The 576,716-nt window shown below is 28.6% G+C and overlaps 7 protein-coding genes and 1 long non-coding RNA gene across 18 annotated transcripts; 5 read left to right on the top strand and 3 right to left on the bottom strand.

Moving 5' to 3' along the window:
* Positions 1 to 55,084: 55,084 nt before the first annotated feature.
* On the top strand, positions 55,085 to 80,102 carry LOC107440086 (chitinase domain-containing protein 1). The gene is made up of 10 exons (XM_016052875.4): positions 55,085 to 55,547; positions 61,450 to 61,605; positions 63,403 to 63,583; positions 65,694 to 65,800; positions 66,430 to 66,491; positions 70,968 to 71,060; positions 73,536 to 73,634; positions 74,877 to 75,032; positions 78,755 to 78,832; positions 79,187 to 80,102. The coding sequence occupies exons 1-10, from the start codon at positions 55,419 to 55,421 to the stop codon at positions 79,326 to 79,328; spliced, it is 1,203 nt and encodes a 400-aa protein (XP_015908361.3). The 5' UTR covers positions 55,085 to 55,418; the 3' UTR covers positions 79,329 to 80,102.
* A 2,155-nt stretch (positions 80,103 to 82,257) lies between these two features.
* On the bottom strand, positions 82,258 to 116,416 carry LOC107440097 (ionotropic receptor coreceptor Ir76b). 2 transcript variants are annotated; one of them, XM_043040655.3, is made up of 10 exons: positions 116,281 to 116,416; positions 101,566 to 101,654; positions 100,913 to 101,016; positions 93,698 to 93,788; positions 90,785 to 90,943; positions 89,070 to 89,241; positions 87,618 to 87,832; positions 86,376 to 86,487; positions 85,208 to 85,373; positions 82,258 to 82,653 (listed from the first exon to the last, which is right to left on the bottom strand). In XM_043040655.3, the coding sequence occupies exons 4-10, from the start codon at positions 93,749 to 93,751 to the stop codon at positions 82,392 to 82,394; spliced, it is 1,140 nt and encodes a 379-aa protein (XP_042896589.1). In that variant the 5' UTR covers positions 93,752 to 93,788; positions 100,913 to 101,016; positions 101,566 to 101,654; positions 116,281 to 116,416; the 3' UTR covers positions 82,258 to 82,391. The 2 variants fall into 2 exon arrangements, with proteins under 2 accessions (XP_042896589.1, XP_042896588.1); XM_043040654.3 differs by lacking the exon at positions 116,281 to 116,416 and adding an exon at positions 108,311 to 108,475.
* Positions 116,417 to 125,525: 9,109 nt separating this feature from the next.
* Positions 125,526 to 126,931, top strand: LOC147801869 (uncharacterized). The gene is made up of 2 exons (XR_015430369.1): positions 125,526 to 125,925; positions 126,787 to 126,931. It is a non-coding gene; the product is annotated as an uncharacterized LOC147801869 (long non-coding RNA).
* A 19,472-nt stretch (positions 126,932 to 146,403) lies between these two features.
* Positions 146,404 to 224,146, top strand: LOC107440087 (uncharacterized). The gene is made up of 5 exons (XM_071187323.2): positions 146,404 to 146,575; positions 206,599 to 206,676; positions 216,432 to 216,640; positions 220,147 to 220,430; positions 222,304 to 224,146. The coding sequence occupies exons 1-5, from the start codon at positions 146,530 to 146,532 to the stop codon at positions 222,452 to 222,454; spliced, it is 768 nt and encodes a 255-aa protein (XP_071043424.1). The 5' UTR covers positions 146,404 to 146,529; the 3' UTR covers positions 222,455 to 224,146.
* Positions 224,147 to 224,589: 443 nt separating this feature from the next.
* Positions 224,590 to 263,337, bottom strand: TBC1D5 (TBC1 domain family member 5). The gene is made up of 18 exons (XM_016052878.4): positions 263,129 to 263,337; positions 261,528 to 261,602; positions 258,589 to 258,697; positions 257,235 to 257,324; positions 256,646 to 256,717; positions 253,468 to 253,535; positions 250,336 to 250,438; positions 250,173 to 250,261; positions 250,049 to 250,099; positions 243,049 to 243,118; positions 240,109 to 240,269; positions 239,843 to 239,985; positions 239,647 to 239,753; positions 234,491 to 234,579; positions 234,290 to 234,396; positions 232,925 to 233,247; positions 232,042 to 232,212; positions 224,590 to 230,330 (listed from the first exon to the last, which is right to left on the bottom strand). The coding sequence occupies exons 2-18, from the start codon at positions 261,599 to 261,601 to the stop codon at positions 230,034 to 230,036; spliced, it is 2,124 nt and encodes a 707-aa protein (XP_015908364.1). The 5' UTR covers position 261,602; positions 263,129 to 263,337; the 3' UTR covers positions 224,590 to 230,033.
* A 14,637-nt stretch (positions 263,338 to 277,974) lies between these two features.
* LOC107440089 (uncharacterized) lies at positions 277,975 to 307,887 on the top strand. 2 transcript variants are annotated; one of them, XM_087155042.1, is made up of 2 exons: positions 277,975 to 278,115; positions 304,387 to 307,887. In XM_087155042.1, the coding sequence occupies exon 2, from the start codon at positions 304,397 to 304,399 to the stop codon at positions 306,320 to 306,322; it is 1,926 nt and encodes a 641-aa protein (XP_087011168.1). In that variant the 5' UTR covers positions 277,975 to 278,115; positions 304,387 to 304,396; the 3' UTR covers positions 306,323 to 307,887. The 2 variants fall into 2 exon arrangements, with proteins under 2 accessions (XP_087011168.1, XP_042896591.2); XM_043040657.3 differs by lacking the exon at positions 277,975 to 278,115 and adding an exon at positions 287,532 to 287,671.
* Positions 277,975 to 409,416, top strand: cu (NADP/NADPH phosphatase nocturnin). Of its 9 annotated transcripts, none has more exons than XM_071187931.2 (5): positions 277,975 to 278,115; positions 387,757 to 387,849; positions 400,728 to 400,954; positions 404,300 to 404,651; positions 408,254 to 409,416. In XM_071187931.2, exons 3-5 carry the CDS (start codon positions 400,729 to 400,731, stop codon positions 408,717 to 408,719), a joined length of 1,044 nt encoding a protein of 347 aa, XP_071044032.1. In that variant the 5' UTR covers positions 277,975 to 278,115; positions 387,757 to 387,849; position 400,728; the 3' UTR covers positions 408,720 to 409,416. The 9 variants fall into 9 exon arrangements, with proteins under 9 accessions (XP_071044032.1, XP_071044031.1, XP_015908371.1 ...); XM_016052880.5 differs by lacking the exon at positions 277,975 to 278,115 and adding an exon at positions 332,040 to 332,342; XM_071187929.2 differs by lacking the exon at positions 277,975 to 278,115 and adding an exon at positions 374,794 to 375,224.
* A 13,721-nt stretch (positions 409,417 to 423,137) lies between these two features.
* LOC107440098 (cholecystokinin receptor-like) lies at positions 423,138 to 550,878 on the bottom strand. The gene is made up of 5 exons (XM_071187641.2): positions 550,748 to 550,878; positions 437,224 to 437,607; positions 434,939 to 435,139; positions 429,537 to 429,713; positions 423,138 to 425,016 (listed from the first exon to the last, which is right to left on the bottom strand). The coding sequence occupies exons 2-5, from the start codon at positions 437,579 to 437,581 to the stop codon at positions 424,592 to 424,594; spliced, it is 1,161 nt and encodes a 386-aa protein (XP_071043742.1). The 5' UTR covers positions 437,582 to 437,607; positions 550,748 to 550,878; the 3' UTR covers positions 423,138 to 424,591.
* Between the last annotated feature and the right edge of the window lie 25,838 nt (positions 550,879 to 576,716).

Below are 576,716 nucleotides of genomic sequence, written 5' to 3'. Positions count from 1 at the left end.
TTTCTGTCTTGTCACGGATAAGAATTATAGACAGCTGCTTTGTGCTTATAATAAATAAATTCCTATTCTTCTTTTAACTTTTGATCCATTCAAATCATTGTTAACTAAGGCTATAAATATGCAGTATCCATTTTAATAAGTATAAAATAATCCTGTAAATTATACAAACCCTATAAGTATATGTGTAGAACAACAGTTCAAGGTTCGAATATTGAGATTCTACTCTTAAACCGCTCAGCTTTCTTTTATAAAAGATGGAAAACCAAATTGAACAGTAAAATAACGTAGCAATTTACTCTCAGACAAATTGTGAAAAACAGCTTTACGACCAGTTTTGTTTATTTATTGAATATTTGGGTAGAATTGCCTAGTTGAACCATATTGAACAGTCATATTATATAGCAATTTTATTAGCCAGATAAATTGCAGAAAAATAGCGTTACGACTAGTTTTGCTTATTGCTTTCGTTTATGGGTATAATTATCTAGTTGAACCATATTGAACAGTCAAATAAGGTAGTAATTTTATTAAATTGTTGAAAAATAGCATTACGACTAGTTTTGTTTATTGCTTTCGTTTATGGGTATAATTATCTAGTTGAACCATATTGAACAGTCAAATAGGGTAGTAATTTTATTAAATTGTTGAAAAATAGCATTACGACTAGTTTTGTTTATTGCTTTCGTTTATGGGTATAATTATCTAGTTGAACCATATTGAACAGTCAAATAAGGTAGTAATTTTATTAAATTGTTGAAAAATAGCATTACGACTAGTTTTGTTTATTGCTTTCGTTTATGGGTATAATTATCTAGTTGAACCATATTGAACAGTCAAATAAGGTAGTAATTTTATTAAATTGTTGAAAAATAGCATTACGACTAGTTTTGTTTATTGCTTTCGTTTATGGGTATAATTATCTAGTTGAACCATATTGAACAGTCAAATAGGGTAGTAATTTTATTAAATTGTTGAAAAATAGCATTACGACTAGTTTTGTTTATTGCTCGTATTTATGCGAAGAATTGCCTAGTTGAACCATATTTTTCTACTTCTTAAACTTGATTTCACAATACTATATTTAACTTAAATCGATATACGGTTCATTCAAAATAACACCTTATTAAGACTGCAAAAATTGCGTTATAAAGGTTCAAGGTACCCTTATTCAGGTTTAACGCTGAAATGATTTTACTGAAGGCCCAGAAGCAACCTGTAGAGTGAATCATATAAAACATTTTTTTTTTTTACAAATTCGATATTTAATTGTATTGAACAAAATATTGTTCTAAAAATTGTTAATTTTATTTCTGAAACAATTTAATTGGAATAATCTAAATTTTAAAATTTTAATCATGTTCATTTACGTACCGCTAAAACGAAATAAACGATATTATTTTAATATAAAAAGAAATTGCACTTTACGCGATACAAAAATGCGTTGCAAAAGATTCCATTTCTTCAAATGAAAAAATGCTAATAAATTGTTTCTAAAAAACATTAATTTCAGCGAAAATTCATAAAAGAAATAAAAAGTAAACCTACTGAACTGTAAAACATTATCTTATACAAAGTTTTAACTTTCTGTTTCTTATCCCAGCAAACGCCTCAGGGAAAAATCATTTTCATCTGTTTATTTTCTTCTTTTATATTAAGTCTAATAAAAATTTTAAAAAAAAGTTTTGAACTTTCTATTTTGAATGCTTTTAAATACAATGAACAAAATAAATAACAGAATAATTGATTTTTCAGAGAGCTGAAACAATTTTTTAAAATGATTTACCTGGTGAATTATTTGAATTAAAAATTAACAAAATGATTGCATTATTTAGATAAAAATATAACTCATATTTTAAAAAATTAGACGCTTCTTTAAAGCAAATAGCCTTTTGTGAAATAAAATTTGTGAATAAAACTTTCATATAAAATTAACTAATGTTTAAAAATAAAATGCTCTTTGGGGGAAACCTTTTAATTGTTAGGAAATATTCCACAAATGTTTATAAGTGAGACGATTTTTAAGAAGATTTATTTTTTTTTTAAATTATCGAAACAATAACTAAGCTTAAAAGTGATTTGAAAGTAATTACAATGTGAATAAATTTAATTTAAAGCTTTTGTTCAAACTTAATATTTATTGCAGATTAAAAATTAAGACATCATCGCTTCAAAAAGAAGATACTTTTGTCTGAGAAATTTAAAATATAAAAGAAACTTTGCTGCGAAAAAAGTTAATGCATTCAACGAAAAAATAAAATAAAAGTTGTTTGATATTACTTAGCGATTTTATTTTTCGGCAATGATTGCAGGAACACATAAAAAAAGCGAATTATAATAATAATTATTTTATTCATTGTGCATAAACCTGATATCAAAATTTATTAGTCAATCTGCAACATGATTTTTATAGATCCAAATTAACATGCAATTCCAACGTAGTCACCCAATGAATATTATTTTAACAATTGATTTAATCTAACATGTATAAAGCAAAATCTACATATGTAAGGATATAAAAAAATATTTATAAAAATTTAAATAATAAAAAATCTATGCTTCTTTGATTAGAATTTTAACAAACTTTTTACATAAGAAAAAAATGGAATAAATCCCGATAGAGCCTGAAGCCTGTAGGAAAAAATTTCAAAGTATTATTTATTTTCTAATTTTTATTCTTTTTTCTTCCTCATTTTTTAAATTCCAGCTAATTAAAAAAATGTTTTTGAAATTTTTAGAAATCATTTTTTTTTACTAAATTCCTGCAAAATATCTTTTTAATTTTAAATTATAAAAGTTTTTTACCTGTTCAAAAAAACTCTTTCGCACGCAAAAAGGAAACAGAAGTTTATTCCCATTTTGTGTCAGATTTCAAGAAGGAAAATTTGTTCCTTATCTTTCATCAAGAAAAGAAAAGTCTTTTTACTTCCTCTCAGCAATTTTTTAACCTTTTATTCCTCTTAACCCGCAAATCTGGAATGAAAAGGAATCAACAGTCGTTGTGATAATCTGTGGCCGTGCCAAAAGATTTCAACAACCAGACATATATCAATAGTTTATCTGTTCCTATTGCTAATAATTTAATGTACTAGGTCCAGTCTATAAATAATGAAACAAGGGCTATAAAACCAAAACTATAATAACACTTTGCCGACCGATCAGAAAGATCTTTCTATTTTGCTAACTATTAGTGCATGACCGATATGGGAAAATTCTGTGCTAGGCAATAATTATTTGTTGCTTTTGAAAATGAACTGTGGCTTACTTACGCGCTGGCTCAGTTCATTTGGTCGGCAAAGTGCTAATTGGAAAAATGCAGATAAGCCTGAAATGTTGGTTCCAGGATTACAAAAAGAGTTAGTGTTTTTACTGGGCTACAGTGCTATGCAAGCAATGATGAAAGTGGTCGACCGGACTGTGTAGGAATCAGGGAGCAGGGCTTGAATCAGAAAGGTTCTGGGTTCGAATACCTGACAAGACATGGATGTTCCTTCATTCTCTGTACTGAGCAACGTTGGACCACCTAATATGGTGCCCCTGAAAGAGTGGCCAACAAATCTGTCCTAATATGCCTGAATTGACGAAATGTCAACCCAAGATGCATTGGGGAAAAAAATGATGAAAGTATAGCAACTAAGCAGTTATCAGTCGATTCATTCATTTTCTGAAAGCGACTTGTAGTGAGGAGAACGATCGCAATGATTCTCTATCTGCCAATTTCCTGGATAAATAAGTCTATAGTCTATAATCATCAGTTAATAAAGGTTAGAAAAACAATCAAATTGAAAAGTCTCGGTAAACTCTCTCGTGATGACATCCTGTTGCTCGACATCAGTAAGCCACACAGAATCAAAGAAATAAAGGAACTTTTGCAGGAATTGAAATGAAACTATTGAACAACACACTCAACAGTTCAGATCTCATTGAATGTGACTTCCCTATCTTCCACAAAAGAGCATTACAGAGATGTTAGTCTCAAATAGACGAATATGAACGAGCAACTGGTCCACACAGCAGCTGATAGTTTATTATGAGAATGACCTAAACCAACAAGTGACACAATGGAACAGATACTCAAACATATGTAGAAAATACTTTTTAGTTTATTTAACTTGACAGCACGAAACTATCTTTAACTCATTATTTATTGACAGTACCTAATATAGTTTCAAAAAATGGACTTTTTATGCGCAAGTTTAGATTAACGTTGCAAATATTATATTGTTTAAATTTTAAATATCGTTTAAAACCGAAACAAAAAATGTAATTACTATTATCATTAACTTACTCCACAGACCATAAATAACTTCAAATTACTATACTTGAAATTCAGTTGTCGGAGTATTATACCAATTAAGAACAAATATTACAAAAAAATGAGAAAATACTTTATTCATTTATTTAGAATAATAATAATTTGAATAATATGAAGAATAATTAGAAGTTATTTAAAAAAATAAGTAAATGAAAGAAAATTTGCAAGAAAAATGACTATTATTCAATAAATAACTATTAATATACTATATAAACTGATAATGACTATTAATATACTATATATTATATAAACGGACATCATACTAGCACAGTTTCCAGCATCAGTAGTTGCTGGTCTTAATGCCACTTGCTAATACTAGCAAGCCAGTGTGGTGAAACCAAACGAATTTAAGAAAGGGGGTGCGTTTCTTGCTTTTCAGTTGCACCATCTATGGGCAAGAATGCGACTTCAGTCACACACGTCATAGCCCGGTTAGGAGGATGGACCCATTCATACATCCATTCATTCATCCACTGTTCGTAATTTTGACCTGAACCAGAGAACGATCAATCTCCAATTCAGCCTTCCCAGAGGTATTGATTTGTTATAGGAACTTGGAGGATCCGACAGATTTAACGTGCACCAGTCACCATTTACAACATGGGAAGTCTTCTGCTGTCGGAAATCGAACTCACGATCGCTTGGACATGGGCCCAACACCCTACCAACCAGGTCATCCCGGCCACTCTAGCAATTAATTTTGCAACCTATTTTATAGTTTCTAGCATCTGTTAATTTTGTGTTGTATTAGAACGCACTTATTTAAGAGAAAAGTTGGTACAGCATAGCTGCTATTGCCTCTAGAGCAGTTAAATTTTATTTCGTATTTAATATTTAGTTCTCTAATTTCTAAAAATATATATATAATCTAAAGTAATAAATATTATGTACCTAAAACCTGATATTTCTAATATGCGTACCACTAAACATGGCAAAAGAATGAAAATTACTTTTATATTATACAGGGTATTCCATAAAGACTGCCCTTAATATGTATTTGTGGAATCTTTATCAAAAAGGAAAACAAAAGAGCATACAGATTTGAGGATCGCAAATTTACATTTAATAAAGTAAAATGCAAAAACTCTTCAGAATTCTGACAAATCACAATTTAGGAGGGCATGAGTAATAAACAATAAAACAGGTTTAATTTCAGAAGGAAACAAAGAGGAGTTGAATATGATTATTAGACAAGAATTCAAGTTTAATCCTCCCATTAAACTTGTTTACCATTCTCAACTATAATTGGCCAGATTTTGATAGTACTTTTGCGTTTTCTTCGGTTAAATTATAAATTTGTGACCCCAAACGTGTATACTGGTTTGTTTCAATTTTCGATAACTATTTAAAATGCATATTAAGGGTGGTTTTTATGGAACACACTATATACATTTTACAATAAGCAATATAACTTATGTTATGTTGTCTTCTGAACACTACAACCTGTTAGACAATTTATTCGTAAAATAAAAATAATAACTTTTAAAGAATAATTAAAAAATGTTAAATATTTTAGTTAAATTTCATACAATTTCATTATTTCCATTGCCTATGAAGTTTTAAAAACAACTTGAAGACAGAAATTTAAAGGACGAAGCAAGCTTTATCTATAATTAATAAATATTTCAGCAAATAATAATTTCTTAGTATTTGGTAAGTGCTGGAGGTAATTTAGTAAAACGTTTGCTTTATTTTACAACGTAATAAAACCTTAATATATTAAACTCTAACTTTCATACAATGTTGTCATAAATAATTAATTGATGTAATAAATTCAATTTAATAAGGAATAGCACGAAACAAAATAACGATGCGATTGATGGAGAAAATATCATCAAAATTTTAATTTTTCTCATGTAATTAGGCTGATATTGAGATTATTAACATTAATATACTGGCTAAATAAATACAATATTTTGAATTTTTTCTCTTTAGTTGCAATGACATTTTCTTAATAATACTACTCTTAAAGGTCGTGAATTAGTTTTAAAGGGCTGATAGTTAATTTTAAAACGGAACAAAAATGTCTGTACAAAATAGGATTTATACGAATGGTCAAATAACTAAAAACTATTAATAAAACACATTCCAAAAATAATGAGTTCCTGTTTTGCTTAACGTTGTTAAATTATTTGAAATAACCAAATTATAGTAATATTTTTGCTGCTATTGTGCATGAGGAAATCATTACGCAAAATAATTAAAAATGACTAAAACAATTAAGAATGTTGGCTTTGAAGTATCATTTTAAAATTATGTTTCTTTCAGTTTACTAACATCGAATAAAAAATTATTTTAAACATTCGTCATTTTGTTAATACAGTGAAGTATCTCCACTTACGAGTTTTTACACTTTAGTTAACTTTAGCACTTTGTAATGGAACTGAGAAATATACTTTCCACCAAATTCATAATTTTTTTTTTGGGAAGCATTTCCCCCCCCCCCCTATAATTTTTGCAGTCATTTGCTGATAACTTCAGAAGATGCAAAAAGAAAATTACCAACGTAGGACTTAGTTTAAATGAATGTGGATAACAGTAAAGATTAGAGTTAGGCCATGAAAGGAGGCCAACACTCGGGATCTGAATTCGCAAGTCGATCATACAGTCGCCCATTTAATCATTTCTCACCAAGTTTAATATTAAACTCAGAATCTATAAATTTGGTTACTATTAAGCACCGAAGTTCAAGTTTATGACCAACTCCTTACTGATGGTAAAATTTTGAAAACACCACCCACCTTTCTAACAGAAAAATAATTTTAAAAAATAAATTAATTTAAAATTTTAAGATTGAAGAATTTCGTTCTTTAAAAAAATCAATCTCAATCCCTGAAGTCTTTGAACGTATCATTACTAGAATAAAAGATCCCTATAAACGAGTTAGAAGTACCAAAGAACTGAATTTTTATTTAATCATTTTTTTATCGAGAAAATAAAAAACAACAATTGTATCGCAACTTTTTTGATGTTGTTTTCTTATATATTTTTCATAAGCAAAAAATTTCAAAACGAACATAATATTATAAAGTTTTTCTAGTCATTAAAAATGCTTTCTATTTCATAAGGGACATCACAATCCTGTCTAACAGAGGACTTCCTAAATTAAGTAATAATATAAGCAAAAATAATAAATTCTGAAAATTCCTGCTGATTTAAAAATATCCCTGCTGATTTAAAAAAAAAATTAGGAATCTATTATTAAATAAACTTTTTTGAGGAAAAATATTTTATTCATTCATAATTCGACATCCATGAATATGAAAGAAAGCAATATTTAAATAAAAAGTCCAGAAGATTTCGTCCCTGTGCAATTGTGGACTTCCCTTAATTTAAAAAGTACAAAATACGTTAATTTTAATGAATATGTTAATATAATGATGTAATTACTATTTGTTCTCGAATTTTGTAACCAATTTTAGGACAAGTTATGAAACTAGTTTTGAAACTTAGTTATTAAAAAAAATTACTCAGAATCCAATAAACTTCAAAATTCTATTTTTGTCAGTCTTTCTTACAACTTTCATTTCTGAAACACCTAACTCACAGTTACCATAGAATAGTCATAATGATATAAACTCCTTAAAATTGTCTCTTATAGAAATACAACGTCCTAGACAGTATCATTATATTGTTAATGTATTACCCTTTGATGCATAATTTTTTAAATCATATTTTTCATACTTTTTTCATTATTTTATATTAAATTAGGTCAAAATAAGTTAAAAGTATTATATTTAGCATTTTAATAGTTTAAGGTTGTGAAAGTCAGCATGAAACAGAGATGCCTTTTTCTGCGTTAAAAGTAAACTCTTCCAAACACGGCTCACTTTCAAATAATAATTTTTCGAATTCGCAATTATTTGGATGTGCAATTATTTAGATTTGAGAGAAACAATAATACATCAATGAATTTTCCTCACTTTACAAAATTGGTTATTGACATATGTTTGAATATTAATGGAAAAAAATTTCACATTACTTTTTTGGGGGTTTATATTTTACCACAAATATAATTTCGACATTCTAATAGATTTTTTAAGTAACTATTATTAGACTGTTTTTTATAATTGAAACATGCCAAAATATAATTTTGCTTGTAATTAGAGAGTCGGAAAAAAAATATATTAAAGAGACCCTGGTATCGCATCTGCGTCAAAGAGTTAAGCATTACTAAGACTACAATAGCGTGTTTACGTAATTTTCTAATGAGCTTTCCAAAAGAAGCTTTTTATCACTAAATTTTGTTAGTTTTTCATGCTCAGTTACTCAAATACCTGACCAACATATAAAATGCATGAAGCAAAAATAGATATCATCGCTCATTTACCTGCTACGTGATACGTATGGAAAATGTTTCAATATTTAAATTTGTAAAAATATCTAGGTAGGTAGGTAGTTCATTTACGTCGCTCTAGAGCTGCACAATGGGCTATTGGCGACGGTCTGGAAAACATCCCTGAGGATGATCCGAAGACAAGCCATCACAATTTTGATCCTCTGCAGAGGGGATGGCACCCCCGCTTCGGTAGCCCAACGACCTGCACGCGAAGTCGAGCACTTTATGGTTGAACAGTTTAACGAGGACCAATACCGCACACCCTCAGTCCCTACGCAGACTGATCCAAGTGGTCACCCACCCGCACACTGACAGCAGCCAGTGATGCTTGACTTCGGTGATTTGCTGGGAACCGTGTCTTAACGGTCAGTCCACTGCGGGGCGTAAAAATATCTAATATCTATGAGTTATCTGTGATGAAATTGTCCGTGGAGTTCATATGTACAGTATCTTTTATAGATAAGAAAGAAATGTGGACTGGGCAAATTAAGAACCAGAAATATGAAAAAGAGTTCCGAAACTAACATGCTAATAAGTAAGTCAAGCTGTTTCGTCTTTTCCCCAGTGCGTGTTTTTAAAATTTTTTCATTTGAACTTAAATGATTTTAAATGTTTTCCTGCTTAAATTTTAATTATTATATTCTTATGAAGAGAATTTGTATAGAGCCATGATGTATCAGGGGATAGAGCATTCACCTCCCAATTAGGTGTCCCGTGTTCGAATCCCAGTGATAGCTGATCGATACGAATGCCACATCCGGTTCGCACCAACCACAGTGCGGACGTAAATTATTCTTAGTGGTAGACGGATCATGGATTAGAGTCTCGTTGCCGTTAGGTTACCCTTGGGAGATTTTCGTGGTTTTCCACTAGATGTAACGCATTCCTTGATCCGGGAGTTCCCTTGCCTTCTGAATCGGGTTCAAAATTACAAGGCTACGAATTTGAGAATTGGAAGCTTAAAACTTGTCGGAAACTTGCTCAACACCGGTTATAAAATAGAATCTGCCTTTGTTTGTTAATTTTTTAATTTTAACAATATAACAAATAATATATACAACATTTATGCGAACTATTCTATGGAGGTGGAACATTACATATCGTAGTGTTAACAAGACTTAAAGCTTAGGTTAGCTTCTAGTATAGTATTATTCTTTTTCGAAATCTTTGGCAGTAAAATCATTATGTAAGATAGCGGAATAATCTTAAAGGGATACTAGACGTTACGAGTGAGAAAATCATTTAAAAATCCATTATTTGGTTTCTGAGATATTAAAAGAAATTCAAACTTTACTAAGTAATATGCAATAAGGCGTGCTTAAATCGAAACTGTTCTAAACGAGTTATAAGATTATGAATTTGTAATGGTCCAGACATCAATATGTAGCTCTCGTTAAAAAATTTGCTTTTTCTCGTAATGGAATTTTTCAATGTTCTTTTAAATTCAACATGTTTCTTTCTGCATCAACTTTTGTTTTATTGTTATAAGAAAATACTCTTCGATGTCTCTTCTTTAATTTTAAATGCATTTGATTAATTTAATTTTTAATAATATAACAAACATAATTGAAGAGTGTATTCAGAGACATTTTTGGAGACAAAATAAAAATTTAATGCCTATGTACGTTTTGTTTTTATTATTAACATAACATAAGCACCCACTGACAACGTATTTGCGAAAACATTTTATTACAAAGAAACTAAAATTCGTTCTCAAGGAACTTGTTAATTATCAAAAATCACAAACCATACTTTTAGCTATAACTTTAAAAGTAATCATTGTTTTTTCTAAGACTATATTCTGTTAAAATTTGAAAATGATCGAATAAAAATTGCACTTTTTTGTTTTGATTGATCTGTGTCCCCTTAGGGCATCCCTACAACTTAAAAATACTAATATTTTTTCTTTTATACCACAGAATTTATTTTCTTTTACAATGACGTTTATTTAATTTCAAGATTACATTTTCACTGCATGATCTGAAATACTTCTCAATCTGTTTCAGATTACATTTCAATTGAGCTCGCTAATTAATTAGCCAAAAATGTAGTCTTGATCATAAAACTTGATTTGCAAATCACTATTCCTTATTTTGATCTGCTTAATATATCATGGCTTAGTACATCACGATAAATGAAAACGCTTATCAGTCAACAGATTTAGCTTTCGAAATCTTAAGATTTTGCTTCTACATAATCACTCAAAGTTCTGAAATCCCGTTTGTGGACACTTTTGTCTCAGATTTGTCTGGACGAAGATAATCAATTTTCTTAATACAAATGTCGTGATGCAGAAGGAATCATATTATCCCGATGGATCACAAACTGATAATCAGACATTTGGATAAATATTTCAATTTGGCACATACTATGATCACAGATCACTTAATATCGTTATTTATCTTAGATTTAATTGCGTTTGATAAAATATTTGAGTTCATATGACAATCGATAATAAGTTCGGTTAAATCAATGGCGCTGAAATACAAGTAAGTCTTCATTATTCTAATGGTATGTGATGTTTCGTGTACATTTATTAAACGTTTGTGGTTACGAATATATATATATATATATATATATATATATATATATATATATACACTCATGGACAAAAAAATTAGCGCACCAAGAAGGAGTCGTTAAATTGAAACGAAATTTTACTTCCGTGATGACTACTTTAATATAAGTAAATGTTCAGAAAATCAAAGATTATCGTTTTTCTTCGATTTTCTAATCATTTGCTTATATCAAAGTAGTCATTACGTATGTAAAATTTCGTTTCATTTTGACGACTCCTTCTTGGTGCGCTAATTTTTTTGTCCATGAGTGTATATATATTATATATTATATATATATATATATATATATATATATATATATATATATATATATATGGCAAAAGGCAAAGACCATAACTAAATTGACAAACATTTATTAACATATAGGACACTTAACATAAAAAGAAGAGGCCGTCTGCCTTCAATCACATTCTTTGAGCGCTGTAAGAACAAGAATGCCCATTTAAACACTGTTTAATACACCAAAGGGCCAAACGGTGAGGAGGTGCGCAATGGGATGCTTAATGAGGTGCGCGGAGATGTGATATATATATATATATATATTTAACTTAATAAATGGTTTTTATGCCATGCTCTAAGTTATCATATGGTATGATAAAATTCCCTAATTTTGCGATTTTTACCAAATTTTATTATTATATTTTACATTTTTAAAATTTTAAATCTTAGTTTGTTCCCCTAAAATGTTCTAAAGTATATATGTATATGGGAAAAGGCAATGCTCATAACTTTATTAACAAACATTTATTGACATATAGGGCATTTCACATAGAAGAGGATGCCGTCTGCCTCGCCAGCCTTCAATGACATTCGCTGCGAGGGAAGATGCACAAGAATGACAATCTAATCACTGTTTAGTTAAAGGATTAGGATGTGCGCAATGGGAATCATGATGAGGTGCGCAATGATGTGCGTGCGCATAAGGCAAGGAATACGTTTCATATATATATATATATATATATATACAGGGTGACAATTATTGAAATATAAGAAATAAAACCGTCGTAACTTCTGAGCGGTTTGCCTGATGAAGTTCAAAACTCGTTGTTAGCCGCAGGGCATGATTGAAATCAATGTACACATGCGCTCGCAACTTGTTCCTGTCAGCCATTTGCAAGTGAAAATGTCACTATACAGCGTCTGATCGTATATCGCTTGTGAAGGCCTTACTATGTGAGCAATAACAGCCCGATTGGGGCTCAATGTCCAGTCACAGAGTAATCGATGCGATATTCGTTGTCGGCACGGGCACTACTCCAAAGTGCCCCTGATTTCTACAAGATGTGGTTCGTGCAAGACGGAACTCGGCATCATGGGACAAATAGAGTGTTTGGTGATCTGGAGGAGCAATTTGGGGTACTGCATCTGGGGTATCCAGAGACCACTAGAATGGGAGTCACTTGATCGCCATATACTCCGGATTGGAACACATGTGATTCATTTTTGTTAGACTACATTAAAGACAATGTGTGTAGAAATAACCCTAAATCTATTGTTGAGCTGAAAACTGCTATGCAGGAGGTCATAGACTGCATCGATCCTCCTACTCTTCAGCGGATCATGCAGAATTCTGCTATCCGTCTGCGCCACATCATAGCCAATGATGGTAGGAATATCGAACGTGTCATAACCTAAATACGAATATCTGTAGTGAGAGCCGTAATGGCTCAGGTTATAGAGTGTTCGCCTTCCAATGAGGTGAACCAGGTTCGAACCCCAGCGATGGCTAGTCAATACGATTTTCGCATCCGGCTATCACCGACCACAGTGCAGACGCAAAATATCCTCAGTGGTAGGCGGATCATGTGTTCGAGTCCCCTTTCCGTTAGGCTAACAGAGGGAGGTTTTCCTCTTCATGTAACGCAAGTGCGGTTTAGTTCAAGAAGTCCTCCACGAAGGCAAAATTTCTCTCAATACTTCATCCAGGAGTTCCCATGTCGTCTGAATTGGTTTTCAAAATTACAAGGCTACAGAGTTCAGCATCAGTTGTCGTGGACCCAAAAACTGCGTCGGCTGTTCAACGACTGTTATAAAAATAAAATATCTGTTGTGGAACTGTGATGGCTTAGTCAAATTAAGTATGTGCATTTAGTCATTTTTAAATAATTTACGTTTTATTTCATATAGTTCAATAATTGTCACCCTTTTTTTTTATACTTTTTCTATATGATATCTATGCCGAAACATTATTTAGTTGCGTTTAAAACTCCAGGAACAAAACAGCTCTAAATTTTAATTCTGCCATGGAGGAAGGATAGATGAATTAATAAATGAATCATATTAGCTTATATTTTAACTTATATTTTACTTATACTTATTATTTTATTTATACTTATTATTTTATTTTTTATACTTATTATTTTATTTATACTTATTATTTTATTTTAACTCATTATTTATACTTATATTTTAAAATAAATTTGAAAAAACATTCTAATGAGATTTGCATTTCTGGAAATCACTTATCAAATGAAAACTCTGGGTAAAGCATTTAACTACGTTCATACTTTTAAACGGTCATGCCACGCTATCAATTTCTAATAAAATATCACTAAGAAATAATAAGTTAAAAGTTTTTTACGAATGGAACCACACTATTGAGTTCAAAATTTACTCATTCTAAATAGAATATGTATCTCAAGGTTACACGATTTCTCAACTCCCCACACTTTCCTTTCTCCATTACCATGGTTTCGACAAATCTTGTGTTTTCTTTATCAGCAATACGTTTCAGTAAGAAGTTGAAATATACTGGCTGGGGTGGAAAACAAGATTAACCGAAATAATGGCAACGGAGGGAAAAAGTGTGAAAGGTGGGGTAAATGCAGTAATACGGTTAACATCTTTTTTAACTGTATTACTGTATTCGGGATTTACACTACTGTGGCGTCAATCTTGTGATAGACATAGTTAAAGCGAGAGACGGATTTAACGTCATTTAGAATACATTTCAGGCTAAATTCTAATTTTCAAAGGGAGAATAAATATTATCAAAGAATTAAGGAATAACTAAAAAGTTTTTACTTTATACACTAAAAAGATTTTGTGTCATTTCTAACGCACTTCAGATTTTGTCGGTAGTTTTATAAACACTAATTTTTAATTATACTGTAAAATTATATTGCTATTGCTTAGTTAAAAATCTTTTAGCTCAATATATTAGTTAAAAAATTTTTGACTATATTTAGGAAATACGTATTTTTCCAATATTATAAATGTAAAAAATTTATACCAAACTGAAATTTTTAAAAGTGAGAAATACTTCTTTAAATATCCCAATCAATCAATTTGGATGGATTCAATAATACCTACCTGAGGTGTTTACTAACAAAATTATAAATATGTAGTCAGTTATTTTCATAAAAATTCGCTTTTTTTTGCAAGTCAACACATCTTAGATACAAAATTTCCCAACTGTAAATAATATTTTTCGAATTTCCAATCAATTCAAAATTGCCTTGAATCAGTTTCCGCGATGGCATTCCAATTGGAGGATTAAGTCTTCCTCGGAAGCGAAATAATTACCTTGACAACAGTTGATGCATAAAATTTGAAATAGAATTCTCTACTAATGAGAAATATGTCAAACAGATTTTCTTCAATGTCATTGTCAAGCGTATCCACTATCTTGAATCGACAATTGCCATATGCATAATAAGACCCAAATTTCTGCCGCTAATATTAGAAGATTACTGCCTTTTGGTAACTTGTATTCTCCCTTTGCATAATTAGAAGCGAACCTGAAGAGTATTCCAAATACCCCTAAATCCGTTGTGAGCTTTAACTAAGTCCATCACAAGATTGACGCTACAATAGCGTAAATCCTCAATTTTAACAAAGATTGTTATCTGTAACACGGCAAGATGATAATTCCAAAGATTGTCACACTTGTTATCTGTGTCTTCGTCGATTTTGTTACTTTAGGTACCACTTTATTTATTTTATATGTCCGGTATTTTCATTTTATGTTTACATTTCATGTTAAAACAACCAACCGAAGGAGAAATTTATGTTTATGTTATGTGTCAGTTGCGTTAATATGTCTTAAGATAATACTTGTTTTGATTTTGCATTCGGGTTTGTTTATTATTTTTTTCTCCTTAAAAATGTATATCATATCAATGCTATGTTTATTTTAATTATTGTTATTATTGAAAAAGGTATTTATATTATTTAAGAATAAATAACGATGATTCAATAAAAATTTCGTTAGAGAATAGCCGCCTGGTGAACAAGGTCACATTCCTTTAAAGATTTGTGATTCTTAATATTTTTAAAACAGTGCAAAATTTTAAAAAAAAGTAATTTATTACATTGCATACATATTCGTCCAACACAATCCATACCTTACTCTTGAAGACAAATAAAACTGTGTGTTGTTCAGTTCTAAATATTAGTTTACATACGTCTATCCGCGCAGCTTTTATCTTTTCATTGCATTTCTAACCTCACCTAAACAAGCAATATTTTCTTTTCCCCAATTTGTCAGTTTGTTTTTTAATTTATTTAAAATTGGCATTTTTTTAAAACATCTATCTTAATTTGTCCCAAAAGTACTGTCAAATATCTCAAGAAACCGACATCGTATAAAAATACACGTGAGAAATATTTTTAAAGGATGCAATCAATGAAAACACACAAAAGCTCCTGGGGGTGAGGGATCAACTTCAGAATTTTTAATTTGAAACTCCTTTTATTTTTGATGAGGATTCCCCAAAAAATAAAATACCTCACTTTGCCTTACCAGTTTTTATATTTCAGTTCACAGATGGCCGCTTTAATTGCGAAATGAAATAGAGATTAAAATTGTTTAAAATACAAATATCTGGAAGAAGTGTATGCCAGATTATAAAAATATATAAGCAGACTTGTTTCTTGATTTGAAAAACCTAAATGATACCAATTTGACCCCCTTCGTTACCCCTAAGATTCGGGTAACTTGGGTGCCATTGCTTTGGGTAACTTGAGTGAGTTTTTTTTCGGGGGGGGGGGGAATGGTTGCTATTGGTTTGGTTTTTCAAAATATTAAGCGATTCTTTTTTTTTTCAAGGTAATTAGTATTTCTCGAGATCTCAATTTTAACTTTTATTCTACTTTCATTTTGCGATTCCAATGTCATATCTGTAAACCAAAATGACAATACCCGTCAATCACGTTATTTCTTTTCTGGAGAAGTCATATCTGCAATAAAAAATAGGGGCTACTATTTCAAATTTTGAAATTGTCTCGATCCTAGTTTGTTAGCATTGGTTGCATCTTTCGAAATTACTTTCAGCTCGTTTTTTTGTTCTTCTCGAGATATTTATCAGTTTCAATAATTTTCGGACTCCCTGTATAGTATAAGAAACATCGTAGAAAAATCTATTAGAGATTTCAAGTCTATGAATTAATATGGCATTTTATATCATTTCACTCGAGTGATCCGTTTCAAAAAGAATTCATAAGCAATGTTATACAAAGAATAAATTGAAATATTGATTAAACTTAAACGGGACCTTTTCCATTGGTATTTTATTCTTATGCTAATTTTTTCGAGAAAAAAAAGCTATAAAGAAACGATAAGCACATTCTTCAAAAGGGTCCAATTTTAAAAAAAATTTTTAAACTTTTAAAAAATAACATGCACTTACCAGCAATCATTTCCTCCAATTTTAAACTCTTAAGAGATCCTCTTTTAAAAACTGTACGTGCAAAATTAAGCCCTCCTTACTTGTAAATCATACAAAGTTTCTATGTTTTTCTAATACACTTCACACAAATTATTAGAGTAGATGATGAATAATAAAGAAAATTCTTCGAACGTTAAAGTAAACGAGATATTCAGATTTCTACTGATACTCTAATTATTCATTGGCTGTCTATCTGTCTGAGAAATGAATCGGCTATCTAGGGACTATTTAGTTAATGATTTATGTTTAAAACAAATGTTTTTTCCCGATGTATAAGTACGAAGTTGTGTGATGTTTGGCGAACAAAAAAGCAAAATACGTTCGGATCGTTAAGTATCATCAAACTCAGAAGCTTTATCTCGAGACAATTTAGCCTCAGAAAATATTTCATTCCTTTTCTCACAAATCAAGCGATTTGGGCTAATTTTCTCTTTTATTAACATTTCCTAATAAAAAAGTTCTTATTGCTATATACATTCTTATTCAAGGGGAGCACTAATGTAGTTGGTTATAAACTGGTTTTTTTTTTAATTAGCTTCATTTTTCGCCTACTAAATATTTTACTTACATTATTTCGCATTTAACTATATTTAATAAGATCGGATCTAAATACACAGAGAAAAAAAGTATCGCCAAAACCAACAGAATATGGTAAAATTTACCTTATTTTTATCTCTATGGGTACATCAAGAGGCAGAGTAAGCTTTACCGAAGAACTTTGATAATGACATTTGGTACACGACTGTTAAAAATTCCGAGCCACGTTGAAACAAAAAATTGGTATTCATTTGCTGGATATATAAAATGGAGCTTAATTTTACCATATTTGGGTATTTTCACTAGCTCCAAATATCAGTAAAAGGTTGCACCAAAAATAGGTGTTTTAAAGAAGCAAAACACCTATTTTCGTTCATTTTTTTTTTCTTTTATGAAAGTAGAGGAAGGTTGCACCATTATTAGGTATTTTTAAAACGCTCAAATGCAGGTCAAGGGTGCTATTTATCGTAACAAAACTATTTACCATAAATGGGTTATTTTAAGATATGCTTCTAACCATTTATACCGCCAACCAAATTTAACAAGACATCATAGAAGAAATGAACTTTTTAGTCATTTAAATAGCAAATAGCCATTAATATCCACCTTTACTTAGCAAACAAGTCATTTACCTACCTAAATAAGTTGAGACTTGAAACAACATGCATTAGTCGTCCTGATACACCGAGATCGAGTCGTGAAAAAAACATGACGCTGTAAGCAAATATCGTTCAGTTTAAGAGTCACAGTCAAAGTTTTGCGTCTTTTACTAAATTTTGGTGTAGTCAGTTGCGCCATAGAAGAATTTCTTGATCATACTTTACAATTTATGGTGTAACTAAATTAGAATGATCTCTAATTTAACTAAACTTTGGGATAATGAGAAACTTTGCACCAAATACTGGTTAAAGATTTACGGAGATTTTTTGCAGAACTGAAATATTGTATTAAAAAATGTGGTAATTTAATCATAGTACCTTTGAGTAGGGAATAAATACCATTTATTCGGTTAAATTTACTATTCAGTTTTGCATTTATACTAAAAGTGTGGTAATAGGAACTATAATTTTGAAAACCAGGATTTCCGTTAAAACAGTTACGCTGTGGACAGAAAAATTACCACATAAATATTATGAATACTGTATATTTTTATTTTATTAGCAGGTTTTTTTTAAACCAATAATGTCTTCCCCATACAGTACGATAATTTCACCAGAATATTTATCACAACTCTGAAAGTAATCAGACAACTCATAGACTACGAATTTATTATCTTAAATTTATTTCAAGCAAATTAGCGCAACTAGAGAGAAATGCCCAAGAATTTTTATTAAAGCTTAGATAAGGGACAAAATTTAACGTCAGCAATCTTTAAAGATCTTAATGTGTTAAGATAACATCTGGACTTAGCAAAAGTCGATTATCCATTAGACGAATGCTTAGTTATCAAGGGTAAAAATAGTTAAAAGAAGTTTTTTGAAACTCTACTTCGTATGGTTGAGGACACTAAAGATTTATGTGTATTCCAAACTTTCCACAAATCACTCCGAGGAGACTATTTTAAATAAAGAAAAACCAATGTGAAACCGTCTTCTAGATTAAGTAGACGAGAAACTTCAATTTCTACTATTCATTTGCTGTTTATCTATCTAAGAAATGAATTTGCTATCTAGGCTAAAAAGCTATCAGGGAACTATTTAATTAATGATTTATGTTCAAAGACAGCGGCTTTTTTTCGATTGTAGTGGTACGAAGCATTTGGAATGTTTAGCGAACGAAAAAAAATGTCGAATACTTTGCGATCATTAGTGCCTTCCGAATTGGAAGCCTTCTCAAGACAATTTAGAACCAGAAAATATTTTATTCATTTTCTTACACATTAAGCCATATTCAGTTTCTTTTCTTTGTTCGCTGCCATTTACAATTAAAAATATTTTCCTTGTAGTAAATTCTCATTAGGAGGAAAGCTCACCCTTATTGTATCGATAAAAATATTTGTGTTTCTGAGTTGATTTGTTACTCTAATGGTAAATAAAAACGAATATATTTTGCTTTCAACATTTTAATCGGCCACTGTGGTTTTTCTAGTTCTGTATCTGACCTATAGGTATCTATATTTCGTTGGCCACTACTTTACGTTTTATGTTTCAAATCAGTTTTGTTTATTCTCATTTACGATTAATAAACTTGAAAATGGGAACCTGTTTTTGAGCACCTAAAATAATAATAACCTGAAGCAAATAATAAAATCTGGGGAACTAACTTGAACTATTATTCTAAAACAAATGAAATTTTATTGCTAAATTTTTATTATGATATGAAATTGATACGGTGGTTGTAATTGGGTTTTGATTTTACTGTAAATGATTTGTCCCTGTACGCGTTGTAAAAGCTTCTTTCAATAAAATACTGCTATTAGATAAATGTGCTTTCTGTTACTGTAAAGTCTGTCATTATGCAAAACTTTGTTTTAGATTGAAAAGCTGAAGAAGTGTGCTTCTAATATTTAGCTGTAATAGATAGTAATTGAACATACTTTTGAGGATGTTCTGTTACGAAGGAAAAATTCGAGCTATAGGGAAAGTGATGAACTATTGTTTTTAAAATTTCTTTAAAAGAAGCAGATTTAAGAGCAATGTTTTTGTTCGATTAATTACTTAGAATTAAAAGTACAATATAGGAAAAAAATATAACCTTGCTGTCTTTTTTTTTCCTCCTTACTAAACGTATGCTCTTTTACAATTTTTTAGTTAAGTCTTCAATAAAATGAACAATTAATATAGGCAATCATATGTATCACATAATGAGTATTACTATTAAAATAGAATTGTTTACGTATTAATAATGAGGAAAATGGAAAGGTGATTGTCAATATTATTTCAAAAGCTCCAAAATATTTACTTTCTTGAATAAAGCAACTATATTCCTCGAAAAGCTTGTTTGCATCTTCAAAAGTAACAAAATTATTTGAGTTAACAGAATAATAATTACAAAATTGCAATCACATCGCACCTTCCTCTTTTTAATATTTCAGCAAACAAAAATTCCATAACCTGTGAGGTAGACAAAGTATATAAAATTTGAAACCAACTTATTATACATGTTTTTTAGTTGATTTAATGAAAAATGCTTTTACTAATATATTTAATTTATTGAAGATCGATAAATGAGTGGAATTTAACATTTAAAAATGTTTTTTCAGCGTTAAACTACAGGATTATGTGCAAGAGAAAATATAATGTCTGCATTTGAAAACATGGTTTAGCGCTAAACTAAATGAATTCAATTTTTAATCGATATAAAAAATTTGTTACGAAATTATACCACTGCTGTGGTGCTTCCAAAGACAATATTTATTAAACGTTAAGCTAAATAATTGGTTTTCTTTTAGATTAATATTTCTTTAAAACTTGTTTACATTATAATTTGAAACTTGGTTTAACCTTTCTCCGTGAAATTGGTCAGAACAAAAACATAAATCTCTATCTTTCATTTAAAATTTCGTTAATTGACACCTTGAACTTGGTTAAACGTCTTACTGAAAAATGGGTATAAAAAAAACTTTAATTTAGTTCAACGTTTAACTACAGAAATTGTACCTCTTATAGCTCCACGACACTGATAGAATTTCGCACCAAGTTTTTTATTATACTGGTTGCAGCTAAACTGAAACTTATAGTTTGGTAGCTGTTTATTTGTGAATGTAAGCGCCTTTTTCCTGTGGCAGTCGAAATGGAAAGTCCCGTGTATATCAACTGTTTAGAGCTCATTCTTTTCTATTTACGTTATGCTACTTATAGTTTAGGTAAATGTAAATAAAATTAAAGTATTGTAGCAGCATGATAATTTAATAGAAATTACCCACCAATGAATAATAAATTTCTACGTTTATTATTCAAAATTAATGAAGCTCTTTATTTAATTCTACCCTCAGAATCACTCTTTTATCAATCAAATTTTGAAAGTTTCGTATTATTTCAAATCTAATCCGGTTTTTATTAAGCTTTTCAGCAAAAAAATTTCGTTGACACTCATTCTAGTTGAAGAAAAGATATAAAGCACAAATGTTCTTTACAACTATGCACTTTTAACAGAGAGAATTGCAACTATTAAATCACAAGTAAAGCTTGATTTTATAAATAAAACACTGAATATATAATTAATGAACTAAAGTTATCTAGATTGAGTTTCAGTTTTTAAAAATATTTTTTATTAAAATCCAATGTAATTTAATAAATTTAATTAACCAAAGAAGCTAAATTAACGATGTTTAATAATTTCAACATAATTTAGAATATTAAGTGGCGTTGAGAGTTTGCTTTCTAAGATTATTTAGAGAATAGAGATGTTAAGTAAAATTATAATACTTTTTATGTAAATAGAAAATAGTGTATTCTAATTTCCATAAGCCTTTGTTTTTTTTTTCTGTTAGGATGAAGAAAAGTTAATTTAATAACACGCCTTGCCTATGAAAATCTTAAACTATTCTTTGAATATTTTTACTTAAATACTTAGCAAAGTTCTTGAAACCACGAAAACAAATCTTTTGGCATTGTTTTTTGAATTTTAAGTAGATGTTATGAAGTAAAACTTTATTTTAAAGAAAACTATCCAATGCAAGTGGTTTTTCTAGGATTCAAAAGATTTAAAGACCTTCCCTTTCTCATTAAAATGAGAACAGATAGTCGACATTTTCTTTCACATATTTCCATTTGCAGCTGTTATTTCAAAACCTTGATTAATACTTTCGGAAAAGTTAAGAGACAAAACAAAAAAAGACAAATTAGGATTTTACCTGACATTCTGAATATTTAATGGAAAAAAAAGATAAAAAGAATCAAAAAGCTTCGGCAAAAAGAGATTGTACAAGGATCAATAAATAAGAAGATAAAGAGAAAACAACAAGAGGATTTAAGACAAAAAGTAGTGTAAATAGAAATAAAATCCGTCAAAATAGTCCGAAGTTAACTTAATAAAGAAAGATGTTTGTCTAATACTGAATTCTCAGAATAAAAAAAAAACAACAAAAATCTATTCCCTGATGAGAATAAATTGTTTTGTCCATAATTTGTGATAAATTATTTAAAAAATCAATCAGCAAGAATTTCTAAAACTAAATTCAATATTTCAATCCTCAAATCGCACATAACAAAACACATGAGCAGTTATTTTGGAAAGTGGAATAAGTCCACTTTTGGAAAAAAACGAGTTTAGTAGGTAAAGTAAGATATAGATATCCTCTTTTATATTTATGATCATATATTAAGCATTCGTGGTTAAAATAGTCAAACGATTTGTGGTTAAAAGAATCAAAAGAATTTTAGCTAAAAATATTCCATTAAAAAAAAAATTTTTTTGAAAATGGAATAAGTCCATTTTTAGAAAAAAATTAATTAATAGTAATTTTAGTAAGATATATATATTTCCATTTTTTATGTTTATAAACGTAATTCAGTGTAGCATGATTTGCGGTTAAATTAATAAAATGAATTTTTGCTGAAAATATTACATAAAAAAAAGGATTTTTTTCGAAAGTGCAAGTCCACTTTTGGTAAAAAAAACTAAATTAAAATCAATTTCAGTAAGATATATATATATTTCCTTTTTTTACGTTTATAAAGATAACTCAGAGTAGCATGATTTGTGGTTAAAATAATCAAATGAATTCTAGCTACAAGTGTCATATCAAAAAATAAAAATTTGAAAATTAATTAATAATAATTTTATTAAGATACATATATTTCCTCTTTTTATATTTATAAACATAACTCAGTGTAGCATGATTTGTGGTTGAAATAATCAAATGAATTTTAGCTTAAAATGTTTAGCAAAAACGCTTTTTTTAAAAGGGGAATGAATCCAATTCTAATAACCAAAGTTTAAACAATATTCTATTTTCTTTCTTCAATTACTGCATACCTTGAAAATAATCGCTCATTAGGCAACACCATCGGAGAATAAATACCAGAATAGGACACACATAGCAAGTCTACAATCTACCCTATTTCGAATTAATTTATCTGCTTTTGTTTAGTATTCTTTCAAAAGTCCTACTGTTTCACATGTGTTTCCAATACCAATCAACTGAAGAACATACGTATTTCTTTTATAATATAGGGGAGAGTCGGGTAGCCCCGCCCAGCGGGTACCCCCCGCCCACAGTCAATTTCAGATGTATAAAATATTTTTTCAAGTCAATGGGCCATCGGACATTAATTGTTGTATTAAAAAAAGATTATTTTCAAAGTTTCAAGTATTTATTCAGCTGTTAACATGGTAAACAATAGTTTTGAAAATATGTTGAATATAGTAGTCATAATATTCAGAAAAATTGGTTGAATGTTTCGATTAAACTTCATTTTATTACTAAAAAAATAATTTTTTCTATACATACAACATTAAAGTATGTAGTCTTAAGTTTAACTTGCACAAAGAAAGAAGTTTGTATGTGAAAAATTGTTCGAGTAATTACAAATTTACAAAAAAATTGGATTTCGGGTAGCCCCGCTCCCATAAATGTCGGGTATCACCGCCCAATTTTATTTCGTCGATAAATGTACGGTTGCAAAGATTATTATTTTATTGCTTCAAATTTGAATGTTATATACATTTTTAACAACAAATAAATGTTTTAATATTATATGAAACATAAATTTATATATTTAAAAATGAAAAATTAAATATTTTTAAAATGTAATTGATATATCCAAATTCAATTTAATATCAAGAAATCATAAATATTATGATAAGCTATTTGCTTACTTATTTATTTTCCCTTATTTGTGAACGAATCAATCTACAGAAGTATTTGAATGCAATCAAAATACAAAGTGAATTTGTAATTTTATAAGAAGTATTTTATATTAAGTTTATAAGAAGAGATCAACCAAATAAGTTTATATTGAAAAACAACTATTGTTATTAATTATTGTTACTTAAATTAAATTATTTTCGTTAAATATTTAATATAAATATATATTAATATTATAATATATTAATATACAATAATAATGATAAAAAGTATGACATTTGTTGTTATTAAATGATAGAATTCACTAAAAGTATATAAATATGTAATAAATAAAAGAATTTTGTGATAAAAATGATAAATGAGGTTTATCGATTGTCAATACATTCGTCATTTTCATTTACACCTGAAAAAATAGCCAAGAAACATAATTTTTGTAACTGGGCGGGGCTACCCGACACATTTTGAAAAGAGCTGAAAAACATTTTTTAAATTTCTATTTTTTTAAGTTTAACTATTCTTTTTTTGGTTTATTCTTTTTGCATTATTTAATTAGATGATAAAACAATAGAAACATACAAAAATGTTGATTATTACTCAGTATTATACAGAAATATAAGCAATACTCCTTAAGTGAGCGGGGCTACCCGACTCTCCCCTACTTGTAATCAAAGCAAATAACAAAAAGTGAATAAATTAAAAAATCTCAACGAGATTGTTCTCAACGAGCAATGTTTCCGTGTTTAGGCCAATAACAAAAGAAAAATACAGCAATAGGATGAGTTTACTGCCTTATATACAAACTATTTACCATGGGCAACATGATTTATGATTATTAATAAAATAAGTAAATCCTTTATATACTTGTCTACATTTAATTATTATTTTTTACATTGAAAGATCGATTCCAGTAACGTCAATATGTATAAAAATAAGAATTTAACTTTCCTCTTGTTCCTCTCTTATAAAATGTTATTATTGAAAGTCGTATAAGTCCTTTTGGATCTAAAAAAAATTTTTATTTTTCTTTGCGATTTTAATAATAATTAATGCATTTTAAAGTTTAATCATAATATAGTGCTAAAACACTTTACCAAAATTGGTTAACATTTGCCAATATTTTTAAATTCATTCAAAATCTAACCTTTAAATATCGTGATATGTGAACTCAGACTTATTCCACTTTCAAGAATAAGAGCTTTTACCTTAAAGAACAAATAAAATGATGGGAATTGAGATGAAAACAATATCAGTGACTTTAAACTTTGGAATCACACCCCAAATATCTAATTCAATTGTTTTCTTTTTCAGAAAAAATAATAAATTTGATACATATGTAAGAAAAATCTTATTAAATATGAAAGCACATTACTTGAAATTCTTTCGTAAAAGATGTTTTTATCGTTTTTATTGAAGCTTCATTTGAACAGATAAACAAGATAATATCCAATTATTAAATTTTTTTTTTAACTTTTCTCCCTTGTGTTTTGGAAAACAACGAATATGATATGTAAGAGCATTCAAACTTTCTCAGTCACGGACAACCTTTAAAATTTGAAATGCAACGCAATGCATTGTCTTCACTATATTTAGTCAATTTATTGACGAAATAGCACAATCAAAGCAATATCGTTTCACTTAAAGGAACTTAGATTTCACCATTTAACAGTTTTGATTTTTGATCAAATTTTTCTTCACTGAGAAACATAAAAAAAGATTAAATGAAATTCAAGACTAATATTGCAAATCAACAATTTGTTATTTCATTATGTTTACCCTGGTATTTCTTACAGCCTGCATCTACAGTTTAGAACTAGCTAAACCAGGGCTCTGAAAATTTTTCCACTAAGGTGCGCCTTTAAAATTGAAAATTCAAATTGCGAAGTAATGAATTCACTATATTCAGTAAATTGAATAACAAAATAGCATAATAGAAGCAAGATCCTTTCGCCATTTTGAATTATGGGTCCTTAGATTTCACTGCTTAGAAAATTTAATTTTTGCTCGAATTTCTCATTAAAGATAGCAAAAACATAAAAAAAAGATGAAAATAAATTTAAAGCAAATATTGTAGATCCACAATTTGTTACTTTAAAATTTAGGCCCTGGTACCTCTTGCAGCTCGCATCTGTAGTTAAGAACCACTAAATCAATCTCTTAGAAATGGCATCAGTGGTTGTTGTTGTTGTTAATTTACGTCTCACTAGAGCTGCACAATGGGCTATTGGCGACTGTCTGGCAAACATCCCGGATGACCCGAAGACATGCCATCATAATTTTGATCCTCTGCGGAGGGGATGGCATCAGTGGTTAAGAACTCGCTAAAGCAGGGCTCTCAAAACTACTTTAGTCAGAAAGCACCTTTAAAATTGGAAATTTAAAGCAAAGTATTGAATTCACTATACTCTTTAATAGATTGAATGAAGAAATAGGATAATCGAAGCAAGATCGTTTCGCCATTTGAACTTGCACGACATTGGATTTCCCCGTTCATTTACGTTTTTTTTTTTTTTTAAATCTAATTTCCCATTAAAAATAGCCAATTGTGCAGCTCTAGTGCTACATAATTACCTACCATTGAAGATAGCGAAAGCATGAAGACAAAAATGAATGCTGGGAAAATATTTCAAATCTATTATTTGCGCAGTGGTTGCTCAAGGGATAGAGCCATCCAATGAGGTGAAACGGGTTCAAATCACAACGATGGCTGGTCGAAGCGAATTCTTCACCCGGTTAGTACCGACTACACAGTGCTGACGAAAAATATCCTCAGTGGTAGACAGATTATGATTTAGAGTCCCCATGCCGTTAAGCTAACCGTCGGAAGGTTTTCCTCTTCATGAAGCGCAAATGCAGGTTAGTTCTATCAAAAAGTCCGCTACGAAGGCAAAGTATTTAATCCAGGAGTTCCCTTGTCTGATTTGGGTTCAAAATTGCAAGACTATGGAATTGAACATTGGTAGTCGTAAACTCAAAATTAGGTCTGCTATTCAACGACGATTATAAAATAAAATAAATCATAATTTTTTACTTTATTATTTTGACACTATAATATTTAGTACTAATAGCAGAAATTTAATGAGAAAAACGAGATTGTTATGATGTTAAGAACATGTTGCCTTTGAGCGTTAATTTGTTTTGTCACCCGAATGTTTTTAAGTTATTGCTAAACGATCATTTTGCTATCAAAAAATCATAATAGTTAAAATTATTTTTTTCCTTATTTTTGAAAATAAGAAATATATTTCTTTTTAAACTTCAATGTAATCTTTATTAATATTATGTTTAAAAAATAGTATGCTCTGCAATTCCGTGAAGTACAGTTTGAAATCATGTACTATAGTCCAAACCTCCTACCTGGTCTACACCCTAAATAAGCTCAAGACAATGTTTAATTATATTAAAAATCCAAACTTTTGAAAAAAGTAATTAAAATTATCAAAAAAATTATTTTGGAGGTTTATTTATTTAAACATGTTAACAAGTTATAAAACATGTTAAAGCATATATATATATATATGTTTTACTGAATTTCGTTATGAAAACATAATTTTCGTCCCTCAATTGGTTTATTTGAAAAAGATTCAACAGCGAGATTCTTTTCATTTTAGTTCTTTACCATTAAAATCTTATCTTATTAAAAATACTTTAAAAGCTTCTCGAATAAAGAGGAATCTCCTTAATATTGCTCGGAACTATATTTTTTCATTTGGCATAATTTATTTTTAGTTGGAGTTTCTGTTGGCGTTGGCGCATTTATGCATTCGTCAAATCTGTTTTCAATTTGTAATCATCGTTAAGTTGGGCACAATCAAAAATTATAATTTTTTAAACCGATTAAGATTATATTTATGAATATGAATAAAACTACTTTTATGTACCCAGTGCAAAATAGCAACTGTCTGGCTTCTATCTATGAAACAGGGGACAAAATAATCTGATGTTAAATTAATATCTACCTTTAGATTATCTGGTTACAATTGAATCAGTACGAATTTAAACTTTCAGGAATGTTTTATAAACTTTGATAAACGTAAAAGCAAACTAACAAAAACAGATTAAAAAAACCTTGTTTTACTTACTACATAATTTATTTTCAGTTGGCGCATTTATGCATTCGTCAAATCTGTTTTCAATTTGTAATCATCGTTAAGTTGGGCACAATCAAAAATTATAATTTTTTAAACAGATTAAGATTATATTTATGAATATGAATAAAACTTCTTTCATGTACCCAGTACAAAATAGCAACTGTCTGGCTTCTATCTATGAAACAGAGGACAAAATAATCTGATATTAAATTAATATCTACCTTTTGATTATCTGGTTACAATTGAATCAGTACGAATTTAAACTATTAAGAATGTTTTATTGTTGATGATGATGTGGGTGGATCTCTGCTACTCGCTTTTATCCCCCTTGCTGTAAGGTGTATTTTTTTGTGAGTTGAGTTGTAGGTGGTGAAGATGATGACGATGAGATGAAGAGAGTGTACGCTGTTCTTGAAGAAGCAAAGCAAATTTACTGTGTAGATCAAAATTAAATATTTTTCCAAAACACTTTTGGAGAGGTTGCTTTGATAAAATTTAAAAAAAAAACTAACATTTGGTGGTTCCAACACTTTTGGAGAAACACGTTCATCAAAATAAATTCTTAATAAATAGAAAACAAAACTCTTTTTCCCAGGCGCTCAGAGAAGCTTAAGCCAATGACTTAAAAATTTGTAACTGCATTTAATTAAGGAGTTTGAAATCTGGAGACTAGAAACGCTTAGTTGAAATTAAAAAATCCACTAAGTTTTTAAGAAGATTATCGTATTGGTCGTAGCTAAGAAGACGGTGAAGGGAGAGTGGGAAAACTCCGATTGAAGCGCGCAGCGCTTATCGCTGATGTTCAAACTTTTTGCTTTCAAAGAGGAGGTGGATAGCAGATTCTGGTTGTTGACAGTGGTTGCACAAAGGGGAGTCTACAAGCCCTATTTTTGCATATATTGCGTTAAGTTGGATTGTGTTGCTTCGGAGACGAGAGATTAAGATATCGTATTTTCGGTTTGGGAGTTGGTTGAGGGAAGTTTTATTAACAGGGTAATCAAAGGGGAAACGCTTGTGGTATTTTGAGTTAGTCCGGAGGTTATTGAGTTCGCGGTTTGTGTCTAAAACTGATGAATATGACAAGTCTTCAGGTGAGATAAAAGGGATGGCTCGAGGGTCATTGGTGGCGTGTTTGGCCAGTTTATCTGCTGTTTCATTGGGGGGGATGCCAACGTGTGCTGGTGTCCAGGCGATCGTAATTGATTTCACCTTTGCACTTGCTGAAACGATCTCTTTTTGTAAGAGGAGGATGCTGTAAGGGGATTTATGGGTAGCCGAGATGAGGGCAGTGATTGCGGACTTACTGTCCAATAAAATAACGTAATCTAGATACTCGGTAGTGAGTTTTGTGACTGCTAACCAAATCGCTAAAACTTCTCCGGTGAAAACTGAATTAGAAGGATGGATTTGGGAGATATAAGACATGTTGTTCCTTGAGTTAATAGCCGCAATACCTGTGTTCGTATTGGAATTCGAGGCATCGGTAGCCAGGATAACAAAATCTTTCCAAAGGGTGTGGAGGGTTTATTGATAGAGAGGGAGGATTTGTTGTTGTTGTTGTTGTTGATTTACGTCGCACTAGAGCTGCACAATGGGCTATTGGCGACGGTCTGGGAAACATCCCTGAGGATGATCCGAAGACATGCCATCACAATTTTGATCCTCTGCAGAGGGGATGGCACCCCCGCTTCGGTAGCCCAACGACCTGCGCGCGAAGTCGAGCACTTTACGGTAGCACAGTTTAACGAGGACCAATACCGCACACCCTCGGTCCCTACGCAGACTGATCCAAGTGGGTCACCCACCCGCACACTGACCGCAGCCAGTGATGCTTGAAAAGGGAGGATTTCGTTGGGATTTTTAGTAGTTTGAAATGGAAGATCGTGTACATAAAGACAGAGGTTCGGGAGATCTGTGAGGAAAACTGGAATGTGGAAGAGGATTATATTGAATTTACTTATGCCTTTTTGGTTGAAGATGTCCTGAAACTTAAGGAAAAGGTGGGGTTTCTTTTTAAGTCTAGTAAAATGGAATTTATGCAAAAGGCGATTTATTGGGGAGTGAGAGTCAAGGGAACAGTGACGGAGGTAGAATTTTTTAGCTGCTAAGACAAGTCTGTGCGATATTGGGGTGGTGCCGGCTTCTTTGTGGAGGATATGAATTGGAGTCCATCGTGGGAGGCCCGTTGCTGCGCGGAGGCTAGAGTTGTAGATTGTTTCAATTACTCTGAGGTGTGATTTTGGCGCAGAGAAGAGGATTGGGCTGCCATACTCTAAGATGCTTCTGATTGTGGCATTTACAATCTGGATGAGGTGGAAGGTTCGAGACCCCCACTGAGTGCTAGAGATGCAGCGGAGTGCATTAATTTTTTTTAAACATTTCTTTTTTAGGTATTGAAAATGACAGACAAAAGAAATGTTTACAGTGTAATGGATGCCGAGAATTTTGATAGAATTAACTTGGGGAATTTGCTCGTTAAAAATTGTTAACTGAATTGTAGGTGAGAGACGTTTGTTAGAGAAATTAATCGTTGCACTTTTTGAAGGTGAAATAGCCATTTTCCACTCTGTGCACCAAGTTTGAATGGTGATGAGGGCATCTTGAAGTTTAGCAATAACCCTGTCAAAAGATTTTGCAGCATAATAAATGTAGATGTCATCAGCGAACACAAGAATTTGAACTCCAGTGGGAAGGTGTTTGTGAATGTCCTTAAGGTAAAACATAAAAAGAAGGGGGGAGAGGACACTGCCCTGGGGTTGCTGGAAATCTTTAGACCGGGTGTTGCGCCAAGAGATGTAGGAGGTTCTATTGGAGAGAAAGTTTTGTAAGAAAAGCGCTGTTTTTTCAGATATGCCGGCCGAGAGGAGTTTGGTGAGGAGACCATCAATCCATACGTTGTCGTATGCCGAGACTAGATCGAGTGCGACACAAACGATAAACTTTCTTCGTTCACGTGCTTCTCGTATGTCATGGTAGAGAATTGAATGAGTTGTGTTACAGTCACGAAAAGGGAGGAAGCCAGTGTGGGAGGGGGGGGAGATATTTTGTTGAAGGCTAAAGTTAAGAAGCCTTTGTAGAAGCATACGTTCGTAGACCTTGGCGAAAGTAGAGGTGAGAGCAATCGGCCTGTAGCTGAGAATTTCTGATGGGTTTTTTCCTGGTTTTAAGATCGGAACGAGTTTTGCTTGGGTTCATGAACTTGGGGGTTGGGCTGTATCTTAAACTACATTAAAGAAGTTTAGGAGCTTAATTGGATAACGGGAGTGAATAAATTTAATGAGAGTAGCCGGGATGCGGTCTGGCCCGGGTGCCGTGTTCTTTGTTCGGTGAATAGCTGCTTCCAGTTCGGTAGGCGAGAAGGGGGTATTCAAGTGGTTGTAGCCTGTGCCCCAGAATGAGAGAAGGATTGGACAGGGGCTTTGAGCATGAAAAATGTACTCCCCAAAGAGGTTTGCTTGGTCGAGTGGGCGAGTGGTAGCTGTCGCTTGGTGGGTTAAAATCAAGTTTTTGGTGGGGACAGAGGAATTTCGAGTTGAGATACTTTTTAAGATTTTAAAGATGTTTTTTGAGAACCCTAAATTGGAACAAATTTTGTCCCAATAAATTCTTTTTCTGATTTTAATGTATTGGCGGAGTTGAGCGGAGTAGTGTTTGTATTTAAGCCAAAATGTGTATGAGACTTGTTTTTAAGCCTTACGCAAAGATTTGCGCTTTTGACCTAACAGAAACGCGCATTTTTGATCCCACCATGGAGTCGTGGGATGCGGGGAAAATTTTGTAAATCGGGTATTATCTTTGACTACGGAATTGCAAATATCTTCTATGTTCCTTGCGTTGAAATTATTTTTTGACAGAGCTTGAGCGATTTCATTTTGTGCGTTTCTCAAATGGAGGTACGGGCGTGGTATGCAAGGGTTATTTAAGGAGAATTTAACTTTGGTTATAATTGGGAAATGGTCACTATCAAAAGGGTCTGGGAAGACGGAGAAAGAAGATTTCTGGAAGAGTTCTGGGGAAACTAGGGTAAGATCTAATAATGACTGTTGATGATGTGGGCCGCCAAAATGGGTGGGAGTATTTGTATTCAAGACAGTAATATTATTTGTTAGGATCCAGTCGAGAAAGATATCAGCAGTTTGGAAGCACGAGACAGAGCCGAGGGCTCGGTGTCTTACGTTAAAATCTCCGACGATGATGAAGGGTTTCTCAATATTTGAAAAGAAATTTTCCAACCATTGTGAGGAATAATTACCGTCTGGTGAATAGATATTTGCTACCGTGATTTGTCTATCATTAACTTGAATTTTAGCACCAAGGGTCTCAATTCGGGAAGGGGGGAGATTATGGAAAAAAATTCTTTGAAATGGAATATGTTTTGAAATAGCTAAGAGGGTACCACCACCTCTATGGTTAGGGGGGTCACGATCCTGTCGGAGAGTAATTTTATTTATAAAGTTAATTTGATCGTCGGCTTGAAGGAAGGTATCCTGAATTGCGATAATATCGGCTTCTGAAAAGATGTTTTGACTCAGCCAGTAGCGTTTATTTCTAAGACTGCGGGCGTTCCACTGCACTAAATTAAATATCGGAATTGACATAGTTTATAAGAAAAAAAATAAAAGTTTTTTTTTTTTTTTTTGAGTTTTTCTAAACGCCTGGGACAGAGTATATAGTAAGAGTTTTTCTTTTAAAAAATAAAGCATTTTCTTAAGGCTCGAGAGATAACTCACCCTCATCGTTATTCAACGGTATTAGAGGCATTGATAAGGAGTTGACCATAGGTATAGGCGGATCTTGGACTAAAGGGTGATCAGCTGTTAGGAGAGGATTTGTAGTGAATTGCACATAAGTTGGGGGTGTGTTCGATTTCTTCTTCTTTTTTGCCCGTACTGGAGAGAAGTCGGACGAGTAGGTTGAGATATTGGTATCTGTGATTGCACCCTGGGCAATGGTGCTTCGTTGGATGTTAGTTATCGCGGGAATAAGAACATTATTTATAGAGGTCGTCAAATTCTCAATTTGGGCCGCCAGTATAGAAACTTGTTTTGCGCAGGTATTCTCGACTAGTTGTTGCATGGAACCCGCGAACTTGTTAAGTTCCGATTTTAACTCTGCTCGGGTAATGTATTCTCCTAGCACAGACTGGGTAATTTCGGCGTATGAGGGCTTTTTCAAATAAGCAATTCTCCTAGCTTCACTCATCAGAACATGATGGGTAGACTTAATTCTCATTAGTTTCTCAAAATTTAAAAATGCAGGACAATCACGCTTAATTGGATTATGATAGCCGTTACAATTTCTGCAGCACTGGACCCTAGTACACGGGCCCTGATGTTCAGAGGATAGGCCTCCACACTTGTGGCATCTGGTTGGGGATTTACAGTATTTATCGGGGTGGCCAAAACTCCAACAGTTTTTGCATAAGGTAACGCTGTCTTGGAAGAGTTTAGTCTCATAGTATTGATACCAGAGACGGATTTTCTCTGGAACAACAGTACCTAAGACATTGAAAAGGATTGTGGTTGTCGGTTTCCCTTAATTTAAAAACCGATGAATTTCTAGAGCCTGTGTCTTGTTTTCTAAATTGAACTCCCGACTAATGTCCGAAACCGAAGTTTCAACAGGAAAGTTCCAGAGGATAAATTTGGTAGAAATACATTCTAGAAGGCATTTAGCCGTTACAGGAATCTCTAGGATTGTGTTAATCTTTAAGATGTGTTTTGCAGTTTCTAAGTCGTCACATTGAATAAGGAGCGACCCGCTTTTTTGGAATCTAATACTTTTAATTTTTTTTGTCGGTACAGAAGCATTTAGGTCTGCTTTAAGGCGTACTGGTGAGGTCTGTGGTATAGTACAAGATTTTTCTTTTGCTTCAATATTAAACCAAAAGTCTGCTGAGCCGTTGTTTTTAGCTTGAGCCAGAATATCTTCTATGGGCTCCTTGGAGCACCACTGGTAGTCTAGGAGATTGGTCATTTTGACCGGATGGCCCCCAAAAGGTAAAGAGTAAAAGTGGCTTACCTGTTTTTTGGTAATCCGAAAATAAGGAGGAAGTTTTTTAACATCTTACTTTAAATTCATAGATGCACGCTTGTCATCCATGCAAAAATAGGGGAATTCAGAAAATATTCGCTTGAAATTTAAAGGGCTTTTCTTTAAAAGTTCGATTCAAACCCGCAAATTCATTATTTTTCTCATTCGTCGGTTTTTATAATAAAGTAAGGCAGCAAACAACGATCCAAAAACTCGATCTCTCCAACGAGAGAGTCCGCCGAACAACCAAAGCGAGTTGATTCCGACCTGCCTCCAATCGCCAATTGCCAATGTTTTATAAACTTTGATAAAAGTAAAAGCAAACTAACAAAAGCAGATTAAAAAAACCTTGTTTAACTTACAAATTAATACCTTTTTCAACAATTCAGACGAGCAAATTTATTTATTGGTTATTGGTTATTGCAATTACATAAATTTTCAGACTTGCGTGCTCAAAATAGGCTTATAAGCCTTCGTTAATTTGAAGAGGACAGATAGCACAATAGGAGAGACAGCACCAAGTAGTACCGTCTCTACTCTCGAAAAGCTCAAATTTATGTATTGTTCATTTTTTATTGAAAGTACATACATTTGCAGACTTGAGTGCTCTATTTAGGCTTATAAACCTCTTTCAAATATAAGGACAGGTAGCACAATACAAAAGAACAGCACGAAGATGCATTCAGGGTAACAGTGGGATTCGAACCCGCTACCTCCACGCTCTGCACAGCTTTCGGCGGGTGATATCGCTCAAGCATGGAGGCACCCAAATTTCCTTCCTTCATTTAACTAAACTCTGGAATAATTAGAAACTTAGTACCAAATACTGCTCAAAGATTTACCAAACTTTTTTACAGAACTAAAAATAAAATATTTCAAGAATGTGGTAATCTTATCATAGTCTTATCTTTTGAGCAGGGCATAAAACCATTTATTCGGTTAAATTTACTTTTCGGTTTCGTATTTTAGCTGAAGGTGTGGTAATAAGAATTATAATTTCGAAAACCAGGATTTCCGTTAAAACCGTTACCTTAGGAACAGAAAAATTACCAAATAAATGTTTTTAATACCATATATTTTGTTTTCTTATTACCAGAATTGTGTGTGTGTGTTTTTTTAACCAGAAATGTCTTCCCCATACAGTATGATAATTTCACCAGAATGTTGATCACAACTCTGAAAGTAATCAGACAACTCATAGACTACGAATTTATTTTCTTAAATTTATTTCAAACAAATTAGCACAACTTGTGAGAAATGCCCATGAATTTTTATTAAAGCTTAGATAAGAGACAAAATTTAACGTCAGCAATCTTTAAAGATCTTAATGTGTTAAGATAACGTCTGAACTTAGCAAAAGTCGGTTATCCATTAGACGAATGTTTAGTTATCAAGGGTTAAAATAGTTAAAAGAAATTTTTTGAAACTCTACTTCGTATGGTTGAGGACACTAAAGATTTATGCGCATTCCAAACTTTCCACAAATCACTCCGAGGAGACTATTTTAAAAAAAAGAAAAACCATTGCGAAACCGTCTTCTAGATAAAGTAGACGAGATACTTCAATTTCTACTATACATTTGCTGTTTATCTATCTAAGAAATGAATTTGCTATCTTGGTTTAAAAGCTATCAGAGAACTATTTAATTAATGATTTATGTTCAAAGACAGCGGCTTTTTTTCTATTGTAGTGGTACGAAGCAGTTGGAATGTTTAGCGACAGAAAAAAAAAATTTCAAATACTTTGCGATCATTAGTGCTTTCCGAATTTTAAGCCTTCTCAAGACAATTTAGAACCAGAAAATATTTTATTCATTTTCTTACACATTAAGCCATATTCAGTTTCTTTTCTTTGTTCGCTTCCATTTACAATTAAAAATATTTTCCTTGTAGTAAATTCTCATTAGGAGGAAAGCTCACCCTTATTGTATCGATAAAAATATTTGTGTTTCTGAGTTGATTTGTTACTCTAATGGTAAATAAAAACGAATATATTTTGCTTTCAACATTTTAATCGGCCGCTGTGGTTTTTCCAGTTTTGTATGTTAACCTTGTTTTGTATGTTAAACCTTGTTTTACTTACAAATTAATGCTTTTTTCAACAATTCAGACTAGCAAATTTATTTATTGGTTATTGCAATTACGTAAATTTTCAGGCTTGTGTGCTCAAAATAGGCTTATAAACCTTCGTCAAGTAGAAGAGGACAGATAGCACAATAGGAGAGACAGCACCAAGTAGTACCACCTCTACTCTCGAAAAGCTCAAATTTATTCATTGTTCATTTTTTATTGAAAGTACGTACATTTGCAAACTTGAGTGCTCAATTTAGGCTTATAAACCTTTGTCAAATAGAAGGACAGATAGCACAATACAGAAGAACAGCACGAAGATACATTCAGGGTAACAGTGGGATTTGAACCCGCTACCTCCACCCTCTGCACAGCTTTCGGCGGGTGATACCGCTCGACCATAGAGGCACCCAAATTTACTTATTTAATTTATTTTTTATTGCTACGCATATATATGTAGGCTTTTGAGCTCATTGAGTCCTACAGTGACCACCATACTAAGACACGGTTCCCAGTAGAACACCGAAGTCAAGCATCACTGGCTAAGGTCAGTGTGCGGGTAGGTGACCACTTTGATAGGGCTGAAAAGGGACCGAGGATGTGCGGTATAGGTCCTAAAAGGGCTCGATTTCACGCGCAGATCTATGGGCTACCAAAGCAGGAAAATCATCTCCAATGCAGAGGAGGAAAATTGTGATGGCATGGTTTCGGATCATCCTCATAAGATGTTTCCCAGACCGCCGCCAATAGCCCATTGTGCATCTCTAGTACGACGTAAAAAAACGACTGCAACTACAACTTATGCTCATTGAAAAGAGGGCTTATAAGCTTTTGTTAAGTTTTAAAAAGGGGCCGGGATAAGGTTTTTCTATTTTTGTTGCCGGGATCTATTTTTGTTAAGTTTTAAAAGGTTTTAAAAGCATAGCCTGGTCGGTAGGGCGCTGGGCCGATGTCCGAGAGTTCGTGGGTTCAAACCCCGTCTGCCGAAGACTCCCCGTGTAGTTGGTGACTGATGCACGTTAAAATTCTGTCGAGTCTCATAAGTCGAGTCTCTGTTATGTTCTCATAACAAATCAATACCTCTGGGGGTACTGGATAGGAGATCGATCTTTCTCTAATTTCGGTCAAAATTACGATCTGTGGATGAATGAATGGATGTATGAATGGGTCCGCCTTATAAACAGGTGTGACGTATGATGTGGCAGAAGTCGAATTCTTGGCCATAGATGGCGCCACTAAAAAACAAGAATCGCACACTCTGTCTTAAATTTGCTCGGTTTCACCAAGCAGGCTTGCCCGTGTGGTAAGTGGCATAAGAACCAACCCGCCAACCAACCAAGTTTTTAAAAAAAATAGCATAAGTCAAAGAAGAGCATCCAAAATGTTTTCAACTATTTGCTAAAAAAAATATTGGAAAATAACAGATAATTATTAAAAATTATTTCTTGCATGAATTAATTATGTTTAGGTAAATGAATTTTAAAATTGTGTACAAAAATTTTTAGATTCGCTTAAAAAGTTCTCGAGATAAGCCAAAACCCGCAACAACAAAAAAAATTAAGGAATCCAAATTTTGGAGTGTTTTCCTGCCTAAACTATTGGGACCATATTTTCCAAACTACGGCTACCCCATGTATATTGGGGGTTCGAAATCCAAATCAGCTATCTTGTCTTATTTCGTTAGTTAAAATATCGTCTGACCAAATTAATAAGCATTTTTAAAGTTGGGTCCATTAAGATTGAGCTTTAGGATCGGATCTTCCCGTTCCAGGATTCAATCTTAATCCCGTTCCAGGATTAAGGGGTGACCTCAAATATGCTAATAATTAGTGCAGACTATTGTTTAAATTACGAAATTAGACCCAAAAGAGTAATTTCTATGAATAAACGTATCTTTCTTCGAAGGATTCAGATTTCTGACCCCCGAAATATAGGGGTTATCCGCTATGTGTGAAATATGGTCCTAATTATTTGGTCAAAGGAGCAGTCCAAAGTTTGGACCCCTTAATGCTAATTTTACTTTTTCTGTATCTCACCATATCTTTCAAAGAGAATTGAAAAAATTTTGCTCACAATAAAAAAAAAATTTTATCTAAAAGTTAATTCCAAGCAAAATATAACTTTCAGTAAATATTGATTATTTTTTATTATTTTATTTAATTACAGTCGAAAAAATTTTGGATCGTAAAGTACACAGTTTTTAGCATTATTTTAAAAATTGAAATTTTAAATGGCAAATTACAAAATTTGAGAGAAATAAGTCAAATAGTTTCTGAGAAATTGAATTTAAAAAATAAGAATTTTTCATAATTCGATTTCTCAGGAACTATTCAACCAATTTCGCTCAAATTTTGTATTTTGCTATTTAAAATATCAATATTTAAAATAATGTAAAAAAATTTTATACTACACAAATCGAAATTTTTTCAAATGTTATTAAATAAAGTAATAAAAAATAATAAATATTTACTATAAGTTATATTTTACATGGAATTATTTTTTTATAAACGAGTTTTACAATTGTGTTCAAAAAATTTTCAATTCGGTTAGAAAGTTCTTGAGATATGAAGAAATACGCAAAAAGTTAAACGAACATATTAAGGGGTTCAAAATTTGGACCGCTCACCTGACCAAACAATTAGGACCAATTTCACAGATAGCTGCCCTCTTTCTTAGGGATCAGAAATCCGAATGCTTCGAAAAAAAGATATGTATATTCTGACGTCTTCGTAACTTAGAATATCGTCAGCACTAATTAATTAGCATATTTGAGATCATCCCTTCCAACCATTAAGATTGAATCCAAGAAGATTAGATCAAAAGTTATTCAGGGTGGTCCACTGTACAACCGTCTGATATAAAATTTATAGCTAAAAATTAAATTAATTTATTCTTAGAATTCCACTTAGTTTTTTCGTCGTATAATAGAACTTATTTAACATTTTATAGATTAAAAATGAACTGGAATTGTTATGAAGCGACGTATAAAAGAAAAAGGCGTATATTTGAGAAGCGTAGGGGAGAGTGGGGTCAATTGTAACAGGGTACGATTGTAACAGAGCAAATATTTCGAGTGTCGGGTTCTGGATTCGGTTCCTACGTGGCGCACAAGGTGTATTTAATAAATCTACATGTACACCCCTGCTGGCAACCATTTTTATGTACTTTTGAAAGAGTTATATCACAAAAGATATTTTCACGCTACGCAAGTACTTTTTTTGGTGTTAGAATATTATATTGTAACATAGTAATTTTGTTTAAACAAATAAAAATTATTAACCGAATATGCAAGTGGACACCTTAATTAACATTTTAAGAAAAAAAAGATTAGTTTTGTTAATTAACAAGCATTGTTTTTAACTAATGAAGCTGAAATGGCGACTTGGGGACGATTGTAACAATAAGTAAAGGGACGACTGTAACAGCTGAAAATAAATAATCTTATGTTTACAAACCATTACTTAACTCTTTAAGAACCACCAATAGTTTCCTATATCATTTATATTATGTTACATGTGCATTATTTCATTTGTCACCTTTCACAGCATAAATTAAAATTTTTAACCCCTTAAAGTTAAAAGTTTAACCCTTTAGGTCTCTGCTCATTATTATTTTTACTCCTAAAATATCATTACTATTTTGATCAATAAAAAAATATATCACAACTATGATAATATGTATAATTAACTATGTTTTAGTTGAATTTATGAGCTGTTACAATTGACCCCGTAAGTGGGGACAATTGTAACAAGCGCACGACTGTCAAAAATTGATAATAACTAATATAATAACATTTAAAATAAGGTATTTATTTTTTTTTCTAGTAGAGGATAGTCTACTTTACTCGTCTGTCAATTAATACTAATAATATATTGGATTTTTTGTTAGTAAAAAATAGTTAAGCAAAAAATTTTACAATTGACCCCACTCTCCCCTATAAATGGTACTTTATTGCATTATCAAAACGGCATCAAAGATGTTCATTAGACAGTAAAATTTTTGAGAAACAAATAAGGAAATAAAAGCTTTAGGGGCAAAAAAACAATGACTTCAGTCAAAATGTTCCTTTTTTGGGGGGGTTTTCACGTTCTGTTTTTTTATTACATATTCTTCATTAGTTTTTTTTTCCGCTTTCTTCGTCACTCACTCTGATCGTGGAAGTAACTAAACAATAATTCCGAATTCTTAACCTTTTGACGCAGAATTTGTATGAAACTATTTTTCATACTATTTTCATTATTTTGTATCACTTTAGGTAAAAATGTTATATTATCATTTTAATAATTTATGGTTACGAAATACAGCATGAAACACCTGTGTCTTTTCCGTGTTAAAGATAAAATCTTCCAAATACGGCTCATTTCCAAACCATAATGTTTTCAAATTTGTACTTATTTGTAGTCATTCAGATCTAATAGAAACAGTTATTGATCATTGAAATTATTTTAATTTACAAAACCAACTATTGATAAATTTTTGAATACGAAATTACTGAAAAAATTTCAAATTTCTTTTTTGGATTTTATATTGCAGTATAAATACAATTCTTATTATCTAACAGATTTTTTTAGTAACTATTAGACAGTTTTTTCATAATTAAAAACGCAAAAATATATTTTGGCTTCTAGAGAGCTTCAGAAAAAAATATATTTCAATCGGACACCGGTCTCTCATATGCATCAAAGGCTTAATTAGGACTACAATAGCCTGTTTACGTAATTTTAACGTGAGTCATTTTTTGACAAGAGCTCTAGAACTTAATATTAAGGGTAGTGAATCTATAGAAACACCACTTATCTATGCTTATTTTTTTATGTGATCCACTATTTCACTTAGAAAAATAAGTTTTATTAGTGGAAATAACAATGGAGTTCCAATTTAATGTCATTGAACTGATAAAGAGTTACAAATGATTTATTGTATAATTAAAGCTTTGATCTTAAATCTTACAAATTAAAGTATTGAAAAAGCAACGAAAACGACAAAAAATTCAAAATTGAGATTTTTACATATTTAGCTTTTTGTATGATAAGCCATTTATTACAACAAAAAGAAAACAAAAAAAAGAAAAAGAAAATTCAAAAATAAATTTTGTTTCATCAGTTTTTTGAAACTGTATTTTAATGTTCATAGTATTATCAATAGAAAAAAAGTAGTTGCCAAAGTCACTTTCTCGAATGCTATCATGAAGCATCTATGTTGTTTTTCCAATTGCATGGCAGTATAAGATCAAAATATTAAAAAGAGAATGAAAACTATTCCTTATAAAGAAAATTAAATTTGTTTCTAACTTTCTACGTTAACTAACGAAAATTGGGCGTTGTGCTAGAAGCACTTATTTTGAAGTTTGAAAATCTAATTATTACACAAAATAAAATTATTCTCTCGTTTCATTTCCTCTTCATATTTTAGCAACATTTTAAACTAATTCATTTGAGTATTTAATTGCTATTTCAATATGCTATAAACAATGAAAAGAAATAAAATTTCCAGATTAACAGCTCCCTGTGTGATCGAATTCTATTGGTAGTTATTAAAACGGGAAAAAAACTATTCTAACCAAATAAATGATAGTCAATGTCGTCTTGAACTGAAAAATTTAAAGGTACATGAAACCACTTACAAAGCATACAATCTTGTATGTTTTTAGAAAGCTTTTACTCTATCCAACCGTGTTTTGGTTCTTCCTTCTTCGTGTTTAAATAAAAATCTTCCTTTCATTCAGAAGAATAAATACCTCTACAGCAGAAATTCAATAAAATTTAAAATGGTATTAGAGAAAACAGTGCTCGTAGGATAACACGTATGACTTGGTAGTTGAGAAGAAAATATTCATTTGCATACAATTTATTACACACCATTTAAGAACTCGTTCAAATTTAGAGTGAGAACAAGGAAAATAATTTTGTTATCGTAAAATTATTTGAAAGGAATGATCCTTTAATCAAACATAGACCAAATAAAAATGCTCATCAGCTTATTGAAATTGTTCTTACAAAAATTTTATTAGTTTTGATCTCTTTATTTTCAAGAAATTCAAACCCTTTAAACTGATACTCATTTGCATACAGTTCATTACACATCATTTAAGAACCGGTACAAATGCAGAGTAATAACAAAAAAAGTAATTTTATGACAGTTAAATTATGTGAAAACAATGATCCATTGATCAAATATAGATCAAATAAAAATATTTGTCAGTTTATTCTAATTGTTCTTACAAATTTTTTATTAATTTTGATTTCTCTTTATTTTTAGGAAGTTTAAAAAATTTTAACTGATTGATTTACTTACACTTTATTACATACCATTTACAAACTCGTTTAAATGCTGAATAACAACTACGTAAACCGTGGCGAGTCTACCCATTTTTTCAGTTTGTCAACTTTCAAGTGGTCAAACTTTTGTAAATATCAAAGAAAAAAGGATTTTAATAGGTGTTTCCGAATCGCTATTCATCCCTCTTTAAAGCTGTGAAATCGATTTTAGAAAATATTAACAGTTACGCTGTTACTGTATATTTTTATAGAACTGCTGACGAATCTCTCGTATGGGGCGAGTCTACCCATTCTACTAAACTGAATGTTAACATTGTAAATAATCAAATTTTACTATTAAATTGTTATTTTAGTTACTATATAGGAAATTTATGAAGTAAAATTCATAACTTTATTATATATTCCATTTTTTTATTCATAAAATAACACAAATTGAGTATTTGATCGGTTATCACATTTTGATCACAGTTTTGTTTTTATAATCATTAACATTATAAAATAACATTTTTTTCTGATTATTGTTGATAAAAATAAATTAAAATTAATATAAATTTACAATTAAATAATTAATAAATAATAATAATTAAAGATTATTAACAAAATCATGGCATTTGTTTGTAACATTTAAATCCATTTGTTTTGTGAATAAAAAAAAGTTAATTTTGTAATATAAAAATTGAAAAAATAGGTAAAATGAGCATATTTTATATTTACATTTATATTTAACCTATAAATTTTCTTATTAATGATAAATTTATCAATGCAGAATTAAAATAATATACTCAAATTCATTTAAAATGACTTAATTTTAATATAAACAAAGTTCTAAATTATATTATTATGCTTTATTAAAACTAAATACGAATGGGTAGACTCGCCCCGCGAATTCTGGCTTTTTGTTTACAACAGCAAAACTTACATTCTTTTTGTTTTTTTTCATATAAAATTAATGTAATCTTAGTCTTAGATAAGTTTATCACTTAACCAAAGTGAAAATAGTAATAATAATAACATACTTACGGAGCACCAACTAAAAGTTTGCTGATTTTCAATACAAATCTCTCAAAAGACGTTTGAACAGGTCGGTTAAAAAGACACCAAATAAATAAAAACGGATCAAACTACTACAGCGCCATCTTCCTTAGAGTCTGAACTAAGTCCTCTATCGGTAAAAATTTTTTTTATTTGCAATTTAAAATAGTGAAAATTAAATAAAATTAAAATGGGTAGACTCGCCCCTGGATGGGAAGACTCGCCCCGGTTTACGGTAGGAAAATACTTTTGTAATATTGAAATTATTTGAAAAGAATGTTCAATTCATCAAACATAGACCAAATAAAAAATGTTTTTCAGATAATTTTAACTGTTCTTACACATTTTTTATTAATTTTGATCTCTCTTTATTTTCCGAAAATTAAAAATTTTTAAAACTGGTACTGACGTTCATTTCTATACACAGCATTTAAAAACTCGTGCCAATACAAAGTAAGGGCTACGAAACACATTTAGCCTGCACAGTTTTCTTGAAACCAAGTTTCACACAACAAACATAGCACCATATCTTCAAATTAGCCTCACACACAAAACAAACCATTAGTCAAGATTAACTTAAGAGAGCCTGAGGAGAAGTATATCTTTGGATTTATATGTACGTAATTAAAAAAAAATTCATTGGATTAAAAAATATGCAGTTGGAAATAAAATTTGAAATGTTTCAAGCACTAAAAATAGACACCTATTCTCAAGACTTGCCAGATATGAATGAGAAGCCTGATTCTTAATAGCCAAGTTCAAGCATTTGTATACTTACAAATACATATATTTTTGTAGTTTTAAAAGTTTGTAAATGTTATCCAACGAAAGATGAACAAAAAAACTAACCAAAAACAAAGTTAACAAGCATTTACTAAATAAGAAAAGGGTTAAAAAACTGAAAATTTTTGTGTTACCTCAAATTATACTAGTACTGACAAAATTAACAACTCTTTTGATAAAATTAGCAAATTTTACTACATCTGCTACCAAACAGTGTGATTATAAAACGATATTTTATTCGTAATTTTACTAAAAGTCATGACCAAAGAGCAATCGTAAAAATTACCGCATTTTTTTCCGAGAGAGTCAGATAACACAGTAATTTTACCATATTCTGATATTTTTTCTGTACTTTTTTATCTGTATGCAATGCCAATGGCCGTGCAATTGAAAAAACCAACGTATTTGCTCCACTATAGATTTTTAAAAAATAGCTTAACAATTATTTCACTTTCCCTTATGATATCAACTTTAATATAAAATTTCAAATAACTGATCAAAATCGATTCTTGAAAAAAATTTGGAATTTGGAGCTTGTCGTAAAAAAATGATAAATAAATAAAAATCTCAATTTTGAATTTTTTGTCTCGTACGTTAATTTTTATCTTGCACTACAGAATAGTGACAAAGCATCATTGCCGTGAACAATTGCATGCCCATTTTTTACGTTTTCCCTAAATAACTAAGTTTTGTTTATTAATTTTCTTTTTCTGTACATAACTTATTTTTTATTTCAATTACCAATAATTTTAATTTTTTTTTTCCTTAGAAACTAGTTTCTAAAGCATAACTATAAATAAAATAGACACATGGTTTCAGATAACTTTTAGAAGTAATTGAATATTAAAGAAGGTGAAATAAACTTTTTTTTATTGACTAAATATAGCTGTAAGCCAGCAAACATCACCAATGCTATCTTTTAAATATTTGGGTAAAAAAAAAAAAAGAATCATCTCTAATTTAGTTTAACGTTACGGAGTGATTTCAAAATTACGGGGACAGAAGTGTCTTAAACGTAAAATATAAACTACATAACGTTTTCAAAACAGGTAATTGTTCAGTGTTCTACATTTGGCATTTTCTCGATTTGATTTTGAGGCAGATATATTTTATAACACACTTGTTTTATTACTTGATGTTTTTGACTTATATAAACAAAATTAGTTAAAAAAAAATTTAAGAAATAGTCAAAAAAGAATTGAAAATGTTTTAATAATGCTGTAAATTGGATATGATTTTAAAGCTTATTATGAAACAATGAAAAGCTGTAAGAAATAGTATAAATAAAATATTGCTAACAATTAAATGATTAAGTGTCATAAATAATTGTCTTTTTTTTTTCTTGGCATTCTCACTATCACTTCAATTTCGTAATGTCATTCTCTTTTAAAATTGATTTTTTTCCCTTAATTGAATTGATTTTATTCCTTTTTTAAGTCAAAAATTTCGTATTACATTTACTTCAAAATGAAAAAAAAAAAAGTTTTTTGAGATATATTAAAAATTTTTAAGTGTTAAGATTGTTTAAGTATTTTTTTAAAATTTTGCAGGGAGAAAAATCTAAAAGGAGAAGATTTTAAATTTTATGTAAGATACGTCTTTAAAATTCTTAATTTTTTTTATTACATTTATTTATTTTTTATTTTTTTTATTCTGATTCCATTGAATGCAACGATTGTACTGAAACACAATTTATGTTATTTTCCAGTTCTTAAAAGAATAGATTTATAATAGTTATTCTAAAGTTTAATGTCATATGAGCCAGATTCAACTCTATCATATCAAATGAAAACGAGATTACATACTCTGCAAAGCAGTAATGTTCTAAACTGTAACTGACGTTTCCTCATTTTTTCTCTTTTATATTTGCTACATTTTAAAAAATCTTAAGTCATCAATTTAAATCATTGCTGTTTTTGTCGTAGGCCATAAAAGCAAGGGGTGCGATTACCCTTGTTTTCCAGTGGCTCCATCTATAGCTGAAAATTCAACTTCTGCCACACCCATACGTCACACCCGTTCATAGGGAGGACCCGTTCATACATCCATTAATTCAATAACAGATCGTAATTTTCATCTGAACCAGAGAACGATTAATCTCCAATTCAGTACCCCCAGAGGTATAATTTGTTATGGGAACGTGGAGGATTTGGTGACCTACACGGGGAGTCTTCGGTCGGCTGTTTTGGACCTCCCGTTCTCATGAATTTGAGTCCAGCACCCCACCAACCGGGTCATCCTGTTCATCACGTAAATCGTAAAGTGTATAAAAAAAAATTTCAGGAAAAAAAAACTTTAATCTTAAAAAAAGATTTCCAGCCAAACTAATCATACGGTGTTCAAACTACTGTTACTTTAAGTCCAAGTCCAACCCCCTTGATTTAATGAATTTAAACTTTATAAAAAAGAAACAAATGAACGGAAACTACATTAATGATAATACTAATGTAACTTAGAAAAAGTGCTAATAACTTTATGATTTACTATAATTGATAGTTTCGCATTATATTTTAAAAAATCTAGTTTGTAAAATTTACAAGTAGTAATATGATGATTTAATTGCACAAACGTTCCCATAAATAATATAGAATGGTTTGTATGAATTAAACACAATGAAAACTTTATTCTCAAGATTTTAATGTGCTCTCAGATATAAAATATTATACTACAAAATTATAAACCTTTAATGGGGGATATGTTTATTCTATATCATCAACTTAAAAATTAAAAAAACAAAATTTTTATGGCTCATTAACCTTAGTATGAAAGGCAAAACTACCACTGCACTCATTCCGAATTAAGTATACGTATTTTTGTAAATATTTTGGTACTATCACGTTTATGCAACTAATGGTTATACACTGTAAATTAAATGTTACTTAATAATTAGTCAAAAATAAAAACTAATTTTATTTAATTGTTCTAAAATAAATTTTAAATCAAGTTCTTTACTACCTTACATCTTCAGTCTCAAAAATCTAAGTTAGAAGAATCGACGATGCAAACGGATTAAGAAATTTAACATCGTATTAACGAAAAGCGAGGTAACATCAACACTTACATACTTATTGAAAGATTAACACTAGCACCTCATACACTCCTACGAGCCAAGAGATATGAAAATAAATATTAAAAGTGAAACATTATGTTGAATAGCAGACAGCTGCAATTCAGTGGTAATATATGGAAATGATAATGCTATGAAACCTTTTATTTACTATTTTTTGCGAATTTCATGAAAAGAAGTAAATTTCTGGGACAAAATACAGCGTAGTAAATGATTTTTAATTAGCGGATTTACGCAGCTATGTAAGTCCTTTCACTAAAAGTCCTTCACACTACATTTCTGCTAATAAGTATATTTTCAAAAGATACGCAATCAATTTTGTCATGCAATACAGACGCATAGTCTCACAATGTACTGATCGTAAGACACGATTTTAATTAGATTTCAAAGGCTAAGCATAACTGGCAGTGGTCAGTGAATGGGTGGGCGACAATTTTGATCAGCCTGAGAAAGGACCGAGGGTGCTCGATATCATTAACTCTTTAAAGACCCAAGCAGAAGAAAATTTACCACTGTAAACATCCTTAGTTTTTCATTCGCAAATGAACTCACCCATTTTGTTGGGGGCTATCTTTGGTCATTTGATTCACAGCTGGCAAGAGTATCCCCCACGTCACTAATAAATCAAAGGCGTGCTCATCTTGACAGTGGAATTTCCTGGCATTCAAACTAACAATCGGCTTGTGAAGATCGCTTATTTCCCCCCCCCCCCCATTGAACAATTTTCTGGTTAACTATTTTAAAGCGGGAATAAAGAGATTTTTATATCTTTTTCCCAAATCTTCTTTTTAATTATTTTTTATTTATTTTTCTTCATTTTTTTAAGTTTCTGTTTATTTTTTCTTAAAACTGATTATTTTGAATGGATATGTCATACAAAAAAAAGAAGTTTTATTTTTAAAATGTGTTGAAAGATCAGCTTTCTAAAAGTAACAAAAACCTTTTAAATTTTTTTTTCTCTTTTTTTATGAGTTAATATTAACTGAACTCGCGTTCTTTTCAGTTTTAAGAATCAAATAAAGCTTCGATTATATTGAAGTTCGGTAATAGAAATGTTTTTGTAAAATATTTATTTGAACTATTTTCCTGATTTGAATACGTGGGAGAATAACAGAAATAACTTTCCAAATGCGTAGATATTTAGGTGTAACTGTAGCAAGAGACGCTGAAACTGGAAATTACTGTTTATTAATTACTGTAAAAAGCCGATGACTACCCATAATATGAAAGTATGATTATCCATCACTGGAATTCGAACCTGGTTCCCCTCAGCGAAAGGCGGATGTTCTATAGCCTGAGCCGCAACGGCTTTACATCACATTTTTAGAACTAATGATATTATGACTACAATTTTGAGTAAGGAATATCATAACGAAAAACCAAGTTTTTTGCAGTAATTGGATTTTTTACCGCTTGTTAGTAAAGATTTAGAAAGCAACTGAAAAAAGGAAATTGTAATACTTCTTTTTAATATTAATTATAGAATTATAAAAAAATAAAAGCATTTAGCATTTTTTACAGAGTTCGTACTATTTTAAACGAAATATTTTTATTCATTGATCTATCAAATTTATCCTGCCGCCGAAACAAATAAAATTGTTTAACAAATAAAATTTACTTAAATTAAATAATTTCTTTTCTTACGTAATGTAATATAAGCTTTTTAAATAATGAGTTCCTTCATTTATATTAATTTAGAAGTTTTTCCGTTTCGCGTAACGAAAATGGGTGCATGTTAGCTATTTCTCTTTCATGTCTATATATATATATATATATATATATATATATATATATATATATATATATATATATATATATATATATATATATATATATATATATATATATATATATATATATATTTCTTTCTTCTTTTTTTTTAAAAGAAAATAATAAGGAAACCTAAATTGCAATGAATTGATGGTTGCAAATAATAGCGGCGTACAGTGCTTGGAAATAGATTCCTAGTATTTTTCAAACAAGATACGTTGCTATTGTCAATGCCTATCTATTTACTTCACTTTTCGGCTTAGTCACAAAAGAACACAAATATGCCATCCTTTCGCCGTTCAGTGACCAAGGAAAATCGCTTTCTGCACTTCTCCTGACTGATGGTTTTTTTTTTCTTCGAAATCTTCTATTTGTTGCATTCAAACTCGTTTTTAACAACTAATGATTTAAAAGGCTCATTATAACCTAATTCTTTTCTCTAATAAATCAGTTAATTTTGAAATTTTTCCATAAATATATATTAGATATATATTGAAACAATTTTGTTCAATTTTTAAGTCAACTAAAGTATCTAACAATTTGACTTAAGTAATCAAAAGAGTGACTAACAATTAAATTGCACCATTCAGAAAACTCCAGATAATAGATACTTACTATTATGTATCGTGATTTGAAGATAATTTTTTTACCTGGATGCTCTTTGCTGCTATCTGATCCAGGACGCAAAATTTATTATATACATAATTTATTCATTTATTACATAATTTACTATAAGATTATTCAATTAAATTAAATTCTTATCATCAATGTAAAAAAAAAAAGCAATAAATTTATTTTTAAGCTGATTTGGAAATTGTAATAGTAGTAAAAAAGTAAATAATGATTAACAGGCTCTGGTTTACAATTAGAATATATAACTTGTTTTGTTTCTCAAAGAAAATGTATTCAAATTTAATAAGCTATTTTCATAACAATTAATTATTTACAAACATGACAGGTGAAATTTGAAAAACCATTTCATTCAGGAAGATCTACGATATTGTTTGACCATACCTAGTGAATTACTGATATACAATAACTGCATTATCAAAAATGCTTACATAAAAGTGAGATAACATTTAAAAAATTCCCTTACATGAAAGTAATTTCCTGTAAACAATAATTTTATATAATTTATTATCCTTAATAAATAATTCATTTTATTTTGAAAGCATTTTAAGTATAAAATCACTGAAATTTAAGACTCGAAAGTAATAGGAAATCAATACCAAAAAGAACGAAATTACTACAACACAACGATGCAAATATAATAGAATAAAACGAAATTGAAAAAAAAAGAAAGAAAAAATTATTATTATTTTTAAATATTTGTATAGTATTTAAAATTATATAAAAAGGCATTTTAATGTATGCATTATATTACGTTAATCATAAATTTAGATAGAATTGAATTCAGTTTTCCTTAATTGAGCATAAAATGGAAATTTTTATAGGAATTTTAAGATTTAAAATTTTTTTCGCTGCAGTAAAACAAAGTCTAAAACAACTTTCCTCTTTCAAGTTTAAAAGATACATTATTAATATAATGTATTTTAAATTATTTTATCTATTCTCTAAAATTCACTAATAAAAAGCACACTGTAATAAAATTGATTACTGAGAAGCACCAAACAGCATAATAGAGAACAAAACGGAAATAAATAAAATATTTAAAAAGAAAAACCTATTAAAAGTTTATTAAATGATAGAAATATTAATCTTTTTTTTTTATTCAAGAATCAAAATTTCTATGAACTAATGATAACATTATCATTAAAATATCAGTGATTAACAGAAAGCATTATACAACGTTGGCTTTATCCAAATTTTTTTCAGTAATTTCGGTATTTATGATGGTGCACTTTTAATTATATAACAAATTTGCGTTTGGTAGTCGACAGTTAACACATTGCAATTTTATTAAAAAGATATTTGTTTTAGTGGACGCGGGGATTTCAAAAATAAATTCCCAAAAGCCCGCCATTCCCGAATTTTTAATAAATAAATGAAAAGGTCCATCTCAACAAATCTGTTACAAATTAAGAGGATTTTGTGTTTCTCTAAATCCACAGGGGGAAATGTTTCTAAATAAAGCGTGAAGTTCGCACACCTCTTTCCTTTTGACTGTCAATGAGTTCCTATGCATCACTGTCAAGCAGCTCACCCCCTCCCAATCACTACTACCCATTCACCCTTCAGAGTTCCCCACTGACCCCAGACGGTCGTTAAGTAGTCCGGACTTCTTCAGGCCACTTGGTCTTTAAAGAGTTAAACTATTCTACCGTAAAATGCTCGACTTAAGGTGCCAGGCTACCGGGGCGGCAGAACCATTCCCTATGCTGTTGTTGTTGTTCATTTACGTCGCACTAGAGCTGAACAATGGGCTATAGGCGACGATCTGGGAAACATCCCTGTTGATAATCCGAAGACATGCCATCACAATTTTGATCCTCTGCAGAGGGGATGGCACTCCAGCTTCGGTAGCCCGAAGGCGCGAAGTTGAGCACTTTACGGTAGAACAGTTTAACAAGGACCAATACCGCACACTCTCGGTCCCAAGGGGTCCCCCACCCGCACTTTGACCGCAACAAATGATGCTTGACTTCGGTGATCTGCTGGGAACCGTGTCTTATCGATCAGTTCACTGCGGGACTCATTCCCTATGCAGAGTATCAAATTTGTGATGACATATCTTTCGATCATCCTCAGGGATACTTACCTGACAATCACTAATAGCCAGTGGCGTAGCGAGGGGGGAGCAAGGGGGGGCCTCATGCCCCGGGCGCTACTCACAAAGGGGCGCCAAATGGTCAGCAAAACAAAAAAAATTGTTGGATAATTTTTATTTTTATTATAATTTATTTCTGCAAAAAATATTTTAAATTTAGTGCCAGTGAAATATGATAAATGTTAATTCGTAAATAAAAAGGAACACTAATCAAACTGTAATAATATATTCATAATAGAAATGACACGTCTTTTCTAATGGCTGGCTTACTCGACCTGTATCTGTCAGCACTTCCTTATGGCATCTACGCTGTGTGGTTACATATATTATCTCCAAATATTTGCACTGTACAAAAATCGTTTGTATGTTTGTACAGTGTATAATACAGATTTCAATGGAATAGAACTCTTTATCGAAGAATGTGACTGTAAAATGTTACTCCTTTGTAGAAAAGAAATTGAACTTAAAACTCCATTAGAATTTCTTACTTTTATAATCCCGTATGGAGAAGATGTTTTTCCAAACCTGAGAGTGGCACTTCAAATACTCCTGACTATCTCAGTATCAATTGCCAACTGCGAATGGTCATTCAGCAAATTAAAATTAATTTTGACATATCTACGATCAACGGTGGGACAAGATCACCTAAGTGACCTGGCATTTTTAAGTGTGGAAAGAGAAAAATTTGAAATGATCAACTTTGATGATATTATTGATAAATTTGCTTTATCAAAAGCGGAAAATTTACACATAGTAGTTAGTTTTATAATTGTATTATAATCATATTATTAAATATATGTATCTCCTTAGAGATAATAAATATTTACTTTTTTATTGTTTTAAAACTGCGTGTTTTTAAAATATTTCTTTATAAATATGTAAAATAAATAATAGGTATCTTATGAACTAATTCTAGATGATAATATACATTTCAAAGTCTAGTCTTGTTTTCTCAACTACATTTTTTGTCTCAAATTTAATGCCTAACTTGAGCCTATGACTTTATTAATTCTACTTTATTTATTTATTACTTTGCGAGTATATTTTACTTATAATATTAGATGGATTTCGAATGGGGGGGGCGCTAAAAAGGTATTGTGCCCCGGGCGCGAGTTAAGCTCGCTACGGCACTGCTAATAGCCCATCGTGCAATCCAACGTATGTTGTAAATAAAGTATTACTGCAGAGGCATACGTTTAGCAAAATTTGTCGGATGAAGAAACTAATTTTGACACGTTGGACCACGGACGAAATCTCAATGTTATGATGAGCACTACTGTAAGATCTCTCATAAATGTCCGTTCTTAATGTATCCGAAAAATTCACGAATGCGAATTCGATGATGCGGAAAAACCTTATCGGAGAAATACAGACTATTCTCAGAGAATGTGATAACTGGATTGGCGAATGACATTCATACGCAAAAATTTCACCAACCATTTTTCCGCTCAAGGTGAAAAATTTGGAATCAGAAGGAATGACCCTTATACATTTACCAGGGAAAAACTTGCTACTCAGGTCCTCGCTCGCATCCTCGCATAAACAAATTTTCCTAACAGTGAGAACATATGGATAGTTGACTGAATGTAACAATAACATGCTTCCTGAAACCAGAAAAAATTTAGAAAATTTCCTGTGTATCCCTCCCCATATATTATGCTTACGAGACGATGTTTGAACAGGCCTAATATTTTAGGAAGCTTTTTATTGTAATTTGTGTTTTAATTTTCTCGTCATTTTACTGTTCATAAGAGTTACCCGTAATTTTACTGTTCATCTGTATTTTATAAATTCTAACAGATCGTGAGCTTAAAACAAATTTAAGAAAACTAATATCACAACGGAAATAAAGTGTAAGGTTTTCCATGATTAGCGAGTTATCTCTTATTTGGTTATATATGTTTATCATTTTTTGTAATTTCTCAGATCGTATCATAGCGTGGTTGTGGAATCTTCCAAATTTTTTATTTGTTTGTTTCTCAAACATTCAAATTGAAAGTAAGCGTTATATTGTAAACACTACAAGTATAATATTATCGGATGGAGCACTTTTTCAGACTTACTTGTAAAAATTAATCGGAAGTAGTAATCTGGAAGTCCTACGACGAATTTTAACCTCTAGCGCTATCTCTACTTAGCCTGTCACGGTTAGCCATCCATAACTAGAAACAGTTTAAGTTCTGTTTTTTCAATTTTTCTTGAAATGTATAATTTTTAAACTATGGTTATTTCTGAATTATACGGCTTGTATACTGCATAATGTTATGATTCATGAAGTTCTGCAGACAAAAAATAAGACAAAGAAGATGTTTTTATTCGAAGTTTATTTTGACTTCAGTTGCCATAAGTTTTAGAAAAACAGTTCATTTTTTTAAAAAAGTGTTTATTTCGAAAATATAGAATAATTACTTTTTTCCGGAAAACATCCCCAAAATAAATAAATTTGATTTGTATCCTAAAGATCAGCCTTTTAAGAAATTTCAAATTATAATAAAAACTAGCACGCTCATTAACTTTGAGATAAATGATGTTGAAACCTCACTTGCAACTTTTTAACTATTCCACCAGGGGAAGAAAAAGGGCAGTGAAATGAATATCACGTGATTAAGAAAACTCCCACAAATTTGCTCCAATGACAAATCGAAGCGAACACAGTGCCATTAGCGATCGAAACGGGTTAGAAGTGGCGTAGAGCAGAACTATCTATCTATGACAACTCTTTACATACTTTTATCGTTAACGTGTGGGGATTCTTAGGAGAAGGAAATACGTTTAGTTTATGTTTTGATTTTCAAATAGATTAAAAACTTTTACGTCAGGAAACTTATGGAACTGAAAATTACACTGAACACAGGTCTAGGAGAAAACAAAGAGGAAACTTTAAAAAATATTTTTGACAAATAAATACGAAAAACATTAAAAAAGGGGAAAATATTGCAGTACATTCCCGTACAACGGAGAAGAGGGGGCGAGGGAAGGGTCTGGACATGGAACCGGTCTTCTCCCTAGATGGCGTTTTCCAGCATTGCGACTGCGAATGTTCAAATGTCTCTTAGAGAAACTTTCGTCCTCATAAGGAGCTACAAGTATATCTTAATCCATCATTCATTCTACTTATCATCAATCAATCAAAATTTATTCGGTTTTCGTTTCATTCCGAAATTTTTTTTTACTTAGTATTCTATGTACCTGAATTAACTTTTATTCTCGGTCAAAATGAGAATTATAGAAGACAAATTTTGCTTTTAAATCACCCAATTGCAACTGAATATGCGACAAATTCTCTTGTTTTCATTTTCACGTTAACTGAACAATTATATTCTGAAATTGAATTTTAAATTATACATACTATTATGTTTTCCTGGTAAATCAAATGCCTCCCCATGCCTAAATTTCTAGCGATATTTTATATATGTTCTTTTATCACAGTTATTTTTTTGACAGTTTCTTTTGCTACGTTATCAAAAAGTGACCGTAAAAGTCATAAAAACGAAAAGAAGAATACCAAATCGGTAAGTAATCAATTTAACTTTCAATGTTACTTAATTTTGAGCCATGTATAAGAATCCTTTGATTTATATTATTGTAAGACTGCAATTTCGGTCTACTTGTTCCCCAATTTCTCTTTATTATTCGTTCTTTGTATTTTTTGTGATATAGACCATGGATAATCCGTACATTACTTTATATTCTCATATTTTATCATTATTTATAGTATATGAAATTGCCTAGTGAATCCATTTCTCAAATTAAGAACACTTCAGGATTAAGCATTTTAGCATTTAATTGTGCATTTCCCAAATTTAATTTTTATCAGTATAATTATAAAATTGCTTTATTGTCTAATTAATGTATGTTTATTAAATTGCTTTATCCTACAATTTAAATATATTTAATGTGAGAGAGAATGTTTATTGTGTTCAATTTAGATGATCAATTTTGTATGCTGTTACTCATATTTTGTTCATTATGTGTGCTAACATACTGGGGTGACTTTGTGCAAACTGTCATTTTTTCAATTTGCTCGGTATCAACTGATTTGTCAACAAAACGAACTAATGATTTACCAAGAACTAGCAATGTAAATATCATCGTTCTTGGAAAATTGTGAGCTTAAGTTAAAAACAGGTTCGAATTTTTAACGTCACAAAATCGGAGGCTGGAAAGTCTGCTCGGTGGAAGAAGTTCTAGTTATCCTGGCCAGGAAGGTAAGTTATACTTTAAAAGTCCTATCAATTGAGATAGCAAATCATGCATAATTTTTTAATTTTAATTATTATAATGTTAGTTATTTACTAAAAAAAAATGCACTAAAAACAATATACTAAAAAAATGCACCCTGGGGTGACTTTGTGAAAAAAAAAATTCTGAAAAAAAACATGCCAAGGACTTATAAATGTAAGCCTGGAGCAGGAAATTATTGTGATTACTACAGCAAAGAAGCGTTAGAAAAATGTTTGGTAGAAGTAAAAAATGGTTTATCCATTTCGAAAGTGTCAGAAAAGTTCGGAATTCACCGAAACACGATTTCGAACAAAATTCATGCGAAGCATTCGAAATATCACAGTGAATATTATTTTTCATTTTCATATTGTGATTTTTCATTCAGTTTCCATTTGTTAATTGTTTAAGACATTTAATAAGAGACTGCTAATAAGAGAGGATCTTGCAGAGTTGGAGGCAATTTGGGAGAGTTAAATGAGGGAATTCATTCAACTGTTCATTCATGTCAATTCTTATTAAATGTTTGATTGTACCTTAAAATCATAAAAAAAGTTACCTAAGATTTAATTAATAAGAAAAAATCTAAAAATGTTAAAAAGTCTATAAATTAGTTTTTATGTTCATCTTACGTAGATTTGTTAATACATAATACATATATATAATATACTTGTATTGTACGCTAACAATGTTAAATATTGTTTATTAAACCATTTTAAATCAAAGTGAATGAAAATAACCGAACTAAGTCATTGTTTTATTGCATTGCACAAAGTCACTTTGTGCATTCGACTAGTTGGTTGTTTACAAATAATAAACATTTCAAATCAGCTCTTAACTATGTTCAATTACTTCCCAGATAGCTAATAACAAATTTTAGATTAGATGCTGTACAATTCAGCATCTTTTAACTATTTTTTAATTAGATTAAAGTTGGAAAACTGAAAATTCTTGCACAAAGTCACCCTATCTGACGGTAGTCATTTTGTCCAAGAAACTAAATAAAGACTAAATATAAGAAAGAAACTAAATATATTCTAAAATGTAGAAAAATATATTCTATGATTGTACTCTTTTTTTTTTCTTTTTTTTTTCCTTTAACGGCAGGCACTGAACTTTCGTTCTTTACCTCGGAAGATACCGGAAGTGTTGCTCATTTAACGTTACCCAGTGGGCACCTGTGAACCTAAGTCACGGAGGCAAGCAACATCACTCACACCACACTACCACAAGTACCCATTTATAGGGTGGGCCACATTCACACATCACACAACAGAGAACAACACACAGAAACATCCATGCCCTGGGCGGGATTCGAACCTGCAGCCACTGACTTCATAGTCAGGCACGATGATCGCTCGGCCATCTGGCCGGCATGATTGTACTCTAAAAAGTAGAGTCATGAAACAAAAATAACTACTAATAAATATGTATGTAATGATAGTTGATTATAAGTCTAGATACAGTAATATTAATTTTATTTTTAAAAGTAAGACAAAAATAATTATGCATTAAATGGAAAATAATTGGTTTACAATAAACTTACATAGTCATTTTTCTGAAAAAAATCATGTTCTATTTCGAAAAATATTCGACATAACAAGGTTTTGAGAAAAAACTCTTTGACATTGGAATTCAAATTAACATTTTGTGGATATGTAATGTGCAAGGGGGAAAATATTTTTTTGACATATCAAGGTTTTCGAGATATCAAGAGTATACCTACTGTTGTACAATTGTTTCTAAAATGCAATTATTATTTTTGTGGAATTCATCGCACTAATTACTATTAATTATAAATTAATTCATAAATATGCAGAAATGTTTTATGAGAGTTTAATATTTAAGTTAAGAAAACAAATAAAGTTTGCTTTACTATAGTTAGAAAATGCAGATGGGAATAATTGTAGAAAAAAAAAAGACTATTAATATGAGTCACTCTTTTTAAAATTAAGATTGGAGCATAATAATTACTATGCTCTTTATCATTGTGGTAAATTCTGGTAGAAATACTTTCTGACCATTCATGTTCCACTTGTGCAAAACATTGCTTTAAGTTTTAATTATTATTGCAGTAATTATCATTGCATATAATTATCGTATCCAATTTTCAGCCACCATTAATTCATACCTCTAACTCTTCAGATTTTGGTGGAAGACTTCTGGATTTTGAACCCATTTTATGATCTTCCAATCAAAAACAAGAATTTTCCTTTTTCTTCTACTTTTTTTTTTCCTTCCTTTTTCTACTATTTAATTATCCTCTTTATTTAAGTGAATGATAAAGAAGAACTAGCTTTTTGAAAGAATAGATTTTATGAATGAGAGAATTATGAAGTATAAATTTTACTTATTTAGTGATAAAGATGTGAGTGGTTAAAAATGTCTTGAGAAATACAGATGTGGGAATTTTTAGGAAAATTTATGTTCTTAGTCCTAAGAACTGACATTAAATAAGTAGTCAATGAATTGGCTATACGAAAGAGGTAGGTCAGAATACATATTGAAGGAGGACAGATATACATAATTCAACTAAATTATGATTTTATCCTCCATTTATGTAAATAGTAATAAAATTATTCTTCAAAAGTTACAAGTAGCTTCTCTTCTTACTAAGAACTTGAAATTGCTAATTAATCTAAATTCTGAATTCCTGTTTGCTAATTTAACAGAAAATAAATATTTTTTCTTTAATATCAAAACAATCTATAAAATTTTTTATAACAGTGAAATAGCTAAAAGAAAGAGCTGGTGTTAGTGAATCGATATTTTAATGCACACATATTCTCTACTATATTCGCAAGTGAAAAATTTGATCCCAATCAGTTAATAATGTTGAGCATTATGTAAAACATAGATATTTATAGAAGAGACAGTAAGGTAAGTGTAAAGATATAAATTTTTTTTAAACAAGTTAACAAAATCATCAATCACACTTTTTAAGGAATTTTACTTAAATATCCTCTATAAGGGGTGTGTGTTGACATTCTTGATGATGTGATCTAGTTCATCACCATGTTCCATTTCCAAAGAAATGATGTAGCGATTATTTTATTAGAAATTATCGCTAATGGTAGGTTGGAAGCCAAGGGAATTACTATGATAAAATAATTATTCACCCTAACTTCAGAATCACATGCTGAGTATCTAGAATATGGATTCAGAAATATTGTATTCTGAGTCTAAAATTCTAAAACTGAATCTTGACCTCGTTACCAACTATGGAGGTTGTTGAATCCACAGAGATATGCTACACAAATTTGAATATCAGTGACAAGTATGTTTTGTAGTAATTATGAAATGTCCAACTCTGATTTTTTCTGATTGTGAATTGGTCATTTACAAGTTTGTTCCATATAGAATTTAGCCCTAAGCCACATCACCTGTGTTATTCTGTAAGTTTGGTTTGAATCTATGTTAATGATTTTTTTTTTTTTTTTTTTTTTTTTTTGTACTTTAATCCTTATATTAAGCCATCCAACTCCTTATTTTAAGTCAGTTATTTTGTGGGAAACTTTACAAGTTATCAGTTATTCAATCCCTAAAGATATTTTAACCTTTTCAGTTTTATGAAATAATATTATGAAAAGAACATTTAAATTACCTATGAAAGGTATGTGTTGATTAGGAAGAATGCTGGATCACATAAAAGTAAAAATTCTTTATAATGCTACAGTCTGGAACTGAATCAAATTTTTACAATAATCTGTTTAATAATCCAGGCCCTGTGGCTGAGTGGTAGCGTTTCACGCTGCAGTGCCTAAGATCTGGGGTTATCTTTGGACCGGACAAGGTTGACTCAGCCTTTCATCCCTTTAATAGGTCAATAAAATGAGTGCCAAAGATGCTTGGGCACTAAACACTTGTTATTACAAAATCCGCTGACCACCTAACTAGAAAACCTGCTGCTGCGCCCTTGGCCTTCCATTGTCTGTCGTGCCACTGAGGTTTTTTTTAAAATCATGATAAAGAAATTTTAATAAATCAATGTAATCTATAATATATATTGTTTTAATAATGGCATTATTTAAACAAGTCATTTGTTTAAATTTTTACTAACATTGTGACTTTAAAATCATTTTACATAAAATGCACATTATAAGTTAATAATTAAATTTTTCATAGCCTTTGAAGATGGTAGCTATGTATGGTTGGTATTGGCAATATGTCAATTTTCTATTTACATATTGAATATAAAGTCACTGAACACATTCTGTAAATAACATGTTTCCAAAATAAAAGAAAAAGATGTTTATGCGTTTGGGTTTTTAAGGAAAAAATTTTAATAAGTGGCATTGAATAAATTAAGGTTTAAAAAAACCATTGGCATTGGCTTAACACTAAAAATTCAACCCAGTAGCTTTTGACATTTCACTCTTGAGAGTGCAATTGAAAAAGATAAGTTAATTGGTTCATTCTAGCTAATTAATCAGTTCTTTTGCAACAAAAAACAGATCGTATTATTTAACGTGAACTGTACAAGCTTCTTTTTTTTGGTGCATGTTGCCCATGCATTACTTCTTCTTTGATATCCAGTTAATATTAACAAGATACAAATGTTTCATGTTATTCTACGATAATAGAATGGCATTCAGCTAACATTTCTGAAATCTCTCCTTATTTCCTATTTGACATTTTTATATTGTATTGATTGAAATAAATGATCAAAACTTAATTTATTTATAAAAGAGTTGAATGAAGGATAATTTACAAAAAATCTGTGAAGAAAATAAATCATGATTTGTTTCTCAAGTCTTAAAAATATCTGTCTGACATGTAGATTATGTACAGACATTTTATGCTTCTTGGGTTATTATATTGCTTAAATCCATCATTTCTTACAGAATGCTAAAAGAAACCAATTATTACAAATATCTTAGAATTAAATTATTTCATGTATTTATCTTCTCCTATTCCTTTTCATTAGTTTGATGAAAAGTAAAATGGAGGAGATAAAACAAATCTACTCACTCCTTCTGGAATGAAGATTTAAATTGGCATTGTGTTTGAAAGTAAGCCTCGCAAATTTCTCTGTATGAATAAATTTAGAGAAACTCCCAATAATAAAATACAATTATAGTGAACATGCGAAATAAAATTTTAAATTGTTAAATGTATATTTTATCTTTCATAGGTAAATTTCTGTACAATATGAATAAATTTTTAATGCTTTTTTCAATTTTTTTTTATTAGGATGTACAGTCTGCAAATGATGTTTCCTACAAGGAAAATTCTATTGCTAAAAAAGCTATCAGTTCTCAAGACATTATAGATGAACACAAGTCTTATAGTGTTTCAAAAGCCATAACTAAAAATTTTGATCATGAAGTACTAGCTTATGTTACTCCAGTAAGTGCTTGTATTTATCACAGTTCCAACAACTATTTTTCTAAAAATATCTGAAGTCATCTACTTCAATTGTGTTTTCATTGATGTTTTGGAGCTGATTTGTTATAGTTCAACTGGCTCTTTTTGGCCTTTCTTTGAGGGGGAGGAAGACTTACTTTTATTGGCCCCTATATCAAGTTTTGCAATCTTACTGCATTGAAATTTTCGATTTTATTTTCCCAAAGAAAAAATTAAAAATATCAATTACTGACACAAAAAAAATCAGTCAACTTCTATCAAATCTTGCAACCAAGGACAAAGATTTGATAAATGTTTACCAATATTTAGCATTAAACAAGCTTATAATTATTGAAAAATTAACATTTTATAATGTAAAAATGGAGTCATGGTGTATTAAATCTTAACAACTAATGAAATCTTTCAATTGTGTTAAATCTTTGTCACATTTGATAATTCTCAACAACATTGAATCAGATTTGTTGAACAATAATGTAATGATATTTGAGAAAAATAAACCACTATAGAAGCCTTAACAAACCCACAATTATTGATAAGTATACATTTAATAATTAAAAAAAAATTCAATAATATACACATAAAATTTAAGTACATTAAAATTACTTATAAAGCATGTAAATTAATTTTTTACTAAATAGCTTCTAAACTTATGCCATTCTTTTATCGAATTTGTCAGTGTTTTCATGGATCTATCATGCATTGCAATAAATGAACCCTCCAATTGCTAAATAAACTCTACAGCCATTTACCTAGAATTATGTTTCTGACTTTCTAAATTAAAATAAGACAAATTTGTTTTTAGCGTTTTTCCATTTTGATTTATTATTTTAAATGTTATTTACTTATTTTGCTTTTTTTTCTGAATTTTTATAAATCAGTTTCGTTCTTTGATTAAAACTACCTAACTCATCTTGGTTAGAGGTTCACTCTTCTTAACTATGGACTAGTAGGTCCTTGTTTGAATCCATGCCACTGCCAAGGATCATCTCTTACATCCAAGGATCATCTTCACGTTGGTGATCACGGACCAACTCATAGATATCACCCTCCTTCTGCGATAGATAACAACACTACACTACTTTGCTTCATTCCACAGTTAACATTCATTCAACAAACAAATCTGGGTCTCAAGCAACATATAGGCTAAAACCATGCCATTTTGCTCTTGACTACTCAGTCTCGTGAGATGCTCTGAGAGACACTCATGAGACATTGAGTCAAATTTTCTTGTACACTAAAAAGGGAGTGTACAGCCATTAAAATATAAAGCTTTCTAACTCATCCTGGTCATTCACGACAGCAGCCTTACACCTTCTACTATAAAGTTTAAAATAAAGCACCTCTAAAATAATCAGTTCTATAGTCAGATTGCACATATGCAAGAGATATTCAGCGTTGATTTGAAGATTAAAATAAACAATCAGCATAGACTTTATCTGAACAAACAACAATGTAGAGAATTCTGGTGTAATTGGTAATAATAATGATAAATTAATACAATTAGAAACATTTCAAACAGGAGATAAAAAGAACTTTTAAATCACTTGAAATTGAGCGTTTTCTTTTTAATTTTATCGTAATTTTAATTTTTAAATGGGTTTTGAAAGTGAATTTGATGAAAACATCAAATTTGAAATAAAAATTTCCATAATTCTGTATTAAATTTTTTTAATGGATGTAGCTGAATTACTAAAATAATAAACGAAAACCGTTCCATGTCAAATTTCTAAAAAAAAATGGTAGGCTTTCTAACTATTAAAGATTATTTCTTATTTTTAGTGGAATAATCATGGTTATGATATTGCTAAACTTTTTGCTGCTAAATTTACTATGATTTCACCTGTTTGGCTTCAAATGAAACCTAAGGACAATAAAGGTGCAGTGCTAATTGAAGGGCTACATGATATTGATGAAAATTGGATGTCTACTTTGAGACAACATAATAAAAAGTTGAAAATTGGTAAGACACTTAATATTCACTGCATTTTGTGTTGTTATTATTTTTTCAACAACCTAATATTCTTTCAATAACTTAAAATACTCTTTTTTAGAAAAAAATTTTTTTTTAACTCTCAAAGCTACAATTTACATATTTGAAGGCAGGTCGTTGGGCTACCGAAGCGGGAGTGCCATCCCCCCTGCAGAGGATCAAAATTGTGATGGCATGTCTTCGGATCATCCTCAGAGATGTTTCCCAGACCGTTGCCAATAGCCAATTGTGCAGCTCTAGTTCAATGTAAATAAACTACAACAACAACGACAACATATTTTAAGGCAAATTCAGATTTTGTAAATTTGCATATTTTCTGCCAAAACGAAGAAAAAAAATCTTTTTTTTTTACTAATCTGGTCCTAATATTTTTTTTTATTTTATGTTTAATAAAATATGCATATGAATACAAACTCAATTTTGTCACATGTTCTGTATTCCACAATAAACCATCTGATGTAAATTTTTACTTACAATTTAAAGTTATTGCATTTTAGTGTTTTTTTATACAGAAAAATTTTATTTAGTTTTTATTTATAAATTTTGAAAAACTTGAGTTGATTCCTTATAACTTTATGTGTTTTGTTTTTTTTATATCAGATAAACAGTTACTATCCCACAAGCATTAAAATGCTTGTGGGATAGTAAATAAATATTGAATTTTTTTTGTTACTGATATCCAGGGTTAGTGTTTTGCTATGACAAAAGCCTAGGGTGATAGTTACACAATCATAATGCATGTGAAGTTTTTTATGGTATACTTAATGTATAAGAATGTACACATTTGTAAATACTTTGATATAATTAACATGATATTTACATATGATATATGATATATATATATATATATATATATATATATATATATATATATATATCAGTACTTATATATATCAGTACTTATATATTATTTACAATTATTATATTAAAGTAAAAATTTTAGTTTTGAGCAACAACAAAAAAATTTATACTGTATTTACATATTTTCTTTTCATACTTTATATAAGAACTTATTTTACTTTTTATAATAAATCAAAATAGTTAGTTTTTATTAGCAAATTTATTTATCCTTTTTATGGGAAAAATTTTAATTGAAGATTAAATGTCTGAAAAATCAAAAAATTATGGAGGAATCAGTCTTAAACAAGGCACAAGTTATTCCTTGTTTGTGTGGTAAGATTACAACAATAAGTAAAACAAAGAATACAATTTGTAATTTGGGGTCTTTTGGAACTAAGATCTTAGATATGTTATTAGTGGCCTAATCAATTTCTGAAAAAGAGAGTTTAGTTTTGCAATTGTAGACACATGTACAGGGTGTGTAGCATTTTTATGTGCTTAAAGGTGCTTATTTTTGATTTACGTTTTTTAAAAGTGCTTTTTTTCTGGATTTTTAAAAAGTACTTAATTTTCTATCTTTTAAGAAGAAATTTTTTCTTTGCCATATCGATTGTCATTCTAAATTACAAAAAATTCATGATTTTCGCAATTTTCTTTGCAATATTTTTCAGAAACTAGTTACTTTATCATGATTATGTTAAGTTTTTGAAAATTTTTTTGAATTTTATTGATTTTATGTTAAGAAATTTTTACGATAGAAAAAAATACTTTTTATTACTGCACAGATCCTAATTATGATTTTTCTTTAGAAAAGTGATTAAAAATATTTTTTGAGTGCTTAAAAAGTACTTGAAAGGTGCTTATTTTTTGCTGAAAAATCTGGCTACGCACCCTGATGTAAGATTAATTACTTGTTTAACTTCCTGCTCATACTTATTTGATTTCAAAGTTATAATCCCTTTTCTTAAGAATCCTAAAGGTATATTTGAATAATTTTGCATTACAAATTATTTAATTAAAAAAAATTAATGTGTTTTAGCTCAACAAAGAGCACCTTTTTAGCTTTAATCATTAAAAAGAGATGGTAAGAATTTACATAACAATAAAACAAGGGTGATATATCAATAAATAAACAATTTATATAGGGATTGATTTCTGCATGAACAGATATTCATGTTTGAGCTTAATCAAAAACTAATGTATTTCATAATATTCTGCCTTATTAAATTATTTGTTACAGTGCCCAGAATTATTTTGGAGCAATGGACCTATCCTCTCCTGAAACCGCTTTTAAAAGAAAAAGCAGCTACAGATGATGCCAATGCTGAATTAGTTAACTTAGCTAAGGTAAACATTAAAACTTTATAGAGCTTTTATTTGCAAGTTGCCTTAATATCTATTCTTAGAGTTTGTTCAAAAAATGCTTAAGGTCCTAAAGAGAAAAGGGTTGTAATTTACTTATTTTTGCTGAAAAGGGGGGAGAAAGGGGATGCTTACATAAAAATACTAAAACTCTCATTTAAAAAATAAATAAAACAATTATTTTTTTCAACTTTCATCTCAATTTTATTCTGAAATTCTAAAAATGTAGATAAATACAGTGTAAGTGTTAAGTTAAAAAGAAAAAAAAACGGAAGGGGTGTTGTGACCTTCTGACTTAAACGAAGGGGCTTGCGACTTGCTTATTTTTACTGAGATAGGATCAAATATTGCCAAAACCTACTTAATATTTTAATGGCTCCTTATATATGGTTTACAATTCTGTATAATGTTATGCGTGATTCATTAGATTTATAGTATAGTTAAATTTCAACAAAATTTTTGTTTCTATTTCCTTAAAATTAAGAAATCACCATCACTGTTTTTCCATTATAACTTAAAGATATTACTTTAATTTTATGTTTAGAAATCGATTCTAAGGTTTTGAATATAGCAGTTTTATCTTTAATATACTTATTTATTCTTTTTATTTTAAGAAAAAAAGTTTTGATGGCTATGTGATTGAAATCTGGAGTCTTCTAGGTGGCCAAATGAAAATGTAAGTTTTCTTTTTTGTGAAAAAGTGCATTGCATATTGAATGAAAAATATTAAATATTTTATTTGTATACAGATTTTATTTGTCTTATCTTAAAATTGATCTGTTTTAAAACAGGCTCTTACATTTTTATCTTCTTAAAATGTGTAGTGTTTTTAAAATAATTGAAATTTCTTTTAAATATTATAATTGTAATCCTCAGTTACTTCCTTAGTTACTCAGTTAAGCATTTGCATTTTTGAACTTAACATACTTAATAAAAATTATTTTCAGTATCTGTACTAATGAATCCATTGTTCATTCTGAAATTTTTTTTTCTTTTGGTATTATTTATGTTTATTATTATTTATCCTTATTTAAGTATTCCTTTATACAAGTAAACTAAAATTTATTTTCTTATAAAATTAATATTCCGTAAATACCTTAGCAAAATCTGATAAAAGGATTGTACTTACACATCTTAATTATTATGTTTGTTTAAAATTCGCTAATTGACTGTAAATCACATGCTCTTGTGAAACACTATTGTTTATGGAGTATTTATAGTAGGGTTGTTTTTGCCATGGAAAAGAGGATACTGTTAGTGAAACCATCTCATTATTATCTTGTTTTCTGGAAAAATCAAGAACGCTAGCTGCGAAGATTTATTGAAAGTTAAAATGAATGTAGCAAACTGTTTTCCTCATTAAAAAATAGTTTAATAAGTCTCTAACCAGGAAATTTTATTACTTGAGTAAACAAGCTAAAAGACGCCTGGTAGCTGAGCGGTAGTGCTTCGCACTGTCGTGCCACACGTCCTGGTTTGATCCTCGGACCGGGCAAGGTTGACTCAGCCTTTCATCCCTTCAGTGGGTCGATAAATGAGTACCAAGCATGCTTGGGAAATAAACACTGGGGGTTCCGCATTCGGCTGACCACCTGACCGGAACATCTGCTCCTGCACCCCAGAGCCCAAGGTCAAGAAAACTGAGATGGGCACAGTAGGCCTTGGCCCTCTTGGGTGGTCGCGCCGCTGAGTTTAGTAGTAAACAAGCTAAAAATGAAATGATTTTGATACCAGTTCTCTTTCATGTTCTAAAATCATTTTAAATTCAATAAAAGTAAATTTTACTGTAAATAAAAAATATCTGATATTAAAATTCATTCTTGAACTTTAATATGTAATATCTTGGTGAAATTATTTAAAAAAGCGGAAAGAAAAAAAACGTAACTTCTGAACAATCAAACATGATAATGATTGAGTATATTATTTTATTCAAAAAATTTGGCTAATATTTTTTTATTGTTTGAGGTTTATAACAGTGTGATTATGTGGCAGATTTTAAAAAATAAAGCTTCATACTGATAGTTTCACTGCTGTCCAAATCAGTTTCTTGTGAGTTTAAAAAATAATAAATTTAATTATTTAAACTCTAAAAACAGACTTATTTAGATTATTTAATTACCTTTCCAAAATAACCGATCTCATAATCTTATTGCTTTGAATCTTTGTGAAAAACAAAGCTGTAAAAATTATCAGATTTTAAATTTTATAATCTATAGCATTTCTATCTCCAATTTTTAAAAGCTATTATGCTATCAAATAATATTCCATCATCAGAAGTTTGTTACATTTGAGAAAGAAAGCATTGATTAAACAGAAATAAAAAAAGTTACCTTATCAAAAATGGTGAGATGGATCTTAATATATATTAAATTATTCATATTTATATTAATTAACTAAGTAATTTTCTATTGTTAGTATTTGAAAAGTTCGAAACTACTTTCATTGCTCATTTAGCCATTGGCCATTGGGGCAGGGTTTGTTGATTTAAATCAGGTGATTTATATCAAATGATTTTTTTTTTTTAAATCATTGATTTAAATCGATGGATTTTTTTATATATATATATATTGATTTTAAAAGTTAAAAAACAGTGTTTCAATTATTAATACTTTTATTATTTTCTTTTCTTAGTTTTAAAATTTATTTTAAATAAATTGCTACATTAATTAATTTTAGTTAACGAAATTACTTTCTTTCTTGATGTGTGTTAAATTCCAACACATTTGAAATTACATTTTTAAAAATTTATTGATTTTTGAGATTGAATGTACAGATTAAAGTAAACATTTAATGCTGTCTTAATATAGACTTGCATAGCTGTAGAAAGTAATTAATAAGCATTATTTTTTTTTTAAAAAATGCAAATAATGTTAATTAAAATTCTACCTTTTAATTGAAAAATCATGGAATTAAAATCTACATTATTTTATTGTAATCTAATTTATTGAAAATGATTATTTTAGTATAAAAATATATAGATTAAATATTTATTTATTTTTTGATGAATGACTACATTTATAAACACAGTCTGTTACATTTATTTTGTCATTTTAAAAATCAAAAGAAAAAAAAAAGAAATCACAATTTTAAATTAAAATTATGGTTTGCTAATTGAAACTTTGCTTTAATACTTAAAGTTAGCGTTTAGCGGTATCTTCACAAATTCAACTTTAGGAAAAACTGTAGAATAATTTCACAAAATATTTTTTCTTAAAATATTATTTTTTTGTCTCGTAAGAAACGATAAATCCATATTTTTACAATATTTTTGTGTTGATTTTTTAATATAATTTTTTTTCACAAATTATTTTTAAATTTTCACGAAATAGGTGCCTCTCAGAAAAACCAAAACAGACCCCTGAAGTACTCTTTAAATTCTCTATTTCACCTAGTCTTTAAATTTCAATCATGCGTTTGTTCCAACATGGTTGCCATGCATTTAAAGCTATGCATTATAACGAAACATTATTTTAGTAAAGAGCAGGGTTGGCAGGTTTTTGACATGTGACAGTTTTTGACAGTTTAAACCGTCACGTCAAAAACCTCACTGTCAAAAATGTCGGAAATGTCAAAAACCTATATTCATATATGAAATTTAATTAATACATAAAATTTATATATTTTTTATAAAGGATAGTGTTTCTAAATATGTTCTGGAAAAAATAAATTTAAAATTTTGAAGAAACACTTATATTTTGAATAGTAACCAAAATCTTGTACTTTTAAAAACTCACATCTTTTGTAATATTATGTATTCATTTGCATGTGTTATTGAAAATCTGCAGTGATATTATTAAGAAATTTATTTATAACCAAATTTAGTGTATAGTATAGATTATACTAAAAATTAGACATTTTTAAAGATAAACATTAGCAGTTTTGAACATTAGACATCTTCTTTTAAAGAAAAATCTTTTTAATATTCTTTTAAATCTTTTAACATAAGACAATACAAATTTAAGTGCTTTCTGTTAAATACACAGAGTAGTTAGTGTCGATTTACAGTATATTCAGCCTATTCATTTACTATGCTGAAAATTTAGTTTATCCGAATACTTGTGGATTTCATTTTGCTGAATACGATATAGTTTTATTGAATATCTAAATATTCAGCTGTTGAATAATTACTTCTTGCTTTCAAGATATACATTATTTATATTCTTAATACAAGTGGAGAAAAAAAAATTAAGAGATAAAAATTGTTTTAAAATGATAAGTGTAATAATTATAAATAAATATAATAAACAATATGAATTATATATATCATTATTCATAAATATAACTACTTTTAAATTCAAATTAACATACAGGATAATAAAGATATTCGGTATAACATTAAAAAATTTTTTTATGCACTTGTATCAAGTTTGTATTTAGACAACATAACTTGTAAGTTCCTTATAAATATCAGTTATATGTTCTTTATATGTCAAAAATGCATAGTAAAAAACTTTTAATTTTCTTAAGTATAAAAAAAAAAATTTTAAATATAAATATTTAAACAATTTTTGTGCAAAATTTTTTTGCACATGCATTTGAATATAAATTTCTGAGATTTTAAATCTGTTATTTTACCTTAATTTTAATTAAAAAATATTTTAAAACCTGCTGATTACCTTTAGTATAATTAAATTTCAATATAATGCATGGCAACTGTTGGTAGTTTTGAAGTTTATGTATTTTCTTGGCAAACTTCAGTTTTTGACAGTTTAAACCAGTATTATACCCTTGCCATGTCAAAAACCAATTTTTGACGTCAAAAACCCAACCCTGGTAAAGAGCTCCTAAAATATTGTTATAATATAGTTTTAATGTTAATTTATTTTGACTAAACATTTATAAAGTATTTTTAATCATAAATGAAATTTCTTACAGTGTATTTGAATAAAAATAAAAAAAAACCTGATTTAAATTAAAAAAATCAGATTTAATTCAAAAAAATCACAAACCCTGCATTGGGAACATGTAAACTGAACCAAAAGCCCGAATAGTGTAACCAGTTTAAATATTTCAAAGAAAAAATTTGTTTATTTTTTTAACTGTATTTTATTATGAAACACCATTTTATAAATATGATGTTCTTTGTGTAAATGAGCAGTTTATAAAACTGTTGATACACAAGCTTGAAATACAAGATTGGTATTTATTTAAGGGAGTTGACAAAGTTCCTAGTTAGATTGGCAAACTTACTGCAGCACCATGGATTATCTCTCATATTGGTGATACCACCTCCATCATATTCTGGGTAATCTTATCTTTACTTTGTTTTTGTGCTTATATTTCTAAATATTTTTAAAAGTTTCAAAACAACTCTTTAAGGGAAATTTCATTCTATTTCTTTGTTATGTATCTTCATTTGTAACTACGTTGATGGTTTGTTAAAAATTCAAATTCATTAATTAATGCAGTTATCATTTAGTGACATACCATAAGATTCAACTAGTGAATATCTTCCTCGAAGCAATTTCGTATCTACTATTTAATAAAGCCATTAAATCTGAATAGTAAACTTTTTTCTACACTGGTGTAAGAAATTAGAGAATTTGCTAACTTGGGTGATTATCTTAACTAGAGGACCAATTTTTATAAAATTTGATATGTTCATACACTGACACGATACAAAACAAATAACCACTAAACAATTGTAATGCACATGCATGATTGTGAGTAATACTCGTTGGAGTCGGAATGTATGTAACAGCAGTTTCAGAATAAACAAAAAAATTACTTAATATCACTATGGTCCCCTGTTACAGATATACTGCCCTTGCAGTGTAATTTCATACTTGAAATAAGTCAGTTTATCATTTCCTGTTGCAATTTGCCTGAATTGTCCTGTGGCAATTTAGCGATCATGTGCATGTATTATGATTGTTGAATGGTTATGTGTTTTATATTGTATCAATGTATGTACATACCAAATTTCATTAAAATTGGTCCAGTAGTTTTAGAGATAATTGAACAAGTATGCAAATTCTCTTAATTTCTTACATCAGTGTAAATAATGCCCAATAGAAAAATAATTGCAATCGTGAAAAAAACTATACAATATCAGAGATTCTCCTTCTCCCTCTGTGATAAATGTCTGCTTTGATAAGTGCTGTGATTAATGATTATTATACCTTACTCTAATACAGCTATTTAAAGTGTAAAAGGAAGAAATATATTTGTATTTTGAGTTAAAAAGTATTATTAAATCTAAAGTTTTCTTCTAAACTAAATATTTAGTGATTCAATAATATTGTTGGTCATTGTAGGAGTGATATGCATTGTGATATGATATAGGAGTATTGTATACTGTGAAGTGCTTTTTGTTTCAAGGAAAATTTTATCATTTGTTGTATCAAATGCTTTTAAAATAAAGATGACTTTAGTCAATACACTAGTTTTCTCTCTGCCTATGACTTGCAGCCGAAGGGGGAGTCAAAAGTTATTGAAAAATTAAGTTTTTCTCTTCTCAACATTGCATCTTTGGACCTTTTATTTTCTATTTACTTGGGAAACTTTACTTTCAAGACAGATTAAGTTCAAAGATCTTTCTAATAAATAAGCAAAGACTGAATATAATTATTCGCATATAAATATTATAATTTTATATACTGCACTCATTTTATGCTATGGTGCGATCCAAGAATTTTTATTAATCATGTTAAAAATTCTTACAGTTAGGTTTTTGTACACTGTATAAAACTGTTTCAAAATACAAGAAAATTTTGCATTTGAAAAACTTTCCTATTCATTTCACTTTCAAATTTCATTTGTTGTGCAAAATAATGTATTAAGAAATAAGGATTTTAAAAGCCGTGTGAAACTCCATACCAACAACTATTAAAAAATTTTGTATCTAGACATCATAAATCTCAAATGAAATGAACTGGAATTGAGTGTACCAAAAATTATTAATGTACAACGGTTATCAATTAGTTCTTATACACTTTCACATTTTTATTGTAATAATGAAAAATAGATCATGCCAGAACTTTTGGCATTAATGTAAAGTAGTAATCATTAAGTATCTATACAGGAATTATACCTCCTTTGGAGTATAATTCCCTTTGAAATTATACCTACCTAATATTTAAAATCCAATCTTTTTAATATGATATTATTTATTACAACAACCGAATCTCAAAACAAAACACATATTTGAGTAACCTCTTTTTGGAGAGTCTAATTCTTGATCTTTTTTTCGGTAGTTACTGCCCCAGATTTTGCAATTTTTAATCATAATTTTTTTTTTTTTTTTTAAATGATGATGTTTTACAAAGTATGAAAAATGAAATAATTAGTGCGTTTTTCCTTCTACAAAATGCCACAATATCGCCCATAAAATTAGAATAAAAAATATTACAATTAAAAAAGTTATTTACAATTTTATTTTATACAAGTAGTTTTTTTTCTTTTTGTAAACACAACTTTTTTGTTGCTTTAAATTTGTTATTATTAAAAGTACCTTGCAGAAAGATATTAGTGCTAGAAAGGTTCAATGCTGAAAGTCTGAAAAAATTCTGCCCCAGGGCAGAAATATTTTTTGTAATAATTGAATTTAAGTCAAAAGCATCACATTAGTTTCATTTTTTTAAGTCATTCTTAATAACTTGCATATAAAGCTGGTAAATATTATTTTTTTATATAAATTATTTAACATTTTTTAAAATTAACTAAACAATAGAATTTCCCATTCCTATTTTTAAGTACATATTATTTATTTAATTTGTAGGGGAGAAACTGGTATGTTTAATCGCCAAGATTTTGAAAATCTGGTTGATCATATTACTGCCTTCAGTCTAATGAGTTATGATTACTCCAGTCGGCAAAGGTAATCTATATTATTTATATAAAATTGTTTCCTGTTACAGTTTTAAAACAAATTTTAATTTTATTGAATAATATTTGATAATTATCAAAAAAAATTTTTGCTTAACTTTTTGTTTTTAAGCAAGGCTATCATATTTAATGTTTTTATTCAGTTTAATTGTAAGATACAGTCAATTACAATAGTTAATGTGCTGCTTAATATGCCCTACCTAGGGAGAACACCAGTTCCAATGTGAGAACGTCCTCCCTCCTTATCTCCTGCTCACTTGTAATACATTATTTGAACCTTTCATACTAACTTCTCGCTTTTTGATTATCTAAAATATATTTTAAATTTTTCATAACTCTTCCTTTAAGCACTATGTTTTATGCATTTTGAGCTATATACAGTTTCCAAACTTAAAACTTTTAATCAGTTTCAAAATCAAAATGAAACTTACGTACCTTATATGACTTAATACTAATAATAGCTGTCTGAAGCCTTTTTGAAATGCTGAAATCAGAGTTCTAAAAAATTATGGCATTAATTTATGTGTAAATTAAGTATAAAATATACAGAAATAACTATGAGCTTGGTTTTTTTATTAATTTAAATTTGAAATTGTCTTTCTTATTAAAAGCTCATTTTTTAAGGGCGATGTGTTGAGTTATTATGTATTATAAGCTATAATTTCATGATTTAGGAATTTTACTTCTATTTTTTCTCTCAAAATCATCATAATTAAGTGAATTATTTTTCAATCAATTTGTACTTCTGAAGCTTTTGTCATTAATAAAAATTAGTAATCAAGTGAATAAATTTCATCTTCATCTGGAAATTTAGTAGGTTTTTACTTTACATTTAATCAAATTGCATAATTTCTATGAGTTTGTAATACTAATTTTTAAAACATTATAATGATTTTAAAATTTATCCTTGAACCATCTAAAAATTTAATTTAGATGGTCCATGAAAAGGCAGACAATTAATTAGAATTAAAAACTACTGTTCATTTCACATTCTTTTTTATAAAATCAATTTTTCTTTTTTTTCTTAGTATATTCGTATATTGTTACTTAACATTCCTAATGTGTTTCTTTCATTGATTGAGTAAATAAATTTTAATTGGAGTGTTTAGTCTTTTTGTATCGAATTATTAATTTTTTTACATGAATTGCATTTTGTTGAATTATTTATGTTTCCAAATTTTTTTTCCTACTGGTTCTTACATAAGATTTAGCTTTTATTCATTTTCTTTGATAGGTCTGGACCAAATAGTCCCCTTAATTGGCTTCTTCATTGTGTTGAAGATTTAATACCAGATAAATCTAGTCCAAATCGTAAAAAATTGCTTTTAGGCTTAAATTTTTACGGATATGATTATTCTAGCGGATCTGGAAAACCAATTGTTGGTCATGAGTAGGTTACTTTTTATATATTTTTTTATTAAATTTATGAAAGTCATTGTTATTAGTTGTGTAATTGTGCAGGATAATTTTTTTTTTTTGTTCATGAAGTATACTTAATTATTGGAATAATGTCACATTTTAAGGCTCAAGTTATTTATTTGAGTATAATGTTAAGAAAATTTACTGACTGGTGCTGATTTTTTTAAATATTGAATTGAAAACTAAGACTGATCTCTTTTTAAATATGAAAATCAGAATGATTGAAAAAGAAGTAGCTAATTTACTCTTTTATCTTATAGATTCTAATAATAATATTGTTGCTAACTTTTTTTTTTACCTACCAGAGTGTATTCAACTTTGAAAGGGTATGAGTACCATGCACCTGAATTATTTATGAAAACAATGGTAAAATAAGTAAATAAATAATCGAATCATTCGTAGGTCATATTAGAGACTTAATTAGTTTTAGAGCTAAAATTTTTAACAAATGTGCATTGTTTATGGTTCAATAGAAGGTACATCAGTTGATAAATGTTCAGTTGTTGTTTAATGATAATGGATGAGACATAAAAATGTTGGTAATGGATCAGTTTGATGGTAATAGATGAGAGTTATATGTAGTGAGAATTAAAAACCTAATAAAAATAAAGAAAAAGGTGGAGAGGAAAGATTTAAAAAATACAAAAACAATCATCAAAATCTCTAGATTTTCTTGCAAGTGAGCATGCAATGCAAATTTTATTTTATCTGGTTTAGAACTGACTTTTTTTTAAAACTTGATTTTTTTTTTAAAGTTTTTTTTTTGTATATATTGTTTCCTTTTTTTATGCTAACAGTTTAAATATATTTTGCACTCTAAATTGAAAGCAACAAAACCATAATAAAGTACAGTACAGAACCCGTTATCCGGAAATCAGAAAACCAAAAAACCGGAACGAAATTCGATAAATTTTTGCGCCATTTTTAAAAAAAAAAAAAAATTTCCTCATAAGATTTTAGGATTTTTTTTTTTTTTTGAAAGATGTTTACCTTACCATCATTTTGGAAATAATCATTAGTGTATTCCTTCATCGGTTTTTCTTTTTAAGATTATTTCCAAAAAAAAATTTTTTTTTTTGGGTTTAACAATTAACAAATGGCTTTTTATAGCGATTCAGAGAACCGGAAAAATCAGTTATCCGGAATAGCGATGGTCCCGATCGTTCCGGATAATCGGTTCCCTACTGTATTTCATAAAAAGTTAACATGACTCAATTAAAAAAGTTCTGAAGTTTTGAATATGCTATTACATTAATTAAAATTTCTGCTTAGTGTTCAAACAAAAATTTAATATCTAGAAGTTATATTAATAATGAGAGTTTCTTTCTTGTTTATAAATATTATGTGAAAATGTCATACTTCAAAATTATTTAATGTCCTTATTTAGCAGTATACAATTTCCTTATTTAGCGGTATAATTTTAATTCGGTATTACTAGGGATGTATCGGTACCCAACAATTACCTGGTACCTAGTCAGATTTTCATTACCTAATTTTACCAGAACCCAGCAACAGAATTTTGGTACTGGGTACTCGGCCAGTTTTACTAATTATTCTATGCCATGTAATTTTCATTTATGTTCACTACCATATTCAGATTTATATTTATCTTAAATTTACTCATAAAAATAATTGTAGTTTTGAAAATTCATATATTAAATCAGTTTTTTTATAATCAAGCTAAAATAACTTGTTAAGGCATATTTTACTTACATACTATGCACTTGATATATTTTACTCTTAAGTAAAATTGCAATTCATGAAAATCATGGTAAAGTGGACAACTTTAAGACACTGAAGTATGTTTGTTTAAGCGATATGTCTACTTAGAAAAAGGACATGCAGATTTTGAAATCTAATTCTGAAAACTATTTTAACTAAATTAATGTGATAGTTAAATAAATACAAATTGAATAATGGGAAATACATTTATGTTTGTTTAAAGTTAATAAAAGCAAATTGATTTAAATTAATATCTTAAAGGTAACTTGTGAAAAATACTAAATTTGGTTTCAGAGAATGAATAAATGAAATAAAGTTTTTATTATTTGCATTTGTAGGCTTAGCATTTATTGAAATATAATAGACAACAGTTGCAAACAGAACATAAATATTTTCTTTCAAATGACAGATTCAATTAGTAGTAGTATTGGAATAATAAAACATCTTTGAAGATTAATTTCCTAGTAAATGAAAGCAATTGTTAAATCAAGACAAAATGAATGAAATTGCTCGCCAGTAACTTTAAACTGAATTTTTACTAGAAAGCATGTTTCTAACTCATTGGCTCAAAAAATTCAATTTTTCTTACCGTCATTACATTCATTTACTAACTGGCTAATTGTGGGCACTTTCTGCTGTTTTTTTCTGTGTAAGGCAATTGTGGAGTCAAACACAAAGAGTTTTACATTGACGCAAGTTTGTCCCTTATTTGTTGCCTAATCTAAGACTTGATTTCTCTTTTGGAATTCAAAATTCCTAGGACATGGAGATAGAATCATAACAGCAAAACCTCTATATGAATGTTTTGTAAACAAGACATTCATTTTCTAAACAAACAAGACATTGGTTGTAGATTAAAATTTCTCACTGCATATTGAAAAGTTTAAGAGATTGTATTAAAGTAGATGTCATTGCATATAAATTTTCTTTATAGTTATTGAATGATTATAAACTAACTATGATAATTAAAACATTTTTCATTCTATATGCTTTGATTTTATTCACATATTTTTAAAATATCCTGCTTTTACCAGAAGCTACATTACTAAACGCCATTGAAAATTTAGGTAAATCAAATAAAAAATTAATTAATTAAAAAATCCAATATTAACAGATGTCTTCACTTCTCATCCTAGTATGACATTAATCATTCTATATCCAAGCAGTCATCCTAAATTTCTTTTCAAAGCTTTTTTTAAAATTTACTTTGACAAAATTTTAAAATAAAAGCATATGTTTTTATTTATATAGACACACAATAAATTTAATTAAAACTATGTCTTAATTTTTATTCAATAGAAAATGATAAAATTTTTTATATTGTTTTGCATAAATGTTATTATACCCGAACAGGTCATCAATGTGAATTTTAACGGGTACCTGGGATCATTCAAGTAAAATATTCAATTGTTTTTAGTGAAAAAAAAAATTTGGCCTTGGCATCTCTAATAATTATATTTATTAAATACATTTAAAGGCAATCAGAGCTTGGAGTTGGTGATTAGAGATTTATGATTTAACTTTTTGTTCTCATTAATTTATTTTGTATCTATATTTTTTTAAAGCACAATTGTATGTAAACATTTAATAATCACATATTTATAGTTAATTCCAATTCACTTTAGCAATTAAACTAAAAATTAAAAAGAATTTTAGGGGTAAATTTGATAGTTTTTCACTTAATTATATTTAAACTAAAATTATTTATGTAAATTATGACAAGTGATGTTAAGAATTTTTTTTTTTTAAAAAAAAGACAGAATTTTAAAAAAATCATTTAGTTTAAATCATGGTTAAAAACACATTAGTTTAAATGGCCAAACCTGCTTGTCAATCTTTTTAAAAAATGTTATCAATACCTCTTCTTTGAGAAATTTCTGCTAAGAGAAATATTTCAATGAGTTCTAAGAGTAGAATATTAAGGTATGCATTGTCTTGTTTTTATTTTAATTTTCTTATATTTCTTCTTAGGTACATAGGAGTTCTGGAAAAACACAATCCAAAGCTTGTATTCCACAATAATTCTGGAGAACACTCTTTAACATACTGGTACTCTTTTAAATTGTAGAATTGTTTTATAATAATTTAAATTTTATAAATGTTTTTCTTGAGAAATGATAAAATTAAGTAGAAATTCTTTATTTATGTTTTATTTTTAAATTTTCTATTTCTTGTGAAAGAATTGCCCTATAATTTCTGGATAACTAAGTTCTGACTTCATTATGCTGTGTGTTTATACCAATTTAGACTATGACAAAAATTTAAAATTTGACCAAAATTTGTCAATTAATATATGTGCAAGAAAATTTCAAAGTGCATATATTTTTAAATTTCTACTTCTCAAAAATTATTTAAATTTGAAAATTTTTTGAATTTTTACTTATAGTATTGTTTCTCTTATAGGTCTGAAAACGTTAAGCATGAAGTGTTTTTTCCTACATTGTATTCAATCAGCATTAGGATGCAACTTGCTAAAGAATTGAAAACTGGGCTTGCCATATGGGAAATAGGTCAAGGGCTTGATTATTTCTATAATTTACTGTGATATCTTGATAACATGATGTAATTGCATTCCATATAATTTTGTAAAAGTCAGTTCATATACTTTAATAAAAGTATTAAAAAAAAATTCCTTTTTATAAAATTATTTTGGATGATTTGATCATGATTAAACTTGGAATCCCTATTACATCTTACCTAAATAGCTCATTACTATTCTACCAGGCATACAAATTTTTGTCCTCTGATTTTTTTTTCTTATACTACAAAATTACTCCTTCATTTTAAGATATCTCTTTGCATAAGTTTAAATTATCTTACAATTTTTACCAAAGTTATTATTTATTATGAAAGTTGTCTTTTTTTCAAATTAATGTCTAATTTTCAGTTACACATTTTGTATAAAAGCCTTAATTGTTTAATTTTTTTCCACATCTAAGGGTATGCCAGACAGTTAGCAAACCATTACTCGTAGTTTCAAACATTTTCTTATTGAAAGTTTTACCATGATAAAGTTTGGTATTTCTCAATTGAATCATCTTTCCTCAACCACCTCAAAATGTTTTAGTTATTGTTGCACTGAAATGATAAATGAAATGTGTTCTCTAGGAAGAAAAAGTATTTTACCTAAAGTTATGCAACACTTTTTTAAACTCTCTTAATACTTTAAAATTTACATTTTGATTTTAAGTTAAGTCAGTAGTTTTTTTAGACCCAGTTATGTTCCACATTACTGAAAATTTCTCATCTTTATGTTTTTATAAATTGTTTCTTTAATTAATAAAATGTCTCTTTTTAATAAAAAGGAAATGCACAAAAAGTGACCACTCTGTTTACTAATTAAATATTTTGTATGTAAGCTAATGTACGTAAATTGATAACTGATAAGTGACAAAACGCAAGAATTTTGAAATTTATTTTAGTATGTCACACACAAAATAATATAATTGTGTAAGTAAAAAGTGATGATTATTTTTTTAATCCATTCCTACAAGGGTTCATTGTAAATCAACAGCGCATTCAAGTAAATCAACCTTTTCTAAATTCCATATTACTTCTTTCGCTTGCTAATGAAACAAATGCATACAGTTTGTAATTTTGCAGTTACTGTAACTCTAACATCACACCTACGACTAAACAACAATTTAGACTTAACAATTGTTGTGGTCTAGACTTCAGGTTATGATACAAAAATATTAAAATACTCTTTATTATTTTTACTTCTAAACTATTAGATGATATACATTTATTATACAGATATCAGTACACAGGTACATTATATATACAAGTACAGAGCTATTCCACGTCACAAGTGGATTAATCAAGCATTTTATTTGGTAATTAAACCCAAAGATTTTAATAGGTTTTACTAAAAATATTTGTAAGCATTCATATTTTATTTAAAGTTATTTCAGGCATAGAAGTATCTTTACGAAAATAATTTTTGATTAAAAATGAGTTATTTTGCATATGTTTTACAAGCAAGATTTCAAGGTGAGAATGCCTTCTACCAAAGTATAGTTTGCAAAAAAAGGAAAAAAAAATTAAATAAATTTTTGGAATAATTCGTCAATCTATAGTGTGCAAAAAAAGGAAACACCCTGGATAACTTTTGATCTAATGATCTGATTTTCACATACTAGGACTCAATCTAAATAGTTAATATGGTCTTAAATTGATTGGTTAATGGTAAATATGATCTTAATTAACCTCAAATATGATGATTAATTAGAGCAGACTATATTTTAAGTTACGAAATCAGACACACACACACAAAACCGTGTATTCTGTGAACATACGTACCTTCTTTATTCGACAGATTCGCTATGCATACCCTCAATCAAAATATGGGGTTAGCCGCAATCGGGAAAATATGGTCCCTATAGTTTGGTCCCTTAAACCAAATTATACTTCTTGCGTATTCCGCCATAATTCGATAAATCTTTAGTCACAATTTAAAAATTTTTGCACACAATTATAAACAAAATTACAAGGCTGCGGAGTTGAACATTAGTAGCCGTGAACCCTCAATTGGATCAGCAGTTCAACGACGGTTATTATATAAAATTAAAAAAAATTCTCTGAAGCTATTCTGCACTTTTTGTTCCAATTTTATACTTAGTCATGTAAATTTACATTTTTTAAAATGATGTAAAAAATTGTATACCTTGCTTTTCAAATTTTTTCAACTTCGCTTTCCTGACCAAACTATTGGGATTATATTTTCCAGATTTCAGCTACCCCACTCTTATTTTTAAGGTTAGGAATAGAAATTCGTTATAAAAAAAGGTATGTTTGTTTAGAAGAAGTACGTTTTTATCTCTTTCATAACTTAAAATAGCGTCTACTCTAATTAATTAGTATATTTGAAATCATTAGCCATTAAGTTTGAGTCCTCGTACGTGAAAATCCGATCATTAGCCCAAAAGGTTTTTAGAGTGTTCCGTTTTTTTCTTATATTCTTTTCTTTCACGCACTGTATACATTAACAGTTCATTAAAACTGCAAGCTGGTAAAAATATAAAAATGAAAGATATATCTACGTATTTTGAGGTACAGATGGGCTCAAACTTTTTAAGATATTTTCTACAAAAAGAATTTTTTATACTTGTGACTTCAAACCTTCCTTTTTCGTTCAATTTGTTAGAAGCTTTTACAATATTATAAATGAAGTCTCTGTGTATAGTAAGATTTTTTTATATTACTTCATCAATTGGTTATCAAATATTTCTGTAAGTTGGAGTTGTTATGTGAATTGGGCTCAACTTTACCGTCATAGCAGATTACAGTTTTATATCAATGAACATACGCATTTCAAGAAATTTCTTCATTAATTGTCTTTAATTATAGTTTCTAAACATTATCAATAACTTTAATTATGGAAATCTGTATTTAATATAAAATCAATAAATTTACGTAAGTAACATGTATTTTTAATATGATGATAGTGGTGTTCTCTATACTTGAATTTTGAAAAACATTGATAGTGTATGAATAACATCGATATTCCTCACTAAATGTTATTTTAAAAAAAATCGCATTTTTTAAGTCTAGCTTTAATTTTTTTTGTTTTCAATTACAGTTAAAACTGATCTTATAATCATTTTTTCTATTTTCTTTTATTTCTGATTAGACCAATTTTACGATTTTTATCTCTATGTTTACTATAGTATCGTTCAGTTATAAAACATATTGAAGATGCAAATATCCCAATCAATAGCAAATAAAATGCTGTGTAAACATCATTCAACGTAAGAGCTTGTTCTTTCTGAGACAACTTGTTATCGTGGTGAAGAGTACACACATCTGTCTTGGACAAGTGCTGTTGCATCCATTTTTGAATCAATCCATTTTTTCTTAAAGCTTCCATACTACGAAAAAAAATATACAAGTTAGTAGTTTCTTGTATAATATTAGTGAAGTTTTTTTTAAAAAAAAAATTAAGAGCTTCTGCTTATAAGTAAAGGAATTGAAGAACCGACAGTAAATTGCAAACGGAAAAAAATGTTTTTAAACACTATGCCAAATAACACTATGTTTTTAAACACTATGCCAATGTTTTTAAACACTATGCCAATAAATTTGTAACTTATTTCTATTTGCAGCTGTGTTTCTTCTTATGATAGGACTTGATTCGAACTACTTTCTACATTTCTTTTTTAATTTTGATTAAAAGGAAAATTGGCGCAGTTAAATATTATTGCTCTAAAAAAAATTTATGTATATGTAAAAAAAATTCGTGTCTATCAACACCAAAAACAATAGAAACTACTTAACGCCAAATTGGTGTAGTGAAATACCATTGATAACTCTTGGTTCTTCGCGTTTCACTACATCAAGGACTAAGAATAGTTTTTGGTGTAGTGAAGCACCAAGAATTTTCTTTTACATTACTTGGTGTAAAGTAGCTACCACCACTTTTGATATTCAGTAACTTTAAAATTTATAATTATAATAAGATATGATACACATAATAGTCAGCAAAGTCACTTTTACGATACTATATAAACAAAAAATCCTTTATTTAGGTTGCATACACTCACTAATTCTTAAAATAAAATTTGTTTGTTAATAATGCATGCACACAACATAGAAAGAATAGCAAGAAGAATTCAAACGAGGCTTAACAAAAGAGAAACGAAAAAAAAATATGTATTATAAAATTATTTAATATAATTGACAGATTTATGTAAACCTCCTTATGTGAACATAATTGACTATAATACAAAACTAAAAACTTTTGTAACAATTAAGCTGTGCTTCTGAGGAATATTCAGCAACATGAGGAACGATAAACTTACAACATTTCAGGCTGGATTGTAAACAATCTACCGTTGTCATCTGACGGTTTATAAGCATGAGCCAGAATTGGCGAAAATATTTCATGAATGGATTAAATACATATGAGCTTAATGTAGCTTTCTTAATTATTGTTGCTTAGATTAAACTTCGTCCTTTATAGTGTATACGAACATTTTCTTCAATATTAACTTGAGATAAGCATACATTCACACAATTTTTGGAGTTTTTCAACACCAAATTCGGATAGGTATTATACCACAGTTTTTACAGAGCAGGAGCTAAGTTGGTACATCAAACCACAGTTCTTTTTTTCATCCCTCCCGTAAAATAATATTTTAGAGCATGTTTTATTTTTGTTGTCAGCTATACAATAGTTATGCATAATTATCGTTATCATGAAATGATACCGACATGATTCAAAATGTATTTCTGTTTAAGTTTTAAAATTGTTCTGTTCAACTTAATAAGGTCCTCGATTTGCATCTTGCGTCATGACATTGTTCATATTTTTAAGAATACTTTTGTAGTAGTGCTTATTTTGTACATAATTCAAAATTGTTGTCACTAGTAACATTCCTATAATTAAATTATAAAAATAATGTCTTTCTTGAAATAAATTATCATTTTTTTTAATATCTTGCTGTTTCGCAATTGTTTCCGAGAAACTTTTAAAATATTTATTCATTCTGAAAAATTCCGAATCCAATAACGATGTAAAATACTAGCAGTCAGTGCTTTTTAACGAAAAATCCATTTTTACCGTAAAACGTTACGGGGAAAAAAATCTTATATACTGTAATTTTTAGAGTAATATTTTTAATTTTTAGAGTAATATTTGCTGTAAAATCACGGAATCATTTTAATTGAAAAAATATTACTCTAAAAGTTATGGTATATAGTTTTACGGTAAAAATATTTTTTACAGTAAAATGTATTTTACTGATGTAGTAACTCAGACTACCTGTACTTTTTACCATCTTTTGATCCGGAATTTTTTACAGTGTATATAATTTTAAATTATATATATGCATACTCTCTCTCTCTCTCTTTAATTATCTTTTTTGAACCAACTTAGTTAAAAAAGTGTTTTACATTTTAATTAATATTACTACTTCAACTAATTTCTAGGGAAATATTACTCGATCATTTACCACGAATAAGTATTTTTCTTTCATTTTAGTTTTTTAAAAAAAAGAAAACTTAAAAAATTAAAATTTTTTAAGAAACATATACCAAATTTCGCCACACTAGTTGGGATATGATAATTATTTGAAATTCTATCTTTAACTTGAGTTTTTTAAAGTGTGTTTAATAATACTTCACCTAGGTATTAGCGACTATTTTCTTTCCTCACACACGGCCTCACCCTCTGCAATTTTTAAATCAATATCTGTGTTAAAACTTTTTACCTTCAGTATAGTATTACACTACGTATAAATTTTTATTTTATACAAAAAACATGATAATAAGAACAAATTTATTTATTGCGAGGTAATGATTTGAAATGTATATTATGGCATTATTCATAGTACTAAATAATATTTGCGATACTATTTGCACATCTTGCATAATTTCTAATACGTACTTATTGTTTAAAGTAAAATATTATAAGCTGAAACTTACTAATGCGAGAAATGAATAGCGTAAGGGCTTCCTCTTGGAAATGCAAATGCTGCACTGTGTTTGAACAAATTCAAATCAAGTACATGAAATTTGCAATATTGTCTTGCCTTAAAATCTTGAAAAAGTAAGTAATTCAAAATATTCACTTCTTGTATATAAGAATATCCTAAAATAGATGCATATATCATTTACATAAGACTCTATTATGTTTATACATGTAAAAGCATACGTGTACAGAGCGCAAAAAATAAACAGACCACCTTAAATAACTTTTGATCTAAAAATCGGAATTTTTACGTTCTAGAACTCAAACTAATGGATCAAAGGTGTTACCTCAAATATGCTAATTAATAAGTTCAGATGTAATTTTAAGTTATGAAATCAGACACAAAAACGTACTTTCTCTGAACTAACATACCTTTTTTACAACGGATTTAGATTTCTGACCTTAAATAATAGGGAGTAGCCGCAGTGTTACAAATATTGTCCCCAATAGTTTGGAGAGCGGTCCAAAGTTTAACCCCTTATTATTAATTTTATCTTATGCGTATTTTGCCATATCTCGAGAACTTTTTAAGCGAATTGAAAGTTCTTACGCTTAGTCGTAAAATTCATTTGTCGAGAGACGATTTGGTACAAAATATAACGTTTAGAAAACATTTGTTATTTTTTTCATTTAATAACTGTCAGAAGAAAGTTTGAGCTGTATAGTGTACATTTCTTAGATCATATTAAAGAATGTAATTTTACATGGTTAAATAAAAAATTTTTAACTAAATTGATCGAATAGTTCCTGGGAAATCGAATCTCAAAAAAGTCGCATTTACAGTAATTTCTTTAAATAATGCTTTTTTTTTTTTTTTTTTATAGTTTTATATCATATTTTACATTGTTATTTACCGGTGACTGACATGGTTGAAATGGAAAGTTCAGTGTAAGTCACCGGTGAAAGACGCGGCCTAAACAGAACGCTCAGTGTCAGTCACCGATAACTGACGTGGTACTTTCAGTATCAATAATAAAAATAAAAATTATAATTTTTGTCAGAAATTGATAAAATGTTTAAAACACACACACAATAACTATTTCATTATCCAATATGTACTTTAAATGGAAATTATTTTAACACTGATAATTCTAAGGCTTACATTTAGAAAATGCAGTTTACCTTTTTGTGTGTACTCCATAGCATCTTCTTCTGAATTGACGCTCTTCCCCAATTTTTTTCGAAGTGATTCTCGCAATAGAAAAAACTCGTCTTTAGCTTTAAAATTTTCTTCCTAAAGAAGAAATTATATTTACAGTAGTTACACTAATATTTAATTTGACTCTCAAACGTTTTCTTGTATATTGCATGTCTAATCACGGAGGAAAAAAAAATTTTTAATTACAGTATAGTAAAGTAATGACATTTCTGGTAAAAAGCTCCAAAATTCTGGTTAATAAACCAAAATATACTGTATTTAAGCATTCATTTGGAAATTTTTTGGTTCATATGGTAACGGTTTACAGAAAATTCTAGACTTCAAAATTGTAATTCTTATTACCACATAAGTTAAGATCAATTTTAACATTTGCTTGTGAAAGCTGAACCATATCTTGTACGGATGAGGCTATGTTGGGTACCTTTGAAAGAAATGTCTTGAGAAGCATTTTTGGAGGAATTCAAAAAGAGGATGTGTGGCTTAGAAGATCAAATCTAGAGCTTTATCACTCATATAATGAACCTGCTTATCAACTTTATTAAACGACAAGGAATAAAATGGGCTGGCCACGTTATCAGAATGGACGAAGACCGTACCACAAAAAGAGTTTTCAATGTCAGACCAGTTGGCACACGAAAAAGTGGCAGGATGAATTTGAGATGGCCTAGAGAAAGACCTTTTGATCTTAAAAACTAAAAATTGGAAAACACTAGCAAAAAAAAGATTAGATTGGAAAAAATTTCTTTAGAAGGCCAAGGCCCACCCTGGGCTGTCGAGCCATTGATGATGATGATGATTACCACACATTAAGTGAAAAATACAGAGCTTAAAATCGAATTTAACCGAATAAATGATTTTATACCATGCTCTAAGGTATCATGATAAAATTACGAAATTTTACCCCATTTACCAAATTTTATCATACAATATAAAACCATATTTTATTATTAATTTTAGCATAGCACTTTTGTAAAAGTTATCGAGATTTTTGGCGTTCCCATAGAGTCAGAGACACGGTAAAAATTTTCCATATTCTGACCATATTTTTTTTCCTCAGTGAAATTGTAATTTGATTACATCTATAGTTCAACTATCTCATTTAATCTGTATTTAATTATATTAAATTTTTTTAATCTCGATTATTTCATTACGTCCAAATATCAAATGGAAAAATGTTAAGCGTATTTTTATAAACATTAACTAACCTTAAGCAATTTGTTTGAAAATGCTGTTCCTTTCTTGAAAGTCCACCGAAATCCAAGTTCTGTGAGGTCTTTTATGGTTAGCGCAGAAATTGAAGTTTCGGTTGTAAGGAAAGCTGTTAAATTAGCCGTGTAAAAAGCTGCAATAAGCAAGCTAGTTAGCCACCACGCAGCCATTAGAAGGCGAACTGGTATCGATGAAGATGATTTCTCACATCCTAGGAAAAACAATAATGTGATTCAATAACATACAATTAAAGAAAAGAAAACATACAGCTCACTTAAAAAAAATTTTAAAAAGTTTAAAATTACGATTTACTTCATTAGTAAGGAGCAATAATTTTTTATAATATTACAAAACGTGCAATTAATAATATCGTTAAACGTGCAATTAATAATATTACAGAACGTGCAATTAATAATATTATAAAACAGCATGTTAATATCGGTCCTAATATGCATCAATAATGTAAATTCGAAGAAAAAAAGGAATCGTTCATAATGCAAATCATAGTTAATCGTTTATTACTCAAAACATTGAAGAAGCCGTAGTGGCTCAGGTGATAGAGCGACAGCCACTCAATGAGGTAACCCGAGTTCGAATCCCAGAGATGGCTGGTTGATACGAATTCCGCATCTGGCTTGCACCGACTACAGTGCTGACGTAAGATATCCTCTGTGGTAGATGGATCATGTGTTAAAGTTCCCTTACTGTTTGGCTAACCGGTGGAGGTTTTCGTGATTTTCCTCTCCATGTAACGCAAATGCGGGTTAGTTCAATCAAAAAGACCTCCTCGAAAGCAAATTTTTCCCACTACTTGATCCATGAGTTCGCTTGTCTTCTGAATTGGGTACAAAATGACAAGGCTTCGGAATTAAACATTGATAGGCGTAAACTTAAAATTGGGTCGACTGTTCAATGACGCTTATAAAACAAGAACATTTAAACTTATGTATAATATTTTAAACGAAAACGGTATAAGGTTATAAATTAAATAAAATATTTTCAAAATTAACTAAAAACTAATGTTCAAATGAAATATATTTATCAAAGTATGTTTGTTTTGTAAATTTCACAAACTGTGCCAGATAATGACTAATCTATAATGTGCTACCAGTATATTTTTTGCATTAATAATTTATATCATTTTCTTAAATTTAAGTTTTAATAAAATGTGTGCACTTTCGTTCAGCCACTGTTTTCATGCAAAATAATTATTGATTTTAGTTTATTGAATATTAAAATAATTAAATATTTAGAAGTCAGGTAAAAAAAGTTACATAAATAATAAAAAGGAAGGTTTTTCTAAAATAAAAAATATTTCAGTATCTAAGTAACTTTTTATGAAATATAATGGAATCTGAAGTAACAAAGGATTAAATTCGCATTTAAAGAAAATTAATTTTATGCATTCATTAAATTTTTCTGAGACATAAAATAAAAATATTTCTGACCTTGTTTCATTAAACCAGAATACACGAACCAAATACAGTCACCAAAGTTCATATATAAGTTCGAATCTTTGATTCGTCTCTTTCTTTGTCGCTTTACCCATGTTGATAGACGTACAAGCAAGCTGAGAATTGGGCAGACCATCAAAGCAATTAGTATCACTGTAATCCACACCTGTAATTTGTAGTGCATTAAACTGAAAGCTATTCCTTACTGTAAGTTTAATCATTTTATTTTAATATCTATTAGCAAAATAGGTTTTAGTTTTTCTTAATTAAATTAAAATAAATTACTTTCGCTTTTGAGATAGTTAGTAAAATAAGTTAGTTATAAAAACGTTAAAAAATTCATTTGGATAGAAACAATAATAATGTCAATATGGTAATTGATACAGTAAACTATCCCGCTATTAAGCCAGCAAAATTGACCATTTCAATTCATAAAATTAATTTTCATTATCATTTCAATTTTTTTGAATATACAGGATGTTTATAAAGTCCCGGACCCATTTTGATATTTAATAACTCATAAAATAATAAAGATAGATTAAAATTAATAACATAAATGGTTAGATTGACTCAAAAAGTTTCATGACCCTTGTCAATGAACTTCCACGTGAGCCCTCTTCGTCGCACGGAGAATATCAAGTCGATAGTCAATTTTACCCAAGGTAGCGGCAAGCGTTATGAGTTATTAAACATCAAAATGGGTGTTTCTGGCATTGTTAATCGCCATAATGTGCTCATATGGGGATCTGAAAACCCCCATGAATACCGTGAGACACAAAGGGATTCCTCAAAGGTTAATATGTGGTGTGAATTAATGCACGACCGAGTCATTTGGTCTTTCTTTTTTACAGAAAAGACGGTGTTATCAGTCGTATACTTAGACATGTTGGAAAACTTCGTATTTCCACAACTAGAAGATCTTCAGCCACATGTCTTTTTGCAACAAGATGGGCACCACCTCATTAGGGTATCATCGTTCGTAGTTCTTTGAATGATCATTTTCCAGGAAGATGGATTGGGCGAGGAGGTCCAATTCCTTCGCCACCGAGATCACCTGATATAACGCCGCTGGACTTTTTTCTTTGGGGATTTATAAAGGACAATGTTTACAGGAGGATCGTGTCGAACATTGATGACCTAAAAGCCAGAATTACAACCGCAATAGCCTCTGCGGATGGCAACATGCTTGCTGCTACCTGGCGTGAAATTGACTATCGACTTGATATTCTCCGTGCGACGAAGGGGGCACACGTAGGAGTTCATTGATAAGGGTCATGAAATTTTTTGAGAGTCTATCTAACCATTTATGTTTTTAATTTTAATCTATCTTTATTATTTTATAAGTTATTAAACATCAAAATGGATCCGGGACTTTATAAACACCCTGTATTTGGTCAAGTAAACGCCGAATGACTTTATTTAATAAATTTCCTGTTAATACCTTTAAATGTAATCGATTTATTTGAAGTGAGGTTATTGTTGTTTTATTTTGTGTTTCAGATAAATAGACAGGTAGATATCCTATGCCCTCTGAACTAGGGTCATGTCAACTGTCTTTGATTAGACTAATGATAACACAACGCGATGTATGAGAAGATTATAATTTAACCCATCGCACGTTGCAATTTGTAAAAAAACTAGTTTATAATAGCTATCAAAAGCAAGGAATACAATATTTGTTTTTTAATTTCAAATTACATTTAACTTACAGTTGTTGAGAAAGGTGCTATAAGAGCTCCACTATTTTGCCGATCTTGAGGTTTAGAAAAAAGAAGACCCAACGAGTCTTCGAATAAAACTGTTCCAAAAGTAACTACTTCTTGCCTTTCTTGAGTTATACTTATTGGGGCAGCCGCCATGTCAGCTGTCTGAAATTAAACCAATAAACAAAGAGTTTAGTGATATATTTCTTTAAATTGATTTTACATCATTATTTTTTTTTTGTCCTAAAGATTAAAACAACGAAAAGAAAATCTCATGCATGTATATTTTGCTGATGTCTTTTATTGAAAATAAGATAGCTGCCATAAAACAAAAGATAAAATTTTAAGCAAAAATAAATACATCTACTTTTTGGCACCAACTTAGAGAAACTATTAGATATATTATTTATGTAAAGTAGTTTATTTACACAAAAAAGTTTTGATATATAATTTTACCGTTATACTGAATTTTGTTTTAAATCAAAGTAATTATTTTGAATTTTTAATCTTTTTAACTTTAATAAAAGATACCAACACACTGTTAGAAATTCCCCCGAAAAAATTGTTAAATAAAAATGTATTTTATTGTTATTTTTCATATTCAAACAAAACATACAAGTAACCAAAAATTTAAACTGTTAACTGTGACAAAAACCGTTTACTAAATACTTTCATCTAATTCGGTTAAACAATCAGAATTTTATCCACCAACTAGGCCCACCTAATAAAGCCACTTAGTTCCTTGAAGATGGGTACATATTATAGCCGAGTGGGCTAATATGTCAATCTCATGATAGGTAGAACTGGGATTCGAATCCCAGCGTTGACACTACAATATTTTATTCATTCCCTTCAGAACATGAAAACTTCCCATTATCCTGCACTCTCCAATTTGTGAGCCTGAACTAATAGCATACGAAGCTTTCATTCACGTATAGATGGAGGCGCCATAAAGCTGCTAAACTATCTTTAATGTCCAGTTAAATTTCTTTTTAACATTTTGAAACCATGCTAGTTGTAAATGGTAAAAAGAACGTATAGTTTCGTATTCATGAATTTTTAACCATAGTAGTTGTAAACGGTTTCAAAACCAAAAGGTAAAAAATATTCTTTGTCTTAAACCTTACAGTTAATTGGACGGACAGACTGCTGCCGGTTTTTTTACCCCAATTTTAGAATTAAAATTCTAATAGTGCACGGTATAGTGAGCTAAAAAAAAAGCTCCCTAAATAATGTTTTTTCTAATGATCGAATTTTTAGATGCCTTGAATTGAGTTCAAATATGCCAATTAATTAGTGCTTACCAATTAAATAACAAAATCAGGCAATACCTTTTCGATTTTTGATCAGAAAAACAAGAGGGGTTGGCGTTTGCCTCAATCTGGAGGATATGGCAGACGAACTGTCAAAAATTTGTCTCTCTTAATACTACTTTCTCTTTTTATGCTTTTCGCTAAATCTGAGAAACTTTTAAAACGTTTCAAAAGAAATGTACAAACAATTATAAAATTTGCTTATCCAAAAATAATCCCATATAAAAATAATATTTTATAATTATTGTATAATAGTCGAGTCGAAACGATGTTAGACTGTAAGGTATACAAATTTTTACATCATTTTAAATAGCGTAATTTTAAATGACAATATCCAAATTTTGAGCAAAATTGATCGAATGGTTATTGAATTCAAAAATTCGAAAAGGTTGAATAGTTACTCAGAAACTATTTAACCTGCTTCGTTCAAATTTTAAATTTGAAATTACTTAGCTTAAAATGATTGAAAATTTTTTTATACGTTATAATAAAATTTTTTCGTCTATCATTAAATAACGTAATAGAAATAATAAGTGATAAATTTTTCCAATTATTACAATGCATGTCATAACTATTTCCACTTAAGAATTAAACTAACTAAAAGTATATTAGTAAGTAAATCAACCCTTTATTAAATTATAAACCATAATCTTACGAATCATTCATTAATCTGATTAATAATCATTATTACATCAACAATATCAAAACTAGATCTGATTACATTTTATGTTACTGAATAACCAGCACTGATCTAGATTTGTAACAGTAAGTTAGTATAGAGATCAGTGCCAGAATCCAGCCACTCATGTATTATATCTCTTTACTTTACTGCACTTTGCAGATCTAAAGATGTTATCAGGCAAAAATATATTTAAAAAAATATATTTGACGAATGGGCGTACAGCGATATTTCTTATAAGCAAATTCCAAAATGTAAGAGTATTTTTTCTTTTTTCTGCGAAATATGTTATAAATCAAGTCTCAGATAATAGGAAATAATGGTAAGATACCCAAAATGTCAATCACTAATCATGAAGAAGTAGTGGCTTAGGGTAGTGTTTCCCAAAGTGTGGTACTGGAACAGTTTAGCGGGGGTAAGCGTTCTTATGCGAAATATCTTGCAACAAACGAAAATTTCAAAAACATTTATCTTAAAGCAAAGCTAGCCATGAAAATTTACGATTACGTATTTTTCTATTGGCTATTTTTTGCAGAGTTCACGGTTAATAGTTAGTGGCATAAACAGCCAGTTGTGATTTTTAACATTTGCGCAATTTTCATTTCATTTTTTTATTAAGTGGTACACATCGTTAAGAAAAATTTAGAAAGGGTACACTAAAGTCATAAGTTTGGGAAACACTGGCTTAGGGGATAGAGCACTCGCCACCCAATGCGGTGAACTGAGCTCGAGCCCAAGCGATGACTGATAGATACGAATTCTTCCTTCCAAAAGGCCTCCACTTAGGCAAATTTCTCCTAATATTTGATCCAGTTGTTCCCTTGCCTTCTGAATTTGGTTAAAAATTACAAGGAGTCCAAAATTAAGTCCGGAGTTCAACATTGATATTATATATATATATATATATATATATATAATTCTGCTTACCTGGTTTAAAAGCATACCTATCATTCCCGTCCAGTATGATCCATTAATTAGCATTCCAAAATCCAAATCTGCCGGAACAACGACATCATAGCTGCAAAGGAATTTAAAATGTAATCATAATGTCTTATCTTCTTGAGAATACTAATAATAATGTGTTGTTGTTGTTGTAGTTAATTTACGTCGCACTAGAGCTGCACAATGGGCTATTGGCGACGGTCTGGGACACATTCCTGAGGATGATCCGATGACAAGTCATCACAATTTTGAGCCTTTGCAGAGGGGATGGCACCCCCGCTTCGGTAACCCGACGACCTGCACGCGAAGTCGAGCACTTAACGGTAGAACAGTTTAACGAGGACCCATACCGCACACCCTCGGTCCCTACGCAGACTGATCCAAGTGGTCACCCACCCGCACACTGACCACTTGACTTCGGTGATCAATAATAATGTGTAAAAAATATGAATTAGACATATATTTATGTATTTATATATATATATATATATATATATATATATATATATATATATATATATATATATATATATATATATATATATATATATATATATATATATATATATATATATATATATATATATATATATATATATATATATATATATATATATATATATATATATATATATATATATATATATATATAATGAAACAGCGCCATGCTTATTGATCTTTCTTATCTATCATATTACAAGAGTTTAAGCTGCGTCTTACAACTGCTTCAACATAAAGTTTTTTTACCTGCTATGTATTTTATAAATAACAATATTATGGACTAACCAAATTTACTCTATAATCTGAACAATTATTCATTATTATTAAATTTTATGAATTTAGAAAAAGGATATTTTCTATATCAAATAGAAAAGAAAGTGTTGAATTCAAACATAACCATTAAACATAATTTATTATGCTTTTTTAGGAAACCTTTTAATTAATCATATAGATCAAGTTACAGAATGACGAAATCAACAGCCTTTTCTTAACATTTCAGTAAAATCAAAAAAAATTTATTGCTTTGAGGATCCTTTTTTAAAAATAGAACATAAACAATTAAGTGAGATAACCTCAAATGACAGTTTGAGAATGTTTAAAGGGATAAAATGTACTTTTTACTACATAGACTATATATAAAAAGAAAAAAAGCGCAAGTCGAGTACAGAAAGAGATATGCTATAGTTTATGTTCGAACTACTGTATTTTGTACTTGATTTGTGCTTTATTCACGTTGTTTTTCACTATAGTTTGAGATTATATTTATAATTGCTTATGAGGAGTACAACTCAAAAGTAAGTTTGGTTATTAAAGTTATAAATTGCTAAAAAATTTTCTTTAATATGAGTGTAAAGGCCTATAAACTTAACTTTAAAACACACTCATAACTAAAATATGTGATCCAAAACTTCAGCATGAAAACTAACAATCTAACTCAAAATAGTATTTCTGCAATCAGAGCTCGAAATTTAGTCGACTAAAGTAGTGGCCATAAATTAACCCGGAGAATGGATGTTAAATAATTTGAACAATAGTTAATTTGCTTCAAAATGATAAAAGAATGTCGTTTTGTTCAGAGGGAGCATTAATTCACCATTTTTAAATTTATTTATTTTTTTTTGTATTTATTGAGTACAAGAATAGCTGTTTTAAAAAAAGTTCCATATCTATATCTGTTTAATAAAATTATTTAAAACTAAATTTTATCTGAATTGTAATAGTATATTATGAGTAAGCTTTATTTAGTATATTGATTTTTATTTAAAAAATTCAATCACGTTAAGAACAGTAATTGTTTCTCAAAACGAAAATCAAAATTAAATTCGCCTTTTCATTTTTTTTTTACCTGAATGGAATAAGTTTCTAAAAAATTCTATATATTTATATGGATAAAATTATTAGAAAGTTTTGCCATGTATTTATAGCAAAATTTTTCATGAACTTTAAAAGTTATAACCACTTTTTCGCAAAAGTGAAACAGACATTTTTTTTCATTACATATTTTGTAAGAAAAAGAGTGTAAAAATATAATTATTTTATTCTTTTACCTAAATAAATCGAAGTTAATCAATTCAAGAAAGGGCTGACTTCTTAAAGAATAACAATTAGTTAATTCGATGGTTAATTTAAATCCTGAACTCAGAAATTAATTAACTATTTAGAATTTAATGCATCATAAAATCATATTACTTTTCTATATAACGAAAATTGAATTCATATTTTTTAAGTGCTATTTTTGGGAATTAATAAAAGAGAAGCAATATTTTTCTCTGAGTGTATTTCTTTTCATTTCATTTCGAATTTTGACCTTATCAGTTGAAACGATTGATTGCTTTCGCTATATCTACGCTTAAAATGCAAAACCTTCTGCCTGGATTCATAAAAGATGTTTAGGAAACAATGCAAACACATTATTGGTTTTATTTTTAGTAAGCGATGAATTAACGTTCGTAGCTTTTCACTATCATTTTTTAGTAGGACGTGGGCACACCTGACAAAATCTAAACTGGATAAATTTCTATCTGGTTCTGATTATAGAATACAATTCGCATATCAATTATTTTAGAAAAACATGTAAATAAGAATATAATTAATTTTCTTTACATATTAATGTGTTTTTAAATCTATTAAAAAAATTATTTCCCAAAATTTCTAATAAATATTTAGTTTACTTAATTCAATTAAGTTGGATTTAAAGAAAATTTCTTACTAATCTTTTTTAGCAATAGTTAAGAGAACTGTGAAAAAGGTGCAATGATAATATTTTATTTGTAAGATATTTCAACAATATATTACACTTTGGGATGCGATAAAATGGTTGGCAGGGCACTGAACTCATGTTCGTGAGAACGGGAAGACTCCCCGTGCAGTAAATGGTGACGGGTGTGCGTTAAATCTGTAGGGTCACATGGTCCTCCATGTTCACATGACATATTATACCTCTGAGGGTACTGAATATATGAATGGGTCCGTGCTATAATTAGGTGTGACTTACGGGTGAGGCAAAATTCAAATTCTTTGTCATAGATGGTGCCACCTGAAAACAAGAACTATCGCACGCACCCATTGCCTTAATGGCCTACGACAACAAAAACCACAACAAAAGCACTAACACAGTGTATTTAGAGTTTGGTTTTGCAAATCAGTCATATTATTTATATCATGTTTTTAATTAAATTTATAGGTTGTTTTTACCTAAACGAATAATATGTTAATTCAGAAGTAATGATTCTGTAATAGTTGTTGAATAAAGCATATTAAACGAAAGATTGAATGTTATACGTAAAATTTTTAAATATTTTACCAAACTTTACTTTATTCGTAAACAATAATTTGATATCACTACAAAAATTACGCAAAAAAAAAAGTGTTTTTATTTATTAAATTGGCTCTATGGTTGTTGGTTACGATGTTTGAATTGATCTTTTCGCAATAAAATAAAGGCAATATCAATAACTATCATAAATACTCCGTAAACCTTAAAATTCTAATAAAAGGACGTGATGTCAAGTATTAAGAAATTTTTATAACTAAAATCGTAAATTTAAATACCATGCGTAAAGAAGGTTGCTTACTTTATTTAAGTTTTCTATAAGAAAATAATTTTTAATGCATTTTTTAAAAGAAATAATATAATGAAATCTAGAGTTGTCCAGGTATATATATATATATATATATATATATATATATATATATATATATATATATATATATATATATATATATATATATATATATATATGCATATTTAGTTGCCGCAGGCTACTAAAATGCAACTATTTGCTACTATTTTCGGGCTTAGGCGACTATAGTGACTTTTTTTGACTGAAAAGGCTAAAAAAGCAACTATTTTCAGGAATAGGCGACTATTAGGAGACTTTTTTTACTCCTGGCGAAGTTTTTCCGCAAAAATGAACGTTACTTTTCAGAACGTTAATAAAAGATAGCAAACTTTTATACATTCATTTGTGTTCAAAGAGCCAAGAATTTAAACTTCCATTGGATTTAATAAAGTACTTGTTATATGCTCTCTTTGAGAGGCAGTTATGTTATTTTTAATTGTTTTTTCCTTCTATTAACATTCATATTTTATTGTAATTCGACTTTTATTTAGTATTTTCTAACATGTATACCTTTTATATTTGTACAAAACTTTTTTTTTATTTAAGCTTAGTGAGGACTGGGCGATAAATCGATGTATCGCGAAATATCGATTAAACGCATATATCAGTAGGCCGATGTAGTGACTTTCGTTGTAAACGATGAATCAGAAATCTGATTTAAGCCGCCGGAATTAGATTACAATCGCGGTTTAACGATTTAATATGGAAGGATCCTTGACTAGGATAACGCTGTTTCCGCACTAACGAAGACGATTTTGATTTCGTCTAGCTGCAGAGATGCAGATATCATTTTGCTATTAAGATGTTAGTTTTGTAATGTTGAATGACGAAGTGCGAATTGAATCAGAACTCCCGGTTTCGTGCCAGGATCAGCGCTGTAATATGTAGAACGCAATGCATAGTTTCTTTATGTCCATTTTTGTCTTTGGGATTTTGCGTTTTTTGAAGATTATTTTCAATGGGACTTAAGTCATTTTTCTATCGTTGTGCATTTTATTTCGTCGGAAATAATTGTCGGGTTTCTTGTAAATTATTTTCAGTGAGACTTTTGCAGCGATCGTTTCGTTCTGCATTATTTCATACCATTTTTTTTCCTGCCTGGGTTTAACGATTCTTGTCAATTATTTTTAGTAGACCTACTGTTACTTTGCGATTGCTGCACAATCGCTGTTATCTTAAATTTTCGTTCTGAACTCAATAGATCAAATCATTGATTTTTTTCAATTATTGTTTTTTTATTTTAAGTGATGCAAATTAATAGGGGTATTTTGTATTTAACTTTGTTATAAAAAATTGGTTTTTTTAAATTTATTAAATGTAGTTAAGTATAATAATTTGATTGTTTTTCAACCAATAAATGCTCAGTCGTTTTTGATTATAAAAAAAATTAAAACAGAGCTTACCTTTATTTAATTTGCTTTTATTTTTGAGAAAATGAAAGCAAAGCTTTAAAAAAATTTGGCTATTAGTTAAAACAATATTTTTTTTAATTAAATAAAAAGTCTAGTAATGTTTTGACGTCTTTAGTAATTTAACATTAGTACTTAAAGTATTTTTTTAAAATTTTTATTAAAATTCTTTCAATACTTGTTTGTTTTATAATTTGTTCGATAGTCAGTATCATTTTTAAACAAATAAATCTTTAGTCGATTTTATTTTTAAAAATGAAAATAATAATAAATAAGTAAAAATATTTTTACTTTTATTAAGTACAGAATTCGACCATTTTATTACCATACTATACGACTTTTATTACTTAAAATAACTAAATCAAAAAGGGTCTAATGATGATTCAAAAGCATGTTCTTTTCTTCAACAAATAATTAAAAAAAAATTTCTTTTTCTAAAGTGAACATTTCTTTGGCTTGTTTTCCACTTTCGTTTTTTTTCTTCTTTTAATTTCTAATGCATGTATGTAAAATAATTTGTTACAGTATTATTATTTTTAAACCAATAAATCTTAAATCATTTTTAATTTAAGGAAAATGAAATGGAGCTTGGGTTTGCGTTAACTTTGACTTCTTTATTAATTTAATTGAAAAAATTAAGCAATGATATTGATGTCATAGTAGAATATGTTTAGAATTAATATTTTCTTTTAGACTAGATTTATTCCTTTTTATTTATTTTTGATTGATTAGAAGATTTCCTATACGTAATTTTTGAACATATGCTAAATTGCGATATATCACTATATCGTTATGTCTAACTGACGATGTATCACGATTTAAAATTTCAGACATCACCCAGTCCTAATAATAGTATTTGACAATTAAGCTATAATTTTTGTTATTTGGCTACTATTTTTGATAAATTTTTGTTTCTGTTCAGGCAACTATTTTCATAGATTTAGGCAACTATTTTCATGCTTGAGGCTACTAAAAGCAACTATTTTTGTTCATTTTTTACTGTGGCATCCCTGATATATATATATATATACTTTAGAACATATTAGGGGAGCAAACTATAAAGATTTAAAATTTCAAAAATATAAAATATAATAATAAAATTTGGTAAATGTCATAAAATTGGGGAATTTCATCATGATACCTTATGATACCCTAGAGCAGTGGTGCGCAAACTTTTTTCGACTGCGACCCCTTTTGTAGAGAGAAAATTTTCGGCGACCCCTAGAGATAAATGTTCACAAATACGATGTATATTTCGCGCATTTCTTTCATTTCATCGAATAAAAACATCATCATATTTAACTCATATTAATTTTTATTTATAATTTTAAGAAAATACTTTTTGTATAACTCAAAAATCAGTAATTGCCCTTTAATGAGATGTATGTGGCTGCAAGTTTCTAATTATTTCATCGATGTTTGGATGTATGTTACTAATTGCAATTCGCATACCATCTTCAGGGTTTAAACGCGAGCGGTATTTAGTTTTTATTGAAACTAGTTTGCTAAATCCAGTTTCACATAAATACATTGATACAAATTGTATTAACACTCTGATGGCATTCTTGCATAAAACGGGATATTGTTTTTCCACGGATAGCCAGATAGAGAATACATTACGCATTACGGTCAAAGAAAGAGTGGACAGCATGAAATTGCAATTAAACAGTCAGTGGCGGCGCTTCACTCTTTATATGTACACTGTATAGTATGCAGCATGCAGGGATAATGCATTTCATAAAAATTTGGCGACCCCCAAAAAACTTCTGGCGACCCCCACAGGGGTCGCGACCCCTAGTTTGCGCACCACTGCCCTAGAGCATGGCATAAAAACCATTTATTCAGTTAAATATACTTTTCAGTCTTGTATTTTTTACTAAATGAGAGGTACTAAAAACTACAATTTTGAAAACCAATTTTCGGTAAACCGTTACCATTGGAACGAAAAAATTACCAAATGAATGGTTTAAATTCCGTATATTTTGATTTTATTTACCAGAATTATGGTTTTCCAATAAAAAAGGCATTACCATACAGTTCGTTAGTTTTACCTGAATTTCTTTCTCCGTTTAATTATATTGGAACAAAATCTTGTTTTTTTTCAATACTCAAAAAGTTTACACTGTTAAAAAAATGATATCTATTATGAAAATAAATAATAAACTTACGTGAAATTGAAATGCTCCGAAAGATGATCTAATATTTCAAAACTGAATCCTTTTCCCACATATCTAGATTCATTAAAAAACTCAACAGTTTGGTAAGGTTCCGACTATTAAAAAAGGAAAAATAAACTATCAAAAATTACCATCTCTTAAAGTATATAATTCTCTATTTTTTAATCATATTAATGACAAATGACACAGAAAACAAAAATGAAATTTTCTATTTTTATGTACGATGTTAAAATTCAGAATCAAATTATGGTTAAAAGTACTGGCACTATGGGCAGTGTTACTTTTTACCATAAAATTTATTTTTACCGGAACATTTTGCAGAACAAAAAATCTGATATACTTGTACTTTTTAAAAACTTAACCAAAATTAAAGTCATGTGATATAAATTTAAGTTCAAGTTAATCTAATTCTGTTAAATTTTTTTTCTCTAAGTTTTTACAATAGTTTTAATACTTTTTTGCCAAAATATTATTTAATTCTTCATTTTTCTTCCGACATGCCAACGGATTAAGCAGATATTTAAAATTGTATCTAACTTACATATATTTAAAATTGTCAAGCTGCACAAAAAGCTAATTTGAATAAACAACATATTATAACACGAATAATGATAATAAAATTAAAGAATAGATTAAAATACTACCTCCACACTTGCAATTCGAAGTCTTTTTCTTTCTAAATTCAAAGTATACTCCGTATTTTTACCATTTATAGATTCCTCTAGTTGAAAATCTAAAATAAACATTTCAATGATCTTATCAATAAATGCTTAAAATGAAAGAAAGACGTAAATATATTACTCGGTCTATTTTTAAAAAATCATTATTCGATATTCCAAATAAATTTGTTAACACGTAGTAAACTTATTGATGAAGGTGAGGTAATACCGGGTAGCTAAGATTGTTGAAGCTAAAGTATTCGTCGTCTGATTTAGCTAAGATATTCATTCTTTAGTTGTATATAATAAGTAATTCTAGAAATGTCATAGATATGTTACTTTATTTTATAAATTATGACTATTATTTTTTATAAGCAGTTTAAGCAGATCCTATATTGGACACGTCTCGGTTGGCGAAAATTGCGACTGGCGTTCAAGGAGCCCTCTCGACAATCACCAAACAGCTGTGCACTCATATTTTTGTTTTGTTTTCGGTATAATATCATTTACCAAGTTTAATATGGATGCGACATTTCATAGAAGCTGATCTTCGCAAAAATTTAATGAATGTCCTTGTATAAATAAAATACTGGACACGCATAGAACCATAACTAAATGATAAATTCGGTGCAGTATTTAAAATAAATAAGATTTTCAATTAGTTATTTTTGCTAACTAGTTTCTTATTTTGCTTATTAATTATTTTAGAAAGAAATCACCTTGTTATAGCGCAGACCTAATCGCATGTCTCTGCTAACTACATTGTGTTTAGATGAGTTTTGTTCTAGTTATGAAAACGATGAGATGGTTTTTTAAAAAAGTCGTAATGATACTACGAGGAAAAGTTATACTTTATTGCGTCCATATAACCACTATAATATTTTCATAACTCTTTTTAAATGTATTCTGAGTAGTGAAATGCTTTTCCTACTCGCTTCGCTCACCCACTCGATTAAAATTTTTCTTAATAATTTCACAATAAATTTTAATTCTTAAAAATGAAACAATTGTTACATTGAAGTTAAAAATTGCTAATTTAAAATACTTAAAAATTTTTATAGTATAGCAGAGACTTTGTTTCTAATTCTATTTTGATTAATCTAACTTAATGATTTTGCTCGAATTACTGTTATAATATCATTTAAAATTTTTTTTAAAAAATTTATTTTATTTTCGGTTATTATAAAATTATTTTATTTTATTATTTTATTGCATTGTTTTAGTTGCATATGTTCATTATGCACAGTTTTAAAAATTACATTTTTTGAAAATAAAAGGAAACTGTCGAGCGAAGAAAAACGTTTCGACTCACAGTTTTTTTATTTCAGATCATTAGCATAATTCAAATGAAATAATTCAAACTCTGAAGAGCGATATTATAACGTGAACATATTTTATATGTTTATGTCATAATATCACTTTTTCAGATGTTTCAAAATAATTAAATAATTTTGAATCTGATCGGTTTTGGTATTTATTTTTTGAACAAAAGTTTCCAACCGATGCAAAAATGTACAATAAACCTCCTTTACTTTTCAATCGATGCGAATAAGTATGAATTTCTTGAATAACAAAAAAGATAATAACAGTGTCACGAAAACAAAGTGTGCTAGGAATCTCGAAGAAAAATGTAGTATTCGTTATCTTAGAATAGCTTGGCATTTAAAATTATACGTTTCTATATTTTATAACATATTTAGTTGCATGCCTCTGAAATAACTATACAACGAAAAAAAAAACTAGTTTCGTTTGATTAAGATGCATCGTGTAAATGACACATAATAATTTAGCTTTCCAAACTGAAAATAACAGGTTAAATATACATATACTTTTTTATTTTTATGTATGATAAATTGAAGAATTCTGTTTATTGGTGATTTGCTTCAGTGTTACTTTAGAATTCTAACGAAATTAGTAGAATATGCTATTGATTACCTAATAAACTTAACTTAGTTTTTAGCATTTATGAATTCGTGCTTTTATTTATCTTAAACTAATTGAAACTACTGAGACTATTACTAACTAGTTGAAACTACTGAGACTAAACTATTGTGACTAATTGAAATTCAATTTCAACTAAGTAAGTTTAATATATTCTAATGTCAGTTTACTGTACATAAACTGAAATAACAGCATTAAAATCAACAGGTTTAACAATTTTGTAATTTTTAACACATAGAACATACAAAACTGTTTTTCTTTTCTTCCAAAAAGTGGTTAAGAATTAAATTGGTCTCAAATATTCAAATAATTTAGAAAAAAGAAATTTATTTCCTGCAGTCTCGCCTTTCTACCAAACGCTATTAAATAGGAACTAGTTTCGAATCCCACCGTTACCCTGGGTGTATAGAAATAAGTAAGGAAATTTATTTTAAATAAATATCTTGGTTCTCGTGCTTAATGCAAAGAATGGCTGTTTTTAAATTGAAGAATAGTCTGTAGAAAAATAAGAAAGACAGCGAGTCAGTACAAAGACCCGTTAGCTCTACACTTTAGAGTGCTTGATGGGAAGGACAATGCCCCTCGGCAACGGAAGCTGTGTGGTATCACTGTTTTGCTAACTCCCTGAAGCATAAATGTAGTGGAATCGAATTCCACCATAGCACTTATATATATTCCTGTTGTCTTTGTTAAACTCATGCTCTCCGTTTTCAAATCAAAAGGAGTTAAGCCATTCTTCGTATTTTACAAAGAAACCCACTTATGTACGTAAATAAATATAAATAAATCCCCCTACTCCCATAAAAGATGAATAAAACAGACACCATAGCTTGATATAACTGATTTTAGTATCGTTAAAATACAACCGTCATCTAATTCCTACAAACCATTTAAATAAATCGACATTTTAAATGAAACATGAAAGTGTAAACGGCTTTTGAAAACCAGAATTTCCAGTAAACCGTTACCATATGAACGAAATGTTTACCAAATGAATGGTTTAAATACCGTTTATTTTGGTTTTTATTACCAGAATTATGGTTTATTTTACCAGAAATATTGTTACGGCAATTTTACTAGAAAGCCGTAGTCACATTTCTTTCAAATATATTTTATTTTTCACATATTATTAGTTACTGTATTATTCTGTAAGAAAAATAAGAAATAAGAGAAAATTTCCGCAAAAATATTTAGACCTTAAGTTACAAACCACCCGTAATTTTAAATTGTAGTGAATTTAAGATCAGATTGTAAAATAAGCAGGATTATTCATAAAATAATAATTGATACGAAAAAGATCCCTGATAAGAGAATGGACACAGCAACATTTCGAGACCAAATGCATGATTTGTATTTTTGGCTTTCAAATATTGTCAATCAAAATTGAAGTACTAAATGTTGATTGATTTAATATATGAAAAAAGTTTAAATGACGAAGGTCTTAGATTACGCAATGAACACCTAATTACGAAGGGAAAAAATTGATTTCTAGGTTTACAAAAAATTTTATGAAATGTTTTTGCACTTTTTTTACGGTACTAAGGTACTATCATATGTACTACTAAGGTACAATTGACGGTTCTAAGGTACAATCATCATAAAGTTTTAACCTCTGTAAGAGCGTTGCTGTCGTTACGTCACTGAGATTAGTATTTTCATTAAGATTATTTTTTAACAAATGATTATGATTCGTTATCTTGGTTTCAACGTGTTTGGTGAATGTTGCAGTATGTTCCCATAGTATATAAGCAGTATAAATTGATTTTCTGTGCTGATTTTCAAAAAATCACTAATATACCATTTAAGATGTTCTTTCATTAGGCTCTTCAATTACAACCAAAGCTGATTATTTGTCGTACTGCTACGCTATTTATAATACATAAAATGAAAAAGTGTTCTGTAACAGCAGAATAAAGTATTGATGACAAATACAAAAGACGGTAGCGTTTAAGAATTTGGTCATTTGATAGCCTTATAATAATAGCTCCAAATACCAGAATATATAATTGTGTTTTCAAAAAAAAAAATTTAAGGCACTTTTAATTTCGCAATAATTTCTAAAACTATTGTTATTTTCTCTCCTTGGTTGCATTTAATTGTTGAACTAAAACGGAGCGAAACATTTATAAATTTAACTAATTAAGATCTTATATAAGCCGCACTTCAAATGGATCCATTTTGGTAGCAAGAAAAGCGATCTTAATTCTCAAAGTATAATATAGGGTAGCAGTTTATAGGGGTTGGCGAGATTGGCTTGATTTTAGCATAGAAAATAAAGTTCTCTTCATTAACGAGCTTACATTTATGTATGTATTTCATAATATGTATTTGAAAGTTAAAAAAAAAATAGCTTGGTTGTAGATTTGAACATCCTGCGTGTATAAACGGACTCTGCCTTTAAAAACACTCTAGTACTCTACAGTTATAAGGTAAATGTACGGAATTTAACTATTTAACTTAAAAAGTGGACATTGACTAAAAATTATACAGTAAATGGGTATTAAATTCCATATTTTTTGGCAATATAGATTAAAGGGAGGAAATGTCAAATTCTGTTCAGTCTTGGATTATTCTATAATTTAATTTCTTCCTGGCGTTAACATGTTTTTCAACCAATCGTCTCTGCCTTAGTGCAGCCCTGTATAAAAGTTTGAGTTGATGCTTAAATAATAGGACGCTGAAAGAAATATTAAATATATCAATCCTTAAAAGATTATACTACCAAGTTATGATCATATTGCTTTAAATACAGTTACAGAATCACACATTAGTTGGCATGCATACATCAACTTGACATATTAACATATCTTGATGAGAATTTCATTTTTATTTTATAATTACTAACAAAATATGCTTCTGTACAAGAAGGCCTTGTTTGTGTGATGGTCTATTTCTATTTAGTAAAGCAAGATGGGTTTACCCTCAAGCTAATGTTTATACAACTCTTGATATCTTTTCAAACTAAAACATTTTCAGCTAATTTCTACTGCCTAAAAGAGAACACCTCAAATCTGACGAGTGAGGAAAAATAAGACATTCATTGTACTCTGTACCACAAAATGAATACAAATTTTATTGGAAAATTCAAACAATGCCTTTACTGCAAGTTTTTTAAGCTGCGTAGATTTAGAGTCCATGTAAAACTACGGGTTCTTTAAACACAGCTAACCCAAAACTTTTCTGCCGAAAAGGAAAAAAATTACAAAAAGTTGTATATAGTAAATTTAAAATATAGTAAATTTTATTATTTTTAAAAAAATTAAATTTTATTTTTCTATTTAGAGTCGATAATTTTCTAATTCGATGTTCATAGAATTAATTTTATGTTCATAGAAGTTTAATAAAAACATTTTTAAGTTTATTAACATTTTACACTTTTTAAATTTTAAATTTAGCTGGATCAATCAAATGTTTCACGTGACAAAGCAGTCAATGCATTTCACAGACATTAATTTTGTGAAACAAATCTTACTAAATTTATCAGACCTTAATCTGCATTTCAAAAAGTTTTAAACACTATTGTAATTTCAACAAAAATTAAAATTGCATTTAAAATGCGCGTTAATTGATATTTTGCGTATTGATATACATTTACATATTTGTTTTACATATTGCACACATTGATCATTGCTTTAGTATTACAATTCATATGCGTTGTAGCTCCAGTGAAATAATCTGAAACCCATCACAAAATGCCATTCGTTTTAATATTCTCAACATAAGATTTAATATACCAATCTACATATTATTTCTGCACAAATTTATTGCTTTTTGGATCCTCTATTACTGTCATACCATTTTAAGTGAACTTATCAGGATTAAAATTGTAACCCTTTTTCTCGTTTAAAAACATAACGTTTTGTTAAAAAAAAATAATAAAACTATCGAGTTTTATTAATTTAGAAAATTTATGCAGGATTTTAAATAGCCGAAGCGTACTAAGAATTTTTTTCCGAAGAATTTAATCAACATCTAATCTAAAACAAATATAACTTGGCATAAATGACCTATCAGTCATTAAAATTTGAAAGCGCAAGAAAAAATTTATATATTGTTTAAAAAAATTATCAAAGTACTCAAAACGCAATTGCTCATTTTCATTGAAAAATAAGTATAACACTTTAAACATAAGATCTATTATTAAAAAAATCATGTGTGATTTTAAGTTATTAGAAGCACAATTCGATTTTTTCAGTTGAGTTGCCCGTTATCTAAAACAATTATAAATGTGACAAAGCCTCTGTTTCATTAAGTTAAAATGTGTAGAAAATGAAAAGAGCTCACGAACTCTTTTAATTGAAATCAGCTCATTTAACATAGCTATATAAGTCACACCTCTTACCTTAGAGTCTATGTAAGTTTTCAAAGTATATTTTCCTTCAATTTTGACGATTTAAAATTCTTGAAAGAGATTACAATTATTAAAATAGTTGTCAAAACTTAACACAATATTTTTTATTCCTCTGAGTGTTTTTACTTCTTGACTCTCTGTTTAAATTGAAGTTAATTTAATGCATAATTAATTGCAAACTATGCTTTTTCCATAAGAATTAAACTTTTTTTAATTATACATAAATTGCAGCAAAATTTAAAATCAATTAAAACGAATCCCTCGTGCGTATTCCATTTACCGAATAACTTAAATTCATAGGGTGACGAAAGCTGTCCTATGAATATAAATTATTCGGCAAATGGAATTCAACATAGTTAATTCTTTTAATAAAAACATAAGTATTCTATAATTAAATTAATATAAAAACAGAATCTGAAAAACATATTTTCTTCTTACCTTCGCTGTTTTTATTATTAGATAAGTGCATGGTAATGCTCAACTTGAATCGACGTTGCCGGATGAAAAATTAATAATCACTCTGTTTTTAAAGCGATTGCATAGTTTGAGATCAGATCACGTGACCAACTCCTTCTTTATCCATGAACAAATAACATCTCACAGTTTTTCTATTGAGCGGATATTCATTTTAGGAAGATATACACATATTTAGCGTGAAAAAGGTACAGCAAATCCAAAGACAGGGGCTGTCTATATTTTAAAAAGAGATAACTTTTAGTTATTCTTTTTTGTAATGAAGAGTAAAGTTTTACAAAAATTTTGAGAATAAGAATAGTCAGAAAACTTACTCAGAATACTAAGATTATATTTTCAGGTAATCCAATATAGAAAAGTTTGAATTAATAATCCCTTTTTAAACATGACTTTGCTTAATACTGATTTTAGTTGCATTTGGAAGCATTACATTTCGAATGTTATTTCTTTTTTTTTTATGACGCAATTTTTAAGAAAAGGTTAAATTAGTGGTCAGATGGAGTATTTAAAATTTAGAGTTGAAGTATATCAATATATAAAATATTACTTCAGATTTAATTATTTCATTTCCATACATAGGGGAGAGTGGAGTCCATTGTAACAGGGTACGATTGTAACAGAGCGAAAATTTCGAGTGTCGGGTTCTAGATTTGGTTCCCAGGTGGCGCACAAGGTGTATTTAATAAATCTTCATGTACATCCCTGCTGGCAACCATTTTTATGTACTTTTGAAAGAGTTACATCACAAAAGATATTTTCCCGCTACGTAAGTACTTTTTTTGGTATTAGAATATTATATTGTAACAAAGTAATTTTGTTTAAACAAATAAAAATTATTAACCGAATATGTAAGTGGACACCTTAATTAACATTTCAATAAAACAGAATTAGTTTTGTTAATTAACTAGCAATGTTTTTAACAAATGAAGCTGAAATGTCGTCTTGGGGACGATTGTAACAATAAGTAAAGGGACGAATGTAACAGCTGAAAATAAATAATCTTATGTTTACAAACCATTACTTAACTCTTTAAGAACCACCAATAGTTTCCTATATCATTTATATTATGTTGCATGTGCATTATTTTATTTGTCACCTTTCACAACATAAATTAAAATTTTTAACCTTAAGTTAAAGTTAAAAGTTTAACCCTTTAGGTCTCTGCTCATTATTATTTTTACTAATAAAATATCACTACTATTTTGATCAATAACAAAATATATCTCAACTATGATAATATTTATAATTAACTATGTTTTAGTTGAATTTATGAACTGTTACAATTGACCCCGTAAGTGGGTACAATCGTAACAAGTGCACGACTGTCAAAAACTGTTAATAACTAATATAATAACATTTAAAATAAGGTTTTTTTTCTAGTAGAGGATAGTCTACTTTACTCGTCTGTCAATTAATACTAATAATATATTGGATTTTTTGTCAGTTAAAAATAGTTAAGTAAAAAATGCTGCAATTGACCCCACTCTCCCCTAGTATTTTGGAACACTCCTCGTTTAAAATGTAAATATGGTGATTAATTTGCCGTGAATCTTCTATGAATAAACTATTATGTATATTATCTCCACAAAGCGGACACTCCCGTAACCGGGCGCGGACAGTCATATATGTTCTGAAACGTTATTTTAAATATATCTTCAAACCGAACACAACTTTTCTAAATTTAAAAAAAAAATATTTCCACTTTTAATTCAAAAAAAAATATGCATGTATCCCCCATTTTTTTAAGAATATAAACTTTTTGTCTCATCCATAAATGAAAATATTGTTATGCGATTTCTGCATTTAGCGATTAAAGTGAGTAACCCCAGTAACCTTTGTTTATCTTTGCGAGTAAAGGATAGAAAATGATACTACTCATGAGAAATATTTTTGGATGGTGTCAATTTTTGATCTTTTCATCTGGATGAGGACCACAATTTGAAATGACACATTAAATGCTCTCAATTTCCCCTTCGCAGTAAAATTTCATTTCTTCTAATCAAATTGAACTCTGTACTTAGCACAACTAGGCTTTAAAAAAAGGCAACAGAAATCAGAGAATCAGAATTTAATAGAGAATAGAACAGACACCCTGAGAGGTTCATATAAATCAAACATTTATTCACATTTTTTGACAAATGATCGATTATGACAACTCTCGAAGGCCTGGTGCCTTTCAATTAGGTATTGCCATGTTTTTTTCGTGCATCGTGGGAGGCTTATCTTCAAGGATCTATCAAATTTCTTCATCTACTCATTTTGCACTATAAATATTTTAATTTAAGTTTAAATAAATATCACTCTGAATAGTTATTATAGGTTATTTAATTATTTCTATACCATTTCAATTATCCTAAATAACAATTTATGGCGTTCCCCTTCGTTATTAGTGCACCCTTATAGCAAATGAACTGTCTTTAAAGCCTCCGCTTAACCGAGATTTTACTCTATATGCAATTAATTTTGACATGGATTTTTTTGGTGATCATGTTTATACCCTATTCCTATATAAGTCAGAAGCAATTTATCTTTGTTGTCAGATTATAAAGAGTAGAAAAGCGCCAACCATATCAGAATATCATTTAGGTGTTATGCGTCATGCTAACTCCGCTGATAATCACGACAATTTCGGTTAATATGTTATTATTAATTTCAATTAAAAATTTTATTAATTTAGCACATTAATTAACTTGTATTTAATACTATTACGTTTGTCATAGAAAAATAGCATGCTGCGCAATTTTGTAAAATTTTACATCTCCTTATTATATTTCTATATTTATCACCTGTCGATATGTTTTTTTAATGTTTATCTAGAAATAATACATAATTTTCACAAATGTTATTTAATTTCTAGATTATAATGAACATTTTTATCTAAAGTAGTTCATAATTTCACAATATTCTCTTAATTTTGTCTGCCATATCATTATTAATATTTTTTAAATTTCGACCTCAAAATTGAAACAGGTTAAGTCAAAAACCATAACCACTTTAAACAATTTTTGGTAAATTGGAGTTACATTTCAAATTTTAACCACGTGTTAAGAATTTCTCCTCCCTCCTTCTGAAGGGCGGAAAATGAAAACATTGCAGTTTACTGATACTACAATGATATCCAAAAAAATTAAAAACAAAAAGCCGTACTTTCATATGCGTCTTGTTAAAAAACATACATTAATTGACTGCCACCTTAAAACCCGTAGCCATTTAAGAACTTAGCATAAGATAGTTGCTACTCCGAATCCAGTTTATTAAATAATTAAAATAATTAACTGCAGGTTTCACTGTTTGACTTTCTTTAAAAAAAATTATTTCTGAATAATGCCACCCCAATCTTACCTTTGTTCGGAATATTTGTCACACAATTTATATCAATGTTGAGCATTATACTGCCTTTCAAAACTTAAGGTACAACCTGTTTTCTGTTTTTTCTTTTAAAATGAATAGACATAGAAACTAAATATTTAGAGGAAATGCTCACAAAGTTTTTCTTGATTGTCAAATAAATATTCAAATAAATTTCTACACAAATATAATCTACAAAAGCAGCTTAGAGCTACAAAGCTACAAAGCTTTAGCAGCTACAAAGCCAGCTTAGCAGAAATGTACCTTCTCATAGGAAACAGAGCAACAAAGTCTTATGAAGAAAATTCTCTTTAAAATATTATAAAAGCTATGAATGTATCCATGACTTACTACAATGCAGTGATGGCATCATTTTTCAATGCTGCCAATTAAATTGTCGGGAGTTAAATGAAGAAAGCATGAGATATGGAGTACCCCTTGTACCTGCTCATGTCATAACTGAAAAGAGGACTCAAAGCAGCAACTTATCCACCAAGGTAGTTCAGAACATTTTCTAGTGAAATAAGGCCTAAAGATTTGACTTGACGATCCCTTCGGCGAATATTTTAGCATCCCGAAATTCCTCGTCGACATGATAGGGCTTATGTGGCAGCGTGCTGTCACCCATTAAAATGAAATAATAACCACCCAAATTCGCAAATAAAAAACCTCTGAGCTTCAAGATCAAATCTCTATATTTAAAACCAGTAATTGAGTCTCGATTAAAAATTTAACGGGGATTATACAGCCATTAAACATGATGCAGATAATTAAGCTTTTTCTTCCATCATGGTCAGTGTATTGAAGAATCCCTTGCTCTCTCTACATCAAAGTATTAGTTTTTGCCTTCCAGTGCTTAATAAATCAACCATAATGGAAGCGATTGTTTGATAGTCTAGGAAAGCATCATGTGGGACGACCGCATGACCCCCCATGTATTTGAAAGAGGCATTGTGCCTGGTTTGTATATAGAGATATATTTTTAAAGTCCTTAGTTTTCTCTTTTAGGAATTCGGTTGTTTCTGATTTTGCTTAATGGACAACAGCGTGCTGCTAAATAGACAGCATTACGCCATGGATTTTCTAAAATGTTAAGATATTTGTTGGAGTGATTGAATAGAGAACCAAATCTCCAGACCTAAATACTTCAGAGAATATTTGAGTCTATTGGTAGACAAGTTGTTGATAATTGATTCATCGTCCCCCGACAATTTAGTTAGCAGCATGGAATATTAGTTTCACCAAGCATCCAGTGCATCCTAATTAAGAGTGGATACTTTTTTTTCAAACTAGAACACATTCCTGTTTCTAAAGCAATTTTCGTTTAAAACTGAAATGCACTATTTTCTTCGAGAAGGAACATTTCCACTAAGTTTTTTTCCTTTGTTATAAATTGTTTGCGTTCGAATATATTTAAATTTCTGTGTGGCAACAAAAGTAATAAAACTGTTTAGTGAACAGTTCTTTTAAGTTTCGTGTTCCTTTGGTCCTATATTAATCCGTTTTCAAATTAGACACAAGAAACAGGTTGAATCTTCACTTTTTGATTGGAGTGTATTTCCAAATTGCCTAAATATACCAAGCGACAACTGACACCTAAAATTTGAATTATTTCTTCTGAACAAAGGTTAGTTGTAGAGCTGTTTCAAAATTTTTCCACATATTCAAAAAAAGAAGTAATCTGCAGTAAAAATGAATCAATATAATAGTTAATATTTTCAACCGGTATATCATAATATCTAAAGATTTAGTATTATGTATTATCTGAATATTTAGAATAATACAGAATGAATCTGAATTCGTCATTAATATTCTATTTTATAACTGGCGTTGACTAGCAGACTAATTTTCGGATTTCTGGCAGTCAATATTCAACTTCTTAGTCTTATAATTTTAAATCCAATCCGGAAGACAAGCAAATTCCTGGATCAAGATTTGAGACATATTCGCTTTTTTGATCAAACTAAACCAGCTGTGCAATGCATGGAGATGAAAACCATGGAAACCTCACTTAATTGTCTCGATGTCAAGGAGACTCTGACCCATTGTCAGTCTACCACTGGGGATACTTTTCAACAGCACTGCTGTTGATGGAAGCCGGGAGCAATATTCGAAATGACCAGCTACCTCTGGGATTCGAACTTGGGTTGTCTCATTAGGATGTAAATACTCTATCCCCATAGCCATCGTAGCCTCATCGCCGATAAGTAGGAAGGAAGGGCACGTCATAAAGATTGATAATTGCACTGGAACTAATAACTAAAAATGCTATCCTACGCCGCTGGGTCGTCTCACTATTATGAATTGGCTGCTCCTGCGTATTTGAAACGGTACTTATATTTATTTAAATTATCTCAATTTTATATTGATTTTGCGTTTTCTATTGATCATTGCCTAAATTTCATTTAATTGGGTCAGAAGCATTTGTTTTACCGTAACGTACCGATATGCGATGAAATCAGCGATATCTGAGTTCGTCGCTTAATTTTCAAATAACGATAAACTAGCTATTTTTCAGCCTATTTGAATGTATTTTCAGACAGTATATGCAAGAAAGATTTCCTGTAACTATAATAGTTGCGAGAAAACTCTAAATTTAGATTGAAGTCAGATTGAATAATTAAGAATGCCGTTTCAAATCATTGGGGAGACGGCGTGGAATGACATTATCGGTCATAAGTTGGTATGTATTTTTCATTCCTTATGATGTGCCCTATCTCCCCACCAAATATTAATGATGAATTCAGAATCACACAGCATATTATCTAAGTAGAATGTATCTAAGTATTCCGAAATAAAATAAAAAGTATTTTTTGTGTTAACTAGACTTGGTTTCTTCAATTTCTTTTTAGTACAAAAGAAGCAAAAACTAAGAAGAATTTAGAAAAAGTAAAAAATATCTAGAAAATATATGAAATTAAAAATAATATTTACGAAAAAAATATTCGAAATTCATTTATTAATTATTTTCTGTCGAAGAAAAAGAGTTCTTCGAGATAAATACATAAATTCAATATTTATACAAAGATAAAGTTTTGTAATTTTCTACATAGTCCCCACATCCAAAATTAATTGAGAGAAAAATATCTTATTATGAATGCAGGTGTGCGAGCTCTCATGTGTTGTTCTAGAACTCTTATTATAGTGTTTTTTTATCGGTCAATCAATTAAAACATTGTACACAATGACATTTACATGAAAGACAAAGACATTTTATTTATCTTTAAAAAATGTTTTAAAGCTTTAACTTACAGAAAAACTGAAATTTGGCACTGCCATAATTAAAGACAAAATCTTTTATAATATAAGTTGAAAATTATTTAAATAAATACAATCATTTTAGAAAACAATTACATGAGGTTATCGGAAAATCTCTTAGCGATTAATGTTTGCTATTGTTCACGATTTGATAATTATTTTAAGTTATAGTATAGTAATATAATATTATAATGCAATGTAATGTAATATAATATAATATAATATAATATAATATAATATAATATAATATAATATAATATAATATAATATAATATAATATAATATAATATAATATAATATAATATAATATAATATAATATAATATAATATAATATAATATAATATAATATAATATAATATAATATAATATAAAATAATATTATATAATATTATAAATTTGTGATTTTTGATTGAAGGAAAATTAAAATAAATATTCAAAGTTTACAGAGTTCAGAGTTGTTAAAAATTTTTAAATTTTTTTTAAAATTTAATTAATATGTTAATGTAATTTTTTTTTAAATTAGTGTTTTATACTGTGATTGAAGCTAGCTATTATATAACTTGCAGTTCACATGATTCATAGAAATAACCTGAAAGTTTGAGTTTATCATTTAGTCAAAAACTATAAATTAAAATAAGAATATCTTACGTGAGTTTGAAACGAATCTTTTTCAAGCGGGATTTTAAATATCTTTATATTATATTATATTACATAATTACATATTATATAATATAATATATATTATATTATATTATATTATACTAAAAATTCAATTTTTAAAACATTATACTATTTTCTTAATATTTTGTTTTTTAAACACAATATAATACTAAAAATTAACTCGCTTAATGAGAACAGTACAACTAACAGACCATTTTCAGAAATTTTACTGTAAAGAGAAAAAACTAGACATTGGAATCGGGATAGCTGATTTTAGATAAGTCCGACGTCAATGGTTATAATTAACAAGAACCAAAGCTAAAATGACTTTTTTTTTTACTTCCTTCCCTTCAATAAAAGTGTGTTTTTTTTCTGTAAAATTGTTTGAAATATCTGAAAAAAATGGCAAACGTTCCTATATATTTGTTATTAGACTAAACTTCAGAATACGTTCAGTAATATAATATCAGTAATAAATTACTTATAAATTTGGTTTGTTGACTTTTACTCAAATAATCACAAAATAGTATCTTAATAGTCATTAATTACTACAATATCTGCTACTTGATCATCTTCTGTAATGAATGATACAATTGTCAAACTGGCTGGTCGAAAAAGATTGCCGGGAAATTAGAGAAAAAAAATGTTTACGAAAATGAAAACTTACTTCGTTTTTCAAATGCGAGGCAAAATACACATTTATGCTTAACATCGTAGAAACAGATAATACACAGATTTATTAGACCTCCATTCTTGATAAAAATATTAATTGCAATTTATAAGAACTCTGTTTTCCTTCAAACGGTAAAAAATATATATTTTTAAAATAACTATTTGAAATATTCTATTCTGGTATATGGAATAAGGATTAAGTCGGTACTTTGAAGATAAAATATACGAGGCATGAGCAAACAAATCTTACAAAACGTTTTGTGGTTTCTTTTAACTCGTTGCGTAGGCGACAAATTTGGCACTTTTCTTTCCTAACTCACGCCTATTGCTGTTGAAAGCAAGTTTTCAACAAATTATCTATTAGCTTACTGCAGGTTCTTCATTTTTTTATGACGAATAACTCGTCGGCTCGTTTCTAATACCGCCCCCAAATTGATAAAACTTCAAAAGTGTTAACCGACATTGCGACACTTATCTTTTAAGTGATTAACGGAAGCAAATTAGGAACTAAATTCTTTCTGACGTCATGCGATGACACCTGGTACTGCTTGAGAAAGTGTGTTTTATCGTATATCTTAATAATTTTTAATTATTTGAGATTTTTATAATTAATAAACTTTAAAATAATGTTACTTCTCATAACGTGGCCTTCTACGTTTTAAAATATTAGAATCTAAGGAAGTTATGTGGCAACAAGATTGAATGGGCTATTTTCTTTATGCACTTCTATTCTGCCATGCAATTGAAAAACCTACGTAAGCGAAAAGAATCGAGATAATTATATATTTGACATCTTTATTTTTTTATAATAATATAGCTAAATATAGCAAAAAAAATTTCAAAAATAAATTTTATTTTTTAAAATTCTATTTTAGCGATCATTGCATTAGCAATAGTTGGAAAATAGTTGTTAAGCCACTATTCTCGGAATCAAACGTGAAGCACTTGCTTTGTTTTTTGAATTGCACGGCAGTATTAGGAACTGAGATTTAGCAAGACAGCTAATTCAGCAATCTTCTGCCAACAGTAGCAAGCCAATGTATCTATTTTTACTGTCTTTCGCAAACTGTGTAACCCAAATTGTTTTTGAATAAATTTTGTATTCATTTGAAGAAATATATTTGTAAATTTTCATAATTCAGAAGGAAAGAAAAGTTTTTCTATTTCATTGGTTTTACTGACAAAAAAGTAAAGTCAAAACTCTCAGAATATGATCATATTTACTGTGTTTCTGCCTCTATGGGAGCACCAAAAAACAAGGTAATTTTTATCGAAGAGCTTTGGTAATAACTCTTTGGCAAAGATAACAAAAAAGTATCGCTTTTGTTACCATGCTGTTTGGTAGTTAATGCGATGGTGGCGTGGTCAAGAAAGCGTCTAATGTTTAAAAAATACTCATAGATGTGAAGAAATAAACAGTCAAAACTTTCAAGAAGCGTTTGTTTTGTCCAAACCATGCTACGTAAAGTGCATATATATAGTTAAAAAAGTGGAGGACATTTTGCGCATTTTCTTATAATTTTTTTGCGATGAGTAATTCTTTTTCAGAATATGTTCGGAATTTCTTAGAATTGTGATGAGCAATTCTTTTATCAGAATAAAAAGTGCGCGTCAACTTTTTCAAACATAGCCATTGATGTGAAGAAATATGCACCCAAAAATTTTTAAGCAGTAATTTTCAGTTCAAACAATGCCAGGTTTAGAGCATGTATATAATTAAAATAATAGAGGACGTTTTGTGAATTTTTTGTAACTTTTTCGAATGAGAAATTTATTTAAAACAAGTTTCAGATTAAAAATTAAGCGTCAAATTTTCAAAAATGCCCACATGTGAAGAAATGTATACATTTGTGATTAATACATTTGCAGTTAACATATTGGATGACACTTTGCGAATTTTTTATAAATTTTGCAATGAGGAATTAATTTAAAACTTGTTTCAGATTACAAAGTAAGCTTCAAATTTTTCCAAAATTCTTATAGAATAAAAGAAATAAATGCTCAAAATGTTTAAGAAGCATTTGTTTAGTCCAAACCATGCCACGTTAAAAGCATGTAATATATAATAATAATGAAGAATATACAAAAAATAATAGAGGAGACTTTGTGATTCCTTAATAATATATTGCAAAAAGGAATTCATTTGAAACTCATTTCAAATTACAAAGTGTCATATTTGTCTTCAAAAATGCTAATCTGTGTTACGAAATAAGTACTCAGAATTTTTAAGAAGCAATTTTTAGTCCAAACAATGCTACGTTCTGAGCATACATATAAAAATAAAGGAGGACATTTTGCGAATTTCTTATAATTTTTTCACAATGAAGATTTCGTACGAAATTTGTTTCAGATTACAAATTAAGCGTCAAATTCATCGAAAATATCCATACATATGAAGGATTAAAAACACATAATTTTTAAGAAGCATATGCTTAGTCCAATCCATGATACGTCAAGAGCATTAATATGGCTAACGTAATGAAGGATATATTGCGATTTTTTTTATAATTTTTTGCAATGAAAAAATCATTTGAATCTTGTTCCAGATTACAAAGTGCGAGTCAATTTTTCCAAAATACCAATATGTGTCAATAAATAAGTAATTAAAAGCTTTAATAAGGATTTGCTTACTCCAAACAATGATGTGTTAAGAGTATATGTATAATCGACGAAAAGGAGTAAAATTCGTGAATTTTTTATAATTTTTGGAATGAGGAACTCATTTGAAGCTTGATTAAGATTAAAAAATGAGCGCCAATTTCTTAAAAAAATATTCGCATGTGGGCAGATCTCTAAAACCTTTAACTTTTGATAATAAAAAAAATAATAAAAAATAATAAACTCACTATTTTTACACCTCCAGAATTGTTTGAAAATGTATAAAATATCAAAAAATAATCGTGAACATCGAAAATTTTGATGTTCTTTTAAGTATAAACAAAAAATTAAAATTTTTGAACTAATTTTTTTAGGTTTATATACATTTCATTAAAAACCATAAAAATGACTAAAGTACCATTTATTTAATAAGCATATAAACTTATTGAACCTATTTTTCTTTTATTGAGGAATTTTTTCTTTTTAATAATTTCCCTTTATTTTTCATCAAAAATTATTAGTATCATAAATGAATTGAAAATTTTTAATATTAAGTTAAATTGTTATAAAATGAATAAAAAGGCTTACTTTAATTATTTTCAGTCAAAAAATATCTTCAATTAGTGAAACATAGGGAAAAAACTAAGTTCTAATATGCTACATTCAATTAATTAATCCTGAGGTTACGGTTTAACAGGGTTACGATCTGGACAACCTAGAGAATAGATCGAAAACTTTACTCACACGCAACGCAATGCGATGCACACAACACAGAAAATAAATTAGGCAATGACAAACGTGTGCTCAAAATTTTCATTGATTTTAACATTTACTTTTTAGATCTGCCTCTGATTACGGTCTTGACATCGTAACTGCAACCTCACCGAATCACAGTTTGTGAATATAAACCTAGAAAAATTAGTTCAAAAATTTTAATTTTTTGTTCATACTTATAAGGGCATCAAAATTTTCGATGTTCACGATTATTTTCTGATATTTTATACATTTTCAAAGAATTCTGGAGGTGTAAAAATAGTGTGCCTATTATTTTTTATCATTTTTTTATTATCAAAAGTTAAAGGTTTTAGAGATCTGCCCATATGTCAAAAAATATAAATCGAAATTTTTTAGGAAGCAATTTTTTGTCCAAACAATGCTACGTTAAGAGCATACATATAAAAATAATGGAGGACACTTTGCTAATCTTTTGTAGCTTTTTTCAAAAAAAAATTTACTTTAAAATTGTTTTAGATTTCAAAGTAATCGTAAAATTTTTCAAAAATACCCATAGATATAAGGAAAAAAATTCCAAACTCTTTTTATATAAGAAGTATTTGTTTAGTCTGAACCATGCGACGTTAACAGCTTATACATAATGGAGGACACTTTGGGATTTTTTATAATTATTTGCAACGAGGAATTCATTTAAAACTTATTGCAGCTTAAAAAGTTATGGTCAATTTTTTTCAAATATACCCATAGTGTTGGAGAAATAAATATCCAAAATTTTTACGAAGCATTTGTTTAGTACAGACCATACTACCTATAGAGTCATACTATGTCATCCCTACTAAGAGCTTATCATTGGGGTTGGACTCTCATCCAAACTGAGGAAGTGGGTTGTAGCACTCATCCTATAGACGAGAGGTTATCGATCCGAAGTAGGGTGTAGCACTCATCCCATAGCTCTCTATACTAAGAGAGGTCCTCAACCCTAAAAGTGGGGTGTAGCGGTCATTTTTCTCCTACTGCCGTGCAGTATTTCTATTATGAAGCGTACATACAGAAGGTTCTAATGCCGCTATTACATTCGATGCATGTTCTAGCAGTCTTTCGTAAAATTATACTGTTTTTCAAACTGAAAATAATTTTTAAGTCGTTTTTTTGGATTTTCAAAGAAACCCACAGATTCTAGTCAATAAATCAATAAATTTCACTACCTCATAAGAGATGCATAAAACAGCAGCCATCGTATAATATATCTGAGTTTAGTATATTTAAAAATCTTTAATTAAACATTTTAATTCCTCATTTTTATCTCTTTCACACTTGCTGTAATTGATAAATTACAACAGAATATGAAATAATTAACTCTTATCAACCACTTAAATAAGTTGCCATTTTAAATAAACCTATTAGGTAAAAGGCATAGGCATCAAATGGTAAAAATTACCAAATAAATAGTTACATAGTTTAGAGTAAAAACTAATAGTTAATAGTAAATGCAGTTCTGAAAATCCTTTTGGGATTTTTATCATATGATACTTATGAGCATGGCATAAGAACTATTTATTTGGTTATATTTAATTTTGTGATTTGCATTTGTTGCCAAATATATTGTAATTAGAACTATAATTTTAAAAAGTTTATAGCAAATATCTACATACTTTATAGTAAATAGTAAATACAGTTCTGAAAATCCTTTTGAGATTTTTATCATATGATACTTATGAGCATGGCATAAGAACTATTTATTTGGTTATATTTAATTTTGTGATTTGCATTTGTTGCCAAATGTATTGTAATTAGAACTATAATTTTGAAAAGTAGAATTTTCGGTAAATCGTCATTACTGCGAAAGGTAAAATCACAATTTGAAGGATTTAAACACTGTATATTTTGCTTTAATTTCTAGATTTGTGGTTTCTCTTACCAGAAATGTCTGTACCATGCAAGTATGGTGATTTTTCCAGAATTTTCTTGTTCGTGTAAATATAAGTTAACAAAGCTTGAATATAAGAGTCATTCTAGAGTATTTTAAGATTGGTATACGAACGATATAGTTTTTTTACTCCAGTGATTCAAAATCTTGTAAACCTAGCCATTCAAGGACCAGAATGTCTCAGTTTTTAGTCCTTTCCTGACTATGCTGTGTTTTTCTTTGCTCAATTTACTTAGAATTGCGAAACAAATGAAAAATAAAAAACGTAAACGCTAAAACACGATTAAAAAAGCCATTTCCATTACTTGAGTCAAAATACATAAAACTATAGTTCCAAATCATTTATTGTTCCAAATTTAAAAAAAGTGTAAAGTGTAAATATTTAAATTCATTTATAAAGTTAATGGAAAACTAAATGGAAATAACTTACAGTTTTTAAGATACCTTATGAAAGAAAAAGTTGAGTATAAAAATATAAAAACTAAGCAACGTACAATGTAGAATGGGAAATAGAAAATATTTAGACTATGGATATAAAAAGTAATCAAATAGTAAAGCAGAAGAATTGTGACTGATTAGATATAACCTACTGTTTTTAGGATAAAAGGAAAAGTTGAGTATAAAAAAATTAAGTAAGTTGCAATATAATAAATGTAGGAAATACCAGATACAAGAAAATGCTTAGACAACGAATATAAATAGTAGTCAACTAGTAAGGCAGAAAAATTGTGACTATATCCTTTTTAAGTCCAGGAATACATTAAATTCTCACCAAAACAAACAATAAAAAAATTATTACTTTTTCGTCATTGCGTATAGTACGAATTGGGAACTATGTACCTGTTGAATAATGCATTACAAACAGAGCATTAAAATGTATTATATAAATTTATAATATATGCTATCCTAACATAAATTTATGCTATCCTATCAAAATTTGCATTAATAATTTATGCTTTACGCTAATTAATGCATCGATATAAAAATAATCATATATATGTAATTATACTGTCATGATTTATGTGTAACATATTGATATGTTATTCATAAATCCTGCCAGTTCCATTTCTTTACCTGTTCCTTAGTTGCATAAATAATTTTTAAATTGTTTTAAACTAAATTTATTTCATATTCAAATATTTCATTTAATGTTTCATTATAAACATTGTAAGTAAATCTATTCTTTAAGGAATGTGTTATGGTTAAATAACTCTTTTTTAAATAATTATGTATTTAGATATTTTCGGCAAAGTTAGCAAACACTATAAACTTAATGCCAATTTAAGCTTTTTCTCTCTCAAAAACAAGTTTATCTACATTTGTTAATTCTTCCGCGTATTTGTAATGTTCGCGTAATGTAATATTTGCTTAAAAACGTGTGTGACAACAATGAAATTTATTTATACTTTATGATTATATGACAAATTAATTTACATCAATTTCACATTTCTTGAAATTATTCAAAATAAATACTAAATAAAAATAAAGCAATTCTGTAAAATTAGCATACATACATACTTAAAAATAAATGTATGACATTCGCTTTCTATATATAATAAGAACAACAAAAAAAATTTACTTGTTTCCATGTTCCAAAATGCAATATCTAAAAGTAATGCAAATTACTTTTTGCTAGTTACTTCAAAGCAATTTGCAGGCATGAAAATTTTTTGTTTTCAATGAAATTTTTTTAAATTCTTGTTACTCAAAATTTTTTAATCATTTACTTTCAGAAATAGAAAAAATCTGCTTGGTAGGCAGGGTGCTGAACTCGCGTTCTTGAGAAAGGGAGTTTGAATCCAGCCGGTCGAAGATTCCCAGTGTAGTAAATGGTGACTGGTGCACGTTAAATCTGTCGGGTCATAAAGTCCTCCATGTTCCCATTTAAAAAAAATTCTACCTCTGAGGGTAATGAATTGGAGATTGATTGTTGTCTGGTTTAGATCAAAATTACGATCTGTTGATGAATGAATGAATGGATGTATGAATGAGTCTGCCCTATAGACGTCTGTGACGTATAGGTGTCGCAGAAGTCAAATTCTTGGCCGCAGATGGCGCCAACAACAACTGCACGCCTTTCCTTAGTGACCTACGACAACAGCAATTGAAAAACTTACTAACTTCTACTTTTTTCGCACTAATTTGCTCAAATAGACAAAACTAAAATAAAATAAATAATGTTGCTGTATACATAAGTTCAAAGTTTACTTTTTACGTAAGCTCCACAAATAGCTATCTTATCATATCAACTCCACCCTGCTATTTACACAAACTTAGTTAGATTTATAAATTGATTACTAACTCATATTTGCCTCTACCATTATGCATATTTTAAAGCTTTATATGCATGTCGAAACTTGAAAATCGCAATAATAATTTTCTACAAAACACTTCAGGATTAACATTTTCATAAAAAATAAAAAATCCTTGACCTACCTAACAGGCACTAAAGCAACAATTAAAACTTAAACTTAAATTCAACATTGTTATAAACAAGATATTTACAATTGTAAGAGAATCAATACTTGCAACTTGTATCATTGTATTCTATGCCACTTTCGATGAATGATGATGTTCTTATTACGTAAGTCTGAATTTCCTGACATGATTCTGCTACTTTATCTTCCAATGATATGTAACAAATACACTATTCGGAAATGAATTTACAGGGTCAGTACAGTGTCATCGTTAAGAGAAGCTAACAAAAAAAGTGTTATTGATCTGATAACTTTTTTCAGTTACATTCGTAATTAAATAAAAGAGGTGAAATTAAACGGCCATTAAGTGGGTCAATGACTTAACATCTTCTAACCTCGAGTAACTAATAAAAAAACAGTCCTTATTTTCTTTTTTTTTTTAATGTTTCAAACAAAACACTTTCCATGTCAGTTTGATTTCATATTATAAAAACGCTTATACTTTACAAACAAACCTTATAATATACAATACGCAAAAAAAGGAATATCTTGAACAACTTTTGATCTAATGAGCGGATTGTCACGCGTAAGAAATCAATAGTTCGAAGGCCAAACCATAAATATGTTGAATAATTTGGGCCCAAGATATTTTTAATTACGAAATAAGTCACTAAAAAGTACTTTCTCTGATTAAGCACATCTTCTTTTTTTTTTGACAGATTCTGGTTCTTAAAATCAGAGGGGCTGCCACTATACAAAATATGGTCTCAGTAATTTAACAGAAAAGCAATCAAACGCTTGGACCCTTTAATGTTAATTTAACTTTGGGTGTATTTCGCCAACTTAAAGAAGACTCTTTTCTTTTAATTGTTATTTCCCAAGAGCAAATCGACCAATTCTTATAAATTGTGTAGTTTGTCATTTATAACAAAGTTAATTAGTACAATATATAGTAGATTAGCCATTTACAACAATAGTAGTTGTGTAAAAATTTATGTACCTTAAAATTCAATTATTTAGCTCATCATTAAAATGAATATTAATAAATTTTAATAAATAATTATTTTTGTCATGGACTTTTTTTTGGATATGCACGTTTTATAATTATAGGCAAAACTGTTTTGAATCGGAGCTCTGGAAATACGGATTAACATTAAGGACTAATCTAAGTAGATGGTATTAAAACAATAACATCCACTCTTGCAAACACAAAACCATCTTAGAAAGCAACAAACGTTTAAGTCAGTCATGAATAGTCAAAATCTGGTCCTTTTGCTTACACACTACTGGCCATTAAAATTGCTGCACCCAGAAGGCTTAACACCCCGAACGTGAAATTTGCAGGACGCATTAAGGATGTTGTGGTATGCATATGATTAGCTTATCAGCGCATTCATGCAAAGCAGGCGGTGGTAGCGACACCTACAATGTATAAAAGAAGATATTTGACAGTAAGTAGTAAGTTTCTCATACAGAAATGAATTTGAGCTTTGTTTTGGGGTCAAAAAGTTTTTGTTATGCCTCGTGTAAGAAGGAGAAATTCCTACCAGCATGTCTCTAATGGCTATATCACACGAGAGAAAATATGTGCAACTGCAAGTGTAAGTGCAACTGTAAGTGAAATTTCTCCAAAAATTGCTCGTGTGATATAGAAATCACGGTTGCACGAAATATCTGCAACCGTTCAGGCAATTTCTTTCATGAACCAATCAGATCGTTTGCTTTTTATGGCGTTTCTATTTTATGTGATGACATATACAAATGTAAATAAAAATGGCGGCGACGTTAGGAAGAGGATGATCGGATGAAATTTTTTTATAGACGAGACGGAACAGTTTTTTAGTTTAACAATAACATTTTCTTTAAAATCAAAGCATTAAAAATACTTTCGCACTATGAAATAACCATCTCAATGCAGTTGATGTACTACCATAACAGGAACCTGCACATCATTTTAGTATCGGTGAGTATAGTACACTATTTTCTAGATAAATTTTCTTTTAAAATATTTATTTACTTTAAGCTAATAAAATTAAAACTTATTATAATTTGTTCCGATCAAAGTTTTAATTACTTTAAATAGAAATAATTTCTATTTTTATATATGTAAAGATTTATACTGGTGAAAAGCTTTACTTTGAAATATTCGCCAAGCAACTCGCCAAACTTTGTTACATTATTATAACATAAAATATAATAATGATTATATTTCTTTATTTTCAAATTTTAAACTTTATTACTGTTGATTGTAAAAGCATGTGTCCGATTATTTGAATTTTTTTTATTATTATAATTATTTGTTAATTAATTATTTTATTCTTCCCTAAGAATTCTTTTAATTTTTGAAAATCTAAAATGCAAATTTCCAATCTCCTTGTCTGTTTCTACATTCATCCCCTCAATTCTTTTTTTTTTTGTGTGTGTGTGATGACTTACTAATGATACTTTACTTTTTATTTATACTTCACATTTATATTTTGATACTTAGCTTTTCTCCAATGACAGTAAGTATGTAAGTGTACCTTACTAATTTTTCAATATACATAAATTTTTAATAGTCTTCGATCATAAATACAATCTATTTTTCTTAAAACAAATTTCAATCCAAACATAAGAACTACAAAACCAAATATACCTGCCATCTTTCATTAGTGTATAGAATAATCTTAGAACTCTAATCAAAATATCTGTCAAACTTAAAATAAGTTTAAAGGGGATACCTAAGGACTTAAATGATTTCAAATTAATGGTATTTAATCTCTCTTATTCTAATAATGTGTTGGTAAAATTTTATCATGAAAGTGATTTCTTTCTTTTATTTCAGATATTTCGTATAATCCTGTAAGGTTTGTCTGGTGAAGAAGGAAAGAGATGCAATACTGTTTTTATGAAAGAAATTAAAAAATAAGAAATGAAAATGAATAATGTTCTAAATGTTTCACTTGACAATAAATGTTTTGTTTTTTAAATTGATTCTCGTATTATTTAAAATGCAAAACAAAACATGTAAAAGTCTGTCACAAAATAATATGATACATAAAAAGTATGTTCTTAATAAAATATTGTTTTTTTTTCATAGTTATAAATAAATTTTAATTTATATACTGTATATTACAGTAAATTTGTCCTAAAATAAATCCTATAATTTTTAATTAAATTATCTCATATCAATAAAGAATGTTTTAAATTTTACAATAATAAATTGTAAGTATGACATTGAAAATCCTCTTATATTTAAAAAACAATTTTACTAAGAAATTGGAAAAAATAATTTTCATAAAAGTGATACTCCTGATATGCAATGTGTAAATGAATAAAATTGATGATCCCTTAAAAACTAAACTAAACTCAGCCGCACAGCCCACAGAGGGCCAAGGCCTTCTGTGCCCATCTCAGTTTTCTTGACCTTTGGGCTCTGGGATGCAGGAGCATTTGTTCCGGTTAGGTAGTCAGCCATACGTGAAACCCCCAGTGTTTAGCTCCCAAGTATGCTTGGTACTCATTTATCAACCCACTGAAGGAATGAAAGGCTGAGTCAACCTTGCTCGGCCCGACGATCGAACCAGGGACCTGTGGCACGACAGCGCGAAGAGCTACCGCTCAGCCACCGGGCGTGATGATTCCTTAATGCAATGTAAATTAATTTGATGACAATAAAATTCTGACACATTGTAGTATAGACATTAGTAGTATAGACATTATTTATTATGTATTTTTTAGACTAAATTAAAAAAATAGAATTGATTTGATAGAACTAATAGTTTTGATGTTATAAATATTTTATGAGCAAAAGGAAAGTCAATAATTGTATATTTGTTTGTATATTTGTATATAATTGTACATTAAACCCTCATTTCTTCTAAAGAATTATTTCAAAGGACTATGTTTTTTAATTAAGCTTAAAAATTAAATTTGAAGAAATGCCTTACTTATTTAGATAGCAATGTCAGTTGCATAAAATGGTATAAGTCATAAAATTGTCCTTTCTACACATGAAACTTTTATAAATTTTCGAGTAGCTATAAACTATTAAATCAGACAGCTTGTTTTTATTCTCATTCGATTTAGCGTATACATAGATAACGATACCGCACTTGCCTAGCTAGCATGTTAGATAGTAAATATATGTAAATAAACTATGCTTTTACAGGGTGCGGAGCCAAATTCAACAAAAAATAAGCAACTTTTAAGAACATTTTAGGCACTCAAAAAATATTTTTAAGCACTATGTAAATTGACAAAATGCAAAATAAATCTCAGACTTCACATGATCATGATAAAATAACTAGAATTTGACAAGAACTCTTTTCTTGATTATATTAGCCATTAAAAAATGATCAAGAGATTTTTCGGTTCGATTTCAGAGGGTGAAAAATAAAGCCTGAAATTGAGAATATCTTGCAAAATACAGCAGAGTTGCACAGGAGAAAGCAAAGATCTCACCGAACCCAGCTCACTACACGCACATGCGGACTCGCAAGTACTTCACCAAACCTGTAAAATGATTGGTGCTTTCATACGCTATGGACTGACGGTACGCTGAAATTGATCGTGGTTGAATGAATTCTGAAAACGTGAAATAGAAAAATGTGAAAAACACGTTTTTACATAATACGTGGCGAAAATCGACATTTACTTTCATAAATTTCATTTTCGAAAAGGGAAAATAAAGCACCTTTTAAAAACACCCATTAAGAAAAGCACCTTTAAAGGCCTTTAAAAAATGAAAATCGAAAATAAGCACCTTTAAGCACTTTTCAAAAACGCTACGCACCATGTTTTATACCTTAGTCACTCAAATCAAGATAAAAAAAATTGTCAAAATTCTAGATAGTATTTAAGTCCATCCCCCCTTTCACCCCCTTATCCTTTTAGAGACGCAGCATGTATTTAAGTCCATCTCCCTTTCACCCCCTTATCCTTTCAGGGACGCAGCATGAAATTCAATGATATCTTAATATCATCTCATATTATGAGGTAGAAATCATAATCCTTTTTATACTATGCTACTTCACTATTGGGGAAATAAAGTTTTTTAGAATTTTAATTTGCTGCTGAAAAAAAGACTTAACACAAATACAAATGTAAAAAATTAAATCAAAATTAATCAATATTCTACAGCGTCTGTGATTTCTTTTTCCTCCCTTTACGAACATCGTTCAGAAACTATGATATAATAAAATATGATAAAATAAAATATGAGCCAAAAGTAAAGATAAATAACAAAATATGGTAACCCAATTACATGCAACCGTTCAGGCAATTAAGCAACCCTTTCGGCTTAGAGTTTCACTTACACTTGCAGTTGCACATATTTTTCTCTCGTGTGATAGAGGCATAAGTTTGATCGAGGTCGAATTGTCGCCTACCGGAATTGCGGTTTATCATACCGAGGTATTGCTGCTCGCGTTGGTCGAGATCCCATGACTGTTAGCAGAATATAGAATCGATGGGTTCATGACGGTGATATGGAATTCCGTGCAGGATCTCAGCGGTCCCCCATCACTAACAGCCGAGAAGACAGACATGTTATCCACATGGGCTTAAGAGACAGTACAGCTACGTCACGAACCCTGAGTCAACAAATGGGGTCATTTGCACAACAACAAGTGTCTGCACGAACAGTTCGACGACGTTTGCAGCAGCATGGACTGTCAGCACGGCGAGCATGGCTTCGGCTCCTTACGAAAATTTAAGGTATATTTGAGGTATTTTTGAGGTATCGAGGTTGTTTTATATGAGGTATATTTAAGGTTGCTGAGAAAACAGCAATAAAAATTATACCTCGTATAGGTTGTAATTGGTATTGGTATAGGTTGTACGAGGTTGTTTTATATATGTCACGGCGAAAGACCGAAATCGGTGGTTGTTGACTTTCACCGGTGAATGTCGACAAGCACCAAATACGTCGGTGAAAGATCGAATATTTCTTTACATTCTTGTACATTCGGACCCTCACCGGTGTAAGTCGACAATCACAGATATGCTTTGGTGAATGTCCGAAATATTTATTGCATTCGATTTGATATGAATTTATTCGTGGATATAATTACATTTATTCGATATTTTAACCCTACACTGATGTTTTTTTAAGGTTAAGTGCCACTGCCCGGTATACATTTGCCCGGTATACCTTACACTGATGTTTTTTTAAGGTTAAGTGCCACTGCCCGGTATTCCCTACACTGATGTTTTTTAAGGTTAAGTGTCACTGCCCGGTATACATTTGCCCGGTATACCCTACACTGACGTTATTTTAAGGTTAAGTGCCACTGCCCGGTATACATTTGCCCGGTATACCCTACACTGATGCTTTTTTAAGGTTAAGTGCCACTTCCCGGTATACATTTGCCCGGTATACCCTAAACTGATGTTTTTTTAAGGTTAAGTGCCACTGCCCGGTATACATTTGTCCGGTATACCCTACACTGATGTTTTTTTAAGGTTAAGTGCCACTGCCCGGTATATATTTGCCCGATACTCCAAACACTGATGTTTCTTCTAATCTATCGTCAGTAAGTATTAAAATATAGAATAAATATAAATATATCAAATAAATATAATAATATTAACGAATAAATTAATATAAAATTGGATATATTAATTTATTTATATTTCGGACATACACCAAGTGACTACGTGAATGTTGACATTCACCGGTGAATGTCGACATTCTCCAGATTTCGGTGTTTCACCGTAACATATACACTTCAGCTCATTTTGAGGTTGTTTAAAATTCTTTTCATATCAACCAGACTGATAAGGTGATTTTTAAGGTATACAGGTTGTTTTTCTGATACTTGTAACAAAAGAGGTATTTTTGAGGTATAAAAAATTTTACCTTATTTCAACTAAAGAGAGTGAGGTATATATTGAGGTGTATGAAATCGCATTTTATTTATACCTAAGCTCATTTTGAGGTTGTTTTAAAATCACTTCATATCAACCAGATTGATGAGGTAATTTCTAAGGTATACCAGATTGTTTTTCTGATACTTGTAACGAAAGAGGTATTTATGAGGTATAAAAAAATTAACCTTATTTCAACTAAGGAGAGTGAGGTATTTACGAGGTATAAATTTTTTTTTATTTTTTCAAACTAAAGAGAGTCAGGTACTTACGAGGTATAAAAAAATTTACCGTATTTCAACTAAAAAGAGTGAGGTATTTATTGAGATGTATGAAGTCACACACAAACATTTTATTTATACCTAAGCTTATTTTAATGTTGTTTTAAATTCACTTCATACTAACCAAATTGACGACGTGAATTCTAAGGTATACAAGGTTGTTTTTCTGATACTTGTAACAAAAGCGGTATTTATGAGGTATAAAAAATTACCTTACTTCAACTAAAGAGAGTGAGGTATTTATTGAGGTGCATGAAGTCATTTTATTTTTACCTCAGCTTATTTTGAGATTGTTTTAAATTCACTTCATATCAGCCAAACTGATAAAGGGATTTCTAAAGTAGACCAGGTTGATTTTCTGATATTTGTAACAAAAGAGGTATTTATGAGGTATAAAAATTTCACGTTATTTCAACTAAGGAAAGTCAGGTATTTATTGAGGTGTATGAAGTCACACACACATTTTATTTGTACCTAAGCTTATTTTGAGGTTGCTTAAAGTACACTTCATATTAACTAGCTCATTCCCAGAGTTCACTGTGAGTCTTGGGATGGCTATTTGGTTTAAAAAAATACTTAATACTTATATTTCTATTACTAATTATTTTTATTTTATTTTGAAAAGCGTTGTATTATTATGCACAAGCTACATCGTTACGTTGTAAGCAATTCCATTGACATACAACATTGATAAATACGATCCCATAAATCACTTTATTTTAGTTTGCCATTTTATTAAAATTGTTCAATTGTTTAATATTTTTATTATTTTTAGATCGATGATATTGTTTAATAAACTAACAGTTACATTTCAATCCCTAATTAAATTCTTATTTTGTGAAACGATGTACGTTATTAAGTAAAAGCTACATTGTTACGTTGTGAGCAATCCCAATTGCATATTACATTAGATCTGATATACCGTCATTTTCCATTTTATTAAAATTATCAAAGCTATTATAGTCACAAAATCTGTTGCTAATAATAAGTTCTGCTTAGAAATCTTTTATATGAGTATGCATTATGTATGAAATGCATACAACGATGAAAATATTTACTTAACTAATTATATTCACATCTTGTAGACAGGAAAGATCAATCACAGATATTTCACCTTTTGCGTGGGTTGAGTTCACAGCAGATTTGTGTCAAAAATGCAGAATCCCGTGAAGGTTTAGAGTTTCTAGGAAAAATACTAATACCAGTTGGTCTTGGTGAATAATAGAGGTGGGAAAGTGTACTAAATGACTGATACTTAGAATGTTTGCCAAATTTATCATTCTCCCCTTTGATATGACTTGGAGATATCGTACTCTCAAAGAATATTTTTGAAATCGTCAAAGTATTTATATCAGAGTAGTTGACAACAAATAAAGACCTTATTTGTTCCGAAGAATAAAAAATTTTTAAACTTTTTAACATTTTCAAAATAATACTCTATTTTAAACTAAGCACCCAGTTTTAAGTGGTATTTAAACAAAATATAGTCTATCCTATTCTGATATAGTCTATCCTAATAAAAATCTAGCGTAATATTAATATTTTAATGTGCATAAGTAAAGAATCGGAACATTTCTTGAACTAAATAATTTTTTCGATTGATCAACAAAAATAATTAATTCCAATAATAGACAATTGATAATGATAATGAGTACATTTTAAAATTAATAACAGTTGTTGAAATAAAAACTATATTTCTATGTCTTTATGCTTACAAAATGCATACTTTAAGTGTAAAAATAATTGCAAATCGTACAAGCTGTTGGCCAGTTCCAAACGGTTCCATATTGTTTATACTGCTTACATTTCTGGTTCTCCTGTATGAATTCCCCCCCCCCCTAGTGATTCTATGTTTATTTATTTCATACAATGTAACATTATGCAACATTTGTAATATTTATATGAAAAATTACTTACATTTGAAATCGAAAGAGGGAGAAACGTAAATGCACTCACCGTTCCGTAACTCCACATTGAACCTATTACATACCGCATGCTTAGTTCTCTCTGTTTAACTCGCCATTACGCATACTTGATTTAACCATACAAAATACATACAAACAAAAAAAATTGAATCAAAATATATTAATTAAAGAGCTCAGGGCAATATAATGATAAGCCACATTTTCAAATTGTTTAGGAAAGGTTTTTTGGTGAACAACGCTATGATAAGGTATTTATGTGTATTGTGTTATTATTAAAAAGAAATCCCGGAAAACTTAAGAAGTATCTAAACTCAGTTGCGCGACAGCCCATAGCGGGCCAAGGCCTACTGTGCCCATCTCAGTTTTCTTGACTGTACGGTGGTCAGCGGAACGCGGAACCCCCAGTGTTTAGTTCCCAAGCATGCTTGGTACTTATTTATCGACCCACTGAAAGGATGAAGGGCTGAGTCAACCTTGCCCGGCTCGAGGATCGAACCTATCACCTGTGGCCTGGAAGCACGAAGTGCTAGCACTCAGCCTCCGGAAGTCTTGAGAAGTATTTTCCAAGAAAAAATGTTAAGAGACTGTTAAATGGAAGAATGGAAAAGTGTGTATTTGGAAGAAGCACTTTTAGACCCCCTCAATTAGAAAAACTGATACGGTTAAAATATGAAGAGATTCCTACCGTCATCTACATATACGTAATTCAAAATATAAGGGAGTGTCCCATAAATTCACACAGCTTAAAACAAAATACTCCGGGATGTGGTTAAAACTATTATCATTTTATACACGCCAGTCAGGTGACCGAGCGGTTAGCGTGCCTGACTGCGAGGAAAATGACTGCGCGTTCGAATATCACTCAGGACATGGATGTTTCTCTCTGTCTTGTCCTCTGTTATGTGTGAATGTGACCCAACCTATGAATGGGTATCTGTGAAAGTGTTGCTTGGGCAATGTTGCTCACCTCCGTGACTTTGGTCACAAGTTGCTCATCCGGCAACGCAAAAATGAGCAACACCTCCGGCATCTTCCATGGCAAAGAATGATAAGTTTAGTGCCTGCCGTTAAAAAAAAATATTTTATTTACAGAAAGAGAACAGCATAAAGTACAAAATCATCATAGCAAGTAGGTTGATATAATTTCACCTTTTAGTTATTAATAAGCTTTAGTCTTATCCTGAAACTAGTTCATACAGCGTTTGTAAGAAATTTCCTCTCCTACTCAATATATAACCTCCAAAATTGGCTTAAATATATGCATTTTCCGTTTTCATAGCATGCCTCTCCATATAAAATAATTCAGCAGTTTCAAATAGCTTGAGGTAATTTCTCTTTTGACAGAAAATTAGACAGATTTACTTTGCACCTAAGATGGACAATGTTTGCCGTTATCGAAAAATATATCATCTTATCTATAGCTATAATGAGATTAAGCTAAAGAAATTTCTCCAAAACTTTTTTAATAGACTTTAGAGTTAATTTTAATTTCCTTATCAATGAGACTTAACAGAATGACCCTCCTAGAAAAAGCTACCAGAATTGTTATTAAAAATGCGTTTTAAACTCTTAACACTTGTTTTTTTTTTTTTTACCGTGAGACAAGTTTTGATTCTATTCCGATCATGCTGCGGAAAAAAAGACTGGTTAAAACTGCCAAAAATGGTAAAATTCACATTATTTTCTAACTCATAGGAAACAAAAAAAATTCACTGTTTCTTTTTCCATAGTGCTTTGATAATTACTTCATAGTAAAAATACCTGAAAAATATCGTATTATTCTTTATCGTAAATTTTGTAATTGTAAACAATACACTACTGGATAGTAAATTTACCATCCATTACTACCATTATTCCGGCCAATTTGGCGTGTTTTCCCGTTGTGCCACTAGGACAGATCAGTGATTACATTTTACGACCGACTGCTAAAAATGCGTAATTGTGCATTTCATTTTGCAAATAAGATTAGTAACGAGCCAAATCTTTGAAGAATCTCAAAATCTTCCATTTAATTACAGCAAATATAATGAAGGAATATTTTAAGAAGAAACCAAAGTTATTTTTCGTATGTTTTAAACCACTTTTCTTTAGAATTATTCAGAGACATAATGATTAGATGTGCTTTAAAGAAATCCTAATAAAGGAATCAACGGGATAATTTTCGAAATTATTTATTTATTCATATTTCGAAATTAATTATTTATTAATTATGTATTATTTAACAATAGGTATGTTTCATTTCGTAACAGGTATTTATTACGAATGTACTAGCAATGAATTATAGATGTCACAAATTACTATGTATATATCTTGTGACGAATAATTATTTTTTTGGAACTATTTAAAAGAAAAAAGAAATACATTAAAGAAACAATATGTACAATAAATATACATTATTATAAAAACATTTAAACACTCTAAGAAAAATAACAAGGAATGCAGAAAAAATTAAAAAGTAATTTTGTAATAAGTAAAAAAATTTTATTCTTTGAGAAAAATCATGACGACCAAGAGGTACAAAAATAACGAGCGGTACAGTGCGCAGAAAAAACAAGCCACCCCTATTATACACCTCAAAACAAGCCATCTAACAATCGGATTTTCCTGTTTTAGGACTCAATCTTAACGGCTCGAGGGGGTAACCTCAAATATGCTAATTAATAAGAGCTGAGAATACTTTAAGTTACGAAATCGGACACAAAAATGTACTTTCTCCGAATAAACATATCTTTTTTCGAGGAATTCAGATTTCTGACCCCCAAAATATAGGGGATAGTCGAAGTTTTGAAATATGGTCCCAAGAGTTTAGTCAGGAGAGTGCTCCAAAGTTTGGACTCCTTAATGTTAATTTTGCGTATTTCGCCATAACTCTAGAACTTTTTAAGCGAATTGAAAAATTTTTACACACTATTATAAAATTCTTTATCCAAAGATAATTCGTGTAAAAAACTTTTTTTTTGAAAATATTTATTATTTTATTTAAGAATGATCGAAACAATTTTGAAATATTATGTATAAAATTTCTTCGCATCATTTATAGATTGTAATTTTATATAGTAAAGTACAAAGTTTGAGCAAAATCTTTCTAATAACTATTAGGTCCCTATAGTTTGATCAACACAGCAGTCCTAAGTTTGGGCCCCTTAATAATATTTTTACTTTTTGCGTATTTCACCATATCTCAAAAGGTTTTAATCGAATCGAAAATGTTTTGCACCATATTATAAAATTTGTTTAGACAAAAATAATTCCATGCGAAAAGTATTTTTTAGTAATTCTTTATAATTTTTAAATAATTTATTTATTGATGGTCTAAAATTGTTTGTGCTGTAAGGTATGAATTTTTTTTTAAGAATGTAACTTGATGTAGCAAAATACAATTTTTTTACGAAATCAGTCGAATAGTTCCTGAGAAATCAAATTTTAAATACGCGACTTTTCTTAAATTCTATTTCTCAGGAGCTATTCGACTGATTACGCTCAAATTCTGCAATTAGCCATATAATATTACTTTCTTTGTAATGATGCAAAGATTTTTTATCCTTTTCAATTTAAATATTATTGACCATTATTAAATAAAATAATTAAAAAAAATATCTAAAATTATTTTTGCACGTAATTATTTTTGGATAAACAGATTTTATAATTGCCTTCAAAAAGTTTCAATTTGTTTAAAAAGTTCTAGAAATATGGCGAAATACGTAAAAAGTATAATTAACTTTAAGGGGTCCAAACTTTCGACCACTATCCTGAACAAACTATTGAGACTATATTTCCTAGCTTGATTTTCCTGTCTTTCCTCCCCTCTTCGTATTTTTATTGCAAGGAATCAAAATCCGACGAAAAAAAGGTATGTTTAATCCGAGAGAGTATTATATAATGTCTGATTTCGTAACTTAAAATAACACAGATAGCACAGATTGTCACAGTGACGTCAAATAAAGTCACCAACAGTCACAGCAGTCACAATCACAAGTGTGACCGTTTTGAATTATCTCAAGGGGACATAGTGTGAATTTGATGTTACTCTGTCTTGTGATATCACATAAAAGTCTCCATGACTATTTATTGTGATATTTATCACTTAGTAGTCACAAATATACTTTACTCGAACTAAAGTGACTTGGAAAATTTGTTGCCACTTTGTTGCAACTTTGATCCCTTGAAAGTCAGTTGGAAACCACTTCATGACTTGTCTTATAGTTCCAGGAGTATTTATTGTGACTTATCTTATTTTGTTCTCATATTTACTTTTTATCGAATTTATTTAGGAGAGAGTCGGGTAGCCCCGCCCACTTAACGAGTAGTGCTTATATTTCTGTATAATATTGAGCAATAATCAATATTTTTGTATGTTTCTATTGTTTTATCATCTAATTAAATAATGCAAAAAGAAAAAAACCAGAAAAAGAATAGTTTAACTTAAGAAAATAGAAATTTTAAAAAATATGTTTTTCAGCCCTTTTCAAAATGTGTCGGGTAGCCCCGCCCAGTTACAAAAATTACGTTTTTTGACTGTTTTTTCAGGTGTAAATGAAAATGACCAATGTATTGACAATAGATAAACCTCATTTATCATTTTTATCACAAAATTATTTTATTTATTACATATTTATATACTTTTAGTGAATTCTATCATTTAAAAACAATCATTTAATAACAACAATATTTGTTGTTAAAAATACAAATAACAGTCAAATTTGAAGCAATAAAATAATAATCTTAGCAACCGTACATTTATCGACGAAATAAAATTGGGCGGTGATACCCGACATTCATGTGAGCGGGGTTACCCAAAATCCAATTTTTTTGCACATTTGTAATTAATCGAACAATTTTTCACATATAAACTTCTTTCTTTGTGCAAATTAAGCTTAAGACTATACAGGAAACGAAAGAAATAAAACAAAAACATGACCACCGAAGCCGACGTCTTCAGGGGGTACCGTCGGCTTCGGTGGTCATGTTTTTGTTTTTATTTCTTTCGTTTCCTGTATTGATACTTTTTTATGAAATTTCTGCTGCTTCTTAGCGCGTTTTTTTCAAAGAAGTTTTATCCTTTTCGAATTTAATTATTTGTGTTTTCTTTCAGTATAAGCTTAAGATTACATACTTTAATGCTGTATGTATAGAAAAAAAATATTTTTTTAGTATTAAAATGAAGTTTAATAGAAACATTTAACCAATTTTTCTTAATTTCATGACTACTGTATTCAACATATTTTCAAAACTATTGTTTACCATGTTAACAACTGCATAAATACTTGAAACTTTGAAAATAATCTTTTTTTTAATGTAACAATTAATGTCCGATGGCCCATTGACTTGAAAAAATATTCTATACATATGAAATTGACAGTGGGCGGGGGTACCCGCTGGGCCGGGCTACCCGACTCTCCCCTAATTGAAGTCATGCGTATACTTTTTTGCGACTTGTCTCACTAAAGTTATGATTCCACTCTGTACAGAACAATCATTTAAAATATTTACAAGTCTTGTAAGATCTTTTTTGCGACTAATCTCTTACAATTAAATGTGTGAATCCCAACAGAGTCGCAAATGATCACAATTATTACATTCAAAAGTGCGACCTGTTTAGATACTTCCGATAGCGTTCATATTGAATAAGAATTTGTTTTCGTAAACGTGTTCGTTTAAAAAAATTGCTTCCGTACCATATTGCTCCATTCCCTAAATCTCACAGTGTCAGAAAAAAGATTTTAAATGCTAAACACCACTTGTCCAAGCATTAAACAATATTGAAATAAATTTATTTTATATTATTCATTTGAAGAAAGAATTTAATTTGTATGTGTTTAAAATAGATGTTGCTTACAATTTCAAGATTCATGTTAAAAATTTCAAATTTTAAATAACTTTTATATCCTAACAGTCTTGCTATAATTTTTTTTATTCAAAAAAATTACTGCAGATGTAGAAAAGAAACACAATTTTTGAGTGAACAATTTCATAAACTAAGCATTTCTGTGATTGCTTTATAATATTTTAATTTTAAATGAAATGCATTATTTTATTTAGAATATATTTGGACTAGTATTGGTTATGTTTGCACTACGCTGGAAAAATGTCGATGCATTTTCATTTGAATACTGTGCATTTTGCGCTAAGGTAAACACTGTATTCAGATACAATTAGATTTGAAAAGTTTAAGATTTATTAAGTTTCATTTACTGCATGTATGCTATACATATATTAAACCCATAATGTAAGAAATACAAAGAAGAACAAGGAAGAAATTAAAAGAAGACGAAAACTAGCAATAAAAAATGTATAAAAATTTATATTAAAAGTATTAAGGTATTAAAGTAAAGGTATTAAGGTAAAGGTATTAATATTAAAGGTATTAAAAATTAACATTAATAAATTAGGAAAATAACAAGATTTACGGATATAATCGTGTCAGCTGATGATGAGATAATTAATTTTTGTTAATGACTTTTCCAATTCATTTCTTAACAAAGCAAAATGAACGATAAATGTTATTTAACTCTGTAATTGCATTTTTAATATTGTAGCGAAAAATTGAATCGATAATCTTAAGTCATATGTTGTAAAAAATGAAAAATAATCATTCTCACTACATACAATTATATATCGTGTATTATTATAAGTAAATAAATTTAAGTATTTATCATAACTGATTTTTAAAATTGAACTATGCTTAGTTACATGTTGATTGAAATCTACATTATCGACGTAATTTTTAAATATTTTAAGCCCCAGGAAACACAAATTATTATTTAATAATATTCACTCTTTACAACCTATTTCTGAGAAAGTAAAATATGAAAGCGATTAAGGATCACCAATTTCTTATTAAAATTTATTGATATTTTTTATTTCTACTCTAAATCTTAATGTTTATTGATATTCTAATAAGCTACTTGTATACTTCATCAATAAATGTGTGTAGCAATATTTAAAATAATTAAAAGCTTAAAAAAAGTTAAAAATTAAACTCTATTTATACAATAATTCTTAAGATGTATTCAAGTTGGCGAAAAATACTATTAAAACTAGAATTAGAAATTTATGTTTGCAATAAATATTCAGAATTCAGCTAAAATGCCGAATATTTGGTTTCGCTTAATTTTAAAATAACACCGAATAGTTCTATGATTACTAACCTTTACAATTATAATTAATTCAATCAGTATATTTTAAGTAAATCGAGCAATTAAATTATATGTGTATAAAACAATAAGTTTTAAATATTTTTAAACATATTATATGATTTTGTTTTAAATATTAAATACAAATTATTTTTTGATTTAATTAAATTATATTAATTTCATAACTGAATATAAATTTAATAAGCTTTTGATTTTAATTTAAGGGTGGCAATTTACATGAAAAATATAAGAAATGATTGCTATTTAAAATTTCAATTTGGCAGATTTAATTAAAAGTGAAACCATTTGACGCTAGGAGAAATAGGATAATATTTTCAATAAATGTATTTTTTTCCTGGTAGAATTTGAAAATAACGAAAAAAGCATTGCTTAATTTGCCAAAGACAATTTAGCATATAATGCTGAATATGTTCTTTCATTTTAATAATAAATTTACAAAACATTTTTACTTTTCTAAAAAAATTACATACAGAATGTTTCAATTTACAAATAAAGTAATACGACTGTTGAAACTAATATTTCAAAAAACAGCTTTAAAAACAAATATATTATTAAAGAAAACCACCCACCTACTAAAACTCATAAGTTAGTGAATTTCACTAACATTGAGAACAGATTATATGAATAATTTTAAGTTTAAAAGAAATTGCAAAGTTAAATTTGTTAGCATTATGTTTCATTAGCTTAGTTTTTTTTATTTCTTTAATAAGAACTGTATGAATGCTTCAACAAGATCAAGGTTGCAATTAAATCACTCAGTGTAAGCCGAATATTTGGTAATCGACCAAAATTCTATCCCCCACATAACACCATTACCAGATTGCAACAAAAATGTGAAAGTCACGGAGATACATTTGCAAAGTCACACGTATCTCTTCAACGTCGATGCGACTGTTTTTGAAGGTTACTATGTTCGCCTTTGGCGACGTCACTTTTTGACGTCACCTAGACGTTAACAGGAGACCATAATGCGACATTTAGTTGTCGCAGTGCCCTCACCATGCGACGAAGATGTAACCTATTCATGGTCACGGTGTGATGAAACTGCGCATATTTGCGGGTCGCCGAGAGAAGAAGATGTTACATATTCACGTCTCAACTGGGTCACCATGTGACAAAGATGTGACTTATTCAAGTCTAAAAAGAGTCGCGATGCGACGAAATCGTGATATTTGCGTCCCAATAGGGTCACCGTGTGACCAAGCTGAGACATGAATATGTCACATTCTTGTCTCACGGTGACGTCACTGCGACAGTTATATGTCTCATTGTGGTCTCATGTTGACGTCTATGTGACGACAAAAAGTGACATCCCCATAGGCGGACAAAGCAGCCTTCAAAAACTGTCGCTTCGACGTCACAGAGGTCACTTGTGACTTCACAAATAAGTCGCCGTGAATGTCGCATTTTTTTCGCAATCCGGTTGCGATGTTATCTGGGAATTATCTTCTCAAATTAATTAACATATTTGAGGTCACCCCTTTAAACCATCAAAATTAAGTCCAAGTACGTGAGGATTTGATTACTAGATCAAAAGTTATCTAGGGTATTTCGTTCATTTATTTATTTTATTGCGCACTGTTCTTCGGAAGAGCACAATGAAACGTTGGCAAACAACTGATATATTGTTATGGGATTTGATGCATTTTCGAGCACTTCATAACGTAACATTTTCGTATAATTGTTATGTGACATAAATATATCACAAAATCAGGAATATTTTTGGTTCGTAGCAAATACTTTAGTTTAGAATGTTTTAAAAGTTTATTATGTTTAGAAAAACAAGTTAAAATGATTATGTGAAATTAAAGTTTTAAAGAATATGTTAAATATATAGATTAGTTATGTGCAGCATATATAAATTTCTCAACTTGAATCGTGTTTTAGAGAAAAAAATATTTTCTAACCTCGTTATTGCAATGCATCAGAAACTATTCATCTGAATTCTGACTATAAATAATCAAATTCTGTATATTGTTGAGTTGGAATTTTTCGTATTTCTAATTTTGAATTTTGTATGAGCTTCAAAAACCCCCGCTTTTATGAATAACTGGGGAAAATGAACTTTTGAATCTTTAAAAAAAATTGAAAAAAGATGAATGATGAGAGACAAAAATAAATCTTTTGCGCTTTATTTTAGAGAATTAAGTTATCTATAATCTCATAAAAAAGATGGAAATAAAATAAAAACACATTTAAGGAATCGACGGGACGAGTTTGAGAAAATGCATTTTTATGTAAACACAATGGAAATTAAATGATCCGTGTGGGTGTGTGTTACATTTTACTGTCTTTGTCACTTCCATCATTTCCTTCTTCTTTTTCTATTTTTTTCTCTTTTTTTCACATTTTTCAGGAATTAAAAATCAGTAAATATTACATCGCACACTTCTGAAATTGCATTTATAATATTTGCTGTTTTGAAATTAATATTCTTCAGAGACCATCGTTTTTGCTTTCATAAAAAATAAGTAATCAGTAAAAAATTTTTAAAAAATTAAACAAAGGGGAGCGACCAAAATAAAGTTTAAAATTTTTCACTCGAAAGGAAAACGTTTTCTTTTTCCTTGAACGTTGTTTTTTGATGTTTTCATAATAAAATTATTTAAAATTTAAATTAGTATCTAATTTTATTTCATCAATTTAGCTGGGGAGCAAATTATTTGTTGCATTTAAGCAAGCATTTGATATTGCCTAATTCGGGAGTAGAGATTTCAAATCTTGAATTAGTTTCAATGATAAAGCTGCAGATTTTTGACGTCTGAAGTCTGTAATCTGTTTTTTTGTTGAAATGTACAAGATTAAAAAAGTTCTATATATCATGGGGTCACGTAAAAGTTGTATAGGTTGGTAAGTGCACATCATCAGGATTAAAATTGCACAGAAACCTATGCCCGAAAATGTCGTCATACGCGACTAGGGGCTGCTGCTTTCCTATTACGAACTGTTCAGAAAGAAACACAAAGAAACATTTGACAATAGAAAGTGTCCCTAGCGGGGTATGATGACTTTTCCGGGAGTTGGTTTTCCTGCAATTTTAATAAGAATAATGTGCCTTAACTCCCCTGGAATCTTTTCGCAACATTTATGCGACCCCTTGTAACAACCATATAACGTTTTTAACTAGCACATTCCGACAAAAAATAGACTGAAAATATCATTAAAAAAACTAGAGCTTGAGGAGAGAAACCGATTGCGGATTTGTAATCAGAGATACAAAAGTATCTCAAATCTATAAAACAAAATTAATTCTATTAAAAAAAATTAAATCTGTTTCAAAAAGATTAAATCTATTAAATTAAGAAAAAAAATTGTACCCCAGTGTAAATCCTCGTTAAAATAATTTTTAATATTTATTATTTTATTACTTTTATTTTATTTAGTAACAGTCGAAGAAGTTTTTAATTGTAAAGCTCACAAATTCTTACATCATATTAATGAATGTCATATTATTATTCATCAATGCTACAAATATTTAAAAAAATATTTAATAAATGGCGTATTACGTGAATATCAGTAGTATTTAGAAAGTACTCTCAAATTATAGTTTTTGCTAAAACTTTTATTAATTAAATAATAAAAGATAATAATACAACTTTTGTTAATAACATCAGAAACACTGCTGCTTATAGAAATTGATATAATCAGTAGTCAGAACTAATGCCCTACTAGTAGTTTTACAATACTATAGTAGTCACAACTTATTTTCGTAGTTTGAAATGCAAAGCGTAATTTTGATATAAAAATGTATTAGTTAAGTGAATAGTGCTATACAAAAAATTATTAGCTTGTAGCGGTTTCTTGCAACTACGATAACCATTTGTTCAGTAAAGAAACAGATTCAAACGCAACTAATTTTTAAATCTTTTTGGTGGAACTATTGAGAGGTACAAAATATTGAAGGTTAAAAGAACAATTGCGCAAAAAATAAATTAGTCAGTTTATTATTCTAAACCATTTTCAACTCTTTTATTAATCCTGGACATGAGAATACACGAAATTAAAAAGTTTGAAGAATTTACCGTTATGTTTGGTAATGCCATTCTAGTTTTTTTTAATAAAATTTAAAAAAAATACATTTTTTTTAATAAAACCAAAATATATTTAAACCATTCATTTTGGTAATTTTTTCCTTCATGTGGTACCGGTTTTCAGGAAATTCTGATTTTCAAAATTATAGTTCTTATTATCATACACATAGTAAAAAATACAAAATTGTAATGTAAATTTAATCAAATAGTTTTATGGCCTGCTCTAAAATATTATTTAAAAAATACAAAATTTTATTGTTATTTCTTTTTTCAAAATAATTTGAAAACCACTTCGATAAAAATTACTGAACTTCCTGGTGGCCCCATAGGGCCAGAAACACGGTAATTTTTTCCATATTCTAGTATTTTTGGCCATATTTTTTTCTTACTGTAAGTTGTATCTTCTAGCAAAATTAGTGTCCTAAAAGAAATAGTAACTACATTTCAAAAATGGTTTGCAATCACACTTTTTTATAACAAAATAATTGTAGCTGTTATGTAGTTCGTTGAAAAGTAGTTGCATTTGTAGTTAACTACAAAAAATTTGGTTTTTCCAACCACTAAACTTATTGGTAAGATTCTAAATGAAACATTACATATTTATATTGTTTAGTACACCGATTTTAGTAATAAAGATTCAGAATGTATATCACAATTGACCAATATTTATTTTGAGTTTTGTAGAAAGACGTAGTGACTATCCATTAATTTTTAATATAAAATAGCGGATGACCAAAAATTTTATCTACTGTCATAATTAATTTTTAATTAACTCTTGCTTTTCGTATTAAAAATGACACCTCGTTGTTCGCGTAATGTTTAAGAAGAAAAAAAGAGCATTTCCTCGGTTTTAATAATTTAACATTCATTTTAGGAAACTCGTTTCTGTATATTGAGTGCATTTCAGAACTGTTACTGATTTATGAATTTCAGGAATTCATTTAAAGTAGTTTTTCAAAAGTCTGTGCTTTTTTAAACGAAAATTTCAATGGTAACAACAAAATAAATAAAGCTTAATTTCTAACTTTTTATTATAAAATACATATTTATTATATCTGGGATACATCCATATTTGTCAATTATTTTAAGTAAAATTACTACCTAGCATGAAAAGTTTAACATACCAAATATGTAACAAAGTATGAAAATTGTTGTTTTAATATGGTATGAAAATTGTTATTTTTAGGGAAAATATAATTTTTATATTCATTGAAAAATTATAAACATTTTCTAAGTTATAATACTCCCCACTGTAATATTGGAATTTGATATTTAAATTTCGCACCTGATGAAGGTCAAAATTTTGTAATAAAAAGTTTTGCGTGTAAAAATTTTATTAGTGCGCAGTAAAAAATTCAGGATCATATTACGGTATAATTGATCATATTACTTTGAGTGCATCATCCAAAAAATCCATTTTGCCATAAAATCCCTTTTTTACCGTAAAATATTACACCTTAATTTTTATAGTAATATTTATTTAATTAGAGTGATTCAGGGATTTTAATGTAATTATTCTTCCCAGTGATTTTAAGGTTCTCGTCAAAAGTACAGTCACTTTTTTCAGTAATTTGATCCGGAATCTTTTACAGTGTGATTGGTTTTCCCTGAGACTCAAATTTTAAGTTTTAAACTTTAAAAGTATTTTTAACGCGATAATTTACTCTTTAACTTTTCTTTTTACTTTAATTGCATTTTTATTAAAATTCTTGACGTTTTAAATATTTTTTTCCTGAAAAAATTTATATATTAATTAAAATTTTATTCCATTTTAACATAATTATGGGGTTTTTTTTCCTTCTTTTTCTTATGAGGTCATCGAAAAACATTGAGCATTTTTTTTACTATCAGGATTTTGGAGTATGTTGAAAACTTCTCGTTATCATTTTCACAGCTGATGCTTTGTCTTAATGCCATTATGAAGGATATATGTGTCTGGATTCATCGTTATCATTTTAGCATGTGTCATAGCTGCTTCAAATATCAGTGCGCGATCTTACATTCGTCATTTTAAACTTAAATGAATCAGAAGTAAATGAGTGGCATAAAGTTTCGGAATTAAAAAAGAAAAAACAAGGAGGCTCAAGATGAAAAAATGAGCATCCTCATATTCTGGTGTTTATTCAGATAAAATAGTTGCTGTTATTACCGCGTGGCGCAACAGTTGATTTTCTCTTATTTGCAGTCCTGAGTCGTAGTCATAGCATTTCTCTCTGCCTGCAACTACCTGTTGCTCCGCTTCGCTCATACAGCCGCTCCACAGGACCCCCTAGTTGAATATTCACTCTTATATTTCATCCTTATCATCTTTGTCATTCCACTTTAGGATGAACACCTTCACACTTCTTACCTGTATTATCCTTGCGTCTTGCTGTAAGTTTCTTTAATTTCAAAATTATGGTTTTCAAAAAACTTTTTATACGATTTTTCTTTAAATTTATTCAAAAAAGCTTATATTTTTAATTAAATGCATATTTTTTTGTAGGTAACTCATGTAAACGTTGTGGCGTGTATAGATGAATTTTTCTTTTTGTTTCTGTTATGTTTTCTGTTCTAGTTAGTTCTTTTTTTCTTTCTTAAGAAATGCAAACTTTCAGTTTCTCAAAGAAAAACATTTTCGACACTTTCTAAAACTAATCTCATAATTTAAAAAAAATAATGCTTATTGATTGTAAGTTAATTATAAAGAGTTTTTGACTTTCAGGATCCTGACAGTTCATGATTTTAATGTTTTAAGTATCACTTTTTAAACATCGCATTTCTTTCTGGCTAACGGAACACACACGATGCTCACATATATCCCGAGGTTTCCATTTCATTTATTTACAATCTCATTACAATAAACAAAATATGCGATTTCTAGAAAAACAGATTAATTTATAAACTAAAAATTCTAACCAAATGAAAATGGAATGTGATTAGCGATCATAAAATAATACGGAAAAATGGGATTAGTGCGTTGCAAATTGTTACATAAATTTCATGAGACTACGAATATTGACTAAAGTTTTTTTTTCTTTTTTTTGTAAATACATTTAAAAAAATTTCATTATAATAACATTTCCACTTGCAAATCAGAATCAAGTAGTTATTAAAAATCCTTTTAGTAACAGCGCTGAGTAATAGTAGATACTTTTCACTTTTAATATAGGTAAAAGTTTCTCGCGCTAAAACTTTTATTGTGGACATATTTTAAAAATAAGTCGTGGACATTAAGTATTTATATAACGAAGTTCAATAAACAATGATATATGAAACAATGAGACTACGTATATCGACGACCAGCTTTTTTTTGTAAATACATTTAAAAAAATTCATAATTATAAAATTTTCATATGCAAAATCAGATTCAAGTAGTTAAAAAGAATCCATTTAGTAACAGCACTGAGTAATAGTAGGTACTTTTCACTTTTAATATTATAATATAACGTATTAATTAAAGTATTTATGTAATGAAGTTCAATAAGCAATGTTATAAATATATATAAATATATATAAATATTTGTTCAAAATAATCTGTATGAAAATGATGCTACCGAACAACTAAAATATCAAAGTAATTGCTCCGTGATAAATTTCGAAAAAAGTGACTTGGCTTGGCGATAATTTTCATTTCATTGCTAATCCTAATAACACAAAAATAGATTTTCAGAAAACTGATAAAAAGTACAAATAAATTTTTGAAACAAAAAAAGTTTTTTTTTACAATATCAGCTTATCCTACAAAGATGCTACATTTATAAATATCTCAAATGCGAATTTTTTGTAATTTATGTTGATTTTTCTACAGCACAACAGGGTGCCTTGAATATTTTCAACTGCTCGACATAAAATACCTTTTAAAAGATTTAAAAAGTTTGAAAATTCAAAAAAAGAAGATAAAATTTAAAAATTATATTTCTTTAACTTATAAGTTTTCTAATAGTGAAACTAGAATAATCGGAAAGCGAAATCAGAACTTTTACCCTTTAAACTTTAAAATTAAGAGTATTAGGTATTATTATTATAGTTTAGGTCATTAACATATCAATTACAAATTAATAATTTATTAAATTTATTTTATTGTTTCAAATAATTTTTAAATAAAATAATTTGAAGAAAATTAAGTAAGCAAATAATTTCACGTATTTTATAATATTAAATACTTATCACTTCATATTAATTTTAATTTATTTTGAAATTAAACTATGTTTCAAATTAACGTGAATTAAGTTTAGGTAATTAATAGTTAAGTTAATTCCTTATTATTGCAACTTTACTATTTATCTAACATAATTTTTTTAACTTTTTTTGAAAATTACTATAACTTATGATTCAACAAGCACGGTCTTTGCTCAACAAGTTATTGTTACTCAAGCAAGTCATTGCAATGGCAAGTTATTGTCATTGCAATAGTTATTGTCAAGTTATTATAAATGACAAGTTATTCTCATTTTTATCAAAATTTCATTTTTTCATTCAATATTATCTAAAATTTCGAGAACTCACTATTTCAAACTTGCGAGCAATGCAAAACAAATTTAAATTTAGATCTATTTTACAAAATAAATAAATAAATAAAAAATAGTTCACGGAGAAAAAATTCTAGCAAAATTACAGTAGTGTATAGTAATGGTATTTCCCTCACTTTAAAAAAAAACAATACTTTAAGTTAATAAAACAAATATACGATATTTAAACCATTCATTTGGTAAATTTTCCGTTCATATGGTAACGGTTTACTGGAAATTCTGGTTTTTCAAAATTACAGTTCTTATTACTATACATTTAGTAAAAGGTACACAACTGAAAAATATAAATTTAATTTTAAATTGCTAACAATCAGTTGAAATAAGTCTATTACCGAATGTATTATTTAATTTTGAATGATTTTTGCACAACTAAGAAGTTTTAAGTACGGTTTTTCCTTACTATAATGATTCTGATTTTAAAAAGCATATTTTCTTGATAAAAACTTTGTGACTAAAACTTTCAAAATAAGTGCCCTACTGTCATTCACCAGCAGATATCGTCATATTTTGAAACTATTTTAAGGCAAGAATAACGAATCCAGATTGAAACCTTTTCTTTTTCCGGTGTTATTTAAAATCCAATGTAGATATTGAAAAAGTTCAACTAATTTGCAATACACGTAAATGTTAAGTTCAATTATGATAAAATATAAAACATATTAAGCATTGTACGAGTATTATTTGCTTTCAAATATTACAAGTCAGTTCTTCTTTACGTTAATCTATTTCGAAACATAGGGAAACTTTTGTTCAAATGTACCCATATAGATCTATAGTAAAAAAATTAGTAATTAATATATAGTATTAGTTTTTACTAAATTTTTCGGAGGATTTGTATCAGTATCTGGATTTGTTCAAAATAGGTATAAGTTTAAATGTATTTAAGTATATTACTAAAATTGCTCAATTAACGAGCAGTGTTAATAGATGAAATCCATAGGCATATATTGGAGATTGCAAATTGGCCCGGTAATAGTCTTCAGATTTTTGTCTATAGTTGTTGTAGTTGTAATTCATTTATGTCGCACTAGAGCTGCACAATGGGATATTGGCGACGGCCTGGAAAACATCCATGAGGATGATCCAAAGACATGCCATCACAATTTTGATCCTTTGCAGAGGGGGTGGCACCCCCGCTTCGGTAGCCCGACGACTTGCACGCGAAGTCGAACACTTTACGGTAGAACAGTTTAACGAGGACAAATACAACACACCCTTGGTCCCTACGCAGACTAATCAAAGTGGTCACCCACCCGCGTGCTTACCGCAGGCAGTGATGCTTCACTTCGGTGATCTACTGCTAACCGTGTCTTAACGATCAGTCCACTACGGGACTTTTGTCTATAGAGCAGGCTGTTTTAGTAAAGAGCACAAAAAGAAGAACTAAGTTCCCAAAATAATTTTTGATTTAATGATCAGATTTTTACAAAGTAGGAAGCAATTTTAATGGTTCGTGAGCCTTACTTTAATTATGCTACTTGATTAGAGCAAGCGATATTTTTAGTTACGAAATCAGACACAAAAACATATTTTTTAGAGTAAGCATGCATTTTTAAGTTAGATTTGAATTCTTGACTCTTAAAATATGGGAATAGCCGCAATCAGGAAAATTTGGCTTCAAATTTTGGTTAGGAGAACTGTCAAAAATTTAGAATTCACTTTATTAATTTATTAATTATGTTATTTTCACCTTAAAATTCCCTTATTGCGTTTTGCGTTTTTTGCCATCTCTCCAGAGCAAATGAAGTGAATCAAAAAAATGCTGCATACGATTATGAATCATGAACTCTGAATCATTCAAAATAATTCCTCGTAAAAAGAATTAAAAATAATTTGTTTTTTCAATTTTTAATATTTAAAATATTTTTTATTTCTTTTTGTTATTTGGTTTAATTATAAACTAACAAATTTGAATTCTAAGGTTCATAAACTTTTTCAAAATCTTAATATGCGCATTGTTAAATGACAAAATCCAAAATTTCAAAGAAATCGGTCGATTAGTTGTTGAACTATGAAAATTTAATATGACGAAATGCGCAAAAAGTGAATATCATTTTCCAAACTTTCATATTTTTAATTATTATTTAAAAGTAGGACCTTGAGTCATTGAAACGGAGTCTTATTCAATCATTTGATCAAATGTTATTCAGGGTGTTGTGCAGTGTGCCAAAGAAATAAAAAACGGACCACCCCCCTGGATATTTTTTGATCTAATGATTGGATCTTCACGTTTTAGGACTCAGTCTTAATGACTCGAGAAGGGGACTCCAAATATGCCAATTAATAAGCGCAGACGATATTTAAAGCTACGAACTAGGACAAAAAAAGCACTTTCTCTGAATCAACATATCTTTTTTCCGAGGAATTTAGATTTCTGTTCCCCAAAATATAGGGGGTACTCGCAATCTGGGAAATATGGTCCCAATAGTTTGGTCAGGAGAGCAGTCCAAAGTTTGACCCTTCAATGTTAATTTTACTTTTTGCGTATTTCGCTATATCTCTAGAACTTTTTAAGTGAATTGAAACATTTTTGCACACAATTATTAAATTCATTTATCCAATGATGATTCCATGCAAAAAAATAATTGTTAGTAAATATTTTGTTATTTTATTTAATAATGTTTGGAAAATTGTCAAATTGTAAGGTATACAAATTTTTGAATCACTTTAAATATTATAATTTCACATGGTAAAATACAAAATTTGAGCAAAATCAGTCGAATTGAATTTTAAATATCTGATTTTTTAAAAACTTTTTTTATAGTTTAAATATAAGTTTTATTTTAAAATTACTAACGTAAAAATATTATAATAAGTAAAAAATTGCATAATTGGCGAAAAAATGGAGAACACTAATTGACTAATTTATCACCACACTAAACTACAGTTTTACTTCAGCTGAACATTGTTGGTGAGACCGTGATCTTATCAGAAAATGTTTTACTTTAATGTTATTGAAGGAGGAGGGATGGTCACAAGGGTTGTTTTTAGAGCTGTTTACCAATCCTTCTGTTAGAAGCGCAGTTCACTAGGTTTTAGAAAACCATTAGCGCAACCCAATTTCACCGAAAAGCTCAGTTAGAAAAGCGTTTGAAAATTTAGCCCCATACTGTTAATTTAACTTTTTTCATATTTTAACATAGCTCTGAAATTATTCATAATTATTATATTTTTACAATTTTTTAACTATGTATATTCTTTATAATTATTGAATTTATATTTGAACGCATCTTTAATAGCTAGATGTGGGGTTTATTATGTATTAAATTTTAATTTCAAAGTGTTTCCCAATCAATGCAGTATTTTAAAAAACATACAAAATTGCAATGCTGTATCAGAAAACCAACATATTATAGGTATTAAACTGATTGATAATATTAAAATATTGTTGATAAACTAAACGTAAGAAAATTGTTTTAAACTTATAATCAAATTCATTTTTAACAGTAACAATTATTAATTAAAAGGTGTTAATTACAAAAAGTAAATATGGTTATTGCATCCATCGTTCAGAAGGTGAATCTAAATTCTTAGCGGCAAATAAAATGCTTCAACTAATCATTTAGGGCCTTTTACAGTTTGCCATTTTCTAAGTTTCCAGGAGTGAATAGCGGTGTATCAGAAGATAGAGCGAGGTGACCCAAGTTCGAATCTCAGCAATGACTGGATATTCCTCCCGAATCTCACCGATCACGGCACGACGTGAAATATCCTCAGTGGATCGTGCGTTAGAATCCCTTTCCCATTGGGCTTACCGAGGAAGGTTCTCCTTTCCGTCTAAAGGGATAGTTCCATCAAAAAGTCCTCCCCAGTTTTGCCCAGTGACTAGAGTTTAATTATATTCTAGAGTGGATTGAACATTGATCAGCTCAGAATTGAGTTCAATGCTGGTTATAAAATAAGTTAAATTCTTTTTGGAGTTGTTGCTGGTTTAAAAGATCTCATCCTTGTCTTAGGCGTAATATAAACCATTGAATGAGGATATCTAAATCATCATACTGAGTTTTCAAAAACAATTAAAAGCTTCCTTTGATGATGATTCACAGTTTTGTCATGGTTTGTTTCTTGTTTTTTCAATAATCCATAGAATTTAATTTTCATGAATTATTTTCGGTTATAATTCATAATAAGCCATTTTATTTTATTTTTAATTTGCCTCTAAATATGCTTAGGCTATATAAGTATACAGTTTAAGTTTTATTGTCGTTCCTTTTTCAGAAACCAAATGTTTTTAGCCTACTTCCGATGTTTTGCTTCATGTAAAGAAGTAAAATAGTACGTAGACACCTGTTATAAATAGATGTGCTAGCATTTATGATGATTTTTTTAATATCAAAACTGTAAAAGAAGCCTTTGTCAACCAATTGTTTTTAAAATTGTTAAAAAAAATAAGGTATTTAACATGGCGAAAAACGTCTGGTAAAATTACCTGTGCAATATAACAATAACATCCCTAGTAAAAAAAATTGGTTAATAAAACCAAAATATACGGTATTTAAACCATTGCTTTGGTAATTTTTCCGTTCACATGATAACTGTTTGCTGGAAAATTCTGGTGTTCAAAATTATGCTTCTTATTTCCACACATCAATAAAAAATACAAAACTGAAATGTCAATCTAACAAAATAAATGGTTTTCATGCAATTCTGTAAGAAATCATGATAAAATTTACCACATTTACCGAATTTTATCACAGATTATAAAACCACGTTGTATTGTCAATTTTACTAAAATTATATTCAAAGCTCTACTTTGATAAAAATTACTGAGCTTTTTGGAATTCCCATAAGAGCCAGAAACATGGTAAATTTTACATGCTCAGGTCGTTTTGACCATACTTTTTTCTCAGGGCAGAAAATTGTTATATTCTTTGTAAAAATATCTAAAAACAAAGTTGTTTAAGTAAGTATTTTAATATTTTCTGTTTAGCTAAGATATATAGGTGAATAATAATAAACTTATACAATATCAGCGAAAATGCTGAGAAATTTAGTAACTGGCCGTGCACATGAAATCTGTAATTTTTGCAATAACCTGGATTTTTTCAATTAGTTATTAACGTATCTATGTTACCACTAAATCTCGGAACCGTAAATATTCACATTATTTAGCTAATCTAGGGGTTAACTAGGGTTATCTGTAAAAGTGAAGAATCAAGCATTTATCGCAATTTACCTAGGTAAAGGACATATTAATGGTTTCCGTATCGCTAAAATTCAAGATTTTGCGTCTCCTACTTTAACGAATAATTTGTTGATTGCTTGCTTGTATTTATGGACTTGATTTTTTTGATATTGAAAACAAATTAATGACTTTATATTAATATCTATAATTGTCTTATTTTAAACCGTTTTATTCTATGTATTATAGTTTTTAAGGTGATGAATGATAGATTCTAGCATTTTCACAATTTACCTAGGTAAACGGCACATTAATGGTTTCCGTATAATTAAAATTCAGCATTTTGTGTCTCGCACTTTATCGAATAATTTGTTGATTGTTTGCTTGTATTTAAGGACTTTATTTATTTATTTATTTACTTTTGAAAAACAAATAAATGACGTTATATTAATATCCTTAATTGTTATATTTTAAGCCTTTTTATTATTTGTATTATAGTTTTTGGTTCTTGTGGTGATTGATGATTGGTTCTATCAACTATGATTGTTTGTTTGAAGTATCAAACTCTTTAGGCAGCGAAAAAATAAATAAATAACATTATATTAATTTAATCGTGCTGAAATGTTGCTGTTGTCCCAAGAAAGGTCCTATTTTCCCTTTAACGAGTGTCCAGATTTTAATGAGCTGTTTTTCTACTAATTTGAGAAATAGAACAATATTTTATAAATTTAATGAATCACCTTAATCAATATAGGTGATTCATTAAATTTATAAATCACATTATCTTTCACATTAGCTAGGTGTTATCTTTCACATTAGCTAGATAATCTGTATTGATATGTTTCTGATTACTGTAGTTTAGCAGTAAAATCTACATAAAAAAGATAATGCCTTTTCTTAAAAAAAAAAGACATTTACGTTAAGAAAAATTCAATTTTATATGACTTTAAGAATAATAAAACATATTAAATAATATAATAGTAAACATACATGATATAAAATTTTATAATAGTAAACATATTAGAAAGCATATTCAAAAACTTACTTGAACACATGAAGAACAATTATAGGAGATTTAAGAAAAAACTATGTGTGTCTTTAGAAGGAAAAACAAACATTTTTTTCTTGAAAACATTTCGAGAGCTGTGAGACCGAGGCAGTCGAATGAAATGAGCCGTTGAAAACGTCAAAACATTTTATGTAAAAAATTGTTTTTGTTTGGGTTTAAAAATTTTCCTGAATAATTCTATGGACGAAATAATTTTTGACTGATTAAATCATTTCACTTAGTTGAATGAATTTAAATAACACTCTCGCAGAGGTTTAAATTGCAAGATAAAATGTCAATATATTTTATAAGGAAACTGTAAATATTTATGAGTATATTTGACTTTAATAAAAGTTCCGTGCAGGAATATTTCAAACAACTTAAACAGTTTAAGAAATAGTGGATATTTTTTAACATAAGAAGGAACAATAAACCTTAATAATTAGAATTAGATTTTGCTTACACGAAGTTGGACATGAATTAAATTATAGGAGTTAAATTAACGAGTTAAATTATGTGACTGGATACCAGTTCAATCTAACAAAGATGTGTATTTTCATTATTCTATTTTTCAACAAACTTATTCTGCATGGAGACAAAAATTCCGGGCTATATGGCAATGACATTTCTTGTAAATAAATCATAATTCTCTTAATAAAAACCAAAATATACGGTACTTAAACCATTTATTACTTTACTTTTTCGATTCCATGCTAACGGTTTACCGGAAATTCTGCTTTTCAAATTTATAGTTCTTATTAAAACACATTAATTAAAAAATTCAAAACTGAAAAGTAAATTTAGCCGAATAACTGATTTTTCTACCATTCTGTTAGGTATCACGATAAACTACCAAATTTTACCAAATTTAGCAAATTTTATAAATATTATAAAACCATATTATATTTTTAATTTTACTAAAATCATTACTGAAACGATTCGGTAAAAATTTTCGAGAAAAATTACCGAGAATAAAAAATTCGGTAAAGAATTTCCCATGGAGTCAGAAACGGTAAATTTTACCATATTTTGATAATAATAGTAATACTATTTTTTTGAAAGGTAAATATAAAAATATGGCTAAAAAAACATTCTTTTTTTCTGGTAATTCTAACCATACTTTTTCGTATAGTTTTCTTATTTTAAATGCATTATTCCGTGATTGTTTAAGAAATAAAAACCATTCAAGCAGACAGAATTTTTCGTGAGATGATTCATTTTATTTCCCTATTACCCTTTTATTTTCATATTTCTCATCCGTTAACCAAAATTTTAGCACTGTACCCACAAGTCCCAAATACACCGTCAAAAATTTCCGAAACTAATTTTAATTCGACCTAAATGCTTTCGAAAATCTCGAAGAACCTTATTTAATAACATGTTACCGATCACTTGAGAAACACTTTTTTTATTTTCAAGAGTACGAAACTGAATCGCATTGACACTGATTCAGTTTCAAAAGTTTACGAAATATTCAGAAACGTTTTTGAAAATTACATGCACCATACATTTACGTTACGGGATTTTTTTTTTTAATTTATTTATTTTTTTTTTTACAGTGTACTTGCGCCTTACTGCAAATTAAGTTTGAAAAATGAGAATATCTTAGTCGACAGTTACTTTTTCAGAAGTTACCTATATGTAAAAAATTTTAACAAAATTTTCAATAATAATATTCATTCAACTTTTCAAGTAGCTCAAGTTTTTAAGGAAGTCGAAAGAGGGAGTTGCACACTTGGAGACATATTGTGCTAAGTTCGGCAACTCTAATTAGCCACCCATGTATTCTCCCCGTACTTTCTCCCATTTTAAATTTTAAAAAAATTCCTTTGTTTAATATTTTTTATTATCTTCTTAAAACTCTCTAAGGTGTATTTTCTAAAACAGATAACAAAGATTTGGATGTATTTTCTATCGTTAAACCTAATGTAGTTGGGAACTGCTTTAGGTTTAAGTAGAGCTAAATTCAAAATTTAATTTTTTTTTATCGACGCTCTCACAGAAATCCCTTTAATTTTGATTAAAAAAAAGGCGCAAGAAGTTGATCTTACTGAACAAAAAATTGGAGAGTTTTTTCGTCGTTTATGTGTTAAAAATTATTAAAATTTGAAAGAGTACAATCCTACCTTTTTTTTTCATTCCCTTCACCTGGATCTTAGATTCCAAATAAGTTAGTTTTTAATTTCACTATTAAACAGATCCGGGTTTGCTTTAATTTTTTCATAGTATTAGGTTTCTTTTCTTTTTCCTATAAACCTTTTATTTGTTTAATGAAATATTTTTAAAAATTTTTTTTGTTTGATCAAATTGTTTTTATATTGGTAACAACCATAAATTCAACTTTGTTTCTATCATATGCTTCTAATCTTAAAAGATGAAAAAAAAATCATCTACCCCAAAGATTCTGACTTCTATTAGTCCCGCAGTGGACTGTTTGTTAAGACACGGTTCCCAGCAGATAACCGAAGTTAATCATCACTGGCTGCGGTCAGTGTGCGGATGGGTGACCACTTGGATCAGTCTGCGTAGGAACCGAAGGTGTGCGGTATTGGTCCTCGTTAAACTGTTCTACCGTAAAGTGCTCGACTTCGCTTGCAGGTAGTCGGGCTACCGAAGCGGGGGTGCCATCCTTTTGCAGAGGATCAAAATTGTGATGATCCTCAGGGATGATTCCCAGACAGTCGCCCATAGTCTATTGTGCAGCTCTAGTGTGACGTGAATGAACTACAACAACAACTGATTTCTATTAAAGGAAATAATTGAAGTTATTTAGAGAAAAATGAAAGCATACGGTGTAAGTAGCTAAACAGGGTTACATAATTTTACACTGCAACCCCTTCACTATATCAAGGTGTATTGTTTCAAAGTGTGCCTTTCGTTCTTCGTTCTGTATCAGATAGCCATCGGATAGTTTTTTTTATTTCAAATTTTTGGATATTTTTGTCAGAAAAACTACGATTCTGCACAGATCTATGTTGTTGTTGTTGGTTTCCAATGTCACTTGCCATTACCAGCAAGCCTGCTTGGTGAAACCAAGCGAATTTTAGGCAGAGAGAGCGTTTCTTGTTTTAAAGTGGCACTATATGGCACCATACGGTCAAGAATACGACTTCAGCCACACACGCGTCACAGCCCGTTTATAGGGTGGATCCATTCATACATCCACAGATCGTAATTTTGACCTGAACCAGTGAACGATCAATCTCCAATTCCAGAACCATGAGGTATGATTTGTTATAAAAACATGGAGGACTTTGTTACCTGACAGATTTAATGTGCACCAGTCACCATTTACTACACGGGGAGTCTTTCGGCAGGCGGGCATCAAACTCACGATCTCTTGGACACGGGTGCAATGCCCTACCAACCAGGCTAATCCGGCCCACATATCTATGCTCGCGTGTGAATTGAGTAAAAAAAAATGCAATTACGTGTTTCCTTTGAAAATCTCTACTAATTTTATTTCTATCTAAAACTATAAATTTTGATAATTCGAAATAGAAAGAAAATTAATTTTTCTGATGATTCTAATCGAAGTAAGAAAAATTTACTTTTAAAATAAATTCTACACGGCACATAATATGACAAATATTGTATTTTGTAAAGGCATCATCAAGAAACAAAAGCACTTAGATAGGAATTGTAATTAAGATTCGGTAGAAAAATAAAAATTATGGAAGGTTGTAGAACAAAAAATATTATTTTTTTGACTTTTTCTGTGTCATCATCAATCATTGAATTTATAGCTTCGTAATTTATCAAGCACATTTATTTATAAATATTTTTATCATAATATACTATAATGATTGATCTGATGAAAACAAAACACTATTCATTTGCAGCGATAAACACCGATGACTTGTGAAGCGTGAAAAAAACGGCGGTCTATATATTGTATTACTTTTGATCTAATTATCAGATTTTCGTTATCTAAATCACCGCTTTTATTTTAAAGATAAATTAGTTTATCACCCATATGCCAAAAAAAGTCAATTAACACTTATGCTTTTTTCGGTTAGTTTTATTCTCAACTATGTTCCGCGCAACTTTTATTATGTGCTAAACTTTTTCAAACAATATAATCGTTAAAGAACAACATGTTTAATACAGCCCATGAGTCCAGAAACATTTAGCACAAAGTTTGGGTTATTTTTGTTTTTCATTCATTTTCTACTATTAGCTCGTTAAATTAAAATAAAAATGATTTAACAAGCATAACAGACCAATCATTTCACAGCTTTTTCCAAACCAGTCCTATTATTTTTCGCCCTATTATTTTTCGCTTTTACTAGTTTTACGCTTTCTTTCCGAAACATTCATATTTTTCGTGCTTGCACCAAAAATTTTTTAACTCCCTGTAATGGTGCAAAAACTATTTTTAAAACTATCGGAATCACGAAGAAATGCTTTCGTTCTCGGTGATGCAAGTATATATTAAAATGGAATAATATATCAAAAAATCTTGCTGACAATTATAAACCGTTTATTCATAAATGATTCGTGCTAAATATTATGTTTTTATAAATATTTATAATTTTTATTACTTAGTTTTCAATCATTAAAAAAAGGTGAAAATTATTAAAAAAGTTGAACTGTAAAGTATAAAAAATTTTTCATATTTTTTATCGATGCAAATTAAAATGACAATTATAAACTACAATTTTATTTAAATTTGCATCATTTAAATCTATGTATTTTATAATGAAATGAATTACTCGACTGCTTTAGTTGAATTTAAAATTTTAAATGAATTTCTGAGTAAGAAAAGTTAAAAAAGTATAATATAATTACATTTTCATTTCTATAGAACTATTCAACTATAGTTGAATAAAAAGGGATTATAAAGATCAGTTATTCCATTTATTCTCTTTTACATGAATTGCATTAACACTTTAATATTTTACAACAAAATGCATAAAAAAAATAATTTCGAAACTTTTGTATAAAATTTAATTTTGTAACAATTGATTTACTTTAATAATTTTGTTTTTTTTTTCTGGAAAGCTGCTAACTTTTTTCTCAATCCAGTGATAAACAGCTGAAATTGTTTTACACGGCAATTTGAAACCAACATAAGCTGAAATCTCAAGAGACATTTAGTAGAAATTTCAGCTTTAAGCGATTTCCGTCTAAAGAACGTTTCCAGTTCCGGATTATTTCAGCTCTTCCACCCACCTTCAACAGAAATAATCTACTTGCAACAAATCTGTATTACAACTCGAGTTCTGTCTTATTTAATACTTCAAACAAGTTAAATTATTGTTTCTTTATTTAGTTATGTTATTAGTTAGCTAAGTTACTTTAAAAAATAATACAAAACACAAACCTGTCCCCTGCTGCTGTAAGGAGAAATTAAGAATACCTTCGGGGAAATTTTTTTTTTAAAATATCATACTGTATGGTGAAGACATTATTGTCGGAGGAAAAACATAATTCTGGTTAATAAAACAAAAATATACGGTACTTCAGCTCGTTCATTTGGTTATTTTTCCTTTCAAATTATAACTGTTAACACGAAATTCTGGTTTTCAAAATCATAGTTCTTATTACCACACATTTAGTAAAAAAGCACAAAACTGAAAAGTAAATTTAACCGAATAGTTTTCATTCCATGCTGCAAGGAATAATAAAATTACCAAATTGTTCTACATTTAAAAAATTTTATCACTCATTATAAAATGATATTTTATGGTTAATTTAGCCAAAACCATTACTAAAGTTCTTCGGTAAAAATTACCTAGCTTTATGGACCTCCATAGAGCCAGAAGCACGTTAAATTTTATCATATTCTGATAGTTTTGACCATACTTTTTTTTCTCAGTGTTTGATTCAGTTTTTATATATATATATGTATTCAGTAGTGTATATATATATATATATATATATATATATATATATATATATATATATATATATATATATATATATATATATATATATATATATATATATATATTATCCTTAAGAAGAAAGGAACCTTCAGAAAAATGATATTTTCCAATTTTTCAGAATAATTTTGTTAACATAATAATATTGGTTTTGTTATTCATAACTTGATACGCACAATTTCTAAGAAATGCTTAACACTTTTTAAAAAAATAAATATTTAATGTTCAATTCTTAAAAACTTTCTGTTTTTAATTAATGCAGTAAATTTTCCATTCGAAAAACTCTGGTTTATTGTAACGGATTAAAGGATTACTTTTCCGTATTTCCAATCCGTATTTTATTATCTATAAAATACATAGTACCCAGTAAAAAATTCCCGAAGCGTTCCTGAATATATGGGGCAGTTTTTGAAAACTTAAGCTTTAAAACGTGAGCGTTACAGTCGAAGTTGGAGTGTTGGTCGGGGTAGGCTTATTCAGAGTCACCCGTGTGGAGCTAGGCATTTTTCTATTAGCATTTTTTCGGAACTTTTTAAACTGTATACAGTCTGTCTTTATTATTTTTTTTATTATCTTTATTTTTGTGAAATTACCGTTAAAAGAATTTTTTAGCATAATCTTAATTGGTTTTCAACAGTTTGAACTGTAATAAAATTGAATTTTGAAAAATTTGAGAGCTGGAAAATGCGTAGTTTTAGATTACATAGAACTCTTAAAAACATCAAATGCTAATTCCTCTAATCTAATAAAGCGATTCATTTAACCCTTTGTCGCAGATAAGACACCGGTATCCTATTTAAATGTATCTTTTTTTCTCTTCAATTACGAGCAAAAAAATTTTTACTTTTTATTTTTTAAATATAAAAAACAGTCTAATATTTAATAAAAAAGTTCTGTTTTATTATCGGAATCATATTTGTACTAAACTATAAAATTAAAAAAAGTAGCATGAAAAAATTTTTCTTTTATTCATATTTCGAAATTTATCAATAATTTATTTTATCAATAAAGGAAATTTCAATAATGAATGACTGTTCCTCTTCTATCCAAATAACTGCAAACAAGTGCAAATTTTAAAGAAATTATTGTTTGGAAGTGGGTCTCGTATGGCAGATTTTATCGATTTTATCATTAGCATGAAAAGATACCGGTGTTTCATTCTGTATTTAATAAAAATGAATTATTAAAATGCTATATGTAATAATTTTCACTTATTTTGATCCAAATAAATACAGAACAATGAAAAAAGTATGAAAAAACAAGTTAAATAAAAATCTTGCCTCGAAGATAGATTGCATCTTTTTTTATATGCTTTCGAATATCACTGTATATTGAATTCATTGTACATTTCGAGTATCATTGTGCATTGTATATTGATTGCATATCATAAAAAGTTTAACCATATAAAATATCAAGAAAACAAAAACCAAAAATTTTACCAAAAAACTAAAGTGGCAAGGCCTCTTAGGATAAACAATTATGTATCATAAACAGAAAACTCTTTTTAACTCGACACTATTATGAATTTAAATCTGGAAAAATAAAAAAAAGATTACATTTATTATTGAAACCATACTTAAAAGAATTCGCAGTAGTCTCTTTATCTTGACAGTACTTTCTTTGAAATCTATAAAAAGAACCTCTTAAATCACTTAGATGGTTGTAAATAAAATATTAGATTCATGCCTGAAATATCTGGCTATTCATTAAATTTCTGTCAATCTTACTGACTAAAATCACAAAAATATTTTCTTTCTATCTCGACTTTTCCGTCCATTCACCATTTCTATTCTTACGAATTAATTCTTTTTTTACCTTCCGCTAAGAAATCAAATCAAATATATTTTTTTTAGAAAATATAAAAAGACTTTTCACTTAGGGAAACTTTGAGAAACCATATAAAATCCTTTTTACTATCAATAGTTCTCTTAAATATAAAATTCATAGCTAAATAAAGAACTAGGTGCTAGTTACTAAAGGGTATAGTTTAATGCTGGCATAAAAATTCAGAAAAACTCATAAGTGAGGAATAAGATTTAAGAAATAAGTTACTACAGCAAAATTGCATTTTTCCCCCCGAAAAAGTGTATACAAGGTGATTATAAATTAAATTTGCCGAGATATGACAGTTGTGTGAATACGCTCAAGAATGATGTTATAAACTCTTGTACAGCTCTCACAGTTATAGTTACAGTAACAAGATTTCAAAATTTTCAAATGGCAACACCCACATTTTTCGTTCGAAGCACAATCCTTTCAGTAAAAAACTTAAAAGAGAGCTGGAGCGATAATTATAACACAAGAAATTGCGACGCTTAAGCGTCACCATTCTTTATAGCGACTAACAAGAAGAGAAGGTGATAAAAACTTCTGAAAACATAGGGAAAATTATGCACAAGTCAGACATGTGAGAGCGGACATGTCGAAATTTTATAAAACGTAAAATGCTTTCTTTGTCATTTCTTCTCTATTTTTAAAGGTTTTTATCCCATTCTTTTCTCAATCACGAAGAACGGCGACGCTAAGCAAAGGCCTAGCGTCGTAACTTCATGGGTTAAAAATATCGTTTTAGTTCCATTTCAAGTTTTTTTTTTACTGTAAGGATTACGCTTCTACCAGCAACAACAAAAATGGGCGCTTCCAGTTGGAAGTTTCAAAGTTTTGGACAATATATAAGAATCTATGAGTAGCATAAAGTGGCAGAAGCTGGAAAAAAACTTTAAAGGAGAAAAAATTAAAAGCTGTTTTATTTTACTTTTTTAATTTGATATTTTAATCAATAGTAGTCATTGCCTTACGTAGCAATTTACAGCTTTCAAAAAATATAAATAAATGAATAAATAAATAAAAAAAAATATTAATAATGTAAACATGCGCATTTTATTAAAAAAATGTCGCGTAAGATAATATGATTTGCATTTTGGAGAAACTATATTCATTTCTCGTTGCAAGTTAAAAAAAAATTAATTAATTTTAAAAAAAACAAGAATTTCATTCTCATATTAGCACTAACTGCTTCTTAGGAGCTATAAAAGGGGTGGTCTCTGCAGCATGTAATAAGCTGTTGGCCAGAAAGCATACTCTATATATGAACAAACGAAACCAAATCAGGCAACTTTGACGCAACTCATGCTTTTCAACTTCTTAATTTCAAATGGGTGGTAAGTTTTAAAAAATGGAAGTCTGCAAATTACTTTGAATTGAATTCTCATTTGAAAAAAAAATAATAGAAAAGTAATTTTTGTTGCTTTTCCAATGATTGCATAGAAAAAAGTGACAATACAAGTAAATGTTAGTGTTTCTTGTTATTTTTATTCAAAAATTCTTCTATACAATGACCTATATTATATTGCGCATTCAAAAGCATAGCGTTTAGACAATCCTGACTTTGTAAGTCTTCTACGATTGGACTTCCTAAGTCTCACTTATATTATTTCCATATTGCATTGAAACGGAAAAAAAAATATTTCAGCCGAACTTGTTTGTCCCAGAAGTATGACTTCCCATTTATCGTAACTAGTATGTTTGTGTATATTTTTATATAATTACCTATGGAAGTGTTGATGTTTCGTTCAAAGACGATTATTTTATGATTCCTCAATTTTCAACTTTCTATCCCGATAAATATTGCAAATAGTATCTTTATTGATTCATTAACATTTTCAACTTGTTAATAAGCAAAGTATTAATTGTTTGACTTTAATTAAAATTTTATAATACAGTATAAGTCCCAAATTAAACATTTTATGAAAATCAGAAAATAATATTGAATATTAAAAGAATATTTGTCAATGTGTAAAATAGACATTATTTAAGGAAACAAGAAAGCTTCGCTCATTTTTGATAGTTTTTTTCATAATTTAGTAAATAATGGATATAATAACACATGAAACTTCCCAAATATTTTTGCACTAAACTCTTTCACTTTTTTTTATTTATATTTTTTTTAACTTTTTTTTTACAGAGAATACTGAATTGGCCGCTGTTCAGTTAATTCTTAAGAACAATGTAATATCAGGGGGTAAAATAATGAATTACAAGTATTTTTATTATTTTATACTACTACGGGTCAAACCATCCTCCTTTCAGAAAGGTTTGACCCACACTTCGATTTTTTAATGTGTTGTTAAAAATGAAAGAACGGATGTTTAAAAATGATTATAAATTAATTAAAAAATGCTTCCAAAAAAACAAGAAATAATCACATGTATTTTGGAGTTATTAGTTACTTAAAAATTTATCTTTATCTCTACTTGTCTTTTATCTTTACGCAATGCGCACGCAAGAAAATTACGGAGAGCGATTGATTATTTTACCTTGTCGCTTAATATATATCTCACTGAGAAAAAAGGTAGGAACAAAATTATCAGAATATGGCAAAAATTACCTTGTTTCTGACTCTAAGGGAGCACCAAAATGCTCAGTAATTTTTACCGTAGAGTTTGGTAACTATTTTGGTAAAATTAACAAAAAATATGGTTTTATAACATTAGATAAATCTTGGTAAATATGGTAAAATATATTAATTTCGTTGAATATAAGAAGTTGAATTTACTTTACAGTTTTGCATTTTACTAAATTTTTGGTAATAAGATATATGATTTTGAAAATCATTATTTCCGGTAAGCCGTTACCATATGAACTGAAAAATTACTAAATGAATAGTTTAAAAAGCGTATATTTTGATTTTATTAACCAAAATTATTGTTCTTTTTTTACCAGAAACGCCACAAGTATAGTAATTTTAGCAGAATTTTCAAATGCAATAATCAAACAAGTGTTATTTATTAACTTAAGCAATTTGATGTAATTATAAACGTAATGTATGAAGATCCTATCTTTGCGTATTAAATTCAGTTACTCGTGGCATAGTTTACTTTCGAAAGTTTGAGTCTCTCACGAACCTCTAAGAAGTGCTGAGGCCAAAAGTTAACAACTGAGAAAATGGTGGTGAACCAAAACGCTGATAACGGAATCATTGCGTTTTATTTTTTTCTTAACTGTAACTGTCATATGAATACAGCAATGCAACTTTCTCTCAACTGTAAACTCTTCGTGGGAAATGACCGTCTAGTAACACCTTACCAGGCGAAAAGATGTTACTTTATCTATCGCTAAGTAATTATTCGGTTTAGACAACTTATCAGCAATTGTTTCAACATTTTTGTTTTGATGATTATATGTCAAAACAAAATCATTTTAAGTGTCTCTGGTTTTCTCACGGAAAACTGCTATGAAAACTATTCATTGCCAAGGTTTTAAATTATTATGGGACTTTCAATAAATATATGACAAGAGGAAACAAATTCTGATAAAATTATCGTGCAGCGTGGTAATGACATTTCTGGTAAAATAAAAAAAATCTGGTTAATAAAAGTAAAATATAAGATATTTAAACCATTCATCCGGAAATTTTTCCGTTAAGCGCTTTACCAGAAATTCTGATTTTCACATTTATGGTTCTTATTATAACCCATTTCGTTTTTTCGTCGACATTTCTGGTAAAAGAAGTGGAACCATAATTCTGGTAGATAAAACCGAAATATGTGGCATTTAAACCATTGATTTTGTAGCTTTTCCTTTGTTATTGTAACGATTTATAGGAATTTCTGGTTTTCAAAATTATAGTTCTGATTACTACACATTGAGATATAAATATGAAATTGAAAGCTAAATTTCACCCAAAAAATGGTTTTTATGTCATATTCTAAATACGTATTCAGCATGCCAAATTCCTTTTCAATTGAAAAGAACTGTGTACAGCTATAGAACTCATTTACATAGTCCGTAAAGCTCATCCTTTATGTTTTTATTTAAAGTTTAGTGCCTTACAATTTTTCAACAATTTTTGAAAGACTTCTAAACTTTATATGAACAAACTAGGTTTTTAATGTAATTCAATAATCACGTTTCCCCGTCATTCCAGTGAATATGCGTGAATAAACAGAGTGATGAATAAATTCATCGAAAAAGAGTAAAGAATTTTGTAGCTTCATTCAAAATGAATTTTCAAACATGCGAAAATACATAGTTGTGCGCTGAAATGCACACTGAGAAAAAAAGTATGGACAAGACTACGGGAATATGGTAAAATTTACCGTGTTTCTGGCTCTATGTGAGCATTAAGAAGCTCGGTATTTTTACCAAAGCTCTTTGGTAATGATTTTGGTAAAATTTACCCTAAAATATGGTTTTATAATGCGTGATAACACTTGGAAAATGTGAGAAAAGTTGGTAATTTTATCATGATACCTTAGAGCATAGTATAAAAAGCATTTATTCGGTTAAAATTACTTTTTAGTTTTGTATTTTTTACCAGATGTGTGGTAATATGAACTACAATTTCGAAAACCGAAATTTCTGATAAGCCATCACCATATAAGTGTAAAATTTACCAAATGAATGATTTAAATAACATACATTTATGTTTTCTTAACTTGAATTTTGAGTTGTTGTTTTTTTTTAATCAGAATTAATAAAAAAAAATTCCCCATTGTAGCTCTTAATTCTTTGGCTTTTTAATTCTTTTTAAAAGAAAACTTTTTTTACTATTTAAATTTTTAAAGAATTACAAATTAATTTTTAAAAACTATGCATTTATAACAGCAAATGCTTAAAACTTGACTTTTATAACATAGTTGCACTTAGTTTACAACTTAAGTTATCTCTCGCTTGCGAACTTTTTTTTAAAAATTTCGTAAGTTTGAAATTGAATTTATAGAAAATGCTTTTTTTTATTCTTTCGCTTCTAAATTTCTTCCCTGTGATTTAATTTGAGTATTTGCCCGCACCTAACAACGATTTCTTATACACCTGCGACTGCTGTTGAGGAATGCTTTTTTATTCAGTACGATTTGCTTTAAAACGCTTTCCAATGCAAGCTTAGATATTTAAATTGCGTAACTATAAATTAAACAAGGAGACATTTGCAAACAAAATAATCAATGACGCAAAGAAGTATTTAAACTATCAAAAACTGAACAGTCTGAAACTATTTTTACTTCATTTCTTTTGAGATCATGTTCTTTTTTCCTCAAAAAAATTTGAATATGCCAAGAATACAACTTGAAGTGAAATATTTTCATAAAATACAAACACTGAGAAGATAAATGTGCTTGAAACTACCCGAATACAGTAAAAGCTACCAGAATATGATGTTTCTGGCTCTATGAGAACGCCAAAAAGCTCGGTCATTCTTACCATAGTAAAAGTAAGATTTTGTTAAAATAAACAATAAAACGTGGTTTTATAATATGCTATAAAATTTAACAAGTTTATTATGAGCATGGCATAAAAACCATTTATTTGGTTAAATTTACTTTTCCGTTTTGTATTTTTTACTAAATTTGTGGCATTAAGAATTGTAATTTTGAAAATTAACATTTCCAGTTAACCGGTGTCACATGAACCGAAAAATTATCAAATGAATGGTTTAAATACCATATTTTTTTGTTTTATTAATCAGAATTAATCAGAATCAGTTTTGTTCGAGAAATATCATTACCATACAGCAAGGTAACTTCACCAGAATTTTATCCCCGTGTAATATTAACGTTTTAAACTTACAACTTTTCAACTGTGTTTGTGATATATATATATATATATATATATATATATATATATATATATATATATATATATATATATATATATATATATATATATATATATATATATATATATATATATATATATATATATATATATATATATATATATATATATATATATGTGTCTGTGTTTGTGATATATATATATATATATATATATATATATATATATATATAGAGAGAGAGAGAGAGAGAGAGAGAGAAGGCCATTCAATGCATTAAAAGAGAAAATTTTTATTAAATTATGCAGTACATTTAACCAAGTTCAGTTAATCACTCAGTTAGCCAAGAAAAACTTAGTTAAACTTAGTTAAACTTAGTTAAAACTCATGAAGAATGAATTTTGTAATAGAAAATAAGTAAAAAGAATCTAATAAACAAAATCTAATGAATGGACTTAATCCGTCACTTACGAAGAAAACCTTACCAGATTTTTTGGCTCAACAGATAATACTCTGATATTCATCAAATTCGAAGTTTGTGGTGTTTTTTTGAGAAGGTTTTAAGGTTCTATCGGACAACAGAAATCGGATTGCGATATCTATGTTTTTGTAAGCTTTTTAAAAAATTTTAAAAATTGGTTTCAATATTATAATAAAAAAGCTAAGGATTTATTTTTATTATAAAGTTTAATAAATTAAATTTAATAAAACTGGAAAAAATAAGCTTTACATCATATTATCATTTTTGTTTTTCATGAAAGAATCACAACAGTTAATATATGCTATCCTCATACCGCATGTAAATAATAAGAAAGATTTTTAGCTATGGCATGTAAATTGCAAATAAATCTCGTCTTATAAAAAATATAATATAAATAAAATATAATGTAAATAAAGTGTAATATAAATAAAAGGTACATAGTTTTTAATCATATTATATAAAGTGAAGGACTTTCAGCCTTTTGTACTCGTAAGCCACGGGAATAAATTACGAAAAACACAGTTGCCACAGTGCTCATATTGATAAAAAAAAATCAGTAGAGTAGGTGGTAAGCAGTTTCATATAATTTGTTGAGTTTTTCTTATTTTTGTTAATAATTTAAATTAAATGTCGTTCCTGTATAAATTTTATGTCATTATTAATGTTATAGATGAAGTAAACCCGTTTTTACATCTTTATCCATAGCAGGTTCAAAGTTTAAAAAAGTTTATTGATTGATAATGCTGAGAAAAATGCTCATCCCAGTATTAATTATTGAGTATTCTACAATTCTTACTATTTCCACACGCGTCCGACTTCAATTATGTATGAAGGCATATCTTTATAAATGCGTTTAGAAAGAAAAAATAAAAGGCTGTGAAAGGCAACACATTTGTTTATTATTCCTTTCGCTCTTAATAAATCAACAAATATATCAATCCGTCAATCTTTCTTATAAGCATCAGTCTCGACTTTTGTACTTCCAGTTCTCGTTTGAAATTATAATCCTTTCTGCAATATTTATTACATTATTTCAAAACTGCTATTTTTTACTGTGTTAGATGTCTTAAGGGAGCCACCAAAATGTCATACGCGGGTCACTAGCGTGTAAGTGAGTATCGGCGGTTAGTTATTAGGTATTATTAATTTAATAAAATAGTTAAAACTTATAACTTTTTAAAGATTATTGTCCCTTACTAAGCTATACAATAAACTAATCTGAGCCGTGATGGAATCAGAAGATAGAACGTCAGGAGATAGAACGTTCGCCTTCCAATGAGGTGAACCGGGTTCGAAACCCACCGCTAGCTGATTGATACGAATCCGCATCCGGCTTGCACCGACCACAGCGCTGATGCGAAATTTCCTCAGTGATTGACGGATCATATGTTAGAGTCCCTTTGCCCTCAGGTTAATCGTGGGAGATTGTTGTGGTCTTCCTCGCCGTGTGACGCAAATGCGGATTAGTTCCATCAAAAAGTCCTCCACGAAGGCAAATTTTTCCCAGTACCTGATCCAGGAGTTCCCTTGTCTTCAGGATTGAGGTCAAAATTATAAGGCTACGGAGTTGAACATTGGTAGTCGTAAACCCATAAATTGCTTCTGCTGTTCAACGAAGGTTATAAAATTATAAAATAAACTAATCTTCAATATTTATAAATAATATTTTATCACAATTAATAATATTTTTGCTTTGTATTCATAGGATAAGCTTTTTTTCAACAGAAATAAAATGAAAAAAATAATAGGAGTTCATCAGAGGGGCAGCAATTTTTATACACTCTTAGCAAACATCATATTTAAAGTTCCGATTTAATTCGAATTTGGTCCCGGTTCACACTGACCGCAGTGGTAGACGGATAATGAGTAAGTTTGTATTTTTGCCCTTAAGTAGACAAAGAATACAAAAATTATATTAAGCGTTAGCTACTTCAAATAAAGGATCTTTTTCTAATAAAGTGCGCTCCACCAAATATTTAAAACTAATGACCCCATTAATAATAATTAAGAAAGGAACTAAATAAGAAAAAAAATTGACTTTTTCGATTACGCGAGTCTTTTTCATTCTTTTAAAATAAATATACATCGATTCTATGAGGGGAGAAAACACCTGCTCTCACTGTCCTTTACAATTAAGTAAATTTTGCAGGTGTTCAAAATAAGCTATAATAATTTTTCATAAAAAGTCAATAATAATGGGAAATAATATCAGCTTTAGTTTTTACTGAATAATTTTTGCGAATTTAATTTAACTCTGAAGAAAGTATGTCAAACGAAGAAGATAATTACTCATTGAAAATGACCTAATGACTTAACTTGTCAAAACTCACCTGCGTCTTAAGACCTTATTATTTTCTTCCTGTATTATTTTAAACTATTAATAATTTATGAAGGATATTTTTTTTGTTTTGAGCAGAATAAAGTACATCGATATGTAAATAGTTTCTATCGTTTGCTAGCATTTTTTTAAATGGTTTTTATACAAACTATGCCGTACTATTAGTTAGGCTGTGTTTTATTATTTCATTGATACAGGCTGTAAATAGCTTTCTGAAAATAGCTTCAAATTTATGCACTACATTTTATCACGCTTTTACATTTAAAATAAAATTTACTACATTTTATCACGTATTATAAAATCATATTTTATTGTGAATTTTACCAAAATCACAATAAACCACCAAGCACCAAAACACCAAAAAAAGGTTCGGTAAAAATTACCGAGCTTTTTGGCGTTCCCATACAGACAGAAACACTGTAAATTTTACCATATTACCGAAAATCTTGACCATACTCTTTTCTCGTTGAAATTTTACTTCTGCTTTATTAGAAAATATATTATAAAAATTATGTATGAAACTCGTTGGAAAAATCTTCTATCAGAAAAATGAATGCAACATTAAAGCAATGTGTTGGTATCTTGAACCAAGTATAGTTTTTATTACCAGGCATTTACTAAAAAATACAAAACGGAAAAGTAAATTTAACCGAATAAATGGTTTTCATCTCAAGAATATACATATTGGAAGTGACAGTCGATATGTTTCAAGCGCTCAAAAATTGGCTTATTTCTAAGTTTTTTTTTCTTGACTAATTTATCGAAAGAAGTTGATTTTTCGCTAAATATTTGGGTAGTAGGTGGTTTTTCCAAACATGTGTTAAATATCTTTTGACAATGTAAAAAAAAAAAAGTTTAGTTAAATGATATTTTACATTTGAACCCTTTTATTGTAAACATTTACTTGGTTTCATGGCAACATTTTTTTTATTTTAATTGATAAAGCTGTCTTTAGTGATAACGATTGTCCTAATGACTCAAAATTCTTCTTCTCAAAAAATTTCTTGGTGAGATTTTTTTATAGACAATGTTATCATTACTTCCAGAAAGATAATCTGCTGACCCAAGTGTTCTTGTATTCTTATTTTATTTCAAGATTTTGTTTTATCTTTCAATTGTATTTTAATCGATTCAATGCAGGAATAAAATTAATTAAAAATGATTTTTCTGAAAGCATACTGATATTTTACAAATCCTCAGGCTTGCATCTTACTTAATAAATATATTTTTTAAGAATTATATTAAAAATTCCTTTCTCAATATAAAATCCTTCTATGGCCTACTAACCTGAAGTTCTTCCAGTAGAATTCTGAGAACTAATAACTTTTCCATGACTAAAATACGTAGATTAAAAAACTTAGTAACTGTCTCATCTAAATAGTATTTTTTCCATCTCAGGAAAAAAATATTTTTAACATTATTTTTCTCCTACGAATATTTGATAACATACACTCTGTTCATAGATTTTTTTTTTTGAATTCTTCATAAAATTTACCTTTAACTATTATAAAAAATGTATTCCTCATTTCTTTCTGAAATAAAAATAGGCATAAAAGATTTTTGACACAGTCAATCTTCAAGATTGAATTGGATTAAAGGCTGTGACTTTTTCTTGAATATCACAGATCACATAAAGCAAAATTTATTTAATAAAATCAAACTTTATTATGTGGTAATATGATAAAACAATTCCTTATCATAATTTAGCCACATAAGAGTAAAATTTATTTAATAAAATTAAAGTTTAAGAATAGAAAATCATAATAATTGACAATAAGAGTCGGAATTAATTTTTAAAAAAAATGTGTTCAGTATTTCTTAAATCAGTATTAGGTGACTGGTAAAATCTTGTTCCATTGAAAATAATGCTTTTATTTGATGCAAAATAAATAGAAACTCTATTCGAGAAAACTGAAAAATCCAGTGGACTTCCGAATTTTACCGATTTCTACCAGTTTCTTGAATTAAAATGTTTTCCTTTGAAAATTTGTTTTTGGAAAATTTTCTAAAATTAGAAAAGTTCTTGCAAAAAACTCCTATAATTTCTCAGCTGCTGTTTACTAGAGAATTTAAATGACGTTGTAACTAAAGAGAGACTTTAATAAGGAATAAATTTTTAAAGATATAATTTAATTTAATTTAAATTCGTCTTTTAAAGTCATTTTTTCACCATTTTATTTTGTTTATTTATTTTTTTTCTTTAAAAGATCACTGAAAATTTCTTTGAAGGTCACTAAAGTTAGTTCAAAACTTATCATTTCTGATGTCAGGATTCTTTTAAACTTAGTATTATAACTTTTTAAATAATATACAAAATTTCTAATGAATCTAAAATCTTGTGATACTCAAATTTAAAAATTTAAAAATACAATGAGTGTCATAGAAAAATTTCTTTATCTAAGTCTACGTCAATCGCAAGCAGAAAATATTGCAGTAAATTTAAATTTATGGGCATGCAAATTTTTATGATTTTAATGTAAAGTGTATTTTAAAGAATACAATTTTATTTAAAATAATCAGTTCAAAACATTAAAAAATAAGAAGAACTCAAATCATTCATTTTTTTCAGTGAAAACTCTTGATTTAAAAATAATTTAAAATATTTTATTTGCGTTTTTAAGAACTTTTTATAAAACTTGTGACTAATAAATTACTTTTGTGAAACTAATTACAAAAGTAGTATCATTAATTGCGATATTAATTACTAAATGATTTATTAAATATCCAATTAATTTAATAGCTTGCATTATTCAAAACAGTATTAAAATATTATAAACACATTTAAAAAAAATTTTATTCAAGTCCATTTAGTGTCAATCCTAAAAAGAAAATAGCGCAGTAAATTATAGACATCAGATTCCTTTTAATATTTTGTCTGCTTTTATTACAGTAAATAACAATAATTTGTTGAATAATAAATATATTGCTCTATAATAAATAAAAAAATAACTTCTAAGGTAATTTAAGGCTAATTAAGCATTTCTATAAAATAAAAATGAGTTAATATCGCAATCAATTAAATGCAAGGAAGTGAACGTAGTTCAATGTGTTTTGTGATGAAAAATGGACTCTTGGTAGCATCCACTTCTTTGATTAAATTTTTTGTGGTAAGTTTTAGTTTTATTGTACAATAATTTTCATCAAACATTAATTATTTTCAAAAATGTACAGCGTACAAAAGAATTAATGGACCACCCTGAATAAATTTTGATCTAATGATTGGATCCTCACGTTCTAGTATTTTAAAAAAGTTGTGTTTCTGAAATTCGATTTCTCAGGAACTATTGGACCGATTCGCTCAATTTTTTTTTATTTTGCCATGTAAAATTACATTATTTAAAATTCTGTAAAAATTTTATATCCTTCTATTTAAAATTGTTCAACCAATTATTATTAAATAAAAAAATTTAAAAAAATAATAATTAATTTTCAAAGTTATTTTTTGCATGAAATTATCTTTGGATAAATGAACTTCATAATTGTGTGCAAAAATTTTTTTAGTTCGCTTAAAACGTTTTTGAGATAAGGCAAAATACGTAAAAAATAAAATTATCCTTAAGGGGTCCCAAATTTGGACCGCTCTTCTGATCTAACCAATGAGACCATATTCCCCAGATTGCAGCTACCCCTATATTTTGGGTGTCAGAAATCCAAATCCGTCGGAAAAAAATATATTTAAATTAATTAAATTATTTAAAGAAAGTACGTTTTGTAACTCAAAATAACGTTTACACTAATTAATTAGCATATTTAATGTCACACCCTGGAGCCATTAAGATTGAGGCCTAGAAAGTGAAGATCCGATTACTAAATCAAAAGTTATTCAGGGTGGTCAGTTTATTTATTTATTTTTGAGCTATTTGCAGGATTTTTTCTCTTTCGACTGAATGCTACGCTTAATCCTTTTTGTTTTAATACTAAATAAGTAACAACCTGTAATATATATTGACGTCAATGCGCCAAAAAAACGGACCACCATGAATAACTTTTGACCTAATGTTTGGATTTTCACATTCCAGGACTCAATCTTAATGGCTCAAAAGAGCGACCTCAAATATGCTAACTAGTTAGTACAAACGATGTTTCAATTAGACGCCAAAAAGTACTTTATCTGAATACGCATACCTCTTTTTCGACGAATTCGGATTTCTGCCCCCCAAAATATAGGGGGTAACTGCAATCAGGTAAATATGGTCATTTCAAAAGATAAAAAAATTTGATTTCTCAGGTACTATTCCGGTGATTTTGATGAAATTTCGTACTTTATAATTCGAATAAATAACGTTTTTTCTTTCTTTTTGCTTTTGCACTATTTCTAACAAAAATTCCATACTGCAAAAAAATTACCAAAATAGCTCCGAAACAAATAATAGCCAAGTTTGAAAACCCATGTACTCAAAATTGAATCAGCATATACTCATTTCTAAGCAAAATTTATAGTTTCAAAAGTGATGTGGAGAGAGTAACGAGTAAGTATTTTAGCTTCCGGCAGGATTCATACTAAGGACCTTTGGATTCGTAGTAGGATACTCAGGTTTCAAGGAAAAGTTGAAATGGTTTTGAGGGTTAGGGCATTTGTTTTAACCAATAGTCTTTGAAACCTTTAATTACAGTGAGATCCAATCAGTAGTCCATTTTTTATTTCACGTTTCGGTTGCCCTTAAAAAATTATTAAAAGTAAAATGCCATTAAAAAAGAAATAGATGTTTTTTAATGAATATAATTTTGCTTGTAAAAATATTTTGTATAAATTATGAAAAGATCATGCATTTATTTACAGGGCATGTGCTAAGCATTTGCCACCTTACCAAATGCAAAAAAAACGTAAATTTGGCGAATAAAATTGTGTTTTGGCGAAAGTATTGGCGAATGATTTTTTCCACTGGAAAAAAAAATCTATATTTAATTCGATCCTCTAAATTACGTCAAAATGAATTTTTCAAAGCAAATCAGTATTTTTTATTCGAGTACAGTAATTTTCAGTAGATGCACCGTATAGCTAATTAGAATTGGGTCCAAATAATATAAGCCAGAAACAAACTTCCGTAAAACAGTTTTCTAAAGGAAGGGGGGGAGGGGAATTAATCATAAAAAAATTTTCAGATTTGCATTGGGCGAAGACTTCGCAAATTGGCGAATACTTCCGATATTCGGCTAATTTGAAATTTTAATATTTCTGGTTAATAATTTGAAATTTTTAAGGCGGGCCCTGCATTTATAAAACTTTCATTTTTACTCTCAACGCTTTTCAAATTAAAATAAAATTAGCGATTTCGTTAATAAAGAAATATGTTTCCTTCAAAACTATCTTCAACTTTTACAGCTGTTCGTCATAGTTTTGTTTCAGTAAAATCATAATTCTGCTTATTTTAATAATTTTTAGTTGAAAACATGTATTACATCCAAAACAAATTTATCAATAGACTAGATATAAGTCCGTGACTTCGAATTGAGCTGTAGGACATAAAAACTGGCGTAAGATAATTAATGATAAAATGATGAAAAAAGTTCATTTTTCTTAAGCGTTTTTAAAATAAAGTCTTTTATTGGTACTTACGTTCGCAATTGTCTTTATTTACTTTATAAAGTTCGGATTACGCCGAAACAAGGTTAATGAATTTGGGTTCTATTTATGAAAAAATTAGAAACCACAGAATTAGTATGTCACGATATGTCATTGCGGCAGCCACTTTACGAAACTTCATTACTCACCCTGGACTTGGTTGTATGTACAGTGCTCCAAAAAACCAGACCAATGATCTTCACGTTTTAGGACTCAATCTTATTGGTTAGAAGGGAGGACCTCGAATATGGTAATAGATTCATACATACTATATTTTAAGACACAGAAACACCCTTTCACTGAATAAACATACGGACGGATTCAGAGTTCTGACCCCCAAAATATAGGGAATTGCCGCTATCTGAAAACTATGGTCCCACTAGTTTGGTCAGGAGAGCTCTCCAAAGTTTAGACCCCTTAATGTTAATTTTACTTTCGCGTATTTTGCTATATCTCGAAAACTCTTAAAGCTAATTGAAAACTATTTGCCCATAGTTACTACATTGAAGAATTTGTTTATCCAGAGATAATTCTATGCAAAAAATATCTTTTAGTTATTCTTTTAAATTTAATAATGGTCGAAAAAAATTTTAATTGTAGGATATAATATTTTTTTTTTTTTTGCATCATCTTGAAGAATTTTACAACGCTAAACACAAATTTTGAGCAAAGCGGTCGAATAGTAACGATGAAATTGAATTTTAAATATCTGAATTCTTTGAAATTCAATTTCTTAGGAATTATTCAACCGATTTTTCTCAAATTTTGTATTTTGCCATGCAAAATTATATTTTTTAAAATGATGTAAAAAACTGTATATCTTACAATTCAAATTTCTTTCGACCATTATTAAATAAAATTAAAAAAAACAATAAATATTTAATAAAAGTTATTTTTTGCATAGAATTATCTTTGGTTGTTGTTGTTATTGTAGTTCATTTACGTCGCACTAGAGCTGCACAATGGGCTATTGGCGACGGTCTGGGAAACATCCCTGAAGATGATCCGAAGACATGCCATCACAATTTTGATCCTCTGCAGAGGGGATGAATTATCTTTGATAAACAAATGTTATAATTATGGGCAAATAGCTTTTAATTAGACTGAAAAGCTTTCGAGATATAGCAAAATACGCAAAAAAGGAAAATTGACATTAAAGGATCCATTTTTTTTCTTTCTTTTTTTTTTTGCCGACAGTACAACTATGATGATTAGAGCATCTTACTACGATCCCAGACACCCATGGTTTGAATATAGTTTATCTGCAGAAAGAACTCCCCTTCCCATGAAGTGCAAGGTTGTCTGCGTCTATGGGAGCAAGAAATAGCTCATTTCAAAAAGGGGAACTACTCTCTCCCCTGATTCTTTTTCTTTAGCTGACCTGGGCCAAGACTGGTCTTAAATATTGACCCAACACTCCTACTTGAAATAGGTCAACATCGTAATCATAGTTACCGTCACTGATCCAGACGAATGTCGAGGGGAGTTCTTTACATATACAGACTATACTGATGGCAGCTAACAAAAATCTCTCAAACTCCCTTCTCCCTCCACATCACTTTTGAGATTATACATTTTGCTCAAAAATGAGTATATGCCGTTTCATTTTTGAAAGTATGGGATTTCATATTCGACTATTATTCGTTTCAAAACTATTTCGACACTTTCTTACTCAAGTTTTCCACAGTGCAGAAATCATACCTGGAAATAATAACAGAAATGTTTCTTCTTAGTTTTTTTTAATTTCGCTCATAACAAACACTTAAATAAAAGATATACAATGAATTTTCACAAAATAAATGTTCAGTCTACAGAATTAAAAATAACTATAATCTTATTAGAAAATCTCTAGGAAACTGGGATTCCATAATTTTTTCTGGCACCACCGTTACAAATTCTCTTTGAAAAAAAAGATGTATAGTTCCTCAACAAGCTTGCGAAATCCTAGCTTCTTATAAATTTTCTACTTGTAGTAAAGTTCTCCTTTTGACTTTTTCTCTTTACAAACTAAAAGACTATTATAAAATTTATTTCGTCGATGAACTGTAAATTCATAACTGAAATTTTATTCAAATAAAGAAAAATGACTTATTTGTTAACTTATAAAATTTTCATCTGAATTTTTTCTTTGAAAGTACTATGCCAAAAATTTTCTTAAGAGCGGAAGAAAATTTTCGTCTCAAATTCTCTTTCTTCTTCACTATTAATTTAAAATTTAAAGTGTAGAAAAAGTAAGTTCAGACAAACCTTGAGTAAGCCATGAAGTTTCAAATACTGAAATTAAAATATACAAATGGAAATAAATTATGAAATGATAGTTTAGGATTACGCAACGGAGAAGTTCCCTTCCAATAATTTATTTGCATTTTAATATTTTGAAGTATTTTTTCAGCAATTGAAACTTCATGACTTATTCTAGGCTCGCCTGAACTTACTTTTCCTTTATTTTGAATTTTAAATTTTAAATTAATAATGAAGGAGAAGGAGAATTTGCGACGAAATTTTCGTTCCGTGGTATGGCGTCTTCTTAAGTTCATATTATTATAATAATAAAATGTTAACTTCATCTTGTTAGGAGGAGAATTAAATACAATTCAAAAACATATATATTTTACATATTCAAAAACATATTTTTTGAGCTTCTCATAGCTTTTAGGTAAGTTATTCAGAATGCTTACAATGTAGTTATTGAAAAAGGAACCAACTTCCTGTTCATAAACAAAAACTGAAATTGCTTAAAACATCAGTTTCTAGTTAAATAGTTAAATTTCTAGTACGCTCAGCATGAATATTTTTGTAAATTAAAATAATATTTTATAATCATACAAAAAGTTTAATTTTTATGTTGGATCCTTAATAACAGTAAAAAAAATTGCTACAACAGATTATTTAAGTGCTGAAAAAAAGTACAGTCAACATTTCAAGAATATGGCTAAATTAATCATGTTTCTGGCTCTATAGAGAACGCCAAAAAGCTCGGTAACTTTTAGCAAACCGCTTTGGTAATGATATTGGAAAAATTAATAATAAATATGGTTTATAATATGAGATAAAATTTGGTAATATTATCATGATACCTTACAGCATGGCAAGAAAACCATTTATTCAGCTAAATTTACCTTTCAGTTATGTATCGTTTTTTGTTCCTTTCCAAAGTTTGGTACTAAACACTATAATTTTGAAAACCAAAATTTTCAGTAAATTGTTACATTATGGAAGGAAAAATTACCAAATAACTGGTTTAAACACCATATATTTCTATTTTCATTACCAGGATAATGGGTTTCTTTTTACCAGACAGTACGGTAATTTTATCAGATTTTTACGTGATCATCTTGCTAATTGTGCCTGTTGTCGTAAAAAGTTTTTAAAACATTTTTTTAAAAAACTATACTGATTTTGAATATGAAAATTATCTAAGAAGGAGATATTACTACTCTATATTATTAATAACTATTTATCACTTAAAATTGTCATTTTTTCCTTAAGTGAAGAGAAGTAGGGCAGTGCTTTTATTCCATTGCATGCTGTGCAAAGCCAGGAGTGAAAAAGTGAAGAAAAAAATGAAAAGTCTTAAATCAAATCGAAAATGAAAGTGTGGCAGAATTATCTCAATGAAGAAATGATAGTTGAATGAAACGTACTACAAGCGGCACTTCATTAGGACATTAAAATAAAGAATAAAAAAAAAAACTCAATGGAGAGGTGAAAAAAACTTACGGGTCGAAGTTCAAGGGTGTAAAGATGACAGCAGACACTATCGTTCTACAATCAATTGAAACGTTAGCCAGCTGGGCGCCAGTGCAAACACCTGTGGATTACAATTCCATTCATGTTTGTTTAAAGATCGAAAAATGAAATATAATTTATAATTTCAGTATATCTTCGCTTATTCTTTTAATTTGGATGCGCAATGCTTTACTTCTGGAATATCCTTATTTTTAAATCGTTTAAAAACTGGTAAATTTAACAGTAAGTTATTGCTATTAATTGCTATAAAATAAAATTGTGGTGACTACCACTACAAATATTAAATACCAAATCACTTGTATATAAGACATGTTAACTTGATTCTACCTAAAAGTACCTTTTGATGGAGGAAGGTTGAACTTGTCTATCTAAGCATTCCCCTCAATGGTGACCTGCGAACGTGATATGAACTCGCCAACATCAATGGATGGTTCACATTAAACAGTTGAATTGCTTAAAAATATACTGCTCAAAAAATAAATAAATAAAATATCGTGTGAAGTAAATAAAATCTCTCTGTCAATAAACAAAGAATTGAAGAAAAAAAAATAATGAGCGAAATGCTATAAACAAAATATATATAATGAGCAAAATGATATAAATAAGAAGAAATTTAAAAAAACAGCATAAATCAACTAGTGGTATCCGTTCATCGAATTCTGTCACAGATAAAATTCTAGAAGGGGAGTAATGTGGCGTAACTACCACTACAAATATTAAATACCAAATCAATGTTAACTTGATTCTATCTAGTGGTACCTTTTGATAGATGAAGGTTGACCTAGTCTATATAAGCATTCCCCTCAAAATCACTCAAAATGTCGCTTACCAATACGAAGATTTAGAATTGCTATTTCAACATTACTAAACCATTTTCGAAAAGAAATTGGCAATATTGGCAATTGGCATCATAGAAATAAGACTTTAACTCAAGAAAGAAATCTGCTTCGAATCTTCAAAACCTAAACATCCTTTGAATTGTTTACGACATTTACAAATATTCAACAAAATTATTTAATGAGGATGAAGTAAGGAAACATATTATAAAGTCGAATGTACCACAAAAGGCTGAATGTGTTTTATCATAACTAGCCTTTTAATCAAGTTTCTTAAACCATGGAAAATGATCAGTTAGTAAATATCTGCTATAGCAAATCAGGCAAAATGAAGCGAACAAATTGTAGTTAAGGCCAATTTTAATGAATACAGACGGAGGAATGCAAGTTAAATAATTAACAGTCATTTAACTTCTACCAAGCATATAAATGTGCCGCCATTTTAAATAAGCCAAAGAAATGAAAAAATATTATTGCGATTCTATTTGGTAAGAGGTTTAGAAATTAAAAGTTTAAAATTACGAAATCAGTTTTAAAATGATTGATGGTTCTAATGGTAATTTTAACGTGATACTTGAGGGAATGACATAAAAACCCTTAAGTCGGTAAAATATACTTTTTAATTCAGTATTTTTACTTACTGTGTGGTAATAATAATTTTCAAAACCAGTGTTTCTGGTAAACTGTTGTCATGACAAACGAGAAAATTACCAAATGAATGGTTTTAAATACCGTATATTTAGACTTAGTTACCAGAATCACTTTTCTTGAGCAGAACTGTCTATACCACAAAAGGACGGCCCTTTTACCAAAACTTTTTTCTTCGTGTTACGAATATTCAATTCAAAACTTTATTAAATGAACTCAAACGTACATTTTGTTTATGTAAAGTTGCTTATTTAATTTGATTTTATCCTAAAATTAGATTACTACAATTAAATTCAAAGTAAAAGTAAAAATTTTTTTACACGAAAGCGTGAAAGGATGTTTGTAAATAGATCATTTTTATTACTAAAAAAAAAAAAAAAAAAAAAAAAACAGGATACGAAATCGCCAAAAGCATGCTTACATGATAATTGAAAGTCCTTATAGTTCGAAAGTGCGTACAATGACAACTCTGGGGTACTCGTAAAAAATAAGGGGGATAAATAAAAGAAAAAAAATCAAAAAGTTTTCAGCTAAAATTATAGATTTAGAGCACATTTGAAACACGATTCTTAACCTTTCGGTGCTTAAAATCCCTTCATCAAAATAACAGTGCCTTCAATGGTATATTATTCGAATAAGCAAACATACACAAAATACCGATATATTTCTTATATTATCATTATTCAAAGGATAAGAAGATTATAACTTATATTTCAAAGCCATAAAATACATTTTGTTTGGATTTATCAATTTTATATTTATATTTTTGTTTTTAAAAGTTATTAACGGATGCTTTCAGGAAAGTAAAAAATGTCGATTAAATTTGATTTATGAATATTTAAGACTTTTGCTGAAAATGCTACTGATTTTACCCAGAGCTTTCATAATCTCTAATAAAGCATATTCTTAAATGTAGCGTAAATAATAGCACAATGGTTTGTTCTTATATTTAATTGCAATTACTTATGTGCCTTATGTTTTATGCTTCGACAAAAACTGGCAGCTTTATCGGAATTTTAAAATTTTTTTAAATATAAATTTAAGTCAATTTTCTAGGAAAATTTATATCCAAAACTGGGAATGAATCAAAAGAAAAGCTTAATAAATACAAAAAATACGTATAAATAGCAAATTATGGTAGAAACTGCTTATTGAAAGAAACCATATTTCCGTTTCATTGGCATTGTGTGTTTTGAGTGAATTCCTTAATAAGTGATTTGTGAAAATTTCATTTTTTTTTTTTTTTTTACTTATCACTATTTTGTGAAGGAAATTTCAAAAAATGAAATTTTCAAAATTGCAAAATATTTTATAACTATTTTTCAAAAACAAGTTTATAGATATTATGTTTGCAGATATATATTCCACTAAGCTCAAAATCATTACAATCAATCATATATATTGCATTGAAACTCTTTTAAATTATTTTTTAAATTTTAATTAATTTGTAATTTATTTTATTTTTAATTCGTTTACGATACATTTCAAGGCTACTATAGAGTTTTAACATTATTTTCTGAAAGGCCTCCATAAATAAATACCTCCATCTAGTTTGAATACACACTTGATCATTTTATTAAAAAGACTTAACAGAACTTTTTTTAAAGTCTAGATTCTAAAGGTCTTGATCATTAAGTGGAACTCTATTTCCGATACTGAGAATAAATACATTATCTTCTTTTCTGGTTTCTCTACTTGCGTCATGAGAATTAAATCCTCTTGTAAAACTTCCTGGAAAACATTAACTTTCTTCAAAGTAAAATCTTTTTCTTCACATAGATCGTAAAGCAGAAGCGCACGTGGGGACCATGATAGGCATCTCAGTTTTTCAATGATGAAAATTTTCGGGAACGGTCAAAAAAAAACTTCTTTCCGACCGAAAACGTTTTTACAAAGAAATAATCTTTAAGAATCATAACTAGATTTTCTAATGAGTTCATGGTTACAAATTGTATCAGTAAGTTAAAGACATAATGCGTAAATAAGGAAAGATTGACGTAAGTCATTTAAGAACGAAATGCTGATTGACGCTAAAAGAAAAAATTTGTACCAGCTACTATAGTTCCAGCACTAAATTGTTCTAACCCTTTGACGCAGATGGGACATCTGAGTCCCTTATATATATAGCTCTAATCACATTTTTTAGTTATAAAAACAATTTAATGGTAACTAAAAAAATCTGTTAGTTTATTTGAATTATATTTGTACTAAAATGTGAAATCCAAAAAAAGTAGTTTAATTTTTTTTTCATTTATATTCAAAAATTTATCGTTAATTGATTTTCTAAATTAAAGAAATTTCAATAATGAATAACTGTTTCTCTTAGATCTAAATAACTGCAAATAAGTGCAAATTTGAAAAATTATATTTTTGGAAGAGAGCCGTTTTTGGAAGATTTTACCTTTAAGGCAGAAAAGACCACCGATGTTTCATGCTGCAATGCATAATATAGTTTTTTCTTTTACTTTTTTAGACCTAAAATAATACAAAATAACTAAAAAAGGACTGAAATTTTTTTGATTAAAATTCTGCCTCAAAGGGTTAAGGTAAATGCATAGCCGATAATGCTCCATTTTTAACATTTTAATTTCATTTACAAAATATACATTTAATTAATTATCTAAGCATTTATTTAAGAGTATTCAGTTATTAAACGTATTTATTTAACTTAAAGTGTTCATCTAATAGAAAATTTTCCTTAAATTTTTCTATTGGAATAACTGTAATTTGATGGAATTTGCACAGTAATTTTAAGAATTTTGCATGATACTTTCTATGATACTCTACATCGTAATTTAAGGAATTTTAAACCGTAACTCTTGTAATTTAATATCATAATTTAAAGAGTTTTATGTTAAGATGAAATGTTCGAATGAAACATTTTTAATACTCTTAACTTGGTGACGTTTCTAATGTAAAATTTATAAGTTTTCACACCAGTTAAATGACTATTTTTAGATTTCTATACGACGGAACTTTCCTTCCAAACAGAAAAATAAATTATTGTTTTCGGAAGTAGAATAAGGGTTTTTTCTAGTTTATTCTATAAACAAGTTTTACAACTAATTTATAGTTGCATGAAATCTAGAAATATCTGCAGAAAAATCAGCATATAGGGACAATAAATATATTTTTAAGTAATTCTGCATAATTGAGTTTCATCTATTTAATAGATGAAATTAAGGTTTTTCAGAAAAATGATCCCCGATATTATAAAGTTTCGCAGCAAACAACTGCAGAGAGTGTCTAAAATAATTATTATTTATTAAATACCTAAATAACAAAACGGAAATGAAACTCTTGATGAAATGAAATTCCATTTTTAACACTTGCTATCGAAAGAGAACTTTTTTACAGTTAGATCATTACACGTGTCGTATTTTAAAATATCGATCTTCATATATATTTCAGAATCTTTGTCAATAAGTAATTCTAAGTATACCCACTAGTGGTCACAAATTAATATTAAAGTGGAGATAAACGCTAAAAATCTATTGAAATCTAACAAATTGCCACTGAGGAAGTTGGAACTGAAAACTTCTAAACAGGTTTTATTGCCATAGGAAATTCGGGGGTATATCTAATAATAGTATTTCATCTAGCAATCAAATAGGTTCTCTATTGTTTTCCGTTCAGCCACCCTAGCAGATTTTGATAGCTTATTTTTTTTTCCAATTAAATATTAATTTTCAACTCTTACTGTGTATAGATCTTTTATTCCTTTTCTACCTGCTTTTAAAAAAAATCGTACATTTAAAATTCGTATTTCTCAGGAACTATTCGACCAATTTCAATCAACTTTTGTATTTTGCCATATAAAATTACATTCTTTAACGTACATAATATTATTCAAAATTGTTCTGACTATTATTAAATAAATAATAATAAACATTTATTAAAAGTTTTGTTTTTTGCTTGAAATAATCTTTGGATAAACGAATTTTAGAATTGTGCACAAAATTTTTTAAAAGTTATTGAGATATGGCGATATGCGCATAAAGTAAAAACATTAAAGGGTCCAAACTTTCACCTGCTCTCCTAACCAAACTTTTGAGACCCTATTTCGAAGCTTGTAATTACCCCCTACATTTTGGGAATCAGAAATCATAATCCGTCGAAAAAAGGTATATTTATTCAGAGAAAGTATGCTTCTAAGTCTAATTAAAATATTGTCAGAGCTAACTAATTAGCGTATTTGAGGTCACATCCTTGAACCATTAAGACTGAGTCCTAGTACTTGAAAATTCTATCATTAAATCAAAAGTTTTTTCGGTTTTTACGATTTTTTTTTTTTTTTGCGCACTGTGAATAGAGGTGGAAGAAAAATAAGAGAAGAGATTCGCCTTCTTTTGATTGAAAAATATTAATTTTTTCTTGTTCTAAATAAATTTATATAAGAACATTTTGCATTACCTTTAGAACACACGAAGAACATCCAGAGAACACTTTTTCAAAATTTTTTTTCTGAATTTCAATTCTCCGAAAGTACGCAATCAATATGAATAAATTTATAAAAGTAAATATTTTTTAAAAATATAGGCTAACTATGAGTTAAATAAGTAATTGTTGTTAAAACCATTCTGATGTGAAAAAAAACAAGGAATGTTTCTTTTATACCAACGTCATTATGCTTAATATATTTTTATTTTTTACTCCTAAACTTGTATTATTCATAACATAAGAATGAAAAATTTTACTTCCTATTTAACACGTTTAGATTAAAACATCATCACGATTAATCAATTTTCTCTGGAGAAACTTTTTTTTAAAAAAGTAAATCGACAGCAAATAGTGTTGGAATTTTTTTTTTTCTTCAGACAAAATTCCAAGACGCTTACAACATGATTTAAACTCCACTTATCAACTCAATTCTGCTAGATCCTCTTAACTTTCTTATATCATATTTTAATAAGCGAAATATTTAATTTATTGAGTCATAACCGAAAAAAATTGTCTGTTGGCACAATTTTAATAGGTCGTTAATAGATTTAACGGCAATATGTTTGCGTAAGAAATAAAAACAAATGAATTTTTGTTAAACTTTTGAATGAATATTTCAACATTAATATGGCATTTCACAATACTTCTGACAGTGGTATAAATCAATGGTTATGGTGCTTTCAGTAAGCTAAAATTTCAGATAACTCACTTCAAAAAGTGGATTTCATTATTCTGAAAGCATTGTTTGTTAGATAAAGTTACTTGTATTAAATCTGTTTTGAATAAAATATTGATTGATTATTTTAATTTTGCGTTCAATAATGTGTAAAACAATGTTCTAATTCTTTTTTTACAGAAAGAATTTTATGGTTTCTGTATTTGTACGTCATAACTAATTGTTTTGTTTTGATCTCGCTTTCTGAGAACTGTTTTAATGTTTAGAAAAATCAGGAGACAATTTTTCTAACTAGAAATTTTCTCTTTTATTTTAATTCCCAAAGACAAATGGGTATTCATTTTATATATATATCTTTTATTTTATTCTATTTTTTTATTTTATAACCGTTATTGAACGGCCGACCCAACCTTTGAGTTTACGACTACCAATGTTCAACAATGTCCAGCCTTGTAATTTGAATCCACTCCAGAAGACAAGGGAATTCCTTAATCAAGTATTGGGAGAAATTTGCCTTCGTGGAGGACTTCTTGCTGGAACTAACTCGCATTTGCTTTACGTGAACAGAAAACAGCAAAACTCTCCCACTGTCAACCTGATCATGGGTTATAGTACTCTAGCCTGACGGAAAGGGGACAATAACCCATGAACCGTCGACCACTGAGGATATTTTAAGATAGCAGTATGGTCGGTGCAAGCAGGTGCGGAATTCGTATCAACCAGCCATCGCTGGGATTCGAACCTGGTAAGCGAGCTCACTATCCTCTGAGCCAACACGGTTCTTTAAAAAAATATCGAAGCAATTTCCAAAAAAATTTTAAAAGTTAGTTAACTACAAAAAATAATATCATGGTATGTATTAATGTAATGATATGTAATTCAAGATATGTAAATTAGGCTACTACGTCCCAAAAAAAAACACGTTATGAAATTTAAACAATCTCGTACAGATTGGACTATAAAAAATCTTGGTTTAATCAGTTCCCTTGCGCCATTCCGGAAAAAGAGCTGTAAAATATATAATTTAACAAATTTAAATTAAAGGGTTAGTAATTAATGCATTACCAACCACTAGTGTTTCAACAGCATGTGCACGTCCAATCAGCCGCACATCCTCCCTGCCTCTATATTAAGATTATGTACTCAAATCTCGTGTGGTCTCAGTCTCGTGTTCTCAAACATAAATAAAAATTATGATAATAATACTAAATTATAATTATTTTTTAATCTACTTACAAACTATTTATAGGCCATTATAGGTTATTGATTGATAAGCCTCTGTGACAAAGAGCCGCTAAATAATGCTGTCAGTTGGCAAAGTATTAAAGATTGTTTTAAATAAGTTAAAAAATAGTTGACATTTGTTTCAATTTAAAAACCTGAAAATACATTTTCAAAGTAAATAATTTTATTTTATTGAAGTCTCCAGCTCAGTAGTAATAGTAGTACTTAATTTACGTCGCACAATGGGCTATTGGTGACGGTCTGGGAAACATCTCTGAGGAGGATTCTATACATGCCACTCTGCGGAGAGGGTTGCTCCCCGCTTTGGTAGCCCGATGACTTGCGCGTTAGGTACGGAAGAACAGTTTAACAAGGACCGATACGGCCCACTCTAGGTCCCTAAGAAGCTGATCAAATGGTCACCCACCCACTAACTGACAACAGACAGTGATGCTTGATGTCGGTGTACTATGGGGAACCGTGTCTTTACGATCAGTCCAGTGTGGGACCCCCGGTTCAGAACAGTCAATCCAAATAGCTGATATGCTGTTCTTAATGCTCAACTGTATAAATTGGCAGTTTTTAATCTGATGAAGATCCTAGAGAATCTTATATGCCAAGCAGGCGGACATGCGGAGGCGCATATATATATATATATATATATATATATATATATATATATATATATATATATATATATATATATATATATATATATATATATATATATATATATATATATATATATATATATATATATATATATATATATATATATATATATATATATATATATATATATATATATATATATATATATATATATATATATATATATATATATATATATATTGATGAACAATATTAGGAAAAAAATAAGTTGCAAATTGTGTCAAAAAGGTTTTGTAACTTCAATACTCTTGCTGAAATTCAATTGTTTTCTTCGAATTTTATGTCAGCTGTACAAAGCATTATCCCTTAGTGTAATACTCATTTTTAAAGCTTTGTTCACAGTATGATTCGAATAAATTACGGTGTTTCTTTCTTTCTTTTTTTTCACGATTTCTAACAAAAATTCCACATTGTAAAAAAACTGTCAAAATAGCTCCAAAACAAATAATAGCCAAATCTGAAAACTATTAATTACAGTGAGATCTAATCAATATTTATATGTATATATATATTGATTGGATCTCACGGTATATATTTATACACGATATATATTTATGTATTGTATTATATATATTGATTGGATCACATAACGTACAGTTGTTTAGGGGATGCTTAATTTATTTTCATTGATTAAAGTGACAACTTTATACCTATTTTTAGAAGAATATAAATATAATTGCATCCGTTTCTTTGCATTCTACTATTTAAAACAGTTTTCTTAAGACAAAACGCTCGTACGCATGTGAATACTTTATAAACGAGATTTTAACTTGGGCACAGTTTAAGCATGGGATGTTTGAGTTCAGAATAGAAGAATTCCGAACATTAATAATTCCTTCTCATTTGCTGCTCACCCACGTGCAGCCATTATAAATTAGCTCCATTTTAAATGTATAGTATTGGAGATAAATTAGCATCATGCAATTTCAGCCATTTTTGAATTTTCAATAGTTCTCCCTTTAACAAAAAGAAGTTTATATACAGTTATGACGTCACATTCTTTGCGATAATTGCGTGCAGTAATAACTCTAAACTTATTATAAAATATATTATTCAGAGAACTGCATAAATATTTACGTATGTATAAATATATATATGATGTATTCAGAAATATTTATTTCGTTTTTGTAAAACTTGGATACTTTTATATTTTTATATTTTTAAACTTATATGACTTATAAATATTTTATATAAACATTTCGCTTTTGTTTCTACTTATATCTCATATTATTTTGAGTAAAATTAAGGTTAAATCACAAAAATATGTAAATTTTCGAAATGATTTGACCTTAAAATTGAAATTATTGGAATGCTTAAAAATGTCGTTTAAATTGACTGTTGGAATACAATTAGATTGACAGTTTGAATACAAAAAGTGATACAACTCTTTTGATTTTTCATACATTAAATAAACACAAAAAATCTAAAATATAAGATTTTTGAATTTCAATAATGTCAGTCACTTTTTATGAGATTTAAAAATCTTTAATAGCTTTTGCGTAAGCTAGGTGTATCACTTTTGTACAGTTATAAAAAAATTAAATTTTGAACTAAACATATTTTAAATTTAAGGATGTAATGTTATGTGGGATAAATCAAAAGAATTGAATTACATTTTTGTGTTAAGTTATGAGTTATGAAGTAATTAAATATTTTTGATAAAATAAAGACAATTTTAAACGTGTTTAGACCATTAACAGATTTTTATTAAAATATAAATAAAGAGTGCGCCGAGTAATTTATATATTTATAAAAATTATATTTATAAAAATATTTTTTTTATAAATATATAACTAAGTGTATAAATAAAAATATAAATAAAAGTAATAATAAAACTCAGTGGCGCGACAGCCTATAGAGGGCAAAGGCAAAGCCTCCTAGAGTAGGGAAGACTACTCTAGGAGGCTTTGGCAAAGGCCTACTGTGCCCATCTCAGTTTTCTTGACCATTGGGCTGTGGGATGCAAGAGTAGATGCTCCGGTTGGGTGGTCAGCCCACTGTTAAATCCCCAGTGTTTAGTTCTCAAGCATGCTTGGCACTCATTTTATTGACCCACTAAAGGAATGAAAGGCTGAGCCAACCCTACCCGGCCCGAGGATTGAACCAAGGATCTGTAGCACAATAGCGTGAAGCGCTACCACTCAGCCACCTGGCGTCAAAAATACTAATAATATTTTTATAAATAAAGCGTTCTTCATAAATCATATTTATATAATCATTGTGTATTTTTGACATAAATGTTTTTCTCATATTCAAATATCGCCAGATGTGTAGCTATTCTTTTTGTTATCGATTAATTTTTGTTTATTTTTGTTTATTTTGTAATTTTATTTACCTTTCTTTCTTTTCTGTCCTTCACAGCACAAAATATTCCATTTGAGTGTCTATTATATTTCCAGTTTTCTGAAGCCCTATCCTAATTTCTATACGCTCTCAAAAGTGTTTCTACATTGTTCCCTAGGAAATATAGCATTCTTTTATTTTAAGAAATTTTAGAGTGATTTCATCAAATTAGATTCAAATATAAACTTTTGGTAAAAGAAGTAAGTAAATAAGAATAATATTTGTACTTTTGTTTAAAACTTTCGCTGATATTTCACTCAGCATATGGATCAAAGCAGTTAGACGGAGACACAGAGATTTCAGTTCAAATCACAGAATTTACTCTCACAAAAATTGATTCAACGTTGAATCATACTACATTATAACTTTTCCTTGTACCATAATACAGAGCTAATTCGCTGCATCCTCGTGAAGGTTACTATTTGAAATTTTTTTAGAATTATTTGATCAAATAAGTTATAAATATAATCTTTTGGTTATGGATGGCGTAAAAAAATAAATAAATAATAGTATTTGTACCTTTGTTTGAAACTTTCGCGGATATTTCACTCAGTATATGGATCAAAACAGCTGGACAGAGACACAGAGATTACAGTTCAAATCACGATATAAACTCTCACAAAAATTACTTCAACGTTGAATTCGCTACATTCATATGAAGGTGCTAAATTAAAACACGTTTCTTTTCAAGTTGAACCCTATTATCATGTAATCAATTTCAATGAATATTAGCTTGTAAGATAAAATGGTTCAATTTGGCACCGTATTGAGGTTGCATCTAATTTTACTGCATTGTGGTACAATGCGTTCCATAATTTTTAACAGTGTATGGCATAGGGAATGGAGTGTAGTGCTTAAAAATTAATTTTTCTGTCAGTTGTCCTTGATGGCTCAGGGGTTAAGACACTAAACTGTCATTCTAAAGAACTGGAGTTCAATCCCCAATGGCGGCTATAAGTACCACCAAGATTCATATAAATAACTGCAAGCTTGAGCCGTTATGGCTCAGGGGAGAAAACACTCTCCTCCCAATAAGGTGACCCGGGTTCGAATCCCAATGAAGTCTGGTTGATTCCGCATCCGGTTCTCACTGAACGGAGTGCTAGCGCGTAAAAATATACTCAGTGGTAGATGGATCATTGGTTAAAGGCCTCTTGCCGATAGGCTAACCGTTGGAGGCCTTGATGGTTTTCCCTTCCATATAACGCAAATGTACTTTAATTCCATTACAAAGTCATTCATGAAGGCAAACTTCACCAATACTTGATCCAGGAGTTATTTTGTCTTCTGGATTGGATTCAAAAATTACAAGTCTAAGGAGTGAGTTGAATATTGGTAGTCGTAAACTCAAAATTGGGTCGACTGTTCAAAGACGGTTATTAAATGAAATAGGTACCAGCTTGTCTGGGAAGTAAATGCACTTTGTGGGCAATGCTGAACATATTATTGTAATCATACCGTTAATCATGAAATTGTGGAGTCGTAATCCAATAGCCCACAACGGGCTGTTACGGGAATACTTTTGATAAGCTGGGACTTTTCAAACAAGGCAGAAATAATGATTTTTCATACAACTGATTCACTCTGCAGTAAATGGCAATATAATATCTTACATATATATTTTATACACCGAGAACTATTTGAAACTTGTATGCAATGTTGATGAGAGCTTTTTGTAACGTAAATGAAAGATTTTGAAGCAGTTGCAGAAAAGTAAACACATGTGCGTTTCAAAAATAAAATTCCATTTAAATTTTTGTGCGTTGCAAATTTTGCAAATGCAATGTATTTTTTAATGTTTCTTAGTTCATTTGTATGGAGTAGAATATTAAAAGTAATACTAGAATATAAGAGAAGGTCAAAAGTATTAGCTCAATTCCTAAGAACCAATATAAGAGTTTCGGGACCATTAATGTCATTTTTGTTCTCAGAATCTATCAGTAATCGATGCTTCATTGTTCAGTTCATCTCAAAATGATGTTTGTTGTGTTATGTGGTTATGCAAACTGAGTTACACCTACTAGTCATTTACTATCTACTAGTGATTACATAACTCCGTTTTGTATTTCTAGAAAAGGAATTTCCTTTATTTATTTTATTTTATGATGCTTATCAATAGAATATAAAACTCTTAATAAACCCCTAAATGCTCTACTGTCAAAAGAATATTTAGATATTTATTCATAAATAAAACAAAATTTTCAATCAGCCCTTAAATGCCTTAATGTCAAAAGAGTATTCAGATATTTATCATAAATAAAATAAGAAGATAATGAGTAGAGTGAGGAACGTTACCCTATTGTAATCCTGATTACGAATTTTGTTTCTATGTTTTGTGTTTCTAGAAAAGGTATTCCATTTAGTTATCCCATTTTATGTTGCTTATAGATAGAATAAAAGACTTTAATCAGCCTTTAAATGCCTTAATGTAAAAATAACATTTAGATATTTATTCGTGAATGAAATAAAACCTTCAATCAGTCCTGAAATACCCTAATGACAAAAGAGTATTTAGATATTTATTCAGAAATAAAACAAAACTTTCAATCAGCCCTTAAATGCCTTAATGTCAAAAGAGTATTCAGATATTTATTATAAATAAAATAAGAAGATAATGTGTAGAGTGAGCAACGTTACCCTATTGTAATCCTGATTACGAATTTCGTTTCTATGTTTTGTATTTCTAGAAAAGATATTTCTTTTAGCTATCCCATTTTATGTTGCTTATAGATAGAAGATAAAACTTTAAATGAGCTCGGAAATGCCCTAATGTCACAAGAGTATTTAAATATTCATTCGTGAATAAAATAAGGAGATAATGCGTCGAGTGAGCGATGTAACCCTATTGTAATCCTGATAACTAATTTTGTTATTAGTTTTGTATTTCTAAAAAGAAAATTTTTAGTTATCCCAAATTTTTTTTCGTTTGCATATGGAATATAAAACTTTTTATTAGCCCTTAATGTCAAAAGAGTATTTAAATATTTATTCATAAATAAAATAAAACTTTCAAACTAAATCTCTTAAAGTCAAAACATTATTTAGATATTTATTCATAAAAATATTTTATAAAAAATTTTAATCAACCCTTAAATGCCCAAATTTCATAAGAGTATTTGGATATTTATTCAAAAATAAAATAAGACTATAGCATGTCGAATGAGCGATGTAACCCTATTGTAATGATTACGAATTTCGATTACAATATTAATCATGATTATGTGTAATCTATTCTACGATTGCAAGCAGTGATCCACAATTAATACAATATAAATATTTATCGATGTATTTCATCGTTTTTAGATCCTAGACTTAAATTATATGGTATTGTTCCTTTTTGAATTTTTAAGTATTCGATTTTCTGTCGAAATATATATTTATTTTGACATAGAAAGAAATTCGAATAGAATAGTATTAAATATGTATCGCAATGACAAATAATCACTTGCTTATAACCTCAGTTACAATGTATTGTAATAGTGATTTGTGATTACATGTGATCCTCAATAATTGTTACCATGGCTACAGAAAGGAGAGATTAAATTTAGGCAACATGTAACCATGCTTTTTTATAATAGTAGATCGTGATTAATCGTGATTACTTGTAATCGTGGAACGTGATTTATTACAATTGCTTTAATCATAGATCATTGTCAATTTTAACAACATTTATAATTTTGCTCATAAAATTTTACGTCACAATTTCAATTATTCTTCTCACATAATTTCTTTAATTATCCAACTTTCATTACGCTTTGATATTGTATACTTTCGCTTTGAAATCGATTGGGTACTCGTGACTTCATGCTTTCTACTTGGTCTAGTTTTCAATATCTTCCTTTTTGGATCTCAAATGAAATAAGTCCTAGTAATTTTAGAGAATAGACTTCGGCCTATCTTCGCGCCGTTAGTGTAGCGTCCCTGTATCTTACTAGATTATGTAATTTACACCTCCAATGTTCAAGAAACCATTTGCTATGGAATAATGTCCGGTTAATATACTGTTGGCAGTTATATTTTTAATTTTTTTTTTTTTTTTTTTTTTTTTTGAATTTTTGGATTTACTTGATTTTTAGAATCACTAAGAAAATTTTGTTCAATTGAGGAGAAGTGCTATCCTGATAAGTTTTGAGTAATAAAACCTATTTGATACTAAAAAACCTTTTTTTTTTTTTTTGCTTAGTACTAAAGTTTATTTTCAATTTTTGATGTAGGATTGATTGCATGTTCTGACATTTCAGGTAAAATTAAACCATAAGTTTTAATAAAAAAAATTCGATTTGTAAATGATAAAGCTTAGCCAGGTAAAATTCAAATCAGATGTATATATAGGCAGACAAAAATAATTAAATCTGATTGTGAAATTTAGCCGATAATTAAAACAAAACCGAACACGAACGATTCAGTTTATAAATTTATTGAACACAATAGCAGTTTAAATATTTTGATAATTAAATTTAACCTGATTTAAAAATTTATATTTTTATTTATATTTAAAGTCTTTTTTTTTGTGGCAGCTCCTCTGTTCAAAATTTGTTAATTTATATTTAGGATTATTAAGAAAAAATTTTATAGTAATTTTGTTAAATTGAGATGTGCTATCCAAATAAGCTCTTGGTAATAAAAATATGCGATACTAAGAAAACTGAATATATATCTTTTTTTGCTTAATTCTAAAAGCTTATTTTCCTTTTTGTATGTTTTGATATTTCCGATAAAATGAAACCAGAAGTTTTAATACAAAATAATACTATGTGTAATTGATCAAATGTTATGAATAAAATTCCTGAGCTTTGTCTGGTAAAATTCAGAAGTATATATTTAGGCAGACATAAATATATAAATCTGATTGTGAAGTTTAGCCTATTTATTGAACACAGTAGCAGTTCAAACATTTTAATAATTAAATTTAAACTGATTTAAAAATGTATATTTTTGTTTATATATAAAGTATTTTTGTGACCGGTTCCTCTGTTCAAAATTTTTTAAGTAATAATATTATATATTTTTCGTGTTTTGCTATTAAATTTAAATTTATAATGAATCATTTTTATTCAAAATCATTTCTCTTTCAGTCGATCATTTTGTGTTTAAGTATTTGTAGTTACTGGTGCTCTGAGTGCTAAAGCTTTGTGAACCTGTGCCGCAGGTCCTAGGTTCCATCATCAGACGGGCAAGGCTGACTCAGTCCTTTATTTCTTAAATGGGCCAATAAATTAAGTACCAAGCATTCTTGGGGATTAAACACTAGGAAATCCGCGTTCGCCTGACCGGACATTTGCTCCTGCACCCCAGAGCTCAAGGTGGGAAAGAAAACTGGGATTGGCCAAGTAGGCCTTGGTCCTCCTTGGGCTGATTTCAGTTTACGTATAAATTCAAAATTGTTGTGCAATTTTTACTTTAACAATTTTTACTTTACTTTAACTAAAGGAGATAGCATAGTAATTAATGTTTTTTCTTCCTCTGGTATCCTTATTCGAGTTCTTCCTAATGCATTTTTGAGCTTGCATAGTACGTAATTAATGTTTTTTTTCCTCTGGTATCTTTATTCGAGTTCTTCCTAATGCATTTTTGAGCTTGCATAGTACTTAATTAATGTTTTTTTTCCTCTGGTATCCTTATTCGAGTTCTTCCTGATGCATTTGTGAACTTGCATAGTACTTAATTAATGTTTTTTTTTCCTCTGGTATCCTTATTCGAGTTCTTCCTGATGCATTTGTGAACTTGCATAGTACTTAATTAATGTTTTTTTCCCTCTGGTATCCTTATTCGAGTTCTTCCTGATGCATTTGTGAACTTGCATAGTACTTAATTAATGTTTTTTTCCCCTCTGGTATCCTTATTCGAGTTCTTCCTGATGCAATTGTGAACTTGCATAGTACTTAAGTAATGTTTTTTTTCCTCTGGTATCCTTATTCGAGTTCTTCCTGATGCATTTGTGAACTTGCATAGTACTTAATTACTGTTTTTTTTTCCTCTGGTATCCTTATTCGAGTTCTTCCGAATGTATTAGTGAACTTACATAGTATGTAATTAATGGATATTACAGAGGCGTCATTATGAATCTAATTCTATTTTATAGTTCATGAGTTCGAACATAAATTTTGATGAATCAACTGAGTTATTCGGCTCACAAAATATTCGTGCTGTGTTCATAATTAATTTTTTATTGAGTCTATATAGATCATTAATGATGATAAAAAAGTAAACTTTTATTATTATAATTGATCTAAATGGGAATTTTTTTTTTCTTTCCATTGATTACAAAATTATTAATTCTTGATTTCAATTGTCTCTTTAGCAGCTCTTTCGAATTAACAGTTAAGTTTTATTTTCTATTATCATTTAAAGAGAAACAATAAAATGGAAGCTTGTAAAAAATAAGGAATTTTTAAAGACTTTTGCTATAATTGTGATAAACTTGACTTAACTCATTTCTTTTACCTTATCATACTTAGTTTACTCTCCATTTTATCATGTCACAAATACAAAAATTTTGAAAATTAGTGCTTATATTACACAATGTTTAAAACTTATTTTTTAAATTATCTATTACTTGCTGTACTCGTACGTTTGAAGAAAAACCTCCAAATCTGATTTCGTTTTGATTTTTTTTTAACTACACAAATGTAGCTTTTGTGGTACGCATTACTTCTTAAAAAATAATTTTTTTCTCGAAATGGAGGGATTAAAAAAAAGTTTAAAAAAACGACTTAAAATAAGTTAGATTTTCGTGGATTACTCAAAACCAATTAATTAAAAAACTTACAAGTAACAGAACCTATATTTATTGTGAACATTGTGTCAAAATTTGAAGTAAATCAGCTGAAAATTGTGCTAACTAGAGATATAATAAATAAAATAAACATAGTTTCGAGTAAATTGCGTTTAGGGTTTTGTGATTTCCTTAGAAGGATTTCCTCGTCCATTTTGTGTGATTATTTAAGTGTTTTGTTTGAATCTAATCATTTTTAACAAGAAATTTCTAACAATGTATGCTCTCCTCCTAATTTCAGAGAAATCAAGATTCATTAATATCTTAAAAGCATAACAAAGTCTTCGTATAAAAATGGCAGAGTCTAAGCAACCACACAACAGCAGTTTAAAATTATAACTGTAACCACCAATTTTGCAATTGTCACAGCAATCTTCAAGCATAAGCTTTAAGAACCTTTCTTTCTTTATTCCTTTCTCAAATTTCTTCAGAGTTACTTATTGATTTTTAATGATTAGTGTTTCTATATAAAAAATCTTATATTAAAATTTTAATTTCTTTAGGTACAAAAACTTGTTAACAATAAAGTACGCTAAAGACTTATTATTTGATCATTTTCAAACTTCGATGTCATTTGAAAGTTTAAAAAAAAAATGTAATAAACATTTTTAAAAATAATTAAACACATATACTTCAATATTTATTAAAAAAATTTCATATATTAAATTATTTTTAATAAATATTTTTTCAGCCATTCATACCATTTTTCCTTCATTCTATGAATACTGAATAAGCATATTTTTAAATTATACAAAAGAAAATGCAATATCTTGCATTATAGAAAATATTTGTATATTTTCTTGTATTTGTATTTGTATATATCTTGTGTTTGTATTTATGTATTTGTAATTATAATTGGTATTTCTCCTCACTCGTATTTTTCAATCACAACAGTCAAATTATTCAAATGAATTTCCTTTTTGTCTATTTCTCGCAATTAGAAACATCTTAAAAAGTAAATAAACATACAGAAATATTACCTTACTATGCAAGTCTAATAAAAATTATCGAAAAATATCTATGGTACTATTAATAAACTAATCTTTTAGTCATTTGTTGGTCGAGTCACGTCTATTTGAGGCTTTCATCACCATTGGTCCACCAACTCTGTTAGTAGATTAGTTAAGAAGGTAAATGTTTACACATCTTTTGAAAAAGAAAAGCTTAGTGGATCTATTTTGAGAGCAGAGATCAGATCAGACGCCACCTTTAATTGAAAGAACAAATTCCATTTTTGTCCAATCTAGTTACTCTGAAAGAAACTAATATGTATTATTTGAGGGCGAAATAAGATTTCCGTATTTGTTTCAACTTCGTTTTGTGATTTAATAAATGGAAACAATTAGTATAATGAATAATTTTGGACAAGAACGTATGATGTCATAATATGCATCATTTACTTCGTAGTTTTTAAAGTTTCTTTTATAAATTTTTTTAATCAATCCTAATCTAATTTCAGTTAAATTCAACCAATTATTTCATTTATATAAGAAGCAAATGTAAACATTTTATTCTCTTTACAATCAATTAAACGGCTAACTTTTTAATTCAATACAAAAGTAAAATTCATTAATTCACTGTCACGACTAAATCGAACATAAAAATCTATTTATAACTCTTTATTCTTTACTTCTCTTACCGCAAAAATGTTTCAGTTACAGGGTTTTATTAATTCTCACTGTCTTTTTTAGGCGATTCAGCTATAGCCAAATCATTTTAAAATTTAATATTAATTATTAATTACGCTGAGTTGACTTTGTTTTTTGCTACTTTATTTCTCGATTAATCACCAATTATGGATCTCTTCCCATGCTCCTAAGAGTCTGTTGGGAACAATTCAATAACTTTTTAATTTAGCTTTTGATTTGGCTGGTCATGGGGAATATATCTCTATGTCCATGGGGGCCTGTCCTTATTGATATTATTATGCAAAATTTATTATTTCGCTTAAATTGGAGGAAAATATACTTTTAATTCTGTATCAAGAGCTTTAAGAAATACAACTACAATAAAAGTTTTTTTATGATCCTGTTTTTATCATCAACTGTCATTTACATGTCATTTCATTTCAAACTTTTGTCATCATAGAAAGAATATTACGTTGTTAACAAATACGAATTTGGTAGGAAATTTAAAGGCATAAAAAGAAAAAAAAGGTTAGAATAGTAACGTTTATTGACTTATAAAACTATCTTTCAGTGGAATATTTTATCTTGTGTTGATGTTCACTTTCAATTTCAACAGACGGAACGTAATTCTGAATCAGCAAAAAGTTGCAAAGGTATAGGGAGGTTTATTTCGAATGCTTGTTAGTGACACCAGTTATTTAGCAATTTAACTACAGGGCAATTCCATATGTGACGGAATGACATTTTGACTTGCATGATGACAATTAATTGAAGTTTCTATGCATCTAATTTCAAATAAACATGATTTTTTCTTATGCATATCATTATTATTGGTATAATGTGATTCATAAACTTAAAAAAAAAAGAATTTTGTATTTTTTTTATTTTTAATTTTATGAACTTTTTACTTGTGTGACGGAATGACATTTTGGCAACCAAGCTTTCGGCATGCCGCTTAGAACTGGTAGTTTCTGTGAATTTTGCAACTATTATTTTCCTGAACTATTTTTTACTTTTAGTATAATGTGTAAGCAATGTAAATTGTGAATTTGGAAAATTAACCTCAGGTTGGCTAGCAGTTATTAAAATCTATTTGCTGTGACGGAATGACCGTGACGGAATGACAAAAAGTTTAGTGGAAGAAAGTCTTCATTTAAAAAAAGTTTTATTAATATGTAAATGATAAACAGTATGTAACAGATAAACAGAATTAATATTTACGTAAGAATCAGTTAAAATTTCAACAATTTGAAAATTAGGTTGTCTCAGAAGAGGTTTTATATCTAACTTGCCAATGTCACATCTTATCTTCGTTCTCAGGAAATTTATGCATAAATCAATTTTTGTCCCATGTTCTTTAAATACTTTAACATCTAAATCGTCTTTGTTTATCAAAGTAATTTGCGCTGCATATAAATGTGCCTTCTTTTTTTTCGCAGTATGGGACAAAGATTAAAGAGCCGACCGCATACTCCTCAATCATATTTTCCATTTCCTCTTCAAAACAGTGGCTTTTCAAATCATACACTTAGTTTTGGTTAAAATTAGAAAGCATTCCAATTTTGATGATTCGCTTCTCAACTACATGAGCATCTAGTGCAGGTCTCTTGTTCCTGGCAATGCTAATGTAGCAAGTGTCTAGCTGAAGTCATTCTTTTTTGCCCTCTCTTAAATAGAATGCTGCCAGATTCAAAAAACTTAAAATTATCAAAAATTAAACAGTAATATGTAGACTTTGGCTATTTTTGAACATATTTTTAAAATTAAAATATGCAATTCATAAAAAAAAAAATTTCACTTAAAAGTTGACACTTTCGCGGAATTGCCCTACACTATTAATTAAATAATAATTAAATAAAATAATTAAATTAATTAATCAAATTAATTTATTAAATCAATTAAAGAGAAAATGACTAAAGGTTAAGCAAAATTTTCTGCAATTCAATAATTTGCCATTATATAACTTTTAAAAATATCCAGGTGATCAAAAAGTATGTGCTACTGCAGCTTAGGGAGACATGCAAAGATATATGAAAAGCAGCTATATTCCCTGTTCTTGATTTAGTGTTTGATATATTTTTGCAAACGAATATTCTATTCCAAGTGTTGCGAATTTTCAAAATCTTTTCGCTATTTAAATAAATCTCAAATATATACCTCAGGCTAAAACTAATTTGAATAAAACACAAAAATGGATAGAATAGAATTTTCTATGTTTCGAAGCTTAGGGGGTTCTTGTAAGTAGAACCGAAATTATAGCTTCAATTCACATTTTGTTTGCTTTATTCTTATGTATCACTACGTATACCATAAAAGAGTCTAATTACTTTTGTCTAATTTGGTCTAATTAAAAATCTAATTACTTAATTTGGATAAAACTATTTTTCTGATTTTTTACATGAATTATATAGATTCAATATAATTTCTGAAAATGTGTTTAGCTAAATTCAAGAGTTTAGTGGAAAAAGGTACAAATAACATTCTAAAATGTTTTTAATGGAAAATGTGTTTTGTAAACAACTTTCTCTTGATGCTTGCATGTAATGAGGTGCAAAATCCCAGGATAACATATGATTCATAACGTCTTTCAGCATTTGGCTGTTAATGGCCACAACTTTCAAAAGATACAAGATTTTTTGAGCATAAAAACTGACTTAAAAACACAGCTGTTTTGAAAGACAAGTATTTTTCATTTAATTTTTATTCTTACCAATTTAAAGTAACGATAGTGAACCTCTTTCACGCCTCTGACGATAATATTTCTTTTTTAATTTTCTATAACTGCTTTCCATAATTATGCTTCATTCTTCACTGTTAGAATTTTCTCTGTGAAAATTTTCATTCTAAAATTACGGTAAAATAACCGGTAGCTGTCTGTCCATCCAATTAACTGTAAAGTTTACGGTAAAGAACATTTTTCTCCTTAACGGTTTTTGAAACCACTTACAACTAGTATGGTTAAAAAAAAAAATTTAAAAAAACATGAATACAAACGCTGGGACTCGTATCCCCGTTCTGTCGTCATGAAATTGACAGATTAGCTCTCTTGTCTATAATACGTACTTAGCTGCAAGGAACTAACAAGGGAAACTAGGGAAGTGTGACTCGCCAATTTTTAAATAAATTAGTGGGATGTATGCCTTATGAGGAATAATTTTAGGGGGCAACATTCGTTTCGGCCCATAGAAGCTCCTGTGAGAGATAAAAAATAATTCAATATATAGAAAAATCGGTATTTTATTACTTCAATGCAGACTATTAGTTATTGTAATTGTCTCATATTCCAATTAATTTGCAATTAATTGGATTATTAATTAATTTTTTAATTAATAAATTAATTAACATTCGTTTCGGCCCATAGAAGGTCCTGTGAGAGATAAAAAATAATTCAATATATAGAAAAATCGGTATTTTATCACTTCAATGCAGACTATTAGTTATTGTAATTGTCTCCTAATCCAATTAATTTGTAATTAATTGGATAATTAATTAATTTGCTAATTGATAAATTAATCAGAAAATTAATTAATTATTAATAAATTGTTAATTAATTATTATTTAATTGTTAATTAATTGATTTGCAATTACATACTCCAATTAATTTGGAAAGTTTTTCGTAAAAAAAATTTAAAAAATTTGATGTAAATTTTTTTTTAAAATTAACCTAACAGGTTTTTCTGAAAAACTACAGATATATAAAATTTTCGAAATCAATTTTGACAATAAATATGCATTATATAGTACGTGAATGTACCACAAAATTAATTGGAGTATGAGACAATTACAATAACTAATAGTCTGCATCAAAGTAATAAAATACCGATTTTTCTATATATTGAATTATTTTTTATCTCTCACAGAACTTTCTATGGGCCGAAACGAATGTTTCCCCCCAAAATTATTCCTCATAAGGCATACATCCCACTAGTTTATTTTAAAATTGGCGAGTCACACTTCCCTAGTTTCCCTTGTAAGTGACTTCATTAGATCGGCCTAGTTGGAGCAATAAAATTCAGGTTGTTTTACCATATTGGATTAAAGCAATTATTAAACGATCTTTCTCACAGTTAACAGTTTGAATATCATCTAATTTATGGTTATTTAATTGATTTATTTGAATATGGTAAAATAATATTAAAATAAATTTTCATTTAACCATTTTTTCCGAGAAATTTCTAACAGTGTTAGCGAGATAGTGTTTCATACATTAATTAAACATAAAACAGTACATTTCAAACAAAAAAACGTACTTTTTTTAAGACCCTTTACATAAAAAAAAAACTTTCTTCTCGTTTGAATTATAATAATTCCAAAAGGTGAATTTCAAACAGAATGTTTCTAACATTTATTTAGAAATTTGTAATTTTCAATTGCTTCAGATTTCCGTGATTATTTTCCGAAGAAAAAACTATTAAAGATTTTCATTAGCTGTTTTTTACCGTTAAGTTCAAAAAGAAGTGGATGCACTTGCTAAAAATTAACTGAACACTTTCGTTTTAAATTCTACAAAACAGAAAATTCAGTTTGATTCATATGTATGCATCATTATTCAGTATTGAGAACAGGATTAAATTGCTTACAAAATCATTTTCTTTCTGCTTGCAGATCTAAAATTGGGAAATAACTTCTTCATATGATTCCAAAGAAGATGTGTAACACGACAGTTACTTCTGGCAAAACACTTCTTTGCAAAATATCTACCATTGTTTCGAGAAACAGATTGCAAAATGAAGTGCAGTGAAAGCATTTATTCCATTATTACTTTGAAATAAAGATATAAACCGATTTAACGTGAGACATTTTTTTAGGCATCAAGATTTTCAGGCAATATTTCTGAGTGGAATGAAATTTTTAGAACTGGAATTTTTTTTCCTAAATGTTATTATTGCAGCAATTTAACTACACACTGATTCGGTCTATTTTATAAGTAATTCAATAATATAATTAATTTTTAAAATTTTAAGTTCAACTATTTGGACATAATTATATAGCTATTAGTGAAAGTTAAGAAGTTGAGTGTTAAAAATCAATTCTTGAGTGTTGAAAATCATCATATAAAAAAGCAGTGAGGGCTGAAAGACGGAAATAAAACAATGGAATAAAATAAAAAAGGAAACTTATATGCAAAATTTTCCAGTTTTTAAACTGAAAAAAAACATTCAGATTAAGGATTTTTATTCAACTTTTGTAGACTATACAACATTTACAGTTTTATTAGAAAATGAGCTTGAAATTGGTTATGACAATTGAACATCTTGAACATTTTTTACTGAGACTTTTCATAATGAGACGTACACGGAGAAATGTACACGGAGAAAAAAATTCTGAGAAAATTCCCGTTCTGCATGGTAAAAACATAGAAAAAAAAACATAATTCTGATAAAACCAAAATATACGATATTTAAATCTTTTACATGGTTACGATTACCGTTCAAACGGTAACGGTTCACCGGAAATTCTGGTCTTCAAAATTATTGTTCTTATTTCCTCACATTTAGAAAAATATAAAACTGAAAAGTAAATTAATCAGAATAAATGTTTTTTTTTTTGTCATACTCTAAAGTATTAGGATAAAATTCCTAAATTTTTCCTCATTTATCTAAGTTTGACACATATTATAAAACAATATTTTATTAGTAATTTTACCAAATTCATTACCACAGCGCTTCGGTAAAAATTACCATGTTTTTTAGTTCCCATAGAGCCAGAAACACGGTAAATTTTATTATATTCAGGTAGTTTTGAACATGCTTTTTTTGCCAGTGTAGTAAATAATTCTAAATTTTCAATTATTTTTTTAATGCATTTTTGGTCAGATATAGAAGATTATCCTAAAAATTAAAGCTTTATTTTTTTCATAACTTTCTTGAATATCATTACACATCAAAACAAAATTTCCAATAAATGATCCAATATATCATAGAAAGATCTGTTTGAAATTTCATAAATATTTACTCTATCCCCAAGAAGAGCTATATCATATTAGTTGCAACATCATTAAATAGTTTTTAAAAAATAAGGATCGTGAATTTAATTTATCAATTTATTTTTGACTAAAATATATTTTTAAGATATTAAATCACTTCAAACTTTTGCCTCTCTTTACATAAAGGTGCATATTATTTCATTTTTATTTCATTAACAAACATAAATTAACAGATTATCTTCAACAAAATGACATTCAACTGCATATTCTCGTCATTTTTTAATCCAACTCTGAAGACAAGGGAACTTTAAAGTTGAATATTATGACAAGCATTTTTCGTGGATAAAGTTTTGACCTCAATAGTCTTGGATAATAAACTACTGAAATAAGGTTATTCATAAATTAAATTTATTTAAACTAATCAGTAGTTAATTAACAATTACAACCGAATCACTTTATCTTTAAAGAGTATGTCAATCTAAAATTTCTCACAAACTTTTTTGGATATATTTAATTATTTTTTTTAATTAAGCTAGAAAGAAATTTGTAAAAGTTTGTGAATTTTTAGGTTAATTTAATCTTATAGACGATTATAAAAATAAACAAAAGCCTTCTTCATTAGGCCTTTATTTTCTTAAAGTCTTAAACTAAACTAACTTAATAAACTGAAAATTGTATAGGTAGTATTTAGAAAAATCAATGAATCATTAATCAATTTTAAATACAACTTTTTTGATGGTTTGATAATGATTGGCCAATGACTGAGTAGAAGTGTGCAGATAATTCCACACTTTTACTTTTCTCATTGAGTGATAATTCCATTTAAAATAATCTACTTACAACTCGATTACTTATTTTTTTTTTAATTTTGAAGAAAATAGCTACATAAAAATATTGATGCATTTAGAAAAAATAGCTACATAAAACATAATTTGCATATATTAAACTTACTGAAACTTCTCCTTTCTTTTGCAGCGATTCCCAAAGTTACATCTAGAGCTGCCTTTCATCAACATCATATTTCAAGCGGAATTATTCAATTAATTATAGAAGGTAACAAAATTCTATTAATTTTATTAATTTATTATTATTTATTTATTATATTATGCATTTGAATGCATTGTCCTCATTGCCGACTTTTTACGATGCAATCTTATAAAAAGATATAGCTTTGAAAATAACTATAAAGATGCAAAATAGTAAATTTCCCTAATTTAAGTAATTTTTCATTTTCTCTTAATTTAAAAAAAAATACTACATAATGTGTGGTATAATATGTATATAGCATTCAGTTATACATATATATATATATATATATATATATATATATATATATATATATATATATATATATATATATATATATATATTCAATTTAAAACAAACAATAGCATTCATTCAAAGTTCCATTCCGTTTGATTTTTTGTCTATCTAATCTATTGATGAAATCTTGAAATCTTGAGTTCATGAATTTGAATATCGTTGCAAAAGATTAATGGAGATATTCTTGTATGAAATGTGGCCATTCATAATTATCGCTGTCTATTATTTTTAATAGTCTGATTAATTAAAGGAAGTGAATGCCATTTTCAGGTTAAACATAAATTGATGTCTTTTTAAGGTTAAATTTCTGACCGGTTTACACTCACCAGGTATACCCTATACACTGATGCTTTTTTTTATTTTTTTATTTTATTTTTTTTTTTTTTAAGGTTGCGTGACATCGCCCCAGTATATATTTTTCAGGAAAACCCAATACTAATGTGCTGTTGTTGTTGCTTTTTTTTTTAAAGTTAAGTGCCTTAAAAAATTAATATGTAAAAAGAGTAAAAAAATTAAAAAAGAATAAAAAAGATTAAAAAAGATTAAAAAAAGATTAAAAAAGAACAAAAAACATTAAAAAAGAATAAAAAACATTAAGAAAGAATAAAAACTTTCCAGCACAAAGTATTCGCACAACAAATGAACAACGCATACAAAGTGCGCACATCTGCATTCAAAGTAACAAACAACTGATATTGTCTAGCTGTTTGCGCAGTAAATTCCTGATATGCATGCGTTTTGGAAATATCTTGCCAAATAATTCGAAAATTAATACATTGACCAAACTTATTGTTAATTATTAATAATAACGGATAAATGTAATAAATTCTGATAGATTATTCAGTTTACTCGAATTAATTGGTTATTATCAATAATAACCGACGATAATTTATATTAACCAATTAATTACATTGACCGTAATATCTATACAATATTATTTCATCTTTTCACTAAAACAGTTAAAGGATTTAATCAAATCACTTACTTTCTTTAAGGAAATCTCCCCAAAGGAAAGTTATTTTAACTTCTTCCATGAATTGATCTTCTACCTCAGAGATTTGATTCGATTTTCGTTTTTATAATCTCCCTGCGACATACACTAAATTAAATTGTATACAATAATTATTAAGGCAATATTCGTTAAACAAATACGACAGATACTTAAATTAATGGAACAACTAATTATTTCGATATTCTGGGAATGAAAATTCGATAAGAGATAAGCAGTAGTGGGCAGTATATTTTGCGTACCCATTTTCGAACAAAAAAGAAATATTTCAATGTCTGTCAATGGATTTGACAAATCGCAAAGATTGACCCAGAAAATCAATCCTAGGGACGTACATGAGTATGTACATTTTTTGGAACATACTTAACTATAATTAAATTATTTTTATAAAGCTTAATTTAAAGATCAAAATCATGCTATTCCGGGTATTTTTCCATGTCAGTTTTATTTTTAATTATTGTGTACTTTTTATTTCGCACTATATCACAACGCTGTAACACAAAATTGTATCCCCATGCAAAATCACACGAAATTTTGATTACTGTGTTGAGAACTTATTTCACTGCGCTGCATGAAAAAAAAAAGTCCTAAAACCAATCCTTTTGATTTTTGTGTAAAATATCTTCCTGAAATAGAATACCACCCCCGTTTTCGCCCACCCACCAGTATTTTCTAAGAACATCCAACCGTCTATGTTTATCACTCTTCAATAAATTCATGTTCATTAATTTGATTTGAAGGGGGGGGGATAATTTCTAAAGTTAAACACTATGTGAAGGTCAAGCGAGTCAAAAAGTTCTAAAACGTGAACAGTTGTAGCAAGGTAATAGATTTAGGTGGTATTTTCTTTCTTAAACTGTAAAAGAAGAAGAAAAATCATTAAAGGAAAGATCGTAAGGGGGATTTTTATGCAATTCTTTAATTGATTACACACTAACGCTCCCCCTCACACGGCTTTAGTGAAAATTGTTACTAAGAGCTTGTATTATTTGGGGGTGTTTGGTGAAAGTTTGAATGTTTAGAAAATAGATTAAAAAATTGTGAAAAATTGACTCGGGGAGATCCGAAAGCTCTAGCGAAAAAGTTACGAAAATTAACTGAAAGCATCTCTCTCTCTTAATTTGGATAAAACTAATTTTCTTACTTTTATATATATATATATATATATATATATATATATATATATATATATATATATATATATATATATATATATATATATATATATATATATATATATATATATATATATATATATATATATATATATGTATATATATATATATATATATATATATATATATATATATATATATATATATATATATATATATATATATATATATATATATATATATATATATATATATATATATATATATATATATATATATATATATATTTAGATTCAATATAATTCCTGAAAACATGTTTAGCTGCATTCGAAAGTTTACTGAGAAAAGGTACAAAACAATATTCTAAAATGTTTTTAATAGGAAAATTTGTCTTTCACTTTATGAGTGCATACAATGGCGTGCAAAAGTCTCCGACAAGCATATCATTCATAAAGTCTTCTCGTATTTGGCTGTTAAAGCGCACAAATTTCAAAAGATGCATAATTCCTTGCCCATAAAAACTGAGTTAAAAACGTATAGCTGTTCTGAAACATGAACGTTTTAGGCCTCCCTCTCCCGATTTTAGATAAACTTGGCTAAAGATAGAGCATTCGCCTTCCAATGCAGCGAACCGGGTTCGAATCCCAGTCGATACGAATTCCGCATCCGGTTTGCACCGACCACAGTGCTGACGTGAAATATCCTCAGTGGTAGACGGATCATGGGTGAAAGTTCCCTTGTCGTCAGGCCGACCGTGGGAGGTTTTCGTGGTCTTCCTTTCCATGTAATGTAAATGCGGGTTAGTTCCATCAGAAAGCCCTCCACGAAAGCAAATTTCTCCCAATACTCGAGCCAGGAGTTCCCTTATCTTCTGGATTGGATTCAAATTTAGAAGGCTACGGAGTTGAAGATTAGTAGTTGTAAACCCATGAAATTGGGTTGGCTGTTCAACGACGGTCATAAAAATGAAAAACTTTTGTATAAATATTTTTGTTATTACAGGGAGTTTGGAAAGAAAAATAAAAGCCGTAACTTGCATTTGAGTAAGTAGCAAATCAACTAAAAAATTTTGGAGAAATAAAAACATTTTTTATTACAATTTAAGGGAAAAATATCCCTAAAAACTCTCTGCTTGCTACATCTGTTCGGTTTTCTAACTTCTCACCTCTTTAGCTCCTTACCTTTCACCTCTTTAACTAAGAAATTTACGATATGAATAACCCCTTTTCCTTTCGCCAAATCAAATAGAGCGTTCGCCCTCCCACGCTTGGATTCGAACGGGGTTCGAATCCCAGCAATGGCTGATCGATACGAATTCCGTACGTGGCTCGCACCGGCCAGAGTGCTGACATAAAATATCCTCGGTGGTTAACGAATCATGGGTTAGAGTCCCCTTGCCGTGCCTAACCAAGGAAAAGTTTCGTGGTTTTCCCCTCCATGTAACGCAAATGTGGGTTAGTCCCATAAAAGTCCTCCACGAAGGCAGATTTCTTGCACTACTTGATCCTGGAGTTCCCTTGTCTTCCGGATTGGGTTCATACTTACAAAGTTACGAAGTTGAGCATTTGGTAACCGTAAACTCAAAACGGTTATAAAATAAAATAAGGGTTTAACGACGGTTTTAAAATAAAATAAGGGGGGTTCCCAAATACCATTGGATGATGCAGAGAAAAAGGAATGATATTTCGATTCAAAAGGTCATTTTACGTTAGAATCAACAGAAATGGAAACGAGGCTCGAGAAAAAATTTTCTTTTCTTTTTGCAGCGCAGTTTTATTAAATACAGCAGATTTCAGACGAGGCATTAATCCTTGATTCATAAGGGTCTAATACCTATAGGGAGCCCTTGTATGTTAGGAAGAGCAATTTCTCTTATTCAATCTTTTGATTATATAACTGAACTCTAATTGGTAATACCGGAGGAATGAATCCTAGATCAATGAGAATACTTTTTAATTAAAATGTGTCCCTTGAAAGCAATTATAAGGTTATCGAAATTTCACATAAGAGTTTCATATACATAGATGAAAAAGCACAAAAATAACATTACAAAGAATTATTTTTTTATTTTTTAAAAACAGTTATAGATATAGCGAAGGTAAACTGAATTAATTATAGCTTATTTTCCCTTTTTAAACCTTTTGTTAAGAAATGATTAGTTAGGTAAGTTGTAGAATACCAACAATAATAATGTATTTTAGCGTGAATGTATTTTAGCAATGAAATGCGTATTTTTTTATGAAAAGTATTCCTTGCTGATTGATTGGGTAAATAGTTTATCAGTTACTATTATCATTAGTTTCATTAACTATTATCACTATCTAAGGATTCATAACAGCAGCAATTGTTTTGGATTTATTTTCTTATCTTTATACTTTTATTCTTTTAGAATGTTTATACTGGCTTTTTAATCGTTTTCAATGCTTTTGAATTCATATTATTTTAAATACGTGGCATCAGAGTTTGCTTTTTCTTTAACTCCCCTTTTTTTACCTTTAAAATATATTATTTTAAAAACTTTTTTAAGTATCTGGTCACTAACTTCAAAAGAGAAAAATTTCAAAGTTTTGTATCTAAATGATTTTGAGACAATTTCTTTTCATATCTAAAATACCGTTAGTTGGAAGATTTAATCGCAATTTTTTTTCTTCTATAAGATCTTAAATATACTTTTGTACTACAGTTGCATGTAATCCACCGATCAGTATATTTATTATAACTTCTTTCTGCCTATGACTCAAATAATGCATAGATTGAAATAATGAAAATAAAAACGTTATTCTTTCCGTCTGTAATATTTCCCTCACTGTTAGAAATTTCTCAGAGGAAATTGATAAATAACAATTTATTTCATTGTTATTTTACCATATTCAAACAAAACAGTCAAACAACCATAAATACGATGGCATTCAAACTTAACTGCTTTCACCTAATACGGTCTAACAACTGGAATTTTCTCGCACCAACTAGGTCTACCTAATGAAGTCAATTAGTTCCTTACAGATGGCAACATACTATTGCCAAGGGGGCTAATTTATCAATCTCGTGAGTGAGAGAACGGGGGTTCGAGTCCCAACGTTGACAATACGATATATCATCCATTCCCTTCAACACTATGAGGAGTGTCCAGTGTCTTGCACTCCCCAGTTTGAGACCCTGGGTTATTAGAATACGATAAACTCATTCGCGCATGAATGGCAGCACCGTAATGCTTCTGAAACTATATCCAAAGTCCATTTAATTTTCTTCGTTTATGGTTTTGAAATCAAGCTAGTTGTAGAGGGTTAAAAACAATATAGTTTTGTTTTCATGATTTTTTTAATCATTCTAGTTGTAAATGGTTTCAAAACTGTAAAGGTAAAAAACATTCTTTACCTTAAATTTTACGTTTAATTGGGTGGGCAGACTGCCGTCTGTTACTTTATCATAATTTTAGAATGAAAATTCTAACAGTGCTTTTACATTAAGGCTTTTAGATGGTTTTTCTTTACGAAATTTAAGCTTTTGTAAAAAAGGTATATTATGACCTGTATTGTTCTGAACAATTTGACACCAAGTATTAGATAGTACTTTAAATACTTCCAAATATACGGCTAAGATACTGAAACCCCCTGATTGAAATCAGAAAATGACACTTTCATTTTCTTAATTGGAATCATCCACAAACTCACTTTTTTATTTAAAGTTAATTATTAAATTTTTTGTCTTTAAATCTACTTTAACTTGGCAATTAGTTTCAGTGTAGTATATTGCTCTAATTCAAATTATCACTTGAATATTAGTCTATAATTTATATTTTTTAGTGGGGTCAAAATAACCATTTTTTTATAAAAATCCAATAAATTATTTTTTTAATTGAAAAAATACTTTTAGTTCTCAATTTCTCGGAGCTAGTATGGTTTTAAAAAGAGTATGTCCGATTGCCTATTAAAAGTTGTTGCGAATTATTAATTAGATTTTTATAACTTTTATCATGAGCTCAAAATATCAAAGTATCTTTTTTTTTCTTCAAATTTAGACCTAAAGAAGATTAAATTTAAAAGTTCTTTTCATTTTTTCATAAAAAATATTTGCATTTAAATAATGTCTGTGCATTTTTTATATTCCTTTAAAAAATTCAGAATCTTACTTTAAATATTATATAAGTTATAGAAAGTCAAAAAAAAAATGTACATTGATGCTTCCTGGGTGAAATCAAAACCATCTAGATCCCTTAAATTAATACAATGATCTTTCTATACTAAGAACTTACATGGATTTTTAAATCAAGGAGCGTGAGTAAAATATTTACAACATTTAGTAAATTAAGTTAGCTGATTAGATTTAAGAACAGAAATAACATATAATATTTCTCTACATTCAAACAGGTTTCGTGTACCCATCCTTTACAGTTGCGAAATTCTATACAACCCATCTGAGATTTTAACCAGTAGTTTAATTTGTACTGCTACAAGTTTTTGCACTACCAAATTTCTCCGATAAACAATGTCTCAATTTATCCAACAATGCCATTCTCCAGAAAAAGAAATTTATATTTTTTAAACGTGATGTTGTTTTAATAATTAACTGTTTTAATAATTTAAAATAATAGGAAAAAAGTTGTCTGATGTTGAGTACTGCACTGGTCATTCAATTAAGTCTAAGTAAAATGGCAATTGTCTGCAACTATTTTCATGTAATATAGGAAATAAAAATAAAACAAACCTACTGGATGCCACAATGGCATCGGAAATGACATGAAAACCCTAAAGATTAGAAATTGGAAGGGAGTTGCCATGGATTGGAGGCGCTGGCATTTGTCAGCTATTGAGCCAGCCAAGGCCTGCAAGGGGCTGTTGCTTCAATTTGGGCAGACATTAAAAAAAGTTATAAAAATAGATTTTCCTTATGAACGAAAGCAGCTAAGAAATAAATTCACTTAAAAAGAACACAAGAAAAAATAATTTAAAAGATTATTTTGTGTGCAGAAAGTTTATTAACATTTAATATTTTTGTTTATATTCTGCTACCTGGGAAAGGGGTTATCAAATTTTACTAACTTATGAAAATCGAAATTTTTTTAATCGAAGACAAAAAAACAAAATTTATAAAAAAAAAACTTTAAAGGTTCTGCTACTTGTACCAATTTTTACAAATATGAGACAGACTTAAAAAAATAAGTAATTGGTTCCATTTTTGAACGAAAGTAGCTTAAAATGATTCGTTTTCTTTTAATACATCGCATTGTTTATTTGATCAAAATGCAGGTATATAAATTTAAATTATTAATTATGTATCGATAATTTTAAAGTTATTTCAACAAGTAAAGATAATTCAAATTATTATGCAGATTGATGTGTTTTCAAATGTAATAATCTTAGGAAATTTTGTTGACTTCTTTTAAAGAAACAAATAATCTTAAATTTTCCATTTTTAAGAATAAAAAATTAAAGAATTGAATTGGGTAGATTAATATATATTGTTTATGAAATATTAGTTCATTTTTTAGACAAAGAATAAATAAATACAGACATCATCATAGCAAATTTTTAATGTAGTATCAATGAGCAACTTTATGTTAATATACTGAGAAATTCTGAAAAATTCTTTGTCAAATATTTAGAATTAAATTAAATGTAGAATTTTTGGAACACAAGGTCCAAACGAGGACATCAAATATTAAGAAAAAATGCATCTAAATTATTTCTATCTGCCCTAACTATATTGCAAAAGTTTCTAAAATATTATAAATAAATAAGCAGAAGTTATAACCCCCATTTAAATCTTCATGATAATAATTTTTAAAACAACGAAAATAAGTGAACGAAAATTTTTTTATTTAAAAAAATTATTTCTATTAAATATATATAAAATTGCAACAATCACCGTGAGACGTTAAATTATTTCAAAAGTTCATTAATACAGCTATCTCCTTACCCACCTATAATAAATGTATTATTTATTTAAGAAAAGATCATCGGTTTTGAATTCGAAAGTACAGCGAAACCTCCAAGAAAAACCACCTCTACGTTGCGACCTTTTTTTTCTTCAACAGACTTTAAAGATCTAAAGTTCTCTTTAAAGGGTTTCCACGAGTGTTTTAAATTTATAATATTGGTTCTATATATAAAGTAAAAAATTTGACATTTGTAACCTACTCAAGCTCTTCGACACGAAATCCGAGACTGTTCCATTAAGATTTTGCTTGATTAAAGAAGTAAGCGCAAGATTCTAAAATAATTTTGTAAAGCTATAAGAAGTTTAGAAATTTTCTTTCCACTCTTTAACATCAAATAAGCGCATTTTCAATGGGTTCATTTTCTTAAACACGCAATTTCAGCTAGATCTATTTTTTTAACACAATACAATCACATCCCATTTCATACATGATCCTTCACATTTGAAGCTATATTCTCTATTTTAAACACTCATGTTGAGTTATGTTCAAAATAAGAATCTCAATGACGAAACATGCATTTAAATTTTTAACTGCTTTTCATTTTTGACGTGAATAGCTCTTTCTTCTAAAATGATTCACATTTGTATTTTATCTAAATAATATACATAAGATTATATTTTTAAAATTTTAAACTGAAAAAAAGAGGAATTTGTTAAATAATTATCGTGTTGTAACTGTATTTAAAAAAAAAATGAAAAATGACCAATAACAAAAAGAATCCTAACAATTGTAAAAGAACTTCTAAACACGACTCCTAAAAAATACTGTGGTGCTGCCATCTATCTTTGAAAACGTGTTTTAAGAATCGAGGATACAAACTAGCATAAATAAAGAGAATCTTTTGAATTGAATATCTTATACCATTCACATTTTTCAATGGAAGTAAATACAAATTTTAATTAAATAAAAAAAATTCTTTCATGTGGCTACAAATAAAAAATAAATTTTAATTTTAATATCATGAGGAAACAGAATCATTTTAATTTAAGTTTTTAAAAAAGGCACGAAATTGCGAAAAAGTAAATTAAAATTAAATAATAAAAATAAAAGAGTTATTGCCTTTAATAATATAAAAAATGGGTTTTCTTCAAATAATATCTCAATTATTTCTGGGTTCGTACCCCTCCCCCTTCTTTTAAGTACATAATTTAATTAAAAAAGAATAAATTAATAATGAATTATTTTAATGATTTAATTTAGACAAAACTCACTAAGAGTCCTATTTTTCCTTAAGAAGAATTTTCTTATTTTATTCAATTATTCTTCATATTTTATTCATTTTCATTTCCATATTTAATTAAGTTCTTCAGAAGCACACATATTTTAATGTTACAATATTTTTATTTTAACAATTAAAATATTTAAGATACTCACAAAAAGAAGTATATGTATATTTCAAAAATTTTTGTTTCGCATCTTTTAGCCTATACAGAAGAAATTTTTAGAGAAATGGAATCTTATCCTGAACTTCAATTAACAGAAATACAGTATGCTGTGTTACGACAAAAAATGCGTTCTTTGTATGACCATATACGTCACCATCCAGCCCTAGATCAAAGATATTTATGGGTTGGCAAAGGACGACCTAATATAGATCCAGATATTGGAACTTCTTTACATCCATCGAGACAGGTAAACAATTATCTATTCACTACAATTATTTGCAACCAATTATTTTCTAGAAATTTCTTGGAAATATTCCATAATATTTATCACGAAAATTTGAACAAAAATTTTTGTTACTTTATCGAGAGAATATATTTAAGGAAAATACAAATATGGCCAAATGTCGAAGATAACAAAATATCAAGCAGTAACAAAAAAATGTGTCATTGTAGAGAGGAAGACATCAATTTAAAAATATATATATGATTAAATTTTTGTAATTAATTAACTGTCGGACTGAGGGGCCTTGAACTGTCCCAAACCCTCCAGTTCTAACACCAAGAATTTTAAATTAAGGCAGTTTTACGAAGGCTCAGTCGCAATATGAAATGATGCTTTTTTGCGAATAATATGTTACTTTTATACTGCTCTGAGTTAGCCACTGTCACCCATGACTGTTTAGTCAAGTTTAGCGTATCTAAAGCCAGCGCTGTCCATGCTTCTTTTGAAAATGGTGTAAAACGTCAATATGGAGAAAAATTACAATCTTGTGAAAATGAAAAGCCGTTTGTGGTCTAATTTTTTAATATTTAAAAACTTACTCCAATGCTGTATTACATGGGCTTATAAAAATTTGCAAAAAGTGAGAAGACAGTGATTTTGATAATTTTCATCTAGATGTTAAAATGTCGCCAAATTGGCGATTTTTAAAAAGTTTAATAACTTTTAAAATTTTTAAGTTATTTGTCTGTTTTAAAGCCCAGATAATTCTTCGCGGCATGATTATATATATATAGTTTATATATATAGATTATATATATAGTTTAAAATCATGGCATTGCTTCAAGTGTAAGGCACTTAAACTATGACTTCTTTCTTTTCCGATAGAGCTTCGAAAAACAGCTTTAAAAGTGAAATGAACAGTTGCAAAGAGACACTTAAAAACGTGGGAAGAATATCTATAGTTGACCATTTATCGAAAAATAAAATAGCCAAAAACAAAGTCACCCCTGCGTCATTAATACTAAATAATATGGCTACCGCTTAATAAGAATTAATATAACCCTGTAACTGAAACATTTTTGTGGTTAGAGAAATAAAATAGCTGAGGAATAGAGAGTTAAAAATAGATTTTTATGTTCTATTTAGTCGCGACTGTGAATTAATGAATTTTTTTTTAAAAATTTAGCCGTTACATTGATTGTTAAGAACAGATTAATATATTTATATTTGTTTTTTTATTGAAATGAAATAAGAATCAAATAAATAATTTAATTTAATAAAACTTGGATTAAGAATGATTAAAAAAATTCAATTTCTGAAACTAAAGAAATTTTAAAAGCTAGGAAATATGTAATGCCCATAAGGGCATCACAAAATTATATATTTTTAAACAAAGATAGTTAACGCCTAGGAGAAGGTTTGAGATTTTTTACATTTAAGACTTATTCTTATTATTATTCAGTAAATATAAGCGATAAAATCACTCTATATAATCTTTTTTTACCAAATTTGAACTACTTACACTTCATGGACATTCCAAAAAATTGCTATAAAATAAACTCTCTCTCTCTTTTTTTTTTTTAAAAGAAATTGTTTTTTTTTATTTTTGAAATCATTGCTCTCTCTCCACACCAACTGGTAGGCAGAATCACTTGTCATAGTGGATCGGGATCCGTCGGAGAACATTCTGGACCACTGCTAGTTACCCGAATCTATACGTCCCTTTTACTAACGTAATCTTTCTCGACGATGACGTGGTTAAAACGGGGAACAGGTTAACGTGCGATCAAACCAACTTGATTTCATTACCCTGAGATGGTTCTGGGAGAAACATGTGAAACAGTAGTGGTTGCAAGGTCTGCAGCCTAGGAGTGGCATTTCTGTTCCTTTTGAGGTGTGCTGCTCCTACAACAACCACCAACCCACCATCACATAGCATTTCCACCTTAAGCGGACATTTTTAATTGTCCAAAAACACTTTTTGACGATCCCATGATTGCGGCTACAGAGGTGACACTTTGATTTGCTTCCCGTCACCTAACTGTTTGTCCAGGATCGTAAAAACTCAAATTATAGAAAATATATAATATAGAGCGTCTCAATATGTAAATGTAAAAACATTGTATGTGTCATATGAGTCTTTCTACATTAATTCATAGTTAAAAATCGATTCTCTGATTAATTTTAAGACCTAGAAATCGTTCTTGCATTAAAAGCCATAAAAAGTCAATATTCCAATTAGAAGATTATTTTCTAAAGTTATTGGGCGATAATTCTTGGAAATATACTCATTAAGGAAATCTTGAAAATTGCCTATAGTCTGTATGCCATTATCTGTTAAAACGAATCGAGAATGTTAAATTTTCCCTTTCGGATAACGCTCGATAACGTTAAAGATATTCTTGTAACCCATTCCCTTTCAGAGTTTTGCGTGGCTTTTTCATGATATAACCTCTGTTAAAACAACTATGGTCCGAATAGCAAAGACCCTGACTGGGGAAACCTCTTTCTTAAAGAATTTATCTTAAGATATAAATAAAACTCAAAAAAAATCAATTTGTGCGTCGTCTATGAAAATTATTTGTTTATATCTATATATATATACAGTGTTTTCCTAAAGCGGTTTCAGAAGAGCTACCGGCTCTACTTGCCCTTTGATGCGCCTCTTTGGCCATTTCGTAAAAATAAGCCGCCATCCCTTAAAAACATTACATTTTTATTCATATTCCATTTTAAAAAACAATTAACAGTTTAAGTAATAATTACCACAGGTAAAATTATCTGTGCTTATAGGTTTCATACTGATCACTATTACAAATCTTTATTTTGATAGAATTATTTTCAACAGGTAAAATCTTTATAACTTTTTCTTTTTCGGGAAGGGAGTATACAAATGAATTAAGTGATCTTAAATTTAGAATTATTTTTTAAATAAATACCTTTTTCCCTTAAAAAGCACTTTTAAATGATTATTTTTTTTATAATTATAAGTTTAAATTGTGGTAAAAAGAAGTTGTTTATTAATTTACCATTTTTTTTTAAGTTAACTTTTTTGAAGAAAAAAATGAACACAGTGGTTGTATTTTAGCATACCTATAATTATTTTTTAATAAACTACAAATTATTCTCTTATTTTGAAAAGGAGTGAGAATTTATTTTTGAAATACACACATAACTATACAATAGTATTATACAATAGGTAGGTAAGGGTAATTTAAAATTATTGAGGCTCAAATTTAGTTATTACATAATATTATACACTTAGATAAATTTTAACGGTGGCGAGTGCTCTGTCAAACATCAAAGTGCCCTTTTTTATTCCTAGGGAGAATTCTGTGTATGAGTATATATATATATATATATATATATATATATATATATATATATATATATATATATATATATATATATATATATATATATATATATATATATAATGTTAATGGCTAACATTAACTATTACATTAGCAAACATTCTATTTATATAAAAAAAATAGTGTCTCACTTTTGACTTTCATTTCAATTTACAGAGTCGAGGCAGCTCTAAGCGTAAAAGATATTTAATTGAAGATACGCCTGAACAAATCCATGAAAGAAATCAAAGTTATGAATCAACAACTACAGTCCAGAAAAAGGCAAAATTAAGTTTTCCATCAGAAGAGATCTGCAAAACGAATCGCTTGTGGGAGCAAATCAACAATACTCATGATTTCTACGACAATGAAGTTGAAGTTATTCAAGATAGTGTACAGCAATATGTTTTTTCTTACAGATGTGTAGCTGAAACTGGACCTTGCATTGGAATATCACCATTGTAAGTATTACAAATTGAGGGTGACTAAATTACTTTCATTCAACTTTTTTTTCTCCAGAATCTGTAATGCAACTTAACTATGAATATATCATTGATACATTTTTCTAATTTCTTTTTAGGAGACCAATAAATAACGAATATTCACGGAGCGTAATAATAAATAACACAGAAGGAGGAGAGAATAAAAACACGCAGAATTGTTCTGTAATTTTAATTGAAAAATTTAACAAAAAAATCGTCCTACATTTAAAAAAAAAGTATAACAAGCTTTTAAAAGGCGACCCAATTCTGAATTTACTACTATCAATGTTCAACTACGTAGCCTTGTAATTTTGAATCCAATCCAGAAGACAAGAGAACTCCTGGAACAAGCATTGGGACAAACTAGCCTTCGCGGGGGATTTATAGGGTGCGGGAAGAACTAATCAGCAATGGTGTTACATGGAGTGGAAAATCACAGAAACCTACCACACTTACGACGGCAATGGAATTCTAACCCATAATCCTTCTACCACTTGTCAGCACTGTGGTCGGTGACAGCCGGTAGGCTAATTTACAATCCAGCGGTTCTTAACGAGACGATAACGCTCTCTTTTTTAGAGATTTTCCCCTTGGCTGTAGACATTTTCAGACTTATAATGCAAGATATTTTATTTTTCTTTAAAATTTGTTTCCTGAACTAAAAATAAAAGTCAAAAATAAAAGTTTTTTTTTATTTAAAAAAAGCTAAAACAGTAGAGCGAGCGGTGAAAGCCGATAGATTGGAAAATCACAGACGGAAGCAGAATTCGAATCAACCAGCCACCGCTAAGATTCAAATCCGGTTCACCTTATCGGAAGGCGATCGCTCTATTCCCTGAGCCCCCAAGACTCAACTTAGATGAATTTGATTTTATAACCATCGTTGTACAGTCGACCCAAATTTGAGTTGGCGACCACCAATGTTTAACTCCGTAGCCTTGTAATGTTGAACTCAATCCAGAAGACAAGGGAACTCCTCAAGGGATCAGTACCCCCAGAAATACTGATTTGTTACAGAAGCTTGGAGGCCTTTGTGACCCCGACAGATTTAACGTGCAGCAGTCACCATTTAATACAAAGGGATTCTTCGGTCGATTGGATTCGAACTCCCGTTCTCACGGACACGAGTCCAACGCTCTACGAACCAGGCTATCCCGGCCCCAACTTCAGATTCTGAAATGTCAATAAAATTATTTATTTAAATAAAAAAAATCATATTTGGTAAAATTAAATACAATAACCGCCCTAATTTAAATCAACTTTTGTTAATTATGCTTATATTCTTGCCAACAAATTTCTTTTCATAGCCCAATTAATAAGTAATAGAGTATTAATGGGCATCACAGGCGTCCAATATTTAAGAGAGAGAACGAAATTGAAATAAACACAAAATAGTTATCTAAATTTAAATAAATAAATAAAATAAATGAGGAGGTAGCACTAAAAGCCAAATTTTTTTTCTTCTTTTTTTTTTGATTTTTTAAAAATAGTACCTTTAATTCAACTTTGATTACAGATTGTACATTGTCACGTATATCCCATACATGCATTTAAATTAAAACGATCTTTGGAATTAAATTGAAATGTGTACCCTTATGTAAGTGAATATTACATAGACTTCCTTTTCTTAGTCAGGTCATCAAATATATTTTTGGGGTAATAAATGGTACAAAGAAATTTAAAAACTAGAGTGTGAAAAATATGTTTACAATTTGATCTGCCGATTCAGCAAGTGATAGTGAAGATAATTTTTAAATGCTTTTTTATACTCTTATGGTGTGAAAATCCTTGTAACTCAACTTGTAAGTAAACTAAAATACTTTTAAGCAAACTCGTTTTTTGCGCATTTCAGATATGACAGTGAATGTACAGAAAGATATGGATGGATGTATATGTATTACAGAAGAGTTGATGATCCTTTTCGAACTCCTCAGTGGGGATTCGTAGCAGCTCCCCACCATTGTGCTTGTAAAATAACTCCGAAATACATTCCGGATTCTTGACTGAACAGTTACTTTATAATACACTGACTTCCATCGTCAAAATGCGCCAACCATTCCGCCTACTGATTCAAGGACTATGAAAAAAAAAACATGTATGAAAATATACATTTAAGGTAAATTTTTGTGTGACATGTTGAAAGATAAGCATGACTTCTTAGTAAACAAAAAATTTACACATTAAATTGAGTTTTAAAAATATAATTAACAGTTTTACATGGACTTAATATTGGAAATATATCAAGAGATATATTATGCCATGTTTTGTCACATTTTTTATCTTATTATAATTATTCAAAATCATAGCCTGTTGATTAACATATTTAAATAGTTGTAATTATAAATATTTAAATAGTTGTAATTCGTTAGGATTTTGAAAAATGAAAATTTCCTGATGAGCTAAAGATCTCATTAACCATTGGATAAACAGCGATGTGTTCTATAGAGCTTTTTTACAATCTGCATGTTTCAATCAAGAATACTTAAAGATCTTATACTTCAAAATGATATGGGCTTGAAACAATTTGGGGATATTGAAGTTTTGTGTGATACTAGAAATCTGCATCAAAAGCATATGAAAAAAACATAGAATACTCTTAAAATATTTTTTTAGATAATATTTATATATGTAGGTTAAAACAGGAAATTAATTGTACAGTAATGAACAATTTTACAGAGTTCAGTTTCATTAAAAAGGAAATAAATAGCAAATACTCAGGGCATGTAATTAACTATTTAGGTATAAAATGAATTGGATTAAAAATTCAGGTATAAAAACAGTAATCTAACTACATTTCATTCCTGTTATTGTTAATCGTATAAAATTTCAACACTATTTGAAGAGGGAATAATAAAAAAAAATTACTGAAAACTGCTGAATATTACAGATGTTTAAAGTTCTATTATAAAACACCTAGAATTTAGTTTTCCTTGGTGTATCAATTTGTCTAAGTAGACCCTGAAATAGTCAGCCACATAACTATTCTGTTAGTTCCAGAAAAAAAAAGCACTTCACAACAGAGTTAGACAGAATGTAAGTTTAGAAATGATATTATTTACTGGTATTATGGGTTAAATTTAAATCTGAAAGATAATGACGATTCAATATGTTAAGATGCTTGCATGACAAACGCCAGCTCATTACTGCTTTCAAGCATAAATTATGTATTTCAATGAGTACTAGACATGTTCTACGTGATAATACAAAAGATAATCATGCAGGAATAGGAAAAGACCCCTTTCTAAATAACAAGACATTTTTTGGACAAATATTAAAATTTATAGACGTTAAAATTATCATATTACCTATACTGCAATTATAAAAATGAATATCAACCATGAAAAGCAGATTCAAACAGCTATAGTTGAAACATCAGAGCAAGTAGTATTAGTCGGAAGGTATCTAGCAGGAGAATTTTATATCATTCGCTTAAAATCTCCTGATTATCAAATAAAAAAATTAACCAAATTTCTTATGATAGAGTTTGCTCATCTACAAACTTTTCTTAGTTGATTCATTTTTCCAATTTCTTAGCACCATTTCTCAAGCCTAGTTTTCATAGAGTTCCTTAGTATATGAAGTTATAGGTCTATATATGGCTCTTAAACTTTTTTTTTTTTGAATTTATACAAAAAATTATAAACTTATTATGGTGCATCTCAATACATATCTCATAACTTAGACATTATATATATATATATATATATATATATATATATATATATATATATATCAAAAGACTTAAGATATATAAAAAAGTTAATATATCTAGATTATTTTTTACATTTTTATTTTATTTTATTCCCTTGGAATAAAACACAAAACATGTCTTAAATAATAAAAAGATTAAACGAACAAAATTTAAATCATAAATAATACTTAAAAGCATATTAATAGCCTACTAATTAAAAATATCGTTAATGTTTTTTTAAAATTAATTTAGGAATGAAACTTTTGTTGAAATCTCCTTACCAAAATATTTTTTAATCTAAAATATTTCTTTATCACTGATGAGTTGGTGTTTAATCAGATATTTATATCAATCATTTCTCAAAACATGGTGCAATTGTTTAAGACTTGACATGCAAATACATAGAGATGCCAATATGCAAATGTAAAAGATCAAACAAAAATCATAATGTGAAAATGCTTAATTTAATTTTTTTAGTACATACAAACATAAATTATAATTATTTATATCAAAACAACAATATCCCCCAACTATTTGAACAGAGTATTGACTAAACTAAAATATGTACGAGATTTTTGCATGCAAATGAGATATTTCAAAGATTTATAAATGCTGATTGTTACAAAATTAGAATGAAACATTTTAAAACAGTATATTATCTTGATTTTTTTTTTTTTTTTTTTTTTTACTGCTTCAACTACTCAAAATTAATCATTTGTTTCAAAACATTTAAAGCATAAGAGGTTCAAATGACTCTTGATAATATCTTTCTTTTAGCATATTTATAAATTAAATTGCAGTGATGCTTCTATCTAGCACACGAGTAAATATTTAAATTTTTCATTTGTCTGATAAAAAAAATATTTTAATAAATAAAATATGATACGCGAAAAAAATATTGAAAGGAAATCAACATGAAAGATGATCATCATGAAAATCATCATCCATCTTCTTATACTACATTTCTCAAACTTCAACTCTATCTTAGAATTTCCAATTGAGAAATAAACCAAAACTGCTTTAAAATTATTGAAAAATAATAAGTCTGATTCAACACTTTACTCAGAATTTTAAAATCATTTGTTTAGATCAGCCAATAATTTTTAAATTGTTTTGTCTAGAGGGTTAATTGTTGAAAAGCTAGGAACAGAGCTCTAAAAATCATTCAACACCGTGCGAAATATTTATTATGTATTTCATGTTTAGGAAAATGTCATTCTAGCAAATCTAGTCTTTATGTTTCTTTGATGTCTAACAAATTCAATATGTTACCTGTGATTTTATAATGTATTTGTTTAATGTACAAGTGCATATTAGTTGTTTTACTTTCTGTTTTTGCTCATAGTCTGACGAATCAAAGCTAATTTAAGCTTTGAGAAATAAACTGTATGATTTACCAATTCATTTTTGTAACTTATTGAAATTTTATACATTTATTGTTGTGTTACAATTTATTCCATTGTATTTAAAAAGTTTTGTTGCTTTTCATTTTTCAAATGAGTGTTTCTGTTTCTTTTATTTGTTTATTTAAATAAAGTGATATATTTAACAGAGAATGATTAAGTTTTGATTTCAAAATAATATGTATAGTTCTACATTTTTAAAAGGCAGCTTAATATTATTTTTAACAAATGTGTGTCTTAAATATCCCTTTGATTACATTAACGTTATTTTATTTCAACCTCACAGACAGGTAGCATCTTCAAGAATAATTAAACTAGATATTTTCAAGTAAACAAAACAGCTTTATGATGTATAAGGTAGAATTAGTATGAGGAAGCAAAATGATTGATTTAACTTAATGATCCAATGCTATACTAAAACTGTGGCATTGTTTAAAATAGATAATACTTTAAAATTTTTCTTGTCTTTTTTCAATGATTGTTCGAACTTCAAGGCAAATAAGGGTCACTATGTAGTAGTAGTTCGATTCAAGTGAAATTTTGTGATAACTGTAATTTTGGTAATTGAAAGTAGATTAAGATGTGAGGATAGCAAAATTGTAACCTTTAAAAAATAACATGTTGCTATAGACCACCCTAATGACAATGTGTTAAAAAATAGTATTTACAACAAGAATAATATCTACAACAAAAAGTTTTGCATATTGTTATGGTAGTTTTTTAAAGTAAAAAAATTGGTTCAGAACTTTTTTATCATTATAAATAAAAATAAAAAAATAACAGACAACCAATCTAAAAAAGTGAATGAAACACATAAATAAAATTTACTATTATTTAATAAAAATATTATAAAATATTTTTAGTAATACATAGAAATTTAAATCAATAGCTCAGCAGTTTTCATATTTTGAGTTTTTAACACAAAATTTTAATTAAATGATTATCAATACATTAGAGTAATGGACAAAAAATGTTTGCAGTAAACATAAAGAGAGACACGCATAAATACACTGGCTTTAACTTGACTAATCAATTTTCAGAAATAAATATTATAACAACTCAAACATACACATCACTGCAACATATTTAAAAATATGGTAACACAGATACAATATATTAGCTGGTTAGCTAAAGACACGTTTAGACTTAAGAAAAAAAGTTTATTTAAGAAAAAGAGTTTCCACGTAAGTTCAATAAAAGTTTACATAAGTTCAATAAGAGTTTACCTAAGTTCCTAAATTATTAAAAAAAAAATAATTAAATAAGAGAGGGAATGAATTATTCTGAAATATTCACAATTTTTTTTTTCAAATATTCTAATAGGATTAAGAGAATAGCACATAAAGGATATCTAATAAAAATGAATTATAATTGATTTAGATAAAGTAAACTTAAGAACAATCTTTTTAATCAATAAAAAATAACATTTAATTTACCATGTTTTTGGCTGAATCCTACATTAAGAAAAAAAAAGTATAAAGATGTTTTTATGCATATCTCTTTCACTTCTACTTAGTTAATATTTTTTAAAAATTAAGAGAAAATTCTTATTATAATAGCGAAAATGCTTAACATACGTTACCTTATTTATAATTTATAACTGTGACATATCAAGAAATTAAGAATTATAATAATTTTTAAGCTTGTAACAAATACATAAAAACACAAAATTACAAAATTTGTAATAAAGCTATATAAAAGTAGTCTTTTAACATCTACAATCAAAATCACTTTCAACTATCCAAGCCTGCCAAGAACATGACTCATTTTAGCTGGAGAAATTTACCACACTTAATTTACGAATGATATAGTTTAATCGAATCAAAAGATTAATATAATTACTATTTTAAAGAAAATATAATATAGCTTAACATAATAAATATTATATTTTAAATCACTGGAAAATTAGGAAAATCAATAAAATCACTGGAAAATCAATAAAAAATAAGTGAATGTAAAAATTTAAATACTAAAACAGTAATAAATATTATTTTAGTACATAAATAATGTATGGTATAAAAATATTACATATGGTAACATAAATTTAAACAAGTAACAGTAACAATATCATTTACATAAATTTGATGAACCAAAATTAGTATTTTGTTACAATCTATATGAAACACAGTCACACATACAAAATACTTTGAAATAAAACAAATTTTCATAGGAAAATAAAATGTCTTTGAGTATATTTAATTGGCATATAAATTAATTAGAAATAAAAATTAAAATCATATAAATTAAATCATAATGATGAAAATTCTGTTTGAGAATGAAAGACATTTTAATATTCTTTATGTAACTGGCAAAAAAAAAAATAAGAATAAAAAGTTTCAAAAAGAAAAAAAAAAAAAATATTTTAAAATAATCTAAAGTAAAATAACTTTTATTAAAATAACTTTAATTTAAAATAACTTTAATTTAAAATAACTTTTTTTAAAAAATGGTCAAAGAAAACAATTAATTATGTTTCAAAAATATGAAGAATCATCTTTAACTCGAGAAAAAAATAACAAATTCTTCAAATTTCAATTCAAAACTTTCATTTTAATTAAAAAACTAATTACAAACAAAAACATTTATAGAAACACTTTCAGAAATCATTAGAACCTTCAAAAACGCACTAAACCAAGACAACGGGAAAAAAATGAGTCAACTGAGGTTAATCACAAAAATATGCTACATTAAACCACTAAACAATAAAAAATATACTCATTTAGAGCAACTACAACAGATAAGAGCACACTTGCTAAAGAATAAAAAAAATATTTTAAAAAAATCACAAAAATAACACTGAAGATTTCATTACCTTAATACATAAAAAGGAATGTTAAAAATGTGGTTTGAATTCATTTAAAAATAAGGATACATTTAAACCAGAACATTAGAAAGTATCATTTTACGAAAGGACTAAATAAAATAAATCAGAGTATTTTCCTAAGTGTAAAAACATGAAACTTTCATCAAAATGGTTTTTTTTCTATTAAAGCAAAATAAAATTGTTAAGTAATTACGTATATTAAATTTACAATTACAATTTATTTGCATCAAATTGGAGAATATCAGAGTACCGTGCATTTAAACCTTTAATCATTTTAACAGTTAAATTTTTCTAATTAATGTAGCAACATTTCAGCCTAACAAACTCGTATCTTGAATATTATTTAAATTAAAAATTTTTATGTTTAAGGAAAATACAAAAATGCTTACTTATATCATATTTAAAGCACATTTTTTAGTGACAAGAGGGAGAATCTGTATACAGTTTGTCCTTTCCCAAAGTGAATTAGAATATAATATAATTCTTTATTATTATTTAAAAACCAAAAGTTTTTTACTATCAATACACATATTAAATCTAATGAAAAAAAAACATAAAACATAATAAGTAAATGTTCTGTTCAATAGTATGTGAGCAAAATCTACATTTTCATTAGAAATACTATTTTAAATACTTATATGACTATATGATATAGTTTAAGAGATTAGGGATTTTAATAATTTCTGACATGATGAGAGTATAAAATATCATTTTTTAACAAAAAATTAATTATGCTTTCCTGAATGTGTTAAATGCGAAAATAACAAAAATAAAAATCCCTTGAACAACATATAATTTCTTTTTAGTGAGTTACATACGAATAAAATAAATGAAAGTTTTTTTTTAATTCTTTTATAAAAAAAATAGCTCAATAAATAAATTATAGTATGTACATATAAAATTAAATAGCCATAAATTTAAGTCATAATTTGAGAATGGCCGCTGCACTCTATCATTATTTTATTATTATGAAAAATAGCAATATTTTAAGAAAAAATAAAAAAAAGTAATATATATTTTAAGAATAATAAGCTGCTAAAAACAATGAACAAAAGATATTTATAGAATATTATACCTTATTTTTGTGAGGGATGTTCATGCATGCACAGTTAACTTCACACAGTGTTAGTGCAATTCAATAACTCTAACCGTAATATATACAAAAAATAAGTTAACTGTAAATTTTCACACTAAATAATTTATATACTGTTCTTTGAAAATATTAAAGATTCTAAGTTAAAATAATAAAGTTCTTTTAATTTTTCAGTTTAAGAATATGGAAAATGTTCATTCTATTTATAAGCTTTTCAAACTATTATCAGTTTCTGAAATTACACAAAAATAAATTAATTGTAAAGAAAATCACTGTTAGCGAATAGTAAATATTTATGAATCCAAAATAAAAGCTTTGGGAATATAAATAAATATTAACACACATGTAAAACATAATACAGTTATTAGCAATAAATAAAAAAAATCAAATTGTCACATTGTTCAATAACAATATATAAATAATACTTATCAGGAAATAATTATAAAATTACGTCAAATCACAGAAAAAAATAACAAAAAGTATTATGATAATATTGATTGATAACAGGTAATTTGTTAGAAAAATAATATATTACATTTTTTAGTGGAAATGTATACCACTTAATGACATGTTAAGAAGCATTAGCACCATTTACAGTTCTGTAACTATCATCGGAAATAAGATTTTCATCTAAATCTATGGCCACAGGCACTGAACACTGTAAAATATCCTTGTCATCATTTGTCTTTATACTACCATTTTCTGTAACTAAATTATCAGAATTTTGTATGTCTTTCGGTTCCTCAGTTTTAGAATCAGGACTATTCTGAGATACTTCAGTGTTACTATGATCATAGATAGTATAAGGATCCAAGTCATCCTTAATTACTTCAGCAATGCATACAGTACCTTTTAAAATGTCTCGAACCTATTAAAATAACCATACAAACTTCACTTTCTTGAAATCAAGTTAAAAGAGAAAGACATTTTTAGGAACCTGGCATAACTATATGTTAATTTTTTTTTAAATGCAGAAATTCAACAAAAATCTTATTATAATTACAGTGCAGTAATTGAAATAACCTGAGAAAAAATGACTGAGGTAGGAACCAGAGCAAAAAAAAAAAATTATGGTATCTTTTCAGAAGTATAACAATTAAAAACAGCAATTTTACATTTTTGAAGCACCAATTCCTAACTGTAGTTAGAAAGTCATTCGTTAACATTAAACTCCCTAATTTAACCAAAATGAACAATTTTCCATATTTACAAATGAATTTTGGAATGAAATTAGCAGAATTAAATATCTATTTAGAAAAAAATAAAGTATACAAAATGAATGTGAATTCTCATTACAAAATTTTTATATATTATTAAATAAAAAATTTATTTGAAACAAACTAATTATAAAATAGTTTTTAGCAGTGTGATATAAGCTGCTATTACTTTAAAAATGCAAATTCTTTTTACGTTACACCCACACATTAAGTCTAATCTAACAAAAAAAATACAAAGCATAAGTAAATATTCTGGTCATCAACAAATGAACATTACAAATAGAATGTGGAATATTTATATTATATTTTGTAATTTGAGAAACAAGGTATTTTATTTATTTGAAATACAAAATATTTCTAACTAAATTATTCATTACTCATTAAATCTTAACTTTTGACTTTTTTTATGTCTAAACTTTTGGGCTACAAGATATAACCTTTGATTTTATAATTAAATTATTGACGAACTAATGAATTTTTTATTTATTCATGTGTTGATGAATGACAATTTTACAAACAATTTGTTATGCATAAAAGTAACCTGGTCCTGTCCTAAATTGAGTTCTGAGTTGAAAGTTAAAAAGTTAGAATATTTGTTCAAATTAATAAACTCTATTTCATAAGAGCTGTTATCAAATTTACTTCTAGAAGTAAAACTTGCAAAAATGTAATTTTCTTTCTTAGTTTTGAATTAATTTATATTTTAATGAAAGAGTATTTTGTAATAAATGTTGAAAAATTTTATCGTATTGTACTGAATGTAATATTTAAAAATATTAAAACTTACATATAAACGAGGTAAAAACAATTACAAAATTAAATGGTGCTCGAAGTAAACACAAAAGCATAAAACAAAACAGACACAAAAGTATAAAAGTGTAGAAGAAAACATAGAAGGAGAAAAAGATCACTAATGCATGTTCAGGTCATGGAACTCCTAATTATTTGAAGATCTCCTGATAGGATTGAAACTTTGAAAACATTTACATATTTTAAATTACAAGTTGCCTACAATTTTTTTTAATATTACCACAATTTTTATCCAATTTTCCTAAATTCCCTACTAAGTTTTAAAAAATGGATTAAAGCTTCAAGAGTTCTCGGTAAACTTTTAGACTTGGCTATTCAGTTTTAATTGCATACGTGACTCGTGTGTTCGTTTAAAATAAATAAAATTTGTAAAAAGTAAATAAGAATTAAAACCATATATAATGGTTGAGCTTTAGTTTTTAAAGCATTTATGACATCATTATAAATGTTTGATCAGTTATGAAAAACGACTTTTCTCATGATCAACGTATGAAAAACTACATAAAATGATTTATGTTTAGCTTTAATTCATGCAGATTTCAGTAAACTTACTCTTTTTAATCCAGCTAAAGACAAGTACATTTCATCTTCATGTAATAATTCTTGGCACAACATTGATTTTTGTAGTTTATCTAAATGCAGTGTTAATTGTTTTGCACAACAGTCAACAACCAACCTTAAATCAGATATTTCTTTTTCTAGAGAATTCACAAGTGAAACATCCTGAAAAATGCAAGAAAAATTTCAAATGCTGTATAAGTTGAAACTTAGACAAACAAAAACAACATAGAATTACTTTATCCTACCTTCAAGTTTATTTGATCTACTTTTACCTAGATATTAAAAAATTTAAATATTAAATGAAATTTTTATAAAGCAGTATTTCTAAGTGTTTCTAATTTCATGGTCCAATTATTTCATGACCAAAACATTATTCTTGCAAGTTAATATTTTTATTAAAAAAGTATTTTGCTGCAATTATCATTTCATTGCATGTTTACTCACAGAAAGCAAATTTTTGTGTCTATTTCTGTAATCTAATTAATAGTTAGGACATATTTATTGTTACTCACCCTTTTGAACTATTATGATTGTCACTTAGTTCATGAAAATTCAACCATTAAAACAAAAGTTAATCTGGGTCATATCTTTTTTGTTTTGCACATTTTACAAGCAAGCATAAGTATTTTTTTTTTTTTATCAAGAAACTGGTATGCAGATTTATAAGAAAAACCAACAAGTGCTTCACAGTAGAAAATGCAAAATGCAGAAGATTTGGAAGGAATGTAGATTTTTCCCCTAAATTGTCCAAAAATAACACTCTAATTTTTCATGATGACTTCTTGGAAAATTTTAAGCTTTTCTTAAACTATGAATTTTGTTATGCCTATAACAAAACTAAATGAATAATAAAGGAAAAAAAATTAATTAATACTTTGAATGAATGTTTTTCTTTCTTTAAATAAGATTTCTTCATAGGGCTTTCATGTGGACGAGAAAGAGATACCATTTCACGAATAGAAGAATTAGATACATCAGTTGAACAATTCTGTAAATCTTCATTAATAATTTTTGAAACTTGATCAGCAATGCTTTTACTTTCCATGACATTAGAAATTGTTGTTCTAGGAAAAGAATTATCACCTAGACTTCCTAACATATTTGTATCATAATATTCTTCAACAAAATCAAGTTCATTATGATCAGGAGTCAAGTCATAATTTGAAGGATCAACTAAACAAGTTGACTTTCCAACACCTAAAAATAAAAGAAAGCACATTTAAAAAAATCTAGCCTTCAGCAATGTCAGTAACTATATAAAATTAATCTATTTGTCAACAGTTAACTTTGGAATAAATAATTTTTTCTGTTATAAGCAAAAGTTTATGATTATTAAAATGTGATAAAATTTGATACAGTGAAGAATTTCTATTGAAATAAGCTAAGAAAAATTTAATGACAAAACAAATTTGGGAAAACAATCTCTCAATTTTTTAATGCATGAAAAATAAAATTTGAAGATTAAAATTTAAAAAAAAGATTCTGAACTGCATAGAAATTACAACTTTTAAAATACATAGTTTTAGCTTCATACACTTTGTATAACGTCCCTATAATTCATGAAAAATAGTATTTAAGGACAAACTCATTTAGTCGTTTTGCCACAGAACTGTTAGCTAGTAAATTGCCTATATCTTACTAAATGCATGATATTTTTCACTGGAAATTGTTGAGAAGTTACCTTATACAATATTAATAAAAAAAATTACAATACAGAAAAGAAAATTAATTGAAATGATCATTTCTTGAAAAATTATAAAACAATTTGCCAAAAATTTTAATACAATTTTTGCGCTACATATGAGAGATTATCTTACAAATATTACGGATATAATTAAAAATATTGTAAGTAATAATTAAAATTTTGCAAGTTAAAAGAAGAAAACTTGCACAGAAAAATAAGGTTCTGAAGAGAACACTTCATCTCTATGAAAATAAATCATAATTTTAAGGAAACACACCTGTATTAGAGACCATAGCTAAAAATCCTTGTAAAGGATAAGATTGATTTCCATTGATCTATTAAGACAAAATTATGAGAATAAAATATGAAAATAACAAAAATAAAGGAAAGTAACAATTAAAACAATGATCACTTCAAGTTCCAGTTAAACATAAAAATTGATCAATGTCAGATATGAGTGTCTTAAGTTGTCAATGATTTAGAATTTTTCATATTTTTAAAATTGCTATGTAGATAAGAAGAAATTGAAACTTATAAGAATAAAAGTTTATTTACCAGAATCTGTCTCTACCACGGAAGGACGCAATGTCATGGAGAAAGAATTTGGACGTTTATCATTAGCTTTATTCACATATGAAGTAACTTTAGGAAGTTTTATTGAGCTAAAAAAGTGTAAAAGCTATTTTTTCTGCAAATAATACACCTTCTCATGAAGTAAACAATATAACAAATTTGGAAATAAAATACAAGTCTTACTTTGTTTTCAAAGCAATAGGAAATTTGTTATCTTTAGCAGCCTTCAATTGCAAAGGATTCACAACTTTTCCAGTTGGTTGATTGTAACTCTGTCAAAAATATGAATGCAAAGGTTTCAATTTCATAAAAGCAAACAGCATCTTCTATTTAAAATTAACCATTAAAAATATGAAAACTCTTATTGTAACAAAGAATCTAAAATATGAAAACTGTTATTGTAACCAAAAATAAGAAAACTCTTATTATAAAAAAGTTAAAATTACGTTAAAATTATCTTTTTTGTTTAAAATTATGCTTTCTGACATAATATTCTAAAATTCTGATCATTTCACTGTTAAAATTAATTTATTTAAATCAAAAATAGTTGCAGATTTTTCATAGCTTATTGCTTGAAGTAAGTTCTTCTCATTTGAGTTGAGGTGAAAATTTGTACATTATTTTAGACAACAAGATTGTGCTAGATTTCGTTTCACAGACTAGTTTTAATATTAATTCATGAAAATCTAACCTTGAAGACTAAAGACTTAACATTGAAATATAGATAAGGAATGCCAAGAATTGCTCTCATTGATATTATAGTAATAACAAAACATGACATACAGGGCTGCCAACTTTCTAAGCTTTGTGGGAAAATTTATTCTAGTGGTTGCAAATTATATGTTTTAATGTATCATTTTTGCTTAGTAAATTTGGTTTAAAGCTATTTTCCACTTAGCTATATGTGAGTTTTTCAAAAATTCATAAAAAGATAACCTAAAAATAGATAATAATCTACCCCTACTTTGTCCCAATTCTTTCATGGTGAGGCTTTTAAAATGCTGGCAAAATTAGCCAAAATTTTGAACGCTTTAGTTTCTGATTGCCTATTACTCTAAAATATTTCACAAAAGCCCTAGTAGTTAGAAGCCTAGTCTAAAACTGTTTGAATTTATCTGTAATTAAAAATAATGAAGGTAATTATTTTCCAAAGATGGAATCAGATCTTTTTAAATATTTTTAGCGATGCTCAAAATGTGATAATATTAATCCAATGAATAATATTTGCTACATAAAAGCAATAATTTTTAATTCAATAAATTGCTAGATATTTTATGCAAGAAACAGGTAAGTGAAAATTTTAATTTTTCTAAATGAATTCTTTTATTATGGACAATATGTCCTCTTTGATTAGAGCAAGAACCAGGCAGAACTACAACCTCTGTGTGATAAAAAATGCAGGAAAAACTACCACACACAGAACTGTTTTTTCACTTTTTTTTTCTTTTTCTTTGTCCTCCCCCTAACAATATTCAAAGTTAAAATTCCTTGTTCTTGCAATAAGCCCTTCAATTCCTTTCAGCCTTGTAAAAGCAAGAAAACTATTTATTCAAAATCAAAAGCCTGAATCAAAAGTGTTTTCTATTAAACTTCTTGAAAGAAATCAAGCTAATTCATACCAAATTCCTCATATGCTTCACACTAGGTTCCATGGGTCCAAACCTATGTTTTTCTTAAACTTTTAAGTAACTTTAAAAAAATTTACAACCCTCTGTCTTTGGTCATCTCAACATCAGCTAATATTAGATTTAAAGTACATACTATATATTATCATTAACTCTTTGAATACCGAGCCCTCCAAACCACAACATGCCCAGAATACCGCAAATGCCCGAAGTAGGAAAACAAGTAGCAAAAATTTCCTACCCCCAGTTTTACTCTGAAATGACAGAATGACTGATCATCTCTTTATTCACCTGTGGAAATATCCCCAAAATAGGAGTTCAAAGGGAAGAAAGACATAATTTGAAGCAAGAATATTGCTAACGTAACGAGATTTATAAAATGTTAATAAATGCTTGCATTTTTTTTTTTTTTTTAATTTTATTATTTATATTGAAACATAAGTATGTAATTCCATGTAATCCAGTAATACAAAATCTAAATAAAGCATTTAAATTGATAATAATATTCTCGCACAAATAAAATCCTTTTTTATTTCGTTGTAAAACAAAAACTAATATAATTCAATAACTTAAATGATTGAAAAATCAATTTTAAATTTCTTAGAAACCAAATTTTAAAATTAACATCAGTCATTAAGGAGAAATTAATTTGGTGATAGTACTAAAATATTATTCAACCTAAATGTGTGTCTTATTTTATATCAATTTACAATATGAAATAAGAGAAACTTTTCTTATTATTTAACAAGGCTCTGAAACCATTAAAAATATTATCCCCAGAAACTATAATTTCTCCTCAAGGTATAAAAAATATTTTTCCCTTTATCCAGCATTAAATTCATTTCAATGAAGTTTTCATTTGTAAATTATATTCCTTCAAGTGCTGTACCATAAAAGAGCTTGTAAACTTGTGCATAAAAATTCAAAAAATGCTGAAGAACTATTTTAACAATAATATTTTAAGTACAATATTTCTATATCACTTTAAAAAATCAAAAAGTTCAATTTTTTTTCAAATAAATTATCTTATCTAGAAACTATATTTTTATGTGAATTTCAGTTCGGTGCATCGGAAAAAATTTTTAAGTTCGAAAATTAAAAAGTATAATAATTAATAAAATTGTTTGTTATAAGGTTCTTGTAAATAATCTAAACTGTTTAACTAATTTTTAATTATTTGAAAGTAAACGACTCGAAATAGATGCCAAATTTTGTATATGTCTTTCCATAATTTATATAAAAATATTTTGAAGTATCCATTTCTTCGTTTTTGAAACATCCATTATTGCTGTAATTTTTCCACGTGTCCTCTTCATACGAGTATTTGATAATTTTTCTCAAGAATTTTTAAAATATTGTCGTTAAAAATAAAAATGCATAAATATGTGTAATTAAGTAAATTGATCTAAAAAAATTATATTCATAATTAAAACAATAAAACTGCTTTTGAATTTCTATAAATAATTGCTATAGTAAAAGTAAGTTTATGGGCAATTTAATAAGAATCTAATAATTGAAAAATTATCATAAATTGAAAAAGTGGATTGAAAGCAAACAAAATAAATGTTCAACTATATAACAATATCTTCAAAGCTTAGCAAATAAATAAATATATATATATATATATACAATGTCTAAATTTTTATTTACTAACTATTAATTTTTCTTCATTTCATTTTTAAAAATTTTAATGACTATATTTAATAATCTATATTTAACTACTATATTTAATGCATAACTTTTTAATCTCCGACCCCATCGTTAATTAGCCAGACTGCTATTCTTTACGTATGCTAGGGACCACAATTACTTCCTATTTCAACACTGCCTTCTAGGCTAAGATTTATCTTTCTGTCACATTTCACTTGTAATCATTTCTTTTTGAGTATGGGACTAAATTATTGTGCATTTTACTGAACAGTTGGAAATCGGCATCTGTTTATAGACATATGGTGCAGTATATATGGGTGTGGTGACAAGAAATTTCTTTGAAAGAAAAGGGGAATATCAAAGAAATTTCTTACACTACCACACCATAATTTTGGTGACAAAGATATCAGTCCCAACTTCATGTAGAAATGGAGAAAATCTACTATATGACATGTTAATTTTCATTTAACAATAGCCTTTAGAAGCTACGCTGATAACGCTTATCTTCTACAGAAATGAATGAGTAAATTGTAACACATCTGGGTGGTCTGACAGCTGAATATAGAACATTCATTATGAAGGAAAAAATGCATTCATGAGAAATTAGAGTTAACTACAGATAATCCTCCTGTGAAGAAACCCTTTTGTATGAAGATAAGGCGTAAAATTGAAAATAAATAAATTCATAGAGATTTAACTATTTTAAGAGTTTTGACACCAACACATTCTCCACTAGTAAAATTTGTGTTTTTAGACCAGGCAACAATTAATAAAAAAAATGGGTCAATTCAGCTTCAAGTGCAATACCTACGTAATAACAAGCATTGAAAAGGTGAAAATAGCGAGGCATTCATAAAACAGCAAGACAACGTGAATGATTTACAGCTGTCGAACTACAAATGCAGAATAAAGTTCAAATTTCAAATAATAGTTTTGGTACCCATCAAAGCAGTTTTTTCTCTTGGATCCTACTGTTATAAATATAAAAACTATTTTGTAAGGCATCAAAGCCTACAATCTAATTCTAATAAAATAATGTTTAATTATTTATTTTATATTTAAAAATAGATTTATAATTAATTGTATTTAGTAATCTTTCAGTCTTGTAGAATAATATATTTTTAAATTACTGTCATTTCTTTTTTCTGAAAACACTGCAAATTTCGAGCTGTTTATTATCTTGAACAATTGATATATTTTTAAAGACACAATAACTAAATAATTTAATGCTTAAAAAAAATACTTTATCACCATTACTCCAGTTTATTCTTTTCAACGTAAGTAATCAAAAAAGTTCAGATAAAAAGAAGTAGCCAGCTTAATAATTTAGGTTAATTAATTTTGAGTTTATATTTGTTTCTACATCTCTCTGTCTTTCAAAAAAGTTAAAAAATACTATATTTCTTAACTATAAATTTTAAGCTTATGAGAATATGATTTTATTTTTACAATAAAACGTTTCATATAACTTTTTCTCGAAAAGTATTATCAGAAAAAGTTCAGTCGTTAGGGGCAATAGTAGTTTCAGTTGGTGTTGCATCTTCAAATTCATCTTCATCCCCTGATTCATTAAAATCCGACTCATCCTGTCTCATCATTGAAAATTAATTTAATTGAAAATTTGAAAATTATTTTCGGTCGAAGGACCTTTACAGCGAAAAGACATTTTGGTTTATATATATATATATATATATATATATATATATATATATATATATATATATATATATATATAAAAACAGGAGAAAACAACTTTACAAAAGTGGAATGATATAAAACAAAACTTTTGTTGAAAAATCCCTCTGCTTTCTTCCCTTTTTGTAAATTAACTTCAAGGACGATTATTGCCACACCTCCCCCCTTGCGTGTTATTTTTCGAAAAAGGGGGAAGAATCTCTAACCCATTTCACGGGCACTTCGGTCGTTTTCGGTAGTCTAGCTTATAAGGCGTCTCGGGCGTTCCGGTAGCGAAAGTGTTAAATATTTTAAACATTTTATAATATCTATTCACATACTTTTCTAAATACAGTGAAATTAAAAATACTTGTAAAATTATAAACTTACACCAGGATCTCTTAAGTGTAATGCCAAATCAATGATATAACGCACATCAGCAACGTTTGGATAACGCATTAAATAAGTCAAACATGATGCATAGTCACAAGGCAACACTAAATTAAATATTTCAAATTATATTGTAGAACATGTTACCAAAAATAGATAATAGTGTGAAATAAACAAAAGGTGTGTATATACTTACATAGATATCTAATAGCTTTCAACATTCCAACAAAAATATAATCTACTAAATCAAGTGTTATACTATCAGCAAATAAAGCATCCCACACTATTAATAAATCAGGCATTGAGAACTCCCGACCAAATAACAAACGAAGCCATCGGCTACAGAATAATGCAAAAAGAAAAATAAATAATAACAAAAGAAATAACATAAGTTTTTTAAGTACATATGAGGTTTATATATTCACAATACTTTAAAATTTTTAAAATATCAAAGCCACATACATGCCAAATATTTGAGGCGTAATTTCTAGTTCTTCTAATCTCCGAAAGAGCTCATTATCATGATGTTTTAGTAGTTGCTCATATATTCTTTTAAGATGCTGGCCCAAACAATTTGTGGGAGAAGATGACATTTTTTGAGTAAAAGGCTCAGCTACAATTGACTTCGTGAAATATAAAAAAAAATACTTTACAAGACATCTCAGCATATTAAGATACATAAAAATATAAAATGAGATAGAAAAACTAGTAGAAAAATCAATAAACATGATATAAACACATATCATATAAATGTTACTTGAAATAATCAATTTACATATGGTGACAATTCTTCTTACTTATAAAACAAAAAAATTTTAATTATCAAAAAAAAAAAAATTTAAACTAACTAAATGGGGCTTGATCTCTTCAAATAATATTCCAAAGAGAGTTGGATTCCATTAATAATGATTAATAATGCCCTTTACAAGCAATTCTTATGCAGGTAAAGATAATTTTAATTAATAATTTTTAAAATTTACAATGTTAATAATCCAATACCTGAAATGATACCAGGTTTAGCAAGAATATACGAATTAGGTTTTTATGTAGATGGAAAACAGGGTAAATGATGAAGCTGAAATATCTGATAAAGCTTGACTGATTACAAAATTTTATTGGACATGTGCTGAGAGAGTTACTGTTCAAGTAAGAAGAACCTTGATTATAATTTTTATGTAATAATTATGATCATAATAGATTTTTGCAATGAGAATAATAGACATTTAATGTAGTAAGACATCACCATTAGTTGAGTTTTTAGGTTTTAAATAAATCTATTTAAATTTTGATAAGTTTCAAATCTGTATCAAATATTTTTCGGTCACTTTCCAATGTATAAGCTTGTAAAATACTAGAAAAAAGAAAAAAAAAATAATGATAATTTCTTATCTTCCTTACTTGAATTTATTCCTTTTGTATGGAAATTGTTTTTAATTATGCATTGTTAATTGTATGTAAAATGTTAGATATGAATTTTAAATTATGAAAAATATTTTTTATCATGTTCTATTTCAATATTAGCATTTTTTTGTCATGATGTAATGAGAAATACATAAAAACCATTATTTAAGTCAAATTTTTTAAAATATTTTCTCTCTGTAGCTAAAAAGAGTGTGACCTCAAGATCTAATTGAAGGTAAGAAACTTAATTTTTTTTTAGTAAAATGGCAACAATAAAAGACTTTTTTCACATTATGCTTTAAAAATAGCCTAAAAGTACTCAAAATTTTAGTTTTATTCAATTTATATGTTACTAGCTGAATGTCAGCTCTTTCTACAGGTTGAAAATAAAGGGAAAAAATCAATAAATGGGTGTTATAAAGCTCTACAAAAGTCCTATATTAACGCATCAATAGTTTTAAAAAATTCCATTTTTCAAATTATTAATATTTTTTGTCCTTTATGCTGGCTTTACCGAAATATATATTTTTTAAAAATATATATTTTTTGTAGATCATTTCATCAAAATAAAGATCAACTGTATACAGCATCATTTGACATGATTTTGTTGCTCGAGGATAACTAATGATAAGAAAATTCTCTGCGATCAAGCAATTTTTTAATTTTCTCAAGTACTTTTCGCTTTTAAGGGGCTGTGAAAAAAAGCTCTTTTCATAGTATCTATTTTAAAAGTGCACAGTATTGGTGCAGTTTTAATAGGAACCAAATATAGTAATACAATACGTTGTACCTATATAAGCATATTTGGTATCAAACGTGCGCCAACTACCTTAATACCAATAGTGACTACTACCAAATTAGTTAAGTTACTGATGTCAATAATAGCATGGCAATTTCTTGTGCTTCTTTTAAATAACTAGGTACAATTTCTCTGGTAATTTTGCTTTTTACTACAATAGCTTCTTAACTTCAGCTAGTAACTTTAGCAAGAATTAGTAGTGACATCAATAATAGAATGGCAATTTCCCCTAAGAAAATAAGTACTTTTTCACCATTATTTTTATTTCTTAGTACATTGCTTATTTTTTATTTTAATAAGTACTTATCATCAAAAAATTCAAAATTAAATATGTATCATTGGCATAAATAATAGTATGCAGGCTAATAAATAAATCAAAACAACATTTTTCAAGATAATCAGGATATTTTTGGAACAGTTAACACTATGTTGACAATTGAGTTAATCTGACCTAGCAAATAAAAAATAATGAAATATTAAAAAATTACCAAAAACCCTTTTTTATTAATGAAAGCTAAGCTAGCAAACATGGCTCACGTTATCTATAAAACATTTGAAAAAACAGAATCAACTGCAGTTTAATTTATAACAATGACAACTGCAAGCCAATGAGAAAACTCCATTTGTTAAACATCACTCAAAAACAATCACATGAAAGTTTTTGAATAAATTTTAGGATTCAGAGCTAAAATCATCCTTTTTATCCTCTGTCTGAGCTTCAGAAAGCTAGCACAAACGGTTCTGAAGCTAGAAGAGAAACATACACACAGACACACAAACTCTTACTTTTATCATGATAGAATTATGCATAACAAAATGTTTCAGCTTACAAAATTTCCAAAGATATGCATAATTAATGGTAATATTCCAAAAGTAACTTAAAATATTATGCACTCAATTATATTCAACTATTTTAAAAACTCAAATGAAGAGATAAGTTTCAAAAACTCAGAGATTGCAATGTTTGCCGAAAATTCCTTATGGATCTTGCCATTAACATAATTTGTACTCGAGAAAAAAATGCCTAGCAATAAATCTATTAAATAGATGCAAAACGCTTATATTATATATGCACATGCTATTATATTTTTATTTAGTTGTTCTCATAAAAATAATTTTAATTTTAATAAGAGAGTAATTTAATTATTTAAAAACAGTATCTAGGATAAAGTTAGAGAAAAAACAATGTAAACTATACTTACTTTATCATAAAGATAATCACTTGAAGTATACCATGGCTCAATAGAGTTCATTAATTGGTAGAATAAGAAACTATAAAATATTAGAAAAATACTTATTCTGCTTAAATGTAATAGTGAATAAGCTTAGCTAAATTTCACAATAAGTTTTTTTCTCATCAGTTTAAAACCAATTTTCAGAACAGTTCCTGTATTGCTCAAACATTAAACAGGAATTTTTTTTTTATGTTTCGAAGTAAATTTATTTATAAATTAAGAATATTGAGAACATGTTGAAAAATAACAATATATATTAGCTATCTTTTCACTACTTTCTAGTCATAATAATAAAATATTAGTACAGTGTAAAGTCGCGTATCCGGAATCGGTGGGACTTCTAGAAGTCTGTATAATAGATTTTTCCGTATAATTGACCCCCAAGGTAAACAAAGCTTAAAATGATCTAATAAACGATCTGAATCTAAGAAGCAAAACATAAATAAACATTATTTTTAAGGGGAATAATGTTTTAGTATTAGAATATCTAATCAATCAAACATAAAATATGTTTCAGATTAAAATATTATTGCTAAAAATATAGAAAACGAAAAAATTTGACAGTTATGAAAATATTAATCCGCCATTTTGAACTAGAATGATTCAAGCAGGAAGGGGAAATTCACTTCATTCTGGAATAAAGCTTAAAATGATCTAAATCTAAGAAGCAAAAATAAATAAACACTATTTTTAAGGGGAATAATGTTCTAGTATTAGATTATCCAATCAATCAAATAGGAAATAGTAGGGAAAAAAATTATTGCTTAAAATAAAGAAAACGAAAAAAAATTGACAGTTATGAAAATAATAATCCGCCATTTTTAACTAGAACGATTCAAGCAAGAAAGGGAAATTCCCGTCATTCATTAAGGTGGGTAGGTGGAGGAGAAAAATTCATTTCCTCCTTATTTGTGAAAGAAAATAAGTGTGGAGAAGAGATCATTAAAGTTGAGGGCGGGGAAGTGACAAATTATTGTTTTCTCTCCAATCATTGCTTATCAATCAAGCATATAGGCGGGGCACGCTGATGGGGTTCTCTTTATTTTTTCTTGTATGACTGAAAGAATCTGCTAAAGAAAGAGTGTGACCCCCTTTTTCCCCCACCTCCTAAATATTACATGGTCAGGGGAAGAATGAATGTTTCTCAAGGATGTGTATCCTTTTAGACCTATTCAATGTTCCATTTTGACTCCCCCTCCATGTTAACACTTGCCATGTTTACCCTTTTCTTTCAATAAAAAGGTTCCAGGAAATGCCTCTTTTACTAGCCAGCTGCATAGGAAAAGAGAGGGGAGGAGACGCAGTTGCGGTCTTTCGAAAACAAATCTCCCTCTTTTCCTGCATTCCAGAGTAGGAGCGTCGCTAACAGTCTCTCAATGGTCGAGAAAACGTGTCAAAAGACCTTTTCTTTCTTTTTTTTAAAAGAAAGGTGAAGATGAGATGTTTGTTTATTTTGATTGTTAAAAAGTGTCGGCGAAATCGATCCTTCCGAAAAAGGGACGTCCGGATATGAGACGTTACACTGTACATAAATTATAATTATTTAATCTAAGATGCAGTAATCAAAATACATTTGAATGCTCAAGATAAAGGTAAGAGTGATAATATGACACAATATTTTATCTTTAACCAACTAGTATCAGATGTAACTATCATTTCACTACTTACAAGCAATAATTATGAAATACTGGTATAAAAGTTATAGCTATTTGATCTATGATGCAGTAATAAAAGTATTATAGAATGTTTTAAATATAGTACAAAGAACAATATAACAGGTTTCTAATTTCTATTCTATAAATTTGTGTTCTTCTAATCCCTAAATAAGTCAAAATACAATATTACAAGAAAAGTCAAAATTTAGTCATTGATTTAAAGTTATAACTTAAAATTCCTTACATGGTCATTTTCACACATGAAAATAAGAATATAATGGTGGTTATCTATCAAACATGAATTTAATTCTAACAAAACAAAAACAAAGTAGAATATAAAAAGTCTTAAACATAGCTGCCATTTTTTGTTCTAGTACATTTGGTGTGAACACAGTTGGAACATCAACTGAACATTTTTATCTTCCAGAAATTAAGAATCATAGAATAAACAGGTTGTACCAGACTATAGTATTTTAGTTAAGCAAAAGATAGTTAATAAATTACCATAATCATTAAGAGAACCTTGCTGAAACATTGCCAACTTAGATTTGATAAAACTCAAAACAAAATCAGAAAAATGCATTTCAATCAACTAATATCTCATTTGGTCTCCTACCATTGTGCAAGTATATAAGAAAAATTAGAGTTTGAACTCATCTTTCCAAAATTTTGAAAACTTTATGATTTTACTTAGCAAATTTGAATAAAAATTTCCTTGCCAAGCGCAATTTTATCATTTACTTTCTAGTTGCATAATTTTTCTTTTTTATCAAAAGAGGTTCAAAAACTTTGTATCTTTTATTACATATTTAAAATATACATATATTTTATAGTTAAAAAAAAATAAAAAACATTCCTAAAAAAAGATTTTTTTTAATACAGAATTAGATCATAAAAAAGGTAGTTGGAAAATTAAAACTAAAGAATAATTGCTTAAAAGCCAAAAATTTTGAAAATAAATCTTCATTGAATTAAGATTAATTTATGAAATATAAAGGTAAAACATAAATACTAATGTAAATATTCAAAATATTAAAAAAACATTTATTAGAATAAAAGTATGAATAAAAGTACAAGGCTTGATGCAAAGTCCTTTTTTACAATCTTTGCACCAAATTCATGTTTCTTTGAAAATGTTTTTTGCCAGTTTCAGTTTTTTTTAGCATTTAATTGCACACTTTGAAAAGAGCATGCAAAATGTTGCTAAACATGATTGCATATTTTGCAGAAACATGGACAATTAACAGCATTTGTTAACCAAGATCTGAATAAACAATTAAACAATACAGAAAAGCTGAAATAATACTAATTATCACTTATTGTCAAAATGATAAAAAGTTCCATAGCACTTCAGGGGTTCCTTATTAGTACTGTTTCCTCTATTACATCACTGTATATTATTATATTTTAAATATAAATAATAAATTATTGTTATTAATATTCATATTCCCTTCTTATTAATATTCCCTTATTAAATTAACCATAGCTGGCATTAATCATAAAACTAGCCACCAAGGCTTCCCAGTTAAATTTCTTCTTTTGTTTTCTTAACTATGACTACATTATTTCAAGTACACTTATTTTACCTTTTTACATTTGTCTTTCTGATTTTTGAAAAATTATTTTGGATAAAAGGAAACCAGAAAAAAAGGTTATACAGAAACTTTTGATTGTCTACTTATATTTTTGATGTAAAAGTTTTCATAATGTTTGGTTATAAAATTTCACCATTTAGTCCTTTATAGTCAGTCAAAAATATATTGGGACATAACAAAATAAAATTTTCACTGGATAATATAGCTCTTAGTCTTTCAAAACATCAATGTTTTGTAAAAAGCAGCTTAAACTTTGTTTAGATGCCTTTTTTAAATGTATCACACAAAAAATTGTCATTAGATATTGATGGAACAAAATTGATTTCATTTTTAGTTAATCTACATAATTTTTAATGCTAAGTTTGGTTTCGCCTGTAATTTAAATTTTGTTTTATGATTAGCTAACCATATTTGATGAATTATATCCAAGCATGCATTTTAATAATAAACTGCTGTTTGTAGAAAATGCAACACCATGAAGGAATCATCAGAATCAAATGAAATTCGCAGCAAATGTCAATTATAGGATATTATGCAAATTAATAAAGTTTCAGAGCCATCGCGCGTGCGTGGTGCGCGCAGCGCCCTCTGAATTGATGCTGAAAGCGTATAAATAAAGTGCTGTAGCGGGACGTTGAAAATAGTCTATGATTATTTGTTAGTGGCAAACGTTTAGTGAGACCTGAGTATGCCTCCACGACGGAAGAATAAGAAATTCAAGCAACTTACGGAGTTTGAACGAGGGAGGATAATCGGCCTTCGAGAAGGAGGATTTTCCTATCGCGCAATAGCAGCTCGTATGCAGCGGAACAGTTCCACAGTGATGCGAGTTTGGAAGCAGTGGACCGACGAGCACCGAACAACTCGAAAAACAGGCACTGGACGACAGAAGGTGACGTCAGAGCGCGATGATCGACACCTGCTCCGCATGGCGGTGAATGATCGCACAGCTTCCTCCAGGCAGCTGGCAGCACATTGGTCTACTGCTACAGGTGTACAATTGTCGGCTTCGTCAATTCGTCGTCGTCTGCTGCGCCGTGGATTGCGTGCAAGGGTGCCATTATACAGGATTCCCCTCACGGCGGATCATCGACGGCTGCGTCGGCAGTGGGCTCTTGAGCACAGAGACTGGCGAGCTGATTGGCACCAAGTTGTCTTTTCAGATGAATCACGCTTCAATTTGTGGACCCACGATGGCCGTGTTCGTGTTAGACGTTATGCCGGTCAACGCTGCCTTCCTGAGTGTATTATTGAACGACATAGTGGTCGAACACCCGGAGTTATGGTCTGGGGTGCGATTTCGTATCATGGACGATCCAATTTGATACGAATTGAGGGTAATCTCAATAGCAACAGATACGTCCATGAAGTGCTACAGCCCGAAGTCGTTCCTTTCCTTCAAGGCATCCCTGGAGCTATCTTTCAGCAGGATAATGCACGCCCACATGTTGCGCGGACTGTTAGAGACTTCTGTTCAGCACAACGCATGCAACTTCTTCCTTGGCCTGCTTATTCGCCGGATATGTCCCCTATTGAGCGCGTGTGGGATATGGTTGGTCGGCGTCTCACTCGTGATCCGCGTCCTGCAGTTTCCAAAGACGAACTTTGGTTGCGCATACAAGCGATATGGAATTCTCTTCCTCAAGCAGATATTCAACATCTGTTTGACTCCATGCCACGTCGTATAGCAGCACTTATTGCAGCGCGTGGTGGCTGCACCAAATACTGATTTCGGACGCTTAATTTGCTTCTTTTGTTTTGAAAATTTCATCATTTATTTGTATCAGTACAAGTCGTTTCTGCATTAAATTTCATTTGATTCTGATGATTCTTTCATGGTGTTGCATTTTCTACAAACAGCAGTTTATATTAACTATATAAATATATATATATATGCATACGTACATATCTATATAAATATATATACATATATATCTAGATACATATCAATTACACTTAAAAATGTCATGATATAGTTTAAAATAGAAAAAAAAATTATTATTTTTTTGTATTATAATTTAATTTACTTTTCAATATATTCAAGTATATATTTTAATCAACTTTTTCATATCATTAAAATAAAAATTACTATCTCCTAAGTAATTTACACAATTACTTTTAAGTTTGACAGTTAGTAAGTTATTTCCTTCATAGTTTCTATTTTTTATTTATGCCAAACACATGCATTCACTTTCAGTAAAAACAAATGCTATTTTAAATTTTTCTATGTTTTGTGAAATATTTTTTACAAGCTTAAACTTTGCTTTTGATTGATTTTATTGACAATGGCTTTCCAGTAATTACATAATCATGAAATTCACACCAGTAATTGCATAATCATAAAATTCACACCTTTCTCTATATTAATCTCTAGTTGTTTTGATATGATTTAATTTTAAAATCGCTATTTTTTATGAAATATCACTATAATTACAGTAGAGTCTTGATAGTTCGAGGGATTGGTTTTGCGATGATTACTATGACTGAATGCTGAAAAACAAATTTTTGTGTTAAACACTGAAACATGTGAACAGTGATTCTAAACAAAAAACATTAGACAATTATTTTAAAGTACAATTAACCTGATGCAGTAATATAATGAATATTGTGACTTGGTGTAATGCAGTAAATGTACCGTGATCCTCTAGCGTAAATAAATTTTCCTTAAATATAATATATAATATTGATTAAATACTGAAATTTATTCCATTTATTTAAATGTTTATTAAATTTTACGCCCGATCCTGTCCACCTCAAATTATTGAGACTCTATTGTATCATTTATCTTATATCATGCATAATATAAACTTTGATTAAAGAAAAATCTAATTCTCAGACTTTATAATGAATTTGTCATGATTCGGGATACAGGACTAAATACATACATATATATATATATATATATATATATATATATATACACATGGGGTGATCAAATGAAAAGGCACGAAACGACACGGTGGGTACAAATGTAGACTTTATTCAAAATATACACCATTGGCCTGAGCACAACGATCCCACTGATGAACAAGCTGCAGGATTCCTTGTTCCCAGAATTCCTGTGGCCGTGACAAGACCCAGTCTTTCACAGCGTCCTTGAGTACGTCGTCCGAGTTGAAGCGCTTCCCTTTCAGGTGTTTCTTCAGTGGATCAAACACATGGAAATCGCAGGGCGACATGTCCGGACTGTAGGGCAGATGGTTTAACGTCTCCCACTTTAACTTGGCCAGTTCCGTGGGTGTGACTCTGGAGACGAGTAAACGCGCGTCATCATGGAGCAAAACCACATCCTCCGTGAGGAGCCCCGGTCTTTTGTTCTTGATGGACCTGCGTAAGCGTCGGAGTGTCTCACAGTACACATAGAAAGTTAATGGTTTTTCTGTGCTTGAGTTTCTGTTCCTCATATGAACTGCCACATCATTTGGACGGCGTTTTTGAAAAGAGCCTCTGCTCTCTCCTGCGCATGCTCTGATCCCAGTCAGAGACTCCAATCTCCGAGATGCCTCGCTACGTTCTCCCATGGCGGAATATGCAAATATTTAACTGTTACGTTTTTACGTCGTTTCATATCGTTTCATTTTATCACTCCTTGTATATATATATATGAATGAATGACATTAACATTTATTAGAAATAAAATAATAAATTTAGTCACAAAAGTGAATAAGTGAGATTTGAGAAACATTGATTCTACAAATAAATTATAAAATTACTTACTAAGCATCATGTTCAATGTAGTTCTGATTCAGCATAATATGCAACTCTAAGCTGCAAAAAAAGTAATTTTTTTATTATTTTAGCAATAACAGAACACTTAAAACAAAAACTGTATGAAACTTACTCTAATTTATTTTCTTTTGAATACTCCAAATAGCCTTCTACATCATACTTCAAGACAAATAAAATTGGAGCAAGAATCTCATGCATTCCCTGAAACCAAATTCATATACAATGGTAGAGTTTGCTTAATTAATAAATATGAAGCTATTTAATTTGATCCTTACCTGCTTATAAGATACATGAGGGAATTCTCGGGCATAAGAAAATAGTATACTAGACATCATTACTTGAATATTTTTCTTATGAAAAAAATCAATTTCTGGAAATCTAAATGTAAATTTAAAATTAATTCAAAGCATTTCCTTAAAAAACGGTTAAGAAAAAAATTAATACAGTGTCAAACACTCAACATTAGTTAGATTAAATAAGTAATGTATATCTGTTATTTAAATTATAAAATTCAATCAGACGGAAAATTTTAAAAGTATTTACTACTGGAAAAAAATTTAAAAAGTCAATTTAACATTTAAAATTTTTCTCTTTGAGTTCCTATTTCAGCTTTTCAATTTGAATTTTTATTTTTTATTCTGAACTTATGTAGTTTTTAATTCAATTTGTTATAAGTTGCATTTAATAATTCAAACTAAGAATAATTAGAAGAATAGATAAATTAAAATACAGCTTTTTTTCATGTGAATTGCATAAGTCTGTAGTATAATGCCATTGAATATTGTTTATAAATACTTATTAACAATACATCTAATTCAAATAAAATGAGAGAGGGTGTCCCCCAAACTTAAAATTATCAAGTTTCATCTTCGTTGATTATAAGCATTTATAAGTGTTTGTTTTGATAGCTACTGAGAAAGACATACTGAACACCCATTAGAGGTTACAATGTTTGTGTGAAAGCAGCTAAGAAATGAGACGTCTTTTAATATATGCTTGTTTGTTGAGACAATCAATTCTTGCATTCTAAAAAAAAAAAAAAAAAAAAAAAAATTTTTTTCTTCTAAGGATTTGTAAAAATTTTTTCAGATTAGCGTTTCGTAATATTTTAAAATATTACCTAAGTGTCTTAAGTTTTTGCTTCTTTTGTTATAATTTCAATTTTAATCCATGATTTATATATACAGTACAGAACCTCTTATCCAGAAATCAGAAAAACGGAAAACCTGAACGAAATTCGATAAATTTTTTTTTCCTCATAAGATTTTAAGATCTTTCTTTCTTTTTTAAAAGATGTTTACTTTGCCATCATTTTAGAAATAATCATTAGTTCCCTATACACTGTCAAGAGAAGTAAGAGTCTTGTACTAAATATCATCAATTATTTCCTTCCTCACCCCCTACATAGTTGCTTCTTTTCACTCATAGCTCAGTGAGAAAGAGTGACTCATTGAACACCTGTTTTCTTATCATCTGGCCCTTAAGTAGGGAGAGTCATTACTACCAGCTTCTCACAGGAGTCATCATGTCTGTTGATTGCTTAGTCCAGGAGAGTTAAAAACAAAATTTTATTTGTCTTCTTTGATTCTTAGAAATCTCTTAAAGTACTTTCCACAGGGACTACAGAACTCCTATTTTTCCTATTATCCTTGTACCCCTTACTTTTTTCCTGTTATTTCCTACTCTTCTTATTTTTTAAAAAATTATCTGTCATTTCTGCTATTCCCCCTTTGAACCAACTCTATGCTTTAAACATAGAACAGGGAATAATGACTCAAGGGCAAGTATTGCAACTGCACCTGTTTTTCAATTCATTCATTTCAAATGGGGTGTGAGGAGGGGGCAGAACATGGTAGAACATAAATTCTTTTTATTATGTCAGCTTCTGTGTCTGCTTGCCAATTTATGTTTAGCTGGAGTGGAGGAGAAATAAAATCGCTCAGCTTAATGAGGAACAAGATAGTGATACACATGTTTTTCCTTCTGATTTCGATTAATTTTTTAGCAAAATGTTGAAACCCAAGTTGAAATCTTCTAGATAGTAATCGTGTGCCAGAATCACGACAATATTGTCGCAGAACGTTCAAGAGGTTTTTGCAAAAAGATTTTTCTTCTTTGAAGTAAAAAATTTTAAATTTCTTTTCTGCAGAAAGTTTCTAAAGATTTTTCTTCCATCCAGAATTATATTAAAACGATGTCTTTCTAGCGCATAGGAGGAGAAAAAAGAAATACTTGCAATTTTTCTCTTCTCATTTGAGAAGAATGAAGTAAAAAATTGTGTTTTTCTTTTCTCTAGAAATTTTCAAAAGATTGTTTTTTTTTTCCATCCAGAATTATATTCAAATGTTGTCTTTCTCGCACAGAGGAGGGAAAAGAAATGCTCGTGATTTTTCCATTTTCATTTGTTAATACTGAAGTAAAAAATGGAATGGATAGTTTTGAATCCTGACACAGACAATGACGAAGTAGAAGAAAGCGAAGAGGAAGATGTAGCCCATCCACCACTTTTTTTTCCATTTTACCTTTTTTTGTTCATTTTATATTAATCCTGAATATATCTTTATTTCATTATTTTTTTCCTTTTTATCATATTAAACTTATGTATATTACTTTATCGTTTTTCTTCTTTTTAAAATTTTTAAATAATTTATTCTTTTTTTTAGTTAGGTTTCACAGTAAAAAAACAGCTTTTTGTAGTGATTCAGAAACCTAGAAAAATCAGTTGTCCGGAATAGCAATGGTCCCGATCGTTCTGGATAATCGGTTCTCTACTGTACATATAAATTAATCACACAGCACTCTATAAAAGTTATGCCCTCCACAATATCCCAATCCATCCCTGTTTTTATGTATTGACAAGATGTATACAATTTTAATAGTTTAGAGTTTTATAGAAGGTATACACTTAATATCTAAAATTTTTAATACAATTGAGTATAAGAAATGTTATAGAGTTATCATAGAGACAATATTTTGTGAATATGTCTTTATAAGTTCTTTTTAACTCATTTACATCCAATAAATATTCATAAATAATTCACATAATCAAACACAACAAAACAAATCAAAAAAATTGCAATTCAATTTTAAAAAACTATTAGAATGTATGTGTTAATGCAATCTAGAATTGTGAAGCTCTTACAAAGAAGCAAAAATATTATTTGTTACAATAAAATAAGAATTTCTATGAGAAATAATTATACCTTGGTAAATTCTAATAATTACAAATCAAAGAAATAAAAATATTTGGCTAGTATTGTATAGAAGAGAGCAACAGTATTTTTAAAATAATATATTTAGAATGAATGTTGACAAAACCTACAATTTCTAAATATCAACAATTTGGAGCAATTACAAATTTTAATAAAACACTAAGTGTAGAAAGTGGTAAAAATGGAAATGCTTACGTTCTAACAACATCTTGCTGGATAGTTGTTTTGAGCTCTGTATCTTCAAAGTATTGAATCCAAGGGTTCTTTCAAAACAATAAAAATATCCATCATTGTAACTTACAAGTTACTTTCCTTTCAAGTGCCTAACTTTATTTTATCTTACTTATTAAGCTAATACAAACTTTAAATTTATTGTTTAACTAAGGAAAAAAAATCTAAAAAAATCTAGAATCAATTTATTTTCTGATATATCCTCCTGACACCCAAGCTTAAAATATTGGCAGAAGTATGTACTTAGAAAAAAATAAACTCATAAATGGGATAAGAAAAATTTAATTAAAATTTTTGTAATTACAATATAAAAATTATAAATTTTGATTTTTAGAACTTACGACATATTGCAAGATATTCTTAGGGTGCATTGGTCAGGAAATAAAACTCACAAGACTCAAATAATAAAATATTTGTCATAAAGCTATTCAAAAGGTTACTTGAATCAAATTTTGTTACCTTTCTTATGATTTTTTACAGTAAATAAAAATTTCAACCAATCAGGGTAAAACATATTATATTTTTACATAAATATTTGCTTTGTAAATGGTGTACAAACAGAAAAACCAATCTTAAAACATTATTTTAGTGATTAAAATTACATCAATGTTGTCCAATATATTGAGACACTTGGTTTCAGGAGGATATAGTTCTTTCATGGTAAGCACAAAGAGTAATCTAAAACTTACATAACATTTTTCTAATCTTAACACTTTTTTTCCTAAAATATCTTATTTCTTAAATTTCCCAGCATCTGCCTTGAAAAATATTTGAGACTGGTTTAGGCACTAGAAAGTTCAATTACTTAACAAGATTTAATATTTAATAGTCAGTTCTAAATATGATTAAAAAATTAAGTTCAATATTAAATTTATAGTAAGATGAAACACAAATTCCTCTGCCCCTCTGTATTAAAATAACAATAATTTAATTTTTCATTAAAAACATGTTCTTCACAGATAATGAATTTTATAGGAACAAGCATCTTTAAAGGAGATCTGTCTTATTCTTTTCATGAAAATGCATACATACTCACTTCCCATTGTAGTATGTTCAATCAAAGATTTAAATTTTTAAAAAAAGGTAACGATTGCATTTTTAAAAAATTAGTTGTAAATAATAAAAACAAAATACATGAAAACAGAAATAAATTTTAATATAAAAATACAACAAATAATTATTCATTTGTAATATTGAAAAGAACAGAATTTGATAGATAATTAGGTATAAACTGAAAATAACTAAACCAATGGCGAATATTCATCTGAAAAAAATCCTATATCTAGAGATACCTAAGCTGGTGCAAATTTACTTACCTCTCTACTGGCCCAGTTCCAATGATTGAATAATTACTAGTAGCAACCAGCAATTATTCTGCCCTTATTTGTTGAGTTAACAATTTTATCAAATAAAAATTGCTTATTGATAGTCCGTTGAAATTTGATTGAAATTCCCAACAGAATTACAATTTCTCATTAACAACATTCTACTTGAAAGCCAAAAGTTGTAAGCACTTTGTTGTGATTAACAACCACAATATTAAACAATTAACTGATTGATGGTAGATAAGTGATGTAATTTAACCTTTAGCATTGGACAACTCTATAAATATGACTTTTAATTAATTAAACACACTCAAACTCCATATAGGGTGAAATGGCAAAATACAGTGTTAGTATGAATGATGAATTGGTTTTGAAAATGCTATATTTTCAAAAGCATGACATGTACACACGTAAAAGATATATGAAAAGAACCACAAATTCACCAAGTTAGAACTGCATATTCCAGGTGGCAGTACAAGCCCAATATCTGTTCGATTGGGGTGTGGCAGTATGAGATTAGCACCTGTCAAAAATTAAAGGGGAGAAAGAAAAAAGTGTTTGTGTACCTGAATATGCCCGATGTTCTTCTGTTACAGCTATTAAACATGCATTCAGAAGAGACTATGGAAAAAATTCAATGTAAACAAGGCCTTTTGCTGTGGTATAGGCAATTCAAGGACACTGGTTTTACATCCTGGTTCGAGACTACCTAAACGATGAACTTCGGTATCGCTGGATTTGGTCTATTTTCGAGAATGACCTAGCAATGTTCCCCAATCTCCCCAGATCCCCTAATTTAATGCAATGCGACTTCTTCATGTGGGGATATAAGGATCTTGTTTACATACCCCTGTTACTGCATTCCTTAGTCAAGCTCAAAAAGAAGGCATCAGTGCTGCAGTGCAGACAATTGACAAGAATATACTACAAAATGTATGGAATGAGCTTAATTTTTGCTTGGACGTAAGTCACATCATCAAAGGGGCACATATTGAATAAATAAACTTGGTGAGATTATGGTTCTTTTCACATAGCTTTCATGAGTCTATGCGTAATACTTTAAAAAATATAGCTTTTTCAAAATGAATGAACTATTTTTACTTACACTATGAAATTACAAAGTTAAAAGAATATTTTAGAGGGAAAATTTTATGAAACAATACAGAACGAATTTCAATGAACCTAAGTCAACAATTATGAAAAAAGCAACAATGCTATTTTACAAGCTTATAATCTATTTAACATTGTCACACTTGTCATTCACTTGAACTCACTCAACTATATGAATACTTTTAACACAAAAAAATAATACATTTTTGAAGTTAGTTTACACAGTTACTTTCACTTAGGCCAAACTTCCCGTACTAAATAATAAGAAAAAACGTCTGAATGTCTTCAAAGGTCCTGTTTTCAAATTGCTGTTTAATAGAAAAGCAAATCAAGTATGCTGTGTAATATGTTTTACCTCTTGCGAAGGGAATACAATTTATAACAATCAATAAATACATTACAAAATGCTGTCAAATTTTTAAAACTAAACAGGGCCCGATGGATGCGAAAAAATGCAGATAGGTGTAGCCTATAAGTTAAACACATAAAACAGAAATATGTGTCAAATAAAAAGCTATAAATGAGAAAACAATAACTATTTATGATCTAAGCATGCAGAAAAAAAGAGAACATTAAAGATATTATAAAAACTGAAATAAAGAAAACATTTTTTAAATAAAAATAAAGCACAATAATTTCAATTGTAATACTAGAAAAAGAGATAAAATAAATTATAAATCTTAACTTCAAATATTAATCTTTCTTACTTGCTGAGCTTGTGATAATGGATTGTTCACATTAATATCCATGCTATCAATGATCCTTGGATTAGTGGCATACTAAAAAATATAAGAGTAAACTGAATAGGGAGAAATTAATGTTCGTAACAGATAAAAGGCTCATAAGTTCACCTTCAAAAACAAATTATGTCTGCTAGTGCAAAGAAAGACTGAATAATAGAGCCAAGGACAAAATAAAGCAAATTTTAGTATATTACTAAGTTATATATTTAACTTGTTCAATGAATATTTGTAAATTTTTAAATATACAGAATGACAAATAAGCTATATAAAATGTCAAAAAATTCAAAAACTACTGAGTACAAATATTTTATGCAAATTTCAATTGTATCTACAGATACTTGAATTTAAGAAAGTTAATTCTTCAGTTTTGCATAATTTTTTTTAAATCCAGAAAAACCTAATATCTGAAAAAGTATAAGTCCTTGTAAACTTATTATCAAAAAATCAATTAAAAAAAAAAGAAGAAAAAAAATTTGCCGATATCTTCTGTTTCAAATATTGATTATACTACATAAACTAAATTAAATAAATAATGAAATGAGTATTTCCTCACCTTATCCAATATTTCCTCATACTGTTGTCGTTGAGACTTAATAGTATCTATCCACAATTGTTTATCCTCTGGCAAGCATTTTAAAAATATCTTAAAATAAAAAATATTAACCATATATAACATTTTTCTTTACAAATATTTATCCCTCTAATGATTTAGCAAATAGTTAAAATTTGAGAGAATGAGTACAACTATCAAAATACAACTTTCTAAGTGCATAACAATCAGAAGAGTACAATTAATGATTAAATTTAATGGGTAATACCTTAGTATGTATTAATGGAAAAATCCATAGGGACAACACACTTATTAATTACTATTCATAGTTATAAGTCATAGTTGCTATTCATAGTTGTTATTCGTAGTTATCATCTATAGTTATTATTCATAGTCATTAATTATTAATTGAGACAACACGCGTATTAAAACAAAAACATTAAAAAAGAAATAGATGAAGTATTTTAATTCCTATGCTCAATATAATTAAAACACATAGTTAGAAGTTTAAAACTAAATTTTTAACTTTGATCTATTACAAAGTGTTTTGTTTATAAACTTAAAATATATGTTTGTGTAGTATAGCATGACAAGGAGGTAGAGGATACCATCAAAGCTGACAGTTTGTGACAAAGCTGACAGAAAGGGGATCAAAAATATTGAAAAAAGTGTGACATCAATTATAGACATATGGAATAGAGATTATGACACTTTTGGAAAGTATGACATCACTATATTCTCTTTTTTATACTAAAATATCTCAGGTGTAAAGTTAATGATAGAATCAAATAAGTAAATTAAATCACTATAAGTTGTAAAAAGACTAGAAAACCAAAAAGAATTAGAAACGAATTTTTTTTCAAAATTTCAGCAAAATAATTCATAATTCAGAGAGTAAAATAATTGTTAACATTTTTGCTTTCAAAACTTAGTGAAATTATATTCAAAAAACACAAATCAATAATGTTTCAGAAGGAAAAAAATGAAAGAAATCAATAATAGAAGCAAATATTAAATTATGTCATTTACAAGTATCATTATGATTAAATCTTGATCTCAGAAATACAAATTTAAAAATAAAATAACAATTATAATTATGATTATATTTTTAAATGCTTAATATATGAGTAATAATAATAATAAAATATATAAATTTGTGATAATAACAATTAATAACATTTTAATTATGAACAACATCACCTTAGGGATAATTTAGATACATGCTTAGACATTCCATTTCTTGCATAACTGACAAATCAGAAAATAAACACGAAAATGAAAATATATTATGCATTTCAAAAAATTATAAATCAAACAAAATGCATCACTAAATACATCAACACTAATTGGAGTTTACCTTCCAACAAATGCTTCTAAAGTGACATGCTTTCAAATCCCCTTTTATAGCTAAAGACTTTAGATGTTGCAAGTAAAATTTTCGGCAAAAAAAAGAATTCCATTCAGCTCTAAACAAAAGAAGTTAGAAATATCAACATCTTACCTCATAAGATTATTCTTTTTAAAACCCACAAGAAGTCAAAATTTTGAAAATTAATTAATAATTTTAAAATTTACTGAATTGAAAAATTATGATATCTTAATAGCTCATAAAAAATACATTTAAAAAAAATTTAAAACTACTTAAAGAATAATCCAAAGAGTGTGTAAAATAAGAACAATTAAAATTTGATAAATCTATAATAAAGGTTACACAAGATTCATACAAGACAAATAAGAACTGACATAGGTACATGTTCACAATGGTACAAACACAAACGTTACACCTAATTAAGCAAACAGCTTTAAAAACTGTAAATTCATTATGCCCTAATTATGCAAGACACAAAAAATGTTCATCAATGAATAAAAGTTATATTCTAAACTGTCAACATTAAATAATTTGATCATAATTATCCTGAATCAATAAATAAAAAGATCAAACCGGGACTTCTAATTGCACACTATACCATTGTTTGTTGAAAACATTGTTAAGTTACATATAATGTGAAATGCAAATATATATAAAAGCTTTGTAGAATTCATTTACTACATTCAATTAAAATACTAACTCTAAATCTTTAAAATAATTTTCAAAATAAGTTCTTCACACTTTCATTAAAATATGAACTTAATTTAATTAAATTCTATCAAAAAATATTATGCTTACGGGGTAATTTTCAAGTGTAGGATCTAAAATATTTTATATTTCATACTTCATTTCATATTAAATTATATTTGGCTTTAAAAAGAAGGAATTATGTAATAATGAACATCTGGACATCTATAATCCCAGACACAACCTTAGAATGTGGTAAATTCATATTAGTTTTATAATTAACTATAAATGAATTTCAGAATAAAATGTATCAAAATGCACTTAAACTAATGGGAAATTTTGCCATTTAGAAATATCATATTTGTGGACTTTGCATGCATGTAACTCAGTTAAAAGAAATCAAACTGTTCTAATATTTTTCATTAAAATAACTCTTGTTGCCATTTACACTTACTCTAATTTCTATAAGCTCTTAGAAATGTAAATTTTTTTTAAAAATTAAAAACTAACTATTGCAGACATAACATATTGTAGTATGTCTCTAACACTGAGTTTTTTAATTGATTTAACATATAAGTCACTAAAAATTGGAGTAATATAAAATGACACGAAGAGTTATTTTTATGAAAATTATTAGAACTACTTGATTTTGTTTAATCGAACTTTAAAGGAGGGTTATGAGGAGAAAAATTTCATAATTTTTGTATAGCTAACTTATTTAGTTGCTGATACTCTTTGATAATTTTCTGCTCATTGTTAGTTCCCATTTATAAGACATTTTAAAGATTTAAGTTTAGTTTGGTTTTTAACATTGCACTTAAGTTACACTAATGGGTTATTTGCAAAAAATTAGATTTATTCTTAATGATGGTCTAAAAACAATACTGATGCATGTTCACTGTGCTTTATTGTTTACTCAAATTTTATTAACTTTCATTTTAAAAACTGAACTACTATTTATCTAGATCAGATCACAATCGGTGGTAATTATCACTTGGGCTATACAACATACTCTCAACTATAAGTGGACTTTTCTGGCTCTGAAAGCACCGAGACATTACATTACAGTGGATTTCAAACCATTAAAACAGGAACGCAAGAATGTGCAATCTGATCAGAAATCCAGCCCTTAATAAGTTGAATGGAGCTCCAACCTAAGCAGTGGCAGTCAAAAGCTCTTCAGACCGTACCAACAAAACAGCTTAAAATTTTTAGAAGAAAAGAAATTCTATTTTTTACTTATATTAAGCATTTCATACTACAGTCAAACCCCACTATAGTGAACCTTCAAGGGACCAAAATTTCTGTTCACTACAACTAGGAGTTCACTATATCTGTACTGCAAACAATTTTAACTTATTTTTCCAAACTGCTCTCTTTTATTACACATTATTTAAATAAATGACCAATAGAAAGAAATACAAAGATGATTAAAAAAACAATATGTAGTAACAAAAAATGTGTTAACTTTTATTTTTTATTATTCTTCATCTTACGTACAAAAAATTTAGGTATGGTAAACTGAGAAAGAAGTAGCAAACAAGAAAAAATGCTTAGAGGCCGTTCAAAAAGTACGTACACAAAAATGGAGAAATTTTAAACCCCTCCCCCCCTTTCGTACATTACCGTACATAAGGTCTTACTCCCCCCCTTAGAGAACGTACATTTTATTAGTCTATCCCCCTTTTTCATAAAAATTTAAATAATTATGTTTTAAATAAAATTAAATATTTACTTAAGGAGTGTGTAGGATAAAGTCAAATTTAAATTTGGTGTATGTTTATAAAGTACGTACTTTGTATAATACCTCCCCCCCTCCCCATCGTACAAAACCGTACATAATAGCAAATCCCCTCCCCCCTTCGGGATGTAAGTACTTTTTGAACGGCCCCTTATGGCTACAATCCACTCAATAGATGGTTTTAAAAATCGGTATATGTATTTTATGTAGAAATTTCAAAAATACCAGAAAATGAAGGGGAAAAAATCAGTCAAAGACAGAAAAAGTTCATAATATCCAATTTCCACTCTTCTTTCGGTTCACTATATCCACAATAAATAATATTATATGTGTATAGCAAGGCAAGGGAGCAAACATTTCATTCATTTTATCTGAGAGTTCACTATAAACCATGTTCACTATAACGGGTTTTGACTGTATTTAAAAACATGTACTACAATGAATTTTTTTTACTCGAATTTTATTGGTTTAATTTCAAAAACTAAACTATTAATCTTACTGATAAGGATTAGATGTGCCTTCCAAAACATCTGTTTGTAAATGTCCATCCAAAATCTGAGAACCCACACTCATTCTGAAAAATTAATGTGATTTAAATATAGTGAATACTAAAAATAAACTAATACAAATTTTGATTACAAATTGAAGTTGTTTCAATTGTTTGTTTTTAAAGACAAATCAATATTAAATAGAATTTATAAACAAAAACAAAAAATTTTAATTTCTAAACTAAGTAAACTATTACTAAATGATTATAAAATTTTTAATAAAAGAATTCTTTTGAAAAATCTAACAAAGTACAAGCCAAAGAGAATAACTTTTGTTTGCAATAGTTTTTTTTCTTCAATTTTTTTTAATATCCACTATTTTCCTGCTATCTTTGGATAAACAAATCTTATAGTTGCGTGCAAAAATGTTTCAAATCATTTTAAAATTTCTTGAGATATGGCCAAATACGCAAAAAGTGAAATTAGCATTAGCAGATCTAAACTTTGGATCCCTCTATTGGCCAATCTATTGAGGGCATAATTTTCAAATTGCTGCTACCTATATTTTGGTGATCAGAAATCCAAATCCGTCGACAGAAGGATAAATTTATTCAAGGAAAGTAAGTTGAGATTGATTTTGTAACGTAAAATATCATCTAGGTACTAATTAATTAGCATACTTGAGATTACTCTTTAAACAGTTAAGGTTAAATCCTAAAATGTGTAAGACTCGATCATTAGATCATAAGCCCACATACTGCATATCATATTCCCGCAGTTTAGGAATAGTCTTTTTTCCAATGAAGAAATCGTCTTTTTTTTTTTAAATTGCTTCCATGCCACTGAGTGCTATTTCATAGTGTGAAAATTTTTAGCAAGATGAAAGAATTGAAAAAAATATTTTATCATAATCAATAAGTGCCATTTAGATGCATAAATTTGTCTTAATTAGCAACGAAAATTGTTGCAGTGAATCAAAATTTCACTGCAAATTAACTCATCATTGTGAAACAGAAGCAAATATTAAAATTTTTTATTTTTTTGCAAAAGTGTAATTTACTATACAGCATGGAATAAATCTTAATTCATTTAGATAGTCTTTAATTATTTCAGACCATAAAAGATCTTAATATTTATTTACCAACAGTAAGAATAACCTTTTCAAGCACGCAGTAGAGATAAAAATAAACAACATAATTTTACCTTTTTGTAATCTGAATGCTTCTTTCTGTAGTTAAAAAAACTTACAATTGGCACATATATTTAATATCTATAGGTTAATTTTTAAAAAATTACAGGGATGGAGAAGATTTAAATATATTTCAAAAAATATTGAAGTTCTAATGAAACTTTTTCTAAATTAAAACCTATGTAAAAGAAAGACAGATTTTGGGTTTTTCATTTTCTACCTAATTACAATCTGAAACTAATTGTTACATGCTCTCAATCAATTAATGAAACTGGAGTCCAAAACTCACAGAGTAATGCTACTTTTTAAGTCGAAAACTGTACTAAAAATTTTCTATATTAAATTATCACCTGATTGCGTTTTTTAATAAAATAATGGAAACTATATAATTTAAAATACGGAAAACATTTTAAGAAAACTTACTTTATTTATTAAGGAAAAAGAAAAGACATAAAGACAGCAAAGGCATTGAAAATGCATGTAACATAACAACACAAAATTATCGCTTGCTTGTTTTTAACATTAAATATGAAACCTTTAAGGATCCGAATAAAATTTTTAACAAAATCAAAAATTTCAAAATACAGCAAGAAACCGAAACATAAACAATATCTAAACGTGACGGTCACGAGGATCGAAAAAATTTAACACGGCGGAAAAATGAAATAATGTCTATATTTGCCTCAGTATAAAAGCGTCATCTTGTAGTGATTACGTGAAACAATAAAAGAGGTATCTTCTTTATTATTTTTTTCTTCGTATTATTTTATAACTATTTTAGTGCCACCTGCTAAATAAACAATTTAATGTAAAATGATGAATAAATTTAATTTAAAATGACACTTTTTTTATTTATTATCAATGTGCTTTAATGAAGATCTTTTTTTTAATGAAAAGAAAAGCACATCAAATTATTTATTTATTATTTTTTCTAAAGAAGAAGAAAAAGAAAAGCTAATATCTTAAGTTAATCATGCATTTAAGCTACCTAAATTATTCTTTTTAAATAAAAACATTACATAAGTTAACAAACATAACAACATAAACGCAACATTTTTAAATTTAAAAGTAATTTTTAATATTTAACACAGAAGAATATTTTGGATCAAATGCAGTGCAATACAAAAACAGACAAAGAAAAATATATTGAACATAAATAGTGTACTAAAGTTTCACCAAAAATATAACTTTCAAACTATTAAATAGACTTAAGGGATATTTTTGATATATTAATAGTGGTGTTTTTCATTTTTTCCTTTATATTTGGTGGGGAGGTACTTTTAAAGGGTTTTTTATTTATTTATTTTTGGGGTGGATATTTTTAAAATCAATTTCCTTACGTCTTTGATAAGCGACTTTATAATCACTTAAAATAAACAAACAAGAAGAATTTTTATAATCAGTGGTTAGTTGAACGGAAAGAAGAATTTTTTATGGAGGGGGGTTTATTTTTCAAAAATATTTTCTGGTGGGAGATACATTTTAGAAAATGCTTTTCAATGAACATTTTTTTTTCCAGCCAATTCATAAAATCTTCAACTTACAAAATCACTATCACATAAAACAGGAAATGTTTTTTCTCTTGGGAAGGAGGGAGGGAAATTATCATTTTCGGGGGAATATTTTCACAGTTTCACTATGTCTTTCTCATATCTGAAAATGATATTAAGAAGAAGAAAGAGATGAATTTTATGTACAGCTTACTGATTAAACTTTTCAATTTTAGGAGAAGAACAAAATTTTTTAATCTGTACCAGCTTTTAAAGAATTAACTGTGTGAGACTTTGCATAGGAAGTGTGATAAATCCCCCAGTAATAGCGTTATTTTTTATTCCATTCTTCTTATGTATGACAGTGCACAACGCGTCTGACTTAGGTTAAATTTCGAATAAGTTCTTGAATCGAAACGCTGTTTGCTTTTGTTTTTACTTGCATTTTTCAGCTTTTTTGATGTGAAGAAAATACCAATCACAATGAAATTGCGAGCTTTTTTGTTATTCTTTTAAAGCCACTTACATTATTACCAAATGAAATAATAAAAAATCGTAAATAGTTGCTAAAATTTATTTTTTTCATGTAATTATCTTTGGACAAACAAATTTTATAATAATGCGCAATTTTTTTTAACTCGCTTAAAAAGTTCCTGAGATATAACGTAAAAGGCAAAAAACTAAATTAAAAATTGAGGGGTTCAAGCTTTGGACCCCATTTCCAGAATAAACTGCTGGAACCATATTTTCCCAGATAGCGGCTAACCTCTATATTTTGGGGGTCAGAAATCCGAATCCGTCAAAAAAAGGGTATGTTTATTACGAGAAAATACGTTTTTGTGTCCGATTTCGTTACTCAAATTATCACCTGTGCTTTTTCATTAGCATATTTGAGGTTACCTCCTCGAATCATTACGATTGAGTCTTAGAACGTGAAGATCCGATCATTAGATCAAAAGTTATTAAGGGTAGTCTGTTTACTTTCTTGCTCACTGTATCTTTGTAAATTCCATCTCAACAATAGAACTTCCTAGAATATCAAGACTGTTCGTCTCTCAAAGCATGGCACAAGTGAATTATTATTAGTCCAAATTATTTTACTGTTTGGGGTCAGTAGTTTCTTTGTATAATTTAAGCATATTATGGCCGTTTCAGAAACATCATAATTTGGATAAGATGTTAAGATATTTATCCCAGATTAGCATGGGAAGATTTAGATTTACCATGGGAAGAGATCCATGGTTATCGATTTTTTGAAAAATAACATAGTCAAAAATAATGCCAACCCCCGTAATCAATATTAAATTTGAAAGTAATTTGGAAACAGCGAATCATCAAAAAGACTGTGAGAATTAGTATAACCATGCAACTGAAACATTTTTGTGATAAGAAATGAAGAATAAAGAGTTATAAATATATTTCTGTTTTCGATTTAATCGCTACTGGGAATTAATGAGTTATAAATTTGTATTGAAATAAAAAGTTAGCAGTTACATTGATTGTTATCTTTTATAAGTTTTTTTTTTTTTTTTCTTTTAATTTCAAGACCACATTAGTAGTAGATTTCTAATTTCTATTTATAAACTTAAAAATAAAAAAAAAAGAATGATTTTTGCTTACTTGCTTAACCATATGATTTTTATTTATTATTTTTATTTACATTTTTTAATTTTTTATTTTTAACGGGACGCAGTATTGGTGTAAAATAATTTAATAGTGATACAAAAGTTTGCATGAAAATTTCTCACAAGATGTAATTTTTAGTAAATTTGCTATGCAAATATATGAACAAAAACATATATATTTATTTTTACATTTTATATACATATATATTTATTTTATGTAGATATATACATTTATTTTTACATATTTCCAATTGCATTTTAAAAAATTATAAGAGAAATTCTGGGTAACTTGCCTGTATAGTGATTGACGTAAGACTTAGCTATGAAAATATTTGCCAAACTAAGTCTCTGTAATTCATTTTTTTTTTTTTAATCTGATCTAATTTAAACTTTAGAAGAACTTATTACTGATTACTGTTAAACGAAGGATGTTATTAAAATATTAATGACGGTTTACTGAATGAAAAACATCTTCAGAGATGCTAAATGATAAAATATATATATATACAATCTAGTTGCAAAAACTTGTATTCCTAATCTAAAAGTTTTTAAAGTTTTGTTAAGTCAGAGGAACATTTTATAATTTACAATCTGTGAAATTCATGCAGCAGTTTCGTCGTTCTTAATTTTATACTGCATAACTTTATAATTTAAATCCAAATCAGAGGACAAAGAAACTCTTAAATAAAACATTGAGTTGACCTCGCCTTTGTAGAGAACTTTTTCTGTTAAATTAACTAGCATTTCCGTTACATGGAAAAGGAAAACTACTAAAACCTCCGGACAATTGGACATAGAGCAAGGTAAAAGTATAAGTTTAATCTAAACGGGAATCAGCTTATACCTGTTTTTAAATGAACGTACCATTTGAGTTAAGCAAAAATAAAGTTGCAAAAGGTGGAATCCCTCTTTTTAAGGGGAAGGTGAAAGAGAGTTTTGAAAATTCCTTGTTTATTCCGTCATTCCCGACAGTTTAAATTGGCACTAGCATTAGTTTATAAATGCAATTAATAATAATAATAGCAATTAATAACAATAATAATAATTAATTATAATAATATAAATTAATAATAATAATTGCAATTAATAATAATAATTGCAATTAATAATAACAATAATAGCAATTAATAATAATATTAGCAATTAATAATAATAATAATAGCAATAATAGCAACTAATGCATTCATTTCAGCTGACGTAGAAGAGTTTTGAAGAAGCACTTTTGTCCGGCTAAATATAATACATCAAAGAATATGGCGAATATGTTGAGTAATTTTTGTAGTTATCGTTAGGGCTCTTACAACCGAGCAGCTGAAACTTTGATTACATAATAAAAAATATTTAAAAAAAGCATTAAAAAAACATGCTTGCTTCAAGATTTTTATGCATTTAACTGTTTTTTTTTAAATATAGTGATTTAGTAATATTAATCAGTAGTTTATGTAATATAGTGGTTTAGTAAAGTACGTTAACTTTGTTTTATGTAGTAGTTTAGTTATAATAACAATAGTAGTTTATAGAAATGTAAAATTTTAATGAGTTTAGTACTTCCCTTTTTTTAATATTAAAATCTAATTTCAGCTGATATATTTTTAAATTATTTTCAAAGAAGTAATATTCAGTGACTTATAAAACTAAAAAGAAATTTATAAAACTGAAAAAGAAAAAAAAAAGATACTGAATTTAAAATTTAATGGAAACTTTAAATAAAGTATAGTATGTTTATTAGTGAAACATTTAAAAAAAAAGAGGAAAAATGAATTTAAAATTATTATAATTAAAATTACTTACATTCAGCTGTTAATAGGTTGCGTATTTATATTACAGCTGTTATATTTTTAATCTAAATCCATTAATCAAATTTGGAAAGCGGCCAGGATTTGTCTATCCTTAAAATTCTCAATATTCAATAAGTTTCAGCTTTATTTTCCAACATGGATTCGGATGGCTTTATTTTATTTTATACCCGACGTTGAACATCTGATACAATTGTGAATTTGCGACTATCACTGATCAACTCCATAGCCTTGTAGTTTTGAGATTAGCCCATAAGATAAGGATACTTCTGGATCAAACGTTGTGACAAACTAACTTTCGTGGAGGACTTTCTTATGGAACTACCTCACTTTTACGTTACATCGATAAGAAAATCACCAAAACCTCCCATGGTTAGCCCACCGACAAGAGGATTCTAATCCGTGATCTGTCTACCACTGAGGATATTTTACAACAGCACTGAGGTCAGTCCCATCCGGGAGTAGAATTCATATCAACCAGTCACTGCTCGATTTGAACCTAGGGCAACTCATTGGGCTCAACGTTCTATCCCCTGAGTCACCTAGGTTCAGGCGGTAACGGTAAATAAAAGGTAGGTTTTTTTGCATCACTATATAAAAATAAAATTTTTTTCATTAATTTTATGGTTGTGTCCTTCCTTAATGAAATTTGCTGCATAATTTATCCAATAAAATTTCAGCAACGAAAATACAATTGCATTTTACAGCTAAAAAGAAAAAAAAAACTTTTTTTCCTAAGGAAAGAAAAAATCCGAAATATTTTATTATTGTCAGAAATATAAACAAGCTTATAATTATTTCAATAAAATACAAAAAACTAAAGCGTTTTTCTAAAATTCTTCTATCAGAACTTTGTGAGTAGGAATTGTGATATTAATGGCAGAAATCTAGCTGGGTAAAATTTCCTATTTAAAATGTCTATTCTCTATAAATAAAGGAGACATTTTATTACAGTTTTCCTCAACAAAAGACATTACCCTTATCTTCCTATCTTTAATTTTGTTTTATAATTTGCAATGCAGAAGCTGCGTTATTTTTAAAATAACAAATAATAAATATAATCAGTAAAAAAAAAATTGATGTAGGCAATCTTAAATTAACCTTAAATTAATCATTAACAAACAAATCAGAAATTATTTCTGTTTCTGAAATGTTTAATTTTTAAAATAATAACACATTCGAAAAAAATATAGTTCGCAAACTAATTGATTCGGTTATAAATCAACGTTTTCCTGTATCGTGCCTTAAACATCTGAGAATAAAATTTTTCCCTCTGGTCCAAGTAATTGCCGTGAAATTAAATTTAAGCCTAACATCACGGATACCCAGTAAACTTCTTTGTTTATATACTTTCTCGAATGCAGCTTTCACCATCAAAACTGGATTTTTGTTACTGGATACTTGCATCTCCTACGTTCAACTCAATCTTACATGAACTTTAAGGGCTATAGAAAGGTGAATGGGGCATATACTAAACCAGTGGGAAGGGAATTAACTCATTTCTTGTCGAAGAAAAAAAAAAGAAGTTCATTATGGGTTCTGAGAGCAAATAATTTTCCAAAAATAATGGAGGGAAAGGCTATGAAATGAATATTGCACAGCTATTTGGTGTATCTAAATGTGTGCCCACTTCCCTTTATCAGTCCAAGATTTCTATCAATATTTTTTAGTATGTAAAGTATAAGTGGGGGAGGACAGGGAGTTATAGCAGAAATGGGTAAGCAAAAAAATATTAGCCGTATTTTTAATTTTTTTTTTTGGTAGCAAAATACGCGGCAATTTCTGATCAAGACATTAAAAAAAAGTATATATATATATATATATATATATATATATAATATATATATATATATATATATATATATATATATATATATATATATATATATATATATATATATATATATATATATATATATACTCGCGTGCAAAAGTCTTTGGTCAAACTCAATATTATAAATGGATGATTGGAAATGTAATAAATAACGTATAATTTTGTTCCTAAACATTATATGCTTATCAATCCGAAAGCAAAGTTAGCGCTTTGAAAGTCACTTTAAATCAAATGCAATTTTCACATCTGCCGGGTATTTGTTTTTCGTAAAGCGATTTCTTTCACTCTAAGAATTGGATGAAAATACAATTGAGAAATACAATTTTAACAGATAATCATGAGTTTTGCATATTTATTTACGGAAATCGGGATTTTAACTTTAATTTATTATTGACATTTATTTTTGAAGAATTAGTTCTTACAAGAATCGAATTATATATAAAAAAGAAATATTCAACTGAACTGAGTGCAAATATTTAAATTTAATCCAAAGATTTAAGAAAGGTTAAAATGCCCTTCACGCGTTGACTAAAAACTTTTGCACGCTAGTGCATTATATATATATATATATATATATATATATATATATATATATATATATATATATATATATATATATATATATATATATATATATATATATATATATATGTGGGGACGGCATGAGTGGTCGTCTTAAATAAAAGACACGTTCTTAAACAAAAACATATATATTGAAGATTAAATTTACATAGGGAGGACGATTAACAATTAACGATTAAATAACAAAAAAATAATAAATGAGAGTTCGTCTTTAAAAGTTTTGAATAATCAAAGCTCCTCTTTGGAGTTCACGTCTTTTCGGTTCGTTCTCCATTCCGCTCTTTTTCTGGGAAATCCCCACTGCTTCCTCGTCGTGCACAGGGATGAGCTTTTAGCTTGCATTGACTTGCGGGACTTCTAGCTTAAGGCGACTTCTAACTGACGGATCTGAGAACTGATATCGGGTTACAGCACAGGAACTGGCACCACAGAGAACTGAGATCGGCTTTGTGTACAGGAGCTGGCACCACAAACTCGGCCCTCCTGTATCTCGCCTGGTCCTCCAGCGACTCTATAAAGAAAAAAAAGAAAAAGCAGAGCAGACTGAAAAATATAATTGATATCTGAAAATTAAATATTTTCGGTTAATAACGTTAGGTAAGTAAGTATCAGTTCAGGAACGTTAGGTAAGAGTGTATCAGTTCAGGAACGTTCACTCTTCCATCTTTGCACGTCTTTTGTCTCTTCTTCAACGGCTTCGTCTTCTTTTCTTTTCAACGTCTTTCATCTTTTTTCTTTCCTTTAACGTCTTTCATCTTTAACGTCTTTCGTCTTTTTTTTTCTTTAACGTCTTTCGTCTTTCGTCTTCTTTCACGTCTTTCGTCTTTAAATTTTTTCGTCTTCTTTCACGTCTTTCGTCTTTAAATTTTTTCGTCTTCCGTCTTTAAATTCTTTCGTCTTCTTTCACGTCTTTCGTCTTTAAATTCTTCCTTCTTCGCAAGCTCTAAAATTCTTCTTGGCAACTGTTCCATGGTTTAAGATACTCCGCACACGTTGTCGAGCAGTTTGGTCCTTCGTGATTCCCTTCTTTTACTACATCATAGGTATTTCCTCCTTTTATTCTTGTTATTTTGTAGGGGCCAAGGTACTTAGGTTTTAGCTTCAAATGAGGTCCAAATTGGGTTCTTTTGATGGCGACCAAATTTCCAATTTCGTACGATTTTGGCTCCTTTCTTCTTAATTTATAGGTCTTTTTATTTTCTTGTTGAATTTTAAAAATTTGTTGCTTTGCGTTTTTTCTTAGTTCCTCTCTTTGGGCATCAAAATGAGACTGAAATTCACTTTCGATCATTTCCTTTAGTTTTCCCAGTCCATTAGTGTTCATTTTTGTCCCAAAAAGCAATTCAAATGGAGTAGTGTCTATGCTTCTTTGATAGGTTGAATTTATCGCTTGTTGAACTTTATTTGTATGCTTGTACCATTCAGCTGGATTTTCTAGGGATAATTTTGAAAGAATCGATATGATGGTTTGATTAATACGCTCTACTTGTCCGTTAGCTCTTGGTAAACCTGTTGTTATTAAATGATGTTTAATATTTTCTTTCGAGCAATAATCAGCAAATTCACTGGAGGTAAATGTTGTACCCCTATCTGAAATTATCTGGGAAGGACTTCCAAATACAGTTTTTTGGATTTCTAGTTTAGCTAAAGTTTCAGCTGACGTAGTAGTCTTCGTGGGATAAATCCATACAAACTTGGTAAAAGCATCTATTATCGCTAACACATATTTATAATTTTTATGGGTGCTCTCCAAAGGTCCGAGATGATCAATATGAAAAGTTTTCAAAGGCACATCTTCTTTATGCATTGGATGCAATAGTCCTTCTTTCTTTCCTCTTTTGTGATTCACCAGTATGCAGTGAACACAATTTGCTATGATGTTTTCTATTTTCTGTCTAAGTTTAGGTATGAAATAATATTCTTCGATTTCTTTTTCCGTATATTTAATTCCTGAATGTCCTTTCTCATGAGCTGTTCTTATAATTTCGATTTGCATATTTTCTGGCACAACCACCAATTCTTTGCCATCAACAAATTTATACAAAATTCCATTTCTATTGCAATAATCTTCATAATTCGAAATTTTAAGTAGTTCTTTTATAGTCTTAATTCCAGTATCTTTATCTTGGGCTGATCTGAGTCTTGGTAGAATATTATCGACGGTAACACAAAATACATTAATTGGAGATCGACTAAGGGCGTCTACGTGAGCCATCTTATTTCCAGAACGATGCTCAATTAAATAGTTGAATTCTTGCAGCAAAAGTGCCCAACGAGCTACACGAGTTGACAAATCTCGTTTTGACATAGTCTTTTCAAAAGCAGCACAGTCAGTAATTATTTTGAATGGAATACCTAACAGATAGATGCGAAATTTCTTAAGGGCTTTTACGATAGCAAGAGCTTCAAGTTCGTAGCTGGAATACTTTTTTTCAGCGTCAGTCGTTTTTCTACTCATATAGTAAGTGGGGTGAAAATGTTTTTCATCAGGGGGTTTTTGCATTAAAATGGCAGCATATCCTTCTAAACTGGCGTCTGTGTGTAATTCAGTTTCATATTTAGGGTTATATATTGAAAGAACAGGATTTTGGGCTAACAAAGTTTTTAATTGATTAAAGGCTTTCTTTTCTTCAATGCTAAATTTAAACTTACGATCTTTTTTTAGCAGGTCACTCAACGGTCTAGCTTTTATAGAATAGTTCGGAATGAATTTTCTGAAGTATCCGGTCAATCCCAAAAAACTATGAATTTTTTTCAAATTTGTTGGCTCAGGAAAGTTGAGAACTGCTTTGGTTTTTAAGGTAGATGGAATATTTTTCCATCCTCTATCACATGACCTAAAAATTCAATGCGCTTCTTTAAGAAATGGGACTTCTTAAAATTAATATCAAGTCCATATTCACTAGCAATATTCAACACCCGATTAAGCCGTTCAATACCTTCTTCAAGGGAGAAAGACAGAATTATAATGTCATCTAAATATGGTAAAACTATACCCTCATTAATCAAAGTTCGGAAGATGGTGTTTATGAATCTTTGAAATACGGCGGGAGAATTGCAAAGTCCAAACGGAACTTTAAGAAATTGATATTGTCCTTCATGTGTCACAAAAGAAGTGTATTTTCTGCTATCTTTATTTACATCGACATGTAGGAATCCGTTCTTAAGATCAATCGTACTGAAAATTTTCGAACCTTGTAGTCTATCTAATATGTCTTCAATCAATGGGAGGGGAAATCTATCTTTGACAATTATCTTATTCAATTTTCTATAATCTATACAAACACGAGGAGATCCGTCTTTTTTCTTAACAATTACAACGGGGCTACTATTTTCGGAAGAACTAGGCTCTACTATTCCTTGTTTCAACCATTCAGCGACTTGAGCTTCTACAGTCTTTTTTTCAGAAAACGGCAATCTACGTGGCTGGTGAAATATCGGTTCCTGATTTTTAACCAAAATGTTCATTTCCACATTAGTTGTCTTAAGTTTATCTGGCGCATAATCTAAAACTAATTGTTGTAACTTATTTTTTAAAGCATTAGGAACACAAGGATCTATGTTAATTTCAACATCATCAGATATAGTAAGATCAATTGGTAAAATAGACAAATAGTTTTCTTCATCAAAACACTGAATTTTATTTTTAATTGTGATACCCTTTTCATTGATAATTGTTTCACCCTGCATTAAGACATTAAGGCCTATAATAGCGTCATAAGGCATCAAATCATTTTCTACAACACATATTTCAGAAAAACAATTGAAATCATCAATTTTAATACTTTCTTTAAAATAACCTAATGGAGTCACTATTGATTTACCAAATCCGTTTAGAGTAGAATTAAATGGAAATAGTTCTTTAGAGTTTAATTTATTGAAAATTGATCTTTTGATTAAAGTGGCTTGACTTCCTGTATCAATCAAAGATTTCACATTTAAGTTATCATTTATTACCATTTTAAACAACTTTGGCTCTACGCTAACATTTAAGGTAGCAACTTCCGTTTTTGCATTTGATTTTGGACATTGCGAAGCTTTGTGTCCAAACGCTTCACATTTAAAACACTTTAAACCCTTATCTTTATGTATGCAATATTTTGAAATATGATTTCTTGAACCACAATTGTAACACAATTTATTATTAAAAGTTTCAACATCAGTATTATACCTTATCTTTTTATTATTATTTTCATTTTTATTTTTATTTCTATTTGAAACATCTTTTCTTACATTATACCTATCATCATATTTTGCTTTTGTTCGATCATAAGAATTATATTTACTATCATAGTCATGTTTTGTTTTGATTTTATCGAAAGCACTTTTACTCTTTGCAGAATCACTTTTTATTATTTCATAGACTTTAAGTTTCTCTTTAAATTCGGACAAATTTTTGCAGCCGTACAAAACAATTTTGTTTTCATGTTTATCATTAATCCCTTTAATTACATAATGCATAAAAGCAGCATCATCTTTTTTTCCGAAATTACAGATCTCTTTCATCTTTAAATAATATTCTTGAGCGGATTCAGAATCCTTCATTCTACGTCGATTCAAAAGATCATGCAAATTAGCAGAATTAATTTCGAAAGAAAATTCATCAATCAAAGCTTCTTTTAATTTTTGCCAAGAATTTATTTCCGGGACAGTTCTGACAAATAAAGAGGCGTTACCACCAAGAGATCGTTTCGCAAAAATAAATTTTTGTAAATCAGACAAATTAAACAATTTTGAAATTTTTTCAAAATGTTCGATCCAATGAACAATATTTTCATGCGATTCTGCATTATACTTAGAAATAGTACTTTCGATATCAGAATAATTAATAGCAACATTTTGAAATTCAAAATTTCTACTGCCATTATTTTTATCTCTTAAGCAAGAATCAAAGTTTTTATTTTCATTATTGCACAGCATTGAAAAATGATTCTCTTTCTTCTTAGTTAAAGTTTCAGTTTCGTTTTGATTGTTTATGTGTTCCGTGGAGTATTCTTCTGACTCAGAGCTAGACGCGTAGGCGGCTTAATTAAGGAGCTGAGAGAGTTCATTCAAATCAATTAACAAGGTCAAAATGTTTGTTGCAATTTCTGTTTTATTGCCTTCGTATGAAATATTTAGAATATTGGAAACAGTTATTAACTGATTAAGAGTGAATTCTTTTTCGATATTTTTCAATTTATTATTAAATTCTTCGCTATCCAAAATAAAACTGAAACCATTAAAATTTCTTAATCGTTTTCTGTTTGACCGATCGCCTTCTACATCGAAAATAAACTTATGTAGAAGTTTTATTTTGTCAGTCTTAAAATTCTTCAATGCTTTGCTTACTTGCTTAATATCGTTAAGAATCATTTTAAATCAATGAAAAAAATGTACATACCCCAATTGTTGTTGCAGATATGAGCTTAAACAAGAAACGAAAGTTTCATCACAACGTCATTCGGTTATTATTGTTCATATTCGGTTATTTATTGTTCAAGTATTTGTTTCGAGAAAAATGAAAATTGTTTTCTATTCAAATTGAAATTTCTTCACAGTTCAATTTTTTTCACTATCAATTTATTCACAATCCAATTTTTTCATCATCAATTTTTACATTCATCATCCAATCGTTTCAGGAAAAAAAATTTTTTTTTAGAATCTCACTTTTTCATAATCCATTCATTCACTATCAATTTTTTTCTTTATCCCACTACTGAAAATTGTGGGGACGGCATGAGTGGTCGTCTTAAATAAAAGACACGTTCTTAAACAAAAACATATATATTGAAGATTAAATTTACATAGGGAGGACGATTAACAATTAACGATTAAATAACAAAAAAATAATAAATGAGAGTTCGTCTTTAAAAGTTTTGAATAATCAAAGCTCCTCTTTGGAGTTCACGTCTTTTCGGTTCGTTCTCCATTCCGCTCTTTTTCTGGGAAATCCCCACTGCTTCCTCGTCGTGCACAGGGATGAGCTTTTAGCTTGCATTGACTTGCGGGACTTCTAGCTTAAGGCGACTTCTAACTGACGGATCTGAGAACTGATATCGGGTTACAGCACAGGAACTGGCACCACAGAGAACTGAGATCGGCTTTGTGTACAGGAGCTGGCACCACATATATATATACAGTGAAGCATCGTTTATACGACGCCGAAGGGACCACCGAAAAACGTCGTATAAACGATAACGTCGTATAATCGATTTTTACTTCTAAAACTGAAACTAACTCTGTTTTCAGTTAATTTTAATGTTTAACGTGTTGAATTACATAAATTTCTAAATTAGACAAAGCAAAACAAACAAATAACCAAAGAAGAAAAATTTCAGTGAGCAATTTAAATGTATGTTACCTTTAATTATATTTTCTTGCTATTAGTCTCTACAATGCTTTAAATAGCGAGTTGAACTTACTGCTTTCTATGATGCAATTTTAAATTTCTAATCACGGCCAAATGGCTGAAGCGCACTTGAGCAATTTGCAGGAAAAAAGAGAGCTCTTACATTTTCCAAAATAATTAGTATCGATGGGTGCGCTGGACATTGGTCGATGAATAGCAAAATTTTTCGTTTTTGCCTCTTCATAACATTGTCTAGTTTTTTCAGTCATCTAGTAAAAATTACGGTCGTCATCCAAGCATTCTTGTTGGCACATTTTTCTGTATCATTCATATTGGCAAATTCCGCCCTTTTTTAAAATACACAAGAAAAATAAAAAATTAAATAAACGTGAAAAAAATCTAAAAACCGACGTATAACCGATTCTGTGCGTCGTATAAACGATATATTTTTACATTAAAATGAATAGGAATGATTTGGGACCATACTAAAACGTCGTATAAATGTAAACGTCGTATAAGTGATCGTCGTATAAACGATGTTCCACTGTATATATATATATATATATATATATATATATATATATATATATATATATATATATATATATATATATTACAATTGTGTCCAATTTTTAAATTTAATCTACTTGAAGAAATTTCTGAATTGCTCTGAATCTGAGCGATTGCGAAGTTCGCTACTTTAGCTAAAGCATTTCTCCTGCTCTAGCAGTTTTCCAGTTAAATTACGGAGAAAAAAGAACCATATGTCCTTGCAGTGAATGCCCTATCAGACATAACAAAATGAAAATATTAAAATTATTTATTTATTTATTATTACTTTTTATGGGATGAATTTAAATATATTTTGTTTGGAAACAAAGTGAAATTTAAATCCAGCTTTCCCAATATTTTTAGCTTCTTGGAAAACATCATGTAAATCCCATTCTATCAAAATCCTAACCAGGGGAATAAATAATAATCAAGCAATCTCCGCAACGCGGGGTGAAGGTGAACGCTCCAGGAAAAATGACAAAAAATAAAAACAATATATATTTATAAGATATTTTTTACTTTTCTTAATATATAACATTAACTCATAATTAAACTTTGAATATAATTATTGTAAGATAGTGTATTATTTTCTCGCATTATAGAGGCAAATTTCATTTTAATGCGGTGAGTGTATGCAATGTTTCAATTCAGCCCCTTTTCTAAATTTCACCTTTTTATCGCAATTATGATTTTTATTGTCTTAAATTAATGATTATAAATACCCGAAAATCTCATCACAGTAGTGTTCTTGTTTTTTATCATAATATTAAATTTTTTTTGTGTGGTAAGTCTAAGATAGGGCGCATATATAAAGACTTAGGTAAGCACCTAAATCTATGTAAACCAAATTCTCACGCTAAGTCAGTAAACTTTACACGTCAATTGTGCATGACTTAATTCGAGGTTCGTGTGCGAGCGATTTTGCTGAGAATGACATAAAACCGAATTCTTTCCTTTTAACAGCGTGTTGGCGGCGTTTGGAGAGTTTCTCTTCTTCCTTGCAACCCTGTTCGCCAATTTCATGAGGGGTGAACTGAACAAAAGAGGAGAGAGAGGGAGTGGAAAAGCCGGTACATGGGGAAGAAAAGTGAAGATGCTTAAAATGATACAGAATGTTTATTGGCTTTGAATCCGTAAAATTCATACTGTTTTATATGGAACAACATTAATTGAACGAGATTATAAATGACATAACTCAAGGTAACTCTTTACATCCTTCTTAACTCTGTTTCCTTCTTAATTTTTGTGTTATCGTTTGCAATTTTCACGAGGATACACTGTGAGTGGGTCTGTTCAAACGCAGTACGTTTCATGGGGGTATCCATGTGCTTATTGAATAGTGATTTTTTAACTATGAATTATTAAAAATTATATGGGATGCTCCTAATCTATAGAAATTTTATTTCCATACTAGTATTTGTTTAAAAATCTCCAGGGAAATATTATTATTAGTAAAAATATTTTTTATTTGTTATTTTAATTAAAGAATATTACATATTTATCAGAAAAACTTAAGTAATTCAGTGTGGGATTTTATAAATACTTTCAACATTTGTATAATTATGAGCACTTGGTTATTGGTCAAAAGAATCTCGAGACTTTCTTCTGTTATATTTTTTTAAATGCATTTAATAAAACTCACAATTTTAGGAATGTATTTTCGAAAGCAAAAAAAAAAAAAAAAAAAAAAAAAAAAAAAAAATTGTATTTCAAAATTCTATATTATTTAATTTTTTTAATGTCGTTTATATAATTTAGCGTACATTATATATCACAATTTTGTGAAAATATGCATGTTATATATTTAAGTTTTAATGCTTTATTTCGAACAAGTTTTCTTTTCTAATATGAAATTATAAAGGATAAATAAATTTTTTTTTCATAAACAAGACTTGAAACATTTAATATAAATTTTTTTCTTTATCTAGATAATCTCATAAATGTCAAAGAATTTCTTTCAGTATGTAAAGCATAGTTTATGAAATTACGTGGAAATCTTAGTTTCCTTTTCAGTTTAAAAATAGAATAAATATAAGCAATTAATAATGTAATAAATTGCCAATTATATTTAAAAATACTTTTTTGATCACATATTTTTTTTGTATAAAATGTTTTATTTTATTGAACACGTTTTTGCATGCAGATTCTTTATTTGACACATAATGACGAGCTACATATTTTTATATCGAATTAATTTGACACTTGTTTCTAATTTACCTAACAAATCATTTTTGTCACTGTCATTGCATCAATTAATTCTTTTTTGCTGCCTGTTTTATATGTTAATTAAAATAGTCTATTAAAAAATACACTATGAAAAAATTCTGAAGGAGACTAATACGCGGGAAATTTACGTTTACTGCGTTCGTCAAATATTTATTTGACAAATTTTAATCACGTAACGTTTTCCTCATTAAAATACTTAAAGATTTAGACGACACGAAAATTTTATGTGTCCTTGCTGACAAACACAAAAGAAATTAATAAACCAAAATGAGTTTTTAAATTTAGAGACAATATTTTTTTTAAGTTGATTCACAATTGAACAATAACTATTTTATTTAAGTAAATCATATTTATACAAGTTAAAGCAAAAAAATTTCTTTAGCTTTTAATTGTAATTTCCTAAAACAGTTCTTTTTCTTTTTTTTTAAAAAAAAAATCACAAACGTGATAATTTCTATAGTTTTTAACAAAAACTCTGAATTTATTATTTAATTAATCCGAAAATTGCAAATGCAGTAAAAAAAAAATCCTATTTGCACTGAAAACTAAATTGATCACTACCCGGTAGCAGAATCAGCTTGTCACGGCGGCGGGCGCTACAAATATTTTTGCCATTGTAGACAAAAATTAACCAAATTTTAAAAGAAATGAACATCACTATTTTTTTTAAATTCATGTAGAGTTTTGTTATTTTTAAAGATTAAGAATGCTTTATGCTTCATTTACTTACTAACTTTATTTACCCATCGCTTAGATAATTTTCTGAAATTTTATTCTTAATGATGAATCATTTTAATAAGTTGAAAATAATTTGAATCAAGAAGATTCTTCATTTAAATTTGACAGCACTTATCTTTTTTCCGATAATAAATTTCTAGCTAATAAAGTTTCAATTAATTAAAGTACTTATATTCAGTAGTGCAGTTACTTGTAGTAGTAAACATACTTGGTTTTTAAAATTTGAATACTTGCAAAGTGCAATATTTCAATACAAATATTTTACCGCACGTTCGGCAGATAAATTTTAGAATTTTTCCATAGAATTTAAATACCTGCTAAGTGCAATATTTCTAAACAAATACTTTATCGTACGCTCGGCAGATAAATTTTAGAATTTTACGATAGTGTTGCAGATGAATATACATGTTTCTTCTAGATGCAAGATTATAAATTTTTAAGCAAGAGAGTTTAAAATTAGAGAAGTTCTGCAAATATGAAAAACATTGTTGTCTGAAAACACTAATTGTAGTTTACGGAATCGTACTCAAAATACAGAAAGCGCAGAGTCTTTTTCAGTTCAATGAATTTTAACTAGAACTTTTGGGTTGTACTTACATATTTCAATTTTAAATAAGCCAAAAACGGCAATTAAAGTTAATATTTAATCTTAAGTTTGCATCTTTTATTACATTTGTTATACATAACGACCGCAAAAGCACGCGTAGTATTTTAGGCACACAGACCAGATTTAGCATTTTTTAAATTTTTTTTTTTTATCTTTTTTTTTTTTTTTTTTTTTTTTTTTTTTTTTTTATCATCCACAAGTGAAGTGTTTTAGATTTTTACAATTTCTTCGTAAACTATATAGTTCGATTGTGGGTAACATATAGATGGATTAAGCAACATTATTTATAAATTAGAATAAGATTAAAAATAAATTTTTCGTTAAACTGTAGTAAACAGCTACGACATAACAACTTAATCGGAATAATCAAGGCGGAAAAATTGAGTTGTGGATTTTTATAAAAATATTTCTAATCTCTTTGACTGGGCAGCTGTCAAACTTGTGTTTAAAAATTAATTCAAGTTATTATCATTCTCTTTGTCTGTATATTTTTGTAGTAAAAAAAAATCGCAAAATATTTTCGTGGTAATGCATTTCAAGAATTTTGGAAATTCCTTACTTTAAGTACAAAGCTATGCTATGTATGGCATTAAAATTGATACTTAGTTTTATTTTTTTAATTCTTGATATAAGTGTTTGGCATATGATATACTATGTAATTTTGCTAAAAATCCTACCTCTAAATTATGAAATGTTGTTTTAATGTAAAACTCTTTTAATATATTGGGAAAATTTTGAGCACTTATTACATTGACCATATGAATAGAGTAAAAAGCTTGTAATAAAATTAGTAATCAATAGCTTTTATTTCCCTTTCATTAAAGAAGAACAAAACATTAAATTAACCTAATAAAATAAATGAAAATGCGCTTACTCTGTCGATAATCATGACTAATATTTCATTCAATTGATGTTAAGAGGCCTCTTCCTTTCTGACTGAGCTTAACAGCCAAAGATGTGTAGATGGATGGGGAAAATAATATTGATTTTAATCATCTTTATCTAATTTTCACAAATAAACTGATGATAAATATTAATTCTGCATCGCAGTATCTTTTGATACATATAGGGTGTTTAAAAATAAGACAGACGAATTCAGAGGGGGACAAAAGGTATAAAGAGGATGAAAATATACCATGGAGCACTGGGTCAAAAACCACGTTGAGATGAGGGGGTGAAAATCACGAAAAACGCACACAGGCTCTGAATCTAGAGGATACGAAAGGTAGATGTCAGTTAAGGTTTGCCCTACCTAAATTACTCCGAAGGATCTCATTTCGCGGATTATCATCCCTTCGGTAGACATCAGAAGCACAGCTTCATGCACCTCTGAGAACCGTTTTTACGTCGTTGTAACTATGCAATGATGTCGGCGGGCGCCACTTCAAACAACTTTTATAATGATTAATCAAACACATTTTTTTTTGTAGCTAGCAAGTTTAGAGAATATTTTGCAATGGTCTTCCAGTGTGACGTCGAAACGTGCATGAAGTTTTCGCGATTTTCACCCTCAGAACCGTGATTTGTGATCCCATGTGCTATGGTATGTTTACATTTTCTCAAGAGAACGCCGTACCATGGGAGAAGCTTTTACTCGCAAATTCGCTGTCACCTCCATTACTATTTTAAAATTAAAAAGAACGAAGTGAGTCCTAGCAAACCTAGAGTAAGCATCAAACATCAGTAAGCTGGTGGGTGACCACCTTGATCAGCCTACTTAGTGACCGAGGGTGCACGGTATTGGACCTCGTTAAACTGTTTCACCGTAAAGTGCTCGACTTCGCTCTCAGATCGTTAGGCTACCAAAGAGGAGGAACCATCCCCTCCGCAGAGAATTTCAATGGCATATCTTCGGATCATCTTCAGTGATGTTTCCCATACCATCGTCAATAACCCATTGTACAGCTCTTGTGCGACGTAAATAAAATACCTACCTCAAATGTGAGAGAAAATTCGAGAAGCCATAAAAGTTTAAAAATTATCACGTGCTTTACACTAGACACCATGGAATTGAGCTCTTAACAGGCTATCGACTAAACTCAATCGTTAAAGCGGAGTAGACGGAGAGAAAAATTATGAATATGCTTTTAGTTTTCTTTATTTAATAAAATGGTGTAAGTGGCAGTATCTTTCGAAACTTGTAAAGTACAACGCGTCTTCAAAGTTGATGGGAGAAAATATAGCTTGCGTAAGTCTGGAGTTAGAATTTTAATTTTTTTTCTGGAAAAATTATACCCGCACAGTACTTTTTTGAATGGTTGTTTAGTATTATGCATTTGTCTGTTTTTCGATTTTTGATATCTTTTTCTCCATAATAAACATTAATAAGATTTTGCATAATAAGAATTTTTCAGATTCGTCCGACTCTGTCTTCGTCTACTTCAAAAATAATGAGAAATAAATTTTAGAAAAAGTCTAAACACAGGCTAATGTACAGAATTAAAATACAGTTTTTTTTTTCTTTTTTGAAAGGTAGTTTAGTATAAATTTGTTTGTTTTTGATTTTTGTTCCGTGGCTCAGCGATTGCCTTTCAATAAAGTGACTGGGTTCAAGTCCCAGCAATGGCGGGTCGATACGAATTCCGCATCCGGCTAGCACGAATCATAGTTCTGACGTCAAATATCCTCAGTGGTGGACGGATCATGGGTTAGAGTCCTCTTACCGTCAGGCTAATCGTAAGAGGTTTTCCTCTCCTTGTAACGCAAATGCGGGTTAGTTCCATTGAAAAAGTCCTGCCCAAAGACGAACTTTTCTTAATACTTGATACAGGAGTTCCCTTGTCTTCTAGATTGAGTTCAAAATTATAAGGATACGAAGGTGAGCATTGGTCGTCGTAAAGTCAGAATTGGGTCAGCTGTTCAACGACGCTTTTTGTTTTTGCGTAATTTACGTTAATAAAATTGTTCGACCGATTTTCAATAGTTATAATAGTAATTTTTGAATAATTTGAAAACCGACAAATGTACTGTATTGATTTACTTACCTATTTAACGGTATAGTTTATAGCTTTATATTTTTGAAAGAAATTTCATCGAAGAACTGGAAGTTAGCAAATGCTATTTCTTCTAATCTAATAAAGAGGCGCTTTTATTTTTGACCTTTTCTGAAAAATATACTGTTATGTAGAAAAAAAAAAATTCTATTATCAAAAGTATGTTGAAAGCAAAGAACGGAAAACTGGAAAACGTAAATCCATGAAAAATTTAATTCAAAATTCAAGATGGCAAAGTTTTTTGTTGAAGTAATGTGAAGCCAAATTATCAATTAGTACTAATAAATATTAGTACTAATAATTAATTTTTGGTTTGCTGTGCAAACTACTATCATTTTTGTTTTCTTAATACTCAGTAATCACCCTTATTTTGTTTCTTGCAGTTCTTTAAATGTTGTTATTTTTGTAAGTTATCTCGTTATCATTTTCTGCTAGCTTAATCTGTTTGATTTATTTAAGAATAAATTTGAATTCCTCTATAAAGATTAGTACAAATGCGTCAAGAGTTATTTTTCATCCCTACTAATGTTGTTTACTGTCATCTTATTCTGGAATCCTGCCAAGAAAGAAAATACGAAAATAATTTTTCGTTTAATCCTTTTAGAGGTTTTTCTTCTTCTTATTTTTCTGTTTTTTTTTGGGGGGGGGGGGGATATATGATAAATTTGTGATGTGATTTAGTGATTTACTAGTTAAAAAGACGCAAAAAATTGCTCTAGTTTAATTTTCCGTTTTTATTTGAAAGCGGTGAATTTTTTCTGGGGTCGATCAGTATAAAATATCGAACAATTAAGACCCAAATATGGCATTTGATTTCTTTTCGTTGTAGCTTTTTCATCATTTCAATGAAATGAGTCATACTCGTTTTTTCTCCATTTTTTTCTCCTAGCAAAGTAAGCGTGAACCTTATAGTTTGCCAGCAACATCTGACTTGCCTGTAAATTTTTCAACTCATAGATTAATTTTCATAAAACTAAAAAAAAAATTAACTCGCTCCATAAAAGAGCTTAAAGCGGGTATTTTACTAACCTAAATCACATATGTATATAAAATATTATTAATTTATGATATTAACTTCGTACATTAATTTATGATTCAGCTTTTTAGATAAATTAATTAATCTCCTTCTTTTTTTAAAAAATATAGCGATATAATGACATAGAACTATGAATTGAAAGAAAAACAGTGAAATAGTATTTTTACTCCGGGTGCTTGGAATATGTTAGCGTATAGGTGCACAATCATTCTCAAAAGAGAATCACATAAAAAATAATTTGGTTTTTGGTGATCCCGAGGACACCATGGTGCCTTCCGATCACCACTTTTCGATCACGCTAAAATTATTATAGTTTTTAATAAAATATTATCTAAATGTATTTATTCCAACTAAAAAAGTCGCACTAAAAATATAAATGGTGCCCGCTGTCCGACCATGTTCTAATAGGTGTTATTTTATACGAAAAGGTTGGGGATCCATGCATTAATGTAATAGGAACAATATGACAAAAAATTTATGTAGTATTTTTGAATTAGATAATTTGCTTTTACGTTTTACCTCCTTTAATAAAATGAAATTATAACAGGTATTGAACTTTCCTTGAGGAAATTTTTTTCTTACTCTTCTTCTTATTATTACTGTACTTAAAGTAAAAAGAGTCCCTTCATCTTTAATTTTTAAACAAACCTTTCGAATTACATTTGTTCAAGTTGTTCATTTGTCATCTTGAAATTACGTTTGTTTTTTGATCAAAGAAATTTTTATTTAAAGAAATTGAAATGGTGAGAGATATTAATCATTAGTCATCTTGAATAAAAATCTCTATATTTTGGAATTTTAATGTTATAATTGTGGTTATAATGAAATAAATTTCTTCAAAATACATTGAAATTAATTTTAAAGATAATGATGCGATTTCTTTTGCTGTTCAATTAAATTATTTTATAGTTAGAAAGCAGGGACCGTATTAATTGAGGATCCCATTTCCACATTGTGTACCAGTCTGTTAAACGTCCCTGTTGAAGTAAAAGTATTGAGTAGTTATATGCTTCAATTAGCCATAATTTGATTGTAAAAAAACTATTCACAAACATTATTTAATAATATATTTTCATTAATTGTCAAATATATAATATATTTAGAATGTTTTGTATTGAAAATTGTCTATGAGTAATTACCCGTTTTCTTGTTTAGTCCTAGTCGTTTCCTGTTCCCCTAAAACATTTTTTTCGATTCTTGTCAAATTAATTGCTTTAATCGTTCGACGTCGAAAATTTCTGATTGTCTGAAAAATATGTTACTCATTTGGGGGAAAAAAAGAAAAACTAAAGAAATTTTAATTATTTATTTATTTGTCTGAATTAACAGTAATCGATTGAGGAAAACCGAATTCTGTTCTATAAGGAAACAATGTGAGAATTTTCGGATAATAATTTGGCTTAATAAAATATGCTAAGCCTCGTAGTGGTCAATCCTAGTCATTTCTTCCTCCCCTGAAACATTTTTTTCGATTCTTGTCAAATCAATTGCTTTTGAAAATTTCTGATTATCTGAAAACTATGTCTCTCATCTTAAATAAAAAATACAATTTTTAATTGTTTATTTATCTGAACTAATAGTAATTAAATGAGAAAAACCGAAATAAAAATTCTGTTCTACGAGAAAACAATGTGCGGATTTTCAGATAATAATTTGGCTTATTAATCGTTCTAAACAAATTGTTAAGAAACTCATGTTTATTTAGATTATAAAGCATACGCTACCAATAATAGTATTTTGGCTTCTATATATTATACTTTCACATAAAAGTTTCTTTGTGTAGTGTTTTAAAAAAATGTCATATTTTATTACAGAACAGTGGCGTATCAGGGGTAGAGCGTGACCTTTGTTCGAATCCCAGCGATGGCTTGTCGATACGAATTCCAATCTCAGTGTTGATATCTTAAGGGGTTGACAGATTACGGGTTAGAGTCCCCTAGCCGTCAGACTATCCGAGGGAGATTTTCGCGGTTTTCCTCTTCATGTAACGCAAATGTGGATTAGTTCCACCCAAAAATCATCAATGAAATAAAATTTCTCCCTGTACTTGATACACGAGTTTTCTTGTCTTCTGGATTTGGTTCAAATTAGAGTTGACATTGGTATTCATAAACTCAAAATTGAGTCGGCTGTTCAACGGAGGTTATAAAATACGAAATAATTTATTACATAAATTATAATCACTTTCGTTTAATATTGTATCAGATTATTAGCATCAGTTGTAGAGTTTTTCTCTGAGCTGTGTATTTAATTTATCCCTGAGCTGCGTGTGTATTTTTGTTCAAAATATTCATACACTTCGGGAGAAATCAGTAAGGAAAAGAGATAATTTAGAAGAGACGTTTTTCTAGAGTCTACTATGTATGCGTGTTTTAAATAGGAAATCCGCTTTTTCTTAGGTTTCACGATTTGCTTTAAATCACATGTTTCCGTTTTCTCTCTTCTCTATAAATATTCCTCTTATAAAAATTATTTTTAGATTCATTAAAAATTTGTATTTGTGTTATTTACGTTTCTCTCTTCAATAATTTAAAATTCATTATAATTAACAAATATGAGGATATTTGAGCAGTTTAGTAGAATTAATGTTAAGCGACTTTTGAAAACATGCTTGAGAGCATGTTATTCGGATGTAAATATTAAACGATAATTTATTCTGTCAAGTATATAGTCATTAATTTATTCTATCCCGAGCATTTCAATGACACGAGAGTCAGTAAGTATTTACGTGCTACTGTCCTTAATTTATTCTTTAGAGTATTTTAATAAAGCGAAAGTCCTTAATTTATTCTGTTAAGTATTTAAATAATTAAATATTTTACTAAATATATTTCGCTATAATACACTAAAATGTCACTCATCATTTCTTCGCCTAGATTTCATTTTTGTGTGGGTTTTTTCTCTGTAGGATAATTATCAAAGTGTGTATGTCAACAGATGGCGCTAGCTCTCAGTTGAAAAGCACAAAGAATAAGTTTCACTTCTCTTTTCAAAAAAAAAAAAAAAAAAAAAAATTGTCGATAATTTTCTTTAATGTATATGTTACTGTTTTCCAACACGAGAAATTTTTCCGAAATTAAAGTAGTTCTCTTTTTTTTATTACAAATGATGGTATATTAATATTGATGGCATTTTGCATTCAAGAGAAGACTACAGGTAAAAAAATCATTTTCTTACCAATTTTCTATTGTCTTGTACAGATTATCAATTTCTTATGAATCTGGGAAAAACCCGTTTCAAAGGTTAGTTGATACTTTCGTTTTTCAATTAGTTTTTTTTTGTTGACATTTTTATTACGTTTCCATTTCAATTTTCAAGTTCAGTAATATGTAGCGAAAGTTACCACAGAACTTGTGGTACAGTAATATTATTGTATGATACACTGCAAAAAATTCCGGATTAAATTACGGTATGAAGTACACTCATTTTTGGTGTATCATCGATAAAATCCATTTAACCTTAAAATATTATTCCGTAATTTTAACAGTAATATTTATTTAATTAGAAGAATTTAGTTATTTTACGGTAATTAAAACTGTTGAGTAAGATGTTCCGATAAAAATGGATTTTACGGTAAAAGTACCGGCACCCTGATTGTCGGTATTTAGTGCTGTAATTTTTCAGTGTTAAGAGCCTAATTACTACAAGGGATTTTTCATAATAGCAAATTTATAATCTAGTCATATTGGATAATTTTTATATAGCAATTAAATACGTCTTTAAAATTAGGGAATTAAGAAAGTTTCTGATATTTTTCTTTCTTTTAGAAAATTATTCAGAAAATTGCTGAAAGTAATCCATGAGAAATTGTTTAACTAGTACATAAAGGATTTTTCTACGTGTTTAACCGTAATCAGAGTTGGCCAAAAATGTAATCCATTACATTTTTCGATTACAGTAATCAATTACTTGTAATCATGATGACAAGGCAACATAATTTTGATTACAGCTGTAATCGTGGTTACAATAATTGATCACAGAAATCAATCACATTAATCATGATTACAATTCACTAAAATTTTGATTGCAACTGTAATCATGATTTCCAGTGATTGCGATGACAAGTAATCACAACAGAAACGATTACGAGTAGTTATGATTACAAGTAATCAAAATATATGATTACATGTAATCGTGATTACAAGTAATTGTGATTACTTGTAATCAAACTATACGATTACAAGTTATTACGATTGTATACTATATGCAAATTCATTATGTAAGTATGTATGGGTTAACATATTTTTATGTACATAAAATGTACGCACGCCTGAACGTACAATTTATGATTCCTATATATACATATACAATGTATGCATAAACATTGTTTGTATGTACAATACACATAATTATATTGTAATATATTTAATGTAATACGTATGTGCATAGTACATTTAATTATGCATTTATGATACATGTACGCATGTACGTTAGTTTGTTCGAAAATGCAATGTTTTGTATCTTTGTATACATAGACAATATATGTATGAACGGATATGAAAATAATGTTTATAAGTTTGCATGCTTTTATATACCTAAGTACATACATTGTGGAAAATTTACAATAATAGCAAGTATATACAATGTACGTATGTCTATAAAATTGTTCGTATTTACTTACAATATGTAAGAATGTTGTTTAAAGGTACAATATATGTACATAGTTGCGTAAATAAAATGCATACATGTATGCATGTATATTTATATGTACATAGATATATGATGTGCACACGCAGCGTATGTACTTATGTACGACGTAAGTACGTATTTGTATGACTACATACTTTGTTAATACTTATGCGCATGTAATATATGGATGTACAAAAATAGTTATATGCACAATGTACGTATGTACATACAACATGTACATGTACGTAATTACAAGTAATGTTATAAATACATGTGTACATTTAAATATATGTAATTACAATATACACATACATTGTGCATACATTGAAAAATTTTATATAAGTTAAGTTATTAAAGTTTGTTTTAAAATTTATTCTAAGACATATAAAATTCGACCTCATATTTTTTAGAAACCAAACGATAATCTTATTTTAAATTTCTAAATATTATTTCCGCATATGAAATTTTCCGTTTTTTTTTTGCCATTTAAAAAATTTCTATGAACCATGGATTATGTTATTAAAAAAACAATTCTGTATTGTCAAACATTTCATGAAAGCATTTCAAAGAATTTTAAAATGATATAGAACAATTAAAGCTGAAAACTAAATTTAAATATCGTTTGATTTTGTCATTTAACTTGCTTGAGTCATTATAAGTTAACTTACATGCATTTTATTTATTGCATTGTACACATATTTAGACATAAATGTTATGTACCTATGTATATGTGTAATGTATGTACATATGTACAATGTATGTACATACTTTCGTGCATTGTACACGCATATATAGTACATATGGATATGCATATATGGAACATTCGTGCATTGTACATTAATTGGATACATTAATTGGACATATATACATTGCACGTATGCATAGATTGGGACAGCATGTATGTACACATGTAAAATTTGTTCAAAAGAATTATGTCCAATATATTTATGCATATATGTACAGTATATGTTCACATATATGTACATTATATGAACATTATATGTTCATTACATCATATGTATATTATATGAATGTACATCTGTACACTATATGTATATACATCTGTGCAATATATGCATCTCAAATGTGTGTATGTACATACGTTATGCATGTCGAATGTATGTATGTACATCTGTACAATATATGCATGTCGAATGTATGTATGAATATATGTAAAATATAAATACACCCAATGCACGTATAATCCTACACAAATGTGTTATGCATATTTTGATACATACATTGAACATGAACATATTGTGTTTATGTAGGGACCGAGGGTGTGCGGTATTGGTCCTCGTTAAACTGTTCTACCGTAAAGTGCTCGACTTCGCGTGCAGGTCGTCGGGCTACCGAAGCGGGGGTGCCATCCCCTCTGCAGAGGGTCAAAATTGTGACCTCAGGGATGTTTCCCAGACCGTCGCCAATAGCCCATTGTGCAGCTCTAGTACGACGTAAATAAACTAAAACTACAACAACTACATGTAATCATATATTATAATTACTTGTAATTACGATTACAAGTAATCGTGATTACTTTGTCTTCACTTGTAATCACGACTACAAGTAATTGATTACAGTAATTGGTTATGTAATCACAATTACAGTTGTAATCAAAATTATGAATGTTTGTAATCATGATTACAAGTAATTGATTACTGTAATTGAGTATTGTAATCATGATTACAGTTATAATCAAACTTTGTCATTATGATTACAACTAATTGATTACTGTAATTGGCAAATGTAATCGATTACATTTTTCCTCTACTCTGATGTAATCAAAAATTTTGATTACTTGTAATCGCGATTACTTGGAATCGTGATTACAAGTAATTGATTACATAGCTGTTTTTATCTGTAATCAATTACAATTGTAATCGACGGCCAACTCAGATGTGTGTATACTGTCGTCTATGTAACTCTTAACACTGTTTTTCAAAGTTCTTTCGCCAAGGAAAATAAAAATGTCACAGTTTAAATTCCTTACACTTGAAGCAAAGCTATAATTTTATACTGTATTTGCCATCATATTGTAAATAATTATCTGGGTTTTCGAACGGACAAATAATTAAAATATTTTAAAAGTTATTAAATTTTTTTAAAATTCGCCAATTATGAGACATTTTCCCACCTAGATGAAAATTATCAAAATCAATGCCTAATTCCCATTTTTTTTTACAAACTTTTGTGTGCTCAGATAATGCAACATTTGAGTAAGTTTTTAAATATTAAAAAATTAGACCACTAAAGCTTTTCATTTTCTTTAAAACTGTGGCTTTTCTCTGTATTGACATTTTGCTCCATTTTCTGAATAAACAATGAGGGCGCGGGCTAAAAACAGACAAAACTTGACCTAACAGTCATAAGTAACTGTTGTAAACTCAAATCAGTTATGAAAATAGCCATATTATTTGCAATAAGAGCAACATTTCATGTGACTGAAGAGCCTTCGAAAAATAGCCTGAACACCCAGGGCCCTGCTAAGCACCTTCATTGCTGCAAAACACTCCACGGACTTGACATCGTGGCAGCTATGTGAGAGAGCTGATATGTGAGATTGATATGTGAGATTGATATGTGAGAGAGCGGGGCGATAATTTCGATCTTATTCTATTTCTTGTGTTAGGATGTTTATTGTTTTTTCTTTGTTGTATTTGTTTGTAGTCTCTGTCCTTAGAAATAGGAAGAAGAAAAAATAATAATTTTAGTATATGAATTTCAAAATTTTATACTACGGAGTTTTTCTTATCACAGAACTTCTTTAATTTAACTCGTTTTAGCATTTTTATGAGTTGATATACATTTTTTATTTTCACTTTCGTAATACTTGAGAACACATCTACGCTGTTATCATTTTATGTAAATAGATTGGTTCCCTTTTCCTAAAATCGAAGAACAAGAACATATTACCGCAAAGTACATTAATTTACTATTCCGCGAGACATTCTCAGTTTTGATTTATCACTCTCTAATGTTAGATCATGATGAGTTATTGATTTTCTAAATTATTGATAAATCTTTGATGTTAGTGTTAGTGTTTTTTTAAGGAAGAATTCTTGAAATAAATAATTCCATATTCGCTACCTTAGCATTTTTTGAATATTAGAAAAATAATACTCATGATTTATGTAAAAGGAAGAGTGGGTTTAGACCGGGTACCTCGATTGAGTGGAAATTAGTTCTGGGTTTTTGTGGAAGCTTTAATAACAATTAAATTTAAATTACAAATAACTAGTCAAGAAGAAGGACCTACCATATTGGCGTGTTGTTGTTGAATAGTTCCCAGTTGTTGTGTACGTTTGTTTTACTATGTCAACTCTTTAATGTTTTCTGGTTTTTAAGCTCACTAGAGTTATAAAAATTATTTTTAGTCCAGCTTATTATAAGTTTACTAAAGATTCATGCCGTAACGAACAATAATGAGATCGTCCATTGCATCACAAGCATAATTTTCTGTTTCGTTTCGATGATAATCTCTCTCTCTTTCGGGATAAAACAGGATACTTTCTTGATGGTTGTTTATTCTGGGCCCACGAAGGCTGTAGTGCAGCGAATAAAAAAGACAACTACATTCAAGGCTAAACAAAGGTACCCCAGGAAAACATTTATTGCTGAGCCCTACTTCAAAGCACAAAATGGTTGATCATATTTTGTATAATTTTCTAGACCCTATGTGCAAAAAAAAAAGACCCTATGTACAAAATCGTAGCTTTTATAAAGCTATAAGGAAATTTTCTCCTATGTTCTTTAAAAAAAAAAAACTTATTAATAAAAACTATAATTTTTGTAAGGAATTTCGGTTGAATTTTCTAGATTTCTTTTTTTAAAGTACATCTATGACTTTTCAGGAAGTAATTTTACACAACTAAACACTATGAATGTCTTGATTAAATCTGAGAGTTTCTATATCAAACAGTTTAGCTCCAACAATGCTAATAGAAATGCAACATACTATGAATACGAAGTAGATACTTTATCGTGCGATAATTGTAATTGACTTTCAATTTTATTTCCTGGTTTTCTCTTTTATATGAACATAACAAGAAGAAATAATGTGTTTCTTTTTTCAATTGTGTGTACCGAAATATTTTTAGTGCTCATACAGGGTTTCCCACAAGATGGGTAAAAAAGATTCCAGTTTAGTTTATTAGGAAAGGATTTGTTTTTCCTTTTAGTTATCTCAATAATTTACAGAAAGTAAAATGAGTGAGAAGGATAAAATGCATTATTTTATCGTTGAGCTTTATTCTAGTAAGTTTAAGAGGAAAAAAATTCGACAATATAAACTGATACTCGTAAAAACTATATTGTTAATATCCTATATCATCTATGGTAAAAATTTCCCTTTAAACTTACATAAATGTTTTTAGAATTACATTTCATTTTCATAGATTTCGCTGCATTTCACACATTTTCATGATGTCGCTTGTTGGTTAAAATAGAAACGACTTTGACTTGGAATTTCTTTAGCTTCGATAAAGATTATCATGATAAAAAAAAAGAAATAAATTGGTAAAAATAAATCTTTGCCTATATATATATATATATATATATATATATATATATATATATATATATATATATATATATATATATATATATATATATATATATATATATATATATATATATATATATATATATATATAATAACGGTGTAACCACACCGTTATTTTTTAGTTAATTAGTAGTCAAAGCAGCATGATTAACGAGTCCATATTGTGCATAATCTTTTTTATTTAGTAGCGATGGTGAAAGCATATATCTTAGCCCCCTCCCGCTGGAGATGGGGGGAGACCCATGTCCCGTCTAAGTATTGCTTTTATTAATACAGAAGTATTTAATTTTTGTATTACATCCCCCCCCCCAAAAAAAGATTTTTTTTGGTAAGCCAAAATAAAAATTTAGAATACTACAAATTTTTAAAATTTATGTTGGTATGACTGTCCTCTTTCCTACTATAAATAACATTTTCCAATATGTGAAAAAATTATTTACAGCAACAATAAAAACATAATAATACACTTTATCTGTTTAGTGAACTAAACAGAAAGAAACAATGAAACATTTTATATAACTATTCCAAAAAACTTTTCAAAAATTTTCACACAAAAATATACAAAATTTTTATGCAAAACGACCTGGACAACAATTGTCATTTTATCAGAATTTACGATTCTGTATGGTTAAAAAAAATATTCACAATTTTTATGTGAAAGAGGTGGACAACTAAGTGTCATTTAATCAGAATTTAAGATTCTGTTTGGTTATTGGGGTTATTTACTTGATGAAATTCTGTATCCCCCGTTTACATGGCGGAAAACAGAATTTCATGAAGCACTGTGAAATTGAGAGATCCAGACTGGATAAAACAAAAATAGTTTAGAGAGTTTTTTCTCACTGTGTTGAGAAAAAAAAAAGTTCAAGTTACTTTGCCCTCACTCCTAACTGATGCTGAGGTAAACATCTCCACACAACGCGATTCGGATCTCTCAAAAATATAGGGGTTACTTCTTCCCTTGAAGAAAGTAAAAGATTTTCAGTTGGTGACTATTCATGATTTAATTTTAACATTCGTGGGCTGTGATATTTCCTAAGCTTTGAAATATGTACTATTTCAAAATTTTGTTTACTCAAATTATTCTTTTTATTTATTTTGTAATTAACTTCTGAAATTTTTTGAAGAATTTTATACGGTCCACTGAAAGGAGGTGACAACTTCCTCGTATTAGGATAAGTAAATTCTTCAAACAGAACTAATTCATCATTTTTAAAGTCTATATCTAAAAATCTAGCATCATAATAAATTTTATTTCTTTCATGATATTCTCTAGTTCTTTGAATTGCTATTTTTTTAGCTTCTTCAACAGGTGGATAGACTTTTTCATTTAAGGGATTTTCGTAGGGGAGTCTACCATGCATGAGGTATGCAGGTGGAAATTTTGTTACAGAATGGGAAGTTAAGTTATAAGTATTAACTATATCTTTTAACAAAACAGGCCAGGGAGTTTTAGTAGGCTTTTCATTAATTTTACATTTTAAACGCGTAATTATTGTTTGACCAAGGCGTTCAACCTTGCCATTAGACTGCGGATGATGTGCAGTTGTCAATAATTGTTGAATTTTATTATGATTCAAAAACTTTTTAAAATGAGAAGAAGTAAAGGCAGCGTTTCGATCACTCAACAAGGATTTAGGGATTTGATTTTGAAAACTTTGATGCAAAAAATTTGTATAAGTTTCTGAGCCAATGGATTTTGATGCAAAAGCCCAAATGTAGCGTGTAAGGTGGTCAATAATTAAGGTTAAATATTTTTTTTGTTGAATTATAGTAATTCAATCCACCAACACTATCTATTGCTAGTAAGTCAAAAGACTGATTAACAGGGGGTAAGGATTGTAATAATCCAAACCTTTTTTGTCTCGGTTTTTTATTTAATTGGCACGTATGACAATGTTTACAAAATTTTGTTATATCTGCAGTTATGTTGTTCCAATAATAAACAGGGGTTATTAAGTTAATCATTTTCTGAACTCCTGGATGATTAAATTAATTTATCATGAGCACTTTGCAGAAGTTTTAATCTTAACGAAAATGGAACAACTATTTTAGTAAAATTTTTCTTACGTACACACAAGACATTATTGATATCAACAAATTTACCTTGTAAGTTATCTTTCCTTTGAGCTTCCACGATTTCACTCAAGTTTAACAAATGTGAAACATGAACATTATTATTTTTACTATTACTTTGGACAATTGAATGTGTTGCATCTCTCGAAAGCCAATCTGCTTCAAAATTAGCAGAGCCTTTTGTGTATTTAATATCATATTCATACATACTTAACAATAATGACCATCTAAATAATCTACCTTTTAAATTTTTAACATTTCTTAGCCAAACTAAAGCAGCATGGTCAGTATGTATGGTGAATTTTTGTCCAAAGTGATAATGATGGAATTTATTTAAAGAATCAACAATAGCAAGACATTCAAGTTCTGTAATTGCATAGTTTTTTTCATAGTCCTTTAATGAACGAGAATGAAAAGCTACAGGATGCAATACACCACATTCATCTGTCTGTTTTAGCACAGATCCAATTCTAACTAACGATGCATCAACAAAAAGATGACATTCATGATTAGGGTTAAAAATTTTCAAAATTGGTTTACAAATAATAGCGTTCTTTAAAAGTTCAAAAGATGGTTGAAATTTTTCTGACCACACCCATTTTACATCTTTCTTTAACAAGTTATTTAAAGGATGTCGAATACTTGCATAACTATCAATAAATTTATTGTAAACATTTATTGATCCGAGAAATCTTTGCAATGATTTTACATTTTTAGGGGGCAATAGTTTTTTAATCACTTCAATATTATGGTTATCGGGTGATACAATTCCATTCTTAATTTCATATCCTAAAAATTCTATTTGTTTTTGCAAAAATGAACATTTTGAAAGTTTTAATTTTAAGTTTTCTTGTTTACAAATATCAAAAATCTTTCTAAGATGGGTTAAATGTTCATCATAAGAATTAGAAAATATAATGATATCATCAAAGTAGTTTGTAGCAAATTTAATTTTATGTTTATTTAAAATTCTACGAGCTGTACGTTGAAAAATGCTCGGGGCATTCTTCCAGCCAAAAGGTAATCTTAAGTATTCAAATAGACCATTGTGAGTAGCGAATGCTAATTTTTCAGTGTCATCAGGATGAATACGAACATGATGATATCCCTGTGATAAATCTATTTTAGAATAATAACTACTATTAGACAATTTTTCTATTAAAGTTTGTATTAAAGGTAGAGGTTCAGAATCAGTTTTTGTAATTTGATTTAATTTCCTGAAATCAATGCATAAACGGCTCTTTTTATTTTCATCTTTTTTAAATACTAAAGTTACTGGCCATTGGGGTTTCCCCGCGCAGGTTCGAATCCTGCCGGCTTATAATAACGGTGCAACCACACCGTTATTTTTTAGTTAATTAGTAGTCAAAGCAGCATGATTAACGAGTCCATATTGTGCATAATCTTTTTTATTTAGTAGCGATGGTGAAAGCATACATCTTAGCCCCCTCCCGCTGGAGATGGGGGGAGACCCATGTCCCGTCTAAGCAGACGGATTTTATTTAAGCTTGGTAAACAACAAAAAGCACACGCAAAAACATTGCTCCTGCGTTATATAGGATGATTAAAAGTTGTGAAGAGGCCAGTCATTATTGCTTTTTCTGTGTATTCTTACGCCTCATTAATTTATTTATTACTCATAGCAAATCGTTTACTCTTTCCTTATATGGAAGTTAAAGATCTTAAAATAACTTCTCTTTTGAAGTATAAATCTAATTATTATTCATTGGCATGTTTTTAGCCTTGAATTCCCAAAATAGAATTTCTATCCTTATCCTTTACCAAATATATTTTATGAAAACGAATGAAGTTTTAATGCTTTTATTAATACAAAAGTATTTAATTTTTGTATTATATATATATATATATATATATATATATATATATATATATATATATATATATATATATATATATATATATATATATATATATATATATATATTGTTTAAAATTGGGCATACAGCCACTATGTGAAAGGAATTACAGTGCAATTTGTGAAATTATAACATTTGCGAACACTACTGATCCATTGTAAGATAATTTTAATTAAATTCACTAGCGAATTTCTTTGAAGTATAATAGATTGAGTGAATGTTTTCAAAGTGTTTAAGATAAGACTTGTTTAAATTGTGATTAAAAGTATTAGATGGTATTAACTATTAAATTCTCAAGACTATGTAACTTCAACACCAAGTAAAATATTTGCTCACTTTACGTCAGTCATGCCAAACAATATGCCCTGCGATGGCTAAATTAAGTACTATTTATCACATCATAATCCAGTCTAGAAAAAGAAGGACTAAGTTTAAATTAAGTTGTATTTTTAGACTTGTAATTTAATTTGTAAACTCAAACTTGCGAAATGCATTTAATAAAAGAGAATTGTAAGCGATAATACTGGAGATTGTCATAGAAGTTAAAATTAAAATCCTGAATTTAACAAAGGAATATTCTGCGATGCTAAGGGAATATTTTGTCAAAGAACAAACTGTTCAAGATAATATTTTATCGAATTATACTCCATTGCCATATGAGCGGGAAGTTTTTTTTTTTTAAACACAATTTGTCTTAATTTAAAAAAAAATAATATTTAAGTTTTAGGCTTTTTTTAATCAATCTAATTATTGAAAATTGATTAATTTTCACATAAGAAAATTTTTTTTCGTAAAATATTTTAATAAGCCTCTATAAATTTTTTCTTATTTGTAATTCTTATTTTTAATTTTTATTTATTAACATTTTTTCTAAACTTCTAGTTATAAGAATATTAGTTTTTCAATCTAATTTACTACAGATATTTCTAAGATTATAATCATTCTTAATTTACTAAACAAAATGAACTAAACGGATTTAGATTCAATTTACTAAACAGAACAAAACTCGTTGCTAATATAGGACAAAAATATAAAAATACCCGAGAAAAAAAAATAAAAAACTATAATATCCTAGTTTCAATATTTTTTTCATTTGCTTACAGACGAAACATATTGAATATTCTATATCTGCCGCATTTTTCGTACAAATATGTGAGACCATTCCCCTTTGATTTTAAACTAATAATTGCAAAGCATATCTGAAATTTTAGCTGTATTGTTTCCGCTTTTCTATGTTTAAATTTTTGTTGATTTATACTGTCTTTTACTAGTCATATTTTTATTAATTGCCTTTATTACCTCCAATTATTCCTATATTTTAAAATTCAAATCGAATGTAATATTAAAATTTTATGATCGATTTAAATTTTGAAAAAATGCGAGTAAAAGTTTTTTTCTTCTTATTAGTCTTTTCGCGTCACAGTTGAATAACAGTTGAATATTTAGTAGGCCATGTATGTTCTACGGATGCAGCAATTCGATTTATGTATTTATTTCTTTAAAATCGATAATAACAAAAAAGTTGAAAACTGAATATAGGCTGGGAGGACTTCTGAAGGCATTTCAATATTCAATATAAAACTAAATAAAATCGTTATAATCAGGCACAAGGAAAACCAAGGAAATAAATCAGTTTATCATGTCTATGTGCTCGTGTTCAGTTAGAAGCATATGGAAGAAAAATTAATTCACTTGCTCTCTTCTACTTAAAAGCTCAGCATTCAAGTAAAAGATATTTTTTTAATAATTATATTGACTTTTAAATCTCCTTATTAATAAATATCAGGTAATAATTTAAATTATTTTCTATTGAGGTTATGTTTATGTGCTCGTGTTCAGTTAGAAGCATTTGGAAGAAAAATTAATTCACTTGCTCTCTTCTACTTAAAAGCTCAGCATTCAAGTTAAAGATATTTTTTTAATAATTATATTGACTTTTAAATCTTCTTATTAATAAATATCAGGTAATAATTAAAATTATTTTCAATTGAGGTTATGTTTATGTGCTCGTGTTCAGTTAGAAGCATATGGAAGAAAAATTAATTTACTTGCTCTCTTCTGCTTAAAAGCTCAGCATTCAAGTTAAAGATATTTTTTTAATAATTATATTGACTTTTAAATCTCCTTATTAATAAATATCAGGTAATAATTTAAATATTTTCAGTGCAAGTTATGTTCAAAGCACAACATGCTAGGTAGATGAGATTTTTGAAATATTTATGCATTTTTTAGTAAATAGAGAATTAGCCGTTCAGCTTGGGGCAATAAATTAAAAAGTCCCATTTTCAATTTTTTCAAGAAATCGCTTTCGATTAAAAGCTTTGCAATTTCAATGTAAGCAATAAGATGTTTCTTTGTACTGTGCTATTATTTACCGTATGTTCCGGAAAATTGTATAATACCTATCTGAAAACAAAGTAACTTTTGAAGAAAGTGTACTGAGAAAAATAGCATGGTCAAAACTACCAGAATGTGGCAAAATTTATTGTATTTCTCGCTCTGTGGGAACACCAAAAATCGCAGTAATTTTTACCGAAGAGTTTTGGTAATGATTTTGGTAAAATTAGCAATAAAATATGGTTTAACAGTAACTGATAAAATTTGATAAATGTGGTGAAATTTCTTAATTTTATCAAGACACCTTTGAGCATGGCAGGGAAATAATTTATTTAGTTAAATTTACCTTTTTCAGTTTTGTATTTTTTACTAAATGTGTGGTAATAAGAATTTTAATTTTGAAAACCAAAATTTCCGGTGAACCATTACCATGTGAACGGGAAAATTATTAAATGAATGATTTAAATACCATATATTTTAGTTTTACTCATAAGAATTATAGCTTTTTTTTTTTACCAGAAATATCATTACCACACAATAGGTAATTTTACCAGAATTTTTTTCTCCGTGTGTGACTTAGTATACTGCCTAAATTTTTTCTTAGTTTTGTGTAAAAAATCACTAAAAATTTAAATATTTGGAACTCAGTAGCAGCCATTATAGAACTTGATCTCAGAAGAAAAAAATATTTTTGAATAAGTATCATATGAAATAAAAATGTGTGCAAAAATTTTTTAAAAGAGGAAAAAAATAAATAGGAACCAAAAGGTAAAAATGCTGTTTTTTGTGACCCTAAATTCTGACGTTCACTCTTCATGTTTTTGAATAAGCATAATTATGAGATTAATTACTTTCCTACTGTAAATGATTGTGCAAATTATTTTCTATTGTGGAACTTATTTTCTTTCACCATCTCCTATATGTTGTTTCTATTTTAAATATTTTTCTATTTTATTTTTTCTTCAAAGTGCATAGTTAATATTTTAGCTTTTTATGTTATGTAAGGGTAAAACAAAAAAAATTTATTTCCTGCGGTTTTCAATAAAAAGAACAAAAATTTAAGAAGATGCAAGCTTCTCAAAAGTTTCTATGACAAATTTAGCAAGTAATTTTATTTACATTTTAAGAGTTTGATAATTTTATCTTCATTTATCAGAATATAAATTCAAATTAAGAGACAATTTTTTCTTCAAAAATCTCATACTTTCATTAACACAAACATTTTAATAGAATTTTTACATAATTTTATAAATACTCACTCATATGCTATAGTTCTTTACCTTACGACACCCCAATCATAGTAGCACCTTCTAGAAGAGAGAAGACTTCCACACTGATCAATTAAGTAGCCCGACGTAACGACCATAAACTGCACAGCATAAATATTTTCTCCCAAATTACTCATTAACTGTTCTAATACTGTTACTTAAGAATTATTTCATAGTAAATAAAAGCACATGTTAAAACCGAGTAATTTTTTTAACAAAAATTTCTAAATAAATTTTTTGAATGTAGTGTTTATTTAAAAACAAAAAATCTTTTACTAACTCAGCAAAAAACTATTTGGAAATATTGTTTTACATTTTTAGCGTCAGTTGATTGCCTTTTACATTGAAAAGAACCACGTAAAATTAATAAAGCTGACCATTCGTTACTTTAAACTAAATTTTTATGAGGGAGTGTACTTGTTTTTACTCGTTAACTCAATAAATTCAATTGTCAACCAGTCTTATTAAAGTTCTCTAACCGTCGGGCTAATCACAAAGAGGTTTTCATGGGTTTATTTTCTCCGTGTAACACAAATACGCGTCAGTTTCATAGGATTTTTTTTTTATTTAATTTATTAGTTGATTATATAAATGTGCCCCTTGTTTTTTTGTTTTTGGAGGTTCGTAAATTAAGATACGGAGATAGAATCGTAACATTAAGGACAGTGAAATCGATATTTGATTTAAACTTTATTGATACGATAAAATTATTCACCAACTATCGGAAAGTTTAAGAAATTATTCTAAGGTAGATTTTCTTGTACTTAAATAACATTCATGGCTATCGGATGTTTAAAAATAAACCCTGATAGTTAAAACAATTTTCGTTTAATATACGGTCATTTTATTAAAATATCAATATAAATAACTATTATCATGAATTAATTAATTATAAAGTCCACTATTGGCAAATGTCTCCATTTAAAAGCAAAGTTTTACATGAATCATTTTGCATCCAAACAGCCATATCCTAAATTTTTTAGCCCCGGAATCGATCGGGTAACAAATAAAATTTTTAGTGGAAACGTGGAACCGGCCGGGTAAAAGAGATACTTTTCATCTGGTTCCCGGAGCAGGCAAGGCCTAGGGACGACAAGGTTGCAAGGTTGTTTTCACGAGTGTGAAAATACCGCAATCAAGTGGTAAATATCGAGTTACAGCCTAAAATATCTACCGAAATTGAGATTTGAATGTGATTTTATAAGTATCAGGGTCAAACAGATATGAATGACCCTGTCTGTCACAGTGAAACTATACATGATACGACACAGAAAAACAGTAAAATGTAGGTAGAACTATATAAAATTAAGTGCAAGAGGCGCTAAAGGTTAATATTTTTAATAAAACTTCTGAGTTACTACTTCCGATTTTTATTTATGAGAACACCGAAATCAAGCATCACTGGCTGCGGCCAGTAAGTGGGTGGGTGATCACTTTGATCAGTCTGCGTAGGGATCCAGTGTGCCCGGTATCGGTCCTCGTTGAACTGTTCTACCGTAAAGTTCTCGACTTCGCGCGTGTCATCGGGCAACCAAAGCAGGGAAGCCATCCCCTCTGCTGAGGATCTAAAATTGTGATGACATGCTTTCGAATCATCCTCAGTGATGTTTCCCAGACAGTCGCCAATATCCCATTGTGCTGCTCTAGTGCGACGTAACTAAAGTACTTACCTACCGATTTTTATTTACGCCTAAGCTTAAAAGGCACGCCATCTTATAATGTTAATTTACTTGTGCTGTTTACAATATGACTAGTGCTATTTATTATTCAATTAGAAAATCCATTTAACTTTAGCTGGAAGCATAAAAAACTTTAGATAACACTCAAAAGAGGAAGACTCTTAATATTTCATTTATGCCGTGATATTAACTTCCTTTAATCATGTATGGCTCATGACCTTTAAGAATTCATAAAATGCAGATAAATCTTATGAATGATAAAATTGAATGCCAATTTAAATACAAATATCAACAATAAAATCTCTGAGAATATCAAACTTGCTCACAATCTCTCCGGAAATTTTTAAAATTCCTTTCCAGTTTAAGAATCATGTAAAGATATATTTTGCAAAATGTTAGGTTTCCCCTAATTCTAACGTTATCGTTGTTCGAGTTTCCCATCGCATGGCCAAAAATTTCCCAACAAATTGTACTATCGCAAAGTTTTAGGAAATAAGGTTCGTATGATTAACGTACGAAAAATGCTATGTAAAATCTTTCTATTGTGTACTTTTAGTTCCCCATCCATAGACGCTAGGACCAAACACAGAATGCATAGAGGGGGCTGGCCATTAGTAAACGGTAGGGGATTGTGCTAATCCCTTTCGCCGTCATTATTGAGGGATGATGGAAGAATTAGACAGCGTCGTTTCTTTGTAAGTTTTGGATACAGATTCATCCTCACATGGTGTCTATGTGCAAGACCAAAGCACCTTCAGGGCGTAGCGTCTAACGCTATAGAGTGGAAACTGTTGTCTAAATTGTCAGAGTGGGACTCGCAGCGATTCCGCACACAACAGCAAGTGTAGCAGCCGTATTGGTTTTGATCGTGATGAGCAAGGCCCTTGGGCTACACATTGTTGGACAAGATGAAGCAAGCAGTCAAGGGCCAACACATTCAATCTCCTACGGAATGCATTTTCTTTAACGGCAGCCATTGAACTTATCGTTCTTCGCCATGGAACGTGTCAGAAGTGTCGCTCATTTTGCGTTACCTGGTGAGCACCTTGTGACCAAAGTCACGAAGGCGAGAAACATTACCCACGCCACACTGCCACAGATACCCGTTCATAGGTTGGGCGACATTCACACATCACACACAACAGAGGACAACACACAGAGAGAAACATCGATGCTCTGAGCAGGATTCGAATATCAACACCTCCCCCCCCCCACAAAATGGTTTGCCAAAACCGTCTAGGACATCCCAGTCTAATAGCTGAAAAGCATTGACAGGGTCGAGAATTATATTATATTAATTTACCATTCCATTTTTTAAAAATAAACTATATCTCGCATTTATGTCATTCATTTCTGTGTACTATCTAAGCAATTATGTAAATAATTTATTATACAATCGCAACCTAAGTAGATTTTTTTCGATTTAAAATTCCTTTTTTTGCAGGATAAACAAGATGCGATCCAGGAAGATTCTATATCGTCCCTACCCTTTGTTCGTGGCATGTTTCATCTTTTGTGGAATTCTAGTTATATTCTACATTCGATTCGAGTATTCCGAAGATAAAACGTATTCTCATTTTTTTGCTGATGATACTGTGAGTTCATTTTTAATTGATACTTCAGGTTGTCAAATTCCTGCATGGAACCCATGGGACGATTCTGTCCAATCAATATTTAAGCGTGTTATTACTCCCTACAAGTGTTCCGGACCTTTGTCTTTTTTAAGAGTTCTTCCAAATAGCGTTATAAGTTTAGAAGAAGCCCTGTTGGAATATTATTACGAAGTAGACTTAAAATCAGTGCATTGTACTTTTCAAGAAATACAAAGGAATTCTACAGTTACTGATAAAGACATTGACAATCGTGTTAATTTATCAAAATCTCATACTTTAGTGTGGGATCAACCTTTAGGGATTGATTTCATAAAAACAACGTGCCATTTTGATGATAATGATAGAGTATTTAGTGAATTTCTTCCTTTAACTCCTTTGAAGAGTTCAGTTGAGAGACGTTGTTTGAATCATCAATCAAAGCTAAAAGCTCAAAGGCCTGTGAATGTTATGTTTATAGGAATCGATTCAATTTCTCATTTAAATTTCATACGCCATTTTCCAAAATGCCAAGATTACCTAACAAAGTATTTATCTCCTATAACGATGAACGGTTATAATAAAGTAGGTGATAACACTTTTCCAAATTTAGTACCTTTATTAACAGGGCATTCTTATCAATTTTATTATGATGATGCTAGAAAAAATCGCTTTTTTGACGATGTAGACTTTTCTTGGAAAGCTTTTGCTGACCTTGGATATCGAACATTGCTTGCTGAAGATGCTCCCGACATTGCCACGTTTAACTATTACCGAAACGGTTTTAAAAGTCCACCAACTGATTATTATTATAGACCTTTTGCTTTAGCTGTTGAAAAGTCTGATATAAGAGAAAAGCAGTGTTTTGGCAGTAAAATGGAAATGGAGGTAATATATGACTATTTAAAGAGCTTTTTGGGCACCATGAATAATACCCGTCCATTCTTTGCTTTTTCATTTCTGGCACGCTTAACACACGATGTTTTCAACTTTGCTGGGTATGCCGATGAGCCGACTTATCAGTTATTGAAACACTTAAATGAAAATAATTTTCTAGATAATACAATGCTAGTTTTTTTCAGCGATCACGGAATCCGTTATGGGGACATACGAAAAACTCGTATTGGTCAATACGAAGAACGATTGCCGTTTATGCATTTAATTATGCCAAAATGGTTTCTAAAGCAAAATCCGACTATTAACAAAAACTTAGTTATCAACAGCGAGCGTTTGACTTCTCCTTATGATATACATGCTACTATCCTTCATCTAGCTAGCATGATGTCAAAGACTACTTTCTCTATTTCAAAGCTTAGTCCTGGACTTAGCCTTTTTCATGAAATACCCGCCAATAGAACATGTTCAGAAGCTGGAATTTCACCCCATTGGTGCACTTGCCAAGTCTCAAAGCCTATATCTAAGAGCTATGCAATTGTAGAAAAAGCTGCTGAAACTGTGATTGATACCGTAAATAACTGGACACGGGTATATGAAAAGTGTTCTACACTTGTACTGGATGAAATTTTTGATGCGCGTGTAACAGATGGATCAATGGACCATGTAAACATTAGCATGTTAGAAACAAAGTCTCAACAATTCAGTTACAATTATCTTCTAATAGTGTCTGCTTCTCCTAGTCAGGCAATGTTTGAAGCAACTGTTCGCTGTACTACAATTAATGCAATTAGTCAATGTAAAGTTATTGATGATATTAGTAGAATCAATGAATATGGTAAACAATCGGATTGTATATCAGACGTAGAAATTAAAAAATTCTGTTTTTGTCTCTAGTCAATGGAAATTAAGAATTCGATAATTTGGCTTTCGAATGAAAAAAATTCTTTTTACCGATCAATTCCAAATCTGCTGGATCAAATGATAATAGCTAACCAAATAATCAAAATTATTTTTGGAAAAATTTTGTATTCATGCTTAGATTTAAATGTTTGAAAGTAAATAATGAAGTTTTCTACAAAGCTCATAATGTTTTGAAAAAAATAAATGCTAACTGAATTGTATTTTCTTGCAAATTTAAACTAACTAATTTAAAAAATAATGGGTGTAGATATAGAATGTAGATATGTTTGGAATTAAAACGCAATGCTGAAAATAGAAGCGTTAAACAAGCGAGATAAACGAATAAGCAAGCAAAGGAAAATATAAAATGTTTTAAGCAGTATTATTAAATTTTACGTAAAATCTTGACCAGCTTTTTATACTGATTACTGACTAAATCTTTGAAATGTTTGGCTTTGTCCAAGCATTTATTGTATAGCAGAAATGTTTTTCCTTTTAAATCATAATCATATTCAGCATAAAAAGTATTTAAAATTTGATAAATTGTTAGCAAATTATTATAATTTTTTTTATTATTGTCTTTATAAGAGACGTAATTGATATCCTACGACATTTAATTAAATTAGTTCTGTTAGGTTCCAAAAATTAACGTTTCTTTGACATTCCCTATTGATCAATGATTTCCTTTGTGATAAATTTATTTTAGATTTAGTATTCTTTTTTTTCTGGCATTAAGGAATGCGATGAATTTGCTGTGAGTAACCAATCATATAAAATGTTTAATTTTGAATTGTGAGTAAAATTTAGTTAAAGATGGTACATTTGTATAAAAACTATATTTTCATGCACATTGACATTCCTTTAACCCTTAGATGCAGAATTTCAAGAAACATATTTTTCATTTTTTTTTTGTGTTTTAATTTAGGCCAAAATTAGTGAAAAATATAATAGTCAGTAGCATTTTAATAATTTATAGTAACGAAATAAACATGAAACGCCAGCGTCTTTTTCTGCGTTAAAAAAATCTTCTAAACACGGCTCCCTTCCAAATAACAATTTTTCAAATTTGCACTTATTTGCAGTCATCTAGATCTAAGAAAAACAGTTATTTATCATTGAAATTTCCTTAATTTATAAAATCAATTATTGATGATTTTTTAATTTGAAAGAAAAAAAAAATTATTTTCAAACTACTTCTTATTTGGATTTTATATTTTAGTATAAATAGTATTTTAGTATTTAGTATAGTATTTTAGTATAAATAAATAGTAACAGATTTTTTCAGTAACTATCAAACTGACTTTTATAATTTAAAAAACACCAAAATATATTTTTGATTGTAAATAGAACATCAGAAAAAAATTATATGAAAGGGACAACGGTGACTCATTTGCGTCAAAGGGTAAAGGAATCATTTGTTGCTGTATTGGTCACTGTAAAATAATGAATTCTACTTTATATTTATACATGTGATAAGTGCCAACTTTTACCTAAAACCAAAACATGCCTTATGTACTTATTTGTAAATAATATGGATAAATATATACTTTTTTACTGATTGATTTTGTATGCTTTTTGACTTAAAGTTACACGATTGATTTTCTCGTAATGGCGGTTATTTAACAAAAAGTTGTAGAAGGCTTTAAATATTTTATTCAATTTAATAGTACAGAAATAAAGTCATAAAATTTCTATGAATTTTAATGAAAACACCATCAAGGTGCAAGTGACGAATATTGAAATGTCCTCTTTCATAAAACTGTACTATTCATAGTTCTCGAATTAAATATGTAAGCATATGGGCGTGATAAAGTTCCTGTTTTTTCTCCCCCTTTCTACCTCATTTTTCTTTTTTCCTTTCTTTTATAAATGATGAGACAAAACGATATCATTCGTGAAGTAAAATAATAATAATAAATAAATAAACATATAAATAAATAAAAGTTAAAGAAATTAAATTAGCAACAATAAGAGTTCGATTTGTATCAAATTTGGCATAGATAGAATAAAATATTTACACTGAGTGTACTTACACTTTTTAAAGTGGAAGAAAAAGGAAAATTAAAAAGAAAGAGAAGAAGAAGGAAAAAAAAACTAATCCCGTTGTGACTTTAACACGGCCATATCTAGGATATGTAATAGTCAGAATTCTCTTATTGAGAAACGCTGTCTTACAACATGTAAGGCAAAAAATATAATAATAATAAAATAAATAAAACTCCACTGGAAGTTTTTTACTGCCTTTAAACATCTTTGTTCCAGAAATATAATAAAAATCATCCCATTCTTCTTTGTTAAGCTTCATTATTAAACCGGAATTATTAATGACTTTAACCAATCATTATGGGTTAAACAATGGATAAAGAAACCAGGTGTTAGTGCTATTGTACAAATTTCACCTTGAAACGTTTATATTTTTCGCAATTAATATAAAAAGAAATCTTCAACATTAGAAGGATATGTGATATTTTTAAGCAAAAAGTGAAATTTAGACATAAAAATTAAAATCTTATACTATTGTTAATAGCAATTTAACTGAAAATAATTGATTTTAATGAATAATCAAAAGAAATTTAAACCCTTAATATTTTTCTTGAATAAAAAAAATGAACATTAAAACTCGTTTTTATAATAAATGGTGTAGGTGTTTACAATTTTTTTTAAATATATCTGAAAGAATAATGAATGGAAATATTAATACTAAAACTCTTCAGACTTTTTATAATATTGTGTTTCCAAAAAGAAAAGGTATAGCACAAAATCAGAATCTTTAAATTTTATATTCTATGTATTTCTGTTTTTTTTTTTTTTTTAATTTTTTTTAATTTTTTTTTTTTTACTTATGCTTTAAAAATTCCGGATCAAATTACGGAAAAAATACTTGCACCTTTAGTGCTGCTTCGTAAAACCCATTATTTTTACAGTGAAGGATGATTATTTTAAATAAACTTATCAGAAATAAATAACTATATTAGATTTAAATTATTTTAACGAAAGGAAAAATAAGTTTCAAGTGCGTTGGAATAAAATTAGGGAGTACATTTTCGTGTTAAGGCAGCGTTTCGTAAGAAATGACGCGTTCTTACAAAATAAGAACATCTTAGAAAGTATTTAACCCAGGGTAGACAAAATTTAAAAAACAGTAATTTAAACCATTCTGTCCAAAACGATCTTGCAGATTGTCCAAAAGTCTTTTATACAAATTATCAAATTGCGTAACAATTTTATCAGCACAACACGTAAGTGTGATAAATATGCATGCGATTTATTATTAATTAAATTTATACGTATAAGGGAATTTTTGCTTTTAAAATATATCAAAAATATGTCAATTAATATATCAATAAAATATATCAATTAAAAAGTTAGAAAATTTTTTAATTACCCATTTATCTTATGTTTTTCTTCTTTTTTTATAATTAAAAGAACCGTGTTTTATTATTTCATCTGATTCTTAGACAAGTCAAGTTGTCTAATTTTCGTTATTATATTAAATTATAAAAAATAAATATTAAAATAAAATTCAACAATATAAATAAAGGCTTTTAGAAAATGAATAAAAAATCCTTTTTATCTTAGTTTAATTGCTCATCGGCCTTCTTGTATTATTGTACAAAATATTTAAATATTTTATATTCTGTGATATAAATACTGCAATAATAGCTATAATTTACAAAAAAATATGTTTAAAAAGTTATTTTTTGAACGACTACACTAGGCTTATAAAAAAGAAGTAACAATTATTTTTCAAATTGTATTACCTATAATTAACAGTGCGCAAAAAAAGAAAAAAAGAAAAGAAAAAAACGAACTGCCATTAATAACTTTTGATCTAATAATCGGTTTTGCACGTTCTAAGACTCAATTTTAATAGTTCGAGGAGGTAGCCTCAAATATTCTAATTCATAAGTGTAGACGATATTTTCAGATATGAAATTAGACACAAAAACGTACTTTCTATTAATTAATATACCTTTTTTTTTGACGGATGGATTCGGATCAAAGAATATGGGGGTAGCCGCAATCTGGGAAATATGGTCCCAATAGTTCGGTCACGAGAGTACTGCAAAGTTTGGACCCCTTAATGTTAATTTTACTTTTTGAGTGTTTCGCTATGTCTCGCGATTTTTTTAAGCGAATTGAAAAAATTTTCTCTTATTTATAAAATTCTTTTATCCGAAGATAATTCCATGCAAAAAATAACTTTTAGTAAATATTTATTATTTAATTTAAGAATCGTTGAATAAATTTCAAAGTGTAATGAATAAAATTTTTTACATCATTTTAAACAATGCAATTTTGTATGGCAAAATACAAAATTTGAGCTTAATCGGTTCAATTGTTCCTGAAAAATAGAATTTAAAGAGTCCAACTTTTTTGAGATAATATAACTAACTGAAAAAACATAATAAATAATTGAATAACATGAATAAATAACTGAATAACAGTAACAATTCAACACATTTTTCCAAAATTGTTCGATCAATTAAGAAACTACAAAAAATTTGAAAGCGAGCTTAATTTCCTCTTTGATATTTCTCACTTTCTACAAAGCCTTTGATTTTCAAGAGTCTTTGCAGTTTTACCATGTATACAGTCAATATGTTAATGTGTTCAAACAATCAAATTTATTTAATTGTTTAATAATTAACTTGTTTCTCGTGTGTTTAAGTTGTTTCTCAAATCCGTTAAGATCAGAGACTATTATAGAGGATAAAGACTTCTCACTTTTCCCGTTTTTTTAAATTTATTTATTTTTATTTATTTATTTATTTTTACAACCATATAGTTTGTCTACGGTAAGAACTCCCCCCGCCACAAAGTCTGAGGCCGTCTCCTGCAGTGGAAACAAGAATAGCGCATTTTAGGGTCTAATACAGTAGACTGAAGAAAACGATTACCTTTCCCTCTCCGACCCGAGCAAAAACTTGTCCTAAACAGTGACCACATACCCCTACTTAAAATAGTTATACCTCGTTACCATAGTCACCCCTTCATGGGTCCAGACAAATGGCTTGGGGAGTTCTTACTTTAGACAAACTATAGTTGAACAGGCGTCCCAATATTGAGTTTACGACTACTAGTTTTCAACTCCGTGGCCTTGCAATTTTGAACCCAATACAGAAGACAAGGGAACTACTGGATCATGAATTAGGAGAAATTTGCCTTCGTGGAGGACTTTTTGATGGAACTAACCCGCATTTGCGTTACACGGTGAGAAAACCTTCCATGGTTAGTCTGACGGCAAGGGGACTGTAACCCATGATCCGTCTACTAATGAGGACGCCAGCTCTGTGGTCGGTGTGAGCCGGGTGCGGAACTCGTATTGATAGTCAGTCATCGCCTGGATTCGAATCCGGTTTTTTCTGACATACCCGAGTAATCAGTATTGATAATTTAAAAGCAGTTTATTTTAAATTTTAAAATTTTTTTAGCTTTGAAAACTAATATTATGTTGTATATTGCTTAAAGATGCATGTACATCGCTTATAATTTATTCGTTTGCTTATTGAAGTTTTAAAACCAGAGATCATGCAGATTACGAACAATTATATACTTAAGTTTCGGTTTTTTAGAACTTGGGTTAATTAAAACAGAAGGAAGGATATTAGCTTATTCAATCATAGTTACTATAGTTTGAAGCGTCTGGTTCTATTATAACTTAAGTATAAATGCTTGTTTTAGCATTTTTTTAATATTTAAATATTTGGTGTATACATTTAACAAAACGTATTCAAAATATAAACCCTTTGAATTTTATTAGTTTACTATTATTGTTTTAAAATCGTTATAATTAAAAATGCTTTATGTGACACATTTTTTTTAAAAATTTTAAATTTTTTAACTTTTCTTATGAGATTTAAAGATCAAAATCTTTTTCATCGAGACAATTATTTGTAGCATTTATTATCAATTTGATTGTATAGAGAGTCCATCGATTTCCGATCTTTATAAATGCCTTTAAACTTCTTTTCGAATTTAAGTCATGATGAATTAATTCGCAAGGTACAAGACCACGAATAATTAGTCGAATTTTTATATATATATTTATAAATTATTTACATCGAAATCTGCCAAATCATATCTGCAAATGACTATCTACCCTGCTAGTGAATTGCAATTAATCAAATGCTCTTCTTTTCTAGTTTTAACAAGGAAGGAAGATAAAATAACTCAATTTATGTAAATATTGGGGCATTGCTACCTTAATGAATAATTTTTATTTATTTATTTATTATTTTTTTTTTTTAAGAAAACAAACAAATTTTGCGTTACATGTAAAGGGAAACCAGGAAAATATCTTTCAGATTGCTAGACATTTCAAAATTCCAACTAAATGCGCAGTAATCGCAATGATTTTATTTTTAATTTTTAGAATGAATAATTTTTTTAGCATTTTCGACAGGCAGCCAATCCTCTTTGTGAATATAACGAGATGCTCTTCATATTTTTGTATTTTTTAACTCAACCCAGAAATCAAACTAACTCGCGATTTAAATATTGGAGTGAAGCTGTATTTATGTTAGTTGTAAAAATAATTTATTTTAATCAAGATTAAATTGAAATTAAAATTATCAAATTCTGCGCTACACGCAAAAGAAAAATCACAAAGATTTTTTTCTGATTGCTTTTACCGGTATTATTGTTCCAGCTAAATGCCCATTATCTCAAAGAAATTATTTTTTAATGATCAATCATTTTTTTATAAATTTTTTTTTTATCATCCTTAATAGATGGCCTATCTTCTTTGTGAATATAACGAAACGATGTTCGTACTTTTAACACAACTCATAAAACAAAGTAAATCGCATACGGAGTACATTCACATTTATGATAGTTAAAAGAATAATTTATTTTAATTAAGATTAAAATAAAATAATCAAATATTGCATTATAAGCAAAGGAAAACCACGAAAATCTTTTTCATATTTCCTGACGGTAATAGGTATCATTTTTTTTTTTTTTATCATTCTTAATATATAGCCTCATCTTAGCAAATGTTGTGAATGCTCTTCTAATTTTGTACACAACCCAGATAACAAAGTAACTAGTAATTTAAATACAGGAGTAAAATCATATTTTGAAAGACTTTTAGAGTGAAAATAATTAGAATTTAATAACAAACTAATTGAACTTTAACAGACAATAATGACACTCTATCTCAGCAATTATTAACATTTTCCGATTTATTGTGCTTTATATGAAATTAATGTTTTGGGCAGGCTTAGATTGCTTACAAGAATGTTCTTTATTTTATTTATTTTTTGTAAGCACTTAAATTGGATCTTTTATTTCAAACATTTGAGTTTCAGAATGATATATAGAATAATTTTAAAGAATATATTAGTTTTTTTTTTTTTAAATTTTAAAATCTACAAATTATAAATCTCTAAAAAATTCGAAAAAAAATGTGTTTAACATCCGTAAGATTTACGAATTTTAGATTTTTAAGGCACAGAGACTAATATAGAATGTTATTTATCATTATTAATTATTACAATTAATAAAAATCAAATAAAAAAGAGAACAAATTACATACAGCTGCTATAAAGAAACAACTTTGTTTCGACTAACTGCTCCCTAGAGGGCATGGATATATAGAGAGAAAGGGAAAAGAGCAGATTCAAGAAGACAAAATATATAGGTGAGGAAAGTTATTAATGGTGCTGCCATCTATGAAGTATAGTTATTTTTATTTTATTCAAATATGCAATAGCAAATAGAAAGATTATGAAAGCAATAGAAATTATTTAAAGAGCATTAAAAGCAGCCATTTAATTTTCTAAATACTTTTTATTTACTTTAATTACTATGATTAATTAGGAGGGTTAAAAATAAATTAGAAATAAATGACATTTTGAAGGGTTTTCTACGAAATTTTTTTGCCCAGAAAAATAAACTGCACTTTAAAACGGGTAAATAGCTTAGTTAAAAAGATGTTAAACATTTAAAAAAAAATTGCTGATTCATCTAAATATGCGTGAAAAAAAGGGGTGAAGGGGAAAACACCAATGATGTTTAGCAATGAAGTTTTGGATCGTTAAATTTGTGCTTACATTTATAAAAAGTAAAGATATTTTGTGGGAGATAAAAGATTTTTTGCCTTAAAATAGATTCTGCTTTCATTTACATAAAACTCAACTTAAGTATAGAATTTTTTAACTTCTCCTACTTTTTAATCAGCTTTTTATTTGATCCCACACACCCCTCACGCCCTGATTTGGTCAGATTTTTCCATCTGGAGGAAAATTATTAAAATCAAGGTATAATTCCCAATTTTTGCATATTTTTATGAGCTCTAGGAATGCAGTTATGGAATATCATTTTAAAAATTAAAAAATTAGTTCACAAACGCTTTTAATTAATCACTAAGCTGCGTCTTTTCTTCATATAGATATTTTGCGCTATTTACATAATTTTCTTAGAAGACGGAGGTTGAAGATGGATGGAACTTAACAATCATGAATAAATGTTAGAAACTAACAATATCTTTAAAAATAGCATATTATTAGGCTAACGGCCTTAACCGTGAGAAACAATTTTTTATTATCCCGTTACCAAAATAAATAAATAAAACTGTTGAATAGAAGAATACATTTGTGTCGAAAACAAATATAGGAATAAACGAGTTTGTATTATGACTAAACAAAAAAGAATGTACATATTGTTGTAGTCAACTATTTAATTTCTTACATTTCTCATTTTTGTTGAATTTTATATACTGCTTATTTTATTTTATCACCATCGTGAAACAGCCCGGCTATATCGGCAAATAAAGTTCAACTACGTAACCTTGATAACTTTAAACCCATCCCAGAAGACGAGCGAATTCCTGAGCCATGCATATGGACAAATTCACCCTTGTGAAAGACTTTTTGATGGAACTAATCCACATTTGTGTTACAAAGGAGACTTCAGAAATTAATTTCGTGAATATGCACTACAATCCATCATTTTAAGACATAAATATTTTCTTCATATGTCATTATTTAAAATGATGTCATATATTTTGCATTCTTTGTTGCATCTATATCTGAAAAAGACAGTAAAAAAATTTTTTTTTGCCTGAAAACGCGTGTTAAGTTTTTACGCTTCATAGGACAATTTAGGAATTAATGTAGCAAATTTATTTAGCAAAACCTATATTTTTAAGGCACAAAAAGTTTCTGCGAGTGTCATTCTCAAAAATGGTGCGATTCGGTGTTAACCTAAAATAAAGTATTCATTCTCATAATTTTTGGAGTTCTTTAACACCATATTCGGACAAGTATTGCACCATAGTTTTTACAGTTTATGTTTTCAAGTGTGAATACTGATGATCTTAAGAGATTTTGGAGCACTAATCGGAAAAGATTCTGAAAATACAATGCATGCTTGGAAATTATATTTCTTTTCCAATTCCTAAAAAAGTGCTAATTTATACAAGTTTCAAAAAGAAAGAGTAAGAATGTAAAAACATAAACTAAAACAACATTTTAATGCCAATAAACTATTTTTAGTAAGCTAAATTAAACACTGGTGTCGAATTTGGATTCGCAGGATTTAGTACTTGATAAGAACTTGGCCAATTTGCTTTATTGGAATTACATTTGCAGGCTTGTGTTCTCAATTTAGGCTTATAAACCTTTGCCAAGTCGAAGGACAAATAGAACAATTATTCAGAGAAGGACAACACGAAGAATGATTGATTGATTTGTTCATTTACGTCGCACTAGAGCTGCACAATGGGCTATTAGCGACGGTCTGGGAAACATCCCTGAGGATGATCCGAAGACATGCCATCACAATTTTATCCTCCGCAGAGGGGATGGCACCCCCGCTTCGGTAGCCCGACGACCTGCACGCGAAGTCGAGCACTTTACGGTGGAACAGTTTAACGAGGACCCATACCACACACCCTCGGTCCCTACGCAGAGTGATCCAAGTGGTCAGCCACCCGCACACTGATCGCAGCCAGTGATGCTTGACTTCGGTGATCTGCTGGGAACCGTGTCTTAACGATCAGTCCACTGCGGGACGACAGACATGAGGAATGCATCCAGGGTTTCGGCAGGATTTGAACCCGCCACCTCCACACTTCGCCCAACGCTTGGCGGGCGATACCCTTCCGCTAATGAGGCCCTGCCAATTTTCCAAACTCTCTGTAGCGTTGAAGTACTGCGTTTGAACTTCGCCGTTACCCTGGCTGCCTCTTTGTGATGTCCGTCTTTAATTTATGCTACTAGTTCTTCGACTTAACATGGGTTTACAAACCATCTGTGTCATAAGCACTTCCCACAATAGACTGATAGTAAGACACGATTTCCAATAGAACTCTGAGGTTAAGCATCACTGACTGTGGTAAATGAGCTGGTGGATTACCACTTTGATCAGCTTGCTTAAGTCACCGACAGTGCATGGTATCGTTCCTCGTTTAATTCTTCTACCGTAAAGTGCTAGACTTCACGCGTATATCGTCGGACTACCAAAGCATGGGAGTCATAGCTTTTTCAGAAGATCAAAATTTTGATGGTATGTCTTCGGATCATCCTCCGGGTTGTTTCCCAGATCGTCGCCAATAGCCCATTGTGTAGTTCTGGTGTGGAGCAAATTAAGTTCTACTACTACTATTTGAAAAAAATAGTACAAACTGATCGTAACGTCACCATGAAGCATCTCTTCAAGCATTTGTTAGCTTTTCGTAAGCATTCTTTAGCGACTTTGGGACTCGAACTAGACTTGTCTTGATTGTTGCTGTAGTTGTAGTTTATTTACGCCGCACTAGAGCTACACAATAGGTTATTGGCGACGGTTTGGGAAACTTCCCTGAGGATGATCGGCAAACATACCATCACAATTTTGATCCTCTGCAGAAGGGATGGCACCCCCGCTTCTGTAGCCCGATAACCTTCGCGCGAAGTCAAGCACTTTACGGTAGAACAGTTTAACGAGGACCAATACCACACATCCTCTGTCCCTTAGCAGACTGATCCAAATGGTCACCCACCCGCACATTGACCATAGCCTGTGATGCTTGCCTTCGGTGATCTACTGGGAACCGCGTCTTAACGATCAGTCCACTGCGGGACCGGGACATGTTGCCTTGGATAACTTAATTTTATATGTTTCATAAATCCTCAAGCTTTGTGAACTCAAATAAAAACACTCTTGTAAAGTTGTGAGTAAACTATAGTAGGTGCTATCAGAAGTGAGATGAGGCAAAAGTTTTCCTTTTCCAAGGATTTCAGCAGGAATCGTACCCCGCTATCTCCTAGCATTCCAGTCCCGCAGTTGACTGATCGTTAAGACATGGTTCCCAGCAGATCACCGAAGTCAAGCATCACTGGCTATGGTCAGTGTGCGGGTGGGTGACCACTTGGATCAGTCTGCGTAGGGACCGAGGGTGTGCGGAAGATTGGTCCTCGTTAAACTGTTCTGCCGTAAAAAGCTCGACTTCGCATGCAGGTCGTCGGGCTACCGAAGCGGGGGCGCCATCCCCTCTGCAGAGGATCAAAATTGTGATGGCATGTCTTCGGATCATTCTCAGGGATGTTTCCCAGACCGTCGCCAATAGCCCATTGTGCAGCTCTAGAGCGACGTAGTGCTACAACAACAACCTAGCATTCGAACTTTTGTGGGAAGCACAGTGGTTATTGAAGTCTCACTTGGCAGTTAGCATGCTTTACTTGGGCAAATATAAGTAGCTGGAAGCAACCAACGAGCTTAATTAAATATCGGTATTTACTAAACATTTTGAAAGTAATAAGAGTTTAAACAGATGTTTTCTACAATGACTAGGTAAGTGTAAATTTTTAATAGTTTTTAACTTTTTTTGAATTATTTTAAACTCTTTAATATCCATTTTTTATGCAAAATGAATGGAAAAATTTAAAATTTTTTTTACAGAAATTCTAACTTCAAAATTCCCATGTTGTTGATGTAAAATTTAGCTTCTGGATTTATTTAATTTTTGTTTAAATATACTATTTTTAATAATCCAATTTTAATTATGCAATTTTGAAATGTTTTTATGCAAAACGGCGTAATTGGTGTGTACGTTTCCTCAATTTGAATTCTGGTTAACATGATATTGGGCCTTTTAGATAAAATAAATTAGTTCGTTTATATTAGAAAGAACACCAATTAAATCTTTTAAAATTCCGAACTTCATAAAAATGCCAAAATCCTGAAAGAGTATAATTTCCTATTATTTTAATTTTCATTATTTATTACTAATAATACTGCTATTAACACCAACTACAATATCAACAGTGCCGGGCTAAATATGTAAATATATGCTTCTTAAAATTTTATTTTGAAAAAAGAAAATAACCACTGTAAAGTAGCCTGGGATCGAGTCATGGCAGATCTTCTCATTGTACTCTACTTATTTTTTTAACAAACTTAATATTTTTCATAGTTAATTGAAACAAATATTTTTTTTAAATTTCCGCGACGCTTTCTTTTGGAACTATGATCACCCAAGACAGAAACTAACGTGCTTCCTTCTCCTATGACTTTCCACACGCTGATGGGAAAAGCATGCAAAGTGCTGCATGGGTAGAGAGTTCTGTTCTACACACCTGCAGCCCATTTTAATCTCCAATGTATAACAAATTTGTAAATGTTTTATTTTGTAAATAGCCCTATTAATTCTTCTGTATTTATCTGCATTTATGAAATAAACTAATTTAACTGAAAGCGATTATCGCGTCAGAACAGCATCAGTATTTCTCATTAAAATTCAAAATGAAATAATCAAATTCAAGACGGAACATTATTTATCTGTAATAACCATTCTGTCAGTAAAACCACAATTCTGATTATTTTATAATTCTGATAAAGCATAATTCAGATTATTTTATAATTCTGATAAAGCATAATTCAGATTATTTTATAATTCTGATAAAGCATAATTCAGATTATTTTATAATTCTGATAAAGCATAATTCAGATTATTTTATAATTCTAATAAACCATAATTCCGATTATTTTATAATTCTGACTATTATTCAAATTATACATACGCCAAAAACTATTCGACTAGAAGCTGCTTCAGATAAATCATCGCCTAAAATACAATCTTACAAACTAAATATTTCAAAATAACTTTTTTTAGTTAGCATATTCAAAGCTACTAATGAACTTTTTTTTAAGTAAAAAAAATGGGGTTCCGCTAAAAGAAGCTCGATTGTTTAGGGTTCCATAACCGAATAAAATTGGCAACCATAATGTTTGTTTAAATCAGTTTTTATAAATTTTAATATAGTAATGTTTTCTTCAACCATTTTAATGCATTTCTCTCTCTCTCTCTCTCTCTTTTTACAAACTTACTGTATCACCTCACTTATTGCTCATATAAAATTAGAGATACCAAATCTAATTAATCTTTTTAGCAAATTTTCTATTGCTGCTCATTATTACCATTTCTTATTTTAGTACTTTCACTTCTTTGTTTTGTAGTAAACTCACTACCATAATGTTTGTTGAATTCAGTAATTTAACTGAAGTTACTGAATTCAACGAACATTCAGTAATTAAAGTTCCCAAGTCAGTAATTTAACTGAATCGGGAACCATTATGTTTGTTGAATTCAGTTTCTCTAAATTTTAATATGGTACTATTTTCTTCCAACATTTTAATGCGTTTTTTTTTTTTTTTTTTTTTTTTTTTTTTTTTTTTTTTTTACAAACTTACTGTATTGCCTCACTTCTTGCTCATATGAAATTAGAGATACCAAATCTAATTAATCTTTTTTGCAAATTTTCTGTTGCAACTCATTATTACCACTTCTTATTTTAGTACTTTCACTTCTTTGCTTTGTAGTAAACTCACTAATTCTTTCTTCTTAAAGAACTATGGGACTATTGATCATATTTGTTGACAGTAGAGCTAATTATAAATCATTACTAGTTTTTTTTTCAGAGAAATAAAGACCACAAAACACTTTTATGACCATAATGATTTAATATAGATCTTTCTAGGAAATTTATGGTGTTCGAAGCACTATTATTCTGATCGCTAAGTGCTTTGCGAAGGCCAAATCAATCTCCATTGATATTTCATTATAGTCCCTTGCCCTAACAATGAACCTCAAAATTACATTCAAGGTTATAGAGTCAAAAACATTGTTTACAAAAAATTCAAATGTACCCGTAAATCTCTTCTTCTGGCAAGGTTAAAAAAAGGTAAATTTAAAATAAAGAATTCTTTATGATGACTCAAATAAATATATTCGATCTTGATATTAACCTTATTGAAGAGAACTAAATGAAGATTCAATTAGGTTGTAATTTTTTCATTAGCTATACGGAAATACATCATTTATTTTTTCAATACCAACCTCTTGAATTTTCTTTGTAACTGTTGTTTTTGCCATGACCAATACTTGAGTGAAGGTCAATCAAACATTTATAGAAGTCACTCTAAATTATTTCGTGAGACAACTGAAATTGATGGGTGTGAGTATGGTCAGTGTAAGCAAGTTGATATTTAGTTCCGTGGATTGGTCCGTTGAAGGCCAGCCACTTAGTTTTCTGCTGTTAATGAATATGCTATGCCTCATACGGCCTTTGCAGATGGGACACCGGTGTGATTTTTCTATATTTTTTTTCTGAATCTCTAATCACAAGCAAAAATATATTTTGATATTTTTAAATGTGAAAAACAGTCTAATAGTTGCTAAAAATATTTTTTAGATTCTCGAAATTATATTTGTACTAAAATATAAAATCCATAAAAAGTAGTTATTCTTTTTTCTTTTGTGTTCAAAAATTTATCAAAAATCGATTTCGTAAGTTGGAGAAATTTCATTAAAAAATAGCTGTTTCTCTTAGAACTAAATAACTGCAAATAAGTTCAAATTTGAAAAATTATTGTTTGGAAGTAAGTCGTGGTTAGAAGCTTTTACCTTTAACACAGGTTTACTCATTAAAAGGCTAAAACTAAAGACTATATTAAATTTAAATATTTGAATAAAAATTCCATTTGCTGTAATAAATGAATTATAACTTTGCATTTTAGTAATTCATATTTTATATTTTAAATGAATTAAAAATTTGTTTTTTGCAATTATTTTTTAAGATAACAGTTCGTTTTTTGAACTAAAACTCTAACGGGGGATCGTTAGAAATTTTTTAATTTTAAGTAAAAAAAGCGATTATTTCAACTATATTCGTTATTGCGCATTTTGGAAATTTTTTTTTCAGTTATTTATAACTTTGCCACCAAAACAAAATAGATAAAACTTTTGATACAATGTGTTCTGTAAACACTGCCTTTCATATGCATTTTTAGATTCATTATGAATTTTTAGAATTCTAATCAAAACAGAAACTAAATATACACAGAGTCTCAAAATAATATCTATGCGGGGAAAAAAATCAAGAAACGATATAGAAATCTGACCTTAAAGTAGAGGAGGATGAATGTTATAAACATTAAAATAGATTTGATTGGAAATTTAACCTTAAAAGTGTATTTAATAATAGTCCTTCAATTCAGCTATTTCTTCTCACATTCAAACCTGTCTTGTTGTTTATTTCATCTGTTTTCTTAAACTGTAATTTGACAGATTTCAATAGTGCTTTTGTTTTTTTTCCCAATTGAACAATAATTTGCTACTTCCAATGAGTACATTTTTTTTGCTTTTACTTTTGATAAGGATTCAGAAAATTCAGATTAATTACTGTCTCTATGGAACTTGTATTTGTAACGAAATATAATAAATTGTTGATTATCCATAATTACCAGTGATTATTCATAATCACCACTAAATTTGGCAAATGTGATATATTATTGAATATTTTTTTCAAATTTATCGCTCTATTTTCAAAACTCCCAACTCCTAATAAGAAATGTTGCGAATTTAGATTAATTTGTATTGCAATGCTATCTTAATTTCAAATAGCACTTAAAAATTACATGTAAAGAATTTGAAAAACGTCAAGAGTGGTATTAAATTTTGCAACAATTTTTCAGTTTAAGGAATACTGGACAAGTGTATACCTGATAATAGTATTAACCTCATATGAGAAAAAAAACAGTGTAGAGAATATCAGGAAAGGCTCTTAACGTTAAAAAACACCAGTGTCAGGAATATTGAGCAAGTGCATACCATGAAATCGCCCAGTACCTTAAAATTAAAAATCAACGTAGGAAGTAACGGGCAAGTAAGGCTATAGTCTGCTCATTCTTATCCAGTTATTTTAAATAATAACCTGTTCTTTTGGTGAATGTGATAAAATGCATCTTAATCGCATTGCTGGGTATTTCCCTTACTGTTATTTTAATGTTAAGAACAGTTGACCGGTATTTTGTTGAGGTTGGGGACCATTTCTGAGTGTCTAGTAGTCATTGCACTGATATTAAAGGGCATTGGCCGATATTTTCTACACTGAAAATTTTTATAATCTATCTAAAGTGGGGCCGGCATAGCCTGGTTGGTAGGGCACTGGTCCCATGTCCAAGAGGTCGTGGGTTCGATCCCCGCTGGCCGAAGATTCCCAATGTAGTAAATGGTGACTGATGCATGTTAAATCTGTCGAGTCATTAAGTCCTCCATGTTCCCATAACAATCATACCTCTGGGGGTACTGATACAGGAGTTTTCTTGTCTTCCAGATTTCCTGACCGTTTTCTTTTCGCACAGTAAATATTAAAGCCTAAAAATTTAGGATCCTAAAAATTAACAGGATTCTAATAATTTATTTTAATTGTTTTGTAAATAAAAACATATAACGATCGATTTTCATTTACTTCTTCTTCTATAGCCCTACAGCCCTTTGTGGGCCTCGACTTGTTCCAGAACTGTATTCCATAGCCCTATGTTTTGACTTCTCCCTCCACCTACGGATTTTCATTATTTCCAGGACATCAAAAACGTCGTCCTTTCACCTTTTCCTTGGGCGGCCTCCGGGCTGCGAATTGACAAAACATACCGTAGATTATAAACTAGGCGATTGCACGTTGAATTGGCGATGGATTACGCGTAAATGTGGTGGGAGAATGAAATTACATTAACCTAAACAGTGAAATTCGATATTTTTTTCTCCTCCTCGACTAGCCATGATGAATAAAAATAACTCATTAATTCATTTTAGAATTAAAAAAGAAAATAACCTTTTTATTCTTAGGATCACGTTACAACTAAACTGTATTTATATTTTATTAAGCGCAATAATTTCTATTTTATAAAACGATCTAGTTTTTTAATACAACAGATATAATTTTTTAATTTTTTTACAAGAATTGTGTTTGTGAAGAAATTAAAATAATTTATTAATGAACCAATCACAAAAAATAACGTAACATTTAATACCATGTTTTATTGGAACGCTATTTTGAAGAATTAATTCTATTTAACTTTTATTGTAAGAAAACATAACCTGTTTTAATTTAGTGATTTTCTCTGTTAAATCAATCTTGATAAAAGAATAATGTAAACTTTTTTATGAACATTTTTTTTAGAAATTAACAAAGACATATTATATATATGAAAAAAAAATTGGAGTATTCAAAAATGTTATCACGCTTTAAAGTAAAAATTTCTTGCAAATGAAAAAATCGATATTTTTAAAATTTTAAAGTAATCGGAAATTCGCTAGTAAAAAAAGAAATATGTGAAATAATTTCAAGAACGGAAAAATGTACAAATGAAGGGATTTTTCTTCAATGACCTATATCGCGTTTGTTTTATTACTAGAAGCATTTATTATAAAAAAATATTTATTAAATAATTTTTTTTTCAATGGGATGAGATCTTAAACTTTGTGAAAAATTGATTCAATTCCTTAATAAATATAAAAGGCCGTAAATACTTCATTTATTATGGAGGTCATAGATACCTTGATACTCTTTCAGTATAAGAATAATGAATGCAATTAATAGAAAATGCACAATTTTAAAAATATATTTTATTTACATATATTGTGTACAGGTTATTCTGCAACCATCATACGTAGCATAAATTTATAGATTCCTAAATACTGTTATATGAATTAGGTAATTAAAAACACAGTTAAAAAAAATAACAGAATTAAAAAAAAACATAATTAAAAAAATTTTCAACCTTTATTAAAAAATTCCTGTTGTCAAGTATTAATAATAATTATAAGTTTTAACAATTTTTTTAAACAAAAATTTTTAATTCTCAAACTTAATACTATCCTTCATATGAAAATATCCGAAAATTTGTAAAAGAAAAACTATATTTTAAAATTGAGCCATTGGCAACAACAGAGGTTAGATGTATATACTGAGTTTAAATAATTATATATTATAGAACTCACATTTAGAACTTAGATCATTTTATTATCAGTTCATAAGAGTGTTTTTTAATAAATAAATGTAGTGATTGTTTGATTTATAATTGTAAGTCCTGAGTGTTTAATGTTAAGTTATGTTTCCTTTGAAATAATTTTTGAACTATGCAAAGCAGGGCGACATTCATTTCAACTTAAAATATATCAACTTAACTTTCAATAAATATAGATAAATAGGAAACAAAAATTAGATAAAAACTTTAAATGAAATACTTTTAGAAAAATACCTTCTAAATAAGGTTTAAATAAAACGCAATCATTTAGCCTGAGTGATTTTGTAAATAATTCTAAACTTTTTAATTTTACAAGTTAGGTGAAAAGTAAATATCTTACAATAGTGGTAGGGAATTAAGGAAATTCTAAATTAAATGAACATTAAAACATTGAGTGCAAAAAATTTTCAATTCACTTAAAAGTTCACTGGAAAGTTCCCAAGATATGGTGAAATGCGCAAAAAGTAAAGTTAACACTATGGGGTCCTAACATTGCATTGCTTTCCTGACCAAACTATTGGGAAAATATTTCCAGATTGCGGCAACCCCTATATACTGAGGATCAAAAATCCGAATACTCAGCAAAAAAAATTTCTCAAAGTAGGCTCGTTTTAGTGTCTGATTTCCGAACTTAAAATATATTGTCTGCTATAATTAAGCGGCATATTTGAATTCACCCTCTCGATCCATTAAGATTGAGTCCTAGAACGTAAACATTTGAACGTAAACGTAAACATCTGATCATTAGATCAAAAGTTAGTTTTAGATTTTTGTTTACTGCTCACTGTACACTAAAACGTGATTTTTTTTCTTTTGAAATTTCGATTTTAATGCCATTACTTGGATCTCTTTCGGGTTGTGCTTACTTTATAAATTTAATCTCAACTATATTTTTCTCTTCACTTTTAAACTGCAAAGACTTTTTCTCCATTTGTAAATTATGAAAAAAATTATTAATCTGATTGCGTAAACAGTTAATTCATTAAAATTGGACATTCTCAATTAATTCCTTTCAATAGTCATTTATATTATTAATAATTACTTTTTACGCAAAATTATAATGAGGGAAAGTTTGATTAGAAATTTAAAACTTTTTGCTGCTATAATTAGGGAATTTCTATCGACAAAATTCAAGTGATTTTTTTTTCCGGAGCAAAATGCATTTTTATATAAAAGGGAACAATACTGACTTAATATTTATACGATAAAATACTCTCTAATCGCTAACACCGATGACAGGAGAAATTTTCAATTTTTTCTTTTCCACAAAAAGTTTAAAACTTAAGTTGTTGTTAAGTTGATTATAAAGCAATCGTATAATATTCTCGTATCATGTAAAACTTCATAACGAAGTTACTTATCTACCGTTTTGCAGTTATAAAATGAAATAGTTATTAAATTATACTTGCATTTTAAAATGTAATACTCAATTGCTCAATGAATTTTACGATTATTATTGTAAAACTGTGTATAATGAACATTTCAATTAAAATAATTACTACAAAATAGGTGCTGAAATTCTCTTAAACATTTACAAATATTTTACATTTATAAATTTCAGCTTTTCGCATTATTGCTAAATAATCTCTACGTCGAAAAATATTTAAAGAATTTCATAATAACAGAAAATTAAATAAAATTTTAAAAAAATTGTAAATGGTTATCGAGCAGAACCATTAAGTTTAATTAATGAATATAGAATTAGAAGCTAAGTCTCTGATAAACAATAAGAAATAAAAAAATTTAATCTTTTAAGTAAGCAAACTTTATTATAATAATCATTTCATTATTAAGGATTAAAGGTTATTGTGAAATTATTAATTCTAATTAGTGGATAAGTAGGAAAAGAATTTCACTACTCGAAATACATTTAATGAAAGTTATGAAATTATAGAATATGTAATAATGTGTAATTTTTCTATCTTAGTTCTATTACGACCTTTTAAAAAACGCTAATAAACACAATTTAGTCAACAGATACAAACGATTATGTCGGCGCTATAACAAAAAAATACGCTTTATATTTTATTTGATGCAGAAGAATCAAATGAAGACCCGCTTAATTGAAATGTCGCACCCATATTTAACTTGTTGAATGTTATGCGATACCGAAAACAAAGCAAAAACATAAGCACACAGCTGTTTTGCGATTTGCGAGAACGCTCCTTTAACGCCAATAGAAAATTTCGCCAACCCTTTGCAATCTACGGTATGTCTTGTCAATTCGCCTCCGGGCTAACTGTCATAAACATAAAACTTATTTTCGTTCTTTCTCTTTTATTTAAGAATTAAAACAGCTGGAAATTCGAAAGAAATTCAAATTTCTGAAATTCTAAAAGGAATTCTAAAAATCAGTACAATGAATATTAATTTTTGTTTATGTATGCAATTTTTTTTTCTCAAGTTTCGATGATAATAGTAAAAACAAATAACGTTATCAATAGCCTTATCTGTCGCTTAGCTAATTATTTTTTTATATTTTAAACCTTCCATTTGAATTCAAAACAATTGATTAAAAAGCACGAAGGATTTGTTAAAAGCAATTTTTTAAAATGATATTTGGAAATAATATAGTTTATCACTGCTTCAAGGATTTGCAAAAAAACAATTTTCAAAACCTTGAGGACAGTCAGGGAAGATAAATAATTAAAATAATTGTTAAAAATTTATTTATAAACAATTTATTAATTTACTTACATTATACTTATTGCACCATGAATATTAGTTATAATGTAACTATTTACTTAAATACTTTTTAATAAGTAGTGAAATATTACAATCATTTATTTGTATTGTTCTTAATGTATGATAATTCTTACGATGTTAATATTTTTGTTGCAAGTCTATTTTTTAGCATTCTTCATATTAATTGCGTAAAAGTTTTTAAATCGTTAATCTATTTAATATTTTCGTCTAACCGATTAGGTTTCTTTTCCTTCTTTCTTTCTTTTTTTTCTTCTTTTTTTTTGGCTACAGTGCAGTTATAACCAGAGATATTTCTTTGAATTCGAAAATAAAAATGAATGATATGGGTGCCGTTTATTTTCAGGAATTAAGTTTTACAAGGAGTTCTGTAAAAACCACCCTTAAAGATATATTTTCACACTCCTTATCAGAAATGAAAGCAAATAGTGCATATTTGGAATAGCAAAAGGAAGAAAAAATTAAATAAGCAATTAATCTGGTAAATCACACTAAAGAAAGGCAAATGTAATAAACATGAAAACAGGCTTAATTGGAGGTTCAAATTTGGAGTGTGTGTTTTTAACTCTTATCTATTTATTCCAGCAATCATAACAGTTTAATTGATAATTATATGCGCCTTCCAGTAATGGGATTGGTTAGATTTTGATACAGTGTTTTTGTTTATTAATTTGCGACCCCCAATAAGCATCCTTTTTGGTTTTCGTTTTTGATAAGGATTTTCAAAATGCATAATAAGGATAGTCTTTATATAACACCCTGTCACCCGATTTAGGTTTATTTGTTCGTAATGATTGTTTGAAAATTCTTATTCAACGTGATTTGATTTTAAAAAGAACTTCACAAATAATGGGTAGTTATCTTTATTAAAAATATACAAGAGGAAGCAAATGATACTTCTTAATGAAGACTTTAATTCAATCTCTCTTCCTCACAATATACTTGTATATTTTAGGAATACCTGATTCCCATACTGAAGGATACTTAAAATATTGTTTTTCTATTAAATCTTGTTTTGATACTTACAATACCGATTTTCCAAGCTTTAGTTTAGATTGTTCAGGTTTTCCTAGATCGAAAATGAATGTTTTCAGCGAATCAGATAATAAACAATTTAATGTTACAACTTGAAGAACATAACATCTTTTACTACACAAGCCATGAAATTGTTTTGCTTGTTACTAAAATGCTAAAAATAATAATCTGATTCCAAAAATAATTTTTATTACACATTACTGATGCTATAAAAATTCTAGATAGCTATGAATGGGTTTTAGTCTGCAGATTAAACATAAAGTGCTCGATTTTATTTTTCATTATTTTCGCCAAAACCTCAAACACATTTATTTTTTATTTTTTTCGATCTGACATGTATTTTTTAAGGTACGTCCCTTTTAAAAATTGTACCCCTTTTTATTTTGCGATTACAGCGGCATCTGTCAACAATATCACACTTTCTACAGTGTTTATAGCAGCGTGCAAAACAGCAAACTCACAGCATTATATACTCTATTGTAAACAGTCTATTGACGATATCCAAAGTATGCCAATATTTGTGCGTATTAATTCAAGAATATTCATTCATATAAAATAATTTAAAAATGGTGTGAATGCACGTGATTTTGGTGGAAGCATTCTCAATTATTGACGGTGGTTGTTGACTTCCACCAGTGAATGTTGACAATCCTATAGTCGCTTTAGTAAATGTCCGAAATATATACTAGGTAATATTTCGGACAAAGTAGGTAATAAAGTAAATGTCCGAAATATAGGTCTAATTAAGTGCCACTACCCGGTATGCCCTACATCAATGTTTTTTTAAGATCAAGTGCCACCGCCCAGCATTTAACCGGTACTTCGAACATTGATGTTTCTCCTAATCTATCCTCAGCAGTTATTAAAATATCGAATATATATAATAATATCAACGAACAAATTAATATAAAATCGGATATAACAAATATTTCGGACATTCACAAATCGGATATAACAAATATTCGGACTATGCGATTCTTGACATTCATCTGTGAAAGTCGACATTCTTTTGATTTCGGTCATAAACGGTAACATCTATATGTGATTCTTTCATCTGTGTGTTTTGTTTTCAAAACAAAAGGTAAAAGTAATACATTTGTATAACAGGAAAATATTCTTATCGGTTTTGGCATTTGAATTGTTCCAGACAGTTTTCTTGGAAACTTTCCTTAATCTATTCTTAGGTAATGATTGGCAGAAACATAACTGGCAGGTGTTATTTCTTAGAAGATTTTTTTAAAGAAATTCTTTTTAGTCGTGATATTTTTCTTAGACCTATAGCTTTCGATTTGTTAAAGTATCATTTAATGTTTTATTTTATCTCCTTTATATTATCTACATCGAATGGACAGATATAATATACATATACTATTGAATAAACCACCTATGCAGGAAGGAATTTAATTAGTCTGAAAAACATTGTGATCGTAAAATAATGTTTAGTGTTTAAAAACAACCAACTCAAATGTAATTAAATTTAATGGCTAAAATTTTCTGACCACGTGCAGAAATTGTAAAAGCTAAACTGCAATCTTAATAATATTTACACTAAATTATGTTTTCAAATAATATGTTTAGCCAAAAAACACTGTTAAGACGTCTTTCAGAAAAAGCTTAATTTTTAAAGGTATCAGTTTTTTTTCGTTGAAATAAAATATTCGCTTACAATTTCTGATTTTTAAAAATTTTAAATTATAACAGCATTGCAGGATTTTATTTTGATTAAAACCTGCTTGCCCTTGCTCTACACTGAGAAGAAACTCGCGAAAATGTCATGTTTTCTGAAAATATCAGTTCGACTAGAAATATGTATTGATTCAAAAAAAAAAAAAAAAAAATATATATATATATATTATTTTATCTAACATTAAGTTCTTATTTATTTATTTCACAACGCCACCTTATTTTAAAACTAGTATCATGATCAAACATTGGTAATGTAAACATATTCTTCCACTTTGAGGATATTTTGATTAAAACTCGCTTGCGCTACACGAGGAAGAAAACATCGAAAAAGTCATGTTTTCTGAAAATATCAATGTATGTCTAGAAATATTTATTGAAATTGTTTTTTTTTTTTTTTTAAATATTTTATCTTTCATAAAGTGCCGACCGGCTTGTGTCAGGGAACAGGCCTTGCATCAGAAAGGTTCTGGGTTCGAATCCCGGGAAACGAATCCCCATAAGAAACGCTGGTAACATATTTTCTAAAATTTTGTTCTCGAGAGTAACATCATGTGCACCCTTACTGCTCTGCTCTAACAGGTAACTTCGCTTAATATTTCAACTCAATTATTAGTTATCGGATATTGTTTACAAATGTTACGTTTAATTAATTTGGATTCCATTGTGTCACAATATCAAGCCGCCTTAATGCCTAAGTCTCAATTGCATTGCGTAACAGCCTCTGTTTTAAACCATTTATATGTTCAAGTTATCCAAAATTATCTAAGTTCATTTTAAATTTATGAAACAGGGCTGGTATACGCTCATTCAAACTATGATGATTTTTTCTACAATATAATAGAGTTTTGATAAGTAATTTAAATTTAAACTAATTTGCTGTGATACTTGTTAGAATAGTTGAAGTAACCTTTATAAAGATAAAGAAAAATCTTTCTATTTATTAAACAGAGCATATTTTTGTGCAAACATCCTTGCAAGTTCATTGTTTTGAATATTAATTACTTAGTCATCTATATTTTGACATTTTTTTTTTGTATTAGAGTAAGTTATTGTATCATTTAAAAGTGCATTTTTTTAAACATTTTTGTAAAAGTTTAAAAAAAAAATTATCGTTTCATTATTTACAAAAAAAGCTATCAATTTATAATTATTATTATTATTTAAATAGTAAAGAAATTGAGTTATTAAGAAATTGTGAACTTGTAGCTTCAGTTCATTTTTTAAAGATATTTTGTAACTAAATCCATTTTAGGTTATATATTTTTGTATACATATATTAAATATTATATATAAAGTATATATATTAATATTTTACGTATTATACATTAAATTTCGCTAAACAAAAAGAAAAACATACATCTTCGCAAATCAACTAATGTGATAAAAAATTTTAATAAAGTAACATGTTAGACACCTTTTAAGGGAATGTTTCGCGATTAAGTATTCTCGAAAATAATGAATGTAAAAAAGCTGAAAATATGCTAAAATGCCGGACTAAATTTGCCAGTTTATTTATTAACAGAGTAGCAATATAATGATAAATGCTTTCGCAAAATGTCTAACATCGCCACTTATCTCAATTAAACGTTTTACGCAAAAAACGGTTTTCAGAAAACGAAACTGTCATTATTCTCCATAAAAGAAAAAGGAAACACAAGGGGAAAAAACGTTAAGAAAAAGAACTAACGTTGGATTACGCGCTGATCAGTCACCGAGTTTCATCACATTTCGAATAATTCCACGGCAAGTTTATTTCATCATTGAACTACAAAAATGACGCAACATTGCAGCGCAACCTGTCCTCAGCCAAGAACTTTGAACACTAGTTTTCCGTTTACATGATGACATCATAATTTCAGCTGTTCAGCTTGCCGACATGTGAGCACTGAATGGATGTTGAGTAGAAGTTTTCAGTAGTAAAAAATGGGAGTCACTTTTGGACTAAAAATAGATGTAAACATTTCTGATCTGTTCCCTATTATCTTTTTCCCCCGCTTATCCTATCGGCTTCTGAACGCTTCATCAAAATGGAATATCGTCCGCACACTCTGCTTAATGTACATTGTTTGATATTTAGCCTAACTGAAATCGAACATTTTTAAACACTTTGGAATATTTTATTTCGAGTTCCGTTAATAAGTAATTTTGTGATTTTTTTTCCGGTTGTGATAATGTGTTCTTGTCTGATGTTTGTTCATCGACGTTTTGTGATGTTACTGCCAAAAATACACAACTCGGAAATTACGGTTGTAGCTTTCCACACCTCCAAACTTCTTTCAAGGGCAAAATTAAAACCGTAAGTTTTAAATTTGTTTAATTATTTTCTTGGAATGTAGTTAAAAATGTGTGTTTTAACTTAGTTTGTAAGTTTTTTGCCAGTTTATATTAAAAAGATTCATATATTATTTTGTTTAAAAATATATATTTTTTCTCTTGAGTTTTAACTACTGTTATTTGATTTTTTTAAACATTGTTATTTGATTTTTTTTAAACAAAGTTGAAAGTTTATTTTGAATTTAAATATTTAATTTAAAAAATAAGTTTTTTTTCTCCTTTTATCCTCATTTAGATATTACAATAAAACCTATTTTTTATATTTTTTCGCTTGAGTTTTAACTGAGATTCTAAAAACATATACAAACAATAAGGACTATTGTGCACTCTGAATTTACTAGATTTGAATTCCTCTTTCATGTGATGTGCGAATAAAATCAAGAAAATGTGAAACAGTTATGATAACAGCATGGGATATTAGATTTATGTTTTTGTCTGAATATCTAGTTTTAGAGTCAATATTATTTTAAGAATTTTGATGCCTGAAAAATATCTTTTTAAAAGCTATTTAGAATCAAGGCAATGGAATTTCCTTCAGTTTTGATGTCTTTTTTTCCTCCGTCTTTAGGATATTTAAAAAAAAAAATTTTTAATACCGTAGTTTATTTCTTAATAATATATTATATTGAATATTAGTTAGTTCATATTTAAGTTTTGGGTTTTCTTGAGATAAGCTAGTTTAAAGAAGTATTTTTAGTTTAACTCTTTTAAGCATTCAAAGAAGAAAAATCAGGTTCATATTTTAAAAGCGTGCACACATTAAAATTTACAGTAAGCTTTTATAAATCAGAGCATTATGTCACCAATAATAGTGACATAATGCAGGAGTTATGTACCAAAAGTAATACTTACCTAAAACATAATTTTTCTGTTTTTGATTTTTGTAAACAAATTTCATTCTGGTGTGAATTAAGATTGATTTTATAGTTTTTTTAGAGGCTACATTCAAAAATTATTTTAAAAAAATTTTAAAAATACAATGAAACAAAAAAAAAGTTTTTTTTTGAGCCGAGAAGATTTTAATGTGACAAGTTGCCCAGTTTGTCCCAAATGTTAAATATTTTTCCCTTTTTTACCATACGATAACTTCAACCCTCTGTATCAAGAACAAAAATCAATTTTTATATTTAGGACACTTTTTACCCAACGCTCTGACTAACGCTCTATAAGAGAGAGAAAAAATTTTCGAAATGACTTTACCCTGAATTGTCGGAATGGCCTAGTCTTTAAGAATACTTTTTTCTGCTATAATGTTCCCCAATATAAACGTTATAGCTCTAAAAAGTATTTTTTTAAAGACTATATCCATAAATCCATGAATCAAAATTACTTGAACATTGTGATGGAATAGAAATACATCACAATGTTCAACTAATTTTGATGATATTGTATTTCTCTTTCTGAATTTTTTCAACTGCAATTTTTAAGTTTTTATATGACTCTTAACATTCTATAAATATATACATTAAAAAAAGTACTTATACATTAAAAAAATTCTTGCACCATTTATATAAGACGAGGAAGATAAATAACGATAAAATCTTTCTTTTTCATAAATTATGATTATTCGGAGATTTAATGAAATTCCGTAAAATTACACGTAGAAGCTCTGTGCTTGACCTTGAAGACTGCTTTGTTCTTGACTTTTTCCTAGAACTTTAAAATTAATTGAAGTGAAACTCGAACGTGAAATGAAACATTCCATGAAAGAAAATAAAAAGCGGGGAATTTTAACAGAAATGTATAGTTGTTTTCCTTATTTTTTTTTTATTTTATGACTTTATTTCGTTATCCAAAAACTGCATTAAAAGCCTGGTTTATTTTCTGAATATCACTTAACGGAAAAAATCTTGCAAATGTTTTTTAAAAAAATTATTTTATTTAGTATATTAGCGAATTAAAAAAAAGAAATTGTAAACAACCTAAATTAGAAACGCCTGTGCCGTTTGAACCTTTACTTCTCCCTGACCTAATATATTATCTTCTATTTCAGCAAATGAAGTCATCGGGAAAAAAAAATTTCTTTTGCCTTTTTGTTATTCAGCTGTTAACTTTCAAACCTTTTTTTTTTCTTTACAAAAAAAAAAATATTAGAAATTTTTGGGGTTACCTGTGTTGTGAAATACGCAGAAACTGCGCAACTTATTTTAAGTTTTCAGCTTATTTTGTATCTGTAACTGCGCAACTTATTTTTTGCTGATTTTACTTATATTTCTTTAATAAAAACCCAAGAAAGGGTTAGATTTTATTTCACAACTAACCTTGAGCAGCCGACCCAACTACGTTGCCTTGTGATTTCAAAAGCAACTCAGAAGAGGGGGAACTCCTGGATCAAGCATTAGGACAAACTAGCTTTCGTGAAGGATTTTTTAATGGAACTTACCCGCATATGTGTTTTATGGAGAGGGAAACCACGAAAACCTCCCACGGTTAGCCCGACGGCAAGGGGATTCTTACCCATGATGCCACTGTGGATATTTTACGTCAGCGCGCGGTGGTCAGTGCGAGTCGGGAACAGAATTCGCATCAACAAGCTACCTCTGGGATTCGAACCTGGGACACCTCATTAGGATCCCCTGAGCCACCACGGTTCGGCAAGAAGTTTTTTTTTTTTTTTTTTTTTTTTCAAAGTTTTGGAATGTATTATCCGTGCAATTATTTTCTAGATGATTGAAGTAATTAAAAAAAAACTTTTTTTGGCATTGCGATATTTTTATATATAATTTCTTATTCGATTTATTTTATGCATTATTTTTTTTCTTTGTTACATTGTCAGCTCGATACCAATTCTTTGGTTTATATATTTTGCATAATAAGGTAACGTGAACCTGAATACGGTTGACTGTGCTCAGGTGATAGATATTTTAAGATTGCCTATCTCGCACTAAACATGTACAAATAAAATCAAAGTTATTCCAATATGTTATACAAAATACGAATCGAATCACATATCAAATTGATTAGAGTAAAACAAATTACAAGACTTGCATCAAATCAATGGACCGAATGATAAATTATAAGAAGAGCATAAATCGGATCTACGAGTCGAATCAATTTTATTTACATGTTCATATTGTTTAATGCCATATTCTAAAATTTGAACAGGTGTCAAAATAATGATTTGACTCAATCTTTCAATACTCAGTCATCTCAGACACTACTTAGCTACTGAAATTGTAAATAAGTTACTATTTTATTTCTAATGTAAATTAATTTACTATAATATATTTTCGATTTCAATATATTTATGATAGAGTTGTTGTTAAAATCTTATTGGCTCAATATTGAGAAATAACTCTAAAAAGAAGCTTTTAAAATAATCTTAGAAACAAGATATATTTAACAGTTTTCCGAAAAAATGCATAAAACATGATCTGAATTTTTTTAGAATTTTAATATTAGCACAAGCATAATTTAAATGCAAACACATTTGTGAACTAAAGCAAGGAATTTTGATAATTTATTCTTTGTTAGAGCTAAAAGTTCAAGGGAAAAAAAAGAGATAAAATAACGTCTTACACACACGATAAAAGTAATGAAATTTATGGAAATGACTTGAAATAGCTTTTGGTAATTGGTCGAATCTTCCCGGCCAAAACTTCGCCGATCAAAACTTTGGACATAACTTCGCATGGGCGAAACTTCTTCATGTAGGCAAAACTGCACGTGGACGAAACTTCGCACGGACAAATTCTGATATTAATAAATAACATTAAATTATAATTAAATTTATGCATTAATTTTAATAGAAAATATTTTATACATTATAAAATTTTCAAATAAATAATAAATTCAAATTCGTAATTAACTTAATTTTAATATATGTAAAAGTATTAAATATATTTTTTATATTTATTTTTTTAGTTTCAATAATAGAATAAAACTGCTTATGTTGCTTTCAAAAAGAAGTCGAAGTTTTTAAGCTTTTAATTCATAATTAATTTAATTTTAATGAAAGTCAAAATATTAAATTAATTATTTTTTATAGTTTTTAATTTAAAACTAAAGCTTTAAAATATTAAATTTTCTAAATTTACATTAGGCGTTTTTTATTCTAAACTCATAACTAATTTAGTTTTAATAAAATAAGAACTATTAAATCATTTTTTTATATTTTATTATTTTGATTAAATCATTTATGAAACATAGGTTTTGAGTTTGATTCTAACGCGCAAGTGAAGTTCGAATAATATTTTTCTATACAGAGTTAAAATTTACACTTACAAGTATTTTTTGTTTTTAGTTTCATTCCGTTTTCATAATTATTTAAATTTTTTATAATTTTCTTAAATTTTTGTTAATTTTTTCATTGTTTTTAGAAATTCAAACTTTATTTTAAATAATTGGCAAATTACTTGATATTCTTTCATTCATTGTGAACATAACATAACAATTGATTCAGATTTTTTAAATTCTGCTTGTACTTATATCTTTGCACTATATAGTATCCTTTTCTTATAATAATGTAACAACGAGACTTGATTATCATTACATCGATATCTATATCAGAAAAAGCTCTTGGGACAAACACTATATAATTAAAAAAAATTATATGGCTTTTAATGGGTAGTCAAATATGTTCTTTTTTAAACCATACTAGCACGAAAAAATTGAAATATATAAAGTATTTATAAACTAAGAAAAACTTAATGTTTGTATTTTTTACTAAAAAAATTATTTTGTCTCCAAGGAATATAAAATATTTACCAATATTCAAGCGCTGGTATGAATTTAAGCAACATGCTATATTCAAGAAATCTTGTGCAAGAGGTGAAAAAAAAGATATTTAAAGACAAACTTTAAATAAAATACTCAAGTTAGCAGGAGATTCCAATTTAGAAAATGTTATTTTGTGTTTTCAGTAAGCTCTTTTGTCTGCTAAAAATGGCAATGCTATATAATGTGAATACAATAATTTTAAAATTAAAGGATTCCAATTATTAACAAAATTAATTATTAACAAAATTAATTATAACAGACGAATAAAACTGACACTCTTTTAGTTTACAAAATCTGAAATTTAAGAACGTTTTCTACATTTTAAAAGGTTAGAATACGACAAAAAGTATACTCAAAGTATATATAAGTTGAGCAAGAACACATGTTTAATAAATAACGAAGAAAAGACAATATTTTTCCTCAACTACGTTTTTAAACTATGTTTGTGGTAAGAAAGACTTGAAATATTTATATCAATCGGATTTGGAATATATTAAGTATCTACATTACCGCTTACCATTCTTTGCATTACAAAACTCATATCAAATGAATTTGCATAATATTCTTTTATCTAAGTAAAAAAAAATCCCTATCATGACATACTAAATAAAAACAAGCTGAGTTTATTTATTGAGGCCAATGTACTGAGATAAAGTCCGAAAAAGTTAATCCAATAAATATGTTTCATAATTTCCGCTATCACAAATAGATATTGTTTAAAAACTCTTTTTAGACATTTTTACATTGTTTAAAAACAGTTTATTAATATTCTCCTTAATTAGCCCTTTTACGTGAGTATTTTGTTCTTAAATAAAAACCTAAATAAAAAATTGTTTTTGAAATTGTAAAAACTTCTTTCTTTATTGGTACACACAAATAAAACTGAGCATTTTGTAACTATTCTTTATAAATACTCTAGAAAGAGCTCATCGGGAAAAAAACAAAAGTCTTGGAATAAATAAATTTAAAAAAAATCTCAAACTGAAATAGCTATTCAATTTATAATTTTTTCAAGTTTTAAGGATACATTTTTTTTTAAGCATTTGAAGGGAATGCGAAGTCATGAAAATCTTAGTAGAAAAAGAAAAAGGAAATCAAATTTTGAGGAATGGACGAATTAAACAGGTATCAAAACAGTCTTAAATTCCAGATTTTTATTAAGATTAAGAATTACAGATTAAGGAATAAAATAATATTGTAGTATCTACATTATACTTTTCATTAGCATTGGTTTATTTTTATACAAGTTAGAATGACATTTATATTTTACGATACTAACGCAGACAATTTTAATTAGAATTGTTATTGATCATAAAATTTTGTCAATTTAATCAATACATTGTATTATGAATCATTACGATTAAAAGGTAAAATTTCGTAAAAAATTAGTGTTTAAGTTGGAATAATGCACTCTGCTTTTAATCGAATAATCAGCTTAGTTGAATAGAGTTAGTGGAAACCAATAGTATTCCTTTTAGAGAGGTTGAATGTACTATCTAGTATTAAAAAACCACGCTTCTTGTAGTAGAATCTTATGGGCATATAATGTTGACTTCTACCCCAAGAGATGGAACCTTGAACAATGGTTGTTAGATTGAGAAGACATTCTAACCTGGAAAGGATTTTTATACGTTTCTAGCCAATATTAAAATATTAATAGATCTTAGTAACTTAGTCTCTTTTCCAAGTTATTAAAAGCCACTTTGTCACATTTTCTAAGCTAATTCATTCAATACAGTTTAACTCTTTGTGGGAAATATTTTCAATGATTCTGATATGAGTTCTATTTTTAGAGTAAATTTCTTTAACATTGCATGTATATTATGAGCACAGTTATGACAAGACACATTTTTCTAATTGACCAGGAGGCTCCCAATGAGGTGACGCTGGTTCGAATCCCAGCGTTCATACGAATTCTGTTCCTGGCACCGACGGCAGTGCTGATGTAAAAGATCCTCAGTGATAGACGGATCATGGGTTAGAATCCTCTTGGCGTCAGGTTAACACTGGGATTTTTTGAGGTTTTTCCTCTCCGAGTAACGCAAATGCGGGTTTAGTTTTATCAAAAAGTACTTATCGAAGGCTAATTTGTCCCAATGCAGTTAGGAGTTCCTTTGTCTTCTAGGTTGGGTTCAAAATTACAAAGATACGAAGTTGAACATGTATAGTCGTAAACTAACCTTGTTCAACACTCTTTGTAAAATATCATTAGGAGCCGCGGTGGCTCAGGAGATAAAGCGTTCGCCTCCCAGTGAGATGCACCAGATTCGAATCGCAGTGGTGGCTGGTTTATACGAATTTTGAACGACCTCTTATACGATAATACGAACGTCCTCTTGCCGTCAGGCTAACCGTGGGAGGTTCTCGTGGTTTTCCTCTCCATGTAACGCAAATGCGGGTTAGTTCCATCGAGAAGTCCCCCACGAAGGCAAATTTTTCCCAGTACTTGATCCAGGAGTGCCCTTTTCCTCCGGAGTTAGTTCAAAATCACAAGGCTACGGAGTTGAACATTTGTAGTTGTAAACCCACAAAATTGAGTCGGCTGTTTAACGACTGTAGTAAAGTAAAACAAAAATATTTATTAGTATTTTTAATAGTTCATGTGACTAAGTTTTTATAAGATTATTTTTAGAAGCTAATTTAAGATTTTAACTACCCCTAAATTAAAATTTTAATCTAAACCTGAATAATCCTCAAATTAGAATCCCCTTGCCATCAGGCTAACAGTAGGAGGATTTCGTGGGTTTCCTCTCCATGTAACGCAAATGCGGGTTAGTTTATTGAAAAGTCCTCCACGAGGGCTAGTAAATCCCAATATTTGATCCAGGTTCCCTTGTCTTCAAATTGAGTTCAAAATTACAAGGTTATGGAGTTGAACATTGATAGTCATAAACACAGAATTGGGTCGGCTGTTCAACGACGGTTATAAAAAAATAAAAAAAATTGTTCAGGAATGTTGTTTCTGTCAAACATGCCACAGTTTTCTGATAGGCAATAAGATGTTTCTGTTGATTGCGCTGATATCTGTTAGAAATTCTGGAAAGTGCCACACTTATATGCACGCAAAATTATTGAAATAAATATTTCGCTTTAATGGCATGGTTTTTTTTAACCTTGCTTTTAGATAAAAACTAGGGCCATTTTTAACCTATTAGATGCTCTTTTCTAAAATATATTGACATTCTTTGCTCTTACATTAAGCTACAGACATGATATATATACATATACAGGGTAATTCTGAAAAGATGGGCAAAATTTCAAGAAGTGATAGTACACACCCAAGCAAACAATTTTTATCAAAGAATGCATGGTCGAAAACAAAACGCTAAGGTGCTAGCGCATTTGGAAAGTTGTTTGATGCAAACGTGAAAGCTCCATTCCTGTTGCGAGTTACTGCGCTGCATTACTTGTCGCCAAGCTTTCAGCCGCTGCAGGAAAAGTTCGTGATATGCCCTATCGTTTCTTCGCCGTTGTACTGCGTTTTATAGCAGCATAGCCGCTGCCGGCCACTGTTTTGAACACTTATTGTAATCACATGCCAAATTAAATTTGCTTTTATAACTTAACTTCATCGTTCTTTGTGTGTTTTTTCCTCTTTTAAGAACATAAACTTTGACGCCCTCCAGCGGTTTTGCGTTTTGTTTTCGACCATGCATTCTTTGATAAAAATTGTTTGCTTGGGTGTGTACTATCACTTCCTAAAATTTTGCCCATCTTTTTAGAATCACCCTGTATATATATATATTACAGATACTTTTGAAAATCATTACCAACACCAATGACTAAGTATTTAACATGTTCATATTTTCACATTTCCTGTACGTCTGCTGCCCTACTTTTCTTTACTCCACTTATCAATTTTAAGAAAAAATATGAGTATGATCTTCAAAAGGAAAAGGAAATGGTAAATAAATGAGTGACCTACTAAAATAATACTTACGTGCTATGATATGCAACTGTGTAGGTAGGTAGATTAAATAATTTCACAATATGCATTTCACTTCTTATATGACATTCAAACACAGTATAAAACACAAATGATAAATTAATTTTATTTAAAAATTAATTTATTTTTCAAGTTTAGACGAGGTCGAAGAGTTCGTAGAACGAAACTTGTTCCGTTTATCAGGATAAAAATGTTTCTTAATATGTAAGTTGTCATTTTGTGTTTTATTTTTTTTTCTTTTATTTTAAAACATATGTTTTGAAATAAGTTAATAAATATTATTAATTTTTTTTTATAAATTTTATACAGGAATATTATTTTATACCATTAAGCGTAACTCTTTAAGATACTTTTTTTTTCGAAAATGTCTGTGTAGGGTTTTAATTTTTTCTTCTTCTTTTTTAAGGGAATGATGGTGAAATCGGTTTTGCAATTTTTAGAATAATCTGAGTGTTTCCCCAATTTTTCTAGATTGTTCCAATAGTTCCTCAACTAATAATTTTTCTGATCCATAAAGGTAAATTTTAATACTTGCGAAAATGTTGAAGTTTTTTTGAAAATCACAATTTTTTTAACAGACTTAAATCGTTCTATATTTAGTAACCTAAATAAATTTTTTGGAGTAAATATCTTTGTTTATATATGTTCTGTTGAATCATAAAGGTTGATTTTTTTAATCAATTAAAGTATTAAAATAATTGGCAGAAATTTGAATTGATGGGGCTAAATAAGGTCAATATAATTATTAAAAAAAACATTATAAACATACATAATTATAAAAATTTCAGTCCATATTTCATATAAATGTAAATAGAAATTATTCCGTGATAAAAAATAATTTTTTCAATCAAAATATTCGTATTTTTTATTCATATTTATATTCGCAAGAAAATTAAATTTTTATAGCCTAAAACTTCATTTCTAAACTTGTTTGAAAAACATATTTTTTTCTTCCTAAATTATTTGACATAAAGGAAATATTTAAGAAATTTAATTTCAGGAAAAAAAATAATCGCATAAATTGAAAGTCTTAGTGTTCTTTGTCGTCAATTACATTTCCCCCTCCCTACACACTACTGTGATCAGTGAACGAATATATTAAAAGACATTTTAACGAATATGTTAAAATCTGACATTTTAATATATAGGGTCACTAATGTAAACAGATGTATACAAAACATATTTTTTACTTCGAAAATCACGTTATTTAAATTATTTGGAAAAATGTCATTTATAATATTCTCCCATCAAGCTCTGTAATTTTTATGGTTCTTTTCTTCTTTTATGGCATTTGTTGAGAAAATCATAAAAATAAGCCATATTATAATTTGTTGAGAAAATCATAAAAATATGGCATAAAAATAAGCATGCGTAAAAACAAACAACAAACAATTTTTCATGATTGTTTTTCAATCAACGTAACCTCGATAAAGGTTCATTTTGATCTTTGATCGCGGTTAATTTATATCTTAAATTTCATCTATGTATTATGCTGCATTTATGCAAGTTATACACTTGAACCTTCTTCCGTAAATAACTTTTATTATCTATTTTAAAAGTTGATTACATTAAGATGATATATTTAGTTTATCTCATTTTTTGTTGAATGATTTATTGTATATTTTGTCCAAATGTCATCAAATCCTTTTTTGTATCAAGGTTCAGTTAAAGCAAATAAAGATCCATCGAGTTTGAAAACTAAACGTTTTTTAAAAAGGGTTGTGAATGAACTATAACAAAAAAAATAACACTGATGAATTTATTTTACTGAATTTTCAAAATATTTTTATGCTAAACAACGACCCAAAGTTATTTGAGTACTTTCCGTGATTGTTTTTAATAATGCTTTTGTTATTTGTTAAAATGTTTTTAATATTTTATTAATTTAGACAAATTTGTTTGTTGAATAAGCTGAAAAATAAATCGAATTTTTTTCTTTTGCTTTAGTTGCTTTTGTTTTTCGTTTGAATAGTTTTTAATAAAGTTCCTTTTTAGAAATTATTTATAGATATTTCTGCCTTTAGATCTACTTTTAGATTTAAAGACCAACTCCATCCACTTTTTTTTTCTGATTGACCTCTTCAGCTTTTGAATGTTTAGGTCATTGGCGAATTTTTTTTTTGGGGGGGGGGGGGCTTCATAATCTAATATTACTATTATAAAAATTATAGGACGTAAGAAAATTCACGCTACTCTTAAACTTCTCTTTTTATACCAAAAATTAAAAGGTCCACCTTTGTTAAAATTACGACAAGCAAAAAAAAAAATATCAACTTTAACGTTTTTCCATACTTTAAAGGAAGAATACCATTATTTCTTGTCTTGTTTTTCCTATTTAAGTTTATTGACAGCGCAATAAATTGGACATTAATTTCATTCTTGTACTTTTTATTTTGAACATATAGCTCAAAATAGGCATTTAAAAAATGGACATAGCCTAAAATGCCCATTTTTGGAATCAGACATATCATCAGTGTACTTTTTATTTTGGACATAGCTCAAAATATTCACTTAAGAAAACGGACATAGGAGCAAAATGCGCTTTTTTGGAAATAGACATAGCATAAAATGCGCTTTTATGGACCTAGACGTAACAAAAAATGTGCTTTTTTGAACTAGACATAGCACAGAGTACGTGTTTTTGGAACTAGACATAGCACAAAATGCGGTTTTTAAAGTAAACACAGCATCTTATTAGACATACCATCAGTGTACTTTTTTATTTTGGACATAATTTAAAATATGCATTTAAGAAAGCAGACATGAGAGCAAAATGTGGTTTTTTGAAACTAGACATAGAACAAAATGCGCTTTCTTGGAACTGAAAGTCGCTCACAATTCGCCTTTTTAAATAAAGCAGTGAACTCATATTTTTATCTCCTACGTTATTCTTAAAAAAAGGCGCTAACAAAATTAATGTGAAAATTTGTTTAACCTTTTCACGAATAATTTTACTAGCAAGTTTTTTTAAAAATACAATAGTCCTAACGCTTGTTTAAAAAGAGAAAACAATTGATTTGTCCATTTCTTAAATATATGAACGCATATATATATAAAAGCGCATTCCAAGATTCGTTTATTTTCTTCAATACAAAGTTTGAGATACGTTCAATTTTTTAAACACATATATCAAGCTATGTCAATTTCCTTAGACACGCATTTAGAGCTGAAATAAAATATTCTCCGGTATGATAATAAATCTGTTTAAGAATTTCTGAGAAATAAAAATCTTTAAAGGCGTATTTTTGAATATTTATTTCGCTTAAACTATTTAACCGATTTAATTAATTTGGTTTTACTCATACTCATTTGGGTATTTATGTTTTCTTATCTCTGCTTCATTTTACCGTCAAATCGAAAATAGCCTTTCTTTTGTATGCTATACATGCATTTTATTCAATTATGAGCTATTTATTTATTTCTGAATATTTAGGTTAATTTTTGTTTCTCAATTTTCTCACTGACTTGAAGCTTACAACGTTAAAAGAAATAATTGTCTGACTTACACTGTTGGTTTAGTTTCCGGTTATCTTCTATTAAGGAAGAATATCAAAAGGAAATGGAAATTGAAATTTATGAGTCGAATTCTTTCTATTCATTGCTATTAATGTTTTACTTTCCATTTTAAAGGTTAGTGCTCTCAATCGGTGTCAAGGGTAGTTCAATGAAGAAGTGTGTTTATCTGAATTGAACTCGGCTTGCAAATTTAGCATAGCTTTTGAAACAAACAGCCATATCATTTGATTTACTATTAGAATGTTTCATAATAAATTTATTTCTTAATTTATCTAAACAATATTTTAACTTCATTTCCTTTTCAGTTAAGAATTCCAGCTCCTTTTCGGTTTGTTTTCGTACTTTATATTGTAAATAGCTTAAGAATTTACGGTTTATTTTTTGTTACTGTAGGAATCAAAACATTTTTCTGTTTGTTTTCTAACTGTATAAAGTGATAGATTTTATTGGTTGTTTTATTCTTTTTATATCACACAGCGAAAAATGTCACTGTTTACAGCGAACTGTTGAGACATATAACATTAATTGGAAACTATATTAGCATAAAATTGTGTAGAACTAGCTATTACGACAACATAGAATGTAATGTTGTATAAATAGATGTTTGTGCAAACAGAAATTTTTAAAATTTCTGTTTATTTTTTTACTTCATTTTTGTTATTATATTTATTATTTTGTCCTTTCAGAGAGTTTCTCTTTTTTGGTAAATACGGCGCGATGTGAAGTAGCAACCTTTTATCTTTTTTTCTTTACTTTTGGGTTTATTACCTTCTATTGTACATATTGAAGTAAAATAATTTTTTCGTGCGTTTGGCGCAGCATATTTTGGTGACACTTCAACAAGTAAACTGATCAATACAATTCATTATTTTATGCATTATATTCTGTCATTAATTTAGTAACGTGTGTATGTGTGTGTGACTATAATGTGTGGAAAGAGGTATTTATTTTTTAATATGTTATTGTTCCGTAGATCCGTTTTATTGTAGCTTTAATATGATACATTTGACTATGAGTTCATAAAATATAAAAATGACTCATAAGTTCATAAAATGACTATGAGTACATAAAGTAGAATTATAAAAGCTATATGTTACTAATACTAATTTACGCGTCTAGTTTATCTAAGTTTTTATTAAACTATTCTTTTTATATAAAATTATACATCAAGGGCCCTTTATTTTCAACATTCTGAAGCACATACAAAAATTTGTACATAATAGTTCTTACTTAAAAATAGATGGATACCATAGGAATTGTTGAAATAAAAAAAATAATAATCAATGCATCTAAAACACATCGTTTATTCATTTTCTTTTAAAAAAAAGTAATAATAACAAACGAATAAAAAGTTTATGTATTCCAAAATGGACTGATAATTTATTTTTTTTAAAATTAGAAGTAGTAACATTGACTAAATAAAATTAAATTAAATTAAACACTTAAAATACTCGTGATTCAATTATATTTTAAAATGAAGCATAATTTATTTTTTTTAATAAAATGTATACCATTTATGGATAGATCACTTCCTATTAATAGTAAACTTATGCATGTATAAGCTAAAATTTATATAAATATTGATTGTTGATAATAGTATTGGCTATTTTCAATTAAGTGGCTACAATATTATAATAATCTTCCAGAGAAATTGTATCATTAAGATTAATATAATGTACTGTTCATGATAAATCATTCACAGTTCGAGAATACTTCAAATACAATATTTTGTGTTATACATTTGATATCATGGCATGGAAATGTAAGATAAGGAGAGTATGCATATTATATTTATACGGTGGTGTCATGGCTGGATTACGGCACAAAACGGTCTACGGCTTAGACAGCCGTAAGTCCAATTCAGACAACAACAAAAAAAAGATGCATTTTTCAAAAACTATATATTTTTTTTCATTTAAAAAAAAATATTAATTGCGGTTAACATTAAATTACATTAATATAAAATTATTTAGTTTTTATAAATATAGTTGGGGAGAGTGGGGTCAATTGTAACAGGGTACGATTGTGGCAGAGCAAAAATTTCGAGTGTCAGGTTCTAGATTTGGTTCCTAGTCGGCGCACAAGGTGTATTTAATAAATCTACATGTACACCCCTACTGGCAACCATTTTTATGTACTTTTGAAAGAGTTACATCACAAAAGATATTTTCAAGCTACGTAAGTACTTTTTTTGGTATTAGATTATTATTTTGTAACAAAGTAATTTTGCTTAAACAAATAAAAATTATTAACCGAATATGTAAGTGGACACCTTAATTAACATTTCAATAAAACAGAATTAGTTTTGTTAATTAACTAGCAATGTTTTTAACAAATGAAGCTGAAATGGCGTCTTGGGGACGATTGTAACAATAAGTAAAGGGACGATTGTAACAGCTGAAAATAAATAATCTTACGTTTACAAACCATTACTTAACTCTTTAAGAACCACCAATAGTTTCCTATATCATTTATATTATGTTGCATGTGCATTATTTTATTTGTCACCTTTCACAGCATAAATTAAAATTTTTAACCCCTTAAAGTTAAAAGTTTAACCCTTTAGGTCTCTGCTCATTATTATTTTTACTCCTAAAATATCACTACTATTTTGATCAATAAAAAAATATATCACAACTATGATAATATGTATAATTAACTATGTTTTAGTTGAATTTATGAACTTTTACAATTGACCCCGTAAGTGTGGACAATTGTAACGAGTGCACAACTGTCAAAAATTGTTAGTAACTAATATAATAACATTTAAAATAAGGTATTTATTTTTTTTTCTAGTAGAGGATAGTCTACTTTACTCGTCTGTCAATTAATACTAATAATATATTGGATTTTTTGTTAGTTAAAAATAGTTATGTAAAAAATGTTACAATTGACCCCACTCTCCCCTACTGTGCTTGCATACAAAAGTACACAGAAAAACCACTAAATATTCTAATTTTAAAAAGGAACCTGAAAACAAAATTGGAATTCTTCCTTTTCACTAAATTTGTTATATTTTTGGAATCCCAAGACCACCAAAGTTTACGAATCGTTTTGTAAATGGTAACAAAAATCTAGTTAAAAATACCAAAGAATTGTGAATGGATGCAAAAGATGATTTTAGATAAACTTAGAGAGTTGGTTAAGGGAAGCTGCGAATTTTTTCTCAGCGAATTTTCTTTTTTTAAAAGTTATTTTTCAAATATACATTCAAAGCATACATTCAAAATATGTATTATTATTATTATCGAATTTTTAAGAAATATTGTAAAATATAGCGCATTGAGTAAATTTTAGCGCACACTAAATTTTAGGAAATTAGAAAACCAATTTAACTTTATGAACCCCTTGCGCATGCAGAGCTATAAAATATTTGGCGTGGCCTAGGGCTGCAGCCCTAAGAGCCCCTCTTTTTAATCTGGCCCTGAATAGTATTAATAAATTTATTTTTTTTCGTTTTTACAATTTTAAGAGAATTAAATGCTTGTTTTTCCATTGATTTTAAGTGAGATAAAATTAAACGTTTTAGAAAACTTCGCTTTCTTTAGAAAGATAAAATTAATTATCTTCCATATTTAAATAAAACAGTTTAAGGAAAATTCCATATCATTTACATCTTTACAGATTAAAACTTTGTTTATAATTCTCTATACATCTTCCACTACTAAATAATTGCTTAAAGATTTCATTAACAAATTTAGAAATTGTTGATCCTGAGACAGTTCCCGGAGAAATTTAGTTTAAAAAAAGTTTAGTATGTATTTTTTTAATTTAATTAGTTTAAGAAATTATCCGAATCTGTTTCATATTTTTGGAGTAATATTGTTTACATCTCGTAAATCTCAGCGAGATAGATTTTCTTTTCTTATTTTTCTTTTTATGTTTCTTATTCGAAACTACTACTCCTAAATTCTATTAATTATTGCCGCTTTACTATTTCAGAAAGTTAATCTCGTAAAAAATATGCATTTTGAAAGTTATTTTATACATAACTGTTTAATTATTCGATTACCTGTTTTGGTGAAAGTGCCCTTGGAAAAAATACTCCTGCTTCGATAAAAAAAAAAAAAAAAAATTTGTGTTTTTATAAAATTTAGTGATCTCTTGCCAAAAAGTCTGTTTCCCATCACGAATCGTTAGGCTTAGTGCTGCCATCTAGATGAAACTACAGCGTTATAATTGTACGAATGTGAAATCGTTTTTGAAATTACTACAGAGGCTAGCATTACCTAAAATAAGCTTGTTTGATATCGTTATCTTTTGACGTCGACGTCAAACATTGACGATTGAATATTATGACGAGTGTATTAAAATGTGGTAAAAAGCTATGACGTAATTATTATACACGTTGGGCAAAAATTCCTTCGTATTCGGAAAATAAAGTTTAGTCCAAAGGTCAATTCATGCTGAAAACGCAGGTAATTTTTTTTTAAAACAAGGATTCTGAATTCTAGAGAACATAGATTTTCACCAACAAAATGAAAACTACTGAGCTTGAAGTGTAAGAATTTCTTGCATAATTTATTTTAAAAATTCATTTCTAAATATTTTTATGCCATGTATTATTTTTTATGTTACGAATGTTCCATGATTTTTAAGTTTAGGCCCACTAATTTAATCTATACTCAAAATTTCACAAAAGTAATTTATTTAATAATTAAGGCAAAAAATTATTGCAAAAATATACTTATTGATTGAACTTAAAATTTTATTTACGTCAATTTCTCTTGGTGTAAGAATAAAATACTTCAATTTTTTGATTTTTTTCCCTCTATTTGCCTTTGATAATAAGCCGATAGTAAAATCGTATTTAAATTATACCGTATTAACTTGAAAAAAATAAAACCATAATTTAAAAACTAGTGTGGTATTTCGGTTTATTTAATTTTTCATATTAGTTCTCCTTTAAATTTTGAATTCAATCATAATTGTTGAATTATAATTAAAGCATTGAATTTTGGTTTCGTGGAGTAACGTTTTATTTTACGTATTTAAAAAAATTCTTTAAATTAAATTACAATTATTTCAATTTTAAATTCATATTTTTTCCTTTTAATAAAATAAAAACAACTCGTGGTTAAATAGATCATGAACGACATACGTGCGTAATAATTATCTCAAGTTATTGATACATTCTTTTTTCTTGAATTTTTTTTTTGAAACAGCTTTTTTAAATGGAAATTTGTTTAATAATTTATAATATTATTATTATATAAAATAGTAATAATTTAATAAATGTTTTATTAAAATTTATGTTTTTCACTTCGTTTTATATTATTTAAACTCCTATGTCCTATAATATATTTTTCTTCTTCTTTTTTTTCTTCTTTTTTCTAAAATTTGCCTACTAAGGATTACTACTGAAATTCTTTTATCCGGCGCGAGGAATTCACGAAAACCCTTGTTACTCTAGAACAGGGGTCGCCAAACTTTTTTGATCATCGACCCCTATATAATTTTTCGGAATCTCCATCGACCCCCACAAAAGTAATTTTCTGTTAATTAAAATAAAACTCAATTAGATACTGTGTTTGTACATTTATTTTATGATTTTAAACATTTATTAAAGTAATAGTACATTGTGTAACAATAGTTTTATGAAAAATATATTAATATTGAAATTTAAATACCTTATTATTAAATAATAAGTAATTATGCATAAGTAGATATAATAAGTAAAGTAACTAAAGATTTACTGCTTCTTGATCAATGAGATGGGTGTGCCTGGTGTTTTTTTGCAAGGTTCGCTATATTGGGTTCAAAATTGGTTAATTTTAATGTTCGTCAAAATTGGTCAATTTTGTAATTTTCGTAAAAAAATACAAAGTGTGCTATAGTTTTGTCGCGGGCTGTACTAATCCATATTATTAATGCTTACCTTCTTTTTTGGGCATTGATAATTAAAATTGATATCTAAACCAAACGAATGGTTTTATCGAAACAATAATTATCCAAAATTATAAAAGTTTTAATAATGACACTGCAAATATTCAACACAGTTGGCAAAGATAGCTGAAACTGCGTTTGTCCAAATGCTCGTCACACGTGACATTTGGACAAACGCACATATGCATATAACTTATAAACTGCGCTGTGTTCGTGCCACTGTGCGGTGGTACGTAAATACTTGTTTCACCCCAATAAATACACGTTTATTAATTTATGTTTTATAAAGAAACTGATATTGAGTCAATTATAAAAAAAATTCACAAATTTTACATTCTTAATTAGGTATGTGTAATTTGCGTATTGAGAACTGTTTTTTTTTTCCGACCCACAATCGACCCTTCCGATTCGGATAGACCCCCGATCGACCCCGCTTTTGTTAAATAGACCCTTGGGGTCTATATAGACCACTTTGGCGACCTCTGCTCTAGAAACTACTGTATACGCAAGAACAGATTTTTTTTAAAGAAATAATAAAATAAGGAATCGGGACATTTATAAAAAAGCGAACACTAGGCATTTACGATGACGGGAGAAAATTTTATGGAAAATTCACTTTTTACTACATTACTAATTTAAAATTTAAAGTATTAAAGCATAGAAAAAAATAGATCAGATGATAGAGAAAATTATTAAATTTAGAATGCTATTTTTTTCTGCAAAGTATCAAATCACAAATTTATAATTTCCCCTCTCCATAACTTAAAAGAATCCTGCCATAATTTGCAATTCAATATATAAATATCATTTAAAACTTTATACTTAACTGGCTTATCGGAATTCATACTTAGAATATTACTTTAAATTAATTGGAATGATTGTATACTAATAAATTAATTTATAATTTGTCGATAAATTTGCCAGGAAGGTTTTTACTCGTTGTATAGCGCCCTTTAAACGATTGACCATTTTTAGTTCTTTCCTTTCTTTAATGAATTTATTATTTTTTTTTTTAATATATTATCCAGTTTTCACTGTTTCGTTGAAAATTAAAACATTCTTATAATTTCGTTGAACAATAATTATATTTTGATTTTCAGAAACTGCTCTTGAACTGTAATCAAAATCAAAGGTAACAAAATATTTTATCTGGGTGGTTAACTTGGTATCGTGCGGCACCCAGCCAAATATGTATTTTAAGAACTTGTACATAAAAAAAATATCGGGTCAGTTACCCGAGGGTTCTCTGCGTGGTGGCCTTGGTGGTAATATGTGCGTTTACAGCGTCAATAAACAGCATAGGGAGTGAAACAGAAAGTTTGACTTAATACATATGAATAAAACATAGCAGTTTTTTGTGTCAGCTTTTCATGCAATATTAACTCATCTGAAATCTTTATTAATGACTAAACGAGGATGAAAAGAAAGTTTTCCTTATTAGCGTCTACTTTCATTATGTGTTTTTTTAAATTATTTTTTATTTCAATTTTGAACTTTTTTTAAATTTTTAATTTTCAATTGATGTTTGAAAGCGGTCGTATTTTTTGAATTTTGAATTCTAGGGAGCTTTTCAAAAATTGTACAGTTTTTATTAAATTAAATAAAAAAATGTGTAATTATGAATTTTTTATAGAATTATCCTTATCTAAATGAGTTTCATAAAATGGTGTATTTATTTTTTATGACAATTAGTTCTTGTATATTGATTTCATTTGATTTTTCAATCTAAACGATTGGGTCCATATTTATCTTATTTTGTTTTTTCGGAAATAAATACTATTTTTTTCCCCTTATCACTCTCCTTTCGAAGTTTCATCGTACCTAAATTATTTTTTACTTTCACTTCGTAACTTGAATCTAATGGCGGATTAATTAGAAAGATTTCATGCGTTTTCCTTACTTATCTAAGCTCAACACTTAGTGACCTTTCCTCCTCTTTTGTTGGTTCCCTTTTATTATAGTGTCAGGCATAGTTTCTAGCATAGTTAAAAATTTAATAAATGAATAGTTTTTATTTAACTTGAGTATAACATAATACAACTACAGCTGACTCTTACGCCATTAAACTATTTTTTTTTCAATCACATCGAATCCTTCGAAAATAAACATTTTCCCCAAACAAAGTTTCATTTATGGAAAAAGTTTTTTTTACATAAAAAGATAAAGCGAAAGCTTTCAAAAATTAACACTTAAGAGTTATGACTTGAAACTGGTTGTTGAGTAAATAAAAAAAAATCTTAATCCAATAAAAATATATTACTCGCGGAGCGTTTCTTTCTTTTTTTTTTTTTTTTTTAATTTTTTTAATGCACTGTTTGTGCTGTTAATTGCAGTCAGTTTTATACCGTGATACCCTGTAAGGTGCAGTAATACATTAATTACTATTTTTCTAAAATGTAATTACTCAAATATGAAAGTCCCTCACTGTTTCCTTGTTTGGAAGCACTTAATATTTTTATGACTGAAACACATAATACAAAACTTATATCGTATTATTGTTCTATTGCTGGTGGTTTTCATTGAATATTTGGCACATTGTGTAGTATTATAATATTACGCTATTTCGTTTTGAAAGTAAAATTGAGTTACTAAATCTTTACTGACTTTGCATTAATATATTTTTTTAAATGACACTTTTTTGGAAAGCAAATATTTATTTTTCGACGAATTTTGTAGTTTAAATTATTGAACACATGAGTTTTAAAACTGCATTAGTTCGTCCTTTACAATCAATGAATCAAAAAATTGCTCTAGAAACAATAATGGATTCTTAAGATTTTAAAATTGTAGACTGTTTCCGTATAAGAAGTCAGCTTAAATAATAATGGCCAAATATGTTACCATAATTTAAGTACATATTATGACAAAATGAAGGAAGCCACGTATATTACTTATTGTAGATACAATTTCTTTATTACCGTAATGATTAGGGCTTTTTTTCGAACATTCTGCCGTCGCATGAAATTATCCCTTTTTGTTAATAATATATTACTTTTATAACTACTGTATGTTTGAAACAGTTACTCATGACTTTTAGGATAAGTTTAACTTATCTTAAACCAGCGCCCTCTAGGTTATTCTGAAAATGGCGCAAAACGTTGATATGGAAAAAAATCACAGTTTTAAGGAAATGAAAAGCGTTTGTGGTCTAACTTTTTAATATTCAAAAACTGACTTCAATGCTGCATTATCTGGGCTCATAATAATTTTCAAAAAATGAGAATCAGGCATTGATTTTCATAATTTTCATTAAGGTGTAAAAATGTCGCTAAATTGGTGATTTTTGAAAAAAAGTTTGAAAGCTTTTAAAGTATGTAAGTTATCTAAAGCCCTGATAATTCTTCACGGCAAGATGGCATAAATATTCTAAAATTATAGTTTTGCTTCAAGTGTGAGGGACTCAAACTGTGGCTCTTTTATTTTCCTTGTCGAAATAAGAGCTACTACGACAAACTATGTAAAGTATTAAAGGACGCTAAACCACGAAAAATATTTTCTTGGCACACTCAAGGCACCTCCAGTCGTATTTTAAAATGTAAAGAGCATAGAAAATAGTTTTAGGTAAACCTAACAAATTTTTGGAGGAATACTCCCTAACTACGTAAACCTGCCATACTTTATTTGCGTTTTGATATTTGAAAAAAAAATAAATTAATAATAATAATAATAATAATAATAATAATATATATATATATATATATATATATATATATATATATATATATATATATATATATATATATATATATATATATATATATATATATATATATATATATATATATATATATGCATGCTTTTCAGCATTTGAAACTTTATGGTTACCTGAACTCACTTTTTCTATAATTTTAATTTACTTATATAGAGAAAGAATATTTGCTAAAAAGGGTTTTTCATGCGGGTATAGCGTCTTCTTAAGCAGGAAAAAATATAGGTTGCTTAATTAGATTATTTAGAGTCCATAAGGTATGGTGGACAATAAAGTTTTTTGGTAATGCCTAAAAATAATCACAATAGTTTTCAATGTTTTAATAATTATTATTTTTTATAGCAAATGGGTATACAAGTTTCAATAGGAACAATTAAAAAAATCTAATGGCTAATTTAAACATAAAATAATTATAGAAACGGGGGAATTCTAATTTGAATGACAATGATAAAAAGATGCTTTTCTTATGAACTTTAGTAACTTATTTTTATCATTTGGCGATGAAAGGTTTTTTAGGACAAAAATGCTAATAGTTCTTATAAAGTGCTAGGATGTTAAGGAGTTAAAGTTTTAATTTGATTCTTTTTGCCCCCATTTTTAAAATGATCATATTTTTTCATTAGAAACTTTATACATATTATTTCATGAGAAACTTTATGCAGATTATTTCACTCCTTATCATTCAAGCATGATCAAAGAATATTACATAGTTATTACAATATCACAAATTTAAATTTTTTAGGTATGAGGCAAAATTATTCGTAATATTAGGTAGCGATATTCTGAGTACCTGATATAGCGTAGACTCTTTTCTATTTTTATAAATTTTGATTTTTTAATTGTTTAATGCTCTTTTATTTTCCTCTAAGAAATTACATGCGTAAAACATATGCTCCCTTTCTTTGAAACATCAATGTTTCACGAGAGTACATTCACAAGTGAAAGTGTGACCAAAGTGATTAATTATCAATTTTTTGTAGTGACTAGTTTAAATATTAGTGATGTGTGATTCGAAATACGTAATTCCTGTTAACTCTCAGCTGCAGCTACAAGGTCATTTTAATTGCATCTATAGACGGGCTTGCGAAAACTTGTACCCATCAAATTCGATAAATTAGTTGCGTTAGATACGTGTTTCTTTGCTAAACTAACGTTAAAAGTAGTTACGAGGAATCGCTACAAATTACTGTTTCTTAGTATCACACTACTCTACTTTTTTTAAAAATGTCTCACACTACACTCAAACTACGGAAAAAAAAAAGTAGCGACGACAGTAGTTTCACTACTTGTAGTGCGCTACTTCCAACCACTGAGATAACATGTAAGTACGGAACATATCGCTAATTCAAAACTAAAACGACACTTCTGCACTCACCTACATTCAAATAACATGAGAAGTGAGTGCAAAAGTGTCGTTTTAGTTTTGAACCAGCGATATGTATGTTATAAAAAGATAACTTCCTGGTAAGAAATATATAAATCGTTCTTTCATTGTTCATCATAAGTCTTTCTCCTATGGGAGTCATTCAGTTAGAAGAGAAGACAGTTTAAAAAACACATAATATCAATTATGAGCTATTTTTTGAAAGAAAAAGTAATAAAAAAAAGAAAGAAAAAGGAACCTGACATCTAAAAATTTGAATCATAAGCCCTTCTCCTAGGGCAGTGTTTCCCAAACTTATGACTTTTGTGTACCCTTTCTAAATTTTTCGTAACGCTGTGTACCCCTAATAAAAAAAAATGAATGTATGTTTTATTATAAAAAAAATTGCACAAAAGTTAAAAATCACAACTGGCTGTTGACACTACTAATTATTAACTGTAAACTCTGAAAAAAATAGCCAATAGAAAAATACGTAATCGTAAATTTTCATGGCTAACTTTGTTTTAAAATAAAATTTCTTGAAATTTTCGTTTGTTGCATGATATTTCTCATAAGAACGCGTACCCCCGCTAAACTGTTCCCGTACCCCTGGGGGTACGCGTACCACACTTTGGGAAACACTGTCCTAGGGAGTCATTCAGAAATTAACATCATAAGCTTTTCTCCCATGGGAGTCATTCAGTTAAGAAGAGAAAGTTTTTGGCGTATAAAATTGTAAATAGCTGAATATATAATGAGTTATATATTAATATATTCTTTATATATATATATGTATATATATATATATATATATATATATATATATATATATATATATATATATATATATATATATATATATATATATATATATATATATATATATATATATATATATATATATATATATATATATATATATATATATATATATATATATATATATATATATATATATATATATATATATATATATATATATATATATGCGCGCGCGCGCTCTCATACAACGCACTATATATTTCATGTATAGCGCGTTATATGAGAAGTAGAATATATCATGAGAATTGAACCATAGATGAATAATACATAAGTTAAAGTTAAAACAGTAAGAAGTAAACAAAAAAAATGTATCTGAATTTAATTTAAAAAATTTTAGTAGAAATACAACTGAAAAAAACACTAAGAAAATTTGTCTTTCAGTTATTAAAAAACTCGTTTTTTAAACAATGCTTTGTACTTGGAATTATTATTTCCTTAATCAATCAACATAGATTGATTAATTTCAAGGCAAATATTTTAAAAGGTTCAATGTTTGCATTTATTTATTTATTTCATTTTACGCCTTAAAGAGAAATATATATATGTATCATCCATTTCTAATTTTCCTTCGAATTTTATCTGCCAATCAAGAGGATTTTTTTTTCAAAGAAAAAAAAAGTTCGATGTTCTTTGTATTGTTAAACTACAAACGTGTTTACTTTCTATGAAAGGGTTAATAGCCACCAAAAAGAAAGATATGTGCTGTTGCCAGTGCCATTGAAAACAAAATTTAATGATATATCATTATTATTTTTTTTTGTGAATTCTTCTCGTATTTCAATTTTAAATGGAAAGTTACACACAGTTCTTTTGAATTGCTTTCGATTTTATCTTCGGATATTTTATAGTTTATACTGATCATCCTGATTCAGATAAGTTGTTACGCTTTGAATATTAAAATAAGTATCTCGATTTACGATTGTTTTTATGGACTTAGAAAAGCGTTTTTGTTTCTGATAGTTCTTTTGCTTTTGTTTTAAGTCATTTAAATTGAACTGAAATGTGGTATACAAATGATGTTTAAGTACAAAATACTATTAAATAAAATTAAGTCATTCTCTTAAGGTTTTTTAGGGAAAAAACTATTACGAGTAATTTAAATATAAGGCGTTTTCATTAAGAGATGATCACTGTAAAAGAAATAAAAATTGCTTTTTACCAGAAGAAATTGAAGCCATTGTTTTGGTTGAATTATTCAAAAATAAATTATTTCATTTATTATTTTTAATTTTGAATATAAACGTAAGTAACTATTTATTTTTCCTCTTACAGTTTTCTTTCTCAGGACTTAAACTAAGTGACCTGCAATTTTTTGATTATATTATAGAATGTTTAATTTTAATTCCTAAAAATAAAATTTTTTGAATAGATATTTCTTTATAGAAGTTTGCTTGAAGATTTTAAAAATAATACTTTGATTGCTTTTGTATCAAGAATAAATATCAAATGTAAATTTAAAAAGCAATTACCTTAAAATACTAATTAAAACATTAACAGGATGTCTGAAATAAAAATTTTATTTCTAGAGGGAGAATAATTTGTTTAGAGTAATAAAAACAAGTGAAATTTTTTTTTTTTAACTAGCTAGTAAAAATTTTCATTCTTCTTCGCATTGCATATACAGTGCACACAAAAAATGAATTACTCTTAATAACTTTTGAACTAATGATCGGATTTTTACGAATTCGGACTCTATGGTTGGAATGGGGGACCCCAAATATGCTAATTAGTTCGTGTAGACAATATTTTCCTCGGCCCGGGCGAGGTTGACCCAGCCTTTCATCCCTTCAGTGGGTCGATAAATGAGTACCAAGCATGCTTGGGAACTAAACACTGGGGGTTCCGCGTTCGGCTGACCACCTGACCGGAACATGTGCTCCTGCACCCCGGAGCCCAAGGTCAAGAAAACTGAGATGGACACAGTAGGCCTTGGGTCTCTATGGGCTGTCGCGCATCTGAGTTTAACTAAGTTCAGACAATATTTTAAGTTACGAAAGCATATACAAAGACGTACTTTCTTTAAATAATCTCTTTTTTCTTAAGACAGATTTGGATTTTTGACCCCCAAAATTTAAGAGATAGTAAGATAGTTCCAATAGTTTGGTTAAGAAAGCAATCGAATGTTTGGACCTCTTGACATTAATTTTTTCCGAATTTCGAAATATCTCGAGAACTTTTAAAGCGAATTGAAAAATTTTGCACACAATAGTGAAAGTAGTATTTTTTGTTAATTTTGTTTAATAATGGTAGAAAATTTTTATTACACTGATTTATTACATTGAAAATTTTGGTATACATTGCATAACTGTTACAAAATTTCATCATTTTGACCATTTGCATCACATGACATAATTTACATCAATTTGAGTTACACAAATTTTTATATTATTTTAATTAAGAATGTAATTTTAAGTGGAAAAATTCAAAATTTAAACGAAATCATTTGAATAGTTCTTAAGAAATCCAATTTTGAAAAAGTTGTACGTTTAAAATTTGATTTCTCAGGAGTTTTTCGACCGATTTTATCCAAATTTTGCATTATATTACTTTCGTTAAAATGTAAAAACTTGAATACTTTACAATCCTAAATTTTTATGACAACTATTAAGTCAAGTAATAAAAATAATAATTAAAAAATTATTTTTTGCATGAAATTGCCTTTGGATAAATGATTTTTTGCTATTGTGTGCAAAAAAGTTATCAGTTTGCTTAAAAAGTTCGCGAAATATGGTGAAATACGTAAAAAATAAAATTAACATTAAATAGTCTAAACTTTCGATTGCTCTCGTGACCGAACTATAGGGACCATATTTCACAGATTACCCTCTATATTTTGGGGGTCAGAAATTATAATAAATCGTTGATAAAAAGGAATGTTTATTTATAAAGTATGTAATTATTTATTATTATTCTATTGAATAGTAGTCTAAAAAACTTTGAATTGAAAGGTATACAGTTTTTTTACGTTATTTTAAAGAATGCAATTTTAAATGGCAAAAAAAAAAAAATATATAGCAAAATCGGTCAAATAGTTCCTGAGAAATCAAATTTTAAAAACAAGACTTTTTCTTAATTAAACTACTATAGTTCCCAGATTGTGCTACCTCTTATATTCTATGGTCCCGAAATCTGAATCCGTCGAAGAAAAAGATATGTCTATTCGGAAAAAATACGTTTATGTGTTTGATTTTGTAATTCTGCATGGTATTTACGGTGTTAAGAAAATACGCAAAGATGATCAAATGATTTTAAAAAATCAAATATAAGTTGAAAAACAAATTAATAATATTAACTATAAATTGCTATTACAATACAATTGCTAAGTGCATTGAAATTTTTAACCTTGCTTTTCGATTTTTTTCTTTTATTTTATTTCAAATTAAGCAACAATAATTAGAAATTTTTTTTCGATAAATATGAAAAATATTTGTAAAACAAAATTTATTTGTTTCATTATAGTTTATTCGAAAAGTATACGCTTGTTAGTATATTAAACTAACGCTATATGTAATGTTAATGAGTTACATTACTATATTAATGGAAGTTCTCAAAATTAATATTATCTTATCTTGCATGGATTGTATCAGCGGACTAGTCTTCTGGTTATGATTATGTTTTCCTAGTCCTCTGTTAGGGTATTTGTTGGCTAACACTTTAGCTTCCTCAAACATCTTTCCAATGATTATTTCTGCTTTTTTAAAAATTATTTTGAGTCTATGAATATATCTCTGGAAAAATTTAAATCTAGATAACTCTAAAGCACTTATTTTAATTAATGTTTTTTCTTACTTTATATGTTGATTAATGCTAATACATACATGAGGTTAATTGAATTATGTAGAATAATGTCAAAACTATATCTAGATAATGCGTCATATATCTATAGTGTTTGATACGAATTCTGCTCCCAACTTGTACTGACTACAGAGCTCAAGTAAAATATCCTCAGTGGGAGACGGATCATGGGTTAGAATCCACTTGCGATCGGACTAACCGTGACAGATTTTCCTGATTCTTTTCCCTTTCCATGTAACGCTAATGCTTCTTAGTCCCCCCCCCCCTCCCCGATGGCTGGTTTGCTCAAATGCTTTATCCAGGAGTTACCTTATCTTCTGGGTTGGGTTCAGATTTACAAGGCGCTACGTTGTCAAACAAGTATAATCTTAGAATTAAAATTTGCTCGACTGGTAAACGTTGGTTATAAAGTAAAATATCTTTTTTGTTCAATTTGAGCTATTTAAAATCTTTAAACACACATTTCAAGCTACGCTCATTTTTTAAACGCGTAAGTCAGGCTATGTCATTTTCTTAAACGCTCATTTCTTTTCGAGTAATAGATTTTGCTAAACGCGCATTTCGAGTTATTTCCATTTCTTAAAACGCGTATGTCTATAATAAAAAATACCAAGTCATTTACGCAGAAAAACAAGTTGATTTTCGCGCTGTTCTTAGACAGGCTATAAGAGTTTTCCTTCGTTTTGCGCTTTTGTCAAAATGGCGGATTTTTTAAATTTTTTTTTTTGTATCAACAGAGAAGTTTGAGGATAGCGTAAATTTCTCTATGGCATATAATTATTATAAGGAACAATTAAGAGTTGAAAGAACCACCAATGATTTTTTTTTCGAAGTAACATCCTAAATTTAAACTAATAATGAAAGAATAAAAAGTATGAATCCTTGACAAAACCTAGTATTCATGTTATCCTTATCAGTTACTTCTGTTTGTTAGTTCCCAATCCATTGGATGGGGGTGAAGGTTAAAAGCAGGAACTTTTTTACAAGTGAAGGTTTGATATGGTTTATTTCTAGAACAATGTAGAATGTGGGTGGAGTTTATTATTTAAAAGTGACAAATAATGTATAAAAATTCAATGTCAAGCATATCTTTTACCTGCCAAATTACTATGATTTTAATTTACTTTCTCGAAATATGCTATTTCATTTGATGACTCATGTGATTTCACAAGCTTAAAAATTCAAATATCCGGCTTTTGAATAATCATTTTTTTAAATCTCAAATTCTTTTAAATTGTTTAATGGAATGGCGGGTCAAAAAAAAAAAAAAAAAAGAAAGAAAAGAAAAGAAAAAAAAACGGACCACCTTGAATAACTTTTGATCTAATGATCGGATTTTCACGTTCTTGGAGGACACAAACTTAATGGTTCGTGGGGGGGGGGGGGGGGGTGATCTCAAATATTCTAATTAATAAGTGCAGACGTTATTTTTAGATATGAAATCAGACGCAAAAACGTAATTTCTCTGAATAAACATATCTTTTTTACTACGGATTGGGATTTTTGACCCCCAAAATATGGGGGGTAGCCGCAATCTGGAAAATATGATCTCAATTGTTTGGTCAGGAGAGAATTGTTAATTTTACTTTTTGCTCCGCTTAATGTTAATTTTACTTTTTGCGTAATTCACTGTATCTCGAGAACTTTTTAAGGGAATTGAAATATTTTTGCGCACAATTATAAAATTCGTTTACCGAGAGATAATTCCATGCAAATTATAACTTCTAATAAATATTATTTATTATTTTATTTATTAATGGTCGAAAAATTTTGAATTGAAAGTTATATAATTTATTGAATCATTTTAAGGAATGTAATTTTAGATGGCAAAAAAAACAAAATTTGAGCAAAATCGGTCTAATAGTTCCTGAGACATTGAATTTCAAAAAAGTCTGATACTTCAAATTCATTGTAAAGAATGCAAATATGTGTGTCCTTCTCAATAGACTTGAAAATAACCAATCGTCACTCTCTGCGTGGTGAATCAATAAAAAAAGTAGCTTCTTAAAACCACCGGTCACTTTTTCCAGTTTTTTTTTTTCTTCTGAAAATCATTTAATGATAAAAGTACATCAATGCAGATTCTAGAAATATGAATTTTCATTAAAACCTTTAAACATGTTCTCATTCAAAAAAACATTAAACATGTCTCCATTCAAAATTTTGATCTTTAAGATTCCATCAATTTATGATAAGAAGATTCATGCGGAAGGAGAATTCTTTAACAATTCACAGATTTCAAAGTCGTAATTAAATTTATTTTGCCTCAGCAAATATTTTTAAATTTTGTTCTTGAAAGTCAGAACGTTTAACAAAATTTTGTCACATATTCATATTACTTTTATTGATGAATTAACTTTCTATAACCATAGATTATTTCCAATATCATTTTTTCTTAAAAATATAATTAATCCAAACGAAAAATATTTTGCAAAAAGTGGCTTTTAAATGAAAAGGACTTATCGACATCAGTCACAGACTCATTAGGTTTGAGGAAAAGTGGCTAGTAAATTATTTGAGTCAACTGACCACTGGCCACTAACTGAAGATTTAGATCTTATTCCCAACTACGTGCTAATTTTAAATGACAAAAGATATAATGTGAACTGTATATTAGTTACATTAAAGCAAAATATGGCAGGATAGCTCTAGGAAATTAATCCTGACGATGATTTGCTTGCATTTTGATATTTAGAGGAAAATAAAACATTTTAGACATTTCAAACTACATGTTTTACTCTGGGTTCATCTGAACTAATTTTTTCTATATTTTAAATTTTTAAATACCGAAGAACGTAAAATAGAATTTTTCATGATAAGTTTTTCCCACGGTATAGTCCTCTTAACTTATTCCGCATTTTTTTTCTTCAAATGTTCACTTTTCAACAGTTTAAAATTATTAATGCCATTAATACTGCCGTCTTCAGAAAAAAGCTTCTCCAATTAGAAGACAGTGTTGATACGATCTTCCTACTGTAAAAGGCGGAGTACTCTCTGATATTTTTTTCTTTCTAAATTTTTAAATAAACATCGTAAAATATCTAATGAGACAGTGGGCATAGCTGTGGCTATGGAAGATACTGACTTTCCCACGTTATTTAAGATAGTGGGGAGGGGGAGGGGGGAAGAAAAAACTAGTAAGTTAGTGTTTGTTCAATTTTAAACAAATAAATTGTTCTTGATATCCATTATGTTAATCACAATAAATATTTTAATTTGGAGATTTTAATCTTTTGTAAAACGTGCTTTGAATATTTGTATATGGAAAAACGCCAAACTTTAAACAATAATATGGGATCAAAACTGGAAAAAAATATAATTGGCTACATTGATTTAGTTCGGTTTGCAAATGAAGGTGGATAATTTTTTTTCCTTTTGATTAATTGTCTTTATTACACGTGTAATGTAATAATTAAACTATGATACCTACTGGATTATTGGTTTTATTGTAAGACTGATATTGTCTACTCCAAACCTCACAGATATCGTGTTCTGTTTATACTTACTTAACCTTCACTATTTAGAACTCAAGTTAAAAAATATAGATTGATGTTTATACTTTATTTAAATTTTGATGACAGACAGTGATGAATGTTATCAAAAATTTTAATATCATGTTTAGAGAAGAAAAGTATTCATGAAGCAAAATTTGAAATTAAACTTCCTTGTTCATTATGGTTATTAGTATCCTTGTCTTAAGCTAGAAATGGTGAAAGTTTTAAATAATACTTATGAGAAGGGAACGGCTATGAAGCATTACAATAACCGATTTTTGATCAAAAGTGCGTAAACGGACCATTTAAAAAAAAAAAAAAACTTTTTTGTTGACTTTGTGGCGAATATTTTTTACTAATTCTATTTTTCTGCTGTTTTTAAGGGTTCTGAAGACATCTATTAAATATTAGTAATTCTATTGGAGTAAATAATTTCTGTTGAGAAATTTTCAAAACACGCTAGTTTTTTTTAGCTTCAAACAGTTATTGAAAAAGACCATTTTTTGAAACTGTATAATAATTCCACTTGAGATCTAGTATATGTTTTTATAATGGGTTAAAGTTGCAAGTTCTGAAAATAAAGTTTAAAAAAAAATATCATAAAAAAAAAATTTAATTGAATTTTAATGCACCATTGGCTGAATGCTTGAGAAATAGGCAAGACTTGAAAACCCACTTATTATGAAAGGTTTCAGAGTTTAATTGAAAATTTAGAGTGATTTCTTTGAAATTTACTTAATAGATTACTACTAGTAATGCTAATTATTTCTGTACTAGTACTTTCTGGATTCTTTCTGATTTCCAGCAGTATATTTATTCTGTATACTAATTCTTTCTGGATATCATACACTTCCTCAGATAGATATGTACTGGTCTTTAGATGAGGATAAAGGACTACGAATTATTCGGAGTCAAAACAGATTTAAAAGCATAAAGCAAAATATTTATTTGTCGGATAACTCTAGTCTTGATAAGGCCAAGACCTTATTGAGCCAAGATTCGTGAATATTGGTTCGGTGAGGGCTCACGTTGTTTTGTTGCTAGGGTATTAACAATAACAATATTTGCGTTTTTTTGTTTTTGATTTGAAGTCAATAAAATACATAAAACAAATAAGGCGTTTATTCAAAATAGTTTATTATTATTTTTTTAAAAAATTCCCTTAACTTCGTTTTATCGAGCTTTTTTTCTGAGCTTAAAATTGTTATTTATTATATTAACAGCTTTTTTCGGAGGCATTATTAACAGGATGCTTCCATAATGACAACAGCAACAGATAATGTAAAAATAACATTTGCCTTTCATTAATTGTCAAAATTGGCCTGTAACATCACCAGATTTTTAAAGAGAATTTTTTATATGGAATCATTTGCTTCCTATGGTGAAAAGCACGCGTGAACTCACCAAAAAAAAGTCAAAAAGTGGAAAAAGTCAAAAGAGATGCATATTTGAGTTCTGGGGAGAAAAAAAAAGATTTTGAACTATGCATATTTTATGTGATACATTGTGCTAAGTACATTTTGTATGGTGCGTTATGAAATTTGAATGCGTTGTGCTCTGGTTGAAAAATTTTACATCCAGACTAACTTTTGAACCAATAATGATATTTTCTCCTACTAATATTATGAGAAAGAGGGAGCAATAAAGTAAAAATAACTTAAATGACCTAAACTCATTGTTTCCAATCCAGAGAAAACTAGAGGAGCTGCATCTTTCAGATAGCACATTTCCTTCTCCTTCCTAACTTAGCAAAATTAGAGGACGCTATAAGTCAGGAGAAGCCCTTCACGACAATTTTTTTTTAACTTTCATAAGTAATTTTATATTTAAATATTAGAAAAAATGAGTTCAGGAAACCCGCAGTAAATCGTGAAGTTTCAAATGTTTATTCAAAATTTTAAAATGTAAACAAATTATGGCACGATTATGAAGGATTACGCAGTTGAAAATAATTCTTCCATAAATTGTTTTTATTTTGATATTTTAAAAATATTCTTTTAGCAATTGAAACTTAACTATTTCTTCAAGATTTGCCAGATTTCACCTTTCTTTTAACTTTAAATTTGTAATTGCCAATGAAAGTCAAACAGAATTTGTTATGAAAAGTTTCTTCTCCCAGATTGTGCCCTCTTTAGCTGTGAGTCTGCATCGTGAATGTGAAAATCCAATCATTGGTTCAAAAGTTACACAGAGTGTAACATTTTTCAATTTGTACAGCAGTTTTAATTTGTTTTTTCTTCACTCCTTACTTCAAAATCACCTAAATTTAATTTTAAAAACCTTCATTTTATCTGTAACTTTATGTAAAACGCTATTTTTGCACGAATAATCAAATTTTTTAGAAGGGCGGACATAATGTATTCTTTTTGTTTCTAATTTAATTCTTCGTTTATCAATTAAGGTAGATAATGGACTAAAAGAAGCAAGTACTAAAAAAAGCAAACACGTTAGAAATTTACATGTGACGTAAAAAATGACGTTCGCTAAGTCTCTTCAGATAAATCAAATCTGGTGTCTGGTGTTGCTTAATGTCACAAGATTGAAATATCGTAAACAAATTGATTGCATTAAGGGAGAATCCCATCAATATCTTCGTGTTCCTTACATTTTCATTGGCTAGAAATACTTCTTTTGATTTCGAAATAGCGTAATTTATACTGACCGTTTATAAATTTGCGACACTTAAATGTGGTTTTTTAAATAATGTTATATTTCAAAGTGTCTATTAAAACTAAATGGCCTTTGCGCAATGAGTTTTTAACCTTGCGATCTGTGCTACTGTTATTCTTTTCGAATTTTTTACGATGTGTATTAAAATATCATGTTTCGAAACTGTATTTAAAAATCTAAAAAAATCAAAAATAGAATCAGCTTAGGTTTCTGATAGTTCGGAAACATATCCATCTTATTTCGGAAAACCTATCAGTTGCTTTTAGATTTATTTTGAATGCATGAGGAACTGTTTTTTTTTCTTTTTTGAAAAACGTTTTGATTTTCACTAGTATTTAGTTTCATGTTCTTGTCTAAGTTTGGAAACTCGCGTTTCTCAAGAATCAAGCTTGTATTTTAGATCTAAAACATTCAAGAATACTTCAAAATGATCTTTTCTGGAGTTACTTATCTAAGTACCCTCGATGATTTTATCAAAAATGAGTGATGTACCCTTTCAAAAACCTCTGCTAGGAAGAAGCACACTGCCAGTAGTAAAGCTACTGTAGTCGTTACTTTTTTCGTAGTTTGTAGCACAGAGAGCTAGTTTTTTTTTAAAAGTAGTTTAGTGAGTAGTGCGATACCAAAAAACAGTAGTTTGTAGCGATTCTCGCAAACTACTTTTAAGAATAGTTTAGTAAAGAAACACTGCTCTAACAGAACTAATTTTTTGAATTTGATTGGTGTAAATTTTCGAGGGTCCGCCAATGCCTGCAATGAAAATCACCCTGTGGCTGCAGCTGAGCGTTAACGGGTATTACATATTTAGAATCATGTATAACTAATACTTAAACTAGCCATTACGAAAAATAGATAATTAATCCCTTTGGTCACACTTTCACATGTGAATGTTGTACACTCGTGAAAAATTTAAGTTATTTAAGAGGAAAGGCACGTATTTTTGGATGTACTTAATTTTTTAGAGGAAATAAGAGTATTAAACAATTAAAAATTTTTAAGGCTTTAATAATTTCGCATTTCTTAAACTAAATAATCGCTGTCGAGAAAGGCAGAAAAAGTTAAAGATCAAATGAACAAATTCGAAATAAAAAATGTTTTGGAATAACAAACTGGCTCATGTAAACGTGAATAAATATTTGTTAATTGTTCCCTAACGTTTAATATAAGTTCGTCTCCTTAAAGTAGTTTTTAGTTATTACATTTTAAATAAAGTATTTGTAGTAAACTACAAAAATAATGTAGTTTTTCCGTAACTGACTGAACTATACGTGAAAATTTGCTGCACCCTCAATAAAGTATTAAATTGAATCAATCATATTCCCTTAAGTAGTAAAGAATAATTGCATTCAAGAAATTTCCACGATAGAATGATTCAAATTGTCACCGTATGTCGATAATTCAAATTTCCACCATTTATGTTGCTAAATTCCCAATAATCATAAATAAAGTATCCTGAATAACCGATTCGGATTTTTCGTACTAGCTTGAAGTCTTAATGATTCGTGAAGACGACCTATTTAATCAGCGACAATCATTTTTTAAATATGATGTTGTTGTTGTTCATTTACGTCGCACTAGGGCTGCACAATGGCTATTGGCGACGGTCTGGGAAACATCCCCGAGGATGATCCGAAGACATGCCATCACAATTTTGATCCTCTGCAGAGGGGATGGCACCCCCGCTTCGGTAGCCCGACGACCTGAGCGCGAAGTCGAGTACTTTGCGGTAGAACAGTTTAAAGAGGACCAATACCGCGTACCATCGGTCCCTACGCAGGCTGATCCAAGTGGTCACCCACCCGCACACTGACCGTAGCCAGTGATGCTTGACTTCGGTGATCTGCTGGGAACCGTGTCTTAACGATCAGTCCACTGCGGGGACTTTTTAAATATGAAATCATTTACAAAATAATATGTCTTGATGAAAAATATATCACTGATTTTCATATTTTGATGAGATGAAATGTAACTCAATTGAAAACGTATACATTTGGAAACAACAAAGCAAATACTTTTTTTCAGTACAAATAGTGAATTGTTATTTTTACTCGGCGAAAACAATTCTGAAAAATTTACCATACTGTATGGTAATGACATTTCTGGAGAAAAAAAAATTCCGATTAATAAAATAAAATCATACTGTGTTTAAAGAGCCGTAGTGACTCAGGGAATAGAGCGTTCGCCTTACAATGAGGTGAACCGTGTTCGAATCCCAGCGATGGCTGGTCGATACAAACTCCGCACCCGGCTCGTACCGACCACAGCGCTGACGGATCCTCAGTGGTAGACGGATCATGGGTTAGAGTCCCCTTGTCGTCAGGCTAACCGTGGGAGGTTCTCGTGGTCTTCCTCGCCATGTAACGCAAGTGCTGATTAGTTCCATCAGAAAGTCCTCCATGGAGGCAAATTTCTCCCAGTACTTGATCCAGGAGTTCCCTTGTCTTCTGCAATAAACTCAAAATGACAAGGCTACGGAGTAGAAGTCGTTAACTCAGAATGGGGTCGGCTGCTCAACGACAGTTATAAAATAAAATGTAAAATATGGTATTTAAAACATTCATGAGGTAATTCCTCCGTTCATACGGTATTAGTTTACCGGAAATTCTGGTTTTCAAAATTATAGTTCTTATTACTACACATTTAATAAAAAATGCAAAACTGAAGATAAATTTAACCGAATAAATATTTTTTTATGCTATACTCTAAAGTACCAAGTTTTACCAAATTCTATCACATATTATAAGCCATAATGTATTGCTAATTTGACCAAAATGAATACCAAATCAGATGAAGTGCAATCTTATCAGCCTTTACTAATAGAAATCGAGCAATGATTCCGGCCATGGAAGGCTCTTCTCCCTATACCAACTAGGTGGTCACAGTTAGAATCACCAAATAAGCCATTAATTTTGAAAGTAGAATAAGTTCATTTTTGGAAGAAAAAAATTAGTTTATAGCAATACCAGGTGTATATAGACATCCTTTTTTTATATAATATATCTTACAATAATCAAACTCAATTGGTTAAAATAATCAGATGAATTTTAGCTAAAAAATTTGATCGCAAAAAATTTTTTTTTGAAAATGGATTAGTATGTTTTTAATAACCAATGTTAAAGCAATTTTCTATTGGCTTTCTCAAATTACTGTACGCCTTAAACATAACCGCTCGGTAGGTGATACTTTCTGAGAATAAGCGCCAATGTGAGCATTTCAATTCATATTTCGTCAATTTATATTTTGCCAATTCATATTTTGAAGTAAAATACCTGATTCTGTTTGACTTGTGTTTCCTATAACTATCAACTGCGTGCGTATCATTTAAATAATACATTATCAAAGTAGATGATTAAAAAAGAACAAATTAAATAATCACAACATGCCTCCTATGTTGCCACTGTGCACACCTATATCAAGAGAGAAGAACAGCATAGTAATACCTAACATGCCACCGATTCACCCTGAATTGTGATTATTAATAAAATTAATTATTCATGTATTTGCATAAAATATTAATAAAATTTGTTAGAATTTGTATTTGTGTATTTACATTATATAAAAAATACATTTCAGTAAAGCCAATGTGTATAAAAATGACTTAACTTTACTCTGGCTTTTATTTCGTATAAGATGTTATTATTGAAAGTGGAAAAAGTTCAGTTGGAGCTAAAAAAAAATTTAATTTATTACTTTTTTTACAAATTTTATAATAATTTTTGCATTTTAAAGTTCAAGCATATTGTATAGTTAATCATCTCCAAAATTAATGTACCCTTGCCAAAATTTTTAAATTTAATTTAACACTAACCCTCAATTTCTCAATACATGAAAAAATGGATTTATTCCACTCTGAATGTTTCTTTAAATTGCTTTAATTTCTCCCTTTTAAAAGCAGTTACCTTTCCACCTTATTTAAATATTCAGTATTTGTGTACTGTCTAAAAAATTTACAAAACTATATGAATTATGATTCATTTTTAACTAATTTCGGTTTATTATGTCATTTAATTTTGAAAAAAAAAATAAAGCTTGTTAAATAATAGTATTTTTTAAATTATCACAGGGTAGCAATCAATTAAAGGAAACAAAATGTTACCACTGAATATTTTGTTTTGTCTTTTCTTTCTTTCAACATTGCATGCGTACTATGTTAAACTAGAGAAATTACCGAAAACAGGGACTTCAAAGCTAATTTTCGGGTAAAAACAGAGATGCTTTTGCGACTGAGCTGAGCTGTCAGGACGACTTTCTTTATCCAAGATTTTAACCAATATATAATCATCTTTACGAATGTAATCGGTAGAGAAGAAAATAAAAATTTTGTTTGGAAACGGAAAATTTTAGTCAAAAGAGAAATTTTAAGCTCTACTTAGTGAAGAAAACAGAAATTCCAGTAGTTGAAATTGCATAACTGTTAATGTTTTTCTTTTTAAAGTTATTTTCTTAAATATTTGTTTTCCCTACTTTAAGAAATCATCCACATAACTTGAATTCATGACCCATAGTTTAAGAAGCAAATTTGCATTTCAATGTACTCAAAAGTAGCTCACTCATAATGTAAACTAATTGACGTTATGAATTTTTTATTAGTTTTCTAAATTTTAATTACTTGTTTAATTGTCGAATGCGAATTTATTAGATGCAGATAACAACTGTGTATATATATATATATATATATAATATAATATAATATAATATAATATAATATAATATAATATAATATAATATAATATAATATAATATAATATAATATAATATAATATAATATAATATAATATAATATAATATAATATAATATAATATAATATAATATAATATAATATAATATAATATAATATAATATAATATAATATAATATAATATAATATAATATAATATAATATAATATAATATAATATAATATAATATAATATAATATAATATAATATATAATATAATATTCATTTCTTACTGAACGATCTTCATATTCCTTAAATTTTTTATACATTTAAGTGACTTGTAAAAGTAATTTTCAATTTGTAACGCTTTTGTATATTTTGTTTCATTGTAATTGACATTTTCCCGAATTTTAGTGTTTGATTTCTCACATTTCTTTCAAATGCTACATTAAGATTTTAAATTATTTAAATCCATTCGAACAGATATTAATCCATCCACTGATTCGAAAAATTTAAAAGCAAATTTTAAAAAACAACAATATAAATATTATGTAATGCGGTTGTTATATAGAGTCACCAGTGATTTTCTCATCTTTTAATTTCCTTCTTTCTTTTTTTCTTGAAGTTTTTATTTTAAGAAATCAAGCATAGATATTAATATAAAATTAATTTTTTTCAGAAAAATTTATTTAAAAGTTTTTTAAAATTAATTCTAATTTTCTCTTGTTATCAATATTATTAGTTTCTCTTGGCAAAGGCTTTGTATTATTATTATGTATTTCATGTATTTTTATCATTTCAGAAATTTACCTGACTAGATTTCAAAAGCATTTTAATTTTGATTAACTTATGGTACTGCTATTTCTACATAGTATGAATGAAATGTTTTTTATCTGATCATAATTCATATATGGCTTACAATAAACGACTATTTTTTTATTTGACAATCGAAAGAAGACTTTTCCTTTCCTTTTTTTATTTTTATGCTTTTAGTAAAATATTACATATTTTTAAATAACCTTTTATAGCATTAATTTATACGATTATGTCATAGTTAATTTATAAGTTATGTCATAGTTTGATTTACAATCTAAGTAATATTTAAGTCTTTAAAGTAAATTTTAATGTGTATTCCATCACGACTAATAATAAATTTACAGTAAAAATGAACTATTATTAGAAAATGCAATCTTAAATAATCCTATAAAAATACATTAAAATGTCTTTGAACTTTATTCAATACAATAGTATGAGGAAACAGAGTATATTAATTTAAGAACAGGCTTATTAAAATTACATTTTTATTATACGTTTAAAGATTATTACGGCAGGTAGTTTTCTATTGTTTAAAAATCTTTTTAGAAAAGCAAACGCTCATAATATCATATTTCTGGTGTTATTTATTTTCACTATCAATGGGGAAGAGTAAAATAAAGCATAAAGATTTTAATATACTGTATGGTAAAGTGACTTACACAGACTATATTTTATATTACGAAATCAGACATAAAAACAAACTTTCTATAAACGTACTTTTTTTTTGGCTGATTTGGATTTCTGACTCCTGAAATATAGCCCCAATCTCGGGAAATATGATCCTATTAGTTTTGTCAGGAGAGCGATTCAAAGTTCAGATCCCTTAATGTTAATTTTACTTTTTGCGTATTTCGCCATATCTCGTGAAATTTTTAAGTAAACGGAAAATTTTTTGCACACAATAATAAAATTCATTTATCCAAAGATAATTCCATACAAGCAATAGTTTTTAGTAGGTATTTATTATTTTATATAATAATAGTCGAATAAACTCTGAATTGAAAGGTATACAATTTTTTGCATTATTTTAAAGAATATAATTTTAAATGGCAAAGTTTGAACAAAATCAGTCGAATAGTTCCTGAGAAATTGAATTTTCGAAATACCACTTTTTCCTGACCAAACTGTCTCGAGCATATTTCTCAGATTGCTGCTTCCCCCTATATTTTTGGGGTCAAATATCCAAATCCGTAGAAAGAAAGGTATGCTTATTCAGAGTAAGTGCGTTTTTGTGTGTGATTTTGTAGCTTAAAATATCGTTTTTAATTTTGCACGCTGTACATTTTTTAAAAAAAATAATTCTGGTAGCGAAATATGTGTGACATGCAGAATTTTTTAAATTTCATGTTGTAAATTTTTGTTACTAATTAGACACCAAGTATGATTCATCACTTGAATAAGTTTCTCTCAGAGAATTTGTTGTATCCAAATTTTAAAAACGTTACTCTCACTTATATGAACCTAAGCTATTCTCATTAAGCTAGTCTAAAAATAATTTAAATTTTCGCTTCAATTCACTTTCTAACTTTACTTCGAGCCTAAAATGTATTATGCTGAGCTTTTCTCTGAGTAAAATATCTCCAACAAGTCTAGAACACGTGAAACAATTATACATTAAAGGATCACTGATTCAAATTGTTTTTAGACTGATTTTTAATTCTTCTCTAATGCCATTCTTTGGAAAAAGGAAATATTAAAACAAAAAGAGCCAAGTTAATAGCCACTTTGTCATTTATGGTATTTCTAAATGGCAATTGCCTATGTAATATAGATTTTTCAAGTGTGCCTAAAAATTTATTTATTAACAATTCATATTCAAACGCATGCAATGTACAATTTGGTCCCAGCATTTGTTTTATACAGACTTACATTTCTCCCTATCGAAAACGTTATTTCGTTTGGCTTCTTCCTTGTAAGTTCAATAAACAATTCCTTACCAATTTAAGTACTTTTGAATTTAACAGCCAGTATAAAATTTAACGTAAGTATATATTTCATTTAGTAGCTTCTTCTAAAAAGTGTTGTTCGATTCTTCTAAGTTGAGTATTAAATAACATTTGTGATTAGCACAGTGAAGTCGCTTCCGGCTCTTGTATCATTAAACTCTATTAAACCAGCATTTCTACATGGTAATTCACAAGAATTCATTTTTTAACAATTAACCTCGTTCAAAAATTTTAATGACTTCATGCGTTTGTTGTAATATTAAGCGTTAGATTAAGATTAATATAGTCGTATTGCTTTTCTTATATTAGCTCGTGCGTTTGCTAATCAGCTTGCTGGATCTCTGTATGTATACAACATTGATCTGTTAATAATTATTTACCATGTTTTTCATTTATGACGTTTTATGCAGTCTCTTGTAATAAATAAAAACTTGAATTTTGATAGCTTCTTCTGCATATGTCCTGAAAATATGACGATTTATAGTTTCTATATTAATGCAAATAAAAATTTCAAAACATTTCTTATTTTATTTTATTTCTTCTATGTTAATGTTGCTGTGCGTAAAAAATTAAATATTAGATTTTTAGCAAGAATTATTGCTAGGAGTTCAACATTATTATTTGCCAGCTTAGTTTTTATGTATTTGAGAAAATTATTATTCATTTATTTCTCTGAAGATGAGAAAAACCACGTTTTTAATTTGCTATCATTTCTAAACACTCACTTAATGATAAAATTTACCTGCAAATTTCTATTATTCTTATCTGAAACTCAATAAAAAATATGTATGAAAGTGCATATTGTTGCGTGCGTGCAATGAACTAAAATGTATTGTGAAAATGCGAGCAGTATACTTTAATAAATCATAGTAAGTTAATTACCAACAAAAACTAAGAAAATTCAAAAAACAATTAAGTATATTTCAAACAATTTTTTAAATAACTATCAACACATTCATTTCTAAAATTTCATGCGGTCTCTTTTATTATCATTACTTCAGTTTGAAAAACATGTGAGTCTTGTTTTGAAAACCTTGAATTCTCATTCGCTGATATCCATTCAGCCGGCTCAGAATGAGACTACGCCATTGGCCATTGCGTCCGCAGTTGCTCTTCTAGTTTCCCTAATAAAATCCCACAGCGTGGAGTATTCGAATTCATTACTAGTTACTATAACAGAATGATCGGAAGTGAAATTTCTTATTTGAGCTTTTATCATTGTTTGGCTCACTCCTGTTATACATTTTGAAATTGGCTTCGTCTTATTTTTCTCACTGTCTCAAACTATTTTTAGAAGAAGTACGGTTTTTGTTCTACTCTTAAGTGACTGATTATCAACAACCGAAGAACGAATTCCAGTAAAAAATTAACTGTGTCACTAAATCTTTTTTTAGTTCAATTATTATTTTGAAATTATGGCTGAAAATAAAAAATCTATAGTTCCCGATTCGGGCACGAACTTGGAAATGACATCAAGAAAAGCTTTACTTCAGTACCTTGTCAGGTATGTACACTTTTATGCGTCAGTTTTTTTTCTCCCTATTTTACAAAATTGAGTTTAAAAAATTTTTCTAAAAATTTTTACAATTAATAAGAGGACACATTTTAAAATTTTGAACTTAAAAAAAGCAATGCTTTATGCTCAATGATATAAAATGCTTTTGTCATTACTTTTTACTCTTTTCGGGCCAGAAAAATTTGACCAGAAATTCAACTAAGAGAGCCGCAAGATTTGTGGTCACGAAGCGATCCGTTTATTTTTCTATTTTTCAAAATTTAATAGTTTTATAAAAGCGATATAGTTTAAAATATATAAACTACTACAGTTTTAGTGGTTTATATTATTGTCTAAAATAAGGGGGAGTAGTTTTAAAAATTTAACCGAATCACTAAATCTTTATTTAGTCCATTCATTATTTTGACTTATGGTTGAAAATATAAAATCTATAACCGATTTTGGCACAAATTTGGAAATAATTTTAAGAAAATCTTTACTTCATCATCTATCATTTACTTCATTATCTATTTTTTTCATTATCTTATCTATTTATTTTAATATTTTACAAAATTTGAAGTTGTTAAATAAATGCGGTTTAGTTTAAAAGGCAAAAACTATTACAAATTTAGTGATTCATGTTATTGTCAAAAATAGGGGGGGGGGGAGAAGTTTTAATCTACCTTAAAAGGTTAACAAATTCATAATATGGTACACTAATAAAATTTTTGTACATTTATTATTAATTGGAACGTGGACTGAAATATAATCAAATTAATTTAGAAATATTATTCAATTAATTTTCTAATTTTACTTCGACTTACTTTATTGTTTCATTTGTATATTAAATTTTACTCCGTCTATAGTTTTCCGGTGAACCTACTGACTCAATTTATAGTAAGAACATAATCCATAGAAGATTGAAATAGGTTGAGAAAATGAACAAATAAATGACAATACAAATGTATTGAACAAATGAAAGTAGAAATGCATTGAATTGTGAATGATAAAAATTCATTAAAGAATTAGTGTGCAAGCGAATTGAAATAAAAGTATAAATTAAAATCAGTTAAAAAAAATTAAGGAACTTATAAGTCAATTGAATTAACGATGGTATGAATACGGGATGAAGCATTAAAAGTATAATTAAATGAATGGAATGTTATGAACGATAAAAATGCATGTAATTTTTGAGACTCTGAAATTGTAAATCGATTTATTTCATATAAAATATGCAAAGTAAGCATAATTTATCGCAATTTAAAATGTCATTAGGTAATTTAGTTCAAGTTAAATACTCATCGTATTAAATCGAAATCCTTCTGAGTTATAATTTAAAAGCGTTTTGCTAAACAATTTAAGGTATTTAAATGAAGATTTTAATTTAATTTTGGAATTGAATATTTTCGTGTTTCACTGTGCATGTCTCAACAGAAACGTCACTACACTTTACAAGGTGTTTTAAATATTTTTGTTTTCTTTCCGTGCTCCTTGGAAAATGAAAGAGAGTTCCACCTATATTGTAGAAATGAATATTTTTCTTTCGTTTTTCGAATTTCCCTCTTAAAAACGAGTAATTCGTTTCTTTCTCTTTTCCTCTCTTCTCTTTAATCTGAATCTCTCTTTTTTTTAAATTCAAAAATTTGAAATTTAATTTTTTTCTCCAAAGTTTTATCTTATTATAAACACAACAATAGTGACCCTTAGAATGGAGAAAATTTCATTACAGAGAAAATTTTTAAAAAATTGAAACTTACACGATTACTAAAATTTTTATTGCAAATATCCTTGTTTTATTAAATTAGGGTTTATTAAAATCACTCGTTGCAGCACCCTTTTGATTGCTTAGAAATCTGTAAGTTTATCGTGTTTCTGGTTCTATGGGAACAATAAAAAGTTCAGTAATTTTTGCTAAAGCGCTTTGTTAAAATTAGCAATAGAATAAGGCCTTATAATATGTGATAAAATTAGGTGAGGTAAATTTTGATAATTTTTTCACGATACCTCAGAGCATTGCATAAAAACCATTTATCCGGCTAAATTTTCTTTTCTGTCTTGTATTTTTTACTACTTAAGTGATAATAAGAGCTATATTTATGAAAACCAAAATTCCTGGTAAACTGTCACCAAATAAATGCAAAATTATGAAATGAATGATATAAATACAGTATATTTTAGTTTTTATTACCAGAATTGTTTTTTTTTATTACCAGAAATGTTATTGCCATTCAGTTCAGTAATTTTACCAATTTTTTTTCTGCGTAACGTTTTCGTATTGCAGTGGAAAATCTACAACCAAGTTCCCTCAATACCTTCAACCAATTCTGAATTGCTAAAAAGTAGAAGTTTCGGAATCAACTGAAACCGAATCAAATGAAAGGTCATCTCCCCATGTACTAATCAAAATAAAAAAGAAACCGCTCTCCTTAGAACCTTTCCAGGAAGTGGCTTCGATGGATATTGACTTCATCAAAAGTCATTTTTCAAGGGGAACGGGTATATGCAAGTTGGGGCACTAGGTAATAATCATAATAAACTATAGATTTTGAGGTAGCGAAATTTCAATTATGAAATGGCCACCTACTGATTTCATGGTTATTCGTTTTTCTGAAGATTCTACAATAATTTACAATGATTCAATGACTCCTTTCTAAGACTTAAGCTACGAAACTTCTTTTTTTAATAATTAAAAAATTTTGCCTTTTCGACATAAATTAAATTGTTAAAAAAAATTTCATTATTTGAAAATGTTATTTTTGTAAAAAATTATGTTGTTGGAAGTCATTCACGCGAGTTACAGTTTATACTTTTCTTTTTCAATCTATTCCTAAACATAATATTGTTTTAAGTTTATTCAATCGAAAAATAAACAAAAGTGAAAGATATTTTCAAAACAAGTGAAAGTCTTTTGTTAATTTTCTTGAATTTGGATTCTCCGAATAGGAAAAAAAAAGTTGTGCGACTCCTTTTTGTTTCTCTATCTGAATGAAGATAAGATGAATCTTCGGATTGCGCTATTTAGAAATGAGTAACCATAGAAACGGAGTAAACAACGCAGTCATTGAGAAAAGTCGCTTACCTATTGCTGATCACTGCTTTTTTTGCGTTGCTTTGTCATTATAAAGCGGTGACAGTTCTGTTTTGTTTCAATCTTCAAAGTTTTGCAAAATGTTCTCCTGTGTCTATGTTAAAGATACCCAATTACCTTTTTTAAGTCAATTTTGACAAAAACATCTCTTTCCTATATATATATATATATATATATATATATATATATATATATATATATATATATATATATATATATATATATATATATATATATATATATATATATATATATATATATATATATATATATATATAATATATATATATTTTAAAAAAAGTTACGATGATTTAAAAAAAAAAAATTTTATTAGTTAGTAAATTGATAATTGTCTTTTGGTTGTTCTTTTTCACAAATTTAATTTTTCGGTTATTTTCCTTCATTCGAAATGTCAAATTCGAAATGCATTATCTCAACATATTTTAGTTCAAATTACTTGAATTTTTACATGAAATTCACTTGAATCAAATTCAAATTACTTGAAATTTTGCATGATTTTTTTTCTATACATATGTATAAGGAATAGACTATGAACTAGTTGATTAAACCATTATTTTATACTTTACAGATGGTGTAAAAATAGATCATTGCGATTTTTTTGACATTTTTTTGAAATTTAATTCAATTTTAACTTTGGAATTGAATATTTTCGTATTTCATTGGGAATATTTTCGTTTTCATTTATTTCAATGGGCATGTATTAACAAAAACTTCACTACACTTAACAAGGCTTTTTAAATATTTCTGTTTTCTTTCCGTACTCCTTGGAAAATGAAAGAGAGTTCCATCTATATTATAGAAATTAATATTTTTCTTTCGTTTTTCCAATTTCCTTCTTAGAAACGAATAATTAGTTTCTTTCCCTTTTCGTCTCTTCTCTTTAACACGTTGAATGCCATGGGGGTCACCGGTGACCGGCACTGAGTTTGATCGTAGCGCCACGGAGATCACCGGTAATCGGCGAAGCCAAGATTATTCGAAACACATAATTCGAGTAAATTTTTAATGCTTTTAATTTTTTTTTTTTACATTGTTATCGTTTCTAAATAGTTTGAAGAAATTAATGCAATATACACTGAGAAAATCATTTTGGCCAGACGGGCAAGCCATGTAAAATTAGCGTGGCATTCAACGTGTGAATCTCTTTTTTTTTTTCAAATTTTAAAATTTGAAATTAATTTTTTTTCTCCAAAAAGTTATGAAGCTTTATAGTATGGCCGCCGCAATGATTCAATATGACATACATTCCTTCGCTTAAAAATTTTTAAGAAACAGCGAAAAAAGCAAAATTAAAATTACCAATCTTTCGACTAAGCCATTTTGACCATATTTTTCCAAATTGTAGCCCCTTGTGCCACTGAAATCGAAAATATGTTTCTCTTGATGTGTTATTGTGACTGCCACTTTATAAAGCTTCATAACTCACCTTGGATTTGGGTGAGCTATGGTGGTTATGATTATGGTGGTAAGCGCATCTTACTCAGAAACTGGTGGTCCTTGCTTCGAATCCTGCCAGCATATGATGAACATCTCTCTTACACATTTCTCCCTCCGCATGAATTTTGAGACTATGCATTTTGCTCAAAAGTGAGTATAAGCTGATTTAATTTTGAATTCTACTATATTTGACACATTTTCGCTCAATTTTGAGAAACTCTTTTTTCCCGTGCATAAGCTTCAATCTGAAGATGAATAAAAGCAAATCGCAAATTTTAATATTTTTTTAAAAAATATCAAGTTTATCATTAAAGACGATTGTTGACAATTTTTCTCAATAAATATAATTAATGTTAATTTCCTTATTTATCGACAATACTTAACACAGTAGCCAGCAGTTCATTTTCATTCACTTATCCTTTCTTCTGTTTACATTAGATTATTTTACTTAAATCTTTTTAAAGTACTTTTTTTTAAACATTGCTCCTTTATTATTTGGTAAAAGGCGTGTAGCATGTAGATTATCTGAAAAATTCTTCAGAAATCTTTATCTATGTTTAGTTTGATTGCCTTATTTGTTTTCTTTTCTCATGGAAAGTGCTATTTCTACTTTTTAAACAATGAGCTCAGTGCAAATAACTAAAATTAGGTAGATGGCTTATGAAATAGTCTTCTGATTATGTTTTGTTTTAGTTGAACAAATGGCGAATGCGAAAAACAGTTCGCTAAAATTAATCCCAAATTTGATACCACTTCCGAATTTTTCCAATTAGTATTTTCTTTTTGGATTATTATTGCGTTATAATAGACCTTTCATGTGAATTTTTTTTTGAATTTATACTAAATTGATGTCATGAATTTAAAGTCCTTAGAATAAATAATAATTTTTGTATTCTGAATGGGTTACATCTATTTTAAAAAGAGTTGTTATTCTGCCCGAAAGTTTAATGATTACTGCAAAAATTGAAAAATATTCGTAAGTAGTAATAATTTATATATTTCCAACTCATATATAAATACAACCAGTTTGTATATAGGTAACTGATTTGTGACTAAATTTAAAATTTGTTTTAAATTAATATTACCGAAATAGTGCATGCATTTTTGTTTTTAGAAAAAAAGGACAGGCGTCTGATATTCTGGCGCCATTAGGAGGAAGGAACAGATTACCTGACGGTATTATAAGTGAAAAAAAAAGTAGTTTACTCCGTTTTTCGTTATTTGTTTCGGATTTATGATGATAACCCAACTGAAAGAAGCCACAAAGCTAATGCCCCTCCTATAATTGATGCAATTATGTGTGGGATTTACTTCAGATTTATGTACTTTTTTTTTCTAATTTGGGTTAACGCTTTTGTAAAAATAAAGTGAAAGTAACATTGGAAGAAAACAAACTGTTTAGTAATCAGAGTTCTCAACTTTGACAGACATTTTGCTATATTTAACTGAGGATGGTTGTTCAACTCTTGACCTTGTTTAAGATCCTATAATCTCATCAGTTTCTTAATTCTAGCTGCTTGAATTAGTTCCAAAAAAATTGAGCACTAAGAATTGATATTTTTTGTCATTCTTTATTGGGAAACAAAGGAAATTTATCTTCAATTCTGAGTTTTTACTTTCTATTTATTTTTCTTTTATTAGCTCTTTAAAACTGGTTCAGCGCTTTGTTTTAGAGCATTTTTTTAGTCTAGTGCGAAGCTAAAAATATATTATTTCGTAATCATTGTGTAATTTTTTACTTGTAGGGAAATGTTTTATAATTGTTTCACAAAAGTTTCTTTACCATTACTTATTTAGTTTTTCTTCTATCTCCTTAATGTAATTCCAAAAAGTAAAAATAATCTTCTAATTAAAAATAGGAGGAACAGAAATTTATTTTGAAACTTTGAGGACTCAAAGAAAAAGAAATTAAAGTTAATGCTTAGGTTTTTTATTCTAATTGCAAAGAAAAAAAAAAAGCTAAATCAATTTTTTTTAAAAATAGTTATCAGTTTCCACAATATATTAATGATTTACCCATATGTTTTGTTTGGAATATTTTTAATAAATAAATGTTTTTTTTTCTGTTTAATTCTGAGAATTACCAATAAATAAATGTTTTCTCTTTTCGCTTAATTCTGAGCATTATCAATAAATAAACAGCTTCTCTTTATGTTTAATTCTGAGTATTATCAATCAAAAAATTGTTTTCTTTTTCTATTTTACTCTGAGCATTAATAAATAATTAGATAAAAATTATCATTCAATAAATGCTTTATCTTTCTGGTTTTTTTTCATGCACTACTAATAAATAAATGGTGTATCTATATGCTTAGTTCTAAGCATTATCAATTTGTAAATGGTTTTTCCTTCTGTTTAGTTCCACACATTATCATTAGTCATATGGTTCCTTTTCTTTTTCAATTCTGAGCATCAACAAATTAAATAGCTTTTATCTTTGCATAATTCTGAGAATTATCAATGCATGTATTCTGTTGAAGCGATCTTCAACAAATTCGTGAAAAATTTCTTATTTAAATATCTCTTACTTTTTAAAATATTTTTACTGTATGATGAGTGTTTTTTTTCTAAAAATCGAACTTTTGAAAGGATTTGTATGTCTTGTAGCATAATTTAAACTAAGAACGTAATTAAACATTTTTCAAAAGTGTAACTTTTTTCTAGATTCTAATCATTTACTGTGATATTTGTTTAAGTTGAATTTTCAGAATTATAATTTCGTATTTTCTCTCAAAGCATTTTTAGTAACAGTAAAACTTAGCGGAACAATTCTATTTTTTTTACCTGAAAATTTTTATTCCATCGTAATTGAAAACTTCTTTTTATCTACAGAATTATTAGACAAGCATAATTTTCTTGAAGTATGGAATGTGTTGCTAGGTAACAGGATATGTTGAACAAAAAACAATGTATTTTTGGCGTTGTAAATGTGAAGATTTTAGATCTAATGTAAATTATACTTAATATTAAAGTATATAATTTTGTTTTCAATAAAAAGTGGGGGGTAAATATGTGAAGTGTGAGCATTTTTGGACGGAAATACTTTTTATCTACAAAGTTAAATTTTAATTACTCATATATCAAACCAAATCATGTTTTTGTCAGATGCCAATTCTTATAAAAAAATTAAATGAAATTAAAAACATTCCATGGTTGGAGTTTTTAACTATAATAACCTACGAAAAGTTTGGGGTGCATAAAAAGCCACACTTTTTCAAGACAACTTTTACAATAAATTTTTATGTTTCCCGTTAAATACTTTACAAGATTCCACAAACTTGAATCCCATAGAAAAATCGTGGGACATAATGGAACACCGGGTAAAGCTCTGAAATTATTCTCGTAATTAAGTAGATTTTAAAGATTTAAGCATCATCACTTTAAAAACGCTTTATAATATTAATAAAAATAAAACTTAATATCTCAAAAATTCGAAATGCACAAAAAGTTCTATCAAACTCCGGGTCTTAGTTTTTATTAGCGCTTTTTGAGTAAATGCACAGTGCTTAATTCCATGCTTTTTCCTCAGTCAAAGCTAGGAATTAATAATGGTCCAATTATTAATTCCCTTTTATTATTAATTCCTTATCCAATAACTGATATATTGTTATTAACTGAACACATCCAATACTATTTAAAAAAAGAATCATTAAAAGAATTAAATGAGAATCAGTAATTATAAATTATTATTATGGAAAGTTTTACTCATCCAAGTAGCTTTATTTATCGAATGCTTTTTTTAATAAATAAAAGCATGCCAAATGTACTTTTTGACCTTGTCCTTATTTTCAAAGGTTTGCAGATAAAACTTTTTACTGAACTCTTTAAAAATAGTTCAGAAAAAAAATGGAAATTGTAGAGTGTCTTGCTTAGACTTTGAGTATTTCGTGAGCGTGGGCGTTAAATGTTTTTGTCCTTACTCGCAATTATTTGTTTTCTCAATGAAATAACATGTGTTTTCTAAACTAATGATTCTATTTTCTTCTTCCATTTTTTTCGTTTTATGCTCTTATTTGAACAAGTAAAAAGCATTTTATGACGCTGTTAATCTAGTATGATGGAAAAATTAAAAACTATAAAAATAAAACTTAGGAACTAAATAAAGCTAACTACACTCAGAAACTAAATAAAATGCTATTACTTATCAAACCCTACCACATCCACAATGAATGAAAAATGGGATTTTGGAAGCTTCGTAGAAATGCATAAACAAGTAAAATTTTTTTCAAACACTACAAAGGGAACTCTGAAAAATTTTATATGATGGGTGTAGTTATTTTAATATGCGTGATAACGAAGTACTTTTATTTGTCAGTATAAGTATATGCAGTCAATGCATCGAGCAATTTAATTACTGTAAATCGCATTTGCTGTTCTATATTCCGTTGGAAGTGTTTCCAAGTTCCCAGTTCGAACGAATTTCAACATCGTCTATTCTAGAAAAGACTTCTTTTTTCTTGCTTTCTTAAATCATGTGAAATGAGGAAAACAAAACTTATTGAATAATCAACTAACAAGTAATAAAAATTAATAAAAATGATATCTGAAAATCGTAACTATTAGCCTTTCTGTTCGCATTTAAAGAAACTGATGAAAGAATCATAAATATTGTTTCCTGCAGACGATTTTCTCCTACAGTGAAGTGAAAATTAAAATTCTTTATGTCGCATTTGATTGGTTCAGGGCATGTCAGCATAAGACGCGCAATTTCTTGTGGTCTAATCAAATCCAATGCTTTTTGCCAAATCAAGCTTGTTTCTCTTCCGAATGTTCTCCTAATTTATCGAAATGTGTCGTCAATTTCCATCATATATATCGTAAAAGATTGCACGAATTGAATTTCTGTCCGACGTGATTAACTTTTATCAGCTTTTATATTGTTTCGAAAGCATATTTGCATAATTTGATAACAAAATAAAACTTAACTTTATTCAGTCGTGGGTGATTACTTAAATCCTATACCGTGATGGTCTTTTCTTGTAACGGGATACTTGAACGAGACCCGTGTCCAAAAATGTATAAACTGGACGGCTTAAGATAAAAAGGATAAAACCAGAAAGTTTTACTAAATTCTTTTCATAAAATATAAGCTTAATATATGGACCCAGGTTCAAAATAAGTTTATTGTCAACTTTGTATTAATGTTTATTATTATTTTCTTAATATTTTCGTATTGCTTATATGAAGCGTCTATTTTAAAAAAGAGTTACGTACTGAGGAAAAAGTGTTGTAAGAGTTTTGGACCAGAGATTGCAGTTTACAATTTTTGACTATTTAAGGCAGTTATAGAAAAAAAAAGCAGTTTTAGACGAGATAGTGAAAACCATGGTTTTTACCTCTGATTTTGCCGTTATGTTCAATCCAAAGACTTGCGAACTCAGTGATAAACATATATTTACGAAAATACACAGTTAGTAATTTTTTAGTGTAATTTAAAATAACTTCGCGAGTATTACATATTTTTTTTTCGTGGACATATGTTTTCATAAAATTTCATAAATGTTGTTTTTTATTTTTTATTTGCTGCTTTTTTTAATAATATTTTTATTTCAAATATATCTAGAGACCATTTTTATTTTCTAAAAAGACGGCAGAAGGAATTCATTTTAAAAGAAGACATTCATTTTTATCTATCACTCACTACTGCAAACATTATTCTAAATGTGTGCCCTAGAGTCCTCCATTCCTAATTTAGTTCAATGATGCATATAAAGTAATTCGTTTAAACAAATTCGTCCTCAGAAGTCCTTTTTTTATTCTGATCAATCTATTTCAGCCAGTTTACATTTACAACTCATCATGCCAATTTCTTCCAGTATAGAATTTTTTCATTATATAATCTTATTTGACCATTTTATCGAAAAGTTAATATTTTTTTAAAATAAGTTTTAATAAATATAAGAAGATATTTTAAGTATGAGCACTTCCTAATCGGAAGCACCAAAAAATTAAAATAGTTTTTTTACTTCATTAAATTCTGTTTCAGTGAAATTAGTTTTTTTTATGGAATTGCTAAAATTATGTAATAGTTTACTTTTACAATATAGCATCTTAGTTTTAAAAATAAGTACTAAGGAAAGAAATAGTTTATCAACTAAGTATTTTACTTTATAATCATCGCTGAACAGCCGACTCATTTTTGAGTTTTCGACAACCTATGCACAACTCAATAGCCTTGTAATTTTAAACCCAATCCAGAAAACACCTGGATCAAGTATTGGGACAAATCTGCCTTCGTGGAAGACTTTTTTAATGAACTAACCCGCATTTGCGGTACATAGAGAAGAAAACCATGAAAACCTCTCTCAGTTTGCCTGACGACAAGGGAACTCTAACCAATGATTCGTCTACCACTGAGGATCAGCACTGTGGTCGGTGTGGAATTCGTATCGACTAGCAATCGCTGGTATTTGAACCTGGGTCATTTAATTGAGAGGCGAGCGCTCTATTTCCTGAGCCACCATGGCTCATCAACTGAGTATTGCAAATAAAGTTCCGCCTACTTTTGTTTTTTATATGTTTGTGTAAAAATTCATTCTATTTATTTTAAATAATTTTCTTTTTCTTCTCCTCCTTTGCTAAATGCGTAGACGTTTTTGCTCTGTAATGTGTAATCAGTTTTCAAATTATTCTAATTTCATACAGTAAGATCATAAAAGATATTTATATGGAAACCGATAAATTCTAGACATTTGCTGTGAATTCTGCTGACCACAAACTATTGTAAATCAAACGTTCTACTGCGATTAAAAGACTGCAATACACATTTAGAAAAAAATTATGGTCAGAACTACCAGAGTATGGTAACATTTTCCGTGTTTCAGGCACTATGAGAACACCAAAAAGCTTGGTAATTTTACTGAATGAATTTGGAAAATTAGCATTATGGTTTTTTAATATTTGTTAAAATTGGATAATTTTAACGTAATACATTAGTGCATGGCAGAAAAATCATTTATTTATTTATATATTATATCTTTTCAATTTCGAACTTTAATAAATGTGGGGTAATAAAACTATTATTTTATAAGACAACATTTCAAGTAAACCGTTACTATGTGAAGGGAAAAATTACCAAATGAATGGTTTAAATACTGTATATTTTGGTTTTACTAATCAGAATTATGTTTTCTTACTTTCTTTTCCCCGTGCAGATTCCGTGCTGATTGGGAAACATTAATTGATAAATTAATTTGGAGATTTTTTATTTTACGCGTTAAAACTTTTCTGACTTCCTATTTTAGATTTTTAGATCTTTAAATGTTTAGCTACTTCAGATTCAATTGAAATTACAATTTAAGTTTCAACCTCTTCCCTCTCGCTCCCGGCAAAATCACGGCGGGAGCTTTCGTCTCCTGTTTCTTGTGCCCGTGATATTTCAGGGCTAGAGCTTTCCAAAGTAATGCACCAAAAAGATTTAAATATATCTATATCTTGGGCCTGGAATTTTATTATTTCTTATTTGACACACTAGATGGCTGCACCACACTATTTTTGATGTAACTGGATTTTAAACTAGATGTCAACACTATCCAAATACATGCATTTGTGATATGTATTTCGTACTTTTAGCTCAGCTACTTATGCTCTTTGTGAATACATGTTCTGTGATAAAATAATGTTTAATATTGTGTACATTATGGATGTATGGAGTATATGTGGAGTTATAAAATTGCAGGCTAAAAAAATTCTAAAAGTTGAAAATGAATATATATAATGTACATACACCTTTTTTATATAATTTTCTTGAATAAAAAAATAGGCACTTTTATGTCAGTTCTCTTAAAAATTATAAGATCGTTAAGAAACTCTTACTACTCTCATAATAACACTTATATTTTAGCTGAAATCGGACGTATTGTATGCGAAAACACTACTTTTATTTATAGTTTACTAACTTATTTAAACTATTTAAAAAATGTTTTATCAAGATTCTTTTATTTTAAATCATTTTTATTGTATTATATGCTCAAAACGTAATCGTTATTTTTAAAGGGGCTTGATTGTTCCTTCCTGCTGTCAGCTAGAAAAATGCTGCACATTCATAAGTTATGGGAGGTCATCAACTGTTCTTCCGGAATTTAAAAGGTTTGTGCATGCAAATCTTATGCACATAAATTACATAGACCACCATATAATAAATACATATCTTCTTTTTTTCTTGACAAGGATCATTTTAGAATAAATACATTAAACAAGCATACAAATACCAATGGAAAGCTTTAATACTTTTGTAAATTTCAGTTTTTTTTCTGGGAACTACTTTTTAAAATTAGATATTTTTGTAAGTGAATATTTTAAAACTATTCCTCGTTGTTTGTTCGTTATAACGTTAGATAAATGTCTAAGTAGCTTATAGAAAAAATTTATAATGTTAGAAAATAAAGGTAGTCTTCTTTTTTTTTTCTTTTTATAGAAAGTGAAATAACGCTAACGCATGTAAATGCTTAATTTATTTTTGGCAATAGTTTAGTACTGGATTAATTTTTTAACAAAAATATTTTAAGGATATCAATGAAGTCCTCAGAATACAGCAAATTGATCCTTCACATTAATTAAAAATATCAAAAAAGTAATTATTTGCAATGATAGCAATTGGGGCAAAAATTTGTATTACAGGGACAATAATTTATGCTGAACACGTGATTTTTCATAATTAATCTTATAATTTGTGTGATTCATTTAAAGTTAGTTTATATGAATTATGATAATAGTTCAGTGTTGGTATCATTTTTCAATAAAAATGTTTTAATGATAACAATAAAATGCTCACAGCGCAGTTAATTGATCCTTTACATTAATTAAAAATATAAAAAATGATAGCAATTGGGACATTAATATATTTTATAGTGACAATATTTTATACTGAATACGTAATTTTTCATAATTAATCTTATAGTTTGTGTGATTTATTTAAAGTTAGTTTTTATGGTGTTTTACTGAAGTTTAATTTTTAGAGTAAAACTTTTACTAGGCTAAAATTTTGCTTGCTTAAAAAAGCGTGAAAAGTTTTTGAATCCACTGGTGGTTTAGTGAAAGGGTAAAATTGGGAAAACGTTTCTCCCCAATACACCCTATCTAATAACATGGAAAAACAGATTTTAATATGCCGAAAAAACAGCAGGTTAAAATCCGACTTTTTGCAGGCAGAACCGCCAATGGGTTAATTTCTCGAACTACCTTAGGTAATGTCTTGCAAGATCAAACTTTATGTTTAGCGTTCTTAAAGTTAAAACAGTTCAATCTTAATTTGTACTTGTGAATTCAACAATTAGTTAAAAAGAGATGGCAAGCGAAGTAAAAAGAAAAAAAAAAAAAAAAAAGAGGCTTTTGAGGTTAACGAACTTTTAATTCCTATAGTGATTAACTTAAATATCCCTAAAATGCAATTTTTCTGTATGATAATCTGAAAAGTACTAAAAATTGTCACTTAATTAACTGAGAATCATTTTTGTTTTCTAGAAAAAATTATAAAACAAAATCTAAAATCGTGTAAAATTTCATGGTTAAAAAAATATTCTTATGATAATTTTTTTTATTTAAATTTCTGAGAACAAAATAATTAATTAGTTGATGATTGAATAAACTGGCCACTTTCATTTTGCAGATACTGAAGAAACTTGAAAATAAAAATATCTTTTATTACCAACAGAAGACTTGATACTTATAGCTATTGATGAAATCTAAATATGATTACTTAAAAATAATTTGCATCGAAAAAATAATTACTGTGCACTCACGATTTATTTTGAGAAACGCCCTTAAAAAGAAATTATGAGCAATAATAGGATCACCACTGAAGTTGCGAATCTGCATTCTTATTTTTCCAAATTGTTTGTTTACGTTTATTCTATAAAATTTTAAAATATTTTTTCCCGAGATTGTTTTTGCAGTGTTTATTCTTCCCAAACTTTTGTGTAGATAATCTACTCATCTAAAATTACTTACCTTTACCACAAACTAATTAAAATTTTAGAAAATGCAAAAATTTTAAGAAATTTAATTTCTATTCTTGCGTCAAATTAAATGCAAAATGACAGTATAAAATGCAAAAACTAATTACCTTTACAACGAACTAATTAATACTAAAAATTATTAAAAAAATGTCAAGAAATTCTATTTATGTTCTTGTATCAAATTAGATGCAGTAAATAGATTCTTTTCAAGCTAATTCTTTTTCTAATTCCTGTTTCTGACAACGTCAAAAGAATTGCTACATGAAAGCTTTCTCTTGTACACTTCATGTCTATTTTTTTCGCGTGATTATGACAGTGATCAGCATCTCCCGGTCATAAAACTAGTAAAAGATAATCTTTGTTCTCTAACTACTGTAATACAAAATAAAAAATAATAATTAGCATATTATATGATTATCGGATTACTTAGTTCATCATTTTAATTAAGTATTCATCCTTTTTCATTGAACCTTGAAATAAAAATAATGATTGGCAACAAGGAAACACGCTTTTATTCCAATTGTTATTAACATATTTCTATTTCTTTTCATAGATATTCATAATTTTTACTTTTATTCACGTCATTAACCTGTAATGATTTTGTAACAATTAACGATTGTTTGGAGCTTTTAATTATTTTACCCAACTTTTAACAAATGCAGCAGATTCACATTTTAAAAAGTTATCCTAAGTTTTAGTATGGAATACAATAGATTTGCTTCATAATTTTTTAGTTAGATGCCGAACTAACTATCAACCTTAGACTTTTTATTTTATTTTTCCTATTTGGTTGAATAATTCCAAAGAAAGAATGATTTATTATTTAAGCTATTTGTTTTATGGCCTGATTTGTAACAAATAGTTATTTTTGGAACTATCAATCAATTTGATCCAGCCTTTGATAAATGCAACAAATTCACATTTTTAAAATTATCTTAAGTTTTAATAAAGGATACAATGATTAGCATCTTAGCTTATTTAGCTAGATGCTAAGCAAACCAAAATATAACCTAAGAAATAAATTTAGAGGAAGTTAGACTTTTTATAATTGTTGAATAGCTCCAAAGAAACAATAATTTATTATTTTTAAGCTATTTGTTTTTAGACCTGTTTTATGACAAATAGTTATTTTTGGAGCTATAAACCAATTTGATCCAACCTTTGATACATGCAACAAATTCACATTTTTAAAGTTATCTTAAGTTTACAAGGATTAGCATCTAAACTTATTTTGCTTGATGCTAAACAAACTAGAATATAACCTTAGGAATAACCTTAGAGGAAGTTAGTTACATTTTTCTAATTGTTAGAATTTTATTTTTTCTGTTGATTTGTTTTTTCTGATTTCTATTTTTAATTTACTTTTTATTTTTGGTTATATTTTAACTGGATATTCTTAAAATATCACTCGAAGAAATGAAGAAAGGTTTTAAGGTGACTTTCGATATTAAAGGAAAGAGGATAAGTTTTTTTTTCAAAAATAAAACTGTTACTAATCATGTTGATGAATCAAAATACAATTCAAATTACAATCTAGAAAGGAAAATATACTTGCATTTATAACTTTTGAACTATTTAACCTTTGAGTTTAATAGAAGAGAAATGAAACTGAAATGATAAAGAAAAAAGAAACTGCTCGAATTAGAAAAATGAATTTTAAATCTTTGCATTGTTTTGTCTACAATTTTTATTTTTGTTTTTATTCCCACAAATGTAAAAGATTTCACGGGAGAGATCAATTCGAAATGAAGCTCGAAAGTTATCGCTATCTCCTATTGTTCCTGGCTCAAACAATGTAGTGAAAATTATATTTAATTTACTTATTTAAAGTAAAATTGCGATAAATTGAAATAATGCTCAGAAATAAACTTTTTCTTGTATTTTTTTATTTTTCAAGTTTATTAATTTGTATGCAAATGAATGAATTTAAGTGATCTTTTTTTTTTAATTTTTCTTTAAATATTCAGAAAAAATTCCTGCAAAATTTCAAATGAATGAGATAAAACTATGTTCATTAACGTACTCGCGAAATTTTTTTCAAAAAGTTACAATTTAATGACGCATTTTAAAAGTTTATGTTCCTTTTTCATACTGCATGAACAGGGTGGTTGTTATTTACGTCAATAACAGAATAAAACTGATGGGTAAAAAAATATAGATAAAATGTTTCCAAAATTGTATGCTGAAAAGAGTATGTTGTAAGAAATGGCATTATGCCCAACAAAAAGCTAAATAATAAAAAAAAACGAGACTTGGAGAAACTGAGATGGAAGCGCCTTTGAACAATTCTTTGAAAAATGCATATTCATATTTTAGATTATTCAGCTAAAATTAAACCGTACTTTGAAAATACCTAAACATTTGTTTATTTCAAGTACAAATACTTAATTTATAATTAATTTATTTTATATAGTTTTCGAAATGCATGGTTCGTAAATATTGAATACTCTGTGCCCCATTTCCAATGCAAATTTAGCTTTGTTTTTTGTTTATGTTCCCTAATTTAATTTAACAATGGCTTATGTAACAATACATTCCACGTACTATCAGAATGGGAGAAAATATTTTATGTATTGAAACTAGCTCTACTATTTAAGATTCAAAAATGTGATTGCAAAAAACTTAAAATTGATATAATGGATATAAAACCAAAACTGGTTATCTTTTTCCCAACTAATGAATTCTTCGGAATAATCTAACATCTTTAAGCCTTTATTATTATATTTTCAACATTAAGAACTTCATTATTCTAATTATACATAATTCTGAATTTTTCAAAAAAGTTAGTTTTCTTATAACTTTTTCGATAAATGAATTTTTGTTGTTTATTTTTTAAGCTGACTAAACTAAAATGCGATATTTCTTTTGATAGATCTACAATCAGAATAACTATAAACCAATTTATGCAATACTTTAATGCATTAATTTTCTTTAAATTGCGTTATTTACAACAATATATTTTTTTAATTTTAGTATTGAGAGTATGATTGAATCTTTCAGAAACGAATTATTTAATTTTTAATATTTTCAGTTGTATTCAACATTAATATCATTAAATATTTTTTGAGAATCCTGATTGATAACTTCTGTATCTTTGTCTGTTTGTAATTCATGAAGATTTATTTCCTTAAAAATTAATTTTTTCAGTAGTTTTCTTATCAATTTATATGGATCATGTATATATGCTAAATATATGTATGACTATTAAAATTTAATTGATTTCATTGTTACATTTTTAAATGTTTTTATAAATAATTAATTTGCTTATTAGTGAACATTAAATAACATATATTCTTTTTCTTTTAAATTAATGTAAATAGAAAGAATATATGAAACTCATATTGGTGATCAATGGTAAGTCTTATAATAGTTAATATTAATTACCCTGCATTCCTGTTTACTCATTTATTAAATACAATGAGCACAGGTAATTGATTTCTTTATTGTTATTGAATGGCTTTATAAATTATCAATTTTCTTACTAATGCCTCTCTCTTAGCTTTTATAAAGGCTAAATAAGTCTAAAAAATGGAATATTATCTAATTGAATTTTTCCATGCATATAAACTATTTAGTATTAAAACTCAAAAAATTTTCGACTTTGACTGAAAAGGTCTCATGTTTACAACACGAATCAGTTGGTGAAATTTCAACACAATTTTATTAGATATATTTATGTTGATAAAAACACAAATTTTACAGATAAAATTAAATCAGTAATGCTCATGTCCTCAAAAGATCTTTAATGTTTTGGTAAAATATTTGATTACAAGAATTCATTTTTTTAAATATTGTTTTAAAACTATAAATCTTGTTCCTGAAGAAAAAAAAATCTCAAGTTTTTTAGATTTTTAAATATAAGAATCCTGATTTAATGGAAATAATTATTAAAATTATCCGAGATAAAGAATCTTGTTACAAGTTAAAACTTGTTTTGAAATGTCGGAAGAAACTTGTAACACCCTTCCTAGAGATAAACATGTTTTTGTTTCTGACTCTTTGTCCCACTATTAGATTATACTGTCGGAAAATGTAAGAAAGTTAATTTTTTGTTACCCCGGAAGTCTACGGGGTGATTCCGTCTAGTTAAGTTTAATATTTGTTTTGTCTTTTTACTCTCGATTCTTATGAATGATATTTTTTTTGCTCGCGTGGTATTTTCTTTTTATTGAAGGTACGAATATATCTGAAGGCGAATCACGCAAAACTCGAACCTTCAGTCACGTGACTCATGATGCAAAGCGTGTCAATTTGGTGAAAGTGGCTATCGATGTTTTTGTTTTTGCGTGTTTAATAGAATGTTAATGATTTCCGTAATGTTGCTCATCATTTGATGACATAGATATTTCACACTGAAATAGCTTTTTCCAGAAATAGCATGTTCATTCATAAGATTTTATGTTTTTATTCTTTACACATTTAAAGTCTACTGAATCAATTTGTGACTCGTATCAATTATTCTATAAAATAGGTGTTAATTATTTTAATTTAAATGTTAAGCATTTTCTTGATTAAACAGAGTGGTGGCTTTTTTCTTATTCTGAGCATAGTGATCAGAATGCTCATTTAAAATACTCGGCATAGCTTGATACGCACACTTAAAAAAATGGCTTTTGCCTAAAATGAGCGTGTAAGAAAATAAAGATAGAAATGCGTGTTTAAAGAAATGAACTAAATTGTTGACTTCTTCATAACCTTCATTGTCTCATTATTTCGCAATAATACAATAAAGTAAAAGCTGAAAATTTTGAAACAAGTCTGAGCATATTTATTTATTTACTTCATCCCATTTACACAAACTTTTCAACTGATACTATTTCCGTTATAAATTCATGTTTACTTAATATAGATTTTTTTTCCTTATTCCAGTTTATTATTAGAATGTATAGTGTGCACAAAAAAATTACCTCCTTGAATAACTTTTGATCTCTAATGATAGGATTTTCACGTTCTACGATTCAATCTTAACAGTTCGAAAGGGTAACCTCAAATATGCTAATTAGTTAGTGCAGACGTTATTTAAGTTAAGAAATCAGACACAAAAACGTACTTTCTCCAAAATAAACAAACCTTTTTTGCTGTTGACGGATTCGATTTTCTGACTCCCAAAATATAGGGGGTAGTCACAATCTGGGAAATATGGTCCCCATAGTTAGGTCAGGAGAACGATCCAATAGATGTAAAGTTTGGACCTCTAGAATAAAGTTTGGACCTTTTAATGATAATTTTACGTTTTGTGTATTTTGCCATATCTCGAGGACTTTTTAAGAGAAGTGAAAAATGTATGCACACAATTAAAAATTGTTTTATCCAAAGATAATTCCATACAAAAAATTTTATTATTTAATTTAGTAATAGTCGTAATAGTAGTTTGTTAGTAATAGTCTGTATTGTAAGGTATACAGTTTTTTACATGATTTTAAAGTATGATGTAATTTTATATGGTAAAATATAGAATTTGAGTGAAATCAGTTGAATATTCGACCGATTTTGATCAAATTTTGTATTCTGACATGTATTTCATTCACATGTATTTTCATTTCTTTCGATTATTACTAAATATAATAATAAAAAATAATAAATATTTTCTAAAATTTTTGTGCATGGAATTTTCTTTGGATAAGTGAATGTTGTAATTGTGTACAAGAATTCTTAGTCTATGGCAAAATACCCAAAAATTAAAATTAACATTAATGGTTCTAAACTTTGGATCACTCTCCTGACCAAACTATTGGGACCGTATTTTCTTGATTGCAGCTGTCCCCTATATTTTGGGAGTCAGAAATCCGAATCCATTAAAAAAAAAAAAGAAAAAAAAAAAAAAAAAAACTTATTTATTCGAAAAAAGCTCGCTTTTGTTTCTGTTTTTTTTTTTTTTGCCTGATTTCGTTACTTAAAATATCGTGTGCACTTATTAATTAGCATATTTGAGGTCACCCCCTCGAACTATTAAGATTGAGTCCTAGAACACGAAGATCCGATCTTAAGATCAAAAGCTAGCCAGGCAAGGTGGCCCTTTTTTTCTTCTTTTTTTTTACTCACTGAACACTATAAAAAATTATCTTTTAGATTTATAGGGAAAAAAAACTGTCAGCTCATGTGCCAGTATAAAAACGTTTATTTCACTGATAAATACTATTAATTAAAAACAAACGCCTGTTTTTTAAACAGATAAGTACTGTTAATTTGACAAAATAAAATCGAAGAAATAACTAAGACAGCATTGTGGTCGGTGCGAGTCAAGTGCAGAAATCGCATGACCGGTCGACCAAGGGAATCGAACCTGAATTACTTTGTTGTGAAGCAAGTGCTCTATCCCCCAAGCCACGGGACTCTTAACATTTGCTTACGAAAAAAATCTTAAACTATCTTTGTCTTAAGTCTTACTTATTGAAATTGTATTTAAGTGTAAAACCGTCTAAATCTGGTTTGGCCCTCCTTTATTAAAATGTCTGGCAATTTAACTTACCGAGAAACTATATTGAAAGACGGATAATTATCAGGTAGAGTATCGTTTCAACAATGAAATTGAATCGCAATTTTATTTACAATCTTCAAAACCATAAAATAATTTTTGAAAACTAAGAGCAAGCATAGAAAATAGTCGTTAAATGATTTGAAAAAAAAAGAAAAAAGGATAAAGTCATTTTAAGGTAAGCAGGACTGCGTGAAAAAAACTAGAACTTGAGTTGACAGATTTAATCCATTTATGATTAGGACATAAAACTGAAAGAAATTGTTCCGTGAAAAAAAAAAAACAGTTGTAAACAGTCAAATGTACGGAAAAAATCTGTAAAAAAATTTTCAAAAAGGAACAGAAAGAATCTGTATTTGTTTCTAAACAGTTTTTTTCGGGGATAAATATTTTTTTCCTATCGAATTTATATTTATTTTTTACAGTGTAGAAATGTGTGTTTGAATAAAATTGGGAATTCCTTTGTTGATTATTTTCCAATTTTTTCATAAGAACATAACAAAGTAAACATAACAAAGTTTTTCATAGCTAAGTAAAAGCTGAAAATCTGATCTTCTTTATTTGTTTATTTTTTTAGCACGTTTACAAACTATTCAGTTAACTATTTCCGACTTAAATCCATGTTTACTTAACATGGATTTTCTTTTCCTTATTCCAGTTTCTTATTAGAATGTATACCCTAGACAAAAAAAAAAACATGTTTGGAATATAACTGCGTATTATATATCTAAATCTGTTTTTACATGAATCAGTTTAGTACCAAACGCGTACTTACATACTTATATTTCCTTAAAATTTCTGAGTACTTTGTTTTTTAGTATAAATAATTTGCCTTGAAATATTCATCTCAAATTTGCATTATAAAGAAAGCGACCTTTACTAAGACAGTGTAATACGCTTATCATTTAGCGGTGAAGGTGATCTAGTTAAAGAAAACTGATATAGCTATTGCAATTGTTATAAATAAATGAACTCGATTTTTAGATGTGGGTGGATAACAACGAAACCCGTCAGCTTTTTATCTCCACCCCCAATTTTATGGTTCCTTGCTTAAGTTTGATTCATAACCGGGAGACAGAGTTATTTATATTTAAATTTTTCTGTTTTGTTACAAATACATTAAAACTATCTAGATACATTTAAAACTATCTAGAATCCTTGACATAGATTATGAAAGCAACAATTGGATATAAATGGTGTGTATAAATTTAAATAATTTAGTATAACATTGCCTAAACTTTTTTTTTTAAAAATTAATACATGCGTAATTGAATGCCGCATATTTTCTACAAAAAAATTTAATTGTGTGTCACAAAAACTTGATAAAGAATGCTGAGGATGATATATAATACATTGTTTGCACAAAAATATAATTAAAAAAGTTTTTTTTCAAGTATTTTAAACGTTGATGAAACTACAAGCAATATATTTCTCATAATAGTCGTACTACAATGTGAAAAACTCAAATATTAATTTTATTATTTTTTGTTGTAAATGCTGTCGTAAAGTAACTCTGCAGTACTAATAAATTGTTACAATAAGGTATACAGGAACAGTAGTATCCATAAATGCCAATAAAGGGTCAGGGTAGCTTTTCTCTCTTCTTCCTGTTTGCATCTCAAAGGGGATTCTTGGGTTTAAATTTCGGTTGTTCACTCAGATTTTTCTAATTTTTCAATCAAAAATTTTTACAGTAAATATTGAATTTACGGTAAACATTAGGAACACCCGGTACTTTTTGCCGTACATTTTCAGGAACTTTCTTTACAGTGTATGGACTATATTATGTTTATGTACAGGAAAAACTTCGTTGTAGTCCTGAGTTCATTGATGTATAAAAATTCATTTTTAAAGTTGTGGTTTTGAAATTGCATACACCATATAACCAAAAATATAGCATTTCTTCTGTATTATGCAATATTATGCCTCCACCAAATAATTTATATATTTGGCCATAACATTTGACAATTCTGGTTGGTAAAAATATATACTTGTCGCACCAAGAAGTTGTGGCAATACTATTTTCCCCTCTATGTTCTTGTTTGTTGTCGTTGTTGTGTTACTGTTTTTCACGCTTTTTCCATTAAAATCATACAGATCCATACGTAAAATATGCATGAAACTCAGCAATTTAAGATCATATTTAAGATTAACTGAACTTAAGATCACTTATCTCTCAGTTTTTCATGGTCTTCAGTTGTCAATTTTACCTGTTGAGGAGATCAAGGCCAATAAAGAACGTGGGAAATTTAGGCGTGGTCGTTTGATTGAGAAGGTTATTTTTGCTATATGTTTTTTGACGGTCATCGACATTGAACTAACTGCTCAATCAATGACCGATTAAAGGAAGTCCTTATTTTTTTCATTTTTGAATTTTAAAATTTTCTGAAGTATGTTATTTCACAAAAACTTTTTCCCATTTTTTTTAAAATCCCACTTTAAAAAATTATGGATCAAATTACGGCACAAAGTACCGGCACTTTGTGTGCCTCATCCGTAACATCCATTTTACAGTAAAATTAAATTCGACAGTAACATTTGTTTAATTAGAGTGATTCAGCGATTTTACAGTAATTATTGCAGTAAAAATATGCACCGTAATTTTTATAGTAATATTTCTTTAATTAGAGTAATTCGGTGATTTTATAATGATTATTACTGTAAAAATTATGGTATATCAGATTTTTTGTTCCATATCATGTTCTGGTAAGAAATAGATTTTACTACTAAAAGTACCGGCAGCTTGAGTGGCGGTACTTTTTACCGTAATTTGATACGTAATTCTTTAAAATACAGAATATTTAAAAGCTATTATAATTTCATCGAGAGTAACTATCTTATAATGACACAATAAAATTATTATCTTCTGTAGTAAAGATAATGTCGTAGCTCCATTGATGTTGATTGATTTTTTTACCAAATCATCTATTAGTATTAGAATGAAATATGGAACTAATCTTTATTTCCCGAAATCTTATATTTTAATTTGTGGAGGATTCTGTCATAAAATTCTCAAATGAAATCTTTTATATGTGAATGGGGGATTAGGGAATAATATTCCTTACCACACGCAAAAAATATTTTCTTTAACTTAATTAAACAATATAGAAAGCATCTGAATTATAAAAATATATCAATTAAAGCATTTTAATGAAAATCTTATCTGAGATTGTTAGGAAAAAAATTTTAACAACTGTTACTTCAAAATATTTCGATAATAATTTCGTTCGCAGTCAAGGAAGCATTTAAAAAGTATTGAAACTGCACACTTTCTGAGCGTTAACAAATTTAGTTTGATTTGTTAATTGTTTGTTTTTTGCGCAATTTTTTTTAATTCTCTTTAAAAATAATTCATAAAATAACTTTTTATCAATTTATATTCTTCACATAAATACATAAATAACGATTCCACGACCCCCAAGAAGCCCTTGTGCCCGTTTTATAGTTGTCCCTTTCACTTATGGTTTTGCGACTGACGATTTTTCTAACACTTTTTAATTTTGTTTCTTTGGTTAGATTTTAATGCAGTTTACCATTTTTACGCAGGTTAGTTGCTTTGAACACATAAAAAGCATAACTGCATCAGGCTCTTGTGCGATTCTCCCCATTCTAGTATATTAAACTTAATTTATTACATGAAGGACTTTAGCCAGTGTAAGCCAAGCTTTTTGCAAGGGGAAAAATTTTATGTCAATCTATTCCTTATCACTGTGACCAGATAGGTACTTTACTAATTTTTTAAATTTCTTCTAGTTAACTCTGTCGTTACGAGCGTCGCATTTAGCCAACATCAGCGTGATTCTGTCTGATAACCATTAATACCACTAAAAGAATATTTTGAATGTGCTTAATACGTCTTATAGCTCGATTGCTTTTTATTTATAATGCTCGAAAAATCTCCAAATATATTGTTGTTTGAGTAAGAAAATTCAAACATCAGTTTACTGACATGTAATGTGTATATTTCGTGGCGCGGTGCACAGTTCAGTGGTGTTACTTTTTTTTAATTCAAATTCAAAAATTTATCAATAATTCATTTTGTAAATTTAAGAAATTTCAATGATGAATAACTGTTTTTCTTAGATCTAAATAACTGCAAATAAAAGGAAATTTGAAAAATTATTGTTTGGAAGATTTTACCTTTAAGGCTGAAAAAGATACTAGTGTTCCATGTTGTATTTGATCGCCATAAATTATTAAAATGCCAAATACTATAATAGTTTTCACTCCTTTTGATCTAAATTGATACAAAATAATTAAACAAGTGTGAAAAATATGTTTATTAAATATTCTGCGTCAAAGGGTTAACGTTAATATAAAAGAAGTAAACTAATAACAGCTAGATCTCTTTGAACAACTATTAAAATAAAGATAAACGCAAATAACTTTGTAAAAATTTATTTATCTAACCCAACAGCAATTTTGTTTTCTAAATAGAACAGAAAAAATTAGCTTGTTTGAAATGGAATTGATTTACTATGAAAATATTCATTATGTTTACGTAATTTATTTATGTTTCTTTTTTTTATTTTTAGAATGGGTAGTTTCACCTCAGCGCCTAAAATCTTAAACGATGATACAGCTGACAATGACTTACTTCTGCAGAATGTATCGACATGGGAGGATTTGCACTTGCGTTGTCAAGAAGAACTTTCTTGTCTTCCTCCCAAAATTACTCGATCATTTAAAAATGTGAAAAATTCCTCCCAAAACACTTCAGATACTCTCATCCGAGTTATGCAATGGAATGTTTTGTCTCAAGGTAAGGCGTTACATTTTTTTGTTTGGTTGTAATCCTTACTGCAACAAACAAACATATTATTGATGATTATTGCCTTTTCCCGAAGGCCGTTTATACTTAAACTATTTCATTTGGTCTTTGATATATTTTGTATATAAGTAGATTAGAGTTAAAATTTCGATTTAAGTCCTTTATAAAATAAAGACACGTATTATAAATTTTTCTTAAAAACAGTTAAAATTTGTAAAATATTACGATTTGGCATAAATCTCAAATATTCAACATCTCTTATCCTGAACAATAATAAAGGAGACTATTTTCTCCCTGATTGTGATTTTTGTCAACTTTTTTGTTATATGATACCATATTTTGTATATAAGTTAATTATAGTTAAAATTTCATTGTGAGTTCCTTATAAAATAAAGACACGTAATATATATTTACATTAAAGAAAGTTAACATCTGTCAAGCACTACGATTTGTTATAAATCTGAAATATTCAACTTCTCTCATTCTGAACAATAGCATAGGAGAATATTTTGTACATATTGATTGTATTAAAAAAATGAACAAGATTTTCAGATTTAGTATTTCTAACCATGCAATTTAGTTCCTTACAAGTATCTTTATTAAACTTGGTTATTTCTATTAAGATTTTATTATTTCATACCTGAACAATTTTTGGAGGAAAAAACTGAGTTTTAATATTAATTTTTTTCGTTTAAACTCAGTTAATTTAATGAGACTATATTATGTGTAAGGGCCGGTATAGTCTGGTTAATATGTCTTTGGGCCAATGTCCAAGTGATCGTGAGTTCGATTCCAGTCGAAGATTCCCGTTTAGTAAATGGTGACTGATTCGCGTTAAATCTGTCGGATCACAAAATACTCCATGTTTTCTTAACGAATCACTACTCTGGGAGTACTGAATTGGAGATTGGTCGTTCTCTGGCAGGTCAAAATTACGATCTGTGGATGAATGAATGGATGTATGAATAGGTCCGCAAAATCGAAGTGGTATTCTTGGCATAGTCGTATGGTGAAGTCGTATTCTTGGCATAGATGGCGCCCCATAAAAACAAGAAACGCTCCCTCTGCCTTAAAACTCGCTTGGTTTTTCCCAGCAGGCTTGCAGGTATTTTCGAAATTCTTCACAATATAATATTTAAAAAGGTTTTAATGCAAATATTTAATTTAATATCTTATGCATTTGACTCCGAATTTTTATGATTCTTGAATCTTTCATTAAAATTGCATATTGCATTGCATTATTTATGGAAAACGAAAGATGAATATCTGAAAAGGTGCTTGATATCACCATTGCTAGAAGCATAATTTTTAAGTTTTAAACTGTCATTTATATTGAAATCGATATTGCCTGATGTGTACTGTAATAAAGCTGAATTCAACTTACTTTAGCTTTTTTTCTCAACTCTTAATGCCAACTGACTAAATCAAGTTCATAGTTTTGTTCAACTGTGCAAACTACTAAATCAGAAAAAGAGCTAAAACCTTATAGGATGTTGATGTTTGCGAATAATCGATGTAATCAATTGTCTTTAAACGGACCCAATGTTGACTTCTTATGGATTGTTTTCAATGTAGATTCTTATAAAAATTTTAAGTGACTTACATTAGCAAGGGTATCAACTACTAAACTATCTATTTGTTCTTGCTGCTATAACGAGTCAAAAGCTACTAGAGTAAATATTCACTATCTGATAATATAATGCAGCTTTTTATTTTTTGTGTTTATTCTGTAACTATTGAATCAATTTCTTTTGCTACAATATACTCCTTGGTAGAAAATAAAAAGGTCATGATAGCCAAAAGAACAGTGCTTGAAATTTATTGTATAATTTTGATTAAATATATTTAAGATATTATATTAAAAAATCTATTTGCTTAAAGTATTTTCATTCTGAAAAAACTCCTGTCTTTTCTATGTATAGGACGGAAATCTCATTCTTGCTCTCAATTTTTGCAATACTAATTTTTCTAAGCCAAAAAATATTTTTGATACGATATTTTTCTTGTTTTATGTGTTTAACTTTGTGGTTTTTCTGTTTTATGTGTTTTAATTACTTATATATTCAGTGGGATATATCAGGAAATATCTCTACATAAAAACCGAGAAATTAATTTTGAAATCTGTGTCTGAACTATTTGTTTATAAATATTTTTTTTAATTTTTAATGACAATGGTCTTTTTTTTTAGCATTTAATTTTTTTAGGAATTTTATTTGTATTTAGTATCTTTTTTAAATGGCAAAGACAACAAAATTTTTTTAAAAAAATAAAGCTTATTATAAGAATTCTTAAATGCTTTTTTAAGGATATTACAAGATATAGTGATAAGCTTCGTCAGTAAAAAAAAACGTAGAAATGACGTCAGAAACGTGCTTCTTAGTGAAAGATTTTTAAACTTTTGACGTCAGTCAAGTACACTCTACTCCTTAAAGTAATTCATTTTTGAGTTCAAGATCCCGTTTGATAATCTATAAACACACAGATTGTGGGAGAATGACGCCTACTGCGTAAGCTATCTTAGAAAGACGTAGTAGGATACAAAGCAGAAATGGTCATCCTACAACGATACAAGACAATCAGTTTATCAAGTTGATGAATAACATAGAATAGAATTTGGAAAGTGAATCATCAACGGTAGTTTGAATAAAGCAAGCAAGCTAAAATAAACTATTCGAATCAAGTTATTCGGAATCAATTCATTTAAATCAGTTATTCAAATTAATATTTTAATACATTTGAATTAATGGTTTGATACATTAGATTTGAATCTAATTGAATTATTAAAGCGGAAAAAAAAGTGAAAACGTCATTCGACGTTCAGACACCGAGGAAGTTTCTTGTTTATAGAACTGAAACCATAGATTGTCAATTTATGTACTTTCATTAGTGCTTTATTCTCGTTGTTTTTTTGCTTTAGTCTACATAGTACAAAGTATTACCTTATTCTTTATTAGATATTTGAATTATTATTATTTTAGTTGAAGATTAGTTATTAATTATATTTTTAATGAAGATAATAATTAAACTAATTATTTATAAATTAAAATAAATTATTATTTTAATTGAAGATTCAACTCTCATTTGGAGAAGTGATTCGAATCATGATTTCTAATAACATATTTTGTTAAGTTTATTCAAATCACTGCTTGTACTCGGTATAAATGATTTGAAACTGAATCAGTCATTTGAATGACTGATCGAACAACCAACCTGAACATTATAAAGTACATTGTATTTTTGACACATGTTTGCAATATTTTATCAATGAAAACTTTAAAAACACTTATCAACCTTAACTCTTATATTAAACACTTAATCTTTGAAAATTCTTTTTAGCCCTCGCAATCAACACTGACAAGTTTGTGGCTTGTCCTCTAGATGCTTTATCATGGAGCACTCGACGATGGCGTCTTCTTGAAGAAATGGTTTCTTGTCAGCCAGATATTCTCTGTTTTCAAGAAGTGGACCATTACCAATTTTTCAAGAGTACTCTTTCTCCTTTGGGATTTAGGGGTGTATTCTATCCTAAACCTGATTCTCCTTGTTTTTACATTGCTGAAAACAATGGACCTGATGGCTGTGCCATATTTATCAACGAAGACAAATTTGAACTTTTAGATATGAAGACAAGATCTTTGGAAGTTTGGGGATACCAATCTAACCAAGTTGCTCTCCTTTGCAAATTAAGGTAACATATACTTTAGCGTTTTTCTATTAAGATGACTGAATTGACTTCAGGGCCGGAATAAAATGAAAAAGAAACAAAAATCTGGTAGCGGAACTATATTATTTATAGCTAGTTTTCTTGAGAAGTAATTTAAACTCCAATTATTTTAATTATAAACATTTCATCACAATTTACAATATAACAGTCATATGTTTATGTTTCAACCGTTAAAAGAATCTTGGTAGTCATGGAAATTTGAATTTTTCTAAAAGCAAGGCTGTACTGAAATTTTTCAGTCTTGCGCTTCTTGTACCTGCCTATTAACAATGCATCAATGCTCTATCGGTTACCAAGTAAAGATGTTATCCTACGTTTTTTTATTGAGTTAACTCGACGTTGTTTGCGAAATCACATCACGTATTTTGAAAGAAAGAGTGTACATGTTGATTGTTTTAATTTGATTAAAAATTACAACAGAAATCAAAATCGCAAGAAAATTAGAATTTCTCACTAACTATGTTTAATATGTAAGCACCTTTTGCCACAAATCAACGTAATATTATGCCAATTTAATGATACCAGGGAAGTTGTCTACCTTAGTTTTATTAGTTGGGAAACTCTATTATGTAAAAAATTGTTAAAGTTGTGTAAAAACTTTCTGTATTAACGCTGTTGTTGGTAAAGTATATTAACGTATATTAACAGCGTACATACTTCATGTAAGAAACATAAAAAAAATTAATTATTTTTCAATTTTTTAATTTTATTGCGATTAATACAAGTGATGTATTATTTCAAAAATTCAAGCCTGATAATTAATTTATAAACCTGAAATCAACGAAATCAAAGCTTTGTTAATTATAACGTATAATATAATAGTGTTTGGAATAAAAAAAATACTAAATTAGTGTGTATATTAAACGTATATTAGAAATTGTGGTTTAGGTTTAGGAAACAGCTACATATATAATTAACATTAGCTATTATTACGAATAATATAATAGTGTCTCGCATAAAAAATAGTAGAATTAATGTATATTAGAAATTGTGGTTTAGTTTTAATTTTTAAATGAATAAACATTATAGTGATGAATTTAGTTAAAATAAACGAAACACAGCTCAAACCCACAGATTGTTTAACACTTCAAACACTGTTTAAAATTCCTAGATTTTTCCTAGAGTCTTACCATCCTAGACTGTTGAAGCCCAAATTTACATTAGATATGTTTAGAAAGCTATATATTATATGATATTATATAAATAAAAATAAGCCAAGGATAGGAACTTTATTTTACGAATAAAAGTAAAAGTTCAAATTATAAATTAATCGTAGGTAAGCTTAATTTTGATTTATTTTTGTGATACAAACATGAAAAGCATTTATACTTAGAAAAAAAATCATTTTTTATTTCTGCATTTTGTTTTATAATGTGGGTTTCCCCTTAAAGCACGAGTTTTTAAATATTTCAGATAAGTTCAAGTGATTAAAAAAATATGCCTAAAAAAATATAAAATGCCTATCAAGCTAAAAGCCTTAACTTTTCAAAATTGCTGTTTTTTGGTACGAAACCAAACTTTCAAATTTTTCCATGTTGCATATTATATATAAATTTTTTATGGAAATAAATCGCAATATTTCTTAGAGCTTTGATAAAGCTACTGGAAAATGTGTGCTACCATTTTTAATTTATAAAATTTCCCAGACTAGTTGCTTTTTTTTTCAAGAGCATAAATTTTAGTAAAATTCTGTTTCTTGAAAAAAGTTAGTTTGATGTAAAAAAATTCTCGAATTGTAACTTATTAGGAACTAGTAAACCATTCTCATCGTGATCCATAAAAAGTGTGATAAAAAAATTTGGGTAAGATGTAACAAAAAAAATTGGAACATATTTTTCTACTGAGTATTCTACACTCTATAACAAAAAAAATCGACGCACCAAGAAGGAGTTGTCCGATTAAGGCGAAAATTGGTGGATAGGAAAACAATGTACTGAATAGTAAATGATTAAAATTTCAGAACAATTGAGTAATTTATTGCGGAGTTACAGTAACAAGTTCAATAAGGTGTTGACCCGCCTCTAGCCTGGATACAAGCTGCCACACGGCGTGGCATAGACCGATAAAGCTCCCGGATGGTCTCTTGTGGTATTTCCTGTCAAATTCGATCCAATTGTCGAACGAGGTTATCAACATTCCGTGCCAGATGCAATCGCCTTCCCATCACATCCCAGACATGCTCGATGGGAGAGAGATCTGGTGATCTGGCAGGCAAAGGAAGAGCTTGACAAGCTTGCAGACAGTTCATAGCAACACGTGCCGTATGTGATCTGGCATTGTCCTGCTGAAAAGCCAGCCCAGGGCGCTGCAAAAGGAACGGTAGCAAAACAGGTCTTAGGATGTCGTCGACGTACCGCTGTGCAGTAAGTGTACCTCTAATGACGACCAAAGGGGTCCGGCTGTCAAAGGAAATGGCAGCCCAGACCATAATGCCTTGTTGAGGGCCGGTGTGGCGTGCAATAGTGAAGGCAGGATCCCCCCTCTGCCCTCTGCGTCTCCAAACACGTCTTCGATGATCGTCAGGACACAGTTGGAAGCGGGATTCGTCGCTAAAGACTATACATCCCCAGTCGGCATCATTCCAGCCTTATCGAGCGTCGATTTTGCGCGTCTTAGTGCGTTCTTGGTGCGTCGATTTTTTTGTTATAGAGTGTATTTCAATTTCTAAAAGGAAAAATAAACTGTTAAAAATCACCGATAGGGGAAAATTTGACGCGTGAAATACAATATATAATTATTCGAACATGAGAAGCGCAATTATAAAGGCATTTTTCGATCTTAAAATAAAACTGACATTATTTCTTAGTTATATTTATGACTTGTGCTATAATGGAATAAGCTCACCGGACGAAAAAGCGAGTCACATCTTAGGAAATCATGAAAATAATAATTTAATACCATGAAACTCTGGATTTGGTAACAGCGTAGATTAAGTTAAGATAGGAGTCTACTAGATTTTTACAGGGGCATCGCATGCAGTTTAATTCGCTTGATGAGGATTTGGTCGCACAACTCCACCAAATTACGAGGTTGTTGCTTCCCTCTTCTTATCCGATGTTCTTTCGCAACTACTTCATGTACTTCAATTTAAATGATTTTGCAGGACAATAGAAACATAATAAGTAAATTTTAATGACACCAGTCACATATTTGTTTAGTGCAATCAGCTTTGTTGTTGTCCTCCTGAAAAATAGAGGTATCAATAGCGCAAGAAGATGTTGGCTAAAAGACAATACTTGATTATCCTGAATGTTAAACTAATCATACTAGTTCATGTTTGTAGCTATCTTAGTAAGCAGGTCAAATTCATAATAAGAAAAATACCTCCAAAACATCATAGAGTTACACGGTATTAAATTATTCTTTCCATGATTTCTTTTAAAGTGACAATTTTTTTATCCGGTGATCTTTTTTTTCGTCTAACTGTCTAATTAAATGCACAAGTGGGCGACCTTTGTGCTAAAATACAAACTAAGGTAAACAACGTTAATTATTTGAGTTATTCGTTATTTTAGTCTAATAATTCGTTAATTGAGTCTAATCATTTGAGTTATTCGTTTTTTTAGGAGAAAAAGTGACGACAAAGTGTTCTGGATAGCTACAACTCATCTGAAAGCTCGACAAGGGCCTTTGTTAGCAACGATGCGACGTGAGCAAGGTAAAGATCTCATGGATTTTATAAAAGTTTTTAGTGGTAACAGTCCAGTCATCTTGACCGGTGACTTCAACGCCAATCCTGCCGAACCTGTGTATAAAATAGTTCTCAACGACGACATCAATCCTTTAGACAGTGCCTATCGTTACCTAAACAATAAGCGAACTGAACCAGCTTATACTACTTGGAAAATTCGAGAAGATGGTGAATATTGTCAAACACTCGACTATATATTCTTCAGTAGAAATTCTTTTGAAGTTAGCAATCTTCTTCAACTTCCGTCTTGTGAAGATATTGGTGAAGGTCGTGTGCCTTCTTATAAATACCCATCGGATCATTTCTCATTGGTAGCTGATTTAGATTTAAGCGAAACTTAAAAAAGTAAATTAAGCCTACGTACTGTTTTTCACCAAAGAACTGAAAACGTGAAACTGGTTTTAACATTCAGCTGGAATCAGACTCAAATACTTAAGCCATTTAGATTCACATGCAACCTAGCACAATTCGAATCTTATTGCTGTAAAACGAGACAACGTTGCTTTTTAAAATATTATTACATCATTATGAGTTGTTATGCGAGGTATTTAAATTAATTTTTCCTATGAAATTGATGTGATTTTATTTAACTAAAAGCAGCCTAAGACAAAAAAAAATTGGCTTAATTATCATTTTTTTTCATTGTATTTATTACTATACATCATTATGATCTCTCAACTGTTCGCGAAAGAGAAGCATTCAAGCATCGTAATATATTTAGTTGAAGTGTTTCTCTAGGCTATAGTTTGTCTAACATGCGATGAATATATTTATAAAAGACTCGGTGAACATATTTATTTTTATGTTATTTAAACTTTTTAGATTCAAGGTTCACTGTTATTGATATAACGAACGATGCTGCTATTTGCAAGATCTCTTATGCTTTGTTTATATTTACAACGACCTATGAAAGACTTTTACATATTTTAAATGTTAAATGAAGCTTTTTGTCAGTAATTTTGTTGAACTGTGATATAAAATGGAAATGGTGTTAAGGTTTTTATTGTATTATATACAAATAAAAGTAGTTTTTGAATATATTTGTGTTTACTATTCTAAGACGCATTTTTTATATCAATATCACTGGGTTACTATTTACCTATACTTATCGGGAGTCCCAATAAGCAATTTTTTATAAAAAAAAAATGAAAAAAAATAGGGATTCATGGTTTTCTACCGAGGGAAAAAAATTTTTATCACAAAAGGTTAACTGAGATAATTTCTTAGTTACAAAATTCGCCAACAGTTATAATTTCGGAATGTATGAGAGAAAATTTACATTTTTTGAAAATTGTTAATTCTAAATTTAAAAAAACAGAACCGATAGGGAATTATTATAACGTATTTGGGCTACTTAATGTATTTTTGTTAATTGTTTTATTTACTTGTGATTGCACGTAATTGCATTCCAGATAAAACCATAGAAATAACAATTTTGGAAAACCATTGCAGTTGGCAGAATGCCCAATTTGGATATCGAAAAATAACTATTTCTTATTATTGTTTATGCCATTGTTAATGAATATCGCTTTGTTATATACCCCGTCTTCCAGTTCAGATGGAACAGTACCTCTTAAAATATTTAAACAGGTTCTTACAATTTCTGGGTATTTCAAAGGGATGTTACATTCACCTTCCAATGAGGTGAACCGGGCTTGAATCCCGGTGATGGTTGGTCGATACGAATTCCGCATCCGGCTCGCACCGGTCACAGTGCTGACGTAAAATATTCTCAATGGTAGACGGACCATGAGTTAGAGTCCTCTTGCCATCAGGCTAACCGATGGAGGTTCTCGTGGTCTTCCTCTCCATGTAGCGCAATTGCGGGTTCATTCCATCAAAAAGTCCTCCACGAAGGCAAGTTTCTCTCAATACCTTGACCCAGGAAACTCCTGGATCAAGTATTGGGAGAAATTTCCCTGGATTGCATTCAAAAACCTTCTGGATTGCATTCAAAATACAAGTCTACGGAGTTAAACAATAGTAGTCGTAAACCCAAAGACTGGGTTCAACAACTGTTATTAAAGAAAGGGGTATGTGTCGTTCATAAATTGTAAGAAAATTTGATTTAAAATCCTTAACAATTGACTTTCTAACCCCTCATGCCAAATTTATGCGCACGTCTATGTTATATAGAAATAAAAGTACACGATACATCTTCCAACAATGTTCAAGCATCTAGCCGCTGTTTTGACCCCGATCAGACGATGTGGAGAACACCTGATACCGTACCCCTCTGTCAAAAATTTGAAAATAAAAGTACATATAAAAATCTTCCGAAGGAATCAAAATTCATTTATTATTTTCGAGGAATTTAAGACAAGATTGGAGATCAATGGAAAAACGCATAAAAGTTCAAAATAAGAATATTAATATATACTATGCTTTTAATTTGCCAGCTCCAGGCAATTTAAAAGCATAGCTTATATTAATGATTTAATTATTTACGTTATCATCATTAGCAAAAATGTACTGTAATACTGTAGAGGTAACAAATATTTATACTAGGAAAAAACAAAAACGCTATCAAAATATGACTAATTACTATCAATAAAGTCGGTTACAAAAAAGACCTTGTTTGATTATAGGTTGATATCGAAGAATTTTTCAAACTTGTTCTTCAATACCTCTCTGTTTTCCGGCATTCAAGCAGGTTTTAAAGTTTTTTACACCCTTTTTTCTCAACATCTATGTGTCATATTTTAACAGAGTTTTTATTTTTTAGTCGAAAAAGCATTCAACCCCGTATGTATGTTCTTTTTTTTTATTTTTTTTTTTTTTTATTTCGTACAATGATTTTAAACAAACATAAAAGCTGCCTTTAAGGAACATTGTAACAAAATGTAGAGAGTAAAAACCATGACCAGGGTGAAATATGACAGATTTTAAAGAATATATTTAGAATCCTTAAAAAGTATACAAATTAGGTGCCTTAAATTAATATTTAAACCAGATAAAAACGCTATCGAAATCAAACTAATCACTACCGAGGAAGGGCGAACTAAAACATCAAAATCTGTTTGACAGACTGTTGGGTATTATTGTTGAACGACTGCCACACTCTGTAAGTCCCATAAGCTTGGCGCTATAATACGTACAGTGTGCAAAAAAATTAACGGACCATCCTAAATAACTTTTGATCTAATGTTCTTCACGTTCTAGCATTCATTTTTGAAAGTTCAAGGGGGTGATGTCAAACATGCTAATTAATTAGTGCAAACGATATTTTAAGTTACAAAATCAGACACAAAACTGTACCTTCTCTGAATAAACGTATCCTTTTTTCAGCGGATTCGGATTTTTGACTCCTAACGCACAGACGGGAGCAGCAATCTGGGAAATATGGTCCTAATAGTTTGGCCAGGAGATTGCTCCAATGTGTGGACCCCTTAATGTTCATTTCACTTTTTGTTTATTTCATCATATCTCGAGAACCTTTTCAACGAATTAAAAAAATTTTGCACAGAATCATAAGATTCGTTTATCAAACGATAATTCCATGAAAAATATGACTTTATTTATTTATTATTTTTCGCTACTTAATTTAATAATAGTTGGAAAAAATTTGAATTGTGAGGTGTTAAAATTTTTACATCATTAGAAAGAATGCAATTTTAAATGGTAATACAAAAAATGTAGCAAAATTGGTCGAATAGTTTCTGAGAAATCGAATTTTAAAAAAGTCATGTTTTCAAAATTCGATTTCTCAGGGACTTTTCGACTGATTTCGCACAAACTTTACGTTTGTAAAAATTTGTATATCTTACAATTAAATTTTTTCTACTATTATTGAATGGAATTTCAAAAAAAAATTATTGCTGAAAGTAATATTTTGCATGGAATTATCTTAGGATAAGCGAATTTTATAATTGTATGCAAAAATTTTTCAATTCGCGGGGAAAGTTCTCGAGACATGGTGAAATGCGCATAAAGTAATATTAACATTAAGGGACTCAAACATTAGACTTCTCTCTTGGCCAAACTATATGGACCATATTTCCCCGATTATGGCTACCGCCTATACTTTATGGCTCAGATACCAAATCCATCGAAAAAAAAAGATATTTTTATTCAGAGAAGGTACGTTTTTGCGCCAGATTTCGTTACTTAAAATATCGTCTGAACTAATTAATTTGCATATATGAGGTCATCCCCTCGAACCAGGACTCCAGTATACTAGGACGCAATCTTAAGATTACTTCCTAGAATATGAAGATCTGATCATTAGATCAAAAGTAATTCAGTTTTTATATTTTGCGTATTCTATATACTAAAGCATTATGTATTTGTCTTATTAAAATAATCGGACCAAATAAATATATGGACTGCCTAAACTTACTTTTTTTATATAAACGTTTATTTTTATTTTTTAAGGAGAAATTTTAGAATTTAAAACAGTAAATGTTAAAACCTTGAAAACAAAACATCCTTTTTCAGTAAATAACTCTAATCAAGCATATCTGCTGCTAACGATTAAAAAAAATTGTTTCAATGAAATAAGAACACGCAGTTTATACGCTTTAGATGAGCCATTAAAATCACACGAGTATAATTTTTTTTTATTTGTGTAAATTTATTTATATTGCGTGCGAATTAAATAATCGTTAAAGATGCCAGAAGATGGCGTCACCAATCATTGACTGAAAACTTGACAAGTTTAATATTATCTTGGTAGAGTAACCATCACTAATAAAATCGCAGGAAAAAATTAAACCGCGTTTTTAAAGTCAGAGAGCAGCAAGAGAGGACTTAATACAATATCAAAAATACCAAAACTATCCTTTTATAAAATCATTATTGCCGTTTTTGTGAAATCAAGTTTTTGTTGTTCATACATTAAAAAAAAGGAAGTACTCTGCGTTTTCTTCTCAGAATAATTAGAGTTTTTTTTATTTTTTTAAGCTTTGAAAGCAAATATAAATAGCAAATTTCATTCGACCACCCTTAGTGAACAAAAAGAACAAATTAATAGGTGTAAATTACATTAATTAAGAAAATTTAAAATTCAGAGTTAAAAGAATTATTTATCAGGAAGTATAGAGGAATCCAAATAAAAACTGCTCATGAATTAAGAAAAGTTATTGAATGATTAATTAAACAAGCATGCTAATAATTTAAAACCATTCTGTAAATTAAAAAAATTGTAATTCATGTTTAGTTAAAATGTCAATTTTTGGTAGTAAAAATAAAATATGAATGTAGAATGAATGCTTTTATTATATATTATAAGTTTAATTTAGCTACATTTTTTTTTAAAACTAAGAGTAGATATTTTGGTTTATGCAATCAGCCGCTTTATAAAATCAAATATTCTCAGAAAGGACATAATTTAATAGTAGGAGGGCTCTATATAGTAGATAGGGAGAGAAATATATTCAGAATTTAATTAAATTAAGACAAAGTTTAATGAAAAATTTAATTAGACACTGACATTTTTTTTCTCACAATATTGTTTTCATTTCCCATTTTTTAACAAATTTCAATTTATCAGTTTTTTACAGTGTATGTAATTATTAGATATCATCAAAATTTTAATTTTAAAATAAATGCTATTAAAACAAAAATATACTATAATACTTTAAGGGCATTAGATTTGCGAAGAATTTTGAACGCTAAATTTTTCTATGATTGTTTATTATATAAAAGTTTAAATAAAGCATTTTTTTAATTAGAAATGCTCAACTTATGTTTAAAAATTACTATTATTATTTTTATCGCTGGTTATTTAATAGAACTAAGAATGTTAAGTGGTTATGGAGCACGAACATGTGTTTTGCTGTTCGCATATCACAGAAATCACAGTTGAACTTGCAAGCAGTTTGTCAGATCCTCGGTAAAGTTTAACTATTCCTTCATTATTTTTTTTATAAAAATAAATTTTGAGAATTCTGAGAAATGCTTTATAACTCCTTATATGAAATTGTTATTCAGTATTCCCTTACAAAGTTAACTTAATTTTTAATAGACATCGAATTATTTGAAATAATCAGAAGGGTGCTTTTTAAAATTTTAATGCGTAATTTATACTATTAATATCTAATAATTTTTCTCATAGTGAGAATCATTTGATATTGAATTAATTTTAAAACCAAAATTATATAGAGATTAATAACCCAGAGACTGAACTATTATCAGACAATATTTCGCCATAATGTTTTGGTTTTTAATGGTATCCAGTTGTTTTTACCAATTGGTTGTATACTATCAGCAACTGTTAGATTAATTAATCATTGGAAAATTTTCAAGAATTCCTTGGAAAATTTTCAGGTTTGATTTTTTTTTTTTTTTTTTTTTTTTTTTTTGGAGCAGTAGGGGGTAGGATTGCTTGCGGTATTCTACCGCATATGGATGAAACTGCTCCCGCACAGGCTGCATGGCAATACCACCCTGATGATGCTGCCATATATGTCACTGCTTCCACTTTAATTTCAATTGAATATTTTTCTTTTTTGTTAGCTGCTTTAGTGCTTTCACAAGAAGGTTTTTCAATTTACCATTTAGTTTGTCATTTCATGCTATTAACTTCGTTCTCGTATGCGGTTATTACTTTTGTATTTCATCTTAAAATCTTTTCCTCATAATATATATATATATATATATGTAATACAAAAAGTATAAATACTTTTGTATTAATAAAACCATTAAAACTCTTTCGTTTTCATGAAATGTCTTTGGTAAAGAATAGGTGTAGAAATTCTATTTTGGGACTTTAAGTCTGAAGACATACCATTGAATCATAATTAGATTTATATTTCAAAGGAGGAGTTATTTATATATATATATATATATATATATAGAATCTTCGCAGTATGCATAATTTAAGTTAGACGTCAAAGACGATGCTTTAGCGGCAGCTAATTTGATTTGGCTTTCAAGTTAATGTAATATAAAGTGTAAAAGAATGATCGACATTCAGTAAGCGTGTTGTTTTGATGTCTTAACGAAGTCATTTAACCGAATCAATAGCCTGGAGAGTTGTTAGCCGGTGAGAGGGGGGGGGGCAAACACAAGCCGAAGTAGCAGAAGCTACTGGAGTTTCACAAAGTGAGCTGGAACTGTTTTTTTGGAGACTGGGAATGCAGTTTTTGAAATGAATATTTAACGCTAACACCTGGAAGTCACCAAAATATGAATGTCACTCTTCTTCAACAACTTCTTCGCTCGGTTACTGGCATCGCAGTCTCGACACAAACTGTCCAAAACCACCTTCACGCTATAGGTCTGTATGCTGGCTGACCAATGGTGTGAGTCCCGTTAACAGCAGGGCACCGTCGCGCCGACTGTATAGTATAGTATAGTATAGTATATATATATATATATATATATATATATATATAGCTAGATATTTTTCTTTGGCTACATTAATACAATATTTGAAAGCAATCCTTTTTCAGGAGGATATAATCATATGAAATGACGACGAGATTATATCTTTTAGTTATTTTGTTTCACGGCTTTTCAATATTTTTTCAATAATTTTTTTAAAAATATTTTATTTTAATAATTTTTCTTCTTCCTTTTTTATTAATAAATATTGTATTTTTTTCCATAGTTTCTCCATATTTTAGCTTATTTTATGAGTTCTATATACTTGCAGCTTATGCACAATAAATAAAACTTATTATTTTGCTTCATTTTTCTCTCTTTTCTTTTTATCCATTTTGTCTTTATTGTGCTATATATATACATACACACACACACACACACACACATATATATATATATATATATATATATATATATATATATATATATATAGAGATAGATAGATAGATAGATAGATAGATAGATAGATGGATAATAAATAAATAGAGATATTATTCTTGAAAAATTGAGGAATTTTTTATATATCATGGAGATATTGATGTATTACCGGCATTATTTAGGAGTGATTGTAGTATTTCAAACATATTTTGAAAAAATTGAGCTATTTCAGACTTTCTTTCGGAAACATTAAGGTGTTTCTGTCTGCTCCGATTCCCAGAGTGTCATATGAACTACAGTAGGAGTTTCAAATTCCATCGTTGAATTAAATTTAAATTAGAACATTTTATTAGCAAGAAAATAAAATAAAAAGATTGACTAATTTTTGAATGTGTGATTTTGTAAGCCTGGTATTAATTCGAAGTAGCATTAATAAAGATATTTTTAAAAAAATCTAAAGCTGATTTTAGAACAAAACTATGATATAATACCACAAAAGCTTTTGAGGAAAAATTTCTCCATAATTCTCTTGCTATCCTGTATTTGATCAACCAAATCACGTATTTCAAAAGAGCCTTTGATAGATGATATCCAGTTGCTTTATCCTCACACGCTCTCAACATTTAAAAAGTATTCTATAACCTATAAGCATCTTGGAAAACTTTTTATTTTTTGAAAAGTAAATAAATAGGTATAAATGTACCCTTATGTATTTCACACCATTAGCTAAATTGGGAGTATATTATCAAAAACAAATTTTTTTTTTAAAAAAAGAAATTATACAATGAGAAAAGATGTATGGTCAAAACTTCCAGAAAATGGTAAAATTTGCCCTGTTTCCGGTAAAATGTACCGTTGCGCTTTGATAAACTTTGGTAAAATTAACCAGAAAATATTGTTTTATAGTATGTGTTAAAATATGGTAAATGTGATAAAATTTGATAATTTTATCATGATACCTTAGAGCATGGCAAAAAAAGAATTTATTTATTTTAATATGCTTTTCGGTTTGCAGTTTTAATAAATGTAGGATAATGAAAACTATAAGTTTAAAGACCAAAATTTTCTTTAAACAGCTACCATATGAACGGAAAAATTGCAAAACGAATAGATTAAATATCGTAAATTTTGGTTTTATTACCAGAATTATAGTTTTTTTTTATTTTTTTTTTTTTTTTACCAGAAATGTCGTTTTCTTACAGTACGATAATTTTACCAGATACGGGAATTTTTTATCTTGTTAACCCTTAACCCACAGCTGGATAAAAGTCTCCAAACTTTAAAAAAAAAATTGATCTACTACTCTTGCTTTCCAATTACACGCACCAACTGCTATTTTACTTTTATCCACTTATTCCGTAATGACGACTATAAATATTAGAACAATTATCAAAATTAAAATAAATAGAATTATACTTATGGATGACGCAATTTAAGAAAAATATAAAAATAAAAATTTAACTAACCCCTACAGCAGAGAGTGCGACTGAAGATACCAAAAACTGTTTGATTTTTGGAGGACACAGTGGACATAATTTGATAATAAGAAACAAGTTTTAACAAGCAATGTATCAATTTTTAGACAATTTACTAATTTACTTAATTTATTTCATAATCGTCGTTGAACAGACGATCCGATTATTTTTGAGTTTACGACTACCTATATTTAACTCCATAGGCTTGTAATTTTGAACCCAATCCATTAGACAAGGGAGCTCCTGGATCAAGTATAAAAAGAAATTTGCATTCGTGGAGGACTTTTTGTAACCCGCATTTGCGTTACATGGAGAAGAGAACCACTAAAACCTCCTACGGCTAGCCTGACTACCAGGGAACTGTAACCCATGATCCGTCTACCACTAAGGATATTTTACGTCAGCACTGTGGTAGTTGCAAGCCAGGTGCGGAATTCATATCGACCAGCCATCTCTGGGATTCGAACAAAGGTCACCTCATTGGGAGGCTAACGCTCTATCCTCTGAGTTCCCATTACGCAATTTACTTATTTTATAACCGTCGTTTAACAGCCAACCCAATTTAAGGTTTGCAACTATTAATGTTCAACACCGTAGCCTTATGTTTTTGATCCCAATCCAGAAAACAAGGGAACTCCTGAATGAAGTATTTGGAGAAATTTTGCCTTCATTTGACACCTCAAAATTGGAAATTTTGCTTTCATTGGACACCTCAAAATTGGAAAGTTGCCTTCATTGAACTTCATTAGTTCACCTCATTGAAAAGCGACCGCTCTATCCCCTATGCCATCACGATTCAAAAAATTTACTTATTTGAAATTAATAATTTACTATGCTGTCCATATAACATTTCTGAAAATAAAAACAAGTCTTGTTTACTAGAAAATCACTGAGATGTTCTCCCGCCCTACTCTTACTTCTGTTCTATATTAAAATAATGAGTTATAAGTATTCATCTAAGGTAAATGATGAGTTTATTTTGTAAATTTATATTATTTTACAAATTTTTAGTTTTTGATATGAAACTCTACAACATGCTATTTTGAGCCTAAAAATGAGAACTGAATTTCAAAATGCGAGTGAACAGTTATTTATTCTCGTTACTATCCAGAAATTATTAATTGAAAGTGATTATTTTCTTTGCTCGCATCCAATCCCAGCTACTTGCATCCCAAAGAATCAATCTTTTTAGCTCACATTTTTCTTCATAACTTTCAGGGCGACTTTCTTTTAATTCATCCTATAAGGAGAGAAAATTCCTTTTATTGCTTACAATTTGCAAACTCTCAGATTTCTTATTACCTTTAGCCATTTATAAAAGCAGTCATTTAAATGGAAGGATTTAATAAAATTTTTTAATTATCTTGAGTTAATCGAAATGTATAATAAAACTAAAAATGAATCCAAATTGATAACTGAAAATAAATAAATAAATAAAACTGAAAAAATGAAGTATGGTAATACCTTAACAAAAATACTTTTGACACACATTCTTAATAAACAGAGACTTTGATGCCAAACTAAAATATTGCTTATTAAATTTTTATTAATTTAGTATTATCCAAGGAATTAATAAGCAAACTTTCAAAATGAATTATTTCTTGAAGTAAAATTTAATTTAATTTAGTATTCTTCGTGCGACTCAAATAAATTCAAAAACAAATAAAAAAAATTCTGAAATATTGTTTCCTTTACGAAAGACTTTTTAATATATTAGTTCGAAGAAAATGATATTCAAGAAAAATATTAATTATAAAGCAGAGTCAAACTCGTGTATGCAAAAGAAAAATGATCGAAACGACAGCTTTTTAATTTCATTTATACTTATGGTCTTTATAAATTACGTACATGAAAGTAAACACAATAAAGCTCAAAAAGATATATTTTCGCTTAATTGGTAGAACTAATATTAACTTGATTTGAAATAAGTATTTTTGAGAAGTGTTTTTAAAGTATCTAATGAAATTGTTTATTTATACTTATATTTATTTTTTTCTCTTAATTAAAAATGAAAATACTGAGATAATTAATCAAGGGGAAAGGGATATTTTTCATTCTCAGATCTTTAAAGACAGAGTTTTTGCCTGCCGTAATTAGAGATCTTACAAATATAAAATGAAAGTAGTTTTTTTTAAATATTTATTTCATTATAAAATTAGATATATAAGAAAACATTTTATATATATAATCTGCTGAACATGGAAAGTACCCAAACGTTACATAAGGTATTCGATTAGTTTTGACAACTTTTTTTAAATATCAATATAAAATTTTAAAAAATTTGTTTATTTATTTTATTACGTGCAGAAATTTATAAGGCCAGCAAAAAAAATTTCTATTATTATTTTTAATGACCATTTTTATGCATATATGGTAAACACCGTAAAAAAATTCCATCGCTTAAAACAAAAAATCCTTTGAGGTTTTAATTTAGAAGGCTATCAACTATGTTTCGAACTATTATCTTAAAATCAAGTGCATATAACACTGAGTTAAAGATCAAAGTAGTAAAAAAAGGCAAATTTTTAAAAATATTATCACGTGTCCCTGCAAAAAAACATGCATAAAGAAATGAAATTCTATTTTTTCTCTTAGTCTGTAGTTCAAAACATGTGTACTATAATCATAAACACCCATGAAAAATTGTAAAGAATTATTTTAAAAACAATATGAGGTATCGTGTTTAAAGTGGTGTAAAATGTGAAAAAATCTGATTTTGAGACACATACGCATTTGAGTCTTAAAATCATTAATATATCCGCTGTTATTACCTTGGACAAAAACTGCTTAGCTTTGTAAAGAGTTAGGGTACAAGCAAAAGTCATTTTTAGAAAGCTTAGAGTACAGGGATTCTATATTTGTAATAAACACAGTTTCAAAAATTTTACCAAAAATCATGTTTTTGCTTTAACAATAACTTTTATTTGTAAATTGACTAAATTAAGATGAGAAATACATTTTTGTCTATTTTTTTTGGTTATTGAACTACGCATAATTTTTTTTTGAATTTTGATTTTAAAGAATTAATATAATCATAAAATGTTTGCCAAACATGCATTAAAAATACATTATATAAATTGAATTTTCAGAATAACCCATCTGAGTTAATTAAGTATTTTTAAATTTTCTGTTTCGACTGAATGATCAAGTTATAAATTTAAAAATAAATTTTTTACGTATATTAGACATTAAACACTATAAATACACAAAGAAAAAAATTCTGGTAAAATAGCAGTACAGTATGGTAATGACATTCCTGGTAAAAAAAAATCCATAATTCTGGTTAATAAAGCTAAAATCTACGGTATTTAAACCATTCATTTGGTAATTTTTCCGTTCATATGGTTATGGCTTACCGGAAATTCTAAGTTTTAAAATTTTAGTTTTTATTATCACACATTAAGTAAAAAATACAAATCTGAAAAGTAATTTTAGCCGAATAAATAGTTTTTATGTCGCGCACTATCGGGATAAAATCACCAACTTTTATTACATATTGTATCACAAATTTTATCACACATATATTTTATAGCTAACTTTACCATAATCTTTTCCAAAGCTCTTCGGTAATAACTCCCGAGCTTTTTGGTGTTCATATAGAGCTAGAAACACTGTAAATGATATCATATTTTGGTAGTTTTGACCATATTTGTTTTCTCAGTGTACAAAAGTTCTTATATTTTTTGTTTCAAAGTCAAAAAATTCTTTTGAATCTTCAGTTGACATGCGTATATTTGAAATACACTATTGATGGATTTCTTTTTGTATTTTTGTCCTTATGGTACTATTTCTCGACCTTTCTTTTATCTGTTTTAATAGTTAATCGAAGTTTTTGAGTTATGTTCAAAATTATGTTTAGAAAACTCTAAGCACATTTTCTTTGAATGCAATAGTACAAGGAAAATAATTTGCTTTTTAAAAAGCAGCATTCTAATATAAGCAACGATATTTTTAATTATTCATGTATTATGCTACTCTGCAATTCAGAAAGAATTTAAATGCTTAAACGAATTCTGAGAAAAAATACTTAACAGCTTTTTCTTCTCCCTTGCTAATACTGTCAGCGCTAAAATAAAAAAGTTTAAAACTGATAAAAAATTTGATTTTTTTTTCGGTATGTAGCTCTTATCATGCAAAAATGCCAAATGTATAAAAATCTCAATCTTCAATTTTTGTCGCTTACGTTGATTTTTGTGTTACAAAGTAGTGTAAGGGATATGAATTTCGTGTTTTTCCAAAACGATTTTTGAGAATTAAATAATTTTTTAATTGACTTGTACCTTTTCAGAAAAAAAATAGTGCTCCGAAAATTAAAAATTTAGTGACTAAAGAGTCAAAGTAATCTTTTACAGCCAGCAGTTCTTTTCACTCTGCCTGCAAGTAAGTATCGGTGTCGCATTGGCCAGAAATTGCTTATTAAAATAAGCTATACAGATTAGTAACAATTTCGAACTTTCTTATTTCTTAACTACTCTCCCTGTTTATAATGTTAATTTCAATATTATAGTTTATCTACGTACTAGGCTCTATTTAATTAAAATTGAATTAAATATTTGAAATTTATAGACAATGCAGCTATTTTATTTTAAAACCGTCATTGAACAGCCGGCCCAATTACTTGGTTTAAGACTACTAATGTTTAACATGAAAATGCGTTGAGCAATAAATTAAAATTTTTTATTCTTTGTGTTTGTAATAGATAAAAATTTACGATATAGAATTTTATTTAATTATACTAAAGTTTTCTTTAGTTTATTTCCTTTCTAGCATTCCTATTTCATACATTCAATCAAAAAACATTGAGTCCGATCATTTGACCGGCTATGAAAATATCTTAGATTTAAAATATCCTCAAACAAATTTATGTTTACTCTAAAAATGTTTTTCGGGTAACAAGCAAAAACAGGCAAGGCGTGATTTGAAAATTCCTGTTATAATAGGAGCTTTACTATAATTCATTTATCGAAATTCTTGTGGAAATTTATAGTAATTCGGATTCAAGTCTAGCAGGTTTGCTCAATAATTTTTCTATAATTCCCATTATGATCTGAAGAAAAGCAGTTCACAGAAGAAATCCAATATCTAACCCACAACTTTATTTGTGTGAAAGGCATATAGAAACATTATTAAATGTGGTATAGAAATATTATAAATGCCTTAAATATCAGTATATGAGCTACTTGAGGATAATATCTCTTCAAAAAACTGTTTTAATGATTTGTAGGAGAAAAATCACTTGCATTGCTGAAAATTAATTGCTTCAATTTCATGGATGTCTTTGATTTTTTAAGTTAATTTTTTCATCATTAAGTTCACAAAAAACTAGGTCTCTATTATACCTATCTCCATTATTTTCTTGCTCAACATTAATGAAGAAAGATAAAATTCTCGGAAATTAAACAGTTTTTTTATATTGAAAAACCAGAAAATTTTCGTTAAATTTTTATTTAGTAGTTGTTGTACGGCTCAATCTGTGTCAGAAATTCGAAAAAAAAACAATCTACATACCTGTTTCTAATATTGTTCTTGCTTGAATTTTATCAATATTTTTATTAATAAATATATTAATAAGAGCACAAATTTTAAAAAAACACATTTTATTGTTCACAATTAGAATATTACACTTGCGGAGTCCAGTTTAGACCAAGTAGAAAACACTTTATTGGCAATTAAGAATTCATCAACATTTAAATATCACACAGAGAAAAAAATATGGTCAAAACCACCAGAATATGGTAACATTTATTGTGTTTCTGGCTCTATGAGAACATTAAAAAACTGAGTGATTTTTACCGAAATGCTTTGATAGAAATTTTGGCAAAAATAACATTAAAATATGTCATTATAATATGTCATAAAGTTTAGGTAAATGTGGTAAAATTTGAAAATTTTATTGTGATATCCTATAGTGTGCCATGAAAAACAATTTATCTTGGTTAAACCAGAATTTTGTTTTATTTTACCAGAAATGTCATATGGTGCGGATAGTAATTTTACCAGAATTTTTTTTCTCTGTGCTGTGTTAAAACCTTCAAATTTGGAGATTCTTAGTAAATGTAAAATATTTTTACATCGGATCAAAATATACTTACATCAAGCATTAGTTAATTCAATAAAAAAATCTAAAGTTCCAAGAAATGTTTAATGAAACAGTGCAACGCAAAGTGAATCTTTCTTACTTATATTTTCTTTTGCTTGACACTTATTTATTTTGACAAGCAAACAATAAAAAGTACTTTTTACGCCAAGTAGTTTCAATTTCAGTAATTTCAACAACAACAAAAAATATGTTTGTTTTTTTAAGCTACATCTACCAACTGACAAACAAATATATTTCAAATACATCACATACATTTACGAACTCGAACTGAATTTTTGGATTCAGTTCGAGTTATGGATATTATCAGTTACAACAAACAAACAGTTATTCAGTTATGGACATTAATATGTCATAAAAGACAATTTATTTTGGTTAAACCAGAATTTTGTTTTTATTTTACCAGAAATGTCATATGGAGCGGATGGTAATTTTACCAGATTTTTTTCCTCTGAGCTGTGATAAAACCATCAAATTTGGAGATTCTTAGTGAATGTAAAATATATTTACCTCGGATCAAAATATACTTACATCAAACATTGGTTAATTCAATAAAAAAAATCTAAAGTTCCAAGAAATGTTTAATGAAACATTGCAACGCAAAGTGAGTCTTTCTTATTTACATTTTCTTTACTTGACATTTATTTATTTTGACAAGCAAACAATAAAAAATACTTTTTACTCCAAGTAGTTTCAATTTTAGGAATTTCAACAACGAAAAAAATAAGTTTTTTGCTTAAGCTACATCTGCCAACTGAGAAACAAATATATTTCAAATACATCTACAAACTCGAACTGAATTTATGGAGTTGACAAAGCATAATCCAAAGGGAACGTGAAACGTAGCAGGGCAAAGAAATTTCGCATATAGCTTTTGATATCTCCAGGGAATGTAGAAAAACTTAAGATGTTCTTTCTGCATTCATGAAATGTCACTTCATCTTCGTTTCTTACATCCGCAGGGAAAGAGGTTGAAGAAACTTTCTCGAAATCTACTATTCATGAAACAATAAGTAACTGGATTGCAGCAGGAAGATGTATAGGCCAGTAACTGGAAAAATGAAATACCACTATATCCAATTTGCGTGTACACTATTGTCGGATCGAAGAGGGAGATAGTATTAATAGCATAGAGAGGACTCCAACAAATAAAAAATTCTAAGACAACGACAAAGAGCATCTGTATAATTCGTTTCTTCTGAATAATTCCACGTTCACTGTTGTTTTTTCGTATAGCAGGTGTTCCTGACGCATTATGCGAGGTGGCAGATGTTATGGTAGATGTAAACGTAGAGGCTGTTGAAGAAGCGGTGTTTCGGTTTATATTTGGAGATGTATTCCAACAATAGCGAATTTTGTGACCTGAAAATCATGAATAAAATAAAAAATTACTTGAAACAATGATCAAATCTGTATGTACAAAGTAATAGTTAAAAAGGCACATCAAACATACTCCTAAAAGGTAAACTGCTTTTTTTCAGGTTTTTACACTATATGCATACAGTCACTGGCCAAATTATTCGACGCTCTGTAAGATCCTATGTAAATTCTTAATTATCAGGTGTACTGTACAGCTTTATTGTTTTTACCCGACTAAAACCGGTTTGCACTTGTTGAAGTTCGTGCATCAATTGGTTAAATTAGACGATATAGAATGCAAATTTAACGATTGGATACATTCGACGATATATTATATAAATATAGAATATTTATTATATCAGGTATTATATTAGTATATTATAATAATTAGACCAAATTATAAGACCCACTGTAATGTTCTAATAATTGCATGTCTTACAAGAGTTTATATGCAATACTTTTACATTTAAGAGTACGTGTAATGAGTTTTTATTCAGCAGATTTTTTATATCATTCCTATTTGTATTTATTTTTAGCATATTGTATTACAATGTTAACCAATTGATACACAAATATAAACAAGTGTAAACCAGTTTCAGCCGCGTAAAAACAATAACGCTGTATGCTATCACCTGATATTTAAGATTTTGCATAGAACCTTACAGTGCGCCTAATAATTTGGCCAGGGACTCTATATTGGAAAAAATGCTTAAACTAATTTCTAACTAAATCTTAACTAAGTTATTAATAAGTTTGGTATGGCAAAGCGCCATATCAAATCTCAAATTAATAGATCATTGCCAAATAAAAGTATTGAAGGTTGAGGAGCGAGTATTATTTCAAAAAGGGATAAAGTAATGGTAATAAGTGACATTACTGAATAGGACATTCATAGATAATATAACTATTAGGAGAAGACACCTAATTCTATTTTGTTGTGAAAAAGCGGGAGACGTAAATGAAAAGACAGAACTCTTTTATTCCGAATGTTCCATCCTTATTGCAGAAAATCCCTTCCTTCATTGAAGAAAACATAGCAAGACAGGATTTCGTAATAGATTATTTTCTTTCATGTTTTCCAAAAAATGCCTCATTGAGAGCCCCCAAATATCCATTAAGAAGTTTTTTAGTACTTCCACGTTTTCCCTCGAGAAAAATAAACAAAAAAATAACTTACGGAAACATTTCCTTAATGTTTATATGGTGTTTTCGCAGATACCATGTCATTTTTCCAGTAAGTCCAGGAAAACTAAGATTGAGAGGGTATTTCATTGCGCGTAAGAACTTCGACGGCACTCAAATTATTTCAAAATAGAAAAAACGAACTTTTGAATTTGCATGTATACTGTGAAGCAAAATCAAATTATGCAGATAAATAAATGAAGAGAAAAATATTTCATTAAAAATAAACGAATGAAGCAAAAAATGTTTAAAACTAATGTCTAAAACTAAAGAAAGGCATTACCGCAACAGCCTGTTTATGAACCATGTTATGGCCAGTTGTGGCTAAAACTCCACAATTTCACGGTCTATGACATTATTGTGGCACTAAGCTTAGCAATGCGTCCCGACCACCTTAACTTCCCAGACAAGCAGGTACGCATGTAGCTGTAGCTCATTTACGTCGACTAGAGCTGCACAATGGGCTGTTGGCGACGGTCTGGGAAACATCCCTGAGGATGATCCGAAGACATGAAATCATAATTTTGATCCTCTGCAGAGGAGATGGCACCCCCACTTTGGAAATCCAGCGACCTGCACGCAAAGTTGAGCACTTTACGGTAGAGCAGTTTAACGAGGACCAATACTGCACACCCTCGGTCCCTACGCTGAATGATCCAAGTGTTCACCCACTAGCACACTGACCGCAGCCAGTGATGCTTGACTTCGGTGATCTGCTGGGAGCCGTGTCTTAACAATTCGTCCACTGCGGGACAGCTGGTACGCATACATCTGAAGCTGGATAGCTTCAAATCGTCACTGGATATTGAACCTCACTCCTTCACAATGGCAGCTTAATACCTTAACCACGGTGCAATCGCTGTTCAATGCTTAGGTCTGAGTGATCATTATTTACCTTAAAAGCAATAAATTCGCTTAATCCAGATTATCTGAAATAAAAATTTTGTGTCAATTAGTCTTAATTCAAACCAATAATCCCTTTAAAATAATGCAAACATTTTCCTGACTGAAATATTGTAACTCACACAATATAAGTCTCTTAAGTTCCTTTTTTGAATGGTTTTATTTTAAACAAAATAATGAGTAGCATTTAAAATTAAGATTAAATAAGCTCCAAAGTTTCAAATCCTCAAAAATCTCAAAATGAATAAATCTTCATTGCGCTTTAAGATTCAAATGAACTTAGCTTGAATGAAAATTGTTTGGTGATGCTTAATAATGCAATGATTATAGAGATGAATTGTTTCCAATTTTTAATGACTCTACAAAGTTATTTATATTTATTTGAAAGATACATAAAAAATTTAAAATATCTACCATTTTGCATATATATAACACAAGAAGCTTATGGCCGTCAATGAGTAGTTATGAAAATCAAAATAACTTTGATAAAAATCGAATTTAATTTCTTAACTCAGAATGCCTGAAACCATATAAATCTAATCGAACGTAAAAAATTCAGAATAGAGAAATATGTAGTGAATTCTTAAAAAGAAGTCAATAATTTTGAAAGAAATGTTGCAACATCTCAAGAAAATTCAATTTAAGAACTTTTTTCAAAAGGAAAAAAAAAAACTTGCAACTCACAAATAATGAATATTTTACAACGGAAAAAAGTCTTCTTATCAATTTTAAAAATATAAATTTTTTAAATTCCGAGCTATAATCGAATTTGATATTTATTTTGAATAACTTGGATGAGATTATAACTTTACGGAAAGCAAACATTTCCTTGCGCGGTCGCAGATATTCTTGAAAGATTTGACGCATTATATTACCAAAACTAGAATTCCACTTGCCAAAAAAATATTTCACATTTGACAAAAAAATTTCTGATAATTTTACGACTGCCATACTTGATATAACCTATTTTGATGCGTTCATGTTTTTTTACGATTCGTGGGGATAAAAAATAAATTTCCTATCTTTATATTTTGAGAGATATAAATTTTTGATAAAGCATGCTCGCCTATAACTAGTACAGTATGTTTCAAAAATGAAATCTAAAAGTATTTGGTGATCAGCAGAAGACTGCATTCAGTACGAATTGGCAATTCTATATATTTTAAGAATTTATACTTGAAACTTTATTCTCAAGTACGTCCAAGTAAAACAGAATTCCCTTATTGAAAAAAGCGCTTTGGTACTTATATCTAACTATCGCAGAAACTTTATCTTGTTATACCATCTTTATTTTAAAGCATAACCTTTTATTTCAAATTTCTTGCACTGGGTTTGTATAACTATCAATAAGAAAATATAACTAGAATAAGTGCTCTCAAAAATTTATCGACCTGTTAAAGAGTCCGATATTATAAAAAGTATTAAAATTAAACGACTGAACTAATATTGTTAGAATGGATGAAAAAACATAACTTTTTATAAAGCATAACTTTTTATTTAAACTTTTTTGCTCTGTGTCTCATATCAAAATTAAAAAAAGTGTCAAAATTAAACGAGAAGTATCAAAATTAAACAACTGAACTAATATTGTTAGAATGGATGAAAAAACATAACTTTTCATAAAGCATAACTTTTTATTTAAAACTTTTTGCTCTGAGTGAGGTATAACTATCATAATAACTATCAATAAGAAAATATAAGTAGAATAAGTGCTCTCAAAAATTTATCGGCCTGTTAAAAAGTCCGATATTGTCAAAAATATCAAAATTAAACGACTGAACTAATATTGTTAGAAGGGATGAAAAAGCAATCTAGTACAGAAAATGTTTGTGTTTACACTAATCAAAAAACAAAAAAGATGATAGCCTTAACTACGACTGCTCATTTCTGTGGGATCAGGCAACACCTCCTAGAAAGAACAGGCCTCAGCACGGGTTACCATAAATATCCTTTAGTAGTCCAAACGTAATGACATATTTTGTATTTTCAACCACTGCGCAGCTTAGTACTCCTAACGTAATGACATCTTTCTTTTTTTTCGTCTACTGCGCAGTTAACTTCGTCACATCGGACTACTAAATTGATCCGTGCTGAGGCCTTTCTACTTCTAGGAGGTGTTGAATCAGGTTTCAGAGGGATTAAGGTATGATTAGTAGTTCAGGTCAAAAAAAAGGGTTGTTTTGGAGACATTTTCAACAGAAGGCCTTGGTTCACCCTAGAGTGAAGATGAACATAATCAGTGAACAATAAATATTTTTGTCTCTCCATTATTTCCAGTGCTGTTTGCAATTCCAGTGATTATTAGTACATTTTGAATTAAGAAGTAACGACGACATATTAAATTCTGAAAATTTGATAGAAAAAAAAATACTAACTAAGCATTTTCAAACAGGATTTGAACTATAAGAAATTCAAAAAATCACAAAAAAGGTAATTACCTGCATGCGGTGATTCGTCAGAAGATATAACCATTGCTTGCCAGAGAGTTCGAATTATTAATGAATAAGTCACACTCATTAATACAAGGGGTAAAATAAGAAGAATGATATCAAGAAAAATTGTGAATGTTTTTTCCGCATTCAAAGACGGCCAGTTCTCCCGACATTTCTGTTTCTCTATAAAATAAAAGGAAACACATTTTTCATTCAAGTGAGCAAACAATACAAAATCACACAAGGACTTATAAAATTGCATTATTTCAAAAATATCCCAATTTTTTAGCGTTTGTACGCGGAGAAAAGAATTCTGGTAAAATTACCAGACTGCATGGTAATAACATTTCTTTATAGGTAGGTAGATATTTTATTTATGTCGCACTAGAGGTGCACAATTGGCTATTGGCGACGGTCTGGGAAACATCCCTGAGGATGATCCGAAGATATGGCATCGCAATTTTGATCCTCTGCAGAGGAGATGACTCCCCTACTTTGGTAGCTGAAAGACCTGCGCGCGAAGTCGAGCACTTTACGGTAGAACAGCTTAACGAGGACCGGTACCGCAAATCTTCGGTCCATACGCAGGCTGATCAAAGTGGTCACCCACCCGATTACTGACCGCTTCGGTGTTCTACAAGGAACCGTGTCTTTGCGATCAGTCCACTGCGGGACAACATTTCTTTACATAAGTACTAAAACGCCTTTTTCAACAAATAGAACTCTGCTTAAAAAAAAAGCATAATTTTGGTTAATAAAACTAGAAATTACGAGATTAAAACCACACATTTGGTATTTTTTCCATTCATGTGCTAACAGTTGAATGGAAATTCTGGTTTTCAAAATTATATTTCTCATTACCAACATATTTCATAAAAAACACAAAACTGAAAAATAAATTAAACCGAAAAAATTACTTGTATGCCATGCTCAATGGTATCACGATAAAAACACCAAATTTTACCAGTTTTGTCAAATTTTATCACATATTATAAAATCATATTATTTTGTTAATTATACCAAAATCTTTTCCAAAGTGCTGCGGTAAAAATTACTGAACTTTTTAGTGTTCCCATTTAGCCAGAAACACGGTACATTTTACCACATTTTGGTACTGTGTAACCTTTTTTGTGTGTGTAAATGCTTCTATAAAAGTAGAAGATGCTTATTTTTGAGGAATCTAGATATTAAAGTATAACGATTTTTATTTGCAAGCTGCTAATCAAACCTTGGATTTGGAACCTTTAATTTTCTAGATGAATACGTAAGGTTGAGTAAAATGGTTTTTGCATTACTTTCTATAGCTCGCGAGCTGGTTCAAGTAAAACTCTCAAGTATTCAAAATTACGCTCATAGTACAGATAAGCTCTTAGCACATTTCACTTTTTTTCATAAAAATCCAATAGTAAACTATCAAAATTGAATATTTTTTGAAAGTGTTATTGATGTCAATGCATATAAACCCAAGAAGTATTTTTTTTTCTTATTTCAGTTGTGCTGTTTAGTAATTTGAAGGCAATGAAAGGATGTTTTTCTTATTTCAAGGAAGGAATATTTCTGATAGGTTTGATCATACTTTTTTCTCAATGTACAGAAAGTATTTTTATACTGGGAAGATTAGATGTGTGTTGAATTATATCATAAAAAGAACATGGAAACATATACTGTTTCTCATGTTCTCCATTTCCATACAGTGAGACTTTATAATAACATGTTTCAACATTTTTATAAAGAAATGTTTTAAATGCTTCAAGAAATTATTGCTATGTTCCTTTATAACAGTTTCTTTAAATTTTTAAAATAATACGAATAAAACTAATTATTATTATTAACTGTTGTTAGCATTTTTAAATAATTTTTATTATTGAATAGTATAAACCAAATGTCATAAAAAATTTTTATAGGTTTAAAACATAGTTGCGAAAGCAATTAGAGTTGAAACTCCTCATAAATTAAAATAAGCTTATTTATAAAAATTTTAAGAGGAATTGCATACAAATTTTGAATGTCATCTACCTACTCCATCTATACGAAAATCCTGCTTTTTAATAATTTAGTTAAGATAGAACTTAAAATGCAAAACAGAAAAAAAGGTTGTTCATAAACTAATAAAAAAAAAACTAAAATGTTTGCCTATGAACTGAAGAAAAACAGAGTTATAAGTAACTTTAAAAATAAAATCCTAAGAAATATAAAGAGCACGAAAAAGAAAAAAAAAGTCACATATGATTCGAATTACGTAATTTGAATTTAAGTAGCTCAGTAAAGCATAACCATATTTTGAAATGTTTGAAACTGGAAAATATTGAAGCTGACGTTAGCTATTATGAAGAAAACCTGAAAAGAAAATGTTGTTTTCCCTATAGCATTTTATATAACACGATTTTCTCCAATTGTAACAAGTACTATCTATGCTAAGAAAATTGAGTTGAGAAAGACGGTTTCAATATTTTATGAGTAAAACTGAGATGGTATACTCAATTTTCTCGTTTTTTCCCCCCAACTTTTTTTTAGTTGAAGTGTTTTGCAACAAAAAATGAAATATTTGAGAAATAATCGACGAGCGAAGAAGCATTTTTCTTGATGGTTATATTCGTAAAGAAAAATACTGAAACGACCAACATTATTCATTGGTCTAAAAGCACATAAATCGAGTTTTGTTCTAAAATTTTCTTGAGTTTTCTTGAATTATTTTTTAAGTTGAATTCCAAGTATGATTGAATTCAGTTTTAGTAACTTTAGTATCTAAAATTTGTATCGTGTTAAAACTAATACGATGAAATATTCAATCAGGTTATGTATCAGTTTCAAAATTATCGAATTACAGGGTATTGACAATGGACAGATATTTTGTATTCAATTGTAAATAACTTTGCTTTCAATGTGTAAAAATTATATTGCTATAAAAAATAAAACTGTTCGTGAGGAACTGCTTAAAGTATCAACTTACAAATTAAATACTATTTTATAAAGATTTACTAATTTGCTTAAATGGAAAACATGTTTCTTAATCACCGTCTTTTTCTATGTGTTTTCTGAGAATGAAGGTAAAAATAAAAGTCATATAACTGATATAATGATCATTAAAAATTAATATTTGCGGAGGGATAATTATCGAATTTCGTATCAAAAAAATCTCTGATAACTTTTGATCCACTGGCGACTTCACGGCATTTAAAATTTGACGATTGAATGGTAGGCATTTTAGTTTGTTTTCATTTAATATTTAATTATTTATTGAACATAGAGACTCTTATTGTTGTGGTATTATATTTTTCGGTAAAAATGTTGCATTTTTCAACGAATATTCGATAGCCTAGGCTATCCTATTCTAATTTCGAACTTCTAAACTAATTTTTTGGGAGAAGAAGGGGAATATTCAAGAAAAAGTTTATCTCAAATCCCCCTTCGAACACTAAATTGTCATTCACACTGAGAAAAAAAAGTGGTCAATAGTTCCAGAATATGGTAAAATTTATCATGTTTCTGGCTCTATGGGAATAACAAAAAGGTCAGTATTTTTCACCGAAGCGCTTCGGTAATGATTTTGGTAAAATTAGCAATAAAGTATGGTTTTATAATAAGTAATAAAATTTGGTGAATGGGGTGAAATTTGGTAACTTTCTCATGATACCTTAGAGCATAGCATAAAAATAATTTATTCGGTTGAATTTACTTTTCATTTTTGTGTTTTTCATTGAATATGCAGGTAATTAGAACTATAATTTTAAAAAACAGAATTTCAATTAAGTCTTTAACATCTGAACAGAAAAATTACTAAATGAATGGATTTAACATCGTAAATTCTAGTTTTGTTAACCAGAATTATGTTGTTGTTGTTCTTTTTCTTTCGCCAGAAATGTCATTGCCATACAGTATGGCAATTTTACAGCATTATTTTTCTCCTTGCAGGATTATATATTTATTAAGGATGTGAACTCTTGTTGTTGTGGTATTAAGGTGACTCAGGGGATAAAGCGTTCGCCTTTCAATGAGGTGAACCGAGTTCGAATCCCAGCGATGGCTGATCGAAATGAATTCCGCATCCGGCTCGTACCGACCACAGTGTCAACGTAAAATATCCTCAGTGGTATACGGACCATGGGTTAGAGTCCTCTTGCCGTCAGGCTAACCATGGAAGGCCAAGAACATTAATTAATTTAGGAACATCAATTAAAATTATTCTTAATTCATAAAAAAAATGGTTTCTAATATTCAGATTTTTTAAAAGGAGTCTGAAAATAAATATTGAGAAAGAGATTTTAGTAAGCTTTGAGCAAATATTGAATATTGAATTTAATATTTAAAATACTTCAATTTAATGCAATTTCGCGTTATAAAAGGAAAGAAATTAAAAAGGAAGCACTTTATGTAGATGTGAGGTTGTGGTTAGCACTCACTACAACCTTTCTTAAAACATATGAAGTAGTTAATAAACAACTTCTATTATATATAAAATTAAACACCTTGGATATTCTATGTGGTGTTTAATTTTAAACTAGATAGAAGCTGTCAATTATCTACTTAAGGTGTTTGACAAGGTTGTTATAGGTGCACGCCATAACCTCTTTTTCTTCCTGGGGTGTTTTATTCATACACCTATCGGAAGTTGTTAATTATTAACATCAGGTATTTTATTTTATGAGTTAAGATATTTATTTACCAACCTAAGGTGTTTTATTTTATACTTCCCAGTGGTTGTGAATTATTAGACTAAAATGTTTGGCAAGGTTGTATAGGGTGCATGCCATAACTTCATTTCTACTTGAGGTGCTTTATTTTTAAACGTAACTGAAGTTGTGAATTATTTACCTTAGGCATTTATTTCACACCTTGAGATATTATTCGCCTAACTAAAGTATTTTATTTTACACTTCATTGAGATTGTTAATAGTCTACCTAAAGTGTATGACAAGGTTGTAATGCGTGCATGCCATAATCTTAATTCTACCTGAGGTTGAAGTGTTACACTTATTATAAGCTATTATTTATCAACTTTAGGCTGGGAAACAATTTCCTAAGGTGCTAAATTATTAACTTAAGGTAGTAAATTAGCAACTTCCAATAGGTATGAAAATAAAACACCTCAAGTAGATATGAGGTAAAATCACGTCAAATTGCAACCTCGGTAAATAAACCTCATTTTAACCTCAAAAACATCTAATTTTTTGCAAGGGTTTGATTTATAAGGTAAGATCCTAAAATTTCTTAATATACATAAGAATTCTTAATTAAATAATTTGAGTAACACAATTATCGGCAATAAATAAATACAAAAGCAAAAAGTAACTAAGTAAATAAAATATAGCATTAATACAGCAGATGAGCATTTATAAGTACAGACGTATGAATAGCAATGAAAAAGATATTGGAAGCTGTCTTCTTGGTGTTAAGCTTAAGACATTTACCAGTTCCTTTTATCCTTTGGAGACTACTTAAGATGAGGATTGGCAGCATGCAAAAGAGAGATCCAATCCATACCACAGTAATCATTTTATAAGCATGGGAAAGAGTTTGCCACTTTCTAGATTTAAGAGGATGGCATATGGCGAAGTATCGCTCCACTGACATTGACACCAACGTCCAAGCACTCACACTTACGCTGACAGCTGTAAAAAAATGAAATAATAAAAGTTTATTATATCCATTATTATTTCGATAAAGATTATTATATCTGCAAAATGAAAGATTTTTGATAAAATATAGTAAAATTAAAAGAAAGGATGTAAGATTGTCAAAAAGGTAGCACTTTATTAAAAGAAGAGATTTTTGAAAAGATTGTTAAGTGAAAGGATAAAATATTATTGAAAAAATTTAAGATCATTAAATGAAAGGATAAAAAAATTTGGAAATGATTTAAGATTATTAAACATTGTATCAAAGAAAATGATGAAGATTTAACCTGATAAAAGCAGTTTTTAGGGAAATAAAATAGTTAAATATACAAGGTATCCAGCGAGTTAAAAAACCGAGTTCCAAATTAAAAAACTCAGAATCAAAGTATGATAGAAGAATAAAGCAAACGGTATTTAAAACGATATTTAAACGTTTTAAAATCATTATAACGACATGCTTATTATGATTTTAAAATTTGGTTTCAAAAGTTGCCTACCAGAGGCATTGTAAGCTGTAGCTCTTGAAACGATATTGTAGGACTATAATTTAATTGTGATATTCCAATACCTGAAACACATGTTGCTCAATTGAATACATTATTTAAATCTTAAAATCTGGTAATCTCCTTACATATTTCAATAACTCAATAACTGATCACTTTGATGAGCAATACTTGCGGTGCCATCTGTTGGTAAGTTTCGTAACTAAATTACAAAATTTCTGTATAAGCTCAGCTTTCAGCTGTTCAGCTTTATCAATAAGTACACAGTTTGTTTTATTCCTTTATCGTTATTCCTTTATTCCTTTATAATTTTAAAATGCATCAGTCTTCCACTGGACATCCTGTATCTCTTCTACAGTTCTTACTAAACCACAATACGGATGTATTCCTTATATGTTCCCTATTTATTTATTTATTTTTTTTAATTTATTATTTCCGAAATTTATCCATAATTTTATAATTTCTATAGGGAAGAAGCGAAAAATGAAAATGAATAAAAAATAAATTTAAGAAAAAACTCATTCATTACGGTATTTACTGGTCAAATTGCTAGTCAAAAAGCCGTATTTGGTCCGTGCACGTGTGTTAGATTTATCCAGTTTTAGAAATTGCAAAAGCTATAAACAAGAAATCTGAACACTGGTATTGCATATAGTGAACCTTAATAATAATTAACATTCAACCGCGGTGGATGTTAATTATTATTAAGGTAGGTAGAGTGATCGCCTCTTAATGAGGTGGCTCTGATTCGAATCCCAGCTTTGGTTGTTACTAATTCTGCTCCTGGCTCAGAACGACTATAGTGCTCACGTAAAATATCCTCAGTGGTTGGTGGCTTATGGGACAGAATCCACTTGTAGTTGGACTATATATGGGAGGTTTCCGAGGTTTTACTCAACATGTAATGCAAGTGCTGGTTAATTCCATCAAAAAAACACCTCCACGAAGGCTAGTTTCTCCAAGTGCTTGATCCAGGAATTCTGTTGACTTCTGGGTTGGGTTCAAAATTACAAGGCTACGGAGTTGAACATTGATAGTTGTAAACTCAGAATTGGGTTGGTTGTTCAAAACCGGTTATGGAATAAAATATAAATAACATTATTAATACAGAGTATTCTTTATTAATCATAATACTTGGCCATGATAGCCTGGTTGGTTGGCGCTTGACTAACGATTGAATGGGAGTTCGAATCCAACGGGCCGAAGACTCCCCTTGTAGTAAATGGTGACTGATACGCGTTAAATCCTTTGGGTCACAAGGTCCTCCATGTTCCCATAACAAATTATAACTCTGCGGGTACTGGATTGGAGATTGATCGTTCTCTGGTTTTGGTCAAAAGTGCGATCTGTGGATGAGTGAATGGTTGTATAAATGGGTCCGCCTTATGTACGGGTGTGACGTATGGGTGTGACAGAAGTCGAATTCTTGGACATAGATAGCGCCACTGGGAAACAAGAACAATCGCACCCCCAGTGTCTTAATAGGGCGACGACAACAACATAATACTTCATTAACTCAGTTCAGTAAAAATCTAATTATCTTACAGATTTCAATGTAAACAGCTTGATATTTACCTTGGAAATAGGGTATCAGCTTGCAAAGAGCACTTCCAAATAAAAATTGTCTATATAAGACGCCAGTCAAAGTAAATGGCATGCAAAAAACTCCTAACAGAAAGTCGCTGATGGCCAAATTAAATAAGAATACATTCGTTACTGTTCTCATTCTCTTGTTAATTAAAAGTGTTACGATGACCAAAATATTGCCAGTTACGGCTAAAACAAAAATAATGCTGTAAGGGATAATAAGATGCCATGCACTGAAATCCTTAAAACTCAATGTTGAAACTGTGGAAGAATTTTTAAAGAATTCGTCTGTATCATTAAGATTCAGAGTAGAATTTTCAACATCGAGGCTTGTCACTGAATCCATCTTGCATTCGTGAAAAATCCTACTATCTGAAAAGAAAATATTTAAATGTTATTAAAATATTGATTTGAAAAGGTGCAAAAATTTACATTTTCTTATGCTTAAGTGGACGTGGACAAATATTTAATGTTGACATTTCAAATTTGAAAAAAAAAGTACTGTGTCAAAAAAAAATTTTTTTTTTAATTACTCTAAATAGAGAAAAAATGTGTCGAAGTAGCTCCGAAACAAATATAGCCGAATTCGAAAATACCATGTATCATAAATTGAAACGGCATATTGTCAGAGCAAAATGCATAGTTTCAAAAGTGATTTTCCTCTCCATGTAATACAAATTCGGGTTAATTCCATCAAAAAGTCCTCCACGATGGCAAACTTTTCCCAATACTTTATCCAGTAGTTCCCCAGTCATTTGGATTGGGTTCAGAACTGCAAGGTTTACCTTATATTTTGGTTCTAATTACCAGAATTATAGTCTTTTTTACCAGAAATGTCATTGTAATACACTATGGTAATTTTACCGGAATTGCTTTCGCCTTGTGTCGTTTTTAAATGATCTAGTATCTTAATTTAATAAACTGAATTCCGAAACAAGCATAATTGAACAGTGTTTTTTATGAAATTTTTATTGTCAAAAGAGAAATTTAGCGCTGATGTACGTTATTGATTAATATATTTGCCATAACCACTTAATTAAATTTATATTCGTATAACTATGTAATTTAGATAAGAATTTAAGAAAAAGTTTAAACTCCTTTGCAAGCAACTTTTCATTTATAAACATTTAAAACAATTAAAAAACCTAGTAGCTGTAACTTTAAATCTAATTATTACTTTTATGTAATATTTGGTATAATATAATCCAATATTCCGCTTAAATTTCGAAATGATTAAACTAAAATTACTCTCATTTTATTTGATACGTTCATTCTCCCCTTAAAAAAATAAATTATTTTTCTTGTAAAGATTTCAACTTTAAGAAGTTTGGAATGAAAAAATTTAGTTATAGGTCATTTAAAATAAACACATAATAAATTATGGGCTGTAATTGTGAAGAGCTGGGGTTCGTACCCCAGTGGTGGCTTGAAGCACAACCAGCATCAGATCGATGGGGTCCAGCTTGTCTGGTAAGTAAAGACGGGCAGCGACTACATTGCCACAATCATGCCATTGGTCACGAAATTGTGTAGTCTTCTCCTCCATGATCACCTGGCCCACTACGGGCTGTTGCTGCAATGCTTCACTTTTAATTAATAAATTAATCATCTACTAAGAACTTTTCATGTATTAACCATCCCTTTTTTTCATATTTAAACGCTTATTTAGCTGATAAACGCAAGATTGCAACCTCCAATGTCTTCAAGCATAATTCCGTGTTGTTTTTGTCTATCAGCCATATTCAAGTGAAATCAAAAAGATAGCACTAGTTATATAAGTTTCACATAGAAAAGTAGTTCCTTTGTTGCTAGTTCTTTCATGGGCCTTTGTCATATATATATATATATATATATATATATATATATATATATATATATATATATATATATATATATATATATATATATATATATATATATATATATATATATATATATATATATATATATATATATATATATATATATATATATATATATATATATATACACACTGAAGAGCCATTACATTAGGACCCAGAATCCTCATAGAACAATCCCTGACGTCTGTAAGCTACTTGAACATGGTTGTACACCAGGTTCACCCATTCATAGCAACAGTTTATTCTGCGGGGGATGGTGTTTACCAACAGGATAATGCACCATGTCATAAGGGTCGAATCGTAGAGGAACATTCCAGTGACTTTCAAGTCATGTCTTGGCCCCCAAATTCACCTGACCTTAATCCAATAGAGCACTTGTGGTCCTACTTGGAAAGCCAAATTCGTGCTACCACGCTACCCCCTCGCAATGTGAGGGAATTTCAGGACCAGTTGGTGAGCGCTTGGTACCAGATACCTCAGACTACCTATCAGCACCTTGTGGAATCAATGCCTTGGCGGGTGCTAGCAGTTTTAAGGGCTAAAGGTGGTCCTACATGTTATTAGCAGGGTGGTCATAATGTAATGGCTCTTCGATGTATGTATATATATATATATATATATATTCCTCGCTGGCCGAATCCGAGATACATAAAGCGTGACTCTTAAAACCAATTTTTATTCAAATCAGTCAAAGAAGGAAAGTTATAAATTCCAAAACCGACGAAAAAAGAGTATTGGTTTTTAGGCAAAGGATAAAACAATGTTAAGTAAATAGAAAGTTGAACAAGCTAACAAAAAAATTTTTGACAACAAATCTCAATCTACATTTCTTACGAATCAAATCGTAGAGGTCTAAATTAAAGTCATTTTATCTTCAGAAAAATCATCCAAGTGATCATTTTGTTTTTCTCTTCGATTTAATTGAATTCTCAAGTTGTAAATCTTTTTGACAAAATCAATCAACCCAGTCCTGATGTGGGATCTTTTGAAGGAATCAATTACGGCTTGTTGGGGATAGTTCTTTGGAAAAAGCTTTCCTCTGATATCCAGGTAAAGGGAGCCGTTAAAAATAAATTTATTTTGATTTTCCAGAACATCGCATTCCAATTTTTAAAAAAATACCTCTGGTGAATATTTTAAATTCTATGTTGGGTGATGACTTGATTTCAATAAAAACCAGAATGCAAATACTTCTAAGAAACAGTTTTGAGGAATCTGGAAATGGGTCGACTTTGGCATTAACATGTATACTGCAAAAAATTTATAATCAAATTCGGGAAAAAGTACTGGCATAATATATATTTGTTAATCTATCATAATAAAATCCATAAAATGTATTTATTAATCCATAAACTATTTTTATTAATTTAATATAATAACATCTATTATAATAAAATCCATTACCGTTGAATCTATTTTTACAGTAAAGTTTTGTACCGTAATTTTTACAATATTTAATTACAGTGATTGAGTGATTTTACGTTACATATTACTGTAAAAATTACGATTAATCAGATTTTTTGCTTCATCAAATTTTTCGGTAAAAATGAATATTCCGGTAAAGAGAATTGGCACCCTGAGTCCCGGTACTTTTCCGTGTAATTTGATCCGGGATTTTTTTACAGTGTACAGAAAGCACTTCGTTAAATACTTATATTAGTTTACTAAACCCGATATAAAAATTATTTACTTTTTCTTTCTATTTTAGTGTGCTTTTTTATTTTTTTTAGAAAATGAATGCTAAAACAGGTTAAAACTATGGAGTCATGGATCATGGATTTCGTTCTTTATCATGGATCTCTAAAGATATTCTTCTCAAACAGAAAATCGAGAAAAGGCGCATTATGAAAAAGTTGCAAAATAATGAAAAGAAGAGCAAGCAACAAAGAGCGAATAATAGAATTGTCTTCAGATAGTTCAGTTTCAATTTTGGTTGATTCTCATTTTATGGTTGATTCATTTAAATATTTCAGTTTACATTTGTTATTTTCTATTAGTAGATAAATACCTTACTTTTATCAGTAGAATAACATAAATTAACATTTCTTTTGAGACATTATATTATAACATTTCTTCGGGTATTTAATTATTTCGGCTTAACTTTTAAAAAACTCTTCCAATGCCAGTCTCAGAGGATCAAACCATCGATAAATATTATTAGTGCCAATTATAATTAGTGCCAACACTCGGAAATTATATTACGTTTAAAAAAAGTTGTAACAAGGTTGATCATAGCTTTTCTTATAATACGCTTCAATTGGATGCTTCTTTTCAAAAAGCAACTACGCTTTACAATCGCTTTAATTAGAGAGTACTTTATAATGTCTTAAAAATTAGTTTCCCTACATTAATTAAATGGATTAAATGGATTATGGATTAAATTAATCCTACATGGATTAAATTAATTTAAAAATATTAAACCGATTTTAACAGATTATAAATTTCTGTCAAAATTACTGTTTGGCACTGTTTGAAAATGTCTGGTACGGTACTGTTTAGAAATTACACTTCAGGTAAAAAAATACAATTCTGGTCCATAATACCGAAGTATACGGTTTTTAAACCATTTATTTGCTATTTTTTCCGCTCATATGGTACCGGTTTTCTGGTTTTCAAAATTATAGTTTTTATTGCCACACAATTGGAAAAAAAATGCGAAACAGAAAGTTAAATTTAACCGAATAAAATGTTTTTTATGCCATACTCTGAGGCAATATAATAAAATTACCAAATTTTACTACCTTTACCAAATTTTATCACAAAATATATAACTGTATTTCATTGTTAATTACCAAAGTCCTTCGATAAAAATTACCGAGCTTTTTGGAGTTCCTACTGAACCTGAAATACAATAAATTTCATTATATATCGGTAGTTTTTATAATACTTTTATTTTCTCAGTTTATTGTATGATGTCATTATTAAAAATATTTTTATTTGATAAAACTTTGAATGTTCTAAAAATGTATTTTTATTTTCGTTCAGTCATCTAATTACCCAGCAAAATTTTTAAGAACTAATTATTTATAATCAAATTCGGGAAAAAGTACTGGCATAATATATATTTGTTAATCTATCATAATAAAATCCATAAAATGTATTTATTAATCCATAAACTATTTTTATTAATTTAATATAATAACATCTATTATAATAAAATCCATTACCGTTGAATCTATTTTTACAGTAAAGTTTTGTACCGTAATTTTTACAATATTTAATTACAGTGATTGAGTGATTTTACGTTACATATTACTGTAAAAATTACGATTAATCAGATTTTTTGCTTCATCAAATTTTTCGGTAAAAATGAATATTCCGGTAAAGAGAATTGGCACCCTGAGTCCCGGTACTTTTCCGTGTAATTTGATCCGGGATTTTTTTACAGTGTACAGAAAGCACTTCGTTAAATACTTATATTAGTTTACTAAACCCGATATAAAAATTATTTACTTTTTCTTTCTATTTTAGTGTGCTTTTTTATTTTTTTTAGAAAATGAATGCTAAAACAGGTTAAAACTATGGAGTCATGGATCATGGATTTCGTTCTTTATCATGGATCTCTAAAGATATTCTTCTCAAACAGAAAATCGAGAAAAGGCGCATTATGAAAAAGTTGCAAAATAATGAAAAGAAGAGCAAGCAACAAAGAGCGAATAATAGAATTGTCTTCAGATAGTTCAGTTTCAATTTTGGTTGATTCTCATTTTATGGTTGATTCATTTAAATATTTCAGTTTACATTTGTTATTTTCTATTAGTAGATAAATACCTTACTTTTATCAGTAGAATAACATAAATTAACATTTCTTTTGAGACATTATATTATAACATTTCTTCGGGTATTTAATTATTTCGGCTTAACTTTTAAAAAACTCTTCCAATGCCAGTCTCAGAGGATCAAACCATCGATAAATATTATTAGTGCCAATTATAATTAGTGCCAACACTCGGAAATTATATTACGTTTAAAAAAAGTTGTAACAAGGTTGATCATAGCTTTTCTTATAATACGCTTCAATTGGATGCTTCTTTTCAAAAAGCAACTACGCTTTACAATCGCTTTAATTAGAGAGTACTTTATAATGTCTTAAAAATTAGTTTCCCTACATTAATTAAATGGATTAAATGGATTATGGATTAAATTAATCCTACATGGATTAAATTAATTTAAAAATATTAAACCGATTTTAACAGATTATAAATTTCTGTCAAAATTACTGTTTGGCACTGTTTGAAAATGTCTGGTACGGTACTGTTTAGAAATTACACTTCAGGTAAAAAAATACAATTCTGGTCCATAATACCGAAGTATACGGTTTTTAAACCATTTATTTGCTATTTTTTCCGCTCATATGGTACCGGTTTTCTGGTTTTCAAAATTATAGTTTTTATTGCCACACAATTGGAAAAAAAATGCGAAACAGAAAGTTAAATTTAACCGAATAAAATGTTTTTTATGCCATACTCTGAGGCAATATAATAAAATTACCAAATTTTACTACCTTTACCAAATTTTATCACAAAATATATAACTGTATTTCATTGTTAATTACCAAAGTCCTTCGATAAAAATTACCGAGCTTTTTGGAGTTCCTACTGAACCTGAAATACAATAAATTTCATTATATATCGGTAGTTTTTATAATACTTTTATTTTCTCAGTTTATTGTATGATGTCATTATTAAAAATATTTTTATTTGATAAAACTTTGAATGTTCTAAAAATGTATTTTTATTTTCGTTCAGTCATCTAATTACCCAGCAAAATTTTTAAGAACTAATATATTTAGAACCATCACATAAAAAGCTAATATATTCTCAAATATCAATCAATTTTGTACCTGTTTAAAAGTTTAAGAAAAAGGCTGATTCCTTTTCTTCATAAATATTCAACACTTTATTAAAAGCTAGAAGATAGGAATATCGTGATGTTAGACATAAATTACGAAGAAAAGTTGTTATTATAGATATTTTTATTCTTTTTCATTATTTTCTGTGCGAGTATTTTATTGATATGCCAAGAGCGGTAGTTGCTTAATTATTTCTCGCTTTGGCCGATACAGTGAGAATTTTTTTATATTTATTTTAAACTCCCCTAAAATATTTTTAAATCAAGCAAATATATCAAAAAAATTTAATGTGAGAAGCATTTTAATAAAAAAATTACTAACTAGTGCCATTACCTAACTAGTTCTATAATCATTTCTATTTAATTTATATTTTTGTTTTTAGTTATTCAGTAATGCTAAGAAATATGACTACTTGTTCAAAATAATGTTTTTATTCTCGTTTTTATATCACTTTTTACGGTAATTCCTATTCAAAAATGCTGACGCATTTATCTCTAAACAATTTATCTTTACAAATGTGCAGTGTCTTATTATGCTTATCTTTTAGAAATATAATTATGTCAGAAACAATTTTAGAAAAAAAGTTGAAATTTAAATTATTAATATTTTTACAAATTTGTTTCTTCCAGCACGTAGCATTATTCTAAATAAATTTTAACGAATTTAAAATTATTTTCCTTTAGAAATATTTACATGAAATTGTATTTAATATAGTTTATTAAACATAATTTTACCTATCACATTTTCAAAACAGTTTTAAAATGTAGAAACAAATACATTTTAATTTAAAATTACTGATAAACTTTTTTTAAAAAGTGCGAAATTCAATTTGATTAATCATAATAACAATTTTTTATAATTAATTTTATTTCCTAGAACTTTTAAGAGGATATTTTAAATAAGTTTAATATCTTTAAATCATTTACATGACAGTCTCACATTTAAGTAATTATTTATGCTACCTTTATTTTCTTAGAATAGTTACTCACGGTAAAATATGTTGAATAAACCATAAGGATCAGTATCAGGCTATAATTAAAGTTATATTGAATTGCTAGGGAAATTCTTTTCAACTATAAATAGATCTACACAGATAAACACTAAGAACACATTAGTTAGTATTTTTCATTAAACTTTTTATGTCTTTGAAAACTGATATTATATAAAAGATTTTTATTATTTTAAAAGTGAATTTAAAATACGTTTAACAAGAACTCAAATGGATTTTATATATAATTTTAATGGTGTATATCTTGTTTAATATAAAATTCATGGCCTTTATAAATTTATATTCAAAACCAGGAAATTCTTGAGATGAAATCAAATAACCGAAGCTGAAAAATTAATGCACAATTTCTTACCGAATGTCACATAAACATTTTAATAGTTTTCCAAGCTAAGAAGAAATAAATTCTTCAAGAATCTGTTTTAAACCGTAAAAGAAGATGATCTATCAAAAAAAGAAAGTTACAGAGTTATATTCCTTTTTCATTCTATGATTTAAAAATTTTTCGCTCAAGATGTTACAATGTTTTTCTTATTTCATATATGAAATTCTTTCAATGTTTCACTCATTTTTTCTTTTTAGATACTATAATCTAAACGCTGGTTTTGATAGCAAGCATAAAAATTTCTATATGCAATATATTTTAAGAAAAATACGATTATTTTTCGCATGAAATATGATAGGATATTTAAGTACAGTAGTATCGTTTTTCATATTTTTTAAAAGATAAGGAATACTGAAAAGTAAATATAGATAAAGTATCAGATTAAATACGATATCTTCATGTTTTAAGGTTTTATTAATGTTAAACTTAAAAAAGTCTTGTCACTATTTCATATTTTAAATTAATTTGTTAGTATGCAAATGTTATATTATTTTGAAATACTAACAGTTTTGTAGTACACTGAGGCAAAAAATATGGTTAAAACTGCCGGAATAAGGTAAAATTTACCATATTTCTGGCTCGGGAAAGCAAAAAAACACGATAATTTTAAACGCAGCGTTTTGGTAACGATTTTAGTTAAATTAGCAATAACATATGGTTTTATTATATATGTGATAAAATATAGAAATTGTATCATGATACCTTAGAGCAGTGGTCCCCAACCTTTTTGTACCAAAGAGCAAATACCAGAATATCGGTCGAATGGCGGGCACCATTTATTTTTTCAAGATAAATTTATAGTTGGTAGGTAATAATACACACTACATAAAGTGCACAAAAAATTAATTTTTATAATTAATTTAACATATGAATATAATTAGCATTAATATTCTTGTGTAAATTAAATCATTACTAAATTGCTTTCAAAACATACGAAGTATAAAAATTACTTATAAAATACAGTCAGTGTGGTGTTTGGCATGGCATTTCGCTGGCCAGCACTACATAAGTGGGAGAATATAATGCTCTTTTTAAGAATGGAATTTATTCCTTCAACTATATTCTAAAATTTCTCATGTGATATAATAGTTTTGAGGATAATGTCGTTCTAAAGATCCACAATTTCTATCTCCAATTCTTCTCGCTTTACTTGAAGAAATTCTGAAATGTATGCTGCTATTACGGTTACGTTTATTTGGATGGTAAAAGGATTAACAAAAAAGTTATCAAAGTCTTGATGATATTAAAATGTTGAAAGCGCTTTTTAAATTGATCTTTAGGCAATTGGAGGTTGATGACAAATGTTAATAAGTCTATTTCACTGTCACCTATAATTTTTTTCACGTTTGGAAACTGCACAAGAGACTTCATTTTCAAATGTGATATCCACAAGACTAGTTTAGCTCTGAACGAGTTCATAGCCTCTATCATTTTTGCTTCGTATTTGTCCTTTCCCTGCAGCTCCAAGTTTGAATTATTTAGTTTTTCCATTATGTCCGTTATGAAAGACAAATCTGCTAGCCAAAGAGGATCTCTTAGTTCTAAAAATGTTTGATTTTTGGCTTCAAAATAATTTTTTATTTCTCCAATTAAATGTAGAAATCTATCAAGTACTTTGCCTTTACTGAGCCAGCGTACTTCAGTATGTATTTGCATAGCATTTATTGGAAATGGAAAACTGAAATATTTTATTGTTGGACACAAGCAGCGGGCGCACCTAGATCGATCGACGGGCGCCAAGGTGCCCGCGGGCATAGGGTTGGGGACCCCTGCCTTAGAGTATGTAGAAAAAGCCATTTGTTTGGTTAAATTTACTTTTCAGTTTTGTATTCTTTTACTAAATGTATGGTAATACGAACTATAATTTTAAAAACCAGAATTTCAGGTAAATCGTGACCATACGAACGGAAAAATTTTCCAAGTGAATTGTTTAAATCCGTATGTTTCGGTATTTAGGTTTCATTTCCTAAATTACTTTTTCTTACCGGAAATGCTGATACCATACAATGCAATAATTTTACCAGAATTCTGTTTTCCGTGTGCATTTTTTATACGATTATATAAATTTATTACTTTTCAACTCATTTTAGTGTTTTTTCTTTTGATTTAATAAAGTTTATTTGCCCCTTTACAAATTACATTATTGCATCCCTCTTTTTAGAATCATCTTATCAAGGATTTTGTCCTAGGCATTCACACAACCCTGCATGCCATTGCCTTGAAATATCAAATGCCACTTCGACTGTATTTTTTGATAACAGCATTTTCTATCCCGATTGGCGCAAAATTGGCGCAATTATCTCAATTGGCTCATAAAACTTGCCTGAATTGAGAAAAACCTTTTAAGTAAGTTTATCAACAACTTGCACTCTAGAAAATAAGCCTCTCACTTTTGACGATTCAGCAATCCTTGAGCAGTATTTCGTTAATATTTAGAATCGTTTCGTCACGAAAACACATGATTTATGACGAAAGGCTAACTCTCAATTATATGACAAAAATGTTTCCTGAACTCGAAACCTCATCGTAGTGCATTGTGGGAGATTGTTAACTAAAATAATAAAATTAGAATAAAGACTAAACTATCACAAATGAAACAACGAATTAAGCCGACCGGAGTGTATGGTGGTCAAGGAGTTGGCCTGGAAGATCCGGTGCTCGAATCCCGCTTCTGGCATAGGTGTCGTTAATCTCTCTGTTCTATCTTTACTTGTAGTGTTGTTCCATCTATATGGTATTAGAGAAGTTAGATACATTAGGCACTACTATTTTGTTTTCATTATTACTATTTAGGAAAAAATAGTAGAATGACGAAATATTTCTAGAATTTTGACGTAATTCGTCTTCTCAAAGAAGTGACAATAATTATTTCGTCACTTAAACGAAAGTTTTGGACTGCGATTATTCAAATAACCGGTTTTGTCAAAAACGAATAAAGTTTTGTGATATTTGAGTATCCATTTTTTGCATTTCATTAAAAAAATTATTTTCAAATTGGCATAGTGAGTCTCAAAAGAAAAATGAAATTTTTAATTAATATTCGTTTAATATATGAAATATTTATTCAACTCTTCCCTTAACGTTAACAGAAGCATCAAGTTTCATTCATATAATTTGTGCAGAATACGCTCCAATTAGCTAACATAAATATGGCTTTGACAATACACGCTGCATTTAAATTTTTCTAAAAACAGATTTGTCACGTCTTCAAGACATTAGTCGTTCTCTTCACTGCTTTTGTTAACGGAAAACAATCACTCCGAATCGTATTTCTTTACAAGCAAATATAATCAATTGATTTACAACAAGTAATTCTTAAGCAACTTAAAATGCCGATAAAACATGATTCTCGATTTTTCTTTCCAGCTCCTCTATATTATCTGGAAAAATTGTAGTTTTTTTCCATAGTCCACTTTTCCTCGAAAAGAAGTGACATGCAAGATTCATAAAAGGCCATTCTTAGTTGAAACTAATTGCACGTTGGAGGACAGTACTTGGCTTAATTAGTGCAGCTATAGATTATCTCGACAAGTGCTTACAATTGTTTCATCTCAGAACTGAAGTAATTGCGGCCCAGTCACTCAATAAAACGGCAGGAGACTGAAAATTATAGCCTAGAAAGTTAAGTAACATGACTGCTTAGAAGTAGAAACGAGGTATATTGAATTGAACACATTTGAAAAGACTACACAATAAATGGGATGGATACTAAAATTACTCTATTTCAGAGAATGTTGCACTAAATAATAGCTCCAATTTATTAACAGATTAACTGACAGTGTTTAATGTATTGTTAACTGAAAAGGTCTTTTTCAAAATTAAACAATTTGTATAAAGTGGCTAATAAGTAAATAGTTTTTAATGGGTAGTTCTATAAAAAGAGGAACATAACACAGATTTAGATTTTAAAATATAATAGCAATAAAATTTAAATTAAATTCAAACTAAAAAATTTGTGTGTACATTAATGATTCGTTTGTGAAAAGAAAATTTTTAACAACTATCTATTTTCTTTTTTTTTTTCATTTTTACAAGATGGACCAATTTTGGATATTCTTGCTCGTCACTGAGCCACTGTAACACACAAAGATTTTTACCAGTTTTTACACTATGAAAGATTTATGGTCAGAACTACCAGAATATGTTAAAATTTACCGCTCTTCTGGCTCTATGGGAACACCTAAATCTCGGTCATTTTTACCGAACGCTTTGCGATGATTTTGGTAAAATTAAGAATTAAATAGGGTTTTAACGTATGTGATAAAATTCGTAAACGTGGTAAAATTTGGTGCTCTTATCTTAATACCTTAGAGCACTGCATAAAATCCATTTATTCGGTTACATTAACCTTTCAGTTTTGAATATTTTCCTAAATGAGTGAAGTACCGTAGTGGACTGATAGTAAAGACACTGTTCCCAGTGGAACACTGAAATCAAGCATCACTGATTGCGGTCAGTGAGCGGGTGGGTGACCACTTTGATCAGCCTGCATAGGAACCGAGGATACGTGGTATCGGTCCTCGTTAAACTGTTCTAACGTAAAGTACTCAACTTATCGAGGAGACTATCCAGCTACCAAAGTAGGAGAGTCATATCCTCTGCAGAGGATCAAAATAGGGATGGCATGTCTTCGGATCATCTGCAGGGATGTTTCCCAGACCGTCGCCAATAACCCATTGTGCAGCTCTAGTGCGACGCAAATAAAGTACCAACTAAATGTGTGGTAATAAGAACTATAATTTTTTTAAACCAGAATTTCTAATAAACAGTTATGTGAGCCGAAAAATTACTAAATGAATGGTTTAAATACCGTATATTTTATTTTTATTTATCAGAATTATGCTTTTTGATCAGAATTGCCATTACCATAAATTACGGTAATTTTAGCAGAATTTTTTCTCTATGTAGAGAAGACGTTTTCAAATAAAAATAAGCTAATAAAGTTTCATTAGAATAATTATTTAATTATATTCTTTAAATATGACAGAACAAAATAAGTTATATTTTCTTATTTTAAAAATTATTAGAAAAGTCATCCATTGATTTGATACATGTCCAAATGTCATATTTGAAATAGAGCTTTTATTTTAACCGAAAATAGATCATATTCTGTGCTTTAAACTTAATTATTATTCTTAAAAATAAATTTTAAAGCATATTAAAGTATTCTCTCTTTGTTTTAAGAAATAGCTTTGCAACAAATGCCCTTTTCTTAAACGCGAAAGAACGAATAATCCAAATTTGCGCAATAATTGCCCCACTGAAAGTTTCTCTGATATACTTATTGATTAAGCTAATCCTAAAATTCAATGAAAAAAGTTATTGTGTTAGTTGAAAAATTTTGCATGCTTTTTTTTATTATGTATCATTTTCTACATTAATATTATTTATGTCACCTACAAAGGTGGAAATTCGGTATTACATACAATGCCAAAACTCGGTGATTCAGCAGTATTATTTTATAATTTTATTACCATCACTGACCAGCCGACCCAATTTTTAGTTTACGGCTACTAATGTCCAACTTTATAGCCTTGTAATTATGAACCCAATCCAGAAGATAAGGGAACTCCAGGATCAAGTACTTTGGGATATTTTGCCCTCGTGGAGGACTTCTTGATGGAACTAACCCGCATTTGCGTCACATGGAGTGAAAACCACGAACCAGGTTCACCTCAGAGGGAGACTAACGCTCCTCCCTCTAAGACACCACGACTATTTTATAGTATTGGTTGAAAGTAATTTCTCGGTGCTGCAAGTTAATTCATATTTTAAATTGTTTTCCTTAATAAGAAAGTCATAAGTTTTGAGTAATCGCCAAGTATTATATAAGCAGATTAATTTAAATAAGAACCCAGCAAAGATGTGTTGGACATTATCCGGTATCCATTTTCTCTGTATTCTCTATGCTTATTTTTTAAAGTGATGATCATTGTCTGGTATTCCCTACTCCGGTTTTTTAAAATAAAAAGACCATTCCCTTGTATTACTTACACTGATGTTTTGCCTAATCGAAAATAAAAACCAAATAAGTCGATTAAAGGAAAATTTACGTTTCATGAAGTTGATTTATTGAATAAATAAAAAATTATATGTTTCTCTGGTCATCAACTCAGTAATATTCAAAAAATTTTAAAATATGCTGCTTCTTTCTCCGTATTTGCCATATCTATTCTCAGTCTAAAAACTCCGGGAGTGGTGTATAATGCCGGCACTTCTTAAAATGCAGGTATATATATCAAAGCTCGTATGTTCCTTTAAGAATTTAAAAGACGGTGTCAGTTTTGTTCTGAAGAAGTTGAAAATTTCTTCTTATTAGCTTCCACTTTCAAATTAATAAATCGTTGCACGATATTTCACAACTAGATATATTTATTTTGAATTATTACGTGTTGTTGTAAATACGAACTTGTTAAAATTCATCCTATTGTTTTAATTTTGCTAACTCTAATTTTTTTAAGGACCATACGAGTCCTGATATATGTACATGAGAAGTTTGCTTTTGTGAAATACTTAAAACATTGCTCTCCTTCTATTGATAAAATTGTTGGTTAAACATTCTCAACAATGTGTAATTCGATAGCATTAAATAGAATATTCAGTAAATACCGCCCATGATATGTATTTCTAAAAAAATATATCGATATCCTTATCGGTAAGGAAGGCAAAAATGCCTACACATAAGGGATTGCAAATTAATATTTAACCCAAGAGAAGAGAGAACATGCTTTCTAAATCTGAGAAATCACGGTACAGGAAAATGAAAGTTTAAACAAAAGTACATGTTTGATTGGGTGAGGAAACACAGAGAATTTGAAAGAAACACCTTCAAGATTCAACCTCCAATTAAACCTGCTTCAATGTTTATTGCATCTGTTTTCTTCTACTCTGATTGGTCAGATGTCTATAATGTTTTTACATTTTCCTCCGTGAAATATTAATTTGCGACCTCAAAAATATATACTTTCTTATTTAAATTTTTGATAAAGATTCTAAAAATACATAATAAGGGTGGTCTTCACGGAACACCATGTATGTGCTTTTATAGCATGTAAGGTAAAATATTAGAAAAGTAAAAATATTCATTAAACAGAAGTGGCCTAGGTTCGAATCACACCGATGGCTGAGCTATTTGAATTCTGCTCTCAGCTCGAACCCACCTCATTGCTGACATAAAATATCCACTAATGAGTTAGAATCCCATTGCTGTTAGACTAACCATTGAAGGTTTCAGAGGTTTCCCTCTCCATGTAACGCTAATACCTGTTAGTTCCTTCAAAAATTCCTTCACGAAGACTACTTTGTCCCAATGCTCGACCCAGAAGCTCCTTTGTCTTCTGGGTTGGATTAAAAATCTCCAGGCTACGAAGTTGAATATTGGTCGTCGAAAACCCAAGAATGGGTCGGTGGGTATGTATATGTATATAAATTATGTATATACTATTGGTTCATATAATAACATAATTTCTATTACAGATAAATCTGATAACAGTCATTATTGGTACCTGTGAATTGTTTCTCTTAAAACGTATTTCCTTTTGGCTTTGCAGTCAAAAGGGAAAGCCCCGTGAAATAAATTACTTGCAAATGAAGCTTTCTATTCATTTATGCAAGTAAGTCTTTTCCAGAGTATAATAAGATTGACAAGCTATAATACTCATCAGTCTTGTTGTACTCGATTATGTTACACTCGAGTAGGTTAAGTGAGAAACTATAGGACGGAATAATGGAATCTGCTGCTGATATCAGGACACAGACAAGAGCATCCATCATTGGACAGCCTTAGTACACTCTAGGGTATATAACTAAACTCCATCATGCTCTACAAAATTAAATTCTACCAAAATAAATCTCTTTTGAAATAAATTTTCTAGAAAAACTTCTACTGAAAATGGGCTTTAGTTTAAATTTGACTTTATGGCAAACATAAATAGAAGGTGAGATTAAGTTATAAATGAAGCTCACGGCTGTTAAATTAAATTTTGAAGCATATATGTTTTAACTATCGCCTTTTTTTATGGAGTTTTATAAATTATTTCAAAATTTAGTGTTTGTGTCAAAGGGGAAGATAGCGATTTGTTATAAATAATTTCAAATTAATAAATATCAATTGAAAGAGCTACATCCATAAATTTTAATATATTGTAACAGTTTACTTAATTATATTGATCAATAAAATAGTTTTCAGTCGAAATTATTTTTTTAAAAAGTAGTTACTTTCACAAATTCCTCCCAAATCAAAATTTATTATGTCATTGTAATTATAAATTCAAATCATCATTATATCATCAAAATCATCATTATAAATCAAAATTATTTATTATGTCGAGCTTATTTATGTCGCAAAGCAAATTGAAAATTATATTTCAAAGAATAATTACAAATTTATAAGCGCCATATAAATATAATATTAATATGGCACATAATTTTTACTGGAAGTCGCATAATTTATATAAGATTAAAGTGACCCTTAATTGCAGCATTATTCAGAAAGATACCAAAAAAAATTTCCATTATTTCCATTATTAAGTAAATGCGAACTGGCGTTCGCATTTACTTAAAACGAAAACAATTGATATTTTTGCGAAAAGTTTGATTAAATTGAATTTCCATTTGAATTGTTACCGCTTGTTTCTTTTTATTAAAAACATTAGAATCGACATTAGAATTTATTGTTCTTTAACAATAAAGCATGAATAGTCAAATATTTCTTATGGTATACACATTTGATAGAAAAATACTTACGACATCCATTTAAATAATATTAAAATATTTTACGGTTAGAAAATGCGTGAATGATTTATTCACATGTGGTGTTAATATAAAGGTTGCGCAATAAAGTTCGTATCCACTCTTTTAACTTTCGAACGGTTTGAACTATAATTATAACAATGGTGTGTAGATATACTAAAGTGGCTATGAGCTAGCACTCAGTGCTATCTGGTGGAGAAAATGAGAAAATATCATTTATATCTCTAAACCGGCTCAAGCTAGAAAAAGTGAATTACAGAATTTTAAAGCATTATCAATTAAATATGAATTTACATCTAGTGGACGATTAATTCTATAAAAAGAACGCTCAAAATGTCTGTTTGTTTGTTTAAGAATTCCTACTAACCGATCATACAAAGTAAAAAAGTCGTTACTACAAGATACTTTTGTTTTCGATGTTCAAACTTCTTTTACAATTTTACAAGAATTACATCGAAATCAAACGTATCTTAATTAAACTAACTTGTATTTGTTTTCTCTCTAAAATCGTTTCCTCGCGTGATAGCATGAGAAATTCTTAGCAATAATGTTCTACTTTTATTAAATAGATAATGTTTACAATTTCGTAATTCAATTTTTCTTTCCATCTATTACCTTTATACAGAGAAAAATAATTTGTTATCTTACTGGAAAATCTCTAGAGAACTGAGATTCCATAAATTTTTCGTAAAATATTACTGAAATTAATATAAACATACTATGTTTACTAACTTTAATGCAGTAACATTACTAACACAGTTTATGTAATCCCAATTTCCTAGAGATTTTCTAGTAAGAGTGCAAATTTTTTTTCGCAGTGTTATAGTTAAAAACATTTTAGAAATAATGTTTACAAGGTGTCTACTTTTACTAAATAGATGATGCTCTAGAGTTTCATAACTCAATTTCTCATCCTATCCGGTACCTTTTATAAGATTTTAAAACAAAGGCTAGTTTTTCTCTATTAAGTTAGCAGTTTTTTTAAGATGGCACAATAGGCCATTTCATTTAGTAGCGCTCCCTAGCCTTTTCCCGCTGGCACTATATCACTCACTAATCATTTTGTGTATGCTCACAAGAAAAAAAATATATTATAGTTTTAATAAAATGGTACGTAAAAGTATAAAACTATTAATTTACCATGAAAAATTAAATGATGCTCACTGACAGACCAGTATTCTAGAGTGTGTTATTAGGTTAAAAAAATGATTGGGGACCTCTGTTTTGTTTGAGTGCATAGCCATTTTACCATACCCTGACACAAGACATAACTTTTATAACTATATGTCTGCAAATCTTCAACAGTTAAAAGAGTGAATGCAAAGAGTAGGGGTCACACTCTATAATTTATTCACTGTTTCATTGAGAAACTGGTATAGTGCTGAGAGTTTAATTAGACACCTTGTAAACGTTATTTCTAAGAAAATAACGACTAAAAAATGTATTTGTTTGTTTCTAGACTGTAACGTGATGAGTTAATAAAAGATTTACTATCTATTTTTGCAATCTCCTTCAAACTACTTTTCCCAGTATATGAATAATTCGAAAATACAATAGCAATGTAATGAATTTAAATTTCTAAAGATAATTGTTTTATTATTCTCTTTTGAAGAATCATTTGAAAAGAACTCAGAAACACAGTGAACTTGTTTTTCTCGGTGCATGAATATTTCGAAAATAAAATGACTATAAAATAATTTTGAATTTCAAATTTCTGATTTTTCTCTAAGATTTTTGTAATATCTTTTTAAAATACCGCAGTTCCGTTACCGAAAAAAAGTAGGGTGAAGCTGGATAATTCCGGAGAAAAAAACAATACAGTCAAAACTATCGGAATATGGTAAATTATCCGTATTCTAGGCTCTATGAGAACACCGAAAAGCACGGTAATTTTTACCGAAGCTATTTGGTAATGATCATGATAATATTAAGAATAAAATACAGTTTTAAAATATGTGATGAATTTTGGTAAATACAGTAAAATTTGATAATTTTGTCATACCTTAGAGCATAACATAACATTTATTCGGTTAAATTTACTTTTCACTTCTGTATTTTTTACTAAATGTGTTGTTATAGGAAATATAATTTTGAAAACCAGAATTTCAAGCATATCATTTCCATACGAACAGAAAAATTATCAAATATTTAACCATAAATATGATTCATTTATACTTATTTTAATAATTTCTAACTTTTTCTATACGGTACTGGAACTTTTTTACCAGGATTTTTTTCTCCCTCAGAATTTATTTCCTTTTCACTGTTCACTAATTGTTTAGACAACACAAAAGTATCACACAGTATTAATATCATATTTGGTATCATGAATTTAAAATAGTTCTCTTTTCAAAAGCAAAAGTATTGTTAATAACCTAACGAGCACTTAAAAAAAATTGTGTTTAACTGGCCTCAGTAAAAATTTCAGTCCTTCTGCAGAAAAAGAAAAAAAATTTAGTATAATATATTTTCAGTTATTTATATTTTTACTTGAGTTTAGTGATACATTTATTAGATTGGAATCTCTTGTAGTCACATCAGATTTTAGTACTTTTCGTAAAGCGATAAGTTTTCTGTAAGCACCTACAAAACTTGTACTTTTAATTAATTCAAATCTAATTACAACACATACCAATTCTTTTAAATTATGACGATCAAAGAAATAGGTTAACTTCGAAAGAAAATTGCATTTACTGTTCTTTTCATAACAATTGTTTATTATATCGTCGAAAGCTTAATTTAAAATGAAGCAACAGAATAAAAGAAAATGAATAAGACATCTTTTGAACAAGATGTTTTAAATTATTCCGTGGAACAAGGAATTTAATATTTATTGAAAAGTGTGGCGTGCTTTAGTTTAAAATCAATTGATATGTAGAACTACATATTTGAGAAATTTAATTCTGTGATACAAAATAAAGTAAAAGATAGGAATGAATTTAAGTATGAAAACTGCACATTTGAAATATTTGACAACTATTCCATATGTAAGATGGCGAAGAAATAATAGCAGCAATAAAATATTTAATAATTTCGAATTATTCCATCAATATGGTTCCTCTCGGAGAAAAGAATTCTGGTTAAATTACCGTGCTGTGTGGTAAAGACTTATCTGATTAAAAAAAGCATAATTCTGGCAAATAAAATCAAAATGTACTTTAATTAAGACATTTATTTAGTAATTTTTGGATTCATTTGGTAACGGTATGTAGGAAATTCGGGTTCTCAAAATTAAAATTTTTATTACAACACATTTAGTAAAAATAAGAAACGGAAAAGTAAATTTAAACTAATAAATTGTTTTTATGTCATGCTCTAAAGTATCATGCTTAAATTACCAAATTTTCCACTTTTACCAAATTTCATTACTAATTATAAAACCATAATTTATCGCTATTTTTGCCAAAAATTTAAGAAAGCGGTTCGGTAAAAAATACCTAGCTTTTTGGTGTTCCCATGGAGTCAGAAACACGGTAAATTTCAACATATTCTGGTTGTTTTAACCATACTTTTCAATGAACCATAACAACGTGATTATGTTTATTAGTACACTATCTGGAGAAAACATTCAAAAACAATTTTAATAACTACAATTCAACCATTGCTTAAATACTTTTAATAAAAAAATTTTAAGAATTTGAATAGCATGTTAAGTAGTTATAGTTTAGTAATAGTAGTTTTGAGTATTGCATTTGCGTTATAGTTTTAATGTTTGTGCTTGTGAGTTTTGTTTTTATTTACTAGCATATATATGTTCGTTAAAAACATACATATGTATGAACATATATATGTTCGTTAAAAACATACATATGTATGAACATATATATGTTCGTTTGAACATACATGTTCGCATTACATTGTTCTGTTATGCAACAATATACGAAGTATTATATATAAAAATAAAAATTTAAATTCCCTTTTAGGCTGTAATTTTAGAACTTTATATATATATATTTATTTATCATATTTTATATGCATATTTATTTATCATTTCATAAAAATATTTATACAACGTTGTTGTGTTACATGTTAATTTATAAATTATTTTTATAAAAAAAATAAAATTAGAAGAGTGTCAACATACACAAAAGGCATACATCTTTAAAATGAAATATATTTATTTGTAAAATTTTCACCCCACACCATAATAACTAATAATCTAATTTTTCAAATAAATAGAAAGATTATCTTGTCAAGAAATGCGTCGCGAATTTTTTAGCGTAACTCTTCAATTGTTGTTTATGATGTTTAAGAAATTTTAATGGAGAATCTACGAGACTAGATTCAAGAATGTTCCACGATATTTTCTAATGCCACATTATATTATCAGTGGGGCATAACTATTTTGGCATGTAAGAGAAAATAAATGACACACTCAAAACTAATCGTTTCGTTATTAATGTTTTATTTATATAAATTCTTCGCGTATTAAATCTCTATTAATCACGCGTATTTATTGACTGTTTTTTTGTATCAGGAAGTTCTGTTGTTACCACAAATTTTCCGTAATTATTGCAATACTCGAAAGAATTTTTACTTCGTCAAATATTGCATTTAATACGGTAAAATAATTTTTTTAAATAAAACACGTTCAGAGTTCATTCAAAAACATACATTTTTTATATCATGAAGTTCAAAGCTCAAATTTTTCGTAATTGTTGTAATTTTTAGCAATTTATTAATTGTCAAATATTGCACTTAATAAGATAATATAGCATATTCTGATTTTTAATATGCATGCGAATAGCATATTCTGATTTGTCAAATATTACACTTAATATGGTAACTAATTTCTTTAAATAAAACTTGTTCAGAGTTCATTCAAAACGCATTTTTTTACGTATTTTACGAAGTTCTGTTGTAATCTCAAATTATACGTAATTATTTTAACATTTAAAATTTTTTTTCCTTTGTCAAATATTACATTTAATACGGTAAAATGATTTCCTTTAAATGTTTTCATGTTCAGAGTTTATTTAAAAATATACTTTCGTATCAGGAAGTTCTGCTGTTAGCTCAATTGTTTTGTAATTATTGACACATTTAACAGTTATTTGTCTTTCAAATGTTACAGTAAAAGAATTTCTTTACGCAAAAAATGCTCAGAGTTTATTCAAAATTGATTTCTCCTTTTATCCAATATTATCTTGTTCATCATAAAAATGTCAATATAATGAAAGATGAGAATCTCAAATCAAGTTTTCCACGGTCAATTCAAAACGAAAGTCTTAAACTGTGGAAAATTTTCTTGCAATGACACATGAACTTTTATCCTTAATATACTTAAATTCTCCTCTCCTAAGTTAAATATAAGGCAAACCAGATATTATGTTTATAATAAATAACATTTTTTTGCAAATGTAACTAAGTATGTACAGCAATTATTAAATGATTATAATATGTTCGTCTAATATTATTATTAATAATTTTTATCATCATTTTTTTCCAATAGATTTTGTTATATTAATAATTCAGAGGAAACTGCAAAAGACTTCAATTTTTATTTTTTGACATTATTAACCAATTTTCAAATGCTGTACAGATCAAGAGAAAGAAACTGATATATTTCATTATTAAAAAGCAAAATGTTAACAAAAGCTACATTTTCACAGTTTGTATGTCATAAAGATAAATAAAAACCCTGCATGTACAACATGTTAATTACTCAAATTTTCAAAAGATGGAATTACTTAATTAAATTAATTTAAAAAAGTTATTTTTAATGTGAAAATATCAAGGTCTTTGTTCCCCTTTTTCTACACTGTAAAAAGACTCGGTAAATCTTTAACCAGTATTCGGAGTAAAGTTTTTCATTATCTCAAAGTTTAGTTAAATGAAAGATCAATTTATTTTAGTTACGATGTAAAAAAAAAGACTCGGTAAATCTTTAACCAGTATTCGGAGTAAAGTTTTTCATTATCTCAAAGTTTAGTTAAATGAAAGATCACTTTATTTTAGTTACGATGTAAAAAAAAAACTCGGTAAATCTTTAACCGGTATTCGGAGTAAAGTTTTTCATTATCTCAAAGTTTAGTTAAATGAAAGATCACTTTATTTTAGTTACGATGTAAAAAAAAAGACTCGGTAAATCTTTAACCAGTATTCGGAGTAAAGTTTTTCATTATCTCAAAGTTTAGTTAAATGAAAGATCACTTTATTTTAGTTGCGATGTAAAAAAAAACCTCGGTAAATCTTTAACCGGTATTCGGAGTAAAGTTTTTCATTATCTCAAAGTTTAGTTAAATGAAAGATCACTTTATTTTAGTTACGAAGTAAAAAAAAAGACTCGGTAAATCTTTAACCAGTATTCGGAGTAAAGTTTTTCATTATCTCAAAGTTTAGTTAAATGAAAGATCACTTTATTTTAGTTACGATGTAAAAAAAGACTCGGTAAATCTTTAACCAGTATTCGGAGTAAAGTTTTTCATTATCTCAAAGTTTAGTTAAATGAAAGATCATTTTATTTTAGGTACGATGTAAAAAAAAACTCGTTAAATCTATAACCGGTATTCGGAGTAAAGTTTTTCATTATCTCAAAGTTTAGTTAAATGAAAGATCACTTTATTTTAGTTACGATGTAAAAAAAAAGACTCGGTAAATCTTTAACCAGTATTCGGACTAAAGTTTTTCATTATCTTAAAGTTTAGTTAAATGAAAGATCACTTTATTTTAGTTACGATGTAAAAAAAAAAAGACTCGGTAAATCTTTAACCGGTATTCGGAGTAAAGTTTCTCATTATCCCAAAGTTTAGTTAAATAAAAGATTATTTTATTTCAATTACACCACAAATTGTGAAGTATGATCGAAAAATATTTCCACGGAGCTACTGACTGCACCAAAATTTGGTAAAAGACGCAAAACTTTGACGCTGACTGTAAACTAAACGATATTTGTTTACTTCCCCTTGTTTTCTTTTCAACTCGGTCTCGGTGTATCGGGACGACTATTGCATGTTGTTTTAAGTTTCAACTTATTTAGTTAGGTAAATGGCTTATTTGCATGAATTAAAGTTCATTTCTTTTATGTTGCCTTTTTAAATTTGGTTAGAGGTATAAAATGGTTAGACGTTTGTCATAAAATAACCCAATTACGGTAAATACTTTTGTTACGGTAAATAGCAATCTTGGCCTGCATTTGAGCGTTTTAAAAATACCCAATAATGGTGCAATATTCCTATGGTTCTAATCATGGTTCTAATCCATTATTCCTTCATGGTTCTAATCCATTACTTCGCAATTATTCACAAGTAAATCGATAAAACTGCCTTTTTTTCCCTCAATTTAACCGAATAAATGGTTTTTATGCCATGCTGTAAGGAATTAGGATAAAAATTACCAAATTTTATAAAACTTATTTTACTGCAATGTAATATAAAACTATATTTCAAAATTATATATTCTACAAAACTATTGTTTTATATATAAATATTTTAAAGCTATATTTTATTGTTAAATTCGTCAAAATCATTGCCAAATCGTTTTGTAAAAATTTCCGAGGTTTTTGGTGTCCACACAGATCCAAAAACATGGTAAATTTTACCATATTCTTGAAATTTAGACCATATAAATTTTCTCAGTGTATTTATATTACACAATAATTGCATTCAGTCAAAACAATTACTGAAATATTTATTCACCCTGAAAATGTATTTGTCTAGAGGCATATTTCCACATTCTGGAAATTTCATGGAGAATCAATAATATTTGCTGATGTATCATTAAACATCATTGCTATTTTAAAACATTCGATTATTTTTACTTCTTGTAATTCCCACAGCAATATATAGATTTCTTCTCTTATGAATTTTAAAAAAAAGATGAAAATAGGTGTTTTGTTTCTTCAAAACACATACTTTTTATGCAACCTTGATATTTGGAGCTAGTGAAAATACCAAAATATGGTAAATTTGAGTTTCATTTTATGTAGCCAGCGAATGAATACCAATTTTTGGTGCAACGTGACTAGGAAATTTTATCAGTGTAGATCAGCTAAAACTTTAATACATTTAAATCCTAAAATTTTAATAATAAAATATTCTGAAAATTATTCAATTATTTTTAAACCATTTTTCGAACAATTATTATCTTTTCAGTTTGTTTTGGTAATTCTTTCAGGCATCAACTGACTAATTATAATATTCAATAAAAGAAATTCGTCTTAAAGGAAATAAGTGCACTCTCTATAAAAAGATCATGTTTCTTTATCTTATTCTGTTTTATTACCAAATACAGAAAACAACAATGATTCTTAGAGCCTGAATAGTACTAGTAATCCATTATTTTGCAATTATTCACAAGTAAATCTCTAAAACTGCCTTTTTTTCCTTCTATAGAGAAAATCAAGAACAGTTTCCGATTTTTGCATTGATTCCATAAAGCTTGATTAGACTTTAAAATGTAAAAGTCATTTCTTTTTTCATCCGGCATCGCGGAGTTTGATAGATGAGTTTAGTTTTTGCCCTTGTAAGATTCTCTTTCTGCGAAAAATGTTGTTGAGAGTAGCTTTTTGTATTTTTATTTTCCTTTTTATTATTTGATTGAGAAAACGGTGTTACTTTTTGTACCTTTTTTACTATATTTTCCGGAAAATGAAAAAAATTCAAAATTGTGAAGATTAAACGGGCTGTGAAGAACTGTTTTCGCTCTCGTAAATGGAAACCCGTCTAGTCTTTTAAAGTATTTATTGAAAAATAAAAAGAAATCGAAAAAGTCCATCCATAATATTATATACAATATTCACCCAAATTAATAAACCTTTTGAAAATTATCGGCTAACTAATTTTTTTGTCATAAGAGTCTCAATGAATTTTTTTTTAATATTATAATAATGAAACTATACTAAGAACATTTTAGAAATACTAGATTTAATTATTTGCCACTGATTCACCTTTGAAACACGGAGAAAAAAAAATTCTAGTAAAATTACCATACTGTATAGTAATGGCATTTCTAGTTTAATATATATATATATATATATATATATATATATATATATATATATATATATATATATATATATATATATATATATATATATATATATATATATATATATATATATATATATATATATATATATATATATATATATATATATATAATAATAATAATTAACCAATTTTTTTCTTATAAGTACTATTGATTTTGCATCGACAGCGCACGTAACTATAACGTTCCACACGTTATAGTTAAAAACTTAAGCGGCGAACGAAAAATAAATTATGGCAAAAGAACGAATAAACATAATTTTGCAGAAAAAGAAAAAAAAATAATGGCAGACGCTTTGAAGAAATATAACAATGAGAAAAATATTCTGGTAGAATAACCTAGTTGTATAGTAATAGCATTTCTGGAAAAAGAGAAAAAAAACATAATAACTAGCCTATCCTTTTCTTACAAGTACTATTGTTTTTGCATTGACAGTGCAATGTTCAACACGTTATCGTTAAAAACTAAAACAGCAGACCAAACAGAACATATTTTTGTTATTAAAAACCAAGATATACGGTTCTAAAACCATTCATTTGGTAATTTTTCCGTTCATTTTAACGGTTCACCGGAAATTCTGGTGTTCTTATTAGTATTTATTTACTTATTACCAAAGCTGAGAACTAAATTTAACCAAATAAATAGTTTTTATGCCATGTTGTAAGGCATCAGAATAAAATTACCAAATTTTATCAAATATTATAAATTTATATTTTTTTGCTAATTTCGCAAAAATCACTGCCAAAGCGTTTGGTAAAAATTTCCGAGGTTTTTGGTGTCCACATAGAGACAAAAAAATGATAGATTTCACCATATTCCTGAAGTTTGGACCATACAATTTTTCTCAGTGCATTTATATTACACAATAGTTGCATTCAGACAAAACAATTACTAAAATGTTTATTCATCCTGAAAATGTATTTGTTTAGAGACATATTTCCATATTCTGATAATTTCATGGAGAATCAATACTATTTTGCTGATGTATCACTAAATATCATTGCTATTTTTAAACATTAGATTATAACATTATTTCAGAAGAATAACATATGTATACATGAAACTAAAAAATTGGGAGAATATAGAATTCTCTTAACACTAACGCTAAAATTAGTGAAATATGTTTTTGCAATCATTAAGAACATTCCCTCGGGAGTGAATTCAATAACTAATTACATTTCTAATCCAATTTGTTTAAAATAAATTAATTTTATTAACAAATGTAGCTTTAATTGTGTGTTGGGTTTTCATTGCATTGTTTCTTGTCCGAAAATTTTTAATTTTTTTTAAAAAAATTAATGAAATTCTATTTTCGTAAGAAAATATTGTTTTCTTCGAAAAATCATGATTTCTCAATTGCAGATTTCATATTTGAGCAACCAAATTTCAATTGAATTTTGAATTCATTTAAAATCAATGAGAATTTCGGGCTTTTAATTTGAAATATTTTTAACTACGATCTGTGTTTGCTCCAAAGTGTATGCTAATTTATCAACTTCAATTAGACAGTAAAAAATTATTTTACAAAGATGCACGTGCATGTTTAAATCTCGTAAAAATGTGCCCAAAACAAAAATGTACTTATTGATTAAACTTCTGTCATTGAATTTTTTTAAACGGATTTTTTTATTCCTGTTTTGTTTGGAACATAAATAATGCAATTTCTTTAACTAAGCAAATAATTTTAATTTTCAATTTTTACATCTATTATTATCGATTATTACATATTTTATTTCTATTTTTGCATCTATTAATTTAGTTTTTTTTTCATTTATCTATAAAAGAATTATATTCATGCAAACAAATTGCAATTGAGAAGTCGGATATAAGATTAATGTTGACTTCGGAGTTCAAGATGGAATTCGCATAAATGCGAGGCAGATATTCCAAAGTATATGCTAATTTTTAAACAAAAATGAATCAAAAAATAATTATTTTATTTTTGCATGTGCAATAACAGTTATTACACTTTCGACTATGTCGCAACAAAAACTCTATTAATAATTCTTCTCAATCTGAATTACTTGTATTCCTGTTTGTAACAATATGATTTTTTTTAGTAAAATCTCTTAATAATATTATCTCTAAATAATATAATTTCTTAATAATATAATTTCTTAACTATATGAATAGTCTTAAGTAATATGATTCTTTTGAAAAACAAAACAAATTACTTGAGTTTCCGTTAATCTAGTTTTTTTCATTGATCCATAAAATATGAAATTCGAGCAACCAAATTGCAGTTGAGAAGTCGGATATAAAGTTAATGCTGACTCTCGAGTTCAAGTTAAAATTTGCTTGACTACGAGGCAGATATTTTAATGTATATGCTAATTTTGATTAAAAAATAAAGAAGAAATAATTATTTTATGTTCGCAAGTGTAATAACACTTATTACACTTTGGACTGTGTCAAAACAAAACCTCTATCAATTAATCTTCTCAGTCTGAATTATTTTTATTCCTGTTTGCAATAATATGATTTTTTAATAGAATCTCTTTATAATTTCTTAATTTTATGAATCGTCTTAAATAATAAGATTTTTCAAACAGAAAAAAACAAGATTTTAATTTTAACTTCTTCTAGTTTTAAACTTTTCATTTATCCATATAAAAACAAATAAAATATTCCTTTTCTTTTTGTAACAATTTCCCCTTCTTTCAAATAAATAAGAAAATTTCAAAACCAAATAATAATAATAAAATAAAACTTACTTTCTGTAATTCCTGGAATATAACGGAATGTAACTAACCAACCTCCGAACGAAAATGTCTGAACTTCAAAAATATTTGCCATTAAGTAAGCAAAAAAATAGAGATATTAACAAAAGCCATAAAACATTTGCGTTTTCCAGATGCAAAAATAGATATGAGAGAGCTAAAATACTTCCTAAACTCCATTACATAAGGTTTCATCTGGATTAGATTAGTGGATTAGATCAGTGTTTGAAAACAATTTCCAACAGCTATTGCAAACAGCTATTATGTATAAAAATACTTCAGCTACAGAGTAATGTAACTCTAAACCCGCTTTATAAATAATGAGTTTATTCTGTCAAAAAATAAAAGATAATATAATAAATAATATATTCTTTAAATGAAGTCTATGACAACTGCTTTTCAATTTCATATTGTTTTATATTATTTCAAAAAGACATCTTCCAGGCTTAAAACGTATCAATTCTTTTTTTTATATATACTATATTACTTCTGTCGAATTGATGCATCATTCATTTTATACAACATTTTTTCTACAATTCCTAGAATTTTGTCTTTTTTCACTCAAAATCATTCATTTACTGTCATGGTAGACACAAGAAGTTGCTTTAGGAGTCATTTTTCAAATTTATCTACTGATCGCTTTCCACTTGATCTCAAAAGTGATTTGTTATTCTATTCTTTGGGCTATATATCGAAGCAGTAGTAAAAGAAGATAAAAAAATAATAACATCACGATTAGGAATCAAATATGAATATATACGTATGATTGAAAATTAGTGTTTCAGGATCACATTTTTTTGGTACAGGTCTTGTGTTTTGCCTCCATACCTTTCAGTTTTATTGTTCATTCCAAGCTAAATTTGTTCATTTAAGAATGTTAGTTTAAGAATAAAATGAGAATACATACGTATGATTAAAATTTAGTATTTCAGGATCACGTTTTTTGTTGTGCAGATCTTTTGTTTTAGCTCCATACCTGTTATTTTTATTGCTCCTTCCAAGCTAAATTTGTTCATTTAAGAATGTTTATTTAAGAATAATATAAGAATACATACGTAGGATTAAAAATTAGTAATTCAGGATCACATTTTTTGTAGTACATGTCTTTTGTTTTAGCTCCATTCCTGCTATTTTTATTGTTCATTTCAAGGAAAATTTGTTCATTTAAGATTCAAATAAGAATATATAAGTATGATTAAAAATTAGTTTTTCAGGATCACAATTTTTGTAGAACAGATATTTTTATCTTTTTCAGCTCCATACCTGTTATTTTTATTGTTTATTTCAGGATCAGAATTTTTGTTGAACAGATCTCTTTTAGCTCCATACCTGTTATTTTTATTGTTCATTTCAAGCTGAATAGTAGGTTTCGTAAATAGATTGAACTTGTTTAAATAAATTAGTAAATGTTACACGGTCGGATAAATTTATTTTATCCACTAGTAGGCTTGTTTGTAAATTAAAAGTAGTTTCATTCATCAATTATATGAACTAAAGAACCTCTTAAGATGCGTCTTATTATTGGAGAGTTACGGGGACAGCATTTATTTACACAATTATTAATATATTGTGTAAAGCTGTATTAATACCATCACTAAAAATATTTAACTCCTTATTTATCTATCACTACGGCAAATGCGGCATATTGCTCAGACGTGAACTTAGATTCCTTATATATTTTTAGAAATGGATATTTTGATAAAAACTTACCGTTCTTACAAGAATAAAATAATGTAATATAATGAAAATAAAAATATATTTCATATGGTGTCATCTTGCAATAAATTGTGAATAATATTTTATTATATATTGAAATATATTGTATATTGTAAAATACAGTATACTGTAACATGGTGCATAAACTTATATCTGTGCATTCTAATATACAGTACACTCTTGACATCTAGAAAGCCCTTTTATGTCAAAAAAAATGTTTCCCCATGGCATTATATATCCACCTAATGTTAATTTGAATTCCTATGTCGAAGAGTTTCTTCTCAAAACATTGTTATGTCAAATTTTGTTTTCGTAATAAAAATTGAGTTTTTTCGGAAAAATCACAAAGTATGTTTATTGTGAACCGCTTCCTTTCTATTTAATGCATAATTATTTTCAGAGATCGGAAGTTGTCATGAAGAAATCTTTAGAGGAAGGCATTGGCTCACATTGGGCTGTCTGGCCAACTATGATGATGATGATTCATAATTATTTTTTGTCTTTCTTTTAAAAATAAAATTATCATTGTTGTATTTAGACTTATAATCAACTATCATTACATTCATATTTCACTACAGTTTCATGACTCAAAATTTTTGAGTAATATCTTAGAGAAATATTTTAGAATATATTTTTCTACTTTTTAGAACATATTTAGTTCTGAACTTGTTATCTCGAAAACTCGTTAGCTCAAATTTTTTAGCGTTCCTCCAACTTTGAGATATCGAGAGGAAACTGCATTTCGCAATAAATTATTTTTAAGTGAGGTACTTTTTTTAAGTTTACGTTTTAAGTGAAGTTAAGTTCTTTTAAATGAAACTCTTAAGAAAACTTTGAATAATTTGAATTGATATTTTACCAGTAGAATACTTTATAAGCCATTCGAATTATATTTTACAAGCATAAAGTATAATATTTCTTAAAATCTAACTAATTATATTCATCTTAAGCTGGAAAAAATTGGAAGGTCAAAAATATTTAAAAAATCAATAGACCCCTTTATCATACCTACTTTCATATCATATAAGTAGATATATAAAACTTGTGGAATCTGCGAGGATTTATTGAAGCTTATTTTATAAAAAGGAAAATCTAAAAATATTCGCTTTCATATTTTATTCTTTTGCAGTGATAAAGCGGGTAAGAAAATTAAAAGTTGAAGCATATAAATTGTGTAGGAAATATATGCTTTGCTTTTCTAAGTTTTAAACTTAAGTAAGTTCTTATTATTAAAAACTTAAGTTAAATTCATTAAAATCTTTTCTAAAAATATTCAAAGTGGCTTAGATAAGAAAACTATTGTTCACAATTATATAATTAGACTGTCTTGGATTTATCAGTATTAAGCACTTAGAATTTTATTCAGCTGAAAATGATGTTATTAATGAAATGAAATCCCTTATTCTTCCACATTTAAAATTTTCAGATAGAAAGAAATTGAATTTCTGTTTCAGTTTACCAAAGTTGTTATTCTACAAACGAATATAAATTGTTTTAGTTAAAAACTGTGATCATTCATTCTTTTATATTTAAAATTTCCCATAAAAATAGAAATTTCTTCATTATCAAAGAAATTGAACTCCCTGTTGCATCACGCGAATGACTTAAGATATTTTTTCTTTAGTTTTGCATATACAAATTAATTCGAATTAACTGAGATCATAGTGTTAACAAAATTAATAAAATAAATAAAAACGAGAAGTAAGTTTTGGTCATTTTCCAAACTCTATCAAATTAATTTTTCTTTAATTTGTTTAATCAAAAGAACTAACAAATTGTGAGCATTTTGCCATTTTAACATTATTTTAATAAGTAATAACTAAGATGGCTATAAAATATCTAAGAGAATTAGTTAACAATAAATATTTAAATGCACATGGAGAGAAAAATTCTGTTAAAATTACCGTGCTTTATGGAAATGACATTTTTGGTAAAATAAAAAAAAAAAAACTATTTTAATGAAAGCCAAAATAAGCTACTCATTTGGAAATTTTTCCGTTCACATGGTAACGGTTTACCGAAAATTCTAGTTTTCAAAATCATAGTTCTTATTATCACAAATTTAGTAAAAAATACAAGACTGAAGAGTAAATTTAACCAAAAAAAAATTTTTTATTCTAAGATGTTTGATATAATAAAATTATGATAAAATTACCAAACCCTGTGATAAAATTATCAAATTTTATCACAGATTATAGGACAATGTTTTATTATTAATTTTACCAAAATCGTAACCAAAGGGCTTTGGTAAAAAGTACCATGCTTTTTGGTATTTCCTTAGACCCAGAAACCCGATAAATTGTACCATATTGTGGTACTTTTGACCATACTCTTTTTTTCAGTGTACAAAAGCATTCTAAAAAAATATTTAAATTATGTAAAATAACTTAAAACTCTACATTAAACGTCTTCTTATTCGTGTAAATGCTGCTGTTAAATTCGCAAACTTCAGTCTCCACTTAAAGCTTTTACTAAGATGACACGGTAATGTGAGTTCTAAATGGGAAAGTCATTCAGAGTAGCGTGAATATTTATTACGATATGATTTAACATTTATAAATCATAACATGTTACTTATAAGTAGATATCAATGCTCTTTAAAGACCTTTTGTTCTCCTAACACATTTTCCAGGCGTAAAGTGCCTATAAAGAAAAAGATACGAAGACCTTCATTTTTTGAATTTCGAATTTAATTAAATGGTTCGAATTTCGAATTTTATTAAATGGTTTGATTTGAAATTATTTTTAAGGCTTTATGTTTTGTCATAATTATGTACTTAGAATATTTTCGATTTATCTGCATACTGTACAGCATGGTAATGACATTTTTGGTAAAATGGAAAATAACAATTCTGGTAATAAAAATAAACTACTCATTTGGCAATTTTTTCGTTCACATCGTTACTGGAAATTCTGGTTTTCAAAATTATAGCTCTTATTATAATCATTATTCATTTTCTTATTATTCATTTTCTTATTATTCATTTAGTAAAAAGTGCTATACTGAAGAAGAAATTTAACAGAAAAAAATCTTTGTTATGTTATGCTCTAAGGTATTATGATAAAATTACCAAATTTTATCACATATTAAAAAACAATATTTTGTTGTTGATTTCAACAAAATCATTAGCAAAGAGCTTTGGTAAAACTTAGCCTAGCTTTTTGGTGCTCCCATAGACCCAGATACCCAATTAAATGCACCAATTCTATTAGTTTTGACCACACTCTTTTTATTAATGTATAAAAACATTTCATAAAAATACTGTAGATAAATTCGCCAACTTTAGTTGAATTTGAAACTTTTACTTAGATGACGCGATAATATGAATTTTAAGTGACATGGTTTGAGTGCCTAACCTTAAATATGCTAATTAACTGGGGCAAACGATATTTTATTACAAAACTAGACACAAAAAATTTACTTTCTCTAAATAAATATATCTTTTACTCAATGGGTTGGATTCTTGACTCTTAAAATTGGGAGTGGGGTAACTGAGAAATATAGTCCCATTAATTCAGAGAGGAGAGAAATCAAAGGTTTGAACTTCTAAATATTAATTTAAAATTTTTGCTCCTTTTGTTATATCTTGAGAACCTTTTGAATAAACCAAGCATTTTTTTTGGATTCAATTATAAAATTTATTTATCTAATGATAATTGTATGTAAAGTCTGATTTTTATAATTATTTGTATTAATTTATTTAATAATAATAAAAAAAAATTGAATTGTAAGGCTTACAAATTTTTACATCATTTTAATGATTGTAATTTCAAATTCATTCTACATTTTAAATTCTATTAACTTTACTCCGCGTTTTTTCGACTTAATAAAACATCAGGATTTTTTTTCTCAATTTTTAAACAAACAAAATATCTTCCATAAAATGTTCTTTGAGAACATGATACATATGAGAAGAACTGTAATCCTCTTTCAATAAAGTGATTCCATTAATTTGGATGAAACTGATTGCTTGAGGTGCACTCAAGCCTAAAAAGAAAATATTGATTGAATTTTTTTATCAGTTATTTCTTACGTTTTCCCAAAGGATTAAATTTTTACTATAATAAAAAGTACTTCTTATCAGTGTGACTTTTATTCATTTCTCTGAGATTTCTCATGAAAGCAAACTTTAAAAATGAATTGATTAGCATAACAATACTTGTTCTTTTCATACGTATTAATAATGATATAGTACTTTTGTTTTCGCAATTATTTTGCCTCTAGTTGCATTTAACAGACAAAAATGTAATTTGTGATTTAACTTTGGTACAAAATCGGGATAAACAGTTTTCCAGAGGAAATTGAAATTGATCTCGATTTCACCCTTCAAGGTCACTTGGTGTATATTTTATTTAATATTTAATTATCGTTTCATCGTTTTACATTTTAATTTTATTATCATCTGAAGCTCTTTGACAGTTTCCTGGATGAGTTTAGGTTCATTAAATTACTCCAGCTTATTTTTGAAAGGCCTGCTTGTTAAAACAACTCATTATGATTTAGAAGCAACTTGAATCGTCTACTTCTTCTTCATCTTAGGCTTTGAAATCATGAAATAATGTTCTTGATAGCTTCAATGCAGAAGAGGGTAATTGAATCATGGAATAGGGTTCGATTGAAAGATTCAATGCAGAAGAGGTATTTGAGTAAATTGGTCTGTTGAATCCCTAGCAGAAATATGATTTCTTGTATCACGTGAAGATTTATCACTTGGTTTCTATTAGATTGTGTGCAGGAATAGATTTTCTGCTAGAAAACAGTCAGTTTCACAAAAAACTGATGAATCAATAGGCCACAAACCATTAAATCCTTGGACAGAGTTTTTAATTGTGGTAAACCTATTTTAAACCTAACGATTGAGCTAAATTCTTCGAACAAATTAAACTACCACTAGAGCAGATTAAAGTTTTATGACAGACATAGAGCCAGGATTAGTCTCCTTAATCCTACCAGTACGATTTAGAAGTTCAAAATTGGCAAAATTTCGACAGCTGCATCGCGTTTCGTACAAAATTTTATTCCAAGACTCAAACAATAGTTCGTTGGCAAATAAATAAGTAAAATATAAGAGGATAAAATTTATGACGTTTTCAATATTTCGTACATTACTAAAATTTTGCTAAATTCTTACACATGATTTTCAAATATTTCATTAAAATCTTGTAAAACCGATTATCTTAAATAAAAACTTACTCTTGCTAATTTAACTCAGTGCTTCTAAAAACCGAAGGTGGTCCAATTTGGGAAAGTTAAGATTTAGGCACCTTTCCTTAGCATATTTAATCTTAAGTAAGACTGGGAAAACAGAATGTATTTTTTATTTGAAACATATTTTGACATCTTCACTCAACTATTAAAATATACTTTTTTTTATATAACTCCAATATTCTCAAACTAAAATTTGTTTGAAGAGTGCCAGAAAAACTATTTCATCTCATCTCAATATTAAAGGAACAAAATAATATAGAGCATAGTCTAACTCATACTAAGAAACATTTATAAAATTGTGTCAACTGAATCTGACTGTAGACTTTTACTAACGATGCACGTATCATTAAGCCATATATTACAAAGCATCATCAATTTTGTGTGTCTTGCTGCAAGCACTAAACCCCCGTAATCTCACTAATTTTCAAAATGGATTCTCATCAAATATGAAGAAGGCATTTGTCAAATGAGGAAAGCTTTTACTTATAAACAGCAATTATATGAAGTGTAAAGTATTAATTAATAGACTAGAGTTGTAAATTAATGAAATAAATTTAAAAAGCTCCTCGGTGCTGTTTTTCACCCAGTCGGCTTTTAGGCTGTTTTTTTTTTTTTTTTTTTTTTTTTTTTTTTTTTTTTTTTAAGTAATTGGTGAAATATACATAGTGTACCATAGACATAGCTTTTAATAAATATTTATGATCCTTGCTGTATATGAAGTCAAAATATTATACACATTTGAGGTCGCAACTTAATATTTATGCAAGGAAAAATCATTCTCAAAATCTATTAAATTTATATAACCGAATCAAAATCTAGCGAATTAATATAGACGAAGACGGGATAACAGTAAAACAACTCTGGTTGCCTGATCAAGCGTGGAGGTGTTTCTAATTATCACCTTTCGATTCCTTGATTTCTGTGGCAATCAAACATGTTTTTATGTTTTCAGTCCCCCCTAACTCAATAGTGAATTGTTACGTACCTATTATTTTTTGCTTTTCCCCCGCTAAATATGAATTTGAACACCTTGATGTCCTTTTTTACTTTTCTTTTTTTTTTCATAGAAACTCTAAAATTATGTACTAAGAGCAGTCACTGCGGAACGTTATGTATACTTATTTCTAATTAAACTAATTTTCGAAAAAAGTATGCTTTCAAATTTTGATATCCTATAAACTTTGTTATGCTATTCTTTGCTATGCTATGTTTAAAAAAATCTCGTCTAGACAGTTTTGAAAACGCGTCACTTACCAAAATGTATTCCAGAATGTATGCCTTATACTAAGTCTTAGGGAGGGGGGGGGAAACATTGAAGTAATTTTTTTTTTAAAATAATGCTTTTTTTTCATTACTACACTGAGAAAAAAGAAGTCCAATCTACCAGAATATGGTAAAATTTTTACCGTAAATTTTGGCAAAATTGTGATAAAATATGGTTTCATAACATGTGAAAAAATTTGGTAAGCGTATTAAAATTCGGTAATTTTGTCATGTCTCTTTGAAGCACGACATGAAAATTATTTATTCGGTTGAGTTTACGTTTCAGTTTTGCATTTTTTTTAAATATGTGATAATAAGAAAGCATAATTTTGAAAACTAGAATTTCCGGTAAATCGTTACCATATAAACGGAAAAACTACCATATGAATGGTTTAAATACCATATATAGCTGTTTTATTAGCCAGAATTATGGCTTATTTAACGAAAGATGCCATTACCATATAGTATAGTAATTTTAAAAGAATTTTTTTCTCCGTATTCAACGTTCGACAGTATGCATATTCGGAAGCAAAATGCAAAAATAAGTGAGAAAAGTGTCCTACATTCTTATTTACGTGTATATGGAGTGGAGAATAATAATTAAATAAATTGTTATTTAACCATTTTTCCGAGAAATTTCTAACCGTGTGCAAGTACACATTTGAAGTAATGCCAATGAAAATTTAATTTTTTGCCTTTGCACCTTAATAAAATCAAAACGTAGTATTTTAAGAAGTGTTTTTTTCTATACAGATAATGTTGAGAAAATTATTTTTAAAAACAAAATCCAATAAGCAACAAAAGTTGCTTAAGAAATTTACATAATTTTGAATTTTTAAATAAATTTGGTGAAAGTTTAAGAAAATATGGAGCTCTCGCCTTCAAGGCTATTAGAAAAATATAAAAATTAATATATGTTTTTTATTTGGTACAACATGAGTAAATTTACTTTCTTAATATAAAACCGGTTGTTCCTGCCTACACATAATTAGATAAAACTCTCTAACAGCTTATTTTACTTTAAATGTATCAATAACATGTTTTCAGACAACACATTAAATAATAATTTCGAAGAAGATTAGTTTTTTTTTAAATTTATATTTCGGAATGTGAATACATCGTATAAAAAATAAATCTTTAAAAAAATAATAAAACAGCCTTTAAGAATTTCGTATCCTTTTTGATTGGTTTGAAATCCCAAAGAAATAGACTCCTAAGATAAGAAAATTGGATTTGAAGAAAAAGGAAAAGAAAGGATTATAAAAAAAATCAAACGTCACTATTTTCTCATGCTTTAAGTAAATTACAATCAAAACTTGATCTCAAAACAATTGTATAGTGCGACAAAAGAATTCCTTTTACTTTTTAAAAAAAAAGGATACTATCTGTCATTAAAAGATGATTTTTTTTCCAAAATATTTAAAATTATTAATTTATTTGGTAAAATATTTAATATTACCAAATTTTCAGGATTATGACTATTCAAATAACATTTTTGTAACAAGTAATCACTGCTATCATATATACTCTTAACAATACAACAATTCAACTTAAAAGTAGATATGTCTGAATTTAGCGACTGATGCTGCCTAAAATTCCCACAGTATTACAGTTAAAGATACTAATATCATAGTGTCAAAGTTAAAACAATTTTATGAGAGTGTAGAAGAACAAAATTTATCTAAAGCTCCATGCCAAAATAATTCGAAATAATTCAAATATATTGAATTCAATATAGTTCAGAATTATTCTAATATTTTTAATTCTATATTTTCCAAAATTATCAAAGATTCAAGTATTTTAAAAATAATTCAAATATTTTGCATAAACATACGCATTTCAGCAATTATCGTATTTTTTTCCAAGTAATCAATAGCATTCAAATATGTTCTCTCCAATAAAAGGTGGGGTGGTTACCCTTAACACGCTGGTGCACAAAAATCTTTGATACATCACGAGTGTATTTTTGTGGGTAATAACGTGAGGTTAATAAATACAATTTAAATCCAGCTACCAGGAAAGCTTTTCTGTACAATTAATGCATTTCGCGAATTTATGCCTTCATGACAATCCTAGTGAATTACGACTTTTATCCATTCAACGCGACGCATAATACACAATACTCTCAGATAATTACTGCTTTTGCGTTTCCCGAAATTTATTAAAATGATTGTACTTACACTTCGTGGATCTTCTGCAAAATAGACGTCTTCTTGATTTCAATGTATTAAGACTAATAAAACGGTACACTTTTCGGAAGTTGTTAATTCACAAGAGTGAATCCGATTAGTAAAGAGAATATGGCCTTGTTTAGTTCATCTTTGAATCGTTGATACATTTTTAAAACATATCTTGTTTGAAATAAAATTTTGACTTAAGCATTATACAATACATCTGGAATTCAGAATATATGATATAAGTCGTTTTTTTTACATTCATATAATTAATTGTCATGGGAGATAAATTTCATAAAAGAACTTATGCCTTTTGCATTCAAAACATTAGTTATCTTTAAGGTAAACGTAAATTAGATCTTTGAATCGGTGATACATTTTAAAACATATCTCGTTTGAAATAAAACTTTTAACTTAAACCTATATAAGACATTTGGTATTCAGGATACATGTCATGAGTTTGTTTGTTCATTCATATAATTAATTGTCATAGGAAATAAATTTTACAAAAGAACTTATGCATTTTGCATTAATTATTTATTTTTCAATATTCAATGCAAAAATGCAAAAATTCAATGCAAGTTACTTAAAAATATTGATATTTCCGTTACTCTTTATTCCTAATAATTTTGATTATATATATATATATATATATATATATATATATATATATATATATATATATATATATATATATATATATATACATATATATATATATATATATATATATATATATATATATATATATATATATATACATATTATTTTAATGCATAAAATATTGTCAACTCATATATACACTGAAAAAAGTATGGTCAAAACTACCAGAACATGGTAAAATTTATCATGTTTCTGGTTCTATGGGAGATCCAGAAAGGTCGGTATTTTTACCTAAACATTTCGGTTATTATTTTGATAAAATTACAATAAAATATCATTTGATAATATGTTATAATAAGTTTTGCAAATGCGGTAAAGCTTGATATTTTTATCATGATATTTGGTAAGGCATAAAAATCACTTATACGGTTGAATTTACTTTGCAGTTATGCATTTTTTACTAAATGTGTTTTAAAAACTAGAAATTCCGGTAAACCTTTATCACATGAACGGAAAAATTACCAAATGAATGACTTAAATACCTTTTATTTTAGTTTTTTTTATTACCAGAATTATAGTCTTTATTTGCCAGAAATGCCATTACTATGCAGTATGATAATTTTACAAGAATTTTTTTCTCCGTGTATAAAATAAGGAACATTTCCCGTTTTATTTGTTTTTGTTGTATTGAATTCATATTTATTGATCCAACTTAAATTATTTTTTGTTCGTCTAAAATGATCCATACGTCTTTTTATAATTAATTGCAAAAGATAAATTATTTTCTCCTAATAAGTTTGTTTTTAGAACGCATTAATAATTTTTTGTCGTTTATTGTTATAACGCATGCGTAAAAATTGTTTTCGATATAAAATGAATTCATTTATAATAGCATTCATACAATTAATGGATCATGGGGATCATGAATAAATGGATTAAGGAAATAATGGGGAATAAATTTAATAAAGAAATTTATTTATTAAAAGACTTGAATAAAATTGCTAATGCAATAAAATTAAACTTAAATCTCTATTATTGAATAAATTTTCATGGAAAAATAAGCCATAATAAAATTCGTTTATTTTCATTTTCAAACTCAGAACTCTGTTATTTTTGCGTATATGCATATTAAGTGCATCTCTTTTTCATTGGAAAATATTTAGTTACTTTATGGAACAAATATATATTAGAATAATAGAATTGAATAAAATAATTTTCTAGTTCAGTTAAAGTGCTTTGAATAAAAATTCAACATTCTTTTAGGGTGCGATTTTTAAAGAGATTGTTCGCTTTTAACGCACAAAGTAAATGTCAGCTGTTTTTTCTATTGCTCATTACTTTTATTTTTAACGAACTTAATTAAGGTTTACTTTCGGCACAATAACCTTATAAAAAGGAGAAGTACAAAACAATTATGCATTTAATTTATTCCAAAATGCGGGTACATATTAAAGCATACAGCTTTTTTTGGCGAGCCGATTAAATATGCGCATTCATTGAATTTTAAAGAGTCGTTAATGTATTTTGTACCTGCGAAAATATTTCGAAAGAAACTTTGTTATGCGATAGAAGAAAATAGTAAAAAAGTGCCTGCTCAAGTATTAAAACATAGCTTTTACATTCAAACTAAGAACCGGAGTGGAATGGATTATTCCACATTGTGAACTTAGTGTTTTATTTCTTTCCGCTAATCACTCACTCTTGTGTATCAAGGCAATTTGGGCCTTTTTTTCCTCTCTTTTTCTGGTTTCAATCCAAAGTCTTTTAGTGATTCTTTCTAATGGGTAAATTCGTTTTAAAACCATAATCTTGTTCCTCAAAACAAAAAGTAAAATAAAATTCCATTACCTTTGCTCGGAGAAACAATTTTGGTAAAATTACTATACTGTATGGTAATAATATTTCCGATAAAAAATGCAATGGTAATTAAAAACGAAATATATGGTATATAAACCTCTCATGTAGTAATTTTTCCCGGCCATATGCTAAAGATTTACCGGAAATTCTGCTTTTCAAAATTGTAGTTCTTATTGCCACACATATAGTAAAAAATACAAAGCTGAAAAGTAAATTTAACCGAATAAATGGTTTTTTGCCATTCTCTAAGGTATCATGTTAAAATTACCGAATTTTACCTCATTTACCAAGTTTTATTGCATATTATAAACCATATTTTATTGTTTATTTTACCAAAATTATTACCAAAGAGCTTTGGGAAAAATTACCGAGTTTTTTGGTGTTTCCATGGAGTCAGAAAAGCTGTAAATTTTACTATATTCAGGTAGTTTTGACCATGTTTTTTTCTCAAAGCGTAACTGTGAAAGGAGAAAGATGTTTATATTAGCAAGTTGTTAATAAAACCATAGTTTGTGTCCTTAAAAATGGCACCTTGCATATTCTAGATGAATATGTAAGGTTGAGGAAAATGGTTTCTCCGTTATTGTATGATGCTCGCAAGCTTGTTTAAATAAAACTCTATATAAAACATTCAGAATTACGTCCGTAGCACATTTTGCTTTTTTTATCAAATGTAATAATAAACAATTAAAATTAAATATTTTCTACCATTTCTTAAAACTGTTTTTGACTCTAAAACATATAAGTAGTATTTTTTTTTATCTTATTCTGGTTTTGCTGTTTAGTTATTTGAAATCAATAGGTTCGCAATTTTGTGTACTTTAAGTTTTAACTAAAATATAATTTTTATTTATCAGAAAGCCAAATCAAATGTGTTTTCCGAATCGAAATATATATAAAAATATAGAAATTAGATGCAAAACCCAACGTATCTAACGTACAGAAATTGTGTTCGAAACCCATAATATCCAATATATAGCAATTGGACCCAAAAAAACCCAGCGTAATTAAAATTCCGGTACATGTCTAGCTGAATATACTATTAGATTAAGTGATAAGTTTTTCCGTTACTTTCTGTAGCTCGCTATGTGGTTTGAATAAAACTTTCTCATAAGTAAATAGATTTTAGTCTCAGTTTAAATAAGCTAAATGCACATTTTAGTTTTTTAGTTCCAAATAATAATAGCAAATACTTCAATAAATTACTTTTTTAATTATTTTGAAAGCTTTTTTGTTTAAACTACCTATCAATCCAAGTTAGCTTTATCAATAAATACACAATATTATTTTGAATGTGCTTTCTATTTATTTGAAGACAATTTTGCAAATTTTTGTATTTTAAATCAACCTTTTCAGATGATCATCTAAATCAAATCTGAAAAGTTTTTTTTAATTATGAGGCGTCACCCTAACATAATTAGACAGAAATCGGGTTTAAAGCCCTACTTAATTTATATACTAGACGATGCCTTCTAATAAATTTTTTATTCGACAGAAACCTTCAACTTTATCTCAAAATTTTCGGCAAAATTTATTCTTCTAATCTAACTTAATTTATTTTATCATCTTTGGTGAAAAGTTAATCCGCTTAGTATATTTATTGCATTTGACTCCGTCATGTTGATGAAAATATTCTCTGACGGCTAACTTAATTTTTTATTAGCGAGACTAAGAAAAAGAAAGCAAATATTCTAACGCTTATCAAATCATTGATAAATTTAGGCGCAACCAGAGAGAGGCAGACTCAAATTTTAATTATTATTTATTTGTTTTCCATATTTTATGTATAAATTTTAATTTTTATACTAAATTTTGAAGAAAAAAAAGGAATCAAAATTTTCAAAAAAATTAATAGTTTCAAAGAAATAACAATTTAAAAATGTCTTCAATTGGTTACATTAAATTATATCAATTGGTTAAATTAGACGATAGAATAAATTAGATGATATATTATATAAAAATAGAATATTTATTACATCAAGCATTACATTAGAAAATTACATTAATTAGATCAACTTATTAGACGCAACGTAGTTTCTTAATAATTACATGATTTGCACCAGTTTAAATGCAATAACTTTCATATTTTAACGTACATGAAATGGGTTTTTATTCAGGAGATTTTTTATATACTTATGTACTTCCTATTTGTATTTATTTTTAACGTATCACATTACAATGCTAACCAATTGATATAGGAGCGTAAGCAAATGCAAACCGGTTTCATCCGATCCGAGTAACAATACAGCTGTATAGTATCACCTGATAATTATAATTTTACATATAATCATCTAATAATATTGCCAGGGACCGTATATGAGGACTATATATATATATATATATATATATATATATATATATATATATATATATATATATATATATATATATATATATATATATATATATATATATATATATATATATATATATATATATATATATATATATATATATATATATATATATATATATATATATATATATATATATATATATATATATATATATATACAGTCAATTCGCTATAACTCGAAGTACGATAACTCGAATATTGCTATAACTCGATTTTTTTATGAGGTCCCGACCCTTTTATCTTCAATTTCATGTTAATTATTCTCGATTACTCGAATTTCCCTTTAACTCGATTTTTTTTTGGATCTTTTAAAGCAAGAAAAAAAAACCTTGGAGCTGATATCTTGCCCCTTTCTTTGCAAAACACACACAATGTCTTTCGCACTCTTCATGGAGAAGCTAAACCTATCCCTCTTGAAGTATGTGAACAGAGATTAAATGAAACGTTACCAAATTTACTTCAAAGATACAGTGAAAATGATATTTTCAATATTGATGAAATGGGTTTATTTTTTAAATGACTTCCAAATAAGACTGTCCCGCAGTGGACTGATCGATAAGACACGGTTCCCAGCAGATCACCGAAGTCAAGCATCACTGGCTGCTGTCAGTGTGCGGGTGGGTGACCACTTGAATCAGTCTGCGTAGGGACCGAGGATGTGCGGTATTGGTCCTCGTTAAACTGTGCTACCGTAAAGTGCTCGACTTCGCGCGCAGGTCGTCGGGCTACCGAAGCAGGGGTGCCATCCCCTCCGCAGAGGATCAAAATTGTGATGGCATGTCTTCGGATCATCCTCCGAGATGTTTCCCAGACCGTCGCCAATAGCCCATTGTGCAGCTCTAGTGCGACGTTAAATTAACAACAACAACAACAAATAAGACTATGATGTTTAAGGATGAAAACTGCTCAGGGGGGCAAAGTGTGCGAGGAACGTTTGACTGTCCTAGTTGAACGAAATGCGTCTAGGACAGAGAAATTGCCCTTACTTGTTATCGGTAAATACCGAAATCCCCGATGTTTCAAGAATGTAAAAACGTATCCTTTGGATTGCAAATCTAACAAAAAGTTTTGGATGACATCAGTTTTATTTGAAGACTATGTAAGAAAATTGGATCGGAAATTCTTCGCTAAAAAAAGAAAAGTGATTCTCTTAATGGATAAATGCACAGCGCATAGTGATCTACCTAATTTGAAAGTCGTAAACTTGCAGTTTCTCCCGCCAAACACAACAGCAAAGTTGCAGCCGATGGACCAGGGTATCATAAAGTGCTTCAAACAGTCTTATCGTAAATGGCTTGTCAGAAAAATGATCTTAAATATTGTAAGCATTTAGAAGATTTGTAATTAATAAGCATTAATTAAATAATCCGACAATATTTTGAAAGTCCAAAACCGAAACTAACGGTAAGTCGAACTTCCGATATGTCGAAGTTTTTTGTCAGTCCTATCAGATTCGAGTTATCGCGAATTCACTGTATATATATTCTTTGGACCAAGGGAACGCACGTTCCCTTGGTCCAAACGTTCAAAGAATATAGAAAGGAGACGAAGTTTAGCTCTTCGAATACGAAACCAACGCGGGGAACTGCTCGGTTCGGTATGCTATACCAGAAAAACAACTTTCAGAGTGAGAAACATACTCTGATTTAGCAGAGCTTAATTTGAACTAAGATCCAGCGCATGCGCATAACGAGCAAAGTGACAATCAGGTCATTACGTCAATCTTTAACCACGTCATTACGTCAATCTTACGACATGTACGTCATTTGTAACTCGGTTGTCGGACAACTCTAAATGGATGGTTGAGTACGCTGCTTCCCGCCAACCGCCATTTCATTCTTTCTTTCTATGTCAACGTGTGTTAGATAATATAAATGTATTCTCAAAGAAATATCTTAATAGTACAATACCGTTTATCAATGGTATAAAAATACAGAATAAACCAACGATAGAAAAAAAGAGAAAACGCTTCACCCCAATGCTTCCCCAATACCAGTATTGGTTAGGAGGAGAGGTGGGTGCAAACCTGTTTCAAGAACCTCTTCTGTTGTGCCCCTAAACGTTATTTCTTCTTTTATACTCAAGAACCGCACTTAACCTTGTGGTTTACATTATGTCAATGAAAGCTAGACTTCTTCTCCTACGTATATATTCCTTGCTTGGTTCACAGCACATGATTTTTGGAACCAATAAATGTTACAGTATAATATACTAATAATATACCCATAAATGTCGATTCATGTTCGATTCCTGTTGCTCTTTTAATAAAAATTGACCTATACTATACTTTTAATAAAAAGGCAAGTGCGTAACAAGCAACGTAAAAGACAAGGATATTAATCGTCCTGATAAGAACTACTAATAAGTAGCGCTTCATTTTAGTCCATATAAAAAATTATGGGGAGTCTTGTTTATCAAATTTTCTGTTAAGTAATGTTTCAGCAGAGATAAGTACATGTACACCAGCTAGAGCCGCGATTGCTCAGAGGATAGAGCGATGGCCTTCCAATGAGGTGAACCGAGGTTCGATCCTAGCGATGGCTGGTCAATACGAATTCGCATCCGGCTTGCACCGACACCAGAGCTGACGTGAAATATCCTCAGTGTAGACGGATCATGGGTTAGAGTCCCCTTGCTGTCAGGATAACCGTGGGAGGTTCTTGTGGTCTTCCTCTCCATTTAACGCAAATACGGGTTAGTTCCATCAAAAAGTCCTCCACGAAGGCAAATTTCTCCCAATACTTGATCCCGGAGTTCCCTTGTCTTCTGGATTGGGTTCAAAATTACAAGGCTACGGAGTTGAACATTAGGAGTAGTGAACCCAAAAATTGGGTCGGCTGATCAACGACGGTTATAAAATAATATAAAATAAAATGTACACCTGCTGCCAATCCATTCCAAGATTTCCGTTCTTTTACCAGACCTTTTTTTTTAACAAGTAGAGGATTCGGGCAAATAAACAAGTATTAATTGCCGTAACAAACCAATTTTTTATGTTTGTTGAGCCTACGAATGTATTGCTAGTTCAGGCAATAATAAAAGCTTGTTGTGAAGGGTTCATATTGTGTGTTCGCGAATCCAATGTTTTTCAATATTATTAAAAAATGATCTTTCCAGATAATCTGTTCAAAATCTCTCTCCAAATCAACTTTTTTCTTCCGTTGATATGAGCATTTTTAACTTATCTTCCTTTTCTCGACCACCTAATATGTCCTATAGGAATTGTAGAGGTGTTTTCATCTTCCTCATATCTCTATTTAACACCCTCTCACCCGTCATAAACTCACATTTTCACTTCTTAAATAGCCGAATTTCAATACTTTCTCAGTCCCATAAAAGGTTATTATTCAACTACACATCATTGTACTGTCAAAAATAATTTTGGTTAGCCATATTTGTTTAAAAAACCCTCACTTATCAAACAAAACAGGCTTGAATTTATATCTTAACGCTAAGACGTTCTCTGCTTTTTTTTAAATTAAAAAACACATAAAACTTTCAACATTTTGATTACATTGTATTTATTGTAACTTGTATGTATGGAATTCTTAAAATGTTTAAAAAAATCTTGGGGGTATCTTATTTGTAAAATTATTATTATTATGTAGTAATAATAATTATAATAATTAAAATTTTCAGGAACGCAACAATTAAAGGCTGGAGAATGTTATTAATTATAAATTTGTAGAAGAAATAAAGAAATAAAATTAAAAAAGAACATAAAAACAACCTTGGATTTTTATTTTTAGATAAAAAAAAAAAAACGGTGAAAAAAATCCGAAACTACAGGGAAAAAAAATTTTTCAATATTTTTCAAGCTTAGGACCTACTAAGTCATTCTAAATACAATATTTTATTAAATAAATTTGAGTAAGATATTTAGCAAATATTATACTTGACAAAGAGGTGTTAGGATAAAATATGTAACATAATGCTATAGTATGAAAAACATTAAAAATTGAAATTATATAAAAATAAATGCAATTGATTGAAATATAAAAATAAATGCAATAAATTGATATAGCTTGCCTGTCAGCGTTAAAATATGATTTATTTGTTTGGCCTGAATTACATAACATAAATATATTTTATATAAAACATTAAAAAAATGAAATTAAAGTAAAATAAATGCAACACTAAAAACGCTAAATTTCAATCCTCAAATGATACTTATGTATAAAAAGCTATGCAGCAAATTATGTAGCATAAAACTATTTTCTAAGAAACATTAAGAATAGAACATAAATTGTAAGAAATTCAGCAATTAAAGCATTATTTCAAGCATGAATGATACTCACGTATAACAGTTATACAGCAAATTATGATACAAAAAATATTTCATATAAAACATTAGAAACAGAAATTAAATTAAAATAAATCCAACGATTAAAAACCCAAATTTCAAGCTTTGAATGATACTTACGATTAACAGCTATACAGAAAATTATGTAACATAAAAAGTTTTATTATAAACATTGAAAATTGAAATTGAATTAAAACTAATGCAACACTTAAAAAGTCAAATTTCAAGCCTTGAATGTTACTCATGTATAATATCTATACAGCAAATTGGTATTGCTTGCCTGTCACGTTAAAATATCATTTATCAACCCTATCATCATCACTTAAACTCACTATAGCTGCTTCATTCATAAAAACCATTAAAAGATCATTATATCTCTTTTTACAAGGGAATTTCTAGACGCATTCTTTACTCGATTATAATTTTAAAAAATTTCCTTGACCTGACCATTTAAAAATAGAAGAAATATGCGTTTCTATTATTCATTTCTCTTTGATTAATTTTGACCTATCATATAAAAAATTTTTAGATATTATTTTTTACGAAGCGATTTTATATAAAACAACCAGCTTCTTTAAAAGGTTTCACGCTACTTGTATTTTTATAGAAAAGTTTTTTAAAAAATTTTTAGAAGTGCATATATGATTTTCAATATTCCCAAAATTGCTTTTTGAAAAGAAATGTAGTAACATACTTTCCATTGTTCATTAACCGTTACAGATACTTAAGTTTTGAAATATTTTCAAAGCTATTTTATTTTGTAAATTTGATGAAATATGTAGGCAATGTAAAAAAATAATAACTAAGTGAATACTAAAACTATTGTGTCTTCACTAATTTCAATTTTTTATTTTTTTATTCAGAAAGTAAAAAGTTAAAAAAATTCATTATATCAGAAATAAATTATACACTCGTCCATTAATGTAGGTTTCATGCACAAACTTTACTATGCACTTAAGAAAATTTTTTTTTTAAATAAAACAAAATGGTCCAAAATGCAACATATAATTTTCTACCTTTAAACATTATTAGATATTATTGGACATACAAAAATGTAAAACCATTATTGGCCTTGGTAAGTAAGTTTATAGGAATTTATTTTAAAATCAAATTGATTGAAAAAATTCCGCAAGGAGAAATTTTTAGAAATTTTTTTCTAATTCTGCAAGTAGAAAATTTTTATTAATGATTTCTATGGAAGTAAGTGAGTGATTTATAAATGCAAAATAATTATAACAGAAAATCATTAATATTTTTTTTCTTTTATAATTAATTCGGATTATTCTGCATTTTGAAATTTAAATGTTTGATTGCTAATAACTCTAAAGTAAAAAAAAAATATTTGAAATATTTTATAATCGAATAAATTATGGGTATTGAAATCTATTTTAGAAAGAATTTCAAATTACAATAAGAAGAAACTTACTTGCCATACATTATCAAAGGAAAAGAAAGTGCGGCAAATCAATTTTTTTCTTTTTTTTGCATGTTAAAAGCATCAGAGCAGAGCATTTTTAAAATAAAATTTTTATTTTGTAAAACCAAAAAGAATTTTAAAGTTAATAAAGGTAGGAGAATAATATTCATGGTTTCCAAATTAAAATGGTAATGGACAAAGACGCAAAATTATTTGTAGCATGATTAAAATGGTTACATTAGAAAAAAAGAGGAGTTCTAAAAACTAATAAAAATTATGACTTATAAAAAAACGAAAAGTAAGCTGATATAATTTGTTTTAAAGGAGATCAAAATTATATAGTAATATAGTACTTCGAATAATAAACAATTTATAATAAGATCTGGCCAATAAATAATGAATGTGATGGTAAAAAAAAATATTTAAGTTATTGCTCAAGCTTCGTCACTTTTCTTTCCATGGCACAAACCGAAGCAAATCTTGTTTGTTTGTTTTTTATCCCGGGTTAGTTATTCAGTTGAAAAAAGTTAGCACGTTAGTGTGGTACATGTTAAGAGATATGTTAATGTGGTAAAGAAACATGTTATTGCGGTACCACGTTGAATCAGAAATTCCATAGCTAACAAAGTTTTGTATTTTCGCTGTTTTCATGAAGATCCTTGTTTCGTTTCTTCTATGTTCGTTTCATTCGTTCTGAAACTCCCAATTTTTCTTACTGAAGCCCCCGATTATTCCTCATCAGTGGCTCGACAGCCCTGGGTGGACCCTGGCCTTCTCCAGGAGTTTTTTTGTCATCTCTACATTTGGAGACTGCTCCCTAGTTCTTTACCCTGAGAATGTAAGGGTTATTCTCACCACAATCGATCCATCTTCGCGGGGAGACCCTGATTCTATGAATCGTAAATCTGGATTACACAGTGGTTCTCAAAAAATTTTATTACGACATCATTATTATATACCATTTCAATCATGATGAACTCATACCATGTCCGTCATTTCCCACCGTACTCTTAATTAAATCCCAAATTTCCGCGTCCTCATACTTCTAACTTGATTTTAATAAAGGATTATTGAAAATTGTTGGCAATATTTCGTCGTCTCTCTGAAGCAGTTTTACAAAGCCTTAATGTAACTTAAATTATTAAGAATCAATTTAAACTTTAAATTAACTCACATAACGGAAATGGAAGATTCCAGCGCAGTGGCTATAGATATTTTTTTTCTATCGAAGTTTAAAGTTACATAGTTTAAAAAATATAAAAGTTGTCTAAAAAGCATTTTCCCTAGAAATATTCCTATTCGTAAAAGAGGTTTAATAATTGTTACAAAGAGCTTTAATTCACACTATTAGTTATAGAGATGACTAAGTAATAAGCAGGGTTAAAACTTGAACCGTTTTCAAACTATGAGAACCATTTTTTCCCAGATTACGGTTACTCCTCCTATTTTTATCTTAGGGGTGAAAAAAACGAACCCGTTAAATAAAAAGATATATTTGTTCAGAGAAGTACGTTTTGTGTTTTACTTTGTAACTTGAATTATTATCTGCCTTTATTAATTAACCTATCTTAAGCATGTTCAACAGACCATAACAATTCACTTTGAATATATAGGCTATATATTCAGGCCAGAAATAAATCAAGGTATAACATTTTTTATTTTACGCACTGTATCGTGATGGCACAAGGACTAAGCACTAAGCTGTCATTGCAACAATTAAAGTTCTATCTCCACAGACGGCTTGAAGGCCTCCTAGCTTTAGATCAATGACTACCAGCTTATTTGGGGGGGGGGATATTAAAAGCGGCAGGCGCGCATTGCGGACCACATTGCCATGATCATACCTTTTGTCTCAAAATTAAGAAGTCTTAAAATCTATGAACCTCTAGACCAAAAAATCGCCGTTGATGAAGTGCTTAATTTCGACATTACTTAATATACAAAATATTAAATCTCAAAAAATATTTATCAATAAATATCATATCCAATAGCATATTCAATATCATTCCATATCATATAAAATATCAATATCATATAAAATATCATACTCAATTTGATTACGAAGTATTCAATGTTTGTTTTAGGAACATAAAATTGAATGAAAAGGAAAAAAATCTTTTCTTTTAAGAAGAAAAAATGCTACTACCTAAGCTTAATATTATTTACATATCTCTTAAACCCTTTAGTTTAGAGATAATTTTACATATCTCTAAAACCCTTAAGTGAGAACACATTAATTAAGTGAAATGATGATTCATTGCTGTGGTGACAGACAACCTAAGCTTAAAGGGTTTATAAGTTTTTAGGCAACACTTACAGGACAATTCCGCTATTTTTTAATACAAATGTAATTCTTTTTTTTTTTCGAGTTTAGTCAGGAAAAAACTGTTCTGAAATCTTCACGCGAATTTTCAATTCTTAATGAAATGTGACATTTTTATTTTGGGCAATAAATTTCTAATTTTTAAAAAACAAACAATTACAGAGGCTCTGCAAGGCTAGTATGCATTCAAAAAACACTCTCTTTATAAAAAAAAATAAGGTAAAAAAAAGATCTTCAGCAATATTTTGTCGATAAAGAACAACTTCGGAGGGAAACATATATCAGCTTCATTTTCCCATTGTCATCTCTCAACTGAATTTATTGCTTTTAGGGAATCAGCCACAAATCTTCTAAATACAAACAAACACAAAAATAAGCAAAAGGAACAAAGATTACGTAAAAAAAACTTATGATAGAAAATCTGGATAAAGATATGTTATTCCTTATGAAAGTACACTGATGCATGAAATGTTATCCTTAAGATTAAGTAGCGTCCTTTTTCACTTTTAATTTTTCACTCAATCTTAGTCTTGTTTGGTCAGATTGCATGTACTACTTATAAGCATTTAATTTCAATTTTTTGTTACAACTTTTCCGTCATTGTAATAGACGTCAAAAATATATATCGACATTTAAATAGACGTTATTTTATCTCATTTTATTCCAAATAATTTTTAAAGTTTTGGTTATGCTCTTCTAAATAATTTCGAACTTGATTCTTTGGAATTTAATACTAATTCTCAATGCTGTTCATATTTTGTGATTTGCTTAAAATATATTAAAATCAATAATATAAATGGGCAACCATTATTTACATTATCAAAACCTTCGGAGCGTGTCAAACCGTAACATCGTTCATATTTGTTGCAACTTTAATATGGTGATAAACTAAACCATACTACCATACTCCTTAAGCATGATTACAAGGTACTATTATGGTTCGACTTGAACTGTTGATGATTCAGTTTAACACCTTATGAGGTCTGTAACAAATTTGCACCGTATTATACCAAGATACCAATATGATTATTCAACGCTAAATCTATTTTTCTGAAAGTGTTTAAACTTAGAATGAATGTTATTACCTGATTGAAAAATTTAATTTACGTTAAAAAAAATACAAATATGTCAAAACAGTCGACATGTTTCAAGCACTGCAAAAATAGGCAACCATTTTCAAGACTTGCCAGACTTGAATGTAAAGAAACAAAAATGATTTGAAGTAAAAATGTAAAGTTGCCGAAGAAAAAGGGAAAAATGAAGATGAGAAACAAAACTAGAAAAACAACAAAAGACAAGAGAGAAAAAAGATGGAAAACAGAACAAAAAAATCCCAATGTCCGAAAGGCAAATCACGGGTAAAATGTATTTCCACACGTTATGGAGAGGTGGGGAGGAACTAATGTCGTTAACAAAGGTATCGGCATTCAAATGAAATAAAACAGGATTCAGGGCATCAAGATGAGCTGATGTGACTGGATGGGAGTGGAAATAATTTTAGCAGTGCCGAAATTGAATTTATACTCATGATTCCAACAGTTTGAAGCAAGTGAAGATTTCTCGAATTCTTGATTACGTTTGAACGTGATTTTATACATTTTGATTGAAACGTTAAATTTTTTAAGGAACAGAAAACTTAAGTTTGAATATTGTATTGCATAAAGATATATATATATATATATATATATATATATATATATATATATATATATATATATATATATATATATATATATATATATATATATATATATATATATATATATATATATATATATATATATATATATATATATATATATATATATATATATATAATATTTTAATTATATACATTTATATTAAATTTTAGATACATTTATAAAATATAAATATTTATGAAAATAAGTTTAAATACTGTATGGTATTCCTTCCCTTTCTGTTATATGCACTACTTTTCTTAGATATTTTAGTAAATAAACAATATTTTACTTTTCAAGATAAGAATAGCAGACATGTAAAAAAATAACAAGTCAAAAGATATACATTCCCCCTACTAAATAACTTGTAAAATCTAAATTATTTGTCTCATCAACTTGATTTTGGTCTCATTCAATTCACCGTAAAAACTACATGGCAAGCAATACCTTACTTGTCTAGATAGTAAAAATTATGTCTCCACCTCTTTTTACTACGTTTCTCTCCTCAATAAATTAGAAACATTTTCTAGCTTTCCCCTAACTTTTTTACGTATTCAGCAAGTGAAGACAAGTTTATTTTGTATTTACACATGTCTTAAGTGTTGTATTACGTTTAATCGAATTTGTGTATTCAACTTGGTTTCGGTCTCATTCGATTCGAGTAAAAAAATACACAATATCTCACCTGTCTATATATTATAGTTTGAGTTACTACCCATTTTGACACCGTCTCCCCCTCAGTAAATGCGAAAAATGTACCAACATGCCCCTAACTATTTATGTATTCAACTACTTAAGACAACTTCGATTTCAACTTGGTTTTCTATTTACGTATTGTTGAATTGTTGTATTGCGTATAGTGGAGTTTATGTATTCAACTCGGTTTTGGTTTCATTCGATTAACGTAAAAAATGCATAGCAAACAGTACATCACTAGCCTAGATACTAAAGTTTGACTCTTTACCCTTTTTAAACTCGCCCCCTCCAGTAAATTCAAAACAATGTCTAACTTTCTCCTGACTGTTTACTTATTCAACTACTTAGAAACTGGTCTATTTAATCAAATCAATAAAAAAATCTGATGTCACAGAAGTTTATACAAAATTATTCCCCACGCTAGACTTAAAGAAATGTCTCTTTAAGCATCTTTGCACATTCTGAGAGAATATTTTTACTTTACAGAGTTTATGGAATATCGTGGTTAATGATTCTTAAAATTTCTCCTTCTAACCCCAGCAAAACAATCTATTTTTCAAATTATTATAAATCTTATTCAAATGATAATTTAGAGTTAGCCTTACATAATACTATTTTATCTTCTATTTAACTGTAAAACTGTAATGTGGTGTAATACCTATTCGAATTCGATGGTGAAAAACTCTAGAAACTGTGTGAATGATTACTTTATTTCAAGTTAATACCAAATCGAGCGCTCTTATGCACTTCAAAGAGTTTAGTTAAATAATTGATGAAGTTAAATAATTGATAGTTAAATAATTGATAAAGCTTACACCGAACTGAAACTCATTGGTGAAGAAGTTGTGTTTTTCGGATTTCCGTACATACATATTGGCGTATGATTAGGGTATATTTAAATTTTTTACTAAATTCTTAAGTGAAATGATGGTAACGCATGTTTTAAACGCATAACAAATACTTTTAGACCATTATAAGAAGTTCTAAGGTGAACAATTGGGCAATTTCAAGATGGCGGTTTGTTAACGTTATGTGCAGTGGTGAAATATGAGTTCTTGTCGGATTTCAATGACAAACTGGCCACAGCCTATTTAATAACAAATAAATTTCAAACTTTTTTACTGGTTAATAAAAAATATTGTGATAGATTATTCGCCAAGTAATTTAAGTCTTCTTGTCGGATTGATTCGACAAACTACTCATATAAACTGTTATAAAATATCGGTTTGTTTATAGTTGTATAATAACTATATTTAAGTTCTTGTAAGATTTACCTAAATCTACCAATTGTGCACTCTCAGAAATATAGCTTTTAACATTTCAGAAATCCTTGAGTAGTATATCCTTAATTTTGAGAATCGTTTCGTCTCGAAATCACGTGATTGTGACGAAACGCGAACTCTCATATAAATAATAAAAGTGTTTCCTCACCTCGAAACCTCATCGTAGTGCATTGTGGGAGAGTGTTAACTAGAATGACGAAATTAGAATAAAGATTATATAATCGAAAATAAGGGGCTAAATTAAGTTGACCGGGTCTGTATGGTGGTTCAGAAGTTGGCCTAGTGCCGTGTCAGAAAGATCTGGGGTTCGAATCCCTCTACGTGCAGTGGTTTAATTTATGTCTCTGCTCTATCGGTCATTGTTATGTAATTCAAGCTATATGGCGCTTGTATTAAAGTTATTGTTTGTAAATTTAGATGCGTTAGGCATAAGGTTCTTTTGGAATTAGAAACAGAATGACGAAGCGTTTCTTTACTGCTGACGAAATTCGTTTCTTCGAAGAAGTGACGATAGTTATTTCCTCACTTTGACGAAATGTTTGCTCGGAGCCATAAAGCTGTTTCGTCAAAAACGAAGAAAGTTTCGTGATATTTGAGAATTTATTTTTAACAGTGTAAAGAATAATTTTATAATATTTAACTTTTATTCACTTCGGTTTCGTTCAAATTCATATTAATATTTTGTCAATTCTGTTTGTATGTTTGATTGATAAAATAATTTTATTTTCAGAAATATATTATGTATGCATCCTAAGCTTATGATTCTGGCTTTAGATTGCATCGTAAAAGTAACTATACTGATTGTTATGTGCAACATATATTACTGTAATCATAAATTTTAATGTTACTGAATAACAAGCATGGTGGCGGCTACTTTACACCAAGAAGTGTAAAAGAACATTCTAGGTGTTTCACTACACCAGGAACAATCCTTGGTTTTGGTGTAATGGAACACTTAGTGATACGTTACTTTGGTGAAAAGTAGTTACCACCATTTTTAGTGTTCAGATAGAGACATTTTTTTACAGTGTTCTAGATAAAAATGAAAATAAAATAATTTAAGAAATATTTTAAAATAAATATTTGTACTAAATTACATTTTTAAAATTCATACAAAATACTTTCCAATTCGTCAGTTAGAATAAGAGCATTATGTCTCAAATATTATGTAATAAGTTAACAAATTTATTCTGTTATATTTTGCAGTTTTAAATCTTGTAATAAATATATACAAGAGTCAAAGCATATCGAAATAAATAAGAGTATACTTGAAACTTTTATCATTACATTTTCCCTTAAGAGAAGGATAACGTCGAATCTTAAATGAAGATTTAGAATGAAATCAGGGTCAGGTAGTATGTTAGCAGTTATTTTGAATTATAGTCAAGTCAAATAACCTGAACGTGATAAAATTTGCGTGATAGAAACATTTTTGTGCTAATTAGGTAATTTGATTTTATTCTGAATCCTATTAGCTAGAAAACTGCTGTTTAATCATTTCATTTTGACTGATATGACATAGTTTCGACATGATATAATCTCAAATAAATATTACAATACTTCCTTTTCAGAAAAGGAAATATGCATAAGAAATTATGTTAATATCAATAATTTCAGCACAAAATCTCATAGTAATCCCATAATATATAAATGGATGTTTGTATTTTTCCATTATACTTTTAAAAATGATTTTTACTTCTTATTATGATTTTGTCTATGCATAACTTATTTTAGTTCCTTAGTTGAACACAAGAACAATAACAAGGTTTTTGTTATGATTTTGTCTATGCATAACTCATTTTAGTTCTTTAGTTGAACACAAGAACAATAACAAGGTTTTTTTTAATTTTTTGATTTTCTTAAAATCGATCTAAAACAATGCGTTCTAATTCAAAACATATAAACAATAAAAAGATAAAGAGGTATGAATAATTTTATCAATTAAGTAAATGATTTATTTGAAGCCGATCAAGAAGTTTCAAATTTTTTTAAATTAATAAAATTATTAAATTTTTTCCTTTTGCGTAATTTCTAAATTAGATAGTTTTCTTTCGTTTAAAAAATTTAAAACGATAATGATTAACTTAACAGAAAGTTAAAGATGGATGTAATAAATGAAATAAAGAAATTAGTAAAATAATAAATGTAGCTTATTTAATGAAAATTATGAAATAATTTGAACACTAATGCAAACTATAGAGACAAAGTTAAAACTATTATTCAGCTTAGTTCCCTAACTGAATATAAAGCTAAATACAATTCTCGAGCTAAATATTAAAAAGAATACATTTAAATTCTTTTTAGGACTTCTCATGGAGTAATATAGATCTTTATTCATGAAAAAAAGTATGGTAAAATTCTACAAAAAAAGAAAATGTGTTAAACATCTTTTTTAAATACCTCTTTTTTAAATACCTCTTTTTCCTCATCAAGTTTTGAGTTTAAAAGCATAGAGCTAGCACTAATGGGAATTTAATGGATATTGTTAGACAAATAGGTCTAAAAATTTCATTTAACATTCTTTTTAAATTCATGTTACCCTCATTATGTTACTATGCTGTACCTACTTATGGTACAGCATGAATTTTTCAAAATTTGCTTTTATCAGCTTTTTAAACTTTCATTCACCTTCATTTTGTAAATGTCACATTTGTTAAAGAAGATGTGACGGAGCTCAAAATACATTAAGTTAAAACTACTGATATAAATTTAATTTAAGAAGAATCCTCTTTTGAACTCATTAAGTAGTTTTTATCCAAATCATAATTATGTACTATCTATAATAAAATATTGTTCAAATGCTTGAATATATTTTAAAAATGCATGACTTAAATGGAAGAAAATGAAGCTAATGGGTATTTAATGAGTGAAGTCAAGCAAAAAGGACTATAGATTAATAAAAAAAATAACTATTGCAGCAGAAATAAAAAATTTTCTTTATTAGATGAAATTTTCTCTAATACTTTTTATCAATAGACTTTTACCTTCAAATTCTAAATCCGCTGTTCTAACGAGCACTTTAAGTAATTGTGTTTAATATGACTAACTTTTTTTATATGCTAATGACATTCGTTTACAGCAATAACTGGTTAAAAACTCTTGAAATGGATGAGATCCTAGAAATTGTCAATTGCATATTTTCTCTCGGTGTGTATACATATTCAGTTACCAAAAGGCCAGTATAAATTCATTAAATAAACTTGCATGTGCATTTGTTTTAAATATAAGTTGTTGCTTTTATGAGGATGGAAATGAGCATCAATTAAAATAAGAGTTGTTTTTTTTTCTATTTTGCTTCTAAAACATGCCAAAGACATTTTAATCTGAGCATTTTGTATGTATATTAAAAAAAAATACCAATAAAGAGCTAAATCACCGTATTAATATTTTTTTGAATTGCATAAACAGGTTTCTTTAAACACTCTGGGCTTAAAATAAATTAAGCTTACATTTAAGTCCGAGATACTTTAAATTTTTCCGCTGCTTTCTTAATGGGTTTTTCTCAACTGAAACGTTTTTTCTCAAGTGGAAAAAAGTCGGCAAAAATTAAATATGTTGTTATTTTATAATTTAAATAATCCATCATAAAGTAGAAGAATAAACTTGTAGAATTTAAAGAAAATAATCAAACTATATGACGATTTTCAACTAATTTCTATCAGGAATGGAATAGTTGCTTCTTTGGGAGGAAATAAAAAAAATCAAATGTGAGTAAATCCTTTTTTTAAATTTTTAATAGAATTGTTACCTAATTTTATGCAATGGATTTTTTCTGACTGAAAAAGCTTTCACTGAAATAGAATTTGATTTCATTTGGTGATGATTAATAAATATAAATAGGGAAAAAAACTTGAACCTTAAGCCTTAAAATTTTATAAAATTGTCCATGGAGAAAAAAGTTCCGGTAAAATTACCGTTTTAGTATGGTAATGACATTTCTGGTTAAAAAAAATATATAATTATGGTAATTAAACCATTCATTTGGTAATTTTTCTATTAGTATAGTAACCATTTACCGGAAATTCTCATTTTCACAATTATAGTTCTCATTACCACACACTTAATAAAAATGCAAAACTGAAAAGCAAATTTAACCGAATAACTGATTTTTATACCAAGCTGTATCATGATAAAATTACAAAATTTTCCAAATTTACTACCAAGCAGAATGGCCATAAAACCATATTTTATTGTTAATTTTACCACAATTCATTACCAAAGCGCTTCGGTAAAAAATACTGTGCTTTTTGGTGCCCTTATAGAACTAGAAACACAATAAATTAAACCATATTCTGATAGTTTTAACCATACTTTTTTTCTCAGTGTGTTAATTTAATTGTAAAATTTTTATCAGTCTGATTATTCAACATAAAATGAATATAAATATAAGAATAAATGAATATGTAATAGTCGTATTCATATTCAATTTTATGTTCTCTATGCTTTGATAAAGTTAGAGAGACAAGGATTCACCAATGCCTAGTAAAAAGCATTAATTAACATCTCATCGTAAACAGACTATCACTAAATTTTCACCAAGGTATTTTGCCTCATAGCTTTTGATGCAAGTTTATGACTTAAAATATCAATACCTATTCAGTGCATTTCAATTTATTTAGCACAGTTTTTCGAAGCACTTTCGCCTAGGACAATAAAAAAGCCATAGTTAAAGTACTTTACACTAGAAACAAAGATATAATTAAATTTTATATGCCATCATGCCATGAAGAATTATCTGGGCTTCAAACCGAGCAAATAAATTAAATGTTCTAAAAGTCATTAATTTAAATAAACTTATTTAAAAATTGCCAATATAGTGGCATTTTTCCACCAGGATGAAATTTACTAGCCAAGATAATACAACATTGGAGTAAGTTTTTAAATATATTAAAAAATTAGACCACAAACGCTTTTCAGTTTCTAAAACAATTGCTTTTCTCCGTATTCACGTTTTGCACCATTTTCAGAATTAGCATAGAGTCGTTGGCTAAAGATAGGCTAAACTTGACCCAACAGTCATGAGTAACTGTTAAAAATTCACAACAATTATTAAAACAGCATATAATTCGCAAAAAGCTTCGTTTCATGAGACAACAGAACCTTCAAAAAACAACCTTGACTAGCATAAACAAAGTAAACATGCAGGATTGCTGCTATGATTCGCAGTGCTTCTTTTCACTATGAAACTACTTGAAGATTTGGGTTGTCCTTCTAGCTGTCCGAGTTAATCAGACGCAAATCCGTAAAGCTTTTTCCACAAAAGCTGACAAATGATGAAAATCCACATTTATTGGTTGGAATGTTTTATGTGTCAAAGTCTCAAGAGATTTTTTACCTTATTAAAGAAGATGGAAGCTTTAAAAAAAAACTTTTTTTATTCATGATGCTAGAAATTAATTTTTTAAGGCTCAGTTAAACATATAAAAAAAAAGCTAGTGTACCAAGATTCCAAAAATGACCCCTACTGATATAATTACGTGCAAAAACAAATTTACCAATTCTAAATTATACAACTATTTTAAATAAATGAACAATTATGTTATTTTTATTTAAGTTTGTATTTAAATTTATATTATAAAAATTAGTTTATTTTAAAAAATGAGAAGTTTGCTTGAGATGCTTAGCTTTTTCTAAAATATTTTTTTCTAATTTGACTTCCAACTCTAAAACTAAATCATTGACAGCATCGTCTTTAGTGCCCTCCGATTGTAACATGAGGTTGTCAATCTCCTTCAGCAATTGTCAAAATGAGCTCTCTAAATAAGAACCATTCACATATATTTTGAATACATTTGAATCTATTTATTTGTTTTGTTAAAAAAATTTATTTTCATAATTTTTTGGGTTTCCTTATTTGACCATTTTGCATTTGATGTGGAGGCTTGCCCGGTCACTCAGAGAGGTTTTTATGGTCTTTCTTAAAGGTTTTTCTCAACGCAAAGTCTATGGAAAAAGCCTCCCCAAAATATTCGTAAATAGAGGAGGTCGCTTTCCTGGAAGTTTTACTGTATTCTTCATTTGTAGAAGTGGGAGGTTTAAGTTCAACTCTAAGTTTAATCGAAATAAAATTTCATATGCAAACGTTATTTCATAGTTTCTTGTTTGAGATGAAACTGCCGGCTTAGTTTGCAACCAAGTTGTCCCTCGGAAATTTAATTCATAGCATTAGTTGTGCTTAGCTTAATGTGGAACCAAGATAAATATGGAAACAGTTTACTATTTCTATCTAGGAAAAAAAGCATATTGGACGCAGCGAATATGGCATACATTCTTACTTCATTTAAAAATTCTATTCACGAGTTTCTTAAAATATATCATTCAAACAAAATTACCCACCCTAGATAAACTTAAAGAATTTCTAAAATATATAAAAAAAGGAGAGAATTTTTTTTACAAACATAAGAAAAATCCACTTTAATGGTTACTTTCTCATTCCTGAAAACTATGCAAAATAATAACAACAAATTTTGGTGATGAAATAAAAGAGGGTGAGAATAATTGAAGCGTTTGATCAAGTCATTCTTGTCATAAATATAAGCACCTACTTCTCCCTCCTTTCCTTCTGTTTTCTTTCTTCTACATTAACTTTGTTTTATTTCTTGTAACAGCTATTTTCCTTCCAGTTTCCTGTTTTTTGTTCTTGGCGTATTAATCATGCAGTGTTACTGCAAAGAAAATCAACTAGAATTGTTGGTGAATGTTTGCTATCAAGCTATTGCATTTTATTCGTCGTGTTCTTTCTTAGGTTTCGTCTTTAGAGGATCCAACTACAGGAAGAATAGTAATAAAAGAACTTGTAGTAAAGTTTAATCGCTTATAAACTTGACTTTAAAATAAAAACCTTAATAAAAAAATTTATAAGGTTAACATTATCTGGACTTTAAACATTTCCATCAAAATTGACTTTTTAAAATTTTAAAATCGCAATCAGTATTTTTTAAAGAAAATACGGGTCAAAATGCTATTTCAATTATAAACATTTTCTTTTGCGTTAATCCTGAATAAAGCTTCTTGCGCGGTGAAAAAAAGGTTATGATCAAATCTACCAGAATATGGTAACAGTTACCGTGTTTCTGGCTCTATAGGAACACCAAAAATCTCGGTAATTTTGACCGAAGTGCTTTGATAATTATTTTGGCCAAATTAACAAAACTCTATAATATATGGCTTTATAATGTGTGGTAAAATTTGGTAAATGTGGAAAAATTTGGTAAAGGTGGTAAAATTTGATAGCTTTATCATGATTTCTTAGAGTATTTCCGGATTATTCATTTAAATTATCCATTTATTCATTTAAATTTGCTTTTTATTTTTGTATTTTTTACTAAATGTGTTGTAATAAGAACTATAATTTTGAAAAAGTAAAAAATCCGGTAAATTGTTGTCATATAAACGGAAAAATTATCAAATGAATGGTTTCAATACCATTTATTTTGATTATATAGCCCATAATTTTGGCATTTTTTATCAGAAATATCATGACCATACAGCACGAAAATGTCCTTCATATTACATTTTATTTCGATGAAGTATTGTAAATTCGATTAAATCCATTGACTTATTTTGTCTCAATTTTTGTCATTAATGCAAACCAGCTGTTTATTTCTGATAGCAGCAGAATCGAAAAAACTGCACTGTTTAATAACCACAACAAATTGGAATAAATACTAAAATTGCTATTCGAATCACCGATTCAGCTTCCATTTTTATAGAACATTATGAATAAAATTTACCAAACGAAATCCGCTATGAAATTATTTTAAACACACGCTATAGGCAAGTTTCTAAATATTTGAATACAGAAATAAAAGCGAAGGTTAATAATTGTGGTTTCCGATATTGTTATTTATTGTTTGCACTCTCTTCCGGATTCGAATTTACTGACGAGATAGGGACAAAAGAAACTGAAACTCAATCATTGTTTGCTGCAGAATAATTCAGTGGCGAATGGATGGAGTGAATAAAGAAACCATATTTAATAACTAATAAATTTAACAATAGTAAAACAATTAAACAATATGATGGTACGAAATAGGGCTTTCCAATAAGTCATCCAGCTGCCAATGCATGCCACATAAGTGATTATAGAATTATTGTGAGTGATTATTACGCCCTCTTTTGTTCAGGCAGAAATTCATAGCATTCTTATACCGACAAGTCAACTGAATCGAATGAAACCAAACTCAAGTCAGTAACAATAATAATGAAAAGGTTATCAGTGTTCCAGTATAAAAAATACAGTTTGTACTTAATACACGTCAGACATTACTATATGTACAACTGCTCATATATATATATATATAATATATATATAATATATATATATATATATATATATATATATATATATATATATATATATATATATATATATATATATATATATATATATATATATATATATATATATATATATATATATATATATATATATATATATATATATATATGAGCACTGATTTTATAGATTTTATCAATGCTTACCTTCACATACAAAAATAAAATAGTTATCTTCCAAATCCATTTGCATTTTTTTAGATATACTGAACTCAAATAGTTTAATGCTTAAAACAATTTGAAGCACAAACTTCGCAGCTGGAATTCAATTCTGCTTTTAAGTTGAGCAAGTTATAAGGCGTAGTACTCCCCTGAATTTATTCGAAATGATCTTGTGTTGCCGTTATGAAATTAGATTTGTTTTTCTTTCTTAAAAAAGCACTGAAAATGTTCACCACTGAAAGAGCAAGAATTGAGAAGGGCAAAAAATAATAGTTGTGGAAGTTCATCTAATATTACAATAAAATGAATACAGCTTTTTATTTTTTATTTTTCAATTGGAGTTGTAGAGAAAACTTTTATCCGTCCACATTTTTTTCAGTATCCCTTAACACAGCAAGCAAAATTTTTTGAAATGAATATATATTTCTTATTCATAAAAAACGCAATGTAAAACAATGAAATAAAAAAACTATAAAAATTGAAAACATTACTTTTTTCCTCTAATTCAATAGAAACAAAAATGAGTGTTTTTTTTTTGTTTTTTTTTCACTTGAATAACCGTTTATAAAGTTTTTGCTTCACAAATTTACTCTTATTTTCTAACATTGATTTGATCTCAATAAATAAATATATTGTTTGTTTAAAACATAAAAATAAAATTTTATTTAACTTTTACGGCATGTTCATTAAGATCTCCTTGAAAGTATCTCTCTTAATTCAGTCGCATGTCATTACTTAACTAAGTATGGCGATTGCAGTAACTTTTCGAACTTCAAATATGATTAAAATATCTTAGTTTACGATTCAAAAGATTTCTAGACTAATCAAGTGCAGAAGTTATAATTTTCTTTTGAAATGTAAATTACGACGAATGATTTAGATCCCTGTTGAAATACGTTATGTCACCTTACAGTAGCTCTTTTAAATGTATATCATAAATTAAAACTATGTACTTTCTTTTGAATGAATCATGGGATTATTTCAATAACTAAAAAGCATTCTAATGTTTCTGAAATTATAAAACAGAATAATTTCAAAAATATTCATAAATAAGTTTTAAAAAAATGTACTGAATACTTATTTTTCTATGAATATGTAAAACATTTAAATGTCATATTTATGTTATAAAAAGCGTTCGAAAACAATTTTAAAAAGTAATTTAAGTAGAAGAATTTGATACCTTACGGCACCACATTAGATGAATTGTGTCGTAGACCATACTAAGAAACCAAAGTATAATCAAAACTACCAGAATATGGTAAAATTTAACGTGTTTCTGGCTGTATGAGAATACCAAAAAGCACGGTAATTTCTACCGAAGCGCTTTGATAATAACTTATGAAATTAACAATAAAATATGGTTGTGTTACCATGTTGTTCAGTAGTGAATGTGGTAAAATTTGGTAATTTTAAACAAAATTTTGGTAATTTTAACAATACTATTATAATTTGTAATGACGGTTTGTAAATGTTCAGTTTGATAGTCTCTATTTTATTTAGTAAATGCTTGTTAACTTTGTTTTTCGTTAGTTAGTAGTCATTATTTCTATATAAGCCATAAGCTAGCATTTACCAACCTTTAAAATTATAGAGTAGTGTATTGTAAATATACAAATGTCGGGACTAAACCAAACAAAATCAGTAATTTAATTGTCACGCATCCGGGCTGCCTCAATACTCTAAAATGGAAACGTGCAGTCAGCGGGTTCGAATCCCACCGCAATCCTGGAAGTACCATTTATTTTTTGTTACACATACATATCACACAGGCTTGTGCATTTATTACAAGTTCGGTATAAAACTAAAACCTTGTCAAGTCTAAATGCTCATAGCACAAGATAGAGAAAGACATCACAATCATATACCCAAGATATACGGTGGCATTGGAACCCACGTCATAGATGCTTCTTTGTAAAGTCTTTCTCTAACTTTTGCTATCTGTTCTTCAACTAGACAACAGCCTATTTAAAACCGCACATTGTAATGAGCACTTGAGCCTATAAACGCATACGCGACAATAAATTAATAAATACTTGGAATAGTAACGCATATTTTTTTAATTATCCGTTTTAGTGGAGCTCCTTAGCCAAACTGCCTCGCTTTTCCTCCAAACACTTTGTGAAATGGAGGTAGTGTATTTGAATGTTATTGTAATCCTGGATGTGTAGCAATAAATAAATAAATTCTATTTAGATAAATATACAGGTTCGTGCGCTTAATACAAATAATGGCTTTTCTCTTGTCAGATTGAAGAACATATCACACAAATAAAATAATAAATCACCAAACTCCTAAGCACCATTAAAATAAACTGATCTTTTAAACTATAAAAGTTTTAACAATTTGTGGCTATTTTGTCTGGTAAAAGGCATAGACTTCAAAAGGTTAAAATTACCAACTAATTGGTAAAGACAAGTAATGGATCTGAAAAACTTTTAGGTAAATTAATCATATCTTAAAGCATGTCAAATAAGTCTTTTATTCGGTTAAATTAGTTTTCTAATTTTATATCGTGAATGTGGGATAATAAGAATTATAAGTTTAAAAACCAAAATTTTTTAATAAAACGTTACCATACGAACATAAATATTACCAAATGAATCGTTTAAATATCGTTTATTTCGAACTTATCACCAGAATTATGGTTTCTTTTACCGGAAAAGTCATTACTATGCAAGTACGATAATTTTGCCAAAATTTTTTCTCCTTATAGATTTAACGTGATGTTTTCTTTTTGTGGTGAATATATTTTATTATTTTTATGCTTCATTACCTTTAAAAACTCATAATTCTTTCGTAAATAAAAGGCAAAAAAATGTGTGAAAATGTGCTTCATTTTACAACAAGTTTCTACTTTAAAATTAAAATGTCGATATTTTAATTAAGATGTGATTATTTTTGAAGTATAGCTCATTTTTATTTAAGTTATTAGCGTAAATTTTAAAATTATAATTAAAAATCTAAATCCTGAAACAGTTAAGAGTTTTGCTAATACATCAACATTTTCCTCGTTTGCTTAATCAAATTAATTCCCGTTAAAGCAAGTTTACTTACTTAAAATTCTTACATGTATTAGAACTCTTTTAAGAAAGTACTCATCAAGTCAAAACGCCGAATTGAATATAGAGTAATTAAATTTTTAACAATAATTAAATTATAGACTATCGCGAGTCAAATGAATCCACGCAACTGGAAATATACATTCCCTTAAAACTCTGTAGCAAATTTTGAGCTAAACTAATGACTTTATATTGGCTTTAGAATAACTTTAATATGTCTATAAAGCTAAGCAATCGAGAATAATGTTTTACTTTACAGACTAGTTAAGCCAATCTTGCATCATTGACATTCAAATCTACATATATGCTCTATTGACTACAGTTTAAGGTATTACTTTGGGTAGAAATTTTATTAAATATTTTTCATTAAAGTTCAATTTGAATTCTATGGAAGATCTGTTTAATATCATATTTAAAAAAAAATTTCCTTTTAATTACTACTATATATAAAAATAAACAAACAAAAAATAATAATTTAGTTTATTTTCTTTGTTTAAAAAAGCAATTATTTTAATGCATCCCCTTTTATATGATAAAAAGCTATGTCTCTGAAATATGTCTATAAAGCTAGTCAATCAAGAATAATGTTTGACTTTGCAAACTAACTAAATTCATGTATTTGTCATTTATCTCTAAGCTTTATCGGTAAAATTTCAATGCATTAATTTGTGAGTAAATAGCTTTAAATATTTCATATTTCAATTTAGTTTTGATCCAATCAATATCACATTTTAAAATTGTTTTTCCTAAATTAAATGACATACGAAAATTACCTTATAAAATTATTTTTTTTTTCAAAATTTAAGAAAATAATAAAGCATAAAAAATATGCTATTGTAAGATATAGTACTAAACTCAAATTACAAAGACAGGCCACAAAAGCTTAATATCTTTTCATAAACATACTTTTTTTCGAGGGACTTGAATTTTCGACCCCCCGAGATTAAAGGAATAGCCGCAATTTGGAAGATAAGGATACTTCGTTCACGAGAGTGGTCAAAAATTTAAGCCCCTTGATGCTAATTTTAGTTTGCATTTATTTATGTATTTATTTACATATTTCTAAATCTAGTTATGCGAATAAAAGAATTCCTTTATAGAATTTGAATCGATTTATAGAATTCGCATCATTCATGAACAGAAGCAAACAGAGAGAAGATAAATACATTATCTGAAAAATAATCATTGTGAAGATTCTGTTAGAAAATATATAAAATACAATTATATTAATAATTATTTAGTTGTTCATTCACTCTTATGAGTTTTTCCAGATTGTAGACTTTTGATTTCAATAGCGATTTCTTACGAAAACCCTGGAGAACAGAGGTCATTTTATGACCTCATGCAATCTATAAGTTCCTATTTCTAGAAAATTAGACAACTGTTCATCTCCTTTTTATTTGCAGTTGATTTTTTCTTTTTTATCTACCTTTACTGAATAATTATAAGTTATTTCCGGCCTTTTTCCTCCCCAATAGACACTTTATCACCTACTGGGGTCATAGAATAACCCTGCGCGTCTTTCTATTTGTTCTACGAATCAATTTATTTCTCGTTGTGGATAAGTTTGGTTCAATATTTTCCGTTTCTATTTAAAGTGATTCCTACTTTTTTACTATTTTCATTTTTATTCAGACGCCAGGTGGCCGAGCTGTCAGCGTGCCTGACTGTGAAGCCAGTGGCTGCGGGTTCGAATCCCGCTCAGGGCATGGATGTTTCCCTCTCTGTGTGTTGTTCTCTGTTGTGTGAATGTGGGCCACCCTATGAATGGGTATCTGTGGCAGTGTGGTGTGGGTAATGTTGCTCGCCTCCTTGACTTTTGGTTCACGTTCCCTTGACTGGGTAACGTTAAATGAGCAACACTGGTCTCTTCCGAGGTGACGAACGAAAGTTCCTCGCCTGCGTTAAAAAAATATATAAAAAAATATTCAAGTTTTTCGCACAATCAATACAAAAACTGCTTCACTGTTAAACAAAAGTCCACCAACTGTGCATAAATACCGTCGACGTAACCTAACTGTGTATAAAATCTAAGACTTCACTTGTTAGTGATGAAAGCAAACAAATGTGCGAATAATCAGAGTTTGAATCACAAACTCTGATTATTAAATACTAAACAGTTGTTGCCTTAACCAAATTAAAACTTAAAAAACTTCTTCAAAAGAAAGCTTTGCTCGACAAATCGAAAACAACTGGAAGTAGCATTTTGTGCACACATATTTTATGAAAGGAACATATAATTTCTGTGTGTAATTATTGCCTCCAAGAAAATTAAATATAAATAAAACTTACTATGTATATACATGTTTGCATGAAAACAAAAATATCAAGTAAACTGTTATCATTTATATACTAATTATCAAAGAAGTAAATTTTATCGCAAAAAGAATAGTATAAAGTTTTAAATAGTAAATAAAAGAAAGTCAAAGACTGAAAAGTGTTAAATTTCCGAAAAAAATTATTATATATTTTTTTGCGTATGAATAAATTAAATTTGGGGTCATTTCATGACTCCAAATTTAATTTATTCATACGCTGCGTCATTCCCGCTTCTTTACGATCGTTAAGGAGGCCCACTGATTTTTTAAGAGTTTAAAAAATTTGTTATTTGTTATGATTAGTTTGTAACTTAAGAACAGGATAATGGACAGTTTACTAGCTTAGATTCTTCATTAATATAGAATTTATGGATAATTCTTAAAACAGTCGAGAATCTCAATGAATCGAATTATTAAAACAAGGGTCCAGACGAAAAACTTTTTAGTCGATCATAAATCATCCATCTTATTCATTTGGCCAGGTGCCACCAGAATTTTTTTTTTTTAAAGCATTATCAAACATTATCACTTAACAACTTCATGCACTACCCTGACCAACAGAGACTCATATATAACATTGTAGGAAAATCGGAAATCAATGCCGTTATCTAATTTATCCAACATTAAATTTGGGTAAATTTTTAAAAAAAATATTTAAAATCAATTTTGTTTTTTAATTTCTAAGTGTTAATTATCTAGAATAGGAACGCTTTTAGTAGATTAAACTCTTTAAAGTGTGGTCTTCAATAAGATAGATTTATAAGTTGAAGCTCTCATGAGATGCTACAAATAAAGTTCTCCCTAAATTTATTTACGCATTAATTATTTTTGCACTTCCAGCAAAATATATCCTAATAATTTTTTTAATATATTTTAAAATTTACTTTTCCTCCAAAAAAGAAGCAAAGTTTTTTTTAATCGAACAAATTTCGATTAAATAAAATGAAAGCTCGTTTACACTGACACAACAAGAATTGGCAAGTCGAAATCGGAAATTTTCCATCTACCGAGTTTCAATTTGGATAATAAAAAAACATTGTGGACTTTCGGGGATTCTTCAAGCATTCCATCTGTCTGTTGCAACTCTAAAGGAACCACTTTTAGAAAGAAATGTTTCTTCATGACGGGTGCAAGTAGCATTGATAGTGACATTAATAGCCCCAGTCTCAACTAGTAAGCCGATATCCCTTAAGTAAACTAGGGTTGACAGCTTTTCTGATATTTGTCTTTTCTCGCATATGCTATCGACTCTATCATCGATTGAGCAAGAGTTTTACAAAGATGACTCAATCGGTCGTTTGCCATGTTTTCTCACTTAAGTGCTACGATCTGTGCTTCAATATTTAACGAATAATTTTTTTTTATCGTTTTTGGAAATAGTTAAGATGATCTATCTTTTTCCCTTGAACAAAAAGTAGCCCCAAGCTCTAATTACGTCAAAATACTCATAAGAAAAACAAGGGAAGATAAAATATTATCCTAGTTTATTTTCAAGATTAATATTTTGGCAACTTTTTATAATAAAATTTGATAACAATGAAAATAGAACACATGTTTAGTAAAAAATTTAAAGACTTAATTTAGAGCAAATATCAAGTTTTTATGAATCAAGTTTCTTTAAATGTAGACTATTTGTGTCCAGAAATACTTGATTTAAAATGATAAATCAAAGGCGTTTCATTGCAATGATAAATTTAAAAAAAAGATAAATTTAAAAGGATAAATTTAATGATAAATTTTGATTGATCTTTCAATCAAAGGCGTTTAGAGCATAGATTTTATTCCTCATTAAATGGGTAAATATTATTAAGGGCTATTTTTTTCTAATTGTTTATTCGAAAAATAATTATGAAATTTGTAACGTTTCGTGGTTCCAGAGCATAAAACTGCCCTAATTCATTGACGTTACTCACCCAAACGCACACCACATATTTAAGTTGGGTTTTATTTTATTTATTTTATTACACGCGCGTGTAAGGAACTTCAAAGATTTTTTTGTCAGTCACTTTTCTGTAATTATTTTGTATTATGTAAGAAAAGTACTTTCGGGTTTAAATACATTTTCTTTATAATTTATGAGTAAAACATTGACTCATAAATTATTGACTCTTAAATACATGGAGACTGTTAAATTGCAGGTCTCCGCACCTTTTCAGTGATATTGTTCAGAAAAAAATAAATGAAAATTGAAAGGAACAAAACTAAATGCGAAATAGTATTTTTTGTCGATGTAGGAACCGAAGCCTTGAAGAAAAGGAGCTTTACAATGTACAATATTTAAGGGACCCACACTAAGAAACTTAGAGCTAAAAATAAATAAAGTTTATTATATGGATAAAGTAAACAGGTTATATATACAACATTAATATAACATTAGAAAGTAGTCAATGACATCCAAGAAAGAACTTTTTTAAATTTTAAAAATTCTTTTCGATTCTTTTCTTTGGTTCTTTTTTTTATTTTGAAATGTTATTTTTGTATTGAGGATTTGAAAATATTGTGTCATATTTTAATTATATCGATAAAGGGATATTGAAACGATTTATAAAACTTTTCATCGATCTGTTGTTATGCTATTGAAGTTATAAGTTGAAAGGTGAGCAAAAAGCAAAACTTAAAATTATCGTTTTTAACTACTTACCTTTCGTGCGCGTGTAAATATTGATTTATATATATATACACACACGCACACACACACACACACACACACACACACACACATATATATATATATATATATATATATATATATATATATATATATATATATATATATATATATATATATATATATATATATATATATATATATATATATATATATATATATATATATATATATATATATATATATATATATATATATATATATATATATATATATATATATATATATATATATATATATATATTATATATATATATATATATATATATATATATATATATATATATATATATATATATATATAATATATATATATATATATATATATATATATATATATATATATATATATATATATATATATATATATATATATATATATATATATATATATATATATATATATATATATATAGGTCCAAGTTAATAATCTACAGTTGATGTAGTTTTTGTGATATTTATATTGTGTAAATTGTATTTCTGTTACAATCTCAATCAATTGTATCTCTTTACAGTTACCTGCGTTACCTGTCAGCTCTTATCAGAGGGAGACTTCTAACACGAGTAATCTGCCGACCAAACAAATATGCCTGAAATGGCTAAGATGTGGATGACAGAAACAGACCGAGGACTTTTTGCTGTGTCATTTGCAATGGCGGCATTAAAATCATCATAGTCATGTCTTACTGTAGAGCTACAGGAACTGTGAATTGCCCCTTAACATTTAATCTAACTTGTTGTGTTGTCTGGAAAATTTAATATTTCTCGTGGTTCATTTTAAAATAAATAGTTACCACAAACTTTCTACATCAGATGATCTTTATTTTGTTCCGAGATATACGTCACAAACTGAAACTATAATTAATTATTCACTCAAGATTTATTAATTTATTATTTTTTCGCTCATAATTTATTTATTTTTTATTTATTCATTTGGTATTCATTTATTTATTATTTATTCACGCATAGACTGACTATCCTTTTATTAATTATTCACTAATGAATTAGTCTCTTATAAATCATATACTCCTGAATTATTACACATTTATTATTTCCATAGAAAATTAAATAAAGGTTTGTTGATGCATAAAAGATTCCACCGGTTGAAGTAATTCGTTAAATGTCGAAGTCAAATCTCTGAACAATAGGACTTTATTGTAATTGCTTTAAATAGAAATTAGGAATCGCCAAAAACATCAACAACTAATTTATACCTTAAACGCAATAGAGATGCCCATATTTAATGCAAATTTTGTTTAACCCTTTATAAGTTCGACCAACTTCGTTAATTTCTAAAAATCAAATGGAAGCAGTTATTTTTCAAACTATGATTTGTGTCCCCATCATAGGATTTGTGATTTGATAACTTCAGAAAATAAAAAAGAACACCAATGAAGGCTTTTGTTAACATAAATGTAAGTAACAGTTAAGGAACGTGTGGAGTCAAAAATAGAGGCGAACCCCTATTTTTTTTGTACGATATGTACTTGCTCAGTTTATTTTTTCTCCGCGCATTTATTTGCAGTTATAAAAACAACATCAATAAATTCTGCTACTTACTAGCACAGAAACTCAAATCGTAGTCAATTCTTCACAGTGAGTAAAGGTTTGAGAAAAATCACCAAAAAAATGGTTTTAAAAGTCAAATTAACTTTAGGTAAGAAGTTAAATACATTTTTCATTGTAAATCACGTATGAGGCAGGGATAGTCTGGTTGGTAGGGCACTGGGCCCATGTCCAAGAGTTCGTGGGTTCGATTCCGCAGGCCGAAGACTCCCCGTGTAGTAAATGGTGACTGACGCACGTTAAATCTGTCGAGTCGCAAAGTCCTCCATGTTCCCATAACAAATCAATACCTCTGGGGATACTGATCCAAAAGTTTCCTTGTCTTCTGGATTGGTTCGAAATTATAAGGCTACGGAGTTGAACATTCGTAGTCGTAAACCCAAAATTGGGTCTGTTGTTCAACGACTGATATATGTAAATCACGTATAATCTTAAAAATATTTTAATATTACATTACTAGAAAAAAGTGTCTATTTAAAGGATTAAAAGAACCTTTTAGAATGCGTATCCCTTAGGAAATGTAATTGTGTGTAGTTAATATCAAACACTATTTATCATGCATTTTATTATATATATATATATTCTTACAAATTCCGATACCGAATTGCTAACGTCATTCTTTGACTTGATTTCAATTAATCGATTTGATAAAGCTATAAAGACACCTATGTGACTATAATTCTATAGAAGTTCCGAAAAAATAACACTTCTTTCTTAGAAATGTTAGAGTTAATGATGTGTGAGCTACTTATAGTCATTTCGGATAAAAATGCCAGTTTAGGTAACTCTTAGATACAAGGGCGTCACCAAAAATAAATGTAAAAAAACATCAAAATAAAAATAGTCATGAGGAAAGCCTTTTACTTTTATTTACTACTTATTTTCTATTTCTTTTCTTACACAATATAGGAGTTCTACAAAAGATAAGAAATATTTTTAAAAGCACCTTAATTCTTTCTCCATTTTAGACATGAAAGTTTTTACTTACATTTCAAAGAATCCTTGATGTTTAAGAAAAGTTTATGTTTTTGTTTTGCACTCTTTCACTAGATCAATTGCTTTCAGCATAAAATCGGAAATAATCAAAAATTTTAGGACATTTGTTCAAATAATTGTTACATAAATTTTACATAATACTTGAAAAGGGACTCACTTTTGAGTTTCGAATTATGTTGACTCGCGTTGAACACATTTCTTAAACTATTTCTTTTTCAAATATTTCATTCCAATAAATTAAAATAAAAAGCTCCATGCAAATTTAGAGGCAGTTTAGGGAAGAAGATAAAAAGATTTAATTTTTTTTTTTAAACTATTTACCATTTGAAAAGTTTTAAAATTAATAAATTTCACTGAATGAAATTAAGAAATATGTGAATAACTATCCGCCTTTTTTGCAACTGGTTTAAACAATTAGTTTTAAAGCAATAGTAAATTGCATTGAACAAGTTTAAAGTAATTTAAATATGTATCTGTCACCGTGTCAAGAGAACGTCGACTTTCACCGGTAAACGTCAATAATCACATAGTCGTTTTGGTGAATGTCCGAAATATTTGTTATATCCGATTTTATATTAATTTATTTGTTGATGTTATTATATTTATTCGATATTTTAATATCGGCTGAGGATAGATTAGGAGAAACATCAGTGTTCAGAGTAGCGGGCAAATGTATACCGGGCAGTGGCCTAGTATATATTTCGGACATTTACCAAAGCGACTATGTAACTGTCAACATTCACCGGTGGAAATCAACAACCACCAATTTCGGTCATTCACAGTAACATATCCATTATGTTGTTGTCGGACTAATAGTTTTAAACCAATAACCAGTTTAACTGAAAAAAAGTGGAAATTATTTAAATAAATATTAACAATTTTGCTCAACTGTGATCTTGAATAGATCAGTGCAGTCCTTAAGCAAGGACAACTCTAAATGTTTTAAGGTATAAGCCTAATTACGAATAAGTTAATGACATAATTTTTTTCTTCGGTTAACACATTTTTAAACCAGACCTCACTTTGATATCTTTAAGATTTACTATTAACAATGAGCTTAAATTGCAAAAAAATCTAGATCAAATTACGATAAAAAGTACCGCACCAATACATTTTTACCGGAACATGTTACGGAACAAAAAATATGATATACCGTAATTTTCAAAGTAATAATTACCGAAAATCTCTGAATCACTCTCATTAAAGAAATATTACTGTAAAAATCACGGTATATTATTTTACGATAAAAATAAATTTTACGGTGAAATGGATTTTACGGATAATACATTCAAAGTGCCAGAACTGCATACCGTAATTGTATCCAGAAGTTTTAGCAGTAAACCTATCTAAATATTATTTCTTTAAAAAAAGTCAATTTCGAAAGTTTGGGATTCTTTCAATTTCTGTAATTAACGATTGCAGCATAAGACTATTAATTGTTTAATTTAGATAATTGTCTTGGTATTTTATAATTTTACACAGAGAAAGGTAGAATGTTACAATGTGAATATTTGTCAAGTTTAGAAATTTAGATGATTTAATTCCTAAGTAACTACCATATGCTTAATAATAACAGATATTAGTAATAATTGTTACAAAATTTCATGTTAAAATTGCATCGCTTTCTAAATGCTTTGTAAAAATTATATTAACTATAATGTTTTTTATTCATTTACATCAGTTTTCATATGAATTTAATCCTAATATTAGGACTAAATTTGATGAAAATATAAGACACGTATTAAATATAAGACCCATGTTTATACAAATCATTTTATAGAAAAAGGATTTTTTTTGTGTGTGTGTTTAAAAAAAATCCTATTTTTAGACATTTAGTATTTTTTTCCCTTAAATTCTAAGCAAAGTAAGTGCTTATTAGTATAGCAATATTTCTCCTATTAAACTAAAAAATAAAATGTCAAATCTGTTAATCGATTCAAAATTATACTTAAGTGATATCCACTGTTATGCTATAATTAAGTTCATTAATATCTTCCAATTTTAGCCAAATTTAAGGTTATACTGTTACATTAAAGTGTCAACAGTCATAATTTTTTCCAAAGAATTCACACAAAAAAAATAGTTTTCTCTTAAAAACAGCATTTCCTTCTTCAGTAAGTTCTGATACTAACCAATGAATAATAAAAAAGGAGCGCATACAATTTATTACTTTCCCTTCTCCTAAATTACTGTTAGCTAAGCTTTCAAGCAAAGAAAATTAAGAAAAAAATATATAATATTAAAATAAGAGACAGGAAAATCACTAACTGTTCGACCCAAACTTAACTTGCTGACAGAACTTGTAAGATGAAGTGATGCTATTTTTTACGAATTGTAATTTTGGACTAATAAAAGATGTAAATGACAGCTGGGGACATAAATCTTTAACAAATGGATTCTTAGTTTCTACTAAGCTAGAAGTAATTTTTTTTCACTTCTTTTATTTTCGTAATCACGCTAATAAAACCTTTTCCCTTTTCTTATACTTATACGCGTATTATAATAAACTGAAAGAGTTTAACTATATTAATGCTGAGAAACTGAATAGTCAGTCTATCTAAGTTCTTTGCTTAGTAATTTATTTATATTAACTATTCCCTCACATAAATAATCCCAACACATAAAACATATTAGATAGGCTATTTATTCATACCTAATATTATTTGCCTAAAAAAAATACTATTTTATTTATTCTTTTTTTACTTGTAAGTCTGCCTATAGGGAATCCCATCGAGTTTCAGTCATATCCCTTCCCCATATTATATTCTAAACATATTTATAAGGAATATTGTTATGATAAATCTTCGGTAACATATGTTTTATTTCATACGAAACTTAAAATAAACAAATTTTTTAAACTTATTGTTTAAAATTTTGATTTATTTTTATCGAAAAGGACTATTAAATATCAATTTTTTCTTCTTTTTAAGTCAGTTTCGACTATTATAATCTTGATCATCTTGTTTAATACCGTAAATATTTAACTATAATTTATATAATTATATGTGTATATTTACTTATATAGCACAAAAAAAGAGTTTATTTCCCTTTGTAATGTCTTACTATAGAACTAGTTACACAACTTTCGACTTCTTTTGTATTTTATGGGTTCCTACTTTCGTAGTATTTCTGTTTGAATATATGAAATATGAGGAAGACTACTAAAGTACAAGTATTCCAATTTCTTCCAAAATAATTATGTTTTAAGTTCAAAAAAATAATCGCGTGGAAGGAAAAACAATCTCATTTTGCCTGGATAATATTTTTCCACGCTAAAACTTTTAAAATAAATATAGAAACTTTTTGTTATGTATGTAATCTGAATAAGTTAGACACCTGAACTTTCATTCTAAAATTACAGAAAAATATCTTCCAGCAGTCTGTCATCAGATTGACCATTAAAGTTAGGACTAGGAACATTTTTTACCTTTGCGGTTTTGAAACAGTTTACAACTGGTACAGTTAAGAAACCGTAAATACAACACTATATGTTTTTGTAACCCTTTACAACTTGCATAGTTTCTAAACCAATAAAAATTAAACTTAAACGGACATTGGAGCTCTGTGGGTGTTGCACCATTTATGCGTAAATGATAGTTTAGTATTCTTATAGTTCAGGGTCACCAATTGAAGAGTGCAGGACACCGGAAACTGCTCATGTAATGAAGGAATGAAAAAAATATTGTAATATCTCCGATAGAATTCGAACCCCTGTTCTAATTATTTACAAAGTTATAGCAGTTTTCGTGCAAGGTGATAATATTGAATAGACTAGTGATTTTAAGTCTTTAAATGCGTTTATCTCGATATAAAAAATTTTCACATTTTACACCACCTTAAATACGATATCTCACCTTGTTTTTAAAATAATTGTTTACAGTTTTTCATGAATTTTTATAATTACAGCGCACATGTTTTTACTACAAACTAAGAAAAAAAGTAGAATTTCATTTTTTTAGCAAAGACACGTGCAGAAATTTTTAAAAATTTGGTTTTTTTACTACATTGATTCCTAACTCAGTGGTATATGCACTTACTTTTAAGATAATAGTTCAAAATATAGTTGATAGCCTTCTAGATAAAATCCTCAAAAGAGTTTTTATTTTTGGGCGACAGAATTTTTTTTACACTGTTTAGCGTATATGCAACAAAAGTGCCTTACCCTAACCTGCATTTAACCATTTAAAAATAAAATTAATTAGTAATAATTTTTTTATTAGTTTTATTAGTTTTTACTCATAATAAAACATATAAACTAGTCTTTTTAAATTTTACATTGATATTTGAAAAAAAAACTTGTCGAAACTAGTCGGATACTTTAAGATTAAAATGATTTTGTCTTGCAAATTTTAAAAGAAGTAAGTAAGATATATAAAATAAATAAATAAAATTCATTCAGTTTTCTCTAATCACTGACTGTTACCATCATTAAACATTATTTCTCCTCTAATACAATGTTGCAGTGGTATATTTCTTATTTCAACATTTAATTTAATAGCTCAGTTTAGCAGTATTGCATATAAATTATTATTAGCTCACACCTCAGAAATTTATCTTTTAATACTAAGAAACACGATAATAATGAAACTCATGCTACTGGAAGGGTGAAATTGTTTGAAATAATTGCAGGGTATTTAAATAAACACATAAAAGAAACGTTATTAAAAGAATGATTCCGAGAACTATTTTATGGGGCATGAAATGATCGGGCACTTTTCTTTCAGTCAAAAGATACTTTTTCAGTGAATCTCTTTATTTCTAATTAAGGTTAATTATAGTCAGCGCAAAAATGGCTAGAAAATGTTACACTTCATTGCCAGCTTTCAGAGTCTAAAAATAAAATACTCTCTTTTCTAAGAACTAAGAACAATGATCAAGAAAAATTAATAGAGATAATTCCGACTAGCCGTGAAGTAGAGAATATGTACATGGCCATATCGAAATGTTATCGAAGTGTTTCTGTTAGATGTAATTTATCAATAGATGTTTTGTAACTCTATACTATAATATTTGATCGTGTCAAATACATTTGGTGAAAAGTTTTCAGAACATAGCCAAATCCAATTTGTTCAATACGTAAGCTCCATCGAACATAAATGCACATAAAAGAGCTAAAATTGAATCTCTTTATTTCTAATTAAGGTTAATTGCAAGCACGCAAAAGTGGATGAAAAATCTCACACTTCCTTGCCATCTTTCAGAGTCTAAAAGTAAAACACTCTCTTTTAGAAACACTAAGAACAATAATCAAGAAAAAATAATAGAGATAATTCCGACTAGCGGTGAAGTAGAGAATATGTATATGGCCATATCGAAATGTTTACTACATTATTCTGTAAGATGTAATTTATCAGTAGATGTTTTTTAACTCTATACTATGATATTTGATCGTGGCAAATAAATTTTTGGCGAAAAGTTTTCAGAACATAGCCAAATCCAATTAGTTTACTACGTAAGCTCTATCGAACATAAGTGTACACGAAAGTGCTAAAATCGGTTTATGTGCAGAACTGTGAACAAGAGACCGAAGAGGGGTAGAAATTTTGTGCTCTAACTAGTCAATAAGCGCAATTATTTTTGTGTAGTGCGTAAAAAATGAATCACTCTGAATTACTTGTGATCTAAGGATCAAAAGTTATTCAGGGTGATGCATTTGATCTAATGATCGGACCTTCACGTTCTACGCCTCAATCTTAATAGTTCAGGAGAGTGACCTCAAAAATGATATATGCTCCAAAAGTTTGGTTAGGAGAGCGTTCAAAAGTTTAGAGCCCTTAAAGTTAATTTCACTTTTTGCATGTTTCGCTGATACTTGGGAACTTTTTAAGAGAAATAAACAAATTTTTAATGCAATTATAAAATTCTTTTATCCAAAGGTATTTCCAAGGAAAAAAAATTAATAATTACTTATTATTCTATTTAATAATACTTAAATAGAATAATACATTTTTGAATTGTAAGGTGTAATTTTTGAATTGTAAGGTATTGGAAGTTTTTGAATTGTAAGGTATTTGAAATTTTTGAATTGTAAGGCATACAAATTTGTACATCGCTTTAAAGAATGTTATTTTATGTGTCAAAAAGAAAAAATTTGAACTAAATTGGTCAAATAATTTCTGTAAAATCAAATTTTGAAGAGTCGTATATTTAAAATCCCATTTTTTAGGAGCTATTTGCCCTTGCTCGATTACGTTCAAATTTTGTATTCTGGCACAAAATTAAATTCTTTAAAGTGATGTAAAATGTTGCATACAATTGAAAACATTTTTGACTATTAATAAATGAAATAATAAATTATAATTATTAAAAGTGTCTCTTGCATTAAATTATTTTTGGATGAGCAAATTTTTTAATTCCGTGCAAAAAGCATTCGATTCGCTTATAAGATTCTCGAGATATCACGCGAATACGCAAAAAATAAAATTAACTTTAAGTGAACCAAACTTTAAACCGCTCTGTTGACCAAACTATTAGGACCATATTTCCTTAATTGCAGCTACCTCCCTTATTTTAAGGATCAGAAATCTAAATCAGTCGAAAAAAAGATATGTTTAATCAAAGAAAGTATGCTTTTGTGTCTGATGACGTAACGTGATCTATAGTTTGCATTAATTAATTAGCACTATTTTAGATCACCCCCTCGAACCATTAAAATTGAGTCTTATACGCGAATATCTGATTATTAGATCTAAAGTTATTTCGAGTGATTTTTTTTTCGTCCACGCTGTACATACAGTACTAGAATAAAGCGTGGAAATCTATTATGCTATAAATCTATTTTGCTTCAAGTTTGTCGAGGCAAAATTCTGCAATGATTTCCGTAAATATTTATTTATTATTAAATTCGTGAATTTTCCAAAATGCAAGATTCGTGCAATAATTGTATCAGAACCGTGGTGGCTCAGGGGATAGAACGTTTGTTTTCCAATGAAGTGAACCAGGTTCGAATCCAAGCGATGGCTGGTCTATTCGAATTCCACACCCGGCTCGCACCAACCACAGTGATGACGTAAAATATCATCAGTGGTAGATGGGTCATGGGTTAGAATCCCCTGACCGTCTGGTCAAGCGTGGGAGGTTTTGGTGTTTTTCTTCTCCGTGTAACGCAAATACGGGTTAGTTCCATCAAGAAAGTCCTCCACGAAGGCAAATTTCTCCCAATACTTGATCTAGGAGATCCCTTGTCTTCTAGATGGGGTTCAAAATTACAAGGCTACCGAGTTGAACATTGGCAGTCGTAAACCCAAAATTGAATCGGCTGTTTAACGACGGTTATAAAATAAAATAAGATAATTGTAAGAATTTTGGCCTTTTAATTTGTTATTTACATTTTAACGGCTATTTATACTTTGCTAAAGTTTCAAAATTATTTATGTATAATTGGTAAAATATTAAGTGGAATAGATCAATAGGAAAATATCAAAATAGTATAATTCAAAATACTAGAGGGATATAAAAGATATCCACAATACTGTCAAGTAAAGTGGTTTATCTCTTGTGTGATAAATTGAAAAGGGTACCTTACCTTCCTGAAAAGCAATACCTCCCAGAAGTGAAATAAGATTACAAAAGGAATAAAATGTCACACCCTTTCCAGAAGATTTAATAAAATAAGGAATTAAGCATATGTTACAAAAGCTATTGTACTGGGAAATTAAATTTATGAAACCTTTGTAATAAACAAGCTTGTGAAAATAGTGGCAAGTGAATATTTGATAAACGACGAAACGTAAACGAGAATAATTTAAAAATGAACAATATTTTAAATTAAATTTCTGTTCAATTTAATAAAAGTATCAATATTGTATAACATTAAAAGAATTATTTTATTTTAGTTCCTTTATATGCTTTTATTTTATTATTTGTATCATGCCTATGTTTTTAGATGCATTTACTGTCATTTTTTTAGTTTGTCTTCACTTGAAAGTTTCAAACTCTTTAGGAAATTTTAGAATTTTTTTCCGCGAATAACTTACTACTCTAACTATAATATACAGTCCATGGTCATATTATTTGACACACTAGAGGATTCTATGTGAAATCTTAATTATCAGGCGATATTATACAACTTTATTGCTTCAATGCCGTTGAAACCGGTTTGCACTTCTTTATGTTCGTGCATCAATTAGTTAACATTGTAATGCAATATGTTAAAAAAATATAATGTATTAATGCAAATAGGAAGTATATAAAAAATATCCTAAATAAAAACCCATTACATGTGTGTTTAAAAATAAAAGTATTGCATATAAACTCGTGCAAAACATGTAATTATTAAAACACTACAGTGCGTCGAATAATTTGGTCTAATTATTATAATATACTAATATAATACCTGATATAATAAATATTTTACATTTATATCGTCTAATTTATCCAATCGTCTAATTTACATTATATATCGTCTCATTTAACAAATTGATACACGAACGCAAACAAGTGCAAACCGGTTGCAGTAGCGTAAAAACAATAAATCTGTAAAGTATCACCTGATAATTAAGATTTTACATAAAATCTTATACTGCGTCTAATAATTTATCCAGGGACTGTATATGATTCTGAACTTTAGAAGGGGAGGTGTTATGCGAGTTTCAGCCATTTTATGTTAACTCGACAAATATATTTTATCTACCTAAATGTATTTGGTGAAAAGAAACTCCTGTTTAGCATATTTATACTCTTTAATCTCAACTACACACTGGGACCAAATGCTAAAAACGTGACTAAAATCTGTAAGTAGTGTGTAGTTCTTTTTGTGTTTTGAAGCTTCAGGAATTTTATAATATCGTTGAAAGTATTAACTGACATTGGTCTTGAATGTATACTTAAGATTGTATTTTACCTTAAAATCAAAAAATAAAAGCCTTTTTTTAACACAAATTGATGTAAAAGGACACATTTTTAGCATCATACTCAAGTAATCAACATTTATTCGTTATTCAATTTTACTGTCAACTTTTGACCTTGAGGGATTAGTTTAACAGAACACAAGAAACTTTCTTATTGAACAAGCAGAACAGGACGTATATGTACTTTTGAACTTAAACTTTTTTCGCATAATTTAATAGTTTTAAGTAATTCAGAAATTTTGCCATTGGCGACACTGTAGCTTCTGTAAACCCTTGTTTCGATGAGTTAATTGTTTGTCTCCAAATTCTCCATTGTGGACAAAGACAGTTACGTGATGTGAGAAAAACAAAGTAAATATCAAAATATTACTTTTAGTATCCCTTTACCAATGTGCGATAAATTGCTTTTCCTTAGTTTTCTTATCGATACATTTTAAAGTTTCAGCAAAAAAAAAAAAACAATAAAATTAAACAGAAAGGGTAATCTTATTTACGAGCGGACCCAAAGTTGATCTCGATGTCCCAAAGTTGAAGGGACTCTAAAAAAAGTTTTGAAATAGCAAGTTTTCGGGATGACAAGTTCAGAACTAAATATGCTCTAAAAAGTAGAAAAATATATTCTAAAATATTATTCTTGAAAGCATAAACATAAGAATAACTACTATTCAATATGTATGCAATGACAGTTGACTATAAGTCGAAATACAATGATAATTTTATTTTTAAATGCATGACAAAAGTAATTATGCATTAAATAGAAAATAATTGGTTTACAATGAACTTACATTAGAATTTGTAAAAAAATTCATTTCCTATTTAGAAAAAAATTCAACATAGCAACGTTTTGAAAAGAAATCTTTCGACGTAGGAATTCAAATTAACATTAGGTGGATATGAAATGCCATGAGGAAAAAAATTGTTTTGACATAGCAATGTTTTCGAGATGTCGAGAGTATACTGTATAAGCATTTGGTTTTTTTCATATTTAATTATTTAAATACTTTTTTTTTTAAAATTTACTGTATCATTTCATTGGCAGATTTTTATGTAAGGGCTAACAATATTCTAACACTGACCTCATATCAGAAAGATCCTGGGTTCGAATCCCTGACAAGACGTGGATGTTCTTTCATTCTATGTACTTGCTGTGGAAGCAACGTTGGCCCACCTGATATGGTGCCCCTGAAAAAGGGGCCCACAAATCTACCCTACTGATACCAGAATAACGAGCGTCAATTGGGTGGGCATTGAAAAAAAAAAGCTACAGTCTAACATATGAATTGTATTAAATTTCAATTAAAATCAGTGAGTTGGCCAAAGAAGCACCTCGTTGTGTTTAGACTTAGAGGTGAGGCAGCTCCGAAGAGCAGGGCACATCGACCAGAGGTCTATTCTAACCAAACCGTAAATCATGAATATCGAAAAAGCTTCATCACTGAAACAAAGTTCAGCAAACACCTGAAAGGAATATATAGTAATTCCCTAAATCCAGAAAATGTTGCCCTAAATGCTCAAATCTTCGAGCAGAACAGACCTTACAATCACTAAGCATATGTCGTAAAGTCTCCTCCTCAAGATGACAACCTCGACAAAGAGAATCAGATTCAATACCCTTAATGTAAAGGCGTCTCCTGAGGGTGTAGTGTCCAGTGAGAAAACCAATGATCTTCCTCAAGCTGTTCCTGCTAAGCTTAAGGAGCTCTTATTGATGCACGCTAGGGCAGTCACGATTTAGCTCTTTAGCTCGTCTCTGACTATCCGAGTTGCGCCATTGCTCATGGGCAATCTTGCTTGAATGGGCAATCTTGCTTGGAGCTTGAATATAGATGCCCTGTAGGATGTGGGAGATATTCCGAAAGCTGGTTCATCGTTGTGCTTACTTTAGTCCAGAAATTTTTAAAATAGTTAAACATAGAAAGAGGAGTTTTTTAAAAAAGCATATTGTACAGTTTACTTTTTTATACTTTTAAATGGTTATAAACTCGATTTGGACGTTAAATGCCCTTTTTATAACTTTTATTAATGAATATATAAATGAAAAGACGAAAAAGTGGCTTTAAGTAATGCCTCATTCAGATTTCATTGTCTCAACAATGTCGGTACTTTTGAAAATTTTTCGTCTCAGCTGAAGTTATTTAGAATGTCTGAGCATATTATTTAATTAGTATTTGTACATATCAAACTGTATTTCGTGTTAAGTAAATTGTTAAAAATAATATGAAAAATTTTATGTTGTATCAGGAAGTTTTGCAAAGTGCAATATTCATACCGTTTTTTTTTTTTTTTTTGTAAGGCTTATTCTGCACTGTATAAAGATCACAATTTTTTTAAAAAAAAATAAATTTGCTTCCTCTTATTAATTTATAATTGAACATCGTTTACTGCATTATTTTTTTCACTGTACTTAAAATGAGCTGATGATGCATTAGATAAACAATGCATTTCTTCAGCAACTGACAAATTAAATTTCTAAAACAATTTTTTCTCGTGTTGTTACATAATAAAAAATGGAGCATAAATGAAAAATATTCTCAGGAATTTTCCTATCTACAAAAGCACTAAAGGTTAATTGGTAATGCTGAAAAAATATTGAAAATAAAAAGATGAATTCCTACATAAATAAGAAGAACGTATACGAGTATGAGTAACTCAAATGAAAAGAAAGCATTGAGTAATTGAAACTAATGAAAATACGAACGTTTTCTTATCTTAGATATGTATTAAAAATAATTATAATACTTTCCTGAAATAAGGATGATAATTCAACTTCATACCAAATACTATAAGTTTAATAATCAAACAATGTGTATATATTAATAATAGAATTACATACATACTTTTTTAATTATGAATCATTCTCATGAAAACAGTCATTTTAGGTTCATGTAATCCTAAAAATGTATGAATTTTTATTTCGAATATTATTGCTGCTATTTCAGATTCGCAATTTTTTATATTAATTTAAATTTCTATTTTATTAAGACTAAAAATTGAACAAAAATACATTTTAAACAGTAGATATTTATTTTTTGAATAGTTAATGCTCTGGAATCATTTCCTCAATTTATACTTTGATAAGGGAATGACAAGTTTATAAAAATTTCGAAAAACAGCTCTTAGATTAATTTATTTTCAAAATATTTCTTTTTAAAATAAATCATATAAAAATATTTTCATACAAGAAAGAACTTATAAAGAGTTCATTTTCAAGTATTACTTTATTTTATACTTTAAAATGCACGAGAGAATGATAAATGTAAAAAAATGTTATCTGGTTTGGTATTTAAATGGATTCCACACGCAAAGCTTTAGTGGGCAGAAGATAAAAACACGCTGCAATGTTCGATGTAGCTAGTTGTAAATCATTAAAGTTTTTTTTAAAGCATTTTATTTTGTGGTGATTTAAGAGGGTTAATACATTATTGCGAGAAAATGATAAAACACACTATTGAAAACAAAAACTTTAAAATATTATTGTGATAATATTTTAAAGTTTACAGAGAAATTGAATTTAAAATTTATTTTCGGAAATATGCATTATATAAAAGACATAGGCTAAAAAGAGAAATACAAATCTGTATATTTTATGCTTTTTTTTCTGTAGAACAATTTATTTTTTATTTTAATTCAACAATGGTAGCAAAACAAGTGAAGGAACGAAATATAGGTTCATACGAAAAAAAACTTAGAAAGAATACATTTTTGTCATTAGAAAAGTTTCTTTTTTAAAACGTGTATTGTAATTTCTTGATCTTATATGATTTCTCAAGATATCTTCATTTTAAAAATAAATTAGTACCCCATTCTTGTTTTACAATTACAGCAATATCTGTGAACGAAAATACAAAAAGCACTAATTAATCTTACGTTTACAAAACCATTTGAGAATTAAAATGCAAAAATTTGTAGGTCAAATCGGGGTATTTTTGAATACATAAAAATTGAAAAGCTGTCATTAATTAAACTATCACAGTGCTTTCTGAGAGCCAAAATATAGAATTTGTAAATCAAATCAGAGTATTTTTTTCCTTAAAATCCAAATCTGTAACGAAAAATGGGGTTCTTATTTAAGGTTTTGAAGTTACCCTCGTCCAATCTTGGGAATAGAAGAAATATAACAGAACCCCTTAACCGTCCTTACTTTAAGGGGTCCCGTTTTATATCTGTGAATGCGACTTTAAAAAGATTTTGTATGTGTATTTTTATATTTTGATCTGATGCACACTTCTCAAGATTCCTGACTGTTTCCATATTTTTCGAACACTTTAAATGTGAAATATCAACGGATTTTCGAAATATTTTTAACTTTATCGTTCGACAAATTTTACTTTTGCAATTAGTTGAAATCAACTGCATAATTTATATAAATTGTATGAATTATATTGAATGTAGGGTTTAATGACTTAAGATAAATTGCATTAATTTATCATATTAATCACATTATCTTTAAAATAAAATTACCATGCCTCAAGATTTTGTTACATTTTACAAACTGTTACTGTATTTATTACTTTTTTTTAACATGGCTCCTCATTCAAATAATTCCAGTAACACATGATTTCCTCCAAAATTTTAAGCATTTTCCAATATTTTATGTTTAAAATGTGCAGTTTCCTCTAACAAAAATGCATTAATTTCAATATTTTCATAATCTTCAATAATTTCGAGTTTTCGCCTTTAATATTTTTAAGTAATGTTTTTATACACTGAGAAAAAAAAAGTATGTTATAAGCTAACAGAATATGGAAAAATTTAACAGGTTTTTGGTTCTATAAGAACACCAAAAAGCTCTGTAATTTTTACCGAAGTGCTTTGGAAATGATTTTGGTAAAAAATACCAATAATATATAGTTTTATAATATGTGATAAAATTTGGTAAATGTGATAGAATTTGGTAATTTTATCATGATACCTTAGAGCATGGCATAAAAACCATTAATTTTATTAAATTTACTTTTCAGTTTTGTATTTTTTTAGTAAATGTCTAGTAATAAGAACTATAGTTTTGAAATCCAGAATTTTTGCGAAACCGCTGTCATGTGAACAGAAAAATTACCAAATGAATGATTTAAATACCGTATATTTTTATATCTATAATCAAAAATATAGTTTTTTTACAGGAAATGTCATTATTATTATAGAGTAAAGTGATTTTACCAGAATTTTTTCTTCTATGCACATCAGCAACCCTCTCGCAATGTTCACTGCTTCGTAAATCACACAATGTACAAATATTTTATTATTCATGTTTTCAAAAGATTTGCTAATATTATTATTTTTATATTAATTTTTCTCGAGAAAAAACTTTTTAACTATAATTACTAACTGATTTCACAATTATTTTATAACATTTTTTTTTTGTTTGGGCATTTGAACTATAAAGCTTATTAACAAGAAATCAGATTTTAAAAATTGCAAGTATTCGTGCTCGTGAACAACCATTTTTTTTTAAATGAAAAATGGAATATATTCAACTATTGTATATTGAACAATTCTTAGCAAGCCCCTATAATTTATTTTTTGTATTGAATAGCTCTTTGTTGAATTCCAATATCGTTGAAAACGTATTTATTATTCTCCTTTTTTACCTATATGAAAGAAATGGAATAAATTTCGATCTCACATCCTTTATAATTTTTGAGAATCTCAAGAATAATTCTCAAAAAGATTTTTTAAAATCCTGAAAGTTCTTTTTCCGTCATTCACACTAAATACGCTTGAAATCTTCAGGTAATGAAAAAAAGTCCCCTTCCTGTTCAATCTTTTACTTCTAAAAGCACTTTAGGAAACAACAATGCTCATTACAAGAAGCTGTGATGCAAAAGAAAATATCTGAATATAATCAGCTAAAATAAATTTACTTACTTTTAGCATTACTTTTACTCTTTTTTCTCTACAGTGCTTTTTTAAACACAATAAGAACTACCGGAGCTTTTCATGTTTTTACTCAAAATTCTAATCTGTGAATCTGTACTCATTTCCTTTCGACAAAAAATTATTAAATCGCAATGGTAGAGTCTATATGACCTGATTATACGTCAGTAATGCTTTAGCCGACATTTTTCGAAAATTTAAATTTTCTAGTTTTAGCAATTAAATAACATTGCATTGTATTAACTTGTAATAACACTTAAATAACATCCATCTACTGAAATTTTAGTTACCCGATTTATGAATAGTACTTTACTCATGCATGGCTATGATCTTGTATGCAATAAAAGAAAATAATTCCTTATATGCTTTATCTATACTCCGACTAGACACTTTCTAATGCAATTTCGCTTATTCTATAATAAGGTTTGTTACATTTTTAATATTTTATTTGCATTTAAAAGTATATGGTAATTTTTAAAATATTGTATTTATAATACATTACGTTTTTTAAATAATTGTTATTTATAATACATTACGTTTTTTAAATAATTGTTATTTGTAATACATTACGTTTTTTAAACAATTGTTACTTATAATACATATGGTACTTTATCAGAATTGTGATATATTTATTTTAAACATAATTTTAATTTTGAGAAAAAGAATTTGTACAATTTTAGCTAAAATATTTTTTTTTTCAAATATACTCTTTATTTATTTACTTTATTTAAAAAAGCAAGTTTCACTTACCTAATATACGTTTATAATATTTTCAGTTCAATTTGAGGTTTCTGATACGCCTTGATTGATTTTTATGTATGTGCACATCAAAAATCGATGCTTACAAGTTATCACCGTTTAATACAAAATCTCGTAAAAAATAACGTTTTATGAATGCGGAATACTTTGTACTAGGGATTAGAAATAAGTGACCTTGTTTCGATAATATAAGGGCAAGTCTTCACAGCTACTTCCTTCCTATAGCTCAGTAAAATACAGTACGTCTACAAGAAGTCTTAAAAATGTCATTTTACGTTAGTAGAGCATTGCTATTAAATATGTTTTCTACAAATTTAAAACCTTTACGCAATTAAAGAAAATTAAGGAAATGAGACTAAAATCTTGCAATATATTGTTAGAAATATCGTGTTTAATGCAAATTTTTTTGAAAAAATACCCATAACAGCTGAATCCAATAAAAAAGTGCTAGCACCAATAGGCCCCAATTATTTTTAAAATTGTACTCTCAGCTTTTTAAAAACTTTCCATGGATGAGGTGTTCAAATACATATATATTTAATATATTATGCATAGATTTTAAAGAAAACTACCAGCAACGTATATAGAAAGAGCGTTTGAACCACTCTTATAGCTCTTTGAATTCTCCATGACAAAAAAAAACTTTTAAGTAATTTTACCGTGAGGAAGCTCCAATAATGTTTCTTTCATATCCTTCATGCAGTTAATATTTATAAACTTCTATTAAATTCCTTATAAAAGAAAGCATTCAGTATTCTTTTGGCATCTCTATGTTTCGAATGATCTAACAACTTTTTGAGCCTTTAAGGAAAGAATCTATCGTTCCAAGAAAATCCTTGATTTGATTGTTAGCTTAGTATTGCAATTTTTATCAGCACTTTCTTCTTATGAAGTTGAACTGATTCCCACCACTGTGGTCCCAAAACCTTATCTAAGAGATTTTAGGAGCTTAGTAGAAAAAATAGTATTAGAGTAATATGTAATGAGAACAATATTTTGTACCAAAAAAGGAAAAGAAAGCATACTTGTTGATTTTAAGAAATATCAAAAAATCTGCCACACACAAGGATTTGTGCTCTGTTACGTGATGGAAATTCTAAAGAAAACAGATTCTATATTTGTGAGTGAAAAGCAGTTATATATATTTGACAACTATTTTTTTTCGATTCTTTGTAGAAAGAAACATTGCTCTTTAAATAAGCAAACATCCAAAATGCTTGTTTCTTTTGGTAATATTGACAATAATTGGTAATAATTGGATTTTGGTAATATTGCCATTAATTTATTGTAAAACGACATTCGTATGTATAAATTGATTTCCTCAAGCTAGACGAGCGAGTGTCTCACTAATTACCAAAGTGAAAAATATTTACAATTCAACTTAATTGCGATTAATTTTTTTCCTTGTTAAACTCGAAAGCAAAACCAAAGTAAGCACTCAACTACCACTAATTGCTGACTTTTTGAGTCAAACAGAAGTCAGTTTACCTCCTCATATTAAAAATGGAGAAAATGGAATTAGATTCTCGCATTTCAATATTCCTCTCATGAGGTTACTTTTACAATTGAAGAACTTAGAAGTAAAATATGTCTAATGGCATTCTAAAAACTCATCAAATTTTAGATTTAAAGGTGTTACAGGCAACTGTAAATTAAGCGGACATTAATTTACTCAACCCAAATTATCATAATAACTTTCTTTAAGTTAAATTTAAACAGGAAGGCGGTGGTTTTTAATTAGAAAATATGCTTGCTTCTGGTATTATAGACTGAAAAAAAATACCCGCTGTTCTCTCTGTACATTTATCGGTTTAAGGATGTTTTGTTGACAAAATGATTTTTCGCTCCTTTTCAGCCTAATCACAAGCTGATTAAAACCGCTTGTTGCGATTCTAGTTTTTGAGATGCAGTTTTGAGTACCTTGATATAATTTTACCTTTTCTCCTCTCATTTACGATTATTTTCTATACTTGCTGTTACTTTTCAGCAATTACTTTGCGATTTTAAACATTGTATAAATAAGCCTTCGATTAGACTTTATTTTCAAACTGATATAAAATTGAAGCGAAATTCTCACTATCACAATTTCTTCTTAATAAAACAATTGAGCCGCACTGGCTTAGGGGACAGAGCACACCCCTTTCAATAAAGTGACACAAGTTCGAATCCCAGTGATGACAGATCGATACAAATTCTTCAGACAGACAATACTTTCTGTTGTCTAAAAGTCTGTTGAGACAATGGATTTATTTTTTCTGTAAAAACTTGTTTTGTTGCGGTAAAAAATCGTTATAGCTACATATTTACTTCATAAATTTTGTGGTTTCGCACAACCAACCCAGCTACCAATTTAAAACCCTAAATTTTACAGTATTTTTTACAGTGTAAGTCTAGTGTCCTTAAACTCCCTAAGATTTTACTCTAAACTCTTTTTCATTAGGCTCTTTAAATAAGTAAATGTGATGAAAATCTGCTTAAAATGCACTGCTGTCTTCTGTTGACACTGCTCCATATGATCAAGAGAAGATGATTTCAGATGTTATAGTTGGGGCGTGCAAAATCCAAGACAAAGAAATAAAATTATATCAACAGAATTGTAAAACAAAATCGAACAGTAAATTACAAAACAATATGCACTGTTTATCATTCTCATAAATTAGTCTAATATGGTCAATAGGTAGACTTGATACATTTAAGCACTGAAATTGCTTTATAATCAATACTGTTTGATTTATATAATATGAAAAATTGCACGACAAGCTAAGAAAGTATTTTGAAAGATTTTTTTTCATGTTCAAAAAATATGCTATAATTTTTGTTTCTTTACATACCCCATTAGTATGTTGATGACACTTACTGGAATTCGCAAAAACAAATCTATGAAAAAAATAATTAACAAAAAACTGTTTGGGGGAAAATACCTTTAATTATTTTATATTTATCCTTTACACAATATTAGATATAAGATAATGCTACGGTAACAATATTTTACATACGTGTCTTAAAAGATTATTAATGCAGTTTTTAGCTAAATTTTATGTAATGTATCCTAAGTTTGATTTATCATATATTATCTGATTTGATTAAGTAATTACAGTAAAGCCAATCACTAATGCTTAACTAAAAATGAGTAAAGTTTCATAATTGTATATCGATCTAAGACTTGAAGTCCACTTTTTAGAATTTTTGATTTTATTGTGTTTTGTGCCGACAATTTACACCAAAGAAAATACATTTCTCTGAAAACGGTTTAATTTATCAAATAGTATTTATTCTCTAAACATATTATAAGAAGTGTTCCAAATTTTTAATGATAACGAGCTAAACGTTTAAGTTATTAATATGCATGGTAATGATTTTTTAACTCTCTAAAAGAATCACACTTCACTCTAGAGTAGTCTTGTTTGTTTTCTGCTGAATAACTCGGTAATTTGTTAACACATGAGAGTTGTTTTTTAAAAAAAAAATATTTTATTAACTTAAGCAGCTGTGCTTAAGGAAATTAATCAACAATATTTTCGTTCACATGTAATTTATCAGTTTTAGAACAATTTTATTAAGTGATTATTTTCCACCTTGTCAAGGAACTCTTTGAAGAGTAAAAGGGCGAGAAACTTTTAGGAATGCCTTTTCAACTAAAGTAATTTATTTCATTTCTGCGGATGCAGTGCAATTTGCTTTGACTAATGTCGTAATAAGTATTTCCTTTGAAAGTACACATTGAAAGCTTAGCCGTCTTTTCACTTTTATTTTATGACGTGGAAACATTTTGTTCTTTTCACGTTCAAAGAATCAACCTTTAAATCGGTATCATTGAACATTTATTTTATTGAAGTGTAAATACAGTGTGTAAAAGAGCGCGAAATCAAAGTCTTAAAAAGTTTTTTAAACGAATTTAGAACTAAACGGAGAAGGTAAACAACCGGAATTTCTATCTAAAGATTGGCAATATCAGGCTTTTATTTTCTATAATACTAATTTTGAGGAGAAACACCACTGAGTTTGTCCCAAAAAAGGTGTATTTTTTAATTAAATTTATTAATCATATAACAGACAAAGACATATATATTTATTTTTACATTACTCTATATGTTACATACATGGTTGATTACGTAAGATTTTCTCTCTAAAAACCATTTGCCAAAGATGAGCGCCATTATGTGAACTTATTCAACTTTGATCTACTTTTCTTAAATATTACTTAACAGTAGGTATATTCCATTATATGTACAATGTGAAAAAAAAAGTATGGTCGAAACTACCGGAATATAGTAAAATTTAGTTTCTGACTCTATTGGTGCACCAAAAAGTGTCGTAATTTTTACCGAAGCGCTTTGGTAATGAATTTTGGCAAAATTAACAAAAATTATGGAGCATGCTTGTTGGTAGTAAATGTGGTAAATATTAGTAATTTTAACCAAAATTTCGAAAATTTTAACATTACTGTATAGTTTGAAATGATGACAAATCTTCAATTTGATAACCTCTATTTTATTTAGTAAAGGCTTGGTTTGGAATTACATACATTTGCTGGCTTGTGTGCTCACTTTAGGCTTATAAGCCTTTGCCAAATAGAAGAACAAATAGCACAATAAAAAGAAGGACAGCACGAAGGTAACAGCGGGATTCGAACCAGCAAACCTCCACGCTTCTCCCAGCGTTTGGCGGGAGAAACCGCTCAGTCAAGGACACCCCTGTGGATGTAGTGGGATTGAATCCCGCTATAACACTGGATATATATTATTGTTGTCTTTCTCACACTTGTGCTATATGTTTCTCTAATTAAAAAGAGTTTTTAAGGTTGTATTTACAAAGAAACCTACATATGTAAGTGAATAAATAAATCTTACCACCACCCCTTAACGTTGCAAACTTCATTTCTTTTGACACTTAACCAAAATTTGATTTTCTTTGAACATCACAGAAAATGCATCGCTAAAAAATAGCTAGTGTGCTACAGTATTATTAATATTATTATTAATATTATTAGTAATATATGTAGTAGTACTGCAGTATAATGTAGTTTTCATTACATGAAACTTTATTTTTTTACATTTTAAACAATATACGAGTCGATGAGCAAAGTAACCTTACAGTCAGGGTTAATTACAGCATGATTTTTTTTTATTTCTAATACTAAGCAATGAAGTTCTTCAATGATTTCGGGGCACGGCCCTGCGAACATTCGTGCCCCGAATATTCCCAGTATTATTTAGTCATTTAAAGTCCTAATTTAAAATCTAGTCTATGTAGTGTGCAATTCAAAAGTTTAATCAGTGTTCCGTAAAAATTTCTCCTCCCGAGTTAAATTGGATTGCTTTGCAACGTATCACAGAATTCAAAGAATATCAGTTAATAAGATTATTTGAACAAATTTTCCCTTTTGTACTCTTCTATATAAATTCTAGGAATATATTCTTATTATCTGAATTCAAAAAATATCAACTACAAAGAGTATTTGAAGCAAATTTTCTCTTTTACACTCTTCTATCTGAATTCTACTAATGTACTCTTATTATTTAAATTCAAAAAATATCAGCTATAAAGAGGATTTTAAACAATTTTTATTTCGTATAAAATATTAGACTAATTCCAAATTGTTGCTACTCCTTACATAACAAGAAAGAGTATTGAAAAAGTTTTACCTCATAATATTCTTCGATTCAATACGTAATACCTCAAAATTTGCACCTTAATTTATATTTTATAACAAGTACTAAGAACTTTCTGAGAACTACTAGAACCTGGTAATTATACCTATTTTAAATTTATATAATGGCAAATAAAAAACAATTTATTTATTTGAAAATTGCAACTAATGCTATTTGACAATTATAGCCCATTATTATAAATCAATATGTTCACGTACACCTTGTCCTTTCAAAAAAGGTACAAAATATTAATATATATTTATATGGAGTCATTTTATCATGATATTTAAGCTTCAAAGAAGTCATCAAATAACAAATGTATTTTAAAATACTGACACTTGCATTTTAATTCATTATCTTTAATTGTTTTATAACAATATTATAACTTTTTTTTATTTTTGAAAATATTTTAAGTAATGAATTTTTAAAGTTTAAATTTTCCTCTTTCTGATTAAATGCTTTGAACTTGTATTTATTTATTTGCTTAAAATCTTTTTAAAAAACATTTTGGTATTTTTTTATAATATAAGCTCCATTACACTTTAAGAGGATGTTAGATCTCTTTTTTTTTTCCTTTCATTTCGAAATACCTTAATGGTTGCAGTATAAACACAATCCTACCAAAAGGTAGCCCAACGTAAATAAAAACATATTCGACTGTACTTTATGATTCGTTTTTTCATTTCTCTTATAGAACTTATTTTAACGTTTTAACTTTCATCCTCCCATTTTTTTCAATCGTCGTGGGAAATGAAAGAAAAAAAAACCTTGTTTTTTATATCATTTCTCTACTCTAAAGCAGTGAACGATTGTAAAACTCTAAAATGCTTTTTCAACGCGAAGAAATATATATTAAAAAATGGATCATGTACCTCCCAAAGAACTTAAATCTGATGGGAATAAAAAAAAATTGCTTAAAATTTGAAATTCCGCAAACTTTAAAAAGATTTGGCGTAATAAACTAATAAGGTTTCTCTTGTGAATTGCGGAAATATAAGAAATGTTGCTTGATTTTAAACTACGTTTCAGTTAACACCTTTAACTTTTCGTCTTTTAAATTGAATTCCGGATATTTCTTTCGAACAAAAAATTTTTTTAGTGACTGAAATTTTTAAAATCATGCTCTAGAAATAAACTAAAAGAGTTCAACATTTATGTAATATGATATATAATATGATACATACTATGATACATACTATATACATTAACAATTTCATTCTTTAATTCGTTATTTTTTCCACAATTCCACATCATAAAATGTGAAATGGACATTATACCAAATTTCATTATGAAGCAATTGGTTGTTTATTGCCAGTATTAGGAATTAATGGAAACCATTATTATATAATATTATTTAAGAAAGGCTGGAACAGTTATCGCAAAACCCATTTCTCGCTTCCAATAAATATCATTAACGCAATTATTTTGGAAAATGTGAGTTACAATCATATTTACTAATTTAGTTATTTCTAGATTTCAATAAATACTTTTTGGGTAATAATTTTTTTCCTTACGCTTATTTTATTAAAAGTATTTCTTTTAATTTATTTTTTAACTCTATGAAGTACTATGACTAATGCACTCTTAGGGTGCGCTCTTATGTGGTGATTAAAAAAGTTTGCATAAATGTGCACAACAATGAATGAAAGTAATCAAAAATTAAAAGTAATCAAATATATGATTACATGTATCTGATTAATTATAAAAGTGATTGCATGTAAATTTGATTACATGTCATCTTAATCTACGATTACAAGCAATTACGATAACATACTACTTATATATACAGTATGTACGCGCATATTTTTATGCCCGCACGTATGTTACACTAATGTACTAGTAATGTATGTAATTCACTAATGTACGATGCAATGCATGTGTGTATGTACGCATGTATGTAGAGGTGCATATGCATATATACGCATATATGTACACGCTTAAATATATTATGTGCTCATACAATGCTTGTACATATGTATACAATATTTGTATATACGTGTGCATATACAAGGCATTTATGCACAAATGTTTTATATGCGTGCGTACATAATGTGTACATGCAGTGTATGTACAATTGTATATACGTATATATCTATATACTTTGTTAATACATATGTAAATATAATGTACGTATGTATGTACGAATATATGTACAAAAGCTGTTTTTATGTACATGCAATATATGTATATTTACAATGTGTAACTATGTTGTATATATGTATATAAATTTGACATGCATATAATGCGCGTATGCACAAATGTACATATGTACAATGTATGCACATTGTAAACACACATATATTGTTTGTCCAATGTACATATTTAAAATACATATGCATTGTAAATATATATTGCAAGTATATATGTGCAGTATGTATATATCTCTATGTCTATTCATTGTATGTATGCGTTACAATGCGCAAAATAAAAAACGGTCCTTCTTGAATAACTTTTGATATAATAATCTGCTGTTCACGTTCTAGGACTCAATCTTAAAGCTTCAAGAGGGAGACCTCAAATATGCTAAATAATTAATGCAGACGATATTTTAATTTACGAAATTAGACGCAAAAAGTACTTTCTCTACATGGGTCATTCTTACAAAAACAGTCATTTTCATGACCCCAGTATATTTTATGTTTGTTTTACAGCTTACGAAAAAAAAATTCAGGGAAAGTGTCCTTCAGAATGCAAGCTAACAAAAGAATAAAAATGAAATTATCAATTTTCATTTTTTATTTATTTTAGGTAATTAAAATATACCAATATGTCATTCCCTCACTTGTCCCCACTGCTGATTTAAAAAAAGAAAAAAATTGTTTCTGAAATAAAAAATTTTTTTTTACAAATTCGTGTTTTTTATTTCAGAATACTAAAATATAGAATTCAGAAAATCAATTTTAAATTTAATTTCTGATAAAAATATTAACACAGCACTATTTTAAACTTTGTCCCCAGTGTTTCGCGTCATTCCCTCACAACAATGTTCTTATCACCTGCAATCTTCTTAGAATAAAAATATTTTAATAAAAACTTCAGAAGTTAACAACTGGCATCATAGAACAAAATTGCAGTATGTTTCCATCTTCAACTTAAAGAAGCTTTGCTGGGGAATAAATTTGAATGAATCAAACCAGGTAAAATTTTTTACATTTGTCATTCCCTCATGTCATTTTTTAGAGTAAAATAAAATACAACTTCATCGAGAAAGTGGATAATTATATGCTGCTTTCTTGTATGAATATAATTGTATGTGATTGACTTCCGAAATTAATTAGGCCTAACTGTTATTTTTAAATTTTATTGAATTCGTCATTCCCTCACTAGTGTATAAAATGAGGGAATGACGCTGAAGTGAGGGAATGATTCAAGATGAGTATATTATTAAATTTTTTTTTGTTCAATCGTGCCAGCCAATTTTATTTCCCAAACCTGTAAAAACTATTAAATATATAAGACTAAATTATAATAAATATTAGATATACTTAGTATGTTATCATTTTCAAACTTTAGGTAGATGTAACTTAGATAAAAACATGTATTAAAATAAAATATCATTCCCTCACGATTAGTGTCATTCCCTCACTTTTTAAATAGTGAAAATAATTAATTTACTTATAAATTAATTTGAAAAATAAATTAAAAAATTAATAAATTAATTTATTAAATTAATTAATTAAATTAATTATTAATTATTATAAATTAATTATTAATTATTATAAATTCATTATTAATTATTATAAATTAATTATTAATTATTATAAATTAATTAATTATAAATTAGTTATTTAAAAAATTAATTAATTATAAATTAATTATTTAAAAAATTAATTAATTCAAATATTAAGTATAATTTATAGGATATATACTTTCTTTATAATGCCATTACATATTTCTATTAATATAAAAAGTTTCAGAGCTTTTTATTCACTTTACTTTTTTGGGATTTTATGAACTGAAAAATGACAGTTTTCGTGAGAATGACCCATATAAGCATACCTTTTTTTGACGAATTCAGTTTTCTGACCCCCAAAATAAAGAGGGTAGCTGCGAGAGGGTATATGGGAAATGTGTTCCCATTAGTTTGATCACATGAGCGGTCCAAAGTTTCGACCCCTTAATGTTAATTTTAATTTTGGGTAATTCACCGAATCTTGAGAACTTTTTAAGCGAATTGAGAAATTTTTGCACAGAATTATAAATTCGTTTATCGAAAGATAATTCCATGCGAAATATAACTTTTAGTATATATTTATTATTTTTATTATTTTACGTAATAATAGTAGAAAAAATTTTTTAAATGTAACGCATGCAATTTTTTTCATTGTTTTAAAGAATGCAATTTTAAATGGCAAAAATCAAAATTTGAGCGAAATTGATAGAATAGCTTCTGAGAAATTGAATTTTGACAAAGTCATATTTTTAAATTTTGATTTCTCAGGAACTATTTGACCAATTTTGCTCAAATTTCGTATTTTGTCATGTGAAAATTCATTATTTGAAATAATGCAAACAATTGCATGCCTTACATTTCAAAATTCTTATATCGATTATTATTAAATAAAATAAAAAATAATAAAAACTTAAAAAGATGAAAAATAATAACAAAACTATAAAACTTAAAAGATAAGAAATAATAAATACTTACTAAAATTTAATTTTTGCCTGGAACTATCTTTGGCTAAGTAAATTTTATAATTGTGCTCAAAAAATTTTCCTTTCCCATAAAATTTTCTTGAGATATGACGAAATAAGCAGAAAGTAAAATTTACATTAAAGGGTCCAAACTTTGGACTACTCTCCTGACCAAACTATGGGGACCATATTTCCCAAGCAGCTATTTCCTTCATATTTTTTTGTCCTTAATTTTGGTATATTCCATAACGACATTATTAAAAAAGAAATTGTAATAATTTGAAGAACGAATAATTCATAATTTCATAGCATTTCACTCATATACTTGCAAAACTCGGCTTTGTTAACTCAATAAAGAAAAATTTTACATTTTGCTGACACTTCAGATATTTTTTTATTTATTTATTTTAAAATGGAAAATAAAGTAACAACTCGTAAGAAATTATTCAGAATTCACTTTTAAAACAGCATATTTCAATAAACGTAAAAGGAAATTTCGCCTACATTGCGCGGCTGTGAGTTAAATATATTACATAAATATGAAATTTTGGAGATTTTTCTGCATTTTCTGATTCATTTTTGTACCTTTAGGTAGAGATTTGAATAAATTTTTAGTCAAATCATGTATTCTTTCGGTTTTTCTCTACAAAAGAAAAGCTTTACTGGATCAAATGGAATATACTAAGCAATGTTTATTCTGAGAAAATAAATTATAGAGTTTAAATTTATTGCAAAAATGCTATGTTTATAACTGAAATTAAAAAGAAAACGCCAGAAAATACTAAATGCATTTGTTCCAAAATACTTAATGCAATTATATAAGTCCAAATTGATGGTTTAATTACTAAGCATCTTGCAAAATTAATTTTCTCTTAATTAATTTCATAATTTTTTTTGTACATATCTATATATATTTTAACTTGAGTGTTAAAATTCAAAAGCTTTAAAATGGTTGTAATAAGTGTAGGATAAGTGTAAAGGATGAGAAATTAATTATAATTTATTTTATTAGTGTTTCAACCCTCCCTCATACCGTGCTGTCTATATCAGCAATGGAGAATTTGTCTTAATTTATATAGATAGTATTATTATATGAAAGTTAGACTTTTCAATACTAGTGTTAAATCTGCCCTAATATTTGGATCTGAGACATGGAACTGCAATAAAAATAACATGAAAAAACTTCAAGTATTTATTAATAACTGCTTAAGAGGAATCTTACGCATCAAGTGGTTCCATAAAATTTGCAATGCGGAAATCCGTAGAAAAGCAAAACAGAAACCAATTGATCTAGAAATTAAAAATCATAAATGAAAATGCATTAGTCATGCTCTACGTAAACCAGAAAAATTTAAAGTAAACCAAGTTTTTGATTGGAACCCTCTGGGTAATAGAAAGAGAGGAAGATCTAAAAATACTTGGTGCAGGATGATTGTAAACGAATTGAAAACAGTAGGAAAAACATGGAGAGAGGCAAAATATCTGGCCACAACTAGAGTGAGATGGAAAGCTAGGACAGAAGCCATATGCTCCAATTCGGAGTGAAGAGGAATATTAAAAACTATATTATTGAATTCTTCATAATGATGGAAATAAACTATTATTCTCCACTATTTATATAAATAATCATTTGATACCTCAAACACTTTTTTCTCATTCAGTTAAATTTATGCTCAGAATATTGATAGATCTTTTATAATAGGACTTGAAAGGAAAACATGTGCTAAACATCATGATAACTGCATTCGTTCGTGAAATTATTTTACATCGTTTATTTCCTTCTGGCATGAATGTTTTCATTCAATATTTTATTCTGAAAATAAATGATAAACGTGCCTACAGTAATTTATTGCCTTCATATAATATAATAGATAGTTTTTAAAGGCAGAAAACTGAAATTGATCGATGAAGAATTGTAAAATGAAAGCATAGTAAATTATTCGATATTTCTTTTAAATTTTACTTTATTTATCAAACTTTAATTATATATTTATTCAGCAAAACATTTTAGCATTAAAAGAATTTCTAGTTTTAATAAATGAAATGAATAATTTGGGAGAAATAACGCGTAACATTCATTAGAGCTTATCAAAAATTACAGGAAAAGCAGCTAGGACGATTCTTTAATTCTTAGTAAAAGCTTGAAGACTTATTTTATAGTTACCGAAAAAATAATATTTTAATCACATTAAAATGTCCTGAACTATTTATTTTAAAAATTTTGAAATCAACTTTGCTTTGGTTGAATTCTAAACATATATTGTTGTTTCCACGCATTACGTTCATTTGAGTATATCAAAAATTGTACGAAAAACAGCAATGGTAACTCTTTAATTCTTGGCAAAAGCTTCAATCAGATTAAAATATAATTATTAATTCTTAGCAAAAAGCTTGTAGCATTTTAATCAGATTAAATTGTTTTGAATTATTTGTTTTTAAAGTTTTAAAATCTACATTTGTTTTGGTCGAATTCTAAACATATATTAATAGTACTGTAGTTATAAAACACCATTACTGTTCAAAAAGATTAAACTTTTGTAGTATTTAACTGGAACATTTTATTAAAAAAATTTTTAGAACACCCATACACAAGCAATTAAAATTATGGAATGAACTGTATCGAAATGATTTTTCAAAACTATACTTTTTGTTCATGAAACACGCAATAAAAACAAATCATCTTTTCTTTAACTTTTAAATTAGGCAACCGCTTCACTGTATGAAACTTAAAAAAGTTAAACTTTCAAGCATGAACTCCCTCCCCTTCTTTTCCAAATTTAACATAATATTTTTCTATAAAACCATAAAAATAAGGGGAAGAGATATTTCTATTTACTGTTTTTAAGATTATGTAAAAATACATCAAATGCTTTTTGTTCAAATTAAAATTTAAAATCACTAAATCAAGATGATTTTTCTCAAAACTTAGATCAATTAAAATTGCTTTTAAATCATTTTCACAAGAAAATTTTTGCAAAACCATACAAATAAGTGGAAGAGATATTTCTATTAACAGTTTTAAAATTGTGTAAAAACATATCAAATGCTTTTTGTTCAAATTAAAATTTAAAATCTCTAAATCAAGATAATTTTTCTCAAAACTTAGATTAATTAAAATTACTTTTAAATCATTTTCACAATGAAGTTTTTACAAAACCATGAAAATAAGGGGAAGGTATATTTCTATCAGCAGATTTAAGATTGTGTAAAAATATATCAAATGCCTTTTTGTCAAATTAAAATTTAAAATCACTAAACCAAAATGATTTTTCTCAAAACTTAGATGAGAAACTATATCAATAATATTCAATTTTATAAACAGATTAAAGCAAACCAAGCTCATAAATAAGTATTGTGCTTTTTGAAAGCTATAAAACTTAAAAGCAATCTATCACATGAATGGTTTTTCCACCCCAAAGGTATAAATCGCAAAAGACATTCTTATATTTTATGGGCATATTTATTTGAAATAACTTTTAGAAAACGTTTTTATAATGATTTACTCGACAACAAACTCAACAACTCTTCAAGAACGCTTCTTTACCTAATATAGTGAATAGACATTTTCCAGAATGGTATTCTTTATGGATAAAAATTGATAACGTAGAAAGAAGTGAATCGCTGAGTTAAACAAACATAAAAGGGCTTTTCTGCGAATCTTTCGATGTTTATTTCTATTAAAGTAAGATATTAACATTTAGTTTTTTCTTTCTTGTAAATTCTATGAAATGAATCTATCTAAAAATTATTATCCTTTTTCATTGGCTCTTTTCAAAGATTGTTTTTTCACAATGCGAATCGAAACAGGTCAAATCTGATGTAAATTTGCTCGAAAATCTAAACTATTTTATGATTGGATAGTGTTATACACCACTAGACCAAATTTCATATTCAGGTTTTGAGATATTGTGCAATAACAGGAAAAGTATAGGAATGATACGTAATAAACTGACTTGAAATAAATTGGTGGGAAAAAAGGGAGGATTCTGGTAACGGAGAAAAAACGATTAAAAAATTTCTGTTAAAATTTCCGTACTGTAGGGTAAAGACATTTTCTTGTAAAAAAAATATATATATAATTCTGAACATAAGTGGAAAAAACTTAACGTATTTTAACCCTTCATTTAGTATTTTTTTCTGTTCCTATTGCAACGGTTTACTGGAAATTCTGATTTTCAAATTATAGTTCTTAATGCCATATATTTAGTAAAAAATACGAAACTGAAAAATAAATTTAACCGACTAAATGGTTTTTATACCATGCTCTGTGTTACAATAGTAAAATGACAAAATTTTACCATATTTATCAAATTTTATCACACATTACAAAACCATATTTTGCAATAAAATTTATGAAAATCATTACCTAAATGCTTCTGTACAAATTAACGAGCTTTTTAGTGTTCCTATGGAATTGGAAACACGGTAAATTGATAAATTTTACCATATTTTAGAAGTTTTGACCATACTTTTTTCTCGGTGTGTGAATTAAGTCCTTTTAAATACCTTTGTCAAAGAAAATAAACTCCTTGAGCAAATAATTATCATATAATCTCTAACATAATCACTTGATTTCCTTTATAAATATTTGGGAAAGAATAGGTAAGAGAAAAGAAAAAGATCCTCCATGGGGAACCCAATCAATCTTGTAGATGGGTAAACAATACTCCCCGCTGATAAACAAAGCTGAATGCAATCTAAAGGGTTATTTAGTTCAATCAATTACAGCAGTCGAAATCACTGCACATGAGTCATAAAAAGAAACAAATTAACCCCCTTGCATTTTTGTCAAGAACAAATAGATTAATGCTCCTCAATGACATATGCTCTTCATCACTGCAAAATGATCAGTCATTTCGAACACTTAATCATGACTTTAAAAAAAGAATTCCATGTTTCAAAGATTGCCTGAGTGCTTGAGACATACCTTAGAGAAATGAAGTATAGCTTTAGCATGATGAATAAATGTTTCCTATGTTTGAAAAAAGCTGGTTTTACGACTGAAATTAAGTAAAAGAAAATATTAGTTTGTAATTGAAAATGAGCATCATAGAAGCGGGTACTATGGAAATAAATATTACGTAGAAATAGACACTATGGATTCACATTTATGGAAAATGTATTCACTTTCACCTAGTTCAAATAATACAGTTTCGAGAAAAACGCGTTTAAGTGACAGTGAAGCGTTATACCACTTTAATTCTACACTGTAGAAAATTGTTAAATGTACTAGGGAAAAAATTGTCATCTGGTGTGCCTGTGTAAAACCATTTATTTCACAGAAAAATCATGTGATTTAAGAGCGAACTCCTGCTGTTTTAAGCAGATAAGTCCTGTTATTTTAACAAACAAATTCTGTTATTTTAGAAGAAAAAAAACCTCTGTTATTTTGAAAATAAACCCTGATAATATAACAAAAAAAACTCGATAAAATAACTATGTTGGTATTGGGATCAGTGCGAATCTTGAGCAGAACTCGCATGACCAATCAACACCGGGATTCAAACTCGGGGCACCTCATAGGATGGCGACCGCTCTGTCCCCCAAGCAACTGCAGCTCTCGTTCTCGGCTACGAAGAAAAATCTTAAACTGTCTTTATCATAAAAGTCTTACTTATTCAAATCCTATTTAATTGTAAAAATGGTTAAAAACTATCGTAGCCAGCCCCTCTAAAAATTAGCTTCTCGAAAAATTATATCTAAAGAGAGATAATAAGGTAGAGTATCAATTTGACAATGGAGTCGAATGGCAATTTTATTTATACGATTTTCAAAAGCATAAAATAATTGCTGAAAAGTAAAAGAAGGTACATAAAAGGCTTTTAAAAAGGATAAAGTTATGTTATTACAAGCAAACCTGCATACTGCATGGCAAAAACTAGAATTTGAATTGACAGTTTTGACAATTTTAATTCATTTATGATTAGAGTGAAAAACGAGGAAAAATTTTTGTGTGAAGAACAGCTTTAAACCAACAAATATACAAAGATAATTCTGTAAAAAAAAACGTACTCGGGTAACGATGATAACAAAAAAAATCAGTATTAATCTTTAAACTTTTTTTAAATGCTTTTATTTAATAAAATTAACAGTTATTTTTCACAGTGTAACTTACTGTTCACACACAAACAGTAGTTCTAGAAAACATGTCATGCCTTATTGCAGAAGATCGCTTATTGCATAAAATATTAAGAGACAGATTTTTTTAATGATTGCAAACCAGCAAATTTTGCGGTAAATTGAAAGGACATTGGTAGTAATTTTTTTAATATCAGAAAAGGGTAGTTTTTCCTCGAATTAAATACAACAGATAATGTATTAATATTTAAATGAGATATCATTGCATAAATAATTCACATAAAGCTTTAACACACTACAAAACATTTTGCAGCTTTTATTAACAAAAACAATTAACAACATTGTTTTTAATTTCTAAAGGAGGTATTTTATAGGCTTGATTAACTAATCTCATTTTTCTAAAGCAGTTTATAAAAGCATAAAAAATAAAAATGATGACATTTCTAAAAGTTGCTTATTAAAGCTTGCAAGAAACATGAAAGCTACTTCCTAACCTCCAATTAAAACTGATCTAAAGGTTTTTAATCTTTTTACTGCAATCAATGTTCTGCCCTCTTCAATTATCGTAAAAAGAGATTAATGAAACTACCTTCCAATTTAATGCTACATCTTAATTAGGTTTGATGATTTTAATTCCACCTTTATAGTAATTTCTTAGATTTTAATCAAGAAAATCGCATCCTTTATTAAATCATTGTTTAATATCATATAGTGTAAATCCTAACGGATTAATTTTATGTTAAAATTATAAAATTTAATACATATTGCATATTTCTGGGAGGGAAATCACATGCACGCTTTGTGCTTGTACATTTCATGTTAATAAGTCTCATTGAAAAGCTAATTTTTGGTCGAAATAATGTAGTTTAATTTTAACTTTTTCGAATTGTTATGTTGGTACACTGTTAGATTTTTTTATTCTAAAATTACAGTAAAATAACCACTAGCAGTCTGTCGATCCAAGTGATGGTAAAGTTTACGATAAAGAACGTTTTTAACCTTTACTGTTTTGAAACCGTCTATAACTAGTATGGTTAAAAACAATTAATACAAAACTATTCGACTTTTTAACCATTTACAACTAGCATGATTTCAAAACCGTAAAAATGAAATTTAACAAATCATTGGAGCTAGGCATTTAGTTAGGAAATGAGCATTAGTTGTGGTTGAGTTTTATTAAATCAACCGTGGTATGTGGTTTAATAAGTTTATCTGGTTGTTTCGCCTATCGTAGCAGATGAGAAATACTAGAATTTTTGTGTTAAGCAGCTTTATGGTGCTGCCATTAATACGTGAATGAAAGTATCGTATTGTAATAGTCCAAGGTCACAAACTCAAAAGTGCAGGACACTAGAAACTCTTCGAGTGTGTTGAAGGGAATAGAGGAAATATTGTAGTGTCAACGCTGGGACTGGAACCTCCGTTCCATCGGTGACAGTTTATCCCCTCGGCTATAATATGTGCCCAACTGTAAGAAATTAAGTGGCTTCATTAGGTGGGACTAGTTGGTCCGATAAAATTCTGGTTGCTTAACTGTATTAGGTGAAAGCAGTTAATAAACGGTTTTTCTCACAGTTAACAGCTTGAATATCATCTTATTTATGGTTATTTGACTTTTTTGTTTGAATATGGTATAATGATAATTAAGTAAATTGTTATCTAACCATTTTTTCCGATAAATTTCTAATCGCGTAGTCCATTTACTGTACTCTTTGAAACAAAAATTGCCAAGTAATTAAGTACTTTTCGAAATCTTTGCAAAATTCATAGCAATAATCATGGCAAAATTCATAGCAATATAGCAATAAAAATATAGCAATTCATAGCAAGTTGTGAAAATATTTTTTAGAGTTGTTTCACATATAATTAAATAAACTATTATAAGCTGAAAAAACTTATAAAACAATGATAAATTAACATTAACGTAATAAAATATTACATTTTAATGAATTTTAAAGTGGAATAAAAGGATTCAATTTTTAAAAAAAGTTTTAATGAAAATGAATAAAACATTTATTTTTTTTCTTAACATATTTTAACTTTACTTTTTAACTCTTGTTTCCTTTTTTTCCAAACTTACTTTTACATAGAAAGGAAACCATTCGCAATAATAATGTGTGCAAATATTTATTCTAACGACTCCTTATACACTAAAACAAAGTAATATAAACCTCAAACTTGTATAACAATGATGCATTTTTGTTTCTAAGATGAGTTATTAATTTAACAAAATTTAAATTGGTTTGAAAATATTTAACATTTTGAAAAATATTAGCAAGTAAAATGCTTTAGACTTTTCAGAGCACTCTAATTCGTTTAAACCTACTCTATAATTAGAATTTATTACAATAAATGAAGATAAATAAGAGTCTACTATTTTTTTCTATCCCATAGTCTCCAAGTATACTACAATATAATAACTTGCTTTCATACCAGAAAACGAAGTAGTAACTGACCCAAGTGATTCCCAATTCGGAAAGCGCTATTAGAAACAGAAATAATAAATTTGCATCATTACTCCAACGTTTTTTGTAGCTGGAAATAAAAAATTTTACACATTAGTTCAAAATTTAGTGTACATTTCTGAAGTTTAGGATTTAAAACAAAATGTCAAATTCTTTTTCCAAAATTTTGATAGCTTATTAAGATGAAGTGGTTATTCATAACTGCGTAAATCAATGATAGTTGCAGTGGCGTACGCAAGGGAGGGGTTTAGGGGTCTAAACACCCCCATTGAGCTCAGACAAAATGGAAAAAATAAAAATTTTAGTAGAAATTATGTGGGCTATTTTTTAAGACTATATATTTTTAATTGCCTTATGCCTACTTTTTTTTCCTCACGGTATTTCTCAGAATACTGAGAAAACATTTACTATAATAGGGTTGTACTTTTGAAACCAAATTCACGTGATACTGTTACGGACTGGTTCCTTTCTGTCCTGCCATTCGCGATTGTTTTTGAGACTGGCTGTCATTCGCGAGGTCTTTGCGCGATGATTCTGGAATCCAAGACGTTCTGTCGTCTTTGAGACAATTCGAGAATTTTGGAGATGCGGTGAAAAATTATATAAAAGGGGGAACGGAGTACAGTGGAGTTAGTACTTGCATATAGTGTAAATAATTTTCTTTTATCTTCAATTGTTTTTATTACTATGTATCAAATTGCAATTTTATTGTTATGTATAACCCAGACTTGAATTTTGATTTTCAACTGTTGTACATTATGAGATTTAACTTACTGTCAACACAGCACCCCCTTCCCATCCTCCAATTTATTTTTCTATTGCGATGAAAGAGTAGATATTCAACACTGGATAGGTACTCTGATAAAACTTGAATAGTTAGCTAGTGGTGTTAGTTAGTCAGACTAAGAGTTATCTCTGCCGCTTGTCGCTAAATCTGCTTTGTTTTGTCTTAACAAAAAATTCATTCAATCGCCGAACCCGTCGTCACCACTATTTCGACTAGTGAAGAAATCAGTAACAATACCTTAGGAGATACTGTTCTCGTTGAAGTTATTCATTCCAGCTCAAAACTTTGAAATCGTAGCATAGCGGATATTTCTGTGCCAATATATATATATATATATATATATATATATATATATATATATATATATATATATATATATATATATATATATATATATATATTGGCACAGATCTTGATCTTTAGGATATCAAAACGCAAGAATTTAACAATTTTTAATCATTTTGAGAGAAAATCACGACCTGAAATTAGTGAGGTGACAGCATCTAATACCAATATAAGTTTTTCTGTTGTACGGAAATGTGATACTCCCGTTGAAGAAAATGTTTCTAGCATAACAAAATCTGATAAATGTAAAAGTGGCCCTCAAAGTGTCACTTCCCACCCGTATGACATTGGACTTTTTTCAGAAGATATTACATGCAAGAAGATATTACATTATGATCGTAAACTTAAAAAATCAAATCAAAATTTAACTAAACAATGTTGTCTAAATAAAAAGTCAAAATTATCCAGCTGTCTAAATTAGGGAAATAATATTGCTTTATTACATACTCGAATTTCTTTTAGTAGTTTCAGAAAATTATGAACACCCCCCTTGAAAAAATTCTGCGTACGCTACTGGATAGTTGATAAAACTATTTCATATAAGCATCACCATTGCATATTAAAGATGCTTAAAAGCTCTCATTAATAAACAAAGGCATTACAATGTATAATTGTTAAAAAAGATCTTGTTTTTTGAGTAGAAAACTGTTAAGTTAAAACTTCGAAACTATTGGGATTTTTAAATAACTTTAAATATTTTTTTAAAAAAACAATCAATAGATTTATGAACTTTAAATGAAAAGTTGGAAAAAAAACCCGATTGAAATACTATATTTCTAGAATTCATCTAATTGTTAATTTTATTTGAGAAATGGGGTAAGTTTAAAAATTTACGATAAAACAAATTATTATATTTCAAAGCAAGCATTTCTTAAAATTAATATATATTGGATGCATATAACTCAATATTTGTTTACAACACAAATTTCAATAAAAGAAGAAGTTTGTATTTCATTTAAAAAAACTTTTATAGTATTTCTACAGTTTTTGAAAAGCAAACAGATTTAAAATATGCTACCTTCGTTATATGTTCAATATTTTCTTTAAATTACAGTCACTCTAATCGTTCATTAAAGATTTTGAGATAAAATTGATAGAAATCAAATGTTTTCCTTTCATAACTTTTGTAATATTACAGTTATTAAAAATTTTTAAATATTTTTATTTTGGAATTGTTTTAAATATACTCACGTGGAATATGTCTAACAGATATTTTCAAAATTGAAGAATATTAATTTTATCGAAGGAGTAAACTTACGCTTTAGCTCTTGGCTAAATTTTTAAAAAGTTTGCCAGTTTGATTTTAAATGCATTTTAAATTCTAAAAAAAAATCGGTTTAATTTTCAGCATTGTTTATTTAGTTTAATTTTCAGATAAATATTTAAAACTAGCCAATCCTTTCCTTACAAGTACTACTGTTTTCGCATCGGCTGGGCAATATTCCTACGTTATAACTAAATTAATTATCCTACGTAATAATTAAATAGTTATCCTATGTTAAAATAATTATCCTACTTTATAATTAAAAACTAAAGCGGCAGACGAAAAATGAATTGTAACAAAAGAATCAATAAAAATATTTTACGGAAGAAGGAAAAATAATGATATATGTGTCGAAGAAATCTAATACGGAGTAAAAAAAAATTAGTAAAATTACCATGCTGTACGGTAAAGGCATTTCTGATAAATAAAAAAAAACATAGTAACTAACCAATTTTTCCTTTTAAGTACTAACGCTTTTGCACCAACAGTGCAATGTTCCACACGCCATAGTTTAAAACTAATATGGCAGACGAAAAATAAATTATGACAAAAGAATGAATAAAAATAATTTTACAGAAGAAGAAAAAATAATGGAAGATGTTTTGAGGAAATATAGCACGGAAAAAAAGAATTCTAGTAAGCTGTATAGTACCGAGCTGTATAGTAATAGCATTTCTGGTTGGGAAAAAAACATTATGACTATCCTTTTCTTACAAGTACTATTGTTTTTTCATCGACAGTGCAATGCTCCACACGTTATCGTTAAAAAGTATAACAGCAGACAAAAAATATATTCTATCTTAAGAATGCATAGTAATAATTTTACAGAGGAAAAAAAATGACAGATGTGTTGAGGAAATATAAAACGGAGAAAAAATTTCAGTAAAATTACCGTACTGCGGATAATGACATTTCCGCAATCAAACTCAATTTAATATTTTTTGATAAAACCTTTTTTTGCACCCTTAAACATTAATTTGTAGCCCCCTACAGCGTAATTATTGACAAGGATTTTAAAAATATGTATTAAGAATAGAAATTATTTTTTTTTATTTATGTCTTTAAATAAGTTCTAAAAACATATATTAAAGGCATATGATTACGGATCATCCAGTATATGAACCTGATATCTTACTACAAGGCTAATGTCAAATAAACATTTTTTTTCACGCAAAAAAGGGACACAATTTTTTGTTCGTACAAAAAAAAACTTACTAATTTTAAAGGAAAAGACCAAGAAAGCTTTTTGATATAATTTAATGTTGTCTGAAGAGCAAAACAGCGAAAAATAATAGAAAATGGGGAGAAAAAAATTTTAACAAATTATTGCTTATTTCATCTCTGTTAAGTGTAATTTTTAATATGATGCATTCAAGTTTTTTAAACTTAATTTTAAAACCTCTTTATTTAAATATTTTAAAGATTAATGCAATAAAATAAAATTCAAAATAAATCATTTCGATTTTTAATTTTCTGCACTTCATTGAACATAAAATGAACATAGATTTACCGAAATGGTGATATATTGAATAAATATTGCGTTTAAAGTTAGATAGTTATAAGTGTTAAGGGCTTTGCAAAGCGTTTTAAGGAGGGGGGGGGATGTTTAAAATTTGAGAAAGCTAATTCCATTCTTTTCGTCAATAGAAAATACCGAATTTAAGTTTCAACATATTTTTTGGTATGATACCTTGCATATTGTCAAATATTGTAAAAAAAATGTTTTTAAGGCTTCTCAGTTGTGTGCTTATTTGAGGATTAAGTAAATAAGAAAAATTAATTTAAAAAAGTGACAAATACCCCTCTGAAAAAAATTAAAGAAGTTATAAATTATTTCATTATTTATTCAACACGTAATGCAAACGATTACACCTAATTCAATGCATTTTCAATTAATTTCGTAATTTCTCATAAAAACGTTAACGTTTTGATAAGATTGTCGCTTTTATTTAAAAATAATTGCGCAAAAGTTTAAAAAAATTTTATGACAGTCACAGTTATGTACCTACTTTCTTATTATGTTTGTCTCCTGTTTGACAAAATTTTTAATATTAAACCCTATCACATTGCGTAGCATTTTTGATTTATAAAATAAATATTTTCAATATTTTTCAATAAATTTTGCATACTAAAATTTTTATAACTAATTTATAAACAACAATCAAAAATAAAGATCAATTTAGTAAAAGTTCTTAGTTTTCAATGTGCAACAAAAAAGGAGAAAATAATAATAGTGCGATAAGAAGAACTTCTCACCACTTTCAAATCAGCTAACTTGACGAAAGGCGGGAGATGTTCTCCTGTTTTTGGGAATGGAGTAGCTTTCCTGACTCCCGAAGTACTAACTCCTCGTGTTCCACAGGGGAAGGGGATCAGAGATGCTTGTCAGCGCCTTCTACGCATGCGTAGTAACGTCCATTTCGAGCAAGAAGTCGAAATAGTTTTGGCATTTTTCGGCACAGTTGTGACAAGTCCCAAACAGCTCTTAACTGATTCTTTCTTTATTTCTTTTCCTTACTTTTAAAACTGATCGGTGAAGAAACTTTTTTGGGAAAAATCTTGGCAGACGGATTAGGTCTACGCTTCGAGAATGTTTTTCTTTTCCTGATCTCACAAGAATACAAAATAGACGGACAGAGTGCTTATTAGATAGACATTTTAGTGTAGACGACTTTTATTCCAATGATTTTCGCGATTCTAGTAATCCATCATAATTTCTTTCTTATTTTTTCTCACTTTTTTACAGTTATGAGACGAATTTAATGCTTTAAATTTGTTCGACAAACAGCTTTAGGGGACTATTTTAGCTAAATTTCTGTTAAGTTTTTAAGAAAAGACATCAAAGCATATGACCACGTTTTTCGTTATTTAAATTATTAATCTATTAATGTCCGACCTCAAAAAGTGACCTACCTATATGTGAAAATCACCGATATAAAAATAGTAGTTATACATTTAAATTTCTAGCAAGTGGATATTTCGATCTGTTGCCTACCACTTTAGCCTTAAAAAGGCAGCAATCACTTTGATTTCATACCCAAATTCAATTATTAATATACCATGATAGATAGGACTATCTCGTTTCTGCAAATTAATCCTAATAATGGAACATTAGTGCTATCACACTTTTTCTGTCTGCAGCAAAGGAACCGTCCTTTTAAAAGGACACTAGACGCAAATGGGTAATAAATGCACCAACCAAATCTCATCAGGTTTCTTTATATTCTTTGAAAAGTTTTCTCCGGCTTCTTAGGGCCGATTTTCAGTGATCTTTTTGAAGAATCCATTTCTGTAACAATGACTCGTATCAAAAGCCTATAAATATCTTTGCGCGCAAAAATTTTAAAGATAAATTTAAAGAAATAAAAAAATTTCAGCTGCGGAACTAGAATTTTTTAATTTAATGTTACATAAAATACCTAGAAAATGTACTTGAAAATTGCCTTACATCATATTTTACCTAAAAACAATATGCATACTTTAAAATGCTTTGGTATACTGTAAATTCTGCCCTTTTAAACATTGCCAGTAACACTTTTATTAGAGTGGAAATATTCTGTGATTCCTTGGTTCAAACTAAAAGATCAAAATTTTATTTTAATGAAGCAAAGAATATATTTTTGAAGAAAAATAAATTAACAATCAACTGTTCCTTAACATCTGAAATTAAATAAATTCTTCAAGTTAACTTTCACACTGTTAGAATTTTCATTCTAAAATTATGATAAAATTACCGGCAGCAGTCTGTCCATCCAATTAACCGTAAATTTTACGGTAAAAAACATTTTTTACCTTGACGGTTTTGAAACTGTTTACAACTAGTATGCTTAAAAAATCATGAATACAGAACTACAAGGTTTTTTAACCATTTACAATTAGCATGGTTTCAATACCGCGAAAAGGTAATTTAACTGGGTCCAGGAACTAGGCTTTTAGTTAGGAAATGGACATTGAAGAGTGCAGGGTTGAAATTTGGGAATGCAGGACACTGGAAACTCATCAAGTGTTGAAGGGAACTGCGGCATTATAGTGATGTAAACGCTGGGATTCGAACCCCGGTTCTGTAAGTCATAAGACTGACAGATTAGCCCTCTCGGCCATAATATGCATGCTGTGTCAAGGAACTAAGTGACTTTATTAGGTGGGCATAGTTGGTGCGATAAAATTCTGGTTGTTTAACAGTATTAGGTGAAAGCAGTTAATAAACAGTTTTTCTCACAGTTAACAGTTTGATTACCATCTTATTTATGGTTATTTGACTGTTCTGTTTGAATATGGTACAGAAGCATTTAAGTATATTGCTATTTAACCATTTTTTCCAAAAAATTTCCAGCAGTGCAGACTGATGATACTTCATAAATAATTAATTCTTTCCAAAAAAACACGTGAAAAAAAAGGGAAAAATCTTTTCCTATTTATTACCAGAAACTCCAGATTTATGTATTCCAAATAAATTTTAAAATCTAATTCATCAAGCAAACCAAAGCAGAATTTTTGCTAGACTCTTTAAATATTCTCTTTCTGCGAGTTTTATTCCTAAAAACGAACAACTTAGCATTTTTTCTGATCCCCCCCCCCCACGTTCAAATTTAATACTATCGTTTCATTTTAATATTTTATACATTCAAGCTCAAAGTGGGATATCCGGCATTAAGTATACCGAAAATCGATTGCGACAAAGTAGGAAATGATTGAACATAACTCTCATTGGATAGATATTGCATACAATGCAAGTGACAAACCGGGAAAGTAGGAAATTTAGATATTTAATGCATTTAATTAGTATGATTGCGTTTTATAAGTATTAGTTAAAGTAATTTTTTGATGCAGCAAGTATGTTCGCAAATTTGTATTGTTCTAAATAAGACAAGCAAATATTTTTATTTATTGCCATGTGCTATTAATGATAATCGGATTAACAGGCATATAAATCCGGCAAGGATATGTGGGCCATTGACTAATATTCACTTACCCGGAATTTCTATATTGATGTTTTTTAAATTGTGAAGGCAATTGTCCGGTATTCCCTGCATTGATATTTTTCTAATTGACTGCTAGTAATAATAATCAAATAAGCAAGTTAAAGTAAAAAGTGTGTCAGCTGAGGAATATTTTTTCAAGCAAGAAAACGAAAACAATAATGCACTGTTTCTGTCTTTTATAACTCCGATATTGCCTAAAGAACATTTGTCATTGTATACAATACCTAGGTGAAATATATATTAATCCTCATGTTGCATATTTTACCTGAAAATGCACAGAATTGTGAGCTATGCTGGAATTTTCCACTTAACCGGTAGCCTACGCACATCATTAATGACCATTATAAATTAGAGATTAAGTGTTTAAAAAGTATCACTTAAATAGTCACTTAAGGGCAGTGGTCGCTCAGGGGTAATAGCGCTCGCCTCCCAATGAGGTGCCCCGAGTTCGAATCCCAACGATGGCTGGTTGATTCATATTCCGCCCCCGGCTCGCATCAGCAACAATACTGATGTAAAATAACCTCAGTGGTAGACGGTTCATGGGTTAGAGTCCCCATGCCATCAGACTCACCGTCGGAGATTTTGTGGTTTTCCTCTCTATGCAAAGCAAATGCGGATTAGTTCTACTAAAAAATCCTCCAGGGAGGCAAGTTTCTCCCAATACTTGATCCAAGAGTTCCTTTGTCTTCTGGATTGGGTTCAAAACTGCAAGGCTACGAAGTTGAACACTAGTAGTCGTACGCTCGAAAATGGGTCGACTGTTCAACGACGGCTATAAGCTTGAAGATGCTTAAATAAATCTTCTTTTCAGATTATATAATTTTGATTTAAAAGAAAGTATTTCGAGCACCGGCCCCTAAAATGAGGCCTTTTTAATTTCAACAATATGATAAAATAGAAAACAAGATTTGCTGCCCACCCTTACAACGTTTCTAAAGAAAATATTTAGTTTAGTGTTATTACATTAACTATTAAAACGTTTACATTAACTATCAAAGCGTTTGATTTAATTTATTAATCAAAGCGTTTAATTTGAAAAAGAAACTCATATGAATTCGTAACTTATTAGAGGTCCTAAAATATTGTCGATAAATGCGTTTTTTTTTTTCGTTCCTTCTTTTTTTTTCTCTTTTTTTTATAGTTTTTTTCTTTGTAGGACATCATTCGTGGGTTTTTGATAATTTTTTTAGACTTCTTTTTCTTTTTCAGTCATTTTTTTATGAATTTTTAATATCTTTAAATTTAAGATCATTTTGCTTCTGAATTAATTTATTTCTTTTTATAAATTAGTATAAATTTTGCTCTGAAACTTCAAATTTTAAATATATTTCTGTAACAAATGTTGATGCTTGTCAGAGCTTTCAAGATATAAGAAATTGCTTTTGGACAGTAGGCATTCTTTCAATTTTAAGGATATCGATACATTGGATAATATATAATTAATAAATCCTAATTTATTTTTACCGGGTATTTATTTATATTGTATTCTGTTCCTAAGTTACATATTTATTTCAATTATTACTTATTTTTTATTAAATTTATAAATATACTAGCAACGAGTTTTATTTTTTGAAAAAAAATTTTATATAAAAATTGTTTTTTAAAAATTTTTAAAGCTATTATTTTTCATTCTTAGTTCATTCTTTATGGATTTTAGAGGCTTTTTGTAATTTTTTTAAGAATTTTAATGTCTTCAATATTAACCCTGTTTATCAGAAAAAACATGCTATAAATATTTAAATTCGAATCAATATTTTAAATCGATGGTTTTAAGCGTTCAGTTGCCATTAAAATCTCCAGTGCAAGATCAAAATAAATCACAAGATAGCCTTTTAATATATATTGTCACAGCAATTATCTTTGAAGTCAACTGTTATTTTAACGCTAAAGAAAGTGCCATTATCTAGCATTTTTTTCTTCTTGGATAAATGCTAACTTTCAGAGGAGAGCAAATGGATTTATTTCTATATTGCCCTTCAAGAGGCTCTTTCAGAAATCTATATTTATATATATCTTTTCATTAAATTTATAAATATACAAGCATCGATTTATAATTTTTTAAAAAAAGTTTCAATATAAAAATTGTTTTTAAAAAATTTGTAATTATATTTTATTTTTTATGGGTTTTAGAGGCATTTTTTGCATTTTTAAAGACTTTTAATGTCAGTAACATGCTAACACTATTTATTCGAAAAAATCATACAATAAATATTTAAATTCGAATCAATATTTTAAATCTTTGGTTTCAAGCGTTCAGTTGCCATTAAAATCTCCAGTGCAAGATCAAAATAAATCACTATGTAGCCTTTTAATATATATTGCCACAGCAATAATCTTTGAAGTCAACTGTCATAACGCTAAAGAAAGCGCCATTATCTAGCTTTTTTTTTCTTTTGATAGACGCTACTTTCAGAGGAGAGCAAATGGATTTATTTCTACATTATTGCCCTTCAAGAGGCTCTTTCTGAAATCTATAAATCTCAACAATTTTCTTCTTTAAAAGTGATGAACAATGGGTGGACACGTAAGGATGAACACATTTTGAAGTGGTCACATAAACTATAGATAGGAGGAATAATTCAACGCTTTACTTCCTTTTGTTTCATCATTGCTATTTGAAGAATTCAACTTCTATTTATCCCTGAAGAACCAAATTATTTAAATTGAAGAAATATGAGTTTAAAATGTTTCATAAAAAAAAATTATCAAATATTCCTCAACTGTTCCTAGTGAAGGCACTAGAATTTCCAATATAGGAGAACCGAATATCCCCAACGAGGGAACACAACTGAAATTTATTCATAAATTTTGTACATTTTTTAATGAGTTGGTTCTATTTTTCTATGAAAAAGTCTGTGGGTTATTAGACTATTACCATTTATTTAAATTGTACTGAAATATTAGTTCAATATTTTTCAGAATAAAATTTAATACCAAATATTCTTCCTCTGTCTCCAGAGGTGATATTAGGATTTTCCCTCAGTGCCTAAACTTCCAGACAAGGAGACAACTGAATTTTATACATTTTATTAATTTTTTAATTAGTTGATTCTACATTTCAATGATAATTATTAGATTGCTATCATTTACTTAAGTTGAAGAGATATTAGATTTGATTTTTCAAAGTGAAATTTATTAACAAATTTTCTTCTTCCAGAGTTTGCACTGGGATTCAAACGATGGAAGAGCCATAACTCCCGAATGAAGGAACATAAAAAATTATGCATAAGTTTTGTCTATTTTTTATGAGTTGGTTCTACTTTTCAATGATTTGTCTTTTGAACTCAGGCAAATATTAAAAGACTTACATAAAATTATTACGGTAATTGTCAAAAACATAAAATATGTACAGGGACGTGAAAAAGTCTCCCGCAAGTACATTTTTTTCTAACTTTTTTCGGCTTTTGGCTGTTTAAGTGAGTAATAAACAACTAATTTTGCTTCCATTCATTTTATGATTACAAAATTCAAATAATATCACATTATTACTTATTCATTAATATATCTATAAAAAATTTTAAACGTAAAAAATAAAATTAACTACAATATTTCCGTGTTCAAAAATCTCCCGATTTTGATTTTAATTGAATTAAAATTATTTAATAAATATAAGTTGGAAATTTAATAATTCTAGCAGTAATAATTTACTATCTAGTAATAATAATTCTACCTGGTTACGAATAATCAAAGTTAATAATTTCAAAATTGAAGCTTAAGAGTGGTTGACCAAGAAAAACAATTGAAAAGAATTACATATAATAAGCAATTAATATAGAAAATTTACAACTAAAATTCCACTAGAGTTATGAAAAGAAAGCATTGTAATTATTAGTAGCAATACTGTTTCAAAACATTAATATGAAGATAGATTGCATGGACGAATAACCTTAACAAAAGCCATTAATCAATGAAATAATCAGATGGTTTGAAATTCTGTGTACCAAAGAACACGCCCCATTATAAACGGTGGAAAAGGCTCCTTTATAAAAAAATTTAAAAAAAAGTGGTAAGGCATTTACCCTTAAATGTATATATCAGATGTACCGCTTAGTTCTGTCAAATACTCTCGTAACAAGTTTGAATATCTATGCAAATACACTTTTGCGCAATATATCCTGTGTCTCTTTCAGCTAGAACATTGCCATCGAGCTAAAGTGTAAATGCTCTACCACTTTCTTTTACAAAAGAACCTTTTGCTGCATTACTGTAAAAGAAGGTGTGTAACCTCACACTATAAGAAACTAAAAAAAAAACTGAAAATGTAAGTAAAAAGTACTGGCACTGAATGTGCCAGTGCATTTTGCTGTAAATTAAATATTTACTGTAAAAATTTATTACAGTTTAAATTTACAGTTAAAAGTATGTCTGAAGAACCAATCAGCCATCCTTAAGATTCGGGCAAAGAGAGTATGTTTATCAAGCTAACTCCTAAACCTGCATCTCAACAGAATTTTGACATTTTTAAAAGCAGATAAATTAAGTTTGAAAATTGATCGTGACCTGATAGTAAAAAAAAACTATCATGTTCCTCTAATGTAACAATTCCCAATTTTTTTCAGTCATGAAACCCTAAAAGAATAACTTCCTTTCGGCAGAATCCAGACTTTGTAAATAAAGTATCGAAGGACAGTTGCAAACGTACTAACCTGTAAAAGAATTTATTTCTAAAATACTTGAAAAATTGAATAAAATTTTTTCATTGTTTTATAACTAATAACTTTAAATTAGGTTTTTAATCCGATAATAAAATTCGCAGTCATAAAACTGTATCAATTCTTAATTATGAATTTCTTTTTAATGTATGGACATTAGCTAAAAATGAATAAAATATGCTGAATTATGTTTTCTGAATATGCTGTTATGTTAAAATATGCTGAATTATAAGTTGTTTTGAACGTTGAAAATGGTTATTGGGGTAACATATTACTTTATTAAAAAATTTAGATATTTTATTTTGATTTGAAAATGAATGGGAAATGCTAAGATATTTTTTTTTCATAAATACAGAACTTGTTCATACTTTATTCAACATATTGTTAGAAAAAATTGTACTTTTTAAAAAAATATTGCCATTTCTTCTTTATTGGCATTAAACAAATTTGAAAAGGCCACCGAAATATTAAATAAATAATGGATTAATTATTGGATTTAAATATAACTGAAGGTTTCAAAAATTATTAATGATAAAAAAAAATAAGTCCTTACTCTCGGAACCCCTTTGAATCTTTCACGGAACCCTAGAGTTTCGCGAAACTTCCTTAGAGAACCACTGTTGTAATGACATTGAACTACTTTTCCAGTACGATTTAACGTGAAAGTTGAAAAAGAGACTACATTTTACTGTAATAATTAGCTCAAAAGTTTCCTGAAATTTTTACAGTGCACGTCCTCTTGCACATTTTCATAAGTCATTAATAGGTTTTAATTGGTAACCCAGTTTTAATAAGTAATTTCCAAGCTAAACAGCATTTTCATGCAAATTATTTTTAATATTTAAATCATTATTAGGTATCAAATAAGATGATACCTAATGAAATAAAGAACCAGGGAAATAAATTTAAAGTCAAAATGTCTGTCACGTAATAAAACTCTTAGAGATTCAGGCAATTGTCATCTAAACATCGACAATCAATAAAAATGTTTTATTGCTTCAGAATATCTCGCAAAACATGGGATTACCATCAAATCGTTGCACTGTCACCACCACCCGCAGCAATAATAAGATGATAAAAATCAGTGAGCGCTGAATAGCTATGTAGCAAATAATCGGTCAATAGCTGCTATTTCGTTCAACTTAAGTGAAACGACGCATCTTCAGAATGATATATCCAAACATTTTTTAAAGAAGAAATAAGTTATTGTAGGGGTTTACTTTTCTTGTATACCAAGTATAAAATAATATCATCAAATCGAACCACTGTGATCACGCTACTTGTAATATATCTATGCTTTTTATGCTTGTTATGCTTGTTATTTTTTTTTCATTAATATCCCCCCCTTTTGCATATGTCTATAATTTTCCTTTATTTTATCTTCATTTTGAACTTATCTAATGAGTTCTGTTTACTTGCAGCTTATGCGAAATGAAACTTATTGTTCTTCTTAACTTTCTTCGTGTTTTCTTGTATTTATTTATTTTGTTGTATATATATATATATATATATATATATATATATATATATATATATATATATATATATATATATATATATATATATATATATGTGTGTGTGTGTGTGTAGTGCCAGTTCCTGTCCTGAGACAAAGCTGTAAGCTGGAAGCTGATCCATAAGCTAGAAGTCCCGCCAGTCAATGTATGCCGTAAGCTGATCCCTGTGCACGACGAAGAAGCAGTGGGGATTTCCCGAAGAGAGAGCGTGATTGACAACGAACCGAAAAAGACGTGATGATATGCACTCCAAAGAGGAGTTATTATTATACTAAACTTTCAGACGAACTCTCATTTATTATTTTTTTTTGTTATTTAATCGTTAATTGTTAATCGTCCGTCCTTATGTAAATTTAATCTTCAATATATATGTTTTTGTTTAAGAACGTGTCTCTTATTTAAGACGACCACTCATGCCGTCCCCATATATATATATATATATATATATATATATATATATATATATATATATATATATATATATATATATATATATATATATATATATATATATATATATATACAGCAAAATAAATAAATACAATAAAACACGAAGAAAGTTAAGAAGAACAATAAGTGAACTCATTAGATAAGTTCAAAATGAAGATAAAACAAAGGAAAATTATAGACATATGCAAAAGGGGGGATATTAATGAAAAAAATAACAAACAACTGATTTAAAAAAAAAAGGATGAAATTTTTTTTTTTAAAAAAAAACGGAAAATAAAAGATATAATCTTTTCATCAGCCCACACGATTATATCCGCAAAAAAGATATAATCGTGTGAACTGATGAAAAGATTATATCTTTTATTTTCCGGTTTTTTTTAGAAAAAATTTCATCCTTTTTTCTTTCTTTTTTTCTTAAAAATCAGTTGTTTGTTATTTTTTTCATTATTATTTCCCCCCCCCTTTTTGCATACGTCTATAATTTTCCTTTGTTTTATCCTCATTTTGATATATATATATATATATATATACAGAGGTTGGACGAAGTAATGGAAACACTTCGATGCTAACACATTGTTTGATATTTCTCAAAAATTACTCAGAATTACTTAGAGATTCAGTTTATAAATTTAGAAGTGTTTAAATGGTATGATTTCTCATACTTATCAATGAAGTTTAAAGTTTTTTGATCTTTGAATTACTGGCAATAAATTACAAACGGAAAAAAAATTATCATCCTATGTCAAAATTGTAGTAATAAATGCGTTACTTATAGCTAATATTTTGGTTATTATATGCAATAATTCAATAATTGAGCAAAATTTTTGCAAACGCAGCTTAAATATTTATGGAAATATGCACCGTTTTATAAAAAAACAATTTTTTTTTTTTGAAAATTAATAATAAAAACTACACAAGATATAAGTAATTAAAGTAATTTTTTACACTGCGCATGCGTTTTTATACTACAATTTTAAAAAATTCATATATTTGTAGTGCATCGTATTTGAGAAATTAATTTAAAAAAATAGTCCGATTTGAATATTTTTAAAATTTAAAAAGTTTCAAGCAATCTGCAAAATAGTTTTCCTACTTTTTAAAAGAAAACTAAAAATAATAAAGAGTTTTCCACAAATTTTATTTTGTGCTGTTAAACAAGATTTATTAACAAATGATAACACCCTTCTAATGATAGTTCGAACAACAAGATGTGATAGTATTATGAAATAAACAATGCGAAAGAAAAGATACTTTTATGGGGGATGGATCCCGACAATGTCGGCGTCTTTTCGAATAAATCTTGTTTAATAGTACGAAACGAAATTTTTCGAAAACCTCTCAATATTTTGAGCTCTCTTTTAAAAAGTAAGACAACTACTAAGAAAATCGCTAAATACTTTATAAATTTTTAAGATATTCAAATCGAACATTTTTATTAATTGTCAAATACAATTCACTACAAAATTAAGAAGAAAAAAAAAATTTTAATTTTTTTCCGCACATGTTCAGTATAAAAAAACTACCTTAATTACTCATGTCTTGCCCAGTTTTAAGCAAATTTTTCTCAAATTTTATAATAATTTTGGAATTAATAACGAGAATTTTGAACTAAATTGATCCAAGAGTTTCGTTTAATTTTATTGAATATTTTCAAAGTTATAGAAAAGAAACGTAGGTTGAAAAAATTCGTTTTTTATTAAAATGTACATATCTTCATAACTATTTTAGCTAGGTTTACGAAAATTTGTGCAATTATTTCATATAATAACAGACTAATAGTTATAAGTCACTAATTTATTATTACATTGTTTGGCATAGGGTGTTTAAAAAAAAAATTTCCGTTTGTAATTTATTGACGGTCCTTTAAACCTCAAAAATCTTTAAACATCATTGATATGTATGAGAAATCGTCGCACGATATTAAAACTTCTAAATTTATTAACTGATTCTCTAAGTATTTTTTGAGAAATACCAAAAGATGTGCTATGTTTAGTCAACCACTGAGTGTGTGCATATATACATATACACACACACACACATATATATATATAACGTCGTTGCCGAGTGGAAGGATTAAAACAGGTCTTAGGTCGGGAAGGAGGGTACAAAATTTATTTATTAATTATTAGACAGTGCAGTCATGAGAAAAGTGTAAAAAGTGCACATGAAAAGTTGCGCTCCTTGGTTATATGTTAGGGAAAATCTTGCAAAGTAAAATCCTTAAAATGTCTTAATTTAGGGAAAGAGGGAAATCTTAGTAGTTGCTATTGGTTTATGAAATAGATCGAATGTTTCCCACACAGAGCAAAGGGGAAAATGTCCTGCTTTTAATTAAATGCATGCTTGAGCCAAAAATAGATTTAAGAACAGGATGTGGCTTTTAAAAGTGTGAGAAAGTATTTCGATAAGAATAATAATTAGGATAACATAAAAAGATTAATTGAAGCTTTTTATGTTACATATATATATATATATATATATATATATATATATATATATATATAAATCTTGCAAATACACAAAGAAAACAAGAACGGAAATTAAACGAAAAAACATTAAAACATTTTTTAAAAGGAGACGAAGAAAAACTACCGAAAATAACAAATTAATTTCAAAATTTCTAGTGGTGAAAGCATTGAGCTGTTGCCGCGAAGTACGGGGTTTATTGGAGTTCGATGCCCAATGGCAACTTTAAGTCCGACCAACTTCAGATTGAAGGATACCAGTATTTTTAGGAAGTAAAGATGATCAATGATTAATGCTGACCACATTACCAATGCCATGCCGTTGGTTACTAAATTGTGGACGCTTAACCTCCGGACCACTACGAGCTGATGGGAATGATTTACTTAATAACTGATTTTTATTCTTAAATGTTATTAACATAATTATCTTTGCTACTTATTTCCGCCTACTTTTGTAAATGTGCCCAGTTTGAACAGAATTAAAAATTACGAATCTGTTCGACTGAACTGTAAAAAACATGAAACGCAAAATGCTTTAATTTCACCAAGCATTCTTAGTTTCCATTTCATATTTATCTTTATTCGGTTTTTCTTTAGGTTTATCTTCATTTCTTAATATTAGAATATATATAAGAACGATATTTAGTTAAATTTCATTTGTTTGTTTTTTGTGTTCATTAAATTAAGATTTTTTTTTACCAACTCTCTCAAGTTTTTCTCTGTTTTTAATTATCGTTTATTTAAATTCAAGAAGTTGAAACAAAGCTAAATACTTTAAAATTGAAATTATTTTGAAGAAAAAAAAGAGTTTAAATAACATTGAGCTCCACCGTAGTGCTTAAGACTTATTTCCATTTAATATTTTGCTTAAGATAAAATCAAAAATAAAGTGTCCTGAAAACTTCAGCACTTTAATGTAGCACTTCGGGCACTCAAGCATGAGTGAGTACAGATATATATCATCCTAAATATTTGAGTAATAATACATTTACACAATAAAAAATCAATTCTTATTTAAAAATATGTATCCTCATATGCTTTGTTTTTCAAAAACTTGTGCATTTAAAACAAATTATAGGTAACAAAATCTCCCTAAATTTATCAAAAGACCAATAGCCCTTAGAGTCATAAAAAAATCTTAATTTCTTTCAACACTGTATAAAAACAAAAAATTTTCCTTATAATGAAATGTCAAAAAGATAAATTTATCGTATTATTGAGTACACACTTCGAAAAATAACCTGTGTAATATTGATAATATTATTAAATGATATTGGATAATAAAGAATATTAAGTGCAAGATTTATTGATATATCTTTCAATCAATTATTATTTTGGCTGTTTTCAAAACAATGGCCAATTGAGATTTAAACTAAGGAAGCCCCTCAAAAAATGTATGGCCCAGGATGCCGTGTAATGAAGTTCTAGGTCTCGACACTATTTTGGTTCCCCAGATTTATTTTCTTTTTCCTGGACTTACGGATGTATTGCAATAATTATGACCTCTTGTACAGCTAAAAATTGTATTAAAGATGGAAACAGTTTTTGTTGTTTTCATTTAAAACTTTAGAAATGTATTTCTTAAATTACTGCAACATCTCGAAATAAGTTGTCGAAATAAGAATGTAACAAAATCTCCCTAAATTTATCAAAAGATTAATAGCCCTTAGAGTCATAAAAAATCTTAATTTCTTTCAACACTGTATAAAAACAAAAAATTTTCCTTATAATGAAATGTCAAAAAGATAAATTTATCGTATTATTGAGTACACACTTCGAAAAATAACCTGTGTAATATTGATAATATTATTAAATGATATTGGATAATAAAGAATGTTAAGTGCAAGATTTATTGATATATTGTAATAAATTGAAATTTATTATAAGTTTTTTTTTTGTAATACTTTTAAAGATAGATTATTTGTCTGTAGATGGCACCACTACGGTAAAGTTTAAATTCAATCATAATGATATTTTCTTTAGAAATTTTGAATTAGTCTTTTAAAAAGGGATTTTTTTTGGGTAAAATCTATGTAACTAAATTTATTAATATTTATTGAAGATGGTATTATAACTTGTATAGGGTATTAGTGGATTCATGACGGTTTTTCTCAGGGATCTTTTTTTTTGGTTCTGACGTCCGCCGGATGCGGGATGACTCTGGACGTGGTAAACAGGTCAGTCTAGATTCTTTCGCCTTGTTGACGGGAGGATAAAAGAGAAGCGATGAATGTGGCTAGTAGCAGTTGCAGTACCAGTAGTAAGCAGTTAATCAGAGCAGTATCCTGGGGATACGGAGTTTGTCCGCTGAAGGAGTGGTTCGTGACAGTATCTCGGAGATGGTGGATCGTAACCTTAGGGAAAGCTAAACTGAAGTCTCTAGCGGGAAGGACTACCGGGATTAGCCAAAAGCCGATATCTTTGAGACGATGGGCCAAGTCCGAAGGAATCCATGCTGGACGTTCGGTGTCCCCCTTCTGCATGCCTAAGTCGCTTGAAATTAGAATAGCTGGAGAAATTTCGAGATCCTAGCCGAGGAGTTTGTCCATGAGTTCATCTACCTTTCCGGTGGGCGGTTCCAGAGTGAAAGCAGTAAATTCCGTAGGGTACTTATAAAACTTTAAATTTTATTTCGTTAACATTTTAGAGGAATCATTTACCGAAAATTCTGAACTGTTATGTTGTGTTTTTTTTTTGTGTAGGGGAACAATCAGCATTTAAGTGTAATTTATAGATATCATAAACCAAGTCTGGGTTTTTAGAAATGTTAAATGAAGTTTTTATTTTAGAAATGTCTTTTTTTGAACTGCAGAAATTGAATGTTATGCTTGAGTGTTTTAAGGTTGCATTTTTGTTTTAATTAAGGTATAAATGTTTATTCCCATGTTGGCATTTGGAAATGTGTGAAATTATGTTTTTGAAGATTTAGAGGTGCAATAAAAATGAGTTTTAAATGTTGAAAGTTTTCTGTAATTCATTAGATATTTGTCTACTAAATAACCTGGGTAACCGTTACTAAATTTAAATTTTGAGATCACAGCCAAAGGGGTAACGGTACAAATTGGTGCCGTGACCAGGATAGGCAAATTTAATAGAGAGGGCCTAAATTGGTGCTGCAATCTTTTGCATTTCCAGATGCTAACATTTGACTTTTTATGTGTTTTAAAGTTGTATCATATTTGAGTGTATTCATGTATTCCCAGTTTTTGAAATAGACGTAAACAAGTTCGGGTATATTCAATTAATAGTGTATTTGTGATATTTGAGTTATAATCGAATATGTGTCTTAAAGATAAGCCTTCGCCACAGGATGGTCAAACGGGTGTGTTTATACCTGGCCATTTTTCTCTTTTGGCGTTGCAAGTACTCCGGCACTGTTAACATATGGTAGGGAATTAACTTTACAGTTGGAATTTCGTAGAAACCATGAACCTTTCTCTTACGTGAGTGCTGAGGACTTTGCCAAAGATTTACTTGGTAAATTGCATGGTACTTAGGCATTAGCGAGGGAAAATCTAGAATATTCTGCGGAAAATAGAAAAGCTCGTAGAGACCAAAACATCAAACAATATAGTTTCCAAGCAGGGGATGAGGTATACTGGTTCAATCCTGTGTTAAAGAAAAACCAGTGCAAGAAATTTGCTAAATTTAATGAGGGCCCTTTCAGGGTGGTTGAAGTCTTATCTCCGGTCACTTTGAAAATCCAACATACAAAAAATTTTGGCTATACTAGGGTTGTTCATGTGGAGAATGTGGCAAAGGCGGAGCAAAGATTGGAAGTTTTGCGATCCAGAGATAGTGGGTTCGGTGACCAAATCAGTGGCAGTATAGATAGGGAAAGAGTAGAAACACCTGCTCCAGAAAATCTACTGTATGAGACAGGTAAATTCGTGCCTTTTCCGCAACCTCGTTATAACTTAAGACAACGAGTAAATGGACGGGTCATAAGAAATTAGAATTTGTAAGAGGGGGGTGCAACTAAATTTTTCTTGTTTTAAATTGGGTTATAAATGTTTTGGGGTGGAATGTCAAATGTTCTCCAAATATGGAGGAGGAGTTTATATCTGGCGGTGCATATTTTGGTTACCTAAGCCGGAATGTAGTAGGTCGGTGGAGACTGTTTTTTGTTTTCAGGTGGACCACGGTCCTTTTATGTACATAAGTGTGAAGTGTAGGTCTCCACTGGCATTTGTAATGATGTATGTAATCAGTCAAAACTGGGTTTGTCCCATTTTTGTTTTTTTTATGTTATTTTTAAAATGTAGATTATGAATGTTTCGATGTTTAAAATTTGAAAGCTGAAGATTGATAACGTTGCTGTACAATCTTTTCCTGACCCCCTATGGGCTGCTGGAAAAGGTATTGCTAAGTGTAAATCTGAGTTATAATGTTTTTTAAAGTTAAGTGTAGTTTAAACTACTTTGGCGCATATTTGATTCCTCTTTTCTGTTTCCTTGCAAGGTGCACATTGTTAGGGTCAGATTTGATTTTAGTGATAAAGATCTAAAAGTAGGTTTAAAGCCGCGTGGTGCTTTTAGAGATTTTGAACTTTAAGTAGGAATTATTTATGAACAGCTTAGAGAAAAGGAAAAAACGGAAATTTTTGTGTGAAACCAGTAATTTAGTTTTCTTGATTTCTTGATAGTGTTCCAGGGCATTTTAACATAGTGCTATAGTGTTTCAAAAAATTAAAAGTATTTTAATTTTTTTTCGGTGAGGCGATGGTATTGTAATAAATTGAAATTTATTATAAGTTTTTTTTTTGTAATACTTTTAAAGATAGATTATTTGTCTGTAGATGGCACCACTACGGTAAAGTTTAAATTCAATCATAATGATATTTTCTTTAGAAATTTTGAATTAGTCTTTTAAAAAGGGATTTTTTTTGGGTAAAATCTATGTAACTAAATTTATTAATATTTATTGAAGATGGTATTATAACTTGTATAGGGTATTAGTGGATTCATGACGGTTTTTCTCAGGGATCTTTTTTTTTGGTTCTGACGTCCGCCGGATGCGGGATGACTCTGGACGTGGTAAACAGGTCAGTCTAGATTCTTTCGCCTTGTTGACGGGAGGATAAAAGAGAAGCGATGAATGTGGCTAGTAGCAGTTGCAGTACCAGTAGTAAGCAGTTAATCAGAGCAGTATCCTGGGGATACGGAGTTTGTCCGCTGAAGGAGTGGTTCGTGACAGTATCTCGGAGATGGTGGATCGTAACCTTAGGGAAAGCTAAACTGAAGTCTCTAGCGGGAAGGACTACCGGGATTAGCCAAAAGCCGATATCTTTGAGACGATGGGCCAAGTCCGAAGGAATCCATGCTGGACGTTCGGTGTCCCCCTTCTGCATGCCTAAGTCGCTTGAAATTAGAATAGCTGGAGAAATTTCGAGATCCTAGCCGAGGAGTTTGTCCATGAGTTCATCTACCTTTCCGGTGGGCGGTTCCAGAGTGAAAGCAGTAAATTCCGTAGGGTACTTATAAAACTTTAAATTTTATTTCGTTAACATTTTAGAGGAATCATTTACCGAAAATTCTGAACTGTTATGTTGTGTTTTTTTTTTGTGTAGGGGAACAATCAGCATTTAAGTGTAATTTATAGATATCATAAACCAAGTCTGGGTTTTTAGAAATGTTAAATGAAGTTTTTATTTTAGAAATGTCTTTTTTTGAACTGCAGAAATTGAATGTTATGCTTGAGTGTTTTAAGGTTGCATTTTTGTTTTAATTAAGGTATAAATGTTTATTCCCATGTTGGCATTTGGAAATGTGTGAAATTATGTTTTTGAAGATTTAGAGGTGCAATAAAAATGAGTTTTAAATGTTGAAAGTTTTCTGTAATTCATTAGATATTTGTCTACTAAATAACCTGGGTAACCGTTACTAAATTTAAATTTTGAGATCACAGCCAAAGGGGTAACGGTACAAATTGGTGCCGTGACCAGGATAGGCAAATTTAATAGAGAGGGCCTAAATTGGTGCTGCAATCTTTTGCATTTCCAGATGCTAACATTTGACTTTTTATGTGTTTTAAAGTTGTATCATATTTGAGTGTATTCATGTATTCCCAGTTTTTGAAATAGACGTAAACAAGTTCGGGTATATTCAATTAATAGTGTATTTGTGATATTTGAGTTATAATCGAATATGTGTCTTAAAGATAAGCCTTCGCCACAGGATGGTCAAACGGGTGTGTTTATACCTGGCCATTTTTCTCTTTTGGCGTTGCAAGTACTCCGGCACTGTTAACATATGGTAGGGAATTAACTTTACAGTTGGAATTTCGTAGAAACCATGAACCTTTCTCTTACGTGAGTGCTGAGGACTTTGCCAAAGATTTACTTGGTAAATTGCATGGTACTTAGGCATTAGCGAGGGAAAATCTAGAATATTCTGCGGAAAATAGAAAAGCTCGTAGAGACCAAAACATCAAACAATATAGTTTCCAAGCAGGGGATGAGGTATACTGGTTCAATCCTGTGTTAAAGAAAAACCAGTGCAAGAAATTTGCTAAATTTAATGAGGGCCCTTTCAGGGTGGTTGAAGTCTTATCTCCGGTCACTTTGAAAATCCAACATACAAAAAATTTTGGCTATACTAGGGTTGTTCATGTGGAGAATGTGGCAAAGGCGGAGCAAAGATTGGAAGTTTTGCGATCCAGAGATAGTGGGTTCGGTGACCAAATCAGTGGCAGTATAGATAGGGAAAGAGTAGAAACACCTGCTCCAGAAAATCTACTGTATGAGACAGGTAAATTCGTGCCTTTTCCGCAACCTCGTTATAACTTAAGACAACGAGTAAATGGACGGGTCATAAGAAATTAGAATTTGTAAGAGGGGGGTGCAACTAAATTTTTCTTGTTTTAAATTGGGTTATAAATGTTTTGGGGTGGAATGTCAAATGTTCTCCAAATATGGAGGAGGAGTTTATATCTGGCGGTGCATATTTTGGTTACCTAAGCCGGAATGTAGTAGGTCGGTGGAGACTGTTTTTTGTTTTCAGGTGGACCACGGTCCTTTTATGTACATAAGTGTGAAGTGTAGGTCTCCACTGGCATTTGTAATGATGTATGTAATCAGTCAAAACTGGGTTTGTCCCATTTTTGTTTTTTTTATGTTATTTTTAAAATGTAGATTATGAATGTTTCGATGTTTAAAATTTGAAAGCTGAAGATTGATAACGTTGCTGTACAATCTTTTCCTGACCCCCTATGGGCTGCTGGAAAAGGTATTGCTAAGTGTAAATCTGAGTTATAATGTTTTTTAAAGTTAAGTGTAGTTTAAACTACTTTGGCGCATATTTGATTCCTCTTTTCTGTTTCCTTGCAAGGTGCACATTGTTAGGGTCAGATTTGATTTTAGTGATAAAGATCTAAAAGTAGGTTTAAAGCCGCGTGGTGCTTTTAGAGATTTTGAACTTTAAGTAGGAATTATTTATGAACAGCTTAGAGAAAAGGAAAAAACGGAAATTTTTGTGTGAAACCAGTAATTTAGTTTTCTTGATTTCTTGATAGTGTTCCAGGGCATTTTAACATAGTGCTATAGTGTTTCAAAAAATTAAAAGTATTTTAATTTTTTTTCGGTGAGGCGATGGTATTGTAATAAATTGAAATTTATTATAAGTTTTTTTTTTGTAATACTTTTAAAGATAGATTATTTGTCTGTAGATGGCACCACTACGGTAAAGTTTAAATTCAATCATAATGATATTTTCTTTAGAAATTTTGAATTAGTCTTTTAAAAAGGGATTTTTTTTGGGTAAAATCTATGTAACTAAATTTATTAATATTTATTGAAGATGGTATTATAACTTGTATAGGGTATTAGTGGATTCATGACGGTTTTTCTCAGGGATCTTTTTTTTTGGTTCTGACGTCCGCCGGATGCGGGATGACTCTGGACGTGGTAAACAGGTCAGTCTAGATTCTTTCGCCTTGTTGACGGGAGGATAAAAGAGAAGCGATGAATGTGGCTAGTAGCAGTTGCAGTACCAGTAGTAAGCAGTTAATCAGAGCAGTATCCTGGGGATACGGAGTTTGTCCGCTGAAGGAGTGGTTCGTGACAGTATCTCGGAGATGGTGGATCGTAACCTTAGGGAAAGCTAAACTGAAGTCTCTAGCGGGAAGGACTACCGGGATTAGCCAAAAGCCGATATCTTTGAGACGATGGGCCAAGTCCGAAGGAATCCATGCTGGACGTTCGGTGTCCCCCTTCTGCATGCCTAAGTCGCTTGAAATTAGAATAGCTGGAGAAATTTCGAGATCCTAGCCGAGGAGTTTGTCCATGAGTTCATCTACCTTTCCGGTGGGCGGTTCCAGAGTGAAGGCAGTAAATTCCGTAGGGTACTTATAAAACTTTAAATTTTATTTCGTTAACATTTTAGAGGAATCATTTACCGAAAATTCTGAACTGTTATGTTGTGTTTTTTTTTTGTGTAGGGGAACAATCAGCATTTAAGTGTAATTTATAGATATCATAAACCAAGTCTGGGTTTTTAGAAATGTTAAATGAAGTTTTTATTTTAGAAATGTCTTTTTTTGAACTGCAGAAATTGAATGTTATGCTTGAGTGTTTTAAGGTTGCATTTTTGTTTTAATTAAGGTATAAATGTTTATTCCCATGTTGGCATTTGGAAATGTGTGAAATTATGTTTTTGAAGATTTAGAGGTGCAATAAAAATGAGTTTTAAATGTTGAAAGTTTTCTGTAATTCATTAGATATTTGTCTACTAAATAACCTGGGTAACCGTTACTAAATTTAAATTTTGAGATCACAGCCAAAGGGGTAACGGTACAATATCTTTCAATCAATTATTATTTTGGCTGTTTTCAAAACAATGGCCAATTGAGATTTAAACTAAGGAAGCCCCTCAAAAAGTTTATGGCCCAGGATCCCGTGTAATGAAGTTCTAGGTCTCGACACTATTTTGGTTCCCCAGATTTATTTTCTTTTTCCTGGACTTACGGCTGTATTGCAATAATTATGACCTCTTGTACAGCTAAAAATTGTATTAAAGATGGAAACAGTTTTTGTTGTTTTCATTTAAAACTTTAGAAATGTATTTCTTAAATTACTGCAACATGTCGAAATAAGTTGAACTAAATCAACTGATTTTTGCGGATTTCAAATTAGTTATGTAGGAAAAGTAGTTACGTAAATGCTTATATCTCATAACATTATATGCATTTCAATATTTTTTGTTGATGACATTGGTTTTATTGTGTTATAATTTTTCTTAAATAATTGTTGTCACGCATCAGCTCTTAGAAGTTGAAATGCTACTCTCAGTAGAAAATTTATGACAACAATTTTTATTTAAGGAATTTAAATAATGATTAAGTAAAAACAAAATTTGTCAGGAGATGTTTCGGGTTACAATAGTTTAGGTGACGTTTGAAACTTTTTCGTGAGTATTCAAGTTTCAAGAGTATAAATATATTTTTGAAAACAGAACAAACTAGTTTCCTGCCATGTATTCACCGATAATAAATTAAGCACTAACAAAATTAAATTTTAATTTTTAACAATATAGTTAGAAGTTGGACATTACTACTAGGGGTTAGAAGTTGGACATTACTTGTGGAACCAACAAATGGACAAGTCAGCATACCGAAATCAAAACTTGTTGAACTTAAAAAAGAATTAAATTTAAAGCTTAAAGGCCCAATCGAATACTTGAAATTCGCAAGCCGTAATCAACTTTTTCTGAGCAAGAACGTACTGGATATTGCCATTAACGCTACTTTAATAACTGAAATTCAAGGCACGCCAGTGAAAGCGGAGATATTAAATTAACACATTTTCACCAAATTTCTTGTTAAAGAAATAGAATCAGAATTAGCATTAGATTCCTTAGCAGCAGAAATATCAACCAATTCTAAACTCCAAAATCTAGAAATAATCCGATTTACTCGAAGAGATGCAAACAGATCACCAACATCCACGGTACTTGTCTCTACTCTTGGGCACATCGTACCTGAATAAATAAAAATCTGGTACCAGAACTATGACATCGTATTATTTACTGACAGACCCGCTTGTTTCAAATGCACCCATTTTGACCACCCAACAAAAACTTGTATGCCAGACAAAATAAGCACCCGATACGAGCAGTCAACAGAACACGGAATCTCCAAACACGATCCCTTAAAATGCACAGCAGTGCTCAGTGTTAAGAAGCTCACCTTAGTACAGACACCAAATGTTCATTTTATCGAAAAGAGGTGAACATTTTCCGGGTAAAATAGGAAAATCACCTAACGATAGCCGAAGCTAGGTGCTTTTATCAGTCCAAACCTAAAAAATCCTACGCTGAAATCACATCCTTTGAGTCACCATCCACATTCGAGACTAAAAAAGAATTCCAATCTGCATTTCAAGAATTAGCAACCTCCTTAACCAAAATGATAACTCATGCTCAACAGATTGCACAGACATTACAAAAAGCTCTGATTGAATCTTTCTCTAATTATACATCGCTCGTCACATTAATGAGGGGAATTTTAATTGACTGCAGTCGCAGAAACCATTTTCGAAGAGAAATATAACATGCAATTTTCTCTCCACCAAATTCAGAAATAGTGTTAGGAATGAAACCTTGAAAAAGTACCGGAAAAAAGCGCCTCCATAGACGAATTGCTGACAGTTTCAATTTCAATTTATTCAACAAATCTGTCCCCTTGGTCCAAAACCATTGGAATCTCGGCCTACATTTCTCCATCCATTTCTCTAATCATGATCTTTCACTATCACTTTAGAGTGTTGAAACAAAAAATCCCAAAGAAACTTTCTGTGTTTCATTGCATCTCTATAGCACACGCTGGGGGGGGGGGATCAATCAGATCACCTGCTTCAAATTGTCAACTTTTGGATCGTGAGTGTCAATGACTTTTGAAGCCACATCTTCTATTTCTAAAGCCATACCGGTCTACAAAATTTAGACGTGTTATACGATGCTGCCATTCGTGTGGCAACTGGTTAACCTCGATGGACACCAATTCCACTTCTTATCAAAGAAGCAAAAATTAGTACTCTAGCTTCACAACATAAATGGCTCTCAGCAAAATTCTACTTCCGACACATCACCTTCCAGTCATCTTCTACAGCCTGCCATCAACTACATCTCCCTCCATCCCGCTTTCTACAAGATAAAATAACTTCACTTATAAGTTATATACCATTCATGCATAGATGGATGACCAGCACAAACTCTTTTCATGATAATGTTATTAAATTCCCCCCTCCCCCTCAAATCCCTTAAAGCGTCTCAATTTATCTTGATAATTTACCATTCCAAACCAAAGATTTACTCCTGCTACAGGTTTGAACTCTATTTGAAGAATTTCGCAATCGGAATCTTGCAAATCGTATTGTTCTGGCAACCGAAGGATGTAAACAATCAGATAAAATTAACTTGGAAATATAAACTTCCAAAGGGTACATGATCTCAGGCAGTGCCGTAACTTCACCCTTCGGGGCCCTGGGGCTCAAATTTTTGCCGGGGCCCTTTCTAAAACTTTGTGTACTCCATCTCTAATCGTCATTTTAGCTATTTATGTATCATGTTGATTAATATATTTACGAAAATAACCCACTTGTTCACATAGAAATGGGATTACAAAATATTGTAAGTTGTAAATTTAACACTAGAATGTAAAATGTTATATTTAAAAAAATTAATTTTTAATTACAAAACACAAATAAGTGTTTAAGACTTCAAGACATCTAAAAATAATTAAAAAACGCTTACTAAATACAGATTTTAAATGTATTTAATGGTTCTAGTTTGGTAGATAGATTTATACACTTAAGTTTGTTGAGAGAGATTATAATACATCAGTTTGCATTAAAATAAATGTCTAGAATAAAGATTTCATATTTAAAATTTTAGATTATTTTCAGTTTTTGAAAAATATTTAAAGTTAATTGTAGTAAAAAAATTTTTTAAAAAAGGTGAAAAGAAAATTTTTTTTTATGTAAAATAAAAAAAAAGTCATAAAATTAATATTTATAATTATTAGTACAAAATATAAATCCATCCATAATTTGAAACACAGTCCACTAAATTTGCTAATCTATTATTAATTAATAAAAATTAAATAATAAATTATAACAATTTTAAAATTGCTGAACATAAATCTTTCTAAAATCAGAAATAAAAAATTTCAAAACTTAAAATTAATTTCTCCTGGCCTTTGTTGCCTCAAATTCATCAATTATATCGCTGAAATCAATATTTCGTGCTCTTTCGTTTTCAATAGACAGTAGAGCAAGTCCATTCAATCGATCCTGTTTCATCGAACTTCTCAAATAATTTTTTATAAGTTTCAATTTTGAGAAAGTATAACAACAAGTATAATCTCTACACACTGTCACACATACATCCTTAATCCATTATAGTGATTTTTGTTAGTAACTGACAATTTTTAATGTTTTTTCTTTTCTTATTTCAAATTTTATTGTCGTAATCTAAATGTAAATACTCAAAATCATTAACTTCTCTGTTAATTTCTTAATTCAGTGAGATTTTCATACAAAAATTTCTTTCAATTTTAGTTCAAATGGGCGAATCTTGGCGAGCCAAGGGGTGAACAATGACCAAGGGGCGAACAATTAATAATCTCATACACATTTTATAGATAAGCAATTACATTTAAAAGAGATGTTTAACAACTATTTATATTTTAGACTTTCCTTTCCTCCTAAACCAGTCGTTTATCATCATATAGGTTAATCATTTTAGATATAAAATAAAGTTTCAGAACTTCCAAGTGAAAAAGTCATTTTTTTCAAGTGTTACATTAGAATACTAGGAATAAGCATAACAAGAAATTTTTATGATATACTAGTAGTATAGTATAGTTACGTTAGAATTTTCTTTCAAATGTTAAAGGGTAGGATATATTAATTTTAAGACATTATTAAAATGAGGAAAAGAAAGAAGAAACAAAATATCTCGATTTGACTAAGATTTTTTACATTTTGAGAAACGAACAAACAGGGCTTTTAGAAAAAGATCCTAAGTTTGAATTTTAACGTTTTGTCTGCATATTAAGACATTTTTACGTATTTTCGCTTTTTACATATTCTTGTCATCTAATTTATTGTAACCAAGATTTTAAACATATGATTACAAGGAAATAAAACTTTTATAATTTATTTTTGGTTATTTCAATAACGTATCATGAATTTCGATCATCTTTAATTAATAAGTTAAAATATTTTTTCATTACATAATTTAAGTTCACATGTATTCCTTCATACATAACAAGCTAGATAGTTTTAAATGGATAGCTTCATTTTGACGATTATTTATTGATATATTTATGCAAAATTGCTTGATAACATTTGTTTTATCGAATTAAAAAATAAACTTTTGTGATGCAATGCAAATTAATTTACATTTCGAATGTTTCAAGAAAAGCTTGTAGATATTTCTAGAATTAAGTAGTAGATCACGTAGGGAAAGATTTTCGATCAAAGTTTTAATACATAATTAAATGAGATGTAATTCAAGCTGATAGGATAAATAGTTTTGAAGTTATGATGGTCTTCTTCATAATGAGTGCATTTCGAAGACAGTACTTTTTGTACACACACATGAAAAAAAGAAACATTTCAACTTTTCAAATATAAGCACTGTGTTTCGTATTTTGTCTTATTTGGTTCAGTGATTTAAAATACAGACGAAATACTACCTCATTTGTCTGTATAGCATAGCAATGTAAGATAAATAAGTTCAAGTAAAAATTGTACTTGTTGTACAGGGTCCTAAAAATATAGTAATATTTAGAGCAGAATTCATTCATGAATATTTTGCCTATCGAAACTTCTGAACAGACAAAATGGCAAATAAATATATGTATTTATGATGGCATGTAATTATATATGATAAAAAAATTATGATAAGAAACTAATATTTTTTAATATTTCAAAAAGTTTTTTTCTAATTTTTCCAAAACAAAAAATAAGAAGAAAACCTTTTAAATGGTTCGTAATGACACTGAATTTTATGTGATTTGGATTTCTATATTGAAAAATACAATAGCTTTGAAAATATTTCAATGAATATCTTAAACATTGGTTGCAGTGAAAATCATATTCACAATGGAAAAAAAAAATAATAAGTCTCAAAACTAGAATCTTAAGTGTAATGTTT

This window comes from Parasteatoda tepidariorum, chromosome 11 (assembly GCF_982258835.1).
Source record: "Parasteatoda tepidariorum strain Cologne lab strain chromosome 11, Ptep-v5.0, whole genome shotgun sequence".
Classification (NCBI taxonomy): domain Eukaryota; kingdom Metazoa; phylum Arthropoda; class Arachnida; order Araneae; family Theridiidae; genus Parasteatoda; species Parasteatoda tepidariorum.
Note: the sequence above shows the minus strand (reverse complement) of the source record. Positions and strands in the feature narration are given on the sequence as shown.

Excerpts from the sequence above, each read along its gene's own strand:
- LOC107440086 (XM_016052875.4), top strand. The coding sequence starts at position 55,419 with ATGCCTAAATTTCTAGCGATATTTTATATATGTTCTTTTATCACAGTT. Across the intron at positions 55,548-61,449 it reads AAAAGAAGAATACCAAATCG|GATGTACAGTCTGCAAATGA; the intron begins GTAAGTAATCAA and ends TTTTTTTATTAG. Across the intron at positions 71,061-73,535 it reads CCACCTCCATCATATTCTGG|GGGAGAAACTGGTATGTTTA; the intron begins GTAATCTTATCT and ends TTTAATTTGTAG.
- LOC107440097 (XM_043040654.3), bottom strand. The coding sequence starts at position 108,341 with ATGCACTTATCTAATAATAAAAACAGCGAAG. Across the intron at positions 101,655-108,310 it reads TAATAATAAAAACAGCGAAG|ATTTTCAACTAGAGGAATCT; the intron begins GTAAGAAGAAAA and ends TGTTTATTTTAG. Across the intron at positions 87,833-89,069 it reads TTCTGGTTTAATGAAACAAG|GATGTGAGAAATCATCTTCA; the intron begins GTCAGAAATATT and ends TGTTTTTCCTAG.
- LOC107440087 (XM_071187323.2), top strand. The coding sequence starts at position 146,530 with ATGAACACCTTCACACTTCTTACCTGTATTATCCTTGCGTCTTGCT. Across the intron at positions 146,576-206,598 it reads TATTATCCTTGCGTCTTGCT|CGATTCCCAAAGTTACATCT; the intron begins GTAAGTTTCTTT and ends TTTCTTTTGCAG. Across the intron at positions 220,431-222,303 it reads TGCATTGGAATATCACCATT|ATATGACAGTGAATGTACAG; the intron begins GTAAGTATTACA and ends TGCGCATTTCAG.
- TBC1D5 (XM_016052878.4), bottom strand. The coding sequence starts at position 261,601 with ATGAGTGTGGGTTCTCAGATTTTGGATGGACATTTACAAACAGATGTT. Across the intron at positions 250,100-250,172 it reads TCAAAAGAAAATAAATTAGA|CTTAGAGTTGCATATTATGC; the intron begins GTAAGTTTCATA and ends CTTTTTTTGCAG. Across the intron at positions 240,270-243,048 it reads GTGATTATCTTTATGATAAA|TCAATTGTAGCTGAGCCTTT; the intron begins GTAAGTATAGTT and ends TATTTCACGAAG.
- LOC107440089 (XM_087155042.1), top strand. The coding sequence starts at position 304,397 with ATGCGATCCAGGAAGATTCTATATCGTCCCTACCCTTTGTTCGTGGCA.
- cu (XM_016052880.5), top strand. The coding sequence starts at position 332,218 with ATGTGTTCTTGTCTGATGTTTGTTCATCGACGTTTTGTGATGTTACTG. Across the intron at positions 387,850-400,727 it reads GTTCTTCCGGAATTTAAAAG|AATGGGTAGTTTCACCTCAG; the intron begins GTTTGTGCATGC and ends TTTTATTTTTAG. Across the intron at positions 400,955-404,299 it reads ATGGAATGTTTTGTCTCAAG|CCCTCGCAATCAACACTGAC; the intron begins GTAAGGCGTTAC and ends AATTCTTTTTAG.
- LOC107440098 (XM_071187641.2), bottom strand. The coding sequence starts at position 437,581 with ATGGATTCAGTGACAAGCCTCGATGTTGAAAATTCTACTCTGAATCTT. Across the intron at positions 429,714-434,938 it reads CCAAAGGATAAAAGGAACTG|AGAAACAGAAATGTCGGGAG; the intron begins GTAAATGTCTTA and ends TTTATTTTATAG. Across the intron at positions 425,017-429,536 it reads TGACGAATCACCGCATGCAG|GTCACAAAATTCGCTATTGT; the intron begins GTAATTACCTTT and ends CATGATTTTCAG.